The following is a 576,716-nucleotide window of genomic DNA, read 5'->3' on the forward strand; positions in this document are numbered from 1 at the left end:
CCCCCTGCCAGTATCATCAGATTTAATCAGCATGTGGTTTAGAATATATGATTTTTCAACGATTTCAAGTTCCACGCATGGCATAACCACGCGAATTTTACATCGCAAGTGGCTTTACCACGCTGGAATTTACAACGAAGGATTGTACCACGTCTTACCTGCACGTCTTTCTCCAGCAGCCCTTACTTCCATCTACCATGGAAACAAGCGTCAAAACACGTCTTCCAAAATAAATAAAGGACTTCTTTTTTGACGTACACTGCACGTCTTTGGGGGAGGCTCTTTCCTTTTACTTCATTAATAACACAGAGCGTTTTTTTTTTAAAATCTAACTCGCTCCTTAATTGTTGTTATTTTTTGGGGGGGAGACCCCCCCAGCCCCCCTAGCCCCCCTCCCAACCCTCCCCCAGCCCCCCCAGCACGACTGGACGGAATACCACGTCTCCCCCCAACCCACGCTGAACGTACTTTCGTGGTATAGACGGTCGTGGAAGGCACCCACGTTGAAAAAACGTTTGCGTGGTAAGTGTACCGTGGTAAACGTTATGCGTGGGGATGCCTTCGTAGTAAATGATGTTTCCCGTGGTTTATTCTCACCTGTAGAGTGACAGCGGAGGACTAAAGAAGTGACATTACAATGCTGAAATAAAATATGTATTACGGTACATAAAACTTTACACGTATGATATGCCGCAACTTTGAAATGAAATAATTGTTTTTGTTGCTGATGTTTAAAAGACGATAGTCTTGTGTGGAGTAGCAAATTTGGCTGATGTACAGTTTCGACAACAGAGATTTCCCTTTATCGGCTTCTATCTCTCCTTTCACTCTCAACTGGGCGAAGATATAATGTGCAAAACAAATTAGTGTGCAGTTTCGTTATAAGGTGCAGTGTTTAACTTAGAAGAGCTATGTTACATATTGCACTAAAGCAAACACTCGACAAAGGTGAGCCTGGGTTGCTAAGTCGCTTGTCTCCGCCATCCAGCAGGAAGTGCTCGTATAAACGGAAGTTCAAGCTCAGAATGTCACGAGGGCCTTCCCTGGTTGCGCAACTCCACAGGCAACGAGGGCCTGGCACTGTGACGTGTGTCTCTCGGGGACATGGGCAGAAGGCGACGGCTGTTGGTAATTCTCACAACCATTTGTGACAACCATCCGTGATGAGGCAATAGTGAGTTTTCCCAACTGTTTATCTGTAAGTTGCTCAACGGTAAAGTTGCCATAGCAACAACGTTTGTGCCAGTTTAAAGTTATTGATATAATATGCAGATAGTGGAGCCTGATTTTTGTGGTGAGAGATTTGGTTACTGTAGGCCTAATTAACAGGATACCAAATCACGCCATCCAGGTGGAAAGCGATGACCCGAACAACCCAACCGGTTTACGAAAACGCCTTCCACGAGGAATGTCACGCCAGGAAGACTCCCGGCCACTGGTCACAAAATGTCCTCCTTCACTTGCATGTCGAAGGCGCCAGGTGCTATACTGAAAGGTTCTCTAAAGCCCTCTAAATAAGTGGAAATGTCTGAGTGAAATAAAGTTTAATGTTCAAGTCCTTCATTTTGATTTCCGCGTCTTTGAACTTCGTCTTGGAAGTTCGTCAGGAGGGGTTGAGTTTGTGCCATTTGACAACCACTTTTTCGGGGTTGGCAAACATGTCGTTCCATTGGTTGGCTGCTTCGCTACTACTGCTGTCAGTACTCAGCCACATCTGAAAAGAGAGAAGTAAAACACCTGTAAATCAATGTACACATATACGTCCCACCTGCCAATCACCTATTACATGTTCCAACTCTCCAGATATAGGGCAGTAACGGTGATGCAGTAAATGTTAGAATCAAGAGTTGTACAGCTTTCCAGAATCTTTGAACTTTAATGCAACAAGTGAACCGAGGATCTCAGTGTCTAAACCTGTGCTATGGGTCACAACTGTATGTTAAAGGTCCACTAATTTCAAGCTTGTAACAAACCTCAACAAGAATTTCAAGCCATTGGCTTCCAATGTATTGTTTAGCCGGCTAGTACATACAGCAGGGTGCATTCTTGATCTTATCTTCATGACTAACCATCAATCCTGTAATCTAAAGGGATAGTCACAAAAAATGGGCAGGCCATTCCTTTAACCACTAATTTATCCAACTTCACATAAAATCCCAGCACCCATAGTACCAATTATTACCCTCCTACACTTTACAGGCACTTCAATACCATATCCTTAAGGCAATATACAGCAAAGTTAAACCTTTGCAGCCCAACTTTACCGACCTTGGCCGCGTCAGAATGAACACTGTCTCAATTTAACCTCTGCCCTTGCACAGTTTTGCTCTTGTCATATTCATCAAAAACCAAACAAGGCATTTAAATACTTAATAAGTACCTAGGATGAAACATGTCAGCCACAACTTGGAACATCGAAGGTGTAAGTCAAAGTCCGAAGAGGACAAAACTCAATGTAAGATTCTTAAATGCACTTCCCCCAGGACAGCACGAACTTGTGGCTGCCCTGAGAACAGGGCATTCAACCGAATTGGGTGCACTTTCCCTGTTTGGGCACAGCGCACCTGTGTTTTTTTTCCAGAGCTTTATATAGCGCTTTACATAGCACTATTTAGGTTACATGGGGACACAAATTCATTTTTGTTTGGCACGAGGAGATTAAGTGATTTGCCCAGTATCAAGGATGTTTTAGCGTCATTAACGAGACTCGAACCCAGTTCCCCAGGTCCGAGGTCAAGCGCCCTAGCCGTTAGGCCAACTCTTCTCCCCAAGTTTGAAGGTGCGCCATGGAACAAACAGGGAAAGTGCGCCATATACGTGAAAGGGCTCCAGATAGCTGTGTAGTCTGGTTTGCTTGTCCTAAAAATAGGTTATTGTCTTCCTTTCCTACCCTGGAAAGGAACCTACTCCCGCCTATCACAGCTCTAGGACAATATCCGTATACCTATGTTCTCTGCGGGGCACAGGATGTCCAACTCAGAAACCTTCAATGTCTACCTAGCCTAAAATTACGATGAAAAATAACCTACTATGTTGGTGGGTTTTCCGCCGTCAAGAAGGGCACTTTTCTACTGTGAAAGTCTACAATCGGGACATGGTATTTATAATAGCAATTTTATTTGTTTACCTAGAAAATACAGGCAAAAGATTGTGATATTATTTCTAAAAACTATTTTGCCAAGTTAGATATGACTGAATAGGCAAGTGCTTTGCATAGGTCATGTGTGTTCCAATTCCAACCACTTTTACAGCTCCTTTTGTGCAAACAAATGCTTCTATTCAAGGTCTGATTTTGATCTTCTGCAGATTTTTATCTATCTGGCAAATTATTTATTATTATTATTTAGAATTTTGTAGAGCGCACAGCTACCTCTGACGGAGGTGTCCCGGCGCTGAAGACATAATCTCAGGAGGGTCGAGAGGGAGTGAAGTGAGATCATTAGATCTGTGAGAATAACCAGGTCTTTAGTTTTTTTCGGAATTGGGGTTCAAACGTCAGGAATCTTAACTTTGTGGGAAGCTGATTCCACAGTTTGGAAGTGGCTACTGCCAGGGCCCTTCCTCCTGTACGTGAAAGGCGAAAGCGGGGGCAGATCATGAGGCGGAGATGATTGGATCTTAGGTTTCTTGGAGCTTGTGAGAACCTCATTCTGCGACATAGGTAGGTTGGGCCTCGGTCATTAAGCGCTCTGAAGGCCAGAGTTAAGGCCTTGAATTGAATACGGAGTTTTATTGGGAGCCAGTGTAGTTTGATTAGGTGGGGTGAGATGGAATGACGGTAGGGGATATTGCAGACTAACCTGGCCGCAGCATTCTGGACTTTTTGAAGTTGGTAGATGAGGTAAGTAGGAGCGCCTACATATAGGCTGTTGGCATAGTCCAAGTGAGCAGTGATGAGGGCATGAACTACCGTTTTACGGGACTCAAGTGGTAGGTATGGGATGATTTTTTTTATCATTCGAAGTTTCCCGAAGCAGGCTGAGGTGACTTTATTGATTTGAGTTTTGCAGGAGAGGGAGGTATTGAATTGAAAGCCAAGGTTGCGGGCGGTTTGAACTGGTTCTGGGGGGGGTTGAGTTCAGACGGCCACCAGAGATTGGAGGGTATGGGCGATTTATGATTAAAGAACAGGACCTCGGTTTTGTCAGTATTGAGTTTTAGATTGTTAGCAGACATCCAGATGGCGATGTTGAGCATACAGAGGCGAAAGTTGTTAAAAGATTTTTCAGTGTGTTCTTTGAAGGAGAACACCAGTTGGGTGTCGTCAGCGTAAAAGGTTACTTTGACGCCACAGGATTCAACAACTTTAGCCAGAGGTTTGAGGTACACATTAAATAGGAGTGGGCTGAGGGCAGAACCCTGTGGGACGCCCCAGATCAGCTGTTTTTTGGAGGATAGATAAGGTCCCAGCATCACTTGCTGTATTCTGTTTGTGAGAAAGGATTTTATCCATGCGAGGGGGGGGGGCCCGCCGATACCAACTTCTTGTAGGCGAATCAGAAGTTTGTCGTGTGAGATGGTATCAAACGCAGCGGATAGGTCGAGGAGGACCAGCATGGCCTCCTCTCCCTTGTCCGTGCATTCGCGGATTGATTCGGATACCTCGAGTAGCGCCGACTCAGTGCTATAGTCTGGTCTAAAGCCTGATTGGGTGTCGTGGAATAAGGAGTTGGATTCCAGGTAGTGGGACAGTTGTTTTTGAACGGCTTTTTCCAGAACTTTTGCGGGTTTGGGTAGAAGTGAAATTGGTCGGTAGTTGTTTAGACAGGAGGGATCAATGCCGGTCTTTTTTTGGAGCGGGATTAGCATGGCATGTTTCCAGGCAGAGGGAACAACCCCAGTGAGTAATGAGGAGTTCCAGATGTCCAATAGGGGGTTAATGATGATGGGGGCAATTTCGTTCATGATCAGCGCTGGGGCAGGGTCCAGGGGTGAACCAGATTTACAGTCCTGAAATAGCTTAAGAGCAAATTCTTTGCTGAGGGGTTGGAATGCGGTAAATGCATGAGAGCTGTTAAGGGTTGGATCTTTGGTGGTATCGGAATCTTTCTGAAGGATCGCTGCCGCTATGTTGGCAATTTTTTCTTTGAAGAAGTTAGATAGGTTTTCACATAATGTCTGTGACATGGGCACTGGAGTGGAGAGTGCGCTGGGGTGAGTAAATTCTTTCACTATATTAAATAGGGTCCTGGTTGAATTTTTTGCTTTGGCAATTGTTTCGGAAAAGTATGTGCTCATGGATTGGCGTTTGAGTTTGCGAAACTCTTTAAGACTTTGTCGATAGAGGGCCTTAGCTCCTGTATCATAGTTCTGTCTCCATTGACGTTCCAGCTTCTTGCACCAACTTCTGTGTGCTCGTAGTTCTTCCGTGAACCAAGGGGCCGATGGTTGTTGTCTACGGGAGAAGAGGCTTTGAAGAGGTGTGACTTTCTCGATAGCGGACGTAAGGTCGCTATTTAGTGCACGCACTGCTTCGTTGAGGTCGTCAGGGAGAGGGATTAAACTATTATGGTAGTTTGGTTCTATGGCTGTGAGTGTGAGTTTGTGCCATTTTCTGCCCTGAGATCTGATGGTAGATTCCTGTTTTGTAATTAGAGTTAGGGATAGCTCAAAGGGTATCAGAAAATGGTCGGACCAAGGTAGAGGTAGGGAGGGGAGGATTATGAGTTTCTCACTGTTCGAGAAAATGAGGTCGAGAGTATGACCTGCTTTATGAGTGGGGCCTTTTACTTTTTGCGTAAGATTGATGTTTTGCATAGATTCGAGGAGTTGGGAGGCGCGGTTACAGCTACTTACATCAACGTGGTGGTTGAAGTCTCCCAGTACCATGAAGTGGGGGTGTTTGAGGGAGAGATCTGCTGTGACAGCCATTAGCTCTAGGACAGCAGGTTGTGGGGAGTTCGGGGGGTTATAGACCAGAATCCCTGAGCAAACTGCTGTGGTGGAGTCGGTGATAGAGAAGTACAGAGCTTCAATGGGGTTAATGTTTGAGATTTTTCGTGAGGTGATTTTCAAATGCTTCTTTAGAATCACCGCGATTCCTCCTCCTGTTTTGGAGCCTTCACGGCTGAGTCCTGTGAAACTGTAGTCAGTGGGAAGAGCTAGGGCGATATCAGGATTGGAGGAGTCTTTAATCCAAGTCTCTGTTAGGAACAGTGCGTCCCAGGATGAGGTGGACAGTAAAAGCCAGATGTCGTTGGCGTGGCTGGGTAGAGAGCGGCAATTAACCAAACCCATGGAGTAGGAGTTGGTGGGGGGGGGTTGCTTAGTTGCTGGTGTGCTGTTTCTGGTACGAGACCAGTCTGGGCAGAGGGAGAAAGGACAATTAGGACATTTGTGCCGGAAGGGGCAAGATAGAGGAAAGCTACAAGTGAGGGGAGACGAGCAGGCTGTCTTACTTAGGTCTAGTAGCTGTGTGCTGGTCCATGTGATTCTCAGGGCTGGTAAGGTATTGCCAATATGGATGGCCCTAGGCCCGGAGCTGGCGCGGACGGGCGCAGACGGGCTTGCCTTAGGCGCGCCTTCGGCGCGCAAACGTCGCGCCCGCTGCGCGTTCGGTACATGCACATATTTTATAGAGAGAGGATGTCTCGGTAGAGGGGTGTGGCCTCGTGAAAGGGGCGTGGCCTCAGAGTGCGGCGGGAAATGGCGGCAATGTTTGTTTACCCTGCAAGTCCTCGGCAGCGCTAAGATCCGCTGTGAGGCTGTGGGCGGGTGAGTGAAGCTGTGGTAAAGTGAGGTTTTTAAAATCAACACACACGCATTCACACAGGTTTGTCAGATCGTTATTTCAACCAAAATACAAGTTATCGTGACTCTCAAAGTATTTTAAAAATTAGCGAGTGCTCGTGCCTGTATCTCCCGGCTTCCGCCTCAGGAGAGAAGGTCTTCTGACCAGATGCTTGTTTTTCACGGCTTAAGTACACAGGGGGCGTGGCCTCGTGAAAGGGGCGTGGCCTCAGAGTGCGGCGGGAAATGGCGGCAATGTTTGTTTACCCTGCGAGTCCTCGGCAGCGCTAAGATCCGCTGTGAGGCTGTGGGCGGGTGAGTGGAGCTGTGGTAAAGTGAGGTTTTTAAAATCAACACACACGCATTCACACAGGTTTGTCAGATCGTTATTTCAACCAAAATACAAGTTATCGTGACTCTCAAAGTATTTTAAAAAAGAGCGAGTACTCGTGCCTGTATCTCCCGGCTTCCGCCTCAGGAGAGAAGGTCTTCTGACCAGATGCTTGTTTTTCGCGGCTTAAGTACACAGGGGGCGTGGCCTCGTGAAAGGGGCGTGGCCTCAGAGTGCGGCGGGAAATTGCGGCAATGTTTGTTTACCCTGCGAGTCCTCGGCACCGCTAAGATCCGCTGTGAGGCTGTGGGCGGGTGAGTGGAGCTGTGGTAAAGTGAGGTTTTTAAAATCAACACACACGCATTCACACAGGTTTGTCAGATCGTTATTTCAACCAAAATACAAGTTATCGTGACTCTCAAAGTATTTTTAAAAATGAGCGAGTGCTCGTGCCTGTATCTCCCGGCTTCCGCCTCAGGAGAGAAGGTCAAATGGAGACACTTGGTTCGCCTTTTTGGTCTTTTTTGATAATAGTTTGCGGAGGAAAACTCTATTCCTGTTGTCTTTTTTCCCTTTGTGTGAAAATGAACACCAAACATATCTTTACTAACAATGTATGAGATGGCTTCAAAATGGAAGTGGCTTGACATACGAAATACTGTTTTTATTTGAAAGAGCTGGTTAAACGAAGATAACCTGAGCTGTCACGTAACTACGACATCATAGCATTACAACCAATACAAAAGATGCGGTGTTGCTATGAGCCTGAGACTGTACGTAAAGCATTAGGAATTCTTGGATTGGAAAATCTTTTTTCAGGTTTATTGAAGTGTGCAGCTTTTTCTTGAAGGTTGTACACAAAACTACTTCTTATTCCAGGAACAAAAATAAACACCTTTAAACCATTTTTGAGAAAAGGGTGGCAATACCAAAGTTCTAGACACACTTGCCATTGTAATAATGAATGGCACTATTTTGGGCGAATGGTTTCAAAGGCCCGTTCACATCGCCTGCCACGTTAAAACTTCTTAATTCAGGGGACCTTGGCGCTTTGACTACAAGGGACAAAAAAAGGCTCTAGAGATGTAATCAATACCATTGACATTTTATTCTTCTGGGAATGCTCGTGGGGAGAACTGCAAACTGATATTCTTTTCTACTTAACACACAATTCAGGACCTTAGAGCCCTGATGAAAGAGCGTTTTGTTGGCACAAAATAGCCGTAGCCGCTTTGTACATTGGCAAGCCCGTCTCTCAATGGGGATCCGTCTTTCGAGTCACGCACGCTTCTAAAAAACACAAAGGGTTTTTCTTGGGCATAGAGTCATTTTCGTTCCAAGGATCACATTTACTGTAGTTTCTTCCTAGAGAGAGGGTGTAGGTAAGGCTCCAGACACACCTGCTCTGGAAGGTTTGTAGGCATTACCTGGACATTTGGCCCTACTTATGTGCTTGCTACACCTTAATGTGTCCAGCCCCACTTGGACTCTTCACTAATTGAAATGATTTATTTATAAAAGTTCAAGATACCAAAGTGAACATTTCTACTTCCAGTGGTATAGGAAGGGAGCCGTGGACACTAATTCACACAAGGAAAATGCCCCCACCCCCACCCACTCCCTCACTTTGTGGCAATGAAATAAAGTAGTCCCCTGACATCCTTGGACCCTAGTCGCACTGCATCTACAGCATTAATAGTAGTCAAGCTCCTGACCCTTTCCACTCAGAGGTGAGGTATCACTGTAGGCACTAGTAGTGGTGCTTCATTCCTGTCCAGATGCTCCAAGTTCCATACATCCCCCACGTCCAAAAAGAATTAAAGCTTTGTGTGTTCAAGCACCCTCTCCTCGCAATATCAAGACATGGCTGCCGTACCTTTCTGAAAAGGCCGGCTCCAACTTTAGCAACCACCTGCCGCATTGCAGGATGCCACCTTCTCTTCCCTATACTCCTTCTCCCCATTCTGCTATATCTGTAATTTGCAATTCTGTTCTTGCTAACCTTCCCGCCCCTTGAGTGACAACCACTTCCCCACTTGTAATCCCCTCCCAGGAACCTTTGACATCGTACGCCATTTCCTTCAATTGTCATTGTATCCGTGTCCACCCTTCTCCTCTTGGGTCCATCATCAACTCATTGAAAACACCAGTCTCTAACAGCACCCCTTTGCTTTGTAGCTAGGTGTATATATGTGCACTGACATAACAGACACCTTTAATGTCCTTTGGTAATGCTGGTGCCCATAGGTGCTTGCTTGTGACATCAAGTATATTGGTGATGTGTTGTGTGTGCAGTAATGGGTGGGGCCTAGTGTGCAACTCAAGTACTCCCAGGTAGGCCTACTGTTGCCACCTGTGAAGTGAACTGGAGAATCAACAGCGTTCATATGTTGAGTAACCATGGCATGGATCGTCCCTGGGCAAGAAGGTGGTGGTAGGCAAATGTGTGTGAGACATAAGTTGTGCAACCCTAGAGGGATTTGGCTTCTGTCATCAGTGTTGGAAAGTAGAGATAATGCGCCACATCTCACTTCCAGCAGCTGTTTCTGGGCTGGATCTGGGATCCATCCGACCCAGGGAGATATGCTCAATTTATCCTGGTGTCATTTTCCAACACCGGGACACAATTCAGCAGCCCCAGCTAGTTGCCTGCATTCCTTTCAGTGCAGCAGCATGCAGGCATTGAGAAATCTATCTTATTTTGATGTCCAGATGGGCAAAAACAAAGGCCTAATGTAAAGGGCCAATGGCCCTTCTCATGTTCGAGGATCATCCTAGCTGGGAGCCATCTGGAGCCTATCACCTAGATACCAAAGCAATGGAAGGAAACAAAGGCAAGTAGCTTATCACTTCACAAGTACTTTAGAGAAACCATGAATTGGTGGCAGGTTTTTTACTTTCTTCAACCCACCATGTAAGAGAGATGCATGCACTGTAAGAATGCAAGATGTATCTGTGTGTTTGAGTAATTACACTAATAATGATTTATGTGGGATAACTAATTTATTTTTATTTAGGTCTTTTGTAGCACTGTTTATCCCAGTGTAGGGTGTCACAGAGCTTTACAACACACACAGAGGCACAGTAAATCATACACGTATGTAAATTAGGGAACAGGAAATATTATTTAAGACTGGACTTTATAAGGTGCAGCAACCCACATATTGTTTATACTTGTAGACATTATGGGGTCGATTCCGATCTGGTAAAATGCGCTCCGAATCGTCGTACGGAGAGTTTTTTCCCCATACGAATCGTACCCGTAGACGTCCCGTACGTACGACGAAGTACGATCCGTACCAGGTGCCAAAGTCCGTACGAGTCGTACAGGACTCCGTACGACTCAAATCTCCGTACGAGTTTCACTCGGAACCGGCTGTACGCGACATCACTACGGTTCGCGGCTGGTTTTTACGACCCAGCAAGTACGATTCGTGTCGGGTACGCGCCGTTCGACCCTTTTCCTACGGGAGCCGAAAACAGTCGTAAACGCAGAGTTCGCACCGAAACAGGTACGGAACGCCACCCCCCGGGTAGGGCACGTACCCCCCATGATCGCAGGGGTACGCGCCGTACCCCTGTGATCATGCGGGGTATGTGCCGTACACCCAGCGTACATGGGGTACGCACCGTACCCCATGTACGGTGGGTGTACGGCACGTACCCCATGTACGCTGGGTGTACGGCACGTACCCCGCATGATCACAGGGGTACGGCGCGTACCCCTGCGATCATGGGGGGTACGCGCCGTACGGTGTGTAGGTGATCGTGCGCTTTTCCGTACGAATCGACGTGTACCGTACAAATCGCGTCCGGGTCGGCCGATCGGGATCGGAATCGTCCGGTCGTACGGCGTCCGTACGAGTCGTACGGAAACGGCTCCGGATACGATTCGTACGGACGGGGATTTTACCGGATCGGAATCGACCCCCATATGTTAAAAATGAACGGTGAGTGGGGCTGTCCGTACATAAAGACTTTATTATTTCCTATTAGAGCCCTTCTTTGCAATCATAAAACAACAACAGATTAAGGGAAAGCATAGTGATAATCTAAACCCATGACTTAAAGTTTGCATGCGGCTCCTTGAGGCCGGTAATTAGACCATTGCACTATATGAGAAGGACTGCAAATTATGAAAAGGAATAACAAAAGGAACTCAGTGTGAAAAGCAGGAACTCACTTACCTATCTGCATATGATATAAATCCATGATCTGTATGTAACAGGATGTGCTTTGCAGTAGGTATATTAATTCTCTATTCTACTTTAGGAGTAGAAAATTTGATTGGACACAAAACAGAACTCTACCAGAACTGCATTAACCACCAGAGTTATCTTACTGCTACTATAATTCCCTCAAAATTGCGGGGCATACAAAGGTAACTGCAGCAGGTGCCTTAGCCCTGTAAAATATTTCGAAATACAGCCACTTAGTGACCAAGTAAGTAAGATAGAACCGGGTTGCTGTCACATTTGTCCTTGCTGCCAATTTCTTTGCAGCAGATTAAAAATATATATATATATATATAAGTTGACTTTGAGACTCTGTTTTTCAAGATCTGTCCCTTGTGATTCCAACCCCTTACGTCCGCCACACCTTGACCCCCACTTTATGAACTCCCGGAGTAATTTTTCTTGCAATTCCAGCACTGGTTGACACTGTCCGAGGCAGAGCTAGGCATGGGTTCTCGAGTGAGGCTGATGTGTGCTTTGCTGGAGGCGGCACAAGAATGAATACATGAATAAGTGAGCCAATGAATCAATGAGTGAATGAATAAATGCAAGAATTAATAAGCATGGATGAGTCTATCTGACCCTTTTATACCCTTGTGCGGTTCTTGGCATTCGTCTTTACCACCACTAGGTATAAACCTCCAAAAACAGCGAAGTCTACGAGTTTGTTGTAAAGGTGGCCTTCAGGTGTTGCCTTAAGCTATCATGGTCAGTTTCTTTCTGCAAATCATGTTGTAGATAGCTCCAGATCAAGGATCTCTGTTTACAAAAGGCAGCCAATAGACCCCATCAGCCCATGTACATGTACGCAGAGCACATTTCTTCCCCTTTATTTCACGATATTTACCTGTGCCATGAGCTCTCCAGTGACAGGAAGAAACAGATGATGAATTATGAGATAACAAAAAGGCAAAATGTGTACAACTATAGACTAACACTGCTAAACACATTTGCCAAATATGAACAGTTGGAAAGGGCTGGTAAACCATGTGTTCACTTAAGTGCTTAATAGTAAGTTCATGGCTCGTGCAAGTTCACATTTATCGAAAAACTATAATGTGAACTCAAATAAGAAAGTGAATTTAGGTTAACTTCAGAACTTTGCTCATAGCAAGCTCACCATGTTTACAAAATTCCTGGTCGCTAAGTGATTTTGAGATCATAGGCAGATGCTAAAAAATGCAACAGGAGTTGTTAAAAAAACCTTAAAATTGTTTATCTGCTGGGACATATTTCCGCTTGTTTAATAAACTCTACAATTGCTTTGTGAGAGACACCACCCTACCTGTCCAAGGAAGTGGTTTCGCCTCATTGAGCTCCTGCTGTAGAGTTTGATGAGAACATTGATGCCTTGTTCCTTCTGCGTCACTGGAAAGACCATGGTTTCGCCCCAGTTGACTTGGCCATTGGAGGACTTCAGCAGGCGCGTCTTCTTCTTGTGGATCAGCCCCTCAGTGCTGAACATCTCTGCCTTCACCAGAAAACCTGAAAGTGAAACATTTCAACCTGGACATCAAACTTTACATCATCAAATAGTAAACAGGTTTTAGCTGTAGGTAAGGAGGCCATGTTAAGCTTGTAAGAGAAAATATGCCCATCTAGGTCTACTAGTAGATACTTCTAGTGTGATGTCTAAAGCACAATTCTGGGCTTTCTGCAGGCACTTCTTTTGACCTGCGCAACTCACATAATTTTCCTACCTCTTGAAAATAGTAATTTCAATTTGTTTGTAATTCAGCCTTTAACATCTGGCAGTTATATACGTGATTGGTCGCAAGCCTCTTAATGTATACAGTATAACTAGACTCATTTCCATTGTCTTATTCAAATGATGCAATGCAGCGGACCAGTAACCAGACCATTTCACTTTTAAGGTACAGGGCATGTTGTGTAGAGGTTAGCGCAGTAAGGGGTGTAGGGCAGCAGCCAGAGCGGTTGACTCCAGAGCGCTGGTCTCACGGTTCGATCGCTGGCAGCACCCCAGCTCAGCATCATGTGACTCTGAGCAATAGCCCACTTTATCTCCCCGACGGCCCCCTAGCGGCTGAATACCCTTATGGGTGACAAGGTTGTGCTTGGTAAATATGGAATTAATTATATAATCTATTCTGGCACATATGGATTCAAATCCTACCTTCCACAACTGACCAAATTATGTGACCGAAAATAAATCACTCAATCTACCAATTCCATTGCTTCCTTATTTAAAAACATCGGGAAGAACCTGCTCGCCATATACTCCCCTTCATCAATGCTCACCTTGACCCTAAAACGCACCACAAGCCTTATTGCCTCCCTGCCCCCCAGGCTGACGGTCATTGGCGGAGACTTCAATGCAGTTATGTACCCAAACCTTGACACCATGAGCTCACAACCGAACATGAGGTCCGCCCACGCACGTCTTCTCATCAACTGGGCAGGCAAACTCGCTGTATGTGACACCTGGAGAATTTGGCACTCCCAGACCAGGCAATACATTCACACATCAACTGCGCATCACACGCACGTGACCGTTGACCATATTTTTATGCCTGCACTAGATTGTCAGAAAGTTAGACATATCTCTATCCTTCCTAGGGCCATATCTGAGCATTCGCCTATCCTCCTGAGGGTGGGGGACCCCCCAACACGCTTCGTCTGATCTGGAGGTTAAATGCATGTTTCCTCCAAGACAAAAACCTTAAAAATACTGTGGGGATAGAACTCCAACAATACTTTCTCACTAATCGCGACTGGGTCTCCTTCCCGAGTACTCTTTGGGAAGCGGGTAAAGCCACTATCCGTGGCTTCGCCAAAGGCCAACTTAAACTTAAGCGTTCATTCCAAGATGCTCGGATCACTCAATTGGAGGACCAAGCGACCCTCCTTGAAGGCCAGACAGCCACCCAGCAGGATGGCGCACGTGAGAGACAACTAATGCTCTTGCGAGAAGAAATCATACATGTCTCCATGGAGGCTACTAAAAGCACTTTCAAGATCCTCTGTAGCCAGGGTGTACGGTTGGGGAGATAAAAACTAACCCTGGGCGAAGGACTTCGCTACGTCCACGAAGTGGGCGTAGTGTTGCCTACTTCACCCTTTGCAAAGTAGGCGAAGCAGGCAACACTACGCCCACTCCTTGGGCGTAGCCAAGTTGCCCCCCCCCACCCGCCTCCCTCCCGCCCTCCCGAACATACCTAATTTTAGTAAATGGGCACATAAAAATAAATAAAAGGCACTTACCTTGTCCGCGGCGTCCCGGGGCTCCCTCTGCTCGTTCACGCCGCCGTCTGCTAACCAATGCGCATGAGCGGCCGCCCGCGCATGCGTATTGGTTATCAAGACGGCGGCGTGAACGAGCAGAGGGAGCCCTGGGATGCCGCGGACAAAGTAAGTGCCTTTTATTTATTTTTATGTGCCCATTTATGAAAATTAGGTATGTAGGGGAGGGGGGCATGCGGCGCATAGTGGGGCTACGCAAAGTGCGCAGGTGGGCGTAGTTTCTCGCCCACTTTGCGTAGCTTCGCGTAGCCCCACTACGCACACTACGCCCAGGGTTAATAAAAACAGGAAACTCAAACATCGTTTGGCCACATATCCAATGGCCAACCGTATCATCCTTGAGATCAGAGACCCAGACAGTACCACACATAATGTACCCTTGGCGATAGCCCAGACCTATGCCGCCTACAATTCCAAACTTTAGTCCAGGCAGCAACCCAAGCTTTCTCTTTCAAGTTGATCAGCCAAACGCATCTCCTACTCCCTCGCCTAAGCCAAACCGAGGCACTGGACCTAGTCCGCCCCATTACCCGAAAAGAAATCGGCGAAGCCATAGCACGCTCTACTCCAGGTAAAACCCCGGGTCCCAATGGTTTCCCTCAAGAATATTACGCCGCCTTTCAAGAGACACTAGTTCCACACTTGTTGGACACCTATGCTGAAGCGGTCGAGAGGGGCTCCTTTCTACCTGAAACAGACGCCGCCACTATCATGGTAATCCCCAAAACACAACCTACCTCAGTACATTGCACCGATTATCGGCCGATTTCCCTCATAAACATGGAGGTCAAAATCTTTGCCTCGATTCTGGCAAACCGCCTGAAATCTGATCTCACCAAATTGGTCCACCCCGACCAATGTGGCTTTATGCCATCCCGGGATACTAGACATTGCCTTAGATGCCTCTACATTGCCTTCGTGCACCGCCAAATAATAACCCTCTACTTAGCGCTTCTTCTTCTTGACTTTGAAAAGGCGTTTGATTCGGTAGACTGGCGATACCTAGAAGATGTCCTGGCTGAGGTGGGCTTGGGTCAACACTTCTGTAACCTGGTTAAGGTACTCTACTCCCACCAAACGCACAAGTCCTAGTCAATGGAGCACTCTCGAAATCCTTATGTATTGAAAGGGGTACAAGACAGGGCTGCCCCCTTTTGACGCTCCTCTTCACCCTGGTGATGGAGCCCTTGGCATGCCTTGTGCGATCTGACAATTGTATTCAAGGTTGGAGATGGCCAAACTCTGTGAAAGAAAAAATTGCAGAGGATGTCTTGCTCTTCTTGGCCAATTGGCCCAATCTGGCCCTCGCTGCCTTTGGGCTCTGCACCTCTTTGGGCAGTTCTCCGGTCTGAAACTAAATTCCAGAAAATCCGTCTTGGTCCCTTTCCACCTGCCCAGAGACTGTTTCGAATGGCAGTCCAAGATACCCATCAGAAGGCAATCATTCAAATATATGGGAATCTGGGTGGCCCTACTACCTGATCTCACCTGGTCTCTAAATGTCACCCCACTGATGCAGAAAGTCTGGGCAGACTCCACAGATGGCAATCGCTTCCGCTTAATCCCCTGGGCAGAGTAGCACTCTTCAAAATGATGATACACCCCAAATTCCTCTACATGATCCTAAACACCCCATTTAAATTCCCACGGTCCAGGTTTAAGGAGCTTGACAGTCTGACCACTAAACTTCTATGGACCGGACGAAGACCCCGCCTGGCCTTATCCAAGTGCCAGATTCCGTCCTTCGATGGTGCAATGGGCATGACCAATCTATATTTATACTATCTGGCAACCTGCCTACTCACACTCCATGACTGGTTCATTGGTGGCTGGTTGGATCCGGCATTTAGACTGGAACTGAGCGACTTGGGTCTACCCAGGATCCAGGTGATAATGTATGGAGGAACTTTCCCCAAGACAATGCCAACAGTGACGCAAGCAGTTCTCCTAGCTTGGCACACCTCCCTGCGTTACACCCAGTGGATGAACAAACTGACTCAATTTACACCACTTTGGTTGGGGACTTGGCTTTGAGAGGTTAGTGGCCTGAAGGACTTCCAGCCGTGGGACCTCATTAGCATCTCACAGCTTGGGGATGTCTGAACAAGTGACCGTATGCGCACCTTTCAAGACTTACAAACCTGTTACTCCCTACACCCCTCGCAATTCTATAGATACCTGCAGTTACTCCAAACCCTCTACATACACGTACCATAGGGCACATCCCTACCAGAATACAGTCCTCCGCAGGCACAAATTATGACAGGCAACCTGGGATGAGGGGGTGTCTCTCGTATCTATCGCTCTCTCACCAACAACCCACCTAACACTTTAGTCCGGTTGAGAAGCTTATGGGAGCAATGGGTGGGACCTCTTGAAGAGGAAGACTGGAGAGATGCCTTAATGGCACCCAAGACAGTCACCACCTCCACCCAGCTCCGTCTGGCCCAACTATACTATTTACATGCTGCCTACCTAACACCCAAGGGCCTCTAGCACTGATATGATACTCTTGTGCGCACTGCAATCACGACAAGGCCAACTTCTTCCACATGGTATGGGCTTGCCCTGTCATTGCATGCTATTAGGACTCTATAGAAAAATAACTCACGGAGGTCCTGGGCTGGGAAGTGCTGCATAACCCCTTAAGTATACTCCTAGGCATCAGCGATGGGCTCGATGAGTCCCGACCCGACAAACAATTTCTTACTACTGCTACAATGGTGGCCAAACGTGACATTGCGGCTAGTTGGATAAATCCGTTACCCCCGAGCATAACGAAATGGCGCAGAGGGGTAGACTGGTGCGCTGCACAAGAGAAACCGCTGTTCAAGGCCAGAGGGTGTCCCGCTAAATACTGGAAGGGTTGGGCAAATGGCTGGGGCAGATAGACTAAACATGTCTTCATTTGACTTGTGTTCACTGTGCAGAGCGCTGTGGGTCCGTGTGCTCCACATCTTTCTCCTCTACATATGTAAAATGGAATTGTCACATGAAAGCTGTGGTATACTGTATTCGACTATATGCTGGTCTTTGTTTAAAAAACAAATACAATTGTTAATCAAAAAATAAAAACATCGGGAAGATTTGTCAGAAGGCCTACCACAGTAATCAGTTTGACACTTTGCATAATGGGTGCATGTGGGTCAGTGGTAAGTCGGGACTCATTAGCCCTATCAGTGCCCTACTGCAGCAGTTGTGAACATATATAACTATTTCTCAGCCTCTATCCAATGCATTGTTGTTAGTGCTGCTGGGGTAAACAGCACCTTGAAAGAGAGGGAAAACCCTCTTTTAGCCAGTGAGGCCAGCACCTCTGCGAATGACAAGCATGACTAGTCTGTATAAAGACTCCTCAAGTCAACATAGGCTTTAAATTAGTATCAGTCAGTGGCAACTGGTGCTACTGCTGGTGCATTTGTAATTGTTGTCTTTGCGAACACTTTACATTGGGCTTAAGGGTGCCGCGTACATCTGATTTGGGTGACAGATCACAGTGAACTTGTGACCATTTTGATAAGGAAGGCAAATGGGCCTGCCATTGCTGAGCAAAGAATCCCTGATATAAATAGGGCCCATATGTATTACATTTCAGGAAGATGCCCTTCACTTAATATCCTACTGTCAAGTATGATCTATTCAGACAGATGAACCAACCAAAGCAGATAATATTGCTATAAATCACATAGAAGATAATATGTTAGATTCAGTACTTACACTGTCTCTGCTAGCAATTCTAAATTGAACTCTATAATGTTAAAAAAAGTTCTTGTGAAGTTCAAGGCAATAGAGACATCTTGGGGATATTTTTGTCATTAATAAATCAATAAGTCCCTTGCCAATCAATATTTGTAGTTTATGATGTCACCAGACCCCAGTGAAGGCCATATTGGCCAGTCATTCAAAGCAAGGGCCATATGTATCATACAAATTCGCATTCGCAAATGCCGAAATGCGCAGAATTTCGGCCTTTGCGAATGCAAATTTTCTAAATGGGATGTATGAATGAAAATCCGGTGCAAAATAAGGAATCACAAAATTTGCGATTCCTTATTTTGTAATTGCATTTAAGGAATCGCAAATTTTGCTAATTGTCCCTAAGGAATCGCAAATTACCACTAACTTCAAGTTGGTGGTAATTTGCAAAATTCTTGAAAAATTCCCATTTTTGCATTTTTCAAAGTGCCATGTGAAGCACATACATGCCCTTAGGGCATGTATGTGCACCACATATGCACCCATGCTTATTTCAGGGGTGCAACAGGGTGTCCTTTGGACACCCCTGCACCCTTGAAATTATTCTCAATTTGCGATTAGCAAATTGCGAATCGCAAATTGAGAATAAATACCCATTCCTTCCTATGGGCCTCCTGGCCCATAGAAATGAATGGGAAAGTATTCCTTAATTGCGAATTCGGAATATCAAGAAATCTCTAAACAATTGCAATTTTCTTGATACATACCAATTAGCGATTCTGAAATAGCGATTTCTTAAAAATCGCTATTACAGAATCGCTAATTAGTACCTTGATACATATGGCCCTAAGTCATTTTTAAGTCTCTGCGACAGACATCTTTAGCTATCTATAGAACGGCTTACTGTTTCAGTGTATAACATATACTAAAAGTTGGCTTAAAGTTGTCTACTCAGTTTTCTGCTCCTAGTTCTTTAACTTTTCTTTATAATCTTGTGTTTGTCCCGTAAAGGAGCATTTCGGTCTCTTAGTGTTCTGAATGGATGACTTGAGTGGAGGCTTTATTTTTGGTTAAGCATTCGATGGAAATAATTTGTTTCCTTTACCTTTCTCTCTTTCCTCCATACCTATATGCTCTCTCTTCCTGCTGATTTACTGATGCTTCTGAGCAATTACCTATTTCCCACCCCTCTCATCGTGTTTTTTCAGTTCACAGGAATTCACGAAGGAAGTTGGTGTTGGTGTTATATAAATAAATATATATATATATATATGGCAAACAAAAGAGGCGGCACACCAGGAATAACTTTTAAGCCTTTTTAATCAAGACTTCACCCCACCAACGCGTTTCAGCCAACACTGGCCTTGCTCACGGTTGGTTAGTCCCTCTACAGTGTCTCTATTTGTACTATCCCATAACTAGCCATTTAGGAGGCATTGTGGGAATTGTAGTTACATTACTATTTTTTGTGAAAAATAATAAAAAGAAAAGAAAGACAATGTGTGCTGTTTCAGTTACTGCACATTGGTGACTAATAGTTCACTGGGGCATTTTAAGTTGTACATTTCGGGTATGGTACCCAAGTCCTTCCTTAATGTTCCGCTCTTTTTGCAGTCTTATTCACAGATTCAGGGTGTAGTACCCAATGTCATTTTGAGAACATTTTATTCAAGATGAACGTGCAGATCCTCTCCAAAATTCATCCCTTTCGGGTGTTTCGTTCTGAGTCTGACTATCATGCGTGACTCCATTTGTCGCAGTCTTCGAACCACATCACCACCTCTCTCCATTTTATCCAGCATTTTTACACCATAAAAATGCATTTGTCTCCAGTCTCCGTTTTGACAGATGTTCATGTGTTTTGCAGTGGCATATTGCATATTGGAGTTTTTGACCGCTCGGATATGCTCCAAAATCCGTTTTTTTAGCATACACGTTGTACATCCCACGTACTTCATTCCAAAGAGCGGAACATTAAGGAAGGACTTGGGTACCATACCCGAAATGTACAACTTAAAATGCCCCAGTGAACTATTAGTCACCAATGTGCAGTAACTGAAACAGCAAACATTGTCTTTCTTTTCTTTTTATTATTTTTCACAAAAAATAGTAATTTTTTTTTTTTTAAATATATTTTTATTGCAGAATCAGGAATAAACACTTCCAGCAAGCCAGCCCATACACCATCGGTACCCAGCAGACAGTGCAACATTAATACAATACACAGCCAATTAGCCCACATCCCGGAGGCTGGGCGGCGCTTCAAAGAGTCAGTTCACTGGAGGTACCTCGGTGCACGCCCCAACCGGGACACAGGTCTAGCATAAGACTTCGGTCCTGCTTTTATCCCCAACACAACCAACCCCCCCCCACCCAGCAAATCGTAGGCCACTCCGATGTCATGTCACTAGATCATCACTACTACTTTCCTGAGCCATCCGGTTCAGGGAGGATGCCGCTAGCCGGCAAACCACTGCCTCCTACGACTCCTTCTCAGTGCCCTCCCCCTCAACTGCTGCTAATGCGGGTTCCACTCCCCCTCTCCTGCTCCAGGGTGCATCTATCAGGAAGTCCTGACAAGCAAGTAGTCACACGGAATCCCTGCCTATAACTGATCAGTTTCGTCGCCTTCAGTTAGGTAGTCCCTTAACGCCTGCACCACCATCTCCCATGACCGTGCCAGTGCCAAGCTCCTCTCATGTCCAGTTCTAGTCGCCTGGCGCATTCGTAACACACTCTCACAGCTCGACCACTTCACCAGTTCATTCCTCCACCTCCGCACAGACGGCCCCTCCCTAGACTTCCAATGCCAAGTTATTTCACGCTGCGCCAGCACCAGACCCAGCCCAATTAATTTGCTCGTAACCTTGGTCTTTTTGGTATGCGGGAACCAAAGAAGCAGGCATGCAGCCATATCAAAGTCCACCTCCCGATCTGTGACAGCATTCAAAAGGTCCCCCACCTCAGACCAGTATTCCCCCAGCTTCGGGCAACTCCACAGCATATGGTCAAGATCCACCTCAGGTTCTAGACATCGCGGGCACATGGCATCCAGCACCTGGAAGTGTCGACGTAACCTCTCCGGGGTCAAATATGCCCTATGGAGCACAAAATAATGCACCTGTTGGAATCTCGCGTTCCTCGTCCCTTTCCAAGTCCTGTGTAGCACCTGACCCCATACGGAATCCGGGATTTGCCTACCGATGCTGGTCTCCCAACGCGACTTCAATTCAACCAACGGGGCCAAACCTTCATTTAACATCCTATTGTGGAGGCAGGTCACCGCCTTGACGGTGCCCGCCGCCATCACCACATATTGGCATACCGCCGTCACCTCCGGTTCAGCCAGTCCACCCCCCCAATGTTTCTGCAGAGCCGCAATGACCGCCGCATGCAGCAAGAAGGTGCCACTCGGTAGGCCAAACTGCTCTTGTAGGGTCTGGAACGGGGCCAACGTCCCGTCCACATATAGGTCTCCTACCATCTGCAAACCCAGGTCCTCCCACTCTAACAATTGGGACCAATCACCTCCGTGCGGTAAGGCAGTGAGCATTCCCAGCGGAATCTCCGGTGCGTACGGCCGGCGCTTCCCAGCCCTCTTCAGGTTCCTGTTCCAACACAACCTGAGTGTCCATTCCTCCATCGTGAGGTCCTTACTGGCCAGTCTCTGTTGCATCACGATAGACGACAAGACATGCCTCTGAATGCCGAACCCCCGGTCTTCTATAGGCCCCCTGAAGTCTTTGGCCACTTTCTGCGTCAGGACCTGGAGCTGCGCTGCCAGATAGTATAGCTCATAGTCCGGGACAGCCATCCCTCCCTCACACTTGGGTCTCAGGAGGGTGGTCAATGCCACCCTCCTGCGACCGTGGCCCCAGAGAAAGCCAGTCACCAACGTCTTCAGCTCCCGAAAGATACCCTGTGGGATCCACACCGGCAGCGTCCTAAAATAGTAGAGGAGCCTCGGGAGTGCCACCATTTTCAATAGCGCCACACGACCCAGTACAGACAGCGGAAGAGTGGCCCAGAAGTCCATACTGCCTCTCAGTGCCCTAATACAGCGCCCCACATTCCCCTCAAGGAGGTCTGCCGCGACATGGTAGATGCGCACTCCTAAGTAAACAAAACAAGAGGGCTCCCACACCACCGGCCTCGTGAGCCGCGGGCAGAGCGTGGACTTTCGCAGCGGAAACACGCAAGTCTTAGACCAGTTCACCCTGAGGCCTGAAAGCCTCCCGAACCTGCCCAACATGTCCACCGCACCTTCCAGAGCCCTTCCAGAGTCCGCCAGGTATAGTAACAAGTCGTCTGCGTACAATGAAATATAATGCGAGTCAAGTCCCTGCGCAATCCCGTCATAAACAACTCCCGTTCTCGCCTGTGCCGCCAACGGCTCCATTGCTAGAGCAAAGAGCAGAGGGGATAGCGAGCAGCCCTGCCTCGTGCCCCTACAGACCGGATAAACCGAGGAGACCAAGGTCCCCAGCCGCACCCGCGCCTTAGCCGAGGAATAGAGCACTCTCGTCCAGCCCCGGAACCCCTCCCCAACCCCAAACTTCAACAGTACGCCATCCAAAAAATCCCATTCCAAGCTATCAAACGCCTTTTCAATATCAACCGTCAGCACTACCGGGCCCGGAGCCGCCATGGCGGCACTATCTATGACCCCAATCAGCCGACGGATATTCATCGAAGTGCTCCTAGAGGGGATGAATCCAGCTTGATCCCTATGCACCAGAGAGGTCATCAGTGGCAGGAGCCGGGTGGCCAGGATGCGGCTCAAGATCTTATAGTCTACAGTCAGCATAGACAACGGACGAAAGGAAGAGACATCCAAAGCATCTCTGCCCGGCTTCAGCAGGGGCACTACCAGCGCCTCCGTCATAGAGTCAGGCAACCGACCCAATTGTTTCGCCTCCGCATACACAGCCTGCAGTCTGGGCGCCAGCACGTCCATAAATTTGGCGTAGAACTCGACCGGCAAACCATCCACCCCTGGGGTCTTGTTCCTCGCCATATGACTAATCGCCCCTCTGATTTCGGCTAGGGTGACAGGGCCCCCCAGATCCCGGGCCTCCCCCTCGTCCAATATCGGCAAAGGGATCTGATCCAAATAATCGCCAATGACCGTGGCTTCCACCTCGAGGTGGCTGGTGTACAGACTCGTGTAGTAGGATTGAAAACGCCCCAGGACCGCTGACTGCGAATAAACCACCTCCCCATCTTCCTGCCGCACACTCATAACTGGACAGCCCCTAGGGTTCGGATCAGCCAACTTTGCTAGGAGCGTGCCCACCTTATCGCGCTCCTCATGCACTTTCACCGCATACAACTTATAATCATAGCACCGCAATCGCTCCGTCTCAGTCGCCACCGCCTCCTTGGCACGTAACAAGCTGTCTTGCAGTTCCGGCTTCTCGGGTCGCTGCTGCTCCACCCTTCTCAGCGCCTCTTCCGCCTTCGCGAGATCATTCAGCACTGTCCCTCTCACAGTCAGAAATCGTCCCATACATACCCCCCTCACCACCACTTTCATCGCATCCCATTCATTCGCTCTAGTCGCTGTCGACCCAGCATTGATCGTGAAATAGTCATCTATGCCCTGTCGGACCGTGTCACAGAACGCCGGGTCATCCAGCGTCTCCGGACGAAGTCTCCACGTAGGGACCGCCGATCTCGCCTTCTGCCATTGCATAGAAATCAGCAGTGGGTTATGGTCCGAGATGGTTCTAGACAAGTACTCAGAATGAATCACCACCTTCGCTAGAGTCTCGCAACACAGTACCGAATCCAATCTAACATGCAGATCATGCAGCGCCGAGAAGTAGGAGTAATCTCTAGTTTCGGGGTGCTGCGCCCTCCACACATCCACCAAGCCCCACTTCTTCTGCCAGTCCCGCCTATGGGTCGCAAGCCTGCGCACCGGGGAGTCTACCAGGGGCGGGTGAGACCTGTCTAAGAGCACATCTGAGATGGAGTTAAAATCCCCCGCCAGCAATACAGGACCCGCCAAATAATACGCCAGTGAGCGCGACAAACCCTCAAAGAAATGTGCTTGATCAGCGTTGGGGGCATAGATGTTACACAGCACCACTTCCCTACCACACAGCCTCCCTTCCACCACCACATAACGACCCTCCGGATCAATCTTCTGGCTCGTGACTTGGAATGGCGTGCCCGCTCTGACCCATATTAACACCCCTCTAGCAAACGCTGAGTAGGTCGTGCCAAACACCTGACCCCGCCACCTCCTCTGTAACGCCCCGCATTCCTGTTGTGTCAAGTGAGTCTCTTGAAGCATTGCTATCTGGATGCCCCTCCTCACCAAGTAGGCATGCACCTTGTGGCGTTTAACCATTGTACGAATACCCCGGACATTCCATGTGACACATTTCAAATTAGGTAACGTCCCCATGGAGCATCAATCCCAACAGTGGCGTACGCCCATACATGTGACCCGCATCGCAGCAATTGCACAACCCCTTTAAAACACGCCCCTTAACTCCCACCCACCCCCACCCCAGGACAGGGCCTAGTAACCCAGCTTCAGCCCCGTTCCAAACCTCAAACACCCAACACATCACACTAATCTGTGGTCGACACCACAGAAGACCTTAAGGGTCTAACGAGGGCAATGGAGCCCCGTACCAGGACGACAGAGCAACCACCCCGCGCCCACAGCCCCATACTGCCAATGCAGCCCCATACCTGGCAGTCCAATAGAAGTCAGGAGAGTCCAGGCCTTACAAAAAGTTCAGTGGCCCCGGGCTTCACCCATTGAAGATACCATCTGACATTTGGGGAGTAACCTCCGGCCCCTGCGCTCCCCCCACCTCCGAGTCTTCATCACCGGTCTTCTCACCTTCGCCATCCGAAGCCGAACCCCTGGAGGCGTCCTCTCGCTGCGAGCCCGTGATGGTCGCCGTGGCATCCAACGCACTCTGTCTATCGGCAAGCATTTGCGCCTCCCGCTCGGCCCGTTTGCGCCTATTCCGGGAGCGGATACGTTGCGATTTCCTGACCCCAACCGGTTGCTCACGATCCCTGGCGGGCCTGTGTGCCCGATCCGTCCCAGCACGATACAGTTCCAGCCAGGACCATGCTTCATCAGGTGTTTGGAAGAAGTGAGTCCTCTCGTCAACGATGATCCGCAGCTTGGCCGGGAAAAGCAAGGAGTATTGAATCCCTTCATCTCTCAACTCCTTTTTCACCGACAGAAAAGAGGCCCTGCACCGCTGCACCTCCTGCGTGTAGTCCGGAAATAACGTCACCTTGCTGTTGTCCACCTGGAAGGGCCCACGATCTCTCGCCCTTTGGATCAGCAGATCCCGATCTTTATAGTGCAGCAGCCTAGCCACCAGCGGTCGGGGCGGTCTGCCCTCCAGGGGCGGCTTCGCGGGCACCCTATGCGCCCTTTCCAGGGAGAAGAAGGGGGAAAGGCCCTCCGGCGCCACCACTGTGCGAAACCAGTTCTCCAAGTAGGCCACCGCATCATCCTTCTCAATTTTCTCTGGAAGCCCCACCACCCTCACGTTGTTCCGGCGGTTGCGCCCTTCCGCGTCCTCCACGCGACGCTCCAGAGTCTCCAGTCGATGGACAACGTCATTAAGTTTGTGTTCCGCCGTGACCACCGCTGGTTTCAGCTCCTGGAGCAGGTGCTCGTTGGATTTCACACGGTCAGAGAGCTTGGCATGGTCCGCTCTCAGCAGACCAAGCCCGGACGCCACATGCGCAATATCCTGGTGCAGCTCATCCTTCGTAGCAGTGATCGCGGCCAAAATTGCATCCAGGCGGAGGTTCAGCCTCTGTTCTTGTGGCGTGGGCCCCGTTGGGAAACCGCCATTCGCGTCATCCAGCCTCCGGCTTCCCCTTTCAGGCGGTTCGGCGTCGCCATTTCCCTGCGCGGCCATCTTGTGTGCAGGTAGTCAATTATTCGAGCAGCTCCCTCGGACAATGGCCAGGTCCACCTGAGATGCCCAGCGGGGTATCCCAATCAGCACGGCCCACCAATCCCCAGGTCAAGCGGGAATCCGCAGCGCCAGCTGTACCTCACACTCGGCCATCCGCCGAAATCCAGTCCGGAAGTGCCCACTGTGCTGCCCCACAGTCACTCGTGGAACGCCCGCAAACCCCACCAGGGCCAGGGGGAGCAAACTCCACTGAAGAGGTGGCCAGTAAGGCAAGCAAGGTCCCGGGCAAGCTGAGCCCATCACCCCCGGCAACACTGGTCTCCGTAATGCGCCACACGCTGTGGGGCCCAGCACCACGCTATATCCTCGCCCTCCACTGGGCGGGTCCCCCGCCACGGAGCGGGCCGACCGCTACCTCCTAGTCAGCTCGCGACCCAGGGGGTGCAGGCGCTTTGGGCGGCCGCCCTCCTATTGCCCCACCATCACACCGCACCCTCCGAGTCCCGTCGGCCCCCACCGCTGTCCAGCCAGTGGGCGGGCGGCCTCGCAGTCCAACAGTGTCGCCGCCGGCGCTGCGCAAGGCAGGCTTCTTTGTCCCAGGAACCGGGTGGGGGAGGGGCGCTCTCTCACCGGTAAATCCCGGCCGACCGTCACCGCATGGCCCGCTCCTATGGTCCACCGCTCCACACGAGGGCCCCGCAGGCGCCTGCAGGCCCTCCGGCACCACACACCGCTCCACTCCCGGAGCTCTCACGGAGGCAGCGCCGCCATCTTCCTTTGTCCGTGCTCCAAGGCGAGCCGAGCACCAGGGTCACCCGCGCTCACCAGCCAGGGCTCCGACCGGGGCCAAACGCTCCCCAGACGATCAGCGGCCCCCCCGGACCACGATTCCGGCCGCCAGGCGACACGGGGTGATGATCAGCAGGAGAAAAGACGGGACATGGCGCGGAGCAACTCGCTCACGCAGCCATCCCGGTCGGCGCTGTAGCCACGCCCCCCCTTTCACAAAAAATAGTAATGTAACTACAATTCCCACAATGCCTCCTAAATGGCTAGTTATGGGATAGTACAAATAGAGACACTGTAGAGGGACTAACCAACCGCGAGCAAGGCCAGTGTTGGCTGAAACGCGTTGGTGGGGTGAAGTCTTGATTAAAAAGGCTTAAAAGTTATTCCTGGTGTGCCGCCTCTTTTGTTTGCCAAAATTTCCTGGGTCTGGATCCGACCCCTGGGTGGAGCACACACTGCTGAGCGCGCTCGTAAGGCTTGAGGATCACTTTGTGAGACGATATATATATATATATATATATATATATATATATATATATATATATATATATATTTATATATATATACATATATATATGGACCGTGAAGAAGGAGAAATCTGAAACGCGTCGTTTTTTGCCAATAAATTTGATATTTTGCAGCACTTTGGGAGTCTGACGAGGAGGGAGGACTTTCGCATTGTGTTGGGTTATCCGGTAACCTGTACCAGACCGCCCATTGACAGCTCCACCAAACCGGAACTAGTTGTCTATATATCTATATCTATATATATATATATCTATATATAGATATTCTTTTTTTCAATGTGGGCTGGGGAACAAGCACTAGTACCTTTGAGGTGTAGGGGAACATATATATTCCTTTTTTATGAGAGCCTGGCAGCTACAAAGTGCAGCAAGCTGCTGCTCATTTTTTGCCCTTCGGGTGAGTTCTTCATCCCTTTTTCATTTTAATTTATTAGTCTAACATGGTTGTTCGTCCTGTTAGACTGATAAATTGAAAACAGCAACCTGTGTTGTGAAACATCCAGACGCAGGTGTCATGAAATACATGTCTGCTTTGGTGATCATCTGGGGAAAAAAAGCATTGGCAAGGCCAACAGCTTTACATTTTTTGAGTGGTGAACTTCTTGCATTGCCATTATCCTTATTGTATAGCAACACCATATGATCATACAAAGAAGTTTGAAACATACAGCATGTAGATCTGTTCTGTTTGAAATAAACAGCATGTTTATCTGTTCCGTGCACACTTTTTGTATGATTCACACACGAACAAGTTCGTGGAAGGTGTCAGCCCTGCAGCAATTGACTGAAAAAACAATTGCACTTACTTAAGGACAGTGGAGTTGAGGAGCTTGGAAGGCTCTGGGCTTTCAGAATCTGCAGCTGGATCCTGCTATTTACCGGCTGGAAGCATGTCCCAATCTCCAGCTCAGCATGGCAAGCCTGTGGCAAAAAGAAAGTGATCACACATAGCTCATGCAACACAATGCTTTTTACAGGGAATATTCTGAGCTGCTTATACCAGATATACAAGAACCAAGATTCTGCAGCAGATGTACTCTACTCACATCATGAGATTTCGAAATGGGTGTATTTAACTTTAGCTTTTGGAAGTTTGGAGGGAAATTTTTCTTAAGCAGGGAAGGATGTATTCTAATTTGATAACATTGATCTATGTGTTTAAATCAGTGCTCTTTTTTAGTTTAGTAACTCAGGTATAGAGCTTTTTGAAGGTGCACAACCCTCTCTAAAGCTTCCATTTTTGTTGCCTTTTAGCGTGGAGATACATTTTGTTGTTTTTCATTTATTCACACTTTGTACGCTGCACCTTCTAAGTGAAAAATGTAATATAGATAATCTCAGAAAATTTGTCAAATATGATAACGAAATTACCCAGGGTCAATGTAATGATATTTATAGCATGCACTGCAAACCAAAAAGGTGCCGAGGCAAAAATGCTGAGAACACACATGGGCATTAATTGTGGGGAAAGCCAAGTCTTTAACATTTTTCAAAAGGGCAGAAAATTGCAATACTTGCAAGGCGGGATGGTAACGAATTTAAGATTTAAGCAGCTTTAACTAAACAAGCATTTGTGCAAAGCCAATAGGACTCGCTTATGAGGCCTATTGGCTTTGACAATATTTTGAAGCCAAGCTGTACAGCAGCACAGATGCTCTGTAGTGTGGCGAAACTAATTAAAAAGGCGCTGTGATGCAGCCAAGGCTAAGGCCCTTTTTTTTTAAAGTGCATTAGTGCTGGGTGCATCATAGTTCATTTTTTATTATTGTTTTAGACATGGTACACAGCAGCCACAATACTGCTAAAACCATCGTCAGAGTCGACAATGTCCCTGCTGTTCAGCAAGAACAAAAGCCAATGGAAACGCCAATAGGTGGAAAGGCGAGGCCTATTAGTTTGGCCAATTATTATTTTAGCCATGGTGCACAGCAGTTACAATCATGCTACAAATCATTCTCAAAGTCGGCAATGGCAATGCTGTACAGCATGAACAACAGGCAATAGCAAAGCCAACAGTCTCAAAGGTGAGACCTATTGGTTTTTAGGTCTCGCTGAGCCAGCCTGCATGCCCTGTCAGCGAGACATTTTGTATGTGGGCTCTTAAAAGTCCTACCAAGAGCTGGCTGGACACGGGTGTGCGGTTACGCGCACAATGACAAGCAGAGGCGCCATATGGCTTTCCTCTCTCGTCATGGTGCGCACACATCGCACACCACTCGCCAGCCAGCCTACTTTCACTTTTGCGCCTCCGTCTTTCCTGCTCGACTTCAATGCTCCTCCCCCTCCCCCACCACAGAGGGTGTCTCGTGGCCGTGCGTCTTTTTGTTGCTTGTGTTTTAGAGTTGCAGTGCAAAATGGCCTGCTGAACGCACTTGGAATGTCCCCGCGCCGCATCCCGATATAGAATTGCAACCGTTTTGTCAGCATTCTCGTTCGCTAAAACGTGCAGGCGTCGTTACCACCCGCCTGCCATCCTACTGAACACGGACAGTCTCGCGGACACATCTGGTGCCAGCCCGCATTCCTTTCCACACGTTTTTAATTCCTGACTGATACATCGCCCCATATGAAGTCCTACTTTTGTTTAACAGCGCCGTTTAATCTTTGCAGCTTGCTGGTACTCCGGGAGTTAAGTACAAGAGAACGCAAAATAACATCTAAGTCAGTGTACAGGACGATCAATCAAAATTGACGGGCCCTTTAACGGGCAATTTGTCGGGCGCTGTAGGTTCCAGCAGTGGCTTGTCAAGCCCGGATGCGTTCCGTGTTCTTTAACGTGTGCTGAAGGTGCTCGACTTTAGGGGTGCTAGGGGAATGATGTCTTGAGAGCGGGAAGGTGTTGGCATAGTGGGGACCCTTTATTACACTGCAGGAGCTCACGGGACGGCATCGCACCTCACCTGGTGCCTGCAGATAGCCACCTCTGGAGCCAACACCTGCACCCTCCGTTATAACATACTATGCCCTGCTAACCTGAGAGTATTTCATGCCATTGAAACTGCCTCTTTGCCACCCTGACCCCTCAGTCATTACCTGTTTGACTGTTGAACGTTTTTTCTTATCCTATCATAAGCATCATCATCTAGGCTTGTAGATTTTGCTTGTCGATACTGTGTATTTTCTCATTGGTGGGAAGTGTGGCCTTTGTTTGCATGCATGTGGAATTGTTGGTGGTGGCACCACTGGTTTTTAGATCCTGACCCGTAGACATATTTAGCTGCTGTTAAAGAACTATTGTTTGCTATACAGTACATAGAGCAGGCTTTGAATCGGGCCATTGCAGCTGATTGGATGGATTTCCTTTTTATCTAAGTCCCCCGAACCCCCAGATGGCTTTCATCCCTATTCTTATTCCCCACCCGATAGCATTTCAGATTTATATAACTACTGTATTGGTTGGCTTCTAGCCTTCCACCTTTGACTGGCAGGGAGGGACTACATTTTCTTTTTTAGGATGGCTTCGGCATTCCTTGAGGGCTCATTGCTTTTCTCACTCTCCTAATTGCTTTTCTTTTTTCTTATTATCTTTAAAGAAAAAAAAAATTAGCAAGGGATCAGCAGCTGCACACTACTACAGGGCTGTTCGCTTTTGGGCCTGTGCTCTCCCAGCCCCACTTTTCAATTTTTTAAATGTGCTTCTTTTAAAAAAAAATATATATATATTTGCAAAGGCCCTGCAGTTTCGCACAGCTTCGGGGTGCCCTCTTTCGGAATCCCACCCCTAGCAATGTCATCTTCTCGCCTCCGCCACTCCCCTCTTGGACTCATTCATTACCTATTTTTACTTATTTCTTTTGCACAACTACGGGCGCATGAACGTTCGCTAACAGCGATTTCCATCAAAAAACAAGATTGCACTTGAACAGAAAATTACTCCAGATGTAGTTTATTTCACACCCCGTAGCAAAGGAGCACTGGTAAAGGTCTTAAAGTGGGTGTTGTATGCATTATGTATTGTACTTAGGGGTTGTTGCTTACCTATTTGTCATGGGCGCTCTGTATACTTTTGTAATGTATCCGCTTTCCAGAATGGAAGTTATACTTGCGTTCCAGTGGGAGGCTGAGTGAGTCAGTTACTGCTGGTGCGTCAGAGGATCTGATGCCTGCTGTTAGTGGGATGATTCCTGATACTCCAAAAAAGCTTCCTTTAACCACAACGCCCATGGATTTTCTTAAAACATAAGAAAATCCATTCACCGTTGACCACCACCGATGTGTATGTATCCTTCGCAGCCATTTTTCAATGGATTTACATATCCTTAAAGAAAATAATTGTTTTCCTTGTTGGCTGACGCATATATCAGCCATCTCGTGGATGGAAAAACAAGCATTGGCAAAACCAGTAAATTTCTTAGATGAACTCTATTGGCCATACCAATGCTTGTTACTGGTTGGCTGTGGCTATGAGTGAGAGAAATTATCTATTTGGTTTTTCGGAAAAATATCAGAATTCTTATCTCAAAATGTTGTGTTTTACCTTGTTACAATTTACCGACCACTCAAGTAGGATCCTTTCAGAGGGTTGCCTCTGCTCTATATAGCAATGAGAAGGCCCTCTCTGATGTTCACAACTGTAGTCTCTTTACTTCTCTTGAATCTGAGGCCTGATTGACTCTCACAGAGTAGATTGTGGTGTTTCATACAATCCTGGAACTGTCTGGTCATTTTTCCAAAATATTTTTCTGGGCTTACTTGAGACTGGGAGATAATTACATGCTTCAAGAAGTCTGCAACTCCCCCTTTTACCATGAGATCAATCATAATGCCATTGAGGCCATGCTTGGCCAGATTTATGTGCATGATGCTGAAAATGGCTTCACCGGCCATTTTAAGTCTTTCATCCTATTTGCTAGAATTGTTATCTTTGCTATTCAGAGGATTTAAAAGTCAGTAAAATTGGTTTTGATTCTGGTAGGTAAATGAGGAGAGTGTGGGGATGGTTTGCAGCTGTACTTTACTATTTGACACTGACACTATTTTACAGAGTTTCGCACTCTTATGTTTTTTTGTGCTTTTGGATCACTCCCTTCCATAAGAAACAGAATATTTCCTTCAATTGTTTAGTGGCTTTTATGTAATTGCAATAGAAAGCTGTTTTGCCGTTCTGTGTGCTTTATAATATCCCATTCAGTGGATTTAACACAGTCTTTTCACTGTTGTTGTGATGTCGGCATTATTGACAACAATGCCTGGATTGGCAGACAAAAGTTTTACTCTACTACAGACTTCGATATGGAAGATTGAAATAAATGATTTCAGTTCAGTTCAGAAAACTTTATTTCGGCCAATGTGCCCATAAAAGTATATATTGTACAATACATTTCATTTGATTCAAGAATAAAACAATAAAGAAATCCATTCTTCTCGTGACAATGCATGTGCAAAACGTAGGTATAACAATAGGGCAATCTATGTATCGATCAGCCCAAACCCAGTAGCTTCATTAAAGTGCATATGCAATATATGTGCTATATGTAAGACCGGGAAAAGTAAGCACGAGCTCAAACCCACTAGCCATCCATTACAATAGCGTTTTATAAAGTGCTAGTGCCTATCAACTAAAAACTATAGACATAAGCATATGCCCGAACCCAAAGACCAGCATTCAACTTGTTGGTGTTCTTACGCACATGTACAATATTCATAAATTCAAATATACATCCGTATTATAATAAAAAGAGCACATAAAAAAGGTCATAAATATATCATACAGGTAAAAAGACTTCCAAAGTCCGATAAAAATGTTATAAAATAATCAGCCAAGGTCTATGGGGGTCAACTTCAAGAGAGCTCTGCGTGTACACCACATAGAGAATAAAAAGCCTGCTGATTTAGTTTCGATCATTGGAATATCAACAGACCTCTGTTATGGGACTGACTGCCGATGAAACTACTGAGTTCAACCAGAACACCCCTCTACTACCCCACTACCCCTCTACCCCTCTTCTACCCTTATACCCATCTTCTATCCCTCTTCTAACCTTCTACCCCTATTACCCTCTTCTACCCCTCGATCCCTCTTTTACCCCTCTACTCTTCTACCCCTCTACCCCTCATCTACCCCTCTACTACCCTTCTACTACCCTTGTACCCCTCTACCCCTCTTCTATTCTTTGACCCATCTTCTACCCCTCTATCCCTCTTCTACCTCTCTACCCCTCTTCTACCGCTCTACCCCGCTTCTACCCCCTTCTACACCTCTACCCCTCTTCTACCCTTCTACCCCTCTGCTACCCTTCTACCCCTCTACCCCTCTTCTATCCCTCTACCCCTCTACTACCCCTCTACCCCGTTAGTCTTCTATCCCTCTACTACCCCTCTACCCCTCTTCTACCCCTCGTCTACCCCTTCTACCCCTCTACCCCTCTACTACCCCTCTATGCCTCTTATACCCCTCTATCCCTCTACTACCCCTCTACCCCTCTTATACCCCTCTATCCCTCTTATACCCCTTCTACCCCTCTACCACCCCTATACCCCGATTCTATCCCTCTTCTACACCTCTACCCCTCTTCTATCCCACTGTAACTAGCAAAGACACTGTGTCATGGCAGCATCACTCAGCAGCACCACAGCATCTCTCAGCGCAACAGCAGCATCACTCAGCACCACTGCAGCATCACTCAGCGCCACCACAGCATCACTCAGCGCCACCACAGCATCACTCTGCACCACCACAGTAACTCTCAGCGCTACCACAGCATCACTCAGCACCACCACAGCATCACTCAGCGACACCACAGCATCACTCAGGGCCAACACAGCATCACTCAACACAACCACAGCATCACTCAGCATGACCACAGCATCACTCAGCACCACCACAGCATCACTCAGGGCCACTACAATATCACTCAGCGCCACCGCAGCATCAGTCAGCACCACCACAGCATCAATCAGCACCACCACAGCATCACTCAGGGCCACCACAGCATCACTCAGCACCACCACAGCATCACTCAGGGTCACCACAGCATCACTCAGGGCCACCACAGCATCACTGAGGGCCACCACAGCATCACTCAACACCACCACAGCATCACTCAGCGTCACCACAGCATCACTCACAGCCAACACAGCATCACTCAACACCAACACAGCATCACTCAGCACAACTACAGCATCACTCAGCACCACCACAGCATCACTCAGGGCCACTACAATATCACTCAGCGCCACCACAGCATCACTCAGCACCACCATAGCATCACTCAGCACCACCACAACATCATCACTCAGCATCGCCTTTGCAATAGTACACCAGCACATCATCATCACTCAGCAAGACCTAAGTATCATTCAGCATCACCTCAGCATCGTCTCAGCACCAGTCACCACCACCACCACCACTACCACCTCAACATCACTCAACACCACCTCAGCCTGCTCTCGGAATCTGCCATCTGTTGATTCTCCCCTAGCGTCTGGGCGTTGCTAGTGTTATAATACAAGTACTAGTTCACATTATGCCCCCTCAAAAAAAAAACTTTAACAAACCACCATTGGAATAGGCAAAAACAAGTTGCCAGCATTGCAAGAACAAAAGAAAAATGAGGACATTTTTTATTGTACATACATTTTTAATATGGTCATTCTGTTGGACATAATGCCTTCTTGGTCATATATAAGGTAACAAAAATGCTTCAGGCACTTTGTTATTAAAACTTTTCAGCATGCTGCACAGCAGCCACACTTCTCTAGAGCACAGCTTAAACACATAGGCAAAGTCAATAGCTCTGCCTAAACACTTATAAGTACCCAAAGGCGAGACCTATTGGCTATGCCAATGCTTATTTTAATGTTTGTTAGGTACTGGCACAGAACGCCTGCGATTCTGAGCAAATCAGTTAATCTCATGGGCGTCCGCAGGGGGGGGCAAGGAGGGGCGCTTGCCCCCCCCTGGAGCGACCCTCCTTGCCCCCCCTGCGGACGCCCAAGAAAACCATGACTTCAAGACAGGGTTCTCAGTCTCTTTCCTCTCCTCTTTTTTTTATTTGCTTCCCTGTGAAATTGATCCAAAAGATAAAGACACTTTTGCTGTTAATGTCATATTTTTCTGGCATTTTAATTCCAAAGTGCAGCATTGGGAATAAAAGGCTAAAAATATGAAAAATAGATAAATAACAAAATAAAGTAAGACAGAGTGGTAGCAAACTGGCCAAACTGATTTTATTCACACTGAAACACATTAGCGCCACTTTTACAGAGTTTGCCAGTGAAGCGCTATTTTTGTTTTCTTGGGCCCGATGTAGGTAAATCTTTTTTACCACTTCTTAAATACCGATTCATACCGAATCGGTATTTAAGAAGTGGTAAAAAAGAGGAGGGCAGATGTAGGTAATTAATTCCCGAATCGGAAGGAATCGGTATTTACCGATTCGGCAAATACCGAATCGGTAATGCCCATTGATTCCTATGGGCATTGAAGCCCATAGGAATCAATGGGCATTACCGAATCGGTATTTACCACATCGGTAAATACCGAATTTTGCAAGGGTGCAGGGGGTGTCACTTTGACACCCTCTGGCACCCCAATTACAGGCATGTGTGTCATGTGGCACACATACATGCCCTAAGGGCATGTCTGTGTGTCACATGGCACAGGTGTGCATGCACAGATGTGCATGCACACCTGGATTCGGTATTTCACCACCCAATTGGATTGGGTGGTAAAATACCGACTCCTAAAGGCCTGTGGCACTGTTTGCAGTGCCACCTACATGTGAGATTTACCGAATCGGTAAAATTACCGATTTGGTATTTTACAGAATCGGTAAATTTACCGATTCGGTAAATTTACCGATTCTGTAAAAAAGGTCCCCTACATCTCAATGACCCATTTACCGGTCGGTAGCGGCCGAATTCGGCCGTTACCGACCAGTAATGGTCACCTACATCGGGCCCCTTGTCTTTGTTTTCCCTGGACTTGGAACTAGTGCACCAATCCTGGAGGTACTGCAATGTGTGGTTTGAAAAACAAAATGTGTGCTGCGGCTCTGCATCCAGGGATGTGGTCTTTTTACCCTACTGCTTACGTTTTGCAAGGATATAAGCAATGGCCACTGAAATGGGTCCATTCGGGGCCCTGTAGTCGTGTCCTTAACTTTTCAGGCAAAAACACTCACTGATTAGGGAGTGTAAAAGCGTTAAGGTAACCATGTTGTTCCTGCTTACATTTCCCATGGTTTGCTAAATTTTGCATTCCCTATAGGTGTTTGCTTTTTCCAGGATGTTGTTACTTTTTTTTTTGTAGGCCGCATATTGCTCTTGTCTAGTGCGCAATTTAAATTGAGCCGCATCCAGGTGTTTATAGCGGGCAACAATTGGGTTGTACTTGAAGACAGTGGGAGTTTATCTCAGTGGGGCAGTACGGTGTTCAGTGGGGGAGAGGATGTGGCACTATGGTCAGAGCTGCTGAATTTGGAACTGGGAACCAGGTTCAGCCTTAATAACCAGTCCACCAGACCACTCTCCTGCGAGAGCACAATCACATGCTAGACCTTAGAGGGCTTCGCAACACCTTAGAAGTCCTGGTGTCTTTGCACCAGCAGGTGGACCCTAGCATGACAAGTGTAGGTTAACCTTCAAGGCTTGTCCACCACTATCCATACTGAAGTTCACCTCCAGTCTTGCGGTTAGGCCTACAACAACAGTCACTGAGGTCACAGGACCCTTGAGAAGGGCCAGCTCTAGGGTGGTGCAACCAGTGTGACCGCACCGGGTGCTGACTTTAGGTGGAGGCATCATGTTTGCAAGTATATTATGGTTTTAAAAACGCTTGCTGCCTCCTTCCTGGACTCCAGCAATTTTGGGCAACAATAAAAATGTCATGATGACTCTGGTGATTAATGTTCTTCCTAGAGAGAGATCAGAATTTTGTCTAGAAGAAGTTTTGACTCATGGAAAGGTAGCTCAGAGGGTTAATGTACCGGCTGCAAAGAACATGCGCCATGCAGATCACAAAGTGCACATAATGAAACAGGTCAGTGGGCTACTGCTTTTGTCAGAGAGATCCTTTTGTTACTTGCAGTTTATAAGTTAAAATCCTAACTTAGAACAGTGAGCTATTAACTGTCATCTAAGAGCTGCATACAAACTGCAACGTATAAATTAGAGCATTCCCCCCCCCCCCGTCTTTGATTATCCTAATGTCCCAAAAAGTGTTCTTTTGGACAGAAATCAATTCTGATTATTAAGGAGAACCCCCAATCATGGTATTACGTTTTAAATTCCGGGTATTGTGTTTCTCCAGACCAATAACTATAAAACTATATGGGCTACTAGTATGGTTGTCATGTGACTCCTACACCTTGTAGCCCTTAGTCTTATGTAACATTTTCTATACAGTGATTTACACACATATTGATTGTCTCTGTGTAATGTGTGTGAGGTAAAGTGCTCCGACACCCTACAATGGTATGAGTGGCGCTGTAAATCAAATTAAATGCATCTGAGAGAGAGTGGTTATGGAAACTTGGGGGGCAGAGTTAAAGGGTGGTAGTGAGGGAATCCATGGCAGAGGTGGTCATTGGGGGGCACTAACAAACATTAATGCACAGGACACCACCAGTGCTATGGCTGGCCCTGCCCTTGAGGCCAGTCTGCCTCACCCATAGGTACCTCCATTGGGCTTGTTTCAGCAGTAGTAGCTGCAACTCACCAGGGATTGGCAATGCCGGATTTGCACGCACACCAAACTAAGTTCGCAAACTTACAGTCACCCGGCTTCATTCACAAGCACTTTTAACATGTGCTGCCTGCTGTCGGGCCACTGGAATTAATTATGCAGCAAAGAATGACAACATGATGCCGTAGTGTTGACTAAATTAGGCATTAAAAAAAGGCTGCAGCGTGATGCAGTATATTTTCAGATATTTTAATATTTTGACGTCTGTACATATGCTAACAGTCTCTGGAAAGATTTTGCCTTATTAGTACCAGTGTAACATACAAACTCAGCAGTGATAAAGGTGACCAGTCAACCTTTACAATAGGCCATCCACTCCGCAGCAACACAAGTCACATTTTATATTAACTTTTGATATGTTTGACAAACAATTTATAAGTTTAAATGGTCAGATCATGCAGCAGATCTTGCATTATGAGGCAAATATGGCAGAGCCATAATTTTAGAGAAAACATTTCCAAACTAGGATATTTTGCCATTCTTGTTTGAACTGCTGTTGTGGAAAAAGAGAGTAGTGCTAATGACAGAAACTCCATGGCTCGGAGACAAATGGCTTGTGTTTCCACATTTTATCGTATTTGGTACATTCTGTGATTAGAAGCATATCCCACTTTGTGAATATATTTTAATGTCAATAACTCATTATAACCTTAAATAATCATGTGTATCCATTGCTTGATTAAACTGGGCAGTGAAATGCCAAACAAATACAAAAAATTGGGATGTCTGCACATTCTGGCCACACCTCTGGCTCCACTCACAGATCCAAACCGTGGGTTATTCCCGCCCTTTGATTCTCCGCCCACTATTCCCCTACTTTTTTCCCCCACTTCAACCACTGTGTAAGACTCAGCATCCCTGGACCTGTGATGTGCCGCTGCTGCGGGCACCGCATGTGCCACACATTTACGGTGCCGGGCTTCCGCACAAGGGAGATGGCCATTATTGTATCCCTAAAGGTGGGCACATTGCCAGTTTGACATTGACTACACGTAGAGGGACTCTAAGTTTCTTTTAAAAAATATAGCTAACATTTGGACCTATACATTTTATTTTGTATAAATTAATTGAATGTGTGTAAAATCTAGCACTGCCCGGGGAATTCTAGTAAAGGGAGCACCCATTGGCGCATCACTAGCGTGTGTGATTGCTGCATTATTTATGACTAACTTTGACGTTGTGCTTTAACTTTGGATAAAAGTTATCATGAATTCTAGCACCAAAAAGCCAATATTGGTAAATATGTGCGCTACAAATAATCCCTAACATACACTGTGCATACTGAGCTCGCTTTAATCTGGTGCTTTAATTATAGGCTGTTTTAAAGTATTCTGATGAAAATCGAATCGTGCTGAAGACAGCCTTGATTGGTGTTGGATCGAGGACCCGGAAGTCTGCACACCTAGCAGACAGAGAGAAAGCACCTTGTCAGAAAGTTTAGCGTTTTCCCTACAGGTGGTGTTTGTTGGCCTGTGGCAGGGTCAGTCACATGTCCTGGATTCCTGGCATTTAATTGAGTCTATCCTAGTTCTGCGCCCCAGTGTTTCTTGTGCCCCACCTGGCACACATCATATCGGAGGATGGTGATGACGTTAACATTTTGCCCCCCCCTGGAAAAATTTCTGCGGACGCCCATGGTTAATCTTCCCATGCGTGAAAAAGAAACAAAAGACATTTGGTAAAAAAAAAATCCTATCACATAAGGAAAGCAATTGCGCCCATGTCTATGTTTTAGTGAAAATACATATTGGAAGCAGATAACATCTGTTGTCACAATAAACGTAGATAACATCTGTTGTTACAATAAACGTCCATTTCAAAGGAGAAAGGGTTGTTTTGAAGTATGTGTGGCATGGTAAAACATAACTACAAATGGCAAGAGGTTCAACAAAGGCAACAGGGAAGAGAAAATAGAAGTAGTACCTCAATCACAGCGCGATCAGCAGAATGACAGCAATCAGTACTTGGTCCATGCGCTAGCCGAAAGAAGAAGAAGTGAAGCCAGCACGCGCTGGTCTGTTAGAAGGCAGCAAATAAGAGTGACAATGAAGCCAACAAATATTAAGGAATGAGCGGGCTGCAAGCCCCTTGTTGTATAGAATATCTCTTGAAGGCGAGAGCACATGCAGCACATGCGCTGTCGCAGGCAAAACCTAAAAAGGCCGGCCGACGTATTTTTCCTGATGGAACTTAGGCACTGTAACCAACTACGCATCAAAGGATTGAAGCCTACAAGATGGTGAGTAATGGGAAAATTTCCATTGCACATAACGTGGACTCTAGCCATAAAAGGCAAAATTGGTCAAAGAAAGAGATTGGAAGCTTGCTCTTTTAGAAATTGGGAGCCAGTGCAAGGTATTCAAATCTGCAGATGCAGAAGGGAGCCAAGGCCACTTCAATGGCAAATTTGCAGCAGGGTTCTGAATATATTGAAGCCATATTAGCATCCCAGAAGTTGAACAAAAAAATAGGGGGATACAGTAATCAGAGGACTAAGAATTATCACCTGGCAATGAAAGGCCTACATGGGCTGGTAAAAAACACAAATAGTTTTGTGCTGCTAGTGTGAAAAAAGAAAAACGTGTCCGACAGGTGATCAGGCTAGTCAGCAACAACTTATTATGAAAATAAAAACCTAAAAGATTTTGAGTAGGGAGGATGGAAAACCACAGCCAGGGTGAAACAGGAAGAAGGAACAGCCAACACACGATCATGAACACCACACAGGGACCCAGAACTTTGTTATCAACAGAATTGAAAATCTGGGATTCATGAGAATAACTCATAAAATTGACATCGGACAGTTGAATCAATTGGCCCGGAGGGCTAATATGAGTATTAAAAAGAGAAGGGCTAAGCGAAGATCTCCATGGTACTCCTTGCCTTTAGCCAAGAATGAAAACGGGTTATATACATGGCCTGCCACGTATACTACAGACAGGACTTGATCCATTGAAGAGCTGATCCCTGAATCCTGCCCTTTGCCAACCTGATGAGCAACTTATCATAGGACAGGGTATAAAATGAGGCAGACAGATATAGAACCAGGAATGCCCAATGTCCTATCTCTGCTGTTGTTTTAAAATCATCACAAACAGACACCAAGACAGTTTCCATCCCGTAAATTGAACAAAGTCCAGGATTTTATATGGCTTAAACAATCATGAAATCTCCCTATTACTAGTTTGGTTCAGAATTTTTACAGGATATAGCAAAAGGAATATAAAACTATAGTTGCTCGAGTTTGAAGGGTCCACTCTGTGACCGGTCAATGCTGGGCGCGTCAAAGCACTTTTTTTTTTTACTTCCACCATTCTGCACAGCGGGGCACACATACCCTTTCCAAACCGTTTAATGCACCAGTTCAAACCAATTGCAGGTGATAACTGTCCATGGTATTTTAGTTTTTGCCTACGCGGCACCCCTTCTTACATCGATTTAAAGTGCATTGTTCACTGTTCTTTACTGCACCTTGCTGAGCCAGCTTTACATCTTGGAAGTATTTGACACAACAGATCACAATATGTCTTACAGTTGAAAAGGTCGTGGGTACGATTATAAAATATATTTTTTGTTACGTTTTTTTTATTTTTGTGAAACCGATTCTCCATTTAAAGCAGAGCACTCTCCCCATCTACCATTAAAGTGGGGAATTTTAGTGGGCTTACCCACACTGTGACAGTATCACTTACGCGTGGGCATTGCATGCATAGGTTTGAACTGCAAGGAAGTTCCTCCTGCACGGGGCCACAGAGAGATTTCTTGAAATTGTAGATGAAAAGAAGCCTCACATGCAAATATTTTTTTTATCTGAATTACATTTTTTAAGGATTTATGAAATTTCACAAACATACGCCTAAAGAGTGGATTTCCACAATGCTGACAATTTAAACTTTGTTTGGAGTACTCCTAAAAGCTCTGTGGATATACAGGCCAGGTTCACCAATTTTTTAGCGGAGCCCAGTCCATATAAACAGTCTCATGGGGAGTTGAGATGACACGTGGGCCCTGCAGGATGTCTTTACACATACAAATGATGGCCATTAGATATGAGACACGAATGAAAGCACTCACTCTAACTCAATAGCAATAAAAAGCCACTTATTTATTCATTTTGTGCAGCATCAGCCAACCAGGGCTGGATGTCCAAGCTTGCCATCCTTTCAACCCTGAAAGCAGGGACAAAGTCTAAATAAGAATTCGCACATGGAAAAATTAACATAGGCAAGGTAAACCAAGGTCACTTCATCAAAAGAAGGGCTGTCAGTGTCACGACCTCGTGATGCCAGGCTTTACTATCATAGACGAGGTTAACAACGTAGAAAATTTTAATGTAAATATATGATTGACAATGCATATTTGTATCTATAATTCCCATGCATTGGGTTAAGAGCTTTATGATCATGTTTTGTTTTTACTGGTGCCCTGAAGAGGCCTCCTCTTTGAGCACTATAATAACATTATCTGATATTATGCCTAATGGAACGATGAAAAGAACATGCAAGTTATTTTACTGCTGCAAATCACGTGCATATTTTCCATGTATTGAGGAGTTGATCTTGTGTGCGAATCTAAATTAAATTTGAAAACACTGAAAAATCTTGCTTGGTGCATTTTAGAAGGGCAGGTTTTCAACAAGTACATGTTTTGCTCTGAATTATATAATGTGTGAGTGCTAAACAGTGCCGGACTGGCCCTAGCAGTTACCTGGCGTTTTCACTGTGGACATGCTTACCAGGATGCTGTGCAATTCTCTTATGGCCAGACGGGAGTGGCTCACCTGGACAGCAGGCCCTGTGATTATATATATATATATATATATATATAAGTATGCAGTGGTGTAACGCAAAATGATCGGGTCCCACTGAGGAATGTGACGAGGAGCTCCGGAAACGCCCACATCTAACAGATATCCACTGGCTTTAGGCTGAAAGGGAGCCCCTGTGTTGTGGAAGCCCCGCCTCCGCATCGGCTGCAGGAGTTTGTGCTTCTCTCATGTACCTAGGATTGGTGCTCTTGGCGCTAATGATTGAACAGTACGTTCTACCAGCGCACAAAGTGCCACACATTAACAGCCATAAGTTGATAGGTTTCACTTCACCTGCAACTTCCAACTCAGGTGACAATCTGTACACGAGCATACCTGCCAACTCAACCGGTGCCACCGTGTGACACACGATATTGGCTCCCATCACATGGTCTACCATTGAAGAAACAATATCACACGGTGGCAGGGAAAACGAGCTGAAAACCACTGTAAATAGTGGTTTTCTAGTTCGTTTTCCAATTTTTTGAACTGCCGAACTATTTTAGCAAATCTGCACTGATGAAAAAGAGCAGAACAAATCCATTTGCACCAATATGGCTAACAATGCAAAACTGGAAGAAGTCTAATGTATTTCCAACCATGCACACGAGACACAAACTGAACTGAATAGTTTTAGTATAACTTTAGGGCGACATGTCAAACTGAAGTTATTTTATAGGAATATGCCCCAGATTCATCATGATCCTCTTATGCGAGTCCTTAATAGCGATTATTAAGGAATCGCTATTAAAGACTTGCAAAACGGGATGCATGTAGAAATCGCAAAATTTATAGCGATTTCTACATCTTCCTTATTTGCGATTCGCTAATTGCATAAGGAAGCGATTTCAAGGTTTGGACACCCTGTAACACCCCTGAAATGGTGATTTACACTGGGGTTGCGCACACACATGTCCAAAGGACATGTGTGTGTGTAACATCCAACTTAGAAAAATGCACTGAAGTGCATTTTTCTAAGTTTTCGCTATTTACCACGAAGTCAGACTTCGCGGTAAATAGCGGCCAAAAAATGCGATTTCGCAATTCTAAAATGGTTCATGAATTGCATTTAAGGAATCTCAAATAGGGATTCCTTAAATGCAATTCCTCGTAATTTACCGATTTTAGAATTTGCGAATTTTGCATTTGGGATGATGAATCCCAAATGCAAAAAAAGCGCTCGCAAAAGTTGCGAGCCGATTTTTACTTCATGAATCTGGCTGATAGTTATTTGAAATACTGAAGGGGGGTTAGTGGGGGTGGTACCACATTGTATATGTGCCAGGCACGTTTCTGTTTGAATATAGTACAAGCTGATTTCACATTATTTTTGCTGTTTTCGTTAAATAAGAAAGAGAGAAAATGAATTCTCTCCACTTTTCAGATTCGAAAGCTGAGGCAATATTTGAGGCAACATCTTTTTATTTTATTTTGTCATGACACAGCCAGCAAAAGAATTGTCAAATCTCTTTCCCCTACATATTTTGAGGGCTGACCTGACAGTGCAGCTGTCGAGGTAAACCCACAAAAGAGCTTTCAGGAGTACTACAGACAGAGGCTTTGGCTCTGCCTACACTTGTATGTGTTTTGACAAAAGCACACTATGCAGTACGCTGTCATGGATGAAAGCAGATTATAAATGACAAACAGACTAATGGCAGAATAGACCTGACCTAAAGGCCCTTTATGTATCTACATGGATATATATTTATATATAGATCTACATATTATTCAATGTTTTTTGTATTACAAGTTCCTGGCAGACAGGTAAGAAGAGATTCTAACTAGAATTATTGCAGCACAATCTTTTCCTATTAGGGTTTGTCAAAGAAAGAAATCAACACCATAATTCTTCCCTACAAAGGTATTCTGTGACCTTGCATGGGACAAAATACATTTATGAAGGCTTTAAAACAGAGAAATAACAGGCCACCCTTAAATACTGAATGAATTTAACATATGTTTTTCACAATTTGTCTGTAGTCCTACTGTGTTTATAATAAAGGCTCTAGCCTTTATCATTGTCCTATCATCATAACCTACTAAAGCCTACTGTTCTAAGAGTAAACTTTCCACAAGGCAACCATATTGCATATAACATTAAAAGTACAAATATTTACAAAATTACAACTGGCAAAGCAAAATCCTATCTCTTTTAACGCCTTAACCGCGGCACAAATTCTGCCGCGGTGCGGGGCGTTCCATTGAGTGGGCGTGGCTGCAAAGCCAACGGACGTGCGCAGCACTAGGTAGTGCTTGCGACGGCCGTTGGCCGACGGGTGCAACAAAGGGGTTAAAAGAGCATAATAAAGATTATTTAAGTGCTTACCTTTTATCCCTTTTATGTAGTGTACCCATGAAGGTGTACACCACGCATATAATCCAATGACCCTTATTGGCTTACGAGGTTTAAATTAATAATCCCGAGTGCTCTATTTGTGGTAGGGTGGTTGAGCAGTTTAGGCTTATCAGAGGGTAGTGTTACGCATTTGTTGTACACACAGATTTAATAAATGAGACACACACTCAAGAAGAAAGTCAAGACCAATTTAGAAAAAAAACACAGATTTTACATCATTTTAGACACCAAGATCATAAGAATCCGGTAAGTACTTTCGGAGATAGGAATTTCTATAGAAATAGAAAATAAAGTTGAATAAAGTTTTGAGGTATGAGCCTCGAATGCGGTAATGTTATCCTATGGGAGAACATACACTGCATAGGTACACTTGCGAACAGTTTTGAGAGATACCTTTAGGGACTTAAGGTGTTTAGGGGCTAAGGTCCAAGAAACGACCAGCAGTTCGGGTTTACTTGCCCTGGTGAGTCAGAGTGCAGAGGTGCTGCTCGCATTGGTAGCCTTGGGAGCTACACAGTAAAGTCAGTAGCAAAGCTACCTGCCAAAGAAAAGCTGCAAGTGGGGACTTAGGGACAAGTCTGGCAGAACCCAAAGGGTTGGTTTCAGTGAACCCGGGCTGGGGGCTCGGGTGCAGAGGTGTTTTGGCTGGTAGGTCGCTGTGCTTAGTGGTTTTCACTTAGCTCTGGTGACCTGGAGTGGGAGAGAAAACAGGACCGCAGGGACACTTTCATTGTTGACCTCAGTGATCCTAAAGTCCCTCATCAGCAGGTTGATTTCGGCGTTGTTGATGTCCGGGATGGACAAACACTGACCTTGGTTGTGGTAAGTGCTTTGGTACCCAGGGTATAGGTGCTGAGCGACTCCTGGAGGACCTGACATCTCCAAACTCGGTAGGGGGATGGATCTGACCGCCTGCCGCAGCAAAGACTTCTTCCTGGTGAGATGCTCCCTTGGTGGACTGGATGGTCAGCAAATCGAGGTAGAGGACAAGTCTGGTTGGTGCCTACAGCTCGCAGAGAAATGGCTCCTCCACCTCGAGGGAGATGCTGCTTGGTTGTTGAACTGCTGGACAGTTCTCTACAGGCTTGGGAGGATACACAGCTTTTGGTTGGTGCAACTGTCGAGGTACCATCAGCAAAGTAGGGTTTGGCGCCAGGTTCATGGTAAGTCCTCAGTTCTTGCAGTGACTGTTCTCTTCTGTCATTCTTCGGCTCCCAGTATTCGAATTTGAATTCCTAGTTTCAGAGGGCCACCTAAGTAATTTAGGGGTGTTAAGGGGATGTAATGTAGTAGCCAAAGGGCAACTTACCGCTGGGGTGATTACACCCCTTATGTGACTACTTCTTGTGGAGTGTGGGGATAAACCTGATCCAGTGTTACTAGTTTGACCAATAACAAGATGGTGAAGCCCTTCTTCAAGTGTCCACTTAAGGTGGTCCACCTTAGGGGTGTACCTAGCCTGATAGTACAACACACCTGCTGATTCGCTATTTTTCCCACCTACTCTGGGACCAAATGGGTCCCAGGGCAAGGTGTGGCATCCTCCAGGTCTGGAGGAAACCGTGGTCACATTTCAAAGGTGGCAGAGGCTTTGAAAGCCTCTGGCCTGAATATGCTAAATCACTATCCATCCTGCTGGAGGAGGTGTAAACACCTCCTGCCAGGAGCAGGTATTGTTCCTGACCTCTGAGAGCATTGGCTCTCCAGAGCTGAGGTTCAGAAACTCATCCGTGGTGGCAGGCTGGAAGAGACCAGTCAGTCAGCACAGTTAATGACTGGTAGGTTTCAGGGGGTACCGCTAAGGTGCCCTTTGGGTGCATGTCATAAGAAATCCAACACTGGCATCAGTTTGAATTGATTAAGACAAGGTGTTTGATACTAAACACCATTATTTTCTGTGAAACCATTATGTAGCTGGGCATTTTGTAATGATCAGAGCTGAGTACATATCCTTAAGATGGCTTCCTGATCACTTGCAATTTTGTGGCAATGGAGCCAGATTTCACTGGGGTATATCCGCTTGTGCAGATATGTCCTCACATATAATATAATGCACCCTGCCTTAGGGCTCTAAGGCCTGCGATTAGGATGACTTACATATATTAAATGCATTGTGTATGGGCATTGCACACAGGAAGTGTGCCATGTCATGTTTTCAAAATGGTTTGCACAATTTCAGGCATCCTGCAATGGCAGGCTGCATGCAGTTTTTGGTTGGGACTCTCTGGGTGGCACAATACATGCTGCAGCCCCTAGGGACCCTTTTTGGTACCCATGGCCTGGGTACCAACTGTACCATTTACTTGGGACTTACAACTGTGTTAAAGTCCTTGCCAATTGGGTTACAATTAGACATGTACCTTTTTTAAGGGAAAGAGCACTGGCACTGGGGTCCTGGTGAGCAGGGACCAATTGTACTTTCCAGCGAAAAACATCAGTACTAGGGCATAACATCGGGGTGACCATGTCAAATAGGGGCACTTTCCTACAATAAGCATGCTAGTGCTCGGCATAGCTACTTGAATCTTAAGGAGGGTCGATCTTCTGAAAGTAATCCTTTTATCTATTCCAGGTCTGTAATACACGACAATTTTTGGTCCGAGGCCCACAAAAGCTTCTAACATAGCTTTGCTCAAACTAGATGATGTGGCGTTTTCTAGCACAAGTTTGCTTCAAATAAGTGTTCATCAATCAAGACGTCTGGAGATGGAGGCTCAAGAGCAAAGGGAATTTCTCATGTAAAAAGGTGGTGGTTGGGGCAAAGCTGGTCCTAAAGGATAGAATCGTGGCATGAGGTGATTGACAGAACTGGATTTGATTTCCACGTTATTTCATGCTGTATAGCAGCTAATACCACATCCAAAGCAAAATGTCTTCGTAATGAGGTACATAGTGTAGATTAGCAGAAGTTGTGACTGTGTTCCTCCACAAACTTGGGGAAGTTTAAAAAAACAGCTACACTGGGTGCTGGTGACTGCTTGATGCCTGAAATAATATGTAAGGACTTGTTTTCTATCACAATACCTCAGTTTTCCATGGCTAAGTGTTGCCAGTAACCTCTTACTAATACCCAGTTTCATGATATTAATTCATCGATCTTGGAAGGAGGTTAAATGCCTTTGCCAGTATTCAGATTTGTGACCTGCGGGTCCCACACAAGTGCTTAATGTGAGCCATTGATGGCAAGTAGGGTCCACAGGCACTCATTTTTGGGAACCAGCAGTCATTTGTTCTCAAAAGACCTTAATCCAAAGCAAGAAAGTGAAAAATGCAAAAGAGAGAAAGAAGGAAGATGAGAAAATTAGACAAACAGTGGTAAAGGGAGAAAGCAGCGATGAAAAAGAATCTACAAGAGAGAGTTAAAGAGGTTGGGAGCATCTGGTGGTGGATTAAAGAGCCATGAGGTGGAATCAAGACTAGGCAGCCTAGTTTTCAGCTTCCGAACAAAACGTTGGGCTGGGCACTTATTCTTTTACAATGAACAGTCCCACACTCATGTCAGCAACAAACACGCTGGCCCTCAATGTGAGTGGGAACTTGTGGCCTGATTTAGATCTTGGCGAAGGGGAAAACTCTGTCAAAAACGTGACGGAGATCCAGTCCACTATATTACGATCCCATTATATCCTATGGAGATCGTAATACGGCGGACGGGATATCCGTCATGTTTGTGACAGATCATTCCATCTGCCAATATCTAAATAGGGCCAATAATTCCTTAAGTGGCTGGTGAGATCTGCAGAACACTTGAGATCTGTTTACTTGCGAATTCCAACTCAGTTGTAAGTCTTTCATGAATTTTGTGAAAGCAAGGTGACAGGGTTCATTGTGCAAGAACACTTGGATAAAAACTGCCCTTCAAATGCACAGTGAGAGCATCCACTGGAAGCCCAACATGGTCTGTGAAAATGCAGGAGATTTTTTTGTGGTACATAGAAAACAGTGCTTAATGGTGTTCTGAAAAACGACCTCCAGGCTCTTGCCATTGGACTCAATGGTCAGGCCATGTCTAGGAGACAGTGTCTCACTTTCATAATGGTCTTTCTATTGAGGAAATCATGTTCTGTTCTAGATCTTTTATGGCACAGACAGCCTGTGAGCATCCAGGGCTTTATTGTGTTGACACAGTGGACTATGGTTGGGTCTGATATTATTTGATCTTGCCAGTGGCATCAATATGATTAGGTATCTTATTGTCTCTAGTATATATTGTGATATCTAATGATAGCTGACGTAAATGTTGAGGTGCAGAGATGGAGGTGATCCTTGAGGTTCACCGGTTTACCTGGAAGGAAGCAAGGATGGATTTGTATGGTTTAAAATTATGGAAATAATTACAAGGGAATACGATAAGTAATTTTCCAGTGGATTAAGAAAGAATTACAAGCCTCTGTTGTGATATCCTATGGTTCTTTTTTTGCCAAAAATCGTGTTGCGATTCAGAAAACATGGTGTTGCATACACTTGTATACTCAGTGTTGCTACTACCTAAATATTGGTGCCTGCAGGTAAAAGAAGAGAGAATTTTCTGACTCTCTGTTCGATATGGAAGGACCCATGAGGTGCAACCATGACTTCCATTACTAAGCAATGCACAGTTCTAAAGTAAAGGTAGAATCATTCTCATTTTGCATACTGTATTTTGGTAATGCAGATAATCAGAACAGGCAATACCGTCATTGACTGCAAAATCCATGCTCTACCTCGTCATTGACTGCAAAATCCATGCTCTACCTTTGGAACAGATTAGGATGTGATTCTTTTATACGTACATTCAGCAATACCCTAGATTTGGAACTGTAAGGCAAGCTGGCCACTTCCGAGGCACTCCATGCCTGAATTTTCAATTAAAAATATAAATGCTATTGAGGCATTCAGGATTATAAATAAATACAATCATCTCAGAGTTGAGCAGATTGCATAAGGCGAGAGTACACCTTTATTGACCTCTTGATTACTGTAGTGCGGCGGTCTCAAGTGTTTCAGCCGCGTTGTTGACTGGTGTCTATCAGTGGCTCGCATCATCTGGTTTGCCAGTTGTTCAAATCCCATACCATTCAGACTTTCAGTGTCCAGAATAGGTGTTATAGTGGAAATTCCTCTTGGAACACCAATTCCTGCATATTTTTTTCCCATTACATGCACTTTTTCCTGTGCTCATTTTCTAGGTTTTTCCAGAAGAAATGAGCGTTGTGAAAAACAGCTAAGTAGTACAGCCTTCCCACACAGCCTGTAATCCTGATTTGTGTGTAAACTCCGGTTTACCGCTAAGTCAAGGTTAATGTAATTCTTGCAAGGAGGCCCTATCTATGGTGTAAACAGGAAGCACGGATTGATATTGTATAGTAACAACAGCAAACCAATGCTTTTCACACAGCGCTTACTGTTTACTGATCCACTTTCAGGTGCTAGGCCTTTAGTGCTTATCAGTTTTGAAGGATTAAAGACCCTGAAACCCAACATCTTCCACTACAGTGCAAGCTTCCCATGTCACCTGCCTATATGCCCTAAACTCCTCACATTAATTTCATCTGACATCCATTTTCTGCAAACTTATATCAAACAGCCACTTAAAATAACAGTAGAAGGTAAGCGATTGAGAGGTGACTATGTGAACGGGAATATTATTCATGAATGTCCGAGAAGCTCCTCACGCAAGATGCTCCCAATGCGTCTCGATGGACGACACTACTCATATTTTCTGTCCATGTGTCCCAGAGTCATTCTGTTTGTCGATGTTCCAGAATCTCCTCACATTATCTGTCCAACAGCCTCATGCTCCTTACATAGTTAGGCAAAACACCCTTATGAGATTAGACAGTTTGTCAAAATGCCCTAAGCTCCTCCTCCGAGATACTTACACAGTGTGTCCAGTGCTCCAAGATCCTTACTTGGTGTGTCCAGTGCTCCAAGATCCTTACACAATGTGTCCAGTGCTCCAAGATCCTTACACAGTGTGTCCCATGCTCCAAGATTCTTACACAGTGTGTCCAGTGCTCCAAGATCCTTACACAGTGTGTCCAGTGCCCCAAGATCCTACACGGTGTGTCCTGTGCTCCAAGAGCCTCACATGGTGTGTCCAGTGCTCCAAGATCCTCACATGGTGTGTCCAGTGCTCCACGATCCTTACACAGTGTGTCCAGTGCTCCAAGATCCTTACACAGTGTGTCCAGTGCCCCAAGATCCTACACGGTGTGTCCAGTGCTCCAAGAGCCTTACATGGTGTGTCCAGTGCTCCAAGATCCTTACATGGTGTGTCCAGTGCTACACGATCCTTACACGTTGTGTCCAGTGCTCCAAGATCCTTACACAGTGTGTCCAGTGCTCCGAGATCCTTACACGGTGTGTCCAGTGCTCCAAGATCCTTACACAGTGTGTTCAGTGCTCCGAGATCCTTACACAGTGTGTCCAGTGCTCCAAGATCCTTACACAGTGTGTCCAGTGCTCCAAGATCCTTACACAGTGTGTCCAGTGCTCCAAGATCCCTACACAGTCTGTTCAGGGCTCCAAGATCCTTTCACGGTGTGTCCAATGCTCCAAGATCCTTACACGGTATGTCCAGTGCTCCAAGATCCTTACACGGTGTGTCCAGTATTCCAAGATCCTTACACGGTGTGTCCAGTGCCCCAAGATCCTACACTGTGTGTCCAGTGCACCAAGATCCTTGCACAGTGTGTCCGTACACAATGTGTCCAGTGCTCCATGAGCCTTACACAGTGTTGTCCAGCGCTCCAAGATCCTTACACAATATGTCCAGCGCTCCAAGATCCTTACACAGTGTGTCCAGTGCTCCAAGATCCTTACTTGGTGTGTCCAGTGCTCCAAGATCCTTACACAATCTGTCCAGTGCTCCAAGATCCTTACACGGTGTGTCCAGTGCTCCACGGTCCTTACATGATGTGTCCAGTGCTCCGAGATCCTTACATGGTGTGCCCAGTGCCCCAAGATCCTACACGGTGTGTCCATACACAATGTGTCCAGCGCTCCAAGAGCCTTACACGTTGTGTCCATACACAATGTGTCCAGCGCTCCAAGAGCCTTACACGATGTGTCCAGTGCTCCAAGATCCTTACACAGCGTGTCCAGTACTCCGAGATCCTTACACGGTGTGTCCAGTGCTTCAAGATCCTTTCACGGTGTGTCCAATGCTCCAAGATCCTTACACGGTATGTCCAGTGCTCCAAGATCCTTACACGGTGTGTCCAGTATTCCAAGATCCTTACACGGTGTGTCCAATGCTCCAAGATCCTTACACGGTATGTCCAGTGCCCCAAGATCCTACACAGTGTGTCCAGTGCCCCAAGATCCTTGCACAGTGTGTTCGTACACAATGTGTCCAGTGCTCCAAGAGCTTTACACGGTGTGTCCAGCGCTCCAAGATCCTCACACAGTCTTTCCAGTGCTCCAAGAGCCTTACACGGTGTGTCCAGTGCTCCAAGATCCTTACACGGTGTGTCCAGTGCTCAAAGATGCTTACACGGTGTGTCCAGTGCTCCAAGATCCTTACACGGTGTGTCCAGTGCTCCAAGAGCCTTACACGGTGTGACCAGTGCTCCAAGAACCTTACACGGTGTGTCCAGTGCTCCAAGAGCCTTACACGGTGTGTCCAGTGCTCCAAGGTCATTACACAGTGTGTCCAGTGCTCCAAGAGCCTTACACGGTGTGTCCAGTGCTCCAAGAGCCTTACACGGTATGTCCAGTGCTCCAAGATCATTACACGGTGTGTCCAGTGCTCCAAGGTCCTAACACAGTGTGTCCAGTGCTCCAAGATCCTTACACACTGTTTCCAGTGCTCCAAGAGCCTTGCACAGTGTGTCCAGTGCTCCAAGAGCCTTACACGGTGTGACCAGTGCTCCAAGAGCCTTACACGGTGAGTCCAGTGCTCCAAGAGCCTTACACGGTGTGTCCAGTGCTCCAAGGTCATTACACAGTGTGTCCAGTGCTCCAAGAGCCTTACACGGTGTGTCCAGTGCTCCAAGAGCCTTACATGGTATGTCCAGTGCTCCAAGATCATTACACGGTGTGTCCAGTGCTCCAAGGTCCTAACACAGTGTGTCCCGCGCTCCAAGAGCCTTACACGGTGTGTCCAGTGCTCCAAGAGCCTTACACAGTGTGTCCAGTGCTTCAAGATCCTTACACAGTGTGTCCAGTGCTCCAAGAGCCTTACACAGTGTGGCCAGTGCTCCAAGATCCTCACACAGTGTGTTCAGTGCTCCAAGAGCCTTACACAGTGTGTCCAGTGCTCCAAGAGCCTAACACGGTATGTCCAGTGCTGCAAGATCATTACACAGTGTGTCCAGTGCTCCAAGAGCCTTACACAGTGTGTCCAGTGTTCCAAGAGCCTTACACAGTATGTCTAGTGCTCCAAGATCATTACACAGTGTGTCCAATGCTCCAAGACCCTTGCATGTGAGGGGAAAGCAACACACGGGGAAGCCCACAAAGCAAGGAAATAATAAGCAATGTGCTGACTGAAAGCCCACTCTAATGACTGGTTCTGTATACAATAAGCCTTCAACAGAAAGTATAAAGTTGCTTGTAGACACTGGTCTGAGTGCAGGCCGTCCCTTTCCACGTGAGCTGCAGATTACATCATGTGTATTCTGAGGATTTATTACCTATTCCCAGAGTTTGTCCTGATTTTGCATGCCTTTTGAAAGAAACTAATAATACCACACTGCATGTTTACACACAATGGCACAGCTGTCGTTTATGATCTTTTGTTGGCCGAGCATTCAACTGGGTTATTTTTAACACACGTGGAGTTCGAACAGTGTTGCAGCAGACAAGGATTAATGCAGTGTCCGGGTTCTACGTCAGAGCCCACCTCCTTCAGGCTGCAAAGCCTCACGCGCGCACAGTTTACCACATTCCCGCTCGTTTTATTGTGTGCACAGCAGCCACTTATATTGTAAGCTAACAAAGAGCGCAGGCCCGGTGGCGTCACTCCGATAAGAGGAAAATAAGTAGATAACTAGGTTTTTGACAGAGGTCAAGGAGTCAAGCCCGTCAATCACCCAGTCACACCAGATATGCGTAATGGAAAAACAAGATAACACGGTACGGTTGTTTCTTAAATAAACTAATAGGAAAATTGGTTACAGTCAAATTTTCCCAAACTATTTCTGCATTGAAGAATGCAGAAATAGTACAGCAACCCTAACCATCTATGTGTGTCACATTGAGCGAAGACCTTGATTGCTCCACAAATGGGGGCAGATTTACAAGAAAGTGACTCAGTGCGGAATGCAAGCCATTTGGCTGCGCCGCAGAGTCACTTTCAAAGCACAGGGATGCAACATATTTACAACAATATGTCGCATCTCTGTGCTTCCCCCTGCGCTGGCACACAAACTGCTGCCATGCGCACAGGCACCCTTGAACTATGGTGCAAGGATGCCTGCGTCGTGGGGAGATTGTTTTTGTGCAGTAACGGGCACCTTCCTGCACAAAAACAATCACTACAGGCATTTTCCTCTTTCAATGCGTGCTGTAGAATGCAGCATGCATTGAAAGAGGAAAAAACAAGGAGAAATGAAAACGTTTATCCTCGTTGCGCCAGAGGCGTAGCATTCACATGCATTTCCAGATTTACGATTTCTCGAAAATCTAGAAATGTGTCTAGTTACACACCCATGGAACACCACTTTCACGCAACGTGCTGCGTGTAAACGGCCATATTTACAAGGACAGGAAAAGCCACGCAAATATGGAGCCGTAAATCCGCCACCAGTGCAACACAAAAAGTGATGTACTGGTGGCGCAGGGGGCTTGTAAATCTGCTCAATAGTATTTAGTGATAGTATTGGCTCATTCAAAAGCTATATAAAATACAATAAAATAAGATGGTGTGAGGCAAGGGGGGGGTGGTGGGGGGGCAAACAGTATCACATTGCGGCTTCGATTCCCCCCTTAGGACGAGGGCGTGGGATGGGCCTAGGCAAATACATTTTATGCACCCACCTCACCGCCCCCAAACCCTCCACAAACCCGACCCCAGTAAATTACACCATTCCCAGGCGTTAATGGCTTTACACATGCAATTTACACGGACGGCTAGCCTGGCCTTATGAAATATATGGAAAATCACACTTGCAGCAAAGACAATGGGTGGTTCGCATAGCTGGATTCAATAAGGGATCGTCAGCCCAACAAGCCAGAAAACCTTCCCTGAAGAACCAAAATGCAAGTTTCTGATAACCATATAAAAGAGGTGCTGTGGTGGAGAAATAATTAGAATACCGCATACTACTGCAGGTAAGTACGGGAAATGTTTTAGTTTCACTCTTCAATGCTGCCTACGAAAAAGTTCGATGTTTAGATAATATAATTGGGAAACTGTACTATAAAATTAATTGTATAGCCACATTTAGTTTAAAAAAACATGCAGGTTTTGGCGAGGTATCCCCTCTCCCAAACCATTCTATAAAAGGTAAGACTTCGTGAGCCTTAGAGCTGGCATTAAAAGCTTTTCCACAGCCGATTTTAGCTCCCAGCCCAGCTCTGTTTGCTGACTTTTTCATCTTCTTTGCTTTGTGAAAACTGCGCGTGACGAACAATGCTTAATTTCATGCTGTAGTTTGATCAGATCAAGAAAAAACAGTTCTCATCCTTTATTCTAGTAGGGATTAAGGGCACACTTTACGGTGGTTCAGCTAAATCATGTAATAGTAGATGCCAGGAAAACAGTGCGATCAAACGCCAGGCGTCTCTTGCATGCAAAGCAACCCAGGAGGCAATCCACCTCCTTCTGCCTCCACCAAGAATGACACTAATGGTATGTGCACCCTTTACTTCTGGGGTGTCCAACGTAGCTTTAAGAGGCCAGATCCATGCTCGGAGCTGGTCCTGTGCCAGCTGCCCCCGACGCCGTAGTGCAGCTCTTGCCTTGCTGCCTGCTTCTGTTTACTTTCCTTGTTTCCATCCTCCCTCTAGTCAGCCGTTTTCATTTTTGTATATTCTATGTTGTGCCCCCCCTTCCCCTGCTGGTCAACCTTTCAATTTTGTATTAGGCCCCTCGCACCCGCTGTTTCGCTTTTTCCTGCCTTCAACACCGCCCGCCTCCCAGCACTTCTCCCACCCCAGGACCTACTTAATGGAGGCCGCAGCGTGCGGCGCTATGAAGGTGCACCAAAGGCAAGCCCGTCTGTGACCATCCGCACCTGGACCGTGCCCAGTGCTAGGACCCCTGGCCTCCCTCCCTCCACCGGTACACCTCCAATGAGCTACAGTCCCTCAAACCCAGAAGAGACACCAACTGCTGAATCACCTCACCTGGAACCACAAAAGGCCCCTTCACCTGCCAGAGCGCTTGCTTCACCTGCAACATTAAGCCCCCCAATGACTCCAAACCCACGGCACCCGACCATAAGGCTCCACTACACACAACTCAATGTCTGATCCCTCTGCAAGCATGCAACTGAAGTCTGGGACACCATACCTACCCTCACCTCTGACGTGATGTTCATCACAGAAACTTGGCTCACCCCCTCATCAGCGCCTGACATCGCCACCGAGACGCCCCCGGTTAAAAGCTGCTACACCACGTGGCAGACATGGCGGAGGCATCGCCATTGTCCACAAAGACACCCTCCAGTGCACCACCCTAAACGACAACAGCAGGCCAATCATGGAACACCTCAACTTTCAGGTCAAACTTGACGCATAAACCACCATCAGAGGAACCCTCGCATCCAGACTGATGGACCGCTGTCCTAGTTTATGCAACACCATCACCAACTTCATCGCCCCCTGACATTTAACTTCAATTGCTACATCTTCCTAGGTGACCTGAACTTCCACCTCGAAGTCCCCAAAGACATCAACTCTGCCATCCTCCTGGAGAACATGAGCAAAGCTGGCCTCTCACGGCTAGTCTCCACCCCCATGCACATCGCAGAGCACGCTCTGGACCCTGTCTTCTCCTCCAGTGACAGAATCAAGTTATCCCACTCAACCGAACTGAGCTAGACAGATCAGAGCACCGTCCACTTCACCCTCACCACCTCCCCAAAACCCCTAGCCAGATCACCCATCTGACTCCGCGGAAAGTGGAACAAAGTCACAGAACCCCTTTGGACCTCCGCCCTCACAATAACCAGGCTTGACCCTTCCGACAACCTCAAACTCAACAGAACTTCTCGAATTGGATCTCTGCAGACGCAGACACCATCGCCCCATGAAAGAAAACCTTGCAACAGACCTGCTAAGCACGCCAGCTGGTTCACCTCCAAGCTACATGTTCTTAAACGTGACTGCAAGAATTTAGAGAGACGTTGGCGCTCTAGCAAGAACCCCTCCTAACTCAGCTCATTCAGATCCGCCCTCGTCAATTACCACCACCATCTCAGGGAGACCAAGAAGAACGCCCTCACCAACCGCATTGAGGCTCACGCAACAACGCAAAAGAGCTCTTCACCATCGTCAGAGTTCCCTTGCCCAGCTGCCACTGAAAACTCGATTCACCCCTACCAAGCCCTTTGCGACACCCTAGCGGACTACTTCCACCAGAAAATCACAGACATCTACAGCAACTTCAACCCCCAACCCACCAACTTCAGACACCTCTGCACTCTCACCTATACCACCGACACCCACGGATTAGCCGACTGCAAGCAGCTCTCCATCATCATCATAAACTCAATCCACTCAAGTGCACCAACGGACACCTGCTCACACCACATCTACAACCTAGGGAGAGAAGAAATCAGCAATCACCTCACTGAGATCCTCAACATGTCCATCACAACAGCCACCGTCCCCACCACATGGAAGCACGCGGAGGTCAAGCCTCAACTGAAAAAACCCTCTGCCAACCCAAGCATACTCAAGAATTATCGACCCATGACGCTACTCTACTTCCCAGCCAAAATCTTAGCGTAAGACATCAACCGCCAGCTCACAGAGTACCTTGAAGAGAACAACCATCTTGATGCCTTCCAATCAGGCCCCAGGGCCAACCACTGCACTGAGACCGCCCTGATCGCAGCTATGGACGACATCAGATGTCTCCGTGACCAAGGGGAAATGGCAGCCCTCATCCTCCTCGACCTCTCGGCCGCCTTCAACATCATCTCCCATCGCACCCTCATCACCAGATTCCACCACCTGGGCATCAAAGGCAACGCTCTCAACTGGATCGCTTCCTTCCTCTCAAGCCGGACATAGAGGATCCACCTACCACCTTTTTCCTCCAAACACAAGAATATCATCTGCAGCATCCCCCAGGGCCCACTCATCCCCACCCTCTTCAACACCAAATGACACCTATAGCAGACATCGCCCGCACCCAAGGACTAAGCATCATCTCATAAGCCAACGACATGCAGCTCATCCTTTTCCTCACAGAAGACACCAACACCACCAGAGTCAACTTCCAGAACACCTTGTCCAACGGTGCCAATTGGATGAAGGCCGACTGCCTGAAGCTCAACTCGGAGAAAACAGGAATTCATCTTCAGAAACAACCCCTCCCCCTGGGACAACTCCTGGTGGCCCACTGCACTCTGCCCCCCTCCTGCTCCCTCCAGTCGCACAGCACCCTCAAAATCATCCTGGACTGCCAATTAACCATGAAGAACCAATTCGATGCAGTCTCCTTCTCCTGCTTCCACACCCTTCAAATGCTCTGCAAGATCTTTTTCTGGATCCCCATCTCCACTTGGAAAATAGTCACTCAAACACTCCTCTCCAGCCACCTCTATGCCAGAACCACCTAACAACTACTCAACCACCTCCAGACCATCCAGAACACCGCAGCAAGACTCATCCTCAATCTACCCAGGAGAACCAGCACCACCCCCACATCAGAGCCCGCCACTTGCTCCCCATACAGAAAAGATGCCTTTTAAAGTTCTTGACTCATGCCTACAAGGTCCTCCACAACTCCGGGCCCTCCTACTTCAACCACCGCCTGACTTTCCATTGATCCACTAGAGAACTCTGCTACACCTCCCTCGCCCTGTCCCACACCCCCCGCATCCGCTGGAACAGCTGCAGAGGTCATTCCTTCTCCTACCTTGCCGCCAAGTCTTGGAACGGCCTCCCCCTTCATCTTCGCACCTGTCCTTCACTTGAAGAATTCAGGAAGAAGGTCAAGACATGGCTCTTCGACCAAGGATGTTAGGACCTTAGTGCCTGGAGACCCCCTGAAGTGACAAGTCGTGCTTTACAAGAACGCTTTGATCTTTGCTATTTTAAGAATATTCATGCATGGTCAATATACTTAGAACAAATCTAAATTATATTTCTATTTGTTTTGTATTGTATTGTTATTTGAATGTGCACATTAAAGTTGATCACAATTAGGTTCACTGCAATTTATAAATAATACACTTAACTAATGATAAAGTAAATCTCACGAAAGCAATGGCCAACAAAAAGTAGGAGGAAATATTATGGGAAAGATATTACACCAACACAAATGGAAGAGGTTTCAAAGTAAAGCATGCACCTCAGGCGAAATCATTTTTGGCTAGCAGGGGTTCCCAGCACATCTCAACAAATAACTGATGAAACCAAGACAATCTCAAGATGCCAGCCTTCACACAGAAAGGCATGAATGTGGAACAATGGCTTTATTTACAACTAATCTAGGTAAAGAAACAATCAGTGTGGTGTGGCTAATGACATCCATGCAAAGACCTAGAGGGTAATGTTAACATATGTTGTCACTATTTTAAGATGATAACATTTGCTAGTAGCTCATTGGACTTTCCTTGAGCAAAGGTATCTCTCAATACAGAAAAGGTTGGAAACCCCTGACTTAGAACACTCATCATTGCAGGACAGATGATAGGAATGACTTGACTGTGGAGAGTTAACAAGCAATGAGAAGATGAATTCAGTACACTCTTGGAAAACTAGCACCTTGGAGCCTAGCAAAGTTGCTTACAGGGGAAGGAAGCCACTCAGCAACAGTGCAGGCAGCAAGTATCCTGCTCCATAATAAACATCTGGCACCACGGGACCTTTCCAGGAGACTACGGTCATGATCGTTAGATGAAAATCAAGGAAAGAAAATGGAAATCCTGTATCGTCCCTCAGTGGCTGGAGATAGACCTACAACACTGGAGACTGCATGAACTATCCAGGGAATCAGAGCCATAAGGAGATGCACAGAATAAAGCAAAGAGGACAGCTATCAAGCAAGACATGTTACTAAGACTTGTGACCTTCTGCAAGACCACTGTTATATTTATGAATAAGGGCAAGGAAACTCAAACTACACCCTTTTATATTGTCTGGTCACCCTGCTCTTGATCCAGCCTTGATTACCAAGGAGCAGAGTGGGGATGAGGGAGGCAACGGCCCATCAAAGTGATTGGCAACTTCCTCACAAAATATTGTCACCCAATGTAACACCAGCAAACTTTCAAACATCTATCCATTTTCTTTTTACAATGTGTTGAATATTGTAAACCTTGCTTTTTTGGGTGAGATGGTGGATGTGAAAGTAAAATGAGAATCATGACCAGTTAAAGATAAAAAATATACATGTTGGCCACAGTAATTATTAATATTGTCAATTTGCAAGAATTTGCTACAAAATGGATGCTCCTGGTTGCTGATAATAGAAGATCCCAAGTCAACAGTGTTTCCTTTAATGACTAGAAGAATGAAAGGCTAAGTTGGTTCTGATGGTGTCCATAAATATGCACACAAATTAATGTCTGATGGATAATAATCCCTAAACTAATGGGAGCACTCAATTAATTAAAAATTGTGGTATACATCCCTGAAACCTAAGACTCCACCCTCACCTGCAAAGCAAATAAATATAGGCATTTGCCCAACACAGGATACTCACTGGGATTTTTGAGGAAGGGGTCACATCCAGCCAGTGGTCTGACTCAACCGATTCAAGCTCTCGGAGGGAAAGTGAGCAGTGTCCAATGGTCCTCTTCCTAGGAGTCTGGCTCTGAATCTTAAACACAAGCCTCACAGTTTTCAGACTTTGCAGCTTGATGGCAAACACAAAGGTTTCCATGACCTCAATGTCCTGAAAGAGGAAATCGGTCCATGTCAACAGAGCAAAAAAAAATCCAAAACTGTCACTCCTCAATATGCAACCCTGAACAACCATTACTGAGGACTATACTTGGTACTTAAAGGTAATATTGTCTAATGCCTCTCTGTTTATGGCTTGCCAACTTGTCCGGGACACTGACTCTTTAATGATCCAAGCCATATAGTGACAAGTAGGCTCACGTTGAGAATATTGGTCAACCACATGCTTTTCTACACCCTTTACATCATCCATTCAATTGGTCATCGCTGCATGTTGAATGAAATACAGGCAGACTGTTAGAAATGGGATTTTGGGTTGGACAAGGAATGGACCCAGGCCAGGCAGGAACTACAACTCTCGTCAGGGTAAGTAAACAACACACTAAAAGATAACCTGTGCTCATTCTCTGCTACCTTGGCACAGAGCAGTCAGGCTTATATAAACAGGAAATGTGTAAAGTATTTGTGCAACACCCTCATACAGTAACACAATGAATACACCACAAAAAGACTCGATACAGGTTGAGAATAATAGATTATTATATTATTAACAAAACAAGACCAAAGCAACAAACATCCAATGTATAGAAGTTGAGATATTGAATTTTAAAGCTATAAATGCAGTACAGCCCTTAGAAGCAAGCAGCGCTAAAAAGGTTCCTTTAGGTCGCGCTGGAAAGGGGGCAAAGTCAAAGTTTGGGCCGACCGCGATGGAGCCCTGTCCGGCTATAGGACAAATGCAGGCACGAGTGAACAAAGTACATTTCCTGGTCGCAAGCAAAGAGGTGCGTCGATGTCGAGGCCCACAGGTGCAGACTGCGTCGATCTTCTCCATGCAGTGAAGGCAATGCATTTATTGTGAAGACAAGTGCCGGAGTTGAGAGATGTCTAGCAATGCGCTGGATTCTGCAGCGACGTTGATACACTGGTTCTGATGCCTCGATGTCTGAAGGCTTTACACATGCAACCGGGTCAATGCGCTGGTTCTGCTATATGCAGACAGTAGGTGCATCGAAATCCGTGTTGCGAGTATCTGGGCCACTTCCAGTAAGCCAGGCACAGGAGCAGAGGTAAAGACTTTAATATCCCTAGGCCAACAAGCCCTTGGACATCACTTGGAGTGAAGGCAGAGTCCAGCTCTCCTTCAGCAGAGTCAGATAGCAGCAGGCAGCAGGGCAACAAACAAAAAAGCATGCCTTCAAAATTATCAGTCTACTCGAGTCCTTTAAGCAGCACAGTAGTGGTTAGTTACAAGTCCAGTAGTGTCTGATTTTAGGGGGTCAGAGACCTAATACTTATACCCAAAATTGCCTTTGATGTGGAGGTGACTTCAAAAAAGCTCTTTAAAGAACACAAGGATCCCTTTCAACCTAGTCCTATATGCTAGGGTATCTTGAAGAGGGGGGGGCGGTAACCAGTCCTTTGAATGGGGACCAGACACAGCCTATTCAAGTGAAGTGTTAGCCCCTGACTTTCATCCTGCCCAGGCAAGGCCATCAGAATGCAGATGGGTACTGATACACACCTATCCTTCCCGTGTTGTGACTGTCTAGAGGGAATGCACAAAGGGTAGCTGTCACCCATCCCAGATGGGTTTGGAGACAGACTGTCAGGCACACAGAGCAGTAAGTGCAGAGAAATGCGCTCATTTCTAAAAATGCCATTTCTAGAACAATAATGTTAAATCCAACTTCACCAGTAAGGGGGATTTATCATTACCATTCCAAAGACCTGAAACATAAAAAAGCTACTCACTTCTCATTGGGAATTAACAATAAAAAGTGAATAAGGGAATTCCTAATGTTATCCTATGACAGGAATAGGCCTCACAGTAGTAAAAAACGAATTTGGGTGTTTGTCACGACTCGGACATGTAAAGGTTAAACACACATGTCCTACATTTCACTTATATGGCACCCTGCCCTTAGGGTTACTTAGGGCCTACCTTAGGGGTGACTTATATGTAATAAAAGGGGAGGGCCTGATTCACAAAGGCAGAATGAGACGAAAGTCTAACTTTACGACTTTAGGTTTTAACAAAGGGCATTTACTATTCGTAAATGCCGTTTGTGAATACCCAAAGTCATAAAGTTCAACTTTTGGTATTCACAAAGGGCATTTATGATTAGTAAAGTTAGACTTCCGTCTCAGTGTACCTTTGTGAATCGGGCCCGGAGTCTATTGCTTGGCAAGTAGGTATTAGGGGCCAAGTCGAGACAGGTTTGAAAGGCTACTAATGTCGGTTGCACAATTAGTGCTGCAGCCCCACTAGTAGCATTGAAGTACAGGCCCTGGGTATATGGTATACCACTTTACAAGGGGCTTACCAATACATCAGATATGCCATTCAGGTATACACCAATGTCATCATGTTTAGGGGAGAAGTGGTAAAATGCCTGGAGTCCTAAAGCCAACAAAAAAAGGCCAGAAAAAGGGGAGGAGGCAGGCACAACGTTTGGGGTGATCCTTCAGAGAGGACCACTTTCCAAAACGATTCTCCATCCCTCCCACAGCTGAAAGCCAGGGTAGGCTAAACAATACCTTGATGGACTTTCCTGCTTAGGGCGATAGAGCATGGAGAATGGCCCACTACTGCAGGAGTACCTGCCAGTTCTACGCCTCTCTGAACACAGTTGGATTCCTCAGTTTATGCTCTCCGGGGCCACTGAGCTAACCCATGGGGAATCCTTCTCCTTATCTGGGGACCCCATGTGTGCAGATCCTCAATTTAACTTGCTCACAGATGCATCCCAGTAGGCCGATAGTACCACAATGGCCAACAAAGTGAATTAGCCCATTCCAACCCTTGGGCCTAGCCTCTATCCCCAACCTAAGGAAAACTCTGTCCACAAGGAAAGCAACTAATTGAGACCACTGACAGCTGTCAGTGTGTCCTCTGTGGTTTCTCTTAGTGGGGGGCTATAGCCCCAGGTGCCTTGCATCCTTTCAACACTCTTCTTCCCACCAATTCAGGGGTAGAATCCGGCAACTGGTCTTTCAACCCAGGGTCTGTACCCTTAGGTTTAACAGGAGTCAGTGGTGAGTCCTCCGCCACCCCGCCCATCCATCTGGGGTTACGTACCCTCCTTCTTGGAGTGGTACCCCAGAAAAAAACTGTTGGGCTCTTGTTGCAGCTACCCCTCCCACCTGTTCAGGGGTGATACCCTGAACCTGACCCTTCAACCCAGGGCCTGTACCCTTATGCTGAATATGTGCCTGGCAAGCCAAAACTTCCAGGGGAGTACAACTCTCCTCCCCCTCAAGGGGAAACAGACACTACATGTGTTATGGAGCAGCCTGCTTAGCACAGGTCTTCAGCCATCTGTCCCTGTGACAGTTGATGGAGCCCCCAGGCCAGAAGTGGCTTTACCAGTGTCAGTCTTGGGGTGGTCTGGTCTCAGAGCTGGCAACCCCTGATCCTCTGGTCCTTCCACTTTGGACTTTTCCCACCTTTTACCCCTCCATCTGGGCATCTCTACCCTCCTTGGTGGAGTGGTACTGCAAGAAACCAGAACTGGTTGGGCACTTGTGACAGCCCCCGCAAGTTCTCCTGACACTGTGGGGTGCCCCTCAGTGGATAGTTTCCTGGTACAGACTAGGCTCCCCTGCTGGTGCTCCCTCTGGGAAAAATCCAAGCTCTGGGGCAGGGAATTGGGCACCCTGGGTCTCTGCCCACCCCCACCTCTCCTTCTACTCCGAGAAAGGGCATGGGACCCTTTACCCCCCCCACACACTATACTGTGTCATGTCTGGGTAACTGTGATCCTCCCCCGCCCTCGGTTGGGGGGGAACGTTACCCAATCCCCTTCGGATCACTCCCAAATGCCTTTTCAGACACTCTGGAACTCACCCAGAGGTCTGCCTCCTTTGCAAGTTCCCTGGAGTCAGAGAACTTACACTCAGCAGGGTGTTGGCGTAGGCCCAGAAAACAATAACTGAACATGTGCTCTCTGGCAATCAAACTGTACCGCCCTTCAAAAGTGTTTAACATGCAACCCTTCACCCAACTCTGCAAAAGTGCCCCACAAAATCCTTCCAGAGCTGGTGGAACAGGTTCCAACTGCACCTGAATCTCAACCTACACTCTTCTGGGGTGAATGTATACTTCTTAACCAGGGCCTCCTTCATAGGAGTATACCTTAACCTGTCCCCCTCTTCTGCGGCCAGTAGTGCGTTCCTCCCACAATCAGAATATGACCCCTTATGCCAGCTCCCCAATCCTCCTCAGCCATCCTGTGCACCTCGTGAGCTACCTCATATGCCTGAAATCACTAGTGTATGTCACCCCCCTCCTTCATGTTAGACACCAAGGGGTCGATTCCGATCCGGTAAAATTACCGTCCGTACGATTCGCATCCGGAGCCATCTCCGTACGACTCGTACACACACCGTACGACCCGACGAGTGCGATCCGGACCGGGGTATCAGGAAGCGATTTGTACGGTCCACATCAGGTAAGGGCGATTCGTACAGAAAAGCGCACATTCACATACACACCGTATGGTGTGTACCCCCCATGATCGCAGGGGTACGCACCGTACCCCTGCGATCATGGGGGGTACGCACCGTACACCCAGCGTACATGGGGTATGCACCGTACACCTAGCGTACATGGGGTACGGTGCATACCCCATGTACGCTGGGTGTACGGTGCATACCCCCCATGATCGCAGGGGTACGGTGCGTACCGCTGCGATCATGGGGGGTACGCACCGTACCCGGGGGGGGAGGGTCGTTCCGTACCTGTTTCGGGACGAACTCTGCTTTTACGGCTGTTTTCAGCTCCCGTAGAAATAGGGTCGTACGGTGCGTACCCAACACGAATCGTACTTGCCGGGTCGGACAAAGCAGCCGCGAAACGTACAGATGTCGTGTACAGCGGGTTCCGAGGGAGATTCGTACTGGGATTTGATTCGTACGGTCTCTGTACGATTCGTACGGAGTTCAGCACCTGGTACGAATCGTACTTTGTCGTACGTACGGGGGGCGTTGCAGGGTACGATTTGTACGGGAATAACGCTCCGAACGGCGATTCGGAGCGCTTTTTACCGGATCGGAATCGACCCCCATGTCTCTGGGTATGTGGACTTTATCTTTAGCACTGCATACAGTAGTTTTGCTGCCACCACTGGACTCTACCTGCTTTGCTTGTAAGTTTAGTTTCTTCAAACTAAGCTCATGGGCCAAGTTTTCCTCTGGCTAAGGCCCTTTTAGCCTCAGCTAGGGTTTTGTCAGACTCAGCCCTTCTCTCTTCTGCTGCCAGCTGGGCCAGCTGCTGCCTCGGTTCCCTCTCAGCCTGTCTGTCCATGAGCTCCTCAGAAGACAGGGTTTGGAGACACTGTTCCCTGCAATAGATCCAGCAGGGGACTCTTTCTCTGTGGGATCCTCTCTCTCCTCCGGAGCCTTAGCCCAGTCATTTTCGTCTTCTGTTTCTCAGGGCCACTGCCCTCTTGGGCCTCTGGTTTGGGATCCTCCAGTTAGTACCAGAACTTTGAATTGTTTTGAATTCCAAATGGGTCCTCCTCAGATTCTTCCCCAAATATCTCTATTGCTGCTGCATCTCTGCTTTTGAGCTCAAATGCAAGTAGGGCAAACCGTAGGTCCAAGCAATCTGAACCTCTCTTCACAGGCAGCCTTCGCTCCTTGCAGAGCCTCCTCCGCTCCTTCATACTAAAAAAAGACAGGCAGCGTAGATCCACTTCCATTCTGCCAAGGTGAGTGCAAAAGACAAACAGAGTCCCAAGTTGTTGAAGTTAAGCAAGAGTTAAATTGATAAAAATGACCAATTTGAGAGAAACAAGAGAATTTTAAACTCATAATGGGCTTGTATAGAGATGCAGTGATGTAAATGTAAATGTAAATGTAAATGTACAGGAATTTATATAGCGCAAATCACCAAGCGGTTTCTAAGCGCTTGCTTAGGGAACCCGTCCTGGTATTCCCCTGTGAGATAACCCCGGCAGGGTATCCGCAAGGTGAAAGCCAGGCATCCCGCCGCGAGGGGCCGTTGTGGAGATTAAGCAAGCTATTGCCCAGAGTCGCAGAGTGTGAACCCTTGAATCGAGTAGGCACCGGAGCGAGAATTGTCGAGTCCATGGACATTTTAGGACTCAAGACCCCGCTGAGCCGGGAATTGAACCCTGGTCCGAGGCTGACCTCTGCTTCCAGGTCTGCCTCCTCTAACCAGTGAGCCACACTTCTCCACAGTGATCAGTGAATTACTATATATTATTGTACAAACACAAGCTAAGTACACACTAAAAGATAACCTGTGATCTCCTTCTGGTGGCTTGGCACAGAGCTATCAGGCTTATCTAAGGAGGCAAATTGTAAAGTATTTGGGCAACATACTCACATAGTAACACAATGAATACACCCCAAGAAGACTCCACACAGGTTTAGAAAAATAGATTATCATATTATAAACAAAACACTACCAAAACGACAAAAGTCCAATGTATAGAAGTTGAGATATTGAATTTTAAAGGCATAAATGCAGTAAAATGCTTAGAGGTAAGTGGCGCTAAAAAGGTTACTAGAGGTCATGAAGGATCGGGGCAAAGTCAAACTTCGGGCCTACCATGATGGAGCGCCGGCCGGCTACAAGACCCACGAAGGCCCCGGTAAACAAAGTTTCTTTCCTGGTCGCAAACAGCGAGATGTGTCGATGTCGAGGCCCGCAGGTGCAAAATGCGCCAATCTTCTCTACGCAGTGAATGTGATGCGTCTGTTCCAAAGACAGGTGCCAGAGTTAAGAGGCATAGAGCGATGCGCCGGATTCTGCCATGCATTCGAGAAGATGGGTCGATCTCATCAAACTGCATCGGTGGCAATACGCTGTCCAGTATGTCGATCTCTGGAGGCAAGGTGTTGGTTCTGATGCAAAGCGACAATTTTACTCCCACAACTGGGTTGATGTGCCGGTTCTGCTATGTGCAGACAGGAGATACATTGAAATATGTGTTGCAAGTATCTGGACCTGTTCTAATAAGCCAGGAGGAGGAGTAGAGACTTTGATATTCCAGAGTCTCAAGCAAAAGAAGGCAAGCAAACAAGCCCTTAGCGATCACTTGGAGTGAAGGCAGAGTCCAGCGCTCCTTCAGCAGAGTCCGAAAGCAACAGGCAGCAGGGCAACAAAAAAGCAGGCATTCCAGATCAGCAGTCCAGTTGAGTCCTTTAAGCAGCACAGCAGTTCTTCTGGCAGAGTACAGCAACACGTCTAGGAGGTCAGAGACCTAGTGCTTATGCCCAAAAGTGGCTCTGATGTAGGGGTGACTTCGAAAAAGCTCTCTGAAGTGCTCAGGAATACCTTTCAGTCTTGCCTGCCAGGCTATCTGTGGGGGGTAATCAGTCCTTTGTGTGGGGACAGGACACAGCCTATTCAAGTGAAGTGTTCCCCCCTCGCTTCCAACCTGCCCAGGCAAAGCCATCAGTTTGCAGATGGGTATTCAGACACACATATCCTTCCTGTGTTGTGGCTGTCTAGAGGGAATGCTCAAAATGTAGCTGTCACCCACCCCAGACGTGTATTGGAGACAGGCTGTAAGGCACACAGAGCAGTAAGTGTAGAGAAATGTTCACTTTCATAAAGTGGCATTTCTAGAAATGTAATGTTAAATCCAACTTCATTAGTAAGGAGGATTTATCATTACCACTCGAAATATATGAAACATAAAACAGCTACACTTCTGATCAGCAATAACCACTAAAAAGTGTATAAGGGACTTCCCAATGTTATCATATGAGGGGAGTAGGCCTCACAGTAGTGAAAAACGAATTTGGGTGTTTGTCACTACTAGGAAATGTAAAGATTAAACACATATGTCCTACCTTTCACTTACGTGGCACCCTGCTCTTAGGGTAACTGAGGGCCCACCTTAGGGGTGACTTATATGTAATAAAAGGGGAGTTGAAAGCTTCGCAAGTAGTTTTCAAGTCCAAGTCGAAGAGGCAGGAGACTGAACACACAGGCACTACTGTGTTAGGCCTGAGACAGATTTGAAAGGCTAATTATATGGGTGGCACAATCAATGCTGCAGGCCCACAAGTAGCATCGGAAGTACAGGTCCTGGGAATATGGTATACCACTTTACAAGGGAACTTACCAGTACATTAAATATGCCAATTAGGTATACAGCAATGCCATCATGTTTAGGGGAGAAGCACATGCATTTTAGCACAGGTTGGCAGTGGTAAAGTGCCCAGAGTCATAAAGCCAGCAAAAAGAAGGTCAGAAAAAAGAGGAGGAGGCAGGCAAAAAGAGAGGGCCAACTTCCAACACAGACAATAAAAGTGGCATTAGAAGAAGTATACTAAAGCCAATGGGCAGTACGCAGTGGTTGAACCTTGAACGTAAGCTCCAATGGCAAACACTCTAACAACAACTAATGGATTAAGGATTTGAAAAGGTGAAGGGTGCAAACCCTAGGACTGACACTTTAAGTGGCTCAGGAGGTCAAATGCTCTTGTGCGAGCAATAATGACCTACAAGACAAATTAAATCTAGAAAGAAAATGGTGGCTCATTGAAATGATGGGAATTGGAATACCAGCAAAGTGGAAGAGCAAAATGGAGGCACTCCGTTGTCGGTACCCAGTCTTGATACCTTTAGTTTGTTGATCATGGATACAACATAATACAATACATATGCTTTAAAATTCATAAATAAAAATTGGGCACAGTGGGAGACATCATATCACTCTAATGAGTACAGATTATATTTTAGCAATAGCAATACTAAAGCACATGCACCAAGAGATTGATACTCTGCACTTACACTGCTTCCTTCTCTGAGTGAAGTCTTGAAGTGCACAGGCTTCGGTAAGGTTATGGACCCCTTCATTGAAATGTAAGGGCTTTCGCCACAACTTGCAGGCCAGGACAGATCCTTGAGCTGAAATGAGGTTTATTGGAGACTTTATAAAACACATAGTACACCTGCAGCAGGTAGTAGAGCGCGTTTCCTAGATTCATAGGTGATTAGTGACATTAATTTCAACACGATACACACAGCGAGTAGAAAATAGAGATAGTGCGAGCGAGACAAATTTGATTTGAGCACAGTACATATGGTAATACGGTAATGCATATATGTACAGATACAGTATAAGTTCCAGGTGGAGGAAATGGTGTCAGCAAACAATACAGTAAAGTCTAGTGAAAAATTAAAGGCATCATCACAGACAACCTCAGTGTGATTTAGATATTAATGAGGCAATACAATAGCAATAGAAGGCATTTCTGCTCCTTTTTTGAAGGTTCGATATTAGCAATATGAAAACATTATATAAAATCAACCATATTGTCCCAGACGAAGCACCGCAGACCATACATCAAGCTCCTACCATCTCAGATTGTGGGAATGCTTCGTCTCCTAATTTAAAGGAAGATATATTACCATATTTTCCAGTATGTTTTGGTAGACTAAACGTAGACTGTGTTTTTTCAGCATTATCAGTTTTTCTGCTAAGCTTACCAGAATCTATTACAGCAGAAAAAAGACGCCAAGTGCACTATTTTGTTCATTCTTGGTCAGACAGCATTTTCTCTAAACAGACATTGCAAAAGTTTTCATATAGTATGCAGGTATGTATGACACTCGTAACACAAAATGTAGTTTGGTAAAAATAAATAGAGACTGACAACACAGAGAAGGCAGCAAAACAAGTAATTTAAAAAGCTAGACTTTTTGACTTACAAAGAAAGCTTGGAAGATCCTAATATTTTAAGGTTTCGAAATTGCAGCAAGCAAGGAGCTGGATAAGTTCTTGGTTGGTTAAGGGGTAGTCAAAAACAAGAAGGCAATTACTTATAGGGGGTGGAAACAATGAAACAAAAAGTCATTCCTTACACCAACGAAAAAAGGAAACCTGTTTACATACAAGAAAACTCTTTCCATCCATCAGAGAAGTACCTCCTAGTTTAGCCTTCCAGTAAGGTGGTTCAGCATTCATTATACAAAGTTTCACAGACATACTCATGATAATATGAGTTCATGTATACAACATGAGCAGGTTTGGCATGATGGCACTTCCAACTCTACGTATTTCTTGTTCTATGAGAAAGCAAATGGTGATTGAAGCGTGTGTTAAGCACTTATTCAGGTGGCAATCAATAATTGTGAGTAACAATTACCACCTAACTCAGATCTCCTCAGCCAAGAAGGTGGGTCTAAAAATAAAGCTAGCCAGTTGTTCCTAAAACAGAGAAGGTGGATTCAGACAACAGGACGAGGTTCATTCCATGAAGATGTACTCATGCACAAAGGTCTTCCCTTATGTGTCCTCTACACTCCTTTCAACCCACTGTAAAAGTCCTATCCTTAACCACCTGCAGCATGAGTAGCCATTCCCATTCTGCCAACACTACTGTTAGAAATGGCGATTTCCGGTCGGCTAAGGCTTGCGCCAAAGCCAGGCAGAAACCACCACTCTAGTCAGGGCAAGGGAGTTACACGCCAAAGATAACCCCTGCTCACCCTCTAGGCAACGTGACACGAGCAGTAAGGCTTATCCCGGAGGCAATGTAAGTTAAGTATTTGCGCACGCACCCACCAGCAACAACATCCCAGGCCCCCCACAAAAGGAACTCCACACAAGGTAATATATAAAAATAGCCTTTGTATTATACCAAACACATTAGATAATAAACTCACACTTTACAATGTGCCATAGGCACGGGCAGAATTTACAGGCGATTATGTACATGGGACAGGGCCACGTGGGCCACTGTCAGGAATAAGCACTTTTAGAACTAGCACTTTGTAGAATTAGCACTTTGTAGGAATAACACCTAGCACATATAATGACTGTAGCACCAAATAACAAATGTAGCACACAACCAGTAACCACTGGTAAAAGGTAAGTACCACCTACGCAATCTTAAACACCTTAGGCAAATATCACGCAGGGAATCATAAACTCACTAGCATAACCTATACTAGGAAAAACAACCTCCTAAGCATAAAAACTAAGTATGGGTGAATTTTGCGAATTCGCGATTTGCGAATTTGCGTATTTACGAATTCGCAATCCGCAAAATTCGCGAACTTTCATGATTTTTTTTTGTTCGCAAGGGTTTCTGCCAGTTCGCGAGGGTTTTTTACCAGTTCGCAAGCGCGAACTTACTTGTCCGGTCGCAACGGTCGCGACCATGTTGTTTCTACGTCTGGTTCATCACAGCACCCTCTGTTTCACCACTGCCACCCTCTGGTTCACCCACTCTGCCCCACTCGTTGTTGTGCCCTTTCTGCCCTACTCATTTTTGTTCCATTCTGCCCTCTGCCCCACTCGTTGTTGTGCCCTTCTGCCCCTTGCCCCACTCATTTTTGTGCCATTCTGCCCTCTGCCCCACTCGTTGTTGTGCCCTTTCTGCCCTCTACCCCACTCGTTGTTGTGCCCTTCTGCCCTCTGCCCCACTCGTTGTTGTGCCATTCTGCACTCTGCCCCACTCGTTGTTGTGCCATTCTGCCCTCTGCCCCACTCGTGTTGTGCTCTTTCTGCCCTCTGCCACACTCGTTGTTGTGCCCTTCTGCCCCCTGCCCCACTCCTCTTTTATTTTAGAATGGCGCTGGCAAGCTGCCAGCGCCATTCTAAAATAGTTACTAAGTTAGCTTCATCAGGAAGCACTAATAGATCAAATAAAGCAGGTGCTCGAGTTGAAGCTCGAATTCAGTTAAACTCGAGCACCTGCTTCATTTTATCTATTAGTGCTTCCTGTTGAAGCTAACTTAGTAACTATTTTAGAATGGCTCTGGCAGATTGCCGGCACCATTCTAAAATAGTTACAAGCTTGAAGCTTGAACATTTGCCCCCCGGATCCGTTCCGCTCGCGGATTTGCGGATTTTCTGCAAATTCGCGGGAATTCGCGGATTGCGAATTTGCCGAAAATCCGCAAAATCCGCGAACGGAACGGATTTTGCGCCCATGCTTAATAAAAACACATTCAGAGGTATAGGCCAGAATCTTTAAACATGATGCATGAAAACACATTCAGAGGTATAGGCAAGAAGCTTTAAACATGATGCATGAAGACACATTCAGAGGTATAGGCCAGACGCTTTAAACATGATGCATGAAAACACATTCAGAGGTATAGGCAAGAAGCTTTAAACATGATGCATAAAACCGCATTCAGAGGTATAGGCAAGAAGCTTTAAACATGATGCATAAAAACACATTCAGTGTTTTAGGCCAGAAGCTTTAAGCATGATGCATGAAGACACATTCAGAGGTATAGGCCAGAAGCTTTAAACATGATGCATGAAGACACATTCAGAGGTAATCACAAATTGCGCAAAGAAACAGGCCTAAACGGAGAAGCTGCCCTGTTGGACTTGGCCCTTCTGGCAGGTTCACCCCAGAACTTTTTGCTTTTAATTGTGACCTGATGTTAGTGATTTTTGGTTTATGCACACTTTACCACTGTGTCCCAGGGTAAAGTGCGTGCGTGTGGTAAGGTTGGCCTGCCCTCCCATAGGAATGCATGGGGAATGTATGTGTGGGGAGTGCAGGTGCGAGTTTGGTATGTGTGGACTCGTGTGATTAAATGCTGCGCAATGATGTGTGTGGCGTTATTGTGTCTAGTGTGGAAGTGCCACTTCTAGAAGTTGGTGTGCCTGTGCAGTGAATGTGCTGGCTTGTGATTGGCTGGAGCTGGCTGGTGAGCCTGGCTCCAGGAGTCAGGATGGGTTTGCCCCGGTGGTGAATGGGAGATCTGCATGAGTGATGTGAGGGAGGAGTGCACCTGGGACCTGAATAGGGCTGGGCTTTCCGCTCACAATGCTGGCTCCACCCCCTGTGGTGTGTCTGATGTCCCTGACCCATCCTGTGAATAGGCAGAGGGGCTGAGCAAAACAAAGTGCTCAGGAACCAGTTGTATCTGGTTCGCCCCTTGCCTGCACCTTTGTAGACAAAGGATGCTCTGTATAAAAGAGGGGCTGTGACCCCATGAAAATGTTCTTGTTTCCTGACTAGAATCTACCAGGGGCGTGCTGCTGCTGGGGCCCAGGGGAAGGCTTGCCTCCCTGAGCCCTGCCCAGCCCATGGATGCCTGGATACCTGGAATTCCTGCTTAGGGTCATAATGGAAGAGGTCTGCTGCTGGTGGGGCCCAGGAGGGGCCGCCATGGGGGCTGTCTCCTGGCCTGTGTGCTGGCCCCTGGGCCCGGCATTGCCCTCCTGATGCCTTAGGACTATTTTTGCTCTGTCATGGAGGGAGCCTACCCCTCTTTGGTGCAATTATTGTTGGTAGCGCGATGCTGCCCTTTCCCCTGAGGGATTCCCCGGCGTGGGGATCCCCCCCTTGGCTCACTTTTGGCGCGAGTGCCCACCTCGCTTATTTGCCATTTACAGGAGCCTTAACGGGTGCCCACCCCATTTCTACTTTTATTGTATGCCTCGAGGGTGCCTACCCCTCATTATGCCCCCGGGAAAGATGCCGCCGCCGCGGCGAAGCAGGAAGTCAGGCGGCCGGTGCCTGAAGTGGGGGGGACTTCCGCTTGCCGACAGGAAGTCCCGCTCACCGCCCTGGAGTGCGTGTTGTTTTCCACTTCCCCCTGCCTGGGGGAAGCCCTCTCCGCCTTACCGGTCTCCCGTGCCAAGAGGGAGACCAGAGATGCTGCCCGCAGAAAGGAGCCGAGGTGTTGCAGGGCTCCTGTGTCCTGGAGGGAGCCCCGGCAGAAGAGCTCCGCGGTGGCGGCCGACGAAGGCAAGCCCCGGGTCCCAGGAGGGGGCCCTGGTGAAGTAGAATAGGCGGCCGAGGCCGCCCATGGCAGAGCGGGGCTCCTCGGAGTCGAGGGAAGCCCCACCAGAAACGTCCTGCCGCCGCCCAGTGACCCACGAGAGAGCCGGTGAGTTAGACGGCTGTGGGGGGGAAGCTCCGGGCGGCCAAGTGGGGCTGCCGTTGAAGGCCTAGTAAGTTGGTGGTAGTTAGGGCGGCCCGGGTGCAGTGGGCCGCCCCAACGGTTTGTTCATGACTTCCTGAGCCAGATGGCTCCAACAGTGGGGCATATTTCCTTTCAGAGCCCAGTGGGGCTCCAACCCAGGCCCATATTTGTTTAAGATTCCCTGTGAGGGGCTTGGGGGCACAGTTGTTTATTACGAGACCCCAGAGCTGAAGGGGTATTTCGGGTGGTAGAGCGGCCCCGGCAGGCAGCGGGCCGCTCCCCCCAGGATGGCAGCATTTTTGCATCCAGAGCCCACGAGGCTCCCACGAGGCCCCAGTATCCCTTGATCCTAGAGGGCGCCAGCATTTGGGAATATTGTTAGTCAGAGCCTAGAAGGCTCCCATGTTTTGGCGCAGTCTTGGTTGTAAGGGCTAGCGAGATCCCATGCCGCAGTGATCCTTCCCAGCTGCCTAGCAAGTAGTGGGCAGCTGCACCATTTAGGTTTTCCTTTTAGGGACATGTTCTTTTGGACTCAGGAGTGAGTCACACTCCTTCACCCCTACTTGGCCTTCCCCAGCTGCGCAGCACTTAGTGCCAGCTGCAGCTTTTAGGCCCTGTTCTTGTCCCTCAGCTGCCCAGCAAGTAGTGGGCAGCTGCTACGTTTAGGTGTTGGCGCAGTGGCGCAGCCTGGACTTTGATGTGAGTTATGTGCTAGATGTGATTTCTGCGCTAATTGTGATTTATGTGCTTCTTGGGGTGCTAGGAAATGTACTGTGTGCAGTATGTTTTACGCACCCTGTGTCTTACCTACACCGCTGAATGTGTTCTTATGCATCATGTATTACCTACACCGCTGAATGTGTTTTTATGCGTCATGTGTCTTACCTACACCGCTGAATGTGCTCTTATGCATCATGTGTTTTACCTACACCGCTGAATGTGTTTTTATGCGTCATGTGTCTTCCCTACACCGCTGAATGTGTTCTTATGCATCATGTGTTTTACCTACACCGCTAAATGTGTTTTTATGCGTCATGTGTCTTCCCTACACCGCTGAATGTGTTCCTATGCATCATGTGTTTTACCTACACCGCTGAATGTGTTTTTATGCGTCATGTGTTTTCCCTACACCGCTGAATGTGTTCTTATGCATCATGTGTTACCTACACCGCTGAATGTATTTTTATGCATCATGTGTCTTACCTACACCTCTGAATGTGTTTTTATGCATCATGTGCAAAGCTTCTAGCCTATACTTCTGAATGGGTTTTCATGCCTCATGTGTAAAGCTTCTAGCCTATACCTCTGAATGTGTTTTTATCCATCATGTGTGAAGCTCTGCTTGTTCTATGTTCTAAGTGCTAGTTCTACCAAGTGCTTATTCTTGACAGTGGTCCATGTGGCCCTGTCCTATATGTACATAATCCCCTGTAAGTTCTGCCCGTGCCAGTGGCACAGTGTAAATTGTGTGTTACTTATCTAATGTGTTTGGTATAATACAAAGGTTATTTTTATATATCCTTGTGTGGAGTTCCTTTTGTGGGGGGCCGGGGATGTTGTTGCTGGGGGTGTGTGCGCAAATGCTTTACACATTGCCTCCAAGATAAGCCTGACTGCTCGTGCCAAGCTACCAACGGGGTGAGCAGGGGTTATCTTTGGCGGGTGACTTCCTGGTCTTGCCTACCGTGGTGGTTTCTGCCTGGCTTTGGCGCAAGCCTCAGCCAACCAGAAATCCCATTTGTAACATGCCCACTAAGTGCTGGGAAACTGGGGATAGGAATGTGGCATGGGCTCTCAGTAGCCCCGTGAATGAATTGCGCCACGTTGGAGCCCTCTGGCTCGAGAAACAAGAAGCCCCCTGGAGCCTCGTGGGCTCGAAATAACTGTGTGCCCACTGGGGGAGCGGCCCGCTGCCAACCGGGGCCGCTCTACCACCAGAAATGCCCGGGATCGCGGGAGCCTCGTGGGCTCTGAAATACAAATATGCCCCACACGTTGGAGTCCTCCCTCTGGGGACTCGGAAGACAATGGCCACTGGAATCGTTGGCGTCCCGCTCTGGGGACTCGGCAATAATGGTGCGGGGCAACGGGGGAGAGGCCCACTGCCAACCGGGGCCGCTCTACCCTTACCGACACTGCCCCCAAGACAAGCTAGCAACACTGGGGGGGGGGGAGCAGGCACCGGCAATGTGCCCCGACGCCCCCTCTCTTCAAAGTAGCACCGGGGTCCCACTCACCGGGTCTGCCGGACTCCTCAACAAGTAGCACAGGGGCCCCACTCACGGCTGGTTCCTGGCGAGGGCTCCTCCTCTTTGGGCGGCGGTAGCGCTCGGCGGGGCTCTCTCTCCTCATGGGAGCCCCGCCTTCACCAGGCGCCCGCTTCGCCCGCTCTTCACCCGGTCCCCCATCTCGGGACTCAGTGTGGAGCCGCAAGGCTCCGGGTCAACTCCTTTTCCGGGGCTCCCTCCTGGTAATGAGAGCCCCGCAGCATTCGGCGGTAGTCTCTTGGCGGCCCCGGGGCTCTCCACGGCTCACGGGAGCCCGGGCGTCCATCACTCGGCCTGCTTCTCTTTCCGGCCGCATTCTTCCTCCCGCTTCCGTCCTGCTGGCCCCGCCCACAACCAGGCGGCCGCGATTCGCGGCGGCAGGACTCCATCACCGAGGGGTAGGCTCCCTCTATAATTTAAAATGGGCAGCGGGGTGGCACCCGCGATTATAAAACAATTAAGGCCATAATGCAGGGTGGGAGCGCTTCCCCCCGAGGGAAAACGACAGCGCTCTGCCCAGCAACTAGGATAAAGCGCCCACTAGGCGCTGGGGGCCCAGAAATCATAAAAGGCCCCAGAAATGACCCCCACAGCAAGGAGGGTCCCAGCAACAAGCAGGACATCACAGGACAAGGCTTCCAGGGCCAGGAAGAAGGGTCCACAAGAAGTCCATCAGCCATCCAGGGGCTGGGCTGGGCCCAGGGAGGCACACCTTCCCCTGGGCCCCAGCAGCAGCACGCCCCTGGTAGATTCTAGTCAGGAAAACAAGAACATTTAACATGAGGTCACAGCCTCTTTTTATACACAAAATCCCTTTGTCTCTAGGGTGTAGGGTGGGGGCAAAACCAGACGCAGCTGGTTCTAGAGCAATCTGTTGCTCAGCCCCTCTCCCCATTTACTGGCCAGGCTAGGGTCCTCAGTAGCACCACAGGGGGCGGAGCCAGCATTGTGTAGGGAAAGCCCAGCCCTATTCATGTCCCAGGTGCACTCCTCCCTCACATCAATCATGCAGATCTCCCCACTCACCACCAGGGCAGACCCATCCTGACTCCTGGAGCCAAGCACACCAGCCAGCTCCAGCCAATCACAAGCCAGACAGTCAATGCACAGACAGGCCAACTTCTAGAAGTGGCACTTCCACACTAGACACATGAACGCCGCACACATCATCGCGCAGCATTCAATCTCACGAGTTTGCACATACCAAACTCGACCTTGCACTCCTCACACATCAGGAATTACCATGGACACACACATTCCGCATGCATTCCTATGGGAGGGCAGGCCAATCTCACACACGCACTCAGAGAGCGCATGCACTTTATACACTGCGCCACAGTGCTAAAGTGCGCAAAGACCAGACATCACTATAATGATGTAACATTAAAATGCAAAAAGTTCAGGAGTGAACCTGCCAGAAGGGCCACGTCCAACAACTCCCCATACCAAAATTAGGCAGGCTGGCTCACAGTGTCCCGCAAGACCCTATACAATCTCCTAGTCTAGTATTCAAACTTTTCTGTGCACTTCTTTTACGTTGTTAAAACCATCACCCTCTGTGCCCCTGGCTCTCCACTTAACCCACAAGCTCAGCATCATCTCACCTAAACTAAAAACACCAGCACTGAGTCAAGATTCAAGTTTATGGAATGCTGTCATCATACTGAGCTGCCCCAAATCAGGTACAGAATATGACACCTTCCCGAGCACCTTTCAAAGAACCCATCAAACATCACCTATGTCAGCAGGAGGAATATCCTGGTCGTAACTCCCTTCAGCCTCAAGGTTGGATACATATGCTCACAAAACACCATGAACACACCTTGGATTATAATGCATACCCTTTGTAATTAGCTTGCAAGGTATCATTAGCAACCATCTCGCCAAAATACTGGCTTCTGCTATCATACACTGCTTAGCTTCAATATAACACAAAAAAGGATTTCTGATTCCGAACTACAACAGCCTTTTTCTGAATTGTGGGGATAGGGTAATGATATAAAGTCTGCCACCTTGTGCATACAAAACAAAGTAGTGATTGTTGTGGTTGACGGCGTATGGAATGCGAGGACTCCAAGCAAAATATGAGTAGAAAAGCCCAAGACCTGGGAATTGGTCACTTTCATATGGCAGATCAGTGTCTAACATTATCAAGTATTCATATGCTTAGATTGCTCATGTGCAGGACTGGTTGCAAATTCAGGATGTGGAACTGGGCAACCACCCAAGGTGGACTGAAACCCGGAGTGGGCGTGGGGCGTGCAGCTTACACTCAAGGGCTTCCCATCTCTCACAGGAGTAGGCTGAGTCTGTTATGAGAACAAGCACTTCTAAGGTGTGGACTTAGTGTCCTGACTCTTGTAATGGAGAAGGTGTGATTCCATGTTTTTGTTGAATTTGGAAGCAGAAGACAACCCTGAAGATTGGACTGAAGAACATAGTGTAAAGGCTATGGGTTATTACTGTTTCAGCTGTAAATTGTGAGGCAATATACAGAATATATACCTCGCCTGTTCAGTAATCAACAATCTTATGATTATGTACCTGACGACAAACCCTCCCCTTCTTGTCATTTTCTCTCGCCATTAGAAGTCTCCTGGAGGTGGTACCATAATTTAAGAGACAACTTTCTAATCATGCTATACCATCTCAAGTTCTCATGCTGAGGTCTTATGTGACAGCCTCTGTCCGCTCTGAAAAAGAGAAGGTTGTAAGTAGAGGGATAAAAACAGTTATGATGTTTGAAGGGAAGTTTGACTCTATAGACAAACTGGAGATATCTGTGTGAGTTGGACAAATCAGTATATGGCGATAAGCCTTTTGGAGGCCAACGCCTCCAAGTATATTCTCTTTGTGCATATATGAAGTAACTCACTGTATTGTTCCTTTTCTGAAATTGTGGCATCTATGGTCCAGCTCTAGCTTCAATCCCCACTTTCTCGACTAGAAAAAGTATGGATTAGAATCCTGTACTCTGTTGTGCGGCAAGAAAAATTGCCATAACTTGTTTGTACAACAGGTGCTGAACAGTTTCACTTAGCACCTTCCAGCAAACTTGACTTCTGGCCATGGTAACAACAATGTACTCCACTTTGGAGGAAATGCAATGCATTCTATTTTATACATGTTTCCACTAATGTCATAAGCCTGGCACCCTGCTGTACCTTTTGGAAATATTGAAGGCATCCTGCTACCGGTGTATGGTCCAGATGGCCAGATGCCTTACTCCAGCAGTGTCCGGTCTGCTGGGTATGCTTTCCTGTTTTTGTCAGGCGAGTCTTTGTCTGGCGACAGGAGTGCCCTTGTTCTGAACTCCTGTCCTTCCTATATGGTCATTTTAATGACCTGTTGACTGGAATTAAGCCCTACAAAACACGGGTGAACTTTGCTGGATCGCCCCTTAAAATGGCTTGGCATATTTAAGTATTTTACATGCCTTCTTAATAATTTCATCCAGCCTAGGCCAACATACCATCTTTCCTGACAATGGAAGATGTAATAGTCTGCTTTTACGGCTGAATCTGTTCTCTACTCTATTACCCATATATTCTGCCATCTGTTGACTGCTACTTTACTTGTCGAAACCCTAAATGAATCTATTGCCTCAGCGATATCCGTTGTCTGTTTTTCCATCATCTTTAGGATTTCAATGCAGTCTTCCCTTTCCTCTGTTGTTTTGTACAATGACCGGAAACCCTTCAATAACGCTCTTGCGGCATAGGCAGAATTAATACTGGTTTGAAACAAGTTTGACCCAGCCTATACTTTTCGAATTTCAAAGTAAACTTTCTTCTCCAATGTATCTCTGCACAATATGTTTGTTTCCACAGATGATTTGCCTCCCAGTTCAAGTAGCCTAGACCCAACCAGGATAACCAGCACCTCTTATTCCACCAGGTCTCCTTTTAACATAAACTCATAAAAATGCTTCTTACAAATCATAAAATTATTGTGCCACCTTACTTTTTTAAGGAACTATGCACCTGCAATGGAAAGTAGAGGAAGCAGGCTGGTCAAATTTAGTGAAATGGTCAACACTGTTCGCTGCCTCTTATTTGGACTCAAGAATGAAGAGATTGGTCCTGAAACCGGCTAAGGTGTCTTGAAATTTCTTCTTCAAAACATAAGTGATCGTCCTGACCCGTGCAGAAACGATCGCTCCCCCACGCTCCCTGGTCTCCCTGGTCACCTGGTATCGTAACGCTCTGCTCTCACTGCTTGCATCCTATTAGTGCCTGATTGTAACGTAGCGCTCTGCTCTCATTGCCTGTAATTTATCATTGCTTGTAATTTTTCAGTGCCTGATTATAGTGTAGCGCTATACTTGAAGAGGCCACATAGCGTGTACTTTGATTGTGATCTGTGCCTACCTTAAGTCGTACCGCTTCACTGCAAAGTCCGCATTGCCTTTTAATTAAATTAGTACCTGATTGTGCCGGTGCCTCTACCAACATCATAGCGATATTGCATCTTGCGCCCCAATCTCGTCCTGTTTCGCTTTGTTTTGCTGCCATCTTGTTGTTGTGCCTCCCAGCCCGTCCCTCAACCCCGCTCCCGCCTCCCAGCTGCCCCTCCCTCCCACTGATAGAAAAGGTCGGACCCGTAGCCTCCAGCGCTGGGATCGTCCTGACCCGTGCAGAAACGATTGCTCCCCTACGATCCCTGGTCTCCCTGGTCACCTGGTATCGTAACGCTCTGCTCTCACTGCTTGCATCCTATTAGTGCCTGATTGTAACATAGCGCTCTGCTCTCATTGCCTGTAATTTATCATTGCTTGTAATTTTTCAGTGCCTGATTATAGTGTAGCGCTATACTTGAAGAGGCCACATAGCGTGTACTTTGATTGTGATCTGTGCCTGCCTTAAGTCGTACCGCTTCACTGCAAAGTCCGCATTGCCTTTTAATTAAATTAGTACCTGATTGTGCCGGTGCCTCTACCCACATCATAGCGATATTGCATCTTGCGCCCCAATCTCGTCCTGTTTTGCTTTGTTTTGCTGCCATCTTGTTGTTGTGCCTCCCAGCCCATCCCTCAACCCCGCTCCCGCCTCCCAGCTGCCCCTCGGTCTGCCCCCCACTCTCCACTTATGTCAGATGCATTTGCGCGCAGCGTTCACGCGCATCGGACGCGCCCCATGCGCGCTGAAGGCGTGCCAAAGGTAAGCCCGTCTACGTCCGTCCGCGTCTGGACCGCACCCAGCGCCACACCCCCTGGCCCCCACAAAATCCACTTCGCCCGCATAACATACGACGCCGCAACCCTCTCAGCCCTTAACCCCGGCCGCCCACCAAACTGCTACCAAGCCGCCCCAGGACACACCCATGGACCCTTCACCTGCCACTCCTGCAAATTCGACTGCATCAGGACCCACACCAAATCCACAAACTCCAAACAGACCTCCGACACTAACCACCTAAAGTGCATCCTGGTCAACACCCGCTCGGTCCACAGACACGCCATTGAACTCTGGAACCTACTCGACACTACATCGCCGGACGTCGCCTTCCTTACAGAAACCTGGATGAATGCCTCATCAGCTGCCGACATCGCCATAGCCATCCCGGACGGCTACAAGATCATCCGAAAGGACCGCACCAACCAAACAGGAGGAGGCATCGCCATCGTCCATAAGAACACCGTCCGCATCACGACCAGTTCCGACGATAACCTCGCTACCGCCGAACACCTTCACTTCCAGATCCACACCGACCCCAAGACCACACTCAGAGGCACCCTCATCTACAGACCACCAGGACCCCGCACACAATTCAGCGAAGACATCACTGACTTCATCAGCCCACACGCCCTCCCCTCCGAGGACTACATTCTACTGGGAGACCACAACTTCCACCTGGAAAAGAAAAACGACAGCAACACCACCACCCTTCTGGACAACCTGGCCAACCTCGGACTCGAACAACTTGTCAATACCCCCACCCACTATGCCGGACACACGCTCGACCCAATATTCACCTCCGCAAGCACATTTCCTTCAATCACACCACAGCTCTTCACTGGACGGACCACAGCTGCGTTCACTTCAACTACAAAAAGACCACGACCCACAACCCCCCACAACCTATTCCCCGAAAGAAACTGGAACAAAATTACTACCGACCAGCTCTTCACATCGCTTCACCAAAACCCTCCTGCCAAATCATCGGACCCAAACCAAACAGCCACCAACCTCACACAATGGATCACCCACAGCGCTGACGAACTAGCACCCTTGAAAAACAATCAAATCAAGCAAGGTAGCAAAAAAGCCCCCTGGTTCAACGATGACCTTAAGAAATAGAAGAAGCTCTGTCGTACCCTCGAGAAAGCCTGGAGAAAAAACCCAACCACTGACAACCTGGCCACCTTCAAGAACGCCACCCGCAAACACCACCAACTGATCCGATCCACCAAGAAATCAGCATTCAAGGATCGCCTTGACAACAACGCCCAAAACAGCAAGGAACTATTCAACATCGTCCAAGAATTTACCAACCCCACCGCCGACACCAACGACATCACTCCCTCACAAGACCTCTGCGACTCCCTAGCCTCATTCTTCCACAACAAAATCGCCGACATACATAACAGCTTTGGAATCCAGTCCGAAGACCAGTCCACTCCACCCACCTCCGAACCAAAACCGCCCTCTAACAACCTTTGCGCCTGGAATCCAATCACCACTGAAGACACCATCCGACTGATGAACTCCATCCACTCGGGATCGCCAACCGACCCATGTCCCCACCACATTTTCAACAAAGCAGACTCCATTATCGTACCGCATCTCCGTGACGTCATCAACTGCTCCCTCAACTCAGCTACCTTCCCGGAAAGCTGGAAACATGCCGAACTCAGCGCCCTTCTGAAGAAACCCACAGCAGACCCCACTGAACTTAAGAACTACCGCCCCATCTCGCTCCTCCCATTCCCTGCCAAAGTCATTGAGAAAGCCGTCAACAGTCAGCTCGCCGCCTTCCTCGAATCCAACAAATCCCTCGACCCCTCACAGTCCGGCTTCCGAGCCAAACACAGCACCGAAACCGCCCTCATCGCAGCAACAGACGACATTCGAACTCTACTGGACAATGGAGAAACAGCTGCCCTCATCCTACTTGACCTCTCCGCAGCCTTCGACACAGTCTGTCATAGCACCCTTATACAACGCCTCAGCAACGTCGGAATACAAGGAAAAGCACTGGACTGGATCATCTCGTTCCTCGTCGGAAGAACCCAGAGAGTCCGCCTCCCCCCTTTTAGATCAGAGGCCACCGAAGTCATCTGGGGCGTACCACAAGGATCATCACTCAGTCCCACCCTCTTCAACATATACATGAGTCCCCTCGCCTCCATCGCACGCCAACACAACCTCAACATCATCTCCTACGCAGACGACACCCAGCTGATCCTCTCCCTCACCAAAGACCCAAACTCCGCCAAAACCAACTTACACGAAGGAATGACAGAAGTAGCCGAGTGGATGAAGAACAGCCATTTAAAACTGAACTCGGACAAAAGAGAAGTCCTCATCCTAGGTTCATCCCCCGCTGCCTGGGACGACTCATGGTGGCCACCGGCCCTGGGAACCGCACCCATACCTACGGACCACGCACGTAACCTGGGCTTCATCCTGGACTCCTCCCTCTCGGTGACCAGACAAGTCAACGCCGTCTCGTCATCATGCATCAACATCTTACGCATGCTCAAAAAAATCTTCCGCTGGATCCCCACCGAAACAAGAAAGACGGTCACCCACGCACTGGTCACAAGCCGACTGGATTACGGAAACACCCTTTACGTCGGAACCACAGCCAAACTACAGAAAAAACTCCAACGCATCCAAAACGCCTCAGCCAGACTCATACTAGACATCCCCCGTCAAGCTCACATTTCCGGTCACCTGAAAGACCTCCACTGGCTCCCCGTCAACAAGAGAATAACGTTCCGTCTCCTCACCCACGCACACAAAGCCCTCTACGACCTAGGACCCGAATGCTTCAACACGCGACTGTCCTTTTACACCCCCACCCGCCAACCTCGATCGTCCAATCAAGCCCTCGCCGCAATTCCACGCATCCATGGATCCACCATGGGGGGAAAGATCCTTCTCCTACTTAGCGGCCAAAACCTGGATCTCTCTCCCCACCCACCTCCGCCTTACACAGAACCACCTCTCCTTCAGAAAGCAACTAAAAACTTGGATATTCGATAAGTAAAGTACCCCCCCCCTCCCCAAGCACCTTGAGACCCTCTGGGTGAGTAGTGCGCTATACAAATTTTTGAACTTGAACTTGAACTAAGTCTTTCGTGTCTGGCTCTGAGCTTCTGCTTTCCTTCTCTCCAGATGATGCACTAGAAGGCTCTTCAGGCAATAATGTGGGACAAGGCGTCAACCCTGTGATATCATTAAGGGTATGTGATGCCACTTCTGCTACCATTGGCATTGTGGTAATTTGAAGTAAATACTCTCTATTATATTTCTCTGTCATGCAATGCTAATGGATAAAAGGAAGCATTGCAAGGAAACTATAAATTAAGGTCTACAAATAGGGATTCTCTTGTTACGGAACTCAATAAATGTCATCCCCTTCCTATCCCTCAGAAAGGTGCTGAATATATTTATTTTCAAAAGATTCTTCACACTGAGTAGTGAACTCACTCCGATCCTTTAAATCTAATTTACACACAGAAATGGCTGGATTTACAATTGAAAGTTATTCATAAATGATTTGATTGCAGCTGTAAATCCCTTCACCATGCACGATTTTACGACGATCGCATAATATTTTTTTTTCTGGGAAGTTTGATAACATACAGACTGGAGTTTGTAGGCATTCTCAAACTCCCCTCCGACCCCTTCCCTGGAAATAATGAGATACTTACTCCTGTTATTGGCGTGTATAGATTTATTTCCAGGGTGGAAGACTGACGGCACACACAAAACGTGAGGGAGCGTGGGTCAAATGGTTTGTTAAAAGGGGTGAAAAAAATTGCACCATTGAACGAAAGTGCTGGTGCTTCACGAGGTATAATTGTACACTGAACATAGCTCCGCTTTGTGGAAATGCTGCCGTCAAATCTGAACAAGCATTTACAATGCAACGGTTTCGCCTCTGGAGAAGTTAGAGCTATTGGCATTGTAAATGACAAAATTTGTATGTATGTGTTGGTTTTGAAAACAGATAAATAAATGGCATTGTCATTTACATTGCCAATAGCTTAATCTCTCGCAAATGTGAGAACTATTGTTGTACCCTACGGACGAGCTCAGCAGACAGCAATTACTACCACCCACACACACACCCAGAGCCAGCCACACACACCCAGAGCCAGCCACACACACAACCAGAGCAGTCACATACACACACCCACTGGAGCAGTCACACACACACACACACACACTAGAGCAGTCACACACACACACACACACTGGAGCAGTCACATACACACACACACACACACTCTGGAGCAGTCACATACACACACACACACACACACCCAGGAGCAGTCACACACACACACACACTCTGGAGCAGTCACATACACACACACTCTGGAGCAGTCACATACACACACCCTGGAGCAGTCACACACACACACACCCAGGAGCAGTCACACACACACACACACACTGGAGCAGTCGCATGCACGCACACACTGGAGCAGTCACACACGCACACACACACTGGAGCAGTCACACACACACACACTCTGGAGCAGTCACATGCACGCACACACTGGAGCAGTCACACACGCACACACTCGGGATCCCTCATGTGTAGACAGCGGGTGAGAACATTGGTGTTTTCAAATATAGAAGAACGGGCAAAATGGAAGACGTTACTAAGGTCTAGTGCTTATAGAAATAGTAGAAGTGCTATATAATAAACATGAAAGTCGTGTGGTCACACAGCGGAGAAGGTGGACTGTGTGCATCGATGGGCTGGCGCTACCAGTACAGGATGAGCTACAGGACAAATTGCAGGCACCTAGTAAAGCGCACATCTAGAGAAGAACTTTAAATGAGTTTGTGACTTAGGGCGGATACTAAAAGGGAACGCGCGCCCGAGGGAAAATTCATGTGAGACGAGTACTTACACAGTGTTTATTTTACAAACGTTTTTCTCTAGATTACCAGTTTACCACCCTCTTTTCACGTCTTTTCTTAAACAGTGCGAAGCACCTAAACGTACAAATCTTGATAAAAGGCTAGCATGCAGGGGCCATATTACTCAGTCATGCTCGAGGGGCCCCTGCATCGCCTTAAGTGACATCCTCGACTTGTCAAATAAATCCGGTGGATGAAACGCTCACTGCGACATCTTCGCGCAACCTGCAGCCCACAGACTTAAATCACAGCGAGACTGTCAGTCTATCATTCTTCTTCCAAAAGTGGACATGATCGTTCACTTCAGTAACAGCAACACTTTTGACATGCAGTGCTACGAAACTCCAGTTTTGTATTTCCAAACGCTACCCTACATTTTCTTAAAGCTTCACTAGGCGCCTGCACCGTAGAACACTGTTCATCCGCTTTTAAAAAATAAATAAAATTCTTTACAACTACTCCCTCAATACGGCATGTGCCCCACGTCACGTGCACTGCGCGGGAATCGCCGTCACCCAATAATTGTTTAAGGGGCAAGGCTTTACTCAATTTTACTCGAAAAGCAGGGATGGATAACGAAGGGAAAGTCCCACCATGTTACCTCTTTTCAGATGTTTTAATGTTTCCTCAATGTTATTTTCTTTGCCGTATTTATCATGGTAGACTCGTGATTGGCCTCAAGGCAGGTATCAAATGGCCTCCGACTTTAAAAAGTCGCCTGTACTCTGGATTCGGCTGGTACTGCAATCATCTGGGGGGCAATTGTCCCTAGCCTTTCACTAACGCCGCCTCTGGGAAGTGGAGCAGGCGCCATGGTCTTCTAGGCACCCCAGGTACAAAGTGTTCATGCTGTGTTTCGTTTAATCAGGGTCGATAGCTTCCGGCTGCTAATCACAATAGTCAGCCTCCCAGAAGTGTTGAGCGCCCCCTACAGCCGTCAAGAGTAGCTGCAACCACCCGGGAGACTTAACCTGCTGCTGTGGCCACCAAGTGACCCCGCCCTCACCCCCCATATGTGGCACATTCCGTCAGTCCTGGTTGTGAAGCCCTTGGAATGCTGAGGCCTACAAGTCCACTTGACCTAGAAATAGCCCCAAGAACAACAAGTCCAGGGGAATAAAGCACAGCACCTGAATGGTGAGAGACAGAAGAGAGCATGCATGACTGGCAGCAGGGGCGCGCTCGGCATCACACACCAGATCACCACAAACTATCACCACGTACAGGCGGCCGGAGTAAGGTCAAAAAAGCCATATGTAAAGAGCAGGCACGCAGAGATCAGAACCCTGCGAACGGACACACCTAAGGACAGACACGTTTACCCCGTACACACAAATAGTATTATAGGAGCTATAACGTGCACACGCAGCGCTACAAAATAGGGAATTACTATTAAATGAGGAGGCACTGCAGAGGGGGCAGCAGGCGTGGTGGGGGTTAAGCACACCCGCACGAGGCTGAGGACAGCGGTCAGAGGTGAAAAGGCACCCAGGGTTGAGGAAGGGCACGGGTGCGAGGTCCAAGAGTGAAGGGTGAAGAGAGAGTGGGTAGGCCACGTTAGTGAGACAGAGGACAGGCAGGGTGGACACGTTAGTGAGACAGAGGACAGGCAGGGTGGACACGTTAGTGAGACAGAGGACAGGCAGGGTGGACACGTTCGTGAGACAGCAGGACAGGCAGGGTGGACACGTTAGTGAGACAGAAGGACAGGCAGGGTGGACACGTTAGTGAGACAGCAGGACAGTGGGGTGGACACGTTAGTGAGAAAGCAGGACAGGCAGGGTGGACATTGGGGTGGACACGTTAGTGAGACAACAGGACAGGCAGGGTGGACACGTTCGGGGGACAGCAGGACAGGCAGGGTGGACACGTTAGTGAGACAGAAGGACAGGCAGGGTGGACAAGTTAGTGACATAGCAGGATAGGCAGGGTGGACACGGTAGTGAGACAGCAGGACAGGCAGGGTGGACAGTGGGGTGGACAAGTTCGTGAGACAGCAGGACAGGCAGGGTGGACACGTTAGTGAGACAGCAGGACAGTGAGGTGAGACAGGACAGGCAGGGTGGACAGTGGGGTGGACACGTTGAGATAGCAGGATAGGCAGGGTGGAAACGTTCGTGAGACAGCAGGAAAGGCAGGGTGGACACGTTGGTGAGACAGGACAGGCAGGGTGGACAGTGGGGTGGACACGTTCGTGAGACAGCAGGACAGGCAGGGTGGACACGTTAGTGATACAGAAGGACAGGCAGGGTGGAGTGAAAGATGACACGCGAGAGCACCAGAGCGAAGTCGGGCCGGGCCTCACCTGTGCTGTAGAGCGCTCCGGGAGGGTAGCAGAGCGGGTAGAGCGGCTGCGGCTGCAGGACGGGGGCTCTGGGGAGCCAGCTCTCCTCCCAGCCCCAGCGGGCAGGACTGGCCCTGGCTGGCGGCGCAGGCGGGTCCGCTCTGCCCCGCAGGGCCTCGATGGTGAAGGATTTCCCAGGCTGGGGGGCTTTGGCCTGCAGTTGATGGGTCCAGGGTGACATCGGCTGCGAGAAGGCTTTGGTCGGAGGCTGCAGGGCCCAGGGCGGCAGCTGCTGAGCCATCATCATCATCCTCGGGGTGTCCAGGCTGAAGGGAGTGCGTGAGTGTGTGCACTTCTGTGGTTCACGGCAGATCTGAAGAGGCAGAGGGCTCAGCTCGACCTTTTATGCAGGACCCGCCGCCCTCTACAAACAGCCCCGCTGGGGTGCCAATGGCCCCACTCAGGCCATGCTGGGCGCGCTGCCGCCGAGAACCACCAGAGGGCGCGCTGAGCACCACTGAGCGGGCCTGGGACTAAACTTTACACCCTTCACACCTCCGTCCCTGTCCTGATTAACACCCCGTCCATATCCCAAAACAGAGCAGCACTGAAACCAACGCACAACAACGCCACTCAGATCGCAACTCGAGGGTTGACACAACATCTAAAACTATCACGACAGGCACGAGTCATGGCGCTGGGGCAAAATCACAACTCACCGCGGACCCGCGTTCGAGCACTGAGGAAAAAACACAACTTCACGACCACCCCGATAAAAACAGACGAGTCACCACAGACCCTAGTCCTGACCTTCGTACTCGACTACAATCACTCTAGTCCGCATCCTTTGCACTGGGACACAACGTAGTTAAATCCTGGCCTTAGCACTAATGTAAACCCACAACTCACCAGGAACTCCAGGCCTGGCACTCATAAACAACCACAACACGCTCCGCGGTGAACCCCACAATGCTGGAGGGAGGCACACGGACAGCGTGAGGGGGCGGGAACGGGGAAAGGCACACGGATAGGGGGGGGGGGGGCGGGAAGGTTTCCTCCGTTGGAGGGGGGTGCGGGAAAGCACTCACCTGGACTTTCTCCGGCGGCGGAATGACGAAAAGCAACCTCGCCAAAAACAAAAATAAACCCCGCCCACGGCCGCGATGACGACATCGCAGAGGCGGAGAGCAAAAAAATCTCGGGAACGCCCACGAATCTGGTCCGGCCATGACGGACAGATCTCTGTTCCAATGGCTAGCCTCCATTTATGGAGCTAGCCAATGGAACAGAGGGCGGGACTAAGCCCTACACTGTAGGGACATAAGATTTCTCCTGGGCGGAGCTAGGAGCTCCGACGCCAGGCGAAACCTAAAAAGGAATTCACTAAAGTTTTCCAGGATTATGATAGTAAAACTCCCACTGGTTTCCAGGTATATCAAGAAAACATTGGTGGATTCCAGAAAGCTGTAAATCTGCAATCTGTGAATAGGGCCCGTAGATGGGTTAAAATAAACAAGCCAGACAGAAAGGAACACGCGCCATTCTTATTTACAAAAGGTATTGTAGCAAGGGATGAGAGAAGCTGTTAAGTTCAGGAGCTAGCAATCACGATATACTTTCAAAACTTTGGGAGATTTACAAAGAGCGAAGCTTCCAAAACAAACATAAGCATTAGCACAGCTAACAGGTCTCGCCTTTGAGACCTATGGGCGTTATCAATGATTTGTATCCATTCTGTACAACATCCCCATACTGTGCAGGGGATAAATAAAAAATAAAAAAGCATATCGCGTCATTTAGTAGACAAGCACACCACGCATGCACACACCAACAAAATAAGGGGCCGTTTTTTTTCTTTTTTTTTCGGAAAGCCAGTGGTGGCGAAGAATCATGGGCAGGGGCATGGAAGCAACACAGGGGCAAGGTGAGCAGGGGAAGCAACATGAGGAAGGGGTGTCATAAGCACAGAGGTGCTGGTTCTTACTGAAGCAACACAGGGGTCTGGAAGCAATACAGTGGGTGCGGTGGGGGGGGGAAACACAGAGGGAGTGGGGAAAGCAATCGTAAGAGAGGGCGAGCAAGTTGGGGTGCAGAGGACGGGGATAAAAGCAAACGGACGTGAGAAAGAGCATTTGGAGCTGAGCTGGGGTAGAAGCAATTGGTCAAGAAAGCAAGGTAAATGAGGGAGCATACGAGGGCAAGTGCATCACAGAGGGGCAGAGGAGAAGCATACAGACAAGAGAGAACAACACAGAGAGGGAAAAAGAAGGAGACGTTAAGGAGACAGCTGCAGTGGCGTATCAAGGGGGGCAGGGAGTTGGCCCACTCTTACCTGAAAGGTGTTGTGGGGCGGCGGCCGCCCACATCGCTAGACCTACCCCACCGCTCTTACATAGAGTGCAGGGACCGCCCTGGGCAGAAAAGGGCTCTAGCTACGCAACTGGACAGCTGGAAAACACATGCACTCTTGTAGAGTCTTAAACAAAAAGAAAAACGTAATGCCTGAAAAAGTCAGAAGTGTAAGGACACAATAAGGTGTCTTGGCTACAGGGGAAGAACAAACACTAGAAGAGGAAGTAAAGCCCAAACACGTAAACAAATAAGAAGCAAGCAGATGAGTGACAAAGAAGCTAACAAATGGTAAGTTACGAGGGCTCTAAGCCCATTGTACGGTAACAATACGTCTCACAACAGACAGCACATATGATGTCTAGTAGGCAATATGTGAAAACAAGGGTCAGTACTAAAGCCCTGAGTAGCAGTGGGAAATAGTTGCGACTGCTACTCAGGGGTGCTCAGAGCAATATGAAGACTGCATGGTCTATTAGACATACATCCTACAACAATACTCCCGCACAAGCCCACTGCCAAAACACAAAATATCTCAGCAGTCCAGCCTTGCTACACCTGCCACCCTGCACCTTGTGTGCTTGTAGTTAATGAAATGCAAAGAACCATTCTTTTCCTGTATCACACACACCTCTTTCTGGATAAATCCAACGGCTCTCACCTTACCTGTAAGACTGTGATCCATATCTGTTCAACAGCGGTATTGTAACACAGCCGAACTTTGAGTCTTCCAAAATCCCTTTCATCCCCTGATAAAGTAATCGTATCTGGAAAGGGAAAGCGCATGTTAAAGGTCTGGGTAAGTCTCAGCCTTGAGTGTGGACAAGGTTCTTTTGTTCCCAGGTTGGCATGTACTCTACGGTTTACGAACACTGTAAATTAACAAGGAAGGACTCTGGAAAAATACAAGTTTGTCTTCCTAAATGTCTCTGGGTGGGATTGTGAGGTAGTTCCGCGTGACGCCCTAAGCCACATCTTAAAAATAAGGCACATTATTTCTCTTGTTCATTATTATGCTTTTTATTGTCCTCCTTTTCTCTCTCTTAGAAACAGAAAATGCAAAACTGAACAGAAGGGGCAATAAAATATACGAATGGCAAAAAGGAGAAGCAAAACGATAAGACCAAGGAAGAGAAAGCAAAACAGGGTAGACTGTGAAAAGGACATGGATTGGAAATTCAAAAAAGCGATGAATTAAAAGGGAAAAGCAAGCATAAAGCAAAACAATAAAAGGGTGGCCATCTTGGAGTGGAGTCCATCCCCTCTTTCCACCTTTGAGGTCAATAACGTTGAGCCCTCAGGGTAGCTAACAGTAACATGGTAGTTCCCACTTGAAAAAGCCTATCCAGGTTTAGAGAGAATTTTGCTCTCTCTACGACATAACTCCAGACACAGCTAAGTCACTTATATAATGCTTAAACAGAAGAACCAAAGCAGCAGACCAGGTCATGCACAACAATTCATTAGTTTCACAGTTAGTGGTGGTGCAAACACTTCTGACACCCGCTGCCGTAGGGTACTTAATTTACAAAAACTTTGAAACAGAAGACGAAGGTGCACTCTTAGAAAAGTCAGTATTCGGAGTCGCTTTGTTTTGTATAAATTCTTCTTTATTTTGAATTTCGTTCAAACATCAAAGGCACAGCCAACGCGTTTCGTTCCACTTTTTGCCTTGTTGGAACTTCGTCAGGGCAATAGAAAATAAGCTTGCAAATTCAAAGCAGTTACATTCAGACTGCCGCATAGATCCACGTATTGCACTGTATAGGCCGAAAGTACGTTCTCATACGTAAGAATAACGTTAGTCAGTCCGTGGTTCCTGGGGAAATCTTCGTCCTGCCCAAATAGTATGGGGAACCCGGTTGAAAAAAGTGCCAGCCTCCGTTCGTTATTACAGCTGATACCGTTCTCCCAAGATGATAACACAGACCGGATGCTTGAGACCAGTTATGTGAACCCGTTTTTCACTAGATGACAGCTTGTATTTATGTTGCAAGCGTCGAGGTTCCCCGGAGTTAGGTCAGCAACCAAATGTTTATCAGTCGTTCAAAAAGCCTCTTTAGTGCAGCATGCCGAACCTGTGATAGGGTGTCGGCTCCCAGACCTTCGGCGTATATAATGCTACCTTTCCTTTGTATACCCAGGGCTGGGCTGTATTGGTAATTTACTAACAATAAACAAGATAAATCTTGGCCTATGGAGTCATGCGGATCGAGAAAGTAAGAGACAAGCAAGTCCACAGAGTCTGTGCATGTTGTGGCTCTTGCCGATTTGACTGGCTCTAATTAAATTTGACAAGAAGTGGGGGATTGTGGCGCTTATGAGGCATGTACATTTGGGACCTGAAACGTGACATTGGGGGCTTTTTGTATATCATGAAAATACCTACCTCGAGTCATACCTGGCTCACCTGGGTATTTGAGGAGATAGATCTTCGTGATTGATTGTGGCGTGCAGGCCATCAAGAGTGTCCATGCTAAGAGACTTACATGATTTCAGAGTGTCAGAGTCTGTGGTTCCAGTGCTTCCAATTGTTAGCTGCCTAGATTGTGGCATGTAGGATACCATGCCGCAGACTGGCCATCAGGGCCACACTTTCCAATGGCAGTCAAGAGGTTTTTTTACTGGGTTAAGTGGCAAGTCATTGTTGGGGCTAAGATAGCTACCGGGAGGGAAGGAAAGGCTGTAGAATATTATGTTATGGCTTTTCTGGGGAGGAGAAGAGAAAGGAGGAAGAAAGGAATAGGGGAGTGGTGGTCCTGGTATGTGAGAGGAAGCTTTCCATAGTTAAGCAGCAGGATAGCTTTCCATAGATTATATGGTCCTTTAGGACTTAAATCATGGATGATTCTTCATGGGACTTTTCAGATAAACGGAGATAAATTGGAGATGCAGGTTTCGCCCAAAAATAAGGGCATGTGCTGGATGCTGTAGGGTAAGCACTGCTTGAAGGAACATCAGAGCGGGAAGAGTGCGGTGCAGCAGAAGAGCAGAAAAGAGCAGGAAATGGCATCAGGAAGGGAATAGCACCATTAGGGGGAAAACAAAGAGAAAAGGCAAAATAGAGCGAAAACGTTAAACACAGAGGGACATGGAGAGGAAGGGCAAAAACAAAACGTGAGGGCAAGACAGAGAAAAGGTAAAAGAGAGAGAAATGAAGAGGAATAAGCAACAGAGTGAGGCAAAAGGAAAGACAAAACAAAGAGAAAAAACACAAGCAGATGAGTATGCAAAGCAAAAACGGCACCAACCGCGAAGCATTGCAAACTCAGGGGAGTCTAGGCGGGTACTTGCTTAATGGCTGGTCCATGCTGTGGCTGCAATAAAGTAGGTCATGGAAGAGGAGTGAGGGCAGAGGACAGTGAGTGGGTACAGGATGTGGGAGGGTGGGAACGGGAGAGTGGGAAGAGCGCAGAGAGGTGTGGGAGAGCAAAAGAGTTGAAATAGCCAAAGGAAAGAGGAGAACACCAAAAGAGGGCAAAACAAGGAAAAGTGGCAAAATAGTGAGAAAAGGCAAATATAGAAAAGAGAGAAACAGAGAAAAAGGCAACAGAGCAAAAGAGCGGGAGAGAGAGAGAAACAAACCAGAGGGAAAGGCAAAACAATGACAAAGGACACACGCAGATGTAGATGCCAAGCAAAAAACTCCACCAACAGCAAGGCAAAGCAAACCTGGGGGAGGGCTACACAGGAACCTGCTTGGTCATCCAAGGGCTCCGTCAGCAGTTACTACCTGGTGACTGAGATGCTGATATTTTATGATATGGCATTTAGAGACTACATCGAGGATGAGGTATGTGGTGTCTTGGAATGTACCAGTAAGTCATTCTATCTTGGGTCTAAACAGTATTTATTGGGGAAGAGCCAGCTTCTCAAATGTTAGGTCACAGACTTGGATACATGGATTGTCTTGGACACAATCACACAAATACGCTCAGCAAAATCAGTGCATATGATAAGGTCACGAAGGCAGCAACGCCCGATCCGTGGGGAATGGGATAAGTGTCGGAGGCTTTTGGCATTGCTTGTGGATCATGTAAATAGGGAAGAAAATAATGGCAATTAAGGATACTCATGGCCAGAATGTTTCGACAAAGAAGGAAATCAACGTTGTCTTTCTGCACTTATGTAAGCATTTGCATGTGAAGAAGCCAGTGGTTAATGTGGAAGAAATGGCTAATTAGTTGGAAGACGTGGGATCCCCTCAGCATGAAGACATGCCTAGCTGCTCATTGGATAGGACACTGAAGGAACGGGAGGTCAAGAGCATGTGAGTAGGCAGGTAACCAGGAGACAATGGATATTTGGCACCATTGATCACCCTAGCTTTAATACTACACGTGGATGTAGGGGAGAGGCAGTGGTTGCTAGAATCCACGCAGGAGGCAATTATTGTGCTTATGTTCAAACTGCATAAGGAATCTCTGTCCTATAGTTCACACATATCCTTCGTTTTATGGTTTTGAGTAAGATAAGTGTGACCAGGACACATGGTGCAATTTTCAGGCTGGTTTGTGTTGCTCAAAATGGGTTCAACTTCAAGAATTTGTTCCGTGTAATGAATCAGTCCCAGAGGTACGATGTAGGTTTGGTTATGGCACCTTTGGGTTGAGAGAAAGTCTTTGATTCTGTTAACTTGAATTTATGCACTGGATATTACAAGCTATGATCTGTGGTTTGAAACTCTTAACTCGGATTAGTCTATTATGTATACCTGGTCCAATGCAAGTGTTATGGTAGAAGGATGATCAAGAGTCCTCGGATTTAGAGGGGAATTAGAAAGGATTGTGCATTGACCCCACTGTTCTTCACCCTGACTTACTTAATGAGGTGAATCCTCCTCATTACAAGTACAATTTGACATGAGAAGCCCCATTCCATGAATGTGGAGAATTCATTGGTGTACTTGAAAGACAACTACTCCAATCACTTTGGACAAAGTTGAGAGTCTTGGTCATGTGCCACCTTTCTGGATTAACTGGGATAAATCCTGCCTGGTACAGGAAGGTATCTTGCTCCATTAATTAGGCATTAACATGCTCTGCTATCGTGCTATACTATGTACTTTAACAAAAGATGGGAAAATGCTGACTCCACTGGATATTACTTCTAGATCGCCCTTAATTATCAAGAGAGTAGTTGTTTGTAAAGAGATAGTTTTGCATTGACACATCTATTTGTTACAAAGCCTTCCTCTGTATTTTGGTGGGGCTTTTGTTAGGAAATAAGACTCATGGTTTTCCAGCTTAGTGTGGGTGAAGGCGTGGCCCAGTGTGCTGTGCCTGACACTTAAATTCCTTGACCCAGAGATAGAACGGCACCGCCTTCAAGGTATCAATTGTTGCAGCGCTGTTGCAATTCAGCCTGCATTATTTTTTTATTACATTGTTAATATCTATAGTCTGGAGATACAATTTTCAGGGAGTTGGACAGAAAGGAAGAATGGCAAATTTAATCAGAATTGTTCTGGTTGTAGGATACGGTAAATCAGCTGGAGACATTGAACTAATGGACTGGAAGGCCAAAAGGATTCATGTCATTGAGCATAGGTAAGGAAGGGCTAGATTCAGGGCATTTAGACCGATAATGTTCAGTTTAGTGTTCTCTCAGGTTATTTACTCCAGTATGTGGGTTTTAAAGACGCCGCAAGAGGTACGTCAGATGATTTCCTGCCTGCCCATGCCATTTGTTTGGTCAGGCAGACTTTTGTGAATTGCTGATTGTATAAAGGCACCCTTTCATCTCTGTCTGAGTTCCAGGAAAATTAGTTCAGTTTCTCTGGAAATGCAAGAAAATGCAATCTGAACAAGAGGCAGAAGGAGGAAGCATGTAAGAAGAGGAATGGGATCTATAGGGTCACCTAAATTGGCTCAATCTATTGTTTTTACATCTCTACAATTCGTTTGGTGAATAACCAGTTCCCCTAGTACATGAAACTATCCACCAGGGCTCAGGGATTTTAGAACTGCTGATAGTTGATACCCCCATACCCAGCAGGATACCATCAAACAGTCTTTTGTAGACCATCAGCTAGATTCATCAAGCTCAATTGCGCTCGCAAAGGGCCAGATTCTGAGAATCTGGCCCTTTGCGAGTGCAATTTTTGCATTTGGGATTCATCATCCCAAATGCAAAATTCGCTAATAAAGAATTCGCACATTTGCGAGGAAATGCATTTAAGGAATCTCTATTTGAGATTCCTTAAATGCAATTCATTAACCATTTCTACATTGCGAATTCCCTATTTTTGGTCGCTATTTACCACGAAGTCTGACTTCGTGGTAAATGGCGAAAATATAGAAAAAAGCACTTTAGTGCATTTTTCTCAATTGCATGTTACACACACACATGTCCTTTGGACATGTGTGTGCGCAACACCTGTGTAAATTTACATTTCAGGGGTGCTACAGGTTGTCCTTTGGACACCCCGGCACCCTTGAAATCGCAATCTTATTTGCGATTAGTTAATTGCTAATCGCAAATAAGGAATAACTCCCCATGCATTCCTATGGGCCTTTAGCTAATCGCAAATAAGGAATCAGTGGGAATCGCAATAAATATTGCGATTTCTACATGAATCCCGTTTTGCGAGTCTGTAATAGCGGTTCCTTATGAATCGCTATTATAGACTCGCAAAACGGGTCTTTCATGAATCTAGCTGCATGTCTTTTGAAAACCCACTTGGCAAAATGTACACTGAGGTTCTCTGTCCAATAGACCGATGGCTGTCTCACAACCAGCTTAATGAGAGCAGAAAGTCAATTGAAAATGCTCTATGGTGCAAAACTATACAAGGGCAGTGAGTATAAGCATGAAAAGGATACATTCCAGTCACTAATGTCCCAGTTGTCGCCCCTCTACATCCCTTGTTGGGCTTGATTGAATAAGTCCGGATCACGACTCCCGCATGCAATTTATATATGTAGGTTCCACTTACAATTCCTACTCCCCAGTGCCTCTGCCTTTTATTTGTATGCATTGACATTGACCTCCAAATTCATAATGTACTTATCAGTTGGATGTCAGAATAACATTGCACAAATTTTATCCGACAAAAATATCCTGGCCTAAATGTTGTTTACAAAAATGTCACTCCATCGGGTGTACATTTTCCAATATTAACCCCAAGAGGCATTGTTTTTCTAAATGAAATTTAGGATACACTTTTTTATTTTTTTACAATATTTAGGCAATGATATTCAAATACCGTTCTGACTTATCAGACTTTAAGTCATATTCTAAATCTTTCCCAATATGCCAAAGCATCTATTGGCTAGTGGTTGTCTCTGTTGTTTTAACATTTCATTATTTGGAAATGTTCAGATAACAAACCAACAGCTAGATTCATCAAGCTCAATTGCGCTCGCAAAGAGCCAGATTCTGAGAATCTGGCCCTTTGCGAGTGCAATTTTTGCATTTGGGATTTATCATCCCAAATGCAAAATTCGCTAATAAAGAATTTGCACATTTGCGAGGAAATGCATTTAAGGAATCTCTATTTGAGATTCCTTAAATGCAATTCAGTAACCATTTCTACATTGCGAATTCGCTATTTTTGGTCGCTATTTACCACGAAGTCTGACTTTGTGGTAAATAGCGAAAATATAGAAAAAAGCACTTTAGTGCATTTTTCTCAATTGCATGTTACACACACACACATGTCCTTTGGACATGTGTGTGCGCAACACCTGTGTAAATTTACATTTCAGGGGTGCTACAGGGTGTCCTTTGGACACCCTGGCACCCTTGAAATCGCAATCTTATTTGCGATTAGCTAATTGCTAATCGCAAATAAGGAATAACTCCCCATTCATTCCTATGGGCCGCCTTTAGGCCCATAGGAATGAATGGGGAGTTATTCCTTATTTGCGATTAGCAATTAGCTAATCGCAAATAAGGAATCAGTGGGAATCGCAATAAATATTGCGATTCCTTCATGAATCCCGTTTTGCGAGTCTGTAATAGCGATTCCTTATGAATCGCTATTATAGACTCGCAAAACGGGTCTTTCATTAATCTAGCTGCAAGTTCCTACAGAGGTATTTAGTAAGGATACAAACCAAATCTTACAAAAGTATATGAACTACACATATACAGTGTACAAATCGAGGCCGAGGTAATGGAAAGAAGATGCAAAAATGAAAGAGGTGGAGTTAAAAAGAGAAAATGAGAAGAAAAAGAAAAGAAAAAAGTGTTGGTGGAGAAATGGAACAGGAAAAAAGAGCAGTCGCAGCATCCAAGTATTAACATGTTGTTACACCAACTGAAATATGCACGACAGTAAAATGTATAGGCTTGTACAGCTGGACCTGCAAACCTCTAAATAACCAATAATCATTTTCCATAAAAGTGGACAATTATACCTGTCTAACACATCTGTTAAGATTCCCAGCCAAGGCTACAGCTCGAGGGAGGTTTTTAGCAGTTTTAAGCCCAGAGCCTTGAAGGGTTGAAAGGTATCCCTTGCTGGTTACAATATGTCTAGTGAAGCAGTCCGTTACCAGTAAGCTGTTGTGGATAGTTCACGTCTAAGGAACAGAGGCCTTATCATAGCAAAGATGTCTATGTGATCCTGTAATTTGTACATGAACCTTTCACACTTGGCCAATTTGTTGAGTTCAGTCAACAATTCACGTAGCGTAAGGTGTTTTCGCTGAGCAAATGCTCCTAGGATAGTTAAAAGACGAGCAAGATTGGGCCCACGTGCATCCATTAGGTAACCCTACACACCAAGATGAACAGCCATTACAACGCGGCTGTTTCACCGAAAGTGGGAGGGTCGTGCTGGGGGAAGTGTTTTAGGGTTTAGGGTAGTGTTGTGGTGTTCATGCAGTGTAGGGTAGTGTTTTAGGGTATAGGGTAGTGTTGGGGGGTCGTGCAGGGTAGTGTTTCAGTGTAGGGACTGGACATGGGGGCAGGGGAGGGTCGTGAAGGGGGTAGTGTTTTAGGGTTTAGGGTAGTGTTGGGGGTCGTGCAGGGTAGTGTTTCAGTGTAGGGACCGGACTGGGTGTCGGGGGAGGGTCATGCTGGGAATAGTGTTTTAGTGTTTAGGGTAGTGTTGGGGGGTTGTTCAGTGTAGTGTAAATGTAGGGAGAGCACTGGGGGTCGGAGGTGGGTCGTGCAGGGGTACTAAATTAGGGTTTAGGGTATACCTTTACCACGCATGCCTTTGCATTGTAATGGCATGCCTGGTAAAGGTATAGTCGTGGTAAAAGTTTGCGATGTAATGGTATGTCGTTATCATTGACATCGCGTAGTAATACCCTCGTTGTAATGGCACGCATGGTATTGGTATACGATGTAATGAGTCATATTCCACACCAAGGATGTGTTTCTTAGGTAGCATACATTTGCTGTTCTACTGGTCGTTTGGTATAAAAATTGTCCAAACTAAAATATCTAATTAATGCACAACTTACAGTTCAAAATTCGTAAAAGAAATGGGATTCCATGCATATCGATACAATAGAAAATATAATGAAATATAACCTGCCACGCCAACATGCCCCTCCTGGTATAGAAAGAGATATATTGTTTTTGCTAGTGTGACTTTTTCACCTTGTTCAAATTATTGTAGCTGCCCAGGATGTCTTACAATATTGAGAGATGCTATGTCCTCATTCAGTTGTTGTGGCAGCAGCAAGTCAGGTGACAGTGGGCATCTCTCTAGAATGAGTTCTGCACAATGTGTGAGCTTAGATTCCAAGGAAGTGGGAATCTTCTGTCTAAGAGGTAAATACAATCACACACCGTTAGATGCAACAGGAATCTGAACAATAGCGGTGCCATCTGTCTAATTTCCTTGTGCTGCACATAGTTCTGTACCCCTCAAGGCTCTATAATGTTTATTATATATGGGTTCATGTCTCACCCTCTTGGACGTCAGCGGATCCCCTATGGTGGAGCTGCATGGGACATACGAAGGTATGTAGAGTCGATGGGTCCAGGCGAGACAAGGTTAATAGGAACCCTCTCTGTTAGCCATCCGACATTACGGCATTATATCCAACAACCTTTCATTCCAGACAGCTTTCCTATCTGGAGATACCCTTAGTAAAGCAGATACAATGGTGCTTATCATTAACTCGGCAACACTGCCCTTGTGTCATCTGGCTATAAGCTCACTTACCCGAGGATGTAAGGTCATGTAAGCCTCTTATCCTTAGTACTCTTGAAATTCAATCCTTGAATTACCTTCTGTAAACCCCAGACCCACCGATCACAGAGAATAATCCATAAAAGTGAATTTAAAGTTTCTGGGTGGTTCCAAACTTCCCAAGCTCACTAGAGTGTGTCAGTGACTGTGTTGCTGGCACTTCAAAACTACCTGCGTTGCGACAGAATAGAGCAGATACATCTCCAAATGAAGTGAAAAACTTACCTAGGCTTCGGTTACTGCCCTGAGAGTCCTTCCTGGAGGAGGTACTGCTTGGTACACTGGACGCGGAGTCATATCTCTGAAAAGTAAACTCCTGGTTAGTCAGTTCTGTGCACATCCCAGGATCCACAGTGCAATGCCAAGGCAGTGTCCAGTGTCTCCTTGCACCAGTGCGTCAGAAACCCCGTCAAATCTATTGTACACGCCCTTTGGCAACCACACAAGCCTGTCTTAAGGATATGTTTAATTAAAGTGATGACTCGGTGTTTATCCATCAATACCCTGTGTCATATGATTCTGCCAGACTGGTTACCTTCTGCAAGTTTACCTTTCACAGATATACCTACTGGTGCTGTAGAAACTATATTATGATAAGCACAAGGAAACAGCTGGGTCACAAAGGAGAATTTATGGACAATATTTGATTGTTAAATATTTTATTGGGATTGAGCGGAGCCAAGAGTATACATATGAGATCAACTTGTACATGTACCAGCATCAAGTAGAAAAATACATTTCCACAAAATCAAATTCACATCATCACTAAGATTTCACCACCTGCCCCTCTTAAAATGTGAATCGCCAATTAGGAAATGAAGCATCGAAACGGGAAGAGAACACCTGATCTCCCTCCCCTTCCACTCCCTGGACATTTCCCTCGCACCCTTTTCCTAATTTGTTGAGGGGCTATCAGCGGGAGTGACATAAAAGGGGACGCCCACTGCAATTTTGGTTTATGAAGACGTGTAAGTGGGGTTTACAGAGTGAAGTGAATTTGTTTATAGACATGAGGACAACCCAAGCAGATCCACATGGAGGGGTCTGCGGCTGGCGCACAGCTTTACCACGACCTCCTGGAAGACCACCAAGACGATTGAATGAATGAATAAAAAAAGAGTGTCTGAAGAGCCTCCCAAAAAACTTAAGAGGCTCAGAAGCACACATTAATATGGTGGTATTTTATTATTATTTTTGGGGGTCAGACTTAAATATCACAAACTTAGCCCAAGGCCATTGGAGCCCTTTATTGAGAACCAGTTACATTACACAATGTCACAGTCGTTTTTTAGACCCTAGGAGTTTAAGTGATTTGCCCAGAATCACAAGACTCGAGCCTGGTTCCGAGTGGTTAGTTTGTAAAACAGGTAAGTCCCACGGCACTTCCAAGGAGACACCTGCAGCACCCACTGCCCCCGCCTGCGCGGCCAATGACAGTGTCAATGCAAGTATTAACAATCACGCTAATAAAAGTGTGACAATTCGGATTATTCCAGGCCAACAAAAGCAATAATAATGGCTTGGGTGGCAGGTATTATTCACTTTTAATGTATATGGAATTATTAAACACTGTTGTGCTCATCTCAAAATTAGACTGACAGCATCATCATGTGGTGAACTGTCCTTAGTGCCCATGTTGAGAATTAAGGGGCTCACTATGATGGCGGGCGGACATCAGTCCATCCGCCACCATAACGGTGATGGGACTGACCGCCAGAGGTGCAGCGGTCCCACCCGCTCAATTAGGATGCGCCCACCATACTGGCGGGCGTATCTTGCCCTTTTACCATTGCGGACGGTGCGGCTGACTGCAGTGCGGTCCGCAATGGTAAAAGGGCATGCATGGTATTTCCCTGCACCACGTGCCAGGCACCCGCGTTGCCTGTCACTTGGTGTAGGGAACTGCAGCGGGGTACGATGGGTACCCCCCAAGTGCACCCTCTTATCTCGTCGGGGGCCCGCAACGGGCCCCCAAAGCCAAACACTGCCAGCCTTTCCATGGCGGCATCGCCACCATGGGAAGGCCTTTCACCACACACATTCTAATATGGCAGGCACCGCCACCATACTAGTAGCCCATAACCGCCCGGCCGGCAATCGTAACGATTGCGGACCCGCGGAAAAGGGACGGATGGACTTTGCATCCGCTGCGATACCCACCGCTATCGTAATATGGCAGGGGTATTTCAAGTTACGATGGTGTTTCGCCATCGTAATAAGCTCCTAAGTACCTGAAAGCACCGGCTTAAATTAAGTACTGCTGGTTCCCTAGATTCAAAGTCCGCAGCTCTGGTCACATCGTCTCCCCCATGAATAGTAGCATCCATGTATAGGGGAAAATACCTCCGCATGATATGTTATGTAAAGCTGCATTATGTGAACTAATGAAGTGGAGCTATGTTATGGGTGGTTAGCTGTCACCTACTTACGGGGCACGTGTGTACTAATTGGAGGAGTGGTCACAATGCATTTACACATTTATTTTTTGTGTTTTATAGAGCGCGAACTTGACCCTTGAGGGTATCAGAGCCCTTTACAGGATATACAGAGGCGTAAAAATGTATTTATTTATTTATTTATTTAAAAGGTTTTATAGAGCGCTGCTGGACCCAAGAGTATCAGAGCGCTTTACAAGGTAGGTAGACACATTTAAGATACAATAAACAGTGTGCAGAGAATTCACAAGAGATAAAACAATGCAATAAATGAGCGAAGGGGGAAACAGTGAGATAACTGATAAGCATAGCATTTAGAGAGAGAGATGGGGGTGTAGGGAAGGAGAGTGAAAATATGAAAAGAGGGAGAGTGGGTGGGTAGGTGAGTGAGCAAGAGAGGAGACAGAATGAGCAAGGTCAGAATCAGAACCATTAGGTACCCCAATATTTGTTGAGGAGAAGAACTTTGAGTCTTTTTTTGAAGAGAGGGTAGGAGGGGTTGCAGCGAAGATCCTTGGGGAGAGAGTTTCAGATCGTAGGAGCATTACTAGAGAATGCATGAGATTGTGTCCTTTTGCATTTTAATCTAGGAGGGATCAGGATAAGGGAGTTTGTGCTCCTCAGGGACCTGGAGCACCCCGCTTTATGTAGTTTGTCAGAAAGGTAGGAGGGGGTGTTTTGGTGAAGAGCTTTATGCGTGATACAAGCAATCTTGTAGGTAGATCGTCCTTCTATTGGAAGGCAATTGAGATTTTTGAGGACGGGAGAGATGTGATCAAATCTTTTACAGTTAGAAATAAGTCTAGCAGCTAAATTGAGGACAGATTTAATTGGTGCGAGATGGATTTTAGGGGAGCCAGTAAGTGTGGCGTTACCATAGTCAATCCTGGAAAGGACAAGAGATTGGACAATGATTTTGAGATCATCAGCTGGAATAAAAGGTTTGATTTTTATGAGCAGGTGAAGGGTGAAAAGAGCACTTTTGGCTGAATTTGTAATGTGGGGGATGAGATTAAGATTCTGATCGATACTGATGCCTAGGGATTTGACAGAGTTAGAGGTGGAGAGGGAGCAATTAAGTGCTTTGATATCATTAATCCAGAGTTGAATGGGAAGGGAATTGTTTTTGGGAGTGAAAAGGATGATTTCAGTTTTTTTAGGGTACAGTTTGGGGTGATTCAGATGGAACCAGGCTTGAACTTTAATCAGGGTAACATTGAGATGAAGGATGTCATTGTGGGATTTGATCTTGTAATATAGTTGAGTATCGTCGGCATAGAGGTGATTACTGATTTTAGCTTGTTTGAGAATGAGGGTGAGTGGTTCCATGAAAAGATTGAATATGGTTGGGGAGAGGATAGATCCTTGGGGAACACCGAGTGAGACAGGTTGAGGTTTAGAGAGGCATTGGCTGAGTTTAATTTGTTGTGATCTATTTTGCAGGAATGAGGAGACCCATTTGAGTTCAGAGCCTTCAAAACCAAAGCGATCTTTGAGAGTGTTTAGTAGGGTGGGATGGTGGACCGTATCAAATGCAGCCGAGAGGTCAAGGAGGATTAGTAGTGAGGATTCACCTTTGTCTAAAGAGTGGTCAATGTCATCAGTAATGTTAAGCATAGCAGTTTCGGTACTGCATCCCTTTCTAAAGCCGGATTGACAAGTGTCAAGGAGATTGAAGGATACGATGTGGTTGTCTAATTGAGACAGGGCACATTTTTCAAGGGCTTTAGAGAGGAAGGGAAGGTTAGAGATAGGGCAAAGATTGTTGAGGTCCTTACGGTCAGCAGAAGTGTTTTTAAGGAGATTTGACCTAGCTGAATGGAGGCAGGAACACAGCCAGTGGAAAAAGAGGAGTTGATGATATCGGTCCATATTGGAGCATTGATGTGTTTGAGTTCTTGAACCAAATGGGCGGGAAGAGGATTTTTTGGAGTGCGAGGATGGTTTGAGTTTAGAAATCATGTTGATGATAGTGGTTTCCGATACTGGACTAAATTCACTCCATGAGGCATTGTTTTTAGCAAGGTGATCCATATGGGAGGAGTCAGCATAGGGTAGAGCGGTGAGGGTTTGAGGGGGAGAATAGAGGACAAAAGTGGGTTAGGAATGTTAGGGAGGGTGTGTTGGTTGAGGGGAGGTTGGAGAGAGAGGTGGGGAAGAGAAGGATGCTTCGATCATGTTGACTTTATTCTGAAAGAAGCTGGCAATTTCTTTGCATCTTTCTACCGAGGCAACTAATTTAGGAGGGCCAGAAGAAGTTTGTTTTTTACGATGTTAAATAGTTCTCTGGGGCGTTTTTTTGCCTGGTCAAGTTGAGACCGAAGAAAGGAGGCCTTTTCGTTGAACATATGTTTTTTGTATTGGGCTCTGGCATTTCTAAGGAGAGTCAGGTGATCTGCGGTGGGATGACTCCTCCAGGCACATTCTTTGAGATCGGAATTGAACCAGAACTTGGGCAGTATGTTTTTTTGTTTTTTGAGTTTGATTGGGGCAATTAGGTCGAGGGCTTGAAGAATAGAATTGTTGTAATGATCAGTTAGGTCGTTGGTGCTGTTAGAGGGAGGGGGGAGAAGTAAGCGATTTTGAATTGTAGATTCTAATTCGCCAGGTGAAATAAGGTGAAGGTTTCGGGTATGTTTCCTCGGTAAAGCGTTGGTAAGGGCGGGGCGAGTGATGGAGCTATTTAAGGTGAACAGGATAAGGGGATGTACGTCATTACGACGCACACTTTTACAACGCGTTCCATTACAACGCGGTTGTAACAACGCAAGTGGTTACAACGACTTGCGTTGGGGGGGCGCAAATTAAAAAATGTTAATTTACTATTCCAACACCAGCCCCCGTGGATAGTAGGGAAGGTGTTGGGATAGTAAATTAAATGATTTACTATCCTTGAGCGCCCCCCAGCGCAATTCGTTGTAACAACTTTCGTTGTTATATCCGCGTCGTAATGGAACGGCATTGTAACGGTTGCGTTGTAAACGTCGCATACCGGATAAGGTGGTGGTCAGACCAGTCAACAGGAAGGATATTAGAGAGAGAAGCCAGATCATTACTCGTTACGATGGCATCGAGTGTGGCGCCTTTGGTGTGAGTGGGGGAATGGCAGAGTTGGGTCAGGTCAGTGATGTCCAAGACGTCTTTAAGTAGGATGACAGCAGGGTCATCGTTTTTGTTCTAGTGGATGTTGTAGACACCAAAAAAGAGATTATTGGAATTGGAGAGAGATGCTTGAATAATAAGGTCAGACATCTCGTCAGTAAAGGAGAGACAGTTTCCAGGGGGGTGGTAAATAGTGTGCAGCCGAATGGAGGGAGAGCCAGGAATTGTGAGATCGGTGCAAAGGTATTCAAAGGATGAAGGGTCTTGGAGGTGGATAAGTGAGATGTCCAGATCATCTTTAAAGATTAGGGCAAGGCCCCCTCCTATTTGTTCGGTTCTATCCTTCTTAATGATAGGATAGCCTGGGGGAATGAGTAGGTCGAAGATAGGAGTGGAGTGGGCGTTGAGCCAAGTTTCAGTTAGGAATGCGATGTCTATGTTTTCGCTGAGAATGGTTTCGGCAATCTCAGTTGCGTGGCAGGAGGCGGATCTGCAGTTTATCAACATGCAACAGAGGGGATTGGGGTCGGGTAATTGGGTGTGGGGGCAGGGAGGGATAGGTCTGAGTTGTTGGGGGGTCTGGGTGAAGTAGGGTGGGGGGGAGTCTGTGAGTTCCTAAAAGTACTGGAATGGTAGCCTGACATGTAGGGGGGATAGAGGACGAGGATGAAGGGGGAGAGATATGGGAGTTCGTAGAAAGGTCAGCTTTTAAGGTTCTGGGGGAGGTATCAGGTTGTGGAGGGGAGGTCGTGTTGGCATTACAACGTTAAGGTGCAATGAAATACATACAGAACTGTACAGGGGGGTGGCGATGTGCCGGGGTGTAGGAAAATGGGAATGCTGGTGATACACAGTACAAATGCAATCATATTTAAAGTCGGCAAATAATAGGAATAAAATAGTAAACATTAAAAGTAAAAATAAGGGACTTGGAAGTTCTCTGCGAGGAGAGTTGGTGGTCTAACGGAGAAGCACTAGTCTGAGGAACATCAGACTTATGGTCAGGCATGTCAGGCATTTAGATGAGGAATTTACCCATGAGGAAGGTTTTGGCCTCCTTCTTGAAAAGTGTGAGAGAGCGGATTCTTCTGATGTTGGGTGGGAAGGAGTTCCAGATTCTAGGGGCTGCCCCGGTGAATGCCCTATTATAGGTTCCTTTTATCTTGAGAAAGGCGGTTGGAGTAAGAGGTTACTGGCGGACCGGGAGTTCCTGCTCCCTCCAGATATCACTAGTTTTTGTGCAAGATAAGCAGGGGAGTTTGAGTAAAGAGCCTTATGAGTGATGCATGCCAGTTTCAGCTGAATTCTGGCCTCGTGACGCACAAGACATGGCAGATTGCCTCTTGCTATCCCATTCTCCATGTGGCTCTCAAGGATTCACAAAGATAACAGCCTGATTGTCGTAAAGTCATTTGCACCACGTGCTGTGTAATATTTTTTTTCCAATCACAAGTCTGCTAATCTGTTCAGTGCAGGCTTTAAGATTACAAAAAGCCTCACCATATATGGCCTTTGGTCGCTATTTTTCGTTTATTTTGCAATTTTAAATGGCACAAGACAGCTCCTCATAAGAACCAGTTTAAGTTACAAATTTTTAGGCACGGGAAAATTAGGTGACTTGCCAAGAATCACACGACATTGAGCGCCGGGATTCGAACCTGGCTCCGCAGTCTCAAGGTCGGCTGGCATCTCTAACCGTTGGGCCACTTCCTCTCCGTTAAAGAAGGTATTTTGTTTGTAAACTTTCTATGTGGTAGGGATATGGCCTCCCCTACCATGTGCAAACAGGTTGCAGAGGGAAGCAGAGAGACGAGTTATGGGTAAGCAGCAGTTTGTAGGACTCAGCTAACATAAATATTTCACTTGAAGCAAAGCAGTGGATGTGACTTTCTTCAGGATGTCCCCGTAAAATAAAGGAAACAGAAGGAAGTAAAGTTATTTATTGTGCATATGTCCGCGAACGGCCTATTTGGCAGATTTGCATTTTTAGTAGCATTTTCTTTCGATTAGGGCACACGTTCTAGAAAAAAGAAAAGAAAAACAAGCATTGGAAATGCAATAGGTCTCGCAGTAGGAAAGTTAGAGGTATAGGTGTTATTTTATTTTTTTTTTTTATGTATTTTTTTGAAAATAGCTACATTAATAGCTTTCTTCTTTACAAAGGCAATAGTTATCATTTTTGTAAATGTGACACCTCTAGCATTTGTAAAGCAACATGTTTATTATGTACGTGACTTTTATGTATTGATATTAAAAAAATCAATGGCTTTTAAATTTTTTAAATAATTAATACGTAAAAAAATATTCATGTTATTTTATATTGCTATTAGCTTAAACTTTATTAAATATATTTAGTGAAGATTTTGTTTATTTTATTGTGGCGAAAATCCAAGAACAGAAGTGCATTTTTAAGATTTAGTTTGACATTTTGAATATTTTTTGTAACATTGGCAAAACATATTTGAACTATTGATGCTGTGTTGGCGCTGAGTGATGCTGTGGTGCTGAGTGATGCTGTGCTGCTGAGTGATGCTGTTGCGCTGAGTGTTGCTGTGGCGTTGAGTGATGCTATAGCGTTATATGACGCTGTGGCGCTGAGTGATGCTGTTGCGCTGAGTGACACTTTGACGTTGAGTGATGCTGTTGCGCTGAGTGATGCTGTGGCGCTGCATGATGCTGTGGCGCTGCGTGACGCTGTGACGCTGAGTGTTGATGTGGTATTGAGTGGTGCTGTGCTATTTAATTGTTTTATTGCGTTGACTGTTGTTGTGGCGTTGATTGGTGCTGAGTGATGCTGTGGCGTTGTTTTTGTTTGTGGCATTGAGTGATGCTGTGCTATTGAGTGTTGATGTGGCATAGAGTGATGCTGTTGTATGAAGTGATGCTGTGGCATTGAGTGATGTTGTAGCATTGAGTAATGCTGTGGCATTGTGTGGTGTAGTGTTATTTAGTGTTGCTGTGGCATTTAGAGGTGCTGTGGCATTGAGTGGTGCTGTGGCGTTAGGGTGTTGTGTTTGAGTGTGTATTTGGAGGATGTAGTGTGCTATTGCGTTTTTAGTGTGTGAGGGTGAGTGAGGATGGGTGAGGGTGAGTGTATATGTTGAGTGAGGGTGTGTGAGGATGAGGTGTTGAGGGTGTGAGGGTGTGAATGAGTGAAGGTGTGAAGGTTTGAATGTGAGTGAGGGTGTGTGAGGGAGTTTGTGGGTGTGAGGGTAGGTGAGTGTGAGTTTTTGCGGAAATGAGTGTTTGTGTAGTTTAGGATGTGTGAGTGTGAGTGCGCTAGAGCGTTTTTAGTGTGTGAGGGTGAGTGAGGATGTGTGAGAGTGAGGATGTGTGAGAGTGAGGGTGAGTGAGAATGGGTGTGGGTCTAAGGCTGAGGTGTTATGAGGATGTGAGGGTGAGGTGTGTGAGTGTTTGACGGTGTGTGAGTGCTTGATGGTGTGTGAAGGTGAGTGGTGTGTGAGGGTGATGGTGTGAGAGTGTGATGGGGTGTTAGGCCGATGGTTTGATGTTTTTTTTGTGTTTATGTGACTTAGATGTATTGATATTGGTATTGATATTGTAATTAGTTTTTTGTTTTTTTTGGTTAAAATACTTAATAGTTAAATCAAAGTGATTGTAATTTATACTGGCAATAGTTTAATTTTTTGTAAATAACTGTAGTGAATATTTTGTTCAGTGTATTTTTGAGGGTCGAAAATCCAAGAACAGAAGTGAAATTTTAACATTTTTGTAGACATTTGTAATAAAGCTTGAAACATTGAGAGAACATATTTGAACCAGCGAAGCTGTGGCGATGCTGAGTTATGCTGTGGTTGCGCTGAGTGATGCTTTTGTTAAGCTGAGTGATGCTGTATTTTGCGCTGAGTGATGCTGTGGTTGCACAGAGTGATGCTGTTGTTGCGCTGAGTGATGCTGTGTTTGCGCTGATTGATGCTATGGTTGAGCTGAGTTGTGCTGTTGTTGCGTTGAGTGATGCTGTTGTTGCGCTGAGTGATGCTGTTGTTGTGCTGAGTGATGCTGTGCTGCTGCTGATTGATGCTGTGGTGGTGCTGAGTGGTGCTGTGGTGGTGCTGTTTGATGTTGTGGTGGTGTTGAGTGATGCTGTGGTGGTTCTGAGTGATGCTCTGGTGGTGTTGAGTGATGCTGTGGTAGTGCTGAGTGATGCTGTGGTGGTGCTGAGTTATGCTGTGCTTTTGAGTGATGCAGTGACATTGAGTGATGCTGTGGTGTGGCGTAATGCTGTTGCTTTGATCGATTCTTTTTTGTTGTTGTTTCTGTGACGTTGAGTGACGCTGTTTTTTTTTTGGCCGTTGATGGATGCTGTGCATTGAGTGGTGCAGTGGCGTTGAGTGGTGCTGTGGTGTTGAGTGGTGCTGTGGTGTTGAGTGATGCTGTGGCATTGAGTGAGGTGTGTGAGGGTGATGGGGTGTGAGGTTGATGGGGTGTGAGGTTGATGGGGTGATGGTGAGTGATGGTGTGTGAGGGTAATTGGGTGAGGGTAAGTGGTTGTGTGTGATGGTTATTGTGTGAGTGATTGATGGTGTGTGAGGGTGATTGGTGTGTGAGGGTGATGGGGTGTGAGGGTGATGGGGTGTGAGGGTGATGGTGTGATGGTGAGAGATGGTGTGTGATGGTAATTGTGTGAGGGTGAGTGAGGGTGAGTGTGTGGGGGTGACTGTAAGTGTGTTGTATGTGTGTGTGTTGTTGTGTTGTTGTGAGCGTGTGTGTGTGTAGCAGTGTGAGTTTGTATGTGTGTGCGTTTTGATTACGGAATTTTGCATAGTCCTAGATTTAGTCCCTTTTCCCTTTTTTTTTTGTTTGTGCGTAAAAATTGCGGATGCTACCCTGTGCCATAACGCTACCTATGTTATTTAGGTTAGCCTTCTAGTTTATTTTTCCGATTTACCTTGGATTTTGATTGACGTGTATTCCGTCCAATCAAATTGCAACGTTTTCTTACGTAGCGTTGCAATTGCGTCACGTTAATTGGGAAACTTCCAGATCTTCAGGAACCGGCGTATGTCTAAGGCGCGTCATGCTTCCCGCGTTGGAGCCGCGTCGTTGGACAGGTAAGTTGTCAATCTAATTATTTTTTTGTGTTGTTTACCTAGTGTTTCTTTACTATATATATATATTTATTAAGTTTTGTAATGTTTAGTAATGTTTTTTAAAGAATTAACTTTGCGATTGTACTTGGCTTGTGTATGTACCTATTGTACTTTTATGGAATGTTTCTAATTTCCCTTAGTTAATGTATTTTTGCTTACTTTTATGTAATGTATGTTATAAAGAAAACGTTTTGGGATGTACTCTTTCTACATGTTGCTATATTTGTTTAGTTGAAAATGTGTTATTTAGACGGTACTTTTTTTTTATTGTTCCTTGTGTTTTGGTGTTGATTAAATTGTATTAATGTTTTCTTTGTTGTTTTTTTTTCCGTATACTTTCTTAATTTCGCCCACCTTTAAATATTTCTATTTATTATACTGGTACGTAAAAGCTATATATGCTGTATATTTTGAAGCCTACATGTTTTTGCTGCTTTTGAGCACCAATTCCTTATGTATGTTTTTGTAAGTACTATAACATTTTTAAGCAATACTTATGGAGTGTAAGCTTATACTTTTGTATGTTAATTAATGGCCAAGTATACGTATGAATCCACCTTTATTAATTGTTTATAATTTTTTGGTTACTTTGAGTGGAATACTTTATTGTAGTTTTGGAAGAATTGCAATTAGGCTGTGAAGTCTCGTGCTTTTGTGATTACGCACTTTGTTTGTGTTTTGGTTTTATTCCGGCATTGTTTAATGGTTTATTTTCCCTTACTTTAGTAAGTGCTTTCTGTTGTGAATTTGTGTCCTTTAGATGGCTTTGTCCACTTTTAAATTGTTGTATTATTTGCAGTGTATTCAGATGTTTCCCTATTTTGTGTGCATTTATGTTTTTTGTCAAAAAAATGAATTATTTTACAATTTATTTCTGCATTTTTGTGTATTAATTGCTGCACTGTCCTCGCGATGCATTACGTTTTTATATTTGAATAGCTACAAGTGTGTAATCCGATTTTTACTTATTAAAATAAATGTTGCCTAACGCTATTTATGTGTGGAGTTGGAGGGTGGAGTTGTAGTTGGAGGGTAGAGTTGTAGGGTGGTATTGTAGTTATAGGCTGTAGTTGGAGGGTGGACTTGGACGGTGTGAGTGTGAGTGGATGTGAGGGTCCGGGGGTGTGAGGGTGTGTGCTGGTGTGTGAGGGTGATTGAGGGTGACGGTTTTAGTATGAGTGAGGGTGTGAGTGATGTGAGGGTGTGTGATGATAGGTGTTCGTGAATGAGGCTGAGAATTTGAGGGTGAGTGTTGTATGTGTATGTATTTTGCGGCACCATCGGTCAGAATAGTGTTTTTTGTATATTGGATGTAATTTCGTGTGAATAAATGTTCGTGTTATATGCGTACGGCTTTTTGTGTAACTCTTGACAATTGTGTTTAATCCGTCCCATTTCCCGGGTGAATAATGTTTATTTATTCCCCCAATAAAAAGTAGGCTGTTTCACATTTGTGTTTGTACATCCTCGTCCTCGCTTCCTGCCAGATATTTCTTCGTTGTTTTGTTGGTGTTATCTTCTCCGAATAATTTTTGTTTTGTGACCTGAAGCCTGATAAACATCATTGCATGCTGTAGATCACATTTTGTTTTGTGAAGCTAAGAGACCTATGTAATGTTTATTGATGCTGTTAGCGCTGAATCCAAGTTGCGTAATATGTTTCTTATATTTGATGTAATTCCGTGTGAATAACTGCTATTGTTATATGCGTACGGCTTTTTGTGTAACTCTTGACCATTGTGTTTAATCCGTCCCATTCCCCGGATGAATAGTGCTTGTTTATTGCCCCAATCAAAAGTTGGCTGTTTCACTTTTGTGTTTGTGCATCCTCGTCCTCGCTTCCTGCCACATATTTCTCTTTGTTTTGTTGGTGTAATATTGTACGAATGTTTTTTGCTTTTTGGCCTGAAGCCGGATCAACATCCTTGCATGCTGTAGCTCACTTTTGGGGAAGTATATTTTGTGTGTAACGTATCGGATGCACTACTCCGTAGACCCCCTTTTTTTTTTTTCCGTCCTAAAAGTTGTTTATGTCTATGAAAATGGCATAACATTCATCAATTTGCAGAGTGGGTGAATGATGCAGAGTGGGTGAATGATGCAGAGTGGGTGAATGATGCAGAGTGGGTGAATGATGCAGAGTGGGTGAATGATGCAGAGTGGGTGACTGAAGCAGAGTGGGTGACTGAAGCAGAGTGGGTGACTGAAGCAGAGTGGGTGACTGATGCAGAGTGGGTGAAAGATGCAGAATGGGTGAAAGATGCAGATTGGGTGAAAGATGCAGAGTGGGTGAAAGATGCTTAGTGGGCGAAAGATGCTTAGTGGGCGAAAGATGCTTAGTGGGCGAAAGATGCTTAGTGGGCGAAAGATGCAGAGTGGGTGAAAGATGCAGAGTGGGTGAAAGATGCAGAGTGGGTGAAAGATGCAGAGTGGGTGAAAAATGCAGAGTGGGTGAAAGATGCAGAGTGGGTGAAAGATGCCGAGTGGGTGAAAGATGCCGAGTGGGTGAATGATGCAGAGTGGGTGAAAGGTACAGAGTGGGTGAAAGGTGAAGAGTGTGTGAAAGGTACCGAGTGTGTGAAAGGTACCGAGTGTGTGAAAGGTACCGAGTGGGCGAAAGGTACAGAGTGTGCGAAAGGTACAGAGTGGGCGAAAGGTACAGAGTGTGTGAAAGGTACAGAGTGGGTGAAAGGTACAGAGTGGGTGAAAGGTACAGAGTGGGTGAAAGGTACAGAGTGGGTGAAAGGTACAGAGTGGGTGAAAGGTACAGAGTGGGTGAAAGGTACAGAGTGGATGAAAGGTACAGAGTGGGTGAAAGGTACAGAGTGGGTGAAAGGTACAGAGTGGGTGAAAGGTACAGAGTGGGTGAAAGGTACAGAGTGGGTGAAAGGTACAGTGTGTGTGAAAGGTAAGGAGTGGGTAAAAGGTACAGAGTGGGTGAAAAGTGCAGAGTGGGTGAAAGGTACAGAGCCGGTGGAAGGTACAGAGTGGGTGAAAGGTACGGAGTGGGTGAAAGGTACAGAGTGGGTGAAAAGTGAAGAGTGTGCGAAAAGTGCAGAGTGGCTGAAAGGTACAGAGTGGGTGAAAGGTACAGAGTGGGTGAAAGGTACAGAGTGGGTGAAAGGTACAGAGTGGGTGAAAGGTACAGAGTGGATGAAAGGTACAGAGTGGGTGAAAGGTACAGAGTGGGTGAAAGGTACAGAGTGGGTGAAAGGTACAGAGTGGGTGAAAGGTACAGAGTGGGTGAAAGGTACAGTGTGTGTGAAAGGTAAGGAGTGGGTAAAAGGTACAGAGTGGGTGAAAAGTGCAGAGTGGGTGAAAGGTACAGAGTGGGTGAAAAGTGAAGAGTGGGTGAAAGGTACAGAGTGGGTGAAAGGTACAGAGTGGGTGAAAGGTACAGAGTGGGAGAAAGGTACAGAGTGGGTGAAAGATGCAGAGTGGGTGAAAGATGCAGAGTGGGTGAAAGATTTAGAGTGGGTGAAAGATTTAGAGTGGGTGAAAGATTTAGAGTGGGTGAAAGATTTAGAGTGGGTGACTGAAGCAGAGTGGGTGAATGAAGCAGAGTGGGTGAATGAAGCAGAGTGGGTGAATGAAGGAGAGTGGGTGACTGAAGCAGAGTGGGTGACTGAAGCAGAGTGGGTGACTGAAGCAGAGTGGGTGACTGAAGCAGAGTGGGTGACTGAAGCAGAGTGGGTGACTGAAGCAGAGTGGGTGACTGAAGCAGAGTGGGTGACTGAAGCAGAGTGGGTGAATATATATGTCTGATGCTTGTGGATGTCTGATGCTTGCATGTCTGCTGGGGTGACAGCGTCAGTACAAGTCAAGCTCTAAGTTGGTGTGTGTCAGAACTGGTTGCCTCGGGGAAAAATACAAGTTCTCCCTGTAAATAAAGAAAGAGGAGGTGAGAAAGGAGGGTCCGGCTTGGAGCTGGGAAAGGGCTGAAAGGGAGGGGAGAATGCATGGAGCGCATTCCAATGAAGTCTGTTGCGAGGCGTGGGGGGCAGCCTTTGATGTGCGAGAGAGCTGCCGTGAAAGAAGTAAACAGCAGGCATGTAATTAGGGGGGAGGAGAAGTCGCGCTGGGGTGAATACCTGAGGCCAAGCTGCCCGCGGGAGGGAGGCTGATGGCTGTGATGTGGACGCGCGTCGTGAACTAGCCTCTTGTTGCCTGTGGGAGGGAAGACGGAGGGAAGGCAGAGAAGGGGAGGGGGGATGAATGCGACACGGCGGGCAGGGGAGGGGGCGGAGCGGGGAGAGCGGCATGAGGGTGTGAAAGCAGCAGGGGCATGGAGTGCGGCTAAGGGAACTGAAGAAACGCGACACGGCAGGCAGGGGAGGGGGCGGAGCGGGGGTGTGGGAGGAGTGCGGCTGAGGGAAAATACATGCAAGCAGGCGGCTGGGGGCATGTGCACGCGCTTTTAAGCTCAATGCACATGCGCATGAAGCTTGAATTTCACGGGCACTGCAAGGAATCGCCACGATTCCTTGCAAGTTGGTTAAAGACTGTTTAAGCCCCAATAGTCTCGCAAGCTCGATGCGCATGCGCATCGACAGGCGAGACCTAAAAAAGGGGGTGGACGGGCTAACCAAATGTTGTGACATCACAGCACATGACATCATGGCACACATTACAAGAAGTGACATCATATCGTAACACCTAACACATCTTTAGCAGGTCTATCATGATTACATCTTAGAGCATTACAAAATTTAACAAATGAGATTTTGCATTGGGATTGCACCAAAAAGTGATGTAACCCTGATGCAAAATGCAGGCACCTTATACATTTTTTTAAAACTCTGCCACAAAGAAATTGACAACACTGAGCACCATGGCAGTAAATGTGTTCTGCTTAATTGGTTGCAAAATCTGCATTTTAAAATATCTTATGGGGTTAAGGCACTTGCTGCAGAGATCATTGTGTGCCCAGTAAATCTCAGGGAATAATTATTATGCTAAAATAACTCTGGAGGGTAAGCATTTGCTGGAGAGATCTGTGTTTTGTCTAATCACAGTTTTGAATCAAAGTAGCATAAAGGGATACAATATCTCCTAAGCACATCATTTAACATGCAGATACTTTACGCGGACGACGGGGTGATTATGGCACGCACCCCACTGCAACTCCAAAATCAGTTAAACTCCTACTGCAAATTTATGACCTCATTGGGCTTAATGGTAAACATCAAAAAACTTTTGGCATGCACTTTGGTAAAAAAGCAGCAAAGAAAAAATCGATATATATTGACGATGCCAAATTAGATAGCACTAAAACCTATCCATATTTATGTATCCTATTCGATAACATTTCTACTTGGAAATCGGCCATTGTTAGCAGGCATCTCCTGTTTCTGAGAGCTACTTCGGCCCTTATTGCCTTTGCACGTAAAATAGGGAAGCCCCCCCCAACAGGACTTATACAAATATACAATGCAAAGTGTCAAAGCGTAGCTGTATATGGCGCTGGGGCTACGTACCTGTGGATATTTTACAGAAGGTTGAGAATAATTGTATTTGTTATTTGTTGGCTGTCCCAAAATGCTCTCCAACGTTTGCCTGTCACGTCGAATTGGGAATGGATTATATCGCTGACTATATCACAATACAGCCAATATTATTGTGGCACCGTGTTTGGTCCACGGAGCAATGTACCTTAACACGAGGGTTAATTTTAGACTGTCTGGGCCTAGATAACTGGTCAGATATTCCGTGGCTGTCCTTCGTACATAACTTCCTTAAAGATCTGGATCTTTCTATTTATTTTAACGAACCTTCAATTTTAACTACTATTACAAGAAAGACCTTGAGGACGCTTTGCTTGACACATTTAAGGGAGTTACGTATAGCCAGAGAAATACATAAAGTAACAAATCGGCACATTCTAACAATTCAATGTACCCAGGGCATACAACCGTATCTGACCTTTTGTCTGACTAGTTATGAAAAGTACCTGTTGACACGATTTAGGTTCAATACATTCTTCCGTTTGGTTACATTCCCAAATAGACAAGATTGGTCCAATACAATTATTCGATGTCCTTGTGATGGTATTTCTGAAAAGACTACTACTCATGTTTTGCTGTTTTGTAAATTTTATAAATTACCACGCAAGCGCTGGATCACTCCATTATTGCAATCCCAGGGCTTACGCAGATGTCACCCTGCCCTTCTGGCACTACAATATCTTGAATCAGTATCGAAGGCTAAAAGCATAGCAATGTTTCTCAAAAACTGCCTGAAAATCCGCTGCAAATACGACCAACTTAAGTCTTTGAGTGGCACTAAGTTTAATGTTTTAATATTGAATTGTACACAGTATTCATGCCTGGAAATATATAAATTACTAGCTAAAGTATAATCTTTTTGCTCAAATTTAAATGACCAAAGTCCCATCTCCGCCTGCACATTGCTACTTGGAAAGGAAAGTAGACAATGTGTCCCAGTGTCAGAAGATTACATTAGGATGAGTTTGGCATAATTCAGTGGGGCCCAACTTCTTGGCAAGGCGAAGACGTCCCTCCTTTGAAAATAGTGGGTGGACGCCGTCTACCCATGTCTACCCCCAACTTGTGTCCTTGTTTACTATCATTTCTCATGTCATGCGTTTTCGTCTGCCTGTGATCTTCCCACAGGGCGAGTGTATGGGCATGGGATAACTTTGGGTTTTCCCAAGGTGTTGAGGAGGGGGCTATCAACAAGGCATATGCGACAAATACCATAAAACGTCCATGTGGCATATTGCATGGAGGGGAAACAAAAATGGAGGCACTCATTTTTTTGATTAATGAACACAGTTCAGCAATCAAGACAAAATGTATGAATGCTGCTAAAGTATCTCAACGTTTAGAAAAAAAGGCAACCCCAATGACACAAGGTAGTGAATAGAAGCAAAGATTTCAGTGAAGAGAAAAGGAAGTGATGTTGGCAAACATGTTATCTTAGGGAACAACTTACAAAAAGTGCTAAAAAAGACATCAATGAAAAGCAGAATTATTTTCATTGGTCTTTGGTTGGACACTTTTGAAAAATTCTATTTTTTCCTGATTGGAGGGTGTCTTCGTTTTCTCCTATACTTCCTCTTATAGTCATAATATAAAATAGATTTATAGTCTAAGGTGAGGTCTTTATCCTATGAGTAGTTCCTCGAGAGAAGCCTTCCTTTTCATTATTAGCGCTTCCTTATTTATAATTGTATGTCAGAATGTAATTGATACTGGATGTATGATGTATTTAATCTTGTAATACTTTAAGGGTATCCATCACCCTGCTCATCAAGTCTGTAGTATTCTGTAAGGATCTTAAAAGAATAGTAATTGTTTTTGAAAATCTTTTTTTCAGCCTAGGACTTTCGGTTGAATGTAAACTGTTTTTTAAAAAAGTTTTTCTGAACTTATAATTAACTAGCCATTTTGTAAATGTTGATTAATGAGCATTTTTATATATTATTCTTTAGATGTACATTTATGAAACAAACTATTGCAATACGTGTCTGCAGAATTCCGAGGAACAGGTAAAACAGTTAAACTTAAATAAGAATGATCCTACCTGGCCTTTAGCACCAGTAAATACATTTGGACAAATGAGAATCCTTCAACTTTACAAAGCGTGCATGCCTTCTAAAGATGTCTGCCTTCTTCAACATTTAGTTCGTCAGAATGTTTAAATGAAGTGTGTACATTATGCTGTTTAGCACACATGTTCTCCATATTTGAATACTTCTCCACAATCGGATCACTGATTTATTTTTCAGAAAGGATAGTATGTATCAAAATATGAATTCTGCTACATGATCATACGAATATACATGAAGAAGAATCTTTTTTTTCTCTGTAGAGTGTAGAGTAATACTAAGATAGCTGCCATCTCTAATGTAAAGCTGCCTTGAATATTTTTAAGATATGGTATTCAAAGTCCCGGGATGGATATGCAGGGTTCTAAGATGTTACCAAGAAGTCACCTTGGACCTATAAACTATTGTCAAATTCCTCTGCCACATTTTAGACTTAGATTGAAACATTGAATTTTGCTTTTGAAGGAATCTCTTTTAAATGATTGCAGGTGCCAGTTGAGATGTCAAAACAATATTAAGTTGAGGACACTTATCTGGTGAATCTGATACGACTAACTTCTGACCCTAGAAAACGTCTAACTGGTATGTGGCTTTTTGTTATAAATATGATGTGTATGGCCCTATTGACGGAGACGTGGTGAGAATTGAAGATATTGGAATAACACAAATGATCTATCCACAAAATTAGAACCTGGCCTCCAAGTAGGTATTCAATTGTATTCATACGTGGATTTATCCTCCATTAGTAATTTGAAAAAAAGGGATATCAAGTTGTATATAAACTTCACTCTAAATCCCTTATGATGTACACTGAGGGCAATGCTAGTAGATTATTTAACTAGTATTCAACAAAAGTATACCTAGGTAGGTAAAACTGTGCATGTTTGAGCCTTAATATGACAACAATAGCTTAAAACTAGAGTGCTTAGTGGATGGTTGGATAAGTTAAAGGGTGGGTGGATGACTGAACGGATGGATGGATGGATGGTTGAATGAATGGATGGATATGTGAAAGGATGGATGACTGAGTGAAAGGATGGGTTTGTGTAATGGAGAGGTTTGAAGATAGATGGTAAGGTTTGGATATGGATGGGCGCATGGGTAGATGGAATGGTGACAGACTGAATGTTGGATGAAAGACTGAATGGATGAAAGAATATAAGGAAGAAATGGAGGATATCAGCAGCTGGATGGAAGGAGGAAAATATGAATGGATAGATAATTCTGGCTACTCCCTTTATCTGAGGAACGCCGGCTCACCTTGCCTGTTATAGCAACATAAGATTGAATATCAGTTTTTAGAGTCACTGATCAATTCAAGTACTTCAATGAAATCAGGTCTTTGGTTTTGAATTGCTATAGGTTGGAAACGTGTGACTGCATGAAATAGACATTTTATCTCATTCTATAGCTGTCTGATCTCGATTGAATTTTTGGGGAATTTTTACAGTCTCCTTTTAATAGTCATGTCAGTCAGAGTCAACTGTGAATGTATTTATATAGTGCATACGACTCCTGATGAGGCAGTCAGGACTGACTGGCTTGTTCGGTTCGTCCACAGTCATTCAAACAAAAAATGTCTTTTCTTGAAACTTGATAATACTGGGAAGTGAGAAGCAATGTGATCTCTCATTGGTCTGGGAGAAATATGATCACAATTTTCGTTTTTCTGCACAGCACTAACAGAACAATACACAAATGCAGCACAAAATTAGAAGGTGGTATCAACAAAGAAGTAACACGAATTGCTACGACAGCTTATTATTTTTGTAATGTTGGGGGGCTATACGTCAAATCAGATCCCTGCCCAGAATTTCTGTGCACTAAAGGAATGCGCTGAGATCAAACTTTAAAAAGTAATTACCCATCGAGCTTCAGACTGAGGGAGGCTTTATTTATTATTTGATTTATTTATTGAATTCATAGGGCGCAACAGGTACCCAAAAAGGGTTTCCCGGCGCCTGGACGAAGCAGAATACAGAGGAATCATGGTGAAAGACATTACTGGTTAAACAACCAGGTCTTTAAAGATTTGCGGAAACTGGTATAGATGGTTTCTTTGCGGATAGTGATCCGGAGGGTGTTCCAGAGCATTGGGCCAAGATAAGAAAAAGACCGGCCACCCATCCTAGCGAGATTGAACCTCGGGACCATACATTTTTCAAGAGTGGCAGAACGAAGGTGGCGTGTAGGGATGTTAGGCAGGACAAGAGACTGCAAGTATTATGGAACGGAACCCCATTTGATCTTAAACATGAAGCTGAGAGCTTTGAATTTTATGTGGTTTTCCACTCTGAGCCAGCGCAGATCACGGAGATGGCCAGAGATGGAAGTGGTACTAGGGACTCTGCAAAGAAGTCTAGCTGCAGAATTTTGTACCAGCTGCAGTCTACGGGTCATGGCCTTATTTGCGCCCAGAAAAAGGACATTCCCATAGTCCAGCCGTGAGGTGATAAGGGCATGGACCACAGTTTTCTGGGTGGCATTAGGTAGCATCAAAAGGGTCTTCCTAAGCCATTTTTTATTTTTGAAAAATATTTTTATTGCGGAAAACATAGAAGGCACAGGTCGGTATAGCCTCTCAGAGAGACCGAGAGCAAAGATTAGCCACATGTAACAGTCAGGGTAAAACACAGCCATATGGGCCCACATTCCGGAGGTTGGGCGGCGTAGAGTCAGAACATGCCACAATTAATCATAGCCGTTTGTAAACAGTATGCAGACATCATTGTAACCGCTGATTTCTATATATGCTCTCTCCTATGTCCTCCTTGGAATCCTACTCTTATCCCTCCGGATAGATATACTTTTCAATAGAACACAGTCTAACATAAAACAACAAACAAACCCCCAGTGCGTGGCATCAGTAATAAAGTATGTGTAAAAGTCAGGCTATCCATGTGAGGCCCGATGAGGTGCAGACATCACATTCAGAAGTAGACATTCGGGAATCAAAACAAATCACAGATATATACAATAGGGAACATTAGTGCGCGCTTAACAGGGCATTACCCCGGGCCAGGGCCCACCAACCCGTCTCCTTCCCCCTCCTCTTCGGAACCAGACCACCCAGAGGAGAACAATTCGGCACTAGTGGCATCTGAGTCATCATCCGACAACCCCTCAGCACACATCATCCGCCAGGCAAGTAGGTCATCCTGAAGTTTCCCATCATGGCGCGTGCGCTGCATATGCGTCTCCTCAGCTAAGGACCACTCTCTAGCATCCTTTAGCCAGAGGGATATCTCGGGAGCTCTCTGCCCCATCCAAGTTATAGCTACGCGCCGCCTTGCCAACACTAATAATAATTGTAGAAACTTGTAGGACAAGTTCCTCTTTTTGGGCTTGGCTACCAGGGCCAAGAGACAATGGAGCGGAGCCAGAGTAATCCGGAGCCTTGTAGCACGGACAATATGGTCCACCACCTCCCTCCAAAAGTTACTGACCTGTGGGCACTCCCAGGCCAAATGAAAGAATCCAGCTCTCTCCGCCCCACACCTAGGGCAGTTGTGTCGCCTATCCGCAGAAATGCGATTCAGGGAGACCGGGGTCACATAGGTGCGGTGGACGAAATTAAAGTGGATCAACTTGAACCGTGCATTACACGAGACTTTCCGGGTCAGGAGCCCAATCCGTTTGTGTTGTCCCGGCTCCAGAGCCATCCCCAAGTCCGCCTCCCAGGCCGCCCAGGACGGCGCGGTCGGTGGGGTCGCTTCCTAAGCCATTTTAAGATGGTGAAGCAAATAGCTGTGACCTTGACTGCCTGATGATGCATGGACAGGGAATCATCGATGTAAACACCTAGGTTCCGGACATTGCTGGAGGGCCGCGGAGGTGCACCCATCTCAGCAGGCTAATGAAGCGGACCCCATAGATTTTTCTCCTTACCAAGGATGAGAACCTCGTTTTTTTCCCCGTTAAGTTTCAAATAGTTTTGATTCATCCATGCTGCAATACGCCTAAGACCCAGCTGAAGACAGGATGTGGAGTGGGGGTCAGAATGTTAAAGTGAGAAGATGATCTGAGAATCATCGGCGTAAGTAAAAGGGGTCAGACCGGTCTGTTCTGCAATGTCAGCTAGAGGTCTGACATACAAGTTAAAGAGCATGGGACTCAGTACAGAGCCCTGGGGTACCCCGTAGGGTGAGGGATGGACATCAGAGCTGTCTGTAGCCAAAAAGATCTGAAACGTGCGGCCGTCCAAAAAAGAAACAGTCCAGTCTAAGGCAGAGCTGCATATGCCGTAGGACCTCAGAGTGTTTACTAATAAGGGATGAGATATCGTGTCGAACGCCACGCTGAGATCTAAAAGTATGAGTGCGACAGTGTCTACGATATCGAGGTGATGGCGTAGTCTCTCTGTGACCCCCAACAAGGTGGTCTCCGTAGAAAATCCTGTTCTGAACCCAGATTGAGTGGGGTTGAGAATTTTGTTAGTCTCAATAAACTGGGAGAGATGATGGTGAATGTGTCTTTCAAGAATTTTGGAGAAGACAGGCATAAGGGAAATTGGTCAGTAATTAGAAGGAACAGTATGGTCTGTGTTGGGTTTCTTTAATAGTGGAGTCACCATAGCATGTTTCCAATGATCGGGGACTTTGGACTCACGTAGGGAACAGTTTAAAACATTAAGGATGACAAGCATATGGGAGGGAGCAAGTTGCTTGAGAATTAAAATAGGTAACGGGTTGTTATGGGAGCCAGACTTAACTCTGTCTAAAATGGTAGCTAAGGTGTCTAAGTCAAGAAGGGGCCAGGAGTCTAAAAGGGGGGAAGTAGTGCGAGACTCCATGACTGATACTGTGTGTGATGTGGTAACAGTCAGACTAGGAGAGGATAAAGTGTGATTATTGGTAGGGGAAAGTGGATGCAAAGGCCTGCTCGGATGAGAGTTGCCTATTTCCAGATATATCTTTTCGATTTTGTGTGTGAAGAAATGAGCAAGATCATCACACTGAATTGTATTTAATGGCAAAGGCTTTCCTGTGGTTTCAGACCCCGCATGCTTTTTTAGTAGCCTGAAAAGACTTTTTGAGCAGTTAGCCGCATCAGTAATGGTCTTGGAAACAAAATTGGCTCTGGTAGTATTGCAAAGGTTATGGTAGATTTTGTTTGCCTTTTTATAGGCATCTTTGAGGTCCGGCGCAAAGCTTTTCCTCCATTTACGTTCCAATACTTTGCATTTGGATTTTTAAATTTTTAAAATGTCATTAAACCATGGGGCCGGGCAGCGATGGTGTACAAGTTTTTTGTTGGTCAAGGGAAGACAGGAGTCTGTAGCATTGGAGAGCCAGGTATGAACATTCTTAGAGAATGTAACTACATGAGAATCAGATGAGGGGAGATTAGAACATAGTAAGTTGTTAAGAGTTGTAGGGTCCATTTTTTCCCAGTCTCTTTTGGCAGTCGTGAGAGAAGGGAATGAAGACAGCGAGGTGGGAGGAGGAGAGATCTTGAACATTAATAAAAAATGTTCAAATGCAGAAGGAAAAGCTAGAATTGGAATTGCCTGTTCACACAACTTCATTAAAATGGATATAGGAATCCCTAAAAACACAATTTCCACATATAGCATTTGTGAAAACAAAAAAAGTCCCTCAATGTTATTCAGCACTACTATTTCTTATTTAAAACTTACAGATATTGACCGTGTGGAATGAAAGGGAGCACAGTGAATGCTCAGAGGGTGATCCAAGAGCTGTGTATTTGTAGGAATGTTCTGGTACTGGTGTGCTTGTGTAGGGTCTGTTAGTGAGCAGCTGCATTTAGTGGCTTGAATGCTGCAACTAAATAATTGTGGAGCATTGATTGAGGCTCCAAGGCAAAAGAGTACAGGAGCTAATAAGGTTTCTAAATAATATATCGAGCTTCGCGCTGTTGGCTTCATCAAGGTGCTGGTTGCTTTCACTTTTACAGGTTAGGAATGGATTCATGCTTGTTGTTTGTACTGCTACATTGCTTGCCCTAGTGTATGTTTTGTATGTAGGCACATGCACAGGTTCGCCAAAAAAGGCATTTTTGTACATAATGTATATAATTTTAAAAAAGGAGCAAGGATTTGAGAAAGTTATTAAAAAATATAGATTATGGGGGGGCGTGGCCAGGCGCCGATGGAAATGGCCGCCTGAATCCCCAGCTCCGCCGGGACCGTCAGTGTCCCCTTAAAAATCTGCTCTAAATCCTGGCTGGGAGGCTCCCTGAAGGCGGCCCCCAGCTCCCTCAGGTGCGGTGACTCCTCGGTGAGATCTCCGGGCTGAACGGACCCTCGAAGGCCCCGGATTCCGACCGCGACTGACAGCGGCGACCCGACGTCCCACCCCTGGAGGCCGCATATGGCCGAGTCGGCCACTCGAGGTCCCGGACTGCGGCCTGCCGCGGCTGTGAGGCGCGAAGGCGGGGGCGTGGCCTCAGCATCGGCGCGAAAACGCCAGAACGCCAAGGACGTGTGGCAGGGTGCCCAGCGAGGCCCTTTGAACACGGAAGACCCGGGACCTCTGCTGCTCGCCTACCCAAGCGGTGAGAGAGACTGCCGTGCACAGCGTGTCAACCGCGGGGGCTGGGATGAGATTGCCGGCCTGTGCTGCTCCCAGCCTTCCACAGAATAGCTGCCCTTCACTGCTGCATACAGGTGGCCCCTGTGGGCCGGACACGTCCCACGGCTGTGGAGGAGGCTGGCCCCGGGGGAAATTGACGGCAGGAGGACCGACTGGGGCAATAACGGACCTGGGAGGCATCGGATCGCGACGTGACATCCCTGACACACCCCTGGAAGTGGTGCCCCGCACCACTATAGCGCCTGGACGGCGGCTGCTGTGAGACAGAGTCTCTGTCTCTGCCTGAGATCGGCTGGAGCGGGGAGTGAACCAGAACTGGCGGCAGTCAGGAAGAGGGTGGGCGTCGTACCGTCGGACCCCAGAGGCACCGGATCGAGCATGAAGCCTAAAGGGGGTGCGGTGTCCCAAGCGAATAAACTGGACCAATACACTGTGCCTAAGAACCAGACACAGCCTGGGGGAGAGACGAGGGATGTCGTGGGGAAGGCGGAACCCTCTCTGACGTCCATCATGGCCGCGATCCAGACACTTGGCACTAACCTAGAGACAAAGATGGACAAGATCACCATCGAGGTGAATCTGCTCCGTACCGACTTGGGGAAGACCGCGGACCGATCGAAAGCCAATGAGGTGGACATTAAGGCCCTTCAGGACTCGGAGAAGAAGCTCACAAGCAGGGTCGACGAGCTGGTCCACCAGCACCGACAGATGGCACTGCGGCTCGATGATCAGGAAGGTAGGGCTCGAAGGAGCAACATACGCGTGGTGGAAGTGGAGGAAGACCTGGAGGGTGACAGTAAGGAGCTTTTCCTCGAAGACCTGATACTCCATCACCTTAAGCCCAAGAGACTTTCCAAGATTTTCACTATAGAGAGGGCCCACCGGGCTCCGATTCCCAAGCCTAAGCCTGGAGCCCCACCGCGAACAATTATCGCCAAAATCCTTAACTACCGTGACCGAGATGCGATACTGCAGGCTGCCAGACAACACGGTGATCTACAATACGAGGGGTCCACGGTACGGTTTTTCCCTGACTTCACGCTGCAAGTGCAACAAGACCGGCGGTTCTTCCAAGGGGTCAAGGCGGCGCTCCGAGACCATGGAGTTCGGTACATGATGTTCTTTCCCGCAAAACTAAAAGTTCTGCACGATGGCCGGTCCCATTTCTTTACCTCGCCAGCAACAGTACAGGACTGGATCGACGCGAAGTTGGCTGTGGCCCGCCCTCTCCACAATGGCGGACAGTGGAGAGACAATGGACAACCATCTCCGGGATCGGCGACGGAGGGAGCTGAGGCGGGGGGGCAAAGTCAACGATCCTGGCGCTCGAGATCCAACAGTCCCCGTTGGGACTCACCCGGAGAAAACTCAGCGCGATGAAACGACGCACACAGGACTTGGAAGAAGCCGGACAGTAATGTATAAAGTGTGCTTGTTTGTATGCCTGGGCCCTCCGAAGGGGCAGAATGGGGCCTGCCCGGGGATCTAGGGCCTGGCTCCCTTTTTGTACTTGCGCACCCAAGGCCTGAGGGACTGAAGGACCTGGGACACTGCCGGGGGGCGGCCGGGACGGAGCTGGCCACGTGTATCCCGAGTTAGAAGTTCCTCGGTTTTTTTCACCGGGGTAGGGTTGGGCGACAGGCGCTCTGCTAATTGGGGTGGTGGGTAGTTTGAAACCCACGGAGCAGGGGGCAGGGAGGGGGGGTTTGTTTTTGCAGAGGTGGGCGGGATGGTTGAGGTCCAGGCAGGGAGGAGATCAAGGGAACTGTCGGAGATGTATATCACTGTCTGCACTGTTAGAGCATGTCGGGGGGGTTCCGGGATGGGTGGTGACCACTGGGGGGGATCCGGGGAGGGACGGGGAGTTGAGGGTTTGTTATGGTCGTACGAAGTGATTATCTATGATGTCATTCATGGTTCAGTGGTGCAAAGTGGAAATGGTTTACAAAGCAATGGTTATGGCTAGGCATTGGGAAAAGAGTTTGAGAGTCATGAGCTGGAATGTGAATGGACTTGGGGACAGACTCAAGCGCACTATAGTCCTTCAACTCATTAAACGACACCAACCGGACATAGTAATGTTGCAAGAAACTCACCTACTGGGTAACACATGTCACGCCCTTAACAGGTGGGGCTATACTCTCGCCTCGCACTCTGGCTTCACCTCAGGTTCCAGGGGGGTGGGAATACTTTTGCGCCGCTCGCTGCCCTTCCACATTGATAGTACTAAAGCAGACCCACAAGGCCACTTCACGGTGGTCACAGGACGATGGGAGGGGTTCACGCTTAACCTGCTTTCGACATACATCTCACACTACTTTGAAGAGAATTTGGGATCGGTAGACTCCCCTGTCACGGTCTGGGAGGCATTTAAAACGGTGGTAAGAGGGGAGGCACTTTCAGCCATCGCAGGTAAAAGACGGGAACGGCGCTGTCAGGTCGCTACAGTTGAGGCGGACCTCGCTATACTGGAGGCTGAGGCACTCGAAAAAGGGGCTAGGATGGTTAGGCATAAGTGGCAGGTCAAATTGGCAGAATACAGAGAGCTGGTCTCCCTGGAGGCCCAGACGGTGGCTAGACATAGAATGGGTAGGTTGTACGATCAGGGCGACAAAGCTGGAAAGCTCATCGCCTGGTTAGATAAAAAACAGTTAGCCAAGAAGGTAGTCCCATTAATTCATGCGCAATCCGGAGCGATTCTCACAGAGCCTCGAGAGATAGTTGATGAGTTTGCTAGACACTATAAACGGGTCTATACGAGGGTATCTGACCGTCCGGAAGAAGATTCTATTGCCCTCCTTGCTGATATCCAACTGCCGTGTCTATCTGATGATGATCGTGAGACCATTGATAGCCCTCTCACAGAGGCCGAAATACGGCGAGCGATAACGGAACTCCGGCCTGGGAAAGCATTGGGTCCCAACGGCCTCCCGATAGAATTGTACAAGATTAAACCGGATACTATCAGTAAGCACCTTAAAGCCATGTTTGAGACAAGCAGAGAGGAGGGAATACTGCCGCGTGACCAGCGAATTGCCACTATAGTGGCAATCCCAAAGGAGGGAAAGCCGGTTGAACACTGTGCCTCATATAGGCCGATCTCACTCCTCAACGCTGAGCCCAAAATACTGGCAAAGGCACTTGCCAATAGACTCAAACCAGTACTGAGTACGCTGGTACATCCTGACCAGTCGGGTTTTATGCCACACCGGAATACGGCCCTCAATATCCGACGCCTACACGGGGTGCTTGGCCAGCGCCATAGACTGACAGAGGACGCGGTGGTGGTCTCCCTGGATGCCACTATGGCGTTCGACACCCTAGAATGGCCGTACATGTTCTCTGTCCTGCGCAAGCTGGGCTTCGGACCCCGATTCACGTCGTGGGTTCGTCTCCTTTATTAGGAACCGCTGGCACAGGTCCTAGTGAATAATAAGGTGTCGGAGATCTTCACTTTAGAACGGGGTACTAGGCAGGGCTGCCCCCTTTCCCCTCTCCTGTTCGCCCTCTCCCTCGAACCGTTGGCTGCCTGGATTAGACAGGACGTTTACCTTCGCGGAATAGAGTGGGCAGAGGGATGGGAAGATAAAATATCCCTATACGCTGACGACATTCATTTATACCTCTCCAAGCCGCGACGATCGATCATTGCTGCACTCGACATCTTCGCTAGCTTTGGTCGCAATTCCGGCTTCAAAGTCAACTGGAGCAAATCCTATCTTTATGTCCTCAGAGGGGGGGCCCCGAAGCTTCCTGACGCTTGTCCCATCGCGGTTGTTGAGGACGGCTTCAAGTACCTGGGAGTGTTCATCTCCACGGACAAAGCCCTATCCTATGAGCGTAACCTACTACCTCCCCTTCGGCGTCTCCAACGAGAAGCCAAGTCCTGGCAAGGTCTGCCATTGTCGCTGCTAGGCCGGGCTGCCTTATTCAAAATGATGGCGCTGCCTAGGTTCCTATATGCCCTCCAAAATTACCCTGACCTGGTGCCCAACGCCTACTTCACAGCGATTGAAGCCGCTCAGCGTACCCTCCTCTGGGCGGGCGCCCCCCGTATTGCCTTGCAAAAACTCACACTGGGGTGGTATGACGGAGGCATTGCCCTACCCGACATCCGTAAGTACTACTGCGCGGCCCATCTCTCGGCGATTAATCAGGGGACCTACGGGGATGGTAATGATCCAGCCTATGGGATGGACAGATGGCAACTCCCGGGGGGAAACTATGAAATCGCGCTCTACTCCAAAATGGGTAAACATCAATTCACTGGACCTACACAGCATTCGGTACAGATATGGCACATAGCCCAGAAACAACTTGGCTGGTCCGGGGTCCTCACCATGGCTACACCGCTCTGGGCTTCTGGCACGTTAGGCAACCTGGGTCGTTCTAAAGGGTTCCGGAATTGGGACTTGATTGGGATCTCCCAAATTAAAGACGTCTGGGGCTCTAAAGGTGTCCACACATTCGATCACATGCAGGCAACGTATGAACTGGCGCACACCGAATACTTTAGATACTTACAGTTGCGACACTCACTTCAGACAAACATTCCGCCAGACACTACACTGCCTCTATCCTCACCTCTTGAAGACAGGCTGTTAGATGGCCTCATTCCAGAACATGCTATATCCCTCACATACAAAAAATTACTTAATAACTCCCCCGACCTACTCCTTCCCTTAAAAGAGAAGTGGATGGCAGATGGACTAGAAATTGATGAGGAGGAGTGGACCTATGCTCTGGCATCTCCCCGTGAGGTGGCAATATCAGCCCGGTTGCGCCTAATTCAACTGAAGATACTTCACAGAATTTATATTTCAGGTGCGAGGTTGCAGAAAATGGGAAGAGAAGGGGGCGGACTCTGCAGAAGGAGTTGTGGTGCGGAGAGTACTTTCTTTCATATCCTTTGGGGGTGTCAAAAAGTGCAAATGTACTGGGGGAGAGTGGTTCGCTGCATGCAAGAGGTGTGGGAGGTAGAAATACGGCTAGAGGCCAAAAGATGTCTGCTCAACATTTGGGAACCAACGGACCTGTCACACAAAGGGAGGCTTTGGGTCACGCTTGGGCTGATGGTGGCTAAACGCAACATTGCTCGGCTGTGGGGTGATCCCAACCCGCAGAAACTTAGAGACTGGAAATGTGACATGGACTGGTTCATGCTGCAGGAGAAGACGGTGTATGTCTCACGAGGCTGTCCTCGCAAATGGGTGGGAATATGGTCCAGGTGGAACGAATACAGGGGAAACATCTGTGAGCCCCCGCTGATCACACAGTCTAGCTCACTGGAAATGTAAGGCAGCCCATTGCAGCCAGACTCCTAGCACTCGTACTCGTTTAGGTACCGTATATGCACCTGAACTGCTCTGAACCTGATAGTCATGTAACGAAACGACCAAGTTAAAGGGGGGGTGTTTTCTGTTTGTTTCCCTTTGCGGGGGAACCTCCACACATCGACCTTATTATATGTGTTAAACTTGAAAATGTGACCTTCCTCATCCCTCATTATCCTTCGAGATCCCACAGTTGTACACTCTGCAACGCCGCCGTACCCCCGGGTTGACGGTATGGGCTGTGTCTTAAAATTACTGTACACTGATTTGGTCTTCACTGTTGGCCGGCCCGATGGGTTGTAGGCGAGGAATGTTTGATGTGATCTGCTAAATAAAGGTCTTTATAAAAAAATAAAAAATAAAAATATATAGATTATGGAAATGAATGCCAGTCTGCTTACACAGCAGTGGTATGCCTCAGAGTTTTTTGCTTTTATTGTAAACATCCCAATGATTTTGAGAAAATTCCTTTTAGTACCATATTTTATTATTTTTTTCCATGCAAGTGCATTAATTTCTTCAACAAGCATGGGCGCACTTCGACATTTACAGGTACTAAGGGCTCTGCACATGAGGACAGAGCTAGTTTTAAGAAGCCTTTTATTGTGCTTTTTCAACAACATTTATGGGAAGGATACCTTCGGTTTGAAAAGTCGTATTATTGATATGACTGTTGATTGGAGGGATGACAGGAGAAAGGACAGAGGGAGAGCTTGTGAGGGGGCAAAATGGACAACAGCAGCATAGGCTAATAAAAAGCAGTCAGCTCTGGCTATGTCAGACCACTTACATTTTTTGCTGGATGTGAGGCAGCACGGAGGGTAATCAACATGGACAATGGCGGGTGGCCATTCGGAGCGGTCTGTTTATCGAGTGCAGTGGATAGGCACGAGTGTGCACAAAAGCATCATACATCAATTAGGAACCAATCATGGTGTCAGGGGATCAACTATTCAAGTCTTCAAATGGGGCAACGTTAGTAGGCTTACGGATCTTTCTAAAATGTTGCCCCTATCACACAATTCTCTGCAAGGAGTTGTGAGGTCTGCAGCTGTGGGCGTGGGGAGGTGGGGCTCGTGCACAGTGCTGCACTGCACGTTCCATTTAAAAATAAAGAAACAGTAACTATACATATTTTAAATGCACAAAAACACAAGAAAGTAAATATACATATTTAAATGCACAAGCTCAACGAAAATAAAAAGAAACCTATTACAATCTAGCGGATGAAACGCGTTACTTACCTGTAACTGCAGTTATCCAGTATTGGTATCTTTCATAGATTCACATGCCTGTATCATTCCCCGTCGTCGGGGTGGGAGTCCCTGGTACATAAAAGAGTAATGGCATAAAGACATATACATAGTAATAGGCCAGAGGCCTCTCATTAGTAACATATCCATGTCCTTTTGTAAAAAAGGACCAAACTTTGCCAAGAGTCAATCAGATATACCACCCTCTAGAACCTTCCTGGAAGGAGCCCTAGTCCCTCAGATTTTCGTAAGCACAGTGCTAAGTAGTACCTACTGAGAGAACCAAGGTGAGCCCTTCCAGGGGAGGTGGGTGGGTTGCATTTGAATCTATGAAAGATACCAATACTGGATAACTGCAGTTACAGGTAAGTAACGCATTTCTTATCCAGTATTAGGGGTATCTTTCATAGATTCACATGCCTGAATCAGAGTAGCAAGCAATCCTCAGCACATTTCGTAAGGTACATTATGTAAAACCACTCGATATTAGAATACCAATTGTGAAATATAACAAGTACCAAAAATACCATATAAAAGAGAAATGTGCGAAGAGACAGTAGGATGGAGGGATGAAAGAGAGAAGGCTCACCTCTAGTGAAATAGATGACGGAGCACCGCTTGTCCTACTGCTGCATCTTTCATAAGTTCTTTCTGAATCCAAGCAGTAGTGCCTGGTGAACATATGTGGTGTCTTCCATGTCGCCGCTCTGCATATGTCGATAATGGGCACTCCCTCAAAGAGCGCCATTGAAGTGGAGACAGCTCTGGTTGAATGAGCTCGAACTTTAGAATGCAGAGGATGACCTGCCTGTTGATGGCAGAAGGTAATGGCTGCAGAGATCCATCGAGAAATGCTCTGCTTAGTTAAAGGAAGATCCTTTCTGGGCCTGCTGTAGGCAACAAAAGGCTGGTTGGATTTCCTAAACTGTTATGTTCGGTGGATGTAGAACTTTAAACAACGTTTGAGGTCTAAAGAGTGGAGAGACCTCTCCGCTGCGGAAAGTGGATTTGGGAAGAAAGTCCGCAAGACATTGGGTTCATTCAGGTGGAAAGTAGACGGAACCTTCTGGATGAATTTAGGGTTGGTTCGTAGAATAACTCTGTCCTGTTTGAACTGCAGGAAAGGATCCTGAATAGAGAAGGCTTGTAGCTCACTTACACGCCTTGCTGATGTTAGCGCTAGTAAGAGAGCGGTTTTCCAAGACAGATATTTGATGTCAGCTCTGTGTATTGGCTCAAAGGGATGCTTCATCAGTTGAGCAAGCACAATGTTTAGCTGCCAGGTGGGTGGTAAAGCTCTCACCGGCGGGAATGTCCTGAACAGGCCTTTCAGAAATTGTTTAACCAGCCTATCGGACCAGAGGGAAGTACCAGATGACGAACGCCTGAACCAAGATATGGCCGCTAGGTGGACTTTAATAGAGGCATGGGCCAGTACAGAGTGCGCCAAATGGAGCAGGTAAGGTAGAATTTGTGCAGGTGTTGAAGAAAATGGGTGTATTTTGTTTGCCTTACACCATACACAGAACCTCTTCCACTTTAGAGAATACGTCTTGTTGGTACTGTCGGCCCGAGCCCGGGCTAAGACTGCCCTGCATTCTTGGGGAATGTCTAGGTTCTGAAACTCTCTGAACTCAGGAGCCAAGCCGACAATCTGAGAGATGCTGGATCTGGATGCTGGACTTGTCCCTGGTTCATTGTGAAGAGATTCGGGCAAGACTTGAATAGAATCGGTGGTTCCAGCGACAGGAGATGAAGCTCTGTGAACCATTGCTGGCGCGGCCACGCTGGGGCTATCAAGATCAGGGTGCAACGCTCTGCCTTCAGTTTCCGGAGGACCCTGGGAATTAGGGGAAACGGAGGAAATGCGTATGCAAAGACGTTGCACCATGCGATCGAAAATGCAGCCCCAAGCGATCCCTTTTGGGGATGCCAGCTTGCGTAATGTTGGCATTTTGCGTTGTGCTGTGTCGCAAACAGATCCAGGCGAGGCCTGCCCCATCGGGCGAATACCGAGCCGAGAAGTTGTTGATCCAGCTCCCACTCATGGCACACTGAGCGTTGTCTGCTCAGAGAGTCCGCCAGGACATTGTCCGTCCCTGGGACATACTCTGCCCGAAGGGAAATGTGGTGTTGAAGTAGCAATTTCCAAATTCGTTGAGATTCTTGAGACAATGTCAAAGATCGAGTTCCCCCTTGTTTGTTTAGATAGTGCATTGTGGTGGTGTTGTCTGTTCTCACAAGCACTGGGGAATCTTTGATCCTGGGCAGGAACGCTTTTAATGCCAGGTAGACTGCCCTTAACTTGAGGAGGTTTATGTGCAGTTGCTTCTCTGCAAGGGACCACTGCCCGTTGATTTGAAGGTCCTGAAGGAACGCACCCCATCCTTCCAGAGACGCATCTGTAGTTATCACATGTGGCGACATTGGAAGTATGAACGAAAGACCCTTCCTCAGATTCTGTGGGTGAAGCCACCAGTTCAGAGCATGGACGATGGTAGGAGTTATCCGGATTATGTCGTCGAAAGATCCCCTGGATTGAATCCACTGAGCGGATAGCGCCTCCTGAAGTGGACGCATACGAAGGCGGCAGTGTGGAATCAACAGGATGTTGGAGGACATCATTCCTAACAGGGATTTGTACAGGCGCACCGTGATGGATTTTTTGGATTGAATCCGGGCGTCTAAGGTCCTCAATTTCAATTGACGTTCCCGTGAAGGGAAAGCCTTTCTCTGAACAGTATCAAGGACAGCTCCTAGGAAAGTGAGACGCTGGGACGGCTGAAGGATGGATTTCTCTTCGTTGAGAGTAAGCCCCAGATTGTTGAAGAGCTGAAGACAGGCGTTGGAGGACTTGGTCACGCCTGCGAAAGTAGGTGCCTTGACGAGCCAGTCGTCTAAGTACGGGAAGACCTGGTGATGTTGTTGGCAGAGGTATGCTGCTACTGGAGAGAGACATTTGGTAAAAATGCGTGGCGCTGACTTCAGGCCGAAAGGCAATACCCAAAACTGGTAGTGCTTGCCCGCCACCGCGAACCTGAGGAATTGTTTGTGGTTCTTGTGAATTGGCATATGAAAATATCCGTCTTGAAGGTCTAAAGACACCATGAAGTCTTTCGCATTTAGGAGTTGCAGCACCTCCTGGATGGACACCATACGGAATGACTGTTTTTTGAGGTATTGGTTGAGGTCTCTTAAGTCCAATATAGGTCTCCATTTTTTCTCCTTCTTTCGAATTAGGAAGAATCGGGAGTAGAATCCCTTGCCCTTCTGATTCCGGGGGACTCTTTCTATCGCTCCTTTTTTGAGCATGAGGGAGAGTTCCAATTGCAGCAGATGCAGATTTTTGTGCAGCATCGGTACTGGCGACTTTTGAGGAGGAGTTTCCACAAACTCCAGAGAGTGTCCGAATTGAACGAGGTGGAGGGCCCACCGATCCGTTGTAATTTGTTGGCAATTGCGAAGGAAGGATGAAATATTCCCGCCAACTTTGCAAGGTGGAGAGGAAATGGAGACCTGTGGCTGAGAGAAGTCATTGCCTTCTGGCTGTGTCTTTCTTCCCTCCTCGTCCGCGAAAGGAAGACTTGGTGTAGGACGACTGGTTTTGCTGCTGTCGTTGTTGGTACTGGAGTTTGTACTGCTGAGTTGAGCTGTACGTGGATTTGTACCCCTGATAGGCACCTCTCGAGGACTGACCTCTTCCTCTGGAGCCCCGAAAGGAAGGCTTTTTGAATTGGAGAGTACCTAGAGCCTTTGCGGTATCAGTATCTTTTTTGATACCCTGGAGCATCTCATCGATGTGTTGCCCAAAAAGAAGTTGACCGTCATACGGCATGTCCAATACCTTGGTCTGAACTTCAGGCCAGAAAGATGTTGCTTTAAGCCAACCTTGGCACCTCAGGACTGCAGCTCCTGCCAGCTGAAGGAACCCCGTGGATGCGATATCCATCGCCACATCAATCATCTCCGAGGCGGAACGCTCGCGTTCTAGGAGAATCTTTTTCGCCTCTTCCTTCTGCTCTTCTGGAATCAAATCCAAATATGGAGCGATATCTGCTCACATTTGACGGTTGTAGCGTCCCAACAGTGCCAAAGAGTTTGCTGCACGCACCGTTAGAGCTGACATGGACGAAAACCTCTTCCCTATGTTGTCTAGTTTTCGACCCTCCTTATCTGGCGGCCCAGCCAATGCAGCCGATGGATTTTTTGACTTGCGCTGCGCTGCCTGGGTAATGACAGAGTCCGGCTTTGGATGGCCAGTAAGGCAAGCTGGAGTTGTGTCAGGAGCTTTATATTTTTTGTCCAGTCTGGGCAGCACTGGAGCCAGAGATGAAGGGTTTTGCATTATTTTCTCCCCTTGTTCCCAGATGTCAATGATGGGAATGGACCGTACAACCTTTTTGGAACGGTTCCTTAAAATCATAAAGGAAGCAATCCTGTTGTGTTGCCGTTACCTTGAGTTTGAATCGCAACGCTGCTCTCTCTAGGATGTTGTGGAATCCCCCAATGTCTTCCGGGGGTGAATCCACTTGTGCCTGCCAGGGGATGCTGGACCTGGAATCACATAATCATCCCATTCGTCTTGTGTGTCCAGGAGCTCCCCTTCCTCCCGTTGCTGCTCCTCTTCTTCGTCTTCCTCGTCAGAGGATGGCGGAGGATGCGAAGGAGCCGGATCTTGACGAAGGACTAGAGGAGTAGGCCGAGGCCTAGGTGGCAGAGTCACAACTGGCGGTGTCACAACTGGCGGTGCTACAACTGGCAGAGGCGGAGCAGTGGACGGAAACCTCTGCTTGTAGTCCGCAATCAGAAACTGCAGATCTGTCACTATGGATGCTGGGAGACACACCATAGGCTGTACAGGAGGCGGAGGAGGTTGGAATTCTTCCTGGTATTCCACATCATCCTGTCCTTGTTCCTCATAATCTGAGCTTTCATGAAGTTTGACGTGTAGTTTAGAGGGGCTTGTCGCCTGTCGGAACATAGAGCCCTCAGTATCCAGAATATGAGCAGGGGGGAATGGCTGGACCCTGCTCGGAGAGGTCAATTCTGGCTTGAGAGTACGCGTGGTCATCCTGAAGTGCGTATAAGTACACTTCAAGGGAGGCGACTCTACCGTCGTCGAACCCGTCGACGGAGTGCTCGTCGACGGGGGAACGTCGACAATGAACCCAGATTCCATCGTCGATGGTGTCTTCTTCGATGACGACATCGTCGACGGCTGCGTCGTCGACGATAGTTGCTTCGTCGACGCTGGTGTTGCCGTCGACGACTTCGTCGACGCTGGTGTTGCCGTCGACGACTTCGTCGACGCTGGTGTTGCCGTCGACGGCTTCGTCGACGCTGGAGTCGCCGTCGACGGGCCCGTCGACGGCTTCGTCGACGCTGGTGTCGACGACGATGTCTTCGTCGACGATGAACCTGTCGTCATCGATGGGGTCTTTATCGTTGACGATTTTGTCGACGACGATGATGAGGTTTTCGTCGTCGTCGATGGCAATTTCGTCGATGATGACGATTTTGACTTCGTCGATGATGAGGCACTTGTCGACGGTGGCGTCGTCGACGTCTTTTTGATCACAATAAGAGATGGAACAGACCTACCCGTCGACGACGAGGATGTAGTAGTCGTCGACGTTGATGTTAAAGATGACGCCATCGACGTGGAAATAGTGGCTGTCGACGTTGTCACAGGCAGAGCTGAAGACGTCACCAATGGTTTCTTGAAGGCAGGATCTTGTGGAGAAACCTTCACAGCAATGGCCTTAGAACGAACCTCTGAAGACTTGGGCGTCCTCTTTTGAGGTGGCTGCAGAGATGGTCCTGGGGATGACGCTCTAGACCTTTTGGGAGAAGAGTGTATACTCCTAATGGAACACTCACTCTCAACTGAAGAGACTGCTTGATCCCTGTCTTTGAGTCTCTGAAGCCATATCAGCAGGCGGCCCTCTCTATCCTTGAGAGTTTTGGCTAAAAAAGTGCGGCAGACTTTACAATCCTTCGCTGAATGGTCTGGGTAGAGACAGTAAAGGCAGTCCTCATGCCTGTCATCCACATGAAGCCTCTTTTTGCCACTAGAGGCACAAGGTCTGAAGAGCCCCTTTTTTGGAGTATCAGCCATGGCTAAATGGAAAAATTCCTCACAGAAAGATAATTCTGAGACAAATTTGTGGAAAAAAATGCAGAAATACAAAGAAGCTGAGCAGAGCTCAGAGGAGACTCCCTTAGCACGACGTGCGGTAGAAAATCTGAGGGACTAGGGCTCCTTCCAGGAAGGTTCTAGAGGGTGGTGATATCTAATTGGCTCTTGGCCAAAGTTTGGTCCTTTTTACAAAAGGACATGGATATGTTACTAATGAGAGGCCTCTGGCCTATTACTATGTATATGTCTTTATGAAATTACTCTTTTATGTACCGGGGACTCCCACCCCGACGACAGAGAATGATTCAGGCATGTGAATCTTTGAAAGATACCCCTAATACTGGATAAAGAAAAGTAATTCAGAAATATTTGACCCACACGCCCTGTTTTAAAATAAAGAAACAGTTTCAAAGCAAAACAATACATAAATTACAAAATCACGCTGTGAAGGTGGACGACGAGGATGTAGTAGTCGTCGACGTTGATGTTAAAGATGACGCCATCGACGTGGAAATAGTGGCTGTCGACGTTGTCACAGGCAGAGCTGAAGACGTCACCAATGGTTTCTTGAAGGCAGGATCTTGTGGAGAAACCTTCACAGCAATGGCCTTAGAACGAACCTCTGAAGACTTGGGCGTCCTCTTTTGAGGTGGCTGCAGAGATGGTCCTGGGGATGACGCTCTAGACCTTTTGGGAGAAGAGTGTATACTCCTAATGGAACACTCACTCTCAACTGAAGAGACTGCTTGATCCCTGTCTTTGAGTCTCCGAAGCCATATCAGCAGGCGGCCCTCTCTATCCTTGAGAGTTTTGGCTAAAAAAGTGCGGCAGACTTTACAATCCTTCGCTGAATGGTCTGGGTAGAGACAGTAAAGGCAGTCCTCATGCCTGTCATCCACATGAAGCCTCTTTTTGCCACTAGAGGCACAAGGTCTGAAGAGCCCCTTTTTTGGAGTATCAGCCATGGCTAAATGGAAAAATTCCTCACAGAAAGATAATTCTGAGACAAATTTGTGGAAAAAAATGCAGAAATACAAAGAAGCTGAGCAGAGCTCAGAGGAGACTCCCTTAGCACGACGTGCGGTAGAAAATCTGAGGGACTAGGGCTCCTTCCAGGAAGGTTCTAGAGGGTGGTGATATCTAATTGGCTCTTGGCCAAAGTTTGGTCCTTTTTACAAAAGGACATGGATATGTTACTAATGAGAGGCCTCTGGCCTATTACTATGTATATGTCTTTATGAAATTACTCTTTTATGTACCGGGGACTCCCACCCCGACGACAGAGAATGATTCAGGCATGTGAATCTTTGAAAGATACCCCTAATACTGGATAAAGAAAAGTAATTCAGAAATATTTGACCCACACGCCCTGTTTTAAAATAAAGAAACAGTTTCAAAGCAAAACAATACATAAATTACAAAATCACGCTGTGAAGGTGGACTTTCATTGCACACAAATTCACAAAACGAAACACGTTGCTGTCAGAATCTGCCTGCAAACAAACTCCCGTTGGGTAATTTCATAGGGCAGAAACACGTACATCAGAACGCAAGCTGAGGCAGCAAACAATTACAAACAGTATTGTGAGGCTGACACTAGGTGTCCCATAGGACCTCCTTTGACCACATAAGGTACTGCCTCTGCAACATGGATGGAGAAAGGATATGGCTTAGCGGTGAGAGTTGCAGACTGGGGAGATGGGGATCCATGTTCGGATCTGGTGTTGGCTCCACTTAAATAAAAGTTAATAATTTAAAATAAGTATAAGTATTCAATGCAGCATCTCAGAAGTGGGAGCAGGCAAGCAGTGTTGTGCGTGGGGGGTGGGTGGAGGAGATTAAATGAGGGCACTGCACTGCATATCATGCGAAAATTAACCTAACGGGGTGGTGGAGAAGATTAGCAAAACGAGCAGTGGCCACGGAGGGATGGTGGGGGGCCTGTGTTGTGGGAGGGGTGAGGGGGAAGCATGGGGAGATTAAGGGACGGCAAGCAAATGAAGCAGACTGAAGTTCCATTTTACAAGTAAACAGAACACTTAACGAGCAAAGCAGCAGGCCAACCAAAAAAAGAGTTCTCTCAAAGTCTAAATAACCTGAACAACAAGAACATATGTAAAATGGCAGTCCTCATGGGCGGATTCAAAATTCCAAAAGGAGGGACTACTAAGTGTATTCACCAATGAAAAGCCAGCATTTCTAAAGGACAGCAAGAGGAACCAATGAAAAAGATGGGCATTTTTGAAGTCCATATCCTAGATACAGCATGTCTCTACGAGACAGCATATGGAGCATGTGTGCCGAATAGGCGAAACCTAACAATGCAGAAAGAAATTTAAAAAGAAACAATAAAGAGGCCTTTAACATTATGTGTCCATGTATAAAGCACCAAGTTCCCCAATGCATAGAATTTAAATATTTATTGGCATTGGAAACATCACCGCTTTGCATCGGTAAAAGATTACACTTGGTTGTGTCTGGTAACATATCAGAAACTTACCTGAATGTTTTTATGTGGAGATGCCAGGTCTAACATAGAACTGCTCAGCTCCGGGGAAGGGATGACTCTCTGGCTTCTTAAATCACAAACTGCAGAGGAAAAAATTAAGTTGTTCACTTGTGAATTCAAAATAATAATTTAATATGTTCTACCTAGAAATAGTAAACAATTCAGGCACAACTTCTTGCCAATGAGTATGGGAGGTTATGGTGTGTGTCACTCAAGGGCATTGTATGCTGGGCAGTATTTTGCCATGCAAATTGTGCTATGCAAAGCTATCACACACTCTTGTGATATGCTAAGGTGTGCTAGGTCAAACAGGGTTCATAGTTGCAAGAGGGATACAGAGTAAGCTACTTATATCCAGACCGCACCCAAACTCTTTAGGTGCTATAACAAGTCCTGCTATCCCTGAGTGTTTGCAAGCTAACCCAACAGTTTCTTCCTCCCCTCAACTGAAGCCACATATTAGACGCTGGACATCTATTCCCAGCAGGCTCCTAGAAGGATATGGCCAGGTTTCTTCATTCACTGACTTGCACTGACTACTACGGGGCAGTGTCTAATTTGTGCCAGTGGTTGCAGGTCGAGGCCTCCACTGAGACTTATTTTTCATGTTCAGGCTTTAGCCCAGAGCAACAGAGACAAATGCAGAAACAGAAGGCATAACGAAGAAAAGAAAACAGTAAAAGAGTAAAGATATACATTTGACATGAGAAAGAACGTTTAAGAGTGAGACAGAGAGACAGGAAGACTTTGGTTGAAGGAAGGAAGAGGATGAAGGTGGAATAGAGACTGGGCAGCCTTGGTATTCCACAACCCCAATATTATGCAACTTCAGCAGCAGAAGCCAAGAAAAACTTTGGACCTTGTCCTTATGTGTTTTTTAACATAATAAGCACTGTCAAAGGAAAACGTTTTGACCGAAGGATTAATCATCAATTCCTATTGGACTAAATGGTTAAGTATCTAGTGATTTGCTTTTCATCATACATTTCAATGTGTGGCACACCAAAAGGCCATTACCCTTCGATTTGCATTAGATGCAGGGCTACTGGAATTATGCGGCAAGGGGGCACCAAATTATGTTGCAGCGTGAAGTAAGTTATGTGGCAGGAAAAGGCAAATTATGCAGCATAACACAGCACTTTTTTGATAGTAGAACGTCATTGTTTTTGCAATTTTTACACATGGGTAAATTGTCTTGGCAAAGATTTCACCTCATCAGTACCAGTTAAACATCCAGATAGAGAAATAAGCAACTGAAAGATTACAAGTTAACCTTTGTGAAGGGCCTTTCACTGTACGCAAACATGACGCCACCTTGTTTGATCCATTTGAGCCAGAACAATTTTTGGGAGTAAAATCTGCAGATTAAGCAGCAGATAATGCATTATGTGGCAAACGAGGCAAATCTATAATGATGCAAAAAAACTAAACTGTGGCTGCAGAATCACATCATTCCAGGGGCCCTGATTATGGGTCATTGATGGCCAGGGGAGAAACTGGTTTAAAGGACAATGGGCCCGAATCAAAATAAAAACAAAATAAAATAATTATGGAAAAAGTGCATCCTTAGGCTTAGACCTGCTCTTCGGTGCAGATGTACTCAGTTGTTTGAAATGACAAAAGTCTTAAGAGTGCTTCTCGAAGTACCCTGGAAACATTTGCGAATTTCAACGTAATTTGTATGTGGGAATGCGCTCAGAAAATTTTTGAATTCCCACCACCTCCCAAGTATGTGGGTGGCACAAACTCTCCAGGGCATCTGTGCCATGGAACGCCCACTTCCCCTCCCAGGAGAAGATTTAATACCATATTTGGCTAATATTATGTGCGAGTAGATCCTGTTCTGACTGTAAATACAATTTCTGAACATTGCAAAATGGGCGTCCCACTTATAAAAAAAACGTCGATTTACTCCTGTAAACTGAATATATGTGTCAGTAGTTTTGCGAATGGCACTTTGAGTTTAAAGACTTCACCACTGATGTCTAATAAAGTAAGAGGTGATTTTTGGATGACTTTCATAGGACCCATCTGAAGGCTTTTGAAGTAAGCACTAACAATGCTTCTCCTTCACATATTTGAGCCTCCCTGTGTCAAACCTCTAGCACGTGGATAAATAAATACCACCATTGCTGGTTATGGCCTTCAAAAACATATATTGAACACGGGGAATACGTTCTCCTTGGAGCCACGTGTGCAGGACCTGCTTAAAGATTGGCTCCTGGTTCCACCCCTTTTCTTTCTCAAACTTAAAAATCATATACTCAGTGAATGAATGAATGAATGAATTAGTGGAGCTTATAAAGCGCTTCAGTGACCCTGTAGACCATTCAAGCACAGAAGGGGATCAATCCGAACAGAATTGCTGAGAGCCACATAGGTGACTTTTTAGCACGAGACCAGAATGTACACAAAAACAGCAGGGCTTCAGCTCATATGGTGAGGCAGGTCTGACAGCTGTTCAGCTTCATTCTAAAATGGGCCACATGCCAACAGGCGGGCAGGGCCGGCCATAAGGAAGTGGACTCGGTCAACTTTTGACGTTAGAGGGATTTCCCGCGCCTTTATTGTCCTCATCTTGGATTGCATAATGTCCTACAGTGTGTTGTAATGCACATACAGAGCAGAAAGGGCAGAGGGTTCCTGTAAATTCAACGAGGTTGATTCATTAGACGCCAGCACGAACGTCTATGAAAAAACAGGCGTTTGCAAAATGGTTTGCAATACCTGCGCCCTCCAGGTGATATGGTTTGGAACAAAAGGAAGGGCACATAACAAATAAGGAAACACATGAATAAAAATGGTTCAGTAGCACAGCACGCCATGATCGCTTCATTAATCGACTGTCAATCTTCTTCAGCATTCCATTAGCTGTGGTTCCCGTGCTGGAGACCGGTCCCATTTTCCCGTTGCTGTCAAGCATTGGAATGCCCTTGTTCCTGAACTTCCACAAGTAACCAATCATCTGGCTTTTTGTAAGCAACCAATCATCAACCTTTTTGTAAGCAGACGAAGAGCCTGCTTTTTCCGTAGCTGTAACTTTTCTTTAATTTAACTGCCTACCTCTCTTTCTTGCCACTGCCAGTGTAACTAATTAGCATAATAATGTGATTTACAAATACAGTAACATAATATAGCACTGTGAATAATAGACGTAAGACTCATTACCCACGATTCAACTAGATTCAGCAGTGGCTCCAGCTATATATTAAAAAGAGTGGAACTGGGAGCTGAGCCCTGAGGGACTCCACACTCTAATCGTTTAGCCATAGAGGTAAAAGGTGCAAGGTGGACAGCCTGGGAGTGTTCACTAATAAAGGATTTCAAACATTGCAGGCTTTCATCTCTAATACCTATCAGTTCAACTCTCTCAAGCAGAATATCATGAGAGACCATATGGTAGCACAGGAGAGGTCAAGAAGCATCACCAAAACAGGAGTGCTTGAGTCAGAATTTCCAGATTGACCACTGCGCCTCCTGGCCTGGTCACCCCCACGCTCCTGTGCCTGCCTGCTCAGCCCCAGCCACCGAGGGCCGCCGAGCACTCCAGCCTCCCGCCACCCGAGGCCCGCCGAGGCGCGCCAGATTTTCCCGCCACCCCAGCCACCCGAGGCCTGCCAAGGCCGCGCCAGTTTTCCCGCCGCCCTAGCCCGCGGCCCCACCCCCCGCCAGCCGATTGGCTCCCGCTCCCGCCCTCCCGCAGACCCTCCCGACCGGCTCCCTTTTTATGACGCCCCCAGAGCGACCGCGCAGCGGACGCGCGCAGCGGGAGCACCGACTGAGCGCCGAAGGTGCGCCAAAGGTAAGCCCGTCTGCGCCTGGACCGCGCCCAGGGCCAAGACCCCTGGCCCCCGCCGGACGTACGACGCCGCCACCCTCAACGCACTCAACACCGGCCGAATCCCGGGATGCTACCGAGCCACCCCGAGACGAACCCACGGACCCTTCAGCTGCCACGCCTGCAAGTTCACCTGCATCCGGACCTGCCCCGCACCAGCGCCCGCCAAGCCGAACACCAGCAGCAACCACCTCAAGTGCATCCTACTCAACACCCGCTCCGTCCACAGACACGCCATCGAACTCTGGAACCTCCTCGACACCACAGCTCCTGACGTCGCCTTCCTCACGGAAACCTGGATGAACGACTCCTCAGCGCCCGACATCGCCATCGCCATCCCAGAGGGCTACAAGATCACCCGAAGAGACCGCGGCAACCAGACTGGAGGAGGCATCGCCATCATCTACAGAGACACCATCCGCATCGCGACCAACACCGACGACACCCTGACAACCGCCGAACACCTGCACTTCCAGATCCACACGGACCCCAAAACCACCCTCAGAGGCACCCTCATCTACCGACCCCCGGGACCACGCACACAATTCAGCGAAGACATCGCCGACTTCATCAGCCCGCACGCCCTCCCCTCCGCTGACTTCATCCTCCTGGGGGACATCAACTTCCACCTGGAGAACAACAACGACCGCAACACCACCACCCTGCTTGACAACCTCGCCATCCTCGGACTCAAGCAGCTGGTGACCACCCCCACCCACCTCGCCGGACACACACTCGACGCTGTCTTCTCTTCCAGCAAGGACATCGTCTTCAGCCACGCCACCGGACTCCACTGGACGGACCACAGCTGCGTCCACTTCACCTTCAGAAGATCCACGATCCACCACCACCAGCAACAGGTTGCTCGAAGAAACTGGAACAAGATCACAGCAAACCAGCTCGCCACTTCCTTGAGCCAACACCCTCCCGCCAGCTCAGCGAACCCCAGCCAGGCCGCCGACAACCTCACAAAGTGGATCAGCAACTGCGCAGAAGACCTCGCCCCACTGAGGACCCCGCCTAGCAGACCCGGCAGCAAGAAGGCCCCATGGTTCACCGACGAACTCAAGAGCTCCAAGAAGAACTGCCGAGCCCTCGAGAAAGCCTGGAGAAGGGAGCCAACACCGGACAACATGACCACCCTCAAGCTCGCCACCCGGAAGCACCATCAACTGATCCACGCCACCAAGAAATCAGCATTCAAGGACCGGCTGGACAACAACGCACACAACTGCAAGGAACTCTTCAACATCGTGAAAGAGCTCTCCAACCCCAACGCCGGAATCAACGACATCACCCCGTCGCAAGACCTCTGCAACTCCCTCGCCTCCTACTTCCACAACAAGATCGCTGACATACACAACAGCTTCAGCCCACAAACAACGCTCCCCACGACCGCACCAACGCCCCCCACCACCCTCAGCGCCTGGACCCAGATCAACACAGAAGACACCATCTGCACGATGAACTCTATCCACTCCGGATCTCCGACAGACCCCTGCCCTCACCACGTCTTCAACAAGGCCGACGCTGTCATCGCACCCCACCTGCGGGACATCATCAACACCTCCTTCGACACCGCCACCTTCCCTGAGAGCTGGAAGCACGCCGAAATCAGCGCTCTACTAAAGAAACCAACAGCGGACCCCACCGAACTCAAGAATTACCGCCCCATCTCGCTCCTCCCGTTTCCAGCCAAAGTCATCGAGAAGACCGTCAACAAGCAGCTGGCCGCCTTCCTCGAGACGAATGGATCCCTCGACCCCTCACAGTCTGGCTTCCGAGCCAACCACAGCACCGAGACCGCCCTCATCGCTGCCACCGATGACATCCGAGCCCTGCTGGACAACGGCGAAACAGCAGCCCTCATCCTCCTAGACCTCTCCGCGGCGTTCGACACTGTTTGCCACCGCACCCTAGTGCAGCGCCTCAGCAACATCGGAATCCAGGAAAAGGCTCTGGAGTGGATCATCTCCTTCCTCGCTGGAAGGACACAGAGAGTACGCCTGCCACCGTTCAGATCTGCAGCCACGGAAGTCATCTGCGGCGTTCCTCAGGGCTCCTCGCTCAGCCCCACCCTCTTCAACGTCTACATGAGCCCCCTTGCGGCCATCGCACGCCAACACAACCTCAACATCATCTCCTACGCCGACGACACCCAGCTGATCCTCTCCCTGACCAATGACCCCGCCGCCGCCAGAACCAACCTCCACGAAGGGATGAAAGACGTAGCCGAGTGGATGACGACCAGCCGCCTGAAACTGAACTCAGACAAGACGGAAGTCCTCATCCTAGGCTCCTCGCCCTCCGCCTGGGACGACTCCTGGTGGCCCCCCGCCCTGGGCACCGCACCCAAACCGACAGACCACGCACGCAACCTGGGCTTCATCCTGGACTCCTCCCTCTCCATGACCAGACAAGTCAACGCCGTCTCCGCGTCCTGTTTCAACATCCTGCGCATGCTACGGAAGATCTTCTGGTGGATCCCCACCGAGACCAGGAAGACGGTCACCCAGGCCCTCGTCACCAGCCGACTGGACTACGGCAACGCCCTCTACGCCGGAACCACCGCCAAGCTCCAGAAGAGACTCCAGCGGATCCAGAACGCCTCAGCCAGACTCATCCTCGACATCCCCCGACGCAGCCACATCTCCGGACATCTGAGAGACCTGCACTGGCTCCCCGTCAACAAGAGAATCACCTTCCGTCTCCTCACCCACGCACACAAAGCCCTACACGACCATGGCCCGAGCTACCTCAACAACCGCCTCAACTTCTACGCTCCCAAACGCCACCTCCGATCGACCAACCACGCCCTCGCCGCCGTCCCCCGCATCCGAAGAGCGACAACAGGAGGAAGGTCCTTCTCCTACCTGGCCGCCAAGACCTGGAACACCCTCCCGACCGACCTTCGCCTGACCCAAGACCACCTCTCCTTCAGGAAGAAGCTCAAGACTTGGCTGTTCGAGCAGTAGCGGCACCCCCCCCCCCCATGCGCCTTGAGACCCTCCGGGTGAGTAGTGCGCTCTATAAATGCCTTGATTGATTGATTTAATATATTCTGAGTCCTCAAGCAAGGCCCTATCCGTGCTGTAAACCCTACGAAGTCCTGATTGGGAATCGTGGAGCAAATGATTAGACTCGAGAAAGTGAGATAGCTGTCTATTTCTATTATTCTCAAGTAACTTATCAACAGTACGGAGAAGTGAAATAAGTCTAAAATTGCTAAGAACCTTAGGGTCAGCTAAAGGCTTCTTAATGTTTGGGGAGAGGATGTAGCCTTACGGCTAACGCGGTTGACATCGAAGCTGGGGAACCGGGTTTGAGTCTCAGCAACGACGCTCAACATCCTGTGATTCTGGGCAAATCACTTAATCTCCCCGTGCCTAACAAAAATGAATGTGTCCATCTGTAACATAACTGGTGCTCATGTAAAGTGCTCTGATACCTGATTTCTTCGGGTCAAGTTCGTGCTATATGACACTCTATAAAAAAAAAGCAAGGGGAGCATTAAAGCTTATTTCCAGCAGGAAGGAACCAGTGCCTAAAGGATTCATTTAGCAATCTGTTCAGGAAAGGGTTTACTAAAGAGGTGGCAAGTTTATGAATGGAAGGGCGGAAGGGATCCAGGGGGGAACCAGACTTGCAGTTTGCGAGTGCAGCCTAAGAAAAATTAAACAAAGGCTGCCATTTTTTCTGGGAAAGGATGTAACCCTAATGAGCCCCAACAAAATCTACTCAGTCTTTCATGCTTCTTTTGTCAATTTAAATAATATGACTGAACACCAGTGAGCTGGGTCGTAGTAGCAGTTGTTTTCATAGGTGAATAACACCATAGAAATCTGCAAAGGCAAGCACTGACAGAAGGTCAGAGAGGCAAACTAAGGATTGTTGTGTGGCTAAATTAATCTTGGCTATAACATAACATGTGTATTTGTAAAGCGCACATTCACCCACAGGTCTCTTGGCGCTGAACAACAGATGTTTATTGATACCTGACTCAATGGTACTCATTTTATCAACCTCAGATGGATGAAAGGCTGAATGGACCAGCCGGGATTTGAACCTGTGATCATGAGGTTAAACACAGGTCCCTGCAGTGGATGCATTAGTCCACTGAGCCACCAGACCCAGCTTTCCATTGGGCCCATGTGCAGATATGCCAACTACCATTTGGACAGGGAAAATGAACAAGTTCTCATGTACCTCTAACAATTTTTCCTGGAAGGCATCCAGATTATGAACACACTTTCCAGAGACAACAGGTAGATTTCTACGGTTCCTCTCATCCCTTTCACCTGACCCGACACACACAAGTTATTCATATTCTTTGTTGCTACAATAACTGTGATATTTTTTTTTTTTTTTTTTTTTTTTTTTTTATTTAAAAAGACTTTTATTGGCATACAAGAAACCATACAAAAATATATATATATCGGTGGAGTATGCAATAGCGGTTATTTCTATAACAGTCCTTCGAATACAAAAAGGGGAGGGAAAGAAAAAGAGAGAAAGAGAGAGAGAGAGAGGGGGGGGGGGTTACTGGGGTTTCTTCAGGTGGTCATCTAGTGGGCGCCACATGTGTAGTTTGGCGGCGTGTTCTTTCGAGAAGTTGCCTGTGATGTTGTCTGCTCCTCTCAGGAAAGTTACCCAGTTGATCCATGTTTTAAAGTTCGCTTTGGCTGTGTTCTTCCAGTTGGTTAGGATTATTTTGAGGGCTGCTGTGAGGAGTAGGTCTAGAAGTTCTCTCTCTTCTCTACTTTTTAGGTTCGCGGTTAGGTGTTCTGTCGCCAGGCTCACGAAGCTGATGGTTAGGTCGGTTTTGAGCATGTCGTTCAGGAAGGTGTTGATCTGTGTCCAGAACCTCTTGACTTTCACGCAGGTGAAAATAAGGTGTTCGAGGGTGCCCTCTTCTTTCTGGCAATTCCAACATTTGTCTGATTCTGCGATGCCGACCTTGTGGAGCTTGGATGGCGTCCAGTAGGCCCTGTGGAGCAACCAATACTTTGTTTGCGCTAGTTGTGGGGTGATTTTGTTTGTTGTTGCTGAGCTCCACATTTTTGCCCGCTCGATTTCGTTCAGTTGCCTGCCCAGTAGCGTCTCCCATGCGTTAGTGGCTTTCTTGTTCTGCGCCAGCGTGGAGGGGCTGAGGAGCTTGTAGATCTTAGCAGTTTGGTGACCTGCTGTGTTGAGGAGTTGCAGGTATTTGATGATGCCTGGCTCCTCTCTGCGTAGGTTAGCTTTTGTTATTGCCGTCTTCATTTTAAGGAAGTTATAGAGCTCTTGGTTTGGGAGGTCGTGTAGCTGCTGTAGGTTCTGGAACGTCAGCGGTCCTTGCTTGGTTTCTGTCTGGTTGGGGAGGCTGACGCCTTTCTCGATCCAGATGTCATTCTGCAGTGTCGCCCCATGATAGGTTACTTTTGTATTGAACCAGATGGATTCCCATGCTGTGCCTCTCAGCTTCTGCGCCATGCGTTTGTCTACCTTCATCAGCGCCTCCCTTGTGTGTTTCAGTATGGCGCTGGCCTTTAGTGGGTGACGGTTTGCTGTTAGAAGGGCTATTGGCTTAAGCCCTCCCAGGATGTCTTGTTCGACCTCTAGCCATACTGGTGTATATGTTTGTGTGCTGTCTATCCAGGCGATACCCTGTCTCGCCAGGCATGCCGTTTGGTATGTTTTGAAGTTTGCCAGGTTGAGGCCACCGAGGTCCCTTGCCAGTCTTAGTTTTTGTAGGCTTATCCTTGGTTTTTTGTTTTTCCATAGGAAGATGTTTATGAGTTGGTCTAGTTTTTTGTGGAATGTCTCTGTCATTGGGAGTGGTAGCATTGTCAGTGTGTAGTTTATCGCCGGGGTTATCATCATTTTGATTGTTTCAATTCGTCCCCATCAGCTTATGTATTTTGGCGACCATAGCTCCAGCCTTTCTTTTATTTTTTTCAGTGTGAGGTCTTCGTTATGTTGTAGCGTTGATGTGAGATCTCTTCCAAAGTGGAGTCCTAGATATTTCAGTGGTTTTGTCTGCCATGCCAGTCCGGATTCGCCTAGAACCTCTCTTGTGGTATGGACATTCATTGGCTTGCACTCCGATTTCTCCTTATTAAGTTTGTAGCCTGAGGCTTCCGCGTATTCTCCTATTGTGGCCATTAGCGCTTTGATTGACGTGGAGGGGTTTGCCGTTGTTATTAGGATGTCGTCCGCGTACGCCGCTAGTTTGACAGTCTTCTTCTTGATCTTGACGCCTGTTATGTCTGTGTTGTCCCTTATTCTGGCTAGCAGGGGTTCTAGCGCGAGCAAGAAAAGGCCGGGGGATAGGGGGCATCCTTGTCTGGTGCCTCTTCCCAGCGTGAGTGTTTCGGATGCGCTGCCGTTTACCACTATTTTTGCTCTCGGTTTGTTGTAGAGGGCCATGACCATTGCCGTGTATTTTTCCCCCAGTCCAAAACTTCCCATGCAGTTTCTCAGGAAGGGCCACGATACTCTGTCAAAGGCCTTCTCCGCATCCAGAGCTATCATGACTGCTTGTTCATTGCTATTTGCTGTGTGGTTGATTAGGTGGCACAGTAGCCTTGTGTTGTCCTGCGATAGTCTATTTTTGATGTATCCCACTTGTGAGGTGTGGATAATGTCCGGTAGTATTCTATTTAGTCTGTTGGCTAAGACCTTCGCGTATATTTTGCAGTCGACATTTATTAGCGATATTGGTCTGTAGTTCTGGGGGTATTGTGGATCTTTCCCCTCTTTGGGGATTATGGTGATGTTGGCCTCGCTCATGGACTCCGTCATCTTCCCGTTCTGGATGCATGTCGAGAACGTTTGTGCCATTAGTGTTTTAATGTGTTCACTGAAGGTTTTGTAGAAAGCTGCGGAGTACCCATCTGGTCCCGGCGCTTTGTTCTTTTTCAGTTGGGTTATGGCTGTTTCAATCTCTTCTTCCGATATGTCGGCTTCGAGCGACTCCCTCTCCGCCTCCTTGAGTTTCGGCAGGTTAGTGTTATTGAGCAGATCTAGTCCTGCATCCTTACTCAGGGTTTGATCCTCTGTGTACAGCTCTTGGTAGAATTGTCTGAAGACCTCTAGTATTCCTTTGTTCGTTGTTTGAGACTTGTTCGTTCGATCTGTTATTGCTGCTATCGTGTGTTGCCTCTGTTTTGCCTTTAGGTAGGATGCCAGCTGTTACCCTGCTTTGTTTGCTGCGCATAGGTTGATTGATTTGAACTTCATTAGCCAGGACCCTGCTCTCTCGCTTAAGATCTTGTTCAGTTCATATTTCTTTTTTGTGAGCAGGGTGAGCGTGTTCCTGTCTGTTATGTTTGCGCAGTGGCCTCTCTCCAGTGCTGTTATCTCCTCCTCAAGCTCAGAGATTTTCTTGTTTCTGCTTCTGTTCATCCTGGATTTGATATTTATTAGTTTCCCCCTCAGTGTCGCTTTGAGGGCGTCCCAAATGATGTCTTTGCCTACTTCGCCATTGTCATTGTGCTCGAGGTACTCTTTAATTGTGGCTTCGATTTCTTTAATATTCTCTATGTTCTGGAGGATGTCGTCGTTGAGCCTCCATCTCCTCGTAGGGCTGTCGTTGTATTTGCCACTGAGAGTGAGCGTTATGTGAGAGTGGTCTGAGATGGTTATTGGGGCTATCTCCGTCTGTTCTATAAGGTGCGTGTGAGTGTTGGACATCAATATGTAGTCGATCCTGCTGTAGGAGTTGTGAGGGTGTGAGTAAAAGGTGTACTCACGCGCTGTTGGGTGTTGTAGCCTCCATGGGTCTGCCAGGTGTTGTTTGGTGCACAGGTCTTTCAGGGTGTTGCCGCTGTTGTTGGTGGTATGGCTTGGTCTGACTGGGTGTCTGTCCGTTTCCTGGTCCATCGTTCTATTCATATCGCCGGCCGTGATCAGGAGGTCTTCTTGGGGCAGGTTGGACAGTTTGCTGTTTACTGCTTGCCAGAACTGTTTCTCTTCGGAGTTGGGGCCGTATATGTTGGCTACGTGTATTCTGTCGCTCCCTCTTTGGACGCTCGTTATTAGCATGCGGCCGTCTTCGTCTGCGTCCGTTGATTGTGTTGTTAGGTTGGCCTTCTTGCTCAGTATTGTTATTACTCCTCTTTTTTTCCCTTTTGCTGGTGAGCAGTGTATTTCCCCTATCCATCTGGCCTTGAGTTGCTTTGCTTCTTCTTCTGAGAGCTTGGTCTCTTGCAGCAAGTATATGTCTCCTTTTAGTTTGGCCAGGTGTTCTAGTATTTTTCTTCGTTTGACCGGGTGATTCAGTCCTTTAACGTTCATGGATACTATCTTCAGGTCTGTGGACAGGACTGCCTTCGTTGGGTTTGTCATGGTGGTTTGGTGCTGTCGCTGTTGTCTTGCATTTTGCGCCCCCCCCCTGGGGTTTGCGTGGGAGTACAAAGAGGGATAAAGTAAAGGAAATATGTAGAAAAGGGAAATGGTAAAAACATTTTGTCCATTACACCGATAAGGACTGTGACATGTGCTGTCTTATCCACCTGCGTCACTTCTCCCCCCTGCCCGCCCCCCTCCCCCCCTCCCCCCCTCCCCCCGTCAGTAGTACCTCGGGTGTGCGACAGCAAGGGTCCTCACACTCCCCCCCCCCCCCCGAGTCTTCGACAACTTCCTGGTGTCGGTCTGGCCCTCCGCCTTTAAGGGCTTCCGTTCGACCATGTACTGGCTCATAAAAAAGAAAAAAGGATATTGTTGTTGTTGTTCTGTCCCTTCTCTCGTGGCTACGGTTTCTCTGCTGAGGTAGTTGCGTTTTGCTCTTGTTGAGCGATTGTCTGAGGTAGATTTACTCGTTCGAGTTCAGAGTCTCAGTGTCTGGCCCTCCGCCTTTAAGGGGCTTCCGTTCGGCCATGTACTGGCTTATCAAGAATAAACAAAGGATATTGTGGTTGTTCTGTCCCTTCTCTCGTGGCCACAGATTTTACAGTTTCTCTCCTGAGGTAGTTGCGTTTTGCTCTTGTTGAGCGATTGCCTGAGGTAGGTTTAATCGTTCGAGTTCAGAGTTCCAGTGTTGGGTCGCGTAGGCATGCTTCACGCAACTTCTCTTCCCTATTCCTCCCCTTCGTGTGTCTCGTCTGAGGATGCCCTTCGCTTCGCTCCCGGGCTTGGTAGTTCCATTTCCTCTGGTTCCGGCCCTTGTAGGTATCTGTGTAGTTCGTTGGGGTCGTCGAAGATTTTGCTTCCGTGCCTGTCTGTCACCCTCATTTTTGACGGCCCCGCAAAGGTGAAGGCTATGTTCTTTTTCCGCAGGTGGTCTCTTTGGGCTAGGAAACCTTTCCTCACCTCGACTGTTAACTTAGAGAAGTCTTGGGTGATTGTTACCTTGCTTCCGCTTACCAGCATTGGACGACCTTTCCTGGCTACGGAGAAGATCGCGTCGGTGTGGTCCTCTCGTAGCGGTTTACATATTATAGGCCTCGGGGCATTGCTATTCGCTTGTTTCCTGGCCGGTATACGATATGCTTTAGTGATTTCGAGCGGTTTTTCGAAGCTGAGACCGGTGAGCTTGGGTATTAGAGACTCTAGCATAAGGGCGCATGCCCCGGGTGTGTCCTCCTCCTCTTCGGGCACCCCTAGGAGTCTTATGTTACCTTTGCGGCTTCTATCCTCCAGCTCCGCCATGGCCTTTTGTAGTGCCGTCGTTCTCTTTATCACCAGCCCCAGGTCTTTGTGTGTGATGTTGGCATTATCCTCCAGCTGGCCGATCCTTTTCTCTGCCTCGTCTATCCTGCCGTTTGCTTTGCTTTGCTCTGCTCTGATCGCTATTAGCTCCATTTGGATGCTGTCTACTGTCTTTTTCGTGGCTTTTGCTAATTCGTTGCCTTCTGTTATTTTCTTTAGGAGGGTGTCCAGTGTGATGGTGCCGTCCCCCTGGCCGTTGCGTTCTTTGATCGGGGAGGCCGGTGTTTCATTCTTGCTCTTTTTTTGTTCGTTCGCTCCGTGCTTCCCATCTCTCCCTGCCATGCTTCCTCTGGCCAGGCTAGTCTTATGTTTCCCTCCTATTGGTGGTTGGCTTGTGACGGCCCTGTTTCCTCCTTCCTTGTTCCTTAAGGTGCTTATCGCTGCTAGGGGGTTGTCCCTGAACCTGGGTGGCCACTTGACCACTCTTGTTTTTGTCCTGTACTCCGCCAGCCTCTCGCGGTTCGCCCTCTGTCCTGACTACCTCCGTGTTTCTTAGGCTTGGAGTTAATAGCCCTCGCACCACCTGCTGTTTCTCTTGCGTGTTGGTCGGGGGTGTGGGCTGGTAGCAGCTCCTGTGCCTGCTCCTGCCTGCGCGGTCGTTGCTCCGCGTCGGCTGTCTGCCCGCTGCCTCCGCCGCTGCTCGAGGGATCGGTCGCTTTCTCGGGGGGGGTCCTGGGCTCCTTGTGGTCACGTTAACCTTTGTTGCCCCCGGTGTTCCTGCGGTGCCTCAGCGAAGAGCCTTATCCAGGATGGTCGCCTGTTTGCTTCGTCCCCCCTCCAAGATGGCCGCCTCTCTTTTTTGCCTCCGCCCCCGCCCTTTTGTTGACTGGGCGCTGGCTCTTGTGTTTGTTATTGTTTATTGTTATCGTTTATTTGACACCTCCTCTGCCTGTGCCTGTCTCGTTATTGATGTGTTTCCCTTCTGCCTCCGGTGCTCGGGTGTTCCGCGGCTCTTCTGCGAGCGTTCCCTTAACCAAAATGGCCGCTTGCTCGCTTCCGACCTCTTCCAAGATGGCCGCCCCTTTGAGAGGCTTGCTTGCTTCCGACCCCTTCCAAGATGGCCACCCCCTTGAGCCTCTGCCTCGTGGTTGCACCGGTTGCACCCGGTGTGTCTCTTGGGGCGTTGTTGATCACTGTGTTACTCCTGCTCACCCCTTCGCTGTCGGCGCTTGTCCTCTTCTCCCCCCCCCGGGTGCCTTTCCCGGTGCGTGTCAGGCAACGCGCTCCCCTGCAGCCGCTCGCTTCGGCTATTTCCCCAATGTCTGCCTCTTGTTCGCGCTGGTCTCCTCTGGCTACGCTCCCGCAATGTGGCCCTCCTTACTTTGTCTTGCGGTGCACTTGCGGTGCGTCCGCCCCTCGCCCCTTGCCTGATCCCACACCAAGATGGCCGCCTCGGTCTCTGTCTGTGGCGGGGGTGGGTGGGGGGGGGTTGCGGGGCTTTCTCTGCTCGCTACCGTACTCACGGTGTTGGCGGGTGTCTCCCCTTCCTGCCGGCCTCGGGGGGGGGGGTCTGCTCCTGGGGTCTGGAACCTCTCGCTTGATGTCGCGGCGGTCCACTCAGTTCCTCTCCGCCATCTTCCCTCTACTTCTCCTCGTCTTGGCTGGTTCCTCGTTCTTCCTTTTCTTTTGTTCTTGGTGGTGGAAACCCCGCTTGACTTGGCTCAGGTGGTGCCCCTTCCGTTCACACACCTCCTTCTTCGGTTCTTGTGGCACTTCTCCCTAGTTTGTCTACTTAGCTCGCCGTTCTTTTACTCGGGGGGGTCGGGAGCTCCGGACTTAGGTTTGCTTCCCCCTTGCCATCCAAGCCACGCCCCATAACTGTGATATTTGTTGTAATTACTTTGCATGTATTCAGTACTAGTTTGGCTACTAATAAATGCCTCTAATAATATTTGTCTGCTATTATTAGAGGCCTTAATTGGAAGCATTATAATAGCATCGTTAGAGATTAGGTTATTAGAGGCTTTTATTAGAAGCCAAACTAGTGTTAAATAAATGCAAAGTAATTACAGCAATATGAAAAGGTAAATAATATTAAAAGAGATAACAGCGAGCCTGATTTAAGTGTTGGCGGTAAGCAAACTTCGTCTCAACAGCAACAGAGTGTGCCTACCACCACCATTATGATCCACCCACCAAATTTAAAAGTGGGCGTACCATAGTTTGAACATGCCATCTCTACCATGGCCAAATAGCTCCAGCAACCCACGGGATTAGGAGCCATCAGAGAATTGGCTATATGTCCGTCCACCCAATTCGGGTAAGCAGACCTATAGCCATTTTTACTGCCTGTCACCACAACGCAAACTGTGATGGTAAGAGACAGTAAAAAATAAAGAATTCCCATGGGGGTGATCATCATCTTTATTGTTTCGATCCTTCCCCACCAGCTTATGAATTTGGGGCCCCATGTGTCTAGCTTGGACTTAATTTTTTTTAGCATCGCTTCCTCATTATGGTCCAGTGTCGCTCTTAAGTCCCTACCAAAGAGGAGGCCCAGGTATTTTAGGGGTTTCGTTTGCCATGCTAGGCCGGATGTTCCCAGGACAGCCTTGGTGGTGTGGCAGTTCATGGGTTTGCATTCGGATTTCTCCCTGTTGAGCTTGTAGCCTGAGACGTGTGCATACTCCTCTATTGTTTGCACGAGTGCATTAATTGACTCTTCTGGGTTGTTTGTGGTGATCAGAATGTCGTCTGCGTATGCTGCTAGCTTGAAAGCTTGCCCCTCTATCCGCACCCCCGTGATCCGGGCGTTTGACCTGATCATGTGGAGGAGTGGTTCCAGTGCAAGCAGGAATAGACCCGGTGAGAGAGGGCAGCCTTGCCTTGTCCCTCTCTCTAGTATGAGTGTGTCTGATGTGGCTGCGTTAACCACCACTCGCGCCCGGGGGTTTTTGTACAGGGACATGACCATGCCCCTGTACTTCTCGCCTAGTCCAAACTTGAGCATGCATTGGTTGAGGAAGGGCCATGAGACCCTGTCGAAAGCCTTTTCCGCATCCAATGCGATCATGACCGCCTTTTCCGCGCTGTTGGCCGTGCGGTTGATTAGGTGGCATAGGAGTCTGGTGTTGTCTTGCGAGAGTCTGTTTTCTAGGTAGCCTACCTGAGATTTGTGTATGAGGGCGGGGAGGAGTGCATTTAGTCTGGCAGCCATGACTTTTGCATAGATTTTGCAGTCCACGTTAATTAGAGAGATTGGCCTGTAGTTGTGAGGGAATTGGGGGGTCTTTCCCTTCTTTGGGGATGACAATGATGTTTGCTTCCGCCATTGAGTCTGTCATATTGCCTTTTTCTGCACATGCTTGGAATACTCTGACAAGTGTGTCCTTGAGTAGTGGTTGGAATTGTTTATAGAAGGTGGCCGTGAAGCCGTCCGGTCCTGGTGCCTTGTTAGGTTTTAGTGAGTCTATGGCCATCCCAACTTCCGCTTTAGTTATGTCTTGGTCTAGGGCCTCTCTTTGTTCGTCGCTTATACTGGGTAGATCCAGGCTCCTCAGCAAGCTTGCTCCGCCGTCCGCATCTAGCGATGTGTCCGCGGTGTATAGTTCTTTGTAGAACTTCCTGAATGTTTCGAGGATATGTTTATTAGCTGTGTGTGTTTTGTTGTCTGCGTCTGTTATTGTGGCTATGCAGTGCTGCCTTTGCTTGGCTTTCAGGTAGCCTGCTAAGGCCTTCCCTGCTTTATTGGCCGAGCATAAGTTTATGGATTTGTATTTGTTGATCCACGTGGTTGCTCTCTCGCTTAGGATTCTGTTTAGCTCATATTTTTTCTTTGTTAGCGTTGTGAGTGTATTCCTATCTGTTAGGTTGGCCGTGTGGTTCCTTTCTAACCCCTTGATCTGCTCCTCCAGTTCCTTAATTTTCTTGTTTCTGCCCCTGTTCATGCGTGCTTTGATGTTTATGAGTTTCCCTCTTATTGTTGCTTTAAGCGCATCCCATAGTGTCGCTGGCCCTGTGTCAGCTGTGTCATTAAATTGGAGATATTCTTTGATCGCTTCCTCTATTTCCGTGATATTGGCAGGGTTTTCGAGTATGTCACTGTTAAGGCGCCATCTCCTGCTCGGTGTTTCGTTATGCTTGCCACTCAGGGAGAGGGATATGTGTGCGTGGTCTGAAATTGTGATGGGTCCTATTTCCGTCGTATCAGTCAGGTGTGTGTGTGTGTTGGACATGAGTATGTAGTCTATCCTGCTGTATGAGTTGTGGGGGTGCGAGTAGAAAGTGTACTCTCTGGCACTCGGGTTCTGTAGCCGCCATGGGTCCGCTAGTGAGAGTTTGGTGCATAGGTTTTTAAGTATGTGCTGTTCTTGCGAGGTATGGCTCGGTCTGTGTGGGTGTCTGTCTGTGGCGTTGTCCATCGCCTGGTTCATGTCCCCTGCCACGAATAGTAGTTCGCCGAGTGGGACCTTGCTAAGTTCAGTTTCTAGATCCTCCCAGAAGTTTTTGTCCCCCATGTTTGGCCCGTAAATATTGGCTATGTGTACTCTCTCGTCGCCTCTATTGATTGATGTGATCAGCCTCCTACCCATGGTATCTGCTGTGTTGTCGTTAACCTGGAACTTCCCTTTCTTACTGATTAGGGTGATGACCCCTCCCTTTTTGTTGACTGCCGGTGAGCATAGTACTTCGCTTATCCAGTTGGCTTTCATCCTGTTCGCGTCCTCTAAGGACACTCTAGTTTCTTGAAGGACGTATATATCCGCCTTCAGTTTGTTTAGGTAGTCTAGTGTTTTCCGTCGTTTGACGGGGTGATTGAGCCCTTTGACGTTCAGTGACACAATCTTTATGTCTGAGGCTATCTGTGCCTGGCTACTATTGTCGGGTGGCATCATGGTGTGATCTTTGTGTCGCTATGCCTACGTGCATCCGTTATGTATCGCCTCTTTCCTCTATGCTTGCTCGCTGGCAGCCACCACACATAAGCCTCCCCCTGGGGTGTTGGATGGGATGGGGTGATGTGTGCGGGTATAGAAAAGAGGAGAGAAAAGAAAAAGAAAGAAGTGTACTTCCGCCAGGCATCGATTGTCCATGCAGCAGGGCCTCCCCCCCAGCCCTCTCCCCCCCTCCGCCCTCCCTCCCCCCTCCCCCCTGTCAACGTACTGTAAACGTGCGACAGCAACGGTTCCCGCCCTCCGCTTCCCCGGTTCCTTAAAAAGTCAGAAACATCCCCGTCCCTCCTTGTCCCCGTGCTGCGCTTTTAGGCAAAGGATATGGTTGTCAGGTGTCCAAAAGCCCTTTTGTTCTCTCTGTGTGGTTGTCCATGTTCCGCTGGGTTTGACAGGGTAGGAGAGTTCAGTGTATCTACACATGTCCAAAATCACATTGTTGAGGTAGTTCTTTTCTCCGGTTCTTTTTGTCCATTTCCTTGAGGTAGTTGTTGTTCGTTTCCCTTGTGGAGTGTTATTTGCCGCCTGCTGCCCCCTTCTCTTCCGTCCCTGAGCTATCTGATGATGCTCTTCTTTTTGCTGTCCCGGGCGTTGTTTGTTCCATCTCCTCCAGCTCTGGCTTCCTGAGGTATCTGCGTAGTTCCGCTGGGTCATCGAACATACGTGTGTCCTGCCCGTATGTTATCCTCATTCTTGCTGGGCCAACAAAGCTGAACGTTATCTTTGCTCTCTTCATAGTGTCTCTCAGCGCCAGGAACCCTTTCCGTGCTTCCACTGTGCCCCTTGAAAGGTCTTGGGTAAAGATTATCTTCTTGCCTTTCCAGATGGGGGTTTGTCCTCTGCGGGCAAAGGCGAAGATCGCATCAGTATGGCTCGACCTTAGGGGTTTACAGACTACCTGCTCTCCATGCTGCCTCTCACACTCACATCCGAATTCCACAAACGCCTAGACAAAAGCATCAACATGTTCCTCTGGGGAGGGAAAAAACCAAGAATGAGCCTAGCGAAACTCAGACTCAGAAAAGAACAAGGTGGACTGAACCTTACAAACTACAAAGCCTTCCAGAAGGCATCCCTGGCCAAACAGGGGCTACACTGGATTGCCCCCACGCCAGACTACATGCCGGTGTGGCTGGACCTTGAAAGGTGTATTCTGGGTGGCGCAGACCCAATTATGGCCCTCACGGCCCACAAGCACCCAGAAGCCAAAAACGCAATAATCCACAACACAAAGATAGCGCTGTTAAGAGTAGACAGGGAAATGGCAGTGAGTATCAAAGGCACCAAATGGGAATCTCTGTGGCATAACACCAAAGTTACATACAAAGGGAAAACACTAGATAGCAAGGTATGGCGTAGCAGAGGCATCACCACGCCTTCGCAACTAGAGGCAGGTAACAACGCACTCTCCTACACGGCACTACAGCAGACAACCTCCCTACCTAACAAGGAGTTCTACGAATTCCTCAAACTAAAAGCAGCGGTCACCAAAGCAGGACTAACGAAACAAACACCCACCATCATACAATACGCGCACAACCTAAACAAGACGGGCCACCAAACAGCACAAATCTACAAGCTAATTACACCACGCACCACAACCCTAAACAACAAGACGCTGGCATTTTGGGAGGAAACCATACATAGACAGCTGAACGAAGTAGAAAGAGCCAAACTATGGATGACAGCGTCCAAAAACAAAATCACACCACAGCTAGCGCAAACCAAATATTGGTTACTCCACAGGTTGCACTGGACACCAGCGAAACTAGGGAGGGTGGGAGCCAGTGATAGCAGCACATGTTGGAACTGCCAGAGAGCCACGGGAGATCTATCTCACATGCTATACGAGTGCACCAAAGTCAAAGCTTTCTGGGGCAAGGTCTATAACGTCATAGACACAATAACGGGCAGTAAGATACAAAGAGGACTAGCCGGGGCAGCCACTGCCTTCCTAGCAACAGAACTCCAGTCCAAAGAAGTACGAGACCTGGTCGATGTACTACTAACGGCTGCAGTGAAAACGATTTTGGGTAACTGGAAGGACACCAGCAAAGCCACTTTCAAGCGCTGGTTCAACTGGGTAACCTTCCTCCGGGGGGCAGATAACATCACCGCCAAGCAAAAGGCGGCAAATCATACGGCCAAGGAGAACATGTGGGAAGCTCTCGACGCATACCTGGAACGATAACCCCCCCCCCCCTCTCTTTTCTTTCTCTCTTCCTTTTTTCTTTTTCTCTCTCTCAGGCCCCGCCAGGCCGCAATCTTGCAAGACCAGTACAAGTATTAAGAATGTTTTTTTTTCTATGGATATGTAAAATTTATTTTCAATAAAAATATTTTGAAATAAAAAAAAAAAAATAAAGAATTCCCTCCTCACTATGGGAGGTGAGTCCCATGGCGAGCGGGGGCATTATCTTTTTTATTTTCAAAAAAGAAAATCCATCTTTGGGATTTTCTTTTTGAAAAGAAAAAAGAAAAGTTTGGTGCAGGACTCCCTCATGCTGATAGAGTTCTGCACCAAACTGCAAAATGCACTGACTGGAACTGTCATGGTGGAACTCTTGTGGGTGGCACACTTAGTGCTGCCGGCCCACTTGCAGCATTTGATTTACAGGCCCTGGGCACACATAGCGCACTGTACTAGGGACTTGCTAGAAAATCAAATAGGGCAATTATAGAGAAACCAATTTCCATTACATTTTAGACAGGAAGCACTTTCACTTTAGCACTGGTCAGCAGTGGTAAAGTGCCCAGAGTCCTAAAGCCAGCAAAAACGAAATACAGAACACAGTCAAAACAGGAGGTTCTAGGCCAAAACATTCCAGATCTAACTCCTACGGATTCCAGGTCTAACTCCTACGGATTCAATGTTTAGCATAATAGGAGAAGCCAAGTTTGTTGATGAAACTAGTTGGGAACTCACTGTTGCTTACGTCACAAGCTGGAATAAAGATGATGTCATATGAAGTCTTGAATTTGGGGTGGTGCAAACCAGTGGCGAACAAAAGCCCCTGCAGACCCCCTGATGCTGAGGGGGGAGGGCTGACCTCTGAGAGCCCCTGACCTTCAGGGGGCCCCCTCCGGCACTGGCAGGCCCATGCGCAAGAGCTTTTGACTGGGTCCGGAGCGTAGGACTCCCCCTGTATATACTTTTCAGGTGGGGGGGCTCAAGTTTCATTACGCCACTGGTCCAAACCACAGCAAAAATGTATACATTTGAAAACATTTTCTTTTCAGTTTACTGGTACAATAAACAGAAACTGTGGCTCATCTCTCAGTTTCTGCCTGAGCTACTCATTTGAGTGTCATCATGCAATTAAATTCACCTATAACCCGCCTCTACTACCAGGGATTAGAAACCCTAATCTTTTAAAAGGTGGAATGGATTACACAAAGATTAGGCCTCTCTGTTGGGAATAGTTTGACCTCTGGCCTCTGGGACAGAAGGCTTCTTACATGTTGTATTTCCTAAAGGAAGTTGATATCCGCTTTGGGAGAGAGGTCTTGAGTGAATGGTCTTGAATGAAGCATATTGCGGAATGAAGACCCATTCTTAGTACCTAGTGTCAATGTTATGATCTGGCAAAATGCGAAAAAGAACGATTTTTAAAAAGGTGAATGTTCCTCTGCATAAGGGGCGTGCTTGCACACTCCAGAAGAAAACTAAGCTTGGATTTCGGTTGCAACAGCATATAAATGTCACTCGTTAAGGATTATGACACTGTAAATAAAAGTTTTATTTCTACTAACAATTACTTTGCAGTCAGTCTTTCTTCCATGTCATTGCCGTTTATTCAGGCGTCTAGTGAAAGGTGTGGGTGACAAGTGTGTCTTGGGTTTTCCACATCTCTGACCCAGATCCAAATCCACCTGTCTGTCTTCTCAAGCACACCCACTCTGAAGGGATAGGCGAGGCACACTCAATTAATTGCTTACAGGTTGGGAGTCACTGTCCCAAAATTCGCCCTGAAGTCAACATTGGTTTACTAAACTATACTTCAGAATTCAGGGCTCTTAATCATCTTTGAAATCATCATATTCGGTGCTAACCGTTAAAGTTAGTTAATAACACACATCTGTTGTAATACCACACTGGTTCATTTTACCGTCCCAAAACACTCATTTGAGACCATATTAAATATGTACATTTGATGTCTGACTTCGGACATCACCTTCTCACTTTGCTGTAGATACACTTTAAAGTTCTAACTATGCATTTTTTAAATTGCTATGTAAAGTCACTGGTGGCTTAAATGTGTTCCTTTTACAAGCTATGCAGAAGCCAAGAAGGTTTCTACTCTCAACTCGTAAAAGTGGTTGAAGACAATGAATGAGCAAAGGGTTAAACTCATTTTTTAAGAGCAGTTCAAGGTCAGAGAATGTTCTTCCTAAAAGGAATTTAAAAGATTGCACGTGATAGTACACGCCCAGAGTGACACGTCTGTTATGATCTATCACACACAAAGATAATGAAGGGAAGGCTAGCTGTAGGCAATTATATACTCTGGGAAGTTAGCCATCCACAATGTAAGTTTAGCATTAGTAAATCGGTATATCAGTCACTGCCACAAAATGTGCCATGGATTTACACCTCGAACTCCACCAGTGGGAGATGGAATACCAAGAACAGGAAGTGGTAAAGGGGAACGGGAGAGATTGGGAAAGGGTTCGAGGAAGATCAAAATGCCTCCCAATTTATTCCTAGGATGTACAAAAAAAGGAATGATAGATCAAATCAAAAGTATTAGTGTCAGATTTAATATGACCACCTCTGCCAGGCCACTATGGACACTGTGACCTGTTACTATTGTGTCATAGCCGAATGCATTATGGGTATTGCAGTCTTGTGTTGCTTCAACTGTACTAATTAGAATAAAACACTTGACATCAAGTATTTGTAGGTGAAAGGTTCAGGACTGGAGACAGTGTATATAATTACATGGAGTGAGGTGGCACTCTAAATAGATTATATAGTGACTTACTTAAAAAAAAAAAATTAATAGTATCTTGTTAAACACCACACCAGAGTTTACAATCTTTGTCACTGTGAGTTTTTGTTATAATATACCTATGTGTGAAGATGTGTGGCCTACTAGGCTAGATAGTGCCTCTTCTGGTTAAAGAAATGCAATGTCTTCTTGCGTAATTCATAAAAACAAATTGTTTGACTGTGCTTGTGCAACATGCCATTATATTGCAATATCTTTTTTTGATATGATGAAATAACATTAATTTCAACCTCTATATAAAATGACACACATAGTTTTAATAGGATTAATCTAAGATTCATGACAGAAGTGAGACATATCATTCCTTTGTTCACCCGAGAATGAATGTGGAAGATCCTTTCTCCTCCCCTTAGTTCTCTCTTGGCCACACACCTCTTTCTGCTGCAGTCAGACGTGTAACCAGGGCCAACACAAAGGGGGAGCAGCCGGAGCTGGTTATCGCAGGCCCCACTATATGCAGGGCCTGCGTTGCCACCATCAAAACCAGGCCAGGCCTACTTTTGTGAGATATTGAAGATAAGGCTGGTACCTCCAGCCGCCTCCAGGGGGCACCGTATACTACTGCTGCCTTACAATACGTCCAGAAACGTTGTTTTTCTTTGGAGAGAGATCTGCATTTGCCACAGAGGACTCTCACAAGGGCCCAACATGAGACTGGGGCCCTGGGCCTCTCAAAAAGATTCTTACAGGCCTTATTGTAATACATAATTAAGGAGCCCCATGCAAAAGAGGTTGACAAACCCCTTTGCTAACTAAAGCATATTAGCGGAACCTAAAAGGTGTCTCCCTTAAACCCCTCCCCAAAGAAGACACGTTTTGATGATACTGTAGGTCAGGCTTGCTTCTGGTTTCTGGAACCCTCAGTCTAAATGGCAGTGAAGTTCTGACCAGCTGACAGTGTCTGGGGTTCTGTTGATGGACTCCCATCTGCCCCCGCAAAGCGGTGAGGTCCTTTGTGCAACAGGTACAAGTGTTAGGCCGTGGTATCCGATACTAAGTGGTATATTTACTAATATTTCACGCAACGCAGCAAGACAACTTGATGAGCCGCGTTGCGTAACAGGCAGACAGCAGAAATGCGCCATATCTACTAAGATACAGCACACTTCTTCTGTCTCTGAGTGCTGCCACACTTATGGCATCCTGGCATCAACGCAGGCACCCTTATGCCATTCTGCCAGGGGGCCTGCGTTACAAGCAGAATTGTTTTCGTGCACGAAGCACACTTTCCTGCACAAAAACAATCCTTTGAGGTATTTTTCTCATTCTATGTGTGCTGCAGAATCCAGCATGGGTAGAAAAAAGAACAGCAACCATCGCCTTGCTGTGTTCTGTGTTTCTCCGGTAAAATGCAACACGGGAAATGGGGGCTTGGTGTTCCCTACAAGACCCATATACCCTCGCATCATATATAACACTGGTTTACACATTTTAAACTGCAGTAAACAGCCAAGGAATCGTCTGTTCTAAACTATGGCACGGCGACTACCGCGTAATGCGTACACATTCTATTGTACGCGTGCGCATGCGCCATTGAACAGTGCGAGTTAAAGCCGCTACTCCATCGCGCATGCGCCGCTAGACTCGGAGACGGCGCATGCGTTGGCAGGATAGCGGCCTGTTCTTCCTCTTTTTTCGTGATTGCTGTCAATATCCGGCAGCCGTTAGGAGTTTACAATTGACTGCTCAAATTGGGTCATTATCCAATCAAGCACGCTATAAAAAGCGCACTAACGTACTGCTCGGTACCTCCACTTCCTCTCGGACGCAGGAGAGGGGTATCGACGGTTAGGTGGTTCGCTGGCATTTTTCTTCTTAGGGGCATTTTGGCGTCTAGCAAGATTTGGCACTTCTTACACAGACTTCGCCTCGGATAATCCTTGCCCCATTTTTTATAATTGAAACCTGGGATGCTCAGTACTTTTTAACTTATCTCATGAGCATGTTTCACTTTATAGACTCTGTCCTAGAGTGAATCTCTAATTGTTTAAGTAACCGATCATCTCATGCCATCAGCTCAGTCTAAGCCATGCATGTAGGGAGTGTCTTTTTGCGACTACTGGGTCTTGTACATAGAAAAGATAGAGCAAGTTCAGCTGGACACAGCAAATATAATATTGATTGTGGCCTCATCTTTTCTTTTCTATATAACAGAGCGGGGCCTCATTTTCCCGAGCGGTTGCCGGGTGAGGTGAGGTTATTTCCCACACAACGCTGGGTGAGTACGAGATCAGAGAAACTATCATCTGAATAAAGATAAAATTCTCAGAAGTACTACAGACTTCTGTGTAACGAAGAGACATCTCTTCGTTATTTATGTGTTGTCTGTGCTGACTTTCTTTTTTCATCTTGAGATGTTTGTATACAACTTTATTGCAGACTTTGTGCATTGTTTTCCTTCTTTTTAGGAAAGGATACATAACTCAATCCCACCAGTTTACATTGGGGAACCAAGTTCCTGGTAGGAGAAATTGAATTTATATTGCACAGTATCTATATTTTGTACACTTTGTGTTTCACTTACACTGTTTTGCAGTAGCTAAATAATCTGGGTCCTGAAGAAAGCCGGACAGTTTGTTCGATACGGCTGAAACATGTTGACCTCACTACTTAGCGCCACAACATAGTCATACTTTCAGACTATTTGGCGTCATTTTAACCTTGACACTAGGACAATACCTATTAAACTTCATTTTTTGTCCTAGGAGCCAATTTTATCATTCACTCACATTTTCACAGCACTGCACACCATCAGCATCATCTGAATCACACTGTGGCTAGAGATTCCACCTCAGAAATCCATCTCTGCACCATCAACTGATGGGTTGGGCGAGGTTTGGATTAACTATCTGTATCCCACATGATGATATTCCGCCATAAGGGTGGTCTGATGGGAGTTCTCAGCCCTGTGTTACTTCATTTTGTTGCTATACAAACCCCATTTTGTCTTTAGTTTTCAGTACAGCACACGTGTTTTTGACCGGACATCTCTCTTTCGTTGTTAGAAAAAAGAAGTAACAAGGAAAATAAAAGATTTTCTCCTTGTTACACCTCGGTCATGGAGGCTCAGCATTTTGGTGCAATCCTAGGTTTAGTGACTTTAGTAAATCTAGGATTGTTTAAAAAAACATGGGTGGGTGCGTGGGAACACCCACACTCCACCAATGGAACACCTCCCTGCTGCAAGGTATTGCAAGGTTCGATATGCGCTGCCTTGTGTTACTTTGGATTTACTAAACCATGCAGAACCATAACAGGTGGCTTTCTGTGGCTTAGCACATACCATTTAAAACTTAGCTTGCAACCACTTGTGTCATGTAAGCGCTACACAAGCCTTTTGTAAATTTGCTCCTAAATTCCCACTGGTTGATGTGTCAAGATAATTTATCAATTCCTTTATGAACAAATCACTTCAACTTACTGACCATTTCTTCTCATGTGTGCCCCTGCCCCAAAATCCAGCAGATTATGTTGACTGCCCTATCATATTAACTGTGATGGCAGACATTCTTCATATAGCTAGGAAGGCCACAATGAACTCAAATGGACAAGGATACCTTGTAAATGTATTGGACCAAATCTATGATCACACAAGATGGAAAGTAAAGGAGACCCTATTAGAAGATCTTTAAATGAGGTCAACTGTTAGCCGAGTCCATTGCCTTACCTGATCCGTATAACCTCATTGTGTCTGTGTTGGGCAGGCCGCGCCTGGTCAGGTCTGGTGAGATGTGCTGGAGTAGGTAGGTAGGATTGTACACAACGTCGCTGTAGTTGGTTGCTGGCTGGTGCTGATACATATGGGAAATTTCAGCCTTTCTGTCACTAAAAGAGGCAATTGCTGAACCTTCAAGACAAAGACCACAGTTTAGAGAAACGACAGATACAAGTGTGATCAAGCGATGGTTAAGACTCAACATTCATAGTGGTGCGAAGGAGGAATATAGGATACATGATATGGACACTGAAACTCATATAGGAAATTAAAGCAGAACAGAATAAACATTTTTCAGTAGAACATTACTTCCATAGTAAGAGTTTTGGTATGAGAATGAAGGGAAGTGGAGAATCACAAGCAGGGGTAGAAAATGATGTATGGGAAGCGCTGTGAATTCATGGGACAAACTCCCAGAAAAATGGCAGAACCGAAACCATTAATGCCCAATGGATGTATCTTACTTATAATTTGATGCACACATTCATGCAATCTTGCAAAGCCCTTTTCCTCCAGCAGAATGAGGTATAAGAAAGTTTTGCAACATCAGAACAAAATTCAGGAAGAAGTCCATGTTGGACCACCTCTCCATTGCTTCTTGACAAGGCTACAACAGGACTCGGGTCGGTAGACCCGGGGAGCTACCAGAATGTGGGTGCGTCTCTTTCTTCCCCCACATGTCGATCAGCCTCTTTTGTTGCTGCAACTTTAATATGAAAAGTGAAACTGGATGTCAGCCTGAATGAGGTGTTAAGGAACTTTACAGAGTAGAAACCTGAGAGGATCTAACATAAGCAGAACAGATGTTGCAATAAAATTAGGAAATAATACAGTGACACACAGCTTCCCAACAGAAAAAACGCACAGTCCTGGAGTTTCATGAACAAGGTGGTTTCAAAATCGTTCTGCGTGGATGGATATCTTTATTAGATGTTTCCTTCAGGGAGGAGGCCGAGAGCCTTTGAGCTGGGACAGCGCCAAATGAGAGCCACTGACCGTAGGTCTTTCATTTACTTAATTTGAAGGTTTGTAGCAGGTTGAGGCAAGAGAGGTCGGCTTCGTGTATTATCATGGTTGCTAGGTGAACATTTTAAGGGCCCAAGGGCCTTCACAAAGATATGGGATAGGTGTATTTTTCAAGCTGGAGACTCCTAATAGGTTTCTCTTAACAAGAGTTCCCAATAGTGCAGCAACCATAAAGCAGTGAGTAAAGAAACATTCACGGTGGTGGGCACGTATTCTACATGAGGCACTTACTAAATTATGTTAAAGTATTGCTTTTTGTGCTCAGCTGACAGTGCAAGAAGTAACCTCAAAGAGCGCCTGCCTAGGGCCCCAAATGTGGCTTGTGTTTTCAAAGCAAGCTTTATTGAGAACTCTAAACTGAACAATGGTGATCATAAGTGATTGATGCCAGGGACTACCAGCAACTGAAACGGGCAGACTCCACAGGCATTCTAAAAGATCAGTGGCTAGAAAGGTGCACTGCATAGCTTCACAAAGCAACACGGGTTTTAAACATCTACACATGATTAGCAGTGGTTATTAGTAAAAGGAGGCTGCCCGCGGCTCACTCAGTGGCCACCTCAAATGGGCCGCCACCTTAGTGCCGCATTAAGCACACCACCACCCCTCTAGTTGAGGGGACCCCAGAAAGGAGTCCCCCAGCCTGGTGTGCCGGCCACGTCACTTCCGGGGCGCAGAAGGCAGGGGCGAGGTATTTATAACTGCCCCCACCCATCTGGCGTCCTCTTTGGTTCGGGACACACCGTCTGGGTGCCAGTACGAGAGGAACCAGGAGGCCACAGAAGGACAAGCAGAAGAGGGTCGGGGGCCATCCTGGGTTAGGTGAGCTAGTTACAAGGTGATCCGAAGGTGGAAGGATACAGGTGTGTACCTCTTCAGGAGCACAAGAGGGGTGCTATGCCAAACCCCAGGAGTCTTTACGGCAGGACCCTGGAGAAAAATCATCTGCGCCTTGTTAGTCCTTCGGGCGGTAGTAAACCTGAGCAACCGGGGGCTTGCCTTGCAATGCTCCGCCCTTAAAAGGGCATGAGTAAAGTGGTGGACCGGAGGTTCACGGTATTCAAGAGGGGAATCCCCTTCTAACTGGTAGCACTGATTGGGTTGGCCACAGTGCAATTTGGCTCTTCAGGCGGGCAAGGCAGCGTAGGTCAGTTACTGCTGCCTGCCCTTGGGTCGCCAGTTAACCCACCACGTTGGCATACTTGGTATGGAATAAACCTGCAGCAATTTTTTCCCGCCAAAATTGTGTTGCGCGATTATTTATTCCAAGTGCATATTATGTTCTGCAAAGGTGGTGACGGTTGGCTATATAGGCACTATAACAGCGGCTTAAGGTCTCTGACTAGGCTGAGTAAAGTTGTTGCACTTTGCATCTGGCCAATTCAAAAACTTGTGTAAGAAACTCTGCAAACTTCAGGAAACTTCGCAAAGTTTTTTATAAGGGAGAAAGAAGAAATGTGAACACGATTTTTTTTAGAAAGCAAAATACCATGCTGCTGACGTATTTATTTATTTTTTTTAACAAAAAAGTGAAACAACTACAGAGGTTAATTTTACTTATTGACAAAATTTGACAAACGAATATTTGAAGGAGAATTTACTCACAAAATAACCTTTTTGTTGAAAATACTTTACCAATGGTATTTGTGAGGCACATTTTCACAGCTAGATAAAGTGCACATTTTGCCCAAGGACGCTATTGAAATAAAAACTTTGTACATCCCTTGTTTCAGCTCCAATGACAGCCTCCAGCAGAAGTTGTAGATATGCAGTTTGGACGAAGGCGACTCCTTTTATAAATTCAGTAGTTCCAAGAGAAAATGTTTGCGTCTGAAGGCTGAACAACATTGCTTGTGTCTTTGCTAACCAATGAGAAGCATCTCTCAATGACATACAATCTGTGATGAGTTTCGTCCTGTTTGTGACAAGTCAAGTCACTAAGGTTTCACCCTTAGAAGGTACATTAGTTGCTGCTAATCGAACGATTTGAATTAAAATGGAGTGATCATAAAATGCCTTGTGTACCTTACACAGCAGGTATAGGCATTTATTAACGGTTTTTGGCACCCAAAAGGGTAAGCTGACCTTGGCATGGAGAGACTATGATGTCTCAAACTACAACTAGAACAATGATGCATGTATAAGTTACTTATCCTTATAAAGAGGCATTGGCATCCCTGGTGGCAGGGCAATGCACCAATCTCACCATAGGAGATAGGGCACTGACAGCTGTAGAAGCTGCAGGGGTTGCTGTAGCCGCATAGGGGCGCCCTTCTTCAGCCTTGCCAGTCCAAAGGCAGGCCTTCAAGTGTTTAAGAAGAGTGTGAATTCTGCACCAGCGACTCCTAAATTAGGTGATGACCACGTGCTAAGGATAGAGAAGTGGTTGGCAGGGACCAACAGGATACTCTGGCGTGACCCAAGAAGGCTGCAGTCACTCTAGAGGCTGCTTATAGAGCAGGTTGAACGATCATGATCAAAAATAGAAAAAATCACCCTGCCTAGAATGATGAATAGTGGTCCCAGGTGGGATCCGTGGAGATTAAAGGGGAGCAAAATTCAATGAATACCCAGGGCCAAAAAGGCGAATAGACCACAGTTTTTATAGAAAAAATATATTTTTTTAAATTATTGTTGTTTAGTTTAGTTTAGTGCAATTAATCACATTTGCAAGGATAGTTAAAGAATGTTAAGTACAAAAATTCATAAAATCATTAGTGCTTGATCATCATATCATGAACGGAAATACATTCATAGGAAGGTGTAAATACAGTGTTCCACTCACTCCAGGGAATAGGACGGGGGGCTCAACAGGCGCTCATATCTAGAAAATCATTCATACTCTAATGCATTCTGTCACTTCATACATGTGGGTCAAGTTTGGCCTGCAACAGACAAAAGATGGAGTAATGGTTGCATGGACGCGGGTACAGTTTAGGGAAGGCGAAAAGATGGAGTATGATTGCTGTTCCTGATGGTAAACGCCGTAATAACGCTCATGACCCAACCATGCCCCAGTGACCTCATTCTATTCACAGTCTCCTGTATTATGGAGCTGGCTCCAACATTATCCTGATGCAGAATTGCCCGTCACTCATCCAGACGTGTGACTCGCGCCCACTTTTTGTAGGTGACTTGGCTGGAGTGATGTTGACACACATTGCAGAGGCATTCGACAGGTGCGTGAGAGGGACAGGTTGTAGGATGGAGGGATGCCGACCCGATGGGCCATCCAAAAAGTATGAGATGTAAGTCTTGGAATAATTGGAGGAGTAGATGTGTTTTGGCAAAGGGGGTATTGGAGTACTGAGTGAATACGTCTTGTGGGAGGGGAGAATGGAGGTGAACCTCTGATTTGATGACAAGTATTCGATGGAGCTACGATGCTAGCATCTGCTACAGGGGAACTGGAAAAGTGCTGATACTTACTTTTATCGCAAGCAGGCTGAGGAAGCAGACAATACTCATCTTCTAGTAGTGAAGCCTCAAGAGACAAGATCTGCTTTTGAGGTTGGTGGTGCGGTAATACGGCCAAGCCCTACTTGGTGGCATCAGAATCAGGGAGTTGATTCCTACCTGATTAAGTCACAGTCTACAAACTTCTTAGAGTGAAAGCAGCTAAAGTATGGACATACGTACTTCATGGTGAAGGAAAACATCTTGTTTTAATTTTTGCTATTCAATTTCGAACTTTCAACTTCATAAAAGTTCCTTAGAATTTCAATTGGCAGAAAAATCTGTGATAGATCTGTGAAAGTGGTGCGAGACTATTGGGACAGGCATGTCCTCTGGAATGATAAAGAACTTGTAGTCATGCACTAGGAGACAAGTGAATCTGGTATCCTGACTTTACTTTGGCCACAGTACACACAAATGTGGCGTGTGTTGTGCAGGCCGATGCCCACAATAGACATTGAGCCTCAGAGGCCAAGGAAGAGGTCATGGAGGGGCACCCAAAGTGTAGCCTTGGCTGGACAAGAGACTATCGTCTGTGACCCTGGCCATGTACAGTGAGTGGTGGTGGCAATTTACAGTGTTTTAGGCCAATTTACCCCCTAAGAAAGATAAGTGTTGTACCTTGCGTCTACCCTGAATAAAGTGCCTCTGAGGTGTCATGATTAGACCCAATCGTGTCATCCCTGCGAGAATGTCAAGTGCTTGTGCATGGATGGTGTATGGCAGCAGGACTCCGTACTGTTTGCAAGTGTCTATGTATGCTGTCACTAGAGGAATCCATCCAGGATTTCCCCTCGCCTGACATGGCAGAAGATGGAGAATATGAAAAAGCCTCTACTTGTTGGGGGCATTGTAACTAGACTCTACCTGTGGGGGTCCCGTGGTTATCTCCTGCCTGCACACACTCTCCCCCGCCGCCGCTCAGACACCGCGGCCGCCGAGGGGGGAGAGCGACCGGGACTACACTTCCCAGCGTCCCCTCACTGCCAACGGGGGTGCCGACTTGCCGTATCAGACAGCTGCGCCCGGAGGCGCATAAGAACCAGCGGCTGAGCGGGGGCCACTACTTGTTGGGGGCATTGTAACTGGACTCTACCTGTGGGGGTCCCGTGGTTATCTCCTGCCTGCACACGCTCTCCCCCGCCGCCGCTCAGACACCGCTGCCGCCGAGGGGGGAGAGCGACCGGGACTACACTTCCCAGCGTCCCCTCACTGCCAACGGGGGCGGCGACTTGCCGTATCACACAGCTGCGCCCGGAGGCGCATAAGAACCAGCCGCCCCAGCGGCTGAGCGGGAGCCACTACTTGTTGGGGGCATTGTAACTGGACTCTACCTGTGGGGGTCCCGTGGTTATCTCCTGCCTGCGCACGCTCTCCCCTGCCGCCGCTCAGACACCGCGGCCGCCGAGGGGGGAGAGCGACCGGGACTACACTTCCCAGCGTCCCCTCACTGCCAACGGGGGCGCCGACTTGCCGTATCACACAGCTGCGCCCGGAGGCGCATAAGAACCAGCCGCCCCAGCGGCTGAGCGGGGGCCACTACTTGTTGGGGGCATTGTAACTGGACTCTACCTGTGGGGGTCCCGTGGTTATCTCCTGCCTGCACACGCTCTCCCCCGCCGCCGCTCAGACACCGCGGCCGCCGAGGGGGGAGAGCGACCGTGACTACACTTCCTAGCGTCCCCTCACTGCCAACGGGGGCGCCGACTTGCCGTATCACACAGCTACGCCCGGAGGCGCATAACAACCAGCCGCCCCAGTGGCTGAGCGGGAGCCACTACTTGTTGGGGGCATTGTAACTGGACTCTACCTGTGGGGGTCCCGTGGTTATCTCCTGCCTGCACACGCTCTCCCCCACCGCCGCTCAGACACCGCGGCCGCCGAGGGGGGAGAGCGACTGTGACTACACTTCCCAGCGTCCCCTCACTGCCAACGGGGGCGCCGACTTGCCGTATCACACAGCTGCGCCCGGAGGCGCATAAGAAGCAGCCGCCCCAGCGGCTGAGCGGGGGCCACTACTTGTTGGGGGCATTGTAACTGGACTCTACCTGTGAGGGTCCCGTGGTTATCTCCTGCCTGCACACGCTCTCCCCCGCCGCCGCTCAGACACCGCGGCCACCGAGGAGGGAGAGCGACCGGGACTACACTTCCCAGCGTCCCCTCACTGCCAACGGGGGCGCCGACTTGCCGTATCACACAGCTGCACCCGGAGACGCATAAGAACCAGCCGCCCTTCACGGGACGCGCGCGGGACTAGCCGGGCTAAGCCCGGGCAAAGGGCGGGCCCTCTACGGCCCTCAGAGGCCGAAGGAGGACGGGACGGGCTACCCCCCTTGACCCTGTTACATCACTGAGGTAATGACTTCTGATCCCTCCTTACATATTTGTTAAGGGACACCCCATTGGACACTAGCCGAAATACTCTTAATACCACCAGAGTGTTCTGTTGTCTTGTAACAATCCTACATTAGCAAAATCCATCATGATTCGCAAGGGGGCTACCAAGAACCCTATCAGTCAAAGAGGCTTACGTCCTGGGTCACAAGATCATGGAAGGTTATTACCGTCCACTGCCAACACGAACGTATCTTGTCAGATTATAGAAAGCAAGCCCACCAAGTATTCTTCTGAACAAACCATTAGTACGGCGCAAAACCTTTCGTTACTGGACGAGCTAAATTCTCTTTGTAATACTAGGTATGTTACTGTAGAAGATAGAAATGGACTTAAATCTCCCCACCCTGCCCCCCTAAAAGAACTAGCATATCAACTCCAAGTGACAGTCCACGGGAACACTTTTCATTACCCAAAAATGTACTTACGCAAAATATAGTACCTCCCCAGCTCTTACCCAGCAAAAGGAAGTGGGATGGGGGTAATCCCATAGGGAACGAACCCAAATTACAAAAAGTGTGCGCTAGTCCTCCATCGAGCATAGTTAATCTCCCCCTAAACTCGGAGGAAAATTTAAAATTAGATCAACCAGAACCCCCTGTCAACCTGATTTTTCTGTCCCAGATCGAACAACTGGTTAGATCAATCATTTCTCCGTTGATTGACAAAATTTCCATCCTAGAGGACAGGTTGCTAGGAATAGAGAAAAGTATTAGGGCTAACTTATCTCCCATTGAAAGAATCGTAAAACCTAATTGTTCCCACTCACTTGGTATAACCGAAGTCTCATCGCCAATTAGAAAAAACTGTAATGATCAAACTAATCCTTTAGTCACTAACTCACTACCCCCAATAGTCCCTAAAGTCTACTCCAAATCTGGTTTATCACAAAACATTGCCACTAGAGTAAAGCCTTATAAAATGACTCCTATACAGTGACCTCCGGAGGCTGCTCCTTTCGTGTGTGTCCTTGCGGGAGTTCCTCCAATCAAACATGGAAGAACCGAATGGGAACAAGACCTACTAAATGAAGTCACGTATTGGCTAACTAAAAACAGGCCCTTGCCTCTAGACCTTGATGGCACAATCACGGCTGTTAGAAGGGTGGGCTGGTTAGGTCCCCTACAAAAAGACATTGCCTGTGACTTGGTTTTAATAAGATTTAGAAGTAGATTAATTGTACCCTACCTCCAAACTTTGCATCCCCAAGAAGGTGACGGCCCTATATCCATCTGGGACCTACACAGTTTTTATCCAAGCAGGGCAGCCACCCCACGACCAAGACTAATGGCAGAGACAATTTACACGAGGGGTAGAAGCACTGTCGCATTGACTGACGGCGGCATCTCAGTTTTTAATCATCCCGCAACAATGGACAATGGCTACAAACATTGACAATTATGAATTCTCATATGGAACTAGGGAACTTATTTCCACAGTATGGATAAATGTTCTTAATGTATGTAAGTTTGTCATGATTGTTTTTTGTTTTTTTTAACTGTACGCTTTTATGATTTTTAAACCAAAATCGAATAAAGCTAAGAAACTGAACTGAAAAAGCCTCCAGATGGTGGAAGTATATTGCCTGTATTCCTGAGGAGGAGGATGTAATCTAGATACAGACGTATGGTGGGATGAGGACAAGGCTGCCTTTAGAAATTCTAGGCAGTCTTTTTAACAAGATGGTTACTGCTTAGTCCTTCCTGAGCACTGGCATTTGGTTAACAGTGGGGCAATAGGGATGATCCAGCAGACAGTTGCTAGTGCAAGAGATGTTTCTGGGGAGGGGCTGTATCCATTATTTTCCTTTGAGTGGCCTACCACAAAAGTATGATGAGCGCCACTGCACAGGTTCACACTTGTGTTCATGTTGTAGTTACTCCTGTTGAAGCCAGCATCATCACTACCTACTGTAAGGAGCTATCACTTTGCAGAAAGAACAAGTCTGCACGGCAGATATGGAATGAAGCCCGGCCAAACCGGTACCTAATCTCAGACAGTGGATCCGCATCCCCCATCTGAAAATACCATCCAAAAGAGGATCTTAAACTTCCCCACTTTAGTTCCAGTTTGAGCTGCTTCCCTGAAATGGAGAAGAGGTGCCGTATTCAATGACTGGTATCCCCAATAGCCAGGCTCTGGAAGGTGAGAGGACATCTCCGGTGTGAGTCTGCCTGCGTGCTGAGAGGGGAGAGGAGGGAACCTTCTCCTGCAAAAATCTACCTACTTGTGGACGAGAATGTAGCCCATTGTGAGGAGCATCCCTGATGGTGCGGAGGAAACATGACAGAATACAGAGAAGACCGGTGGAATGCACAGGGTCCTCTAATCTGCCTGCCTGACTGCTGAGTCCAGTCCAACTGAGGAGAGGTCATGGGTGACTACTATTGAGATAGGAACAGATGACCTGTGCTGACTCTACCTTCATTGCACTTCAAAGACTGCACCAGTACCCCAAAGGGAATGAGAAAGATCCTTCCATCACAACCGCTGGAGCAGACTGTAGGAGGTATCTTAACAAAGGCGCTACAATGCCAGCTGGCTGACTACCAAGACAAGTTGGAGGGGGTTGTCCAAACCAGTGTGATGGATCGCCCATTCTCCTCCACCGCCACACCCAAAACTGAAAATTCAAATGTGCATTCCTTACACCCCAGAGACATTTAGAATGTAGATTTATCAAACATTACAATTCCCGCTCAAGAACTGAACAGTCCTTCGCTACACGTTCCCCTATGGGGCACAGAGTGCCAGGAAGCTGCTCAACTGCAGTCAAATGAGACTTGAGCTTTAATTCTGATTACTTCCATGTTTTCATTCTATCGAGGAGCCCATAGGTCCTGTGGTGCATCCATGTAGCCTTGATAACTTTATGTGAACCACATTAAGTTCTGCTGTAATTAAACAAATTATAGTTCCGTTAAAAAAAGAATTGTGCTGGACATCAGTGCATCTGTTGTGTGGTTGTTTGAGTTCTGAGTTCCCTGAGATGCCTTGGACTGCTCTCCCTTGCTATCTGGACAGTCAAGTAAGAAAGTGGGCACTAGGTCCAGACTGCAGAGCTACAGTGGAACAGGCAACAGAACGCCACTGGCACAAAAGCTTTTGTACCCTAGTTGCGGCCCAGCCGCCACAGTGTGCCCTGTAACACCCCCGCCCCTCCCCCAAGTGGGCCTGACAAACACACTGCAGCTTTTACAACACCGCGGTCTTAGTAAAGACTCTGCTGGGGTCGATGCGATGCTTGTAATATAAGCAAATAACAGTAGCAAGTTCTGCTTGAAATGTATCCACAAAGCCAGATGGCAAATGAAAAACAACGCCAGAACAGCTTGAAACACTGATTCAAAATTCAGACAAACACTTTTGAAAAAGAATCCTTCTCACATAAGCAAGATGGTACACAATTGATAATTTGAGGCCACATTTTTTGCAACTATTTCCTGTTTTCGTAAGAATGGCAGTTGGTACCAGTGAGATAATGCTGGCCTCTGGTATCTATTTTCAAGGAATGTATGACCGAAAATATCATGATATCAATCAGGGGGTTGCAGACTTTGTCCAAGAGTCCTCGGTTAGGCGACTCAGACTGATTGCATGGGGCACATCTCAGCGGAGGAGCTTAACATGTCCCAGGAGCAGTTACAACCTGGTAAACACCCAGGTCCCAGCGACTTCCCACTGGAGTGTTTTAAAGGTTAGCATGTAAACTCGCCCCTATACCCCCCCCCCCCCCCCCGCCCCCTTCACTGCTCGACATGATACACTCATCAGCTACGGTTGGTTGGCTGCTGTCAGAGCTGCACAAGTCTATCATCACAATAACTGCTAAGGCACGGATGCCTATCTCACTCACCTACATTGAAGACAAAAACCTTTGTTTGTTAAAGGTTCAGTGAACCAGCTGATTGGTTTGTTGGGTCGAACCACAGTGGCTTAATGTCTGGTTAGTCCATTTGTCACAGAATACAATGGCTTCTCTCTGCACTGGCGCAGAGATTAATAGTCTTCAAGCAGTTATTAGAGTTGATAATAAGAGGAATGTAATACGCTTCAATGGGATTATTTCCTCACCATCTTCCCCAAAAAATATGTATGATGTATGTTTTGAAACATTTGCAGCTTTTTCATTGGATGGCAAGTTAAAGAGCTGCTATTTCTTAGTACCCCCGCCTACTTGTTTTTTTTGTTCAAACAATTTTATTGAGTTAAGAATTATAATAAAAAGTTACAAAACAAGGTGGAGTTTGTCCATAATGATCATAGACAGTACATGCCATATACGATAATGCCGTGATAAGACATACACTGCCTCATAGTGGTTCATATCATTATAATAATCCCAACTGTACTGCATACTCCAGAGGCTAGAAAGAAGGGATGGAAAAGCATGAGGTTCTGAACTCAAATAGGCAACTTAGAAAGGACACTATTTAGGGCCTGATTCTGATCTCACTGGGAAGGGCTCCGAATGGGATCCGTAGCATGCGAGCCTGACTCGGAGTCCATGATTCCGACTGAATCGACCCCCATTCCAGATGAACATGTACGATGCAAGTGTCCCGTATGCGACGAGCGAATCGTCTCCGACTCTGAATCTGTCCGTCCGACTCGTCCGGAGCCGAATCGTACCACACAATGGAGCCGGATTCTGAACGAGCGAGTACGATGCTGTATCAACTCGGTCTCAGCGAGACAAAGCAGCTGTCGGAATCGGACTGTAGGGGGCCAGAGCAGGCCCCCCTCTACTCGTAGCACTCAGAATCGTCACAGTGGGGTGCGCTTGGGTCCCCCGATCCATGCATGCATTGTGTGGCAACATAGGGTGCCCGCTACAGTGTGTACGCTTTTTCCCACCCACCCCTTTTTTTGCTATGGGAGCCTGTGTATGCGTCCGTGCACAAGCTCCCATAGAGTGCTATGGGAGTCTGAGCGAACCGAGTCCATAACCCTTCGGGATTGCATCGTACTCGCTCGGTCAGATTTGCTCAATGCGTTTTGCTAGGAAAGCCCTCTGGATCCGATTCGTAAGGAAGGGCTTTCCTAGCAAGATTGGAATCGGGCCCATAGTAGATGTGTGTATTCAGTATTTCTGCCAAGCCAACTGTCTGAAGGCAAAATGACTGGATTGTTAATCAAGACAGATAGGGCTTGACTTGTTAAGGCATGATGGATGAAGCACTGCATAGATTCAAGGAGGCTTTGTGATGGCGAATTGTGTGTCAAGAGAGCTCCATATGGATTTACTCAGAATTTTCAACCAAGATTGTGATCATGAAATGTTATTTGCGTCACTCAAGATCAGAAGCTACTCTATCCATGTAGAGTAGGAGACTACAGAGAAGTCTTTCCAGTTATTGAGAATGACCTTACAGCCGAGGGTAAATATCAAATCAAATAAGAATGTGCCCTCCTCATTTTTAATGTTGGAGCCAGAGGGGCCAGTAATTGTGTCTCAAATGCATATAATCCTTCAAATTTATAAACCCAAGCTTATACAATCCACCCAATCAAAATTGGAAAAGGAGTTTTTAATGCCTAATCAACAATGCACTTGGAAACACATAGTGTTTTAAATATAGACTTACACCTGTCATAACATGCCCCCTCCTATTTGTTCCAGCAATCAAGCAACTTGCTAAACTCTTCTGGATTGATGCTTTTATATCAGGCTTCAACTGAGCCTTGGGAGTGGAAGGTCATGTCTCCCTCTATACAGATGACTTTCTTCTCAGTCTGAATAATCCATGGTGGTCTGGCCCCGGAACAATATAAATGCTGGCCAAAGTTAGTATTATTCAGCATTACGAGAACGAGTGGTGTTAACTAGACTGCATAGCTCAGAACAGGAAGTCTTTAAGTATTTGGATGTTATTATAATGCAGACTGAGTCAGTGTGATATGTGCAAAATGCTATTCCGTAACTTGTTTCCCTTAAATGGGCCCTGAATACTTGGCAGAATCCACCCCTCTCTCTGAGTAGTGTGGCAGTTTTCAAATTGGGGTTGCTCCTGAAAATGTTATTTATGGTATGTTATGTTATATGCATTATGTTGTGTTAAGTTATGTTATATGTGTTATGTTCTTTTGTGTTGTGCTATGTTAAGTAGATCTGTAGAGCACACTATCACCTGAGAGTGTATTCTGGCGCTGAGCAGGTGTAAGTCTAGCCAAACCTAGGACCTAATTGGACTACTTGAAAAGCCAGGTCTTCAGCTTCTGGGCTCCAGAATTATGCCAATGAGCTCGTTTGATTCTTCTTTCAAAGCCTGGCCTACCGCAGTCAGTTCTGGTTTTGAAAGGCCTTCTGTCTTTCAAAAGGTTGGAGTCCACAGGCTGTTGTTTTGTAACTCTACATTTAATAGCGCGTTGGCAATACAGGCACAAAACGCTATCATTAAGCTTTGCATCTCAAAGATGTAAATGACTGGTGACTCGCTTCTTGAACTGAACCATTAATGTTCGCTATAGACCATAGGGAGTAAACACCCACTGCGTGTACTATCAGGAGAAAGACTCCGTGACGATCTCCCACAGAACACCAGACCGTATTTTGCATCTAGCATAGAGCACTAAAGAGAATTGAGTGGCTGCATAGGCTTTGAAATGAAAATGCCCTCTGGGTAAGTTTTTAACTCTGGCAGATTGTGGCCCTGGAAGGTTTTATTGGATGTGATCCCAAAGGAATCTCCAAGATGAGGGATGGCATACATTTACGGACTATGGTTTCGTTTGAAAATCTATAGGAAGAGAACCAACCACATAAGTCAGTTTTGACACACTTGGAACTGTGGCATACCTTCAACTCCAACCTCAGGGATGTTAAAACCTTGTCAGACATCACCGCCTGGAGATGAAGCTCATGACAGATGGTTTTCCATTTATATAGTATCCTAGGTGTATTGATCACTAATCATCAATACTCCTGATACATTTAGACTTTAGGTGGTTTAGGAACTGAATGTGGGTTACCTCTTAGCTGAAGACTGAAGAGATATTCTCATCGAGCACAGGGAATAGCCATTTTGGCTCGGTATTGTTTGACTTTATTCAATGTTTTTGTATAGGATACAGTACACATGAGTCAGGATTTGATAAACGGACCATGTCATGTTTTCTTGCTGATTACATTGATTGGCTGCACAAAGGGTTTTCCACATACCGTGGGGGACTACACACTGATACAAAGTTGTGCCAAGGGTGACCAAGATTATATCCAATATAATTGACTGGGAGCTTGAATTTAAATTGCTCGGCTGTGTCTCTTCGAGGGCCTTCAAGTTGCATGACACACCAAGATGTTCACAATCCTGGGGTTACTATACACTAAGAATTATATTTCACTGGAGGGCAAAAGAGTCACCTGATATTTGGGTATGGGCTTGAATTTTGGGTAGATATGAGGTAATGTATATCATGCTGTTGGATACCCACAGAAACATAAAAAAAGATTTAGAGGCCTTAGATTTCTGATTGATTTGGCTGTTCAGCCGCAAGCAGATGTGACGTACAGTATGGATCAGTAGGTTTCCTCTTGGAATAATGTTTCAGGGTCGAGAATCGGTATTCATGCACATTCATTTACTCTTTTTGCCAGAATGCACATTAATTTATGTATTTTCAAATGGCAATTAAAACAAGTTTTTATTAATAAACCCAACAAAAATTCAGCCCAAAAATGTCCATGTAATACTACATCCGTTTCTTCCATAAAAACATGTCCAATAATTTGCTGCTGTTGAAAAGAGAGGATTCTGGCCATGGGCACCTGACCATCTAATTTTTTCATTAGGAACAGATATTAGTAAAAATGTTGCCCATTTTATTAACCCTAAAGTTTGCTAACTCTGGAAAGAGGTTTACTTTGTGATGCACATTAAAAGACGCTTTGCATGCCATTGGAAAACAGGAATGTCGTCAGATATCAGGGGCTCTCATCCCACCACATTTTTCATTTAATCCAAGGCAATAATGTATGTTGTATCGAAGAACATTTGATAGAGCTTAATTACACTGGGAAACGATGCCAGAAACTCTGCCAATGCGTTGGGTTTCAGATGCCTGCGGAGTAATCCTATGACGGAGAACAGAGTGCTTCTTTCTGCTGAGCTCCCACCTGCACTGTAAGTGATAACAGCGTGCCAGCAGATAGCTTCTTAGTGCTGGCACCAGGATTATTTGAAAATGACCCTTCGAGATTTGTACTGGCCAGGTGCAGCACATCATACATGGCCATGTTTACCGGGGTGTGCGAAATTCCAATAGTTGCATTTGGGCAATTACACGAAATTTCAGAAAGATTACTCGAAATTACACATAATTGTGTGAAATGAAAATCCATGATTTAGCTCTATGTTTTAGTGCAAAATGCATCCTCGCTTCTAAATTTGACAGAGGACGAATTTAATGCTAAAAATAGAGCAAAAATAAAATTGCCGGAAACAAAAATTGCACAGGTTCTGGTTGTTCACATTGTTCCTGTGCTCCCATATATGATTGTACCGCAAATAACAGTATAACTACATGACGTGGTGTCATGGTATAATTCCGTAAATTTTGCATAAAAAGCATAAAGCAAAATTCGTGAAAATATGCTGGCGCAATTTAAATTTCACCCGGACTCACCACTAAAACTGTGATTTGCTATCACCAGGATAGATCAAGTAGGTAAGTGTGGGGGCGGTTTAGCAGTGGTCTATTACGACCATTTTGAAGTTACATGTGAATCTGCGACAGTTACAGATACTGAAGCACTGTTATTTAGTTGTAAGCTATCCAATAAACGTATTTTCAATGGACTACTGATCTACAGGTTATCTGGACCCAAGGCAAGCTTCCTAGAAGGCCTTGGTGATATTTTAGAATCATGTATGCAGCATTCCAATGTTGCTATTTTAAGTGATTTTAATTTTCATTTAGGGAATGACAATCATAAAGACTTAGGTTTTAGTCTTTCTCAGCGGGTGAATACTATCACCCATGTAGCAGGTTATACCCTAGCCGGCATTTTCTCTACACATAGAAGTAACAAGAAGTAACAAATCGCCAGTATTGATTGTTTATGTGCAGGAAGGAACACCTTCCAGCACATTAATAACCATTCCCTGCAATGAGGCACACTTGCACTATGGTGCAATGGTGCCTGCGTTGGCTCTAGGCAGCAAACTTTAGTGCCATTGCTAGGGAAAACTCAGGGATGCGGACTATTGTTGTAAATACGGCGCTTCCCGGTGTTTTGGAAATGTCGGATCGCGGCGCTGGCAAAGTTAGCACAGCTCTGTGCTCCAACATTTCCTGTAAATATGCCCCTTGGTTCTCTTCCCACTCCGGTATCCACGGTCAGGAATCTGGAAATAATTTGTGATCCCTACTTGTCCTGTAATGCACAGATTAACAAACTTACATCTTCCCGCTTTTTCCTGTTACGCATGATGGGGAAAATTCTCCCCTTCACCTCATACGAACTTCAAAAATCAGTGGTTACGGCTTTGATGTTGTCAAGGCTCGACTATTGCAATGCCCTATATTTGAGCATCCAACAGCGTGCCCTGAAGGAATTCAATTGCTACAGAATGCAGCAGCTCAGCTGCTAAAGAAACCTCTCAAGTTGAAGCCAGTTTCTGAGCATCACGAGAGCTCCATTGGCTCTCCGTAAAGCAAAGAGTCACGTTCAAGGCCTTATGTTTGGCACATAAGACGTTGTATGGTAACAGTCCAGCATATCTGAAAAAACGTAGCTTGGTATTGTTCCAGAAGAACCTTGTGCTCTACTAACTCCTAGACAGATAATGTCTGCAAAATCAGAAGAAAAGAATGGGGCGGTAGGAGCTTTATCTACACCACAGCACAACTTTGAAGAACCTACCTGAACATCTCAAAGCCCAGTCTAATCTATTTAGTTTCAGGAAACACCTTAAAACTTTGTTATTCTCCTGCCCAGTGCTAGAGGCCCTCCAATAAACCTGGACATTCTCTTGTTTGCTGTGATTAATCTTTAGCTCGAGTTGCTCCCTATCTCAATATAGCAGGTATCAGCGCCAAGACGCCCACTGCATTCACACGCTTAACAAATAATTCAATATCAATATCAACATGCCAGGAATCACCTCACAATACTGCCCTAAAGGCTGGGTAAAGAGTTGACACTATTTCCAACACCCTACTTGCCAAGCACAACAACTTCCTACAGCAAGCCCTATGTAACTTGTTGAAAGCACATAGATTTTACCATCAGATAATATGTGTTGAACACTGTCCCATTAGTACATTATCAAAAAAAGAGGAACTCAAAATAAACTCTTGTCAGAAACAACCGCTGGCATCACATACCCACTTCTGGCACAAGAAATAAGCAGATTTTCGAAGTAAGCTGCTTGCCAAGACAGGGAGAGACCAACAAAAACAGATTAAGAACAAAGTAAACAATAAAAACATTCAACGCTAAGGTCTTTCTTCATCACTGATGACAGTAAGACTAGGATTTGTCATCCTCCATGTCACTGTAATTCCTTTACCTTGAAGCCCCTTGAGGTGAGTTGGGCTGCCAGTAGCTCTGGGTTGTATGTAGGAGGGCCTAAAGCTGGGCACGACAAATGGCACGTCTCGACCATCCATTGGCAGCTTAGACAGGAGGTAGTCTTCCGTGCACCCAACTTGCTTCTTCACTGAAACAGAATACATTGGAGGGATGGTGACCACTTCCTTTCTCGTTGAGGCTGCAGCTTCGGACTCTTTGTCTCTGTAAACTGAGAAAACAGCACCGACGGTTATGATACAACGTCATAGTTTGGTAAAATGTGTCGCAGAATCAATCAACGGATAGGCTTTTTATTCCAGGGGGCATTTTCATTTCCCCAGAAACGGATTTTTAAAGCCCAGGTCCACTTCTGATTCCTCTGACACTTTTCCAGCTCCCAAAAGTCAATTACAGCAGGCACAGGGGGTGGGAAAGAAAGAAAGAGAGAGAGGAAAGATATAGGGAGCGAGAGAGAATGGATGGATGGATGGAAAGAGAGAGATTGAGCAAGGAGATGAACAGAGAGGAGCTGGTTTGAGCATTTTTGCTAGGGCTGCTTTTGGTTCCCCAGTCCTGCCCTGGCTTCAAGGGGACCAGAATGAGGTGTATGTAGATTTATATGGAATTAGTAGAAGGCCATATTTTGTGAATGTCTTACACTTAGAAAGCTTCTGTCTTCACCCATTTCTGCCTTGTTTTGTTCGATTGTTAGGGGGCAGAGTCATGAAGTTCTAGGGCTCAGCTATGGTCATGAGGCTCGATATAATCTCTGAAGAATATTTATCACAAACCTCTCACAAAAAGAGATTTACCATAATGCGGATTGTTAGAAATCTAAACGTGGCTAGACTGAGTGGTGAGGCAGGAAACATTTATAGAATATGGGCCTGATTTGATCTTGCCGGACAGGTTACTCTGTCACAATGGTGACTGATATCCCGTCCACCGAAATGTAAATCCCATAGGATACAATGGGATTTATATTTCGGTAAACAGGATATCGGTCACCGTTGTGACGGAGTAATCCGTTCGCCAAGATCTAAATCAACCCAATGTGGCGACCAGGGCTGATTTTGCAGTAAAAAATCTCACTCCGCTTTTTTCAGTTATTGTTGCTGCCTGATTACAAACATGCAAAACCATCAAGATAAGGAATTAAGGGCCAGATGCATCAAAAAATGTTTTGTGATTCCCTAATTGCGAATCTTTGTGATTCTCAATTAAGGAATCGCAAAATGGCATGCATGAAAGTGTGCAGTACACTTTCTGCGATTCCATGGGGTCGCAAATGACCTACCTCATGAATATTAATGAGGTAGGTCGCCATTTGCGACCCCCTATGAATCCAAAAATCCCAGGGATGGTGGCCTGCTGAGATCAGCAGACCACCATGTCTGCGATTGCTTTTAAATAAAGCAATAATTTATTTTTGTATAGCAGCCTGTTTTCCGTAAAGGAAAACAAGATGCTTTACAAAAATAAAAATGAAAAGATTTCTTTTAATTTTTTAAGAGCAGTCAGCCTACTCTTAAAAATGCTCTTAATAACATTCACAAAGGGGAAGGGGTCCCTTGGGGACCCTTTCCCATTTGCAAATGTCTTACCACCTACTGGAAGTAGGTGGTAATATGCGAATGTTTTGCGACCGCATTCACAGTCACAAAACATTCATGCATGCTGTTAGGATTCGCTATTTGGAAGGGATTCCCTAAACACGCCCCTTCTAAATAGCGAATCGCAAACCCATTTTGCGATTCGGTAACAGGTTACCGAATCGCAAAATTGGGTTTGATGCATCGCAAAAGCATTTTTTACAATAGCAAACGGGCCGATTCTAAGAATCGCCCCGTTTGCAAGGAGAAAAATGCATGATGCATCTGGCCCTACATCCTTCCAGAGAAGTCGAATTTCATTATATCCGATGCAGAGGTCATGGTGCTGGCTCCAGGAATGAGCTTTCAACAAACGTTGTGTGGAAAAAACAATGAAGAAACATAAAAAGCCTGGGACAAACTATTAGCTTTCTAGAGGTGGTGTAGAGAGTAGATGGAAAATCTGAGTACATAATAGTGTCGGACATGCCAATAGAAGGACAACCGAAGAACTGACCTGGTCGTGCAGACTCAGTTGCTTTGCTGCTTTCTGTGTATAGCTCGTTATCACTCACTTTTGTTCTTGCTACTATTTACCCATGTTGCTGTGCAAACTTTACTTCTCAGAGCTGAACAATAATGAGTTCCCAGAACCACTAAGGTCAGGTGAATACTTGCATTATATTCCCACAAACTACTCTTTCTTCAAAGTACAAAGTGGCACCTCTTTCTCTTTTTGTTAATGTACACATTACTACAGCTTCTCTGACAATAGGTCCTGTTTATTCTGAGCACTCTGAATTTTATAGCCGCATCACCCCATGGGAGTGGAGATCAAACAACAAGACTCACAACAACCATGTAATCTATTTGGTCACATATCCCAGGCAACCTACTGTACGTATGAATGACAGCTAGAAAGGGTAACTGTGGTGCCTTTTAATTGCTGTCACGTGTTAATTTTCTTTACATTTGAGATTCTGTGTCGTCCTCTACAGCAGGCCTAGCTTAAGTCCTGATTTATATTTTTTCTCTTTTAAAATCCTATTTGCTTTGCGGATTACTCTTGGTTATGTGGCATGGGAGGATGAGCAATGACAAAGAAGGAACAAGCATTGGCATAGCCAATAGGTCAAGCCTTTGGGACCTTATACGTGTTTAGCCATGCAACAGTTGTTGTTGCACCAAGGATATTGTGCTGCATAACTAAATACTTATAAGGTCCCAAAAGCAAGAGTTATTGGCTATGCCAATGCTTGTTAAACTTGATAAGACTGTCAGGGCTTTGGTTACAATGCATTATTACCAGATTGAAACCCAAATATTGCAACAAGGAACAGAAAGATGATCAGCTCAGCTTAGAAAAGGGCCTTCCATTGCGCAGCAACATGTTTTGCTGCATTTTTAGTAACTTTTGAACAGTTTAAGCTAAAACCATTTTTTTGTTAAAATCTGCAGATTATGCAGCAGATGATGGCTTATGTGGTAAATGCGGCAAATCTAAAATCATGCGAAAATTGCTGAAACCACATATTCGCATAATTCCAGTGGTCCAGCTTGTAGCACATTAATTAGGCAGTGTAAGAGAGAGCCTGAGTGAGGAGCATGGGTAACATGGGCAGAGTGTGTGGAGCTTGTGGCAGATGGCTGGGGGTATTAGAAGCATGGTAGTCTAGTCTAGTGCCCCTAAGTGGGCTACCCTGTGGTGGGTTGATGGAAGTAGCTGGTAATGGCATTATGTTAAAAACAAATGAAATTGAAAAATGTAGGACTGGCTCAGATTGCATTATACATTTAAAGAGATTCATCTTTAAACAGTAAAACAAATAAAGAATGGTATATGTAGACTTGAAAACAGCAAGACGCATCACTGTTGCTTTAGGTTCTGTGGCAGTCTCTGAATCATTTCTTCATTCTAGATGTTATCCTATATGTTTGTAGAGTGTTGGGGGGAAGAGAGGGGTTAGCAGCCTTAGGAAGTACGAATAACATAATAAAATACATTCAATTTGCACAAGCACTGGCGTTTCTGTTTTGCCACATGCCCGCGCTCGAGCTGCTTTGAAGAGTGGTGGACTGGTCGCAGCTGCAGGACCTAAGTGGCAGGTACTGTAATGAGGGGAGAGTTGTATGCGCATGCAGACCAAGGGATGCAGGTCCTGCCCCCTACTTAGGAAGTGTGTAATGTCCCGGAGTCTGCAACACGCACCTGCTGGATGTTAACTTTGCCCTGAACTTTATACGCAGCTCTGACAGGAACCCGCCCTCCTGCTAGAAGGAGGGGAAGCAGTGAGTATCACAGACAACGGGGGTAGGAGAAGAGGATGCTAGAACTGCTTATTACAGCAGTGATAGAAGGACAGGTTGCCAAAAGCAGCGGAGAAGGTGCAGGGGCAGTTGTGGGCCGGTAACGCCAGGGTGGGGAACGGGGGCGCAGCTTCAAGGTTCAGTCCATGTACAGCGTTTACCTTGCAGGAGCAAGCAGCGGCGCCATCTGTTTCCAAAGTGCAAGCGCAATAATTGTAAACAGATGGCGCCGCTGCTCGCTCCCGCAAGGTAAATGGCGTGCATGCACGAGTGCTCAATGGAAACAGTGGAGTACATGCACGAGTGTCAGAAAAAGTCTGGAGTAATTCCAAGAGGTCACTCCAAAGCATCGCTTGCGCGCTGCGTAGGAGAGACCTTAAAAAAGAGGAAAACAGCTGGGGCACTGGCTGCACTCTGATAATGCCACTGATTAAGACGTAGATTCCTTAACACTTTCAGCGCAAAGCAATGCTCCTAAAATGTTTAGGTGGCATTAATAGCTTTCAGCACGGGTGGAATACATGGTTTTCAGCATTGGGTTGGGGGTCTCGTCTGCAGCGGGGCCAGGAAGATAAAGCACCTATTGTCCCAACAAGGCCTCCTGCAGTCTGCGTTCAATCGCAACCCATATTGGGAGGTCTTGTACCCAAGGGTGCATGTACGCCCTTTGTGCCAAATGGAAGGCTAGACAGTAATGCTCCACAGGGGACAGGCCCATTGTCCCTGCTGATGTATGGGGGATAAGCTTTCGAATTGCCAAGCAACGTCTTGATGAAACCAAGATGAAGATCATAATGGTCTTGTCTATCTGACAGAGGGTCGAGAGGGGCAATTAATTTGAAAAGCATGCCCAACACATATGTGATTCGCAGGAGGGTAACTATTTTCCCTGCTTGAGTCCATTCCCAGAGAGAGAGATTCAGGTGTGACTACTTTGTGATATCCAATCGCATTTGCTTCATAAGTGCGTCTAGGTTAACGGCCACCATGCGCTCCAGGCCCCTGTTAACTAAGATGCCCAAATACCTAAAGGCTAGAATTCTTCCACTGGAATGGAACGGGCAGCACACATGGTGATGTGCAACAGAGGTGAAGACTTTCTAGCACTGCGGGAATGGAGGAGGGAAGGGCCAATAGGGTGAGCAAGATGTCATCTGCGTATAGATACATTGTCAAGGGGCCTCTGGGAGTAGGGATCCCTATGATCCGATTGAATCCACTAAAGGCTCCATCGCAAGGAGAAATAGCAGGGGGGTACCCTGGAACAAGACAGAGAGCTCCTGCAATTGACCTGCGCTGAGGAGGAGTCATAGAGCCATCTTAATCTGGAGATGAAGCCATTACCAAGACAAAATTATCAGAATGCAGCAAACAGGTAGTGCCATTATATCCTGTCAAAGGCCTTCTTGGTGTCTAATGACAACACCCCAAAACAGTTCGGGCTGGACTGTTCCCATGGGGCACAGGGTCAAGACTGATTTGCATATGGCTGGGTTCAAACTGGAATGGCATGGTGAGCAAAAAAACAATGGATTTAGGCCCAGATCTCTGTACTGGGATGAATGTATGACATTGTTCTGCATTTTGTCCATCAACTGTTGTTTTTGCATTTGTCATCCCGAGTGGGACGGGTATGCTCAAACGTGAGTCCCGTGCTCTCCATGCCACTGGAATCAAGCTATCCTGGCTGAAGAGGGCTGAAAGCCCAAAACCGGTCCTAGGATGCTTGTTTCCAGTCCAGGGAGGACCTGGCTTGGCAGTTCGGGCTGGACTGTTCCCATGGGGCACAGGGTCAAGACTGATTTGCATATGGCTGGGTTCAAACTGGAATAGCATGGTGAGCAAAAAAACGATGGAGTTAGGCCCAGATCTCAGTACTGGGGTGAATGTATGACATTGTTCTGCATTCTGTCCATCAACTGTTGTTTTTGCAATGACAACACCCCTGCTTCATCCGAAAGTTTTGCTGCTAGCCAAACCGCATGAGCTAACAGGAGAGGAGCAGCCTAGGCCAAACCCCTTTTGCGCATGGCGAATAAGAGAGGGAAGGACTCACTTGAGACAGGCAGATAAAATACTGGCCAGTATATTGGCATCCCCTTTAGACAGCGATATGTGACGATAACTGCAGCAAAGAAGAGGGTACTTTTCTGGTTTGAGAAGGACTGAAATCAGTGTCCTGTCGGACAGTAAACCAAAGGAGCCATTGGGATCAGCCTCAGCGAAGGCCTCATGGAGAAGATCCACCACCTCAGATTTGGCCCACTTGTAGAACTCTGCCGGGAAGCTGTCCTGACCCGGGGCTTTGTGATAGGGCAGATCCAAGATGACCTGCTCAATATCTTCCTTATTGATCCTGCCCTGAAGCAGCTGCCTGCCGTCCTCTGAGAGGCACGGTAAGTGAATACCATACAAGAAGGTGTTCATCTGCGCTGGTCCTAAACAATGTCTGTGGAGTTGAAGACCCTTTAGTAGGATGTGATCTGCAATTTCCTGCGGCTTGGTGACCAGAACCCCAAATCAGTTATGATAATGGGAATGGCCATTCCTGCCTCCCTCTGCCGTAGCTGCATCACCACCTGTCCTTAAGTGTGTGAGTATTTCTATGCATCCACGTTTCTTTCAAGTGGAGCTAATAAGCTATGAACACCTTTGTCAGACACACAAACACAGCAGCCTTGCCAAGTTTCCGAGGTCCATGCGTGATGTGCTGCTCCAGTCCTGGTTTTTTCTTTGAATTCTGTGACGTGCTCATTTGATTATAAAACAGGACCACAAGTCCCTGAATGATAATAAAAAAAATGGACTGGAGCAGCATATTACGTATGAACCTGGGAAACTTAGTAGCTGTGACAGAGGGTCACGCACCAGCTTTCTCTGCTTTCACTAGGCTTAGCAATATGGCATTCATCAGAATTTCTATAAATCCACTCTGGTTCCAAGAGATAAGGAAAAACAGGGGATCTCAAAGAGCTGAAGCACTATCAGCGTAGAAATATTAATTGTGTGTCTCTGTAAAAACAAGCTGGGTGCTACTGGAAGTCCCATGAACTGTGAATTTATCATCCTCCAACTATGATACTCAATTTTACATACAACTTGTAGATTTGTAACGTATCATTTGTGGGAATATTTATAATCCTACCTTGGTTTCATTTTTACACATTGTGTATGTATACACAAACCCACGTATTGTACTTAACCTCTGTATTGGATTTTACATCTTGTACAGTCTTCAATTCCTTGATTACATTTTTTATTATGCGGTGACCACATCCCAGTTTTGTATCTCTATTTTTGCAGCGAAATCTCTTTCTGTGTTACATTGTTATCTGTAAAGAGGACTGGCACCTTTTAGGCTGGTTCCACGCAATACAGAACCATGTGTGAAATCACCAGGTCACAGGTTTGACTCTCACGAACCCAACCTCACCTTTGGATCCTAGAATTGATAACTAAGTACAAGTATTTTGGGGCTTAGAAACTGTTAATAACTACGTCAAAAAGTGTTCAATAAAAAAACAGGCTATTTCTATTGATTGTGCACTCTACTAATGATTATATGAGGTTCTACACTTTAGTTTGGATCCTGTTGGGTTACACAGATTGCTGTTTTCTTCTTCCACTTATCTCTCAATGATCTCCCTGCACAGTTTCTTCCAATCGTGTTCTTTCTGCTTCTTTACCTGGATCTAAATGACCTCCAAATGATTTGCAGGCTGATTACTTACTACGCAAACGCAGGTTGTTTCCTGGAATTTCATAGTGTTTCTTGCCTCATATAATTATCACCTGACCGGAGATTGATAACTAGATGTACTCACTTGTTTTCCCTAATCCCTCACTGATTCCAACATAAGTCCCTTTATAGTTTGTGTGAAACACATTGTGTGGCCAAAGCAACTCTCACTAGATAACCATTTTGGTAAGCCAAAAATATTCATTAAAACAATCATAATGGAACAAATAATATTTATAAAAACAATTTGTATTTGATAGAATAAACAATCACAAATAAAACACTAAATTGCCTGATACAATGTGTGTAACAAAGATTGCCTTCATAATTCACAAACAGGGCAGTTCACTAGGAAGGCAACAATGTGACCTTACTTACTCACAGATTTACAATCAATACAAGAGATAGTACCATAGGTTTTCTGCAGGTCCATTAGTGCCAGATAACTCACGGTACAGTATACTGGCTAGTAATGTTTTCTGCTACTCTTCACAAGTGTAGAATCTAGCTACTTATTTCTAAGATGATAATCAGGGTCACTGGAATTATGCGGTGGGGAGGACCACATTATGTAGTCCGGTTGACTGAATTGTGCGGCAAGGAAAGGCAGTGCATGCAGCATATTGCAGCATTTTTTTTAACTATTACTTCATTATTTTGTAATTTTTACACATGGCAATACTGTTGTATATATATTTCACCTCATTAGCACCAGTTTAACAAACCAAATACAGGAAAAAGCAAGCAAAAGATGATCAGTTAACTTTTACAAAGGACCTTTCACTGCACGTGAGCCTACGTCGTCATGTTTTTAGGAACTTTTGATCCATTTGAGCTAGAAACTTTTTTTTTGTTAAAATCTGACAATTATGTAGCAGATAAAGGATTGTGTGGCAAATCCATAATTATACAACAAAAAGCTGCGGACCCGGAATCGCATAATTCTAGTGGCCCTGATTATAATGTAGCCACAGATATAAACAGTGCTCAACATCATAAAAAGAGAAACTGAAAAGTATTTTATAGCCAAAGTATTTGCCCAACACAAACAGACAAATGAGATCTTTGTAAAAATCTAAAATTGAAATATAAGGAGCCAGGTTCATTTGGGTTGGCCACTGCCATGTAGCATTCAAAACCAAGAGAAAACGTAGGAGTTATTTAGAGTTTGTCAAATGTGGGAGATCCACCAAATACAGACAGATGTCTCATCCACCATATTGAGAGTGTATACAGCTGTATGCACTCTAAATATGGAAGACGGTGTATCTGCTTATTTTAGGCTGAAGTACTGCATCCAACTAATTCTTTAAAAAACACCTTAGTTTCCACACTGTCAGGAATTCCAGAATTTGTAATCCCCAAAGGTCACAAAGGGTATCAAGACTCACATTTCCCATACTCCACAGTACAGCTTGCTAAGGCCCCCCCTTGAATATTACGGCAGATGGGCCACTGGCAGCTGGGGAGGTGAAGATGGGTAGGAATATAAAACATAATTTCTGGGTAAAGGCGGGAAGAAGCAGAACCCACTGCTTTCCCGGGAACATTTGAACACCCGTCAAAGCAATACACTTATAACTGTTGGTGAGTTCTCTACTCTAGTAGACTGGTTTGCATCATTTTCATCCCCTGAACCTTTTTTTGTTTTATTACCCTCTAGTTTCTCTCAGGGGGTTAAGACACTTCTTCCTTCTTTAAACACTGCCTTGCTTACTATCATCCTATCCACCTACTCAACTGAGGACTACTCGTGGGCACCTGTTATCGCTACTAGTGTGGCTGACTTTTGTGCTTAGTTTCTGCACTGTATCCTGGTTGTCTGGGACCTACTCACAGTCTCTCTAATTCTATCCACTGAATTACAGGGCTTATCAGTCAGTCTATAGCAGACTTTGCCGTACATTTTCCACTTTCATTCGTTCCAGAGGTCCCCTGTTTGAGTCTTTGACTGAGTGTCTCTTCTCTTTTCATCTCCTTCCCCCCTTTTGGCTCCTTCCAGCCTCTTCAGAGTCTGGTGTTCATAACAGTTCTCAATTAACGGAAAGGGGAAAATATGGTGTTAACGTCAGAGTCCCTGGCGTGAATATCATTGAAATCATGCTGCAGGTACTTAGAAGATATTCTACCTCTAAAGGGACGGCCCAATTCAGTGTCACCTGCTCATGGCCAACAAGACTGAGTTCTAACTATAAGAACCTTAAGAGATACATCCATAGCCATCAAGGGCTTTTAAATCCAACCATAGCAAAGCTTTTAAAACTGTCAAAAAGATTAGAGGGAAGATAGTAAGAATAAGGTCACAAAGACTAGGAAATGCTACAAAGGGGTCTTCTTTAAAGTGGAAAATGCCTTAAAGCAACTTGAGGCAGGCAATGACATCCGTGTTATGATTGGCAATACTGGTCTGTGGGCCCTGCCACACCTTGGTGCTTTACTACTTATGATGGAGCATCGCTGCTAAAGGAACTACATGCTGCTGGCCTCAGCCCTGTAGAGCAAGGGTTACATGGCAGTCAGCCTGTCACCCCACCCATCCCAAACTTGTCACAGAATAAGGGTAGGTGAAGCTGGATCCTGCACAGCAGCATGGGCCTTGTGATTCTGTCACATTGTGCAAGTTGCTCCTCTCAGCTCGCTGCTTGAGTGCTTGACGTGGTAACTCAAAAGGCAGAACCAGCAGCTGAGAAGCTGACGCGGACCCGTGTGTGAGTGAATGAGTGAGTGAGTCATCTCCTTTAGGGCTTAATTCAATTCCCAGCCTTATTCAACAGCTATGTTTAGCTTCTGCGCCAGTTATTTTAAATCGTGTTGAATTATTCTATTATCATGCTGCTTAGATCCAAATTAGCCTAGAGTTAAAGCAATTACTTAGACGATTCAAGTTTAACCACATTGTAAAGTAGATCAACAATAATTAACTGAGTTTTAATGGATCTAAAACAGAAGTTCTCTTAACTGTCCTCAAAGGCTAAGAAAAATGTACTCTTGTTATCAGGAGGTAAACTCTGGGAAAGATCTCTCCATCTACCAGCAGTTTAAAGTTAAGATCTTGGAAAAAATTTTAGCACCTCCATGAACATGAAAACTCACATTAATGCAGTGGTCTTGTCCTTCACGTATTAAATCAAGTTGCTGTACAAAAGTAGTGCCTTGCTAGAGGAACAAAACAGGGCTATTACTGCAAACCTTAATGTGGGATCACAGATGAGAATATTGCAAGATCCTGCTGCTTGGCCAAGAAGCAGATCCATAGATTCCAAGTCTTGCAAAAGTCTGCTTCCGACACAGTCACTAAACTCAATAAAAGAGATCATATCTCACAGAATCTCAGATTTTTGCATTGACCTCCAGTCTCTGCTAGGAAGGCATTTTAGGCTCTTCCTCTGATGAACAAAGAAATGCATGTGATGCTTTCAGAAGAACTTAGATACAGGGTTACACTTTACGCTCCTCCTAGACCTTTGCGACCAATACCAAAGAATCTGCTGGTAACCCCAGGGATGCCTAGGACTAAGAAGCAATGTCATCATCATTTCAGGTGTCTCATTATAAAATTGTCTTTCAGTACCCATTCTTAACACAGATGATGCATTATCATTTAGGAGGTCAGTGAGAACGTATGCTGTTCCATCTGTGTCTCTTATGCTTTCAGTGCTCATAAGCAGGCACAACAGAGATGATTGATGATTATCATGATGACAATCATTAACCTTTTCAGTGCGACCGCGTTTCCCCCTCCGGTGCTGGGCCCTAATAGAAACGGGCGTGGTCATGACGGAACGGTCCCGTCATGAGCACAGCTCAACCGTAGCTCATGACGGAACCGTTCCGTCATGAGCATGGAAGGGGTTAATGAGAGTTACAACAAAATAAAATGGAATATGCAGGTCCAAACAAGGATATGAAAGTAAATGTATCCATGCTCGTTATGGTCCAGCATTAATTGATACCAAACCCCTTCAGTTTTTATCCACAAACACGGCTACCTTTTCAGGTCAGATTGGTTCCTGTACAAGATGCAAGAGATTTTACATAGTGATTTTCTAATGTCAGTAGCACAACACTTTAAACCAAGCATTGGCAAAGTTAACAGGTCTCGCCTTTGGAAGCTAATAGCATTGTAAATTATTTTTATTATGCTGTGAACATCTGTTTTGCTATGCAGTATGGCTAGATTAAATTCGACTAAAAAACCCTATTGCATCTTTTTGTAGCCTTGCATACCATGCAGACCCGGTCCCTCAAAATGACGCAGCCATTAAATTTAAATTTTTATTTGCCAACCTACTTGAATCAGCAAACAAAAAGAAAAAATTATGCAGAAGCTTTTTGGGGGGAAAGTGGGAGGGAGAAGCAACACAGGCAGGGTGTGTGAAATCAACATAGAGGAAGGGTGGGTGCTGAAGCAACACAAAGGCCCAGATGCAGCACAAATGGTGGAGTTGGGGTAAAGCAACACAGAAGGTGTAGGGGAGAAAGAGGGTCAGCAACCTGGAGAGCGGAGGGTAGGAGGACAAAAGCAAACAGGTGAGACAGAGAGAGAGCATTTGAAGCTGGCAGGAGATAGAAGCACATGAGTGAGAAAGTAAAGCGGGTGTGGGGAGCACACATGGGCAGGTCCATCATCGAAGGGGGTGGTGGAGAAACACACAGGCGAGAGAGAGAGCACCATGGCAAGGGGAAGAGAAGCACATTAGGGAGACAGCTGGAAAACATATGCACTCTGACAGCGTATTTAAACAAAAAGGAAAAAGTAGGACCTGAAAAAGTGAGCAGTCTAAGTGCACTGTAATGCGTCCATGCTCCAGGAGAGAGACAAACACAAGAAGAGGAAGTAAAGTCCGTACACGCTAATCAATAAAAAGCAAGTAATGTGAGTGGCAATGAAGCCAACCAAAGGTAGGAAATGGGGGGTGGGCTTTAAGTCTACTGTAATCTAACAGATCCAACAGACAGTGCTGTGCTTTCTAGTAGGCGATTCCTAAAAATTGCATTGCTATTGATATTTTTAATATATGTGTGCATTAAAATGTTAAATGGGGCGGCTTCACACAAGTGACATCTACAACATCTCTGTTCAAAACTGTTGCTGTAGCAACGTCAAACAAATTAAAGAGAGTGAGCACCAGGACACTGACTGGAGACACATTGTTTTTAGTGTTAAAGCAGTCAATTGACACTTTGTCACTGAAATGTGTAACGTAAGCCATATTGTCTACACATAACAGTGCTTGTCACTCTCTGGACTATGCTAGATACCGTATAGTTTGATTCTGTTAATTTAAATGTAGGCATTAGATCAATAAAGGCCATAGCTACAGCTACAGCCTCTATCATAGCATATTTAAGTCAATTGATTTGTTGTCCACTTCATGTACAGTTTCTGTGTTAACCAACAGAAATCTAGGTCACTCCATTGATGTAATCCAGTCTTCTCTACGTTTACCAGTTTTTAGTGTACATTGACAAAAAGGGCACTTCCTTCTGAAACTAACCCTTCACAAGGTAAAAGTATCCTGTTGCAGTTCCTTATGCTGGCTTGGTGGTGACGGGACCAATCGAATACTGAAATGATAAATGGCACTTGTGATGTATAGTTCTCTGAGTGTGTGTACCTCACTTGCTGACAGAGAAGGCTTAATGTAGAGTTGCTAAGCAGAACTTGGTTTGGCCCCCTAATAGAACATCTGAATATAATGAGGCCACACCCCTTACCGTGAACATTAAATATGCATGATGAATATCAGTGTTGTGAAATATAAGCGCACGTGGAACAGGTAAATCAAGGACAACAACATTTTTAGTCCCCACACCCAGAACTGAAAAATGTTTAGCCATCTTATAAACACCCAAACAAGAATCTTGAGCAATAGATTGGAGGAGGCTCTCTGTAAGAATCTCTAGCTTCACACATGTAGCTCCTAACACTATTCTTTACTTAAGAGACCCTTCCTTGTGTGTGTTGTGTGGAGAGGTGTGGCTCACTGGTTAGAGGCGGCAGACCTGTAAGCAGAGAACGGCCCAGGACCAGGGTTCAATTCCCGACGCGGCAGGGTTGTGGACCAGGGTCAACGGACTCGATAATTCTCGCCTCAGTGCCTACTCTAACCAGGGAACACACTCGGCAACTCTGGGCATTAAGCTTGCCTCATCTCTACAACGGCCCCCCACAGACGCCGGGGATGCCTGGTTTCACCCTGGAGATAACCAGAAATGGAGCATCTCACAGGGAAAACCAGGACGGGTTCCCCAGCGGTCTACAGCGCCAGGACACTCGGGTAGAGTAACAGTGTGCTTTACAAGTATCCCACATTTACATTTACATTCCCCTTCTTCTCGGGTACCCTGATATAGCCTGCAATTCTCATAATTCTCACTTCCTGCCCAGCCCCTGGGATTGGAAGTAGTGTCCCCCATCTGACCTGCTGGACATCCACTGCTTCCAGGTCCTTCTGACCCTTCCATTGAATAACATAATGTACATTCATTTCAATAACGAAAGAGGTTCTTACCATCGCCCTTGTGGAAGCACGTGCTGCAGCAGCTTTTGATTATTTCTGTCGCCATCACTGTCCAGCCCAGGTATCACGAAAATCAAATCATAAATCCAGTTCTACTGGAAGAAGAACTCAGCCTTGTTGCTGGGAGGGAGACAAAATAAACAGTAGATGTCATCACCTGGCAGCCAAGCCGCATTGTCCATTACAGTATCCCAGTCTATTTCATGCAGAACAATGGGATTCATTTTTTTGTTCGATTAGGGAAAAATATGAAAAAAATATTTTAGTGCAGTACTCAAACAGATGGAGCAAAATGTTACTTTTGTAAGACTGTGGAACCAAGCATGTTGTGACTGGGATCTCCCACCCCTTGAAGAATTTAGTCAGGATTATTGGAAGTTCCTGTGTTGCCGTACCTGTGCAAAGGAAGCTTTCACGGTTCTGTCTTTGGCTGTATTGGGTACAGCAATCTTTACAGAAAAAGAGACCTTATTGAACATGGTTTGCTGCAGGTTAAGTTAACATCTTGCTGGACAAGGGGGTCTAATGATACCCTAGCGGATCTCATAACAAAAATGACCACCGACTTATACAATTTTTCAGGTCAACTTCTGTGACCCCACACCCCTGCCTTCATAAAAGATCATTTGCTTTTTCAAGTCGCAGCATCTCTTCATTCTCCTTTCACTCTCCTATTGACTCTCCTTGACTCACTCTACACTCTTTCACTTGTTTCCTTTAGTTGGGGATGACACTTAGCTCTGCCTATCAGCCACCTTCTGTTCATCAGAAATCACACATACACACGTACAAAGCACTACATAAAACTTTTCTGTTCAAATCTGATCAGCCGCATACACTTTCAGACACCTCCTAGACATCTCCGCTTGGCCAGACTACCAATTGCAAGCACTAGAACTTCAGATCAGTTCTCCAAACCCAACTCTGTCCTAAAACCTCCAGCTTCTCATGAGCATCTCTCTGTTCAATTCTCCTTAAGACTTTATTTGTGGAGGGTGGTTCTCAGCGCTAGAACCTGCGACTGCATCAAACACCTGCGCTCCCCAATATCCGAGTGTACCCACCTCTTACGCCTCCAACAACTACGGATGCCATTACAGTCATTGTTTATATCAAACAGAAAAATAATGCCTCGGGATCAATACATCAAACATAGGTCGGAAAGAAACTCAAATTAACTTTCCCTCATATTCAATCTTCAGATCTAATCTAACAATTTAGTCAAAATCACTAACCGCCGGTTAACCGAAAACAAATATCAAATGTTTCAAACTTATAAAGTGAATATTTATTTATCTGTTTTTTTCTTTTCTTTTTTCTCTTATAAAATTTCTTTTGGAATCAACAAACTACATTAATGCACCATTTAAATACATATATACACATTAATCACAATAGGCATATATACACACATTATATATACAACAAACATGAATAGAAACAAAAAGTTATACACTTCACTTATTGTTTCTCTTGGCCCTTATCATTCAATAATGGATGCTCTACCTAAAATTTCCCTGAGCATTCCTTATATGTAAGATCACCCTGTCGAGCATTAAGGATTATCAGTTGTAGTCCTAATTTTTACATAAATGCTCAAAGATATTTTTCATAAATGTAAACATTTTTGTTAGGTGTCTTCCTCTGTATATGTCGAAGCGTTTCAGCCCATGAACTTGAGGGCCTCATCAGGACTAGGGCTCCAGAGTAACACTTTTTCAAAAGAACCTCTGGGGGTAAACGAATCTTCCAACCAATATCCCACTCTTAGGGTGTAGCAGCTCTCAAAGTCACAGTCCAAATCATCAAAATGCTGGGTAATGGCAGCTCACCGGCTCGTTAGAAGTCCGATGTGTTCAGAACTCACACTTCCCCTCTTGGTAAAGTATCTCACCATATAGTTATTCGCCTTGGAGCCATCCACTTTCCGCTAACGTCGAAACCATCCCACGAACACGATCAGAGGCTTACAGTCATTGTAAGCCTCTAAGGGCAGAGGCCACAGATATCAGGACCTCACCACCTCTCCCTTGTGGTGCACCTTTTGCTGCAGCAGCATTGCATTGAGGGTTGTCTAACCGAGAATATTCTGCGCTATGCGATGCTTATCTTTAGACTGAAGTGTGCAGTGCCGAGTACATGTACAGTGGATAATACTAGTGATGATAACATCAATATCTTTCAGCTCCGCATCCAGGAAAGTGGTTGCATCTTCTCTCCAGTTCTTACTTGGACATAACTATTAATAGTTCTTCAGCTGTAGACCAGTAGTATTGCGTCTGCGTTGAGTAGACAAACCCACGGCAACCCTTAAATGGCCTGCGCCCCACCCACACCTTTGTGTTAGGGCTTTACAAAAGACACAATAGCAGGACAGGTTTTCAGCCAGTTCGTATTATCTTCTTGTTGAAGGCCTGTTAATAGCCTTACTCAATTATTTCTTTTGTTCATTTCTGAAACCTTACTGGGGTGAGGTTTCGGTCCTTTAAAACAGACTCTGAGATCACAAATAGTTGCAGTGGCTATATTAACTAACTGTGTTTTCTCACTGTTGAGATCAAATGTGGCCATTTCAATGCACCTCAAGCATAGCGTCGGTGTGAACACATTGTTGTTCAGCAGACCTTTTCTGAGACCCCTTCACTGGCTCTAGGTAAACTCTAGAGTCAATATCAGATTCCTCACCTTAACTCTTACAGCTAACTCAATCCAACCAACTACGTGTACCAACTAATCATGAAATAATACTCTAGCTGTATGCACTCATCTAAGAAACTAGTCCTGACTGCGTCTGAAAGGCCCCCAACTGGTCATTACGGTGTCTAAAATTTGCCAACAGGCCCTTTCTTTGTCTAAATACCCCCCCAACAACAGAAGCTAAACTGTATCACTTTTCTGCTACCCTAAGAAGACTTTGCCATTTTCCACAACATAATTAGAAGTTATTTGATTCAGGACAGTGTTAAACCACAGCCCGGTTTCTCTGTCTCTAGCGCTTGCTCACTTTCACACTAACCAACTCTTGAAATGCATTGATCATACAACTGCTTATGTGCCATGGACATTTGTGCATATCCAACACAGGGCTGGTTGTCCATTTTTTATGGAAAAATTTGTGTCAATATTTGGTCAATCCCAAGAAGGAATCTAGCCCACACTGTAAGAAAGACCTGCGGTATAGAGATTTTCTAGTACTTGGGATATACCCAAGATCACTGCTGACTTATTACCCTCTTAAAACCGACCATCAAAACTTGCTGAGCTGGAGGATAGAGCGGGGGGGGGGGGGCTGGAGAGGGAGCATGTAATCATTAAGTTCCCCCATGTGGAATGGGGAGTCAGCCTTTACTACGTAGTGTATGTATGTATGCATACATCTCTCTCTCGCTATATATATATATATATATATATATATATATATATATATATATATATATATGTATATATATGCATATATATATATATATATATATACATATATATATATATATATATATATATATATATATATATATATATATATATATATATATATATATATATATGTATATTTATATATAAAACAGAAAGGCTAAATGTAGGATTCAAAAGTGGGTAGTTGTAAAGTTATAAATAGTGGTAACAGTAGTTTTAGGATTTAGGAGTGGGCAGTGGTAAGGGTAGTAAGGGTCATTTTAGAGCTTGGGGTGGATAGTGGTAAAGGGTGGCAAATGTAATTTTAGGGTTTAGGGGTGGTTAGTGGTAAATGGAGGTAAGGGTCATTTTAGGGCTTGGGGTGGATAGTGGTAAAGGGTGGCAAAGGTAATTTTAGGGTTTAGGGGTGGTTAGTAGTAAATGGAGGTAAGAGTAATTTTAGGGTTTAGGGGCGGGTAGTGTAAAGGGTGGCAAAGGTTAGGGTATTTTTTTTTAAAGGTGGGGGTTCCCCCAAAAGAGAAAAAACATATTTAAAATTAACTTAGTAATATATATATATACATATATATATATATATATATATGAGGTATGTAAAGTTCCAAGGAGAACAATATCTCTTTATGACCATGGATGTGCAATCACTCTACACCAGCATTAGACACAGCGACGGCCTCAACGCAATCAAGTACTACCTGGGCAAAAGACCAATACATTTGTTTGAACACACAAGAATGATACTGGAAATGACTGAATGGTGCCTTACTAACAATACATTCATCTTTGACAGGTTACACTACAAGCAGGTTCAAGGTTCGGCCATGGGTACCTGCTTCTCCCCCAGCTATGCGAATCTACATATGGGCTGGCGGGAGGAGCAGGTACTGTGGGCACTATACCCGGAAATTATGACTAACAATGTGGTCATATACAAAAGATTCATTGATGACATTTTCATTTTGTGGGAGGGGAGCGGGGAAAGTGCACTGCAATTCGCTGAAAGCTTAAATGAAAATGCATTGAATTTAAAGTTTACCTGCAGTAGTAGCAGAGAAAGTATTCAGTTTTTAGACCTAGAACTGTATGTTGAAAATGGTAAAATTCAAACACGTACTTACCGCAAGCCTACAGCGGGGAATGCTATCTTGCACGCTCATAGTTTTCACCCCACTCCACTCAAACAATCGATCCCCTATGCAGAATGTCTGAGAATGACACGTAACTGCAGCACTAGTGAAGGTTTAAAAGAAGCCAAACAGAACCTGTTTTCGAGATTACTACAAAGGGGATACACATCCAAAACTTGCAAGAGTGCAGAAGTTAAATGTAACAAAAAAACTCGTGATGAAGTATTGTTCCCAAAAGTAACAGAGAATTTGCATGCCAAACAAGAGAGGCAACCGCCTAGGTTGATAACAGGATACAATCGGTATCATGCTAACCTCCGCAAAATCCTAACTAGGCACTGGCCGCTAATCCGCAATGACCCTACAATAGGTCATATGGTGGGCAAAACACCATTAGTATCATTCAGGAAGGCCAAGTCAATGCGTAGTGAATTGGTCTGCAATGCCCCTGTAGTGAAACCCAAAAAACCCAGAGACTGGTTTCAGGCACAGAAAGGATTTAGAAAATGCAGTAAGTGCAAGGCCTGCACCCATGGGAAAAATACATCAAATGTTGATGTACCGTTCAGGCATTTCCCGTACAAAATTAGGGAAGCCTATACATGCAAAACCGAATATGCAGTGTACGTGCTCACCTGTGAGTGTGGGAAAAGATATGTGGGCTCCACCATCCACCCTGCTCACGTAAGAATATTGCAGCACTTGCGTGCAATTACGAATGAGGACCCAACTTACCCAGTCGCGAGACACATACACGAGAACCATGGTGGCAATGCAACAGGCCTCACTTATTATGTCATTGACAGTATACCCAGAAGTCTCAGGGGCGGTAATCGTAAATTGGCGTTACGACGCCTGGAGTCTAGGTACATTATTCTCCTAAACTCCAAAATCCCGTCGGGATTGAACGCGGATGAGGCTTTAAGTGTCCATATTTGAACTGTAAACTAATTTGTTCTTCCTTTTGTCCCTTCCCTCAATACCACTCTTTACCATCTGATGCTCTAAGCATTATACACTCACGTTTCATATGTAAATGTCAAACAGTGCCAGTGAAGGTACACACTTCACGGCACCTCACCCAATTGCCTCCCGCCGCCAAAACCTGACAGGTCCCCATGTCTAAATCTACACGACTCCGGTCGGACACTACTTTACACCCTTTCCCCTCCCGGTGACAGTTCGCTATCAGAAGGTACCCGGTAACAGATTATCACTGAGTGACTCGCTAAGACGGCCTAAAACGATTAATAAACAAAGTATGCAAGCCGCCTTTCCGAGCGCTCACACAAGCGGGCATTTAGCCATAAATCACACACCCACCTCGAGCATATGTGGCAGGCAGTCGCAGCAGCACGGGCTGTGAAACTACTAATCACCGGTTTGCCATATCAGAGGAACCTTTGTGATAGAAGCGCGAGTATGCACATCCAATCACAGAGCGACACATGTCGTATTGCGAGTGCAGGTGAACTTGGGAGGTTTGGATAGGCCTGTGTAGAGACTCATGGAAGCAGTATGCAGTAACCCACAGTAACATATATGAAAAACAGACTTATCTTAGTAGGCATCTCGTATGTTTGACATATTTCAAGGGACAATAAAAAATGTAAATAATTGTATTTGGAGGGTTAAAAATATTTGTTTGTGGTACCTGCGGCAAAGGGAAGGCATATGTTGATTTTATTTTATTTTATGTATTGATTTATAATTTACAAAGGATGTTTTTTAGTGTTACAGAATAACTAGTGAAGAAAGACTTACATAGAACAAGGGAATATGCACAGTCATCAACTAGTTATGGTAATTCACTGGGTGGGTCCATGGTTGACAAAGTAATAGCCAGTCAAATGGCAGAGAAATGTATCACATGACTATGGTAAAATGTATAAGAATGCTAGGATGTAGCAGTACAGATGTTAGTGAGCAAGGCGGGAGCAAGCCGCCGAAACGCGTCTGAGCAGCAACTGAACATGGAATAAACGTTTTGAACTGAGATTCACGGAGTCAGCGCCTTCTTTGAATGGGAAAGTTTGGTGTGGTAAAGAATATATATATATATATATATATATATATATATATATATATATATATATATATATATATATATATATATATATATATATATATATATATATATGTATATTTATATATAAAACAGAAAGGCTAAATGTAGGATTCAAAAGTGGGTAGTTGTAAAGTTATAAATAGTGGTAACAGTAGTTTTAGGATTTAGGAGTGGGCAGTGGTAAGGGTAGTAAGGGTCATTTTAGAGCTTGGGGTGGATAGTGGTAAAGGGTGGCAAATGTAATTTTAGGGTTTAGGGGTGGTTAGTGGTAAATGGAGGTAAGGGTCATTTTAGGGCTTGGGGTGGATAGTGGTAAAGGGTGGCAAAGGTAATTTTAGGGTTTAGGGGTGGTTAGTAGTAAATGGAGGTAAGAGTAATTTTAGGGTTTAGGGGCGGGTAGTGTAAAGGGTGGCAAAGGTTAGGGTATTTTTTTTTAAAGGTGGGGGTTCCCCCAAAAGAGAAAAAACATATTTAAAATTAACTTAGTAATATATATATATATATATATATACATATATATATATATATATATATATATATATATATATATATATATATATATATATATATATATATATATATATATATATATATATATATATATATATATATATATATATATATGAGGTATGTAAAGTTCCAAGGAGTCCTCAAGCGCAGCAGTTAACCCACACAGGGGAACAGGAACCAACGAGACCCAAAGCGTGGTGCAAAGCTGTTTTATTGAAATTTTAGACCCAGCACCAGTCCGCCATGACGCGTTTCGGCTAGAGATAGCCTTGATCATATATATATATGTATATACGGGGTAAATGGTAAAGGCCTTTGTGGTAATGCCACGCAACCTGTGGAATGTCACACAACCTGTGGAATGATCGGCTGACCATAACCATATCTGCGATCCTATAACGATCAGCCATCCTTAAATTTGATGGCCGCGGAGTGTACCCACCAACGTTAATGTGTATTACTTGGGATGACTGAGAGGAAAGCTCAATTCACTGCTAGGAGGGATATTGTACTTTTCCTCACTTTGATATGATTAAGGCTTTGAACAGGTTAAATTTTTTGATGGCTGCAGTCTTCTCAAATAGCTGAAGTTAAGTATTGATTAGGAGTGTCTCAGAGGGCTAGGTGCTATGTACTGCACTTGATAAAAACCAATATCCTTGGGTTATGCCTTAAAAATGTGGCATTACATGGATGTTGGCACCTTTCACACCAAACACCGCATGTCCCATATCTATAGTACATTTACCCTATTAAATGCCAGCCCATTCGACTTGCCGGAATTTATCGGAGGTAGAAATCTAAGAATGTTGTTTTTATCGCACCTTGTAATTCTGATCGGAATTCAACAACCACTTATAATCGAGGCATACGTTTTGGCTGAACACCTTGTACATGCCTAAGATATGCAACTAAAAAAAATCAGACTCCAAAGAATGAATTTCCTTAGCTACGTTCTTCTGTGCTGCGTACCCCAAATATTTCAATAAGAAGGTGAGGATGAGGGGAGGGGAACATTGAAGCCATAACGCAATTGGGATGTGTTTCCTGGTGTCCCTTTGGAACTCTGGGATGGCTCCGGTCGCCTATTTCCTCTCATATATTTTCACAGACGCATTTTTCCACACCATTGTCAGTTTATGCATCTGGAAAATAACTTCTGCTGTTTACTGTATTATGGTGAAGTTGGGGATGAATACTGAAAACTACAGCACTATACAGAACGACATTTCTCTACAAGAAACACACATCTCAGTTAGGCTGCGCCGCTGATAGCACACCGGAAGGATTACTTGTTCTCATGCCAGGGGCGTGCAGAGGTGAAAGGGTGGGCAGGACTACGACATAATTAGCCATCAGAGATACTTGAATGTCCTTCAGGGTAGTGTTTCTCTGTAGGCCATGCCAGTTCCAGAGCAAGCCAATATTAAGAATGGTAGGATGCCCCCAGCAAGGGGTTCTAAATTCCCAGTGCAGAGCACATTTTGCCCAATCTGTCAAAAGCACCCTAACTCCTTGCAAGAACCCTGCAAAAGGCAGTACCAGCTGCCTCGGTTTCCTTCCTGTATCTAAATCCCGTTTAGGGGCTGACGGATGCAGGTAAAAATCTACTTCAAAAAGATACCTTTTACTGATCCAGAGTCAGGTTTCCAGGTAAATGTTGGGCTGGTTGTTATGGCCGCATGTTTGTATTTCTGATTGTACAGTATACCATTCTGCTACACAAACACCACTCTAGCACGAAGAAAGTCAACTCAAACAAGAGGTATTTTAAGAGAATTATGTAAACAATATGGAGAGATTGCCTTCCAAGTCCGGAACGAGTCATGAGGCATTACAGAAACATGCTTCAAGCAGTGACCTTATATTTAATTCTCCTACTTCTTTTCTTAAGGGTGCATTTTTAAATCTGCAGTATGGAATAAAATAAATGTATTTAACTGTATTGCTATGTTTGCGAGCCGATCGACACTTCTTCCTCCCTCCTGTTTGTCTCAGGGTGTGTCTGAAGGGAAAGCACAAGGTGTCTTACCAAAACTGACTGCTGGACAATGCTCCTGCCTGAGGTTATGTACACACACCCTCACAAAGCGTTCAGGGATGAAGGGCAAGCCTGGTCTGTCCAGCATCCGGTTTTCCCATGGTTGGCATTCACTCATTGAATTGTGTGCTGTTTCTAATTTTCCTAAAGATTGCAAGCAGGTAGTGATTGCAAACATTATACTTTGATCTACTATTTTGGCATGAGAATTGCGGCTGCCTGCAACGCACGAAAAGCGCCCTTGTAAGAGAGCTGCCCTTAGTGCCTCATTCTGGCACACTCCCCGCGCTCTACTCGCTCGGACCTCACACAGGAGTCCCCCAATTTCCGGTGCTCTCCCTGCATCATTTCCAGCGCTAGTGGGCTGGGGCAGGTACTTACACCTGCCCCACCCAGGTGCCGGCCTCTTTGTTCCCCCGCTGGACGTGCTATCACCCTCCCTACCCCATACCCAGCGTGCTGGCAGCAGGATTTGCTTTGCATTGTGCTCAAAGTATTAAATGTTTATTTGTGTTGCAGGTGGAGTTGCAGGGCGATCTGGAGACTGATTGGTACATAGGGTTACCATCTCAAGGAGCACACCAGGGCTGCTGTATGCCAAACCCCAAGAGTCTTTATGGCAGGACCCTGAATGTAAACGCTGGTGCCCCGCTAGTCCTTTGGGTGGGTGTGAGCTGGAGCAACCGGGGGGGCTTGCCTTACAATGCTCTATGCAAAAAGAAAAGTGTAAGTAATATCATGGACGCGTGGTCCATGAGATATAAGGAAGAAACTCCCCAATAAAATGGTAGCACGAATGGGTTGGCCACGCTGCCATTTCGCTCATCAGGCAGGTGGGCAGTGGAGGTTACTCATCGATGCCTGCCCTTGTATCGCCCGTAAGTTAACCCACCACCTTGGCATTTTTGATTTACAAAATAAACCTGCAGAAAACTTTTTCCACCAAACTGTGTGTGACATGTTTCTTGTAATGCATTGTGTACTATTTGCCACTTCCTATGGTAGTTGGGGAGGGTTGCCGATATCCACACTATACATTCTTCAAAGTTCTGATAGCCTTACAAACAGCACAGCGATCCTGCTCAGCTGGTGATCATGAAATTGTGAGTGTAACTTGGTAGTCAGTAGTGCTACCTGTATTTACTTTGTGATACTTTATTGCTGTATTGAATTTAATGATATCTCTTCTTTGGTGCAGCTTTTTACAGTACATGTATCTTTGAATAAGGCATGTCTAAAATGTTAATTTGAACTAATTAACAACTCTGACTGGACATCTATCTTTGTAAAGTGTGCTAAATTTTGGATTTGCAGCTTTGTACAACCCTAACTCATTGTAAGCAGTGATAGGTATAAAAGTATTGAACATATAATTTCCTTTAATACCATGTTAGGTAGCTACTCAAAGGAAAGTAGAGAACAGACCGTAATTGTTGTCCTCTGGCACTGCAGCATCCTTTGTATGTTCAGTCCAGTTACTCTCTCCCTAACGCTTCCCAATCACTTAGACAGTGTCTTTGTCTGTGCTGTACTTTTAAATGGTGTTGGATCTAGCCCTGATCTCTTGACTGGGTGAGAGTATTCTGCTTAATTCAGAGACTCTGTCCTACCTGTCATTGGGAGAGAGTGAGCAACTAAAGATCCTTGAGGCTGGATTAATTCCTTTACAAACCGGGTGAACTTTGCCTGCCGGCCTGAATTGGGGTCAGTGACCGGCCGCATCCCCCTCTGTGGTCCCAAGGCTAAGACCAGCGCGCACAAACATGTGAGCCACGCTGATCCCCGAATGCTTCTGAAGCCTGACACCACGCCCAAAGTCCTGTTCTGCGTCATTGCAGGTGCGACTGTGAATTACGTTATACCTACACTACGGCAATCTTTGTGCCACCGTGCAGAATCCTTCCCCCAGTCCCCGTCCTGAAGAGAACCTTGAACACTGAGGTTCGAAACGCGTCGACAATACCACCCTGTGGCTACAACAAAGGGTGTCGCTAGGATGTAAATCATATTACCACTCTGTACCCTAGCCTCGCAACCCTAAAAAACATTATACCACAGGCTTTTGTAGACAGGCAGGCTTGTTTTCGACCTCAAACCCGCCTGTCGCTTGGTTTTTTAGCTCCTAGGACTGGTGCTTGTTTTTGTTTATGGACTAATTTTTGCACTGTATATAACTGCAATTGTTTTGGACTATTATTTATGTGAATGTTTTTGTTTGGTGTGTTTAACCACTTTTTGATTGATTCATTGTTGCAAAATTGTAAATATGTACGTTTGTAGATACTGTATATGGATCAGAAAGATGGTTTCCTCCATTGCTCCAGCTTCCCGGGCTCTATCAAAAAGAGACTCCCCCTCAGCTCCCTGGTTCTCGCAGGAACTTAGGAATGAGAAAGCGGCATGTAAAAAATTGGAGAGACGCTGGAGAGCAAACTACGGTCTGGAAGAAAAAGTTAGGTATAAGGAAGCCTCCAAAAAACTTCGGAAAGCCATCAGGAAAAGTAAAAAGCGCTTCTATGCGGACTCGATTCTTCAGGCAGAACAGTCTAGCAAACAAGTTTTCAAAGTGGTACAGTCATTCTTCAAACCAAAGTGCATTGAAAGAGAGGTGGTACCCACAGCTACGCTATGTGAGCAAATCTCAGAGTTCTTTGATCATAAAATTAAAAAAGTATACGACTCTTTTGGTCCAGTAGTAAAAACAGTGAAGCAGGACCTAGCGAATAATGGCGAGCTAGGAGAGACCCTCACCCAGTTCACGTATATCCCCCTGAACGAGGTAAGGCAAGAACTAAGCCGCTGCAAATCCGGCTCCCCTGATGATCCCTGTCCAGCTAAACTATGGAATGCCATAGCGGACTCGGTAGCCCCCACGCTTCAAGATACCTGGAATTCTTCCATCACATCGGGCATTTTCCCGGACGTGTGGAAGCACGCTACTCTCCTACCCCTAAAGAAAAAACCCAATGGAGACCCAGATGACCTCACGAATCTTCGACCAATATCCCTGTTGGCTGCCCCGGGAAAAATGCTGGAAAAAGTTATACAGCGCCAACTGAGCAAATTCGTGGAATCCAACAATACTCTACATGAAACTCAATCGGGTTTCCGTCCCGGCTTTAGCACCGAAACAGCACTCATAGAGGTAGCCGAGTCAGTGAGGTGGTCGATGGATGCAGGAAACTCAGCAATGCTGGTACTCCTGGATCTGTCGGCCGCCTTCGATACGGTGGACCATGCCAGACTACTCAGCCGGCTGGCAGCGATAGGTATTCAGGATAGTGCACTGGGATGGATAAGCTCCTATCTATCTCTGAGAACGCAGAAGGTGGCACTCGGGACAATCTCCTCCTCACCCAAACCCCTCAGCTGTGGAGTCCCGCAGGGTTCGGCCCTCAGCCCCCTTTTGTTTAACATCTATCTGGCACCTCTCTTTGCGTTAATTGCCAACTGGGGTGTCAAGGCAATCTCGTATGCTGACGACACCCAGTTGGTATTTCCGTACTCAGAGATGACGCAAGACTCCTTCGCAAATTTCAAAGGCTGTCTCCAGGACATAGCACACTGGATGAACACTAATAAACTAAAATTAAATGCCAATAAAACCGAAGTCATCTTCTTCGGGAAGGGCCCCACCCCCGCCCCAGAACTCTGGTGGCCTACGGAGATGGGCCCACCCCCGTCACCCAGTCAATCGGCAAAAAATCTTGGAGTGAGATGGGACGATAATATGTCCTTTACATCCCATATCCAACAAGTGGCCGGATGCTGCCTGAGCAAGCTAAGAAACCTTCGTAAAATTTTAAAACTTCTACCGGTGGGCTGCAGAAAAACAGTTGTCCACGCAACTGTTACCTCACGACTGGATTATGCCAATGGCTTGTATCTTGGCCTCCCTAAATACCTGACTCACAAGCTTCAGGTAGTTCAGAATGCGGCTGCGAGACTGTTACTGCGAATCCCGTTTAAGCAGTCAGTCTCTCCGCATCTTCGTACCCTGCATTGGCTACCAGTTGCCAACAGAACAAAATTCAAAGCGCTGACGCTTGCATTCAGATCTTTGCATGGTTCCTGCCCACAATACCTGAAAAACCGTCTCCCAAGATACTCCCAAAGCCGCGCACTACGGTCCAATGACCGTGTTCTACTGGCTGTCCCACGTGCTAAGAAGGCCCGACTAGGCGGTCGGACCTTCTCAGCGAATGTCTCCGCTTTGTGGAACTCCCTACCACAAGCAATTCAACAGGCTCCAACCGAACCCTGCTTTAAGAAATTGCTAAAGACCTGGCTTTTCACCCAGCCACGCTAGCTTCCCCTCTTTGGCCCAGGTTATCGGTGAACTACTAGCGCCGGGACACCTCCTTGTGAGGTAGCTGTTCGCGCTGTATAAAATCCAGTATTATTATTATTATTATTATTATATATGAACCTTTTTGATCTGACAGTGTTTCTGTTTGTGCTTGTTTTTGAAGAATCTTTTGACAAATATATAAAAAAGAAAAATAAATTCTTTTGGAATAATAATCCAGTGGTCACATGGTACAGATTGACTGTGTGTTTAGGTAATTGTTTTTTGAATAATCCTGTCCAACCACTTTGTTCTGTTTTTCTTACAGTACAATCATGTCATATGAAAAGTTAATAAATCTCTAGTAGCCAATCAGGTGTCATGAAGAAACCAATTTTACCTAATCCTTCACTGAGTAAAAGAAGATGCAGTAGAGGTGGTCAAGCAACATCCTCAAGATGATCTCAGCAAAAAGCAGAACTTTCACTATAATTAGGACAATATGTCTGCGCTCTCTTTATGGGCCAATGCCCTAAACCATTGAACTCGATAGAAGTTTATAAGCCTTGACTGAAACAAAGTTATCCTAAAGTCTGCACGTTTGTTGTGGCTCAGAGACCTGGTTTGCCAGCTTAGAGTGCTTTGCAGAATTCTGCCATTTTTATTTAACTTTGTGCATAAGATATTAGTGCTCCACGAATTCATCCATTTGTACATTGATAACTGCAGTCAATCTTCTTGGGTCATCGAACAAAAGGTCTATTTTTGCATTTTGTGCATATTCACAATGCTGCAGCCATGTCCTGTACTACGTGTAGAAATAGCATTCTGTTTTTTGGAGAAATTCAAAATCTTCATTGGTTGCCCATAAAAAAGAGTGCAGTCTCCAAGTCACTCTGTAGCATGTCTTTTATTCGCCCAAGTCATTTTGTTTGGCCATAAGATTCTCTAAATGTTATCCTGTTTCTAGACTTCCATCTTTGTCCTTAATCTATCTGTGGTACAAAGATTCAAATGATAGAAATGGGGAGGAAGAAATTTCAGAAAACATAGAGCTAAACTGTGAAACAACCTACCTCCTTTTCTTAAAAGTAACCGAAAATGCTTTAATTCGTTTTTTTTAAAACAGCTTTTTTTCAGTTCAGTTCAAAAACCTTTATTTCGGTCACTAGGACCATAAAAGTATACAGAAATAAAAGGAACCAGCATTATAAATGTAAAACATACAGTGCAAATGAGACCTATTCCATCAGAGATGATTTGTCTACACATAACAACAAAGCTTTTCCACTAATAGTCAGTCAGTCAGTCAAAAGCAATGTTTACTTAGACCTTAGTCTTTAAACTGCAATACCCAACAATATAAAACTTGAAAACAGGGATAAATACGTATTCAATAACAAACAATAAAAACATATTAGTCAATAAATTATTATTCCAGTCTAGGGGCCACAAAATACTAAATGCAAAAATGTAATTACTCATTAAAATTCTACCCGTAAGGCACCGGAATTTTTTTTAGTTCATATTAGGTTAAAATTTATATAATAAATAATCATCATAAAATCACTAAAACCCAGTATAATTCTAAAAATATTATCTACTAATAGGGTTCAGTGCTAAGATGGAGAGAGGAAGGAAAAAACACAGTACATGGGCAGAAATACCAGGTAGCAGATCAGTTCATTTAGTGTAAATAATTAAACTGAATGCATAAAACAGAACAGTGGTAATACAATGATTTGTTGAAACTACAAAATTCAATTAAAAAACTACATTCAACATAAAAACTTTAAAAGTTGTTTCCCATTTATAGACAATACGATAGTCTATGTATTGGACACTTGTGTTGATACTGAAATCTGGCTAATAATTTTTATTTGTTTTCCCTTTTCTAAAAAAGCCCATCTCCTCCGCCACATTGCATTTAGAAATCGAGAGACAGAGAAGACAATGGGCTTGGAGGTGTCGTACTTCAAAACTCTGAATGCCGCCATACATTGCACAAACCCCATATTCCAACACCACCTTGCTGCTTGATACCCGATACAAAATAATAGAACATGCAGTTCAGTCTCCTCCTGGTTATTACAAGCAGGATACCCACGTAGGGGCAGTCCAGCCCATTTAGAAGTGAAGGCCCGGAGGGGTAAAGTGCTATATACGAACTGAACATATCATTTCCTTGCTGTGAAGGGTAGAATGTCATCCAGAAAGGGTTCTAATTTGTAGTCCTCCTTAACAATGAGGAACTGTGTGGTTCGAGCACCTAATTTCGGATTTACCTGGATGGCCTCAAGCTTTTGACATTAATAATGGCAAGCCTCAGTTTAGAAGGAAAGCTAAGCATTACACATTGGATGTCATTAGAGGGGGTAGTCAGGGGAGTAGGTGTACAGCCCACATGAGAGGCGATCCAAATGGATAAACATCCAGACGATCTGCCCCTCTCTCTAGTTGTAGCTGGGATGTTAAATATTACAAAATCCACCCTAGCATAGTCGTCTCTTGCCCAAGTCTCCTGAAACAAAAAAACGTCGAACTGATTCACAAAAAATCCCCACTCAGGGCAAGGACGTTTATCCTCAGTGCTTGTCCCCAAAATCCCAAAATTTGTCTGAGAAGGCAGTGTGAACCGGAGACCAACAACAGATGACGGAATAGGTATAATTAAATGAATAAATAACACCTATTCCGTCGTCTGTCGGCTTCCCCCCCCCCCCCCGCCGTGCCCTGCCCCGCCCACTGCACTTACCTGTGCCGGCCGCTGCTGATCGTGTTTTAAAGCAGGGGAAATAGGTAAAGAAAAAGGAACAGCTAGATGATCTGTCCATCTCAAAGAAATGGGGGACTGGGCGATAAAGGAAAGGTAGTTAGAAAAATGCAGATCAGTATGATATACGTCTGTGTCGGTGGGATCTTCGGAAAGAAGATGAAACTCAAGCATAGAGGCTAGGTCTTTAAAAGTAGTTAAACCAGGGCAGTCCTCTCTGTCAAAGTGGACTTTTAGGTCATATAGGACCAGACTATAAGCAGTTTTAGAAAAAAAGTGGCTAAAAGGGTCTGGAGCTCAGTTAAAAAATTGAAATTGGGACCTGCTGGATGGTAAATTAATGTCTCTGCTAGTGAGACAGTACAGTTAAGGTTGAGGATGAATAACAGTATCTTATAAGTAAATAAGGAGGAGTTGAGCGTATATGACAGCTAATAATTAAACGTGGAACAAATGTCAAGACCACCACCCTGCTTTCCAATTAAGTTCTGGCCAGAGAAGAAGTAGCTCAGAGAACATTTCAATAAATTGAGACAAACCACACTGATGGATTTTTAATGATGGCCAAAAGGGTCTGTGTAACTATTCATGGGAATGTTCTTTGACACAGTCTTTCATACATTCACGTATGCCTACTTTGCCTTTCATTGATGCAGAGGGCCTGATTCAGAAAGCCATCTCAAATCTCATCAACAGTCTTTTGCAAATGCCTCAGGCAACTTCAGGCAAAGTTAACATTTTGTATAACTTTCTTTACATATGATTTTGTTATCTAGCTCCTTGACTGAGGATGTTTCTAGTTGAATAATAACTGCAGTTGTATGCTTAACATATTGAAGAAATATTAGAATTAAAAAACAATAATCAGATTTGCATGTGACAGCTTCTCTTCTTTCACATCCTCTATGAAGAATGGGAGTGTACTTGTGCACATTGCATACCTCTCTGCACTTCTAACTTATATGTGGTCTATCCAACCTTAGGTGGTACAATGAGTGTGGGGAAGTGCAACAGAATTCCAGTTTTTTAAAGAAAATGTAGCAAAGGTAAAAATGTCCCTAATTTTCTGTCTGCCTGTATGAGCATCAGGTTAATGGCACTGAGCAGACGGCAGAAACTTTCTCTCATCAGTCCATTAGTGTACCTCAGAATTTAAGCATCATAAACAACTGAATCACTATGGTAAAAATATGAAGAAATTCTTTCTGTGCTCACAGGAATGTTGAGCCAGTATTGCCCAATTATTTTTCACTTGTAAAGTTTGGATTGTAAGGATTGTCATTCCGTCAAATATTCTCGAGGTTGCTAAACCTGGTATTGGCCCAAATGCGAGAAGGACTAGAGAGCAAAACCTATATCCTGGACCACTTTTTACAAGAATTTCATCCCACACCGTATTCACCCGAATACACTTCCACATCAATTCAAGAAAATAAGTGTTTATTAGGACAACCCCATCCTGCAGAACTTATCAGTCCGTCTTGCAGTTCAACGGCCACAGACTTGACCCAACATTCCCCCAATTTTTGTTTATGGAGTCACTTAAGCGCACAGACAGATCACTTGGAACAGCTCTCAGACGGATTCTAATAAGCGTCCTCTGGATGAGAGTGCTTCTGGAACATACACTTCTCTTTCAAAGAGTGGTTGCTATTTCCTACTCTGAAGAAGACCATTTCATATTCTCAAAAAACAGCAATAGTTCTGTCTGATCCTTACAACGACCGTCCCGTTGCAGTGCTCCCCTTCATTAGAAAAAAATGGGTACAAAGCAGTTACAAGCAGCAGCACCTACATCATCACCTCATACATGAAGGCTGTGTGATATATGAAATTCTCCACCTGAAATGAAGACTGCTCTGCCTGAGGTAGCAAACAAATTGTTAAACGCTGCAGATGAAAGTAATGCAAAAAATCTTATGCTCAAGACATCTCCACTGCCTTGAACATACTAAAGGAGCAGATGACATTGCCCTTTCATCAATGCCATTTTCCTAGTCAGAAATCTAATTTGTTTATTTATTTTATAAAATGCAGCTAGCCCCAACAGAATTTTGAGTGAATAGTACTAATGAGCTTTTTCTGTCTATATTTTGGTGTGTTCTCTTTGTATCTAAGTGATTGAACAACTAAGTCCTCACAAATATTATAGCACTATTCTTTCAATGTTATATATGTAGCACAACAAAATTGAAAAATGTTGGATGTTTTAACGGTATGAAGAAAGAAAAGATCAATTAACAATATTGTAAACATACTGGAGACATATATTTAGGTAAGCCTGGCGGTTATGCGGAATAACTAATAGCTAACAAACGCCCCAAAAACCTTAAGAAAATACAGGAGTTAACTCATTAAAAACATAGGGGACGGAATCAATATTTTTTACGCTGTGCATCACTAAATCACAATTAGAAGAAAAGTTAAAATAATATGTCTTACAAAGTGATGTTATCTTGATGAGCTGTGCTGGATGGTATTAGGAGGATTCATTTTTATTAAAGATATATTTTAAAAGAGAGAATTTGTTAAATAACAAATGACATAGGAATATTCTTTTAAATTCTGATTTGGATTACCTTTGATTTCATATACCTTTAATGTAAATAAACCTTTATAATAAAAATGAAATCTGTAGGGTTCTGCAAAAAATTGGGGTGCAAGAATTGCCATGATATATTGTCCATGAGCATGTAAGGTTTCTTAGATAAAAGTTAAATGTTGGATGTTGAACTCATAAACTCGAACAAAAAGCATGGTCTCTTGCATTGATGCATTAAAACTTGTTTTCTATCTCTGTTTGTAATTGTCTTATGCTTTTATCATACAGCCATGGAGAAGTGGTAGACATCTTGCCAAACAACATATTGGACCTGATTCACATAGGTAAACTGAGACGAAAGTCTAACTTTATGACTTTTGGTATTCACAAATGGCATTTACTACTCGTAAATGCCCTTTGTGAATACCAAAAGTTGAACTTTACGACTTTTGGTATTCACAAAAGGCATTTACGGGTAGTAAATGCCCTTTGTGAATGCCGAAAGTTGTAAAGTTAGACTTTCGTCTCATTTTACCTAGGTGACTCAGACCCATTGACTTTTACTGTTGACACCTACTTGGTGGTCAACTTAAATCATGCCAATTTAATGTGCAATGAACTGCCATTTGCTTTTGTCAATATAATGGATATTGATAGAAATATGACCAGAGAGGATTTCAGAAATATGTGCCCTGTTAAACTTTTGTCATAAATAGGATTTGATGTTTGAAAATAAAAAATAATTCCAAACACTTTTTAATTGTGAAATAGTTCCCATATAGAATGTGGTATTTTTGTGAAACTTCTATATATACACTGTAAGATGTTAGGTAGTGTATAGGGATTTTCAACCATGTGGACTTGAGTCTTTACAGGGTCACAGGTTACATGTGATACTATGCCTTTAGTCTCGCTTATAGAACCCCTATTGAAGAAAAGAAAATTAAGATTTTTGTGTATGACAAGCAAGAAGTAGAAATGAAACAGGATTTTAAAACAACAAAGGGGGATAAAGAAGAGAGGACTAGACTGAGAGGTAGGATATAGAGAGACCAGAGTGGGTTTGAATGAGTTGTTTAGCAGGGGGAACAAACATCACAGTTTGAGAGTAAGGCTGGGTGAATCGGAGCAAATTATTCACCAAGGAATTTGTGAAATAAGAACATCTCTTCAAGTTTCTGCGAGCGACCAAGAATGATTGCTGGCTCTTGTGAGTGCAAAGAGCGATTGTCACACAAAGTGTTAGTGGGACTTTGTACTAAGCCATTGCAGTGACATCTGGGGATTGCTTGAGTGCTCTTTTGGGCTGGATTTTGGATGTTTCAAGCCTAAGGTAAGTTCAGCTTTGTAGTTTTTCTGAAGCTTCTGAAATATTGAGTAGGTTGGTAATACTAAGTCATCATTGGGCATGATGAGATTTCAATTCCAGTCTTACGCCAATGGAACTCAAATCATCTTGGTGGGTGACAAAACTAGTTCGAAAAATTAACTCAATGACGGTTAGAAGTTGAATCATGGTTGAGATATAGGGCCTCATTACGATGGCGCACGGACTTCAGCCCATCTGCCATCGTTTCGGATTTGGGACTGGCCACCTAGAAGGCGGCCTCCCCAACATCCCAATTATGAAGTATTTTGCATTATGGCTGGGATCCACCTTTGCGAAAGCTAGCTTGCTGGTCACACAACAGAGCATCAACTTATTTCTTCATTCTGTTCAGGGTGACTCTATTGAACACTTTGCCTGGGTTTGATAGAAGAGTTATCCCTCTGTAGATTGCGCAGGTACTCCTTTCTTGATCAGATATATCTCCTTACAGTCAGAAGGCACCTTTCCTCTTCCCAGATCCTTCCAAACACGGGGTAGAGCATGTCCACTAATGTTTTAATATCTGCCCTCAGTGCCACTCCAGGAATGTTGTCAGGTCTTGCTGCCTTCCCATTTCTCAGATGTTTGATGGCTTGCCATATTTCTTCCTTGGTTGGTCTGCGGCAGTCAATTGGCAAGTACGGGCTGCATGTTTGATGGAGAATACGGCATGGGCTGGTTCAGCAGTATTCAAAATGCTCCACCAATCTTCATTGTTGACCATTATTACCCATGAAAGTCTTCCAAGTGTTGCCTTTATTAGGTCTTTCTGGCTTGGTGCATCTGCTGGAGAGTCTCTCTGTAATGTCGTAGAGTTCTTTCAAGTTTCCATGGCTTGCTGCTTCCTGGGCTACTGTGGCAAGGCCACTGATGAATCTTCGCTTGCCTACTCTTAAGCTTCTCTTTGCTTCCTTGTTGGTTTTGGTGTAATCGCCTCGAGCTTTCACGTTTTCTGCTCTTGTTCAGCTGATTTTGACTGCAGCTTTCTTTCCCTTCTCGCTTGGATTTTGCAGAGAGTCTCAGTGGAGATCCAGTGTTTATGATGGTGTTTCTGGGGACCCAGTATCTCCTTGCAGGTGGATGCCACTGTTTCCTTGATCTTCTCCGTCTTGATTTCTACTTGGTTTCTGTCATCCTCTAGTTATTGTAGGACTTGAAACTTGTTACTGAAAGTGACTGAGTATTCACTCTGTTTCTGTGCATATTTTAGAAGGATGTTGTTGGTTTGTCGGTTCCATCTATCCCTTCTTCAGCTTTAGGTTTAGTCTGGCCGTGACATGGTGATGGCCTGACCCCACATTCGCTCTTCTCATCACTCTCACATCCTGTAGAGACCATCACCCTCCAACAGTGTCCCTCATCTCTCCATAGCCCCTCTCTCATATGTATTTAATTTGTTTTATAGTCACAGTCATACCAGTGTAGGGTGTCAGAGCAAATCCCATCACACACACAGACAAAGTATAATATGTGTGTAAATGAATAAAACACGTTACATAAGACAATGAGTACTACGTGATGTAGGATTCACTGTCACCCTTACTGGTCAGCATTTTTAAGAGTGCCTGGTCTGGAGAAGCACAAACTCACAATTCAAAATGTAACACAGAGGTTGGCTTTACTAATAAGAATGTATTTCTACCCAAACAAATCCTTTTTGGCCACATTAGGATAATGAAATGCCGGGAAAAAACATAATTTTCCAACCTGTACCATGCAGTTTGCATGCAGCTCTTTGCTGGCAGTTCATAGCTCACTCTGCTGGATTATGATTGTAACTTATGACCTGCAAAGTAACAAAAGGATTTCTGTGACAAAAGCAGTAACCCACTGAGCCATGCACATAAAATACAGTTCTATGGTGTGGTACACGTTCTATGCAGCAGGCATATTAACCCTGTTCACTACTTTAGATAAGTCAAAACTGCTACTGGACAAAACTCCGAGCTCGATCCTGCAGGAAGATTAATCACCAGCGATATCTGATACTTTTATTGTTGCCCGATAACTGCAGAATATACGAGGAGATCTGCAGTGGGCGTTTTTAAAACCGTAGCAGATTTCAAAACACAAGGAGGCTGGAAACGAAAGTAAGTGATGAGCGTATTATACTGGCCTGCTGATTTTGTTCCTGAGGGCTGCTGCAAAACTGGCCCCCAGAACAAAAACAGCCCCCAGTAACAAAATCAGCCACCACCCTTCTAGTCTCCTGGGGAAATGACTGATGCCCAGTATTATCATTCCGGCCTTGCAGAATACCTGTGTGCTCCCAAAAAGAACAGGTACTTTCTCATCAAAAGTATTGCAGCAGTGCTGAGAAGTGCTGGTACTCACTGATTCATATTAAAGAAGTGCAGGTACCGAGTACTGGACAGTACCTGTCCATTTAAGGCATTGAATGAGTGCAGGTTACATTAAAAGATAGTAGCTCTGCTAATCATGTCTGATACTGCCCTTTACTATAACATTAGCTCTATGGAGCACTGGAGATACCGCCCGTGAATTGTACAGCAGCACGGATAAGACGTCATTAACAGTTCATTAATTAGTCTAAATTGGCGTTCTTGATTACTTTAGAGGGACCCTCTTGATTTGGAATCATATATAAAGTTCTATTCCCCAATGACTTGTCTTCATATATAGCAAATATAATTACCATAATAGACTTTTCTTGGTGATAATTGCATAAAATTTAAAATTAGGTGTCCCTATTCGCATATCTTCAAGTAAGTTGATAAATCCCTTTGTATCCTTCAGAAAGCAGAAGAAGGAGAATTCGCAAAACACTAATTTTAGATGCTGAATGATTTAATTTTATAGAGAAACATATTGAATACACAGTATTTTGGAAATGGAAGGAAGCAGTGGCATTGAAGACAGAAATACGCAGTGATGAACCTATCAATACAGTATAATGGACTTTGTATGTGGAGTGCCTCACAGAACTATCATCTATCCAGCTGATCATCAATGGTGTAACAACCCTGCTCAATACTGCTGTTGAGGCAACTTTGCAATGCCATAGTTGTCTGGCCAGATGTGTAATAGATGCAATGTCTGTTGCTGATGATCTAACTGCACAGCATTGGCTAAATGTGAGTGGCTGGCAAGTACTGTTCATGAAATGTCCATACATTCGAAGACTGCAAATGATTGGTCAGAAGGGGAGGGCGAGAGAGATAATATAGGCCATTAAGGCCATTAGAAAGGATGGGAGATGAGCACTCTAACCTCATACTCTTATGGAGGGTGGGGTTCCAGTCTGGAGCTCTTCTTGCCTCAGATGGAGGAGCAGTAAGCATCATGTTTGCAACCACACTGAATCACACAGAGAAATTCACTGCTTCCATTGGTTGGGGACAATACCTTCCTTCCAAGAGAGATGCTATGATTCCTGCATCCCTTCTAAGCAAAGCAACACAACCCTGTTGTTATGTTGTCCCTTTGATACACCGACTTCGATTGAATTAGGGATCCATGCTAGAGAGGAAAATATTTCCCCTTTATTGCAGCCGCGGCCGGCAGTGGGAGTACCTGCAGGGCGGTGACGTAGGGAGGCGAAGGGGCAGGGTGGGAGGTAGTAATGTATGGATTACAGAGCTTCCCAGTAAGTAAACATTTAAATAAATAAAACAAATTTCGTTGAGTGCACTGCATCCTCAAATGCGATGCAGTGCACGCAACAAAATTTGTTTTATTTATTTAAATGTTTACTTACCTGTAAGTAAGGAGAGAACCTGTAAGGAGAGAACCCTGGGTAGTTCCCAAGTTTAGGTGGAAGGCAGCTCCTGTATAGAGCACCCTCAACACCAGCGACACTTGTGTCTGGAAAACATAAACCTCTCTGAAGAGCTGTAATGACAGCGAAACACGTGTCAGGGGTTGATTTTATTCATTTCAGGTTGGCTTGGATGGTATTTTACCAATACAAAGCTGTAATATTGTGCCTGGAGTGGTAAATGGCTTTTGTCATTTTACAGCTCGGCATGGATAGCACTGTGCTAATCCTATGCTTAAAGAATTTGCAGTACAAATGGCAAAAGACTTTGTCCATTTCTATCTCTGCGTGGATAGCACTGTGATAATCCTATGCTTAAAAACTTTGATAGAAAAGCAGACATTTGAGGTGAGCAATTTTAGAGTGTCGCTGGTGTTGAGGGTGCTTTATACAGGAGCTGCCTTCCACCTAAACTTGGGAACTACCCAGAGTTCTCTCCTTCTTTTTTGCATAATTTATGCGTCACGCTATGCCTGCAAGGGAATTGTTTTGACTTATACTGGGTGCTCCCTTGTGTCTGGACAGAGCTAAACCTCTCTGAAGAGCTGTAATGACAGTGAAACACGTGTCAGCGGTTGCTTTTATTCATTTCAGATTGGCTTGGATGGTATTTTACCAATCCAAAGCTGTAATATTATGCCTGGAGTGGTAAATGGCTTTTGTCATTTTACAGCTCGGCGTAAATAGCACTGGGCTAATCCTATGCTTAAAGACTTTGCTGTACAAATGGCAAAAGACTTTGTCCATTTCTAATTCGGCGTGGATAGCACTGTGCTAATCCTATACTTAAAAACTTTGATAGAAACGCAGACATTTGAGGTGAGAAAATTTAGAGTGTCGCTGGTGTTGAGGGTGCTCTATACAGGAGCTGCCTTCCACCTAAACTTGGGAACTACCCAGAGTACTCTCCTTCTTTTTTGCATATATATATATATATATATATATATATATATTTATTTTTTTACAAAATAGTTTGTCAGGTTCATAAATAAGCCTGAACTCATCCATTGTGTTCCTTGTGGTATACAGACACAACAAACTAAGGATGTTTGTGTCTTTATTTGCTAAAAAAATATCCTTTTTTCCCCAATAACTCCTTAGTTATTAGCAGGGTCAATAGGTCATACATTCCGAGCTATTGGCTTTGCCAATGCTTATTGACAGTGGCATGCAAACAGGTGTCAAGATTCATGCACACGTATAACTGTCAATCTTGGAATGAGTTTTCTAAAAAAAAAAACTATTCAAAGATGTGCAACGATGCAAATGAATGCATCATGATGGGTGCACGCGCCTTAACGCATGACAGTCATTGTTAATTTAATGCTTGAACATGACGGATGCCCATGTTAGAACAGTAAATAAAATTTGCAAAAAAGTGTGCTCAAAGTGCGTAAAATAAAGCAAATGAAAAGGCATTACTTCCGAGCTGCCCGCCCCCCCCAAAATAAAACATACAATGAAAAAAAAGAAACACATCTAGTGGAATGGGGATCAATACGGAGAGCATTGGGTGGGAAAAGAAAGCAAGCATGTTGGGAGGTGATACAAAGGAAAAAGGTGGGCGAGCAGGGAAACAGATGCACTGCCATGGAGTGCTGAAAACCAAAAATAAGGGTATACCATGGAAGGATTCAACTCATCCAATCAGAACACTGAGAGACCAACCTGCTCTGGAGAGGTGGGAAGGAGGAAACAAACACAATTGTGTGGAAGAAAGCCACTGAATCAAGAGCAGACAACTGAGAAAGACAGCAAAGCAATCCAGTTTATGAACAAGGGCTGACTCAAAACTCACTTTATGTATATGTAAAGCCTTGGAACAATAGGCCTGGCCCGAAGACAGCTAAAGCTGTATGCAGCTAAGATACACAAACTGTTATGTGATTCGTACATTGCCCTAGGACTTTTGCAATTATGTTATTTTAGGGAACAAGAAAGATGTAAAACGCTCACAGATAATGTTCTATGATCTCTGAAAATGTGTTTTAAACACTCTTGCACTCTCTAGTCTGCAGGATCACTGGGCGGTATATTAGACCCCTAATATATACAATGCAGGTGCATTACACTGTCTATATTACACGGAAGCCTGCAATCTATGTATAAAAACACATCTTTAGTTTCCTTATTTCAGGTGAGTTATAACGGGTTTGCAATGTAATTCACAGGTTACTTTTTCACATATGTATACTTATGTATACATTTAAAGATTGGTACCGATTACCAACATGCATTTACAATGCAATAGGTCTCGCAATGACATTATTCTGAGCTATCGACATTGCAAATGGCAATGTCTTTAAAAAATTAAAAGGCATTGTTATTTACAATACCAAAAGCAACACCTTTTGCATTGCATAGCGCGGTGTCCGTGAAGACGGTGCCGCGCTTATTATAGTAAAAAACAAAAAAGAGTGTGTTGGGGGCAGAGCCCTGTGGTAACTCACTGGAGAGCGCCTTGAGTGCTGCGCCCAGCTCGGCAGTGCCAATGTCGCCTTGCCAGGGGCTCCCCGCACTTTACCCGGCGCTAATCTTATCATTTCTATAAGGCATTTGCAATTGCTTGAGTTTGCAAAAAAAAAAAAATTAGCTCTGGTTTCCCCCATTTGTGGAAGATGTCTTCTATTTGCAATGCATTAGGTATCACATTTATGCGAGTTTGAGCTATTGACATTGCAAATAACAATGCCTTTTATTTAAGCTTTCATTTTTAAAAGATAAATAAAAGGCATTTAGAATGCCAATAGCTTAAACTTGCGTAAATGCGAGACAAGCCGCGTGGCACACTATCCTAAGCACACATTTTTAGCGTACGTGTTTTTAAGCCATGCCCTTAATTACATTAGCCACACCCCTTTGAGAGTCTCCCCAGCTTTATCATCCCACATAAAACCCTGTAAACCTATTTTTTTCCAGTTTTGGTTCCCAGTCCGGCCCTGCCGATGTGGCATCATGGTGCAGGTGATGCTATTGTCTGACTGGCGGTTGGTCCTGATTTAGAGTTTGGAGGACGGGCTACTCCATCACAAACTGCAGACATTTATATTGTATTGCAGCATCACAGAATATAATACTCTTCTAATATGGCAGACGGGATACCTGTCGCGTTTGTGATTGAGCACAGTCCCTTCCCTCATACTACAAGGGCCATGGTATATAATGCATGTGTAATAAGGTAGACGGGGTCTGTGTCACGTTTGTGGCAATTATCCCCAACAAGAAGCTCTAAATCAGGTCTTTAAAGGCAAAACTCTTATTAGTGGAGCAAGTGAAGTGGCATCGAGGCCTAGGGGAGCAGCGGGCTCACTGTGCCCCAATCATGGCAATCTTTTGTTACCCAAACCAGTACTTTGGGAGCTGGGACTTTGCTTGCAGTACGACCGGTGACCGGACTTGCTACATCATTGCCTCCACTGACCACTACAAAGAAATTATACCACGCGGCCCGGGCTCGTGGGTGCTGCACGCGCTGCCATGGCTGCAGCAAATTTGTGAAGGGCCCACACCAAGTGAACCCTTTAAGGTACCTCGCCACATTTAAAAAAAAATAAACATCATTTTGCGAGGCGCCACCAGAGACAACCAGGGAACACTAATAGACATTGCTAATTACTCCTGTATAGTGCTCAATCTGCCATTAGCGCGGCATTGTAGCACCTTTTTGTCTACATGTGGAATATACAGAAGTCATAGTATCATAGTGACCAGTGACACTATTCAATCAACCCTCAGAGTAGGGCTAAAGGTGAGGGCTTTTGGAAAGGAGACGTTTCCCAGTTGCCCTGGAGCTGTCGCAGCGACCACACAAACCCCCAGAAGAATAAGGAGAGATCTGTCCTCGAACGACGTCACTTCTGAAATACGGAAGGCCACCAGCCTCTCAGACCTCGCTGTGAGTGATACTTATTTTTCCTTTTGGGCCCGTCACATATGTGACAAAGAGGGTCTTGCTGTACATCTCGGGCTGTGTAAATATGCAGCGCTACAGAACACAGACAGTTTGCCATTTGTTTTGATTGAAATGGGGAAATTATCACCAGGCCTCTCGGTTCTGTTCTCCGTGATCCTCTGCATGGGAAGGAAGATGCCTCCTGCTGGGGTGGGTCCAAACATCTCGTAACTCTTCAACCCACCTTGTTTGTTTCTGTATTGCTGGCTCAGCTGTTAACTTCCAGGTCAGAGGGGGTCGTTCGGCAGTGCCATAGAAGAAAATGATGACCCCCCCCCCCACACACACAATGCAATGAGGGCCCCGAAACCCCAATATCTCACAGGTTTTCATTGGTCTTGGGCTGAATTGGACCACTTGAAGGGTTGGGGGTCCCCTGGAGGCTTGGGGCCCCATGCGCAACGCCTCTGTTTTGGGGTTTGCTTAATACACCCCAGAGTCTGAAAAACTCCAGCGCATGTGCCTGAGAATACTTGAATCATTTGCATCTTTTTTTTCTCATTGCAGAAAATTTTAATTTCATCTTAACGCTGTATACGTCATAGACAACGGTGTTGTTGAGCAGGTGGCGTACTATGGGTGGGGTGCCGAAATTCCGAATGTTTTTTGGATTTTTGCCAAACTCACTAGATATATTTACCGCAGAGCACAAGGCTGCTGCTACATTCAAAGCCCCATCCTTCCCAAGTAAAATGGACCCAGAATACTTTCCCTTAACAGGAGGACATGAAACAGGTCTGACAGGGGATAAGTTAATGTTGTGTTTTCATGTCCCTGTTGCCTGGGAGGGGCCCCCGCCCACCGCCTCAGCTGCCCTTGACGCTTCCGGGCGACTGCTGCTCGTTCCTCCATGCTGGTTCTTTTCTTCAATGTGACTTTCCCTCGTCTGCTCTGGGTAGTTAAACTATGCAGTATTGTTTTACTGACAAGAACTGAGCCGTAATTCTGTTGACATTAATATGTGTCATCGGATCCGTTCTGTGTGCATAATATGTTTTTAATACATCGCCGGCACTCGATATCTGGCTTTGAGGATTGGACGCGAGGTTCAAAGCACACAACCTGAAATAACGGCGCATGGTAGCATTTTACAATAATGTGGACGCGCGCCTAGTTCCTAACAAAAACAAGGGATGAACTAATTAGAAACAGATGGCCCCCTAAAGCTCCTGGAAAAAATGGGGCTTTGTTGACAATCTGAAATAGCGGCTCGTGGTAGCATTTTACAATAATGTGGGCACGCGCCTAGTTCCTAACAAAAACAAGCGAGGAACTGAGCCGTAATCCTGTTGACATTAATATGTATCATCGGATCTGTCCCGTGCCCATAATATGATTTTAATACATTGCCGGCAGGTGATATCTGGCCGGCCGGACTTCGAGGATTGGGAGCGGGCTTCAAAGCACGCAATCTGAAACAGCGACTCATGGTAGCATTTTACAATAATGTGGGCACGCACCTAGTTCCTAACAAAAACAAGCGATGAACTAATTAGAAACAGATGGCTCCCTAAAGCTCGCTCTGCGGAATGAAACAAGCAATGAACTAATTAGATACAGATGGCCCCCTAAAGATAAGAAATTGCTTCACGACAGCCGTGAAGCAGACGATCCAGTCCCGATGGGCTGGACGAAATGGGTAAAGGCGGCAACAAAAAGGGCTCAGTTCCAATCCGAGGCCAGTGTTTTAAATAAACGATGACGCCAGCCAATGAAATTGAGGGGCAGGGCTTCAAGTCCTCTTCTGAAAACCCCTCATCCACAATATATCTTGCATACCGAGTAGCGCATGCGCGCAGCAACGCTAGGTGAGACCTAAAAAGGATATATTCATTACACAGGAGCATGTGACATCACACAATGAGAACACTGCAATGTGAGCCCCACCAATGACAGAATAAGTGTAGAAGACCAATAATGACAAGCTCTCTGCTCCATTACCAAACGCGTCTTCCTATTTCTCACTGCTTAGTGTGGAATATTCTGCCCTCAATGGGTGGAATGTTCTAAAAGCATTACAGCTATTCTATGTCTTCCCAATACACATTTTATCCCCACACTCAGAGGGTGCACGCCCCCAACACAGATCTTATAAAATAATATTGTTGGTGTAAATGTAGCTGCCCACATTACTTCCAGTAATTGGTTTTATTATTAAATATTGGTGTCAGTCATCTGTTTATTTTAATATTTCTTGCGAGAATATTAATTGGTCTGGCCTTCCAAGCCCATAGCAGTGGGTGTTGTGTCTTCAATAAAAATGTGAATGTAAATAACAGTAGCAAAATGTTCCATTTCAGAGGGGACCTAGGTAGAAGGAGGTCTGCGCCACACCTCATTTGATCACACAGCTAGTGGGCTGTTATATAAGTCACAATACAATACAATTGTGGGGTGGGTATGGGTTGGTGAGCATGTCCCTGGCCTACTGCTCAGTGTTGTGCCTACGACGCTCTACGCACTGATGCAGAGCCTCGGCAGAAGGTTTGCGGGTGCCATTCCGTCGTCTCACCAACTTTTCATCCTGGATTGTCACTTTTACAGAGTACATCAGAGGCTCGTTCATGTTTGGCTGAAGAGCATCAGCAGTAAAACCCACGGGCTTCATCAAGAGTACCACTGTTTAGCAGCAGCACTTCCTTATCACACCTAAGATGGTGGCACCAGCTTGTCACCTAAAACCACTAATGGAAAATTGAGGGCTACACCAGCAGTGTCACCTGCCTAGTGGTATTCTAAATTAAGTACAATGGTGGACTTGCAGCTGGCACCAATAGTGTGCCTCAAATGCACCATTTGGATGCAGGGTTTAACCACGTATAGCAACTGTAATATCAGATGACAATAGAATTGCAACCACAATATTGACCTAACCACTGAATGACAAAGTAAGCACAGGTGGAGTTAGGAACTGTAATTATATAGTTATTATGATGATGTAGTTTTAGATCACGTACTGAATGAAATATTATTATAGGTCAACATTATTTACCTTGATATATTGACTTACAAGCATCTTACGTGTTGAGTAAGGCTCCACGCGGATAAGCTGTAAGGATGGTGTATTGTACATCCACCCACAGAGAGACGACCTTCAGCTGACCTAATCAGTCGTTCAATAACTGGCCCGAAATCACACCCATATTATTCCAGCTGTGGCACTCTAGCACGTCAGAACGTAAATCACAGTGAAATACCATCATAACACCCACATCACAGCCCATTACACTGATGCTTTTGTTTCAGGTTAGTGGAGAGGTGGTGGAAGGCCCTTCATCTGAAGTGCAGAGATAAGAAGAGGCTCAGCTAAGGTCCTGTGAAAACTACTGCGCCGCGCTCACGTGCAAAAACTTTGCAGCTGTACACTGCTGTAATGCCAAGGGAGGTGGAAACAGAAAGGGGGGAGGGGGGTCGTTCCACACTCAACTGGAGGGCCGAATGTTACTGAACTCCTTTCGGGATCATAACAGCAGCTGGGCTTTCACTGCGCACGAGGATCCTTGCCATGGATATCCTGTATTATTTGGAGCTGACCCCCAAGCCTCGCTCTCTGACCCTCCCTTCCTCGTTACACTGCGAATTACATAATATTCCACTGCACGACATGTAATAATGTTTTTCCGGGCGCGTGCTTTCCTGCGCTGGGACTTGCGTGCCAGGAGTTGGCAGGTGGGTAAGTTTAGGAAATACACGCGTGCTCAAAACAGGGAAATTAGCGCCACAATGCCTTTTCAACCTTACTAACACACGCGTCACCTTCCTGCACTACACCCAGCGCCAAGTGTGTCAATCATCATTGGTACAGCGCTCCAGCTCACAGCCCATTCCAAATGCGAAAGACTTGACCTCGCGACAGACACCAGGTGATAAACGGACACAGCCAATTTTCAATCCTAAGCACGCGCACAGGACTTTGAGTCCACATTGTGGCTGCTGGCACGTCAAAACACGTGCGCAAACTTGGCAGTGGGGACTATTAAAACAAGCATTTACAATGCAACGGTTTCGCCTTTGCAAAAGTTAGAGCTATTGGCATTGTAAATGACAACATTTTTATTTGTGTGTTGGTTTTGAAAACAGATAAATAAATTGCATTGTCATTTACATTGCCAACAGCTTAATCTCTCGCAAATGTAAGACCTATTGTACCCTACTGCCACACCCAGAGCCACACACACCTAGGAGAGCCACACCCACACACCTAGGGGGCAGGGAAGCGAGCAAGCACAGCGAGGGGGCAGGGAAGCAAGCAAGCACAGCAGGGGGCGGGGAAGCAAGCAAGCACAGCGAGGGGGCGGGGAAGCAAGCAAGCACAGCGAGGGGGCGGGGAAGCAAGCAAGCACAGCGAGGGGGCGGGGAAGCAAGCAAGCACAGCGAGGGGGCAGGGAAGCAAGCAAGCACAGCGAGGGGGCAGGGAAGCAAGCAAGCACAGCGAGGGGGCAGGGAAGCAAGCAAGCACAGCGAGGGGGCAGGGAAGCAAGCAAGCACAGCCAGGGGGCAGGGAAGCAAGCACAGCCAGGGGGCAGGGAAGCAAGCACAGCCAGGGGGCAGGGAAGCAAGCACAGCACCCCCTTGTGTCTCTTCCACAGAACAATTTGTGAGAAGTCGTCATGCGTAACAGGCCACAACAGGGATTTTCATCGGAAACAGAATTAGCCCCTAGTTGTGATCAGAGGTCAAAAGTAGTACTGGAGTCACCGACCTCTGAATGAAAAGTATTCAATCCGCCCGGATCAGCAAAACTCTTGAAATGCAGATTGCACATAATTCTTGGCAGCAGGCAGATTAACCCGCTGAGCTATCTTTTGATTGGACGCAGACAGAGGCTTCCAGCATCATAAGGAAATTAATATACATTCGTCTGAAGTGATGAACACAAAAAGTTCTCCACACTAAAATGTTGATAACCTTTGTAAGTTTTCAAAAGAAAGAATTCCAACATCTCTCCACAAAAAATCAGGCGTGTGCAACGTTCTTTTTACATGAGTGAATAGCTTGTGTAAACAACAAATACTGAGTTACCTGTATGTCAGCTAATCTCTGTTAACTGTGAAATTAGATAAATTAATCGGCGGCATGCTCTGTGGTATTACGTGAATTGAGAAACTGTATGAATACCTTGTGCTGCTAACCTGCAGTTCTCTTGCAAGCAAGTGGAAACGTGAAATTCGCACAAGAATATAACATGTCATACGTTTCCTAACATCTGCAGCACAGAAAAGGTATGGTTTAGCATCATGCAGATACAGCTCAAGGAAATATGTGCGATTTAGGCCAACAGGTGCAGCAAAGGTCAGGCAGGGCAAGCTTCCAACACAAACAGATGATGCTAGCTGGGCTGCTTGTCACGACGAACAACAAGTACAGCTGTCAGTAGACAAACCTGGATACCACAGATGTCAAAGAAATGATGGGGTGGCTCAGGCTGTGACTAACGGCGAGGGACATCAGAGCATCGTGAAAGACACATGCAGGTTGACAACATCTGAAAAAATGAGAGAGAGATAGAGGAGAGAGTGCGTGAGAGAGAGTAGTGAGTGCGTGAGAGAGAAGAGAGTGCGTGCGTGAGAGATTTTGTTGCAGGAAGACTGGAAGAGTCGATGTTATTTGCCACATATTTACATAGCTCGGTGGGGGGGCATATAATGCAACATCATTGACATCTACACTATGTATCAAAGGAACCTCTCATAATGCAGTCTGCATACACAACTGTCCAAGTACAGACCCATTCACAGACTCTGCGACGCACCCAAGTCTCCACTTACAGTGACTCATGCCTCAGATCCAAGACACTCCCAGAGCTCTCACAATGCATCCTCATCCTGACTAGTAACGTGCCCGGCACCCCAAGACTTAGAAAATCAAATACATTTGATAGAAGAAGTTCAAATGGGAATTTGAAATAATCAGTTATATTTATTACTTTTATCCAAAGTATGGTACAAAGACCTTTTTTTACATAAATAATATTGCCAAATAGAAATTGATAATCATTTTACTTACTTCAAAAGGATGAAAGGCAGTGAAGTCCTTCTGGGTATTTGACCCTGTGACTTACGGTACAATAATCATTCACTCATCACGACAGCACACACTCTCCTTCTTTGAGCTTTCTTCACACATGTATTTTTTCTACTCAGAACTCGCGGGCATGAACCTCGTAAAGAGAACTCTAGAAGCAGCAAAGTCGTGGGAAAAATACTTGAGGGAACAACTCGCCATTACGTCCTCCTGAGGTTGATAAAATGAGTACCAGTGAACTGGAGTATCACAGCCTCTTAACCACCTTAAGGTAAATTTGAATCAGCTGCATACATTTTGTCCATTTCATCTACGAACCCCACTGAGCCGGTTACGATAATTTGCCAGTCCGTCTTTACCCGTGGAAGTAGTGGGCGCAGAAGGTGAGCAGCAGCAGCCTGCATCCGGGGGAGCCGGGGTGCGGGCTGCAGAGCACCAGCAGAAAGGGCACAAGGAACGAGGGCAGCTCCTGCAGGAACCAGCCGAACTTGGCGGGCACAGAGATGTACGTCTGCTTCTTCAGCACGTAGGTGGCTGGGGTGAACTTCTGTTTGACTAGCAGGAGGACGCCCAGCAAGCAGAGCGCCGAGCTCAGGTACAAATCCAGGTCCCGCGTGCACTGCATGCTGCCGCCGCTCTCTCAGGCTTTCACCAGACTGTGCGCACGAGTGACTCAGCCGCGCGAGCTGAGGTTCGATGCGGAGCCAAGCGAAGGAGCGACGGCAAAACATATACACCCCCCTGCCTTTCGATTTAAAGCGCCCTCCGTCACCCCCGCCCCTTATACCCCCAGGGAGGGGCCGCACCTCTACCCCCCTGACTGGCGCCCGGCTTCCGAGAGCCACGAGGAGAAAACTTTTAACAAGTCAGGTCCCGGGCCGCGCTGTGATTGGCTGACGTCACGGGGTGTCCCGGGCCGGCAGCCAATCACAGCGCGGCCCGGGAATGACGTCACGGGGGTGTCCCGGGCCGGCAGCCAATCGCAGCGCGGCCCGGGACAAAGGGGCGGGGCTTAAAAAAAGCACCAGAAACGCCCCCGAATCGCGTTTTCGTGAGAAAGCGCGATTGACAGCCTCTGCCTCCCAATGGCTAGCCTCCATTTATGGAGCTAGCCAATGAGAGGCAGAGGCGGTCCGAACCTCACTACTAAAAACAAAAGATTTCGATTGGGAGGGGCTTCGCCCCTCGCCAAAGTCGAAACCTAAAAATGCGGTTTTACCTCCAGGTGGTTTTAAGGGGCGATTCCGAGTTCAGCATGTCAGAATGGAGAATAACTAGTGGTGGACGAGCCCAGGGCTTCTAAATGGCAAAAAAACATAAGTGCAGTGCAGGCATGGGCGTCTGCAGAAATGTTTCCGGGAGGAGGGGGGTGGGGGAGCACAATTTTAACTTCATCACCATCCTCCGACATGATTGAGCACAAGTATTCATCATCATTTAACTTTATTTCGGTTTGTTAATGAACCATAAAAGTACATTGAAAATACAAAAAACATTGTCAGTTCAACCAATGCACGGTTACATTTCAATTTAGGTATTTACAGTAAATCGTGCGGTTTATAATATGACGATAAAAGCACTAAGACAATAAAATCCATGAAATAACAGAGTTTAAAACACGTTAAAAAAACTAATTATTGCTGAGACAGAGCAGTCCACTTACAATAGTAGAATACTACAAACGAATCAGTCTTCGTCTAATTAGCCACATCGAAAACAAAAATTTGGAAATAGCAGTAACTATCAGTGCATTGGTATCAGTTTTTAAAATTCTAAAATAATCTATATAATTCCTGACTCCTAGGTTCACACATAACTGTATGATCCATTTTTTTCTGATAACAGAATAAACAGGACAAAACAAGATCACATGGATTAAGGATTCATTTGGATCATTGCAACCTGGGCAAGGACGAGCTAAACCCAATTTCCATTTGTCAGTATAAGAATGGAGGGGTAATGTACCATATCTGAACTGTAAAAACAGTTTTTTTGCTAAGACAGGTTCTATAATGTCTAATTCTTTCTCAAAACTATAGACATTCTTAAAATCCAAAAAGCTGTTAGTGAGACTAGAAGGTCTGGCTGTTCGAAGAACCTCTTCTAAATTGAAATGTTTTATAGACTCAGCCAGGGTTCTCTTCGAGATGGATTTACATGTGTCCTCCGGGTTGGACCAGAGATTCTCCATGCCGATCCTAGACGCCTGCCCCCTTATAAAAGATAGCCACTTTATCCTCCCTACACCCGGGCGTGCCATCACGATCTTTAGTTCTTCTCTATAGCACTCAAGCTCCGGGACACTCCACAATCTACGCCAGTAGAGAAGCGGACGTGAGGCAATTACTTCTGCAATAGGCCTCAAGTTTGTATCCAACCTTAGTGGAACTAGGGGAGTATTGGTTGGTAAGGAGAGCAGCTGTCTAATAAATTTATTCTCGGTTATACTAATCTCGTTCGCTGAACAGTGGCCCCAGAGTTCCGCTCCGTAAAGGGTGGATGATCTGGTTTGAACCTTATATATTTCTAGGGGTACACTGACTAGCTTATGGACGCAGGATTTCTGGACTTTAAGAATACCCCCCATAGACTGGGAAAGGTTTAAATTAGCCTTGGTCATTTGGGTTTCCCAACTCATTTTATCGTTTAAGGTCAGGCCTAGATAGGTGAAATTATTTACCCTTTCCAGGGCTCGTCCGTCCATAGTTGGGCGGGGGCAATTAGTTGCAGTGCCATTAAACACCATGTACTTTGTTTTGTCTATGTTAATTACCAAATTCCTGTCCCTACAGAACTTGGTAAACTGATCTAACACCCGCTGCATCCCCATAGGTGTTTTTGAGAGCAGCAGGGTGTCATCTGCAAACATGAGTGCAGGAAATTTACCACCCGCTAAATTAGGGGCGTCACTGTTTGGTACGCCAGTTAGGTCATCAACAAGGCCGTTTAGAAAAAGGGAAAATAACGTAGGGGCCAGTACGCATCCCTGCCTAACTCCCTTCTCAATAGGAAAATCTCTGGTTAGCTGGCCATTTTTGCCATAACGAACCTTTGCATAGGTTCCTTCGTGGAGTCTTTTAAATTGGAGACATAAATAGGGTGGAATCCCCATTGATGTTAATATGCTCCAAAGTTGGTTTCTATCCACCATGTCAAATGCGGATTTGAGGTCCACAAATGTCAGGTAAAGACTCCCCCCTTCCATCACCACATGCTTCCAGTAAAGGACCTGGAGCCGTAGTAATTGATCGATGGTCGATGTTTTAGCACGGAACCCTGCTTGCAGGTGGGAGAGGATGTTATTCTCGCTAATCCAATCTTGCAAGCATTGCAAAAGCAGTTTGGCATAGATCTTTTGAGTAACGTCAATAAGACTGATTGGTCTATAGTTTGACGGGGCCAACGGAGATCCCTTTTTATAAATCGGAATAATTTCGGCCCCCAGCCAAGTACTTGGCAGCTCTTGGCCGTCAAGAATAGCGTTAAATATGACGGTCAAGTAGGGGACCCAAATCTTTGGCTCATCTCTAAAAAGATCACCAGGAATCTTATCCAGCCCAGGGGCCTTGTTACATTTTAACCCTTGAACTGCGAGTGTAACTTCCGAGATAGTAAAGGGGGAGGGCGAGCATTCTAGGCCCGATCTCAAAGGCTTTATCGATAGTACCTTATTGGAGGGAGTAGTGCTGGAGTAGAGATCACCAAAGTAGGCACACCAGGCTTCCTCGGCAATGTTAGGATCGATCTTTACCTTCCCTTCTGGCTTCCCAGTGTGAACCAAATTCCAAAAGGTTCGGGCATCTTTCGCTATTAATGCCTTTTTAATGGCCTTCCATTTCTCTGTTTCCCATTCTGATTTTGCGTGAGAAAGGAGATTCTTGTAAGCGTTCCTTGCAACCATAATGGTTGCTCTGTGGCCTAATTTGATGGCGGAAATAAGAGTGGTCTTCGCCTTCCTACAAGACTGGTTGTACCAGGGATTTGTGCCACATACTTGTCGGTTAGTCTGTTTTGCCGGTTTGGAAAAACTAGCCGCTAGGGTCAACAGTTCTTTATGTAAAGTTAAAAATTTAACATCTTTATCAGGGTTGTAAGCGTCTTCATACAGTATATTGAGGTGCTCTAGCTGGGGAATAACACTTTTATACAATAATGCCAGGTTATCTGGCGGTGACTTAATAGTGGACCATCGAATTTTTTTACCACCCTGGGTAATCCTAATGGCACTAGAGACCACATCAACTTCTTGGTGCTCTCCGTCGTGGTTGGGCACATCTAGTTCTGCTACCAAGGGGTTGTGGTCACTTTCCACACAATCGGATATGTGGAAACATCGAATCAGATGCCATAAGGACATACTAACCAGAAGATAATCTATTGTTGACGAATGACCCATCCCATTATAAGTACTCCTTCCTGGGCTGTCCCCCGGGAAGCGGCCATTGCAAGCTCTAAGAGAGAATGTATATGTCAATGAAGTGAGCTGCATGGCCATGGGAGTCCAGATTTTGACTTGATAGACGTTTGGGGGTGGAATCTGACAGGCATCATCCTCATCTGTTGTTAGCTGAGAGACTCCCCCAAGTGGTTCATAGTGGCAATTAAAGTCCCCCCCCCATTATGACCTTGGTATCAGTTGAGAGACTATTTAATAGTGCAGTCAAGGACTCTAGAGTGTGAGAAACCGTACTCCCCAAAACCGGACGTAGGTAGATGTTAATAATCGCTATTTTGGGTGTGTTTCTGCGGGTTAGGAGAATGCAAGAAATATCACAAGAATTGGTGTTGATTCTTTTAACCGAAAACCCAAGATGGACACCAACCCATATGGTCAGTCCGCCAGATGGTCTGCCTCTAAGGCCTTTAATAGCAGGCTCGGCATAAGTTGCAAAACCCACTCTATGCTGGATTGTCCTAGCCCAAGTCTCTTGGAATATACAGATACCATGATTGTCCACATAGTCACACCACTCCATATTATCTAGCTTTGCAACCAAACCCGCCACATTCCATGATAACAACATTAAATTTTTATTATTGGAACAATGTTTTTCAACTGGGAGGTTTGGGAGTGTAGCATTTTCCACAATAAAATCACCCACTTCGGGACAAGTCTGTTCCTTAGAGATCTCATGGTTATTTACAGTGCAGTTAACATCATCTGTACTAGAGGGACAGCTAACACATTGGGGGAATGTAATTAAATACCTTGTCCCACTCTGAATGTCATCCTCTACTAGTCCCCCACCACCAACACTAGAATCCTTAGCAAGGGGGGCAGCCATAGCCTGAAGTCAGTCACAGCCATCAAGGCCGGAAATGGCTCCATATCTATTCGAGGTTTCCAGTGGAGTAAAAGGGATCAAATGATCCATGTTTCTATTCCCCTGGAAAAGCTCTGGTCCCACAGGGGGCTGGCTGCGGCCACTAGCAGGGACTATATTCCACACTGGATTATTCCTAGGAGGGGGAGGCCTTTGAAAGTGACACATATAGGTATTGGTTGGAGGCAAATGAGTATTCCTAGAATCATTGTGATCTAGTACCCCCCCAGAAAAGAGGGCTGGAGTCACATACGACCTTGGATAGAAATAAGTTAGGTCGTGTGGGACTATAACAGTATTCAAATTCCTAGGGGGCCCTGTTAGTATAGCCCTAACAGCCTCTGGATTCCTAAAGTTAATAACAACTATGTCACCCTCAATATTTTTTTCCCTAGTACCCAGCCAGGGCAGACGTCTAATATGGACTATCTCCCCGTCAATGTAATACGGGAGTGGTCTGTTTTGACCTAACCAATGTAGAATTTTGTTCTTGAGTTGAGGATGGCCCTCTTTTCTACCTACTTCTAATGGGGGGACACCAGTGAATACAACTACAAACGGTAGCGACTCTGGAGGTAATTCTACATTTTGAATACCATTAGTGGGCCTAACAGACCTCCCCCTACTCGAATACTTAGTCTTACTACTAGAATTAGCGTCGCCCGTCTGGGCTTCTCTTGGAGCCTGAGCCGTGATTTTTGTTGTTATTTGGGCAGGAGCCTGGGCCGTATGCGGGACCAAGTTTTTCTGCTGATTGTTATTTGAAGACTTACTGTTTACAATAGTTGTCTTAGCAGTAATCCTTGGAGGGTCTACAGTGCCCTGTCTATTACTCACAAGGGGTTTAGCGACTCTATTATTACCACTATTAGGATCATTTAAGGCCAGTGTAATAGGAGCAGAAGCTATTGTAGTCTGTAATGAAGTAGTCAACACAGGAACAGGCATTGGGGGGGTCATAGAGGCACTTAGTTTGCCATTATACAAAGCCTCCAAGTTGCCTAGTCGGTGCTCCACCCTTTTTAGGATGTCCAAAATCGGGAGCATAAAAGACTTGAGCAACTGCTCAAGTGTGTTCCCCTCAATGTCAGTAGGGGGAATGGTCACTACACTTGGGGAGGAAAGTACCTCATCTTGCCTCCCACTTGTATTACCAGGTTGTGTGTTGTTATAGACTAGGGTTGATACCACTGTAGGCACTGGATCAGTCGGTACCGGTGTTTTAGGTGCAGTTACCCCTTGGATCTTCAATTTGGATGTCTTGCCAAACTCAGTGTGACTGAGCTTGCCTCTTTGCGGAGCTCCTAACCCCCTCCTCTTTTTGGTGGGCGGCGGGCCAAGGGTTTTAGGAGTAATAGATGGTCTACCTGACCTTTTCGATTGCTCCTTTGGTACAGAGCAAGTTACATTCGCCACGATAGATGGGGGACTAGGAACACGTGGGAGCAAAACATTAGGTGAGGGTACAGTTAACAGGGAGCCCGTAGGCGGTGAGGTACATCTGAGGAGTAATGGGAAATCATCCAGTGACAGCGGATCTTCAAGGGGTGTATCAGTAATAGTGTCCGAAATAATGGGCGGGGATGCCAAGTCAATTAATGGTCTATTTTTCATGGACTCGATAGAACGTCGTCGTTCAATCCTGCGTTCTGATAATGAATCATCCTTATCTAGATCCACAGCAGCCTTAATAAAATAATTGTCCAGTGTCCTTTTGGTGGAACCCACTATGCTAGAATTCTCAGAACTAGCCGCCATATTTGAAAGCCTACCTTACAGTCCAAGATTGAAGATGTTAGTGGGGTAGCCCGTCCCGTCCTCGGACGTCCCCGGACGGCCACAGACGGTCCCGCCCTTGTCCCGGGCTTCTCCCGGCGCCCTCCCGCGCGCTCCCGCGCAGCGGTAGCTCTAGACTGTATTATTGGGATTGGTCGGCGGACAGGGGGGTGTGGCCAGCGGGGAGAGCAGCCCAGGTGTGGAGAATGGGCGCGCAGGGGCTCCTGGAGACTGGAGTCCCTGCCTGTGCTCGCAGCCCCGCCAGCTCTTCTGCCTGCCCGCACCTCCGCTGGTAGCTCCTCACAGGGGCAGCAGCCTTCGGTTTCAAGGTGCTGCGGGACCCGCGAAGCGGGTCCGGCGAGGTCGGGAAAGCCTTTGGGAGGTTTCAAAACAGGAACAAGATTCCCTCTGGGAGGTCAGCGACCCACAAACAGTTCGACAGTGATCCACAGGTCTGTGTGTGCAGCCCGGTTTTCAGCACAGAAGCGGGGGGCGTGGCCAGCGGGGAGAGCAGCCCAGGTGTGGAGAATGGGCGCGCAGGGGCTCCTGGAGACTGGAGTCCCTGCCTGTGCTCGCAGCCCCGCCGGCTCTTCTGCCTGCCCGCACCTCCGCTGGTAGCTCCTCACAGGGGCAGCAGCCTTCGGTTTCAAGGCGCTGCGGGACCCGCGAAGCGGGTCCGGCGAGGTCGGGAAAGCCTTTGGGAGGTTTCAAAACAGGAACAAGATTCCCTCTGGGAGGTCAGCGACCCACAAACAGTTCGACAGTGATCCACAGGTCTGTGTGTGCAGCCCGGTTTTCAGCACAGAAGCGGGGGGCGTGGCCAGCGGGGAGAGCAGCCCAGGTGTGGAGAATGGGCACGCAGGGGCTCCTGGAGACTGGAGTCCCTGCCTGTGCTCGCAGCCCCGCCGGCTCTTCTGCCTGCCCGCACCTCCGCTGGTAGCTCCTCACAGGGGCAGCAGCCTTCGGTTTCAAGGCGCTGCGGGACCCGCGAAGCGGGTCCGGCGAGGTCGGGAAAGCCTTTGGGAGGTTTCAAAACAGGAACAAGATTCCCTCTGGGAGGTCAGCGACCCACAAACAGTTCGACAGTGATCCACAGGTCTGTGTGTGCAGCCCGGTTTTCAGCACAGAAGCGGGGGGCGTGGCCAGCGGGGAGAGCAGCCCAGGTGTGGAGAATGGGCGCGCAGGGGCTCCTGGAGACTGGAGTCCCTGCCTATGCTCGCAGCCCCGCCGGCTCTTCTGCCTGCCCGCACCTCCGCTGGTAGCTCCTCACAGGGGCAGCAGCCTTCGGTTTGAAGGCGCTGCGGGACCCGCGAAGCGGGTCCGGCGAGGTCGGGAAAGCCTTTGGGAGGTTTCAAAACAGGAACAAGATTCCCTCTGGGAGGTCAGCGACCCACAAACAGTTCGACAGTGAGTATTAAAGTATTAAATACATTTAAATAAAATCTAATAAGACAAAGAGCTTAAGTAAACAAAGAAACCCATAGGGGGAAGAGAAAAATCTTGTGAGGTGACACAGCAGACGACCTGGCAACTACAATAAAACAGAGGGAAAAACTAAAAATGGCCAGAAAAAAACAAAAAAAATCTATATCAGGTTGATGTGGTTCTAGAGCATGGGTACTCACAAACTTTCTCTCGAGGCAAAATTTACAGTGTGATTTGTGGCCGAGGGCAGCACCAACGGGGGTGGGGTCAGTGGGGGAGGGGGTGGGGCTAGAGCAACAAATAAAAACTATGACCATGAGGTTGAACACATGCCCCTGCAGCGGACGCCTTCGTCCACTGAGCCACCTGACCCGGCATACACACATCTTTCTTTCTCTCTCTCTCTCTCTCTCTCTCTCTCTCTCTCTCTCTCTCTCTCTCTCTCTCGCTCTCTGTCTCTCTGTCTCCCTCCCTCTCTCTCTGTCTCCTTCCCTCTCTCTCTGTCTCCTTCCCTCTCTCTATCTCTGTCTCCCTCCCTCTCTCTATCTCTCTCTCCCTCTCACTCTCTCTGTCTCCCTCTGTCTCACTCACTCTGTCTGTCTCTCTCTCTGTCTCCCTCCCTCTATCTCCCTCCCTCTCTCTCACTCTATTTCCCTCCCTCTCTCTCCCTCTGTCTCCCTCCCTGTCTCCCTCCCTTTGTCTGTCTACCTCTCCCTGTTGCCCCCCTCCCTCTGTCTATCTCAATCTGTCTCCCTCCCTCCCTCTGTCTCCCTCCCTCTGTCTGTCGCCCTCTGTCACCCACTGTCTGTCGCCCTCTGTCTGTCTCTCTCCCTCTCTGTCTCCCTCCCTCTGTCTCCCTCCCTCTGTATCCCTCTCTCTCTGTCTCCCTCCCACTGTCTCCCTCCCTCTGTCTCCCTCTGTCTCCCTCTCTCTGTCACCCTTTGTCTGTCACACTTTGTCTCCCTCTAACTGTCTCCCTCCTTCTGTCTCCCTCCCTCTGTCTCCCTCTCCCTCCCTCTGTATCCCTCCCTCTGTCTCCCTCTCTCTCTGTCTCCCTCTGTCTCCCTCTCTCTGTCTCCCTCTGTCTCCCTCTCTCTGTCTCCCTCTCTCTTTCTCTGTCTCTCTCTCTCTCTCTGTCTCCCTCCCTCCCTCTCCCTCTGTCACCCTCTGTCTCCCTCCCTCTCTCTCTCCCTCCATCTCCCTCTCTGTCTCTGCCTCTATCTGTCTGTCTGTCCCTGTCTCTATCTGTCCCTGTCTGTTCTGTTATACTCCCTCTGTCTCCTTCTCCATCTCTCTGTCTGTCTCTGCCTGTCTGCCCCTGTACCTGTCTCTGCCTCCATCTGTCTCTGTATGTGTCTATCTCTGTCTCTCTGTCTCCCTCCCTCCTTTTCTCTCTATGTCTCCTTCCCTCTCTGTCTCCCTCTCTCTCGCTCTCTCTCTCTCCCTCTGTCTCCCTCTGTCTCACTCACTCTGTCCGTCTCCTGCTCTCTCTCTCTCTGTCTCCCTCTGTCTCCCTCTCTCTCCCTGTCTCACTCCCTCTGTCTGTCTCCCTTTTTCTGTCTCCCTTCCTATGTCTCCCTCCCTCCGCCTCCCTCCCTCTGTCTCACTCCCTCCCTCTCCCTCTCTTCCTCTCTCTCTGTCTCCCTCTCTCTATCTCCCTGTGTGTCTCTCTCTCTCTCTCTCTTTCCCCCTCCCTCTCTCTCTCTCCCTCTGTCTCTCTCTCCGTCTCCCTCTCTGGCTCTCTGTCTGTCTTCGTCTCTGCCTCTATCTGTCTGTCCCTGTCTCTGCCACTATCTGTCTGTCTGTCTGTCCCTGTCTCTATCTGTCCCTGTTTCCCTCCCTCTGTCTCCTTCTCCGTCTCTCTGTCTGTCTGCCCCTGTCTCTGCCTCCATCTGTCTCTGTCTGTCTCAATCTCTGTCTGTCTCCCTCACTCCCTCTCTCTCTCTGTCTCCCTCTGTCTCACCCTCTCTGTCTGTCTGTCTGTCTCTCTCTCTCTCTCTCTCTCTGTCTCCCTCTCTCGGTCTCCCTCCCTCTCTCTCCCTCTGTGTTCCTCCTTCTCTCTCCCTCTGTCTGTCTCCGTCCCTCTGTCTCCCTCCCTCTGTTTTCCTTCCTCTGTCTCCCTCCCTCTGTCTCTCTCTCTGTCTCCCTCTCTCTCTGTCTCCCTCTCCCTCCCTCTGTCTCCCTCCCTCCCTCTGCCCCCTCTGTCTCCCTCCCTCTGTCTCCATCTCTCTGTCTCCTTCTCTCTGTCTCCCTCTCTCTCTGTCTCCCTCTCTTTCCGTCTCTCCCTGTCTCCCTCCCTCTGTCTGTCACAGTGTCTCCCTCTGTCTCCCTCCCTGTCTCCCTCCCCCTCTCTCTCCCTCTGTCTCCCGCCCTATCTGTCTCCCTCTCTCTCTCTGTCTCCCTCTCTCTATTTCCCTCTCTTTCCCTCTCTCTCTGTCTCCCTCCCTCTGTCTGTCTCCCTCCCTCAATCTCCCTCTATGTCTCCCTATCTGTCTGTCTCCCTCTCTCTGTTGCCCCTTTCCCTCTCTCTGTCTCCCTCCCTCTGTCTCCCTCCCACTGGCTCCCTCCCACTGGCTCCCTCCCTCTGTCTCCCTCCCACTGTCTGCCTCCCTCCTTCTGTCTCCCTCCCTCTGTCTCCCTCAGTCTCCCACCCTATCTGTCTCTATCTCTCTCTCGCTCTCCCTCTGTCTGTCTCTATCTCCCTCCCTCGGTCTCCCTCCCTGCCTCTCTCCCTGTCCCCCTCCATCAGTTTCACTCCCTCTGTCTGGTAAACAACCTTTACAACGCAACTTTTACATCGCAGAGCCTTTACAACGCAACCATTACAACACAAACTATTACAACGCATTGCTCTGGGGGGCGCTCTAGGATAGGGAATAGGTTAATTTACTATCCAATAACCTTCCCTAGTGTCCACGGGGACTGGAGTTGGAATAGTAAATTAAACTATTCACTATCCAGCACCCCAAAGCACTATGCGTTGTAATGGACTGCGTTGTAATACTTGCGTTGTAAGGCATGCGATGTAAAAGCATGCGTTGTAATGTCATACATCCCTCTGTCTCCCTCCCTCTGTCTCCCTCTCTCTATTTCTCCCTCTGCCTCCCTCTGTCTCCCTCCTTCTGTCTCCCTCTCTCTCTCTCTGTTTCCCTCTCTCTCTGTTTCCCTCTCTCTGTCTCTCTCTCTCTCTGTTTCCCTCTCTTTCCCTCTCTCTGTCTCCCTCCTTCTGTCTGTCTGTGTCTGTCTCCCTCCCTCAATCTCCCTCTATCTGTCTCCCTGTCTGTCTGTCTCCCTCTCTCTGTCGCCCCCTTCCCTCTGCCTGTCTCCCTCTGTCTCCCTCCCTCTGTCTCCCTCCCTCTGTCTCCCTCCCACTGTCTACCTCCCTCAGCCTCCCTCCTTCTGTCTCCCTCCCTCTGTCTCCCTCAGTCTCCCACCCTATATGTCTCTCTCTCTCTCTCCCTCTGTCTCCCACCCTATCTGTCTCCCTCTCTCTCTCTCCCTCTCAGTCTGTCTCCCTCTCTCTCTGCCTCCCTCTGTCTTCCTCCCTGTTTCCCTCCCCGTCTCCCTCCCTTGGTTTCCTTCCCTCTGTCTCCCTCCCTTTGTCTCCCTCCCTCTGTATTCCTCCCTCTGTCACCCTCTGTCACCTCACCCCAGCTTCCCAGGCACACACAGGGCCGCCGCACCCGAGTACTTCACAGGTCTTTAAAAGACCATTTACTTGTTAATGAGGCTTTGTTGTGAATCACCCAGCCCCCACAGAGCAGAGTGTCTGGCCGCGCTGCTGCGGCAGTGTTTGCTGACACTCTTTAATTAAAAAAAAAACACAGGTAGGATGTCTGCAAGGCAAGTTTAAGGCAGATGGCCCATTGTCATTCTTTATGTGATGATCAGCAGCAGACAGAATGACAATGGGCCTGTCCACAGTCTACTCGAGGTGAGGTCGGGGAGGGGTTGCTGCAGCCTCTAGAGTTCAAAGAGAAGTGGAGAGGCCCCAAGTGAGAGAACGTTTAAACTCCTCCTGGGGCTTCTTGCAGGGGAACAGCACAGCCTGCTGTAATTACCACATTCTCACTGGGCCAGCACTGGATGGACTGGCGATACGGGAGGGAGGGGGGGCAAGCGCCCCCCCCTTGCCCCCTCCTGCGGATGCCCATGATGCAGGTACTCACCAAAAGGAGCAGTGTAATGGAGATGGAGTTTTGGGCGGGCTTAAGGGGGGTGCTAAGGGCAGGGCAGGACTAGGTTGTTCACCTTTCTATGCTTTGTATCCAAGAAATATGCATACATTGTAAGAATGTCTGATGTACCTGCCCATGAGTTATTACACTAATAAATATTTATATAGCACTTACTGATAAGTGTTAATTGTTAACCAAAGTAATCATTTTTCAGCAAAGTTAGAATAAAAAAATATTGAGGAAAAAAAGCAAAGTTCTAAACTAATACCTTGTAGTTTGCATGCATTTCCTTGATGTAGGATCAGCGGCGGTTTCTTTGTAAGGTTGGGGGCGCTTAGTATTAAAAGAACACTTAGCGCAGCTTGCAGCAGCCACCAATCTGCCTCCAAACCAGGAGAAAGGAGGGACTGTCTTCTGATGCTGATTGGCAGCATGGTGGACTGGCCAGACACTGCAAAGAAGGCATGTCAGTTTGGCTGGCTCTCTTACGCAGGCCAAAGTGACATGCACAATTTGCAGCTCTCCACTCAGCTGTCTTAATATGCTGGGTGGAGAGCAAGCATGGGCCTCCAGGGCCTAAAGGAGCAATGGTGCACCCCACTCCATCTCATCATGGCGGTCCTCTCATGCTGGTTAACAACATGAGAGCAGCGACTGGATTGGTTAGGGGAGCTCTTCTTGCCACAGACTGCAGGAGAACGCCGAGGAGGATGCGTCGAAGTACCTGTGTAAGTACAATGTACTTTTTAAAAATATATTACAAGTGTAATGCATGTAATTAGTTTATGTTTAGTTTTGGAGGTTTGGGGGGAGTTGTTTTGTTTGAACTTTTGGAGAAAGAGGTTGTTTTACTTTGGGTATTTGGAGGGAGGGGTTGTCTAATTTTGTGTTTTTTGGAAGCAGTAGGGCACTTTGCTCACCCTACCACTTTCAAAGGGTACCAGCTGCCTCTGTCTACCACTAAACTCCACATCGCCGCACCGCCAATGAGTGTTGGCAAGATGACTCAGTGTGTCCAGCTCTACTAAATGACCTCTTTTGGAGCTGCATGTTGCGATTTTGTACACCACAAGAGCATTCAGTGTTCTAGCCTTCTGAGGTCAGTAAAAATGAGTTTCAATCATTTGGGGAATACTAATAACTATTATAGAATTGGAAGTGTGATTTGAAGTGGTATGTAAATTAATGTTACCATTATTCCTGCCACTTCTTCATCCTGCACTTCTTCTAACACCAAACTTTCCAACGCACCTCCCACAAGCCTCTTTCAAACCGCTACATTATCATACAACCCTTGTACTCTATTTAATTACAAACTTTTAAATAAAGGTATAACAAGGTTAGTTATCTTAGATGGCTTTTACCCAAGGTACCCTAAATGACCATGGATAGAGATACATACACTCCCACTGGGAACATTGGTTGTCTTCCAGTGATGGGTTCCACCTCCCTAAAACCCAGTACACCACCACGGATTCTGCTCCAAGCAGGAAGCGCTATATACAAATACCAGAGAGAAATATGCAGAACACCAAAGCCATGTTTCCTTTAATACTGCACATTTCCACCACTCCCTTCTCCATTGGGATCTTTAACAGGGCATATTTCTTCACTTTAACTGAACGAAAGCGCCTCGCTGCTTTATACCCACGAGAAATGGGCAAAACATCACTTTCCAGATGACACAGTTGCTCTAGCACTCTTCACTCTGCTGCATGCATTGGCTCAATCAGGAAAGGCCTGGTATTCTTGGGTGGTAACACCACACCTGGTATCACTGGGGGTTCATAAACATACAGAACCCTATGAAATGAGGAATAATATGCAGAATTATGTGCTAACACAACAATTTATGGTCAAAACTCCACATTTTGTAATGAAGGCCTTTACATATTATTTACAGTTCCTTTTTTCAATTTTAGATACCAATTTGTAATCACATCAGGATGCTTCTCTACCAGACGGATGTTCTATAGGTGGAAGTGAAGACATCCATCCGATTGGCTGTGATGATTTTATGGTTGGTCAATGACAATAGAGACAATCCTTTAAAAATCTTTAGTTGGCTAAGGGGCATTATGGTTATGAGCCAACAATAAAAAAAAGAACCTGAAATGTACTAGCTATTGTGAGTAATACAATCATACCTCCACAATACGCTGTTAATTACCTCATGCATGATGTCAAATGACAGCGTTGATGACATCACAAATCACCCCATTATTGACATCATTGACTATAGTGGTGGATCTTGAGCGCTTAAGACTGAGTGCCTGGCATGCATGGCCCCTTCACCAAGAGGCCACGCAGTGCATTATCTGGAGCTACGGGATAAGGTCCAGAACATGGCTCAAAGTCACCCCTGCACCTAGTACGTGCTGCGCATGATTAATGGTTGGCCGCAGGAAGTTTTGTGGTCATTGGACAAAGCAAATGCCAGCACTCTCTGCATGGTTGTGTGCAATAATGGAGTAATATCTGATACTAGTAGCCATGTCACTGGTGTCATTTGTCATGCCAACTATGACATCATCTGTGAGGTCAGGAGCAGTGTGGTGGGCTTACCTTTGTTGCTGTGCCCCAAAGTTGGTGAACTTCAATGGTCTTTAGGTTTTGGATCCTAGCCATAATGTCTCTTCAACTTGAGTTTTCTTAAAAGAAAAACTATATAGCTGTGTGTCAATCCATGTTAAAAGCTATAATTTATGATAGTTCCTACAGCCAGTTGACGCATAAAGAGTGACATTTTCCACGTGTACATCGCACTGCTTTCATGTGTTTTCGGTATTTTGATGATTGAAATAGAGTGGTTTGTCAGACACATACTTGGCAAGGCAGTGTTTGGGTTAAACCTGTTGTTACACAAGTATATTAGCAATCTTATAGACACTGCTTCAAGTCAGACCAGACTGAGTCATCCTGTCATTTGTTTGTGCTATTTAGAATTAGTATCATCGAGCTGAGTAATGCCTGTCGCAATACACTTTCTGCTTATCAAAAACAAGCTTTGGAAAAGCCAACAGGTCTCTCCTTTGGGAACTATTGATTTTGCCAATGGTCATTAGTGATGCTGGGCAGCATTGCTAAAGAGGAAACAAAAAAAAGGCACTATGGTGAGGTCACATCATTTTGTAGGCATGTGCACCATGTATGCGTGCACCTAAACAATGTTGTGCCTGCTTTTCTTCTCTTTACTGATCCTATTTGGATTGGTAAATAAAAAGTAGTTCAAAAGCATTTTTTCTTTTTTTCAAAAGAGAGTTGGGGATGCAACACGCAGGGTGCGGGTGGGGGGAAGCAACACAGAGGGCAGCGGAGAGGAAGCAACATGTAGTGGAAGTAAACAACACAGAGGGAAAGAAAACAACATTGGGAGAGTTGAAGCAACACGGAGGGTTGGGGTGGAAGCAACACAGAGGGTGTTGGTAGGGGAAGCAACATGAAGTGGGGGAAGTAACATGGGCAAGAGAGAAGAAGTCAGAACGTTGAATGTGGGAAGAGAGAGGAGCACAAGGGCTAGAGAAAGGAATGTGGAGCTGGGGGGAAAAAGACATAGGACAAAAAGCAACGCAGGGATGGAAAAGCATAAAAGGGCAAGCACAATATGGAGGGGGTGAAGAAGGATACAGGCAAGCTTGAGCAATATGGAGCACGGCAGAAGGAGGAAGAGAAGTACGCGAGAGAGACAGATGGAAAACACATGCATTCCCATGTAGTGCTTAACCGAAAAGAAAAAAGTGGTGCCCAAAAAGTAGGCAGTGAGAGAACACAAGTAATGGCGCTTTTTATGTACTGAAATGTCTGCAATGTTTATAGTATGGTGATTTCATTCAAAATCCCACAATCTTTGTAAGTAGAACTGTTTATTTCACTTCATTTAGGAGGTAACAGTTATACCACTTTTTATCACCTAGTTAAAACAAATGAAGTATTGAGATCTGGACCAACGCGTTTTAAACATGTAGAATTTGAGGAGGGGTCTCTTAGTTCCCTAATCGATTTAATGAACTCACATTGTGGGTTACATTTTGATTTGTTTCTGTTTTGCTTCTGCTCAGAATCTTTGCTGTTTTGGTTCTCTTCTGTCTTGGTTCACCAACTTTCTTATTTTCATACCCTCATCAGAGTGTCCTTTTCTAGATTTGTATTCTGTTTCTTTTGCGCTTCTCTCCAGGTTTGTACCGTTTTTTTTCACTTATATGTTTGCTCTTTATAGCCCCTGGTCGATTTTGTTCTACTTAGTTCATCGACCTGTACACTACAATCAACAGTGAAGAGGAAGAATACCTTTGGAAAAGAAAAGGGTTTTTCTCGTCTCACGGTTGAATAACAGCGCCTCCTACACGATGATTGTGAAACCAAAGGAGGGAGACTTTTAAAGGTTCACTCAGTGACCGTGTAGTTTCTAAGCAGGCGAAAGTGAACGTCTATGAAAAGCGCCTTTCAGAGAAGAAACAATGAGCGAGTGTACCTGCAGAGAGGGGTGAGGCCAGGATATTGGTTGTGATCACGTCTAAGCTGCTCACCTTAACGTGTTAGCCTAAAACGCACATCGGCTGGTTTTGGAAATAAAAACTGAAGGGAGCTGGATAAAAAAAGACGACAACTACAAAAAAAACACTTTGATAGAACACCCTGAACAGAAGCAAAAAAAGACTGACTGCAACCTTAACGGAGCCAAGATGGAGGCTGAACAAACTTAACACATGAGAAAGAGAACATAAATAAATAAGGACAGAACTAGGTCAGAAGTACACGAGAACCTTAAAAGTACTAGAACACTGCCAAACAAACTCTAAACAAAGAATGCAATCAAAACAGAGGCAAAGCCTGAAAAACAGTACCGATCTAAAACAGACCACAAATAGTCCAAAACAGCCCTACTAGACACTAGCAAACTAAATAAAAGCTAGAAAGACAGAAAACAGGCCTATAAAATTGAGAAGGAAAACAGAGTAAATCCGAAAAGATACTATGTAGAGCAAACACGTAGCTGAAAAAAACACAACAGAATCAGTATAAGAGTGCAACAGAACAACAACGTCAGTTAAAACCCAAACCAGAAGACAATCCTGTTGCAGAAATTATGTGAAGTATGGGTATCAATGTAACCCCAAAATCCAGGTATTTAAGAAAGAAATACCCAATTAGTGCAGGGTTCAGCCAAGTTGCCACAGCAGAAAGCGCTCCACGTTGTAATACATCACAAACACATTCTTATAAGAGTTTGTAATGATGTGTTCTGGTTTTGGTCAGAAAGAGATCAGTTTCTCATCAGAATCTGATCTGGTTCAGTGTTGGTGCTATTTAGCTTCTGATTAGGTTAGGCATGAGCTTTTAGGTTTTGTTTTAGTTTTCTTCATGCTTTTTCTGATTATGTTCAGGTTTTGGCTAAGCTCTTGTTTTCTATGGTCTGCTTGGTGTTTCATTCCAATTCTCTTATAGCAGTTTTGGTTTTCCAATCGCTTCCACTCAGAAGCTTTTCTGTTTTGATTCTTCGTTATCGATACCCATATTAGTACACAACGGATGCTTGACTCTTATTAGGACACTGTGCTTTTTCAACTTCCGGTCTAAACACAACCATATACAATATCGCCTTGAGGAAGCCTAGGGTTAGGATAAACGTGGTGACTGCGCTTTTCTGTATTTTTTGAAGAGGAACAGAATAAAAAGAAAACTACAGGCAATAGGACTGACTCGCCTTGGCTTCTTTTTCTCTGCATAACTCTTTGGTTCCATGTTCGAACTATCATTGCCTCTCATTTTGAGCTGAACTTTGTCTAATGTATGATCAATTGGTAGCTGCTCATTTGAGGTGGGCAATTCTCTTTGTAATACTGTGGTTACTCCAGGTGGGGCGGTAACAGGTCCCCTAACTGCCATTGCTTGTTCTGAAGAGAAGCTGACCCCTTTCTGAACAAAACCAGAACATATCAATAAAATCTCATCTAAGAACGCAAACAAGACCAGAACCAAAAAAGGAAAGGGTATGCAGAGAAAACCTATAAAAATACCAGAAAGGGGGGTATGAAAAGATCCTGAAAGAACCAGGGCAATAATGGTCTGAACAACCCCAGATCAAAGCCAAAGCAGAACAAAACCAGAAAAGAATCAGACAACATAGATAGTTACTTAACAGGAGCAGAGCAGAGGTTCAACACAGTCAGAACAAGGGCTGAATAGATACACAAAAGAAGCACATGATATGTAGAACTGAGCTACCTTAGAGGCTGGACAGAAACAGGACCAAAGCAGGGCCTGAACATAGTTACAAAAACATAGGCGAGCCAAAGCAAGACCTAATTACTACTAGAACACAGAGCAAACTAAAAATGACTGAAGAGAACTAACAAAAATCAGAAGAGAAACAGGAGAAACCATGGCAGTGCTTAAACAATTAGAAAAGCCCGCCGAAAACCCGAGCAGGACAAAAAGTACCCCAGTACAAAATCAGAGCAGAACTTGAAGGGAATAAAAACGGAGCTCGAATTAAAACAGACGTTGAGAATATAAGCAGAACAGCACCAGAAAAGAATACACCCAAATGTGAAACTAGGTCTGAAAAAAATGATCCCTGAATAGAACTAGAACAGACTGTGCCCTGTCCCCGAACCGTAACAGAATCAGAACAGAAACTGAGTAAGAAAAGAGTCAGCCTGAATTAGAGGCCAGAGGCCAAACAAAACCCACAAAGAAGCACAGTCACAAAAGAACAGAACAATGACAGAATCTAAATAGAACATGAGCCGGAAAAAGAGCACAGGCACTACACTTATATGCAACTAGGCACAAACAGCGCCCGAGCCGCGAGATCGCCTCTAGGCACTTAGGGACTGTTGTAGTGCCCATGCTGACCCAGTCATGGCACTGGTCCTGTTCTGGCACTGTTGTCGTTCTGCCCCAGCATTCCTCTGATGCAGTTCTGCTTCCATGTTGTCTCTGCGCTGGTTCTGTTCCAGCTCTCTTCTCTACAGTCACGGTCTCATCCCCTGGTCTGTGGGTGTTCTTTCTGTAGCGGGGCATATTTTCGTTGTACCGACCTCTACTCTCGTTGTAGTCCATCTCTGTTACGTTCTACCGCCTTGTGAGCACCTTATAGTCTTGTATAGTAGTGGTTCATTCATGACTCTATCACAAACCTCTTCTGTTCCAACACTGTCATGTTCCTGTATCTTTTTTACTCTGTCCCGGTCCTTTTCGAGCGATGGCTTTACATTGCTCCATCTTTGTTCTAGTTTTGTTTTGATAGTATCTATAATCGGTGAAGGGTAATTGTTTCTGGTTTTCTCCATTCCCCTTCGAGCACTGCATAGGTTTTGTTTTGGTTCTGTTCTATTGGAATTCTATTTTATGTTCTAGGTCTCTTCTACCTCTGTTCCGTGGAGTTTTAGGTGCTGTTCTGTTTCTACTAAACTTCTGTACTTGCACAGTTTGATAAATATAATCCTGTTTTATCTCAGTTCTGATAAGGTTCGGTTCTGCGATGGCCCGCCTGTTCTTGCACGGGTCGTTTGCAGCTGTGCTTGGTTCTGTTCTGACTCTGTCTGGCTTTCTTCCCATACTGACTTAACTCTGTCTCTGTTCCAATAATGGCATGGTCCCCGCTATGCTCTTTTGTACCGCTGCTAGCGTCTTTTTTGTTCGTATTTTGGCTTTTTATCCCGTCATTTCACTAGATGTGTCCTTCTCTACATCCATAAGGGTCTCGTCTAGCGCTTTCACACATTACCCCGTCCCACAGTCCCCAGCCACGCACTGCACCACTTCTCCACAAAGTAAAGCCAGCGCTGACATTGCTGCGCCTTCTGACAACTGTACACGTTACATTGTTTGCTTTCCTGCTGACGCAGGAATGAAGATTACCTTTCAGTCACTTGTTGGCATTGTCCCTCCGCCAAGAAATCGCCAAATCCACCGCAGCGCCAACCGCAGCGGATCCCTGACCCCGTCAGCGCCGCGTTTCAGTGGAAGGGTTCCAGGAGCCGGGGCAGTGAAAGTGACGGAGAAATCCAAAAATAAATAGTGAAAATTAGTGAAATTTGGAAAGTCTTTTTGGAATGCATTGCAGCCTTCTTCCACTGAAGTATAAAATTGTTTAAAAAAAAATGTTTTATAATAGGAAAATATTAATCTGCGTCCAAGTCAAAAAGTAACTTTTCAAAAAGTTTTGGGCAAAAAATGTATTCGAAATTCCATAGGGAGAAGCCGTGCTGTCCGTATTAGACCTGCAGGTGCTTTTCTGCGTGAAGATAAGAGCGTAGATCGACTTTGGGCAGCAGATGCATGGAGGGGGCGCTGGTCCAGGCGGCAGTGAGTGGCACTACCCCCGCTGCTGGCTTCTAACCTGCAGCTCAGCCTCTACCTCCGTGAATGCAGCTGTCACCGCTCATGTAGCCATGGAAATAGAGGAAGGACAGGGAAGGGAGCGCTGTGGCACGCGTCCCATAACAACCGCCTCCCCCAGCCAGCCATTAGGAACCTGTCGCCTTGACAAACGTAGCAGAAGCTTAGGAGGTGAGTAAGGTAAATCACAGTTTAACGGAACAATTTAGAAAGTGTACTTAATGTAATCCTTCAATTCTCCAATATTAATCTAATAAAGTTAATTTAGACGTAGTTACAAAGTTACTACAATATGATACATTTGGAATCATAAAATGTACTTATAATGCTGACCAATTTCAATAATGTATTATTTTTTAATTAAACTGTAATCATTTGCGCTACCCTATACCATGAGCCTTTTATACTATAAATATAGATACAGTCCGAATAAAACAATAAGTGTTAGTGCTTCAATATGGACGTTCTGTTTATAAATAGTTGAATGTACACCGGCCTTTAAGACTTGCTCGTCCTGTTTATTGCTGTCAATGTATTCGCACACCTGCACTCTCTAGCTGACTGAGCGCATCCGCGGTCCTCGGCTGTTATCAATTCCTCGATCACCACAGGTCTATTTGGCTGCCTCTGCAATCCAGCGCCCATATGAATCTAAAACGAGGGTTGCTGCAAGGGTCAACATGGATGGACGTGCCATCATGGATTACATTAAATAAAGCGTACTTTAAGATTTCAATGATGTATAGACCAGGCACGGTGCCCACCGAGGGATATGTTTGGGGTCGAATCATGAGTACAAAGGGTTTTTGGGGCCATAAGAGGCATTTCGGGGGTTAAGCGAACAGTCTTTCAGGGCCAATCAGTATGTTAGGGTTTAAATAAACAGCATTGTAAGGGTCAAAGGAAATCGGACGATACGCAGGAAAAATATTTGAAATCAAGTGTGGAGTAATTTAGTGGTCAAGGGCAGGAAATTCTAGGGGGTCACATACATGATATGTAATGGTCATCTGGAGTTACATAACATTTGAGGACCACACAAAAAATATGAGACAGAAAGACTTAGAAGTGTTTTTGATCATGGACATGCATTGAGATGTGAGGTGTTGTATGGAACAAATATTTTAAAAAGTCAACAGGATGGCTTTGGTGGAGATCGTGTACATAGGGGCTCATTACGATGTCGGGTGGAAAGCCTCCTCCCGACAGTCGGAAGCTCCTCAATTGCGTCGGAGCCCTTCCGACCGACTCGGTCGGTTTCCATTCCGACAGCCCAATTAAGATGTTCGCGGACGGATTTTATCACGCCCGGTCTTAGTAATCGGTTCTGAGCGACTTACAGAGTATTCGTGTCGGTCGGAACCACAGCGTACACCCCTATGAACAGCATTTCCGCTGTCGGGATTACAATGGTTTCCAACAGCCTTTCTGTTACTGTCTGTCCGACACAAAAAGGCTGCCGGAAAGTGACTTTCGGGGCCCTGCCAGGCCTGTGGCATACAGTTGATGGCTGAGGGTGTATCAAAGGGACCCCCTTGTAAAACCCTACAATGTGTGGTAGGTGCTGTGGGGTGCCTGCAACAGGGTGCAGGGCTTTCAGAAAACACCCCATTTCCCCATATGAGCCTGTGTTACGGCCGGTTGTTGGGCAGTACGAGCTCCCATAGGGAACAATGAGACTTCGACCGAACAGTGTTCAGTCGCATCGTAATACGGCGGTAGGAGCCACTGACTGCAAGTCGGTCGAACCCGATTCCTAGTCGGGCAGAGGCTTTCCACCCAACATTGTAATGAGCCCCTTAGTACAAGAGATAAAGGATACCTGCCAATTTTCACAGCCAAAATAGCCAGATATTTGCTTGAGGATGTGATAACTATGGGTGGGTTGAGAAGTACCAGGCAGAGTGCACGGTGGGCACACAATATCCAGTACTGGGCTTCCCTTTAACAATTAATTGGTACTGGCCATGCCACCCATTGTTTTTCATTGAAGCAAAACAAAACTACAACTAGCTGAATGTATTTGCTTTTTTAAAGCTCCTGCCCGTATACTTTCTGTCCTCATGACATGGTGCTTAATATGAGTCTGGCGACCCACGGACTGCTAGACTCGCGGGAGATGGCCAGTGGCAGTCTTCTGACCGACCTGTAACGAACAGTACGATTGGGCCACCTTGGGACCACCGCAACCGCCAGGGATCAGAGATTCCTGGCAGTGGGAGATTCCAGGCAGTGGCGTGGTGGTCTTGAGACCGCAATATCTTTGCGGCCCGCCAAGCATATTACGAGTTTCCTCAATGCCACACTTTTCATGGTGGTGCGACTGTCATGAAAAGTGTGGCAGTGAGGAAACAAATGGGGCCCTACAGGACCCGCTGGTGCCTCACACCATGTGGATGCACAATGAGGGGCACAACATGTGCCCCCCTGTGTGCATGCACACCAGTACCTGAAAGGCATGGACTGCAGCAGTCTATGCCACGCAGATACTGCCTTAGACGTTCCCATTGCGGTTCCTATTTCATAGGCACCTCTCTTGGAATATCATAGAACCGCCTGCCAGACAGCTCTGTTGAGTGCAATTCAGTCTCTTTATTGGAACACCTGAGTTCAAGTTAAACTAGCCCATAATAGGCACATTTCTACAAACACAAAAGCCAGCAGAGACCTTAAATGGTTCACTGACAAAATATGGACCCCCAAAATATCCCCATACAAAAATATTGTGACAAAAATGTCATCATCCTATACTTATTAATAAAATTTCAGAAATATCAGAAAAAATATAGTTGTAATTAATATAGTTGTCTAAAATATTGTTTTTAAAAATAAATATATACATTTAAATAGTGAACATTAAATATATCAAATAATAACACTAATATAATGCAAATCAAATATATTTAATGGTTTCAAAATATAACAATTATAATTATTTTCAAAAAGTAAAACACACATATAAGTATATTAATATATATTTATTTATTTACAAATATTTAATTAGAACATAAGACATTAATCATTTTAATTTATAATATAATGTAATATTTTTTAATGTAATAATTAAAAAACAAGTATATATATATATATATATATATATATATATATATATATATATATATATATATATATATATATTCCCAACAAGGCGATCCTTCAGCATACAGAGCGCTCCACAGTGTGTGCCAGCCCCAAGGCTGGATCAAAGCCCAATTTTAATTATATTACAATTTTTTTAATATAATATATATATATATATATATACATATCCAATAACATACACATTGAGAATTTTTTTTATTTACAAATAAAAAAATTAACAGAATAAAAATGTACAATTTCCTAAAAACAAGTAACATTAAAATAGGCATAATTATAAATATTGTAATTGTTAATGAACCAAAAAACATATATGATATAATCATTTTAAACAATATAAAGTAAACTATAAAAATTTACAATTAATTCATATACTATTCCCAATACAATTTATACTTGAGTAGGGAAACTGTTGGACTCAGGAGGGGCAACATTTATTAGTCCCACTCCATGCACTGCAACAGTAGGAAAACTGCTGGATTACACAGGGGTAACAGTTACTATTCCCACTCCAGTCAGTGCAACAGTATAGAAAGTGTTGGATTGATGAGAGTTAACATTTACTATTCCCACTCCAGTCAGTGCAATAGTAGTGAAAGTGTTGAATTGTGGCGGGGTAAAATTTACTATTCCCACTTCAGTCAGTGGAACATTAGAAAGCGTCTAATTATCTTAAATAAAATAAAATAATTTCAAAAACATACTACATAACAAAAAATATAAATATGTAAATATAAAAAATATAAATATTTTTTTAAATTAAACATTTATTACAATGTTTAATACATATCTTAAATTACTACACATATTATCATTAAAATACAAAACTATATTCTGAAAATAATGTTCACTAATAAATACAATGTTATGTACATTTAAAAAGCACAGCACAATTAACACATAGATTAATAAATAGCATCATTATAACATATTAATTAACTATTTTCAAACTTATTATTACTTAAATAACTTTCTGTCCTGTATTTCTACATAGTACAAAACACATATCTAAAATGAATTATTTGAATGATATTATTTAGACATTACATTTTTAAATATTTATTAAAATATTAATAATAATTAACTATTACTAAAATAATTCTATTTAATTACCTCCCCACCCTTTATCCATAAAAACAAACAACCAACACCTAATATATAAATTAAGAATATAATGTTTGCATCATTTTTATAATTAAATGTCAATTAAACAATTATTATTAATAATTGACTATAAAAAATGAATGATAGTTAATTAACTTCCCACCCTTTACTCATACAAATGCCACAACTCACACCTAATCTATAATGTAATAATATCATAAGTACATATTTTAAATAATTATTTCAATAATTATGATAAATTAACATTAATATTTAATTACTATAATTAATATCCTACACACCACTTACCCATACAAAAACAATATATATTGTATTGCACAATTCACATAATTATTTAATTTAATTCCCACCCTATACCCCTATATACCGGACAACACGCTAGGGTACTAAAATTACAAAACATATATAAAATTACATTTCAAAACTACTAACAAATAAAAAACTATAAAAAAAACACTAGCAATATTTAAACAAACATTTTAATACATATACAATTAAAATACAAACTAAAATATATAAAAAATTATTAAAAAAATATATTCTTAACAACAATATTTTTGTAAACTATATTAATGATTTCCATACTTTTAAAATCGGTATTACTTACCTAAAATCAATATTCAAATGCAATGCTGCGCACACATTCATGTTTGAAACTCTTCCCTCTTGAGGCGGAAAGCCGGGAGGTAAAGAGGCACGTTGTTTTAATATTGTGTTGGCTGATTGTCGATTTAGTGACTTTGAGCTTTTTAAAAACTGTTGATTACTTACTTGTGCACGCGATTCTCACCCGGTGCCCATAGACCTCTGCTGGCCCCCCCGCAGCCGATTAAGGTGCTGCTACGGGGCAGGAACCGAGCAAACAGCCGCCATCTTGGGGGAGGTGTAAGGGGAGCGCTCCAGCTGCCTGGCCCCTCCCGCCCTCTGGCGAGCACTTAAAAACGTCATTTGTTTTGCGCAGTGTCAATGCTTGAAACTCTTCCCTCTTGAGCGGAAAGCCGGGAGGTAAAGAGGCACGCTGTTTTAATATTGTGTTGGCTGATTGTCGATTTAGTGACTTTGAGCTTTTTTAAAACTGTTGACTACTTACTTGTGCACACGATTCTCACCCGGTGCCCATAGACCTCTGCTGGCCCCCCCGCAGCCGATTAAGGTGCTGCTATGGGGCAGGAACCGAGCAAACAGCCGCCATCTTGGGGGAGGTGTAAGGGGAGCGCTCCAGCTGCCTGGCCCCTCCCACCCTATTCCACTTCCGCTTTAAATGCCTGACCTAAACCGGAGGCGCAGCGGACGGGCGCAGCGGGCGCGCCGGAAGCGCGCCAAAGGCAAGCCCGTATGTGCCCGTCCGTGACCGCCCGGGGCCAGGGGCAGGAACCCCTGTGGGTTTTAGTTTCCGAAAGCACTATAGCTCCCTAGAGCTTAGAAACTTATGTCCTCTCATAGACAACACCTGTCTGCACAGTATAATCATTGAGAATGGAGACAAAAAGTGTGCGCACTGTTCCTTCGCCGTCAATAGACAACTTAGGTCTAGGTGTAAGGGAAAGATATTAAATCTCGCCCTTCTAAACTGCCGTTCCCTGGGGAAACATAAGATGGAAGTATATGACTACCTGACGGACGATCAGGTGGATGCACTATTCCTTACGGAGACATGGCTTAATACCACATCTGCACCAGATGTGCGGGCTGCCCTCCCACCGGGATATGATATAAAGTGAATAGATAGAAAGAAGGGGAAGGGGGAGGAATTGCGATAATACACAAACAAGATCTGGCCTGCACCCTAGAAGAGATGGATATTGCAAACAGTGAGATGGGGTTCTTCTCTATCACAGTGCCCCATGGGTACTGTCTCAAGGGATTTTTAATATATCAGCCCCCTGGGCCTGGAGACAGTTTTGCTACTCAACTGATGGAAATCCTCACGCTTTCTGCCCTCAAACATGAGAGACTCCTCCTCCTAGGGGACTTAAACTATCATTTTGACGACCCTCTGAACGCTGAAGCTCAGGAAATTAGACAGGATCTGGCAGGCATACAGATGTTGTTAAAATCAGAAATTCCCACCCACTGCCAAGGTCATCTTCTGGACCCTATTTACGCTAACTGGGACACCCTGACCGTAGTGCCCCCAACTCCTGTGATTTGGTCAGACCATTTTCTAGTCTCTTTTCGGGTAGCGGTCCCGGACAATGGACCTCAGAATGGGACCAGTACCTCAAACAAACGCAGGAAATGGGCAAAGTTTTCCACAGAGGCTTTTAATAAAATAATAACATCGGGAGGCCCTCCCGAGGGTGAGGGAATAGTTTCTGCCTGCGAAGCATTAGACCTGCGAATCCAAAAGGCGCTAGACTACACGGCGCCATGGACTCGGAATGCTCCGGTGAGGAAATCCAAATCTGCCCCCTGGTTCAACACTGAACTGCGGGGACAAAAAGCGAAATGTAAACGCTTAGAGAGAAAATGGCGGAGGTGTTTCTCTGAGACAGAGAGAGCTGAATATAAGAAGGGCTTAAAGGAATATCACGCCCTTATCCGGAAAACTAGAAAAACCTATTACTGTACTAGAATTAAGGATGCGGACAACTCCATGAAGGAAATGTTTCTAGTATACAGGGAATTATCAGATCTCGCCCCACTAGCAGCCCCTATAAATGGATCAGTCAAAACCTGCAATCAAGTCGCAGAGTTTATTGCCAGTAAAGTTGATAAAATCTACTCTGCTTTTCCGGAGGCAGCTAGAGTAGGTGATGGGAGGGCGGAAACCCCCTTGACTACACAGGATAGCAATTGCCTCTCGGCGTTTCTAGTACCTTCACGGGAAATATTATGCCACATAGCAGGAAGCATTAAATCAGGATCACCGAGTGATCCAGCACCTCCAAACAGACTTTAGGGCAGCACAAACACTCTGGAGCCCTATATCAGTCACTTACTTGCTTTCTCCTTCGAATCAGGACAAGTACCTATCACATGGAAGAAAGCAATAGTCCTTCCTCCTAGAAAAAAACCCAACATTAGTTTAGCGAAACTGGAAAATCTGCGGCCCATTTCCCTTCTCCCCAACTTTGCCAAGATCGCAGAGAAAGCAGTCAATAAACAACTCTCTGCATTTGCTGAGACTAACGGACTGCTCCACCCCTCACAGTCAGGATTCCGCGCTTTACACTCGACTGAGTCGGCCCTGCTGTCTTCAACGGAAGCCCTACGAAGATATGCAGACGAAGGCCAGACGGCGGCATTGATTCTCCTCGACCTCAGTGCCGCTTTTGATACTGTAGCGCATCACACACTGCTACAGTGTCTTAAAAAGGGAGGAGTGAGAGGCAAAGCATGGGAGTGGTTGGAATCATTTTTAACAGGCCGCAGCTTCCAGGTCGCACAGGGACATTTTAGGTCCAAAGAAATACAACTCAAACAGGGAGTGCCACAAGGCTCCAGTCTCAGCCCCACCTTATTCAATCTGTATGTGGCCCCAGTTGGAGTGATCACAGACAAATTTGGGGTTGAGATAGTGTCGTACGCAGACGACACGCAACTGATTGTGACCTTGACGCAACCAGAGGAGCAATGTGCCGCCAACTTCGCGATCTGCTTGCAGGAGTTGGCCAAGTGGATGGCGGACAACTGCCTCCGACTTAATGGGAATAAGACGGAGGTACTGATTGTAGGCAAATCCCCATCAGTGTGGACCTCAGCCTGGTGGCCAGACGAGCTGGGTGAATTGCCCACACCCAGCAATCTAGTGAAGAATCTAGGCGTCTGGCTAGATAAAAACATATCCTTCGACCACCAGACCAAACAAGTGGCAGGCACTTGTTTTGGCATGCTACGGGTCCTTAGGGAAACATTGGATATCATGCCCATGCCGGTACGCCTGACCCTGGTCCATACCTTGATAACATCCAGGCTGGACTGTGGAAACGTACTATATCTAGGGACAAGCGTAAAATGCTTTCTGAGACTACAACGTATACAAAATGCAGCTGCCCGCTTGATCCTACAACTGCCCAGAAGGGCATCAGCACAAAAAGCACTGAGGACCCTTCACTGGCTCCCGATTAGGGAACGGGTGACTTTTAAGGCCCTCTGTGTAGGACATCGTATCCTCCATGTGAAAGGCCCCAGGTATCTGCATAGCCTTCTTAAGCGGTACGAGCCTACCCGCCAGTTAAGATCCTGTGGCACTGGGCAGGTTCAAGTCCCGAAGTTTAAAAGAGCTAGAATGGGTGGAAAATCTTTCAGAGTACTGACCGCTAGGATATGGAACAAGCTGCCAGAAAGGCTGCGCCTGGAAACCTCTGAGCTCATCTTCCGAAGAGAGCTTAAAACAGCCCCGTTCCCCAAAGAATAGTGCTCGGCCTAAGACACTCTCCTCATTCATGCCTAGACTCTATTGAAAAAAGGAAACGACACATGGTCGTGGCTCTAACCCAGTAAGGCTAAGCCTAATCAATCGAAAGAACAACACAAATGCCAGTACTGGACGTCACTTCAACTTATTAAAGCCGACCTGAGGAGAACCCCGCATCTGGGGGGTTCGAAACGCGTCGACCTGTTTTTTTGCCTTTTGTCAATTGTAAATATATAGTGTAAATTATATGGAAAAGGCAGGGTTCAATACCTAAACTGTTTTTTTGAGACTATATCAAAACTGTGGAAGTTATATCATTTACATGTACAGAGAATCCACTATTGACATTAGGTCCTAAGTGTATATTTTGTATGTAAGGGAAGGATGATTGATTTGGCCAGTGTGCGAGTTGGATGTGTTGTAAATTTGTAAATTGTAGTGTGCATTGAAATCGTTATGTATTGTATTGTTTTATAAATGTATCATATTTGCACATACGCGAAAAGTTGTTGATTTGATGTTGAAAAAGTAATGTTCCACTAGGGAGAAAATTAATCAATAAACTAGTGACGTGAGTTAACAGACGGACCGTTATGATTTTTTTCATAAAGGTCGGCTTTAATAAGTTGAAGTGACGTCCAGTACTAGACTCTATTGAAGCAGCAGTAGCAACTTGCGCGGGGACACACTTGCTAGTGTAACCAAGCGCTCTATAAGATGTATAAATAATAATAAATAATAATAATTCATTTATTTGTATACTTACCTCCGTTAGGCTATAATCCGGATTTTACTACCCCCCACTGTGCTCCTCCCCCACCCTGCATCACCGTCCGGCAGCACTCCATCCAGGAGCCACTACTGGTCACACCGCACCTCTCTAAATCTTAAGCCTCTGCAATATGTAGATGACTCATATTAGATCACACGGCTAAGGGCTTGCAGAAATCCTGCAATGTCTTGAATACCTTTAATACTGCTATTTAACCGATAATTAACACAAAGAATTCAGCCATGCTAGTTTTTAGTAATAAGCACTGTAAAATACATAAGTGGCAAATCGGGTAAACCCCATTATAGGGACAAAGAAAGTACGGCTATCTTGGAGTTTGATTCAATGACACAGGCTCTCGAAATGAACAATGGGCACATTTAAAGTCTAGAGATGCATCAGTAGCTTATGCCATTTACCACGACTTTACAATAAAGGGCTGAATCTGAAGCGGGTTGGAAAGCCACCCGATCTAATCGGTTTGGAAATGGTTTCCGACCCACTCGGATCGGGAGAGTCACACTGACGGAGTAGGATGCAACCGGATGCTTCCCGATACAATTTGGTGGGACGCCCATTGACTTCAATGGGAGCATATGTTCCTAACCGCATCATAATTGGGCCCTCGGTTGGTAAGACATGTTCCTGATCCAATTTGGAAGGAGCAAATGCTGTTAGGAGGCCTTCCTAACCCCTTCAAAACAGGCCCTAGGTGGGAATGCTTTCCTAACCGCATCAGAATCAGGCCCTAAGTTGGAGCCTCATTTATTAGCACCCTATTAATGGTCATATGAGCAAAATACCTGCCCTCTATTGATATCAGCCTAGGGGAATTTCCAGGAAAGTTGGGTGGCTAGATAGAACCCCCACCAATTTAATTAGGCATACTTTTCACCTTCCAAACTCTGTAAGTCAATCACACATTAGACTTGAATTTAATCCACAGAAGCCATTCCTAAAGCCGACGCTTCAGTTCTTAGTTAATTGCCAAAGGCTGAGGAATGCCAGGTACAAGTCTCTTATGGTCACAATTTGGTCCTCTTTATCAATAACTCATGTACATTTTAAGCCCTGGTCTGTTTATTTTAACACTGCAAACAACACGCTGCACCTGGAAGCCCTGTGAAACTTACTGTCCTCAGATGAGAACTTTTAAGCAGTGGCTAAAAAGCAACTAAAATTTTATTTTTTATAACGGACTTGGAAACTTTCAACCTAAAAAAACATTTTAGAAAGAGCCCCCCTCAAGCTACCTCATAGTACCAATGTCTAAGGCAGTTAGATATCACTTTATTCACTCTCATCTTTTATTAGTCCCACTTTTGGAATTTCAATATGCCTGGCGAGCGTCCAAGCATCAAACAACAAGTTGTGGCTTATGTGAATATATGTCTCAATCACTAATTTGCGTAGTTTGTGTATGCCCCAACTTATTATTGGAAAGAAGAAAATGGCTAAGACCACCTTATAAAAAAAGAGGCTGTCGCTAAGCGAAGGAGGACATGGGTTTTGCACTGAGTAATGAAACTCTCAAAGGTCACACAAATTGGTTAAGTACATGAATGTCGCTACTTATGTTGGCCGCTAAAAATGAGGGGTGTATCAAGATTGGTTTAAATAGGTGAATTATTTTTTTATGTTAAGAAATCTTTTATAGAAATATTTGCATTTTCCTATTTTGAAAGCCTTGTAATTCCATGATTAATATTGATTAAGATTTGTTTACATTATATATTGTAGGATTTTAATTAACTGACCATAAATACATTGATTTGATTTGAAAGGTAGTTTTGGAAACATGGGTCTCTTTGCAACTAAAACAAAACAATCTATTAACAATGGTCAGGACCTTGGGCCCGATTCTATTGCGGGTTAGAAAGCTTCCCGAGCGAATCGGTTTGGAAATGGTTTTCAACCCACTCGGTTCGGGAGAGTCCTACCGACCAAGTACGATGCATCGGATGCTTCCAGATACGATTTGGTTGGACACCCATTGACTTCAATGGGAACATATGTTCCTAACCGCATCATAATTGTGCCCTGGGTCGGGAAGACACGTTCCCGATCGATTTGGAAGGAGCAAATGTCATTAGGAGGCCTTCCTAACCGCAGCGGAACCAGGTCCTAGGTGGGAATGCTTTCCTAACCGCATCAGAATCAGGCCCTTAATTGGGAGGGTTGGAAATCTCCACAATGATCAGTTTGAAAAGGTTGTGGTTAACGGTTCAATTCAAAGCACATTGACAAAGAAGTTTTGCTCTTTTTGGCTTACTTTCCGTTGTTTCACGTTTATCTTGTGGCTGTTGTCTTCTTCATTGGTTTGAACCCCCATCAACTCACCCTGCAAAGATATCTAGTTTTCCATGTAGCAGTAGGCGTTGTGACTTACATTTCACTTATTGTTTAGTCAAGGGATTCTGAGCATTGATACCCGGCTATTTTCTTTCTAGGCTTATCTTTTCTGAAATCCAGCAGGAAACGTGAGGATACAGTACACACAAAGCCTGCGCCTTGTTATTGTCTCAATCAGCTCTGAGCATACTGCTACGGCAGACTCTCAGGCAACTATATTACATGTAGGAGTGACTCATCCAGCCCAGGTTCTTGCTTTCATGTTTGGTAGTTGTAGTCTTTAATTTATAATGGGATAAACAGGACTTCAGGTACCAGAATGCAGAGGTGAAACCTGGCCTGGATGAGCTGCTGACACAATGAACTGGGAAACTTGAGAGAATTGATATTATGTCTAATAACACATACACTAACCAAGTCTAAGCTGATGTACTTCAATCTGTTAGCACTTGAATGCTTGCCGTGAGAAGGGGCTACTGTACACGTGAAGGTCTCCCACCTTCACCTGTATATTTAGAACCTGCTCCTAAAAAACATTGAATGTCTAGCATGTCTGGATATTCCTCTAACAGGTGTCAGTTCATGGAGCGCATATGTTGAACACAAGAACTTATCTCCTATTCCAAGAGTACAGGAACGGGTATGAGCATCGTTATTCCTTCAGCCCAATATCGACTCCCAGTGTCTGACTCCCATCTCCATCCCATTTTCTGATGCTCGTAACTGCGAGGTGTCGCTTTTGCTGGTTGGCCGTTACATTATTGTTTTTCTCTTCATTTAGGGACGGTCTGGGAAACTGTAACCAGTTTTTCAATTAGTGATGTGTCCTCAATCATCTTTTATTTTTGCAAATTAGAACCTTCTGTCCCCTGCCACGCTCCTTCACTCATATTGTCAGATGTTTTGGGCTGAGACTGGATCTCCCTGAACTGAGGAGAGTGTGAGGAAGAGCATCTTGAAACACACCCAACGGTCTTTTTAGGTCTCGCGCCTGCGATTGCAGGGTGAAGCCCTGCTGTCGCAAAGCGAGCCTATTGTGATCGTTTCTGCTTTCAAGGAGCCAAGGGAGACAGGAGACAAGTGATGTGCACGCACGTGTAAACGGATCAGGTCGCGCGCACTTCCTGTCTCCCATGGCTCCGCACACACACACACACCCATACAGAACCCCCTCCCCTCCCCCCGCGCACACGCACAGAGAGCCCCCCACCCCCACGCATCCACACACGCACACACACACATAGAGAACGCCCCCCCGCCACGCACACGCACACACACACATAGAGAACGCCCCCACGCCCCCCCGCCACCACCGCGCATACACACATGCCCCCCCGCTGCACACATACACACACGCGCGCACACACACACACACGCGCACCAAGACGCACCCCCTCCCCCCTGCAACTAAGCCCCACTCCCCGGCACTCCAGACTTCTGCCAGCGTTTGCGGGGCTCTCCCTCTGGCATGGGAGCCCCGCGTCACTGCTGCTCCTCTGCCCAGGCACTCCGTGGGCGCGGGCTTCACAAGACGGAAGTCCCGCCGCACGATAGGTTTCGTTTTGGTCAGTGCGCGCGCACGTCTTGTTTTCAATTGCCACAGGGCTTCCTTTGAATATTTTCCAGATATAGAGCGATTGCATTATCTTGTGTCATTTAGTACGCACCCCAATTGTTTAAAAATTCGTTTATAGAGAATTTTGAATTTGGATGCATCCTGTTTGGCATTTAAGTTTTTTCATAGAAGATGGTCTATAACCGCTGCATTGTTTGCTGTCGTCATGGGAAATGCTAAAAGTAAGTTTAAAACTTAAATTGAATACAAGAAAAATCATCCTTATTAATGTTTTATTTTTGAGGTAACTAATCTTCAATGTTTTGACTGCTTTTACTCCAATTCCTTTTAAGTAATTTTTACCTCCCGGTTAATTCTACAATCAAAGGGAGTCGTCGCTTGCAGTCACCACTTGTTCCACTGCCTTTTGCTGTGATCACAGACTAAATTATTATATTTTCACATTCCTCAGTTTCACAACTATGACGCGATGGTTTACATGAAAGGATGATTCGCAGGAAGTGCTGCAAAAATAATATTTACACGTTCAGAAAATGTGATTATCAGTGCCTCGAAGCTTGACTTCTTTTACTGAAAACAGTTCCCTTCTTCCGCTGCTGCTGCCGTTATGCTTTTAAATGTAGGGAGGGACTGGGCCTTCTTTTACTAGCTGTGTTCATGGGCAGCCTCACCAGTTCGAAACACAACCCCCCCCCAACGGTGCCTACTGACCTCATAGCACCTCCCCTTTGAAACCTAACCTTTAAACTTGACCTTTCGCTGCTTCATGTTTTTGTTTTCCGTTTGTAACCTCCTGTTCAACACTATTGCCAATAGTGTCTTTTTAGGGGTTTGAATTACTGTGCATCCTAAAAGATATATATATATATAATCTTTTAGGATGCACAGTAATTCAAACCCCTAAAAAGAAAATCAAAGGCATAGTATTATATATTACTAGCAGCCCATCCCGACGTTGTCCGGGAGCAACAGGCTTCCCCGACCCCCGCCCGCCCCGACATTGTCCAGCAGCCCGTCCCCCGCCCGGCCCGTCCCCCGCCTGCCCCGACCCCCGCCTGCCCCGACCCCCGCCTACCCCGACATGGGTCCCCTCTGCCCCGACATGGGTCCCCTTACCTCAGCTGCCGCTCCTCCCGCCTGTCCGCTGCTTGAACCGCCGCTGGCCTGTCCGCTGCTCCTCACGTCAGCGCTCCTCCCCGCGCCATGTCCGCCACTCCCTTACGTCAGCCGCTGCTCCTCCAGCCTGTCCGCTGCTCGCACCGCCGCTGGCCTGTCCGCTGCTCCTCATGTCACCGCTCCTCCCCCGCGCCATGTCCGCCGCTCCTCCCCGCGCTCCTAACATGAGCACGCACGTCGCGGCCGGCGCTACTTCGGAGGGACTACTTTTTTTTTTACTGTAAATTTTTTAAATAACGTTTTTAAAATAAATTTATATAGCCTATAACCATCTACACACCCTGACGATTCCAATGGTGTATCGGGTGTGTGGATTGGCGCTGTGGTTCCCGAGTTTACCGGCCTCAAAGGCTAAAAGTTCTTCCTTTATTATAGTAGTATAGATATATAATACTATGCCTTTGATTTTCCTTTCCTTCTTGGTTGGCTCCAGCTGTTTACTGAACGTATCCATGTTTCTGTTACATCTCCAGTCTATCTGTGCAACCCAAGGAGCTCCGTTATTCACAGGCAGGGCTTTAATTGGGATGTATGACATTACAACGCATGCTTTTACCACACATGCCTTTACAACGTGGTTTTTACAACGCATGCCACTACAACGCATAGTGCTTTGGAGCGCTGGATAGTGAATTGCTTAATTTACTATTCCAACTCCAGTCCCCGTGGATAGTAGGGAAGGTGTTGGAACTATCCTAGAGCGCCCCCCAGCGCAATGCATTGTAATGGTTTGCGTTGTAAAAGTTGCGTCGTAAAGGCACTGCGTGGTAAAAGTTGCGTTGTAAAGGATGTTTCCCCTTTAAGTGGGATGAAAACACTGGGGTGCCTCTACAAGGGGTATGGCCTAAACAGTTTTACTCTAAATGCTTTTCAGGCGATGTGGCCTCTATATAATTAAGGCTGTGGCTGCAATAAGGACGTGGCTTTAAAACTGCTCCCCTCCGCATACCACCCGACCAGTATTTCGGTGCCTCCCTGTGAGCTTTCTGTATTGGATCCAGACCTATTAAACACCAACAGACATGCACCTAAAACGGGCTAAATGTATTAGCCTTGCAGGTGCTTGTTAACAGTATCAGATGAGTGCGTTGCAATAATGTTTTTGTTGTAAGTAATTGGAGTTTAAATTGTTTCAGTTCTGAAGGTATGAGACTGGGAATAAAAAATGATGTCTCTGTAAAGGGGAGAAGTGTTGGGAGTGTTTGACACTCATGTTTCTCTTTCCCCGCCACTTCCCTCTGTAGTCTCTCAAATACACGTATGCCTAAATTCTCCCCACATCTTTCTGAAATCCTTCAGCTGCATCTCTTGCACCTCATCTTTCCTGTTCTGCACACTTTTTTCACTCCCCATCCCTTCCTACACACACGACGCACCGAATCAGCTGTACTCAGTGCATTTTCTTTTGCTGTCACCCGACAATATTTCAACAGCTGTGTACCTCCTTCTCACATTTTCTCAATTACAATTAACACACATTACCATTTCTCTGTACAATCTGCAGAGAGGCCAAGGAATGTATGTGCATGTATTCTGAACACTTTTGGCCCTCTGACGGGCACTGTGATAAACGTACACTGTCTTCTGCCTCCGCTCCAGGGCTTTCATTTGTGCACTGTTATGAACAGCCTCCCAAAACCTGAACATACCGAGGAACCTCGATGCAACTCAAAGCTTCCATTCACCCACAGATGCCTAGTTTTTCGTTTCACTTCTCAGCTTTTGCCTAATTGTTCAGATTTCATTGGTTCGATACTACACTGAGCCCTGGAGTCCCCCTCACATTTGCCCTCACCACAGATCTCAAATACTTGTGTAGGTCTCCCAATAGCACCTGCACCATTTCTCAATTTGAGAGTTTTGACACGTCTAACGTGGAAGGTGGTGTGGTCTAGTTATTTTTTTTTTTTGCTCATCTTGTAGCATGCCTTCTAATCCTGCTTTCGACTCTAATACAATGGTGTGATTTTGGACAAATGACTATTATTCTCTACTTGGAAATGTAAAGATGTTTAATTCATGGTCAAAATGCTTGAGGACATGTAAGTTTGGAAGTCCCTTAACAACCATAAATTTCTCTATTCAAACAGATTTCTCTCTGCTACCCTCTACCACCCAGCTGCCTCACCCCAAGCACAGCTCGATTCCATTTCAGTGTTGAACTGTACCCCCTTAATCATGGAGTGTGCCACACCCCTTGCATTTTTCTTGGCCAAAAACCTTGCCCTACAGGCAAACACCAGTGTAACCGCAAATGTGCTCTTAATTCCAAGGTAGACTCTCAAGGGAATCAAACCTTTATCCTGGAAACAAGATTTAGCCGAAATCTGGTCGCTCGTCCTGACTAGACTAAAATAAGAAAACTCCCTACTCATAGTAATTTCCAAAGGACATCTAGTCCTCCCCAGAGCAGCTCCTTATGCAACTCTCAAGTTGGCCACAGGTGCAAAAACGTTTAGCCACTGGCACACACACCACCAGCAGTCAGTGCACGCTTCCACCATGCACACACACCACCAGCCTTCAGTGCACGCTTCCAGGCACACATACCACCAGCCGTCAGTGCACGGTTACAGACACACACACCACCAGCTGTCAGTGCATGCTATGCCACCAGGCACACACACCATCAGCCGTCAGTGCACGCTTTCACCAGGCACAAACACCACCAGCCGTCAGTGCACGCTTTCACCGGGGACAAACACCACCAGCCATCAGTGCACGCTTTCACCAGGCACACACACACCACCAGCCGTCAGAGCATGCTTTCACCAAGCACACACACACCACCAGCCGTCGGTGCGCGCTTTCACCAGGCACACACACACACACCACCAACCGCCAGTGCACGCTTTCACCAGGCACACACACACCACCAGCTGTCAGTGCACGCTTTCAACAGGCACACACCACCATCCATCAGTGCACGCTTTCACCAGGCACATACAACACGAGCCATCAGTGCACGCTTCCACCAGGCACACACACACCACCAGCCATCAGTGCACGCTTCCACCATGAACACACACCACCTGCCGTCAGTGCAGGTATCAGGGCACTTTAAATCAGCATGCTTATAACAAGCAAGACTAGCACTCTATATTACTGCCAACTTTGCTTAGCATAAGCAACAGCTAACCATTCACAAACGATGTTTATATACCAATTGCAAATAAAAAAAAATGTATGCAAAGCATTGTCATTTACAATGCCAGTAACTCAAACTTTAATGCTGCGAGACCTATTGCATTGTAAATGCTTGTTTTTAGGAGCTGCTAAAACGGGTTCAATCAATCAATCAGGAGTTTGTTAAAGCGCGACTACTCACCCGTAAGGGTCTCAAGGCGCTAGGGGTGGGGGGGGTTGGGGGGGGTGCAGGTTCCATTCCATCAAGGAGGGGGTCTGTCGAAGAGCCAGGTTTTGAGGTTTCTTGCGAAGATGGGGAGCGATGTTGTCTGTCTGAGGTGGAGCGGAAGGGCGTTCCATGCTTTGGCCGCGAGGAAGGAGAAGGAGCGGCCTCCCGATCTGGTCTTTCTGGTGCGGGGGACCACAGCGTAGGAAAGCTGGGCTGATCGTAGGGTCCTTTGGGGTGCGTGGAATTTGAGTCGGCTGTTCAGGTATGCTGGACAGGTGCCGTGGAGGGCCTTGTGTGCGTGGGTGAGCATCTTAAAGGTGATTCTCGCCTCGACGGGGAGCCAGTGGAGTGTGCGCAGGTGCTGGGAGATGTGGCAGTGTTTTGGCAGGTTGAGGACCAGTCTTGCGGCGGCGTTCTGGATGTTCAGTAGCTTGCGGATGAGGTTTTTGTTTATTCCGGCGTAGAGTGCGTTGCCGTAGTCGAGTCTGCTGGTGACCAGGGCGTGAGTGACTGTCTTTCGGTGTTCGAGGGGGATCCATTTGAAGGTCTTACGAAGGAGGCGGAGGGTGTGGAAGCAGGAAGATGAGACAGAGTTGATCTGGCGGTCCATTTTGAGCTCGGAGTCCAGGATGATTCCCAGGTTGCGTGCGTGGTCTGTGGGGGTTGGCGGGTTTCCGAGGGCAGTGGGCCACCAGGTGTCACTCCAGGCGTCGGGGTTTGGGCCCATGATGAGTACTTCTGTTTTGTTGGTGTTTAGTTGTAGGCAGCTGTTTTTCATCCATTTGGCGACGGCTTCCATGCCTTCTCGAAAGTTGCGTCTGGAGGTGTTGGGCTCGTTGGATAGGGAGAGGATGAGCTGGGTGTCGTCTGCATATGACACGATGTTGAGTCCGTAGGTTCTGACGATGGGGGCAAGTGGAGCCATGTAGACGTTGAAGAGCGTCGGGCTGAGGGAGGAGCCCTGGGGGACTCCGCAGGTGATAGGTGTGGGGTCCGAGAGGAAAGGGGGGAGTCTGACCCGCTGCGTCCTGCTGGAGAGGAAGGAGCAGATCCAGTCGAGGGCCTTGTCCTGGATTCCTGCATCGTAGAGTCTGCGTATTAGGGTGCGGTGGGAGACTGTGTCGAACGCCGCTGATAGGTCGAGGAGGATGAGGGCTACTGTTTCTCCTTTGTCCAGTAAGGTGCGGATGTCGTCTGTTGCGGCGAGGAGGGCGGTTTCCGTACTGTGGTTTTTTCTGAAGCCGGATTGGGAGGAGTTGAGGATGTTGTGTTCTTCAATGAATGTGGCGAGTTGGCTGTTGATGGCTTTCTCGATGACTTTCGCTAGGAACGGGAGCAGGGAGATGGGTCTGTAGTTTTTGAGGTCGGTGGGGTCCGCTGAGGGTTTCTTTAGGAGGGGGTTGACCTCAGCGTGTTTCCAGTCGTCGGGGAATGAGGCGGTCGCCAGGGAGCGGTTGATGGTTTGGCGGAGCATGGGTGCGATGGTGTTGGCGGCTCTATTGAAGATGTGGTGGGGGTTCAATTCACTATTCTGTCGGCCAGGAGGCACGACTTAGTCTGCCCTGCAATGTGCAATCTGTGGAGCACATCTACAGCAGGTGGCCATGAATAACTAGTGCTGGCTCTGGATAACTCACTGCCTGTCTATGTACAGCTCCCTCCCTTCCTTTGTTCTGTAGGCAGCAGACCGTAGTGCCTCTGGAGATCTCATGAGCTGGTGTGGAGCAGCTGATGCCCCCAGGCTGCTCAATCAATCAATCAATCAATCAGTAGATTTGTAGAGCGCTACTTGTCACCCATTAGGGTATCTAGGCACTGCTCAGCCACCAATCTTCATGCGCTCAATAGGTGCTCGGATATCTAAGATATTGTGTGTGAAAAGCTAAACTTGATGATGTATGGGCATGCACACTCAAAAGTGGGCGACATTACCAAACTGAGATGACAAGTCTGATAACAGGTGCACATGTAAGCACAGAGTATGCAAACACGCACATAGATTAAGATACCTGTGGGCACCAATTTTCACTAAGTTCCATACAGAGCCACACTTGTACATATGAGAGCAGAACAACAGCCATAAGATCTCACAGGCAAGCAGTCTTACACAATCCTGTGAAAAAGGAAGCATTGAATGATGTGCATCTGTGGAGCACAGGATGATGTGCAACGGGGGCACAGTGCTGTGCACAATTAGGGTACATGGGTAAGGTAGCTCCAACGAACAGGGTGATGCACCTCAGTAGAGCACTTGTGAACCACCACAGTGGGTGATACGCCTCAAGAATGCACTGGGTGTCTCACTTTTCCAGCCACCTCACCTGGACGCAAGACCAAGCGAGAGCTACTATGGCTCAGAAATGGTGCAAAAACATGCAGGGTCTCGAGCTAAAGCCTGAAAAGGGCATTTTTTCAATTTATAGGGAATTTACTTCAACAAGTAGGGGTGCCTTAAGATTTAATCAACACTTGCTGGCTGTTCAACGTCTTATTAGTGCACTGAGTGTTGTGCATGAGCTGAGTACTTTGTATCAGGGGAGCACTGGCTGTTATGCCGATCATAGGCACTGCAGCTGTGCGTTACGGGGGGAAAAGGGTGCTGTGCTGCAGTGGGCACATGGCCATGGATATTGTGGGCACATTGGGATGTGCAGTAGGAGACAAGTCAATGTGCAATGGGTGGGCATAGGGTGATGACAGATGTCTGAAATTGTCCCATATCGCACAAGCAGCTCACCCAGTCTCAAGCTTTATCTTTATATTCTGGAGTTGCTGTATCTTCCCATTAGAAATACAAGGACCTTTATCTCCCCATGGAACACCTAAACATAAACATTCACACGGAAACTTTAAACAAGAAAATACATTTACTTAAAAAGTGTCAGTTGCATTGTGACTCCTAAAACGAAAGAAAGAAAAAAAGTTTGCAGCAGACAAAAGAGCCTTTTTTCTCCAAATAGTTTTATTGAGTTTGTCTAAAAAACGAGAACAAATTACAAACCCAAAAAAGAAATAAATAAATAAATACAACAGAACGGGTTACAAAAACAAATTCACGTGAGATGACAAGTGAACTTGCAGGAAGAGTAGAGCAGCCGATGATCCTTGTTGCCGGCGCGTTTATGTATACTGACCTTATATGTCGTGTGGTAGACATACATTTTGGAGATATAAATGATTGTATAAAAAAGCATCATTTAGCGTATGGTATTGTGCCATCCTGTATAGTATAATAGTATTCATAAGCACATATCCTGTGTACAATCTATGCGTCAGTCTAGAATATCAAAATATCAAGTACCCCTCATATCCCAGCATTATTGTATTTTTAGTATTATATTAAAGACCTTATGGGGATAACGTGTAGTCTGTCCATTGTGTTGCAGTCCCTGATTAAAGGGACAAATGAGAGGGTGTATGAACATGGAAAGAATGTCCTGTCCCAAGGAGTTCTGCACTGGTTGCATCACGGAGATCAATAAAATGCATGTATGAGTCTCCTGTGATTCTATTTTTGTGTAGTGCGATCGTATGGGCCACGCCCAGGTCGCAAGTAGGGTTCATTTGGTTCAAGGTGGTTCATACTTAAAGGACAAGGCGTCATGGGATTTCCATAGTTTTCTATGAGAAGGTCGCCAGGGCGAGGAGTGTAAAGAGATATTATCCGCCCCTCTGAGAAAGGTCAACCCTTCCTGCCACTTCCTGAAGAAGACTTCTTTAGAATTCTTCCAGTTGTTGAGTATTATTTTGCAGGCAAGTGTGAGCATAAGGTCCAACAGGAAACGGTCATTCTCAACTGTCAGATTTGGACCTAGGAATCCCAGGAGGATAAATGAGAATTCCCTGGGGGGATCTATATTGAAGTTGTTATTAATATACTTGTATATTTTAACACAGTATGATTGCTAGAGTGGGCAGTGGACGAGCATGTGGGCTAAATCACCGTCTTGTGTTTTGCAGTTCCAGCATGTTGGACATTGACTGAGGTTAAGCTTAAAGATTCTTGCAGGGGTCCAATATGTTCTGTTTATTAGTATGAGTTTTGTTTGGGATAGTATGGGAGAGATTTTATTTGAGAAAGGAGTTTTATTTTTTTTATACCAGTCAAAGTGAATATTCCTAGTATTAGGCTCAGACTCCCATTTTAGCTTGTTACGCGAGTGGGATTTGTGTGGGTTTGGCAGTAGTAGTTTGTAGATTTTCGACACAGTATGTCCTGATTTCAGTTGTTTAGTTATCAGTGGAAGGATCGACAACTTGATTGGTTGCATTGAGTGTGACGTGAGTTGTGCTTTTAGTTTCAGGAAAGTGTAAAAATCTAAGGTCTCTAGGCTACATCGCTTTTGAAGTTCGGAAAAGGGAGTGGGGAGTTTCCCTACATAGAGGTCTTTGACTAGATTTATGCCATTTGTTGACCATTTTTGCCAAAATATCATTTCCCGGTCTATCTTTAGGCATGGGTTGTGCCATAGGGAAGCTAAGTTGGATTTGCTGATTGTCGCATCCAAGAATTGATCCAGGCACAGTAGGGCTCTTCTTGTGTTCTATAAGATATACTTAGAATGAGGAATGATAGAGTGTTCATTGTTAAAAGGGCTGGCAGAAGGATGTCATTGATGAGTGATCTTTCTATGTCCACCCAAACTGGGATATTCTCAGGGCCGGTAACCAGCCAGTTAATCCCCTGTTTGCAAACGTAAGAAGTTTGATAGTTCCTGAAGTTTGGAAGGCCCAAGCTTCCTTTTTCTTTGGATAGTTGGAGTTTTTTCAGGGAAATTCTGGGTCCTTCCCTTGCCATAGGAAAGAGTTGAAGGTGTTGTATATCTTGGTTAGGAACTCATTAGAGAGTGTCCAAGGTAGCATACTGGCCAGGTAATTGACTAGTGGGGTGATCATCATTTTTAATGTCTCAGGCCTTCCCCACCAGGATAAATATTTTTGCGACCAGCTGTCTAACAGCGTGCTCATTTTTTTGAGAAGGGCATTTTCATTGGCCTGGAGGGTGGTAACTAGGTCCTTGGTGACGTCCAAACCTAGGTATTTGATTCAGTTTGGCTGCCTGGTGAGGCCGGAACTGCCAATTATTTCTTTATTGCCGATATTATTGTGCAGATTAACCTCGGTCTTGTCCTTGTTGAGCTTTTACCCGGATACTGCTGAGAAATCTTCTATTAAGGACATTGGGGCAGGTATGGCGGACTCTGCCTTTTCCCAGATGACTAATATGTCATCTGCGTAAGAAGTAATTTTAACCGTGTAAGCCTTTTATGTTAACGTAAATCATTTCAACTGAGGCCTACATTAACTATGGCCAACTTTAACATGAAAATCATTTTTTTTTTTTAAATAATGATCTATATTTCGTTTTTTCCCCTAAATCTTATAAGATGTTTGCATACAATAAAAACAACAGACTAAACATAAAACAAAGCTAAAACAGTGCACCTATATATATAGCATTCCTTATTGTAAATTACATAGAGTGGATCAATTTCTTATGGTCATGACATGAAGCCAATACACCAAGCTTTATAGTGACCCAGTGCTATGGACATGGCGTAATCATATTATTGAAATACAATTCTTGATGTTAGTATAGGGGATCATTGTACCAGGGAATAAAGTGACCAAGTGCTGTAAACATGCCATTAACAGAGATCAACTCTCGATAGATTGATCCTAGCTTGTATGTAGAGCTATAATTTTCTTACAATGAGAGATAGCAAAATCATTTGTGTTACAACAATAATTGGTTACAGCGTCTATTTTTTTGCTCTTATCAAAGTTTCAGATTTATAAGACTGATATGTGTAGTTACAAAATTAAAATTAACATAGTATTGCACAGTGCAGTACTGTAGAAATTGTCTTGACACATTTCAGGGGAGGGGTTTACATAGTTCCTTCTGATTGAGCATGGTGCTAAAAAAAATCTGGCAACATTATACTCTATTTCAGGGCTTGGGTCATATCTTAAAAATCAAAACGAAACAAAATGTTGTCTTGCCCCAATATTCCTGCACGGTGGTAGGGTCCACCTCTTCCTTTCTGAGACATTAACGTTGCAGAAGACAAATACATGTACCTCTCTTTCAACAGTTTTCTCGCAAACAGGGCATAGATTTAGAGGTGATTCATTTAGCCACTTCGCCGCGTAAGTTGTCAGTGGGCAAGATCCCAAATCTTAATTTCAAGTAGAGTGACCTGACAGCATGAGGTTTATTTAGATCAAGAAATAGTTCAAAGCTTGAGGTACATTTAAAGTAAAGGAAGCCATCGGTGAGTGGACAATGTATAGGATCAGCTAATGCTCTTTCCTAGTGTAATAGCTGGATGTACGTTGTTACAACGCATGCTTCTACTACGCATGCCTTTACAACGCAGGTTTTTCAACGCAAGTCGTTACAACGACTTGCATTGGGGGGTGCTGGATAGTGAATAGTTTAATTTACTATTCCAACTCCAGTTCCTGTGGATAGTAGGGAAGGTGTTGGATAGTAAATTAAACTATTACCTATCCTAGAGCGCCCCCCAGCGCAATTCATTGTAATGACTTGCGTTGAAAAACCTGCGTTGTAAAGGCACGGCGTGGTAAAAGTTGCGTCGTAAAGGATGTTTCCCGTAATAGCCAGAACATCTCCTTGATCTGTTGATTCAAGGTTCCTGGTAAGTTCATTCTATCTTCCTAGAAATTAGTCTTTTAATGTGTCAATTAAATAAAATTGCTAAATATACACAAACGAAGGATAAAATAACCATCAAACAATCTCATTGCACAAAACAGTTAATAGCTTAGTAGAACCTATAGTGAAATGTCCAGAATTTCACATAGTGCAAGCAAAAGGTGTTTGTTTAAAAGACAATAAAACCATAAAAGAAGTGCGTGATACTCAAAGCAGTCGCAATCTTGATCAAAATGTGCCTGCGGCCTTCGTTCGCCGATTGAAGAAAATGGAATTGGAATTTAAATCCATACACTTGCCAGAGCTGGTGAAGTTCATCGGAATGTCAGTTGTCAGATAAAAGTTCCAAGCGTCTTTACTAGTGGAAATCCCAAATTTTAAGAACATTGGTTTCAGTAAAGTGCGTTGTGCATGAAGAAATTCCGGGCAGCAGCAAAGTGGGGGAAGCATAGGCTCTCTCGTGCAGATATAAAATCTTCAAGGACCAATCCTAACATTCGATCTCCAGCTGGTGCAAAATGTATTAGTAGGTAAAACCATCAGTCTTGCACAAAGAATTTTAATCCCCGTCCCCCTGCTGAGTGCAGCTTTCAAATAAGATTGCATTCCCATTCCTTCTTAAGATTTTGCAAGCGAGATAGGGTCTATTTCGGCAGGATGGTTTTTACACCTGAATACGGAATTAAGGTGGTGACTAAGGTGTCCACCACCATGTTTAAATATGTGGCCACCTGCTTTAAATACTGTGACTAAGGATTGCCTGACTTAAAGAAGACAACTTGTAAGACAGTCTTCAGAGTGCCAAAATTGGCTTGCTGTACAGAATAACAATATTTAAGAAAGGACGCCTCGCATTCGGGATTTTGCTCAGTTAGGCCAAATTCCAGGTGAAGTAAGGAGTGACGGGTGTATTTTAGGAGATGGAATAATCTTGACGCCGGGGGGGGGAAGGCAGCATTGATTCTGCTCGACCTCTCGGCGGTGTTTGGCACGGTCCCACATTCTCTTCTTCTCTCACGACTTTCCGCGATCGGTGTATCAGGTACGGCCTGGAACTAGCTTAGATCTTTCTTGGCAGGCTCAGCAGATCTGGATCCCTCTGTTGTGTGGCGTTTTAGGCTCCAAGTGAATTTTCCCGATTCATGCCCTGATATAGGTACAATTCACATTGCTCTAATATAGGCATAGAGATCAAGCCCTTATTTAGACGTAGTCCCTGCAGACCAAATACAGGCATGGCTACTTCCACCCGTACCAAACGTCACAACGATTTCTTGGAAAATCGGCTTAAGCAGTTAGGGACCTTCCCTTGCTTGAATATTGATTTGTCCACAAACTCATGTACTTTGCAAAGAACGACTATTCCCTAAGGGTTCTTTCCTGACGTTATTATTCCCGACTTTACGTCAAACTATGGCGTTCCTAGACACCTTCAAGGTATAAATATACCTTCACTTGCTTTAGCAAGACAAAGTGGTTCAGAGCAGTTCGACTATCTACTTGCCCGACACAGCTCGCTACAGCAAGTGCCGAAGGAAGCTGACCCTCCAGCTGACGCACTGATCAAGATGCTGCCTTTCTCTCGCCGAGAATCGAGCTCCAGTGTTTCCAAGCTCCCCTTGCGGGGTGTTGGGAAATCGAGTCTCAAGACAGAGATTCCAGACCTCCTTCATTCTAAAACCAAGGTATGGAGCTGATTAGAACCTAGAGAAATCTTGGATAGATTCTTGGCAAAGAAAACTAAACCTATGCCACACAATAATTACTTCTTCCTGTGTACTAGACTTAGGTTAGGTACATTGGGGTAGGCGTATTTTAGAAGCACCAGTTGAGTATTTTTAGTCATTGTTATTTATATATGTATTTTTATATGGTTTAGAAACCATACAATGCTGTTACAGTATTATTTTATAATATTGTTCTCGCTGTACGCATTATACTTTGCAGTCTGCATTACGATTGTAGCAGTTCACTTTTCTTGCATGAGAAAGTAGACTGTTCAATAAACCTTTTATTGAAAACGCCCGTCTCTCTATTTCTCTGCAACCCTGTAGAAACGAAGCATGCACGATTGACTGAGTGAAATACCTATCTATTGTTTCTGCGACTCTAGAGATATATTTCTTATTCTTGGGAAACAAAGTTGTCATGTTTATGTGGTTGTCAGAAACTAATCCCTTCTTGTGAATTCGAGAAAGTTTCTAGTGACCTCTGAGCTAGCTGGCACTCACTATTAAGTTTAATATATTCGATAGAGACCTAGTCGACCTTAGTCCTACGTCTATTCTATAGGATATATTATTCCAATGCGCAGAGCTTATGGGAAATATAGGAACTATACTACATGGCGCCCAACGTTTGGTAAGGCACAAATTTAACGCTAGATACTAAAGTAACTTAGTCGTGCTTTTCTCAGAGACCCCTTTTTTCCGTAAAATACTCCAATAGATGCCTGGAGTGGGTAAAAAGATAAAGTATCCGCCATAATTGAGTAGGACGAAAATACCATGTATTCATTTTTGGTTTGTTCAATGTTGAAGGATACAGTGTTCTAAAATATTGTGCACCTTATCTTTGTCTCCTTGAAACTTGCTCTGCAACTTTCATTAAACAATGTCGATTAACGGCGACAACAACGCAACCGGTGGAGCTGCAGCAGATGCAGCCCAACCAGGTTTTGACGTTACAGGTTTCCAAGAGACCGATGTGGATGCTACAATCATCCCAGAAAATTTAAGGAAAGCCATCACTATAAAACTTATAACAAATGGCCTATCATCAAGAGGTGGTAGGGTAATTTTTGTAATAGAGGCACATGAATATCGTCAGACAGAGTTATTCTATTCATGGATTATCTTCCCTGAAGCAAATCCAGTATCACATGTGTTTCACTCCTACAAAGAAGAGGAACCTCCAACGGAATACATTCCTTTTGAGGATATTGAAATTCCACTAACTTACCAAGAGCATGCGCTCTGGTTTAAAGGCGCCCTACAACATCAAAATCACATTACCAGGCTCGGTCCACTAGGTAGACCAGGAGCTACATTGCCGGAATTAGCTAGCTATACACCACATCCTGCCATTGAAGAAATGTCAAGTGCGGAACTATTAGTTCAACTAAAACAGCTAATAAAAATAAATAGACAATTGGTTCAAAATGTCATGCGGACTCTTACAGTTCAACCTCCTATAAGGATTCCACAACTCACCCCTTACCAGGGGAACACAAATAAAATCACACCACAGACTATACAATCAGTCATTGGTAAATTACCCACAAAAAGGGAACAAATTCCATTCTGGATAGCTCAATAATTTACTCAAATCAAGGCAGTATTTCCTGATACTACCCCTCATGAGAAACACAGGATTTTAACAATCTGTTTACCAATGGGGATCGCACCACACCTGGAGGACTGCGACACTTGGGGAACAGTCTTTGCTGCAATCTACACCAAAACACTTAGGGGCCGATTCCGAATCGGGAAAAACCACTCCGAATAGCGGTTCAGAGCGTTTTTCCCGCACGAATCGTACCCTGCAACGTCCCCCGTACGTACGATGAAGTATGATTCGTACCAGGAGCCGTACTCCGTACGAGTCGTACAGAGACCGTACGACTCTAATCTCCGTACGATTATCCCTCGGAACCCGCTGTACGCGACATCTGTACGGTTCGCGGCTGGTTTTTACGACCCAGCAAGTACGATATGTGTCGGATACGCACCGTACGACCCTTTTTCTACAGGAGCTGAAAACAGCCGTAAAAGCCGAGTTTGCACCGAAACAGGTACGGAACGGCCCCCCGGGTACGGTGCGTACCCCCATGATCGCAGGGGTACGGTGCGTAACCCTGCGATCATGGGGTGTACGCACCGTACCCCATGTACGATGGGTGTACGCACCGTACCCCATGTACGATGGGTGTACGCACCGTACCCCATGTACGATGGGTACACCCATTGTACATGGGGTACGGTGCGTACACCCATTGTACATGGGGTACAGTGCGTACACCCATCGAACATGGGGTACGGTGCGTACAGCCATCGTACATGGGGTATGGTGCGTACACCCATTGTACATGGGGTACGGTGCGTACACCCATCGTACATGGGGTACGGTGCGTAGACCCATTGTACATGGGCTACGGTGCGTACACCCAGCGTACATGGGGTACGGTGCGTACACCCCATGATCGCAGGGGTACGCACCGTACCCCTGCGATCATGGGGGGTACCCACCGTACCCCTGTGATCATGGGGTGTACGGACAGTACGGTGTGTATGTGTTTGTGTGCTTTTCCGTACGACTTGCCCTTACCTGACGTGGACCGTACGAATCGCGTCCTCATACCCCGGTCCGGATGGTACTCGTTGGGTCGTACGGCATGTGTACGAGTCGTACAGCATGTGTACGAGTCGTACGGTTCACGTTTTCAGCCTTGCAATACGTACGGATCGCGACGATTCAGACGGATTCACGGAATACGGATCGTACTACGCGACTCGGACAAACGGGTACGATTCGTACGGAGAGGGCTCCGGATACAAATCGTACGGATGTTTTTTTCCCCAAATCGGAATCGAACCCATGGTGTTCCGTCTAGGGCGGTAATACCAGATGTCCTGAAACAGATTCAAAATGAATGCGGGGCAGAGCCTGCTTTAAATCTAGGTATGAAATTACTGAAAGATTTCGAACAGGTCTCAACAATAATATTAGCTAATATTAAAGGTGAAGCAGCATCCGTGGCTATCCGCCAAAAGCGAAGAGAATTTTGATATAACTGAGCAACCACAAGAACTAGCCAGAATAATTGCAAAATCCTATGAAGAACTAGGTAGAGACAGTTTGGGGGGTAAATCAGTGACACTCCAACTAACTGAAAGTCCTGAAAAGGTTTTTATAAAAAACACTCTCACTCTTCCTAAAAAGAAGTGGGAGAACACTAAACAAAATTTTAAAGAGAAGAGTTCTCAATCCCGAGGTAGGTCTCCTCAAGAGGAGCCCTCTGAAAGGATATATGAGACTGATACACGTCCTCTCGTACCTTTCAGACTTCATTGCAGAAATCCGAAAGAAGAGGACGGTCAGAACAAAAGGAAGAACGTGTGTAGTACAAAGACGATCAACACGTTCCAAAAAATAAGAAAATTCAATTCCCCAAAAAGAAGGTAGCAGGTCTAAAAATCAGACATGCCGAGGATCTGAGAACACAGCTCCAGAACGGGGAATGGGCTCAGACAATGTTGGACAGCGCAGCAGAAGTAACCATAGCTCGCAAGATCTTGAAGTATCATCTGGAGACAATGGACTTGAATGAGTGCATCCAAGTTGAAACTGCTGAAACCAGATTTAGTGTCCCACACAAGTTATATGAAATAACACTCCGGATGGAGGGGATATAACTAGGAAAATAAGAGCACTCTTTTGGGAGAAGCTCTCTAAGGGTTATGACATTCTTCTGGCTGAAAAAGACTGGCCACCTGAATTTGTCAGGGGTGCCCACATGGCGAAGACATCATTATGGTCAGGGAGATATTAGATCAACTTGAATACCAAGGGGTGATGGAAACATGCACGTCCTTCATGAACAATCCTTTGTTTCCTGTCTCCAAACCAGACAATACATATCGTCTAGTTTTGGATTACAGATACTTAAACTCCTGTTGCAAAACCTTTGCAGTACAAAATGCACACAGTGCAGCACTAATGAATAACATTTTGCGTAAAAAATATAAAACAACATTAGATATTTCCATCGGTTTCTTCTGAAACATTGCACCTGAAAATAGGTATTTGACCACTTTCTCAATCATGGGGATACAGCGTCAATTCTGTTGTCTTTCCCAGGGATTCAAGAATAGTCCAGGGTCATTTTCAGCCAGAGTAACAGAGTTACGACAAATTTATGATAATAAAGCATTATCATATATCGATGATATCTATCTAACAGACGATGACTTGGATAGGCACTTGAACAGGGTCAACACCATAATATTGGGCTTCGGTGTATAAATTAAATTTAAAAAAATCACAAACTGCCCACCTCAACGTCCTCTTCCTAGGATACGAGTTATCAAGTGAAGGCAAAAGCCTGGCAGCAAACTTTCTAGAGAAATGTGCGCTGTTACAACCTCCAAAAACGCTGAAAAACTTACAGTCAATTCTAGGATTCCTAAATTTCGGAAGAACTTACATTCTAAATTACGCAGAAAGGGTTAAACCTCTCTACGAATTAATCAAAACTGATTTCAAAACAGTTAATTGGACTCAAAAACACACAGAAATTTTACATTCAGTGCAAACAGACATGTTAGCAACAATACATTTACAAACACGCGTAAATGTACGCAACCTAGTGATCCGAATCATTCCAGGAAGATGCAGATTCACGTACTTAACTTTTAATGAAGGAGAAAAAGTACCTATTGCTTATAAATCACACTTGTACACACAAGCAGAAATGAAATTCACTTCTACGGAAAAAATTCTGACAGCGGCTCAAACTGCAGTAGCAAAAGAGAGAGCCCTCGCACAGGGAAACCGCATAATGGTCGTTGCTCCTGGACCTGCCTTAAAGGCAGTGACAAAAGCGAGTATTCCTAATGCAAAGGCTTTACATCCGAGGTGGATACAAATGGGTTAATTCTCTTGTTGCAACAGACGTTGAATATGTTTTTGACCCCTATTTGAAAACACAAGAATTTCTACAATACGAACAAGAATTTCCTCTGCCCACTGAGATTCTGCCTCTAGAACAGTACGGATGTATAATGTATACAGATGGTTCAGCACAACCCGCAATTGGAGGTAAACAAGCTTATAGTGCTGCGTGCGTGATCGTTAAAGGTCGCTGGCGCGATAGTAAATTCTGACCTATGGTCACTAAAACGCAATCTCTAGGAGATTGTACAGCTCAGCGAGCTGAACTACAAGCATTCAAGATGGCACTTGAAAATACTGATCGCGAATTCCCCACACTCATAGTGTGCGATTTCTATTATTGCGTTCAATCTTACAATGAATACTTGCAGAACTGGATTGAAAATGGTTTAAAAGATGCGAAAGGTGGCACAATCAAGCATAAGTTGCTTTGGGAACAGGTAGTTCAGTTACAACAAGAACTACAAAAAACTCAAGTGATCCATACACTGAGTCATCAATGTGATGGCGTTCACGTTGCAGGGAATTCATTGGCTGATGAAGCCGTGAAGGTAGCTGTGCAAACGGCATCCGTAGCTGCAATCACTCGTTCAAAAACGAAAATAGACGGCGAAATAATGCAAGCTGTCAATGCTTCAAGCAAAGACAGTGGTGAAACATTACCAAAAGGCTATCCACTCAAATACTCATACATAACTGATACAAATAATGTTCCTTTTGCTCGCGTCCCTGGAGTGGGGGATAGAGTAATTCCAAACATGGAACATAGATTAGGACTAATCTTAGCAGCACATGAAGGGATAGCCTCTGCACACGCAGGTGTTTCCGCTACAGTGTTGGTATTAAAACAGAGATACTGGTGGCCGCGCATGAGGAAACAAACCAGAAACTATGTTTTGAAATGTGAAATCAGCCAAAAGATGAAAGTATCTACAGTGAAACGTCCTGCGCAGACGCCCCTGTTAATTTCAGATAAACCATTAGCTTGTGTTTACCTGGACCACTGCGGTCCCTTACAGCGGGATGGTAACTATAAATATATCATGGTCGCAGTGGATTCATGCTCAAGATTCATTTGGATGTGGCCCCAGCGCTCAGCTGACCCCAGAACTGTTATTATAGATTTGCGAGTCTTTATCGGCACATACGCAGTCGTCACGCTGCATTCTGACCAGGGTCCTGCGTTTACCTCAAAAGCTTACAAGGAGGCCATGGCCAATCTGGGCGTTGCATTGCAGTATTCTAGTCCATTCCATCCTGATGGAAATTCGGTAGTAGAGAGAAAAAAACGGGACATAAAGCAATCGATAACAGCTAGGGTATTAGGCTCGGGTGACGGCTGGGTCAAACATCTAATAAGTGTCCAACGTAGTCTTAACAATCTGTCAAGAAGTTCTCTAGGGGAAATCACTCCATATGAAATCCTTTTTGGAACTATAATGATTGTCCAGGACTTTGATCATCACACTTCAGTGGTAGAACAAAAACATTTTGTTGTCAAAGACCGTTTGACTGTTTTGTGGGACTTAAATGAAATAAGAAAAAGTCAAAGCAACGTATTCCTGAAGCCAACTACCACTGAAGAGAAACCACCCGTCCCAGCAAGGCCTGCCTGGATTCCAAAGATTGGGGATCAAGTCAGAGAAAAGATCGCGGACAAGAAGGAATTTGGGCCTTCTTACAGACAACCAGTACCTGTGCTAGCAATCCACGGATCAAGAACAGTGTTACTGCCGCCCCTTGCTGGAAGAAAGGAGAACAGGTTTGTGTCCATCGACCTGGTCAAACCACATCATGTGGCCAATCATAAGTAGTAGGCCAAGTGGACTCCAAAGATGTAGCAGACGCCTGAATCTGGCTACTATCCAAGAGGTTCAAACTGAGAGACTCATCACCTTTGAAGACTCTGCAGTACAGAATAAAGGACTATGCAACAAAGCCACAGACCTTGTGCCTCTTGAGACCCAAATAACAGTTCATCAAGAAACGCCTGTCTACAAGGATGTATGACGGTACGACGCGGGCTATTACCACGCGTACCGTTACAACGCGTGTTTTACAACGCAAGTCGTTACCACGACTTGCGCTGTAGGGTGCAGACTTAGGAATAGTTTAATATACTATTCCAACACCAGTCCCCGTGGATAGTAGGGAAGGTGTTGGAATAGTAAATTAACTATTCCTTGTCCTTGAGCGACCTCCAGCGCAAGTCGTGGTTACGACTTGCGTTGTAAGAGACGCGTCGTAATGGTAGCGCGGGGTAACATCCGCGTCGTAAAGGATGTTCCCCTTCTAGAATGAAATAGCATCTGACTATACTAATATAACAAGTGATCAAGTGGTTCCAGCGATTTCATCGAATCCTGAAACAATCCCTACAATTGACAGAACTGCCTCTGGCTATTTCATTAACTTTGATACGTTTTCCGAGGATCCCAGTGAGCCTGAAACAACGCCAGCAAAAAAAGAACTTTTAAAGGACAAACAACAGAACTTTTTCATCAACTGGAAAAGACTTATATGGTTTCACCTTAGATTGAACTTTGGATTGTGTTGGGTGTACTTTTTCTTCTGCTTTGGTTGACTCTGGTATTTACCTTGGGAATGCTTATCAATGGGAGATATAGTACAAAGGACACAGCAAATAAGGACATCAACTTACTCCTCAAGCCACACAATTCATCCCATCGTGAACAAAGAGACTTGTCATCAGTGAACATCACAGCCGTTCCTATATCTGGTGGTATAGCTTGGGAGAAAACTGATTATGACATATTTGGTCCTGCAGAGCTGTTGAAGAATCCACACCAATTCAAGGTTTCCTTGAGTGACTTTGTTTCACCCAGCACCTTTTCTGATGATTAGGGCTTTGAGACTGTTAATAATATGATGTCAGACTTCGAAATGTCTGCAAAATTTACAAATCATGAATACTTAGAAGGTTCATCGGATTATGAACAAATGTACTATTATAATCATTATGGTCATAATTTCTTACATAAATCTGCAAGCCCTAGAAATGTTTTAAATCCAGAAACATTTTACTTTAAAAATATAAATAAGACAGGTATGAAAAGTATGCTGACTAATACTAAGCAAATTTATTCTGTGTCCTTTTATGCTCAGCTGTCTACTTTAGGCTTAGACTTTTGGAAAGACAACATAGAGACAAAAACTGTCTGGGGCACAAAGGACTGGCAGGTGCAGGGATTAGAAGCTTTATTTAGAGCCTGCATTATACCAGAACAAATTATGTTTTTAATGACACTGTTCAACAGACATCTTGTTTTGGATTAGCTAAGATAAAAGATTTAAACAAACCGTCAGTACCTACACCTACAATGGATAGTAATAACACTACAGAAGGGGTGGTCGACGTACATACTATTTTTCTTCACAACAGAGCAGATCCTGTTTGGAAAAAATGGTTAATATGGCCCACAGACAAACAACTGTCAAGATAAATTCCTGAATTAGACACAAGGGTTTACATTCACTAGGCCAGGTCCAAGATATGTCCAGAGACAACATCCAGGGATAGTAACATCATACAGTGTGGAAAAACTGTGCTTTGAGTGGCTCCAAAAATCTACACTGAAGGAAGTAAAACAACACTTATCTTTCCTTAAAGATGGAGTTGATCTGAGGGACTTCTTACTAGGACCTACTAAACCCCGTCATAACGTTTTATATACGCCGGTATCTATGCAATTTATAATGAAGCATGGAAAACTACGCAAGCAGAGACTGCAGAACGAATACGAAAAATTGATCGTATTAATTTAGAGAAATCTCTCTCTGTACTTGACAATGTGTAGGAAGGTGGATACCTGACTATGGTTACCCCAGATTTTTTGCCTTGTGTTTAGCTGGTTTTCGACTTAGTTGGCCTGGGATCCTGCTAATAAGGGCCCCAGGCTATCTGCTCTCTCTATAAAATGGACTCCATGTACTTTAGGTACATACCTAATTGGATGTTGGGTCACTCTTATGAGTCCCTGTACAGTGTACCATAGATACCCAGGGTATAGGTGCACCCAAGGCCTACCAGGGGCTGCAGCATATCTTATGCCACCCCTGGCTGGCCATCCAAACTGACACAACTGGCTGATCACTCAGCTGGGGAAAGGTCGTGTAATCACCCCTTGCTTAGATATAGTATTCCTATATCTAACCTTATATCTAGACACATATACATCTATAAGTCACTCCTATGACAGGCCTTAACAATCCTGGAGGCAGAGTGCTTGATTTTATGTGAGATGAGGCTCTAGCATGAGCTGAGCCTGTCTGCAGCTTTCGGAACCATGTCCTTATAGCTGTTCTAGGATATAGCCATACCATATACTCTTAAGTGCATTATGAACCTCGCGGTTAAATGCTAACTTTGGTTTGGCTTTATCAAAACATGTCGTGTAAGGTGTCATACGCTTTGGAATACTACCCCCTCGCCAGTTCTGGCGACGGGGGTAGCATTCCACCCTTCTAGAGGGAGAAGACATGTTGTTCCTACTAATCCCGGTTAAACTTAATCAGAGCCTCAGCATCACAAAATGGATGCTGCTGCCACAGACACAAGTCTGACCTCCTGCTGCTGGGAGTCCTTCCAGCGAGGGAGGCTTGGACAATAGGTTTCCTGTCTTGGGAGGTGCTAACACCACCCCAGACAGGCCATAGTTTATCGGAGCAGGGAGGGCTGAATGAAATGAGACACTGCCTAGGGCACACAAGGTGTCCCATGCATAGTCCAGTTCAAACCAGCCCCAGCTCTGGCGCGAAACTGGACAAAGGGAAAGGGGTGTAACCACCCCCTTCCCTGGTCCCACCCATAGGAGGGACCTAGCAGGTAATCCAGCCCCTAAATTTGGTATATATTTCCATCTTGAAATCGCTTAAGTTGCTTAAGTCAGGATCGCCCTCCGACCCCTGCCCGGCTAGAATTCTAGCTGGAGTGGCCGATGTCGTTTGCACAGAGGCAACGACCATTGTCAACTGGTCACTTCAGGCGGCGACTGTACCGGGACATTGGAAGCAAGCCAAGCTTCTACCACTACTTAAGAAGCTGACGGCGGACCCCTCTGTCCCTGCTAACTATCGCCCCATCTCTTTATTACCGGCACTGTCGAAGGTCTGCGAGAAAGTGGTTTTTCGCCAATTAGATGCCTTTGTGGAATCCTTGGGGGCTTTACATCCGGCGCAGTCAGGCTTCAGAACATCTTATAGCACTGAGACAGCTCTGGTGAAAATGGCTGAGGCCATCAGGGAGTGCTTGGATGGAGGCGGCAGGGCGGCTCTGATTTTATTGGACCTCTCTGCCGCCTTCGATACCGTTCCTCACCAGCTTCTCCTTTCTCGCCTTTCTGCCATTGTCATCTCAGGGGCTGTGCGTTCCTGGCTGGAGTCCTTCTTGGACACTCGCACCCAGCAGGTTTGGATACCTCCTTTTTCAACCTCTGCCAGGGAGGTCACAACAGGAGTCCCTCAGGGCTCGACTTTGAGCCCTCTGCTCTTCAACATCTATCTGACTCCTTTGATCTCACTGGCGGAGGAGCTTTGGGCCAAAATGATGGCCTGTGCTGATGAACTGCCTCTCCGCCATGTTCACATGGCTTGCGCATGCCAAGTTAAAATGCAATGAGGGGAAATCAGAAGTCCTTCTATATGGCCAATTTCCACCTAACTTTGTGGAGGCCCTGTGGCCCTCAGATTTTCCCCGGCCACTGTCTGAGGGAGGCCCGGCAAAAAATTTGGGGGTTTGGTACGGGGAAGATCTTCGATTCTCTGATCACATCATGAGACTTACTGGTGTCTGTTTCGGCACACTTAAGTCTCTCAGTCGTTTTTTCCCTCTGCTCCCTCAGCCAGTTAAGGTAATGGTGACCCGGGCACTTATCCTGTCTCGCTTAGATTATGCTAATGCGCTTTTTCTGAGCATTCCAGGCTATTTAATGAACGAACTCCAACTGATTCAAAATGCGGCGGCCAGGCTCTCATTGAACATCTCCAAGAGAAACAGCATAAGGGCACGCCTCCGTGATCTACACTGGCTACCTGTGGCCCAGAGGGTGCAGTTTAAGGCCCTTACCTTAGCACACAGAACCTTGCACAATTCAGGACCCTCCTACATTAGTAAAAAAGTGTCCTTCTACAGTCCCCATCGCTCTTTGGGTTCTGCCTCGCACCGTCTGATGGTCACTGATAGTCACCCCCCGTTTTCGCCGCTCCAGACTTGGGGGGCAGTCACTCTCGGTCAAGGTAGCAGGGCTTTGGAACAGCCTCCCAATTGCCCTTCGCCATAAGCAGGATCTCATGTTTTTTAAGAAACTGCTAAAAACCCACTTTTTCAAACACGTTTTTCTCTAAGCTTCCCTCCCACACGCACAAGTCGGTACCGCACCAGGATACTCCAGAGTAGTTGTGCATGTTATAAGTCTCTTATAGCATAACATAACATAACATATAGGTAGGAGCTGAGTCCCAAGACTTTAGATTTTATCCTGACTGAAACTTGAAACGAAACTCTGGACCTTCGACATTCTAATCGACATAGAAGACTGAAGAATGTCCCTTGTAGTCAATGAGTGACCACCCTGCACAAGCAGTACAAAAGGGGGTGGTGATGGACGGAGCATCTGAACCAATCAAACACTCACACCCAGTCAAAAGATATGGGTTTAATCCATCACCGTTCTTTAGCCCACTCTGCCACCCCAGTTCAGACATGGCTATATGCAAATCAGTCTGACCCTGTGCCTCATGGGAACAGTCCAGCCCGAACTGCCAAGCCATGCCTTCCCTGGACCGGAAACAAGCTTCCGAGGACTGGTTTCTGGCATTACAGCTGTCTTCAGCCCGGCTTGCTTGAATTCAGTGGCAAAGTGAGCAAGGCACTCACGTCTGAGCATACCCTGCCACACTTATGGCGGCCAAAGCGGTACAAAAGGGGGTGGTGATGGACGGAGCATCTGAACCAATCAAACACTCACACCCAGTCAAAAGATCTGGGTTTAATCCATCACCGTTCTTTAGCCCACTCTGCCACCCCAGTTCAGACATGGCTATTTGCAAATCAGTCTGACCCTGTGCCTCATGGGAACAGTCCAGCCTGAACTGCCAAGCCATGCCTTGAAACTGGTCCTCGGAAGCTTGTTTCTGGTCCAAAGAACGGTGATGGATCAAACCCAGATCTTTTGACTGGGTGTGAGTGTTTGATTGGTTCTGATGCTCCGTCCATCACCACCCCCTTTTGTACCACCCTGCACAAGCAGGCACCATCAAGCGATCAACGGTTTGCTTTGTCGACGCTCCCACCGGAGCCCGAGCATAGAGCCTGACAAGACCCGGACTTCCAGACTTCCAACAGCCCAATCCACAGTCCCAGCAGAGCGGAGACCGGTGGAGGCGATGAGAGACATGGGACCGGCCATCTTGGAAAGCCAACGAATTGCTTTCCGTGCAACTTCTGAGGCACCCTCAAAGTTGTGCATTGGGGATTGAGAAGCCCCAGCCCGAGCACCAGCTGCACTGAAGATCAGCCCTCCATACTCCACGAGTTCTGCGTGGGACCCTTCTACATTTTCCTGCTCAACGTGTCTGTCCGGTCACTTGCCCGTTGGCTAGTGGCCTCTGTGACAACGAACCCTTTGATTTACACCACTGGTCTGGTTGCTCTAGACAGGCTCCTGCTTCCCTGAAAAGGAGAAGCCCATCGGACCTTGCTGGTCTGATCCAGAAGCCATCTTTGATTCCTGCGTGGGTTGCCTTTGCCAAGTCTTGTTGACTCCAATCCGGAAGCTGACACCGCCGACAGCGAGAGCCTTTGTGGGACAGTTCGTATCCAACTCCTGGTCGTCGTCGACACCTCCTGGTCTACGTGGCTGCAGAGACAAGCTTCACGACATCACCTGATTGCTTCGCGACATCGCCTGGTTCCTTCCTGATTCCTTCCTGGTCACTGGCTAGTGACCCGGACTCTGTCCCCTCTGCTTTCAGGTACTCTTCATCCTCGATCCGCCCTTGGATCCAACCGGACACTTTCCTCCTGGTCGCCTGCAGCATCTTTCTTCAAGGCTCCAAAGGATTCAGCGACGAAACCCGACACACTTTGACACCTATGCACCCACTTCCTGTGGGTGAGGTAAAGCGAGTATTTCGGTACTCCTGTGGGTATTGACTATCCTAGTGTCCCAGTTTCAAGTAGCTTTCTCCTAGTACATTCGGAAGTGCCCTAAAAGAACTAGTTTCCAATTCTTTCGTTCCCATACTAACTTTATGGTAACTCGCGTGTGTGTAAAGACACTGCACACGCATCCCGTGGGCCTCCTGCTCCCTATCCTTTGGTAGTACAGCGTAGCCCCAGTGATTCTGCAGGCCCTAGGTCTATCCTTTGTTCGTGACGTGGTTCTTATACCAATATTTTAGTATATGGTTCGAAGTGTCCCAGGGCATTACTGTATTTTGTGCAACTTATTGTATGTTGATTAAGTATCTTGTTATGCGCTTGTGCCTCTGACCTCATAAAGAGTTCAGAGGATTAATTTAGTAATAAATACATATATATTTTATATATAACCTGTGTGGTGTCCTTTCATTTGGTATTAAAGGGATTGCATATGGTAAAACAGCTGGCTTCACATGCCCTCTTGAGTTTAGCCTAAGACTGCTTTGTCCATGCTACCACTAGGATAGCTGGTCTATAAGGTTGACTTTACAACCAACACCATAAGGGTTGTTTGGACTGGTGCAAGGTGCTCACTAGAAAAGTGAACATCATATACCAGGCCAACTTCTCACACAATGGGTTAACGACTCTGTCATCCAGAATATATTCTTTGGACAGCATAGTATCTTCTGACATAGACATAATGGAACAGGACTTGGTCATGTTACAACATGGTCAGTCACAATTGCGTTCTATAATGTTTTTGGGCTGGACGTTACAAAACCTTCGTTCCGGCTATGTGCCTTGGCGTCTAATCAACACCACGTCATTGTTTTCTGAATTTAACCTTACAGATAAACAAATCACACTGGCACAGAGGGGAGGAGACTATACGGTGCTGAGCATTGAAAAACTGAAAAGATTACCATTAACTGTTTCTGAGAAACCAGCAACAGAATGGATAATACATGGTACAATCACTCTGCCTGTTACAATTTTCCATTTTCAGTATTGTTTAAAACATATACCAGCAGGCGTATATGAAAGGTTGGGTAAAGAATACATCAGGACATCCTGGGATTTACCTTATACATACAAATGTTGGAGTGGGGGAAAAGAAGTGTTTCTTAGTGGTACAAATTGCGAAAATGCACTAAGGCGTTCACTCCTCTGTCAGGGTATAAAAAATGTTACGGGGCCGGCAATGGTTCCTCGAACAACTTATCCTGCCACCTGCAAGGGTCTCCAGCTGCAGTGATTGATCCAATTTTTAGGCAGCTTTCTAATGGAAGTTACATTATGTTGAATGATCACAGATGCTGTGGCACGTTGTCAGGAACCCCCTATCCCCTAACTGTGTCAGCCAGGGTCACTTGTTGTATGCAAGAATTGTTTCCTCAAACTAAGACAGATGGGGATTCGCCATTATAGCCTTCACTGAACGTCTCTTCTATAAGAATTGATACTTTAAGCAGAATGAAATCCATTCTTTTACAAAAAAACTGTGCCACTGACCTCGGCCAAAGAGACGTATGATCTGCAAGTTGCAAGGACTTCTGCAGAGATACATGCGCTTTTATCGATAAACTGCTCTATACATTTCTCAGAAATGTTAGGTCGTATCTTAAACATGTCTGATACGAGTGGTATTGTATATGTATTTAAGTTGATTTTTTTCAGGACTATTAGCACCCTTTGAAGCAGTCCTAGGTATATTTCCAAACTTCGTGCACTCTGTGTTTGGCCGCCTGCCTCTCGTTTTGGGACTCATAGCAGGGATACTATTTTTGCTCCTTCTGCTCCCATATGGCAAGCCAACTCACTATTGACACCCAGATCACCTTGGAGAACACTCTCCTGGCAATGAAGTGTTGTGAGCTCATGATACAAATACTGGGATTGACTTGTTTAAGAGATTTGAATACCACATGGTTTCTAGCATTCCGACCAATCTGGCAAGATTGCATCTTACCTGTTCTTTGATGCCTGCTATGTGGAGAAGAATGCGTGCTAGACATCTGTCTGACACTCCCATCAGTCCTGCCAACGGAAGTTGATACTTTGCTTGAACCAGTATGGCTCATGCACTGTGTTGTCCCCAGCGGCTACCAATTCTGATGACGGCATTCGTTGAGATCTCACAGACGCAAAAGGCAGACAGTGAGATACGTGGAGCAACAGGCGCACAGGTACCATCCACTTTGAACATTGCTAATGCAACTCATTGCTAATGCTTCTCATCTATGTGCGATTCATCTGCTTAACAAGGTAGTCCAACTTTCACCTACAATAGTAGACAAATTATTTACAAGCTTAGAAGATTTTTTTGTTTTCTCCCAAAAACCTTTATTGCACCTTTAAGTTTACACAGCTTTAGGCCTACAACCCTCAGGGCCGGCCGCCATCACATTTTTGTCGTTCACATGCGGTGAAATCAGACTAGGGTCCGCAAGGTATTTTATGCACCGCCACTTAACTGCATCTATCACAAGGTACATTACAGTCATTATTCTGCCTATTAGTACATGTTCTTGGTTTTCTACTTTTTAAACAACAACAAAACAAAGAAACATGAGGAATCACATTATGGTCAGGCATTATGTCTAATCAGTCGTATCAACTAAGTGCAGTGGCTGCTCCCCAGAGTCCCACCCACCTGGTTCTTCCAGCCCCCCATGAAGGCCTGCTTGTGGGAGTAATCAGGCTCCCTCGGACGCTGTTCCCCTGGTTCCCTTCTTAACTAACCCTCGAGCCTGTCCTATAGTATCTTGGTGTGGCTAAGCTCCGTGGTCCCCTTGCCCTTCTGTATCTGTGAGGGTTAGTACACCTCTTACCCCTCTTCATCCGACAAGTCCTGATCATCTACCGGTAAGGGATCACAAATCTCTCCCCTATACACGTTCCATTTGGTCCAGATTTTATTCCACTTCCCCGGACATGCTCTGCTAGAGTACACCGCTCTCTCTGTCACCATAACTCTGTCCATGTTAAGGCACCATTGTGTCTTTGTTGGCACTTCTGCCGCTCCCCATTTCTGAGCGATATCACGTTTCGCTATTATCAAGCCCACTGTGACCCAGAGTCGACCGTGTCTGGACAGGTCAGTAGGTTCCCATACGTTTAATAGGCACCTCCGTGGTTCGGGTAACAAAGAGATCTCTATCGCCTGTGAAAGTGTACGCATTATTTGTCTCCAGAACTCCTGGATATGGGGGCAGTCCCATATAGTGTGGTAAAATGTGCCCTCTTCCCCGCACCCACAAAGGCAGTAAGGGTGTTGTGCTCTATTAATGCGGTGTAACATCGTCCTAGTGTAATATACTCTATGTAAAACTTTTAGTTGCACTAGTCTCAATCTTGCAGAGATGCCTACTTCCTTGGGCGACGCCATCTCCTCGTTCCATCCCTGTTCGTCCATCTCACAGGTGTCACCCTCCCATTTCTCCCTTCCTAGGGTCATTGGGTCCGGCAGGTTGTTAAGTAATTTACGGTATGTAAGTGATGTCGCACGTTCAACCATAAACTCCGTGAGAAGGCGGTCTTCAAGCGGGGATGATTCAGGCAACTCAGTGTCAGGGGGTAGGACTGCAAGCAAAGCATGTTGTATCTGTATGTACCTGTATAATTCTCTCTCTCCCATGTCGTATAACTCCCTCAGCCTAGCAAAAGGTATCACACCTCCCCTTTCCCAGAGATCCCCCACTGTGGATATCCCTATAGCGTCCCAGTGCGAGAAGCCCCTGCTGTTTCTCATGTTACCCAGGGCTCGAGAGTCCCACAGTGGAGTAAGTTTGGTCATTCTCCCCTTCCATCCTAATGCCGCTGTCGCCGTATGCCACAGCGTCGCAGTTAGTCTGGTGGGTCCCACCAATTTGCGTAGTTTGCTCTGGTCGTACAATGGAGCCAGTAGACTAACCGTGCCCAGTTGTGCCCTATCTGCTCGGAACGCCGGTTCATGTTGCGGAGTATGCAACCAATGGTTGATGGGTTTCAGTTGTGCCGCCCAATAATACAATTTCAGATTAGGCAGCGCGATTCCGCCTTCGTACCATCCCCTATGCAATTTGGTTTGTGCAATACGTGCCGGGAGGTTCCCCCACAGCAGGGTAGAAACCAATGCTGCGACTTTCTGAAAGAATCTCGGAGTCACCGGGTAGGAAGTATTCTCGAGTATATATAGAAACCGGGGCAGGGACATAATTTTGTATAGCGCTGCCCTCCCCAGTAGAGTTAAAGGCAGTCCCGCCCAGAACTTAACATCTTGTTTAAGTCGCGCCATAGGAGGTCCCAGATTTTTATCCATAAATTCCGCTAGGTCCTTCGTAACATGAATACCTAAGTATTTAAAGGAAGATCCAGCTGCATTTGGGGGGCATTCAAACGGTAGTGCTGGAGCCGGACCCTTCAAGACATACATTTCTGACTTGTTCCAGTTAAGCTTAGAAGAATTGATGTTTTCTCCAAACAATGACACTGACTTTTGAAGTTAGCAGACAGTTCTGAGAGACTCTGAATTTGACCTTCATTTTCAAAACAAGATTCTAACTTTGGAACTCTATTTTTTGCTATGATCAGATTTTTATCCAAATTTGTACTTTTTTTTGGGCACAAAGTAATCTGCTTAAAGTAGAACTATTCCTAGAGAACTAGAATTCTTTGAAAACTTCCAAGGGACAATATTTGACCTTGTCCACACTGAAACAGTTTATATATTCTGCCATGGAATGGTCCCGACTTTTCTGTATTTAAGAGCCATTTCATAAATGTATTTTCATGATTCATTCGGATAATATTTTCAAATGTCATCCATATGCTTTTAATGAAACATTGCTTTTAAATGCGTACAGCACAAATGCTCTTTTCGTTTACAACCAGTTCCAATGCATTTTATGTATTTTGGGTGGGGTTTTAACGCATCATGTTTAGATATGTTTTATGTGTTTAGAACTTAGTAATGTCATACATAATAAAGTGGAGTGGGTGTTGTGTGGCGTTTTAGGCTCCAAGTGAATTTTCCTGATTCATGCCCTTATATAGGTACAATTCACATTGCCCTAATATAGGCATAGAAATCGAGCCCTTATTTAGACATAGCCCATGCAGACCAAATACAGGCATGGCTACTTCCACCCGTACCAAACGTCACAACGATTTCTTGGAAAATCGTCTTAAGCAGTTAGGGACCTTCCATTGCTTGAATATTGATTTGTCCAAGAACTCATGTACTTTGCAAAAGAACGACTATTCCCTAAGGGTTCTTTCCTGATGTTATTATGCCCGACTTTACGTCAAACTATGGCATTCCTAGACACCTTCAAGGTATAAATATACCTTCACTTGCTCTAGCAAGACACGGTGGTTCTGAGCTGTTCGACTATCTACTTGCCTGACGCAGCTCGCTACAGCAAGTGCCAAAGGAAGCCGACCCTCCAGCTGACGCACTGATCAAGAGGCTGCCTTTCTCTTGCCGAGAATCCATCTCCAGTGTTTCCAAGCTCCCCTTGCAGGGTGTCGGGAAATCGAGTCCCAAAACAGAGATACCAGACCTCCTTCATTCTAAAACCAAGGTATGGAGCTGATTAGAACCTAGAGAAATCATGGATAGATTCTTGGCAAAGAAAACTAAACTTATGCTACACAATACTTACTTCTTCCCGCGTACTAGACTTAGGTTAGGTACATTGGGGTAGGCGTATTTTAGAAGCACCAGTAGAGTATTTTTACTCATTGTTATTTATGTATGTATTTTTATATGGTTTAGAAACCATACACTGCTGTTACTGTATTATTTTATAATATTGTTCTTGCTGTACGCATTATACTTTACATTTACATTTACATTGTAGCAGTTCACTTTTCTTGCATGAGAAAGAAGACTGTTCAAAAAACCTTTTATTGAAAAAGCCTGTCTCTCTATTTCTCTGCAACTCTGTAGAAACGAAGCATGCACGATTGACTGAGTGAAATACCTATCTATTGTTTCCACGACTCTAGAGATATATTTCTTATTCTTGGGAAACAAAGCTGTCATGTTTATGCGGTTGTCAGAAACGAATCCCTTCTTGTGAATTCAAGAAAGTGTCTAGTGACCTCTGAGCTAGCTGGCACTCACTATTAAGTTTAATATATTCGGGTAAAGTTTAAAGCACTGGTTTTGGCGCATCGAGCTCTGCATGGCCTCGGTCCAGCCTACCTACAAAAACGGTTCTCTTTTTATGTTCCAGCTAGGCAGCTGCTCTCTTCATCCCATCGTCTTGTTCAGGTCCCCCGATTCAAATATCAGAGGCTAGGTGGCAGTTCGCTGGCAAGAATGTACGCTGTTGCCTGGAATGCGCTGCCCCTTGCCCTCCGTAACTTGCGAGACCTAGCTGTATTCAAGAAAAACTTAAAAACATATATTTTCGCTTAAATAGACTTCTCACCCTCCTTGCAGCCTTCGCGCCGGGACACTCGTGAGTGTACGTGCGCGCTACAAATAAAGATAACATAACATAACATCTTCTATAGGCAGAGCATTGTTATCTATCTAAAGTCGAAGCAAGCTCCCCTGGATAAACTTGATGGACATATGAGAGTGTAGGTATTAGCTTGGCCCGTGTATAGCTCGAGTGATAGCTTCAGCTGAGGGTGCAAAAAGAAGAGAGGTTAGATAGAGCAAATATGGCCCCAGCAGACTTCCTAGCTTTATGTTTTTTCTGAAGGCTGGCCTTGAAAGGGCCTGAAAACCAAATACCAAGATAATTGTAGCTTATTGTCCGTGAGGTGGTTAAACTTCATGACTTCCATAGGAGCTCCACTTTATTCTTATACCTTCCCCAGGTCATTACCCTAGTTTTATTGACACCAGCTTGTTGACTTTTTGTGTATTTGTTTAATGCGTCAGTAGCACTTGCATGCCTACTTTAGTATCATTGAGAATCAGCAATCGTCCATATATTGAATTATTGGGAGTCTGCTTGGGCCAATCCTAGGTGAAATGTTCATAGCCTTATCAAGAGACCGTCCTAAATCCACAGTGTAACGGTTAAACAGCGAGATAATTGCTCTCAATTCCCCAATCCGCTAATTTAGACCACAGTTTATTTCAGTCGACACCGTCAAAGGGCGTCGAATAATCAACAAAACATGCAAATAAGGTTGAAGGTCAACGAAATAAGACAGGGCTACCGTGCTACCCAGCCTAGTTTACTGTTATCTAAATCCCTTTGAATAAGAGAGGATAATCTTTGCTCTGAGGCCCAAGACTCCAGCTCTCTTAGTAGAATTTTGGCATAGGCTTTATTTTATTTTATTTTATTTTAATTTCTTCTATAGCGCTGGAATCAATCCCGTAAGGGTATCTCCGCGCTGAGCCAGCTATAGAATTTTCAGTCAGTGCATCTGGGGAGTTAAGTGGACAGGAATGCTTCTTGATAAAGAAGGGTTTTTAATGTTTTCCTAAAAGGTAAGTAGTTAGTAGTGGATCTAACATCAGGAGGCAATTTGTTCCATAAGGCAGGTCCAACCGAGGAGAAGGCGCGGTCTCCTTGTCTGGATTTCTTTGTGGCCGGAGGTTTTAAAAGGGCTTGGTTGCTTGAACGAAGGGACCTGCTGGGCTGATATAGCACCAGGGATTGAGACAGGTATTTAGGACCTACACCATAGATACATCTATGGACCGTGCAGCAGATCTTAAAATCGATGCGCTGTCGGGTAGGGAGCCAATGAAGTTCCCTCAGTAAGGGTTTAGAGGGGGTCCTAGCTGGTGCGCCCATGACCAGTCTTGCTGCCGTGTTCTGGACCACCTGCAAACGACCTACTGCATCAGCATTCGCTAGTGTCAGCAGGCCGTTGCAGTAGTCCAGACGACTGGTCACTAGTGCCTGCACAAGTGTCTTTCTGTAGGTGGCAGGGAGATACGGAAAGACCCGTCTAAGTAGGCCAATAGTGTAAAAGCACAATCCTGCGATGTAATTGGTGTGCTCCTTCAGGGTTAGCTTTTGGTCCAACTTCACCCCAAGATTTTTTACATGATCTTTCGATGTAGGTGCAGGGCCAAGATCTATTGGCCACCAGTCAGGGGACCAGAGGATACTTGCTTTACCAAAGAGCATGACCTCGGTTTTTGTGACATTGCATTGGAGGCAGTTCGTCGCCATCCAACGTGACACCGCCCTCATACCCTCAGCAAAGTTCTCTTTGACTTTAGAGTCAAGGGAATTAAAAGGGTAGAGGAGCTGGGTGTCGTCAGCGTAGGAAATCGGTGTGAACCCGTACTTCCGCACAATCTCAGCAAGGGGGGCCACATATACATTGAACAATGTAGGGCTAAGACATGAGCCCTGTGGCACCCCCTTCGTGAGCCCCCTAGAGGTGGAACGGAAGGGGCCCAGGCTGACAGATTGTGATCTCCCGGAAAGGAAACTCTCCAACCATGATAGTGCTAAGCCTCCGATTCCTACTCCTTGCAAACGGCTGAGAAGGATGTTATGAGCCACGGTATCGAAAGCTGCAGACAGGTCCAACAGCACTAGAATCATGGAGCCACCTCTATCCTGTGACATTTTGATCTGATCCGTCACAGAAAGAAGGGCTGATTCAGTGCTGTGGTTGGGCCTGAACCCAGATTGTGATTGGTCCAGGCCCCCTGTCGCTTTGATAAAGCTGGAAAGAGTGGTGTTTACATGCTTCTCTGCCAGTTTGCTGATGTAAGGAAGGAGAGAAATCGGACGGAGGTTGGAGAGTTCAGACCAGGGCAAGGTGGAATTTTTTCGTATGGGGTTCACCACCGCTTCCTTCCAGGCTGATGGGAGCAAGCCCTCAGCATAGGAGAGATTAAGTAGTTTCTGGATGGGAGGTCCTACTATGTCAATAAGAGGGGAAATGAATTTGGCAGGTAGCAAGTCAGTGGGGGAGCCAGTCTTTACTTGGTTAATAAGTATGGTCAGGCCCTCAAAAGTTATTTCTGGGATTGCCTGAAGAGTTGTTACAGGGGTCAACATAGGGGACATTTCAGGGACCTTGTTTCCCAAAGGATCTGAGACTGCCGTGATTTTTTTGTATATCCCTTCTATTTTGTCCTCAAAAAACTGAGACATATCGTCGCACAAGGCCTGGGTGAAAGTGTCTGGGCTCTCACACACCTCAGGATTAGTGAAGGTCTGAATGATTTTAAAAAGCTCTCTTGTAGAGTTACCTGCCTCTTCAATTTGGGTTGTAAGGCCTACTTTCCTGGCCCTTTTTATATTTTTATAGTAGGAGGTCATTACTTCCAGATAACGAGACTTATCTTCCTCCTTGCCTGTTCGTCTCCAAAGTTTCTCTAATTTTCTGCATCCCTGCTTTTCGGTTTTTAGGGCCTCGGTGTACCAGGCTTCCCTTTTGGCCATGGTAGGTTTTTTTACATTTTTCTGAGGGGCAAGAGTGTCAATAGCCATCATCAGAGTGGAGTTGAACTTGGAGAGAGCAGTGTCGATGTTGTCAGAGTTGGAGAGTGTTGGCTGTTCCCATATTTGCATAAGTTTAGCAGGAGTTATTTTATGCCAGGGTGTGCGTTTAATGTGCTGAGAGTGCGGGCGAATCATGGGATTAGTTAAATGGGCAAAAGAGAAGTTGATCAGTTTGTGGTCAGACCAAAAGATGTGTTTAAGGGAGTAGCAGTGAACATTCGGATGAGAAGTAAGAATCAAATCCAAGATATGACCACCTGAATGAGTAGGTTCACTGTTTCTTGGATGAAGACCTAAGAGGGCAAGGTCCGCGAGAAAGATTTTAGTATCCGGATGATCATTAATATCAAAGTGAAAGTTAAAATCCCCTAAGAGGATAAAATCTCCATTAGCTTTCATATGAGGAGCTAACAGTTCGGTAAGGGCAAGAGAGAACCCCGCATTAGGCCCAGGCGGACGGTAAACTAATGCTCCTCGCCAGTATACCTTGGGGCTGAATGTAAGATGAAAAATTAACACTTCCATGGTGGGTAGCATGACTTGGTCTAAGACTCTGATATTCAGAGTGTCCCTGTATATGATGGCAATTCCACCTCCTACTTTCACAGGTCGATCAAGCCGGAGAATTTTGTATCCTGTGGGTATCCCCAGAGTGATAGTAGGGGTAGTGTGGGGTTTCAACCAAGTTTCCGTTAGGAAGCAGATCTCTGGTTGAGTACTATGGATAGTATCCCATAGTTGTGTATGATGTTTAGGGAGAGATCTGAGATTCAACAGAAAACTTTTCAGGCCTTCTTGGGGGCCTATGTTGTAAGTGGGCCGCCCAGCAATAATATGAGAGTCCATAGCCTGAAATCCGCATTTAAGGCATGAAAAAGGACCCTCTGGGCAACAGAAAGTTTTAGCGGTACAGGTATATTTTTCCTGGGGTTGTAGTGCTCTCAGAGTGTGTGAGGCATACCTGATTACGGGGGTTAGCCTGGAGCAGTCCATAATGGCAAGGACAGGGTGGGTGGCCCCTAGCCCCGTCCAGTCGCGGACGGGCGCAGACGGGCCACTCTTTGGCTACTCTTTGGCTACTCTTTGGCTACTCTTTGGCTACTCTTTGGCTACTCTTCGGCGTTATCTTCGGCACCCCTGCGCGCGACCGCTGCGCGCTCGTTAGGGGGCGAGGGCTAAATAGCCCCGGTACGCTCAATTGCTAGAGCGCTAACCGCCAGCAGCTCGAACAGGAAGTGGTGTCCTCCCCTTTCCAGTCAGAGGGAAGACGAAAACATCGCTCTAGGTACGATTTTCAAGTCAAAAGTACACAGAGTGGAAAGTGTGTGCCAGAATGCGATCAGCGGATATTTTTAAAAAGATAATATTCCGTTTTTTCACAGAAATTTAAAACATGGATTTTAGCAATTCAGAGTTGCACATTGTGCAGTGATTACAACAGTGCACAAGTAAATATTCACAGGCTAGCTAGCGGGACAGGAGGTCCTGCCACAACCCCTTACCGCAGCGTCAATGAGAACAGGCTCAGCCTAAATAGCCCCGGTACGCTCAACTGCTAGAGCGCTAACCGCCAGCAGCTCGAACAGGAAGTGGTGTCCTCCCCTTTCCAGTCAGAGGGAAGACGAAAACATCGCTCTAGGTACGATTTTCAAGTCAAAAGTACACAGAGTGGAAAGTGTGTGCCAGAATGCGATCAGCGGATATTTTTAAAAAGATAATATTCAGTTTTTTCACAGAAATTTAAAACATGGATTTTAGCAATTCAGAGTTGCACATTGTGCAGTGATTACAACAGGGCACAAGTAAATATTCACAGGCTAGCTAGCGGGACAGGAGGTCCTGCCACAACCCCTTACCGCAGCGTCAATGAAAACAGGCTCAGCCTAAATAGCCCCGGTACGCTCAACTGCTAGAGCGCTAACCGCCAGCAGCTCGAACAGGAAGTGGTGTCCTCCCCTTTCCAGTCAGAGGGAAGACGAAAACATCGCTCTAGGTACGATTTTCAAGTCAAAAGTACACAGAGTGGAAAGTGTGTGCCAGAATGCGATCAGCGGATATTTTTAAAAAGATAATATTCAGTTTTTTCACAGAAATTTAAAACATGGATTTTAGCAATTCAGAGTTGCACATTGTGCAGTGATTACAACAGGGCACAAGTAAATATTCACAGGCTAGCTAGCGGGACAGGAGGTCCTGCCACAACCCCTTACCGCAGCGTCAATGAGAACAGGCTCAGCCTAAATAGCCCCGGTACGCTCAACTGCTAGAGCGCTAACCGCCAGCAGCTCGAACAGGAAGTGGTGTCCTCCCCTTTCCAGTCAGAGGGCAGACGAAAACATCGCTCTAGGTACGATTTTCAAGTCAAAAGTACACAGAGTGGAAAGTGTGTGCCAGAATGCGATCAGCGGAAGATAATATTCCGTTTTTTCATAGAAATTTAAAACATGGATTTTAGCAATTCAGAGTTGCACATTGTGCAGTGATTACAACAGGGCACAAGTAAATATTCACAGGCTAGCTAGCGGGACAGGAGGTCCTGCCACAACCCCTTACCGCAGCGTCAATGAGAACAGGCTCAGCCTAAATAGCCCCGGTACGCTCAACTGCTAGAGCGCTAACCGCCAGCAGCTCGAACAGGAAGTGGTGTCCTCCCCTTTCCAGTCAGAGGGAAGACGAAAACATCGCTCTAGGTACGATTTTCAAGTCAAAAGTACACAGAGTGGAAAGTGTGTGCCAGAATGCGATCAGCGGATATTTTTAAAAAGATAATATTCCGTTTTTTCACAGAAATTTAAAACATGGATTTTAGCAATTCAGAGTTGCACATTGTGCAGTGATTACAACAGGGCACAAGTAAATATTCACAGGCTAGCTAGCGGGACAGGAGGTCCTGCCACAACCCCTTTGGCCTCCACATAGAATATTGTGTTCAGGTCAGGGTGGGGGTCGCGTTTTTTGTGTATTAGATGAAGGATTGACACTTTCCAAGAGTGAGGAACTTTGGCTGATTGAAAGCAAGCCACATATAGGGGGGTTAAGAGGTCTGCCGAAAAATCAACATCTGATTTAAAAAGGGAGCTTAGTAGGACTCTATACCCGGCTCCTCATAGACGTTTTAAGGCATGGGCAAAATGGACTCTGGCCCAAGGCACCAACCCTTCAAGGGGGCCCTTCAATTAAGCTTTTGTGACAGTCCCAGACTGTCTATAGTTTTAAATAAGCTGTTTGTTTTCTTACTTTTGTTTTGAGACAGCTCAGGCTGTCTGGCCAGTTTTCCCCTGCCTGAGAGATAGAGGTGATTAAAGAAGAAACAACTGTTTGATCTGGTTAGATTCAGCAAGCACAGTAGCCTTTTAAAGTGCATAGCTGAGCAGGCCATTGTTTATAGCATGTGCCAATTATATAAAGATAGGCATTGTGTGCTCCTTCTGTGATTGCATCGCCCTTGTTAAGTTGTTGCCAGCAGTTTCAATCACAGCTTACTGTCTTCTGAGTCTTAATACCTGTCTCTCGCAGCACAGGCACTGCAGAACACAAAAGCACCCATCAGCACCATATGTCCTAATGGTGATGTCAGACTAGCTACAACACACATTGTGGGTAGAAGACTTACCCCCAGATGCATCAAGCATACATTTTGTGATTCCTTATTTGCGAAAAATAAGGAATCACAAATAAGGAATCACAAAATGCAATGCATCAAGAAATTGCTAAGAAAATTGCGATTTCTTAAAATTCCTTAATTGCGACTTGCAAATTGCGAGTCACAATTAAGGAATAACTCCCCATTCATTCCTATGGGCCTAGAGGCCCATAGGAATGAATGGGAAGACAATCTCAATTTGCGAATCGCAATTAGCGATTCGCACACACATGCCCTTAGGGCATGTGTGTGCGCAACATGAAACTTTCAAAAATGCACTTTAGTGCATTTTTCAAAGTTTTTGCAAATTACCATGAAGTTGTACTTTATGGTAATTTGCGTGCCCTATTAGCGAATTCGCTATTTTAAAAACTTTCATGCATTGCATTTAAGCAATCTCAATTTGAGATTCCTTAAATGCAAATAATCGCAATTTAGCAATTTCTAAAATTGCGATTTTTGCATTTGGGATGATGCATCCCAAATGCAAAAATACCACCCGCAAAGGGGCAGATTCTGAGAATCTGCCCCTTTGCGAGCGGATTTTGGTTTTATGAATCTGGGCCTTAGACAGGCCACAAGTCTTTCTGCTCTTCTGGTGGGTAGACCACATGTCATTGTGCAGCGCAGAGCGGCATTATTTGCTCTCTCATGGTTGTACTATCGACATGAAGTAGCAGATGGCTGGCGCAATCCCAGCATAGTGCCACCTGACTCTGGGTCCTTGTCCCATACAGAGCAGGGACTAAAGTACAGTAAACAAAAAAAAAACTTTATTTGCATAGACCCAAAGGGTGAAACACTAATCCATTGCACCCCGCACCACATACAGCTGTCTTGTTTACACCACTAGTCTTTCTGTTTCTCTTGTGCTGAGAAACAGTGTTTTCACCAAGGTTGGGCCCGGATCTAGGCTGGCCAAGGAAGAGCGTTGTCAATGATCTGACCATACTCACTGACAGCGTGAATGAGACTATAGTAGATAATACATTCAAAGTTGTTCTGAGCAGTGGACCCCCAAATTGTATTTGGCCCCGGGGCATTCAAAATCCTTAAGATGGCCCTGTGACTCCTCACTAGTTCTGATGGATTTGATGGCTTTGCACACAGCTGTCTTGTTAAAAACTCATGTGGATGGAGATCATTTTCTAATTCAGATGTTCGGTGAGCAGTTAGGCTTATCAGAGGGTACCGTGAATGCATTTGATGTACATACTCATACAAATATAACAGAACAAAATGAATACACTGATGAATGGATCAAAACCCTTACTGTGGCTCAAACAGAAGAACGAATAGTTTCCACTGGAGTTTTTGCTATTTAATAGCTCTTTTACTCATTTAAATAGAAACACGAAAATACAAAAGTTTATACACTTTACATTGAGAAAACATTGGACACAACATATTTCAAAAAGAATAATATAAACACAGTCACTCTAATCAAACATATCACAGTCATTCAAAACATATGAACCCACTCATACAGCACACTCAAAAGTCCCGGTGTGTCAGTGTAAAAGGAAAAAAAAGGCGAAAAAGGATTCGAAATTGCTCTGTGGATCAACACATTAGATTATCAATCAATATAGCACGAAAATATATATTCAATACACTTTTCTGTTTTTCTACACAATTTAAACACAAGTATATACAATATCATGCAATTTAGAGTGAAAGAAATTCACTCCGCGTTTGAAACTTCATAGCAGAGCAATTCCTAGGATAAGGGCCTACGCGTTTCGAATCCCAGCAGATCAAAGGGGAGGGATTCTCATCAGGGCCAGCAAGTATCTGACTCAACTATGAGACGTGTTTCAGATGTTGTGGAAGAAGGAAGATTCTATCCGAGGGGACAAAATTGCCACGGCGCGGTTATTCACTCACAGGGAACCGGAAATTCTTTTTAATGCCCAATCATGTTTGAATGGCAAGCAGGTAAAATTCTGGCTGTTTGGCGAAATTCAGGACGCTTATCTAGAAGACATGCATAATCAGCGATTTTATTTAGGGAGGCTTGACTGCTCACAGCGGTAAAGTCGGATCTCGTAATCTGTCGAGAATAAATCACGAAGGCCAGCTCGAAATGTGCTGGTGGCGTCCACGGAGCACTACTCACTCACGCATGCGCCAAACAGCCAGAATTTTACCTGCTTGCCATTCAAACATGATTGGGCATTAAAAAGAATTTCCGGTTCCCTGTGAGTGAATAACCGCGACGTGGCAATTTTATCCCCTCGGATAGAATCTTCCTTCTTCCACAACATCTGAAACACGTCTCATAGTTGAGTAAGATACTTGCTGGCCCTGATGAGAATCCCTCCCCTTTGATCTGCTGGGATTCGAAACGCGTAGGCCCTTATCCTAGGAATTGCTCTGCTATGAAGTTTCAAACGCGGAGTGAATTTCTTTCACTCTAAATTGCATGATATTGTATATACTTGTGTTTAAATTGTGTAGAAAAACAGAAAAGTGTATTGAATATATATTTTCGTGCTATATTGATTGATAATCTAATGTGTTGATCCACAGAGCAATTTCGAATCCTTTTTCCCCTTTTTTTTCCTTTTAGACTGACACACCGGGACTTTTGAGTGCGCTGTATGAGTGGGTTCATATGTTTTGAATGACTGTGATATGTTTGATTAGAGTGACTGTGTTTATATTATTCTTTTTGAAATATGTTGTGTCCAATGTTTTCTCAATGTAAAGTGTATAAACTTTTGTATTTTCGTGTTTCTATTTAAATGAGTAAAAGAGCTATTAAATAGCAAAAACTCCAGTGGAAACTATTCGTTCTTCTGTTTGAGCCACAGTAAGGGTTTTGATCCATTCATCAGTGTAGGCATTTTGTTCTGTTATATTGGTATTAGTGCTCAGCCTCACTGATTAGAGCCAGCTCTTGTTTGTTATTGCATACTCATACAAGGCAGAACCACATACTCAAAGACTGATTCTAGGGCAGTGGCGAAGTCAGATGTGGGTGGGCCACCCCGGGTGGCAAAAGTTTTGTGGGCGGTGTCCAGCCCCTCCCCTTCTCTTAATTGCAGCCGCCGTGGGGTGGCAAACGCATGAATGGCCAGCACCCCCTCCCACTCTTACATGTGGCAGCAAACACAGGGCTCAGCACAGGCGACAAAATGTCCAGCTACGTCAGTGCTCTAGGCCCATGTTTGGAGAAAAGTATTACTTTAGGTACTTTTTTTTCTAAGAACTCAGTTACAAGTAAGTACTTTTAAGCAATACGTTCAAATTACTGATAATAGATTTGTATATCATCAATCAATACTTTGCATGTGCAAGAAATGCTTTATAGTCTTGGAAATACTTTAGGGCTTGTCAATCAGAATATGTAACACTGGGTACTTGAAACAGGTAGACAGAATGCAATGCAATCATAATTAAGGAAAACATTGTTATGTATCAGCAAGTAAGTACAAAACTTACTTTTCCAGTCTTTAGGGGTTTAAGCCGGCACTGGGAAAGGGTCATTTTACGGTAGATACTGCACCACCAGTGGCACTAGGGTGGCTGGGTGCAGGGTTCACCGAGCCCAAGGCTAGTCAATGGAGTCTGGGGGCACCTGAAATGGTTCAGGGTTCAGTATCTACGCTGCAGCAGTTGATACCAATATTGATGGTTGCTCTCGTAGTTAGCCGAGAGCAATGGAGGTGAATGAGTTTCAGTAGACTGCCAACACTGGTACCATCCCAGTCACTGTCAGCTGGTCACTGTAGAGCGAAGGGAAGCACTACCAACCTAGCCGTCGTGGTCGTGGTGATGGGGATGCGCAGATGATGGAGGAGTTTTGCATCGGTTGGGCCATCTCAATCAATCAATCAATTAATCAGAACATTTGTAAAGCGCACTACTCACCCGTGGGGGTCTCAAGGCACTGGGGTGGGGGGGTGCTGCTACTGCTCGAGTAGCCAGGTCTTGAGTAGTCTTCTGAAGGTTAGCAGGTCCTGAGTCTGCCGTAGGAGGATGAGAAGGGTGTTCCATGTCTAGGCGATGAGGTGGGAGAATGATCTGCTGCCGGAGGTCGCTCTTCGGATGCTGGGGACGGTGGCGAGGTAGAGGTCGGCAGAGCGGAGCTGGAAGTTGGGGTGTAGAAGCGAGACGTCTGTTGAGGTATGCTGGTCCGGTGTCCTGGAGTGCCTTGTGTGCGTGGGTGAGGACAGTGCTTTAAATGGGAACAAATAAGTGCAGGTACTCATTAAAATGCGCTAGAGGTGTAGTGAGTGGGCAGGGCTAGGGTGGGGCTAAGGTCAAGACATGATGATACTTAACGACTTCTATAATAGTTGCAGCACACACCAAAACACATGATAAATGTATTTATATAAACAAAGCAGGTTAACTCATTACACAAAATGAAAGAGAAATTCAATAATATGTTAACATTTCCTTTTTTTGCAATAGTTGCACCTTCTTAATGCCATACTGTTAATTGCTGTTGTTTAGCACAACACTATATATTTTTGAGCATGTGAGTAGGAAGAAACTGAAAATACCCCCACTTCAAACCAAAGCTCTTATGGCACCAAGCAAATGAAGCAAATCATCATGACCCTCCCCAGAAGATATCTCTTGTCTCTTCCATCGATGTATCCATTCATCCTTTCATCCAATCATTTACCTGCTGATGTTCACCATTTACCGTTAACATTCTGTTGTCTATTCAGTTTTTCATCCATCATTCAGTTGATTTTCAACATTCCATCTGTCCACCCTTCATATCCAAACCTATCCACCCTTACTTAAACCTATCCATTAATCTTTTCACTCATCCATCTCTTTATCCACCTGTTCACTCATCCATCAATCCTTTCGCTCATCTATCCATCAACCCTTTCACTCCTTAATACCATCCACCCTTTCATTCCATCCACCCTTTCACTCAATCCCTCCTTTCACTCATCCATCATCCACCCTTTCATCCATCCTCTCTACCTTTTATTCATCCATCCAATATTTAACTTATCCACCCATCATCGGCCCTTATATCCAATCATCACCCTCTTTCACCCATCCATTCACTCATCCATCCATTCATCCATCCATTCATCTGCACATCCACCCTTGCTCACTCATCCACCCATCCACTCACTCACTCACCAACCCTCCCTACTACGTTATTTTTAGGTCGAGCTGGCGTTGGAGCGCGAAGCGCTCCCGCCAGCGAGTTCTATAGTCACCGTGTTAACTGGCAAGGGAGGTAGAGCTGTGCACGAGCCGCTACTGGCCTGTGCACGAGCCGACTCAGCTCAGTGAACGCGCACGTCTCCGGAAGACGTGCTGCGCCCGAGCCGCCTCCCGCTTGTTAATCACTGCCGCTACTCGAGCTGCCTTCCCGAGGTCGGGTCCATGATCGGAGAGGAGCCGCAGTGAGAACAAAGCCAGAGGGTTGCCTAGCAACCAGGACTCCTGTAACCCAGTCATTGAGACGCAGAGTGGAGGAAGGAAGTCCCATCCCTGCCGAAGCCGCGCCGCAGGAGGAAGAGAGCTCCTGTCGGAGTTGCACCAGGGGGAGGCGTCAACCGCGAGAGAAGCCCCAGATAACCTCAATCAGCTGAGCTGTGTTGATATGCGGCCGGGAGCGGGTTGGGAATGCTTGTTTAGTTAGTAAGACTTAACACTGCAACAAACTCTGTAGGTCGAGAATGATTGTTATCAAGCCGAGTGTACCACGTGATCAACCAATTCCGAACCTGGCAAGACAGTGTGGACTGCCTGGGGGCGCTGCCTTTAAATGGGTATCCTCGGGTTACCGTCCTGATGCATGCACAGTGTTTGCCCATTTCTTCTCCTGTTTCATATTTAGCGTGTACTCGACCTGAACCAACTGGAGTGCTCATATAAAAACAGGTAAGCGTGTAAAATGCTCTCTCCCTGAAAAATCTGTATTCCATCTTGTGCATTGTGGGGCTGCTTAGTCGGCCCCCTGATTGATTAAAAAGAAGCCATTCACTGATCGGATACAGTAGTACTTTGAGCTCATTTCCTGAAAAGCTTTCTTCATGCTCAGAATGCCAATCCGAGAGAAGGGTTAGTCGGTTTTAGGCCTTGTCTCCTGCAGGGCACAAGTCGTTAAAAAAGTAGTGGGGGGATGCTGTCACCAGAAGTGACGTCACTACAGGAAGTGACGTCACGAAGGGTGGCTTGCACCATCGGGCTCATTGCCTCCCCTCGCTCACCCCTTAGATGGGATTGCATCTGAGAAGCCAGTGCGTGTGCAGCGTGCAGTGAGCTCTGATCTCATCCCAGAGAGGCCAAAGAGTGAAGTCCAGCTGTTTGGCGGGGGGATGGCGTCCAACCAGTAAAATAAGTGGGGGGATGCCGTCCACCCGCGTGGTACCCCGACTCGAGCCCTGGTCTCCTACCCCTGCTCTCCATTCCGTGCTATCAAATCCTGTAAAAAGTTTGGCAAAAATTATGGCCGTGTCCAAGTGGTGCGTATTCTGCTTGGTCCCCACTTTCTAAAATAGGACATGCTACATGCGACAATAGTTCTTTGACTAAACAAGAAGCACAGCTGCACTTCAATACAAGGGCAAAGGGTGATTGATGGTGGTGCTATTCAAATTAACAATTAAAATAACAGTAGTATTAGCAAACACCATATTAGCCTGCCGTTTAAATCAAAGTTATTTTTTTTTTTATTGATTCGCAAGGTTTACATGTGAACATCTTTATGTTTGTGTGAATGTATTAACGGGTGCCCTAGATGAATAGAGGTGAGAGTTCATGGATGGATGATGTAATGGACAGTTCAGTGACTGCCAAAGTAGATGAGGTATACATATGTGCGAGTGCATGGATGCATGAAAGGGTGGGTGAGTGCATGGATGAATGGATAAGTGAGAGAGTGTGAACGAGTTCTACTTAGACTAGTGGATGAAGAATGAATGGGTGAATGAATGTGGATGACTGACTGCACAATGATGTCTTGAGTTATCATAGTGTGTGGCAGACGAAGCTGAAAGATTTGACATGTAAGAGGGGGCAAGCCAGACCGAACATATAAGTAAAAGAACAGAGTAGGCTATTCAGAGAATGTAGATCTGACTCCCAACTCACTTTACACCCATCTTCATCCCTCTGTCACATGAACCATTGCCCTACCAAGCATCAGGGGTTCGAATAATGAATGAATTTTAGTGCTGTTTCTGCATAACGTCACCGAAGTGCTAATGTCGGACATGATAATAGCTCCTCTATGTGCAACTTGAAGCTGTATCTCTGTGGGCTTATGCAAACTCAGTAGCCAGCACTTGATGTGTTGCCCCAGGCAGTGGTTCCAAGGCTGACCTATCGTCAGGTTTGTAACCACTGCCTGGGGCAACACATCAAGTGCTGGCTACTGAGTTTGCATAACCCCAATGTGGATAGATCAGTTGTCACGTGTGCAGTTGTGATTACAGCATACAAGTTGTCGAACTACTAACAGCACATCATTCAGGGAAAGGAATTGCATATTTAGAGAGCTGGAGGGAGAAAGAGAGAGAGAGAGAGAGAGCAGTGACTTGGGTGTTGCAAGCAATGTGATGCATGCAAAAGGGGAGAGTAAAAAGACAGTGTTAAAGAGCAGTAACATGATGTGTAAGATCTGCATACAGAGGGTTTCAGAGAGATGTTTGGAGACAAGTGTCAGAGTGATAGATAACCGGTTAATGGGTGCTTTAAGCAGATTTTTTTGAGGCACTTTGAAGACCAACATGTCTTTCATACTTATCAATATTTAATTCAAATTCTAATATTCTCAGAGTTGGAACATTTTCAATTCGGTTTATTCACAACAAGATATTTTTTTTATTTATAGATCTCGTATCACTGCTAACAAGCATTTGCAACACCCATTTGTCTGGCTTAGTTTAGCCATATTTTTTATTGTGTGACATGTTTGGATTAAGTAACCGATAATTCACAGAGACGCACTCAACTATTTGTTGCTCCCCTACAATAATTCACAAGACCACGGATTTCTGCTGTGGTTCCTCCCTCTCGCCTGAGGTCCTTTTTTTCACCCTACGGTGTCTGTGCAGCCCTACTTTCCATACCTAGGCAGCCTCGGAGCACATGGGGCTCCTCTTTTTAACACTGTTTTGGTTGTCCCCCATCTTCCTGGATGGGCTCTCCTTAACCTGACGATGCTTTCCCATCCCTTATCACCACCCCCTGCCAACCAGGGCGCCAACTACTACTGTGTTGCTCCCCACTGTGCCTCCTCAGCCGGCTCCTCTCTAGCCTGCTTTGTGGTTGAAACATCGGGGTTTTATTTGGGCTCGCTTTTTCAACTTTATGTGTTTTGAAAACCTGCAAGCGGTACCTAAACACGCACTTTGTGCTTGTAGTCGTTGCTTATGAGAAGTAAAAGACGTGCAGGGACTGCCAGTCTTGGTACTCGTAAGCAACAACTATAAGTACAAAGCACCTGTTCACGCACCGCTTGCAGGTTTACAAAACACATTAATAAAAGGCCTTACCATTTACAATGCCAACAGCTGAAATTCGCAAATGCGAGACCGATTGCATTGCAAATGCTTGTTTAACTTTTGTCGCCGAGTAGACATGTACACACAAAGGGCCACCAATTTTCTTTAGAATACCTCCTGAGAGTGTCTTGATTATTTCTCTCTCACTTCTTTCTTACAAAAAACAAGCTTACAAATGCAGGCAAACAGACAAACATAAACAGACACAAAAAAGATTTTGGCATGTTAAAAGCCATGTTATACTCTTCACCATGGCTTTTTAAATTGCCACTGCCAGGGGATTGCCAGGATTTCTGTGTTTACGCAAATGCAGAGGATAGTGTGAATGTGTTCACAGCACAAGGCCAGAATGGACCCCAGAGCTGCCAAGGTTTCAGATTGCTATGTGTGACATTTTCATATTTTCATTGTAATTATGAGTGACATTTCAACGATATGAGTGACACTTTCTCACTAGCAAAATGAGGGAATCATATAAATATAAAAAATGACACATTTGAGTAGAGCTACTAATGTTTCAGATTGCTTATGTGTGACATTGTCATAGATTCAGTGGATTTACGAGAGTCAGACAACAACTAGATGTGTAACACTTACAGGGGCACATTCTTGCGAGCATAACCATGGTATGAAGTCAATGGAAATAGACAAATATCAGAAATCACACTCATTTGAGCAACAAGGAAGTCAAACTCTGCAGCAGGTGCTTTTGAAGCTATTATTTAATTTCAATAAAAATCAGCACCCCCCACCCCAACCTCCGCTTCAGGTGCGACCAAACCACATATAACAAAGGGATCTCTCTGTGACAAAAACAGCAACTCACTGAGCTATCCACATACAATACAGTTCAATGCAATATGCCTTTTTGAAGGCGCATTAACCATCCAAGCTACTTATTGGTCAGAGTGCAAACTGTCAGTAGAGAAAACTCTGACTTCTCGACAGCGGCAACAATAATCCCATGAGTTATCTCTGATTTAGCAAGTGTAACTGTGCTGAGAAAATAAAAGGTGCTGCTTTGTAGTGTCACTGTCAAGCAGGGATGTTAAACACTTTGCACTACTAATAAATCAGCAAAAACTGCTAGTTTAGACAAAACATAGCGCATATTCTTGTGCCCATTTGCAAGGACCTATGCCGTGCTGGAGCCCCTAATCATTTTTGTAACAAACAGTTTAAATGTCAGCAGCAGGAGAATATTAAATTAACTCTTTACAGATGTCTGAACGATCCACCAAGGAGCTGCTGGCTGGCACCGTGTGGATCGCTAGCCTGTCTCTTCTTCAGAGAGTCAGATAGCGGCCTGTTACAGAGTCTCTGCCTGTGCCACCTGCTCCCACTATGAGACTCACGATGGCGTGATGAGTCTGGGGCAGAAGTTGGGCTCTGCTGGGCACAGCAATAGCACATCATGCCGAGGTCAGGAGGAGGTGAGCAGGTGATCGATTCTCGAACACCGGCTTCCTCCTTCAACTCCATGCAGCAGGGGAATTTCAAGGGTGCACTGGGGCCCGGCTGGCAGGCAGGAAATGAAACATCCTGCCACAGCATTGGCATATAAGAAGCAGACCGGCCAATGGAGGTATTTACCGTTAGGAAGGTAGGCGCCTCAATGCAGAAAATTGTTAGATTTGCGCTCCATGGGCCTCTTCTATCGCATTGTCTGGGCAATAACACTCACATCAAGAGAAAAGACGTGTGAGATTCCGCCGCCCTTTTGTCTGATAACATTTCTATGTTCAAAGTGTTACCCTGCACTGACTTTTCACTACCTGAAGAGCGGCGCTTTGAAAATCACACGCGCACACTAGCAGGTCAAATGAATCCCGACCCATCTCTTTTTAAGCACAGCATGACGGCGAGCATCGGACATTATTCAAAAGAGCCCTGCTGAATAGCTCAGCTGGGGCTCAGATGGGTGGGAGGGGGCTGCAGAAGCGGGGCCTCGGCTGCCAGTGGCATGTCCCATTCCTGCTCACCAGCACAGCCACGAGCCTACCTTTTCTTGAGTACCGGTACTCTCCTCGGAAGAAGAGAAGTGATAAAGTGCTCAAAGTGATAAATTTAAGAAGTGCCGGTACTCAGTACCGTGAGTACCGGCCCATTTAAAGCACTGGGTGAGGAGCTTGAAGGTGATCCTCTTGTTGACGGGGAGCCAGTGCAGGTCTTTCAGGTGGGGTGTGATGTGGCTGCGGCGAGGAATGTCGAGGACCAGGGGTGCAGAGGTGTTCTGAATGTGTTATAGTCGTTATAGTCGTTTCAGGAGTTTGTTTGAGGCTCCTGCGTAGAGGGCGTTTCCGAAGTCCAGCCTGCTGCTGATGAGGGCCTGCATGACCGTTCTTCTTGTTTCAGTGGGGATCCACCTGTAGATCTTGTGGAGCATGTGGATGGTGTTGAAGCAGGAGGACGAGACGGCGTTGACCTGCTTAGTCATGGAGAGAGTAGAGTCGAGGATGAACCCTAGGTTGCGTGCGTGGTCGGTGGGTGTTGGTGCTGCTCCCAGTGTGGTCGGCCACCATTATCCATCCCAGGCCGAGGGAGTGAAGCCGAGGATGAGGACTTCTGTCTGGCCCGAGTTTAGCTTCAGGCGGCTGTTCTTCATCCACTCGGCGACGGCTTTCATTCCTTCATGGAGGTTGGTTGTGGTGGTGTGGGGGTCCTTGGTGAGGGATAGGATCAGCTGGGTGTCGTTGGCGACGGAGATGAAGTTGAGGTCATGCAGTCGGGCGACGAGGGTGAGTGGTGCCATGTAGATGTTGAACAATGTCGGGCTGATGGATGAGCCCTGGAGTATGCCCAGGTGATCTTGGTGGCTTCGGAGCCGAAAGGGGGTAGGGGGACGCTCTGGGTTCTGCCGGAGAGGAAGGATGTGGTCCAACCCACAGCCTTGTATCAGATCCCTGCGTCATGGAGGTGTGTGCGTAGGGTGCGGTGGCAGACAGTGTCGAAGGCGGCTGACGGGTCCAGGAGGATAAGGGCCGCAGTTTTGCCGTTGTCCAGCAGGGCCCTGATGTCATCAGTGGCAGCGATGAAGGCAGATTCGGTGCTGTGGTTGCTTCAGAACCCGGACTGGGACGGGTCCAGGCTGCTGTTCTCCCCGAGGTAGCGGGTCAGTTGTCTGTTGACGGTCTTCTCGATGTGTGTGAATAACAAAGGAGGAACAACTAGTGGGGGAAAGGAAAGGCTTAAGTACAAAACATTCTAACCAAATTGTTTAGGTAAAAAACTCTATTTCATTTAATGGATATTGATTAAAAGCAGAATACACATAATTCACATAAATTACACATAAATTGCAAAAACTTTAACATAATAATAACAAAAAATTCACAACCAAATATATAAAAATTATTATACAAGGACACAAATTGATTAAAAAAGAGAGTTTTTTCCAATGGGTGGCAAACACTGTTTACATTAGACGGTCTTCTCGATGACCTTCGCTGGGAACGGGAGCAGGGAGATGGACCGGAAGTTCTTGAGGTCCTTAGGGTCAGCCTTGGGTTTTTCGATCTCGGCGTGCTTCCAGCTCTCTGGGAAGGTCGCTGTCTCGAAGGAGATGTTGATGGCTTTCCGGAGATGGGGTGCGATGGTGGTGCTGGCTGTGTTGAAGAAGTGGTGTGGGAATGGGTTTGACGGAGATCCGGAGTGGATGGTGTTCATGATTTTAATGGTTTAGTCATCGCTTATGTTAGTCCAGGAGAGCAGGGGATCGTTGTGGATGGTGGCTGTGGGGACGGGGGTCTCAGTGGCTGTCGGGGTGGTCGTGACCTTGAAGCTGTCATGGATGTCGATCTTGCGATGGAAGAAGTTGGCAAGGAAGTCGCACAGGTCTTGCGAAGGTGGGATGTCATTGGTGTTGGTGCTGGGGTTGGAGAGTTCCTTCATGATGTTGAAGAGCTCTTTGCTGTTTTGTTCGTTGTCTTCTAGGCGGTCTTTGAAGGAAGCCCTGTTGGCGGATCTGATGAGGTGATGGTGTTGGCGCATGGTGTTCTTGTGGGCTGCGTAGTTGTCCGGTGTCGGTTCACAGTGCCATGTCTTCTCTAGTTTTCTGCAAGTTTGCTTGGAAGCCTGGAGGTTCTCGGTGAACCAGTTGGCTTTCTTGCTGGTGTGTCTGTTGGAGGGTTTCTTGATCGGGGCGAGGGTGTTGGCGCAGTCGTTGATCCACTGTCTGAGGTTGCGGGCTGCGGTGTCGGGGTCGATGGGGTCGGGGAGTGGGCTCCGGACGAAGGTGGTTGTTAGCTGGTCTTCGGTGACTTTGCTCCAGCAGCGGCGAGGGATCTGTTGGGTGCGGTGGTGTGTGGTGGGTTTCCGGAAGGTGAAGTGGATGCAGCGATGGTCATTCCAATGGAGTTCAGTAGAGTGGCTGAAGGAGACGTGGGAGCTTGCGGAGAAGATGGGGTCAAGCCTGTGGATGGCAGAGTGGGTGGGTGTTGTGACGATCTGTCTGAGTCCGAGGTTGGCGAGGTTGTCGATCAAGGTGGTGCAGTTGGTGTCGTTGTTCTCGAGGTGGAAGTTCCGGTACCCGAGGAGGATGTAGTCTGTGGAGGCGAGGGCGTGTGTACTGACGAAGTTGGTGATGGAGTCGCTGCACTGTGGCCGTGGTCCTGGGGGGTCTGTAGATGAGAGTTCCTCTGAGGGTGGTGTTCGGATGGGTGTGGATCTAGAAGTGTAGGTGTTCGGCGATGCTGAGGGTATCGTCGGTGTTGGTCGAGACTCTGAGATTGCTCCTGTGGACGATGGCGATTCCTCCTCCTGTTCCGTTGGTGCGGTCCCTGCGGGTGATTTTGTAGCCTTCTGGGATGGCTATGGCGATGTCGTGTGCCGAGGAGGGGTTCATCCAGGTCTCCGTCAGGAAGGCGACGTCTGAGAAAGTTGAGTCGAGTAGGTCCCAGAGTTCAACGGTGTGTTTGCGGGCGGAGCGGGTGTTGAGAAGGCTGCATCTGAGGTGGTTGCGTTCTTTCACGGTGGGTAGCTTGGCGCATCGGATGCTAGTAAAGCTACTGTTCTGTCAGGAGAAGGGTCCTTGGGTGTGCTTTGGGGTGACCAGGAAGCAGGCGTGTGATCGTCTGGTGTTGAGTGTGTAGAGGGTGCTGACATCATAGCGGAGACGGACGTCGTGGTGTTCGCCGGGGCCAGAGGTTCTGGCGCTGGGTGTGGTCCAGACACGGACGGGCGCAGACTGGCTTGCCTCAGGTGCGCCAGCGGCGCTCCCGCACAGCGGCCGCCATAAGAAGGGGAGATGGGAGGGAGGAGCAGCTGGGAGCAGGAAGTGGATGAACGGGCGAGCGGGGGGCGAGGCCACAGGGGACGCATCAGCGGGAAAAACGGAGGCAGGAACGGCGAAGGAACAGAAGGCAAAAGAGGGCACAGGGCACAGAATACAAAGGGGAAAGGATGAAAAATTAAACAATTAACCAATGAAAAACAGAAGCAATACAGTACAAAGCAGGGGGCGGGGCCACAGGGGACGCAGCGGAGGGAAAAATGCGGGCAGGAACGGCGAGGGAGCAGAAGGCAAAAAACGGGCACAGGGTGCAGAATACAAGGGGAAAGGAGGAAAAACTAAACAATTAAACAACAAAAACAGAAGCAATACAGTACAAGTAAACCTACGGCCAACCACTGGCCACCAGGGATGAGGCACAGGTGGTAGCCTGCGGGTGGAGGAGGGCCTCGAACTTGCGGCATTGGCAACAGCAGCGAGTAGGGAAACACGGGCACAACAGGTGGTGCTGTTGCGGCGTGGGGAGCAACCTGCCTGGAGCAGGGTCAAGGGTCGCTCTAGAAGAGGCCACAGTCGAGTAAGCGGGTCAAAAGGAGGTAGACAGGGCCACTTGCAGGAGGGTACATGCTCTAGGGAATGGGCCTGTGACCAGCTTGGGTTGTTGAGTCAAGAGGACACCCCTCGATAGTGGAGGCCATCCAGCTGCAGTGCTTTCTTATGGCAGGGCAGAGTAGTGTTGACACAAGTTACTGTCCTCTTCTGCTGCAGTCTTATTATTATTTTGCAGTAGTGAGTTGTGTCCACACTCGTGTTGGTTCTAAGCTACTACCGTTTGTGTGCCGGTGAGCGGTGGGGACTAGAGCCTCTAGTACAAAGGGAGGTTCTTGGAGATTAGATGAAGGCTGCAAGGTCTCTGGGGTTTCGTGGAGGCCTTGTAGTGTTTCTGTAAGGAAAGCAGGTCCAGTTTTCGAGCAGTCTTCAGGTGGTGGGGTTCATGCCGAGTTCTGTCTGCAGCAGTTCATTTCCTCATCCGGCGGCGGTCTTCCTTTGTCATCTTCTTTGGTCGGTCGAATATGATGAACAAGGTTCATGGGAGCCCTTAAACACTAAATTTAAGGGCCTTACTGAGCTGGGGGGCAAAAGACGATGGCTACTGTCCCCTAGGGTGACTACACCCTTTGGGTGCCCCCTCCATTTGGGGAGAAGGGTACATCCCAGTTCCTGTTTGGCCTAATTCTCCAATTCAAGATGGAAAATTTCTAAGAGAGGGGGTTCACCTCTGCTTTGGGTGACCCTAGGGGTGGGCCAGGCTAAGGTGGACACTCCTACTCTGCTTACTAATTTTCCTGCCTGTCCTGCTTCCAAAGGGGGTTTGGACAGGGGGGCGGGCCTCTACACTAGTTGGAGCTGCCCAAATCAGCACAGCACAAGGTGAGGCCCTTTGAGGCTCACCTCCAAGTGTTGCTGTTCCTGCCAGGGGGGAGGTGTGAAGCAACGCCACCCAGAGCAGGTTTTGTTTCTTACATCTGAGAGCACAAAGGCTCTCACCCCATGAGGTCAGAAACCTGTCTGGTGGTGGCTGGCTGGCAGGGACAAGTCAGCCAAAACATTAGAGGTCAGTTGTTTTTCAGGGGGTCATCTTTAAGATGCCCTCTTGAGTGTATTGTATTATAAAACCAACACTGGCATCGGTGTGGGTTTATTATGCTGAGAAGTTTGGTACCAATCCTCCCAGTTTTCAGCTAAGCCATCATGGAGCGGTGGAGTTCGCAATGACAAACTCCCAGCCCATGTACTCAAAATGGCTTCACTGCACTTACAATGTCCCATAATGGACTAAGACACTGTAGGGGCTTATTGCACATGCAGTTATGCCCTTATCTGTGGTATAGTGCACCCTGCCTTAGGGCTGTAAGGTCTGCCAAAGGGGTGACTTGCCTATGCCACAGGCAGTGGTTTGTAGACATGGCTCCCAGGAAGGTGTGCCATGTTGACTATTTTAGTGTTGCCACAACACATAGCCTGCAATGGCAGTGTGTATGTGTTAGGTTTGGTCCTTTAGAGTGGCACAATACATGCTGCAGCCCTAAGGTACCCTCTCTGGTCACAAGGCCCTTCGTACCACTAGTACCATTTACAAGTGACTTATATGTGGGCCAGAGGTGTGCCAGTTGTAGAAACAATGGTACAGTTTAGGGAAAGAACACAGGCACTGGGAACATTATTGGCAGGGACCCAATGCACACTCAGCCAAAGTGCATCAGAAATCTGGCAAAAAGAGAGGGGTTACTGCAACAGAAACCCACTTTCCTAAACATAATGAATCCAATTTCCCTGTGGGGTGCCATTCTCTCTATCGATGAATCTGTTACTTAAATCATTGATGTATTGTCAGAACTGATTTTGATTTTTGCTAATTGGAAGTGAATGCATGTAGAGCCATTCTGATTTTGCATATCTTGCTTTAGTATTCCACAAGAGAGCACTAGGGGCTTTTCTCATTTTACTTAGCTGGAGCTGGGCAGTCAAACATGTTTTCTGTTGACTATATCTTTTAGCTGTTGTATTCAGTGCTGTTTTACTTTTCTTAAGTTCTCTGGTGTGTCACAGTTGGGTACTGGTCACTTGATTCCTAGTGCCTGTGGCCCGCAATTATTTTGTTCCCTGAAGGCAAAATATAATGAATCTGTTGTTTGATGCCGGTCTTGGAGCAAGTGGCCATGTCGAATCAACAGTTGCTATATGGTTGCATTCCACTTGTTAAAGTATGCAAGGCAGACTTAATTCCAGTTGAGTCTGCTTAATAATGTGTTCTTATCCTCACCTGTTGGAAGGTCCAAAGTTGTTTTTGAGGGGCTGAGCGAATCTCCAAGGCAAACTGCATAATAGATGAATTATGGTCGCTTTCTGAGCAAACCTGCATGGAGCAGGCCAGGCACGGTGCACAGACATAATATCGACTCCAAAATATCGTCTGGACAGAATATCGAGTTTTAAATATCGTTTGGAGAAAATATCGACTAGACAGAATATCGACAGCCAAAATATCGTTTTTAAGGTAAGTGAAGTAATATCGACTGTAAATAATATAGACAGTGAAAATATCCAAGTATATAATCTAGATAGTAAAAAATATAGTTTTTTAAATAATATTTAATTATTTATAGTGTGTTTATGTTATAATATGTGTGAAAAGTGTCAATTTATTTTATTATTTTTTTTAATTAATTATTTTTTTAATTATTGTGTAATTTAATTCTGTAGCGGGTTGTGGGTTTATAGGGGAATAGGGTGGGAAGTAATTTAATTATAATTAATTAAATATGTAAATGTATTAATTGGTAGTAATAATTAATTAATTGGTAATTAAATAATATATGTTAATTATTTAAAATTTAATTGGTAATTAATTTTATTTAATTGATTAATTGCTAATTATGTCAATTAAAATAATTTATTTTCTCTAGCGGGTTGTGGGTTTATAGGGGAATAGGGTGGGAAGTAATTTAATTATAATTATTTAAATATGTTAATTTAATAATTGGTAGTAATATTTAATTAATTGTTAATTAAAAAATGTTTGTTAATTAATTAAAATGTAATTGGTAATTAATTTTATTTAATTGATTAATTGCTAATTATGTTAAATGAAAGGGGTATTTTTAGGGTTCAGGGTCAGTTTTTAGTTTTTAGGTAAGGGGGTATTTTTAGGGTTCAGGGTCAGTTTTCAGTTTTTGGGTAAAGGGGTATTTTTAGGGTTCAGGGTCAGTTTTCAGTTTTTGGGTAAAGGGGTATTTTTAGGGTTCAGGGTCAGTTTTTAGTTTTTGGGTAAAGGGGTATTTTTAGGGTTCAGGGTCAGTTTTCAGTTTTTGGGTAAAGGGGTATTTTTAGGGTTCAGGGTCAGTTTTCAGTTTTTGGGTAAAGGGGTATTTTTAGGGTTCAGGGTCAGTTTTTAGTTTTTGGGTAAAGGGGTATTTTTAGGGTTCAGGGTCAGTTTTCAGTTTTTGGGTAAAGGGGTATTTTTAGGGTTCAGGGTCAGTTTTCAGTTTTTGGGTAAAGGGGTATTTTTAGGGTTCAGGGTCAGTTTTCAGTTTTTGGGTCAAGGGGTATTTTTAGGGTTCAGGGTCAGTTTTCAGTTTTTGGGTAAAGGGGTATTTTTAGGGTTCAGGGTCAGTTTTCAGTTTTTGGGTAAAGGGGTATTTTTAGGGTTCAGGGTCAGTTTTGGGTTTTTGGGGTACATATACAATATTGCCTATTATTTAATTAAATGTTGTTACTATATATATATGTTTTAAGAAATATGATTAAAAATTTTTTTTTTTTTTACTTTCATTAAATATTTAATTATTAAAAGTTATTTTAAGTATTGTTAATTATATTTTAGTAATTAATTTTTTATATTAATTTAATTAAACATTGTTTTTAGTAAAGTCGATATTTTTTACAACGATATTTTTGTAAACGATATTTTGTAGTCGATATTTTTGTACTTACCTGTTTGTACATACAAACTCGATATTTTTGTAGTAGATATTTTCACCTCGATATTTTGGGTACTCGATATTGTGGTAGTCGATATTCTTTCAGTGATCCGCCAGGCACAATTGCGCCAGCAAAGGGCTCGCAAAGTTATAATCTATAGTAGTGATTTCCTGAAATGTTGGTGGAAGGTTGCCAGTAGACCCACTGTCTGTTCCCAAGGATACCAACTTGCGGGATAGAAGCATGCTGGCTACTTCCCCTGTTGGATAAGGGTTAACCCTTAGGTTTGTATCAGAAGGGCCGTCTAGCTTATGTGTATTAAAGTCTCCTGTTATCATTATTTCATGTGAGGGAAATTTGCAGATTAAGTCGCCAAGAGCCTCGCAAAAAGCCATCAGGCTGATCTTGTTCCCTCGACTGTGTATGTAGAGATATACATTGATAAGCAAGATTGGTTTTGCCCATTTGTCCACCTTACAACCATTGATTGTGACTGCCTACATCAATGGACATTCTGAGTCTATGATGTACCTCCAGCTTTGCACTCATATTGGTATAGATGGTGAGGCACAAATTTGTGAGGCCAAAATTGCTAGTCTCAAGAGCCGCATAATGCGATCCAGAGAACCCAGCTATCTGCACATCATCGCCAAGTTTCTTTTAGACTACGTATATCGGCGCCTACAAAAAATGTGATTGTGTCTGGGTGGATGAGTAACCTCCTTTGACCAGCAACCATGAGATAAATGTAAGGCAGTGGTGGCAAGATGATATCACGTATGACTTTCCAATGTTGGATATATTACACATGCTAGGTACAGTTGTCATGTCTGTCAGATAGCGTGGATGCAATCCAGCCTCTCTCTGGTATTGGCTGAGGGTGCAAGAGTACTCTACGATTATCCTCAGTTCATCATGGCGAGGTCAGGAGGAGGTGAGCAGGTGATCGATTCTCGAACACCGGCTTCCTCCTTCAACTCCATGCAGCAGGGGAATTTCAAGGGTGCACTGGGGCCCGGCTGGCAGGCAGGAAATGAAACATCCTGCCACAGCATTGGCATATAAGAAGCAGACCGGCCAATGGAGGTATTTGCCGTTAGGAAGGTAGGCGCCTCAATGCAGAAAATTGTTAGATTCGCGCTCCATGGGCCTCTTCTATCGCATTGTCTGGGCAATAACACTCACATCAAGAGAAACGACGTGTGAGATTCCGCCGCCCTTTTGTCTGATAACATTTCTATGTTCAAAGTGTTACTCTGCACTGACTTTTCACTACCTGAAGAGCGGCGCTTTGAAAATCACACGCGCACACTAGCAGGTCAAATGAATCCCGACCCAGCTCTTTTTAAGCACAGCATGACGGCGAGCATCGGACATTATTCAAAGAGCCCTGCTGAATAGCTCAGCTGGGGCTCAGATGGGTGGGATGGGGCTGCAGAAGCGGGCCTCTGCTGCCAGTGGCATGTCCCATTCCTGCTCACCAGCACAGCCACGAGCCTACCTTTTCATGAGTACCGGTACTCTCCTCGGAAGAAGAGAAGTGCCGGTACTCAAAGTGATAAATTTAAGAAGTGCCGGTACTCAGTACCATGAGTACCGGCCCATTTAAAGCACTGGGTGAGGAGCTTGAAGGTGATCCTCTTGTTGACGGGGAGCCAGTGCAGGTCTTTCAGGTGGGGTGTGATGTGGCTGCGGCGAGGAATGTCGAGGACCAGGGGTGCAGAGGTGTTCTGAATGTGTTATAGTCGTTTCAGGAGTTTGTTTGAGGCTCCTGCGTAGAGGGCGTTTCCGAAGTCCAGCCTGCTGCTGATGAGGGCCTGCATGACCGTTCTTCTTGTTTCAGTGGGGATCCACCTGTAGATCTTGTGGAGCATGTGGATGGTGTTGAAGCAGGAGGACGAGACGGCGTTGACCTGCTTAGTCATGGAGAGAGTAGAGTCGAGGATGAACCCCAGGTTGCGTGCGTGGTCGGTGGGTGTTGGTGCTGCTCCCAATGTGGTCGGCCACCATTATCCATCCCAGGCCGAGGGAGTGAAGCCGAGGATGAGGACTTCTGTCTGGCCCGAGTTTAGCTTCAGGCGGCTGTTCTTCATCCACTCGGCGACGGCTTTCATTCCTTCATGGAGGTTGGTTGTGGTGGTGTGGGGGTCCTTGGTGAGGGATAGGATCAGCTGGGTGTCGTTGGCGACGGAGATGAAGTTGAGGTCATGCAGTCGGGCGACGAGGGTGAGTGGTGCCATGTAGATGTTGAACAATGTCGGGCTGATGGATGAGCCCTGGAGTATGCCCAGGTGATCTTGGTGGCTTCGGAGCCGAAAGGGGGTAGGGGGACGCTCTGGGTTCTGCCGGAGAGGAAGGATGTGGTCCAACCCACAGCCTTGTATCAGATCCCTGCGTCATGGAGGTGTGTGCGTAGGGTGCGGTGGCAGACAGTGTCGAAGGCGGCTGACGGGTCCAGGAGGATAAGGGCCGCAGTTTTGCCGTTGTCCAGCAGGGCCCTGATGTCATCAGTGGCAGCGATGAAGGCAGATTCGGTGCTGTGGTTGCTTCGGAACCCGGACTGGGACGGGTCCAGGCTGCTGTTCTCCCCGAGGTAGCGGGTCAGTTGTCTGTTGACGGTCTTCTCGATGACCTTCGCTGGGAACGGGAGCAGGGAGATGGGCCGGAAGTTCTTGAGGTCCTTAGGGTCAGCCTTGGGTTTTTTGATCTCGGCGTGCTTCCAGCTCTCTGGGAAGGTCGCTGTCTCGAAGGAGATGTTGATGGCTTTCCGGAGATGGGGTGCGATGGTGGTGCTGGCTTTGTTGAAGAAGTGGTGTGGGAATGGGTTTGACGGAGATCCGGAGTGGATGGTGTTCATGATTTTATTGGTTTAGTCATCGCTTATGTTAGTCCAGGAGAGCAGGGGATCGTTGTGGATGGTGGCTGTGGGGACGGGGGTCTCAGTGGCTGTCGGGGTGGTCGTGACCTTGAAGCTGTCATGGATGTCGATCTTGCGATGGAAGAAGTTGGCAAGGAAGTCCCACAGGTCTTGCGAAGGTGGGATGTCATTGGTGTTGGTGCTGGGGTTGGAGAGTTCCTTCATGATGTTGAAGAGCTCTTTGCTGTTTTGTTCGTTGTCTTCTAGGCGGTCTTTGAAGGAAGCCCTGTTGGCGGATCTGATGAGGTGATGGTGTTGGCGCATGGTGTTCTTGTGGGCTGCGTAGTTGTCCGGTGTCGGTTCACAGTGCCATGTCTTCTCTAGTTTTCTGCAAGTTTGCTTGGAAGCCTGGAGGTTCTCGGTGAACCAGTTGGCTTTCTTGCTGGTGTGTCTGTTGGAGGGTTTCTTGATCGGGGCGAGGGTGTTGGCGCAGTCGTTGATCCACTGTCTGAGGTTGCGGGCTGCGGTGTCGGGGTCGATGGGGTCGGGGAGTGGGCTCCGGACGAAGGTGGTTGTTAGCTGGTCTTCGGTGACTTTGCTCCAGCAGCGGCGAGGGATCTGTTGGGTGCGTTGGTGTGTGGTGGGTTTCCGGAAGGTGAAGTGGATGCAGCGATGGTCATTCCAATGGAGTTCAGTAGAGTGGCTGAAGGAGACGTGGAAGCTTGCGGAGAAGATGGGGTCAAGCCTGTGGATGGCAGAGTGGGTGGGTGTTGTGACGATCTGTCTGAGTCCGAGGTTGGCGAGGTTGGCGATCAAGGTGGTGCAGTTGGTGTCGTTGTTCTCGAGGTGGAAGTTCAGGTACCCGAGGAGGATGTAGTCTGTGGAGGCGAGGGCGTGTGTACTGACGAAGTTGGTGATGGAGTCGCTGCACTGTGGCCGTGGTCCTGGGGGGTCTGTAGATGAGAGTTCCTCTGAGGGTGGTGTTGGGATCGGTGTGGATCTAGAAGTGTAGGTGTTCGGCGGTGCTGAGGGTATCGTCGGTGTTGGTCGAGACTCTGAGATTGCTCCCGTGGACGATGGCGATTCCTCCTCCTGTTCCGTTGGTGCGGTCCCTGCGGGTGATTTTGTAGCCTTCTGGGATGGCTATGGCGATGTTGTGTGCCGAGGAGGGGTTCATCCAGGTCACCGTCAGGAAGGCGACGTCTGAGAAAGTTGAGTCGAGTAGGTCCCAGAGTTCAACGGTGTGTTTGCGGGCGGAGCGGGTGTTGAGAAGGCTGCATCTGAGGTGGTTGCGTTCTTTCACGGTGGGTAGCTTGGCGCATCGGATGCTAGTAAAGCTGCTGTTCTGTCAGGAGAAGGGTCCTTGGGTGTGCTTTGGGGTGGCCAGGAAGCAGGTGTGTGATCGTCTGGTGTTGAGTGCGTAGAGGGTGCTGACATCATAGCGGAGACGGACGTCGTGGTGTTCGCCGGGGCCAGAGGTTCTGGCGCTGGGTGTGGTCCAGACACGGACGGGCGCAGACTGGCTTGCCTCAGGTGCGCCAGCGGCGCTCCCGCACAGCGGCCGCCATAAGAAGGGGAGATGGGAGGGAGGAGCAGCTGGGAGCAGGAAGTGGATGAACGGGCGAGCGGGGGGCGAGGCCACAGGGGACGCATCAGCGGGAAAAATGGAGGCAGGAACGGCGAAGAAACAGAAGGCAAAAGAGGGCACAGGGCACAGAATACAAAGGGGAAAGGATGAAAAATTAAACAATTAACCAATGAAAAACAGAAGCAATACAGTACAAAGCAGGGGGCGGGGCCACAGGGGACGCAGCGGAGGGAAAAATGCGGGCAGGAACGGCGAGGGAGCAGAAGGCAAAAAACGGGCACAGGGTGCAGAATACAAGGGGAAAGGAGGAAAAACTAAACAATTAAACAACAAAAACAGAAGCAATACAGTACAAGTAAACCTACGGCCAACCACTGGCCACCAGGGATGAGGCACAGGTGGTAGCCTGCGGGTGGAGGAGGGCCTCGAACTTGCGGCATTGGCAACAGCAGCGAGTAGGGAAACACGGGCACAACAGGTGGTGCTGTTGCGGCGTGGGGAGCAACCTGCCTGGAGCAGGGTCAAGGGTCGCTCTAGAAGAGGCCACAGTCGAGTAAGCGGGTCAGAAGGAGGCAGACAGGGCCACTTGCAGGAGGGTACATGCTCTCGGGAATGGGCCTGTGACCAGCTTGGGTTGTTGAGTCAAGAGGACACCCCTCGATAGTGGAGGCCATCCAGCTGCAGTGCTTTCTTATGGCAGGGCAGAGTAGTGTTGACACAAGTTTCTGTCCTCTTCTGCTGCAATCTTATTATTATTTTGCAGTAGTGAGTTGTGTCCACACTCGTGTTGGTTCTAAGCTACTACCGTTTGTGTGCCGGTGAGCGGTGGGGACTAGAGCCTCTAGTACAAAGGGAGGTTCTTGGAGATTAGATGAAGGCTGCAAGGTCTCTGGGGTTTTGTGGAGGCCTTGTAGTGTTTCTGTAAGGAAAGCAGGTCCAGTTTTCGAGCCGTCTTCAGGTGGTGGGGTTCATGCCGAGTTCTGTCTGCAGCAGTTCATTTCCTCATCCGGCGGCGGTCTTCCTTTGTCATCTTCTTTGGTCTGTCGAATCTGATGAACAAGGTTCATGGGAGCCCTTAAACACTAAATTTAAGGGCCTTACTGAGCTGGGGGGCAAAAGACGATGGCTACTGTCCCCTAGGGTGACTACACCCTTTGGGTGCCCCCTCCATTTGGGGAGAAGGGTACATCCCAGTTCCTGTTTGGCCTAACTCTCCAATTCAAGATGGAAAATGTCTAAGAGAGGGGGTTCACCTCTGCTTTGGGTGACCCTAGGGGTGGGCCAGGCTAAGGTGGACACTCCTACTCTGCTTACTAATTTTCCTGCCTGTCCTGCTTCCAAAGGGGGTTTGGACAGGGGGGCGGGCTTCTACACTAGTTGGAGCTGCCCAAATCAGCACAGCACAAGGTGAGGCCCTTTGAGGCTCACCTCCAAGTGTTGCTGTTCCTGCCAGGGGGGAGGTGTGAAGCACCTCCACCCAGAGCAGGTTTTGTTTCTTACATCTGAGAGCACAAAGGCTCTCACCCCATGAGGTCAGAAACCTGTCTGGTGGTGGCTGGTGGTGGCTGGCTGGCAGGGACAAGTCAGCCAAAACATTGAAGGTCAGTTGTTTTTCAGGGGGTCATCTTTAAGATGCCCTCTTGAGTGTATTGTATTATAAAACCAACACTGGCATCGGTGTGGGTTTAATATGCTGAGAAGTTTGGTACCAATCCTCCCAGTTTTCAGCTAAGCCATCATGGAGCAGTGGAGTTGGCAATGACAAACTCCCAGCCCATGTACTCAAAATGGCTTCACTGCACTTACAATGTCCCATAATGGACTAAGACACTGTAGGGGCTTATTGCACATGCAGTTATGCCCTTATCTGTGGTATAGTGCACCCTGCCTTAGGGCTGTAAGGTCTGCCAAAGGGGTGACTTGCCTATGCCACAGGCAGTGGTTTGTAGACATGGCACCCAGGAAGGTGTGCCATGTTGACTATTTTAGTGTTGCCACAACACATAGCCTGCAATGGCAGTGTGTATGTGTTAGGTTTGGTCCTTTAGAGTGGCACAATACATGCTGCAGCCCTAAGGTACCCTCTCTGGTCACAAGGCCCTTCGTACCACTAGTACCATTTACAAGTGACTTATATGTGGGCCAGAGGTGTGTAGAAACAATGGTACAGTTTAGGGAAAGAACACAGGCACTGGGAACATTATTGGCAGGGACCCAATGCACACTCAGCCAAAGTGCATCAGAAATCTGGCAAAAAGAGAGGGGTTACTGCAACAGAAACCCACTTTCCTAAACATAATGAATCCAATTTCCCTGTGGGGTGCCATTCTCTCTATCGATGAATCTGTTACTTAAATCATTGATGTATTGTCAGAACTGATTTTGATTTTTGCTAATTGGAAGTGAATGCATGTAGAGCCATTCTGATTTTGCATATCTTGCTTTAGTATTCCACAAGAGAGCACGAGGGGCTTTTCTCATTTTACTTAGCTGGAGCTGGGCAGTCAAACATGTTTTCTGTTGACTATATCTTTTAGCTGTTGTATTCAGTGCTGTTTTACTTTTCTTAAGTTCTCTGGTGTGTCACAGTTGGGTACTGGTCACTTGATACCTAGTGCCTGTGGCCCGCAATTATTTTGTTCCCTGAAGGCAAAATATAATGAATCTGTTGTTTGATGCCGGTCTTGGAGCAAGTGGCCATGTCGAATCAACAGTTGCTATATGGTTGCATTCCACTTGTTAAAGTATGCAAGGCAGACTTAATTCCAGTTGAGTCTGCTTAATAATGTGTTCTTTTCCTCACCTGTTGGAAGGTCCAAAGTTGTTTTTGAGGGGCTGAGCGAATCTCCAAGGCAAACTGCATAATAGATGAATTATGGTCGCTTTCTGAGCAAACCTGCATGGAGCAGGCCAGGCACAATTGCGCCAGCAAAGGGCTCGCAAAGTTATAATCTATAGTAGTGATTTCCTGAAATGTTGGTGGAAGGTTGCCAGTAGACCCACTGTCTGTTCCCAAGGATACCAACTTGCGGGATAGAAGCATGCTGGCTACTTCCCCTGTTGGATAAGGGTTAACCCTTAGGTTTGTATCAGAAGGGCCGTCTAGCTTATGTGTATTAAAGTCTCCTGTTATCATTATTTCATGTGAGGGAAATTTGCAGATTAAGTCGCCAAGAGCCTCGCAAAAAGCCATCAGGCTGATCTTGTTCCCTCGACTGTGTATGTAGAGATATACATTGATAAGCAAGATTGGTTTTGCCCATTTGTCCACCTTACAACCATTGATTGTGACTGCCTACATCAATGGACATTCTGAGTCTATGATGTACCTCCAGCTTTGCACTCATATTGGTATAGATGGTGAGGCACAAATTTGTGAGGCCAAAATTGCTAGTCTCAAGAGCCGCATAATGCGATCCAGAGAACCCAGCTATCTGCACATCATCACCAAGTTTCTTTTAGACTACGTATATCGGCGCCTACAAAAAATGTGATTGTGTCTGGGTGGATGAGTAACCTCCTTTGACCAGCAACCATGAGATAAATGTAAGGCAGTGGCGGCAAGATGATATCACGTATGACTTTCCAATGTTGGATATATTACACATGCTAGGTACAGTTGTCATGTCTGTCAGATAGCGTGGATGCAATCCAGCCTCTCTCTGGTATTGGCTGAGGGTGCAAGAGTACTCTACGATTATCCTCAGTTCATTTAGTGCTGCCTACCAAAATGTGCAAGTTGTTTCGAAGAGTTTGATCTAGTGCACCATTGGCTCCTATGAAATGCTGGTGATGCAACCCTTGCTGCCCATCAGCTTGTTATTGTTCAAGATGTGAGGATACTTTTCAGGCTCTATATTTCTTATTTCAATGCCCCATTCAGCAAAAGCAGCTCTCTCGTTCAGTACTTGGGTCACCATTGAAGGTACAATCGTGGACTCTGTATCTGGGGCAAAGGTTAGAGTATCAAAGTGGACTCTTTTTTTATATTTCTTTTTATTAAACCAAGGCATCAAGAGAAAAGCACAGTACAGAAGAATCACGTCATAACATCACATTACATCTTTAGGGGGGGGGGAGCGGGGATCAAGGTACATTTGTGTCAAGCGTTCACGGGGGAATGGGGGCTTATCAAACACAGAGTCCCTAGGTGGCACACAGATCTCTCCCCTATATTGGTTCCAAAGCCCCCATACTGACGCCCACCTTCGAGGCCGGCCTCTCGCTATGTAGAAAGTATTTTCACGAAACATACAGCAGTCCAGGTCATTTTTCCAGCCCTCGAGTGTAGGAGGCTGCTCGGATCCCCACTGCTGAGCAATATTCCTCTTTGCAATCATGTAACCTAGTGTAGTCCATTGTGTCTGTGCCACATTAAGATCAGTGGGCTCCCATATATTAAGGAGGCATCTCCTTGCCTCCGGCAGCACTGCGATCCCCAAAACCTCTTGTATAGTGTTGTGGATCTTACCCCAGAACTCAACAATATACAGACACTTCCAAAGAATATGGAGGAATGTACCCACAAGACCACATTTCCATCTACACAAACCTTCTTCCGATAACCCCATCCAGACAAGGGGGGGACCCGTGACATAGATCCTGTGTAGTATTTTTAACTGTACGAGCCGTAATCGCAATGGGATCGCCACCACTTTTGGAGAAGAGACAGCCAATTGACAGTCCTCATCGTCCAATTCTATACCATCTCGCGTCCATTTTTCCCTCATTTCCTGAAAGAGGTCTGCCCTATGATTAATTAATTTCTTATAGATCAAAGAGATAGTTTTCTCAGGTAGATGGCCATCTAAAATTCTATCCTCAAGAGGTGCGGCATCAGGTAGGTCCGCCTCTTCAGGCAGGGCCGCCTTCAATGCATGTCGGATTTGCGCATATCGAAAGTACTCAGTTCCCATCAGATCAAACTCGACCTGAAGTTCCTCGAATGTCTTAATGTTTCCCTTGCTCCAGATATAGCCAATGGTTGAGATCCCTATCAGATCCCACTTATCAAACCCTCTCGTATTCCAAAGCTTACCCAGACGTTCCGAATCAAACAGCTGGGTGGCTAATGTAATAAACACCCAAAGCGGGGAAGAATTGAAAAGTGGGGACCAACACCCTGATGAACGCCAGTGCCACCTATGTGGGGGTCTAATATTGGCAGAAACATGTTGGTAATAGCAGTGGGGCTATAGGGACCGTTACCTTCCCTCTATACCCCAATACATATATTTTTAACCCTTCCAGGGGTCCACAGTCAGAATAAAATTAATTTTGTTGACCTCTAGGTTGTTTTAATATTCTAATACTGCACAGTTTTGGTCCCGGTGTAGGAGGGATTAGACTCCCCTTCTCTTTTCTTTTCTTCTTTTTGTTACGTCACGTTGTCTATGTGTTATATGTGTATTATCACATTCTTTCTTTTTCTCTCGACCCTCACCACTGTTCTTCGTCTTTTTAAAAAACTGCGCTCCATCCAGTGTGTTGGTCTGCAAATGGATGTATGATGCGGCCCAATGATGAAGCATGACACTGCAAAGTGTGTGAGGGCAGTATTAAAATATGTGTTGTCTTCCCATTCTTTGTCCTAGGTTCAGGTAGATATTTTATTTACTGTTCCTACACAGATCATTATATGATCTTGGGTCCGAGTCTGTTGCCTGACATTTTCTACAGATGAGAGCGTACCCTGCAGCACTTCTATGTTGTGTGAGTTGAATCCTCTTTACCTTGCCAGTTCCTATGAGTAAAATACTATTTGATTGGGCTTAATGATCCCTTCCCTGTTTAGTGGTCTTGCTTTGGTCCATTTAGGTTCACCCTGCCAGTTGGTGATGCAGTGCACCGACTGTTTATAGGGTCTTCTTGTTGGAGCTCCAGGTCAAATTTGTTTGCTACTTGATCATACTTCTTTTTCAGACACAGTAGCTCTCTTACGTCCCATGGAAAATATTCTATGGGATAGTTTCCAATTATCCGGACACACAGAGTCATGAGGATGAGGGAGATGCCACTTTATCCACCTGAACCATTTGGTTTTGTCTGAAAAGTCAGGCACCACTATGGCTGTATTTCCTTGACACACAAATAGTTAACTGAGATAACTTTGGAAAATGAAGGATCAGCTCTTTCCACCTGTACCCTGTGGTCTGGATTCTTGTGCTGATGCATACTACCCACACTTTATGCAGACGTCCTGTGGTGATTTTCCTTCTCGGACCACTTTGGTTGTCCCTTAGTTTAGCGCATTAGATATTTTAGGCTTTCTCTGCTCTGCACAGGCATACATAACACATTTGTTTTCATGCCATTATTTTAGGAATACACTGTACATGTTGTTTGTCATTCAGTGATTCTTCTCTGGAGCCAGCCTGCACATTTTGTACAAGGTTACCTGGAATTCATAAGAACATGATACTGTTTTCTATGCTTGAGTCAACAACAGCTCCTAACATTTTAGAAGCAGCTTTCCAACAAATTTGTTTCATCATATAAACTTTCTCTCATCCCCTTGGGGGCAGAGAGGAGAATTCTGGCAGAGAGACCCATCCTGGAACTAACGCACTCAAATCCTGACATGCAGCCTTGTGAAAACCAAGTTCACACTCATTCTGGCAAAAGTGGTGGAGAAGCATGTCCACATCTCTCTCTCCAACTTCTTGGAATGTAACAACATCCTTCATGACACTCAGTCGGGTTTCCGTGCCAACATGAGTACGGAGACCGCTCTCCTTGAAGTCACCGATGCCATCCGTGAGGTGTTAGATGAAGGTGGAAAAGCCATGCTGGTGATGCTGTCGGCGGCCTTTGACACCGTTCCCCATAGCGGTCTTCTTTCAAGACTCTGGGAGATTGGACTACGGGGAGCGGTGTTCAGCTGGTTCAAGTCCTTCCTAGCGGGCCGCCGCCAAACGGTCTGGGCCCCCCCTTTCTCCGCTGAAATGCCGCCATTGGAGGTCGGGGTGCCTCAGGGCTCTGTCCTGAGCCCCACCCTCTTTAATATCTATCTAGCTCCCTTGGCGGCCTTGGCGGAGTCCTTCGGTGCCCAGATTGTTTCTTACGCTGATGACACCCAGCTTCTCTTCACCTGCAAGAAGGGTTCGGATTTTGACAGCGTGCAGATCAGAGGCTGGGGGCAGTGTTTGAGTGGTTTGAACATCATAGCCTCAAATGCAACTCTGATAAATCAGAGCTGCTGTTTTTTGGCTGTTCCGCCGATCCCAGATGGCAGTCTTGGTGGCCTCCGGCCATGTTTCCTCCATCGGCTGTCTCCACCAAGGCAAAGAATCTGGGAGTGCAGATCGATGAGGGTCTTACTCTGAAACCTCAGATCCTAGGTCTTGTTGGAAAGTGTTTTGGCATTTTGAAAATGCTCAGGATTTTTCTTCCTATGCTTTCTCTGGCGCATCGTAATGTCACTGTTCAGGCCTTGATAGGCTCCCGCCTGGATTATACCAACGTCCTCTACCTGGGCATGCCTGATTACCTGTTATCACGCATACAGGTAGTGCAGAATTTGGCTGCTAGAGCCATCTATGGCCTCCATCGCAGAACCAGTGCAAAAGAGTTATTGGAAAAATTGCATTGGCTCCCTATTAAGAAACGGGTGTCTATCAAGGCACTTACACTCGCTTTCAAGGCACTGCACGACTCTGGAGCAAAGTATATTAGAAAGCGACTGGCTTTCTACTTGCCGGCCAGAACGCTGAGGTCAGCCTCTCTGGCCTTGGCATTTGTTCCATCCATACGTCGGGCCCGGATTGGGAGTCGCTCCTTCCGTTGGCACCCAAGCTATGGAACTCCTTGCCAGCTCATTTGAGGAAAGCCTCGAATTTGCTGACTTTCAGGAAAGAGTTAAAGTCCTGGCTCTTTGTTCAATTGTTTCCTGTCCCTCCTCTGCTCCCAACAGCCGCATCTGTTTTTTTTAAAGCGCCGGGACACTCCTCGGAGTAGCCGAGCGCTATATAAAACCATTGGTAACATAACATAACATTGGTAACATGATGTTGACCATCTAACTACATACATCAGGTATGGGGTCTGTTACCAATACCAGAGATCACTTATATATCCCTGTGTCCTCGCAGTAAGGGTAAACCTAGACCGATAGATAATTTGCCATGGTTGGGATGTTTATTTTATTGATTTGTTTAGTTTCATCTGCCATGTGATCGCAGCACAAATGCTGTGATAGTTTCAATAAATGTATTTTAAACTTTCTACATGTCTTTCTTGTGTTTACTAAGGGCATGCATGGGTGAGGGGGAACATCCTTTTCAACACGGATGTTACCCCGCAGTGCTTTTACGACGCGTCCTTTACAACGCAAGTCGGAACCACGACTTGCGCTGGAGGGCGCTAAAGGATAAAGAATAGTATATTTACTATTCCAACACCTTCCCTACTATCCACTGGGACTGGTGTTAGAATAGTAAATTATACTATTCACTATCCGCGCCCCCCCAACGCAAGTCGTGGTAACGACTTGCGTTGTTAAAGACGTGTTGTAAAAGCACGCGTTGAAACGGTACGCGTTGGGTGAGTTGCAAATGGTGAGGAACTGTTTCCACGATGCCTTGGGGACTAGAGGGTCATGTTCTAGAATGTCAAAATTACATGCTACTCTGGGAAGGTTAGGAGGACAGGTGAGGTACTGTGAGCTAGCCAAGATTTGGGCCAAAAGATACTGATGTTGTAGAAAGGCTCAGTCCCTACATTCTGACATCCTGTCATACCAAGGCACAGTTCTACTTTACCAGCAGAATCCCTGCGACATGGTGCTACCAATGATTGGTCAGGTACTTATTTAATAGGTCTCCTGAGTAGTACTTGTGTGTGCCAATAGTTCCCTTACACCTCTTCTAGAGATGTCTGTGGTGTCAGGGATAAATCTTCCACAGTATTTTAGGAAACACCTCATTTTTTCTGTTGGCCGTTCAAGCTTGAACTTTTAGAAGGATTTTACCAACAGAATACCTGTGACAGTCTCAGTTTGACCGTATGTCAGTAGAGATGGGAGACGAGAGAGTGGGGCGGCACAAGCATAGCACAAGTTTCTGAGAGAGTTACATTTAAATAGACTGAGTTGCACTTCAGCAGCCTGTGTTCCAACACTGATGTTATCTGCCCGGCCTTCACAGCTTCTGCTCCTTCTGTCCCTACTGTATGTTAATGAATTAAGATTAAAATTGACAAGGTATTTAGAGGACATGTGACCAACCCCTAATAAATCCGGTGGTGGTGAAGCGAGGGGTGCAGGCAGAAAGAAGCTAAGTTCTTGGAGCAGAAATAATGCAGGTGTTGATACAGGCAGGGAATCAGGAGGCTGGCTCAGCTGTACGGCTCGATGCTAGCTTAGTGCAAGCTATGAGCTGTGTTCCGCCAATACGTCCGAGAAGCAGGATGGGCAGGACGGTGGGCTGTGACAACAGAAGTCTAGTGAAGGACCTGCAGACCACAGGCCACCTGGCCAGGCACTAAGGTCGGGGGCAGCCCTATGAAAGGCCTATAGTTATGGAGAGCAAGCAGGCATGTGGGCCCCCTGAGCGCATGCGGCAACTGCCACTAGGTGGGCCACTTAGCACTCCAGGACACCGCCCGACAGTGCCTAGTGAATGCTGATATCCTCCTCATGGCCCGACGGTAGCGTTAGTCCACTGGTCCTCGGATCTGCCCTTGTCTTCAGCCTCTTAATCCCGTTTCCACTCCTGCCCCAGTAAGGCTCACTGGTCCTGCATCAGTTAGTCCTGCCGCAGTTCAATCACTCACTCCTCACTGCGCTCGCTCTCCTGCACCTCCGAGGGGAATTACAGTGTGGGACCAATTGTTCTAGTCTTCCATCACAACGGGAGCAGTGGAAGGACAGTATTTAAGTTAATTCAATCTGTACTTGGTCCATGCTCCACACAAAGACATGGAACTGAGTCAGGCCCAAGTACTCTAGCGTTAGCTTGAATTTGTTACTCCAAACAATTTTCCCACTCCAGTCTAGGTCAACCATAAATGTGCTTTGAGTAATACAGTCCTTATTCCCCTCTCGTATAATGTAGGGAGAGAGGGGGCATACTGGGGGAGGTTAATGAGAGATTGAACAAACTTATTTTCGATAACAGCTAGATTTTGAATATTCAAAAACACCCATAGTTCTGCTGCATATAATGCCCCCCACCCCTCCCCCCAGAGCTTTCACGTTGTACACATCCAGAGCTGGGGTAACAGAACGGTTGATCAAGCTTCCATGCATCATGCTTATCCCACAGGTTATCTGTTGGAATTTTAACTAGATTAAATCAATATGGTTTTTCTAAGAGAGGTTGGAAGACAATCTGACTCTCAAGTAGTCAAAGTCGGTAACTCTTTTTAATGTTTCGTCTCCCAGTTTGAAGGCTCCCCAAAATGTTTCATTGGGGTATACACAAACGCCTCCATGTCTTCTCCTTTCTTCTTTTCATGAAATGCCTTGAGTTTTTTTCCTGTGTTTTTTCCTATCTTTTTTTCATTTTGCTCTCCTTCCTATGATCTTGATGTAGGACAGAGAGCCCTCTGAGAACCATGCCAGGGTGAGGTGAGGTATGATTCCCGACAACAGTGGGTAAGGCTTTCTCCTTAATATTTGATATTTTTTGAGTACCACTTTTTCAAGCATGTCTCCACGACTATAAAGTTTAAGGGGCTTGGAGCACATAAGTATAGAGGGGACTTGGCCATCGAACTGTTACCCGTGATTTGGTTGGCCCAACAACATGGGACTACCATATTTGTCTGACTGTAAATCTAGCTGCTATGTTTACACAGGTTTTCAAATATGCATTTTCTTCACTCTATGATGGTTCATAGGATCACTGGATGATTTTGTATATGTATGTTTTCACACACAGGTTTTTTGATTGAGCACATTGAGCAGCAGCACCACAATACACCTCTGTTGAGGATTACTAGGCTGAAACATGTTGACCTTTCTTTGACACTAAATGAAGGTTCGGTTACTCCCCTCAGTGTCTTGGTTTTAGTCCTGGCCCAGGGATGCATGAATAAAGGAATTTGCGTACCCTGTACCTAGTTTTAATCTTCGCATTTCACTTTAGTCTGCTACCCCGATTACGGATCACTGACTAAATATCGAGGGACAAAATATAGACTACCCACAATATAGATTCCAAAATATCGACAGACAAAATATCGAATTCCTATCTACAAACAGGTAAGTACCAAAATATCGATCCCAAAATATCGTTTATATATATATATATATACATTATAAAAATATCGATTTTCTTAAAATTAATGTAAAATTGAAAAAATATTAAAAATAAATAGCTAAAATATAATTAAAAATTATATTACCTTAAATTTATTAAATAACTAATTTAACTTATATAAAAAAATACAATCATATCTGTTAAAACATATATTTATATTAACATAATATTAATAAAAAATACACAATATTACTACTGTAGGATAGCGGAGGTGTAAAAATTACTATTCCCACTCCTGGAAGTGCAACAGTAGGGAAAGCGTTGGATAGCGTAGGGGTAAAAATTACTATTCCCACTCCAAAGAGTGCAACAGTAGGAAAAGCGTTGGATAGCGTAGGGGTAACAATTACTATTCCCACTCCAGAGAGTGCAACAGTAGGGAAAGCGTTGGATAGCGTATGGGTAAAAATTACTATTCCCACTCCAGAGAGTGCAACAGTAGGGAAAGCGTTGGATAGCGTAGGAGTAAAAATTAATATTCCCACTCCAGAGAGTGCAACAGTAGGGAAAGCGTTGGATAGCGTAGGGGTAAAAATTACTATTCCCACTCCAGAGAGTGCAACAGTAGGGAAAGCGTTGGATAGCGCAGGGGTAAAAATTACTATTCCCACTCCAGAGAGTGCAACAGCAGGGAAAACGTTGGATAGCGTAGGGGTAACATTTACTATTCCCACTCCAGAGAGTGCAACAGTAGGGAAAGCGTTGGATAGTGTAGGGGTAAAAATTACTATTCCCACTCTAGAGAGTGCAACAGTAGGGAAAGGGTTGGATAGCGTAGGGGTAAAAATTACTATTCCCACTCCAGAGAGTGCAACAGTAGGGAAAACGTTGGATAGCGTAGGGGTAAAAATTACTATTCCTACTCCACAGAGTGCAACAGTGGGGAAAGCATTGGATAGTGTAGGGGTAAAAATTACTATTCCTACTCCAGAGAATGCAAGAGTAGGGAAAGCGTAAATTTTACTATTCCTACTCTAGTGAAAATAAATTAATATAATTCACATATTTATCAATTAATCAATTAATAAAAATTAATTATCAATTAAGAATTATTTAATTATCAATTAAAATGTATTTAACAATTTGTTCAAAATAAATACCAATAAATTAATTAACATATTTAATTATTTATAATTAAATTCCTTCCCACCCTATTCCCCTATAAACCTACAACCCACTACAGAAACTAAATTAATATTATTCACATAATTATCAATTAATCAATTATTATAAATAATCATTTAAGAATTAATTAATTACCAATTAAAAATTAATTAACAATTTAATCAAAATAAATACCAATTAATTAATTAACATATTTAATTAACTATAATTAAATTACTTCCCACCCTATTCCCCTATAAACCCACAACCCACTACAGAATTAAATTACACAATAATTAAATAACATAAAATTATTTACTTAAAATAAATTACAAAATATATACACTTTTCACACATATATATTAACATAAAAAACACTTTAAAAAATGGAATATTATTACAAATTCGATATTTTTAATAAACTATATTATGGACCGATATTTTGACTGTCTATATTTTTAAAATCGATATTACATTACTTACCTTCAAAACGATATTTTTGATGTATATATTCTGTCCATTCGATATTTTGTCCATTCTATATTTTGGACTCGATATTTTGGTTTGTCTATATTTTGGAATCGATATTTTAAACCATTTAACCCCGATTACACCTAGCTCATCATCTGGGCAATTAGTATACCCCCCTTAACACACCAAAACATCCCTGAGCTCCTTCCTCACAGCGAGGGGGTTGTAGCCCATACCATGACTAGGTATCACAGTATGAGGAGATTCCTGATGATGAAGCATGCCACCAATGGTGGGTGAGGGAAATCGTACTATTAAAAGGATATCCCACTACAGCTAGTCTTTCAGATGCGATAGCAATTCTATATAGATCCAAGGGTTTCCTTTTTTGTGGTTTATGCATGAATATAGGAGTCACCCCGTGCTGGTTTCAAAACGTCCTCTGACCCTTTTGTGTGATAAGTCAATAAAACTCCCTTAGTCAGGATCGTCTAACATTAGTCTTTAAACCTGCAGGGTTCCATGAAATAAACATAAAGTAGTATTCAGCACTAGCTGGGCTTGTTTCTTCGCAATCTAATGCAGATTTTACAGGTGAGGGGCTTTTGGAATTAGCCTCTTGTACATTGGCGTCCATCATCTGTATTGGTAATAAATCAAGTGAATATAAGTTCTGATACCTACCTATGTCTTTGGGAGATCAGCAATGGCTATTGTCCCCTTCGATCATTAGTCAACCTACTACATTAAGGCTATAGATTTGTTCCGGCCTTCCATGTCAAAAAGCCAAGCTATTTGCATGGGCAGAGTTGAACGAACTACATCATTACAACTGGGGTGGATTGTATTTCAGATGTATTAGTGATTTCCCTGCAGAAGTAGTGCACAGATCAAGAGCCACAAGGCCGTCACAAGGCCATCAGTCAAGATTCTATTTTCACGTAAATCTCCAGATAATCATACTAATTGCCGTCAGTAAGCATTGATGGTGTTTCATTCGGATAATATCATCTCTAATTAGGGAGAAAGACCTAAAAACGTTCCTTTTCAAACAGGCCTTCCCCGTGTAATCTCCCTTCTTCTTCTCGACTGGTTAATTTTGCCTCTGTTGTCGACCTCCATACTAGCGCCAAGAAACCGTACGGTGCACGTTGCGCTTTATAAATGTTTTAAATTAGAAATTAAATTGGAGTAACATTGATGGACTGACCTAATCCAATGGATGGACTTATTGAGGAGTGATTCCTGATTTTCCCTGCTCTGCTGGTTCAGCTTTAGGACATTTGTGAAATGAATTGAAAATTAAATTTGTAGAGCGCATCTAATACTAGGTGACTAGGTGCTAGCTCAGATCGAGAAGTTAAGATTATTGGTTAAAAAGCCATGCTTTAAGTGTTTTCCTAAAAGCTAAAAGTTCGGTTTTCCTTTCCAGCTCCAGGGGGAGGAAATTCCAGAGTCTGGTTGGCCCCACAAAAAAGCTTCTGCTGCATCCAGCCAGATTTTTTTGTATTTGGGCACTAGATTGTGTGCTGAAGCAGACCAAAGTGGTCTAGATGGAGTGTACCACAAAAATCTGTATTTAAGGTACTCAGCACCTATGCTGTGGAGTGCCTTGAAGACGATGCATAAAGCTTTAAAGTTTATGCGCTTCCTGATTGGGAGCCAGTGCAGTTAATTAAGCACAGAGGAAGCAGATTTGTGTTTGGGAATGCCCAGAAGCAGGCAGGCTGCTGCATTTTGTACGATCTGGATTATGACTGGACACTTTTTCCTAATGTTGACGAATAAGGCGTTACAATAGTCAACCTTTGACAGTACCACAGCTGAGGTCAAGTTTTTTGCAAATTCTGAGGAACAAAAGGGAAAATCTTTTTAAGAAGTTTAATCATGAAGAAAGAAGCCGAAGTGATGGTTTTACTCTCCTTCAAAGGAGAGACTGCCATCAAAGAATACAACCAGATTCTTCACCTTGTGTATGGGTGTAGGAAGTGAGCCAATTTCCTGCTGCCCCCACATTGGAGCATTTTTTCCAAAGAGTAGGAGCTCAATTTTATTGGAGTTGAGCTTTAAACAATTCGAAGCCTTCCAGTTTCCGACCTGTAGCAAACAGTTATAAAAATGTGTGGCAGTGTCTGTAGGGTCACTAGCTACAGGTATAACAATTTGGGTATCTTTAGCGTAGGACAACACCAAGAACCCAATAGACTGATTCAGTTTTGCCAGTGGGGCCACACAAATAGTACAAAGGGTTGGGCTCAACGAAGAAACCTGGGAGTGTAAAGATTGATGAGCTAAAATCTGCCACAGCCACAAACTGTTCACGGTCGGTAAGAAAGGATTTCAGCAGTAAGAATGCACCCCCCTCTGGTGGAGAAAGTACATGATAAACCGGACCTAACTAAAGGTAAAAGGGAAGTAGGGGGTAAAAGAAATGGGCAAGCTCGGAGTGAACAGCTTAAAGGAAAATCTAGCTGCAGGCGCTGGAAATTCTCCTTCCATTGTTAGACATTTTCCTGTGCTTAAAAATCCCCCCATACTTACCCCTACTCCTGCTCCTACTCCTATTCCCATTTCAACCGAACTTAGTAGCCCGTCTGCTCTGGTTTCAGTCCAAGACGCCATACAACCTCCATTACAAACAGCACTATCACCTATGAATGATCTCGGAGGAGAGACTATTGCGTGCGAGGAAGCGTTGATACCATACTCTAACTTGGGTGATCAAGCTGCCATAGCCGCTAACGCCGCTGCTACTAATGTTAACACTCCCCCTACCACCACCACTGTTACCGCCCTTACCGACCCCAAGCGGCAAGAACGATTTCCTGAAAGGATAAAAAGGCTGTAGAAAACGTTTTTGAAAATGTGGATCATACACCTTGTAGGAGAGTAGGGTCTGCTTCCTATGGTTACCCCCACTTTTTGCTGTGATTCTCTGGTTTTTCGACTTTAGTTTGGCTGTGGGCCTGCCAAACAGACCCACAGCCCAGCTGTTCTCTCTATATCTCTAAATTGATGCCATGTACTTAAGATACATACCAGATTGGTTACTGGGTCACCCTTGTGAGCCCCTGTATAGTGTACCATAGGTACCCAGGGCGTAGGTGCACCTTAGGCCTACCAGGGGCTGCAGCATGTATTGTGCTACCCCTGGTTTGCCTTCCAAATTGACACCACAGGTCTGTTCACACAGCCTGGGTAAGGTGGTGTAATCACCCCTTACTTATATATAGTATACCTATATCTATATATACATATAGACACATATACACCTATAAGTCACTCCTATGGCAGGCCTTAACAATCCTGGAGGCAGACTGCTTGGTTTTATGTGAGAGGGTGCCCTAGCCTGAGCTGAGCCCCTCTGCAGCTTTCGGAACCATCTCCTTATAGCTGTTCTATGATATAGCCATACCATATACTCTTAAGTGCATTATAATCCTCACGGTTAATGCTAACTTTGGTTTGGCTTTATCAAAACATGTTGTGTAAGGTGTTAAACACTTTGGAATACTACCCCCCACCCTTCTAGAAGGAGAAGACATGTAGTTACTGGTTTACCCGGTTAAAGTTAAACAGAGCCTCAGCATTGCAAAATGGATGCTCATGCCACAGACACGAGTCTGACCTCCTGTTGCTGGACGAAACTCCGGCAGGGGAGGCCTGGACAATAGGTTTCCTGTCCATGGGGGTGCCAGCACCTCCCCAGACAGGCTTTAGTGTATTGGGGCAGGGAGGGCTGCATTCAGTGAATGCTTTCCAGACACTGCCTGGGGCACACAAGGTGCTCCATGCATTTCCAAGTTCAAACCGGTTGCTGGGGCACTCTGCCCCAGCTCTGGCATGAAACTGACAAAGGGAAAGGGGTGTAACCACCCCCTTCCCAGGTCCACCCATAGGAGGGACCTTAAGGGTAGTCCAGCCCCTAAACTCAGTATAAGTATAGGAGCTGTGTCCCTAGGACTTTAGATTACCCTGGACGAAACTTTGATACAGAAATCCTGGACCTTCGACATTCCATTTCGACTGGAAGATGGAAGACATCTCCCTTGTGGTCAAGGAGTGACCACCCTGTTCAAACAGGCACCAACATCAACTTTGCCAGTCTGCATTTTTGAGGCTCCCGCTGGATCCCGAAGAATTTGCAACACAGGATACAGACTTCCAGACATCTCTGACCCCTACCCACACCCACAGCAAAGCTGAGACCCGTGGCAGACACGAGAGACGTGGGACCGGAACTCCTGGACATCCTGAATTTTGCTAACTGCATCGACTCCCAAGGTATCTCACAGTTGTGCATTGGGGTACGAGAAGCCCCAGTCCCAAGCACCATTTGCACCAAAGCTCAGGCCTCCACACTCCACGAGTGACCCGTGGGGCCCGCTCTTGCATTTTGGCTTGACGCGTCTTCCTGGTTCCTAGTCCATTGGCTAGTGAGCCCCCTGAAGACTTTCTTTTACAACTAACTCACTTTCCTGGTTGCTCCAGGCTTGCTCCAACTTTCCTACAAAGGAGAAGTTCCCCAAACTTTGCTGGTCTGCACCGAAGCCATTCTTGGCATCCTGCGTGGGTTGCGTTTGCCAAGGCTTGTTGGGTCCAGTTTGGATACCAACACTGCAGTCAACTAGATCCTTTGTGGGAACGCTTGAATCCAGCTCCTGCTTGTCGTCAACACCTCCTGGTCCTCGTGTCTGAAGAGACAAACTTCACATCTTCACCTGAAATTGCCCGACATCTGGTGGCATCTTCCTATCGCCGCCCTGGTCACTGGCAAGTGACCCAGACTCTGTACCTTCTGCTTTCAGGTTCTACAGATCTTTGATCCACCCTTGGATCCACCCGGACCCTTTTCCTCTGGTCGCCTGCAGCACTTCTTTGCAGTTCTCCATTGAAAACGACGACGAAACCCGACACGAAAAGACACCTATGCACCCGGCTTCCCTGAGTGAGGTAACACGAGTACTCCGGTGCGCCCGTGGGTCTTGACTCTCGAAGTGTCCTAGTTTAAAAGGGTTCCATCGTAGTCCATCCGGAAGTGTCCTTAAATTGTATATTTGTAACTTCTACGTTTCCCATAGAAAGTAAATGGTGACCCGCGTCTGTGTTTACACACTGCACGCGTCTCCCATGGGCCTCCTACTTCCTAACTCTTGGTTGTTTAGAGTAGCCCCAGCGATTCCACAGGCCCCAGGCCTGCTTTCTAATTCTCTTGTGGTTTTTATACCACTATTTTAGTATATGGTTTGTGAGGCCCCTAGCCACGTCTGGGCATACCCTATGTGGGAAGGGTATGCCCAGACGTGAGTCCCGTGCTCACTAAGCCACTGGAGTCAAGCTATCCTGGCTGAAGATGGCTGATAGCCAGAAACCGGTCCTAGGATGCTTGATTCGGTCCAGGGAAGACATGGCTTGCCAGTTCGGGCTGGACTGTTCCCATGAGGCACAGGGTCAAGACTGATTTGCATATGGCCATGTATGAACTGGGGTGGCTTGGTGAGCAAAATAACGATGGATTAAACCCAGATCTGTGACTGGGGGTGAATGTTTTGCCAATGTGCAACATTCCGTCCATCATCTTGTGTCTGTTGCTAAACAAAACAAAAACGCAGATTGTTGTGAAAGGAAAAAAAGGCTGGGTTGACAGCAGAATAACAGAGAAGGCGAAATATTTAGGAGTCAATGTAGTTTCAGATTTAGATACGCTGGTGTCAGAAAAATTGACTCCTCTCGCTACCGATATGGAGAACTCACTTCGGAAAATTGATAATTTACATTTCACTTTTGTAGGAAGATGTAATGTCTTAAAGATTATATATATTTTCCTAAGTTCCTTTACTTTTTCGGGACAATTCCGCTCGCTTTTAATAATCGCACACTTGCCATCTTTGATCAAATCTTTTCGCGGTTTATATGGGCCTTTATGCAGCCAAGAAGAGCCTTTAATTGCCTTTCTCTACCTAGGGAAAGGGGAGGCTGGGCTCTTCCTAACTTAAAATTATATTACTGGGCTGCTGCTCTACAACACTTCTGTGAACTATTGTAAGAGGATTGTGTTCTAAGCCCATCGGGATTGCCTTCTCCTTACCTTCTACTGTTGGGGGAAAATGTAAGGGGCTGTCTCTGGCGTCAACTGGCGTTCAGCTACTACAAGCGAGTCCGATTTAAAATATGATCAGCGCTTACCGGGTCTGTTACACCCCTATTAGATATAATGATAACCTGCTGCTGATATTCAAAAATGCATACTTCCATCAATGGTATTCGGCAGGTATCCGTAGATTAGGGGATCTGTTCAACACTGGCCGCATCCGGTCATTTCAAGATCTGAAAACTTGTTATAAGCTGGGCAATAACCAGATTTTTTAATATCATGCTATTACGAGCTATTTAATAAATAAAACTGGGGGGTCCGCAGGGTTTGCAGCTGTTGGCCTTATTGACAAATTACTCAGCCCTAACTTACCAAGGATAGGAAATATCTATTATATCCTGAAGGAACAGCGGCCAAATGATATAAGCAAAACTGACACCAAATGGCAGCTTAAACTAAATACTCCACCTAATGCTTTTTGCTCTGCTTTGGGTCTAGCGCAAACATATCTGCTATCTCCTAAATTGCAAGCGCAATTTTACAAGACCGTTTTTATTTTGTATATAACTCCCAGTAGGGTCGCTAAATGGGCAACCGGTCTTGGAACTAGCTGCCCGCGCTGTACAGAATATAGCGTGGGTGCAGTACACATGTTTGCTGTATGCCCTAAACTCAAGCCTTTACTAGTAGAGGTTCAACGATTTTTCAGCAGAATTCTTTTGTTAGATATTCATCTCACGCCAAGTACCATTATGTTAGGGCTGTATGACAGGATAGATCCGAAAGAAGGTGGGGCATTAATATTTGTTGCAATTACTATTTTGCGGATATGTATAGCTACATACTGGAAAGATCTGAATCCCCCTTCTTTTGGTCAATGGCAAGCAAGACTGTTCGCTACCTATAGGTTGAAAAGGGCAATCTACGCTAAAAAAGGTAGAAGGGCAAAAAAAAGGGCTTGCAAGTTTGGGATCCTCTGACCCGATGGCTCGAAACTATGAATACTTAGGATGTATAATGTACTGGCCTCTGTATATAACTTTTTTTTTTCTCTTTTTCCCCTTGGGTTTTGCCCCCCCCCCTCCCCACTCCCCCCCTCTGTCGACACCCTACCATTCCCCACCTGCCCGCGATCCATCTCCCATCTCCTTCCTTCTTTCATTTTTTTTTTTTCTTTAGTGGTTCCACGTTTTTTCTCTAAGACATGATATATTTTATGTTAATCTCTTGATTTAGTATCTACTGTCTAGTTAATGTTGAAACATTTATATATTCGAAAAGACTAATTCTAGAGTTTGTATTGTTGACAAGCCTTGAATAGTATGTTTTTTTCTCTTCTCTTTTTTTTTTGGACCCGGGGTGGGGGGCGGGGGGACGCTGTTTGAAGATGTAACAATTGATTTTGTAAGCTGCCGGTAAAACTAAAAATTATAAAAAAAATAAAAAAGAGTGCACCCCCCCTCGATCCAGATCGAGGCCAGGCGGTCTAATAGCGTGTTATGGTTGACCATATCAAATGCTGCAGAGAGGTCCAAAAGCACTAATGCAGTGTTGCCACCAGCACAGACGGTCTGCCTAACCAGTTCTGGTGCTGTGATCACAGCAAATTTGGTGCACTGGTTTCTACTGAAGGGTCCAGGTGCCCGTGAGCCTCAATGAAGGCTGTAATTTCTGTGTTCATAGCCTTCTCAACCAGTTTGGCAATATGGGATCAGTATTATCTAAATTTGGCTTTTTCAAAAGCAGACAGACTGTCGCTAATTCCCATTTAGTTGGGAAACTGCTTGTATTAAACATTTGAATAAAAATGACTGAGAAATAGTCTGCAATAGTGTCTGGTACTAGATGAAATACCTTGAGAGAACAAGGATCAAACGGGCAGCCCGACTTCGTTTGGCGAAGCATGTTCATAACTTGAGCAGGGGTGAGAGGCAAAAAAGACGATAAGGTGGGGGAATCAGGTGAGATCCCAACGGGGTCTGGAATATACACCATTGATGAAGATATGGCAGTCGGGCTAAGGGACGAGGACTGCCTGGGGAAGAGGTTATTTGCAAAGTGACTGAAAACGGCCTTTATCTTATCCTGAAAGAAAGTCACAAGGGAGTCACAAAAAGCTTGGTTAACATTGGTGTTTATATTTTCTGGAGGCTTAGAAAGTGGCAAAACGTTCTTTAGATGAGTTTTTTTAAGCTTCAATAGCGTTCATATAGATGCAGGTTTCTTCAGTAAGAATTAGCACCTTCTAAATTGCTAAAGACTTCTTGTAAGATTACCTTTCAGTGGAGCCATTGTTAGGTCTCCATATTCTCTCCAACCGACGGCAGGTCGGCTTTTGGAAATTAAGACTCTCCAAGAACCATGGCTCTGAGGGCTTGATTCTCTGGATTTTGTGTTTTTTGACCGATGCTATAGAGTTCAAAGATGCATTGGTCCAGTGGTCAAAAGAAATTGAGGCGACGGAGTTGTGAGATAAAAACATCCTCAGTGATTCAGATGTAATAGAATGCCAGGAGTGAATACGTTTGTGCGATTCTGGCTGAGGAGGATTGGATAGGACCGTATGAGGTTTGCAGGTAAACATAACAGCAAGATGGTCAGACCAGTGGAAGTGAAGGTAAGGTTTGCAGGGAGTCTGTGTTCGAAAAGATTCCGTCCAACAGGTGGCCCGCCACATGAGCAGCTCCCTTCACATGCTGGGCGAGACCTAGGCTGTCCATTACATCAATCAGATGAGCAGCGTGTTTGTCATGAACATCTTTTAAATGAAGATTGAAATCGCCCAAGATGGTGAAATTAGAGTACTGAATTATTATGTCTAACGGCTGACACATAGCAAGCATAGGAGCTGCCCTTTGTCATATGGATCACACTGCTTCCATTCCTAGTTCCCCAGTTTTCAATATTTGGTAATTGCTCAGTGATTACATGATAAGAGTGTCTCCCAACTCTTCGCTTGTTTGCTTCACATGAGTTTTTGACTGTACTGCTGGGAGGGAAACTTGCATGTTGCCCTTTGTGTGTGGAAGGGGCTATCTCTCTGCTAAAAGATGCAGTGTATGTTTGGTTGTTATCCCACTTAAGCAAATCCCCAGTTTTCTGCATGGGTTTAGTGCTAATTGCAGCCTGGTAGTCTACTCTGCTTCCTTTTTGAGCATCAACTGGTTGATTTGGCTTTAAATCCTTGCCTACATGTCCCAATTGTTGCCCTCTCTTGCATGTCCATTAGGTCCTTTGCTTTGGTCAGTAGTTCTGTAAACCCAGAGGTTAATGATAACACATCCAATCTAGGGGGGTCATTACAATGGCGGTTTGACGTCGGTCTGCCACGTGCCGGGACTTGGGACCGTCCGCCTGTAATGCGGCAGTCTCACCATTGAGATCATGATGCGAACTTCACCGTGGCGGTCGCATCGTGAATCTCTGACATTGCGCAGGGTGCTGCTGACTGCAGCACCAGCAGCAATGTCAGAAATACAGCCTTTGCATTTCCCTGCACTACGTGGCACGCACCATGCGTTGCCTGCCTCCTGCTCCAGGGAAATATAGGGGGTACCATAGGTACCACCCCATGTGCATACCCACCTCCTCCAACACAAGGGGGCAACCTACGGGCCCCCAAATTCAATCCCCGCTAGCCTGTGAATGGCGGTTTCACCGTCCTACACCGGCTGGTAGGGAGGCAGCATACTAATATGGCGGACGGTGCCTGCTAGACGCCGCGACCATATTGTTGATGTGGGGTGGGCCTGCCAGGCAATCGTAATGATTGCCTGTGGCAGACGGACTTAGCGTCCGCCAGCACACCGCCCGCCATTGTAATTTGGCGGGCGAAGATGTGTCTTTCGATGGCGGTTACATCGCCAAAGGCAGGCTGCAGGTGGTGGTTTCACCGCCATCATAATGAACCCCTTAGTTCTGTGACTTTGTCTGACATGCCCATAATTATAACTTTGGCATTGGTGTTGTGTGGATCTCCCTTTGTTTTCCCCAATGTGATTCCTGATGGAGGCTCTATCATACAATGTGTACGCTGTTGTTTCTACGAACAATCTTCCCCTCAAGGTTATCTTTCTCTATAGGGATGGAATTAACAATGATGGGTTCATCATTAGCCTGACTGCATGTAAGTACATTTTATCTGTTAGTACAAAGGATGGTTGGCTCAAGTGGAATAGTATTGACATGATCTGTAGGGTTTGCAGAAGCGATTTCAAAAGGTAGGTTATCAGCTACTTCCTTTAAAGCTTTCTGGAGGGGATTGTTAGTCTCAACAATTTCTTCAATTTTAGTGGTATTATTGGGTTTACAGGATTTAGAGTCAGTTAATTGAAGCGGGCAATCTTTTTCCTTTCTATTAGTTAAGTCACCCTCCTCTTCTATCAATAAATCAATGTTCTGTATAGTGCAATTGTTTTGCTGCTTCCTGAAGGGTTTTTTGTGCTTTGTTACACCTTACAGGGTGTCTGCTGCTTTGCATTTGCTCATATTAGTATTAGGTCCCAACTTTGTCTGGTCACCCCTTGCTGTTAGTTCAAAAGCACTAGATTATAGGAGAGGAGTTGGCCTAACGGCTAGGGCGCTCGACCTCGGACCTGGGGATCTGGGTTCGAGTCTCGGTAACGACGCCAAAAACCTCCTGTGATTCTGGGCAAATCACTTAATCTCCCCGTGCCTAAAAATGAATGCAATCATGTAACGTAACGGGTGCTCGTGTAAAGCGCTCTGATACCTGATTCAGTTCAGGTCTATTTCGCGCTATATAAAACTCTGCAAAAAAAAGAATAGATTAAAAAAAGTACAACTAACAGTTAAAATTTCAACAAAATTGATCATTAAAATGAGCTACGATCGCCTACAGAGTTTAGTAAATGCTTGCGAGCCAAGAGAGGTGGCCCAACGTGGCTTCTTCTGACTGTTGATGGCACAGACGGACATGCCCTTGGCCTAGGCTTTGTGAGGGCACATCCCATACGCGTTCCGTATGGGATGTGCCCTCACTCGAGCTGCTCCCACCTGGGACCTGTAGTCCTTTACTGTGGCAGAGTTCTGGTCTTTCTCCTCACATTTTATAAACATGTACATGCAGTGCAAATTAACATAAATGTTTTGCAAACCGTAAAATAGTGACAGGGCATCACCAATGTCATTAGGAGTTTGAAATTTGACTCAGGAAGTGGGGCAAGGTTTATAAGAAGAGAACCCATAGTGTTCTGGAGCACATGAACTGAGCGTGCTCTGCACATATGATTTTTGTGACTTTCTCTGAGAGTCTGATGAACCCTACCTAGGGCGAAACCCGTCCAGGGTTGCTTGTGTTCATGTACAGGAAGGACCTAACCTGGCAGTTCAAGGTGGGCTGTTCCCATTGGAGCAGGGTCAATACTGATCTGCATATGGCTGGGTCAAAACTGAGGTGACATGGTGTGCACAATGACGATGGACTGGAATGCGGCCAGGGCTGAGATTATTTGAACAATTTCATCCATCACTTTTTTGTATACTATAGCGTGCCGCCCTAAGTGGGACGTGTAAGCCCAGACATGGATCCTGAGCACTCTCGGTCACTGGAACCAAGTTATGCCTGGCTGACGAGACCTAACAAGGGTAAAACCGGTGCTGGTTTGATAGTGTTTCGGTTCAGGGAGGGCCTGGTCTTCCAGTTCATGCTGTTCATGTTCCCACTGAAGCACGATCAAAACTGATTTTCAAATGGCTAGGTCCAAACTGAGGTGGCATAGTGTGTAAAATGATGATAGCCTTGGATACGGCCCAAATGATTACCAGTGGCTGAGAATAATTCAAACATTTCCTCCACCACTTTTTTGTATACTTTAGGGTGTTGGCCTACGTGGATGGGTATGCCCAGACATGGGTCCCGTGCACACACTGACACTGGAATCAAGCTATGCCTGAGTGATGAGCCTCAATTTAGGTGAAAGTGGTCCTGGGTTGATTGTGTTCCGGCTCAGGCAGGACCTGGCCAGGCAGTTCGGGTTGGACTGTTCCCACTGGAGCAGGGTCAAGACTGATTTGCATTTGGCTGAGACAAAACTGAGTTTGCATGGTGTGCAAATTGGCTATGGACTGGAATGTGGTCAGAGGGATTACCGGTGGCTGAGATTAATTCAATGCTTCCATCCATCACTTTTTTGTATACTTTAGTTTCTCTGATAGTGTTCCCCAGTTCTTTACACAATTCTCGAGCAGGGGGGGGGGCGATGCTGGTCTCACAGGGGAATCCGTTTGCAACGTTGAAGGATTCCTTAGGGATGTTATGATCATAAATGTTTTTGAATTATATTGTTTTATGCTTCTAATCTGATGTTTACCTACCAACTCAAGTTATGATCAACTTGATGTTATTGTGAATTATTGTAATTTGGCTAAGGAATCCATGTTCAAAACTACATATTGTTTCATCTTTGCATGTTACTTTGAACGCTGCGAATAAAAAGTATCAAGTGATGTAGCTTTTTTTTTTCCAGACACACATTTCTCAGACTACTACCGTACTATCATGCCGGTGTATGTGTTTGCGAAGTAGGGGGTGGTGTTCAATGCCCACTTGCATTTTTACATTGGTATGCTCTTTTTGTTTAGGTAAAACGTAATCCAATTTCAGAATGCCTATAAAATTACGCTTTGTAAAGTCATTAAAATGTGATATGCATATTATGTGGTACTATGCGGGAACTGCTTTGCACCAGCTTGAACAGAGAGAGACCCCGCCCTGCACCTTTCTCAGTGGGATCTGTTTTCCCCACCTGTCCACCCGCTATGAACCCGGATGTGACCTCGTGCGGGTACTTGCCGGACCGGAACGCTGTGCTGGTTGCCAGGGGAAACTCCTCAGTCTTTCAGTGAACTCAAGTTTTCTAATAAACGTCCGCCTGCGAATCTCCGAGGAGTTTAGACTTTCCTTTGAGATGTCAGACCCCGGGCCCTTAAGTACCGAGGTTAATCATCAGTGGAGAAACCCCCACCGCGGTTTCCTCAAGATTCATTTTCTGATAATAACACAATTCATAGCCAGGGACAGTTGTCCGTCTCTCGGTAACTCGACCTCCTCCACGCCTCAGTAGTTCTTTGTCAACTGAATCTCAAAGGCCCGACAAGACATCTCTTTAGCGTGTAACCCTTTGCGGAATGTTCCCAGTAATTATTCCTCCTCAGGAATTGTTTACCGTCTCTATGTACTTTTTTTTGGCGGCCCTTTGGAAGAAAGCTGTCGGTCCAGCCTGCGGATCTCCTACAACCATTGTGGCTGCTCTGACGAAGGGCTGTTCGCCAGCCCACGTCTCGTGCATCTGGGGTGCAAGGGGTGCGGTGCATCTGTGATTTTTTCGTATCTAGTCACCACAGAATTATATGCTTCCAGGACCACTCCTCGCACAAAAAACGTTGTTCAGACCTTGTATAGTAATTTCACACACCTCTCAAGGTGACTCGAGGGGATGCTCTTTCAGCTCATCGTCACAGGGAAGACAATCAGTGGCTGTGGAACTATGTGCGTGGCTTGCTCAGTCAGAATGGGCCTGGGGGGGGACGTTGTTGGGTGGTCTTCAGAGTTCCCAACAATCGCGCTAGTTAAAATATATTACATGAAAAGCAGAGCAGCCTTGGGACTTAAGGAGCAGTAGGAATGGAGAGGAGTGCGGAATATCAGTGGTACCTAAAATTCAAGATTTTATAAAAAATACATTTTTAAGCCTGGCAAACACCTTACCAAACCCAACTTAAAGCACCTGTACCAAACTATCTACTACAGAATATATTTGTTAAGGGGTTGTAATACCCCCTGAAGCAACGCCCTGGCTGCGGGGGAGGGAGGGGGGCAGGAGGTGTTGCAAAACATGCATACAACGTAAAATAGTTTAGAAGGAGAATGAGCAATAGAGGCACCCTTCAAATGTTTTTTCTCTCTTGTGGCAGCATTTGTTGTGTTTTCAAAAACAGGTTGTCACATATAAACTGTGCCTTTAGTGAGGTGACATTATAGACAAGTACCCTAATGCTAAAAATAGTTCCAGTACCTCTATGAAGCTCTGGCCTAGATATGTGCATTACATGACCAATTATTATCTGAGCCAGATGCATTCATACCACACTAAAACAGAACATATAGCTGCACTCTGGTTGGGACAGCACAGCTCTAGCTCGTTCCAGAGCCAGTCCTAGATTGTGGCGAACACTTTTTTGCAGATAGGTCTCTGCAAAGAATTTTGCCACTAGAGAAAAATGTATTTGCCACATCATGCCCAAAGAAAGTGGAGGAAATGTTGTGCCTTCTCATCTGCCTGCAGGTCTGCAATAACCGCAGATGTGTGGAGGGATTTTGGATACATTTATTTCTAGTCTGTTAGCCTCTGTGCATTCTTGAATGGAAATTTGTTGTTTTTTGCTAGGAAATAAATTGTTCCCTACACTGTTGCAATACTTCATATTTAAGTGAGCCAAATGATGAGGTAATGGCCTAATTACTTATTAGTAGCATTCACTACTCCAAGTCCTAGTCGTCCGCATCACAGACCTGGTTCCCTGCACTCTCTTCCCATAGGGAGAGATAACAGGAACTGCAAGAAGTTGTACTCCTTTTGGGCTCTACACCTGACTACAAATGATCAATTAGAAACCACATAGCATTAGTACTTGGGACATCAACGCCGAACCCAAACTTGTGACCACTGCCCAACAATTTTCTACAGTTCCCTACAACCATACAGAACACTACAGTTTAGCAAGTGTTTGTTTAGGAGAATTCAGATAACACAGGTGGTCGCTTAAGGTCCCAAATAAAGCCCCGACGCAGAGAGGCGATAAGGAAGAGCTGAAACTTGTAGAAACGATTACAAAGATATACAGTGTAGGAGGCTGGCTTAGTATATGGTGCACAATTCTGTAAGTGTAGCACCCTGCACTAATCCAGACAACTCGTATGGTGATTTTAGTGGTCTTAGACAACCTCAGAAAGCTCTCTAAGTGGTAGCTGTGGAGAGCAGCCTTCAGGCTTAGTCCAGAAGGAGTGTAAAGCAGATTGTTTTACCAGTACTTAATATTATAGTGTAGGTTAAGTAAAAAAGAACCACACATTGTAGTTATAAAAATATGTATTTATTATAAACAATCACTAACACATTGCAATATCTCCTACCTGGAGATATAACGACAACACACACAATACTTTGATAAAAGAATACTTAAGTAGCACAAAAAAACAGTGGTCTTCAGGGGAAGACCTATCCATATACTAAAATAGTGGAATGCGAACCACAACATAAGTCGAGACTGGACATAGCAGAGTTGGGGCCTAAGGAACCACTCAAGGTAAGTACCCAGAAACCCCATGGAGGCTGTGTGCAGAGTGGGAACACACCCGCGTGCTCAATACAAGTCCACGGGTAAGTCGCTGTTGCAGTTTTTAAGAAGAATGGCCCTTCCCAGAGGACCCTGAAGAAACCCTGGGGAAGATGGAAGGTTGGAGAGTCACCTCACCTGTGAATACCCCAGGAACCAATATATCTACACCAGGGAAGCCGGATGCATAGGTATGAAGTGACGTTTTACACCGCTGTAGGCCACAATGGAGGACTTAAGTGAAAAAGCAGCTGGCGAAGAAGGTAAAAGAGTACTGTGGAACCCAAAGGTGGATTCAAAATGAGTGGTTTCTGCAAGCAGAGGGGACAGAGTATATGCCACTCAGGAGTGACCAGAAGGCAAGGAAGACGAATGCCCACCAATGTCGGAGATGCAGGAGAGTTGATGGTGCCCTTGAAGTTGCAGCTGTGTGTACCAGGCAATGCTGTGGAAGACCAGGAGCAGTTTACGAGCTGTCCCACATTGGATGTCAAGAGCCAGAGCTCCATTAGTTAGTGTCCATTGGGAGCACCAACAAGCCTTGGCAGCGGCAACCAATGTAGTATGTGAAAAGGGTGCGGTGTCGGGACCAGCAAGGTCCAATTGACTCACCATGAGCAGTTAAGTCAGAGCAGGCCTGAGCAAGCAGGGGAGTGCACTGGAGCGAAAGAAGACCCGCAAGAGGACCCATGGCTGAAGGCACAGCAAGTGCAAGAGGACCTCGAGCACCTCACCAAGTGGTGAAGACTGAGACTGCAGAGGATGCGGTGAAGGTGAAGATCATGGTTGCAGGAGATGTTTGAGGCTGGAGCTTCTTGGAGCCTGAAGATTTCTGGTGAAGAGAGTCAACAAGCCTTGGCAATGGCAGGTCAATGTGGTGCACAGGGGTACTGGTCTAGCAGTTCGAGCGATACTGGCTTCAAACTTGCTGTGAAGACAGTGCAGGCCTCAAGGGAGCTGCAGAACCACAACTTGTGCTGCTGAACCTTTCAGAGTCCGTAGGAGCTCAGGAACAGCAGAGCGGTCAGCTTCTTTGCGGTGCCTGCAGATGCAAGGAAGTGACTCCTTCACTTCAAGGGAGATTCCTTTGGGTGTTTTTGAGTTCCACAGGTCTGTAGAAGAACCTGTATGGAGCACAGGCACAGACAAAGCAGAAGACTGGCAGGACGGCGAGACCAGGAGCAGCAAAAGTCTTTCCAGTTGCAGTCTCGATTTCCAAAACAAAGTCCAGTAAAGACCAAAGTACCCAGAAGGTTGAAGATGAAGTGGTTTCAGATCTGAGTCTTGTCCCATGATGAATCTAAGGAACCACCCACAGGTAGGCCCTTCAGTACCCTAAGAAAAGGGTTGGGACGATGCAGGGGTCCCTCCCACATGAGGGGCTGGACAGTGGGGAGGATACTCCCATGTCCTATGTCCAGTTTCACGCGAGAGCCAATGGCTCCCTGAACTGGTTCCAACTGGAGTATGCAAGGAGGGCACCAAATGTGCCCTTCAAAGTACTCTAGTGGCAATGGCAAGCGCCCCCACCCTGTCCCAATACACTAAGTCCTGTCTGGGAGGTGATCTCACCTCCCTGTGACAGGAAACCTAATGTCCTGCCTTCCCCTGCTCAAGAGCAGGAGGCTAGAATCGTGTCTCTTGTCGGCAGCAGCCATAGTTTGCTATCCGGGTCTAGAAGACTTTTACCGGGAGCACTGAGGGCACTGAGAGCTTTACAGTGCTCCCAAACACGACAGGGTTTATTACAGCCAGTTTAGAGTTAGCCATCGCGTAATGATGCATGGCCACTCTATGTATCGTAATGGCTGATGCACTTACAAACCGGGAGAATAGACTCAATGATCAACCATGCTATCTAATGGGATTGCTTCCCTTTTTTGAAAGGACACATATTAAAAGATGATAATTTGATCTTTATTCTTGCGACATTAAAGCAATATATACCAGCATTATGACATCAGAACCTTTTTTTGTGCTAACCTGCTTGGTAGAGATGGAGCACTGATTTTATTGAAATTACCTTCTCACTGCACATTGGATATAGAAACCATACTCAACTGCCCCACATGTGACACAAAGGTTTTCTTGATGGGAGAATCAGTGTCAGCTTCACCATCTGCTGAACATTGTTGACCCAACCTCCGTTTGCATCTAAAAAACAATTGGAGGAAGTCTAATGACCTACTCTATAGGAATTCTTCAATTTTGATTTGATGCAAGTAGCCAAGGGATTCTCTGTGTTTTTATACACAGTATAAAATAGAATTGCTCACACTACCCGCACAGCAGTAAAACCCCGTTTTCTAAGGCTATCCTGTGATATGGCCAAGCCAATAATGTGCAACAGTCCACAGTTACTTTCATATAACATTTCTAACAAAGTAATTTTTCCTACTCCAGGATTATTGCATGTTATGTATTGCCAGGGCCAGAAGTTTAAGGTTGAATGCAACTTTGGATTTTGCTCTCACAGTAAAGTGCTAATTTCTGAGAGCTGTAAGTAACCTGAAGGCCATATGTTTAAATTCATTCAGAGCCTGCTCACCCCTTGATCACTCTACTCCCAAATCATTCAATTGAGTACTATGAACTTAAAATTACTGAACAAAATGGAAACTTTTGGTAGCAAGTGTTTTTGAAACGCAATATAATATTTGGTATTCGGACAAAATATTGGGTTAAAAATATTGAGTTGCAGAAATATTGAGTTTTTAATATCGTGACACAGAAATATTGTATGCAAAAATATTGTTGACAAAAATATTGTTTCTTTATGATAAGCAATATCGTTTTTTTAAGTTTCTTTGTGTGTTTATAATATTTTGATTGTATATGTTTTATCTTTTTTGTGTTATTGTTAATGTTTTTAAATATAATTTGTAATTTTAAATTATTTATATTTTTAATTTAATTGTAAAATAGTACTTTATAGTGTTGTGGCGGGATGTGAGGTTTGTTGGGGTACAGGGTGGGAAGTTAAGTATAATTAATTCATATTTTTCTTCATTAATATGATTTCTTTCGACTATTAAGTATGTAAATTGTGTAAATAATATTTTTCCAAGATATATTTTAGGTGGGGGTTGTTGGGTGTGTAGGGGTACACAGCAGGAAGTTAATTAATGCATAACTGATGAATTATTAATTATTGATACATTATTAAGCAATTATTTGTTAATTAATTATGTAAACAATAATTATAATAATTTTTCTGATTTAGATTTTAAGTGTGGGTGTTGGGTATGTAGGGGTATAGGCTGGGATGTTAATTAAATAATGATTGATTGATTGATTATTAATAAACTATTAATTAAATATTGCTATTTAATTATGTAAATTGTGTAATTATTATAATGTTTTAATTACATTTTAGGTGCAGGTGTTTTGGGTTTGTAGGGGTATAGGGTGGGAAGATAATTAAATAATTATCGATCAATTATACATTATGTATTTATTGTTCTTTTTTAATTTAGATGTATGTTAAATATGCCCTGCTAGGTATGTGGAACTATAGTATGGGAAGTTAATGAAACAATTATTAATTAAACATTTTTTCTTATATTAATTATTTAAAATTGTTATAATTATTGGAATTGTTTATTTGGTTTTTTTGTCTATATTAATTTTTAAGTTAATGGTTTTATAATTTTATGAAATTAATACTTGCATTAAAATAAGGTATTTGTTTTCCTACTGTTGCACAGACTGTAGTGGGAATAGTAAATTCTACCCTTTTTGAATCCAACGCTTCCCCTACTGTTGCACAGACTAGATTGGTAATAGTATATCTATTATTCTGAGAATTTTCCTGCTGTTGCACCGACTGGAGAGGAAATAGTAAATTTTACCCTTCCTGAGTCCAATGCTTTCTCTACTGTTGCACCGAATGGAGTGGGAATAGTAAATGTAACCCCTCCAAATTCCAACGTTTTCCTTACTGTTGCATTTACTGGATTAGGAGTAGTCATTTTTACCCCTCCTGAGTCCAACTTTTTCCCTACTGTTGCACTGACTGGAGTAGGAGTAGTAATTTTTACCCCTCTTGGGTACAACTCTTTCCCTACTGTTGCACAGGCTGGAGTGGGAATAGTAAATCTGAAACTCTCCTGAATCCAACGCTTTCCTTACTGTTGCAAAGACTAGATTGGTAATAGTATATCTATTATATTGAGAATTTTCTAGGTTTGTTTATATTGCACAAAAGTATATTATTATCATGTTTCTGTGTATTTAAAATCATAGGTTTTTAATTAACAATGTTTGTAATATATAATATATTTTTAGTAAAGAGTATTCTTTTATATTGCTTACTTTTTTATGTATGATTAAATTAGTATGTTTTTAAAATGTTCCAGTTTATTTGTTACATTTTCTAATTTATTGTGTGTGTGTAGTTGTTAGTTTATTACATTAAAAAATTAGTAAATTATAATATAAATAAAAATTATTATTTTAGTAATATTTTTACATTTCCTGTCTAAATAAACATCCACACTTACACATGCATCATTTAGGGGAGAGGGGTTGGCCTAACGGCTAAGGCGCTCGACCTCGGACCTGGGGATCTGGGTTCGAGTCTCGGTAACGACGCCAAAAAAACACCTGTGATTCTGGGCAAATCACTTAATCTCCCAGTGGCTAAAAAAATGAAAGTGTGTCCTCATGTAACGTAACTGGTGCTTTGTAAAGCGCTCTGATACCTGATTCGGTTCGGGTCTAGTTCGCGCTATATAAAACTCTGCAAAAAAAAAAAAATGTGTATTTGCCTAAATAAGTATATACACATAGATTTATATTATTTAAATATATTTATATTACTGCCAAATGTTCATATATTTTATCTTTATCATGTTTAACTATATGTATCTAAAAAAACATATTTTTGTATATATTTAGATATTAGTGTAAAGCAATATTTCTTTCTCAATATTTTTGTAATTTGCACTTTAGGTTTAGGAAAACAATATTTTTGTGCTCAATATTTTTGACAATATTTATTACCACAACATTTAGGGTTTCACTATATATATATTCATATGTATATATAGTGTTTAAATAAAATGTGTGGATATATATATATATATATATATATATTCACTGAAAAAAACATAGGTTTCACACCAGTTATAGTTAGGAATTAGCATTTAAAAAACCTATTAAATTCACTGAAAAAACCAAAGGTTTTACACCAGTTATAGTTAGCTGGAAGTTTTACTCGCATAAAACCATTGAAATTCCCACGTTATAGTTAGTTGGACTCACTATAACTTGCGCGTGCAATGCACTGCTGATGACGTCACATATTACATCACTCATGACATGCTCAGTGACATCACTCATGACATCACTGATGACACCATCCAGTGAATGTGTGTCTTTCTGAAAAATAAATATTAGTGAGTAATGTTTAAATATTTAAATATATGTATTAATGTTTCACTTTGTGTATAAGTGGCTGCATAGGTTGGTGAGTAGCTACATGTGTAGGTATATGGGTTATTAGATGTTTTTCTTAGTATCAGTATGAGTGTCTGTATGGTTTGATGGGGGTGTTACTTAGCACATAGATGCATGAATGACTGACTCTATGTTTGTATGTGTTTTGAAGACAGCATATGTGCAGGACTGTATGGGTGGATGAGTGTGTATATGTGTGTGTTAGTGAGTGAATGACTGTCTCACTAGTGTCTTTATCAGTAACTACATATGTTTTAATCTATTATATATGAATATTGATGTATATAAGTGAGTATATGTGAGAGTGAGGGATTGTAAGAGTTCCTGTTTAAATAAGTATGTGTTTCTATAAGTGATTGTTTAAGAGAGTAAGTATGTGTAAGTTTCCTTAGAAGTAAAATGGTAGTGTGTGTATAGCTGTATATGCAAATAAATGGATGTTCAATAGTTTATTTGCATGTGTGAGTATGTGTGAGAGTATCTTTTGGATGACTGTCGGTGTGTAACAGGATGTATAGGTGTATCACTACATATGATGAGTGAGTATATGTATGAGTGACTATATAGAACTGTTGGTGAATGAGTGGATGTGTATATAGATGGTGGAATTATTGAATTGGTTGTTGTAAGTGGTATGGGTATCTCCATTTTTTTGAAAATTTTAGTTTCTATTTTTGAATATGTGTTTCAAGGGTTACATTACAGTGAAAGGAGGTCTGTCACAAGGATGGTGTCATCAGTGATGTCATGAGTGATGTCACTGACCATGTCATGAGTGATGTAATATGTGACGTCATCAGCAGTGCATTGCACGCGCAAGTTATAGTGAGTCCAACTAACTATAACGTGGGAATTTCAATGGTTTTATGCGAGTAAAACTTCCAGCTAACTATAACTGGTGTAAAACCTATGGTTTTTTCAGTGAATTTAATAGGTTTTTTAAATGCTAATTCCTAACTATAACTGGTGTGAAACCTATGGTTTTTTCAGTGAATTTCAATGGTTTTTTATTAGCAAATCTTTATAGGTATAAAAAATAATAATTTTTAAAACGAATTTAATATTGTATAATTATGTCAATTTTAATTTTTTTATTTTTAACTTGGGGCGTGCCCTGGGGTGCGTACCGGGGAGCGTCCCGTAAGCGCTATTCTCGCGAACGAAAACAATATCGTGACGTACGTGTAGACGCGTGATGCGTCATCTGACGCACAGTGTAAGCGCACCCGGAAGCACGCGTGCGCACACGATCGCGGCGCGCCCTGGGGCGCGTACCGGGGAGCGTCCCGTTAGCACTATTCTCGCAAACGAAAACAACATCGTGACGTATCGCGTAGACGCGTGATGCGTCATATGACGCACAGCGTAAGCACACCCGGAAGCACGCGTGCGCATACGATCGCGAAACGTCTCGACACGCTTACGCCGCGCGCCCCGGGGCGCGCCCCAGAGCGCGACTACGGGCGCGCCCCAGGGCGCGTAGCGTAAGCGCTTCGGGTCATGTGACCAGAAAATAACACTTTCTATTGGTGCAGAACAGTTTTGGTTTCCAAATGAGTAATGCCTGGGTCTTGTGATCTGAAAATAACACTTCTGATTGGTTCAGGACAGTTGTTTTTCCCAAATGAGTAAAGCCTAGGTTTTGTGACCTGAAAATAACACTTCTGATTGGTTCAGGACAGTTTATTCCCCAAATGATGAAAAACCCCACCTTTCTTCCTTATTCTGACTTTGTCCTTTGACTGAGGAAGACCTGTTTCATCTATAGAGACAATTCTTTTGTACTTTGAAATGGCTACTGTAGCAGCAACAGCTGGAGCATCTGCACCACCACCACCACCACCACCATTACCAAGAGGACCACCACAACAATACATTGGTGGTGAAGAAGAGGAGGAGGAGGAAGAAGAGGAGGAGGAGGGGAGAAGATGGCTGCCTGAACAAAATACCCCACACAAGCCAAAAGAACACATTGTATGGGAGTTTTTTTCACTCCCAGAGGGCAAGAAAAAAGTGAATGCGGCCAAGGTAACTTGCCTAATCTGTGGGGAACAACTCTCAAGGGGCAATCCAGACAAAAAATATTCATTTGGTAATAATACCATGATTCGACATATGACCCGGAGGCATCCTAACAACTATTCTCGTGCAGAGATCAGGGAACTGGCCAGTCACCTCCCCCAGTGTTCAAGGACCAGCTCCAAAAGAAAGCAACCCACTCCATCGGGACCAGATACAACGGAGACGATGCCTTGTATTCAGCCACGATTTGCAGATTTTAGAATCACATGTATTGCATGTGGCAAGCTCATCGCCTATGATGAACAGAGCATGAAGCTCGTCGTCCTTGCTGGTGACAATCACAAATGCCCCAAAACAGTAATTTTTTCCGTTTTTTGTTTTTTGCTCCTGTTGAGCCATTTACAATTCCCTGTTTTTTGTTTCTCCCCATAAAAAAATACAAAAAAAATATAAAACTGTTTTGAAAAGCCAAAAAAAGTACAAAATGTTCCAAAAAACATAAAAAAAATATAAAACAACAAAAAGAATTAAAAAAACAGTTCTTTTTAGAACTACCTCCAATTTATAAAAAAATGCTACATTTTTTTAAAACTCTGTCATTCTTTTTTCTCCAGGGTACGCTCCCCGGTACGCTCTCCGGAGCGCTCCCCGGTGCGCGTACCGGGGCGCAGCTATAGATATATAAAATTTTTTGAACCTAAATTACTCAAAATCCTCTGGAGCACATATCTTGAGACATAGCAAAGGCACATCGGGCTACCAGTCCCTACAATTTTGCCAAGTTTGGTGAAAATCCATTCAGCCGTTCGAGCTAAAAGTGCGACTGACCGCCCTATGGAAATTAACATGGGGAAAACACGTTTTGGGACCCCCCTTTTATCTCGGCCCCCGCTTGACGAATCCCCCCCAAACTTTCAGGGAAGGAGCGGAGAGCCACGAGGCAAAGTTGCTGAAAGATTCAGGCAGATTCCTCAACCGGCGCCAAAGTTATTCCCAATAGAATGTTGCGATTCCCCTATGGAAATCAATCCTAACTATAACTACCTACTGGCGACCGCCAGTAGGTAATATATGTTTATATATATATAGAGATACATAGACATATATATATATCCACTTAAGGAATCTCCTCCTTCCATTTCAGAGCCTAAGTAGATATAACCACACGCTACATTTGGGAATGAGGGAGCACATGTGCTCTTAAGTGGTCTTAAGTGGGTTGCATTAATTTCTTTCAATTCACTTTTCGTTTTTATGATTTAGTGTGTGACTCTGGTAGCTAAAAATGGGGACAATTAAGATTACAGTACGTATTGGGCAATTATCATGATAGTAACAGCTGCATCCTAAGTTATACCATAACTTTAAAAATGTGTTGCCCTCAGCCGCTGTCTTCAGGCACTCACAGGGCACCTCCTCGCCAACCTCGAGGCATCCTGTACATCGGAGTAAGGTGCGGAGTATTCACGCATACTTAACGACCTGGATGGCTGCCGTATTCACGTCTCCGTGTAAGGATTTCTCGATGGCGGTGCTCGGCGTATGCAGTTCTGCTGCTCGGCTCCAAGGTCCACCAAAACGCCTAAATGCACTCTTGGGGCGGGTGCGGTGTAACGGCGGTGGGTCCGTTTCAATGTGAAGGCTCCTCACTCAAAAGAACGCACCACACTCACGGAGGTTGTCAGGTAAGCGCTTTACTCACAGCAGCATGCACAATGGCTTCAGGCACAGGAGAAAGGCTCTGATGGATTCAGAGACCAGAGTTCGTCTTGTATTATATCCAACGCGTTTCAAAGGTCTTTGCCTTCTTCATCAGGGAAAAGACGAAGCGCTTTAAATAAAGCAGGTCCATTTAATATGACACACCTGTTATTAGGCTGGGCTGATGCCGCAATGTCTCATGGAAGTTGTAGTCACGCAACTATTTGCGTATGGTATCTCCCGTTGTTGCCCTCAGCCGCTGTCTTCAGGCACTCACAGGGCACCTCCTCGCCAACCTCGAGGCATCCTGTACATCGGAGTAAGGTGCGGAGTATTCACGCATACTTAACGACCTGGATGGCTGCCGTATTCACGTCTCCGTGTAAGGATTTCTCGATGGCGGTGCTCGGCGTATGCAGTTCTGCTGCTCGGCTCCAAGGTCCACCAAAACGCCTAAATGCACTCTTGGGGCGGGTGCGGTGTAACGGCGGTGGGTCCGTTTCAATGTGAAGGCTCCTCGCTCAAAAGAACGCACCACACTCACGGAGGTTGTCAGGTAAGCGCTTTACTCACAGCAGCATGCACAATGGCTTCAGGCACAGGAGAAAGGCTCTGATGGATTCAGAGACCAGAGTTCGTCTTGTATTATATCCAACGCGTTTCAAAGGTCTTTGCCTTCTTCATCAGGGAAAAGACGAAGCGCTTTAAATAAAGCAGGTCCATTTAATATGACACACCTGTTATTAGGCTGGGCTGATGCCGCAATGTCTCATGGAAGTTGTAGTCACGCAACTATTTGCGTATGGTATCTCCCGTTGTTGCCCTCAGCCGCTGTCTTCAGGCACTCACAGGGCACCTCCTCGCCAACCTCGAGGCATCCTGTACATCGGAGTAAGGTGCGGAGTATTCAAGCATACTTAACGACCTGGATGGCTGCCGTATTCACGTCTCCGTGTAAGGATTTCTCGATGGCGGTGCTGGGCGTATGCAGTTCTGCTGCTCGGCTCCAAGGTCCACCAAAACGCCTAAATGCACTCTTGGGGCGGGTGCGGTGTAACGGCGGTGGGTCCGTTTCAATGTGAAGGCTCCTCGCTCAAAAGAACGCACCACACTCACGGAGGTTGTCAGGTAAGCGCTTTACTCACAGCAGCATGCACAATGGCTTCAGGCACAGGAGAAAGGCTCTGATGGATTCAGAGACCAGAGTTCGTCTTGTATTATATCCAACGCGTTTCAAAGGTCTTTGCCTTCTTCATCAGGGAAAAGACGAAGCGCTTTAAATAAAGCAGGTCCATTTAATATGACACACCTGTTATTAGGCTGGGCTGATGCCGCAATGTCTCATGGAAGTTGTAGTCACGCAACTATTTGCGTATGGTATCTCCCGTTGTTGCCCTCAGCCGCTGTCTTCAGGCACTCACAGGGCACCTCCTCGCCAACCTCGAGGCATCCTGTACATCGGAGTAAGGTGCGGAGTATTCACGCATACTTAACGACCTGGATGGCTGCCGTATTCACGTCTCCGTGTAAGGATTTCTCGATGGCGGTGCTCGGCGTATGCAGTTCTGCTGCTCGGCTCCAAGGTCCACCAAAACGCCTAAATGCACTCTTGGGGCGGGTGCGGTGTAACGGCGGTGGGTCCGTTTAAATGTGAAGGCTCCTCGCTCAAAAGAACGCACCACACTCACGGAGGTTGTCAGGTAAGCGCTTTACTCACAGCAGCATGCACAATGGCTTCAGGCACAGGAGAAAGGCTCTGATGGATTCAGAGACCAGAGTTCGTCTTGTATTATATCCAACGCGTTTCAAAGGTCTTTGCCTTCTTCATCAGGGAAAAGACGAAGCGCTTTAAATAAAGCAGGTCCATTTAATATGACACACCTGTTATTAGGCTGGGCTGATGCCGCAATGTCTCATGGAAGTTGTAGTCACGCAACTATTTGCGTATGGTATCTCCCGTTGTTGCCCTCAGCCGCTGTCTTCAGGCACTCACAGGGCACCTCCTCGCCAACCTCGAGGCATCCTGTACATCGGAGTAAGGTGCGGAGTATTCACGCATACTTAACGACCTGGATGGCTGCCGTATTCACGTCTCCGTGTAAGGATTTCTCGATGGCGGTGCTCGGCGTATGCAGTTCTGCTGCTCGGCTCCAAGGTCCACCAAAACGCCTAAATGCACTCTTGGGGCGGGTGCGGTGTAACGGCGGTGGGTCCGTTTCAATGTGAAGGCTCCTCGCTCAAAAGAACGCACCACACTCACGGAGGTTGTCAGGTAAGCGCTTTACTCACAGCAGCATGCACAATGGCTTCAGGCACAGGAGAAAGGCTCTGATGGATTCAGAGACCAGAGTTCGTCTTGTATTATATCCAACGCGTTTCAAAGGTCTTTGCCTTCTTCATCAGGGAAAAGACGAAGCGCTTTAAATAAAGCAGGTCCATTTAATATGACACACCTGTTATTAGGCTGGGCTGATGCCGCAATGTCTCATGGAAGTTGTAGTCACGCAACTATTTGCGTATGGTATCTCCCGTTGTTGCCCTCAGCCGCTGTCTTCAGGCACTCACAGGGCACCTCCTCGCCAACCTCGAGGCATCCTGTACATCGGAGTAAGGTGCGGAGTATTCACGCATACTTAACGACCTGGATGGCTGCCGTATTCACGTCTCCGTGTAAGGATTTCTCGATGGCGGTGCTCGGCGTATGCAGTTCTGCTGCTCGGCTCCAAGGTCCACCAAAACGCCTAAATGCACTCTTGGGGCGGGTGCGGTGTAACGGCGGTGGGTCCGTTTCAATGTGAAGGTTCCTCGCTCAAAAGAACGCACCACACTCACGGAGGTTGTCAGGTAAGCGCTTTACTCACAGCAGCATGCACAATGGCTTCAGGCACAGGAGAAAGGCTCTGATGTCCACTCAAGGAATTTTCCTACCATTTCAGAGGCTAAGTAGATATAACCACACCCTACATTTGGGAATGAGGGAGCACAAGAGGTCTTAAGTGGTCTTAAGTGGGTTGCATTAATTTCTTTCAATTCACTTTTCTTTTTTATGATTTAGTTTGTGACTTTGGTAGCTATATCTGTACATTCACATTCAGCTAGGTGTTGACCATAGGCTATGACCGTAATTGTAAGCATGGTCTCCATTTACCCTTGTCACTGGATAGTATATTTTTATGAAGTTTCATCTTCAACGTGGTCGTTGTTATTCTGTTGTGCCTGAGTAGAGGACCCTCATTTGTTTAATTATTAATGCATTCATTTATTTTTGTATATGTATTTAGTCAAATCCAGACCCGTACAGGCAAAAATAGTGACCACAAAAGTATGAGCAACAATACGCACAAGCAGCAATACAGAAGGCATCATATTAAGTGGCCCATTGGAATTGGTATGTGCAGTTTGGGCGGCATTAGGGATGCCTCTAAATTCATACGTGCAAGCGTTAGCTAGGGAATCGTGGTATGGGAGGAGAGTTTCAGAACTTTTTACACCTTCCCCGGGAAGAATAGTTCTTTCAAGTCCTACCTTGTCGACAGATTATGACAAAGGATCCGATCACTATGTCAGTCAGATGAGTGTCCGACCAGCATCGTAACGGACGCGGGACCGCCAGACAAGGAGTCAGAGGTCCAGCTTCCCAGATAATAATCTGACCGCATTGTTGGCGGATGGATCCTGCATTTTTTCCATTGCGGCTTGTGCTGCTGCTCGCAGCACAAGTCGCGATGGCAAAAATGCAGAGTTTAAACATCCCTACACCGTGTGGCAGGGCACAGTGCAGAGATGCCCCCCAGGCTTAATAGCGGATGGCCAGGGGTAAGGGGGCCCTGCTAGGGGTCTGCAAAGTCACTTTCCATCTGTCTTTTCATGGCGGCAAACCGCCATGAAAGGGCAGGCTGAATGGGAAATTGTAACCCCGACGGCGGAGCCGAGCCTTGCCCCGCTGCCATTTATGGATTACATTTCCAACCGCCGTCCCGACAGGGTCCGTGTGCCCATGAGAAGTGGAGCGGTATTCCCCTACGGGTTTCCCTCTGTCCGCCAGTATCATAATACGGCGGTCGGGCAGAAACCTCTGATGTCAGGCAGAAAGCCTCCGACTAGCTGTCGGATGGCTTTCGCCCAGCATCATAATGAGGCCCTAAATTAGATGGAGTTAGGGGACACAGGTAATCAAGGCCACTGGGGTACACCTGAAAAATAATTAAGCAAATGTGTGCTGCTTTGTGAAGTCTTCAGTTCCCAGCTCTAATAAATTGGTACTGTTGATTGATCTGTGGGCCCAGAGATCCCTCAATTCTGAGCCTCGTAGTGAGGGAAGATTGAGGGGAGGATTTAATGAGTCAGGTGTTTTGATATTTGTCTCTGCCTTCAATCGGGAGCCATTTTAGGGAGATTGAGACCAGGTTGATGTGGTCAAATCAGTCCATACCAGAAAACAGAGGGCTGAGGAATAAAATGCTACTTTGAGAGTTGCTAAACTTTTAGTATTAACTAGGGAAAAAACTAGGGAAAAAATGGGGACAATTAAGATTACAGTACGTATTGGGCAATTATCATGATAGTAACAGCTGCATCCTAAGTTATACCATAACTTTAAAAATGTGTGGAAACACTGCTTGTAAATAGTCAATCACGAGTTTCATGCAAAATGCAATCTAATTGTTTCGCAACCACAACAAAAAAGAGTGCAATTGGGAATAATGAGCAGGACATCTTTTTGTAAAGGCTGTAACCACACGTTATTCAACATTGCAAAGAGGAAAAGTCAGAATCAGGTGAAAGAAATACTCCAATAGCTTGAGGTAGTAGTAGTTCCCAAGTGAGGTTTTTGGGCCTGATTTTTACATGTCACTCAGAATACGCCCATAATGATGGCTTAGAAAATCTTTGCACTATTCCTTGTTGCCATGTTGTAGAATTGCCGTGGTACAATTGCCATAGTCCTAGAGCCTTATTACGAGTTTGGCGGTCCTTGGACCAACCCGCGATAGCAGTCCGACCGTGGTGAGCTCGGCCGCTGCCGAACAGTTGGCACTGCCAGCTACCTATGAGCGCAGAGGTCACGGAGCAGGCCTATGAGGTTGTAGGAGGCTCAGATCCCAGTGAAAGCACCCTACCCAATGATGAGTTTCTTTACAGCCGGTGGCACCGTGGCAGTGCAACCACCACATCTGAGATGGCAGAAAGGGTGTGCTTTAAGGTAGAAACTCACCTCTACTGGTCTTCTACTGTCATGGAGCCCATCAGACATATCCTACGGCTGCTCTACCTCCTTGACCACCTTCAAAACCCAGTCTGTCGTGGATGAAATCGGCGGTAAGTCATACAACTACATGTTGCTATTGACTCTTATGTAAAACAATGCACCGCCATGGACCAGGCAAGGGGGTTGGAGTCCTTAAGTAATTTACACATATACAGGGACCCTCTCTGGGATTGTTTATTATCAATCATCAAAAATACATCTGTAGAATGCCCTCCTAGGCCAAAACATTGGTACTGCACAGGCACACTCTACACAAATGGACATGTTTTTGCAAATTACATACAATGATATTAATGTGTGCAATATTTTGTGTTCCACAACAGCGCCTCCACGACAATATCACACCTATTTATCTCTGTTACACATCGTTTGCCCTTTCTCACTTGTCTGCCATGTCACTACTGAAGGTCACAAGTCATGCAGGTTACTACTACCCAAGTGTTGCTAAAGTGACATTGAAGTGACTACAACTACCATGAGGCCATGTCACTCCAACTATAACCAATAGGCTATACTCCTCTAGCTCATTCTCACTTGTTTGCCATGTTAATACTGATCTACACTAGTCAGGCAGCTTACCATTTGTTAAGTGTTGCTAAAGTGACATTGAACCGGCTACAACCAAAATGAGGCCTTGCCACTGCAATTCTGAGTTGCTAGACTCCTTTTGCTCCTTCTCACTTGGCTTCCATGTCACCACTGAAGATCACTGGTCATGCAGGTTACCATTACTCAAGTGTTGCTTAAGTGACATTGAAGTGATTACAACTATCATGAGACCGTGTCACTCCAGCTATAGCCAAGATGCTACAGTGAATGTGGCACACTAACATTGCATACATTCCAGTTCCAGTTTCAATGTCAAAGATTTATCCGTATGGATGTGTCAATAAAATTAAACTCACCTTCTCTGATACAACTCAGTATTTGACTCTCACACGTTACCCACATGAAAAGGCAATGTCAGTCAATGGGATTACATAGAATCAGTGTGAGAACAATTCTAAGGGCACTACCGAAACACTCTCTGCAGGATAGCTATACCTCTATCAGGGTTTTTCCCTCAAAGGATGGGGCACTGAGGCACGGTACATTTTGCACATGTCTGACATACTCCATATGTACTGGACCTGTAAACTGAAATATACCAGGGACAACCAATAGCATCACCAAGTGCCATGTGTATGTAGGCAATGGGCAAGTGCACTAATAGCATGTGGCACACATCTAGATGAAGTAGGTGCAAGGTACACACTGCAAAATGGACACATGTCCATGTAGAACTCCATGTCTGGGGATTTGGGTGTTGTGGAAGGGTCTGTGGCTGATGGTGTGGTGTCTGCGTGAATGCTTGGTGTTGTGGAGGGGACTTTGGGTGTGAGTGTGATACCTGCAGGCACAGGTGTGTCTGTGGAGGGCTCTGTGTTGTTATGTACCCCAATGTAGGCCTAGGTAGCTATACAACCTTTTACCTACATTTGTCTTACCTTGCTCTGCATAACAGTTCCAGTTCTGACATTTTATCCAGTTATGTGCTGAATAAATGTTGATCAGTTTCCTGGAAACTAGCCTCATTTATTATGCATGAGGATTCTTTGAAAAGTCCCTGAGCATGACATACATAACAGCATGAACATACTCTGTGTAAAAATCATGGTCATCTTCATCCTAGGGCGAAAGAACTGCTAGGCTCATTTGCATAATCATACTCACAACATATCGATTGTGTAAGGAACTCTGCGGCTACCTTTATGGTATAAAACATCCATACCAAGACTAGATAGATAAAGGAGAAGCCTCACGCTGACACTAGATGCTGAGGTCCTGGCCTTCAGAAGCTACGACACGCAACAGTCTAACATCCCTTGCAGGGGGTCCAACTCGAGACCAAGACAGGGTCCTTTATTCTCTCCATCAGGTAAAGGGGTTGGCTCTTTTCCAGGGGATTCTTGGCTTTACACTCACATACATGATCGGTACAATCAGGTACACTGAAGTACGCTTGATTACTGTCATGTATTTATATGCCTGCTTATAATCACTGTTTTTGCACCATGGTAGAATTATACCCTTTATTTACTCTGTTGGTGCTTGTAATCTTATATATCTGTTTCTGTCTAATGATTGTCGCGGCAAACATGTTTTATACTAGAATGACTATGGTTCAATAAGTGCTTATTGAAGACATACTCATCCTTTATTCTGTGTATCTCTCACAGACTAAGTGAGCACGATTGACTGAGCAAAACGTACTGCAGTGTTTCCACGATCCCTGAAGGATCAAAGGTTGTCATGTTCAATAGTTGCCAGAAACTATTCGCTTCTTGGTAAGTTTAGGGGGCTTATGGTGGCACTGTGAGCTAGCTGGTCTAAAGGCTGACATATCCTTTGGGGGTATCTGGAATCAGTCTGGACACCAATACCTCAGGTTATGTTGTCTAAACATGCAGATCCTATATATTTTTAGGAACTACTCAACATGGCTCCACCAACGTTGGTTAGGTTCTTATTTAACAGTCAAATCAGAGTAGTTCAGTCGTGCTTTCTCAAAGTCCCCTACTCATATTTGACCAGAAATGTCTGGAGTGGGAAGGGAAAATCCACCACAGCTGAGAACGTATATTCTGTGTATTGGCTGTAGCCTTCTTCAAGCTTGAAGGATTATAGTTTTACACATTGTGCAAAACATTGTTTCTTGAAACTTCCTCCTATAATGTTCAGAATGGAGATGCTGGTACAACTGGTGCTAGTGCGGAGGAAGCTGAGCAGGAAGATGCTCTTAACATTTCAGAAAACTGCAGACATGCAATCACTATCAATTGAATAAATTAAAGCCTCCCAGGAATGGGTGGACATGCTTCCTTTGTGATTCAGGCACACAAGGCATTCAGGACAGAGGTATTCTATTCATGGATCAAATTTCTACCTGCAGATGCACACAATAAGGTGCTTCATACTAACATTCCAGATGAGACTCCTGAAGAATACTCTCCATAAGAGTACATAGAAGTCCCGTTAACCTACCAAGAACATATTCATTGGTTTAAATGTGCCCTCCCCCACACCACAACAAATGTGAGACTCGATCTGCTCAGCAGAGAAGGAGCGACCTGGCCGGTCCTAGCTGCTTACAAACCGCATCAAAAGATAGTAAAACTATACAGAAATCTTACACAGTTCGTAATGCGAACACTTACACTTCATCCTACAAGGGTTACTCAAGCTGGTCAACTGCAAGAAACTTCAACAAAACTCACCCCACAAACGCTGAACGAGATTATGGGAAGAATGCCCACTAAACGTGAGCAAATGCCGTTCTGGATAGCACAGAAAATAGCACAGCTTGAGCACGTATGTTCCCATACGGGCCAGCAGGAAAAACACAGGATATTAAAAATGTGCTTGCCAATGGGAATAGCTCCCCCGTTAAAGGATTGTACCACTTGCGGTACAGTTTTCGCTGACGTTTATAACAGAACTCATGGTACCACCTCAATAGCAGTCATACCAGAAGTATTGAAACAAATACAGGGCAGAACCTGGCCTGGACTTGCGGATGAAATTGATAGGCAATTTTGCCCAGGTGTCAACAATTATGTTAGCTAACATAAAAGTGGAGGCAGCGGTGGTGGCTATATGCCAATGCCTGAGGGAATACACTCCTACGCAACTGGAGCAAGAACTACCTAAGTTTATCGAAGATACCTATGCTTCACTGGGTAGAGATAACTTGGAAGCTAGACCTGTTAAACCACAATTAATGGGTATTCTTGAAAAGGACAACTCAAAGCAAGCAACCAAGTCTTCTAAAAAGAAATGAGAAAAAAAACAATAAAAAAATAATAAGTCGAATGCTTCAGGATCATGGGGTGGGTCCAGCTGCGGCCCGTGCAGGTAAGAGCATTGAGCTGGTGGAGCCGGGAGTGGGGGATTTCGACAGACAATAATGAGGGGAAATTAATTATTTATTTAATTTTCCCTCATCATCATCCGTTGAAATCCACCCCCACCCGGCCCCACTCTCTTCTACCTGCAAGGACCACGGCTGGGTGAGTCTCCTCAACAGGAGGCCTCTGATAGAAAATATAATCTTAGAAACTGTGACAATATTAAACAAGCATTGGCATAGCCAATAGGTATCGCGTTTGGGACCTTATAAGTGTTACCCATTACATTGCATTAGCTGTTAAAGACATCAAAGTTTGTGGTAAATAAATGGTGGGAAATATAAATAATATGCTGTTGAAAAAAGCCATTGATTAAATGAATATGCAAGCATTGAAAGTAATTTTACACATTACTAGTCTTATGGAAGATAATAGCGACCAGATCAGTTCTCCTATTGCAGCACAGTGAGTTTTCAGATTGCTAAGTTTATGCTCCTGACAAGTGCCACGTTTTTCTTTGTTATGTGAATTCACATCAACCACACCAGCGGCTTGGTAACTGCAGACAAACAACTGAATAACATCCTGAAGGCATGAAATAATGTAGGAAAATTCCAGAAAAGACATTAAGAAATTGGCTCTTATTTCAAGTTCCGGTTGAAAGACCTCTGGCATAGAATAAACATCACATAGTTGCCATAACACATCATGCACTATAACCCACAACTCAGGCAGGACAACCAGCACCTTCACAAGCAGAATGCTTCAATAATAGTTACATGCAGGGCCAGCTCTCGGGCGGTGCGACCGGTGCCACCGCACTGAGCACTGACTTCGAGTGGGGGCTCCATATATTATGGGTTTAAAAGCACCTGCTGCTGTATTCTTTGCCTCCAGCAATTTTCAGGCAACAATAAACATGTCAAGATCACTACATTGATTAATGTTCTTCCTGGAGTGAGGGAGAAGGATTGTAGTTTTGTCTAGTGGAAGAGTTTTGACTCATCCTAAGATAGTACAGAGGTTAATAAGCCACACCAATTCTCGGACTAAGGTTTTTGAAAGATGTGGAACAACATAGGAGCATTTAAGGAAAGGATGGTTTTTAGGTTGTCAGAGAGCGGGCGCTCAGCCAGGGTAGAAGCACTATAGAACCAATGTAGTGTGGTGCAACTGGGTGAGTGGATAACCATATAACCACCCAAGGAGAAGCGAGCAAGCTCACTAATCCACAATAACACAAAATGGCAAACCCTATGCACACACTTGACGAGTAGAAAGCGGATACAATGTCCTAATGTAAGAATTTCAAAATGCAGAGAAACAACAGTGATATGCAACTTAAAAATATAAGTAATTCAATGTCAATAAAGAAGTCTTGGTCTCCTTGTTTATTCCAACACAGCATGTGAACAACCAGCCGACACGTGTTTCATCGCATCTTGCGAATCTTCAGGGCTGGAAATAATACAGAAAACAAGGAGCTATACTTGGGGATATATACATTTGTATGTGTGATCCTGAATAACACTTCAGGTCAGCCCGTGAGACAAGCATCATTTTGGATTTTCTCATGCATAAGTTTCTGCCCCTGAGATGGTTGTTGGAAAACATCCATAAGTGTGCTATCGTGCTCATAATATGCTCGTGCATACCATGCAATTGGGGTGAAACGTTGTGCACTTCGGCACCCTAATCGATAGAGTGAATTCACACATATATATCATCTACTGTAGTAACCAAAGTTGTGCATGGTGCCGTGCTGCACTACAGTCTATGCCGAGTGTAAGGTATCATGCGTGTATTGTGTGCTCGGTGACATAGAAAAATAAAATTTCGACACATACCTCCATTGGTTGTGTATTAGACCATAAGGCCTATCGTGATCGATAAATATGAGTGGATTTTAAGAAACAAGAGAGGGAAGACAACGGGAAAGAAGGGGGGATAGAAAGAAAGAGAGGTCGAAAAGTTAGATCTATGGAGATATCTATTATTAAAGACTGCTCACTCGACTAAGCACTTATTGAGATTAATTCTAGTAGCTCGCTCTACCATTATGTTATATTCGCGTTTATCAAAATCAGGATGTGCATTTAGTAGCGACAAAAAATAAAAATTATAATAAGAAAACGGAAAGCTCACCGCTCTTCCGGTGATACTTCCGACCCGGAAGGGCCCAAGACCATCCAAACGCGGTTGAAAATTGTGGTATAGTTGCTGCAATACAGTTAAAGAATATGGGGTTATATATGTCCCCTTATTTAGAGAGGGGAATTATAGGTGATGAATATGATTCTCGTTAGGGCTAGTGACTTATTAGGTACTATATTTATCTGGCTGCCCTCTAATAAGAGGAACGAAACCGTACCAATTTTATTCCTGCTAAACAACATTGTAACATCTCCTGACATGTTGATATGTCAGTTCCCTTGATCACAATAAGTTGATGCTGCTGACAAACTTAAAAACTTTTACTGTGGCTTCACGTAGTATATTATTTCAACTTGCTTAGAGTTCTGTATATGTAGACTCCTGCTAATATTATATAGACGATCAAAATACATAAGGCATATTTAAATTACCTTATAAGCGAAGTGCGCTTGTTCTGGGTTGCCCGGGGGAAGGTGTATTACTCGATCGCTTTGGGTCTGAAAAGTGATACACATGCAGGGTATTAAACTGACTTAAAGGTGAGTTAGCACCAAGCTTGTTACTCGACATTCCATTCGAATTCTGATTCAGACAGCCTACCTGAAAAGACGGGGTGCCTTGATTATTGCGAGTGATTTTGAAGCCTGTTCCGGACTTGGTGTCTGTAAGACAAACAATCCGGACAGGCGGGTTAGGAAACCTCCAAGCTATCATACTTGGCAAGACATACTTGGCAAGACATAACATGTCACCGGCTAGAAACCACACGGTAGCGTTACCTGTAAACGTCTTGCTGCTTCTCTCTTCTCTCCCGGGTCTCCTTGTTCGAAGTGCGAACACGTGACCCGGAAGTGAACTCGGATTAAATACCGTCCCGCCCACTGATGGCGAAACGTCATCCGTGTTAGTTTAATTTAAAGTGATAGATGTAGCGAGAGGGAAACTGCTAAGAATCAGATTTTCACATTTGCTTGGAAATTAAATATAGTACTCCATATAGAGAAAAGAAAAAGAATTACGTGTCAATCCGCAAATTGCGGTAGGTGATAGTTATCCGACGTATAGTGCTGGTGAATAACATGCTCAGTGCACTAATCAATAGCGGTTGCTCCAAAATTTTGTGAACACGCTTGTGAAGATGTTGCAACTACCTCGCATGTACTCGCAGCGGTGGTAGAGAAACGTGAGATGATCTCCTCCCAACCTCTCTTACAATCTACAAGTGTCACTAGTAATTATGATTGTAAGTGTTATATCATCCAAATGCATCTTATGGAATATACAGTGGTTATGCTTATGATTAACATATTTGTATAATGCATAGAAAAACCTGTGTTGAACTAGAAACCTAGTAGATACTACTATGACAAACAGCAAATTATGTTAATACAGTAGAATAATCCATCTGTTATTGTCTGAAATATTATGTATTGATACGTGGTAAATTCACTATGACAATGACACATTCAGTATAAGTCCAATAACTCAATATGCTTCATCCATTATGTCATAGTTGTTGTATTTCGTAAATCAACAATTCTTCTATTTTACCTTATATCAAGTTAGGAATTCAGTCACCTAAGAAGAATTGAAGCTCTGAATCATAGTTTAGGCCTAAGCCGACTGCGTACATTTTCATGATCCACATGGCCTCTGTGCGTCGTAGTTTTAGTTCCCTGTTGCCTCCTCTGATCCCTAGGTTTACTACATCAATGCCAAAGAAGGAGACAAACTTCTCATTCTCAGAGTTCTGGCAACTAGCCACGTGCAATGCTACAGGGTATCTGGGATCTTGTTTAATTATGGCCCTCATATGTTCCGAGATCCTGTCTTTGAGGGCACGTATGGTGCTTCCAACGTACTGTTTACCACATTTACATTGTATTATGTACACCACATATTTAGTTAGACAGTTAATGTTAGTGTTTATGGAGAAACATTCACCTTTGGGATTAGAAAATTGTGTTGTCTTATGTTTGGCCCACCTACACATGGCACAGAATCCACATTTGTAAAAACCCTTGTTTTTGGAGGAGAGCCAATCTGTTGCCTGTAGACCATGGGGTACAGTGGGACTCAATCTATTTCTGAGGGTGTTACCTCTCCTGTAGCAAATCTGGGGCCTATCTGTGATGAATGGGATTAAGGAGTTCTCATTCTTGAGTATTCCCCAGTGTTTCGTCATGCTTTTTCTCAAAGTGTGGTGGAGAGAATTAAATTCAGTGATCAACCTGATTGAGTTGTTTGTGAGCTGAGGTTGTGTTCTAGGTTGTAGCAAGTCTTTTCTTACAGTTTTGTTGATTCTCCTTTCTGCTTGTCGGATCACATTATTAGTGTAACCTCTTTTGGAGAACCTGTTTTTCATGTCGTCTACGCAGTCTTTGAATTGGGATTCTTCACTGCAGAGCCTTCTGGCTCTTAGGAATTCACCATACGGTATAGACTTTACCTGGTGCGGAGGATGAGAACTGTCAGCATGTAATATAGAGTTACATGAGGTGGATTTTCTAAAGAGCTTGCTGTGTAGGGTGTTGCCTACCACATATAGTTCTATATCCAAAAATTCAATTCTAGTTTGACTATGTGTCATGGTGAATTTAATTTCCCAAGTGTTGTTATTTAAGTAATTAAAGAATTCCATAAGTAGTACTTCTGTGCCTGACCATAGGAGAATGCAGTCATCTATGTAGCGTCCCCAGAAAATTATGAAGTCAATATATTGGGAGCCCTTGTCACCCCAGATGAGATCCGATTCCAGGTTGCCCATGAAAAGGTTAGCAAACGATGGGGAAAATTTCGATCCCATCGCTACTCCCTTCTTTTGGCGATACCATTTCTTGTCAAACATGAAAAAGTTATTATTCAACACAAGTTCCATCATTTCTGATAGCATCGCAGTATGTTGGTACAGTGAAGCTGGTCTGTTCCCCAAACATCTATTCAAGGCCAGTAGCCCCAAATCAATATTAATGCTAGTGTAAAGGGACACAACGTCCATAGTTACAAGAAATGTGTCCGGTTGCCACTGGATATCAGACAGAATGCTCAGAATGTGTCTGGAATCTTGTATATATGAAGGAAGATTGTGTACTAGGGGTCCTAGAAAGAGATCAATGTATTCTGCCATCCTCTCGGTAGGACCCCCTATGCCCGAGACTATTGGTCTACCCGGAGGGAAGGGCTGGTTCTTATGTACCTTGGGGAGTGTGTAAAGCCATGGGTATGTTGGTCGGAAAATTTTGAGATAAAGGTATTCCTGGTCATTTAGTAGACCCGATTGTTTCCATAGCAATAGTTTCTCGTTAATCTTAATTGTCAAAGGACCTATTGGATTAGATGATATTGATTCATAGCAAGTGGCGTCCGCTAGTTGACTATGAATTTCTCCCTCGTAATCTGCTTTGTCCATTATTACAACGTTACCGCCTTTGTCGGCCTCTTTGATAACAATATGTGCATTGCTACTAAGAGAAGTTAAGGCGGCTCGTTCTCCGATTGTCAGGTTGTCTAGATACTTGAATGATTTTACTGCATTGCAGGTGTTAATTCGTTCAATGTCTTCTAGTACTCTTTTGTGAAACTGATCTATTACATTGCCCCCTGAAAGTGTAGGTACCCATCTGGATTTGCTTTTCAAGCCACTCGATACACTATAATCTGGGTCTATGTCGAGCTCCATTAAAAGTCTATCCATGTCGTATGGTGAATCCTCCATATCAGTAATAGACAAGAGTAAATGTGTAGCTTGTACATCTTTTATTGACAAAAATTCTTCTGTATTGGCAAGGACAGGAATATTCTTTTTACCCACATCAGTATTGGTTTTGTCAGAAAAATGTTTCTTTAACTTAAGGTTTCTAATAAACTTAAATAAATCTATTTTAAGTTTACAGAGATCGCCAGTGGCAAAAGGATTAAAACTCAAACCTTTGCTTAACAGTGATATCATGTTAGGTGTCAGTTCTAGTGAGGAGAGGTTGATTACTTGTACTTCTGTCTGACTATTTGTGTTTAGTTCCTGTTCGTGCCTGATCTTAACTTGTCTCTGTACCCTGTCCTTTGATCTCCTGCCCCTACGGGTTTTGGATCGGGTGGATCTCTCTGGACTGGGAACCGGTTGCCTCTCCTGATTCTCTGGACCTCCTGGGAAAAAGTCGCCACACTGCCTGCGGCTACGGTTTCTGGTTCCTCACTGCTAAGTCCCGCACTGCTGATAGAAGCATTGCTGGACGAGACTGAACTGGCTCCAGTTGTGGATGGAATATTCACATTTCTGGTCTGATTGCTGGGAATGAGTGGATCATATTTACTGGCGTAGGTGAATACCCTGCCCTGTTGGTAGTCATTTTCATCTCGTTTAATCTGTCTAGCTTTCCTATTTTTAATGTCATTTTGCTGTTTGAGAAGAATATCATCCAGGATATCATAGTTCTTTATTGTTGCTTCAGGGATATTTAAGTCTTTAATTTCTTGTTCGACCACAGCAATATCTGCTTGTAACTTAGTGACTTTGCGGTCCGAACTTTCTATTAAAATGTCTATAAGGGTCATTGAGTTTGCTGTGAGTGAATCTTCCCACTTAGACATCAGGTCTGCATCTAAGTTGTCGTAAGTGGGAAAGATTTGACCTCTGAGGCCCCTGGGTATTCTTTTTAATCTCAAGTATTGTTTGAGAGTGGTGCCGTCCCACCACTTCGCATTCTCCTGTTTCTTAAGACGTTCAAGTTTTATAAACTTGTCTCTAAGGCCTTCCTTCCGCGGAGGGTTCGTACTGGTGGTGGCAGTTGTAGTGGACATGCCTTTGGCTAGATTATCGAAAAGTTCCTCTGCAGCTTTGCTGCGATCCATGTGAGCTGAATCAATTGTGGATCTACTAGAGGTAAACAACTCGGGTGTTGTTGTTTGAGAGTGCTAGGCGGCAACCCTAAACTGACTAATGAATTTAAGGAAAGGATGGTTTTTAGGTTGTCAGAGAGCGGGCGCTCAGCCAGGGTAGAAGCACTATAGAACCAATGTAGTGTGGTGCAACTGGGTGAGTGGATAACCATATAACCACCCAAGGAGAAGCGAGCAAGCTCACTAATCCACAATAACACAAAATGGCAAACCCTATGCACACACTTGACGAGTAGAAAGCGGATACAATGTCCTAATGTAAGAATTTCAAAATGCAGAGAAACAACAGTGATATGCAACTTAAAAATATAAGTAATTCAATGTCAATAAAGAAGTCTTGGTCTCCTTGTTTATTCCAACACAGCATGTGAACAACCAGCCGACACGTGTTTCATCGCATCTTGCGAATCTTCAGGGCTGGAAATAATACAGAAAACAAGGAGCTATACTTGGGGATATATACATTTGTATGTGTGATCCTGAATAACACTTCAGGTCAGCCCGTGAGACAAGCATCATTTTGGATTTTCTCATGCATAAGTTTCTGCCCCTGAGATGGTTGTTGGAAAACATCCATAAGTGTGCTATCGTGCTCATAATATGCTCGTGCATACCATGCAATTGGGGTGAAACGTTGTGCACTTCGGCACCCTAATCGATAGAGTGAATTCACACATATATATCATCTACTGTAGTAACCAAAGTTGTGCATGGTGCCGTGCTGCACTACAGTCTATGCCGAGTGTAAGGTATCATGCGTGTATTGTGTGCTCGGTGACATAGAAAAATAAAATTTCGACACATACCTCCATTGGTTGTGTATTAGACCATAAGGCCTATCGTGATCGATAAATATGAGTGGATTTTAAGAAACAAGAGAGGGAAGACAACGGGAAAGAAGGGGGGATAGAAAGAAAGAGAGGTCGAAAAGTTAGATCTATGGAGATATCTATTATTAAAGACTGCTCACTCGACTAAGCACTTATTGAGATTAATTCTAGTAGCTCGCTCTACCATTATGTTATATTCGCGTTTATCAAAATCAGGATGTGCATTTAGTAGCGACAAAAAATAAAAATTATAATAAGAAAACGGAAAGCTCACCGCTCTTCCGGTGATACTTCCGACCCGGAAGGGCCCAAGACCATCCAAACGCGGTTGAAAATTGTGGTATAGTTGCTGCAATACAGTTAAAGAATATGGGGTTATATATGTCCCCTTATTTAGAGAGGGGAATTATAGGTGATGAATATGATTCTCGTTAGGGCTAGTGACTTATTAGGTACTATATTTATCTGGCTGCCCTCTAATAAGAGGAACGAAACCGTACCAATTTTATTCCTGCTAAACAACATTGTAACATCTCCTGACATGTTGATATGTCAGTTCCCTTGATCACAATAAGTTGATGCTGCTGACAAACTTAAAAACTTTTACTGTGGCTTCACGTAGTATATTATTTCAACTTGCTTAGAGTTCTGTATATGTAGACTCCTGCTAATATTATATAGACGATCAAAATACATAAGGCATATTTAAATTACCTTATAAGCGAAGTGCGCTTGTTCTGGGTTGCCCGGGGGAAGGTGTATTACTCGATCGCTTTGGGTCTGAAAAGTGATACACATGCAGGGTATTAAACTGACTTAAAGGTGAGTTAGCACCAAGCTTGTTACTCGACATTCCATTCGAATTCTGATTCAGACAGCCTACCTGAAAAGACGGGGTGCCTTGATTATTGCGAGTGATTTTGAAGCCTGTTCCGGACTTGGTGTCTGTAAGACAAACAATCCGGACAGGCGGGTTAGGAAACCTCCAAGCTATCATACTTGGCAAGACATACTTGGCAAGACATAACATGTCACCGGCTAGAAACCACACGGTAGCGTTACCTGTAAACGTCTTGCTGCTTCTCTCTTCTCTCCCGGGTCTCCTTGTTCGAAGTGCGAACACGTGACCCGGAAGTGAACTCGGATTAAATACCGTCCCGCCCACTGATGGCGAAACGTCATCCGTGTTAGTTTAATTTAAAGTGATAGATGTAGCGAGAGGGAAACTGCTAAGAATCAGATTTTCACATTTGCTTGGAAATTAAATATAGTACTCCATATAGAGAAAAGAAAAAGAATTACGTGTCAATCCGCAAATTGCGGTAGGTGATAGTTATCCGACGTATAGTGCTGGTGAATAACATGCTCAGTGCACTAATCAATAGCGGTTGCTCCAAAATTTTGTGAACACGCTTGTGAAGATGTTGCAACTACCTCGCATGTACTCGCAGCGGTGGTAGAGAAACGTGAGATGATCTCCTCCCAACCTCTCTTACAATCTACAAGTGTCACTAGTAATTATGATTGTAAGTGTTATATCATCCAAATGCATCTTATGGAATATACAGTGGTTATGCTTATGATTAACATATTTGTATAATGCATAGAAAAACCTGTGTTGAACTAGAAACCTAGTAGATACTACTATGACAAACAGCAAATTATGTTAATACAGTAGAATAATCCATCTGTTATTGTCTGAAATATTATGTATTGATACGTGGTAAATTCACTATGACAATGACACATTCAGTATAAGTCCAATAACTCAATATGCTTCATCCATTATGTCATAGTTGTTGTATTTCGTAAATCAACAATTCTTCTATTTTACCTTATATCAAGTTAGGAATTCAGTCACCTAAGAAGAATTGAAGCTCTGAATCATAGTTTAGGCCTAAGCCGACTGCGTACATTTTCATGATCCACATGGCCTCTGTGCGTCGTAGTTTTAGTTCCCTGTTGCCTCCTCTGATCCCTAGGTTTACTACATCAATGCCAAAGAAGGAGACAAACTTCTCATTCTCAGAGTTCTGGCAACTAGCCACGTGCAATGCTACAGGGTATCTGGGATCTTGTTTAATTATGGCCCTCATATGTTCCGAGATCCTGTCTTTGAGGGCACGTATGGTGCTTCCAACGTACTGTTTAACACATTTACATTGTATTATGTACACCACATATTTAGTTAGACAGTTAATGTTAGTGTTTATGGAGAAACATTCACCTTTGGGATTAGAAAATTGTGTTGTCTTATGTTTGGCCCACCTACACATGGCACAGAATCCACATTTGTAAAAACCCTTGTTTTTGGAGGAGAGCCAATCTGTTGCCTGTAGAACATGGGGTACAGTGGGACTCAATCTATTTCTGAGGGTGTTACCTCTCCTGTAGCAAATCTGGGGCCTATCTGTGATGAATGGGATTAAGGAGTTCTCATTCTTGAGTATTCCCCAGTGTTTCGTCATGCTTTTTCTCAAAGTGTGGTGGAGAGAATTAAATTCAGTGATCAACCTGATTGAGTTGTTTGTGAGCTGAGGTTGTGTTCTAGGTTGTAGCAAGTCTTTTCTTACAGTTTTGTTGATTCTCCTTTCTGCTTGTCGGATCACATTATTAGTGTAACCTCTTTTGGAGAACCTGTTTTTCATGTCGTCTACGCAGTCTTTGAATTGGGATTCTTCACTGCAGAGCCTTCTGGCTCTTAGGAATTCACCATACGGTATAGACTTTACCTGGTGCGGAGGATGAGAACTGTCAGCATGTAATATAGAGTTACATGAGGTGGATTTTCTAAAGAGCTTGCTGTGTAGGGTGTTGCCTACCACATATAGTTCTATATCCAAAAATTCAATTCTAGTTTGACTATGTGTCATGGTGAATTTAATTTCCCAAGTGTTGTTATTTAAGTAATTAAAGAATTCCATAAGTAGTACTTCTGTGCCTGACCATAGGAGAATGCAGTCATCTATGTAGCGTCCCCAGAAAATTATGAAGTCAATATATTGGGAGCCCTTGTCACCCCAGATGAGATCCGATTCCAGGTTGCCCATGAAAAGGTTAGCAAACGATGGGGAAAATTTCGATCCCATCGCTACTCCCTTCTTTTGGCGATACCATTTCTTGTCAAACATGAAAAAGTTATTATTCAACACAAGTTCCATCATTTCTGATAGCATCGCAGTATGTTGGTACAGTGAAGCTGGTCTGTTCCCCAAACATCTATTCAAAGCCAGTAGCCCCAAATCAATATTAATGCTAGTGTAAAGGGACACAACGTCCATAGTTACAAGAAATGTGTCCGGTTGCCACTGGATATCAGACAGAATGCTCAGAATGTGTCTGGAATCTTGTATATATGAAGGAAGATTGTGTACTAGGGGTCCTAGAAAGAGATCAATGTATTCTGCCATCCTCTCGGTAGGACCCCCTATGCCCGAGACTATTGGTCTACCCGGAGGGAAGGGCTGGTTCTTATGTACCTTGGGGAGTGTGTAAAGCCATGGGTATGTTGGTCGGAAAATTTTGAGATAAAGGTATTCCTGGTCATTTAGTAGACCCGATTGTTTCCATAGCAATAGTTTCTCGTTAATCTTAATTGTCAAAGGACCTATTGGATTAGATGATATTGATTCATAGCAAGTGGCGTCCGCTAGTTGACTATGAATTTCTCCCTCGTAATCTGCTTTGTCCATTATTACAACGTTACCGCCTTTGTCGGCCTCTTTGATAACAATATGTGCATTGCTACTAAGAGAAGTTAAGGCGGCTCGTTCTCCGATTGTCAGGTTGTCTAGATACTTGAATGATTTTACTGCATTGCAGGTGTTAATTCGTTCAATGTCTTCTAGTACTCTTTTGTGAAACTGATCTATTACATTGCCCCCTGAAAGTGTAGGTACCCATCTGGATTTGCTTTTCAAGCCACTCGATACACTATAATCTGGGTCTATGTCGAGCTCCATTAAAAGTCTATCCATGTCGTATGGTGAATCCTCCATATCAGTAATAGACAAGAGTAAATGTGTAGCTTGTACATCTTTTATTGACAAAAATTCTTCTGTATTGGCAAGGACAGGAATATTCTTTTTACCCACATCAGTATTGGTTTTGTCAGAAAAATGTTTCTTTAACTTAAGGTTTCTAATAAACTTAAATAAATCTATTTTAAGTTTACAGAGATCGCCAGTGGCAAAAGGATTAAAACTCAAACCTTTGCTTAACAGTGATATCATGTTAGGTGTCAGTTCTAGTGAGGAGAGGTTGATTACTTGTACTTCTGTCTGACTATTTGTGTTTAGTTCCTGTTCGTGCCTGATCTTAACTTGTCTCTGTACCCTGTCCTTTGATCTCCTGCCCCTACGGGTTTTGGATCGGGTGGATCTCTCTGGACTGGGAACCGGTTGCCTCTCCTGATTCTCTGGACCTCCTGGGAAAAAGTCGCCACACTGCCTGCGGCTACGGTTTCTGGTTCCTCACTGCTAAGTCCCGCACTGCTGATAGAAGCATTGCTGGACGAGACTGAACTGGCTCCAGTTGTGGATGGAATATTCACATTTCTGGTCTGATTGCTGGGAATGAGTGGATCATATTTACTGGCGTAGGTGAATACCCTGCCCTGTTGGTAGTCATTTTCATCTCGTTTAATCTGTCTAGCTTTCCTATTTTTAATGTCATTTTGCTGTTTGAGAAGAATATCATCCAGGATATCATAGTTCTTTATTGTTGCTTCAGGGATATTTAAGTCTTTAATTTCTTGTTCGACCACAGCAATATCTGCTTGTAACTTAGTGACTTTGCGGTCCGAACTTTCTATTAAAATGTCTATAAGGGTCATTGAGTTTGCTGTGAGTGAATCTTCCCACTTAGACATCAGGTCTGCATCTAAGTTGTCGTAAGTGGGAAAGATTTGACCTCTGAGGCCCCTGGGTATTCTTTTTAATCTCAAGTATTGTTTGAGAGTGGTGCCGTCCCACCACTTCGCATTCTCCTGTTTCTTAAGACGTTCAAGTTTTATAAACTTGTCTCTAAGGCCTTCCTTCCGCGGAGGGTTCGTACTGGTGGTGGCAGTTGTAGTGGACATGCCTTTGGCTAGATTATCGAAAAGTTCCTCTGCAGCTTTGCTGCGATCCATGTGAGCTGAATCAATTGTGGATCTACTAGAGGTAAACAACTCGGGTGTTGTTGTTTGAGAGTGCTAGGCGGCAACCCTAAACTGACTAATGAATTTAAGGAAAGGATGGTTTTTAGGTTGTCAGAGAGCGGGCGCTCAGCCAGGGTAGAAGCACTATAGAACCAATGTAGTGTGGTGCAACTGGGTGAGTGGATAACCATATAACCACCCAAGGAGAAGCGAGCAAGCTCACTAATCCACAATAACACAAAATGGCAAACCCTATGCACACACTTGACGAGTAGAAAGCGGATACAATGTCCTAATGTAAGAATTTCAAAATGCAGAGAAACAACAGTGATATGCAACTTAAAAATATAAGTAATTCAATGTCAATAAAGAAGTCTTGGTCTCCTTGTTTATTCCAACACAGCATGTGAACAACCAGCCGACACGTGTTTCATCGCATCTTGCGAATCTTCAGGGCTGGAAATAATACAGAAAACAAGGAGCTATACTTGGGGATATATACATTTGTATGTGTGATCCTGAATAACACTTCAGGTCAGCCCGTGAGACAAGCATCATTTTGGATTTTCTCATGCATAAGTTTCTGCCCCTGAGATGGTTGTTGGAAAACATCCATAAGTGTGCTATCGTGCTCATAATATGCTCGTGCATACCATGCAATTGGGGTGAAACGTTGTGCACTTCGGCACCCTAATCGATAGAGTGAATTCACACATATATATCATCTACTGTAGTAACCAAAGTTGTGCATGGTGCCGTGCTGCACTACAGTCTATGCCGAGTGTAAGGTATCATGCGTGTATTGTGTGCTCGGTGACATAGAAAAATAAAATTTCGACATAGGAGCATTGTTTGTATACTCAGTTTGTCCAGTACATGTCCTGAAAAGGAACTCCTTCTATGTGTGCAACTTTCACTTTTCTATACTAACTTTTTTCTAATAAATAAAAATGGTCTGAAGGATATGTGGCATATTTGAATGCTTGAAATGTTTTGTTTTGTACTATTACTAGCTACCATCCTACTTCTGCTTATGTGCAGCCTCTGGGACATTCTAAGATTACATTAGAAGCTTTTTGTTTTTGGATATCTACCTTGATGGTTTTACATGCCAAGCTGTTGATAAAGGTAAAGCCTTTCATTTATTTATCTTAATCCAGATGACCTTCCTCTCGATGGTTAAAGCAGCTTTTTTCACAGAAAATAAATATTTAACTGCAGTTGCTAATTATTTTTTTCAATTAAAAAGGGGATTTGCTTTTTATAGTTGCTTGGGCCTCGTTGAAAAGATTGGATGCATTACATTAGCAACGCATTCGCTGCATGAGTTTATTCTAGATGATATTCACTCTAGAGCGATAATTAGCTGCGCAGTTATCGCATGGGGCCTTTATGTGTACAAAAGATTGAAGCACGGGGAGTGCACATCACCGCAAACTCTGGAGCAAGTAAACTTGCACCCACATTTTGCAGCGGGCCGGATGCCTCACTTCCGCCTTCCACACCACCCAGAGTCCTAGGTATAGAAAGTTTACTTCATTCCCACACATCGGTGACCTGTTGATTCGGGGCGAAATGCATACATTGTGGACAGTAGCACTTTATTTAAAGCACCGCGCGTGAAGTATGCCCTGCATGAAAGACAGACAACACTGCACTTTATCCCACGGATTCCCCAAAATATTGGAGAATGGAAATGTTTATGTGCTTGGGGGAGCGAAGGAAAGGGATGATGAAAAGATACCCTACCTCCAACAGCAAGTTCAAATAAAAAAAAAAAGAAGGGTTACAGAAACCAGACAACATGTCGTGCAAATAAATGCAAATGTAGCTTCCCGAACGCTTAGCAGCCGTTATAGATAAATGAATATGGTAGATTTCGACAGAGGAGCCCTAGCTCTGAAACAGAGGCCGGAGAGAAGGGGCAGGTGTTAGAGGTGGGTCTGCTGATACTGCATGGAGGAGGGCGGGCACATTTCTGATAAGATGGGGGGGCTTTATTTTATGTTCATAAATGTATAACAATGTGTTCAACTGCCAGAGCTTCTTTTAAATAAATAAACTAACAGCTAACAGTAATGATTTTTATTGTCTTTTTAAATGAAAAAGGTTCTTAAAAATGCATGCAATGTAGACAGAAGCACGTCCCTTAAAGCACCGCACGCAAAGTATGCCCCTGGTCTAAACAAAGAAAACACTTCACTTTAACCCACGCATTCACTAAAAGTTTGGAGAATGGAAAAGTTTACTGCTGGAGAGGGCCAAGGGAAGGAATGAGGAAAAGAGCTGCCTCCACCATCCTCGCCTCATCACAGCCTCCAGTCCCTCCGTATCCATGTCTCAGCAACGGAACGGCGCTCTGGTAAAACAATTGTGTTTACTGTGTGCATGGAAACATTGCTGCTTTTAAACTTTACCGCGAGAAAGAGCCAGCCGGAAGCCTGTGGTGCAGCACCCACAATGGAGGATGAATAGAGGAGCTTGAGGGGGGGGGATGTCAAACACATATCAATCCTCTGAAAGCAAGTAGAAATAAAATAGGGACGAAAGAGGTGGTAAACAAGAACAACAGGGGGGGGAGTGAAGGCAGCAAGACAAGGATAGCGCTTACGTTTGTAGCAGGTCACAAATATTCATGAAAAGAAGGACTTTCCCCCAAATAGAAATGTATTTCTCGACGTTAAGGAAGTAAGCGGACGGGCGCTTGAGACCACGCTCACTGGTTACATAATTAAAGAAAGGTACTGCGGCCGCAGGCCAGACAGCAGAGGTAAATGTTTTGTCCACGGGAATTAAGAGTCCAATGGTTGAAACGGAAAACTAGAGTGCAGTACCATAAAGAAGAATGCCTACTTCCTTTTCAGAAGTGGGAATACACGGTACGTGCTGGAAAACAGCGGAGCCCATACGAGTCAGATAAACACAGGCCCAGCTACTGATAATTAATGTACAAAAACTCCTTTATTGTTTTGCAGTCACAACAAACAAGCCAGAGATAAGAATGTACACAGACTGAGAACAACAAGCGCGCGCACCTCACGCTGGCAGCAGGGGGAGGGGAGAGAGGAGGGGGCTTGCACCTGTTTCCCTTGTGGGAGTGAGCAGGAACCATCTGTTAATTACAAACAGACGGTTTCAAAGCTCGCTCCCGCAAGGGTATTGCCAAACGTGCATGCGTTGCCATTGAAAGCAAAGCAACGCGTGCACGTTTCTGGCAGAAAAGGCTATTGATTGTCAAAGGTCTCCTCCCATGCAGCACATGCACGCTGCATAGGCGAGACCTAAAAACCTGACAGGTTTCAGGATACTAATACACGTTCCTCTTGTTCCTTTCAGGGTTCATCAAAAAACACAGAGAGGGAAGGACGGTCCGAATGCAGATCAGAAGAGTGAGCCAAACCAAAAGACACGCATTGCACTTCAGACTGCATTATCAAACAAGAGGATAAACCCAAAAAAAGCCTTGATTTAAAAAGAAGATAGCTGACCTTGAAAAAAGAAATGCCCAAGCTACTGAGGATTCTGCTGCCGAATGTGCAATGGGCTCTGCCGATGCTAGACACCACAGCAGAAGTAACAATAGCTCACCAGACCCTGATGGAATTTCTGGTGACAGCAGTGTTCAATTAACATATCATGGTGCAAACACTGGATACAAGGGTAAGTGTCCTACATCAGTTATATGAAATAACGCTCCAAACGGAGAGGGACATACTCAGGAAAGTGAAAGGACTCTTTTGGGAGAACCTGACATATTGATACGATATCCTTTTGTCTAAAAAAGTTTGGCTGTCTGAGTTCGTCAGGGAGTGCCCAAAGAGGGAGGATGTAATTTTACCGCCTTTTTCCGACCTCGCTCTAGAGTCACTAAACACACATACTCACAGGAGTGGGCATTAGCGTTAGCTCCCACACTTTATCGCAATCATGTAGGGTGGGATTCTGAGTCACCTCACCATGAAATCCCGTTTAACCCCTGAGCTCGTCATGTAATGCGTTTTTAAAAAAAACGCAGGGCACAGCGGGAAAACCGCTAGCGCGCATGCGGTTAAAACTACTCCTACACCACAGAGGCAGTACCCAATAAAACATGACGCAAAGAAATAAATCAGGGAGATCTTAGATCAACTTGAATACCAAGGTGTGATTGGAAATTGCACCTCTTCCATGAATAATCCTTTGTTTCCCGTAATGAAACCCAGCAATTCATACCAACTAGTTTTAGACTACAAGCAATTGAACACAGTGCTGCATTAATGAATAACATTGTGTGGAAGAAATACAAAATACCACTAGATATCTCAAATAGATTCTTCTGCCAAAATATAGCGCCTGAAAGCAGGTATTTGACAGAATTTGGTGATCCGTGTTGTCACAGGTCAATCAGGGTACACTTACCTCACCTTCAATGAAGGCGAAACTGTACCCATTGCATATAAATCACATTGTACACAAACGCTGAAATGCGTTTTGCATCCACAGAAAAGATACTGACAGCAGTACAGACTGCTCTAGTGAGAAAAAGAGCACTACCTCAGGGGAAACGCATAATTGTCGTGACTCCAGTACCAACCTTAGAGGCTGTTACCAAAGCAAGCGTTCCGAACGCAAAGGCACTGCATCCACGATGGATATAATGGGCTAATTCTCTCACTGCAAGCGTAGTCGACTACAAATATTTTACTGTACATTAAAAACACAAGCATTTCTGCAGGACAAATAAGAATATCCTTTCCCAAATGAAATAATGCCTCTAGATCAGTCTGAATACATCATTTACACTGACGAATCTGCCCAGCCTGCCGTAGGAAGTAAACAGCAATACAGAGCAGCATGTGCGATTGGGAAAGGACGTATGCGGGACGGCAACTTCCGTTCTAGCAATACACAGACGCAGTCTCTAGGAGATTGCATGGCACAGCTGGCAGATCCTAAAAGCCCTAGTACTGGCACTAATCATAAATTAAACCCAAAATTGTTAGATCTTTGGTATACAGAAATTCTGGATTCATATGACATAAAAAAAGCAGAGTTCTCCGAAAATATAATATCAACCAATGCTGCTAAGCTGGGAAATTATCCAGCGTCAAAAAGTATTTTCTGCTTAAATGGCAGGCAAGCTCAAGACTGCCCGGCAAAAAAAACGTTTAAATATTGCCCTATTGATTATGTTATCATGCTGGCTTGGAACTTTGAATTAGTATCAGACTTTAGGATTAGCCCTTCGGAGTGTAGTGACCATAACCTAATAAAATTAGAGTTGGTAATATCCCTCCAAGTCACTTGCGAAAAAGTCATCTTACTAGAGATGGAATATCCGAAGCGCATAACTACCCGGCTTTCGGATGTATTTATAGAAAGGTTAACTCGTCTGCAACAAAATGTTAAGCTAGGATGCGTGAGCCACCAAGACTTATCATGGTATGTTGACAAAATAGACCAAGTAGTTAAATGTATCAGTATATAATTAAGAATAGATGTAAGGGCACCCAAGGACAAAGAAAGGAGGCAGGCAAAACAAGGAAATTGGTTTAATATAGATTGCTTAAATAAGAAAAAATAACTGAGGAGAGAAGAACGTAGTCTACGCAAAAAATTCGACCAGGCTAGGGCTTAAAATCTCGCCAAAATAAACAGAGAATATACCTCTTTGTGGGCCAAAAGGGCCCACAAAGAATTATGTTGGGGAAAATTATTGGAGGCAATAGAATCTAAGAACATTCGTCAGTTCTGGATGCTAATAAAATCAGCTACAGAATCTTCTGTTGCCCCAATGTGTAGTGGAAAAGGGGGCATGGGAATACTATTTACAGGAATTATATTCCCTGGTGAGGGAGATTGGAGAGGAGAGTCAAAGAGATTGGAGCGGCCTAGTAGAGAACTTAAAACCAGATTGCTCAATAGCTAATGTTCTTAGTACAATAAGGACTTTGAACTTAACAAGAGCAGCTGGCCCAGATAATCTAACAGCACTGATAATAAATTCAAACTAGAATTAGAACTAGGGAAGATTCCCACAAATTGGAAGGGTGCAATAATTAGGCCGATTCACAAGAAAGGGGATGTATATGCCCCAAAGAAATACAGACTTACTAACCTGTTAAATATAGGAGAAAAGTTTTTTGCGAAAATACTATTAGGTACATTAAAAGATTGTGTAGAACAGGGATCCATTGTTCCAGTTGAACAAGGAGGGTTTAAAGAAGGTCACTCCACAATAGATCATTGCTTCGCCCTGTGGCATTGGCCAGGAAATCGATAGAGCAAACTGTTTTGTTGCTTTGTTGATTTCCGAGCGGCTTTCGATTCGGTGGATCGTAATAGCCTTTGGGAAGTCCTGGAACATTATGGAATACCGGATGGTATTTTGATCATTTTAAAAGAGTTACACAGTGATAACTGGGCCTAGGTCATTAGAGATACAAAGGGGTCACTAACTCACAAAATACCTGTGAAGATTGGTCTTAGACAGGGGTGCGTGTTGGCACCCCCGCTTTTTTCAATTTTTCTAGCAGATCTCCCCGCAGTGGTGGAAATTGAAAGAAGCGCGAGCCCGCGTATTAACAGAAATAAAACGTCCTGTCTTTTATATGCCGACGACCTTGTGATCCTTGACCAAACCGAAATGGGTCTCCAAAGAAAATTAAATGTGTTTAAAAATTACTGTGATAAAAAGTTTTTAACCGTAAACATGGAAAAAACAAAGGTCTTACGATTTGGGAAGAGAGTTAAAAATAAAAATTGTAATTGTTTTTTAGGACAAGATAAATTAGAAGTCCTAAGCGAATATAAATACCTATGCCTTTGGTTTGATAGTGCACTTAAGTGGGGTACTCACTTGGAGGCACAAGCTGCAAAAGCCTTTTCGTCAGTCTGCGGTCGGAATAAATTTAACAAAGAATATGGCGACATGTCACATAGACCCATGTTAAATGCATTTGAAGCAATGATCCCCCCACAAGTTTTGTATGGTGCAGAAGTGCTCTATTTGAGTGGCAAAAGGGTGTGGGATCGGGAAAAAGGAAAGATTTTTAAAATGCTGCTGTCTTTACCTAATAGTAGAGGAGAGGGGTTGGCCTAACGGCTAAGGCGCTCGACCTCGGACCTGGGGATCTGGGTTCGAGTCTCGGTAACGACGCCTAAAACCTCCTGTGATTCTGGGCAAATCACTTAATCTCCCCGTGCCTAAAATGAAAGTGTGTCCTCATGTAACGTAACTGGTGCTTTGTAAAGCGCTCTGATACCTGATTAGTTTCGGGTCTAGTTCGCGCTATATAAAACTCTGCAAATAAATAAATAAATAAATAAAATAAATACCATGATTCAAGCAATCAGAATGGAGGTAGGACTTATAGCCTGGAAAGTAAAGACCCAATTGTCCTTACTAAGATTCTTGAACTGCCAGGAGCCAGAAGGCGTGCAAAAGGTCTCAACATGGTGCAGAGAGGAAATCCTAACGAGTAGCCTTGGTTGGGCACGGGATGTAAAGAAAACCCTCCAGACCGTAGAGGCGCATCAAAAGTCGAGCCTTTCGCAGCCATCCCTGGACATAGTCTTTACTAAGAGAATGCTTAGAGAACAAGGGCTCCAATACTCTAGTTCACAAGACCTTGACTATTTGAGGGAGAAAAGATCGGTTAACTGGGTAAGGAGCACATGGGAAAGGGAGGACCGGTTTCCATATCCTGATTTCTTGCCCAATAAATGGCTAAGACACGAAATCCTACCGGTTTGTGTGGGTATTAATCCTTGGAAGTCGGAAGGAAAAATAAAAGCAGCATTGATCCAAATGGATGGTATTTGTTAATGTGGCCTAGGGGTAAACAATGATATTTTGCACATACTGCTTGATTGCACATTGATTTTAGCGATACGGAAAGTATTTTTATGTCCAATATTTTTAAAATATAAGGTGAATTCACGTGCTAAAGCGGCTTGTCTTCTTATGAATATGCTATCCCTAGATATTATAATTGCTTTGGGGAAGTTCCTGAAAAAAAAACTTTATAAAGGAGAAGTTAAAAGAGGGATGCTGATTTTAAAACTTTATAAAATGTTCTCCCAAAAATGAGAATTTATGGATGAGAATTTTATGGATTGATATATATATTTTTTTGTAAATTGTGTTTAAATGAAATGTGTCTTTTATTATGTTATCACTATGAGGATCCAAAAGCTGTGTATGGTTTTAACGACTATGGTCTAAATAAACATTGTTTTATCTCTCTTTCACTAAAAAATATGGATTCGGAATTCCCCCACACTCATTGTGTGCAATTCATTTTACTGTGTCTTCACTATTGGGGGAAAATGGGTTTCACGATTCCAAAGTTTGCACAATAAAGCACAACTTGCTTTGGGAACAAGTGGCAGAGCTGAAAAAATGCTTGCCATGGGCTCACGTAAGTCACACATTTAGTCATTAGCGTGTTGGCGTGCACATTGAAGGGAATTCACTGACTGATGAAACCGCCAAGGCAAGAGTGCGAACTGCTGCAGTTGTTGCAGTCACTCATTCTAGCACGAGGATAGAGGGACGGATAATGATAGCTGTGAACGCTATGCACAACAACGGCTCAGTCTTGCCAAAAAGTTTCCACTCAAGTACTCCTACATGGTAGATGCACAAAACATTACATATGCTCAAATTCCAGGAGTGGGGGATAGAGTAATATCAAACAGGGATTGCAGATTAAGATTAATTCTAGCTCCACACGAGGGTCTGGATTCAGCACAGGCAGGTATCGCTGCCACCATTTCACTATTGAAGCAGCGTTATTGGTGGCCAGGACTTACTAAACAGACCAAGGTTTATGTCCTTAAGTGTGACATCTGTCAGTAGATGAAAGTTCCCACTGTAGCACGTCCACCACAAAAACCATTACTGATATTAGACAGACCTCTCACATGTGTCCATTTGGACCACTGCATCCCCTTACAATCTGACGGGGCTTACAGGTACATCCTGGTGGCAGTGGATTTATACTCTACATTCCTGTGGGTTTGTCCTCGGCGCTCGGCTGACGCCCGAACTGTTATAAAGGATTTGTGAGTCTTCATAGGGACATACGCAATTGGCACATTGCATTCTGACCATGGCCCTGCCTTTGACTTACAAAGAAGCCATGCGAAGTTTGGGTGTGGCCTTGCGGTACTCCTCAACATACCATCCCCAGGGAAATTCAATAGTGGAGAGGAAAAACCAGGACTTAAAGCAATCCTTAACAGCTAGGGTATTAGGCTTGGGTGACAATTGGGTCAATCACCCATATGGGGTCCAGAGGGCACTAAACAACATGGCAAGAAGTTCCCTGGGAGCTATATTCCATACGAAGTCCTGTTGGGTGAAGAATGTGGGTAACTTTGACTGTGGCAGCACAGTGACAGATGAAAAACCTTTTGACATCAATGACCGTTTTGCTGTTTTACAGGAACTCATTGAATTCTGGGCATTACAAAGCAACATCCAAGTAAAATACACCACCACTGGAGAAGTGAAAGCTGTACCAGCAAGACCTGCCTGGGTCCCGAAGATTGGGGACTTGGTCAGAGAAAAGATTGCAGACAGAAAATAATTCGGGCCATCTAACAGAGCGCCTCTACCTGTCCTGGCTGTTGAAGGAACAAGAACAGTTCTCCCTCCACCCCTTGCCGGCAAAAAAGAAAAGAGATTTGATTCAATTGATCGGATCAAACCACACTATGTGGCCAATACTCAATAATAGACTGCGTGGGCCCATGGGTAGCACCAGATCTCCTCTCGCTACCATATAGGAAATTCAGATGTAAAGATTACTTACGTTTGAAGATTCTACTCCACGAAGTGAAGGAGTTATCAACCACAGAATGCAACTTGTACCTGTTGAAATTGAACAACTTCAATCTACAAATGACACACAGATCTCAATTCAGCCTAACACCGATATCTATGTGAATATGTCTCAAACTGAGACATCTGCCAGTTCTACAAAACCTGCTCAACTACTAAAGATAGATCAAACTGCAATAGGTTACTTCATTGATTTTGATACTTTCTCATTGGATCCAGGTGAACCAGAATTACAGCCACCATCCGTTTCCGAAAAACATTGATTTTGTGATTTCTACATTTGGCTGAAAAAGACTTACTTTGTTTCTCCCTGGATACAGCTCTGAATTGTTCCTAGTCCTTTGAATTGGTATAGTGACTGTCTTTTTCTTGCTCCTGAATGTACATTACTTACCAGAACACTCTGCAGTACAACATGTGAACTTCGTCCTGAACCTGCAGGCATCATCACACCATGAACAGAGAGACCTGTCCTGTACTTTCTCGGATGATTGGGACTTTGAAACTGTAAATACTATGCTGTCTGATTTAGAACAATCTGCTGTATTTTCAAATGATGAATTGTATGATGATACATCTAATTTTGACACCATGTTTTGTTACCAACACTATGGTCAGCATTTCTTACATAAAGCAAGTGGCACACGTAATGTCCTCTCTTAACATCAATGGGAACATTGCCCAACACAACCAAAAGGTAGTTCAGCTACAGCTGCAAAAAGTTGCAACCAAATAGGCTGGATCTAAGTGTGAGATTTACCTAGTGCTCCCACAAGGCCTAGAATGAAACAAATCTCACTATTACTCATGACACATCACAATGCCATGAAGGTCAAGTTATTTTCAAAAGGGGGTGGTGATGGACAGAGTATCTGAGTTAATCAGAACACTCCTACCCAGTCAACAGATCAGGGCTTGATCCATCACCGTTTTTTAGCTCACTGCACCATCCCAGTTCAGAACCTGGCTATATGCAAATTAGTCTGTCCCTGGCCCAGTGCATCATGGGAACAGGGCAGACCAAACTACCAAGCCAATTCTTCACTGGAAAGGAAACAAGCTTCCGGGGACCGGTTTCTGGCATTACAGCCGTCTTCGGTGAAGGTCAAGTGGCACAACAATTAACCCTGGGCGGAACTTGCGGAGTTTAACTCCACAGAATTTTGCGGAGCAACCAAAAAACTCTGCCATATTTCGCGGAGTTCTGCTAGCGCAAAGTAGTGCTGTTCAGCACCCCCCTAAGGTGTCATATATGATATGCAGCATCCTACAACCTTCAAAATGTATTTGAAAACTGTACTGCACTTGAATGAGGCTTCACGCTTGTGATGAAGGGCGCTGTGACTGCTGCTACATATCGTAATCTAGCCAGGCACGCAATGCGTGTAGTGCCCTTCTGCTGCTCCTTTTACCATCTACCTAAACAGCCCCCTCGACCTCAATACAGCGCTCCCTGCCTGTCCCATCACTCACCCACAGGATCAGGCTCTTGTAGAGCTCGGTGTCCATGGCCTCCCCGCTCCTTGCATCTCTCTGTGCTCTCTTTGCAGGGGACACCCCCGGATGTTTATTTTTTACTTTGCGGAAATCCGCCTGCCCTCTCATTGAAGGTTTGATAAGCCAACAGATTGACTATTCACAGGCGAGGTATTAAGCCTGACCTGCAACAACGTTACCCAATAGAAAGAGGAACTGTGACAATCTGTCATAGCCGCTCTTGTGGGACACAATTGTGTTTGGCGGTGAAGTTGTGCAAGAGCCTGGTATTGGTAGATGTACAGACCCAAGATGGGCTGAATGGTTGTTGTGGACTCAGACTTTCATCTTGGAGGAACGCTTTGTGGTGTTTGGAGCCAATATTACTGGCTATGGGACATTCGCATAGAGTCTTCAAAGAACCATGACTATTTTGTTTGAAGAAGTGAATAGGAAGTGAGTTAAAGAGTCACTTTTCCGCTGGAACGGCACGTTATTTTTCACACTGAACAAATACGATTTAAAATTGTGCCCGCCCTATGTGTGCTATTCATACGTGAACAAAATGTGTTGTTTCATGTGGCAGCAGCTCTGATTTGGTCTTACCTAGCTCTAAGGGGATCACGGTCAAATGATTTCACCATGAAGTTCCTTCAACTGAGTGAGTTTGCCTGTCTCTCTGGGCAATGATGATACAAGGTTGTTAAAAGAACATCGGCATCGGTGCATGAATGCACGAGGTGGATTCTGACATGCGGTGGGGACAGCAATAATATGGCATTCAAATTAAGGGTGAGAGAGCACGTGCCGGTAAACTCCGCTTTGCCGGTGAGGGGGTGGAGGTTTTTGCCGAACTCCGCGCTCCGCTTCCTGTTGCAAAGTAGCCAAAACTCAGTGAACTTCGCCTGCGGAGCGTGGTGTAACACGCACCCTTAACAATACTGTACCATCCTGTTCTGTTGTGGCAGACATCATATCACATGTACATCCTCAATGCATACTGATGACACTTTGCACTTCATTTTACCTCATATGTCCACTACCTGAAAAGTCAAATCAAGGCTGTACACATGCAGTATCACATTTAGCTAATAAAGATACCTGAATACATTGAGGTCCTAACATTTGGGAGATAGATGCCTTGAATGCACCCAGCACAGCACTCCATATAGCCATATGAACATCCCAAATCCTGCTTGGTACAGGTGATGACGCCAGCCATACTATGTATATCCACACGCTAATCAGGGACATCCTAAGGATTTTGGGTGCCCTGGGCCAAGCATATTTTGGGGGGCCCTGTTCAGAACAGCTCTGAATTTATGATCCAATTTGAAGCCTGGTTTCCCACACAGTTTCTGCTTCCTCAGCTGCAATAGCGATCCAGTTTGCATCATAGGTATTAGCCTATATATTCCCAATGTAAACGGACGTGCGCAGCTGACAGCGGTAGGATGTAGTGTTTCCTGCCCTGCTACTAGGTTTTCAATACTTCTTAAATTGTATATGTGTGGCTGAATTACTCTGTGCTTTTTAACAATTTCTCCTACCTACAGGCACTTGCACTTTACTTGATTCTTCTTGCCTACACCTCCTTAGCTGCTCTGATTCGCATCTCGCTTTTCTTCCAGACCAGGTTCACCACGGCTGATACTCCGATTGTGCAGAGGGCTGGGGCTACCATCAGGCTCCTCACTTCCGCCCATGCAGTTTACGCTTCATCTGCTGCGTTAGCGATCCAGTTTGCATCATAGGTATTAGCCTATGTATTCTCAATGCAAACGGACGTGCGCAGCGGACGCATGCCACTGGCGCGCCTAAGGCGCACCAAAGCCAAGCCCGCCTTTGCCCGGAGGTGTCCCGCGCCGGCCATTCTGCTCAGTTCCCCTCCGGTGAGTTTCTTCCACTATATTACAATGAGGAAAAACTGCTTAGCCTTAGGCGGTTACCATTTTGTCAGTGTACAGTAGCTGATCCGAGCTTGGAGGTAGACTTTCGATGCAATAAGGGCAACTGGTCTCTCCTCCAGCCCAGGAAACTCGCACCCAAGATCCTCCCACGCAAAAATAAGTGTCAAAATAATAAGAAAACAGAGGACTTTAAGGCCACCCTTTTAAACTGTCGCTCTATGCAAAAGCATGAACCACACATTTATGACCTACTTTTAGACGAACAGCCTGATCTTTTATTTCTCACTGAGACCTGGCTGTCTGAAGCCTCCAACCCTACTATGACCTCGGCCATCCCTACGGGTTATAAAATCCTTAGGAGGGACCGACCGAGTGGGAAGGGGGCGGTCCCGCCATAATATACAATCAAAAACTAGACTGCTCTCCCATCCAGATGGAAAACATTGAGGGTGCGGAGTCCTTAGGCTTCCGCTGTACCTTATCCCCCCATCATAGCATAGCTGGTTTTCTGATTTACAGACCTCGCAGTGCAATTGGAAATTCTATTACTACACTTTATACAGCCACCACCTGCCTTGCCTTAAAATACAACAACTGCCTTATTCTGGGAGATTTCAATATACATATGGACAATGGAAAAGACCCTCAAACAATTTCCTTGATGAAGAAGCTGCAGACCTGCAACATGTTTCCATCTATTTCATCGGACACCCATGAGAAGGGCCATACCCTAGACCAAATCTTTCACAACTTTGACATATCAATAAGCCTACCTCTTCCCATTACCTGATCTGACCACCTCCAAATAAAATTCGTCATTCCCAACTCTGCCACAGCCCCTCAGGCTAACGCAGGGCAGAGGGTCCCTAATTACAGGACATTCCATAAAATATCCATCTCGATGTTAGCAGATGCCCTCGGTCATTCCTCACCGGAGCTGTCTGGCTGCCCCGGCTCCAATACCCTCTCAATAAATTGAGGCTCCGAACCAACATTGGTGCAGCGGTACCGGTTGTTTCCCGCTCCTCAAAGAGGTCGGCCCCACTAGCTCCATGGTTTAACGATTCCCTCAGATCTAGTAAAATAAATTGTAGAAAAATGGAATGGAAATGGCATAAATCATATCTACCTGAGGACAGGAAGGTGTATAAATACACCTTAAAAGCTCATTACATTCTCGTGAAAGCAGCGAAGAATAACTTCTTTCAAACCAAGATAGAAAATGCCCAAAATAAGAGTAAGGAAATCCTTAGCATATTTAAATCCTTTACCGTCCCGAAAGCCGTCACAAAGGAAGGGCCATGCACGGAAAAATGGTCTAGCAAATAGCTCAATTCTTCCACAAAAAGATCTCTGTGATCCAACAAGCCTTCACTAACATTTCAGAGAAAGAACTGACCTTCTACCTTAGTTCTAATAGCAAATTTCACCTCTTGGATCCTCCATCTTTACTAGCTTTCACTGAGTTTCAGCTTGAAGAGTCACTGACCCTCCTCCAAAGCATTAAGTCTGGCTTTCCTACCGACCCATGTCCAGCGAATATCCTGAACCTATTAGCTCCCACCATAAACCCCACGGTAAACCATCTCTTTAATGCTTCCCTTTCCTCAGGCAACATGCCGAAATTATTGAAGAATGCTTAGATTCTTCCACTGATTAAAAAGGCTAACGCCAAACCAACGGACCCTACCAACTACAGGTCAATCTCCTTTCTTGCGGCCCTCTCCAAAGTATTAGAGAAGCATGTAAACAAGGCCCTCCAAAAACACATTGAAGATGGGAAGCACCTTCATGACTCCCAATCCGGCTTTAGGGCTAACTACAGTACGGAGTCCACTCTGCTGGAAGTGACTGAATTTTTCAAGGGTAAGCTGGACCAGGGAGGCAAGGCTGTTCTGATACTGCTCGATCTGTCGGCGGCCTTCGATAAGGGCCCACATGAGAGGCTCCTGGAGAGACTTTCTAACATCGGCCATTGGGGGGTACTACTACCACCTTAACATAAATGTCATCCTTCTTGGCAAATAGATCTCAGGGCATCTGGTTCCCCCCTTTCTCATCCCCAGTTCCGGCCATGAATGTAGGTGTCCCTCAGTGCTCCATTCTCAGCACTACCATTTTTAATATATATCTATCCCCCTTGAATTTCTGGTAGAGGAGGAGGGCACCAAAATTGTTTCCCATGCTGATGACACTCAGCTGTTTTTCACATGTGAAAAAGGAACCGACTTTGAAAGGGAAATGATTAAGTCTTGCCCACAAAGGTTTTTAACTAGCTTTAGATCAATTGGCTAAGTGCAATCCTGACAAAACTGAAGTTGTTTTCTTTGGTAATCCAGAAACGCCTAACTGGAGCTCTTGGTGGCCAAAATATCTGCCGCCCGCGGAAAAGAAAGAAGTAAAAAATGTATGAATTGTCATAGACAAGACACTCTTCATGCCCTTTCAAATCAGAAATTTAACTGGAGCTTGCTTTGGCATACTCCGGATACTAAAAAAAATGCATGCCACTATTACTGCTTGAGAGCAGAAAAATCGTGGTGCAGGCTCTGGTAAAATCAAAGCTTGACTAGGTCAACAGCTTTTACCTCGGTCTTCCCAAATCCCTTAGCCAGCACCTACAAGTGGTACAAAATGCAGCGGCCAGAGCCATCCTGCGACCTAAACCCAGATTTAGTATGACCCCTGTTCTTAAGTCTCTACACTGGCTACGCATAAAAGAACGGATCAACTTCAAATCAATGACCATCTTCGTTTAAGCTTTCCATGGCTTAGGAGCCAGCTACCTAAATAAGCGCGTTAATTGCTACACAACATCTAGACCCCTAAGATCTTCCAACCTAGCCATCATGCCTAAAACTGGAGGCAGATCCCTCGGCTTTCTAGGTGCAAAATTGTGGAATAGACTTCCTGAGTCTCTGAGACTAACCACAGACCTACTCTTTCAGGAAGAACTTGAAAACCTGGCTTTTTAATAAATGATAGGTCTTTTACGCACGTTTTCCTCAGCTGTCACGCACCAGGACACTCTAGTCTGAATAGCTGCGCGCTTTATTAAATACACTATATCATTTCATTTCACTAGGTCCCTGACAGTGTAAAGGGAACACCTGTCCAAATTCCTTATTTATGAGGCCTTGCTTCTCTTTTATGCAGCCAGTTCGTCACTTTTTGTGACGCACCGGCAGCGTGTAAAATGTGCCATGTTGCGCATCTAGGCAGATGCGTCATTTTGTAAACCCCTGCACCACATTATACCTGCGGCAGGTATAATGTATGCTGGGTGGGTGTTCCCCCGCAAAAAGCCTTGTAGAAGTGGTGCATTGAAATCTATGAGACCTCAGTGCGCCACTTCTTGGATACCATTGCGTCAATATCTTACACCTGCCTCACAGCAGGCGTAAGACTGATGCAGGCCCTTTCACATGGGGCTTGCCCCATGTTAAAGGACACATTCCTGGAGTTGCGTCTATTTTCAGACACACCCCAGAAATGCATCACTTTTGCGCCTACAGATACGTCAGAAATACTGACTTATCTGTAACTCCTTGCAACATGATGCATCATACAGTAAATATGATGCATCTATCACATCGCAAGGAGGGCGCACTAAGAAGTGACGCATCCCTGTTTTCACACTGCGATGCATCACTTCTCATAAATAAGGCCCTAAATGTGTTTACATCTAAATATTCAGGGATAGTTATGTGTGTTTTTAATAGTGTAACACAGCAGCAGCTCACCAGTATTACAGAAAATAATCTCCGTGCCACCCTCCCATTTCTTATATGTTAGGCCTTATTTTGATCTAAAATAAACTTTTTTTAATGTATATAGCATGAAACATAAATACAACATTTCCTGAAAAATGGCTGTACTAGACTCTCAAACATAAGGTAAATAAAAAATAAATTAAAGGAAAACAGTATTTAAAACAATCTGTTTAAGAAATATTCAAGGTCATTGGGGCAAAACTCTGGAGAACGAAGCTGACTCTGTCAGGGGGCCCCCTGAAAGGCTGAGGCCCTGTGCCAGAGTCCACTTTGCCCATGCATTAAAATGTATCTGACGCTAATACACCTTTGAAGGCTGTGGGTGTCCCTGAACATGTGTGACATGAAGATGTGGGCTCACTAGAGTCTCAATGAGCATGCACTTCACACCAATCTTTGGTATTGCATACTCTGATTACCTTGGAAGGATCAGTGTAGACACTCACATAGGATCCCCACAGTTCTACATCTCACTCCCTCGAGCATGTCACCACTCAGTGAATGAGTGTTTTGAAACACATTTGCAGATGAAGTATCAATTGCCAAACGCACACTGGCCAACATGTAGGAACTAATGCTGATAGCACCAGTGATGCTTGCATTCTCATTTCACAGTATGACCAGTATTGTGTTTTTATCTAGGAGCCTAAATCGATATTCCTATTTTATGCCCTTGTCCGGTTATAATCAATAATATCCTTACAACGGCATAATAATCATACCCATATTCAGTCGTAGCACATGCTGTCACATTAAGCAAGGCTACTTCCCCGGCCCCCTAGAAAGCACAACGAGTTCTGTAAACAATCCAAACCTCCAGCAACCTGGGCGAACCCCCTTGCTTTGTTTTGATTTCATCCTAGAACTCCTGTAAAGCACTGTAAGAACGGCCAGTTGTTAGTGACATCTTTATTGACGTCTTATGTCCACCCTTACATCAAACCCGGCACCTTACAGGTATAAATATACCAACGTTGCCTTAAGCAAACACACGGTGGTGGTATTGGGAGCAGCTATCTACTTGCCTGAGAGCCCAGCTGATGCGAGAGCCCACGAACGCTGCCCCTCCTCCTTGACGCACTGAGAGAGATGCTGTCTTTTCTCCTGCCGAGAAATCCAGCTCTGGTGTTTCCAGATACCTTCACGGGTTACTGGGATATCGAGTCCTGAGAGAGAGATACCAGACCTCCTGCTTTCTAATACCCAGGTACGGAGCTGACTAAACCCTTAAAGAGAATTCTTGAGTTAGATTCTTGGCAAAAACGAACTTAACTAAATCTGCTAATTACTTACTCCTTCCCACGTATTAGGCTTAGGTCAGGTACACAGGGGTAGGCGTATTTAGAAGCACCAGTTGAGTATGTTAGTCAATGTATATATGTATATATATTCTATCTATTTTAAAGTATCTTATGGCTAAGAAACCATATCAATGCTTTTACAGTATTATTTTATAATCCTCCTTTTACTGTATGCACTATACTTTACTATGAGTATTGCAATTGTGGCAATTCATTTCTCTTGCATGAGAAAGAAGACTGCTCAATAAATAACAACCTTTTATTGAAAACGCCCGTCTCTCTTTTCTCTGCATTCTGGTGAAACTAAGTACGCACATTTGACTGAGTGAAATAGCTGTCTATTGTTTTCACACGACTCTAGAGATACACTCTTATTCTGAGGGAGCAAAGTTGTCATGTTATATGGTTGCCAGAAGCGAATCCCTTCTTGTCTATCCAGGGAGGTTAAACTCCTCCTCGTTTATTCGAGAAAGTTTCTAGTGACCTCTGAGCTAGCTGGCAAAAACTTAAGTCTAATATAGTCAGTAGGGACCTAGTCGACCTCAGTCCTACGTCTACACTGCTGAATATATTATTCCAATGCGCAGAGCCTATTGGGAATATAGGAACTACACTACATGGCGCCCAACGTTTGGTAAGGCGATAAATCTAACGCAAGACGTTAGAGTAACTCAGTCGTGCTTTTTCACACAGACCCCTTTTCCCGTAAATAGTCCAAAAGACGTCTGGAGTGGGTAAAAGGTTAAAATCCGCCGGAACTTAGTAGGAAGAGATTCCTATGTATAGTTTTTGGTTTGGTCAACGTTGAAGGATACAGTGTTCCAAAATATTGTGCACCTAATCTTTGATTCCTTGAAACCTGATCTGCAACAAAAACCTTTCTGTCAGTAAAAATGTCAGAAAGTGAAGAAGAGAGGAAGGCAGCTAGAATAGCAGCTCGTCTCCTAGCGGATGACACAAGTCTCCAAGAAAATGACCCGAGTGTTATACTCATTCCGGTCAACATAAGGAAAACTATAACTCTTAAACTTATAGAAAATGGACTAACACCAAGAGGTGGAATAGTCGTATTCGTAATTGAGGCCCATGAATATCGGCAGACAGAGGTATTCTACACATGGATAAACTTTCCAGCAGCAAACGCTGTCCCACACGACTTCCACTATTACAAAATAGAGGAACCTCCGGATGAGTACACCCCTTTCGAGGAGGTGGAAATCCCACTAAAATACCTGCTCTGGTTTAAAGGCGCCCTAAAACATAATAATCACATCACCAGGCTCGGTCCACTAGGTAGACCAGGAGCAACGTGGCCGGTTCTAGCCAGCTACACACCACATCCCGACATCGAAAAAATGTCAGTACCAGAACTTTTAGTCCAGCTAAAAGTACTAATTAAAATACATAGACAATTAGTCCAATATGTAATGCGGACTTCAACAGTCCAACCGGCTATTAACATTCCACAGCTGACCCCTCATCAGGGGAACACAAACAAAATTACACCACAGAACATACAATCATGTCTGGGTAAAGTACCCGCAAAACGGGAACTAATTCCATTCTGGTTAGCACAAAAAATCACTCAAATAGAGGCAGTATTTCCGGATACTACCCCTACTGAGAAACACAGAATTCTGACTATCTGCCTTCCAATGGGGATCGCACCACATGTGGAGGACTGTGACACTTGGGGCACAGTCTTTGCTTCCATTTACACAAAAACACATGGTGTTCCGTCTATGGCGATAATACCAGATGTGCTAAGACAGATTCAAAATGAATACGGTGCAGAACCTGCTTTAACTCTGGGTATGAAATTACTGAAAGACTTCAGTCAGGTCTCGGCTATATTATTAACCAACATAAAAGGAGAAGCAGCATCTGTGGTGATCCGCCAGAAATTGAAAGAAACAGATATAGCAGACCAACCTATTGAACTTGCCAGAATCATAGAAAAATCCTATGAAGAACTAGGTAGAGATAGTTTAGGTGGGAAACCAGTAAAACCCCAACTAACTGAAAATCCTGAAAAGATATTTATTAAAAATAATCTAAACACTCCAAAAAAGAGCTGGGATGGAAATAAACAATCCACTCCCAAAGAAAAAAGATTCTAGTCCAGAGGAAGGTTTCCTCGGCGGAGAGAAAGATCTCCGGACCAAGGACACAAGTCTCCCCAGAGGGAGCCCTCTGAGAAAAGATACAACCTTAGAAATAGGGATAATCTAAAGAAACCTGATTGATATCAAGACATTGATACACGTCCCTCTCAATCTTTTCAGACTTCCTCGCGTAAATCGGAAAGAAGAGGACGGTCAGAACACAGGGAAGAGCACATCAAGTCCAAAGACAAGGAACCTGCTCATCAAAGTAAAAAATTACAATTTCCAAGAAAGAAGGTAGCCAGCATTAAAATAGTTAAACATGCCGAGGATACTGAGGACACAACTGAAAAACGGAGAGTGGGCCCAGACAATGCTAGACAGCGCAGCAGAAGTGACCATAGCTCGCAGGATCCTGATGAATCTTCTGGAGACAGTGGACACGAATGAATACATTCAGGTGGAAACTGCAGATACCAGAGTTAGCAAACCTCATAAAATATACGAGATAACATTACGTATAGAGGGAGATAAGACTAGGAAAGTAAGGGGTCTATTTTGGGATAACCTTTCTAAAGGCTATGACATCCTTTTAGCTGAGAAAGACTGGCCACCGGAGTTTGTCAGGGAGTGCCCTCATGGCGAAGCAATGATTATGCCTGCCTTCTCAAATCATTTTCCACTTCATAAAAAATATACATATGCAAGAAAATGGGCAGTAGCCCAAGCTCCTGCATTATATAAAAATCATGTAGGATGGGATGAGGACTCTCCTCACAAAATCCAGTTAAAAAGTCAACCAACTGCACAAAGACAGTACCCAATTAAGCAAGAAGCTAAGAAGAAAGTCAGGGAGATCTTAGATCAACTTGAATACCAGGGGGTGATTGAAACATGCACCTCACAAATGAACAATCCTTTTTTTCCTGTCTCCAAGCCAGACGATTCATATTGTCTAGTTTTGGACTACAGACACCTTAACTCATGTTGCAAGACATTTGCAGTACAAAATTCACACAGTGCAGCACTAATGAATAACATCGTGCGGAAAAAATACAAAACAACATTAGACATCTCTAATGGATTCTTTTGTCAAAACATAGCACCTGAAAGCAGGTACTTGACCGCTTTCTCAATATTGGGGTCACAAAAAAATTTCTGTCGACTCCCACAGGGATTCAAGAATAGCCCAGGATTATTCTCAGCAAAAGTAACAGAGTTACTACAAATGTATGTTGATGAGGCATTATCTTATGTCGATGACATCTATCTCACAGTTGATGATTTGGAGACTCACTTGAAAAGAGTGAACACCATAATACTTGGGTTCGCAGCAGAGGGTTACAAATTCAACTTTAAAAAGTCACGAATTGCCCATCTAACTGTCCTGTTTTTAGGATATGAATTATCAAGTGAAGGCAAAAGCCTAGCAGACAATGTCTTAGAGAAGTGTACTGTACTCCAAGCACCAAAAACGCTGAAGAACTTACAATCAATACTAGGTTTCCTAAATTTCTGAAGAACATACATTCTAAATTATGCAGAGAGGGTTAAACCTCTCTATGAACTAATAAAACCTGATTTCAAACCAATCAATTGGACTCAAAAACACACAGAAATTTTGAGATCATTGCAAGCAGACATGTTAGCTAAAACAAAATTGCAAACTCGCGATAACACACGCAACCTTGTAATCCGAGTCATCCCAGGAAGATGCGGATTCACGTACCTGACCTCTAATGAGGGAGAAAAGATACCAATAGCTTACAAATCACATTTGTACACACAAGCTGAAAAATCATTCAGTCTTACAGAAAATATTGTAAATGCGGATCAAACAGCTGTATCAAAAGAAAGAGACCAAGCCCAAGGCAGACAGATAACTGTTTTAACAGCAGAATCAGCCTTTGAGGCATTAACAGGCCCACGCAATTTGACTAATGTGGCATTAGATCCAAAATGGATACAATGGGAAAATTCTCTTGCTACAGAAAAAGTGAAATACTACTTTGACCTGGAAATGAAAAAACTAGAAAATCTAGAATATGAAGAAGAATATCCTCTGCCAATCGACATTCTGCCTCTCGAAAAATACAAATGTGTAATCTACATGGACAGATTTGCACAACACTACGATGTAGAGAAAAAATCCTACAACGCAGCGTGCGCGATTGTTAAAGGTCGCTGGCGCGTGGGTAAATTCAGACCGTTAATTACTAAAACTGAATCACTCAGAAACTGTTCAACTCAGCGAACTGAAATAAGATCTGTAAAGATGGCGCTTGAAAATGCCGATCGTGAATTCCCCACACTAATAGTGTGTGATTCGCATTACTGCGTCAAATCTTACAATAATGACTTGCAGAACTGGATTCAAAACGATTACAAAGATGACACAGGTGCCACAATAAAGCATAAAAAGCTTTGGGAACAGGTAGTTCTTTTGCAGAAAGAACTACAAAAGACTCACGTGATACATACACTGAGTCATCAGCGTGATGGCGTTCACGCTGCTGGGAATTCATTGGCTGACACAGCCACAGCGGAAGCAACTAAACCGGCTTCCGTAGCCACAAAAAAGCGTTCAGAAAAATACATAGACGGGGAAACCATGCTGGCGGTAAAAACGTCTTCAAAAGGCGACTGTGCAGCATTACCCGTGAACTATCCACTCAATTATACATACATAATCGATGCAAACTCCGTTCCTTTTGCTCGAATCCCTGGAGTGGGGGATAGAGTAATTCCAAACACGAACAGGAGAATCTTCTTAATACAAGAAGCACATATGGGATTAGGTCTAAGGCATCAGATGATCAAAGAATCTCTGACAGAATTACAATCAGAATACTGGTGGCCGGGAATGAGCTTGCATAATCACAAATTTGCAATAAACTGTCAAAACTGCAACAGAGATCGCAGTGGCGAACCGGCCGAGGTAGTGCCAGAACACCTAGTAGACAGCATAAGGCGATCTATACGCCAAATCAAACAGGAAAAATGCGTCCCAATGTATATTATATAAGACTAGATTCACTAAAAATGTAGACACCAGCGCTCGGCTGACGCCAGAACTGTTATAAAAGATTTGCGAGTCTATATCGGCATATACGCAATTGGCATGCTACATTCTGACCAGGGTCCTGCTTTTAGCTCTCGAGCTTATAAGGAGGCCATGACCAGCATGGGCATTGCATTGCGGTACTCTTGTCCCTTCCATCCTGAGGGAAATGGGATTGTGGAAAGAAAAAACCGAGACATAAAGCAATCTATAACGGCGAGGGTATTAGGTTCGGGTGATGGGTGGGTCCAACATTTAACAAGTGTCCAACGTAGTCTTAATAATCTGACAAGAAATTCTCTAAAAGGTTTCAGCCCGTACGAACTATTGTTCGGTACTAGAATGCATATTCAGGACTTAAAAAGTCAGACTTCAGTGGTAGAAGAAAAATGCTTTGATATCAAAGATCGTTTGGCTATTTTACAGGACTTAAATGAAACAAGAAAAGACCTGAGCAACATCAAGCTAAAACAGCAGCCAACAGCCACTGAAGATAAACCACCTGTCCCAGCAAGGCCTGTCTGGATTCCAAAGATTGGGGATCTAGTCAGAGAGAAAATAGCGGTGAAGAAGGAATTTGGGCCTTCTTACAGAAAAGCAGTACCTGTCTTAGCTGTCAGCGGAACAAGATCAGTAGTACTACCGCCCCTTGCTGGTAAAAAGGAGAACCGAGTTGTATCCATCGACCTGGTAAAACCACAATCATGTGGCCAATAATAAGTAGTAGGCCCAGTGGACTCCCAAGATGTAGCAGAGCACCAAAACTTGCTACAATACAAGAGGTTCAAACTGAGAGACTAATCACATTTGATAAACCTGCAGTGAATAAAAAAGGACTATGCAACAATGCCATGGAACTTGTGCCTCTTGAAACCCAAATTTCAACAGTTCGTCAAGAAACACCAGTCTACAACTATGTAGCCTCAGACTATGCTAATGAAACAAAAAATGCAAAAGCAAATAAAAATCCTGAAGCGATTCCAACAATTGACAGAACTGCATCTGGCTACTTCATCAATTTCGATGACTTTCCTGAGGATCCAAGCGAGCCTGAAGAACAACCAACAACAAAAACGTTTAAAGACAAAGTAACAGAACTCTTTCATCAACTCAAAGAAACCTATCTGATTTCTCCATGGATTGAATTTTGGATTGTGTTAGGTGTACTTTTCCTACTGCTTTGGCTCATCATGGTTCTCTGTTTGGGAAATTTTATTGAAGGAAAATATAGTATAATGGACACAGCAAGTCAGAACATCAACTTGGTCCTAAAGCCACACAAGTCATCTCAGATCGAGAAAAGAGAACTATCATCCGTGAATGTCACAGCCAATCCAATACCCGGTGGGGTAGCTTGGGACAAAACAGATTACGAAATCTATGGCCCGGTCGAGCTCTTGAAGTATCCTCACCAGTTTAAGGTTTCATTAAGTGACTTTGTAAAACCGAGCACATTCTCTGATGATTGGGAATTTAAACAACATGATTATTTACAAGGTTCATCGAATTATGAAGAAATGTACTGCTACAACCACTTTGCACATCATTATTTGCATAAATTTGCTCAACCTAGATTTTATTTTAATTATAATCAATGGGAACATTGTGCAAATCCACCAAAAGGCAGTTCGAAAACATTTTATGAGAAATTCCCATATTTTTCAGGATTTAACACAAGTGAAGCAGAAACGTTTTATTTTAAAATGTTAAATAAGACAGGAATGAAAACAATGCTGACAAACACTAAATTAATCTATTCGGAAACATTTTTTGAAAAATTAACTACATTTGGTTTTGATTTTTGGAAAAACAACATTGAAACAAAAACCATCTGGGGTACAAAAGATTGGCAGGTACAAGGTTTAGAATCATTATTTAGAGACTGCATGATCCCAGAACAAATTATATTCTTGAATGACAGCATTCAACAGACATCCTGTCTTGGCCTAGCCAAAATTAAAGACTTAAACAAACCGTCTATTCCAAAGCCAACACCTGACAGCAATAGCACTACAGATGTTGAGATAGATGTATCCCATATTTTTAACCAAAACAGAACACATCCTGATTGGAAAAAATGGTTGATCTGGCCCACAGACACAAACAGCTGTCAAGATAGATTCCTGAACAAATTACAGGGGTTCAAATTGACCAGGCCAGACCCTAGATACTCCCAGAGACAACATCCAGGGATAGTTACAGCATACAGTGTAGGAAAACTCTGCCTCGAATGGCTACACAGATCCACACTGGCAGAAATTAAGCAACACTTGACTTTACTTAAAGACGGTGCTGACTTGCGTGATTTCATAATGGGACCACGCAAACAGCGTGAAAAACATTTCATAGCGGCCGGTGTATACGCAGCGTACAACGAAGCTTGGAAAATAATGCAAATTGAAACAGCAGAAAAAATACGGAAAATTGACCGTATCAATTTGGAAAAATCACTTTCTGTTGTGGACAATGGGTTAATGACTCTGTCTTCCAGAATATATTCACTGGACAGTATTGTATCATATGCTATTGATATAATAGAGCAGGACTTACTAATGTTACAACACGGTCAGTCCCAATTGCGTTCTATTGTACAGCTTGGCTGGACGTTGCAAAATCTGCGTTCAGGCTACGTGCCCTGGCGTTTAATCAACACAACGTCATTATTCTCTATCTTTAACCTTACTGATACACAAATCAGTTTGGCACAGAAAGGAGCAGAGTATACAATTCTGAGCATTGAAAAACTTGAGAGATTACCATTGACAATGTCAGAAAGACCTGTCATTGAATGGATAATACATGGAATAATAACAATTCCGATAACAACTTTCCAATTTAAATTCTGTAAAGAGTATATACCAGCAGGCCAGTATGAAAGGTTGGGTAAAGGGTACATTAAGTCATCATGGAAATTACCTTACACACACACATGTTATAGTGAAAAGAAACAGAATGTATTTCTTAGTGGTAACAATTGTAAACAATCACTGAGGGATGTATGACGTTACAACGCATACTTTTACAACGCCTACCATTACAACAAATTTTTTACAACGCAAAAACTTTTACAACGCATACCATTACAACGCAAGATTTTACAACGCAAGTACCTTTACAACGCATACCATTACAACGTAAATATTGGTAAGTATATAATATTTTTTTTGATATACATTATTTTAAATTATTAAAATTAAAATAAATTGTATTTAATTTTATTTAATTAATTTAATTTAAATATAATTTAAATATAATTTTATTTTATTTTTACAAATTAACCCTGTACCCCAAAAACCCCAAACTGTCCCTGAACCCTAAAAATACCCCTTTACCCAAAAACCCAAAACTGTCCCTGAACCCTAAAAATACCCCTTTACCCAAAAACCCAAAACTGTCCCTGAACCCTAAAAATACCCCTTTACCCAAAAACTGAAAACTGACCCTGAACCCTAAAAATACCCCTTTACCCAAAAACTGAAAACTGACCCTGAACCCTAAAAATACCCCTTTACCCAAAAACTGAAAACTGACCCTGAACCCTAAAAATACCCCTTTATCCAAAAACCCAAACATATAATATTTTAAAAATAATTATATACTTACCAATACTTACGTTGTAATGGTATGCGTTGTAAAAGTACTTGCGTTGTAAAATCCTGCGTTGTAATGGTATGCGTTGTAAAAGTTTTTGCGTTGTAAAAAATTCGTTGTAATGGTAGTTTGTTGTAAAAGTTGCGTTGTAAAGGTTGTTTCCCATCACTGAGTGGTATAATTCTTTGTCAAGGTATTAACTTGCATGGGGCCTGTGAGAGGACTTCAAATAACCTTTCATGTCACCAGCATGGCACACCTGCAACTCGAATAGAGCCATTCTTTAGACGGCTTTCTAACGGGAGCTATATTCTAATAGTGGACCACAGATGTTGTGGCATGGTGCCAGGAAAAGCTTATCTCGTGAGCGTTAGTTCCATGGTCACTTGCTGTATGTGAGTATTGTATCCAAACAGCACTCCAGACACGGAGGCGAAGATTTGGCCCTTTTTGAACATCTCTTCTATTCGAATTGATACTTTAAGCAGAATGAAGTCTGTTCTTTTACAGACAACTGTGCCCTTGACGTCATCAAAAGAAACGTATGATCTTCAAGTTGCAAGGACAACGGCAGAGATACATACACTTTTATCAACAAATTGCCCCCTGCATTTCGCAGAAATGCTTAGCCAAATCCTAAATATGTCTGATACCAGTGGTATCCCACATATATTTAAGACAATTTTTTCGGGACTGTTAACACCCTTCCAAACAGTTCTGGGCATTTTTCCTAATTTTGTCCATTTTGTCTTTGGCGGCCTACCGCTTCTGTTGGGACTCGTAGCAGACATTTTATTTTTGATACTTCTGCTTCGATATGGCAAGCCAAGTCGCAGACAAGACTCCAGCAACAATGGAAGAAACGATCCTAGCTATACGCTATCGGGACCGCATAACTAAAGTCCTTGGATTAGCCCGGCTAAGAGATCTGAATATGACCTGGTTTCTTTCATTCAGACCCATCTGGCAGAATTGCATCTTACCTGTGCTTCGATGTATGCTATGCGGAGAAGAATGCGTGTTGGACATCTGTCTTACACTACCATCAGCTGTACCATTGGATACAGATACTTTGCTAAGTCCTGTAACGGCTCATGCATCATGTCGTCCCCAGCGGCTACCCATTCTGCTGACGGCATTCATTGAGACTTCACCACTGCGATTAAAGAGTAGTGAAGTACGAGATAAGAGCAACATCACCCAGGTACGACCTTCTGAGAGCATTGCTGATCCTGACATCGATGATAGCAATCATTCTCACTACTGTACAGTTGCGGCATTTTCGAACTTAATCGAACTTTCACCTGAAGCCGTAGACAACTTTTTTGCGAGTCTGTCTGAAATGATATTTTCCCCCGAGCAAAAAGAATAACTTTTTAAGCAAACTGGTACACAGCATTCCCTGAACTCTGAATTCGGCCTTCGGCTTTGATAAACAAAAGCTACTGAACATATTTGGAACTATATTTTTTCTCTCTCCCCTGAAAGCGAAATTATTTTTTTCCCGATTCTAAAATATTTACCTTTTTCTCTGGCACATGTACTCTGCTTGAAGTAGAACTATTCTTAGAGAACAGAGCTTCTATTTATAGGAACTCTAGAGACAATATATTACCTCAGCCTCTAGCACATTTACAGCAACTGTATTTATATGTGATGGAATGGTCTCGACCTTTTTTCTGTATTAAGAGCCATTTCATGTGTAAATTTCGCAAATCATTCATGCTGATATATATATGCATCTTTTTTACTGAATGATTACACTGCTTGAATAGCGTACAGTACCTATAATCAATTTTCGTGTATATCTATGCACCATTTCAAATGCTAAAAATGTATTTTGGGGTGGGTTGAAATACACATACACTTTTATATGTTTACTATTGCTTAGTTTTAGTAATGATGGACATTAGATCGTGGAGTGGGTATTGTGTTTTTATCTAGGAGCCTAAATCGATATTCCTATTTTATGCCCTTGTCCGGTTATAATCAATAATATCCATACAACGGCATAATAATCATACCCATATTCAGTCGTAGAACATGCTGTCACATTAAGCAAGGCTACTTTCCCGGCCCCCTAGAAAGCACAACGAGTTCACTCTTATTCTGAGGGAGCAAAGTTGTCATGTTATATGGTTGTCAGAAGCTAATCCTTTCTTGTCTATCCAGGGAGGTTAAACTCCTCCTCGTTTATTCGAGAAAGTTTCTAGTGACCTCTGAGCTAGCTGGCAAAAACTTAAGTCTAATATAGTCAGTAGGGACCTAGTCGACCTCAGTCCTACGTCTACTCTGCTGAATATATTATTCCAATGCGCAGAGCCTATTGGGAATATAGGAACTACACTACACCAGTACATATCAATGGCAACTGTTGTACAGTCACTGCATGTACTATGAGCATGTACTATGATTTCTATGTCATTTCACATGCAATAGGGTCACAATCACACGAGAGACACTAGTGAGGGTCCATCACTCCTCACAAAAGCAAGACAGTTGCCTTTTTTGTACAATTGTCACCCATATTTACTGAGAACATGAGATGAGTATTCACTTCGTTCAGACAGGTGTCTGCTCAAAAGGAGAGAATTGGATGTCAACAGGACTCTGCTGTCTTCCAGGTCAGAAAGACAATAGGCACAGCACAGCAGAATCACCTACTACCCCACTTATACTAACAATGACTCATCGTGTGTGTGACACATGGGCCACCACCTTTAGGATTGGTGAAATGCCTGTCTGTAACACTCAAAGTTGGCAATATGACATGTATGGTTCTGGCCAGAACTCACCCCCATGTCACTGGTGTTGGGCCCTCAATTGACCAACCAGGTCCGGGTAGGCCACCGCCAGTATGCAGGCAAATCAGGGGAGTCAGGGTCTGGCTCCAGTCCCTTCCACGTTCCACAGGACTTCCACAGCTGGACCGCCACAATCTTTTGGGTCCAGCGCCACAGGTCCTCATACCTCTTTCTGCAGAGGGCACTTTGTCGGTTGTAGACTCCTTCTGGCTGATGGCTCTCCAAAGGGATTTCTTCTGATGAAAATTGCATTGACCTGTATGGATGCGATAGATGTAGAAACAGATTGTAACTGAAAGTTTGAGCAGAACTGTAGGGTTGATACACATTACGGTGACATATAATACAAGCCTTCATCAAGAGTTAACATATTACATGTGTCCATGTCACATGCTATGCACAACTAAAACATGGATACACACTTTTGTGGTCATCTGATGACTAACCTCAATCCTGGTCATGACCTACACTGACAGAGCCAGCCCACTAATATCGTGTAGGCTAGGCCCCATTTTACAGGGAATATTATGTGAGGTACCATGACAGACAACACACCACTGTTCACTTCTGAAGGGTAAACTACCTGAGCATGACTGTCCTGACACATTTCTTGCCAGGCCCATCGCATTTATACATATGGCCCATAAAGGCAAATACCATAGTATACACAATATCCTAAGACTAAGGTCACAAGGTAATGGCTGGTGTGTGTAACACTGCTGGGGGTTGTGTGGGCATTTGGATTACTTATTTGAGTATCCTAGTAATTCATCATACGTTTGGGTAGTTTGCACAGCCATCAGAGGACACCCCATCTTGCCATATGAGGCACTGTAACAGAGTTGACAATCAACATGCCATTGTATGTGTTGTGTGATAGTGAATATTGTTGCCAGGTAGATGATTCACACTTCTAAATCTCTTCAAAAGTATTCCACTATCTACACTGTTCATGTCTCAGATGTGCAATAGTCCTATACAGTGGAATGGAAGCAACACTATTAGTAAAGTGTCAACAGACCTGTGTAAGGGGACAGTCATTAGTGACAGACATACATTAAGACTGAGGGTCAATCGAAAGAAGGATCAGGTCAGGGGGTCACCTCAATCCCCATACCTCATATGATCCATATAACAGCTATCAGGGCTACTAGTGGTACAGATAACTCTTTCTGGGAACATCCCGGGATCAGCAAGTCTACAAGGACATTACTCTGTGCATCAGTTGTCCTGCCACAGTAATTCTGGCCCAGCTGTGCCATGGCCCAGACTGCCCACATATCAGTGTCAGGCATTGGTCTCTGCAGGCTAAGGCTACTTTTTCCACATAAAAAGCAAATTTCCAACAATTCAATACTGAAAATTCAAACTTCTGGCCATTCCATATGTGAACATGTGGTTATATGGCACTCTGAAGGGGTCTTTGTGGTATAGCTACCTGCCAGACAACTGTTTTTCAACATCTGATGTGGGCTGAGTGATCAATGAGACAGTACACTTGGCTGGCATCATCCTCACATGCTTCTAACAGTATATGGACATGGCTCATGGCGTGAAGCCTATACCTTACAATGCACATATACCATGATGTGATTTGAAAACTCATTGTAGCTACTATGACCTGCAGTCCTGCATAGATATATGCATGTAACACAAGTAGAAAACACCCGCATCACACATTACAATGGTGGCCTTCTCTCCACAAAGCCAGGACACCATACTCATTACATGTGTGCTCTATGTAGGGGCCACACAATGTATGTAAGCAACACAATGCTTACACTCTGACGCTCAGAGGCATATTGTAGCCTATGGGAATATAAGGAAAGCACTGAAAATGAGTTAAATATGAAGTTGAGAAACTTACCTGTTCTTCTGGTATGCCATAGAGCTGGGGAAGGACTACCTCTACAAGGGTGACCAGCTCCTCTAGAGTGAAGGAATGGGCCCTATCCCCTGTAGTACGTGCCATGATTGCTCCCAGATGTGGCAAACAGCAGCTAAAGTAGAGGTGCTGTTGATAGCAGCAGTGTCAGGAGGCAAGTGAGTTTTTTTCCAACTGCCGCATACATGTAGGCAATATACGTAGGCATCAGTGTCAGTGCACATACCCATTGGGCCGTGACTGTCACTATCCCCAACGTTAGCCTACGGCTGTGACCAGCCTGCTTGTGACCACCCACCACGTGGTCAACTTTTACCAGCAGTGTACGTTAGACACGTCCTATTAGCGAGGTCAGGCATACGCCATGTTAATGGTTGGGTAAACTGTATACAGGCAAAATGTGTGGAGCTCACTGTACACATCGGTTGGTGGTAATACATGGTATGCTACCCTCACTATAGTGGCAATTTAAAATCTATGAATTGATTATGTACACAGTTCTGTTACAGAGCTGTGAAGGCTACGGTGGGGATGGCAGGTGGATTTTAAAGATGTTACAGTGATAATGTAAAATGTTTACTTTTACATGAAGCATTTATGTTCAGACACATGACTTCTGCCTTACTCGTCACATATGTTACTCTGCACACTGTGACCAAAATCCTTTTTGTGTTACTCCTTACATAGGTACCCTGGGAGAGGGAGAAGACACCCGCCTCCAGTGCAGCGCCCATTTCCAGACCCACACACCATAGAAGAATGACACATCATCGTGAAGTTCTGTTTAAAAAGGCAAACATCTATATCATCAGTAGGAGCCTGACCTCCTACCTCACCTAATTAATCCTACATCAATACCACCTCTACTGAAACTCATGACAGTTTTAACATTTTTGGACAAAGGCTCACTTCAATTCACTATTGCCATTTCTGGTGGAAGGTCACAACCTATGTTCAGTCGAGTCCTCACAGAGGTGCTAGCAGCACTTTTGAGACACATTGGCAGCTACATCCAGTTCCCCAGACGTGAGGATTTGGGTACTGTGAAAATGGATTTCAATGGATTTGGTTACATCCCGCATGTAATTGGATCTATTGATGGCACCCATATTGGCTTAGTACCACCACATACCAGGGAGCAAGTCTACCGGAACAGGAAGCACTTCTATTCCATCAACATGCAAGTTGTCTACTTACTGGATTGGTACATCTCTAACATCTGTGCCTGCTACCCAGAATATGCACATGATTGCTTCATACTGTGGTACAGCACCATACCCCAGCTGATGTCTCAACTACTACCGGAGAGGGGCTGGCTTGTATGTAAGTGTGATCTGTCCTAACTTTGTGTGGGAAATGTCATTTTTGCACATCTGTCTATCTTCCATCTAGGAGACTCATCATATCCCAAACCCTCATGGTTATTAGAACCACAGAGGAATCCCACAATGCCAGGGGAAATCTGCTTTAACAAAAACCATTGAAGAACACTGCAGCCTGTGGAGCAGGCTTTTGGGCTACTGAAAGTCAGGCAGATTCAGATGTCTGTACCTGACTGGTGGAGACCTCCTCTACTCACCCAAGAAGGTGTGTAGGATCACTCCAACATTGCCCTGCGAAGGAACATACCTTACATCGCAGAGGATGCAGGCCATGAAGACCCACTGGGTGGGGAACCTGAAATGCCAAATGAAGTTGATGATAGTGGTGAAGAGGAAGGAGCTGACTTGCATCAGGATCTCATCCAGAACTAGTTCTCCTGAGTGTAAGAATGGTATGATGTGATAACTTTGACTAGTCTTGCAACTCTTGTAGTGATGCTATGATGTGGATATTAATGCTATATACTAGCAATATATGGGTCAGGAAATATCTGGGGAAAGGGGTTTGTATTTTAAGTGTAGGTTTGTTCAGCTGTAAATGTTGTCTTGGACTGTGTTCTCTAGAAGTTCACAATGTGGTGTGTGTCATGTATGTGTTCTTAACTAATCTCTCTGTGTCATCTTCATTTGGACATTTCAAAGTTGACACATTAGCAGGTATTAACAGGTGTATGATGCTATTCATACGTCCCCTTGACACTGAGTGCATCCTCCCACCGGGTCCTGGTTCCTCTGTCACTGTGGTGGTGATAGCCATCATAGAATCCAGGACTGGGGTGCACAGGATGGTACTGACTGTGCTAGGTGTACAGGTTGTAGGAATAGTGGTTGGCTGTAATTTTGCAGCATTGGTGGGAGGTGTTAAAGTGGGCACAGTAAGCTCTGCTGTTGGCCCAGGCTGACCAGATTGGCCAAGACCGTCATTCACGTCCACCTCTTCAGGAGCATTTTCATCACTGAGGGCTTCATACTGGGGCGGATAGGAACTCTGGGCACGATTCACAGTACTAACTTACGACAAAATCCTAAACTTACTACTCATGGTATTCACAGAATGCACTTACAATTGTCCTAAGTTTACGTCTGCACTCGGGCCGGAATTTCCACACGCGGAGTGGAATTTCCACCATCGGACCGGAATCTCCGCTTCCAGGCCGGAATACCCACAATGCATCAGATATAGTCAATTAACACCGGATTGTGGGTATTCCAGCCCGGAAGCTGAGATTCCGGCCCGATGGTGGAAATTCCTCTCCGGGAGTGGAGCTTCCACTCCGGGTGTGGAGCTTACACTCCGGGCCCAGAGCTTACACTCCAGGTGCGGAAATTCCAGCCCGATTGCAGACGTAAACTTAGGACCGTTGTAAGTGCATTCTGTGAATACCATGAGTAGTAAGTTTAGGACTTTGTCGTAAGTTAGTTCTGTGAATCGGGCCTCTGTGCGGTTTCCAACTCCTGTGTAGGTGCAGTGGTGGATCGACCTGTTGAGAAATAGAGAACATTGTTAATGGTGGAAATGAGGTATCTACATCCATGTTGTTTGTGTTAAGGCAAATGGGGACCTAGAATGGAACAAAAAAGAGATTAGTATTGTCATCAATTTGCGTGAAGTAGAAGTTGGTTACTAGGCATTTTTTGATATGCACTAGATGTAGTAGAATTCATCAGCTTATTCCATTTGTGCAGATACGTGGCATTTTGGTTTTAGGGATAGACATGATATCTCGAAAGCTCTGCTACAAACACAATATAGTTATAATGTGTATTTGCCCATTCCAATGCCTAGTTGTGTCTAATATAGGCAAACACCCAGCGTGGTTGTATATTTAGCATTATTCATCATGTGAGAGGTGCAGAGTCAAGGGGTCACCTAGCACTGTTAATCATCTGAGTTTCCTTCACGGCTGACATATGTTAGGGGTACACTGTTCTTATGGTGTCACTCATGCCATCATTAGTTTGAGTAGATGGGTCCAGGCACCATCAAGCAAATAATTCAGATGTATATCTAGAGGAGCATTTGCTGTACATTGCACTTTGCCTGACTAGTGTAGATCAGTAAAAGCATGGCAGACAAGTGAGAAGGGGCAAATAGAGTGTGGCATCTTGGTTATAGTTGGAGTGACAAGGCCTCATGGTAGTTGTAGTCACTTCAATCTCATTTTAGCAATACTTGAGAAATGATGAGCTGCCTGACCAGTGTAAATCAGATGTAACATGGCAGACAAGTGAAAAGGGCCAAAAGGAGTCTAGCATCATGGTTAGAGTTGCAGTGACAAAATCCGAAATAGTGCAGATGGTGCGGTGCTCAAAAAGAGGTGAGTATATGAATTTTATAGTCATAGTCACAGAGAAATCTTGGATTGTCAATCAATAACCAATAATAGAATTCCAACATGATTTTTTATATCTTGGTTTTGTATAATTAATCAACATCTCTAGAAATATTGTCAAGGATTCCCAGCATACTCCATTATATAATAGTATGTGTATGGCAATCCTTAAAAAGTTGGAAATGTACTCCAAAGTGTGAATTACACTTTTGCAGTAGATTGCTGATGCCCAGTCCTACGACTTAGCATATTAGGCATGTGTTAAGGACCGTGATGCTGTAAAGGGATGGGAAGAGGTAATGCATATTCAGGTACAATTGCAGATTAATATCCAGATGACAGTTCCTATGCAAGAAGGAGATAGGAGGCCACTGCAGCTTGCATCACACATTGCCCCTGCCATGCTGCCGATGAAAGTAACATCGCAACTACTATCCATCACGCTCCTACAAGAGTGACAATTCTGACTATTTCAGGCCTCCATAGCTATAAGAATCGCTTAGAAGGCAGGCAATAGTAATTTTTGGTGTATATTGAATCAATAATTACCTGTTGTTTTGGTCATCTCTAAATCAGCCAGACACTGCCACCTTGTGGCAGATTGGCACAGACGCCAGTGTTGACAATCAAGTGCCAGTGCAGAGCACCAGAAACCACAGGCTCAAATTAAGTATTGGCGAGAGTTCATATTTGCAAGGCAGAAAGGCGTGCAGACATAATCTACTCACCAATAGAAAATGGTCATTTTGGGTTTGCTGTTAAGAGAAGTAAGTCCAAAATGTTCTCAGATTCGACCTCTAGGCTTCAAACTTATGAAGAACCTCAGTTACAGAAAAATCAGTGCAGCAAGTGCATAAACCCACTTATCTATCTTATCTGCTAGAAACAGTCGCAGCCCCTGTTTTGGAGCTGCCAGAGGATATAAACAAACCCTCTTTTAAGGAGCCTGCCCATGTTACCTTATTGCCTATACCTGTGAGACAGGTCGCGCCCCCCAATTCCAAAGTGCAGGCTGGTAAAAACAGAGCTCTTCAGTCTACAGATCTTGGCTGACAGGACCTGCAAATACATTTGTTGGAAGCAGATATGCAGGCTTATTTTAACTATTCAAAATTGCTTGTAAGATTACTGTTGTGTAACACTGTAGTTTACTTGTCCTGCAACAACAATTTGGAACCAGTGCTTCTGTTTTATAACTTCTTTCAAATTAAATCTTATCTAGGTAACATTTAATGCAGCATCAGATAGATGAAGGCAAACATTGTTTTGTGTCTGCTTCTCTTTTGTCTCTTAACTCCAGATTCGGTTGGTTTGAACTAAAGTACCAATTACCCTTCAATAATTTAAATTAAATAGTGGGTCTTGTTCAACTCATCATATTACACAAGAGACACCCTGGAATGCACACCGCATTCTTATTGGTCTGATACTAGTAGGGTGAAGACAGCCTGAATTTGAAACAAAAGCCTCTTCTTGGCTTTTCCAATGATTAACAATATTAGCTTAATTAAATGGAACAACGTTTCAAATATAGTAATAAAACTCTCTTTGGAGACTTACAAAAGTCCAAAAAAGACTGATTGTGTAATAGTGGCTGTAGAGGTGGTACTGACAAATGACGCCTGTCGTTATTGGACTACACAGACTCCCGTGTTGTGCTGTAACACTTAAATAGACATTCTGCAGTGCTTATAGATAAAGGTCTATCTAACCTGATCATACCACTTTGTATGGGCAGCAGTGCAGACGAGCAGCCATCTCTGACCTTTTCCAATTGATTTATGTAACGCGGAACATCTTCATTTGTTTTTGTTTAGTCACACAGTACTTTTATGGTGACATTTTTCAATCCTACTCAGACATTTTTAAATAGTGCCTTGACCATGAGAGGTTGTCATGTTTGCACCATAGAGTATACACGTGCTTTATAGGATAGCGGCAGAGCCACGGCATTCAAAACTGTCAGTAGCAGCTGCTACTGGGGAGTAGTGGTGAGACGGGGTGGAGGGATGGGGGATTAATAAAAAAAAGAAAAGGGGAAAAAAATAAAGAAAAAAAACACTTACCTTCTGGGCGGCCGGTCTCTTGCGTCCTTTTCTTTCACGTCCAGGGCATGACACAAGTAGGAACAGGAAGCACTCTGGCTACCTCCCTTAAGCCACTCACAACGCTGCAATGCAGATTTGTGATTGATCTGAGCGCCGTGGTTCGGGACTCTCAGACGGGGAATGGGAGCCTGGGTATGTTCCTCACCAGGCTGTGTAACGCAGACTGGTGAGGAACACGTAAAGTGCGCATGGTTGTTTGGCTGGCTCAAAACGGCCAGCCAAACTGTCTTGCACACTTGTGTGCTCTTCACTCCACCCCTGCTCTGCGGCAGGCACAGGCACGCCCCGCCCGCACCTTCAGGGCACGCGACAATAGTGAAAAATAAAATGATAATAAACTTGTTCATTTCATTTTAGTTTTCTTGTGGGGCGACGCTCGGAGCAGCCACTGCTTATTGTTTGCCCCCAGCAGATCACATGCTGTGTGCCTAACCCTTGTGAGCACTGTCCTCAGGTGCTGGTATCTCTTACCAGATCACCAGGCACTAGATACATGCAACTGCAAACAATGTGATGATGGGGAATGAAGGCCTGCTTAAGTCTTAATTTTGGTGTGTGGACATCTAAAAATGCCTCAAACTGGGGGCAAGATATTATGATTACAATAGATGTTTTTCTACATCTCACCACAGTGTACTGTTTTTTTCACTTTATTATGATCCATAACATTGGAAGTCTCTGTTGGTTTTCACTCTGTAGCATCCTCCTGCCTACAGGAAGATGAGAGACAGCAGGGGAGTGTAAGTAGCATTGGCCTGTGGCAACATCTCCTGTAGCTGTACCTCCTTGCTTTTTCAGGGGCTGGACATGAAAGACAATATCTGACTGTACCCTACGCGCATATTTACAAGGTCACAGCACCACCAGAGTGTCACTCTTACCACGTCTCCAGTGGCGCTATGCTCTGCTCCATATTTACAAAGCAGTGCTAGGCCACTTTGAGTGGCTTAACGCCGCCTTGCATCACTTTGCGTGAAAGGGGTGTGCAATGGGTGTTGCTGTGGCGTTTCCATGCAATACCCATTGCATTTTGATACTGCCCCAGATACAGCAGAATCTGTAAATATGAGGCAGTGCCAAAAACGAACGCTAGTGAAAATCAGGTGTTAGAGTAGCGCAACGATGAGAAGTACTTTTATTTTTCCTTGGTGCTTGCTCTTTCTATGTCTGCAGGAAACATTGAAGGAGCAAAACGCCATCAATGATTGTGTTGTGCAGGAAGGTATGCCTTCCTGCACAAAACACTAGGAAAAAATGGGGGTTGTGCCCAAATTACCCTCATGTACATGAGCACATGACATCAAAAAGATGTATACAAATACAAAGAAGCACAGAGGGATCGATTCAGTATTTATTTGTAATCCAGGTTAAATTAAAAACCCTGATATATCCAAAAATGAATTTTATAAGGAATGAATACACAAATTACAGTCACATAAATATATATATCAAACAACTAGGTGGAGCACACAAAAAAATCAACAAATGATTATATACAACGAGAGTACCTTCACTTGCACTCAATCTTTCCATATAATACACTATACAACATATACATTACATATACATATTTACACACGAATTTCACAACACAGCCCTACAAAAATAAAGACCAAAAAAATACACAAAAACACTTATATATCTATGTGTGCATTCCTGAATTTCAATGCTACACTCCCAGGTAGTCCTATGTAACAGCGCCAGGGGAAACCAATTACCCCAAATTAATTATTTCAACCGGCCCTTATGCTACAATCTAGCACAAATTCACATTTGAAACGGACTCCTCCACAGAATGTCGACGCAGTCGCGTTTCAGCCACACGTATCTATGGGCTTCCTCAGGACAGAAGGGCCAAAGTGCACTCTGGGGGTTGGCGTCCACTTCTAGTGCCCACTCGGTAGCAAAATTCACAGCAAAGGAAAAGTTAAATTCTTCTCTCTCTGGCGGCTCAAGTCCACACGGCTAATTATGCTTCAAAACGCGTCGGGAACAAAGTTTACCGGCATAGCGTCTGCACAAAACCATCACTAATTAATGGTGATTTGCTACTTCAATGTGTGCTGCAGCACACATAGAAGTAGCAAATCACCATATGGGACCCCTTCCTGCACATAAACAATCATCCCTGCAATACAGGCACCCTTGCAAAATGGGGCAAGGGTGTTTGCACTGGCGCTAAGCAGCTACTTTAGCGGTGACACAGGGTGCACTGTATTCTTGTAAATACAGCACATATCTTTGTTTTTTTAATGTTGCAACGCTACAAAATTGCTCGCAGCACCGCGTTGCACCATTTCCTAGTAAATATAACCCTAGTCTTTAATCTGTGCCTGTGATTGCAGTTGCTGTGCTGCAGCACTCTCTGTTGGAGACCGGGACTTATTAATCGTCATCAAACATTGCCCAGAGGAAGCGAAAGAGAGGTAGAAAGATGAAGGAAGGGAAAGACAGGAAAACTGTGAAAAGAAGGGGACAGCAATGATGAAAAACGAACCTGCAAGAGTGGGATAAAGAGTCAGGAAGTGGAGAGGGGTGAGAGAAAGATGTATGAGGTGGAATCAAGGCTCGGCAGCATTGGTTCTCTGCAATCCCAGAATTCGGAAACACCGATGGTGGGCTACTATAAAACATTTAGTCCCCTGCACTTCTGTTTTTTAATTTGGCAATGCCTTTTCTTAGAATGCTTGTTTTAGGAAGCAGCCGTTGTGGTCTAGAGTCGCTTGAAGTCACGGTGGTGCCATGTAAACGTCTGCATGTAGGAAGATTGTTGACATGGGAAGGTGCGCAACTAAAGTGATACACCATGGAAGGTCAACAAGGCAGAGGGAGTTTGTTTCTCTATGATCTGAGACTATGCAGTAGGATAGTGTTCGTTCTGGAGGAACAGTGAGGACTATGGAAATCACTCAGCAGATGAGTAGGAAATAGACACTGACTGTGTCTGCAATTTCTACCTCAGCTCTATAATATAAACGGACTCAAATAGGTCACCGCTCTGCAACAAGATACATTGTAGTGTAGTTCCTATAATCCCAATAGGCTCTGCGCATTGGAATAAGATATTCAGCAGTGTAGACGTAAGACTGAGGTCGACTAGTTCTCTACTGACTATATTAGACTTAAGTTTTGCCAGCTAGCTCAGAGGTCACTAGAAACTTTCTCGAATAAACGAGGAGGAGTTTAACCTCCCTGGATAGACAAGAAGGGATTAGCTTCTGACAACCATATAACATGACAACTTTGCTCCCTCAGAATAAGAGTGTATCTCTAGAGTTGTGTGAAAACAATAGACAGCTATTTCACTCAGTCAAGTGTGCATACTTAGTTTCACCAGAGTGCAGAGAAAAGAGAGACGGGCGTTTTCAATAAAAGATGTTATTTATTGAGCAGTCTTCTTTCTCATGCAAGAGAAATGAATTGCCACAATTGCAATAGTTATAGTAAAGTAAAGTGCGTACAGTAAAAGGAGGATTAAGAAATAATACTGTAAAAGCATTGATATGGTTTCTTAGCCATAAGATACTTTAAAATAGATAAAATATATACATACTTATATACATTGACTAACGTACTCAACTGGTGCTTCTAAATACGCCTACCCCGGTGTACCTGACCTAACCTAATACGTGGGAAGGAGTAAGTAAGTAGCAGTTTAAGTTACGTTTGTTTTTGCCAAGAATCTGACTCAAGAATTCTCTTTAAGGGTTTAGTCAGCTCCGTACCTGGGTATTAGAAAGCAGGAGGTTTTGTAGCTTTCTCTCAGAACTCGATATCCCAGTAACCCGCGAAGGTATCTGGAAACACCGGAGCTGGATTTCTTGGCAGGAGAAAAGACAGCGTCTCTCTCAGTGCGTCAAAAGGGAGGGGCAGCGTCCATGGGCTCTCGCATCAGCTGGGCTCTCGGGCAAGTAGATAGCTGCTCTGCTCCAAAACCACCACCGTGTGTTTGCTTAAGGCAACGTTGGTATATTTATATCTGAAAGGTGCCGGGTTTGACGTAAGGTTGGACATAAGACGTCAATAAAGATGTGACTAAGAACTGGCCGTTCTTACAGTGCTTTACAGGAGTTCTAGGACGAAATCAAAACAAAAGCAAGGGGGATTTCCTAGGTTGCTGGAGGTTTGGTTTGTTTAGAGAACTTGTTGTGCTTTCTAGGAGTCTGGGGAAGTAGCCTTGCTTAATGTGACAATTGCAAAAAACACAGTTGATGGACAGAATGTAGAACAATGTCATACATTCACCCCAGTACAAGGATCTGGGCCTAAATCCATCGTTTTTTTGCACTCCACACCACCCTGGGTTAGACACTGGCTATATGCAAATCAGCACTGACCCTGTGCCTCATGGGAACAGTCCAGTCGAACTGCCAAGCCATGTCTTTCCCAGACCGGAATCAAGCATCCAAGGACCGGTTTCTGGCTATCAGCCTTCATCCGCCTGGATAGCTTGACTTCAGTGGTGTGGAGAGCCTGGGACTCACGTCTGAGCATACCCAGCCCACTCGGGGTGAAAATTGCAAAAAACACAGTTGATGGACAGAATGTAGAACAATGTCATACATTCACCCCAGTACAAGGATCTGGGCCTGAATCCATCGTTTTTTTGCACTCCACACCACCCTGGGTTAGACACTGGCTATATACAAATCAGCTCTGACCCTGTGCCTCATGGGAACAGTCCAGTCCGAACTGCCAAGCCATGTCTTTCCCAGACCGGAATCAAGCATCCAAGGACCGGTTTCTGGCTATCAGCCTTCATCAGCCTGGATAGCTTGACTCCAGTGGTGTGGAGAGCCTGGGACTCACGTCTGAGCATACCCAGCCCACTCGGGGTGAAAATTGCAAAAAACACAGTTGATGGACAGAATGTAGAACAATGTCATACATTCACCCCAGTACAAGGATCTGGGCTTAAATCCATCGTTTTTTTGCACTCCACACCACCCTGGGTTAGACACTGGCTATATGCAAATCAGCTCTGACCCTGTGCCTCATGGGAACAGTCCAGTCCGAACTGCCAAGCCAAGTCTTTCCCATACCGGAATCAAGCATCCAAGGACCGGTTTCTGGCTATCAGCCTTCATCAGCCTGGATAGCTTGACTCCAGTGGTGTGGAGAGCCTGGGACTCACGTCTGAGCATACCCAGCCCACTTGGGGTGAAAATTGCAAAAAACACAGTTGATGGACAGAATGTAGAACAATGTCATACATTCACCCCAGTACAAGGATCTGGGCCTAAATCCATCGTTTTTTTGCACTTCACACCACCCTGTGTTAGACACTACCTATATGCAAATCAGCTCTGACCCTGTGCCTCATGGGAACAGTCCAGTCCGAACTGCCAAGCCATGTCTTTCCCAGACCGGAATCAAGCATCCAAGGACCGGTTTCTGGCTATCTGCCTTCATCAGCCTGGATAGCTTGACTCCAGTGGTGTGGAGAGCCTGGGACTCACGTCTGAGCATACCCAGCCCACTCGGGGTGAAAATTGCAAAAAACACAGTTGATGGACAGAATGTAGAACAATGTCATACATTCACCCCAGTACAAGGATCTGGGCCTAAATCCATCGTTTTTTTGCACTCCACACCACCCTGGGTTAGACACTGGCTATATGCAAATCAGCTCTGACCCTGGCCTCATGGGAACAGTCCAGTCCGAACTGCCAAGCCATGTCTTTCCCAGACCGGAATCAAGCATCCAAGGACCGGTTTCTGGCTATCAGCCTTCATCAGCCTGGATAGCTTGACTCCAGTGGTGTGGAGAGCCTGGGACTCACGTCTGAGCATACCCAGCCCACTCGGGGTGAAAATTGCAAAAAACACAGTTGATGGACAGAATGTAGAACAATGTCATACATTCACCCCAGTACAAGGATCTGGGCCTAAATCCATCGTTTTTTTGCACTCCACACCACCCTGGGTTAGACACTGGCTATATGCAAATCAGCTCTGACCCTGTGCCTCATGGGAACAGTCCAGTCCGAACTGCCAAGCCATGTCTTTCCCAGACCGGAATCAAGCATCCAAGGACCGGTTTTTGGCTATCAGCCTTCATCAGCCTGGATAGCTTGACTCCAGTGGTGTGGAGAGCCTGGGACTCACGTCTGAGCATACCCAGCCCACTCGGGGTGAAAATTGCAAAAAACACAGTTGATGGACAGCATGTAGAACAATGTCATACATTCACCCCAGTACAAGGATCTGGGCCTAAATCCATCGTTTTTTTGCACTCCACACCACCCTGGGTTAGACACTGGCTATATGCAAATCAGCTCTGACCCTGTGCCTCATGGGAACAGTCCAGTCCATACTGCCAAGCCATGTCTTTTGCAATTTTCACCCCGAGTGGGCTGGGTATGCTCAGACGTGAGTCCCAGGCTCTCCACACCACTGGAGTCAAGCTATCCAGGCTGATGAAGGCTGATAGCCAGAAACCGGTCCTTGGATGCTTGATTCCGGTCTGGGAAAGACATGGCTTGGTAGTTCGGACTGGACTGTTCCCATGAGGCACAGGGTCAGAGCTGATTTGCATATAGCCAGTGTCTAACCCAGGGTGGTGTGGAGTGCAAAAAAATGATGGATTTAGGCCCAGATCCTTGTACTGGGGTGAATGTATGACATTGTTCTACATTCTGTCCATCAACTGTGTTTTTTGCAATTTTCACCCCGAGTGGGCTGGGTATGCTCAGACGTGAGTCCCAGGCTCTCCACACCACTGGAGTCAAGCTATCCAGGCTGATGAAGGCTGATAGCCAGAAACCGGTCCTTGGATGCTTGATTCCGGTCTGGGAAAGACATGGCTTGGTAGTTCGGACTGGACTGTTCCCATGAGGCACAGGGTCAGAGCTGATTTGCATATAGCCAGTGTCTAACCCAGGGTGGTGTGGAGTACAAAAAAATGATGGATTTAGGCCCAGATCCTTGTACTGGGGTGAATGTATGACATTGTTCTACATTCTGTCCATCAACTGTGTTTTTTGCAATTTTCACCCCGAGTGGGCTGGGTATGCTCAGACGTGAGTCCCAGGCTCTCCACACCACTGGAGTCAAGCTATCCAGGCTGATGAAGGCTGATAGCCAGAAACCGGTCCTTGGATGCTTGATTCCGGTCTGGGAAAGACATGGCTTGGTAGTTCTGACTGGACTGTTCCCATGAGGTACAGGGTCAGAGCTGATTAGCATATAGCCAGTGTCTAACCCAGGGTGGTGTGGAGTGCAAAAAAATGATGGATTTAGGCCCAGATCCTTGTACTGGGGTGAATGTATGACATTGTTCTAAATTCTGTCCATCAACTGTGTTTTTTGCAATTTTTACCCGAGTGGGCTGGGTATGCTCAGGCGTGAGTCCCAGGCTCTTCACACCACTGGAGTCAAGCTATCCAGGCTGATGAAGGCTGATAGCCAGAAACCGGTCCTTGGATGCTTGATTCCGGTCTGGGAAAGTCATGGCTTGGTAGTTCGGACTGGACTGTTCCCATGAGGCACAGGGTCAGAGCTGATTTGCATCTCTCAGGGTGAGCCAGGACGGGTTCCCCAGCGGTCGAAGCGCGGAGATACTCCTCCGGGAGTCGATTCTAGCGCTATATAAACCCACAATTAATTAATTAATTAATTAATAGCCAGTGTCTAACCCAGGGTGGTGTGGAGAGCAAATAAATGATGGATTTAGGCCCAGATCCTTGTACTGGGGTGAATGTATGACATTGTTCTACATTCTGTCCATCAACTGTGTTTTTTGCAATTTTCTTAATGTGACAGCATGTGCTACGACTGAATATGGATACGATTACTATGCCGTTATAGGGATATTATTGATTACAACCTGAAGAAGGGCATAAAATAGTAATATCGATTTAGGGTCCTGGATAAAAACACAATACCCACTCCACGATCTAATGTCCATCATTACTAAAACTAAGCAATAGTAAACATTTAAAGGTGCATGTGTATTCCAACCCACCCCAAATACATTTTTTTGCATTTGAAAAGGTGTATGCGAAATACACGAAAATGATATTGGTACTGTACGTTTTTCAAGCAGTGTAATCATTCAGTTAAAACGATGCATATATAAGATTAGCTGAACGATTTGCGAAATTTACACATGAAATGGCTCTTAATACAGAAAAAAAGGTCGAGACCATTCCATCACATATAAATACAGTCGCTGTAAATGTGCTAGAGGCTGAGGTAATATATTGTCTCTAGAGTTCCTAAAAATAGAAGCTCTGTTCTCTAAGAATAGTTCTACTTTAAGCAGAGTACAAGTGCCAGGAAAAAAGGTAAATATTTTGGAATCAAAGAAAAAATAATTTTGCTTTCAGTGGGAGAAAATAGTTCCAAATATTTTCAGTAGCTTTTGTTTATCAAAGCTGAAGGCCGAATTCAGAGTTCAGGGAACGCTGGGTGCTTGTTTGCTTAAAAGTTATTCTTTTTTTTCAGGGGAGAACATCATTTCAGACAGACTCGCAAAAAAGTTGTCTACGGCTTCAGGTGAAAGTTCGATCAAGTTCGAAAATGCCGCAACTGAGCAGTCTCGAGCATGATTGCTATCGTCGATGTCAGGATCAGCAATGCTCACAGAAGGTCGTACCTGGGTGATGGTGCTCTCCTCTCGTACTTCACTACCACCTAATCGTAGTGGCGAAGTCTCAACGAATGCCGTCATCAGGATGGGTAACCGCTGGGGACAGCACGATGCATGAGCCGTAACAGGACTTAGCAAAGTATCTGTATCCACTGGTACTGCGGATGTTAGTGTAAGACAGACGTCCAACACGCATTCTTCTCCGCACAGCATACATCGAAGCACAGGTAAGATGCAATTCTGCCAGATGGGTCTGAATGAAAGAAACCAGGTCATATTCAGATCTCTTAGCCGGGCTAATCCAAGGACTTTAGTTATGCGGTCCCGATAGCGTATAGCCAGGATCGTTTCTTCCATTGTTGCTGGAGTCTTGTCTGCGATTTGGCTTGCCATATCGAAGCAGAAGTATCAAAAATAAAATGCCTGCTACGAGTCCCAACAGAAGTGGTAGGCCGCCAAAGACAGAATGGACAAAATTAGGAAAAATGCCCAGAACTGTTCGAAGGGTGTTAACAGTCCCGAAAAAATTGTCTTAAATATACGTGGGATACCACTGGTATCTGACATATTTAGAATTTGGCTTAGCATTTCTACGAAATGCACGGGGCAATTTGTTGATAAAAGGGTATGTATCTCTGCCGTTGTCCTTGCAACTTGCAGATCATACGTTTCTTTTGATGACGTCAAGGGCAGCGTTGTCTGTAAAAGGACAGACTTTATTCTGCTTAAAGTATCAATTCGAATAGAAGAGATATTCAAAGAAGGCCACATTTTTGCCTCCATGTTTGGAGTGCTGTTTGGATACAATACTTGCATTCAGCAAGTGACCATGGAGCTCACGCTTACAGGATAAGCTTTCCCTGGCACCATGCCACAACAGCTGTGGTCCACTATTAGAATATAACTCCCGTTAGAAAGCCTTCTAAAAAATGGCTCTATTCCTGTTGCTGGTGTTCCATGCTGGTGACATGAAGGGTTATTTGAAGTCCCCTCACAGGCCCCATGCAAGTTAATACCTTGACACAGAAGTATACCGCTTAGTGATTGTTTGCAATTTTTTCCACTAAGAAATACATTCTGTTTCTTTTCACTATAACATGTGTGTGTGTAAGGCAATTTCCATGATGACTTAATGTACCCTTTACCCAACCTTTCATACTGGCCCGCTGGTATATACTCTTGACAGTATTTAAATTGGAAAGTTGTTATCGGGATTGTGATTATTCCATGTATTATCTATTCAATGACAGGTCTTTCTGACATTGTCAATGGTAATCTCTCAAGTTTTTCAATGCTCAGAATCGTATAGTCTGCTCCTTTTTGTGCCAAACTGATTTGTGTATCAGTAAGGTTAAAGATAGAGAATAATGACGTTGTGTTGATTAAACGCCAGGGCACATAGCCTGAACGCAGATTTTGCAACGTCCAGCCAAGCTGTACTATAGAACACAATTGGGACTGACCGTGTTGTAACATTAGTAAGTCTTGCTCTATTATATCAATAGCAGATGATACAATACTGTCCAGTGAATATATTCTGGAGGACAGAGTCATTAACCCATTGTCCACAACAGAAAATGATTTTCCCAAATTAATACGATCAATTTCTCGTATTTTTTCTGCTGTTTTAATTTGCATCACTTTCCAAGCTTCGTTGTAAGTAACGTATATACCGGCCGCTATGATAGTTTTTGACGCTGTTTGCGTGGCCCCATTATGAAATCACGCAAGTCAGCACCGTCTTTAAGTAAAGTCAAGTGTTGCTTAATTTCTGCCAGTGTGGATTTCTGTAACCATTCGAGGCAGAGTTTTCCTACACTGTATGTTGTAACTATCCCTGGATGTTGTCTCTGGGAGTATCTAGGGTCTGGCCTGGTCAACTTGAACCCCTGTATTTTGTTCAGGAATCTATTTTGACAGTTATTTGTGTCTGTGGGCCAGATCAACCAATTTTTCCAATCAGGATGTGTTCTGTTTTGGTTAAAAATATGGGATACGTCTATCTCAACATCTGTAGTGCTATTACTGTCAGGTGTTGGCTTTGGAATAGACGGTTTGCTTAAGCCTTTAATTTTGGCTAGGCCAAGACAGGTTGTCTGTTGAATTGTGTCATTCAAGAATATAATTTGTTCTGGGATCATGCAGGCTCTAAATAATGCTTCTAAACCTTGGACCTGCCATTCTTTTGTACCCCAGATGGTTTTTGTTTCAATGTTATATTTCCAAAAATCAAAACCAAATGTAGTCAATTTTTCCAAAAAAAATTCCGAATAGATCAATTTAGTGTTTGTCAGCATTGTTTTCATCCCTGTCTTATTTAACAGTTTGAAATAAAAAGTTTCTGCTTCACTTGTGTTAAACCCTGAGAAGTAGGGGAATTTCGCGTAAAATGTCTTCGAACTACCTTTTGGTGGAGTTGCACAATGTTCCCATTGATTATAATTAAAAACATTTCTAGGTTGAGCAGATTTATGCAAATAATGGTGTGCAAAGTGATTGTAGCAGTACATTTCTTCATAATTAGATGAACCCTGTAAGAAATCATGTTCTGTAAATTTTGCTGACATAACTAAATCTTACATCATCTCATTAATACTTTCAAAGTCCCAATCATCAGAGAATGTACTCGGTTTTACAAAGTCACTTAATGAAACCTTAAACTGGTGTGGATATTTCAAGAGCTCGACCGGGCCATAGATTTCGTAATCTGTTTTGTCCCATGCTACCCCACCGGGTATTGGATTGGCTGTGACATTCACTGATGATAGTTCTCTTTTCTCGATGTGAGATGACTTGTGAGGCTTTAGGACCAAGTTGATGTTCTGACTTGCTGTGTCCATTGTACTGTATTTTCCTTCAATGAATTTTCCCAAACAAAGAACCATGATGAGCCAAAGCAGGAGGAAAAGTACACCTAACACAATCCAAAATTCAATCCATGGAGAAATCAGATAGGTTTCTTTGAGTTGATGAAAGAGTTCAGTTGCTTTGTTTTTAAAAGTTTTTGTTGTTGGCGTTTCTTCAGGTTCGCTTGGATCCTCAAAAAAGTCATCGAAATTGATGAAGTAGCCTGATGAAGTTCTGTCAATTGTTGGAATCGCTGCCGGATTTTTATTTGCTTTTGGGATTTTCTTTGTTTCATTAGCATAGTCTGAGGCTACATCGTTGTAGACTGGTGTTTCTTGACAAACTGTTGCAATTTGGGTTTCAAGAGGCACAAGTTCCATGGCATTGTTGCATAGTCCTTTTTTATTCACTGCAGGTTTATCAAATGTGATTAGTCTCTCAGTTTGAACCTCTTGTATTGTAGCAAGTTTTGGTGTTCTGCTACATCTTGGGAGTCCACTGGGCCTACTACTTATTATTGGCCACATAATTGTGGTTTTACCAGGTCGATGGATACAACTCGGTTCTCCTTTTTACCAGCAAGGGGCGGTAGTACAACTGATCTCGTTCCGCTGACAGCTAAGACAGGTACTGCTTTTCTGTAAGAAGGCCCAAATTCCTTCTTCACCGCGATCTTCTCTCTGACCAGATCCCCAATTTTTGGAATCCAGACAGGCCTTGCTGGGACAGGTGGTTTATCTTCAGTGGCTGTTGGCTGTTGTTTTAACTTTACGTTGCTCAGGCCTTTTCTTGTTTCATTTAAGTCCTGTAAAATAGCCAAACGATCTTTGATATCAAAGCATTTTTCTTCTACCACTGAAGTCTGACTATCTAAGTCCTGAATATGCATTCTAGTCCCGAACAATAGTTCGTACGGACTGAAACCTTTTAGAGAATTTCTTGGCAGATTATTAAGACTACGTTGGACACTTGTTAAATGTTGGACCCACCCATCACCCGAACCTAATACCCTCGCCGTTATAGATTGCTTTATGTCTCGGTTTTTTCTTTCCACAATCCCATTTCCCTCAGGATGGAAGGGACAAGAGTACCGCAATGCAATGCACATGCTGGTCATGGCCTCCTTATAAGCTCGAGAGCTAAAAGCAGGTCCCTGGTCAGAATGTAGCATGCCAATTGCGTATGTGCCGATATAGACTCGCAAATCTTTTATAACAGTTCTGGCGTCAGCCGAGCGCTGGGGCCACATTTTAAGTGAATCTAGTCTTAAACATAAATGGGACGCATTTTTCCTGCTGGATTTTGCGTATAGATTGCCTTATGCTATCTATACGAAGAGCCATGGCAATTCTCCGGCTGGTTCGCCACTGCGATCTCTGTTGCAGTTTGGACAGTTTATTGCAAATTTGTGTTGTTGCAGGCTCATCCCCGGCCACCAATATTCTGATTGTAATTCTTTCAGAGATTCATTAATCTTTTGGTGCCTTAGACCCAATCCCATATGTGCTTCTTGAATCAAGAAGATTCTCCTGTTCGTGTTTGGAATCACTCTATCCCCCACTCCAGTGATTCGAGCAAAAGGAACGGAGTTTGCATCGATTATGTATGTATAATTGAGTGGATAGTTCAGTGGTAATGCTGCACAGTTGCCTTGTAAAGACGTTTTTACCGCCAGCATGGTTTCTCCGTCTATGTATTTTTCTGAACGCTTTTTTGTGGCTACGGAAGCCGGATTAGTTGCTTCGGCTGTGGCTGTGTTAGCCAATTAATTCTCTGCAGCATGAACTCCATCACGCTGATGACTCAGTGTATGTATCATGTGAGTCTTTTGTAGTTCCTTCTGCAAAGGAACTACTTGTTCCCAAAGCGTTTTATGCTTGATTGTGCCACCTTTTGCATCTTTGAAACCATTTTGAACCTAGTTCTGCAAGTCATTATTGTAAGATTTGACGTAGTAATGCGAATCGCACACTATTAGTGCGGGGAATTCGCGATCCGCAATATCGAGCGCCATCTTTAAAGCTAGCAGTTCAGTTCGTTGATCCGAACTATCTTTTACAGATTGAGTCATAGTTACCAATGGTCTCAATTTTCCTTTGTGCCACCGGCATTTAACAACCGCGCACGCAGCACTGTAATTGTGTTTACCCCCAACTGCGGGTTGTGCTGATCCGTCTGTATATATTACACAGGCGTAAAGTTGTAGAGGCAGAATCTCAATTGGCAGAGGATATTCTAATTCATATTTTAGATTTTTTAATTTTTTCATTTCCGGGTCAAAGTAGTATTTTACGTCTTCTGCAGCAAGAGAATTTTCCCATTCGATCCATTTTGGATCTAATGCCACGTTAGTCAAATTGCGTGGGCTTGTTAATGCCTCAAAGGCTGATTCTGCTGTTAAAACAGTTATCCTTTTGCCTTGTGCTTGGGCTCTTTCTTTTGCTACAGCAGTTTGAACCGCATTTACAATGTTTTCTGTAATACTGAATGTTTTTTCAGCTTGTGTGTACAAGTGTGATTTGTAAGCTATTGGTACCTTTTCTCCCTCATTAGAGGTCAGGTACGTGAATCCGCATCTTCCTGGGATGACTCAGATTACAAGGTTGCGTGTGTTATTGCGAGTTTGCAATTTTGTTTTAGCTAACATGTCTGCTTGCAATGATCTCAAACTTTCTGTGTGTTTTTGAGTACAATTGATTGGTTTGAAATCAGGTTTTATTAATTCATAGAGAGGTTTAACCCTCTCTGCATAATTTAGAATGTAAGTTCTTCCGAAATTCAGGAAACCTAGTATTGATTGTAAGTTCTTCAGCGTTTTTGGTGCTTGGAGTACAGCACATTTCTCTAAGAAGGTGTCTGCTAGGCTTTTGCCTTCACTTGATAATTCATATCCTAAAAACAGGACAGTTAGATGGGCAATTTGTGACTTTTTAAAGTTGAATTTGTAACCCTTTGCTGCGAACCCAAGTATTATGGTGTTCACTCTTTTCAAGTGAGTCTCCAAGTCATCATCTGTGAGATAGATGTCATCGACATAAGATAATGCCTCATCATCATATATTTGTAGTAACTCTGTTACTCTTGCTGAGAATAATCCTGGGCTATTCTTGAATCCCTGTGGGAGTCGACAGAAATTCGCTGTGACCCCATTATTGAGAAAGCGGTCAAATACCTGCTTTCAGGTGCAATGTTTTGACAAAGAATCCATTAGAGATGTCTAATGTCGTTTTGTATTTTTTGCGCACAATGTTATTCATTAGTGCTGCACTGTGTGAGTTTTGTACTGCAAATGTCTTGCAACATGAGTTAAGGTGTCTGTAGTCCAAAACTAGACGATATGAATCGTCTGGCTTGGAGACAGGAAACAAAGGATTGTTCATTTGAGAGGTGCATGTTTCAATCACCCCTTGGTATTCAAGTTGATCTACGATCTCCCTGACTTGTTTTTTAGCTTCTTGCTTAATTGGGTACTGCCTTTGTGCAGTTGGTTGACATTTTAACTGGATTTTGTGAGGGGGAGAGTCCTCATCCCATCCAACCTGATTTTTATATAATGCAGGAGCTTGGGCTACTGCCCATTTTCTTGTATATGTATATTTTCTATGAATTGGAATATGATTTGAGAAGGCAGGCATAATCATTTCTTCGCCATGAGGGCACTCCCTGACAGACTCGGGTGGCCAGTCTTTCTCAGCTATAAGGATGTCATAGCCTTTGGAAAGGTTATCCCAAAATAGACCCCTCACTTTCCTAGTCTTATCTCCCTCTATACGTAATGTTATCTCGTATATTTTATGCTAACCCTGGTATCTGCATCTGTGCATGCACACCTGTGCCATGTGAAACACAGACATGCCCTTAGGGCATGTCTGTGTGCCACATGGCACACAGGCCCGTCTTTGGGGTGCTAGAGGGTGTCAAAGTGACACCCCCTGCACCCTTGCAAACTTCGGTATTTACCGATTCGGTAAATACCAAATCGGTAATGCCCATTGATTCCTATGGGCTTCAATGCCCATAGGAATCAATGGGCATTACCGATTCGGTATTTACCGAATCGGTAAATACCGAATCCTTCCGATTCGGTAATTGTAAAAATACAATTACCTACATCTGCCCTCCTCTTTTTTACCACTTCTTAAATACCGATTCGGTATGAATCGGTATTTAAGAAGTGGTAAAAAAGATTTACCTACATCGGGCCCTAGGTGCACAATATTTTGGAACATTGTATCCTTCAATGTTGACTATATCAAAAACTATACATAGGAATCTCTTCCTACTAAGTTCCAGCGGATTTTAACCTTTTACCCACTCCAGACGTCTTTTGGAGTATTTACGGGAAAAAAAGGGGTCTGTGTGAAAAAGCACGACTAAGTTACTCTAACGTCTTGCGTTAGATTTATCGCCTTACCAAATGTTGGGCGCCATGTAGTGTAGTTCCTATATTCCCAATAGGCTCTGCGCATTGGAATAATATATTCAGCAGTGTAGACGTAGGACTGAGGTCGACTAGGTCTCTACTGACTATATTAGACTTAAGTTTTGCCAGCTAGCTCAGAGGTCACTAGAAACTTTCTCGAATAAACGAGGAGGAGTTTAACCTCCCTGGATAGACAAGAAGGGATTCGCTTCTGACAACCATATAACATGACAACTTTGCTCCCTCAGAATAAGAGTGTATCTCTAGAGTCGTGTGAAAACAATAGACAGCTATTTCACTCAGTCAAGTGTGCATACTAAGTTTCACCAGAGTGCAGAGAAAAGAGAGACGGGCGTTTTCAATAAAAGATGTTATTTATTGAGCAGTCTTCTTTCTCATGCAAGAGAAATGAATTGCCACAATTGCAATACTCATAGTAAAGTAAAGTGCGTACAGTAAAAGGAGGATTAAGAAATAATACTGTAAAAGCATTGATATGGTTTCTTAGCCATAAGATACTTTAAAATAGATAAAATATATACATTGACTAACGTACTCAACTGGTGCTTCTAAATACGCCTACCCCGGTGTACCTGACCTAAGCCTAATACGTGGGAAGGAGTAAGTAAGTAGCAGTTTAAGTTACGTTTGTTTTTGCCAAGAATCTGACTCAAGAATTCTCTTTAAGGGTTTAGTCAGCTCCGTACCTGGGTATTAGAAAGCAGGAGGTCTTGTAGCTCTCTCTCAGGACTCGATATCCCAGTAAACCGCGAAGGTATCTGGAAACACCAGAGCTGGATTTCTCGGCAGGAGAAAAGACAGCGTCTCTCTCAGTGCGTCAAAAGGGAGGGGCAGCGTCCGTGGGCTCTCGCATCAGCTGGGCTCTCGGGCAAGTAGATAGCTGCTCTGCTCCAAAACCACCACCGTGTGTTTGCTTAAGGCAACGTTGGTATATTTATACCTGAAAGGTGCCGGGTTTGACGTAAGGTTGGACATAAGACGTCAATAAAGATGTCACTAAGAACTGGCCGTTCTTACAGTGCTTTACAGGAGTTCTAGAACGAAATCAAAACAAAAGCAAGGGGGATTTCCCAGGTTGCTGGAGGTTTGGTTTGTTTAGAGAACTTGTTGTGCTTTCTAGGAGTCTGGGGAAGTAGCCTTGCTTAATGTGACAGCATGTGCTACGACTGAATATGGATATGATTACTATGCCGATATAGGGATATTATTGATTATAACCGAACAAGGGCATAAAATAGTAATATCGATTTAGGCTCCTGGATAAAAACACAATAACATCTTTTGTTGAACTGGTGCCCTGTTAACTGAGAGGTGGACTGCCTTCTCCTTTGTTGCAGTGCCTCATGGGGAGAATATTGTCCTGTGTTATGCTCTACGCCCAGGGTACTTTTGTGACCTCACTGATGATACAGATAAATTAACTGGCAACTTCAGGAGACCTGATAAAGCAGTGTAAGTAGTATGAACAGGATTTCAGAGCCAAAAACTGGAAAGCCCACTAACAGCGAAATAGAATAAAACACCCACAACACAAATTGGCCACATCTGCATATTCTACAATATGAAAAGAAAAACAAAAAAGAACAGCATTCCAAAAATAGTGGAATAGGCCTCTTTTAGTAGTATTGCTCTGCATCTAGGGATGCCACAAACTCATGCCTGCCCTTGGGGCAGCATATTAGTGAAAGGTAGTCTGGCTGTTTGATGCTGCTAGTCCACCTTTCATTTTGCAGGCAGCAACATGGCCTAGCATTCAAATGAGGATAGAGATCACCCTACAGGTGGCTGCAGATGGTGTATGAGAGGTTCCATAGGACCGCATGCTATCTTTTAAATGGCACCCTTGTGGGATGCACAGACTGTGCACAATCTCTTTGTGGAGCACAGTCAGTGTACTCCGACAGCTCCTTTGCCTCTGCATGTAGAAATATCTCACAGTCAGAGAGATGTCGGAGCAAACCCATACCCCAAAATGTAGACACCACAACATTTTTGACACTCCAAACTTTTACCTTATCTGGTTCTTGCACAGGTTGAATTCCATGTTAAGGCACCACCTAAACATAAACATAAATCAGTAGATTAAAATAGTTCAAATAAGTAATGGGGAACCTCAATAATTGACTTCTAGATCAAGTAAAAGTTAAAAGGTTGTATTAAAAAATTCAAATATATGTGAAACAGGGACAAACCGACTCTCCAGTGCAAAGTTATATAAAGCATGCGAAATCAGAATTAGTCTAAATCCCAAATGATAAGCAAAATTTAAAAAAAAAATGTGCAGCATTTCTAGAAGAACAGGAAAGTCTTCTGGCTCACCCACAAAATCCAGGTTTTTTTATTCACAATTCTCACTTAACAAATCTGGCAAACTGTGAAATCAATGTGGTCCGAGCAAATCATTCCTTTAGCAAATCAGAACACAAGAAAAATGTCACATCATTACATTAACACATAAGCACCCTCTATGCTAATACCACATAGAGATGTTCTAACCAAATATGAAACTTATAAACAATGGATCTTTCAGCAAATTAATGAACTAGTATGCACAAAGGAACTCAGCGCAAGGGACTTGACATTGTTACAAATCATAGGGAACAGGAAAAAGTTAATCGAAAGCCATGTAATCATAACATTATAAATAAACCTTTACACATAAACTTGACTGTGCTCTGCAAAACCTGTCGGAACAAGATGCATGCAAGAGGGGAAGCAGGATCTAGTCTAAGATGGTGTCTAACAGGAAAATGTGGCATAACTAAAACACATTCATAAACACACTTCTATACATCATATAAAATTAGTTTCAACTGTAATCATGTAAATTCATATATACACAAAGTCGATTATGAAAAAAATCATATTAATTTCCTTTATTAATGTGCAGAATATAAACTCTGAAAAACTAGTTAACAGAGACAAAGTGTTCACTCATATGCCTGGGGTCACAGCCCCAGGTAAATAAAAGAGCATCCCTTTAACGCCTCAACTGCTTTGAACGTTCCGCGCCAGTGCAGAACGTTCTAATAAACGGGCGGGGGCGCGTCGGCCAACGGACGTGCGCAGCACTACCGAGGTAGTGCTCGCGACGGCTGTTGGTCAACACCCACAGCGAATGAGTTAAGACTGCGGCTGCATACATGCAGCGCCATCACTATTTGTATTGCAGTAGGGGCTCAGTAATCATCTGCTGCCACTTCTGTAACACTAAAGTGCCCTTGGAGTGAAAAAAGTGGACACACACATCTGTTACACCCTGGGGCACTCAGTGTAATACAGCCTCATTGACACTTTAAAGAATTTAAATTCTTGCACAGGTGTGATGAGAGGGCTCGCAGAAATGGGAGCAATCAGTACACTGTAATAACCATTACCCCCAGGTCCCTCCGTCCTCGACACCTTCATACTTACAAGTGGAGATGATCATCTCCCAACAGAAAAAACCAAGAGGAATGCTGGGATACTAATACTGCCCCTCCCCCGGGAGTACATAAGCAGTACTTACCCAGCAGCCCTCCTGTTCTTTTTTTCTGTCTGTCGACAGACTGGTTGGTGTGCTGGTGCTGCTCCTGCTGGGCTTGAGTGGCGGTGCTTCTCTTCTCCCCCCCGCCCAGCTGCCTGGCTGTGTGGGTGCGGGGTTCCCTGGACTGCCTCCTGGCCTGCCTAGCTTGCTGAGTGGTCAGTCTCTGCTTGGTGCCGGTGTTGGAAGGATGACGATGTTCCCGGCTTTGCTGTGTGCTGGTTGTTGCACTTCCCGGCCCTTTGTGGCTGGTGCTGGAGTTCCCGGTTGCTTCTGGGTCGCGGGCTCGGCTTCCCGAGCCTGGCCAGGGAGCCGTGCCTCGTTGGATGGGCTCCTGCTGGATTCTGGACTGACGGTGGTGTGGAAGCCTTGTTCCTGGGGTTGGCCCCCGCTCAGGGTAAGTCCCGTTTTCGGGGTTCCTTTTTTCCTGCCTTGCGCACTTGGAACGTTTGGACTCCTGGTGTACTTTGATGTGCTGTTGACATGCTTCATCGATTTATGTGACTCTGGTATTCGGCCTGGAGGTGTTCCCTGCATGGTCGTTGTGACGCATGCTGAGGACGTTTTGACCCCTGCTGGATTCGGGAATGCCGGTGGGGTGGGGGCCTTGTTCCTGGGGTTGGCCCCCGCTCTGGGTAAGTCCCGCTTGCGGGGTTTTTCTTTCTCACCGCTTGCTTTCCTTGGGCCCTTCAGCAGTGTTCGTGTTTGGGGGTTGACGCTGTTTTTTGCCTTGTCCCCTGTGCCTGGTGTGACGTTGGTCGGTTGCCTTGCTCTGTGCTGTGTAGCTGGTGCTGGGCGAGTGCATCCTCCGTTCTGTGTCCGGTGTTCCCCGGCCGGCTCTGTGCCTCTGCGCCCCCTCCCTGCTGCAGGCCCCTCCCTGCTGCATTTCCCGGGCTGCCTCGATGCCGGGCCGGCGCAGTCCTTCTGCGGCTGCTGCTGCGGGTTCCCGGGGGCTCCCCTGCCTTGGCTGGGTGCCCTCTGTTCTGTCCTGATGCAGTGCTTGCCCCGGGCCATGCCGGGTGGTGAGTGCGTGCCTCCCCTGGGTCAGCTGGTTGGTTTTTCATGTACCGTTTCGCTTGCTGTGGGGGTTGGTCTCGGAGTACAGACTGCCCTTGCTAGATTGTCTTTGCTTCTTTCTGAATGTGCGTGTCCGGCCCTCCATATGCCTATTGTCCTATGCACATGTTGTGACGTCTTGCTTATTGGTTCGTTAGTGTGATTGCCATTGTGTTGGGTGTTGATTTACATCTGTTTTCGGCTCCGCTATGCCCTTCGTGGTGTTCGTTTTCTTTGCTTCCGGGCAGGCCCCCTGCTCCTTCCTGGGCATGGTTGTGCTGTTGGTGGATGCTTCTGGGTTGGTTCTGCTGGACGCTCGCCCACTCGCACGTGCCTGGAGCCCTCGCTGTCACTTATCATCCCTTTGGCCCTGGCCTTTCCGCGCTCGGCCAGTTGGGTTTCATGGGGTTGGCGTCCCTGGGATGCCGTTCTTTTTGGCGGGCTGCTGGGGGTTTTTGTGGCTGTTGGTCTCGGGCACTGGAGTGCCGTGTTCCTTTCCCTGTCCCTCGCTTGTCTGTAGGTGTTCTGGGTTGTCTTTGGCTGCTCGTACACCTGCGCCCTTCTCTGGGTCTGTGTTGTTTTTTCCATGTGCCTGTGCGGGCCTTGTTGTGCTGTTGGTCCCCGCTCTGGCTGTTTCGCCCTCATTTTCTTCTTCGTGGGCTGGTCCTGGTTGAGGGGGCGGGCTGTCCTTCTGGCTTTGACGTGTTCCGGTGTCTTGGTCACCTGGGGGTGCTGTGGTTTGCGCGTGGACCTCCTGCTTGGGGTGCATGCGTTCGGCGCTATGCTTCGTCCCCTCTTCTTTTTTGGATGGTCTTCCTGCTGCCTCCGGTGCCCGCACTGCTTGCTTCCTGTGGGTGCTCAGTGGCGGGTGCTTCTGTGCACTCTGTTGCCCCCCCCCCGCGCGGTGCGTGGGTGTCTGGTGGGAGCTGGTTGGTCTTGCCCTCTGCTGCTCGTCTGTTTGGGGGTGGCTTCTTCGGCGTCCTTCTCTGTGGGTGGCCTTGTCTCCACGGCGGGCTGGCTGTGGTGGCCTTGCTCCGGTGGTGTGCCCTGGTTCTCCGCCTCCGCTTCCTGTCTTCTTTCAGGTTGGTCGGTGTTTGGACTGCGCCTGGTTCCTGTCCTTGGATGCTTGCCGGTGTCGTGCCAGGGGCTCTCTCGGGTGCTTTGTCCCCTCTTCCTGCGCTTGGGTGGCTTGTGCTGCCTTGAGTTCGGCTGTTCTGTTCTGTTCCGCCCTGCCTGCGCCTGTTCTCGTCTGTTCCCTGCGGTTTGCTGGGTCTGGCCTGGTTGGTGGCTGCTTGGGCGCCCGTCTGGGTCTTCCTGGTGCTGTGGGCTTCCCTTTGCTCCAGCCTGGGACTTCTGGTGTTTGTCCCGGGGCCTTCTGTGTGCCTGGCCTGGTTGCCTGTGCTCTGGCCCTCCCCGTGCTTTCCTTTGGTTTGCTTCTGGGGTTTCCTGGCCGCCCCTCCTGTTTCTGTCGTTGGTGCCTGCCTGGGTTGTTCCTGAATGCTGCCGTGCCCTGTCGTGCCTCCTCTTTTCCGGTGTGGTATGCTGTCCCCGTGCTCCGCTGTCTGCTCAGTGGGTTTGCCTGGTCGGGCCGGGTTGGTGCCTGCCTGGCCTCCTGGGGCTGCTGGGTGCTGTTGGCTTCTTGGTCCTTCTGCTCGTGGGGGTGTTTGCTCCCTGGGTTGTTCTGGTCTCGTCTGGTTCCCTTGGTGGGTGCCTGGCTGAGGTTTTGGCTGGGGCGTGCGCTCCTGCTTGTTGGGCTCCTTTTTGGGCTCTGCTTCCTTGCTGGTGTTCCTTTGGGTCCTGGCGGGGTGTTCTGCCTTGGGGCCGCTTCCTGGTGGTTCCTTCTGGGCCTTCTCCTGCTGTTGGTTCTCTTCCCGGGCTTGTTTTCCCGGTGTGTGGGGTTCTGTGGCTAAGGTTCTGCCGGCTTCTTGCTGGTTGTGTGTGGCTTCGGGCTGTGCCTTCTGGGTTTTCGGGCTGTGCTGACCCTTTTTGGCCTGCTCTGGGGGTTTGTTGCCTGCCTTTTCCGGGTTCTTTCCTGGTTCTTTGGTCCTGGCTCGCTCCTTCCTCCCTTGCTTTCCCGGGCTTTGTTCCCGGTGTGGGTCTGTTTGGATGCCCCTCCCTCTCTGGTTGGGGTGCTGTTCTCTGGTGCTCGTGCCTCTGCGGGTCCCTCCCTCCTGGCTGCGGGTTGTCTGTGGTTTCCTGCTGCTTGGTCCTCTGCTCTCCTTCGGGGTTTGCTTGGGCCTGCTGTTTCTCCTGCGTGGTCGGGTTGCTTGGCTCTGGTCCTGGCTTCCCGGTTCTGTTGGGGTTTGTTGGCCTCTTTTTTGCGGTTTGCTTGGCTCCTCTCCGGCGTTGCTGGGTTGGGGCCTTGTGGTTATGGTCTGGGTGCTGTGCTCCCTGGGCTTTCTTTTTCCCGCTGCTCCTGCCCTTGCTGCTTGCCTGGCCTGGGTGTGGGGTTCCTGGGCGGTCCTGTGTCTTTTGGGTGCCTTCTTTGTGCTGCCCTCTGTGCCTCGTTGGGCGGCTGCTAGGGTTTCCTAGTTGCTCTGTGCTCCCCTCCTGCCTTGTGTTCCATCCCTTTGGGGTTGGGGTTTTCTGGGCTTGTGGTCAATTTCTCTGTTCCCGACCTGGTTGAGTTTTCTTTGTTGCTGGTTTCCGGTCTTGTTGGCCTCTCCTTGTTTGGTGGGCTTTCGGCTGGGTTCTGGGGTTCTTCCCCGTCCCTGTCTTTTGGGTAGGGTTCTCGATCCTGTTCGGCTCCTGGGTGCTTGTTGCTTCCTGGGCCTCCTCGGCGGGGTTTCCTCCTCGGGTCTCTTGGACTCGAGTCCTTTCGTTTTGGGAGTTTGGCCGTGTTTCTGGCCTGTGCTTCTCCTTCCTTTTTGAGCTGGGTGCTTGTTCCTGCGCTCTGTTGGCCGTTTCTTCTTTGGCTTTCTTCCGCGTTGTCTCGTCGTCCTGGTGGGTCTGCCTGGCCCTGTGTGCCTTCCTGCTGGTTCTGGCCTGGGCGGTCTTCTCCGGTGGGTTGTTTTGGCTGGTCTTGGTGTCCTGGTCCTGGTTCTGGTCCCAGTTGCCGGTTTCTCGGGTTGGCGGCCTCCTTTCTTTGGAGCCCTGGCCTTATTTCTTTATCTCCGGTCCTTGTCCCTGCTGTCCTGTTCTGGGTTACGGGCCGGCTGTTTCCTGTGGTCTTCCTTTCCTCCTTCTCGGTGCTCCCTTGGGTGGCTGCTTTTGTTGTGGTTTCCTGGGTGTGCTTGTGCGTGCGGAAGGCCGGGTTTCCTGCTTTGGTATTCTCCACTTGTAAGTATGAAGGTGTCGAGGACGGAGGGATCTGGGGGTAATGTCCTATTACATACCGGTAATCTTCATTACTCCGGGTCCCGTAGTCCTCGACACCTTCATACGCCCCTCCCTCCCGGGTGGCCGGCCTTCCTGTATGGGCTTGTTAGTACAGGAGGGCTGCTGGGTAAGAACTGCTTATGTACTCCCGGGGGAGGGGCAGTATTAGTATCCCAGCATTCCTCTTGTTTTTTTCTGTCGGGAGATGATCATCTCCACTTGTAAGTATGAAGGTGTCGAGGACTACGGGACCCGGAGTAATGAAGATTACCGGTAAGTAATAGGACATGCACACCTAACCGTTCATCTCTCAAAAACCAAGGCATGTATATACTTAACAGGTGTTGTAATGCTGTTGTTGTCCGAGACCCCAGGATTTGCCAGCCTAATCCAGGCAATCTGATAACCCTATCTGTAGGTTCAAGGCATCTTCATGCACTCTTTCAGGCTTTGCTGTTTCTGGTATATAGCCGTGCCGCTGGAATTATGCTGCTGCATGATTTACAGATTTTACCGAGTTAATTGCTAGTTCAAATGGCTCAAAAATTACAAAAAATGCTGTCCCACGTTTTCCTGCTCAATGGCAGGCCCTTTGCAAAGGTTAACTAATCATCTTTCAGTTACTGATTGTTGTATTCAAGTGTTAAACTGGCACTAATGAGGTGAAACTGTGCATGTCATTTTCTCACATACCTAAAGGTTTGTATTAACAATTGGAAATTCGCTTTTATACCTGCTGTATGCTCCACCTGTTTGAAAGTTCACCATTCACCAATGTTTGTGACCTCAGGATTTCAGGTTTTTGCACTTGGATACAACAGGGTTTTAGCTCTTGGAAACAACAGGGTTTTAGCAGTTGAATGCCCACTGGACTGGGTAGCTGAACACCCCAATGTGTAAGGTCCTGATATGCCGGGGGTTTGGTTGTTGAATAGAACTGGGTTAGAGGAGTTGAACAGCTCATGGTTTGAGCAATAGAGCAACTAAGGGTGTGAGGAAAACATTATGGCAGAGTTTAATCAATTGAGTCCAGTCCAAACTGCCAAGCCAGACCCTTTCTGAACTGGAACACAAGTAACGCAAGACCAGTTTTGGCCTATTTGGGCTTCTTCCGTTGGGTGTAGCTTTGGTACCAGTGGCACAGTGATCATGGACCCACGTCAGGGCACATCAAACACACAAAATGCGATGGAAAAATGCTTGCAAATAGTCTAAGCATTGGAAATATCTTGTGTTAGCATTCTAACCAATCGTTTTTTTGCCCACCATGCCACCTCAGATAAGACCCAACAATATACAAATAACCCTTGGTCCTTCTCCAGTAGTCCCAAGCGTTTGCCAGTGGTTACACTATTTGCAGGCATTTCTACCATCACTTTTTAGGTTGAGCCTAGCGTATGAGCTGCTCTATGGGAGGCTCCTTGTGAGCACTCCAAACTTCCCCGAAACTTCTTCATGTGGGTCTGGCAACTCCCGCACATTCCATTGGCCTTTGCGTGTGGCTTTCAATAATGAAAGCACGCAAATGACCAAAGGCAGGTGCATGTCCCACCTTTTCTCTAAATATTCACTCCCATGGCGTTTTGGTCTCGAGAGCGAGCAGTGGCGCGCAGGGTGGCAGCTGCATTCCTCCCTTGTTGTTGTGGATCATGTTACTAATTAAACACAGCGCAGTCGCTTTCAGTTTCTTGGCGGCGCTTGTCTTTTTCTTGGCTTACCTGCAAAGAACACACCTCCCAAGCAGCGCTTGCCATTCGCCTTAATTTTTTACTTAATTGCGGCAGCATCCTTTTTTAGGTTTCGCCCTGGCGTTGCAACTGCGTAGCAGTTGCTCCGCCCAAGGGCGAAATCTAATGTTAGCTCTATAGTGGCGACTTGAAACCGCCCCTTCTTCCATTGGCTATCTCCATAAATGGAGGCTAGCCATTGGAAGACATCAGCGTCAATCACTTTCTCCCGGTCAGAACGCGAATCGTGGGCGTTTCTGACTCTTTTTTTAAGTCCCGCCCCTTGATGCCGTGTGTCCCGGGCCACGCTGTGATTGGCTGCCGGCCCGGGACACCCCCGTGACGTCATTTCACGGGCCGCGCTGTGATTGGCTGCCGGCCCGGGACACCCCCGTGACGTCAGCCAATCACAGCACGGCCCGGGACCTGACTTGTTTTTTATAGGCAGTAAGATAAAATACAAACAAGGCAACATGCCGCTCTCAGCTTCACAGGCGCACTTCTAGTGCAGTTGGAGCTGAGAGTTAAAGAGCTGCACTGCAGTGATGTTGGCTTTCCACTTTCTGAATGTGAGTCACACTGCTCAGTCTGAGCCCCGCACAATCACGGGTGGTAATTGCGCACCCGATAAATCCTGATACTGCTTGGTGCGGTATTAACAGACACGCTATTATAGTCAATACCGCACCGTTCCTAGAGTGAGGCAGGACACGGGATGACGCAGTAAGATTGTTTGCTCTTTCCAGTTCCCAGGGGTGCGGATTCGGGCAGGGCCTCGTTTAGCCACAGTATTTGCATCATTTTACTTGGCAGAAGCAGTGCAGGTAAACCACTGTGGAATGGGTACACGCAGTTTTTGCACTTGTTGTTAGCCCTGCACCTGTTACAAAATGAGCCAATATCACCTTGGCCGGATGTTGCCTCTGTTTTATGCAAACTGCTATCTGGAGGCAATTATGTACAAAAAACAATTTTGGGGGGAAAAAGCCTACTTACGTAAAGGGTATTTAGACATTGCACACCGCACAACCAAAGCTCTATTTATTGCATTTCTATGTGATGATCTTGTTTCTGTATGTGCCCTTTCACATACCTTTTATCTATATTTTTTTAATTACCACTCCACGCGCATACACCATCTTGGTAACCCTGTCACACCTATAGGTCACCATGCTGGGACCACCATAGTAAGTGAGCTGACTGCCCGCTTACTCCGGTGCACTTCACTGCACCACGGAACAGCACTCTCCAGTTCCCCCCATGCTCGGGACCAGGTTGTAATTTCGGGCTAGTCCCGTCTTGCCTGTACACACCCCCCTCACGTCCGTTTCCCCTGCACTCCTCCACCCCTCCCCCACCAAGTTTGAGAGGTCGGAAGCTGAAACATGAACATAGTACAGAATCGGGGTTACTGCACCCGATTTGTGCACATTTTACCTCTTTCCGACCCCCAATCGACTTGCATGTATTATCTGGCAAAATGAGCACATTTTAATTCCACGATCAGGCGTGTGGAACGCGCGTCCACATCAAACCCATCAGCCTCCCTCCCACAGGCATCTGAAGCTTCCCCAGCGCGCTCTGCCTCACTTCTCCTCCCCCTAATTCACCCCTGCTGTTGCTTCCCGGCCGCTTTTAATTTCATTATTCCCTTGTTTTCAAATGTCCTTGTTTTCGTAATGTAGGCTTATAGGTGTGGTGTGCTGTTTAATAAAAGGGCACTCAGTTACATTGAAAAAAGCCACTTGGAAAATATTAAACGGTAAATGTTGCTGGTAACTTTAATTTGCATCAGTAAACAATCTGTTTTGTAGAGAATGCTTTTAAAAAAAATAGTTATTGTAATCTCCTTCGTTTGTTTGCAGCGTGGGCTCCTGGCTTCGTGTTTCAGGCTAACTACGGAGGTGCAATGGTGTGCTTTTCTTTGCTGAAATCTTTTATTAAGCTAAAGCTATCTAGGCATCGTGATAGGTATTTTGAGTGAAAGCAGTATTTTATTTTGATAGTGTTGCGTCAAAACTTGGTTTGGCCAGCGTTCTAAATTGTGAGTAATTCAGCCCTGAGGCTAACTGAACCACAGCGCATTATTTACTAGGGCCATATCGTCCGTTTCCCCTGCACTCCGCCACCCCTCCCCCACCAAGTTTGAGAGGTAGGGAGCTGAAACATGAACATAGTACAGAATCGGGTTACTGCACCCGATTTGTGCACATTTTACCTCTTTCCGACCCCCAATCGACTTGCATGTATTATCTGGCAAAATGTGTACATTTTAATTCCACGATCGGGCGCAAGCACTCTGTGCATTACTGCATTCACCCCTGAAGAAGCAACTGTACAATGTACACATGCACACGCTCCTCAGATGAAACAAACCTGTAGGTGTATGGAGTTAAGGACACGAACAGGCATTAGAGACTGAAGTGCTAAACGTGCACATACGTTGCAGTGCAGAAATATGAACTAGCATTGGTTGTTATAGCAGCATAGACGTAGCATAACCCTCTCACCCTCACATACCCTCTCACCCTCACACACCCTCACACACCCTCACCCATCCTCACACACCCTCTCACCCTCACAACCCTCTCACCCTCACAACCCTCTCACCCTCACAACCCACTCACCCTCACAACCCTCTCACCCTCACAACCCTCTCACCCTCACAACCCACTCACCCTCACAACCCACTCACCCTCACCCTCACAACCCACTCAACTTCACCCACTCACACCCCCACTCACCCTAACACACCCCCCTCACACTCACCCTCCCACACCCCCTCACTCACCCTCTCACCCAGCCTCACCCACCCTCTCACCCACCCTCGCACCCTCACACACCCTTTCACCCTCACACACTCACCCAACCTCACCCACCCTCACCCTCACACCCCCCCACACCCCCTCACCCTCACACGCCCTCTCACACCCCCTCACTCTCACACCCCCTCACCCCCACACTCCCTCACCCTCACACCCCCTCACCCTCACACCCCCTCACACACCCATCCTCACTCACCCTCACTCACCCCATCACTCACATCCCATCACCCTCACACGCCCACACCATCATCCTCACTCACCCTCACACACACTCTCACCCTGATACACACTCTCACCCTGATACACACTCTCACCCTGATACACACTCTCACCCTGATACACACTGTTAGCTCTCTACTTACACCTCAGGTTCCCGTTCACACTGCGCCTCTCGTTTCGGGAATGGGGCCAATTTCCTGTCTTGCAGTAGGGACCAGGACACCATTGCCATACCAGTGGCTTGTATACGCCATCTTTAGGATCAGTTTCGAGCACATTGTCTATTATGGACCTCATTTACACCCAGACGTTACTATGTTTAATCTCAGTTCGTGTACATCCACTCCACTCCAAACCAAAATACATAGGTAAAAGACATGGTCTTTACAGCGCCAATACCTCTAACTCTTGCAAATGCGAAACCTATTGCATTGCAAATATTTGTTTTTCTTATTTTGCTTTTCATGGTCAGTACATATGGGTTTTACTTCGCCTTCACGTGTTTCTCCCTCAATGGAGCATGGAGTAAGCACTGATTAATTGCAGCGTTGAACACCTGGTCAGACATAAAATAACAATAAAATGGAGCAGGTGACGTGACAAGTCACTGAAGATCGGGGGTGTTTGCATTTGTTCTACATTCTTATACTGAAGCTCGGCTCATGTGTTTATTCCGATCCAACTCTGGCACCTAAATGGTTTTTGCTGAGCTCGTTGTTTAGCACAATGATTCTAACTCATTTCCTCTACGAATAGATGTTTACAGGCCGCCGGATGGTATTTTGACCATAATGAGCAGAAAATGGCCTGTATTGTGTTCCTTTCACATTCCTCTATAGTCTAAGATAATACATTAAAGCTTTTGAAATAAAAAAATGTAAAAAATCTAGGAATTTCTACACGTCTCACACAGTGGATCGGGAGCCCCACGTACTCATGCCGGAGCTTTCAACAAAGAAATGCTTTCTGGGATTTGTAGTATCCGTACTTTTGAAGAGAATTAGCACACTTGAAAACAAATTTGCAAAAGAATAGGTTGGGAGCTGGGTCCCTTGTGACATGGAGTGATCCAGCAGCTTTACTCACAATTGACATCAGACATCCCAAGAGCTCTGCCGTGAAGCCCTTAGTTTTTGATGGTGACGGCCAGGGATAGACATATCTTGTGAGGCTTTGTCTCTGGCCTTCCATGCGAGCATGAGTCGTGTTCTGCAGAAGAACAGAGCAGGAACCCAGTAAATTAACACCTGTTTATGCAAAGACGTCAGCCTGTGAGTTGTCCTCAGGGCACTGGCTCACCTGTGGATGGAGCGACAGCCAGCTGCTGAGACTGGGCATAGGTAAGACACCAGCCAGAACTTTTCTCCCACACTTGTTAATGTCTGATGTAGGCTTCCAAGAAGTGTTGACATGTCACTTCAAGCCGCCTCCTTTTAATTAACATAACAGTGATTTCTGGGAGTTGTAGTCTTTCTTTGCTTTAATTGGTCCAACTGGACTAATGCACCAGATTGAGGGTTTGTAAAATAGAAGATAAGGACTGGATAGCAGTGTCCTGCCAACACTGAGCTATTAGCACGTCTGTTTCTGAAGTGCCACTAATTACAGAAGCCCCAGGTAGACGGGGTTTTTATTTCATTGCACATATGTCAGCCCTCTTCCCCATGTTCGGGTTCTGCTAATTAGTGACCCCACCAGGGGCGGCTGGTGACATTTGAAAGTGGTGAGGCGTAAAAGTTCGGGATGAGTGCCCTATGGCGAGGGAGCGTAGCGAACGAGACTGACAGTTGTAAGAGGCACATGGAGCTTGAGCCTCAGGTAGCTCCTTCTCTGCCCCTCAAAGCTCCTGGTGATGGAAGACTATGCTAAAGGTAGTGGAGAGGGATAACTAACAGTAAGGTAAAGGTAAATCATGCTAACAGCAGCTGTAACAGAAAAGGCACAGTATGGTGGTAGAAGTCCATGCAAAAATGTAGTGTCATGTGATAAGGCACAGTATAGTGATGAAGACCATGCTTAAGGCAGCTGTGAGGGATGGTAGTCAGACAAAATATCGAAAACAAAATATCGATATACAATAATATCGATGTTTTAATATCGATGGTATAGTATATCGATGTGCCATAATATCGACAGACAGAATATCGAGATTACGGTATTTATGTTAGTAATATCGAAATTTTGTTGTTTATTGTTATGTATTTTATTATGTTGTTTATATGTTTGCTAAATATGTTTAGAAATGTATGTTTGAAAATTAGTAATTATGTTAACATTTTGCGTTTTAGTATTAGAGTGGGTTGTGGGTTTATAGGGGAATAGGTTGGGAAGTAATTTAATAATAATTAAATAATTAATATATATTTTTAAATATTTTTTAATTAATAATTAATTTGTAATTAATTGAAACTAATTAGTTAATTAAATTAATTAGATTTAATGTGGTAATATATTTAATTTAGTGTTATTGTTAATTAATAATTAATTGGTAATTAATTAATATTAATTAGTTAATTAAATTAATTAGATTTAATGTGCTAAGATATATAATTTATTGTTATTGTTAATTAAAAATTAATTGGTAATTAATTAATGTTAATTAGTTAATTACATTAATTAGATTTATTTTTGGGTAAAGGGGTATTTTTAGGGTTCAGGGTCAGTTTTTAGTTTTTGGGTAAAGGGGTATTTTTACGGTTCAGGGTCAGTTTTTAGTTTTTGGGTAAAGGGGTATTTTTAGGGTTCAGGGTCAGTTTTGGGTTTTTGGGTAAAGGGGTATTTTTAGGGTTCAGGGTCAGTTTTTAGTTTTTGGGTAAAGGGGTATTTTTAGGGTTCAGGGTCAGTTTTTAGTTTTTGGGTAAAGGGGTATTTTTAGGGCACAGGGTCAGTTTTTAGTTTTTGGGTAAAGGGGTATTTTTAGGGCTCAGGGTCAGTTTTTAGTTTTTGGGTAAAGGGGTATTTTTAGGGTTCAGGGTCAGTTTTTAGTTTTTAGGTAAAGGGGTATTTTTAGGGTTCAGGGTCAGTTTTTAGTTTTTGGGTAAAGGGGTATTTTTAGGGTTCAGGGTCAGTTTTTAGTTTTTGGGTAAAGGGGTATTTTTAGGGTTCAGGGTCAGTTTTTAGTTTTTGGGTAAAGGGGTATTTTTAGGGCACTGGGTCAGTTTTTTGTTTTTGGGTAAAGGGGTATTTTTAGGGTTCAGGGTCAGCATTGGGTTTTTGGGTAAAGGGGTATTTTTAGGGTTCAGGGTCAGTTTTTAGTTTTTGGGTAAAGGGGTATTTTTAGGGCACAGGGTCAGTTTTTAGTTTTTGGGTAAAGGGGTATTTTTAGGGTTCAGGGTCAGTTTTTAGTTTTTTGGTAAAGGCGTATTTTTAGGGCACAGGGTCAGTTTTTTGTTTTTGGGTAAAGGGGTATTTTTAGGGTTCAGGGTCAGTTTTTAGTTTTTGGGTAAAGGGGTATTTTTTGGGTTCAGGGTCAGTTTTGGGTTTTTGGGGTACAGGGGTACAGTGTAAAAATTAAAGTTAAATTAAATTTAAATTAAATTAATTAAATTAAATTAAATTAAATTATATGATATTTATTTTAATTAATTTACATAAAAAATTATTATATACTTACCAATACTTATGTTGTAATGGTATGCGTTGTAAAAGTATCTGCGTTGTAAAAACATGCGTTAATATTTGTAAAATTATATGTATTTTTAAATTATTTTTACATTATTATTAATACATTTAAAAAAACGATATTTTTTATTTCGATATTTTTGTACGATATTATTTTTTCGATATTTTTGTACTTACCATTATGTAGATATAACTTCGATATTTTTGATTTCGATATTTTTGTGTCGATATTTTTGTATCTCGATAATGTGTCTTTCGATAATATGTCAGTGATCCGTGAGGGATACAGCACAGTATAGGCTCCCTCCCTCTCCTGTCCCTTCTCTGTCTGCAGCCCCCGGGTGCCGCAGGTCAACCATCGCCCGCTGTGCCTCTGAATGTACTAATGCTTGCCAACCATAGATTACAGTCAGGGATGCCGCAATTCCAGAAAAAAACATAAATGGCCACATCTTCATGGTAAAGAATGGAAACAAAGTCAATAGGTCTGGCTTCTGTATACTTGAATGAGCTTTACCTAGGGAGGTAGGGAATACACAACATAAAATTGTAGTTGGCTGCTATTTCGGAAGACAGTAATCGTAATAATAATAATAATAATATTTTTATAATGCCTAACTAATCATTCACCAACATTACAACCTACAAATATTGTTTACCAGTTAAAAAAGAGCTGACTAGCTCATCTCTTGCTAAAATACACGAAGAAATGTGTAAATCTCAGCTGTCAAACACCCCTAATCACCAGTATCACTGTGCTAAAATAAAGTTATTTACGGTGAGGAGAAAGCCGTCAGTGATAAGTACCGTGTGGCAAATCAAGCGACGAAGAAGCATGGTTTGGGAGGGTGAAAAATACAGTACCTCAAGGGCTGTGTATCTTTCATGCCTCCCGAGACAGCAATTTTTACCAGCTTATACAAAACAGAAGTGGACACAGTCAGTGTGAATGTTAAGTATAACATAGAACTACGACCATTTGACCAACACAGCCTAGGCTGTCACCAAGCTCTGCAGACAAGTATCGTCATTCAAGTCGACTAGCCTGCCACATGCAATAAAAATACAGACATAATCAGGCAGGTGCGCTGTCTTCACCAAGTTATTTGGAAACGTTTCAAATTGATTAATTTCGATTATCATTCCCTTTCTATCCCGGAAGTGCAGAGAAAGAATCGGGAGCTCGGCCTTCCTGCAGGCTATCAAGTTGCTACTGTCCAAACGAATTTCCAACCAGAATTGCTCTAGTATTTCCTTCACAAGTCTGAAAAGTTGACCGGCTGCTTCCAAACGCAGGACAGGCCATTTATTTTCATTTCGGAAAGGCAGAGTTAGAAAATAAAAGTATAAACCCGATATCATAAAATTGGTGCTAATGCAGTCCTTCTGCTCGGTTTAAAAGAATCCAATCAGAGTCAAGGGGCATTTGGATTTAACACTCGCAGTTCTCAGAGGAATGTACTTGAGGCCCTTCTTTCGTCTTCAAGATATATTGGCAGAAATATTGTTTAGCAGCAGCAGTCACGGGCGGGCCATGGCTCACGCTACAATACTCGCTGGGGAGGGGGAGGAGGGTGGTGTCGGGGATCGCGCGGGGACGGGGAGATTAAAAAAACACCATCATAAACAAAAATAAACTTACCAGATCCGCACTGCCTCTGCTAGTCCTCCTGGTCCTGGTCCGACTCCCGCATTGGCGCCTTGGAAAATATACCACCTGCTCTAGTCTCTGCCAATCCAGACGCTGCGGCAGGATTGGGTTGAGCAGTAATGCGCATGTTGGGGCAGATTTATGACGGACTTGCACCACCGATGCGTCACTTATCATGACGCATCGTGTTTTTTTCCTTGCGCCAGATCAACAAGGTGACGCATCCATGAGAATGCGTCACGTAACGTGAGATGCGACGACATCAAACAGCGCAAGATTTGGCTGCGTCACGTAAGTATAAATATATGCAAGGTAGGCGTTCCCACGTACAAAGGCACGCATTTCCATCGCATCCGTATTTACGACATTCCGTCACGTTGACGCATCTACTAAATGCGTCACGCAAATCTGAAAAACCGCTCGCAAGCCTACGCCACGGAAACCCACGCGCAGAAAGTATCGCAAGTCTGACTAAAGTGTTGCAGAGTATTTTTTCAACCTTTGAAGAAATATGGATCTATTAATTTTGCAATTGGGAGTTGCAGAACCACCTGCACAAGTACTTCCACAACCTCATCTCCCACCATTAGTCCCAAGGCAGCGCAGGAGAAAGGAGTGCATATTCCGTGTAAGGACCACACTGCCTGGATTACGCAAAGAGCAAATCATAAAACTGTACCGCCTCAAGAAAGTCTCCATTTTGACCCTCTTGCGCCAGATCAAACCGCAGTTGCTGTCAGAAAATGAAAGGGGTAACAACATCCCACCAATGACAAAGCTACTTGCAGTATTGCACATGTTGGCGTCAGGATCATTCCAAACAACAGCAGCCACATTGGCAGGGGTTTCACAGGCTTCTTTCTCTGCCTTCCTCCCATCAGTCTTGGATGCGATTATTGAACTAACACCACACTACATCCATTTCCCAAGCACCCACCAGCAGCAGATGGACATCAAACAGGGCTTCTATGCCATTGCTGGATTTCCACATGTGCTAGGAGCAATAGACTGCACACATTTCCAGTTCGTACCACCTGCTGCAACAGAATACCTATATAGAAATCGGAAGCATACACACTCCATTAATGTGCAAGCCATTGTGGACCATCGTGGACTATATATCAATGTACTGGCAAAGTATTCAGGGAGTGTCCATGATGCTTTCATATTCAGAAATTGCATCATTAATGATCGTTTCCAGAATGGACAATATGGCAATGGGCTCCTAGTAGGTAAGCCAAATTTGTTTAACATATAAGTATACTATGCAGTAATACTTCGTACTTTGCCACACCACATGTCGGCATGTCACCATGATGTAATAAGTCAATGGGGGGGTGGGGGTATTGCACAGGGATGTTCCATAAAAGTGGCAGAGTGAATTTCACTGGATTGCATGTGCTCACTTTAGTGCGCATGTTGAGGCAAATCCTGTGCCCACTTGAAGCCTGTGTAACGACTGATGTAGCATTGTAATAATCATGCCCCCCCAGAGCATTATTTGTTGCTGTGTTGCGGTTGCAATTAAATTTCAGCAATGTACCACCGTCATATTTATTTTTCTCATTCAAATATATCATTAATTGAGTTCACAAGAGGAAAGAAAACGTGAATAGTACAACATACATATGTCTACATCTCAAGGACGTGTGGCATGGTCGCGGGGTGTATCACACAATACAGTAGTACATCACTTTATGTATCATAACAAAGACTCATTACAATCGTTCCAGCCGTGTTGGCTCAGTGAAGGAGATGACAATATAAAAAACAATGAAAGAAAAAAGGGGGGGTCCTGGTCATCTAACTTGGAGGTATGGTGCGTGTGTCGTGGTGGGAGTGTGTCGATGCATTGGGGGCTCGTAGGTGTCATTGAATGTTGCCTGTGGGCATTTGTCTAGTGCTGGGAGGGCGGTGGGTCATTAGCGGGAGGTGCATGGTGTGGGCAGGGTGTGGGGGGGTCGCCACGCCAGTCAGAGTGGGGTGTCTTCGATAGGTGCATTGATGGCAACGTCTGGAGGTTCGTGTACATCCCTGTTGGGGGCGCCAGGGTTGTGGCCCATAGCCTCTGCTCCGTCCATCGCCTCCCGGTCTCTCCTAGGGGAGGAGTCGTTTGAAGGGTCCCCCAGTGTTTGGCATTCTCTATGGAAGGAGCTGAGCGTCTCGTCCCATAATGCCGCGATTGGGAACTGTCTCAGTCCTGCTGTCTCCTCGTTATGGAGGGTGATGCTTACTGCTCTCGCCCAGTTGTCCGGGAGGTGCGCCAATGTTCCGTTAGGGGTGGGACTGCTCGTTTCCAGTGCTTGGTGATTAGTCTTTTGGCCGTGAGGATGCCAAGGTCCCAGAAACGAGAGGGGACTTCATTATGCTTGGTCCGCTTGTATAGGCCTAGTAGGCATGCCTCCCATGTGTGCGGTATCGGCATGGCCGTGCATCGCTCTGGTATCGGTAGCACTGATCGCCAGTATGCTTGAATCCGTGGGCATTGCCACAGCATATGTAGCAGGTCTGCTCCCTCCAGTGCACATCTTGGGCAGCTAGCTGTGGCGCCCGGGAAGTACTGGTGAATTGTTTTCAGGTGTGAGGTACGCTCGGTGCAATATATAAAACTGGAGCAGTTTGAAGCGCGCATTGTGGGGGATGTTCTTGGGGCCCGCTAGTACCATTGTCCACTCCTTATCCGTCCAGTCCCTCCCCCTGTCAACCGCCCATTTGTCGCACAGAGGTTGTAAAGTGTGCTGTGTGTGCGACAGCAGTGCTTGAGTCAGCCAATGTACCACATGTGTACTGTTCTCCATGACGTGTAGGCATTGTATCAGTTGATGTGTGGGTAGTTCCTCAGTGATGTTTCCCCACCGTTGTGTGTATGCCATAACTATGGAAGCGTGCTGTAAGAACTGTCCCACTGGGAGTGCCATGTCACTAGCCAGTGTCGCGAAAGGTATCAGGGTTCCATCGGCGTATAGGTTCGCCATGGTGTCCACTCCCGTGAGTGTCCAGTGTTCCAGTGCTGCTTCCGTGACAACGGTTGTGGTCTTGGGGGTGCCTAGGAGCGGGAGCGCTGGGGTGTATGGTTTAGTATTTTAGGTGAGTCGTAAGCTCCTGGTGTAGCACTTAACGGCTACATCTACATTCAGTTGTGATGTTTTGTTTGTGCGTGCCAGGGGGTGGAATAGGGAATGTATCGTGAGTGGGACAGAGTGCCCGCTGCCGTGGCTGTGTCCTCCAGGTCCTTCCCAGTGAGCCAGGCAGCCACCCACTGTAGATCCGAGGAGAGTGCCATCTCGACCTGGCTTAAGAAGAGACACCAGTGTCGCCTCGTTCATCGACTGGGGCAAAGTCGAGTCTTCTAGCGCCGCTGAATATACCCTGATGAGCTCTGGGATCAGGATATTGGAGCAGGCTTCATAGTATTCTGCCGCCAGCCCATCTGGGCCGGGAGCTTTGCCATTCGAGAGGGCGAAGATGGCTTCACGTAGCTCATCTGCCGCTATCGGTGACCCAAGGTCGTCCCGTTGGTCATCTGTTAGGGCAGGTAGTGTGATCTCGTCTAGGTAAGCAGCAATGTTTGGTTGTGGGGTCTGCAGACTGGACTCATATAGCACACAGTAGTGTGCCACAAAGGCGTCGTGGATTTTCGCCTGGGTGTATACCACTGGGCTGGTAGTTGGATGTATCGCCGTCACGGGTGATGTTCGCTCTTCGCGTTGTATCAGCCAAGCTAACAACTTGTCGGGTTCATCCCCAGTGTGATGCGTGCGGGCTGAGTGGGCTGCGTAATTAGCATGCTTCAACCTATCAATCAGTCTGTCATGTTCCGCCCATGCCTACAATAGACTAGTGTCTGCGTCTGCCGTCGCTTCCTGTTCCGCTTGCATCAAGTCCGACTCTAGGCGTCTAAGGTCTGCCTCTAATTGCCGTCGGGAGTGGGTTTGGGTGCCCATACATTGTCCCCTGAGGACTACATTGAATGCGTCCCATTCAATCTGTGGTGTTGATGCCGTGCCAGTGTTGTCCTCAAAATATTGTGCTGTTTGTGTGCATATGGAGCTTCGAAATGGGCCGTCCAGTAGTAGGTCAGGCTGTAGCCTCCAGGTGGGTATCGGGGGCTGTGGGTGCTCCCACGTCAGATCCATGAGGTGTGGGTTGTGGTCAGAGTGTGTGCGGCCCAAATAGCAGGTGTCCGTGACATATGGTAGGATCTCACTGGTTACCATGTACCTGTCAAGGCGCACATGTAGGGCGTGTGCCCCTGAATAGTACGAGTAGACTCTGGTGTGTGGGTTGCGGCACGCATCATGCAAGTCCCATTGTATGGACCACGCCTGGAGTGTGTTCGCAGCGATCTGTGCCTGTGAGTTGGGTGGCGGAGGGTGGGATCGGTCCAGGGCCAAGTCTAATGTGCTGTTGTAGTCCCCACCCAGCACACATGGGATACCATGCCAGGGGGCCAATGTGTTCGACAACTGAGCAAGGAAATCCGTCAATCCTGTGTTGGGCGCGTACACTGAGGCCAGTACCAGTGGGTTCCCATCCAGCCTGCTGTGGACCACAACGTACCTCCCCCCGGGGTCTACATACGTGTCTAATGTTGTCCATGGAGTGCCCGGCCTGACCCACACCAGTGTCCCCTTAGCATAAGATGAGTAGCACGTGGCATATAGTTGCCCACGCCATCTGCGGCGTAGTGTGGAGTTTTCTGTGTCGCTGAGGTGTGTCTCTTGTAAGAGGGCGATTTGTATGTGGTGACGTTTGAGGTACAAGTAGATCTGGTATCGTCGGGATGGTGTATGCATGCCCCTCACATTCCACGTACATATCTTAATGGCAGACATTACAGTTCTTTAACAGTTCCCTTCTCCCAGGCTTCCCACCATCCTCCCGTGAGCCCCATAACTGCCATCGAGCAAATGTTCCCTGCAATCAAGTAGACATCACTTACTTCACACCACTTCATTGAGATCGGAGGGGGGGAAAGAAACATGGCTAATGGAACAATGAGCCATTGAACATAATGAACATACAAAATACCAAAAGGTCGGATGCAAAACGTGCTCCCGTCCATACTCTCTAGGAGAGCAACAAAGTCTAAGTCTAAGGGGGCTGTTGTGCTATGCGCACTGTAACAGTGGTTTAAAATCGACAAAGTCATTGCATGAAGGCCCTCTGCCTTCCCGGGAGGAATGTGCCAGTCGAAACCACCCTTGCATACAGGGAACCCCATTTGTACATGTATTAAACACTATACTTTACGTGTCCCAATCGGTCTGCTGCCAGGCGAATTGTCTCTGGGTCTGCGCGCCGGCCAAGTGCAGGTACTCAGGTCCGTTCCTGAGTCTCGTGCCCACTGGAGAGGCTTCGGGCATGTGCCTGCCCCGTGATTAACGTTCAGGGTCAAGGGTGCTATTCGCTGTTATGTGCGTCCCCTGCATTTGCAGCGTCGTGGCTCTGTCGGTTCACTTCATCTAGCCTGCTGTGGCACCCCTTGGCAAGTGCCTCTGAAAGAGCTGATCCCATGGTGCAGTCAGCTTATGTAGTCCGCCGTTTGGGATGTGACATCCGGTCTTTCTTCCGATGCTTGGGAGTCCGGTATGCCATAGATGGCTTCATCGTTGCTGGGGAGGTCCTGTGCGCTGCTGCCCGCCATTTAGCTCTGCACTGGGGATCGGCTGAGTTCCATCACTAGGCGGAGGGCGTCTTGCTTCTCCTGCTGTGCGGCATCCGCTGGGGGGGGTGTCCTTGTCACTCCCCGCGTGCCGGTCTGTGATTTTTGGCAGGGTCTGTGTCCTCTTCTGCTTCCCCCGGATTGTCGCCGAGGTGCGGGACCTGCAGTCGCTCTGGGGTCCGTATCTGTGCCGCTGTCTAGCCATGTTTCCACGTCTGTTGGGTCAGTGAAGAAGTGGGTTCGTTCACCAGCTACCACTCTCAATTTTGCGGGAAACAGCAGAGAGTATTGCAGGCCTAACTGCCTCTGGCGTTTTTTTACTGCTAGGAAGGAGTGTCTTTGCCTCTGTACCTGTACAGTGCAGTCCGGAAAGAACATCACTGACGCATTTTCAATCCGGATCTCTAGAAGTTTGCCTGTTTCGCGTAGGATAGAGTCCCTGTCTGTATAGTTCAATATACGGAGCAGCATGGGCCTCGGGTTGGAGCCCGTTGTTAGAGGCCTGGTGGGGACTCTGTGAGCAAGTACTATCACGAAGTGTGGTGTGAGCGATCCCTCCGGTAGTATGTCCTTCAGCCACCATTCCATGTGCTCCTCTGGGTTCCTCCCTTCCCATTTCTCCGGGACCCTGACTAGTTGCACGTTGTTCCTTCGTGCCCTACCTTCCGCATCCTCGGCCCTGTCTTCCAGAAAGTCCACCCTGTTCAGCAGATCCTGTATTTGTTTGTGCGATTGGCTGGCTTGATGTTGAAGTACCTGTACGTCGCTTTCCAGGGTCGTAGTGCGTACCACCAAATTTTAATGGTCCGCTCTCAGGTGTGTCAGGTCTATGACAACGCTATCAATTTTGGTAGCCAGGGAGGTGCGAGTGAGCTGTATGGATTCTTCTAGTCTTTCAATTGCTGCCAGCATGGTGTCCAACTTCGCCGTTGTTTCATCCGGGTCGTTGTTCTTCCCGGGCTTGTCCATCATGCCCTTTGAGCTTGCGCCGCCGGTCCCGGTTCGGGTTCTAGGTCCGTTAGACATCAGTACCATGGCTCTGCCTCCGCCTCAGCAGCGTGATCTATCTCCAGAGGGCCAGCTAGAGCATGGTTCCGCTGCGCGGCGGGGGTCTGGTCAATCTCTCAGGGCTCGTGGCCTGTAGGCGGGCAGTTGCTTGTCCCACTATCTTCGTGTTGGCGGTCTGTGACGCTTGGCGTCAGCTAGGCCACTGTGTCTTCGCGTGCGTGTAGCACAGAGTCAGATTTTTCTCCCCAGGGGTATTTTGGGTATGGAGGTGGGTCCTGCAGGACTCTGCGCCGTCCACGTGGTGCAGTTAGTGATGGGGGCGCTGCGTGTCACCTATCTGTTCTCCCGGTCCGCTCGACCCTCTCCTAGCTGCGGTACCTTCACCGCTCTCCACTGGTGGGCGGGTGGTCTATCTCCAGGTAGATGTGCCCGAGCCTGCTCCCTGATCGCGCCTTCGGCCCTGGCAACTCCTGTCGCCCAGGCGTCCACCTCTGGCTGCTGCGCAGCGTCAGTGCTGCAATTGTCACAGCCTTGGGTAAGGCCTCGGGCCGTCGTGATGAACAGTTGCAGGCCCCTGCGCCCAGTGGGTCGTCTCCTCTCTCCCCGCCTCCGGCCCATGGCGTTCCGGTCGGTGTTAAGCGTCCGCCCGTCCCTACCCAGCCGGGCAGGCGTCAAGGCAGGCAGCGCGCAGGGATTGGTGCCCCCAGCTGGTCTATGCCGGGTCGCGGGTGTTGTTCTCGCACTTCAGTGCGGTACAGTAGCGTTGCGTGCAGGCCGCAGTTTCGGTCCTTTTGCGCCTGCCGGAGCCTCGGTCTTTCCTGGGCACACGCCGAGGCCAGAGGCGACGTGTGCGGCTGAGTCACCGCGGAATCCTCGGTGCGGCTCGGGTGTACCGCTTGCCTCCAAAGTTGGTGGGGTGTTCAGTGTTGGTGTCCCACTGCAGTGCCGGCGATTATCGGCCGGCTGTGGTCGGCGGTTCCCCGGATAATTTCGCCGGGAAGGGGAGCTCAGAGCGGAGCTCTACCCCAAGGCGGCCATTCCTGTTGCGCGCTTAGCCACGCCCCCCGCAATGTACCACCCTCATGGCACAGATTCCTCACACATCAGTCAAGTCATTCCATGATAGTGTGCTGCATTGTAAATGCTGTGCATAAATGTTTGTTGAAGTGTGGTGCAGAATAACTGGTGCATCTTTGTTGGTATGTAGGGATGCACAAGTGAATGTTAAAATGTCCCATGGCAACTAACACAAATTAAATATAGAAATGTGCAGTGCTTTGTAAGAAATGCATGTATAACTCATTTTGGTGACACATATAATTTGGTTTGAAGGATACATATACTTTCACTTCATGGGCCAGAAGTACAATTAGTGGATCATCCCTGCTAAACTGCAGAGATGCTGCAGAAAATGTGCACAGGATCTCCACCACCCATGATGCCCTGCCATTACAATGTGATGCACCATGGTGCCAATTCTGACCAGATGTCTCATGCATCTGGCCTGTAACAGTGGGGCTTTGCTGGAGTTGCGATGCAAGTGTGACGCAGCTCCAGCAATGGTCTGTGGTGGCCTCATTGTTCCAATGCTGCCCCAAGCCGTATGCCTGCTTCAAACTGTCACAGTGTTTTGATGCAGCAGGGGATCAACATCATAACAATTATTGTTTGCATTTTAAGTACAGTATTGCCTGCATATAAACTGTCACCCCAACCCTTCCCTCTCCTTCCCTGTCTTCTGGCGATTTTAGTACATATGGGGCCTCATGTATGAAGGGCTTGCGCCGCCGGGGCGTCACTTTCAAAATGGGAAAAAGTGACGTACCAGTGGCGCAAGACCTTCATAAATGAGGCCCATAGTCTGTAAGTTGGATATATCAGCTTTGATTCTTCGCAAGAGGATGCTTCAGTCGATAGGCATGGCTACCGGTGTACCCAGGCCAGGTAGCCGCTCGTGCCGGCACAACACATAGCACTTGTGTGATCAGTCAGTATCTCCTTGTGGTATTTCTGAGTCTATATCTCCCAACTCTATTAACATACGTTCCCAGTCCTGCGCAATAGGGTATTTACGTAGTCCTTTCTCTTCCTCCCTACGCAGCGCCGCAGTCTCTGCTTTGTCCCACTTCAACATATCAGACCGCCATACTTCTACATTAGGGGGTCTGTGCAACTTCCATCTCATGGTGAGTGCTTGGAGTGCCAACAAGAGGGCCAGGTCTACAAATTTCAGTTGTGCCTTACAGGTCTTGGATCTTCTACTGTTACCTATCAGGCAGGGCTGTGCACCTTCAGGGATCTGCAGAGGTCTTACAGTGTATATTGTGTTTTTGATGTCCCCCCAGTAGTTGCGTAGTCTTGGGCATGCCCATAGCATGTGCAGAATATTTGCGTCATCCTCATGACATCTAGGGCAATTGTGGGGAGTGGCAGGAAGCATCCTGTGTAGCCTTTGGGGAGTGGGATAAGCTCTATGCAAAACCATGGCCTGTATAAATTTTAATTTCACGTTCCTGGACACCTTCCTAGGGTGGCCCAGGATGATTGTCCATTCCCCGTCTGGAATGGCCTCCCCTGTGTGTGCTATCCAAGCCTCCCTGAGTGTGGTGAGGGGCAAACCTGCATGTTCCATAATGCCCACATAGACCCACTTTACTAGGTGTCCACCCGTCCCCATATAGTGGAGGATTTGCACCAGTTCGTGTTGGTTTGGCTTGGTGCGTTGTGTAGCCCAGGTGCGTCTGACATAGTGGGTCACCGAGGCATGTACAACGTACAGTTGTTGCGGGGCCCCTGTGGATTGTAGGAAGGTAGCATGATCTAGTAGGGTGTCGTCCCCAAAGAAATCTCCTACTCTGTCCATCCCAGCATCTGTCCAGGGTTGTAATCTGCGTCGTGTCAGGTTCCCTTGTGGAGTTGGGAGTCCAAGCAGGGGGATGTTGTCTGCTTAAGGAGTGGTTCCTGCAGTGTACTTGAATGCTGTCTGTCAATATCCCAGAGCGACATGTAGTAGGGGGTGGCAGTCCCTGGGAATCCTGGCAGTAGGTAGTAAAAGGGAGTGAAGGTCCCCGCGTGCAAATCTGTCTGCCGTGAAAGCAATCTTATGGAGATTTCTACCCGCCACCCATCTCATCAGGGGCATAAATACTACCCAGGACTATCATTATACCATCTAGTGTGTCCTTTACCAAAATGTAGCGCCCTTGGTAGTCCACTTTCATTTCCAGCTCTACGAAGGGGGTACCATAGGGCACCCATATCGTGGCCCCCCTGGAGAAGGCAGAGTACGTTGTGGAAAATATGGTGGCCAACCATTTCAAGCGTAATGTGTGTGCCTCGGACTGTGTCAGGTGGGATTCATGCAGGAATACTATGTGTGCTTGCTGGTGAAGCAAGAAGGCGTGTACTGTATGCCGTATCTGTATCGCCCCTAGCCGTCTCACATTCCACGTAACCAGCCTATACTTACCTTTCTCTTCAGCCATATACAAATACAGATATCATAGGAGACAACATTTCGTATTGCAGTATGTACATTGTCCGTTGTAGCCAGAAGACAGTTCCCTCCTTTCCTCTCCCTCCTTTCCTCAGTCCCCAACTCTGGAGGCGCAGCCTCGGAACCTTGCAGTGCCGAATATAAAACTGGAAAAACTTATCAAACAATTTGCCGGGAATACACTCTTGGGGGGTCGGCTACGCTACAGCCATATCCAATAGGCCATACTTATCCACGCCGTTGGCTCAACGGTGCCGCTGGGAGAATCATCGCAGAAACATCCATTGCTGCAGTCCGTTTCCTGCAGTGTTACATTCCTGTGATATATAGGGGTGTGGGGTGTGTGAGGTTCACACGTCAGGGATAGTACATAGAGGGTAGAACTAGTTTAACTCAGTTGCAAACAATCAGTGTGTAAACACGTTCATGCACCCCGTCTATAGTATCCCTTTCCCTTCCATGGCCTGGCCGTGTATTCAGTGTACAATAAAGCAAAGGATACCAGTTGGACCTCACGTCTCACATCTCATCCATATCAGTAGTTATTCTTGTGCATTGTCCAGAAGTTTATCAGCTGCTCTGGGTGTCACAGTCGGGAACAGCACCATACTGCTTTCCGAGTCTGAATGTACAGTGCTGTCTTTGGTGTCCATATTTATTTGTCCACGTTCCTCTCTGAAGGAGCCCACCATTGCAACAGCATTGTCCTGTCCTTGTTTCTGTTGATGAGCAGAAGGCTTATGCCGTTTTGGTTCTGCACCACGTGCCCCTGACCTGTTCTCCGCGTGGTCCGCTCCTTCCTTGGATCTGCTGGCCGATGAGTCCTGGGTTGTGTTTAGGCCCCCCTTGATGCCCATCACTTCCAGCCACTCCTCCACGTCCATGGGGCTGTCAAAGAAGTGAGTTTTGTTGTCGTTGATCACTTTGTGGCGTGCAGGAAACAGCAGGGCGTAACGGAGTTTGGCTCTATGGAGTCCCTGTATAATTTTGTAGTAAGAGGACCGCTGCTTCTGTACTAGATTGGTGTAATCTGGGTAGAGTGAGATACGTTTGTTTTCCTAATCTATGACTGATTTCATTCGGGCCTGTCTAAGCAGTGTGTCCCTATCCCGATAGTTGAGAATCATCACAATCAGGGGCTGTGTTAGCTGGCCCGGTCTCGGACGGCCAGTAGGAATCCTGTGCGCTGTCTCCACACAGAAGTACGGTGACAGGCCTTCTGCTGGTACATTATCCAGGAACCATTGCTCAATAAATTACGTTGCGTGGGGCCCCTCACTGCCTCCCGGCAGGCCAATGACACGGATGTTATTGCGTCGATTGCGCCCTACCGCATCCTCCACCTATTCTATAAGAGTTTAAACCTGATGTTGGATTTGTTGGATGTAGTCTGTATGTACTGCCACCGTCGGGGTGAGGTCCCCCAATGTCAGCCCTTGGTCCACTTCCTGACCTTATCACCATCAAGTGAAATGTTGGGTGTTCTGTGTGGGTACTCAAACAATATTGCTGGACAAATTGTACAAACGATGCATGTGTGCAAAGTAAGCATCAACAAAGGAAAGTGCTGTGTGTAAATGATTCTAAGTAACAATGATAGAAAAATCCACCCGGGGGTGTCTGTCAGTACATAGTGATATGGTGCAGTGCGCTGCACTGACAGTGTGTTTAAAAGAAACAAGTAGTGTCAGGGGCATGCAAAGATGTTCAGCAACATCAAACACAACATGCAATTGAGCACAAATGAATTCACCATTACAAACTTCACTAAGTATTTGCACAAAACATGCTATGTATGCAGAAGTAACACTAAAGTAAGATATTTACATTTACTTGCAGGTGATCAAGGATATGGTCTACAGACGTGGATGATGACTCCATTTGGAAACCCACTGACGGAACCTCAAAGGGCATACAACCATGCACATTGTAGGACACGGAACATCGTAGAGAGAAGCTTTGGAATGCTGAAATCCAGGTTTCGTTGCCTTGATGTGTCTGGTGGAAGGCTACTGTATTCCCCAGAAACAGTGTGTAAAATGGTACTCGTATGTGCAATACTACACAACATCTGTGTCAAAACAAATGTCCCTTGGGACGAAGAGGACCAACACCCTGATGACATGGATGATGGTGATGGAGGTCAAGCAGGAGGACAAAACATCTGCAACACTGCAGCAGGGATAAGACGCCGCACACACATTGTGTCACAATTGTTTTCATGAATAATCATACTTGAATATGTAATTATGTCCAATACATTTCTAAATGAAAATTAACGTAGGTACATCATTTTTTCATTCTTTGAACTGTACAGCCCATATGATTAGCAAATATGTGTCTGGAAGTTTCTGTTACCATCTCCTGGTGGGGTGTAAGGGAGTATTCATCAAGGAATGGCATGGTTGTAATACACAATAAAGGAAATGCTGCTCGGTGAACATCCATACCCACATGCGAACGACCGGGTGCATGGAAGGTTCAGTATCTATTGGTCAAGACAGTTTTGCAACAGTTCAGGAAACTGCGTATTTAGACATAATTGTCCTCTGTGGAGGTTGATGTGTTCCTGGATTACTGTGAAAGTCAGTACTTGTCCTTTTAAATCTAAGTAACAAGATCATTAGTGCCTCTTGGGCAGTTGCAGGTAATGCACTGTTGTCCCAAGATTCCCTGTAAATAGCTTGCAAACGTGGTGCCAATATTTCAGCATATGTTGCTTAAAACTTGATTGCTATACCGTCTGCACCAGGGGCTCAATGTAAATACATATTTGTCATTGCTGTACGAATATCACACTCTGACATCTCACCTCCTAAGCAATCTGCCAGTTGCTGGCCTATGCGTGGCAGTTGAGCAGCGGCTTGCAAATCAACAAGGTCGGCAGGTCTGTCTGCCATTGCGTTCCTATAGAGGGGGTCAAAATAAGTGAAGAATTACCATGATCTACTTAATGGGAATATACCAAATGGGCCTCCAAAGTACACAGGGAGAGAATAGCGTGCGGCAGGATTACCCAACCAGGCCAACAGAGAGCCCACCTCATCATGCTCAGCGTGAGCCCAAATGAGGAATTCTATATGAACAAAACAGCGGAGTATCTCCATTTGTATAGGGACGTCTTCACGTGCAGCCGAAACCGCCTTGTCATACATTGAATCTGCATGGCTGGCCCGCTCTACATGTCGTAACCGATCCTCGCTCTTCCCAAAATCCTTCAGCAAGAGTTATCAGAGACCCTGCTGTGGAGGAGATACAAACTCCACTAATCACCGCCTCTAAAGCATCCCATTCAAGGGCCACTAACAGATGCCGTCACCTCATCATGGTCAAAGTAACGCACCATACCTTCCTGCATTACCGCTAAAAAGAATGTATCCTACAATGACAGCGCATTCAAATGGCAGGTGGGAATTGCCTGCCCCTGCCCAGTCCATTGGACCAACACCAAACAGGGATAATGGTCAGAGATCAATCTCGCTAGCTACTCACTTAGTCATCTGGTCAGTTACCCAGATGTGCTGATGATTGCGCAAATCTTAGTCCATCAGCTAGGACTCAGTTCGGAAGTGATGGTCAGCTACAGTGCATCCACCATTTGCGCAGGTGGGCCTCCGTGATTATGTTGGGCCACCAGCACTTGCTACTCCAATGTCCGCCTGGTGGCAGGGCCCACAGAACCCCCTCAATACTGGTCCCAGCCAAAAGAGCTGGAGCACTGTCATCACCCTTGTGTCCCTTGCTGCTTTATTGCAACCTGTTAAGGTATACCAATAGATTGCCCTAATCTTCAATTGTAGCCACAGGGATCAGTACTGGGGTAATGGTGTGGAACGTGTGTCTCCCGCATGTGATGTCCGCTGGCACCCTAGGTCAGCATGTAGGACAGCGTCCACTTGGGGCAGTTAAGCATTTCCGCCTGTTGGTCCCTTGCGTGTTCCCGGCCAGGGACGAGGCTGAATGTTGTAGCACGTGCAATTGCGCTGTGCTGCCCCACAAAGCTATTTGTGGGGGTCCTCTGCAATACAGCTGGTCTTCTCCACCACACTGCTTCTTCCACACACACAGGCCAATGCGCCCCTGGAGGTATCCACAACTGCTGGGGACCAGCAGACCACACTGTCACACTCACCTCGAGTTCCCAGCGTCACAAGAATGCTGCACATCTTCTGTTCAACGAGGAAAGAACAGGGCACCGATGGGATCTCGACCTACTCCAAGGTCAATCTCACCTCCGGTGTCTTTGCTCTAAGTTTACAATGGTGCACCGGTAAAAGCCGTAAGCTGGGTCCGGATCAGCGGCAGTCTGGCCCATCTAACTGCTTACTTGAGGGGGGTGGACACAAGGCCAGCATCGCGTACGTGCTTCAGAACTCCTCCGTCCAATGCCCGGCAAATAAGCTACATATCCTGACTATCCCATGTTCCCCGATTGCTCAAACAATCTCTGCGTGCTACGGAAGACTGGGAAACCTCCCGACCACCATCTGTGGATCTTGTAAGCTGCTGGCAAACGGACACAGTTACTTGTGCCTGTGCAGCCTGGAACATGAGCATAAGCTGCGGCCTTGAGTGGTGGAGTAAGCCGGAGATGGTGAGGCCAGCTGATTGGAGGCACTTGTGACGCAGCCACGCAGTGCGGCTCTGAATGGCAGCTGTGCGGCAGGGAGGAACCTGGGGTGCTGAGATCGCTGGAGGAGCGTTGACAGCCAGAGCGGACCAGAGGGACACAACCCCCAGGGCCGTCGGAGTCGATATTCCGAGTTTCCCTGGGGTAGGCGCCTTGAAAATTGGGGCACGGAGAATGCATGACTGACCTGCTGAATGAAGAATTGGAGACCAGACTGCAGCGGGCTCTGCACACAAACCCTGATTGGGAGCCCTGCGGAGGGTGTAGCTCATGAATCCTGCCCAAGAACCCAGTGTTTGATAGGCTAAGGACACACATGTAATAGAGTGGACCGATATTGTGGGCGCCATATTTCTGCTGCCCTCTAACATTTCCCCATGTGGGCAACGTCGAAGTAGAAGAAGAAAGAAAGCAGTAGCTTGCAGTGCATCCAAGGAAACAAAACATGGCACAGTGCTGCTGGCGTCTACGAGGTGGGTCCTGCACAGTACAGAAAACCTGAAACCATGATGTAAGTGCACGAGCTACTGCATGGGGCGCACTGAGACACAACAGGCTTTGCACTTGCTCTCTGAACGGCTTACGCATACGCGGGGCCCCTTGGGTGAGGCAATTAATGGACATAGGAGCGCTTAGAGGGCACTACCTCACTACCAGCCTAACAGCTACACCACAGTAGCATATCCATAAGGGGCACCGGGCAGTATGTCGCTGGGGGCAAATGCGACCGTGACAAGCAGCAAACTCCTGCTTGGGCATTTTCACAAGCGCCAGTGATAGGGCCGCGTCCATAATCTCCACGACGACTACAGGAGTCATACGCATATCCTGACGCCGGAGAAGAATGAGGGCCACTGCAACACTACAACCGCCGCCCTGCACACGAGGGCTATGGGCATGAACCAGACTAAGGTCAAGAACATGGCGCCAATGCAGACGTCCAATCCACAGGGACGGAATATCTGCTGGCCTCCTCCAGCATGGACTATGTACCGCCTATAGTAAACAATACACATGACGCCAGCCTGGACCTTCTTGGGGTCTTAATGAAGGCGTCCAAGGAAGCGCTGGAGCAACGTATGGACAAAATGGTCACTGGACTGGCGCTCCTCATGGCAGACCACAGCAAGGTAGCATAAAAGGTCTCTGTACACAAGCCTGCACTGCCCGACCTCATTCTGCAGCAAACTGACCACTCCACTAAACTGTGACATCTACACACACAAGCACTGATGTATAGTGAACATTTTAAAAAGTGTCTTCAACTTTGAATGAGTCACTAAAATTTAACATTCACTCCTTTTTTAGAAGAGTCACTCAAATCCAAGATAAGTGTTGCATCGTTACATAAAATGTCTCAATGAAACAAATGTGTAGCATCACCACAAATGTGACTAATATCAAGATACAGTAAAAGTGTTGCATCTTCCATCAAAATATAGCAAATCACCTAAAACGTGTTGCATCATCACAAAAGGCATCGCACTATAACAAATGTCCCGCATTCCTAATTGTAAATGCATGTTCACGTACGATGCGACACTTAAAATAAGAAACCGTGACGCATGTGCTGTAATTCATTACCTAGCTATTGAAATAATAACGCATCGTCAAATGCGTGTTGCAAATCATAAAAACGTGCCACAACTCCGACAGGAAGTGATGTCATCATTCTAGATTCTTCCAAACCAGGAAGTTGATTTTACTTTCACTTTCTGTTACTTTCTTTGGGTGTGTGCTTGGTGTAGGAGGTGTTTGGAAGAGTTGTCACTGAGAGTTGTGTTTCCCTGTGTCTTATTGTCAGTTTTGTGTGTTTTTGATACTTATTAGGTCTGTCTATTGTTAGTCTTGTGTGTCTAGTTGTATTTTATGTTAAGGGGTGTGTGTCAATAGGGGTAGTTAGTATTTTAATAGGGGTTGGGTTTTTATTTCTTAGCACTCAGTTTAATGTTAAGTTTCCTTTGGTCTCTGAATTAATTTTATATTTTTCAAAATTTACATTGTACACTATGACTGGCAGGTCTAAAAACCTGAGTGACAGTGAGTTTGGTGGGCTACTGTGGTTGGTGCAGCACTACCTCCCCAGAATGGTGAGCATGGGTGGCCGTGTGAGCCAAGGCTACCCCACACTAGAAATAAGAGGAAGGTGGATCCTCGTACAGCAACACCTTCAACAATTGTATAAGGTGGAGCGGACAGTGCACCAAATTAAGCACCGGTGGCAGGACACCGTCAGCCGGGAGGGTGATGTCCTGGATCATCTGGGAATGGATGTCGGAGGCCCAACCGGTGAGTACATTTGTATTCTTACTCATGTTGTCATTCTCACTAATGTACAGATATGTAAAAGGTTGCAATGTTTAAAAATATACAAAGTATGTCTCAGATTTGCTAGAAGGTAACACAAATCTTTTTTATGCGCCGTGCTGCGTTACTTCTGAAAGCACAGAGATGCAACATATTGAGAATTATATGTTGTGTGTCTGTGCATCCCCCTGCGCTCATGCACTAACTGTAGCCATGCACTGGCGCAGGCACCCTTGCACCATGGAGCAAGGATGTCTGCGCCATGGGGAGAAATTTGTTAGTACAGTAAGGGCCAAGATGCAGCACACAAACTATTGAAAGACACTTTTTCCACTGTCAATGAGTGCTTTGAAATGCAGCATGCATTGAAAGTGGAGCACACATGGAGAAATTGAAGCATTTATCAATGTGCCTCGCTACCCCATCTCTAGGGTGGCGTAGTATTCCTACGCAACTCCAGCTTTACCATTTTAAAAAAATACTGTAAATGTGTCTCACTCCATAGGTGTTGCCTGTGAACATCCACAGCAACATCCATGGAACACCCCTTCCACACACAGTGCTGCGTGTGAAGGGGCTGTATTTACAAGGAGAGGGCAAGTCACGCAGGGTGGGTTTTCCTCTCCTTCTATGTAGGACCACCCTGCGTCACCAGTACGTTACAACATCTGACGTACTTGTGGTGCAGGAGGCTAGTAAATCACAACCAATGCCATTGTATCTTGATAAATGTGTCCTGGTGCATCTTGTCAAATATGCATGGATGCATCATCACACATGCAACACTCATTTACCTCTCTGGTCCACCCCAATAGTGTTTTACTTTGTAAGCTGCATTGCGGGGCAAAATTATTGAACAATGTGTGTCAAATACTGTGATGTCATGGCGGAGCAATTGTGGAGTTGTGTTTCAAATGATACATGGAGGACGCAATGCTGAAGGCCAACCCTCACGCCTGCTGTAATGTCACACAGGGTTGTGACGTATCACAGACATTAAGGGGCACACTTACATATATTGGGGCATCCCTGCATATCAACAGGGATGTACCACGGGCCTCTTACATGAACGGCTTGCACCACTGTTGCGTTACATTGAAAAGGGGAAAAAGTGACGCACCACTGGCACAAGGCCTTCATTATTGAGGCCCCACGTATGTAGCGCGGCTGATCACCCACCATTGGTGCCTATGATTTATAATGCAGCACACCATGGATGAACAAATGCACTGATGTGTACTTATATTTTTTTAATAATGTTATTGTATTATCTGTATTGCCTTTTACAATTTTGAAAACAGTATAATGTACAAAAATATCCATCACAAACATGAATGCATGTACATTTCAACAGTCAAGTAGGCAATATGTATTCTGTTCATCATGGACCGCATTGTATTGTGGAAACATTCACGCAGGTAGCAGATGTGCCCAAGAGTATAGGTGGTGTCTGTGGAGAAGATGTGGTCCAGCGTGTGGCTGGGGGTGTGGATGGGTGTTGTGAGGAGTTGTCTGAGGCCAAGGTCCGGTAGGTTGTGTATCAGGGTGGCAGGGTTTGTGTCAGAATTGTCTAAAGGTGGAAGTTCAAGTCCACAAGGAAGATTTAGTCCATGAAGGCCAATGCATGGCTGCTTGCAAGGTTGGCAATGGAGTCACTACATTAAGCCTGGGATCCAGGGGGTGTGTCAATGAGTGTCCCTCTGAGGGTGAGGTTGTTGTTGTTGTGGATCTGCAAGCGCATGTGTTTGGCAGTGTGGAGGGTGTTGTCCACATGGCTACCAAACTTGATGGTGTACTTGTTTACGATGCCTATTCCACCTCTGTTTCTATTGGCACAATCCGTGCAGGTGATCTTCTATACGTCCGGGATGGCTATAGGAATGTTGTTGGGCAAGGAGTTGTTCCACCAGGTGTCAGTCTTGAAGGCCACATTTGGGGCAGAGGTGTCTGGCAGATCCAAGAGCTGAACAGCGTGTAAGGTAGCAGAGCAGGTGTTGTGGAATATGCTGCGGAGGTTTGTGTGTTCAGTCCTTGGACATTTGGTGGTCCACTCACAGGTGAAGCTGCATGTGTACTCACAGGTGAAGCTGCATGTGTGGCCCGAGCAAGGTCCGTGGGGCCGTTTCAGGGTGTCCTTCAAACTGTTGTGCTTTTGGCCTTGCATGAGTACGTGGAGGCTGCTGGCGTCGCTGTGGAGTCTGCTCTTGTGGCGTTTGCATGGTCCATGGTTTCTGATGCTGGCCACCGTCCAGACATGTGCATACGGGCTTGCCTTAGGCGCGCCTTCTGCCACCCACATAACGCCATTACAATGGGAGCTGGGACGGCAAAGCAGCTGGGAGGCGGAATGCTGGGGATGGGGAATGGGGCCAAGTGGGTGGGACCACAGGGGTATTTGCAGCAGAAGGGGAGCTGTTTACACGGGGGTGAGTTGTAAAACATAGTCAAACAATGTACACTCATGTGGAGGTAATCATGCATTACCAGTGTCCATGTATGTTTTCTTTGTAAATTTTGTAGGAAAAGTGAAAGGGTAGTAATAGACTAGAAATGACATGCATGTGTTACAGTACTATCTGCACGCAACAATATTTTCAATTTTGGATGTCATGCATTAATGTATATATTTGGACATGTTTTGTAGGTGGTCCACCGCCATACACACAGGGGGAGATTGACCGTTTTGAGGACCCAAATGCAACCAGTGAGTATCTGTATTAATTCCTTGTGATTGAATTAATGTGTGTGGAGGCAAGCTGCACTCTGTATGTGCCCAACTATGGCATGCTCACTACATCCAGTTGTATTAAATCTTTGCAGACACCCTCAAAGTAAATGTAACATTTTGTGAGTGTTGGTGAAAGTAGTTGAATCAGGCATGGGCAAAGTGAAAGCCACATAAGTGTCAGACAGCTCATTCCCCTAGGAACAAAGTAACAGTCAATGCCTTTTTCATTTTGACACTGAGGAAGCAGAATCCAAGATGAAATAGCAAAATCTTTACACTCACATCTGTACAGTAAGCCATGCTGAACACAGTGCTCACTACATGTGGTTAGTGAATGTGTAGTGTAAAAAAATATTACAGGCTGTGGTACCAGGGTTGCAGTGTGTGTGTAAGCTCCAATCTGCTGTACTGTGGAAGCCCATGGCTTTCTAGGTTTGGTCACAATCACTGTATTACGAGACACGTAGAACAACAAATCACTAAGGGGCAGATTTATGTTCAATGTTGCATCCCCAGGGATGCGCCAGTTAATGTGCGGCATAGCGCGCCACAGCTCCGCCACCCATGGTGCGCCGCATTAACAATGCGGCGCACCATGGGCCACAAACGGCACAGATGTGTGACGCATCTGTGCCGGAAAGGTGGCACATTGCTGGAGTTGCGTCGCAAGCGCAACGCAGCTCCAGCAATGCTTGGGGGTGCCCCATCTACACAATGCTGCATCAAGACCTACGCCTGCTTCAAGCAGGCGCAGGGTTTAGACGCAGCATTGGCCAGAAAGTGACTGAGTGAAATCTCATAGATTTCAATCAGCCACTTTCAGGAGGCTTTCCTGTGCAGGAACGCACCCCCACCCTGCGCAGGTATGCCTCCTTATGGCACAGGGCTTTACAATGTGACGCATCTCGTAGATGCGTGACGTTGTAAATAGGGCGCATTGTTTGCGCCGCAGTTGCGTCAAATAAAATGACGCAATTGCGGCGAAAGGCCATCATAAATCTGGCCCTTACTTCTGAAAGCAAAACTTTACATGCCCACGGTGCATCTAGTGCCTTTTCAGTGTGTGATATTTTGGCATGCTGCATCAAAATCACACTCTCACTCCTCGCCCATGTAAGCACAGTAGCCCTCCGTCTAATGACACTGGGCCACACCAGTATCTGCTGAAGGAACGTAAATTATCTGTTGGCCAACACCAACCCCTAGTCCAGGAACTTGCGTGTCACTTTTGTTCTGCTAGTGTGGGTAAACAAATGTTACAGACATATTCCTTTATCCAGATTAATCTGTCGTTCTGTAATATGCTTCAAAACTGTGAAAATGTTCTCACAATAGGTGAACAAATACATTCAATACCACAGCATGTGCAGAAGGCACACATTCTTCAACCTAAAATATTTGCCTATATGAACAGGTTACTGCCTTGTTCGTACACACACCAATCCTTACATATTGCCAAGCAGCATTCAATAGTGGTTCATACAGGCCCGTCCCACTGTAACTCTGAATGGCAGCAACCAAGGACATATGGATCAAGTAATGACCCCGAGACAGTCCAAATGTCTCCTGCAGTTTGTCCTTTTACAAGAGAACTCCCTTGCTATTCAGGTCTACCACTACCTACAGGTAAAGCTCCACCCATGTTGCAAGGGCCGACCAATCTCCCACATGTGGAAGTGGCGTACACATGGCCAGTGGTACCTCTGGGGCATGAGGCCATTGCACTCCTATCTTGCTATGGTACCTTTTACAACAAAGTCTCAGAGTTAATTTGTCCTCAGTCAATGAATCCATCCTTATCTTGTGTGAAAAGATCACTAAGGATGAGACGTGCCTTGCCACCTCTGGTTGAAATTGAGATTCAGCTTCCATTAACTCCTGCGCCACTGCGTGGGTGAGCCACTTGAACGGCATTGTCAATAAGTACAAATAAAAATCTGGGACAGCTATTCCCCCCTCTGCCCTGTGCTGCATCAGGGTCTCCAACGCCACCCTTCCACGTCCAGTTTCCGTAAGAATAACGGTCAACATAGAACAGAGTTCTATGCACACCAGCAATGTATGGAACTGGTACAACAGACAGGAAAGTGCCACCATCGTCATCAACGCTGCTCGGCCCACCTACAACCGTGGCAACGTTCACCAGAATTGCATGCTACTCCAAAGCACTCTCATAACTCATACAATATTTACATCACTTCGTTCTTCCTGGGTATGGTCAACATGTGTCCCCCAGTAAGAGAGATGTGTCCAAACCTGTGTTGGAGAGCACGCAGCCCCTCAAATCCCTCCCCATCATGCACTGGAAAGAACAAAAGGTCATCCGCATACAGTGAGACGAAGTGCGTGTGATCACAGAGCCTCAGGCCACTAACCACCCTACACAATTGAGCACAAGTTGCTCATGTTTCTACAGCCAGAGCAAATAACAGAGGGGAGAGCAGGCAACCCTCTTGGCCTACTGGGTATGAGGAGGAAATGATTATTTACACCTTTACTGTGGGGATGCCTGACAAATACAAATTTACAATCCAGTGGACACTTCCCTCTCCCAGCCCAAAAGCCCTCCTAACAGCAAACAAGTAGGCCCACTCCGAGCAATAAAATGACTTAGCTATATCCAATAAAGGACCTCCGCACAATTGTCCACTACATGGTCTGTGCTCAACATTTATATCAACTTCCATAGACTAACGGCCATATTACTGGTAGGGATGAAACCAGCCTGATCAGGGTGTACCAAGTGTAACGTGTGCGGGAATACTCGGGCGGACAGGATGAGATTTGTCATCACATCATCCATGGTAAGCATGGTTAGGGGACAGTACCCAGAAGAGTCATTTTGGCCTTTCCACAGTATGAGCAAAGCGATTATAATAGCTTCCCTGTCGTAGGCAGCAGCATCCCCAGTTGGCCAGCCTCCCTAAACATCAATAGCATCCAAAGTGCATGGATGTTGACATTACCCAAGTCAAACTTGATGGTGAGACCATCAGCCCCCAGGGGTTTTGTTAAGGCCCACTTCATTTACAGTGCACTGGACTTCCCCAACCATTATATCCCTGCCAAGAGAGTACACCTGCTCCTCGTCCACGGTGTTCAAAGAAAGCCTGTGCCTCTGCCTCCCAAACCTGTAACTGGCCACTATATGAATCAGCGGCCACTATATGAATCCAAATGAGATGAGACAGTGTGTACACATAACTATCTGCTTTGCCTTTCATATGCTTAGATTTATATCACACATGGAGATTTGCCCCTTAACAACGTGCACCTCCTGTGTATTCTGCTTTATATTGTCCCACATATACCTTGGACTTAAGACTGCGTGCTCTTCCATTATAATGTATCCATGCCTCACCCAATGTGATCTCTCCCATCCTCACAACTTGCATTCCTTCCCCTCAAGGATGCATGGCGCTATGATACCCTCACAAGTATCTTTTGCAAAATAAAAACCTAAGACAAGATAGTACAACATAAACCAGCGTGGGATACCAAGCCCCCGCATGAGCAGACAAGCACATCTGTCATACTTGACAGCATGTATGTGGCCAGCTGCTGGTGTATCATGTAATGGCACTCATTCCACTTGTGCACAACCTAGCGGCCCGTGGTCATGTGAGTTTGGTTGCATATGCTAGATGACAAATTTGCAGTGTGTCATCACACATGTGTTGGTCATCTTTTCATGACACTTTCCATTCACTCTTTTGAATGTCCAACTTATGTCATGCTGATGTCCATCATGTACTGCTTGCCTTACACATGTTCCCTCTTTTCATACAGTTAACATGAATGCGGAGGAGGAGCGAGCTTTCCGCATCAGGAAATCTCGATATGGACACATCCTGGCAGTGGCCAAAGGATTTAGGTGGTCCTCTCGCCAATACCAGAAGAGAAAGTTGGCAAAAACATGGATAATTAAGTCACCAACCCACAAAAGTTCTACAGATGGACAAGTACTTCTTGGTTCAAGTAATGCAGGTAGTGCTGCTGCATCACAAGCATCAACACCGTTGCAGGCACCGCAGCAACAATTGATCCCACTTCGTTTGTAGCCATGGAGAAGAAGATTGAGAGTTTGGAGGGAAAAATGGCTTCATTGGACAAAAAAATTTACAAGGTTCAGCAGACCTTGGAGCAAATCATCTCCATGATTTAAGGACTATCTGGAGAATGTGTGGAAAATTTTATTTTATTCACTACAATATTATTTCAATATTATTTTTAGTATTTTATATAGCTTTACATAGTTAGATTAGGTAGTTAGTTAGGTTTTCTTTCTCTATATCTTTATTCTCCTTAGTTTCTTGCTGGGTTTTACATTTACATTTTGGGTGGGTGGGTTTTCTTAGATGTGTCATATGTGTTTATTTAAAAAAAATATATATATATATATATTTGTTGTTTGATTAGATTAGTATGTAGTTTATGTTTAGGATAAGTATGTGTATGTCTATTGTACATTTATGTGTTAAGGGGGGTGGGGGCTAATGTTTACTTGTCCTGCGTCAACATAGTTTATTTTAGGCTAAGTAAGTTAGGGCTAAGTAGTTTAATTTAGATAGGTTAAGATTAGTTAGGTTAGGTTAAGTTTAGATAGTATAGATACTGTTAGATATTTTAATGACTTAAGAATTTTTCATACTAATGTAGATATTTAAGAAAGTGTGTTTGTAAAGTAAATGTAAATTAAATTTTAAACTTACATAATTTGTAATCTCTTCTTTTACGTACAGCATTTACTATGTTATAAGTGTGAGTAAGTGGACACATTGATTGGATACAGTTTCATGTTGGTGTGCATGTGATTATTACATTTTGCTATGTTTAAGCTCCATCTGTGAGTACATGTGCTGGCAATCCCTCTAATGTCAAATCCTGTCCAAGATGGCAGGCAGCTTTGTGCATACATTGGAACTCCAAGCAGGTGGCCTCAAACCATGTTTTTCTGGTCTCTCCCCTCATTTCCGGAAACACACTCTACCGCCTTGCCAGTGTTGACAATCTCCCCCCGGAATACATACGGTGCCTCAGAGCACATTTTCCAGGAATGTTGTCACCGCTGTCACTCACCAGGGCAGCAAGTTCATTGGGCCAAGGTATATGGGGAAATCACTTAGGTCTGCACTTCTAATTTGAAGGGAGATTGTGAGGTCATGTCTGCCACCTCCTCACACCGCTCAGCCAAGGTGATAGAGGAATGTCCAGCACTTATCCTGTAGTCATTCAGTATTGTGCAGTGGGGTGGAGCTCAGCTACATTGCAACTAACGCGCCCCTTCCAAGGCATACTCCACATCCATCAAATACATGTAGAGATCATCATCATACAGTGATATTATATGCATGGTGACAACAGTTCTATGTCAATAGCAAACAATAGCGTGGACAAGGGACAACCCTGCCGAGTACCCCGCCCCACTGGATATGACAAAGAGGCCACCGCCCAACCCCCACCCTTGTGTTTGCCTATGAATACAACATCTCTTTGCATCTCAGATGACCCTCCCCAAGTCCAAAGGCCCTCATTATTCAGAACAGATGAGGCCACTTAAGGCTTTTGAAACATCCACTTAGAGGATCACCGCCATCCTTTCCTCATCGTACGTCTCTCCCAGAATTCGTAACAAGTGCCATACATTGCCAGCAGTATTATGGGTGGAAATAAATCAGGCATGATCTACATGAAGGTAACGCACAATATGCAAGAGGAGTCAAGTGGGCAGTATACGGATCAATCATTGTAAATCCATCATGGGCATGGACAATGTGCAATATAGTGAGGGGTCCTCAGAGGCCATCCCCAGCTGAAGTAGGGGGACGATCACCGCCTCTCTAGCAGAGCCTTGCAATACTCAAAGTTCCCTGGACTAACAATAGATCAACAGCAGTCTAGGGGCTAGGACATCAAACAAGGTCAAATTAAGTAGACTTACTAGCATTGACCTGGTGCAGTTGGCAGTGAGCCACCCTGCACCACCTGAGAAATTCTATCCTGAGCTAATGTGCATCCTGCACACAGTGATTTCAGAGTGTAGCTAACAAGTGTGTGTAATAATACTTACATCCATCACATCACACACATTGTAGCTAATGTTTTCAAATATGATTTAAATGGTGTTGTTGTGAGAATTGCACCCTGTTACACAACCAGTTTATTATAGTGAAACATGGAGGTGGAAGAGTGTGTGCATTAAAAGAAAGGTTGTAGCAGGTAAGAAACAGTTGGACCTGTCCAGTACTATGTCCACTATGCCTGCGTAGTGTAACATTGGTAGTGTAATGTGTTTGATGGATGTGTGGAACACAGCACAGATATCAACTGAGACCACTGCCAACATACATCCCTCAACCAATGATGCCCTTGTCAGTCCAGCATGTTCATTGCAATATTGTATTTGAGAATGTATCTTTACATGTGACTTACTGTGTGTGTTGACTCCACTAAACCCAGGCACTAGACAGATAGCAAGCTTTACAATGAGATCTTCATCCTGCTATTCCATCTGCATGGTACAGCACACTAGGAGTTACAGAGAGTGGCACATTGATCATGTTTGCCTACTACACATTTCATTGTGTAAGAGGTTGTGCTTCAGTGTACAGCATGTTTGGTTTGGGTGAACAGCCAGTTGTGACACTTCTTGTGTGGTGATGGTGAACATTCATGTTCTACTCTGTTTCCATGTATTACTCAGGCTACCATGAGTAATGCCACTATGGGGCCTACACAGGCACAGGACCAATGTAGTGGCATTACCACAGGGTAGAGCACAGGAATGCAACATGCACTTGTATATGGGCCAATTCATGTGTTTGCAAAGGAGTTTTTGCAATGCCCAGCTGTACATTTTGAAAAAAACTGCTATTTTTGTCTACATATGTCACCATAAAGTTTAACATTACAAGATTATTCTCACAGTGAAAGACCTTTTGCAAAATTTTCACTCTCTCTTCCACATGTGTCTACTTTTATGAGCAGACAATGTACACAGTCCAATCATTCAATGTTACACGCTTGACACAATTGTACTGTGTTATGGACATACAGGTGGTGATGATGAACTTGTTGACAAGTTTGACTGTGTTTATCCAATGACTTTTTATTTAAGGGATAACATTGTGGATTAAACATTCTTATTTTCAGAATGTGTATTGGTTGAGTGTTTCATGCAAACAAATTTGTTGTGTGACACTTTTTTGGAGACAGGTGTGTAATGTCAGACATTCTTCTCCTCTGTGAAATGTTTTGTGTGTTGTCCAGGGACACCTGTGTGCAATTGCAATTTACAGTCCAGTCTTCCTTAGTATTTTTATGGCAAATTCATCCTCAGAGTCTTCACTTTGTTGAGTAACTGCAGGGCATGTTGTGCTACTGCTACCACCAGCAGTGCCAGAGGATGTTTGAGGGTACACATGTTCCCTTGAGTTGAAATTATCCCTTTGTTCATTCATCATCATTTGCTGGTTTTGGATGACCGTCAGCAAGTCTGCATGAAAAGCTGTCATGGCTGACATGAAGAGGTCTTGACGTTGCTGCATCTCTCTCATTAGGTTCACAATATCTTGCAGGTGCTGGGCTATGTCCCTGTTTGCATTTTGTGGTGGCATTTGGACATGCCTCTCACTCATGATTTTGGAAATGTTTGACAAAGATTGTGCTAATCCTGGTGTTTGTGTGGAGGTGGCTTCATCAGTGGCAATGTTTGACAAATCAGGATTGATACTTTGTAGTATGGATTGCAGGATGGTAGCGATACTTGGCAATGCCACATGTACCTCACTGAGGAGTTCCCGCTGAACACTTACAGCAGTTCTTTGGAACTCACGTTGTGTGTTCTGCCACTCATTAATAATGTTTGTTGAGGACGGTACAGGTGGTGGTGGTGTTAAAGTTTCGACTTCACCAGGAACCACATCGTTGTCACACTGTGGAGGGGGTGTGGGGGACCGTATGGTGCTTCTTTCCACCTCGTGTGTGTCAGTGTCAATGTTAGGAGGATTTTCTTCCATATCATCGGAAACAATGTTGTCATCCAGTAGTTGTGCAGTTGATGCAGCATCCACTACGAAAAAATGTGCAAATCTGTTAGTAGTGTTGGCATGTTTCATTGTAGAAATGTTTATTCAGAGCCATGACGTGTGCACTCATTGGCCAACAATGCAATTGTAATTTGGTGTGTGATTACAGGGTGTTCGGCTACTTCCAATACATAGAATTGATATGTATCATTGTAAACATTGTGTACATTACGGCCCATGGGTACAGGTACTCACTCACAGTATCACACACCCTATTTATCTCATGTTTGTTGTGTGCCAGCCTATCACAAGCAAAGGACACACTGTTTGTGACGTTGTCAGAATATTTTCTGCAAAGACCGGATTTACAGTAGTCTGCAATTGAGACTGACAGACACACTGCTTTGTACACATTGTTCATTACATTGCAGTCAAGCTATGACTGAGTACAATACACATTTGCAACATATTGTATGCCATTATTCAACACAATCTCTTATGTCACTACCATTTTATGAATGATTGTATGAGTCAACCGACAATGATGACAAGGTAACTGACATTGGTTATTGTGCAAAATGGACTACCCAGGCCCCAAATCCTCAACAAACAACAGTTGACACTGATCCACCAAATGCCATGGCCATACAGACACAAAATCAAAGGAAGATATCTGGTCTACACTACTGAGTGCATGATCTTTCATGAGCAATAGCAGTGTGCATGTCATATCATTGTACACACATACTACACAATGGCATAACAAACATTTTTGGTCCAGACTATTTCACAACTCAGGGTGGCAAAGCTCGTCTGCCATTTTTAATTCAACATGGGATGCTGTGGTGCAGTGTTGTTGCTCTAATGTGCTGTGAGGCATTGAGGTACACCCAAACCCAATCTAGGAGATGCGTCACATTGTAAATCCCTGCGCCATAAGGAGGCGTTCCTGCGCAGGGGGGGCGTTCCTGCGCAGGAGCGGCTCCTAAAAGTGGCTGAGTGAAATCTATAAGATTTCAGTCAGTCACTTTCAGCCCAATGCTGCATCAAAACCATGCGCCTGCCTGAAGCAGGCGTAGGTCTTGACGCAGCATTGTGAAGATGGGGCACCCCCGAGCCTTGCTGGAGCAGCATTGCGCTTGCAACGCAACTCCAGCAATGCGCCACCTTTACGGCACAGATGCGTCACGCATCTGTGCCATTTTTGCCCCATGGTGCACCGCATTGTTAATGCGGCGCACCATTGGTGGCGGAGCTGTGGCGCACTGTGGCGCACATTAACTGCCGCATCCCTGTGAATGCGCCAGTTAACATTACTGTACCCCATGGTGTTTTTGTGGATGTTACGTGGTGTATGGAGTGCATACGTAGGGATTAACACATTGCATACCATGCTGCAACAGTACATCATCGTAGTACACCAAACAAATTTGCAATGTTTGCCTACGCATATCTGCATCCTGTCCAACAGGGTGGGACACTGGCATACGCTGTGGAGGGTGTTGTCCCTGAGATGCTTAGCACTCAAGTTGCACTGCCACTCAAACAACACACAAACATGCATGTTGCATCTCCTTCATGTAATTTCCAAGCTGTCTTGGCAGGGAATGCTGTACCCAAGACTCTTTCATTACACCTAGCTATATGTCATGCTGGTAGATTATCCAACTTTGTGAGTATGCATCACATTGCACCACTGTGTGGATGTCCATTTAAGTGGAAGGGGTGTTCACCATCACCCTCAGTGACAGCTACTTAATTTCCCACATAGCCCACATTAAGGGTGAGTAATTGCCATATCCAACAGGTAAGGAGGACACTCTGTCTATTCATGCAATTGAATGACCGATCAGTGACCAAGGTACTGCACAACTTACATAGACAGGCCAGGCCGGCAAAGACCCACTTTGCAGATTTTCTTTTCAGGCCCCCATGGGCAAGCAGGACACGTATTCTCATACCATTGTAGCAACCATTGCACACCAGGCTTACACACCCCCAACTCAATGTGTACATCCTGACCTTGGTCATCAAATTCAACATGAGACACCACCATGTACAGGACACCATTTCCTCCTTGGTGATATATGTCACATTCAAATGGAAGTGTACTTGTGAACACAAACCCACATCACAGGAAACATGGACAGGCAATTATCATACATTTCAATCTTTATTCGGTTTAAAAAACCTTATAAGATACAATATATTCAATCATAATACATCATATCACAATTTAAATAATAAGAAAAAGTTGCGGGTGGCTAAAAATATACACACACTTCCTTTGCATATATACATAGAATTCAGTTCATTTCCCAGTTTTTTCCACTTAGGGGTGACTTAATCTTAGTTTGCCCCTCTATGTACAAGAACACTGAATAAATATACAAATGGTAAAACAATAAATTAAACATCTGTTTTTGTTAAAAAAATACACCAGAACAGTAGAGCAGGCAGCACTTTAGCAATTAACAAGTGACTCAGTAACATGAAAAAAAGGCTAGCCTATTTCCTTACGTTTTTTGGTCTTTCATTTTCCTAAACAAGGCCACGCATAAGAGGAAACGGCTCAGGCTAAACACAATTGGTTGAGCAGTGTCTCCCTTGAAAATTCTTAATCCAACCTCGATTTGACGAAAGCCTAACTTTTTACAGATTGGCGTTAGCCATTTTTTCCTGGCTTTAAGATATGCTGGCCATATAAACAAGACATGGGACACATCCTCTTTCAGCCCCATCTCACAAAGCTCACATATATCGGAACCAACGGCCCGACCAACCCCTTATTGCAGTTCCAGCTAGATGTCCTTTCTTTTAGTTGCAAAATACCATACCGGAACTTTAGGTATAAGCTTTTGGCCAATGGAGGGTAAATTTCATCCATGAGGGGCTCTAATTGCATTGTCACCTTAAATTCGAAAAATTTCGAGGTTAGAGTCCCTGTTCTGGGGTTTGATAGCGCTGAATCTCTAATATAATCCCAATACCTTTGTTTCAAGATTCTTTTTGAGCTATTTGTGAGAGAGTCAGGGTCAAACCAAAAATCACTTAACCCTAGTTTTTCTAGCCATTTTTTGACGTACTCTAACCATGGCAAATGCGTAATATTCCTTATGGTTAATATCTCTTTCAGTGCTTCTCTATAATCAGTCAGCTCCTCAATGGACCATAAACGGACCAAATAGAGCAGCGGGCGAAGAGAAGCATAGTCATCTGTACGTCGAAAGTTAAGGTCTCATAATACGGGTGTCATTGGTGTTGACCCCGGTATCCCTAAAAGTTGTCTAATAAAGGAATTTTCCCTCACTCGGAAAGTATCCTTTGAAGCCCAGAGATCGGCGCCATAAAGTGAGGATGATTGCACTTTATACTTAAATAGTTCAATGGCTGGTGAGACTGCTTTAAAGTGGCTATTCTTATGCCTCTTTATAATCGGACACTGGTTTTGAGTCAACCTTAATTTTGAGCTCTCCAATTGTGCTTTCCATGTTACTTTGCTATCTAAAATAATACCCAGGTATTTACAATTGGGGACTTCTTCAATAAGTTCATTATTTATGTTAAAAACTTTGCTAAAACCTTTGTGGGGGTTAATTGTCATAACTTTTGTTTTTGAGGAATTAATTTCTAATTCCTTGTCGTGACAATACAAACTAAATTTATTTAAAAAATTTTGAAGCCCCCTGGGTGTCTGAGAAATTAAAATAGTATCGTCTGCAAACAATAGTGCCGGAACGGCTTGCCCACTCAATTTGGGAGAGTCATGCTCGCAGCCCAAAAGAGTGTCGGGGGTGTCATTAACGTATAAGGAGAATAAGGTAGGTGCCATTACGCACCCTTGCCTTACCCCTTCGCTATTTTTATCTTCTCGCTGACTTCTCCGTTTGGTCCCCATCTAACTCGTGCATAGTTATTCTCGTGGAGTTTAATTAAAATTTGAAGGATGTTTCCGGGGACGCCCATCTTGTTTAATGTCTTCCATAGTGCTACCCTCGGAACCATGTCGAAAGCTGCCTTCAAATCAACAAAAGCCACGTATATATGGGACCTTCTTATAATCGTATATTTCCAGACTAAACATAAAAATCTAAAAACGTGGTCTATAGTGCTTATCTTTGATCTAAAACCTGCCTGGTATTTTGTATAGATAGAGTGTTCTTCAATCCAAGTGGAAAGCCTGTTGAGAACTTGGCGGGCAAAAAATTTTTGCAACACGTCAATTAAGCTGATAGGCCGATAATGCGAAGGATTTGACCTGTCACCCTTCTTGAACAGTGTTACAATCTCTGCCCCCTTCCAGGTTTCTGGGACGGGAGCTCCTCTAGCAATATCATTTGATAATAAATTGATATAAGGAGCCCAAATATAGTTCTCGTGTTTCCAAAGATCACCTGGTATACCGTCAGGGCCTGGCTCTTTCCCCGACTTAACTGCCCTGATTGCTAAAATTGTTTCTGTCAGGGAAAAGACAAGAGGTGTATCATGCGCAGCAAGGAAAGGCTGCAAGCTGTCCTGGCCTTCAATCTCACCAGAGCTTCCGCAAGCATATAATAGAGTAAAATGCTTGACCCAAATTTCCTCCTCTAGGAATCTATCTTTGCATTCAGTCGCCCCCCTGGTGCCTCTAGCAATGAGGCTCCAAAAGGAGGTCTGATCTTTACACTTACATGCGTCCAACAAATCTCACCAAACCCTTTCGTACCACTCTTTTTTGGCCATTATTAGTATTCTTTTGTACTGAGCTCTCTTAATTCTCACAATGTCCGCTGAATCCCCCCTGACTGCTGTAATTAAGTCTGTTTTAGCTCTCCGGCATTCCTGGTTATACCAGGAGATCCCTGTTTGTTTATTCTTTTGGGCATTATGTGATCTTTTTACCGCCCTAGTTAGGATCTCGCTAAGTTGGTCAATTAAATGATCATGGGATTCTATCAGACAAGGATTTTTGGTGACAGTACTATTACCTAAAAGAGGGGACATGTGCCTCACAAATACATTATAGATTTGACTGATAATTGTTGTGTTACCTAAAACCACTGGCCACTTCAGGGATCTACGATTGTTTGCCACTAAAGGGTCCTGTGGTAAGGAAACAGTACTTTTAGCACTTTTGACAGGGGTTTTAAAGATCTGAGTCTGGACGGATAAGATCAATGGGTAGTGGTCGCTTTCCGTGCGGTCATCCACCATTAAATCGATGATCAAGGGCCATAATTTCAGAGAAACTATGAAATAATCTAAATGGCTGAGAGTCGCCCCCCTGGTAAATGTTGGTTTTCTGGGGCAATCTGAGGGCAACCGCCCATTGCAGGCACGTAAGCCTAGCTCGAGAGTCAAGTTCAATAATTGTAGAGCACTCACTGTGCAAGGTGCTTTGTAATTTGTGTCAACCAAGGGGATATTATTGCCGCTATCCTCGTCCTTATGGATGTCTTCTAGGCCTATTATAGGTTCGAAACCTCTATTAAAGTCACCGCCTATAATCATTGGTGCATTTTGAGCAAACCCCGCCACAATATTACTCAAATGGGTTACAGCTGGTGATTCTTTACACGATTGATGTGGTCTACTGTAAATATTAATCACATAAATGCTACAGCCTTTAGTATTTTTTAACTCAAGTAATAAAATGTCGGGATTGTTTGTATCGATTTGCTTAAAGGACAGGCCACTTGTAATTTTCACCCATGTTACTAGGCCGCCAGAAGGTCTTCCCCCATTTGTGTTGACTGCAGGGATAAAAAAGGATCTATAATCGACCTTAAAATAATTCTCGAGCCCCCAGGTTTCCTGAAACATGATTAAATCCCCCCCTGCCAAATAATCATGCCATGCCGGATCTGAAAGGGTTTTTTTCAAACCTGCAATATTCCAACAGATTATTTTTGTTATTTCTGGAACATCTAGTATCCCTGTTACCTGCTGTTGTGTAATAGACCCATTTGTATCTAAATGTGGTATTTGTGCCATTATGTCAACATGGTGCGTTAGCTGTTCAGAATTTTTAACAGGTACAATCTGCTTTGGTACAACTTTGAGATGCAAACTAGGATATGTGTATTCTATGCCACATGACATTGCCAAGGCCCCACCATCAAGTCAATCACAGTCAGCTAAACCAGCCAGGGCCTCAAACCTATTTGAGGTACTAACTCCCCAATTATAAGATGGGGCCCCAAGACCCCAACCATTTACTGGTGCATTCCATCTAGGTGCAGGCGTAATAGGATATGCTGTATTCATGTGGGCACCCAACCATTCTCCATTTTGATTCCCATTGCCTATGGGTGCAGGAGTGATAGGATATAATACATTCTGCTGCACCCCTGGCCACCCTCCGTTGTAGTTTCCATTACCTAATACCCCGTAGTTGTTAGCAGATATGCCCGGCCCTCGTCTGCCCATTAAATTCCAATTTTGCCCTGGAGTAGTGAAACAGGGAATGTTATGTTGATTGGCTTGCCATGGACCAGCCCTATTATTAACAGTATAGTTTGTATCATACATTTTAGGTCCCCCACCCCATCCATTATTTCTTACTAACCAAGCTGGCTTCAGGGGCTTATGACTATTGGCTTTTTGAGACTCATTATAGAAAAATTCTAATGTAAGGGGGATTATGGAACTACTTCTTCTTTGTGGTGGAAGAATATTGGATAGAATATCGGGAAGAGCAGCTGGGTTTGAAAGATTTAATATCACACAGTCGCCCTTCCATTTTTTTTTGCTTATTTCCTATCCATCTAACCCTCCTTGCCATTTTAATTTCATCAGCCAGCCGCTGTTCACCCCCCTGTGCTGTCCGCATATTGTTTGACAGCCAATGTAATGCCTTGCTTTTTAGAGACGATGTTGACTCGGTTTGACCCGGTGATAGGGTTGGTGTATTAGCTAGAACTAACACCAATGGCGATGCTTCAACTACGAATTGTGTTTGGTCTTCTTCAAAATTAGGGGGCACTGTAACAGGTAGTGAATCAATTTGTTGAGCAATTGGGGCATTTAATGGTAAATCATTGATAATGGGGCCAGTTTGCGGACATTCCGGGAGGGTTGGCCCTGATGGAGTAACATCTGGTGTTAACCCAGATTCGTTATTTCCCTTTGAACAATCGTGGCCCTTATTAACATTGCTTAAGACATTTCCTATCGCATCTGCTAATGCATTTTGTGTACCTCCCAATTTCTTTATGTCCGCAGAAAGTTTATCAATCTTACTAATAAGAGGCTTGATAAGAGTCTGAATTTTTATTTCTAGCAGCTCTGCAATTCTTGATAATAGGTCCTCATCCAATATCTCCCTCGAGTTATTCTCCTCGTGGCTCTGGCGAGTATTTTTTATCTTTGGTGGTGACATGACCTTATTTTTCCCAGAGCGAGCCCCCCCACGTTTGTTTTGTATTCTACGACAGGCTCTAACTGCCCTCGTGGTCTGCTTTGCGGGTGGTTCGTCCTCCAACTCTTCTTTTTCTTCAACCACGATGATAGCCTGTACATCTAAATCATTGTCTAAATGTGGCTCAGTATCCGCCATGTTTGCTGCACTCATATCGATACTGACATTTACTGGGGAGTTTGTTTCCGGAACATCATTATCGGAGTCTAGTAGCAAAGACTCATTTGTTTGCAGCGGAGTAGGTGGGCTCCCAGGAGGGACAATAGGTGACTGGGACAGTCTCAACGACTGTCTACGCTCACTGTTTATTTTGTTGACCACTTGAACAAGATAATTTTCCATGGTGTTCTTTGGTGTTTCAGATCCCATATGATTGTTTTTTTTTGGCATAATTATACAAAGGGGTGTGATCGTCTTATAACCACAACTTAATAAAATTACGAAATATAATTCTCAAAAGTTTTAAAAGCAAGTATCTTACTACAGTGCCTTGAACAGGTATCCAGCGCTCTTCTTTTCCTGTTTCGTAGGGGTGTTTGTGTATGCTATCACTTCTCACCGAAGACACCCTCCTCTTCCCAGGCTCCTGGGCGATTCGGTAGCAGCTTGTACAGACTACTTACCGACCCCCGTCTGGTAACTAGGGCTTGGGAGGCGATCAACCAGAAGCGTTAACACAATCCACTGACGATGAACTAGCTGGCAATAATCCCTGGGGCACAAAAAAAAGTTTTTAGGGAAGTGGCCTAGCCTGGCCTAATCGTGCTGATGAGGGCCGTAGAGGGCCCGCCCTTTGCCCGGGCTTCATCCGGGCGTCCCGCTCGCGTCCCGCGACGCGGAGGGAGCAGCGATTTTCTAGCGCCTCCGGGCGCGGTGACCCCGCTGGAGTGTTTCCGGGTCGCTGGGCAGGCTGGGAGATGTAGTCTCCCTCCGCTCGGCGGCCGCTAAGGTGACTACAGCGGCGGCGGGAGGGAGACCGGGGCTCAGCCAGGCAAGGAGAGAGGACAAGCAGGTACGTCCAGCAGCAAGGCAAGTTCCCTCTCTGCAAAGTAGAACACCCGCTCCACCGAGGGAGCAGCGATTTTCTAGCGCCTCCGGGCGCGGTGACCCAGCTGGAGTGTTTCCGGGTCGCTCGGCAGGCTGGGAGATGTAGTCTCCCTCCGCTCGGCGGCCGCTAAGGTGACTACAGCGGCGGCGGGAGGGAGACCGGGGCTCAGCCAGGCAAGGAGAGAGGACAAGCAGGTACGTCCAGCAGCAAGGCAAGCTTCCTCTCTGCAAAGTAGAACATCTGTTAGTAGTGTTGGCATGTTTCATTGTAGAAATGTTTATTCAGAGCCATGACGTGTGCACTCATTGGCCAACACTGCAATTGTAATTTGGTGTGTGATTACAGGGTGTTCGGCTACTTCCAATACATAGAATTGATATGTATCATTGTAAACATTGTGTACATTACGGCCCATGGGTACAGGTACTCACTCACAGTATCACACACCCTATTTATCTCATGTTTGTTGTGTGCCAGCCTATCACAAGCAAAGGACACACTGTTTGTGACGTTGTCAGAATATTTTCTGCAAAGACCGGATTTACAGTAGTCTGCAATTGAGACTGACAGACACACTGCTTTTTACACATTGTTCATAACATTGCAGTCAAGCTATGACTGAGTACAATACACATTTGCAACATATTGTATGCCATTATTCAACACAATCTCTTATGTCACTACCATTTTATGAATGATTGTATGAGTCAACCGACAATGATGACAAGGTAACTGACATTGGTTATTGTGCAAAATGGACTACCCAGGCCCCAAATCCTCAACAAACAACAGTTGACACTGATCCACCAAATGCCATGGCCATACAGACACAAAATCAAAGGAAGATATCTGGTCTACACTACTGAGTGCATGATCTTTCATGAGCAATAGCAGTGTGCATGTCATATCATTGTACACACATACTACACAATGGCATAACAAACATTTTTGGTCCAGACTATTTCACAACTCAGGGTGGCAAAGCTCGTCTGCCATTTTTAATTCAACATGGGATGCTGTGGTGCAGTGTTGTTGCTCTAATGTGCTGTGAGGCATTGAGGTACACCCAAACCCAATCTAGGAGATGCGTCACATTGTAAATCCCTGCGCCATAAGGAGGCGTTCCTGCGCAGGGGGGGCGTTCCTGCGCAGGAGCGGCTCCTAAAAGTGGCTGAGTGAAATCTATAAGATTTCAGTCAGTCACTTTCAGCCCAATGCTGCATCAAAACCATGCGCCTGCCTGAAGCAGGCGTAGGTCTTGACGCAGCATTGTGAAGATGGGGCACCCCCGAGCCTTGCTGGAGCAGCATTGCGCTTGCAACGCAACTCCAGCAATGCGCCACCTTTACGGCACAGATGCGTCACGCATCTGTGCCATTTTTGCCCCATGGTGCACCGCATTGTTAATGCGGCGCACCATTGGTGGCGGAGCTGTGGCGCACTGTGGCGCACATTAACTGCCGCATCCCTGGGAATGCGCCAGTTAACATTACTGTACCCCATGGTGTTTTTGTGGATGTTACGTGGTGTATGGAGTGCATACGTAGGGATTAACACATTGCATACCATGCTGCAACAGTACATCATCGTAGTACACCAAACAAATTTGCAATGTTTGCCTACGCATATCTGCATCCTGTCCAACAGGGTGGGACACTGGCATACGCTGTGGAGGGTGTTGTCCCTGAGATGCTTAGCACTCAAGTTGGACTGCCACTCAAACAACACACAAACATGCATGTTGCATCTCCTTCATGTAATTTCCAAGCTGTCTTGGCAGGGAATGCTGTACCCAAGACTCTTTCATTACACCTAGCTATATGTCATGCTGGTAGATTATCCAACTTTGTGAGTATGCATCACATTGCACCACTGTGTGGATGTCCATTTAAGTGGAAGGGGTGTTCACCATCACCCTCAGTGACAGCTACTTAATTTCCCACATAGCCCACATTAAGGGTGAGTAATTGCCATATCCAACAGGTAAGGAGGACACTCTGTCTATTCATGCAATTGAATGACCGATCAGTGACCAAGGTACTGCACAACTTACATAGACAGGCCAGGCCGGCAAAGACCCACTTTGCAGATTTTCTTTTCAGGCCCCCATGGGCAAGCAGGACACGTATTCTCATACCATTGTAGCAACCATTGCACACCAGGCTTACACACCCCCAACTCAATGTGTACATCCTGACCTTGGTCATCAAATTCAACATGAGACACCACCATGTACAGGACACCATTTCCTCCTTGGTGATATATGTCACATTCAAATGGAAGTGTACTTGTGAACACAAACCCACATCACAGGAAACATGGACAGGCAATTATCATACATTTCAATCTTTATTCGGTTTAAAAAACCTTATAAGATACAATATATTCAATCATAATACATCATATCACAATTTAAATAATAAGAAAAAGTTGCGGGTGGCTAAAAATATACACACACTTCCTTTGCATATATACATAGAATTCAGTTCATTTCCCAGTTTTTTCCACTTAGGGGTGACTTAATCTTAGTTTGCCCCTCTATGTACAAGAACACTGAATAAATATACAAATGGTAAAACAATAAATTAAACATCTGTTTTTGTTAAAAAAATACACCAGAACAGTAGAGCAGGCAGCACTTTAGCAATTAACAAGTGACTCAGTAACATGAAAAAAAGGCTAGCCTATTTCCTTACGTTTTTTGGTCTTTCATTTTCCTAAACAAGGCCACGCATAAGAGGAAACGGCTCAGGCTAAACACAATTGGTTGAGCAGTGTCTCCCTTGAAAATTCTTAATCCAACCTCGATTTGACGAAAGCCTAACTTTTTACAGATTGGCGTTAGCCATTTTTTCCTGGCTTTAAGATATGCTGGCCATATAAACAAGACATGGGACACATCCTCTTTCAGCCCCATCTCACAAAGCTCACATATATCGGAACCAACGGCCCGACCAACCCCTTATTGCAGTTCCAGCTAGATGTCCTTTCTTTTAGTTGCAAAATACCATACCGGAACTTTAGGTATAAGCTTTTGGCCAATGGAGGGTAAATTTCATCCATGAGGGGCTCTAATTGCATTGTCACCTTAAATTCGAAAAATTTCGAGGTTAGAGTCCCTGTTCTGGGGTTTGATAGCGCTGAATCTCTAATATAATCCCAATACCTTTGTTTCAAGATTCTTTTTGAGCTATTTGTGAGAGAGTCAGGGTCAAACCAAAAATCACTTAACCCTAGTTTTTCTAGCCATTTTTTGACGTACTCTAACCATGGCAAATGCGTAATATTCCTTATGGTTAATATCTCTTTCAGTGCTTCTCTATAATCAGTCAGCTCCTCAATGGACCATAAACGGACCAAATAGAGCAGCGGGCGAAGAGAAGCATAGTCATCTGTACGTCGAAAGTTAAGGTCTCATAATACGGGTGTCATTGGTGTTGACCCCGGTATCCCTAAAAGTTGTCTAATAAAGGAATTTTCCCTCACTCGGAAAGTATCCTTTGAAGCCCAGAGATCCGCGCCATAAAGTGAGGATGATTGCACTTTATACTTAAATAGTTCAATGGCTGGTGAGACTGCTTTAAAGTGGCTATTCTTATGCCTCTTTATAATCGGACACTGGTTTTGAGTCAACCTTAATTTTGAGCTCTCCAATTGTGCTTTCCATGTTACTTTGCTATCTAAAATAATACCCAGGTATTTACAATTGGGGACTTCTTCAATAAGTTCATTATTTATGTTAAAAACTTTGCTAAAACCTTTGTGGGGGTTAATTGTCATAACTTTTGTTTTTGAGGAATTAATTTCTAATTCCTTGTCGTGACAATACAAACGAAATTTATTTAAAAAATTTTGAAGCCCCCTGGGTGTCTGAGAAATTAAAATAGTATCGTCTGCAAACAATAGTGCCGGAACGGCTTGCCCACTCAATTTGGGAGAGTCATGCTCGCAGCCCAAAAGAGTGTCGGGGGTGTCATTAACGTATAAGGAGAATAAGGTAGGTGCCATTACGCACCCTTGCCTTACCCTTTCGCTATTTTTATCTTCTCGCTGACTTCTCCGTTTGGTCCCCATCTAACTCGTGCATAGTTATTCTCGTGGAGTTTAATTAAAATTTGAAGGATGTTTCCGGGGACGCCCATCTTGTTTAATGTCTTCCATAGTGCTACCCTCGGAACCATGTCGAAAGCTGCCTTCAAATCAACAAAAGCCACGTATATATGGGACCTTCTTATAATCGTATATTTCCAGACTAAACATAAAAATCTAAAAACGTGGTCTATAGTGCTTATCTTTGATCTAAAACCTGCCTGGTATTTTGTATAGATAGAGTGTTCTTCAATCCAAGTGGAAAGCCTGTTGAGAACTTGGCGGGCAAAATTTTTTGCAACACGTCAATTAAGCTGATAGGCCGATAATGCGAAGGATTTGACCTGTCACCCTTCTTGAACAGTGTTACAATCTCTGCCCCCTTCCAGGTTTCTGGGACGGGAGCTCCTCTAGCAATATCATTTGATAATAAATTGATATAAGGAGCCCAAATATAGTTCTCGTGTTTCCAAAGATCACCTGGTATACCGTCAGGGCCTGGCTCTTTCCCCGACTTAACTGCCCTGATTGCTAAAATTGTTTCTGTCAGGGAAAAGACAAGAGGTGTATCATGCGCAGCAAGGAAAGGCTGCAAGCTGTCCTGGCCTTCAATCTCACCAGAGCTTCCGCAAGCATATAATAGAGTAAAATGCTTGACCCAAATTTCCTCCTCTAGGAATCTATCTTTGCATTCAGTCGCCCCCCTGGTGCCTCTAGCAATGAGGCTCCAAAAGGAGGTCTGATCTTTACACTTACATGCGTCCAACAAATCTCACCAAACCCTTTCGTACCACTCTTTTTTGGCCATTATTAGTATTCTTTTGTACTGAGCTCTCTTAATTCTCACAATGTCCGCTGAATCCCCCCTGACTGCTGTAATTAAGTCTGTTTTAGCTCTCCGGCATTCCTGGTTATACCAGGAGATCCCTGTTTGTTTATTCTTTTGGGCATTATGTGATCTTTTTACCGCCCTAGTTAGGATCTCGCTAAGTTGGTCAATTAAATGATCATGGGATTCTATCAGACAAGGATTTTTGGTGACAGTACTATTACCTAAAAGAGGGGACATGTGCCTCACAAATACATTATAGATTTGACTGATAATTGTTGTGTTACCTAAAACCACTGGCCACTTCAGGGATCTACGATTGTTTGCCACTAAAGGGTCCTGTGGTAAGGAAACAGTACTTTTAGCACTTTTGACAGGGGTTTTAAAGATCTGAGTCTGGACGGATAAGATCAATGGGTAGTGGTCGCTTTCCGTGCGGTCATCCACCATTAAATCGATGATCAAGGGCCATAATTTCAGAGAAACTATGAAATAATCTAAATGGCTGAGAGTCGCCCCCCTGGTAAATGTTGGTTTTCTGGGGCAATCTGAGGGCAACCGCCCATTGCAGGCACGTAAGCCTAGCTCGAGAGTCAAGTTCAATAATTGTAGAGCACTCACTGTGCAAGGTGCTTTGTAATTTGTGTCAACCAAGGGGATATTATTGCCGCTATCCTCGTCCTTATGGATGTCTTCTAGGCCTATTATAGGTTCGAAACCTCTATTAAAGTCACCGCCTATAATCATTGGTGCATTTTGAGCAAACCCCGCCACAATATTACTCAAATGGGTTACAGCTGGTGATTCTTTACACGATTGATGTGGTCTACTGTAAATATTAATCACATAAATGCTACAGCCTTTAGTATTTTTTAACTCAAGTAATAAAATGTCGGGATTGTTTGTATCGATTTGCTTAAAGGACAGGCCACTTGTAATTTTCACCCATGTTACTAGGCCGCCAGAAGGTCTTCCCCCATTTGTGTTGACTGCAGGGATAAAAAAGGATCTATAATCGACCTTAAAATAATTCTCGAGCCCCCAGGTTTCCTGAAACATGATTAAATCCCCCCCTGCCAAATAATCATGCCATGCCGGATCTGAAAGGGTTTTTTTCAAACCTGCAATATTCCAACAGATTATTTTTGTTATTTCTGGAACATCTAGTATCCCTGTTACCTGCTGTTGTGTAATAGACCCATTTGTATCTAAATGTGGTATTTGTGCCATTATGTCAACATGGTGCGTTAGCTGTTCAGAATTTTTAACAGGTACAATCTGCTTTGGTACAACTTTGAGATGCAAACTAGGATATGTGTATTCTATGCCACATGACATTGCCAAGGCCCCACCATCAAGTCAATCACAGTCAGCTAAACCAGCCAGGGCCTCAAACCTATTTGAGGTACTAACTCCCCAATTATAAGATGGGGCCCCAAGACCCCAACCATTTACTGGTGCATTCCATCTAGGTGCAGGCGTAATAGGATATGCTGTATTCATGTGGGCACCCAACCATTCTCCATTTTGATTCCCATTGCCTATGGGTGCAGGAGTGATAGGATATAATACATTCTGCTGCACCCCTGGCCACCCTCCGTTGTAGTTTCCATTACCTAATACCCCGTAGTTGTTAGCAGATATGCCCGGCCCTCGTCTGCCCATTAAATTCCAATTTTGCCCTGGAGTAGTGAAACAGGGAATGTTATGTTGATTGGCTTGCCATGGACCAGCCCTATTATTAACAGTATAGTTTGTATCATACATTTTAGGTCCCCCACCCCATCCATTATTTCTTACTAACCAAGCTGGCTTCAGGGGCTTATGACTATTGGCTTTTTGAGACTCATTATAGAAAAATTCTAATGTAAGGGGGATTATGGAACTACTTCTTCTTTGTGGTGGAAGAATATTGGATAGAATATCGGGAAGAGCAGCTGGGTTTGAAAGATTTAATATCACACAGTCGCCCTTCCATTTTTTTTGCTTATTTCCTATCCATCTAACCCTCCTTGCCATTTTAATTTCATCAGCCAGCCGCTGTTCACCCCCCTGTGCTGTCCGCATATTGTTTGACAGCCAATGTAATGCCTTGCTTTTTAGAGACGATGTTGACTCGGTTTGACCCGGTGATAGGGTTGGTGTATTAGCTAGAACTAACACCAATGGCGATGCTTCAACTACGAATTGTGTTTGGTCTTCTTCAAAATTAGGGGGCACTGTAACAGGTAGTGAATCAATTTGTTGAGCAATTGGGGCATTTAATGGTAAATCATTGATAATGGGGCCAGTTTGCGGACATTCCGGGAGGGTTGGCCCTGATGGAGTAACATCTGGTGTTAACCCAGATTCGTTATTTCCCTTTGAACAATCGTGGCCCTTATTAACATTGCTTAAGACATTTCCTATCGCATCTGCTAATGCATTTTGTGTACCTCCCAATTTCTTTATGTCCGCAGAAAGTTTATCAATCTTACTAATAAGAGGCTTGATAAGAGTCTGAATTTTTATTTCTAGCAGCTCTGCAATTCTTGATAATAGGTCCTCATCCAATATCTCCCTCGAGTTATTCTCCTCGTGGCTCTGGCGAGTATTTTTTATCTTTGGTGGTGACATGACCTTATTTTTCCCAGAGCGAGCCCCCCCACGTTTGTTTTGTATTCTACGACAGGCTCTAACTGCCCTCGTGGTCTGCTTTGCGGGTGGTTCGTCCTCCAACTCTTCTTTTTCTTCAACCACGATGATAGCCTGTACATCTAAATCATTGTCTAAATGTGGCTCAGTATCCGCCATGTTTGCTGCACTCATATCGATACTGACATTTACTGGGGAGTTTGTTTCCGGAACATCATTATCGGAGTCTAGTAGCAAAGACTCATTTGTTTGCAGCGGAGTAGGTGGGCTCCCAGGAGGGACAATAGGTGACTGGGACAGTCTCAACGACTGTCTACGCTCACTGTTTATTTTGTTGACCACTTGAACAAGATAATTTTCCATGGTGTTCTTTGGTGTTTCAGATCCCATATGATTGTTTTTTTTTGGCATAATTATACAAAGGGGTGTAATCGTCTTATAGCCACAACTTAATAAAATTACGAAATATAATTCTCAAAAGTTTTAAAAGCAAGTATCTTACTACAGTGCCTTGAACAGGTATCCAGCGCTCTTCTTTTCCTGTTTCGTAGGGGTGTTTGTGTATGCTATCACTTCTCACCGAAGACACCCTCCTCTTCCCAGGCTCCTGGGCGATTCGGTAGCAGCTTGTACAGACTACTTACCGACCCCCGTCTGGTAACTAGGGCTTGGGAGGCGATCAACCAGAAGCGTTAACACAATCCACTGACGATGAACTAGCTGGCAATAATCCCTGGGGCACAAAAAAAAGTTTTTAGGGAAGTGGCCTAGCCTGGCCTAATCGTGCTGATGAGGGCCGTAGAGGGCCCGCCCTTTGCCCGGGCTTCATCCGGGCATCCCGCTCGCGTCCCGCGACGCGGAGGGAGCAGCGATTTTCTAGCGCCTCCGGGCGCGGTGACCCCGCTGGAGTGTTTCCGGGTCGCTGGGCAGGCTGGGAGATGTAGTCTCCCTCCGCTCGGCGGCCGCTAAGGTGACTACAGCGGCGGCGGGAGGGAGACCGGGGCTCAGCCAGGCAAGGAGAGAGGACAAGCAGGTACGTCCAGCAGCAAGGCAAGTTCCCTCTCTGCAAAGTAGAACACCCGCTCCACCGAGGGAGCAGCGATTTTCTAGCGCCTCCGGGCGCGGTGACCCCGCTGGAGTGTTTCCGGGTCGCTCGGCAGGCTGGGAGATGTAGTCTCCCTCCGCTCGGCGGCCGCTAAGGTGACTACAGCGGCGGCGGGAGGGAGACCGGGGCTCAGCCAGGCAAGGAGAGAGGACAAGCAGGTACGTCCAGCAGCAAGGCAAGCTTCCTCTCTGCAAAGTAGAACATCTGTTAGTAGTGTTGGCATGTTTCATTGTAGAAATGTTTATTCAGAGCCATGACGTGTGCACTCATTGGCCAACACTGCAATTGTAATTTGGTGTGTGATTACAGGGTGTTCGGCTACTTCCAATACATAGAATTGATATGTATCATTGTAAACATTGTGTACATTACGGCCCATGGGTACAGGTACTCACTCACAGTATCACACACCCTATTTATCTCATGTTTGTTGTGTGCCAGCCTATCACAAGCAAAGGACACACTGTTTGTGACGTTGTCAGAATATTTTCTGCAAAGACCGGATTTACAGTAGTCTGCAATTGAGACTGACAGACACACTGCTTTTTACACATTGTTCATTACATTGCAGTCAAGCTATGACTGAGTACAATACACATTTGCAACATATTGTATGCCATTATTCAACACAATCTCTTATGTCACTACCATTTTATGAATGATTGTATGAGTCAACCGACAATGATGACAAGGTAACTGACATTGGTTATTGTGCAAAATGGACTACCCAGGCCCCAAATCCTCAACAAACAACAGTTGACACTGATCCACCAAATGCCATGGCCATACAGACACAAAATCAAAGGAAGATATCTGGTCTACACTACTGAGTGCATGATCTTTCATGAGCAATAGCAGTGTGCATGTCATATCATTGTACACACATACTACACAATGGCATAACAAACATTTTTGGTCCAGACTATTTCACAACTCAGGGTGGCAAAGCTCGTCTGCCATTTTTAATTCAACATGGGATGCTGTGGTGCAGTGTTGTTGCTCTAATGTGCTGTGAGGCATTGAGGTACACCCAAACCCAATCTAGGAGATGCGTCACGTTGTAAATCCCTGCGCCATAAGGAGGCGTTCCTGCGCAGGGGGGGCGTTCCTGCGCAGGAGCGGCTCCTAAAAGTGGATATATATATAAGATTTCAGTCAGTCACTTTCAGCCCAATGCTGCATCAAAACCATGCGCCTGCCTGAAGCAGGCGTAGGTCTTGACGCAGCATTGTGAAGATGGGGCACCCCCGAGCCTTGCTGGAGCAGCATTGCGCTTGCAACGCAACTCCAGCAATGCGCCACCTTTACGGCACAGATGCGTCACGTATCTGTGCCATTTTTGCCCCATGGTGCACCGCATTGTTAATGCGGCGCACCATTGGTGGCGGAGCTGTGGCGCACTGTGGCGCACATTAACTGCCGCATCCCTGGGAATGCGCCAGTTAACATTACTGTACCCCATGGTGTTTTTGTGGATGTTACGTGGTGTATGGAGTGCATACGTAGGGATTAACACATTGCATACCATGCTGCAACAGTACATCATCGTAGTACACCAAACAAATTTGCAATGTTTGCCTACGCATATCTGCATCCTGTCCAACAGGGTGGGACACTGGCATACGCTGTGGAGGGTGTTGTCCCTGAGATGCTTAGCACTCACGTTGCACTGCCACTCAAACAACACACAAACATGCATGTTGCATCTCCTTCATGTAATTTCCAAGCTGTCTTGGCAGGGAATGCTGTACCCAAGCTATATGTCATGCTGGTAGATTATCCAACTTTGTGAGTATGCATCACATTGCACCACTGTGTGGATGTCCATTTAAGTGGAAGGGGTGTTCACCATCACCCTCAGTGACAGCTACTTAATTTCCCACATAGCCCACATTAAGGGTGAGTAATTGCCATATCCAACAGGTAAGGAGGACACTCTGTCTATTCATGCAATTGAATGACCGATCAGTGACCAAGGTACTGCACAACTTACATAGACAGGCCAGGCCGGCAAAGACCCACTTTGCAGATTTTCTTTTCAGGCCCCCATGGGCAAGCAGGACACGTATTCTCATACCATTGTAGCAACCATTGCACACCAGGCTTACACACCCCCAACTCAATGTGTACATCCTGACCTTGGTCATCAAATTCAACATGAGACACCACCATGTACAGGACACCATTTCCTCCTTGGTGCTATATATCACATTCAAATGGAAGTGTACTTGTGAACACAAACCCACATCACAGGAAACATGGACAGGCAATTATCATACACAGTTGCCACATCAAACAGCAGACCCCCACCCCTATTTACGACATACAGCTTTCATGATGAGTGTCACAGATTCACCATGCCAAGTAAACACCACCACCATCATGTATCCACTTCACTAATGTATACAGGACAGCTAATGAGTTGTCATGGAGTGCCTTGTCCACATCACTTTGCCTACACTTACATAGATGTCCCCGCTGCACATGTCCTGAACCCATTGTTACCAACCTAACCATAAACACTGCCACGCCACAAGGACAAGCAGACAGTATGTGGCACCACTTGCACCTTCTTGTCAACGTCACGCATGACATCAAGACATCCACTTTTGAGTTTTGTTCTGTAGGTTATGCATGTAGGCATATGGATGGTCCTGTGCACATGTTGTAAGTGGTCATTGCACCATCAGCTCTTCAGTTTGTACTTCCACAACAGTATAATTGTGGTGGTGCAAAGGCCTACATACATGAAGGCCATTTTGTGAACTCCAAGTTCAAAGTTCAAGTTGAAGTTCTAAATGTGTATAGCGCACTACTCACCCGGAGGGTCTCAAGGCGCTTGAGGGAGGGGGGGGGGGGGGGGGGGGTACGTTACTTGTCGAATATCCAGGTTTTTTGTTGTTTTCTGAAGGAGAGGTGGTTCTGTGTGAGGCGGAGGTGGGTGGGGAGAGGATTCCAGGTTTTGGCCGCTAAGTGGGAGAAGGATCTTCCCCCCATGGTGGATCCTTGGATGCGTGGAATTACGGCGAGGGCTTGATTGGACAATCGTAGTTGGCGGGTGGGGGTGTAAAAGGTCAGGCGCTTGTAGAGGTTTTCGGCTCCAAGGTCGTAAAGGGCTTTGTGTGCGTGGGTGAGGAGAGGGAAGGTTATTCTCTTGTTGACGGGGAGCCAGTGGAGGTCTTTCAGGTGACCAGAAATGTGAGCTTTGCGGGGGATGTCTAGAATTAGTCTGGCTGGGGGGTTCTGGATGCGTATTTTCTGTAGTTTGGCTGTGTTTTCGGCGTACAGGGTGTTTCCGTAGTCCAGTCGGCTTGTGACTAGTGCATGGGTGACCGTGTTTCTTGTTTCGTTGGGGATCCAACGGAATTTTTTTTGAGCATACGTAGGATGTTGAAGCATGATGATGACACAGCATTGACTTGTTTGGTCATTGAGAGGGAGGAGTCCAGGATGAAGGGCAGGTTACGCGCGTGGTCCGTTGGTTTGGGTGTGTTTCCTAGGGCTGGTGGCCACCATGAGTCATCCCAAGCGGAGGGGGATGATCCTAAGATGAGGACTTCCGTTTTGTCCGAGTTCAGTTTTTAACGGCTGTTCTTCATCCACTCAGCCACTTCTTGCATCCCGTTGTGTAGGTTGGTTTTGTTGAGTTTTTGTCTTTGGTTAGGGAGAGGATTGGCTGGGTGTCGTCTGCATATGAGATGATGTTGAGGTTGTGTTGGCGCGCGATGGATGCGAGGGGACTCATGTATACGTTGAAGAGGGTGGGACTGAGTGAAGATCCTTGTGGAACGCCGCAGATGACTTCAGAGGCTTCCGATTTGTAAGGGGGGAGGCGGACTCTCTGGGTTCTTCCGGTGGAAGGCCATTACTGCGACATAGCACCTGGAAAGCCCCCCCCTGGTGACTCTGGCGGTAACGGAGCTCATACTGCTGACACCGGGAGTGCTGCACATCGCAGGGGTCCCGGGAGCAGGGGAAGAGCTTGATATGGCTGTGGGAAGTTACAGGGTCTGCGGGCGGAGGAAACACACTGGCACATGATCCCCTGAGCGCCAAACGGAGGGACACCGGCGATCCTGACTGCAGGGGGTGGACACCACAGAGGTGCAGACGGACTGCACGAATACGCTAGTGGGGGCGCTGATGGGGATGCACAGGGCCTGTCGACCCTCCTCTGAGCAGCGCCCAGATAAGGGAAACGATCTTGCTTAACGTATTTCACTGGGCGCCGAGCAGCCAAACAATACAGGGGTCCGGGGCAGCCCCCCCCCTGAGCGGGATTAGGCGACACCTTCGGGGGGCCAGGTGCGGCAAGGAGGAAGTACGCCACTTCGCTTACGCACGGAACCACTAGTGATAGAGGAGTCCAGTCCAGTGCACGTGGGCTACCTGAGGCTGACCTACTGTACGCAGGGAAGGAGACCCCCTGGGGGCACGACCACCGCCGTCCTGTCGTCAAGAAACATGGGAAAAGTGTGGCCACGCGGTTTGTTGACCTAGCAATGCTAATGGGCAAGCGCACTATTACAATGAGGTGGAAGTCGAGCAGGGCCCCTGACCCAGAGCTGTGGAAGGCAGAGGTGGTAAGGTGGGGCAAGGCGAAGGGAATGGCAATACAGACCAAAGAGTGTAAAGGATTGAGAAGGATTCCAATATCCCTCGAATTGAACACTATTATGATATCTTTTGGAATGTCGGATGGGGATGCTACCTCTGTGAGGTCGTCTATGAGTGACTGAGATGGGCTGATTGCTTTGGGGACACCGCTTCATTAGACTCCCCTGTATACCCGAATGACAGGAGACAGTGACTCATGCACAGACTCAGGTGCACTGCACAGGAAGAATTCAGATAGGGCTGAGATGTCCTTTATAGGGACCTGTAGGGCTTTGCGACAAAGGATTGGATTACCAAGGAATAGGGTACATACCGTACCGTCATGTCTGAACCCATGCTATGCCTGAATAGGAGTGCTGGGGGAGGGATGTTGGGAGGGGGGAGTTGTGGGGGGAAGAGTTGGAAATAGTGGATCAGGATGAAAATGTGAATAGGCAATATGACCGAGAACGGTACAGCTGACGTATATCAATGAGATGTAAGACAAATCACTGAATGTACTGTAATGATTGTGCAATTTTTTCCATACTGCAAATAAACAGTTTAAAAATTCAATAAATGCGTGTGGAGTGGGTTTTATGGGGAACAGGGGGTCTGACGCTGGGCGCGGTCCAGGCGCGGACGAGCGTAGACGGCCTTACCTTTGGCGCACTTTCGGCGCACATAGGGCGCTTCCACTGCGAATGAACGCTGCGCATAGGCTGTTCTGACATAAGTGGATAGTGGAGGGGGACGGAGCAAGCGAGGAGCAGCTGGGAGGCGGGAGCGGGGTGGTGAGCCGGGCTGGGAGGCACAACAAACAAAAAATACAAAATGGCAGCAAGGCAAAAGTGAAAAAGGACGAGATTGGGGCACAACCTGAAAATCGCTATTAAATGGACAGTGGCACAGGCACAATCAGGCACAAAAATTAAAGTTGGCAACGCAAGCTGTGCACAGATCAATAATGAATGGATACCAGTCTTGCAGTAAAGCACAATCGAAAGGATATAATCAGACACAATAAATTGCAGGAAGCAGTGCGCAATTGAAATCACAGGCAATGAGCAGTCTGGCAGTAAGCGCTACGATACCAATTAAAGGGCTTTAATTTATTGTCATGTACAAATATAGATATGAATATGTGTGTGAGTAACTATTGTAGTCATTGTCATTGTGGACCAATACAAGGACTATTGTGGCACAGAGAACATTTATAGCTGGAATGAACACCATCACCCGTCACAGGAATATGCGCAATTATTTGTACTTACCTGTTGTGTGTTCTGTAGTTTCTCTGGCGGCACTGTCCTGACCGGAGATTCCTATCACTATTTCTTCTGGTATGACTTTTGCCACCTGCTCCTCTAGTTCATCCAGGTCCTCCTGGTCTGCTTGGCTGCCTCCTCCAGTTAGGAAGGCTGCCTTGCGGTTTGCCGCAAGTTTTTCTTTTGTGCGGAGCTTACAATCATGCCACCTTTTTTTGCAGTCAAGCACTGTCCTCTTGGCCTGAGCTACACTATTTATTTTCAGTACAATTTGCCTCCATATTGCCTCTTTTTTGCCATGGGGCAGCTTTGAATTTACAAACAGCTGATGCTGGTACTTGGTGACCTCTGCCACCAGGATTTCATTTTCCTCATGGCTGAAATTTGACTTCCTTTTCCGTTTGGCCTCAGCCTGTACATCTGGGCTTCTGCTAGCAGGATTTGCCTGGGGGTCCTGGCTGCTAGTATGTGCTTCTTCCATTTGTATTTGTCTTCTGTGGTCCACAGCTATCGCAAGCGCAATTTGCATCACTTATCCTGCTGCCTTTTCACGCTTCCCGCACTTTACAGTGTTGCGCCGGCGCCGCAATGACGTTACGTGTCGCAAACGACCTTACGTGACTTTTCCGCACGTTGCGTCAGGCTGGCTTGCGGCAGTTTTGCGGCACCTACGTCAGGTTGTCTGACGCAGATTGCCAGGTTGCGACACGCTGCGTCACCTCATTGATTTGGCGCTTCACAATTCTCTTGCGTCATCGCAGCGGCGACGCAAGACTTTTGACGCATCTCTGCGTTGCGGCAGAGTTGCGTCACTCATCATAAATCTGCCCCGTTGTGTTTAGGGTTTAACATTTTTTGCGACGAGCCCGAGCATGCGCACTAGGCTGCTCATTAGAAGAGTGGCATGAAACAACCCTCGCTCTTCTAATGAGCAGCCTAGTGTGCGCATGCTCAGGGCTGGTGTAAAATGTTTAAGCCCTAAGCAGACCATGCGCACTCCTGCTGTGCACTCCCCGACCACCTGTTATGTGTTGTTATGGTGGATGTCACGTCAATCAAACACTTTCAGCTGAACTGTTGTAGAGCTGCCCCGCCCCGTTTCTTAGACGACTGCCTCCATCGGCCTGGGACTGGATACAGGGATTGCATTGTGGTGAGTCAGAGTTAGACGTGTGACGGGAACGCTCGGTGGGGCAACGCCCATTCGCCCTAATGGATGCACCGCGCCCCACCACCCCAAACTGGGACTGGATTCTGGCATTGTTGCCCCCTCTCTGAATGCTCTGCCACTTCTTGTCATGATTCATGGCTGCATCTTCATAAGTTTTGTATCCCGAAGAGATGTCAACAGAAGTCATCCAATCAGAGGGCGTACAAAATAACGCTGTGGGGTGAAGGCTCCGGGGTCCCTGCTCAGCCTAATTAAATGTATTGTTTAGGGTACATGTGTGAGAAAAAGCAAGGCAACAGACACAGAAAACAACCTTTATTAAGTCAAACCGCTCACAATATGAAGAAAACATTAAGAAATGATATAATGCAATAAAACTATTTATATATTTTAGTTGCAGCTTCAAAGCTGCATCTCCCTGTGCCTTTCCATCACCAACAGCACGTCACAGTCCACTGCAAATAAAAAAGCAAAAGTAAAAAACATTGTCAAATGCAAGACCTATTGCATTGCAAATGCTTGTTATGTGTTTGGACTGAATAATATATCAGAGTTTTTGGGAGGTGTAACCAGAGTGTGAGTGATTTAACAGCACAGGCCATGAGGAGGTTTCTCGGGGTTTAACAATTCCAACTTCAAGGGTTTGAGTTGTTGATATCCAAAGGTTTAACTGGTTGAATACCCTTAACACCGAAGCCATGAATGTCCCACTGTTTCTGAGATTTGAAGGGCTTCTACTCCAAATTTGATGGGCAAAACACCCCCAAGGTTTGAGTGGCTGATACCACCATGATTTTTAAGCTTGACAATCCAGAGTTTTAGGCATTGAATAACTAAGGCCCTCATTACAAGTTAAGCGGAATAGGTGAGGTTTTTGCCACATGTAGTAAATGCTATTACCCTGGAGTGAGGTTTTCGTCATGTGTGGTAAACAGTGGTGGCTGGTAGGAAACGGTGGTGGGGCAGGGTGAGGTGGGAGGGTAGAAAAAAAATGTAAGAAAAATTACCTGTTGGTCGCGTTGCCAGCCGCCTCCTCTCCGCCGTCTCTTCTCATCCCAGGAAGCGCCCAGGCTCCCTAAGCCAATGACAAAGCTGCAATGTAGCGTTTCTATTGGTTCCCCTAAGTTCCCCTTAGCCAACCCCAACACTTTATTAACGCATTGTGATTGTCTGAGCACTGTGGTTCTTCGCTCAGATGGGCACGGGGAGGCTGTGCATGCTCCCCACCAGGCTATGTAATGGTGGGGAACATGCAAAGTCTGCATGAATATTTGGCCAGCCCAAGACAGTCGGCCAAACATTCATGCGCACTTTGAGTGTGCTCACCACTCCTCCCCTGTCCACTGCTCTGACCAGCCCCGCCCCTCCCTGCACCTAGGAACAGAAAATTAAAATGATCATGTTTCATTATCATTATACTTTTCATCTGCACTGCTTTTAAAGCAGTGGGGCGACGCTCCTCCGCTTTAGCGGAGGAGCTGCCCCTGGGGGTAAATGCCTCTTTTTCTGACATTTTAACTTCATACAAGGCACAACATCTGACATTAAGCACACCAAATTCCTAATATTTTTGCCTTATTTACTGCATTTTCCCCCTGATAAATGTTGGCAGGTTTGACCTGCTGGAATTTATCAGGGGAAAATTGAGAGGGTGTGATAATTATCACACAATTTATAGTTCAGATCCCGGTGTAAACACGTGTGTGCACAGAGATCGGAATTTAACCCCGAACTGGTAAGGAAGGCATACAAGTTTGAGGGACTGAAAACTTACAAATTTGGAGGGTTGCATATGCCATAGAGTTTACATGACTGGGAGCACCAGAATTTAGCGCTAAATGAAAATCTATACTTTTTTTATTCTTAATAATATCAACAGTTGTAGTAGCATTGTTATTAAGATTATTTTTTCGGTTACTTTTTTTTAATCTAGCAGTTAAACAAAAAATAGTCTGAGATATTCCATAAGGGGCGTAGAGGCGAAGCCAAAATAGAAATTGAGGAGCACTCGTCAAATTTAACTCAAATTATCCTATCTAGTCTAAGGGTGCTACACTACCGTATTGTGTTTGGCTGGCACAAAAGAAGTGAATAACAAATTAATTAAGTAGGGGGAACCTACTTGTAGTGTGCACTGTTCCTATGGGAAAAGAGACCCTTTTCCAGCGATTCAGTATCAATCAAAAGTTAATAATTAACATAAAAATATCATAAAAATATCCAACGTTGCACTTTCAGTTTTTTAATTTTTGTTCATTGTTCAACATGTCATACAACAATTCCTTATTGTTTGTATTGAAGAACATCAAGAGTATACAATATAACGTCAATTAGTACCCTTAAAGATTTGCTATCCATTTGAATTTAAGGGTACTAATTGACGTTATATTGTATACGCTGGAAAAGGGGCTCTTTTCCCATAGGAACAGTGCACACTACAAGTAGGTTCCCCCCTACTTAATTAATTTGCGTAGAGGCGAAGGACATTATAGATAGGCTTTTCAGCAGGCCTAATTCTTCAAGCCCCAAGCTGGGACCACTGATTAAATACTTCTGGATAAAAATACAACCGAAAGCACGGCCTGTTTAAACATTCCTTTAATGAGGAGATGCTTAAAATGTACTCATTCCTCGCTCTTCCCTCAGAGTGCTGTTTGGTTCTTTTGTGAGGCTGTCACCCTCCCCAGAGGTCCGATATCTGCCCCCGCAAACATGGCCTGTAGACACAGCCTTGGGAGGCCCGCCTCCTGGATACAGCCCAACCTGGAATGTTAAGGAACTGGTCAACCCAGCCGGGGTCCTTTTGTTCAAGTTTCGAAGAAACCACACAGAAATCCAGATGTTCATAATCCAGAGCTGTGAATTTACACATGTGGGAGAATACACGTGCCTGCAGTGATGTTACTTTCTCCACAGTGGTGCAGGAACAGTTTTCAGAGTGGGGGTTCTGCCATCAATGTTACATCACTAAAGTCATAGGGATCATAAAAAATCCAAGCGTCATGCAAAGAACAAGTGTAGCAAATGATCCATGTGCATTCTGCAGGACAGTGGTACGGGTGTAGCATGTAGCTTGCAGTTCATTGTGGAGCACTCGATAGCAAATATATTACTAGCGCATAGTGTGGTTGCGCACTGTCATTTACAGACAAAACACTTTCCCTTGAAATTGACACTTAATTTGCACAGACATGCAGTGTTACTGATAAAACTATATAATTCACAAACGCTATGTGGAAATCAAATTTCAGCAAATGTTAATGATTTGTGTACAACCAAGAAGAGTGTCTTGATTTGTTTTGATCTTTTTAAAACCTTTGATATCATCACAATTCAGAATCACAAAAAATAGTGCCGCTGATTTGCCTTCCTAAAGGGTGATATATTTTGAAATATTTGTACCAAGCGCTATATAAATGTTGCAATACAATACAAAACAGTTCATTTACAGGTATTTTAAATGTTGTTGTGTGTTAGAATAAAATTGACATCCTATACCTTTTCCTTAAACACTCTCGGTATCCCAAATAGATAGTCACATAGCTCACCTTACAAAATACTTCCACTGTGCAGTCAGAAAAAGAAAAGCAAAGTAAACGCTAATCTCCATGTTAAAAGAATAAGCAGCAGTTTGTCAGAAGACATAGCCTGACATTTGACCTCTGCCTTTGGACTAACAACACATGTGATAGGATAAGAACAAAATGTAAAGGCCCATTTATTGCTCAAACACCTTCTGAAGTCCAGCATGGTTATTTTAGGGGTGCTGCAGCTCACCCCACACCCCTTCTTCCAGTGCCTACTATGTTCCTAAAGAGCGGTGATGGATTAAACCCAGATCTTTTGACTGGGTGTGAGTGTGTGATTGGTTCAGATGCTCCGTCCATCACCACCCCTTTTGTACTACTATGTTCCTCGGCACAATATAATAATTTGATAATGATTTTGTCAATGTTCAAACTGCGTGACCCCAACCGTACTGTTGGTTAGTGCTTAACTTCTCTATGTTCCTCTAGACAAACTTAATGGTACTTAATGTTGTCGCCTCTAGAAAGATGGAAGATTGAATCAGCCCTGATGAGATTTTCACAGGTTCGAGTTATCAGCAATCAGCGTCTAAACCTCCGAAATACGTTACCCCACAAAGTATGTCTTTTATCCTGCAAGCTTGGGAAAGCAAGAGGAATTAAATGGCTTTGCTTTCGGTTGATCTCAGACTAGGAAAATATAACCCCGCATCAAGAAATATTTCCTAAATAAGTATTTTCAGTACGGAAATGTACTGCGTTTTTTCGGAGCCATCTGCTTCTCAGTCCCTTAAAATAGAAACTTTCGGGTATTTCCGGATAGCAACAATGCCCCAATGTCCCCGATATCGATGAAACTAAGACAAGGGCGGATAACTGGAGCACAACGCCATTTTAACTAAGGGGCATATTATCAAGACAAGCAATAAAATTATTGCCGTTTTAGCGGCAGAAAACTGGCACTAAAAACGGTGATAATGGGCTTGATAATATGCTCTATGGAATTCCAATTGAAGCCCATGATAGATGTGAAGGACTTCTAACATGGGCTTCAATTGGAATTCCATAGAGCATATTATCAAGCCCATTATCGCTGTTTTAGCTACAGTTTTCTGCCGCTAAAACTGCGATAATTTTACCGCCTGTCTTGATAATATGCCCCAAGGGGTATATTATCAAGCACGGCGATAACATTATCGCCGTTTTAGCTGCTGAAAACTGCCGCTAAATCGGCGATAATGGGCTTGATAATATGCCATAGAGAATTCCCATAGAAGCCCATGTTGACACCAGAACATGGGCTTCTATGGGAATTCTCAAGGGCATATTATTAAGCCCATTATCGCCGCTTTAGCTGCAGTTTTCTGCCGCTAAAATGGCGATAATTTTAACGCCGTTTCTTGATAATATGCCACCAATTTTTTTTTAAACGGGTCTATTCATAAGGAACAGTGGTCTACGCACCGTCCTTTCTGTACTGTTCATTGATGCAATGTAAAATAAATGTAGGAAAGTGATAGATCATGAAATCGAAAATGCAGCTTAAGATCAATTATGGCCACAAAAAAAGGATATTTAGCGCAATGAACAGCTTCCATAAAAGTGGCTGGGACAGAACTTCAATTCCGTCTGGGACAGATAGGCAAACAAGAGCAGAAAGAGAGCACTGGCAAAACAGTGGGGTGCCTGGTCAGTGGCCATGCTGAGCTCTTACCAGGTTACATTTTTACCGTGATTTACAAAGTGTGTGCAGTATTTTGGCTATGTACATACATCTGTGGCAAAGCAATGTGTACATTTATTTGTGCACAATACTGCCATACTTGAAATGCGCTGGGGTAAGCGTTTATACTTGGTAAAAATTCCAGTGAGCAGTTACATGTGTCCAGTTGAGACATTTGAGATTTAGGACAGTGAGCTGCACTGTCCAGTGAAAGAAATTCTACTGGCAAAATGAAACTAGCAATGGTAACCATTACACACAATAACCAGTTTCAATGTGCAAATGGACCCAACTGGAATTTGACACACCGCATTTAATGAAACAAACAAATGCATGTAATTAAAAGTTGAGACCCCAAATTGCTACCAGCTATTTCCAGTAAAATAATCTACAACTCGTTGACTAGAATTGTCACCAGGGAAAACACCCTTGTGAAGAGATTTCAATTGAGAACATGTTTTAAAATGGGTGACAGATGTGATGAAGCGTGCCACCCAACAGATCCTTTAACCGAAAGGACTTCTGAAGGGTACACTCTGTGTGGACACAACTCACACATACTGCCTTTATTATGTCCTTCCTCCTAAAGTATTTGTAAGTTGATGTGTTTCAATTACAAGCTACACACCATGTTTCATTTGCAGTCTAAGAGAAGGATTACTTGGTGCCCATGACCAAAACCTAATGGGAACACATATGGGACGATGCAATTATCCACAAAATGCCATGCCGCGATAAGCAGCCCATCCAAGCAAAGCCAATGCCTGAGAAGGGGGCTGATCCCGAGTTTACACTTTCTCTCTGTACTTCCTTCTACTGTAATTTTGTGAAGAATTGAAGACATGAGGTCGAATTTGTAGCCAGACCTGAAACGAAAACAGTATTTAAACGAGCATTTGTAATGCAATAGGTCTCGCATTTGGGAGAGTTTAAGCTATTGGCATTGTAAATGACAATGCCTTTTTTTATCTGTTTTGATAATTAACACATAAATAAAAGTCATTGCCATTTACAATGCCAATAGCTCAATCTCTTGTAAATGCGAGACCTATTTTATTTCAAAGACGCACCACCATTGTCCCTGGCTGCTTGAAAAGTGAAAGTGCGCACGAATGTTGGAGGAAAGCATGTTGCGCCTGCAGTTGGAGAAAGAAAATAGTGCTTACAGACTAAATAAGACATACCGTGTAAGGAGGGACAAACAAACCTATTAACTAATCCGAAGCCAGCATTTACAAAGGACAATGACACAAGCCAATGAAAAATACGGGTGAAGAGTGGGCGGGGCTTCAATTCTATACTCGAATACAGTATGCCTCGCAGAGCAGCGCATGAGCTGCTAGGCTTGACCTAAAAAACTGTATTAACTCAACACTTGACGTTATCTCTCAGGCCTGGGCTCTGAGAAGCTTATAAAAAGGCCAATATTAGGGATCCCCTGAAAAGAGTAAGGCGTTGGACAATTGCTCACTTTACCCATGCCTTAAACCATTCAGTGGCAAGGTGACTAAGCAAAAATGCAATACACTTTTAAACAGACTAACCCTCTGGGTAAACAACTTTTACAGGGTATTACACAATACAAATATTAACCTAAACAGCAGCCATTCATAACCGCTGAAAATATATATTCATATGTTTTTAAAGCAACAGTTCTTTATTATCTTGTAAAGCATACTTAAATGGCATTATTTAAGACAAGGAGCAAAATGTCAGTGACTGTAGGCATTTCCATATTTAATTGGTAGGGTGAAACTAATCATTTTTGTAGCATCCTTTCAGTAAAAAATGTTACAACTAACAAAAAGCCATGATGTATCTCTGCTGCTGCCTAAAAAACAGTAATATTGATGCAATAAATGTTCAAGTAACAGAAGTGCTCCTTAGCCGTGGGTGTAAAGCAGTTTTGTAGCTTGTTAAATAGCTAACTTGCAAGTAAAGAATTCTTGGAGGTAGCAGGAGCAATAAGGAAACGCAGCACACTCTATTTCACACCCTAAAGAGCACTGTATATACAGATATCCTACCACCCCATAAAGCCGATTTGCATACCCGACTACCCAGAACCTGTCGGCCAGGCAGTACACAACATTACATTTTGGACTGTGTGGTTATCCAGGGTCACAATATGAACTGAAAAGTTTTACCATGCTGGGCAGGTCATATTTAGGCAATGCAGATTTAAACCCATCAAAACAGGCCAACTGATCATCATTGTTTCTTATTCTCAATAGGATAAAAGGCTGATAGGGTGAAAGGGTGGCTAGGCCCGGTCAGTAGTCAAAACTATGGCCTCCTGTTTAGCGCAGGTGCATTATCCCTCTCAGCTGACTGTCAATCCTAATGAAGACCCTTGACAATGTATTGATCCTCAAAACTATATTGGCCAAAATAGAATATAGACTAATAATTGTCAAGGGCACTAGGCAGCAAAGTGACATTTATTGATGAAACAGCAACACCCCACGGGTGGCACCAAGGCCTTCCCCAGTCATCCACGAGGAACGTTTTGAAGTTGTGACCTATCAAAGGTCCCAGAGCTATGATACATCAGTAGCACATCCACAGCATAGGGGCTATACACCAAACACCCTATTACACCATTTTCGTTAACATGCTGCAAAGATGTGGAGACTTTGAATTAATTTGGTTTTTCTCATGTGGGATTCCCGAATAACCATTGTGATATAGTTTTACCTTTCTCCTTTATTGTGAAACATGATATTTCCCATTCTATGCAGTACGACCATGCTCACTTCTGAAAATTCTCTTTTTTTATTTAGTTCAGGTGAATTTGAAGACAGCACCCTCGCAGATATCTGGACCAGGGTGATCTCAATGGTCAAGTCGATTGTGATGGATAGTAAGAAATATAGCACACTTGTTCTGCAGAGGCCATGACGAATATTGAAAAGGGGTTGTATAGTACTATATTAATGTTGGCAATGTTAACTACAATTGTATTGAATCCACTACATCGACCTACCACTACATTGTCCGGTAAATATATAATTACTATTCTGAAATCCACCTACACCCACCTACCAACATTTAAGAAATGTAATTATGTACATTTCTTACAATATAGTGGTCGGTCGATGGAGTGGGTGAAATTTTATTTCAATGCTAAATATCTCATGCAATATAGTAACTCCCCACCAAATAAGAGACTTTTAGAAGAGGGTTTCTTGATATTAATTATTAATTAATTATAACTAATTTCTATAGCGCTGAATCACCCCAAAGGGGTATCTCTGTGCTTAGGACGAAGTGCTGTAGGCAGACCCAAGGGGATTAAAAGAAAGGAGTTTTTAGTAACCCTGGGCGAAGCACTACGCTACGCTCACGGAGTATGCGAAGTTTGCGCAACTTCGCACTACGCGAGCTGCACGCAGCACAGTGCGAACACGCGTAGTGCAGCGCTCATTTTTTGCTTGTTCGCGGTCCTGAACGTCATGTTCGCGACCGCGAGCAAGCAAAATGACATCCCGGCGAGATTCTTAACGCGGGGAGGTAAGGTTTCTCATTGTGAGTGGTTGCGCATGCTCGCGACCGCTCTCAATGAGAAACTACCAGTTCTAGTTGAGAAAGCTGCCGCTCGAGTAATAATCTACTCGAGCAGCAGAAAACTACAGCTCGCACTGTGCAAGATGCCGTTTTCAATGATTGCACAGTGCCGGATGCTTGTCCGCACTGTGCAATCATTGAAAACGCATCTTGCACAGTGCGAACATGCTACTACGCAGCTCGCGTAGTGCTACGTGAAGTTCGCGTAGTGCGAAGTGCACTTCGCGAACTACGCCCACCCCTAGTTTTTAGAAGGTTCCTGAACTGAGAGAGGCTCTGGCAGTTGCGAAGCAGGAGAGGCAGCTCATTCCAGAAAGCAGGGGCAAGGTGTGAGAAAGCTTTGCCACCATTGCGTGCTTTTTTTTTATTCTGGGGGTGCAGAGGAGTAGCTTGGAGCCCGATCTCAGAGGCCATGAAGGGGTATACTTGATAAGTTTAGCAGACAGGTAGGAAGGGCCCTGTTCATTAAGGGCTTTAAAAACAGTGCAATCTATCTTAAATTTCACCCGCTTTCTCACAGGGAGCCAGTGAAGTTTTTTGAGGAGGGGAATGGAAGCCGTTCTATGTGGGGTGTTAGCTACCAGACGGGCCGCAGCATTCTGTACAACTTGTAGCTTGTTTAAGGAGGCTTCGTTGGCTGATGCTAACAGTGGATTACAATAGTCCCGTCGACTTAGTACTAGTGCTTGTATCAATGTTTTTTTGGTGGGGGAAGATTCTTCTAAGTAAACTGAGTATGTAGAAGCAGGTGCCAGCAGGAGTAGTGGCCTGTGCGTCAAGAGTGAGGTTTTGGTTGATCCTAATTCCTACATGTTTTACCACTTCCTTAGGGGACGGGGGATTATCCAGCACCTCAGGCCACCATCTAGGGGTCCAGCTTATAGCTGCTCCTCCAAACAACATGATCTCTAATTTCCCGGCATTCAATTGGAGGAAGTTAGTCCTCATCCAGGCAGCAATAGTCTTCATGCCTTCAGAAAAGATGAGTTGTATATCAGGCCTGTTCTTATCAAAGGTGAGGAGGAGCTGGGTGTCGTCCGCGTATGTGATGGGATTAAACCCTAAATTCCTCATAAGTTTAGCCAAGGGGGTAACATAGATGTTAAAAAAGAGTGGGGCTCAAACAAGAGCCCTGCGCTACCCGCTTGGTGACTTTGGTGGTTTTAGATCTAAAGGTTCCCAGAGTGACTGCCTGGGTTCTATCAGTACGGAGGTCCCTCATCCACTTCAGTGCAAGCCCCTGTACTCCAATGTCCTAAAGTCTCTCCAGTAGGATCTGGTGTGAGATGGTGTCAAATGCTGCCGACAGGTCAAGCAGCACCAAAAGTGCCGCCTGACCATTGTCCAGGGCCATCCTGATGTTATCAGTTACCTCAATTAGAGCAGATTCGGTACTGTGTTTGCCCGGAAGCCTGACTGGGAGACATCAAGGCAGTGAAAGGTTTCGATGAAGTCGGACAGATGTCTGTTTATGTGTTTTTCAATAAGCTTGCTCTGAAGGGGGAGCAGAAATATGGGATGATAATTTGAAAGTTCAGTTGTGGAGATCTTGGTTTTTTTTCGGATAGGAACAATTTGAGCAGTTTTCTATTCTAGGGGTAGTCCTGTACTCAAGGAGCTATTTAGAATGGAACAGATGGGTGTGGCTAGTTGTGCGGAGAATCTAGATGAAATTTTAGCAGGAATGATATCAAGGGGAGAAACAGATTTAGTTTAGGTAAGAAGAGATTCAACCACTATTGGAGTGAGAGGGGGAAAGCAGTGGAGCTGCGAGATATTGTTAGGGGAGTCAGGATATCCTGCTGTAGAATGGGAAGAAATTACATTGTACAAGATCATTTTCTCGTAGATGTCTTCAATTTTTTGGGTGAAACAGAAAGCTATATTGTCGCACAGTGGCTATAACGGAGACTCCGCAGTTTCGCAGGCACTGGGATTCATGTAGGATTTTAGGATCTGAAAGAGGGTTTTAGAATTGTTCCCAGCTTGCTCCAGTTGAAGCGTAATGTGTAACTTGTGGGCGGATTTAATGTTTTTATGGAAGGAGTACAGGGCAGCTTTAAATCTCTCCTTATCTTGCTCACTATGAGAGAGTCGCCATATCCGTTCTAGTTTTTTGCATAGACTCTTTTCAGTTTGTAAGGCTGGAGAATACCAGCTAGTGGGAGTGGGTTTAGGAGAATGGGTCTGTACCAGTGTTTGGTGTGAGGAGTGGGGGTGGGAAGGTTTCTAGGACTCATGAGTTGGAAATTCACCAGAGAGTGGTCTGACCAAATCAGAGGGCACGTTTCCCCACAGAGGATATTCGTGGAGCTAGATAGGATGAGATCTAAAGCGTGCCCAGCACCGTGGATAGGATCATTGTTAATCTTCAAGAGACCAGTAGTGGCCAGGTCTTTTAGACAAGCTGTGGTGTCACGGTTGAGGGCATCTTCACTATGAATGTTGAAATCCCCCAGAAGTAGGAAGTTACGGGTGGAGATAACATGTGGGGAAATAAGTTCCAACAATTGGCTAGTGAATCCTAGTAGTGGGCCTGGGGGTCTATAAATAAGAGCCCCCTTCCAACTATGCTGGGGGTGTAAGTCAAGTCTAAAGACAAGGCATTCGATTACGTCAGTGCACAGCTGGTCTAAGATGGAAATGGATATAGATTCCTTGCGAATTAAGACTATACCGCCCGCTGCTCGTCCTATCCTGTCTAGTTTTTGGATACGGTAGCCATCTGGTAGTACCATTGCAATGGCGGGGTGGAGGAAGGTTTGATCCAAGTTTCCGTGAGGAAACCAATGTCAGGATTTTTTTCAGTCAAAAGATCCCATATATTTAAAGCATGTTTAGGGAGGGATCTAACGTTAGCTAGGAAGCAGTTCCATCCTATTTTATTAGGTAGTATCTGGGCACATCTATGAGGGATATTCTCGAGTGACCCAAGACTAACGTCTGTAGCAGTCTGTTTAGGTAGTAATACAGAATCAGGGAGGGCAATGCTCTGATATCTGCAGGCCCTACAAGAAAAAGGGCCTTCAAGTAAGCTATGCGAGTGTACTCGGGGCTTGCTAGGGTTGTATCTAATCATGATAGCTCGTCTCGTGTGTAGGAGCACCGTGAGCTCATGGCCTTGAAAATATCTGAGGGGAAACTAGCAGGGGTCCAGGCTCCTGGTGAAGACCAGGCACGGACGGGCACAGACGGGCTTGCCTTAAGCGCGCCTTCGGTGCGCCCACGGCGCATCCACTGTTTGTCTCGTCAGCCATCGACTGAAGTAAGGATTCGGCCACTAGACCATCACCCTCGTTTCTGGTCTTATCCGGAAATGCCCCTAGTCAGCACTGCCTCCCTCCACTCAACGGGCAAGCATGGTTGGACCAAGGAGGAGTGCTAGGATGGCGACTAGAAGGTAGGAATGTAAAGTTAAAATCAGTGCATTTTTACAATAAGCTTTCCTAGGTAAAGCAAGGTACAAGTGCAAAGGTGCATTAAAATAGAGCCGGTCGTAAATACAGTACCGGGAATCACTGTGGTGCAGAGAGGTTTCTCAAGATCTGACGTATAGCGCATGCATGTCATGTGACATAATATTTACTCACATGTATTGTGTCATATTCCCTTGCAGCTCCTCTCCTTGCTATCAATGTATTCAGGGCTTCCCATATCTACCAGTTCATAAATATTTTCCTCCTAGCTAATGGGGGGTACAGCATTCTGTTTTCTCCAGTGACTGCCCATCCCCTCTGGTGTCCGCAGAACTTTTCCACCCAATGTCATTTCATGTCATACCATCGCAAATGCTGAAAATCGGACACCAATGTTCGCGTTCTATCACTGTGGTGACGGTAATCCCATCAAGTCTTTAACCTGATGCTTCACTTTGGTGAAGCCTTTTACCCTATGCAATGAGCAAGCCTTTAAAAAGAACCTAAAGTCCCCTGAAGAAGGGCAGAACCCCGAAATGCACTGGGCAGAAAAAAAACCAATATATGTACTATGAATGAAATAGTATGAAATGTTTACAAAATAAAATCAACAAATGATTAAATCTCCTACAAGGTGTGCCGATTTGGGGACATTACTCCCACGGGAGATAACGTGTTTCTTTCTAAGTTTTCGTATCCTTATGTAAATGTAAATGTAGTTGAGCTTATATAGCGCACAGCTACCCGCAGTGGGTTTCCCGGCGCTTGCTTAGGGAACCCTTCCTGGTATTCCCCTGTGAGATAGCAGGGTATCCACAAGGTGTAAGTCAGGCATCCCGCCGCGAGGGGCCGTTGTGGAGATTAAGCAAGCTATTGCCCAGAGTCGCAGAGTGTGAACCCGTGAGTCGAGGAGGCACCGGGGCGAGAATTATTGAGTCCATGGAATTTTTAGCCCAAGACCCCGCCGAGGCGGGGTATTGAACCCTGGTCCAGGACCGATCTCAGCTTCTGGGTCTGCTGCCTCTAACCCCTGAGCCACACTTCTCCACTTCTTCTTATGCCCACGAGGGTTTACCAATAATGCAACCACGACCAGGAACTACTTTGATTACATACACCGGAGTGTGATCATCCACATTCCAATTGGATTCATAGTGTACCTGTATTGTTGACATGATTTTTGGTGACTCATCAATCATTAACTATCATAGTAAAAAAAAAATATTTTCACCCAACAGAAACTGCGAAAGCACAATCAGCATTTTCTGTCAGTTGCAGTTTCTCTTTCTCAATAAAGGTCTCATTTTACTTCAGCATATTTATCTCCGTATCTGGTATGGGTGCAGCGCGACCCAAGCCGGAAGGCAGAAGAGTGCTTCAAAAAATATCAATGACAAAATGCAGTCAACAAATTATTGGAGGGATAGGTGGGATCTGACAGTGGAAATAGACAGTTTCTTTATAAGGATGTTGTTTAAGGGCCTTATTTTGATTAGAGCGGTCTGCAGGACTACCGTACTTGCAGTGGCGGTCTGACCACCGCCGCCACTGCGGTTCCTCCAGCAGTATTCTGAGTGAGGCGATCGGAGGGCCACGTAACCGCCGGCTCCACCAGGATCAAGGATTCCGCTGTGCCAGCGGTCTGCAACCGACATCAATATGCTGGCGATGCCAATGCCGGCACAGCTGAGCATATTATGAGTTGGGTTTCCACTACCAATTTCATGGTGGTGAGCCTGCCATGAAAAGGGTGGCAGAGAGGCACCTAAGTGGGCCCCTAACAGGCCCCCTGCCTCTTCTAGGGCTTGGTGGTGAATGCGTGGTGCACATGTCGTGCCCCCCTGGAATTGCACCCCCATTCCTGCATGATGTGTCTTCACCTCTTTCCTAAATTGGAGCACAGCTGACGCAGTCCTGTTGGTGTTGGATACTGGGATATTGTTTCAGATTTTGTTGCTTGTTTTTCTCTTTTGTGAATTTCTGGGACTATAATTAGGGCTCGCCTCCCTAGCGTCTCTCTTTAGAAGGGTAGTCTCTGTTTTAAGAGGTATAAGTGGCCATTATTGTTACATTTAGCACTGTTGTCGATTTTAGAATTCCACTGCGCTGGATGCTTTTCAATAGCTGATTTAAACAGGTCTTGACATATCCAGCTTTGGAATTTTGTAATGGTGAGAGTCGTCCAAGCAGCCTCAGAATTATGGCAGGAGGCCCATTTCTGGAGACCAGGGGGCCCATTAGGATGGCGGGCGGACTTTGTCCGCCTGCCATCCCGACGTAAAACTGGACCGCACGCCAAAAGGGCGGCGGTCCCGTGAGGGCCATTAGGATGCGCCCGCCACACTGGCGGGTGCATCCCGCATTTTTAACATTGCAGCGGGCAGTGCTGAACGCACCGCCACCGCAATGCTAAAAATGCAGGTCGCGAACTTCAATGCACAAGGTACATTGAAGTGCAGGGGGGTACCATAGGTACCCCCCATGTGCGCCTCCCAGAATACCTGGGGGCCCACAACAGGCCCCCGCAGGAGATTTCCGCATGCGGAAAAGCATGTTCCTGCCCACATCCTAATATGGATGGCGGTGTCTGACAGACACCGCCAACATATCCGCCCGGTTGGCATGTCGACCGGGCGGAAAAACGTCGGACGGTCTTTCCGTCCGCCGCGGTACCCCTGCCATAGTAATATGGCAGGGGGAAATGGGTGGCGGGCGGGGAAGGATGTCGGGCGTATCGCCACCGCCCGCATGGCGGTGGCGATCTGCCCGACATCCTAATGGGGCCCCAAGTCTTTGGAATGATGGTGCAATTTGAGAGATGGGACCTGGTAAAACAACCAAGATGATGAGGGATTTGCCTGAGAAAGGAGGAAAGAGAGGTCCGAAGTACCACTGTTATCTATCAGTAGGGCCAATTGACCCTGTCTGGGGTGAATATGGGATTTATAAGCGCCTTTGAAGTAATCGGAAGTCTTTTTAATGCTACAGGTATAAATGCATTGAACAATTCCTAAAGTCATCTTGAAAGACATAGTGGTGCATCCTCGATGCAATAGGCAAAGCGGAAGTATGAGAGAAGTGCGTGGTGTTCCAATGCAGGAAAAAAGACTCCCTGGACCTGCTGCTGGTCAGCGATCAAGCCTTAGCACCTGCCACCTGTGCAGTCTCCGGTCTCGTTCCCACACGCACGGTTACAGAAATAGCTGTTGTTTCTTGAAGTTCAGGAGAACGCAGATCCCGTCGTCAAGGAAAGACCTTAAGAAAGGAAACCAGACCCTAGAACAAGGGAGAGTGTTCCGGGAGGGAAGAAAGGGCCGTGGGAGGACCGCGACCTGAAGGGAACATGAGGCGCGTTATTGAAAAGTGAGCCTGTCCTGGCCTCCTCGGCTCCCCACGCGGGCGGATTACTTCCTCGCGTTATTCCTTTCAAGCAAAAGGGTTGCAATTGTTCCAAATATATTATTGTACGGTGGAAGCAGACCGGCAAATCCTGTTTAAGTATAGGGCGCTAGGTTATTAAATACCACTCTAGGGAGCACGTAAGCTTGACGCGCCCTATTGCAAATGGAGGCTCCTAGGGAACATAATGGTTCAACGACCACAAAGGTATTGAAAGCTCAGTCTGACGTAACACAGAGTGAACTATAGGAAGCTTTTCTCGTGTAAGGTGCAAGGTTATCGAATTAGGAGAGGAACTTCATCATGCGATTTGAATAGCATACTTTCTGATTAGGACTCCAGGTTTAAAAGTATCTATTTATAACATTTCCGTCTGAATTTATCCACGTTTATTTTTTGGCCATCTTATTTGTATTTTTTCGTATTTATTTTGTGTCTTTAATAATAAATGGAGTCTGTGTGTTTCCACATTTATTTAACGGATACATATGCACTCAAACTTTAGTGCCTGTTGCGTTTTAGCAAATTAAACAGCCAATATAGCAGAGAAGTCCACCCACATGTAAATATTAGCAATATAACCAAATATATGTTAACATTTCCCTAAATTCAAGTAAATCCCATCTTGTTTTTTTAACGTCCCATACTGTCTCTGGTCAGATGTTGGTTTGAAATTCATGAAGCATAGTGTCGAAAGTCACTCACAAAAAGCACAATTTTTTGTATTTTTTGGCTTTTAAAAATAAATACAGGCCGGAAGAAAATTGTTTTCTGTCTGTATTTATCTATAAAAATCAGTAAAAAGGAAAACTGGGAGCCTTATTTATGATGAAGTTAAATTTGTTTGATTTAAAATACACTGACGTAAACAGTTAGAATTTTAAGCTATAATTAGCCCATTTTGCCTTTCCATCCCCCTCCCTTAGGGGCGGGGATCAAATGGAGTTGATTTATTATTCGATAACTTTGCCTCTAGATAAATACCGATGCCACACTGTACTATTTTCAAAGTGTGAAATTACCACCTTTTTACTAGTTAATGAGATTAGAATGAACGATAACCTGTGGTATCGAAGTTTGCAGCTGCAATATGCATGAGGAAAACATTTCAGGAGTGAGCAGTTTGCGCAACTTGTAAACTCAAATTGAGAGCAAACACCTGTTTGCTCCTGAATTTAAGTTTTAGCCCTCCCCCCTCAGGATAAGAGCCTTTTGTTTTTAAATTCTTCGCCAATGAGGTCACAGCGTATACTTGGTTGTTAAGTTTTTGCATTGCCAGAATGATGGTTGGTTTAGGTCAGTGGAGCAATGATTTAAGAGCCAAGCAAGAACCAGGTTGTATGAGATTTAATTTCTACCATGATTTGAAATTGTCCCAAGAGCATCTCACCCTGCCTTTTTAGGTAGAAGTCTAAACTTCCTGGGAATGCATTCTGCCCATTGCTTACCAATGGCTTTGTGGTTTGTAGCTCACATTTGCTTGCTTTATTTGTTTTAGGCTGTCCATCAAGTCTATATCCCTCCCATGGAGTATGAGCTGTTTACCATCACTCCTCGTATTCTTCCAGGAGTACTCCCTTTCTGGAAACAGGCCTTTAAATTCTGTTCTTATCTTGTCACATTTGCTGTGCATTCAAAGATAGATGTCAAATGTCAGACTCTGTTTTCTGTGGGAGCTTGGTGTATACTTTTCTTTCTCTGACTTCAAAGTGAGAGAATTTATGTGACAATCATGCTGGGTACTTGGGGTGTGCTGGAGGAAGACTTTACAATGTTATTGTTTTTGTAACACACAATTTTTTTAAATGTCTGTGAATGAACTGTGAAAATATTTTAGAATGCATCAGAATCAGGAAAGCACAAATGAAGCACATTTCTTTGTAATTCTGAAGTGTGAAGGAAATAAATATTTTAGTACGTTCAAAACAAATCAATACACTTGGTGATGCCATTTCTACACATTATCATTTGTGCGCTGCATGTATTTATCAGTAAAACTGTATGTCTGTGCAAATGTAATGCTCATTTCAAATGGAAATGTTCTTACTGTAATGGTAGTGGGCAACCACACCATGCATATGCCACTCTACCCAACTCCATTCTGTACCACTCTACTTGACTCTACGCAAGTCCACTCTACTCCACGACACACTACTCCCCTCTACAACACTCCTCTCTATGCCCTCCACTCTATGCCAGTCCACTCTACAACACTCCACTCTTCGTCAATCCACGCTACTCCACTCATTCTATGTCACTCCACTCTATGACACTCCACTCTGTGCCATTCTATTCCACTCTATACCACTCTACTCTATGGCACCTTACTCTACTCTACACTGCTCTACTTCACTCTGCGGCACACCACTCCACTGTATGGTACTACACTCTACCCCACTCCACTCTGACACTGTACTCTACTCTACACCACTCTATTCCACTTTACTCTATGCCACTACACGATCCTCCACTCTCTAACCGACTACAGTAGTCAACTCTATGCCGCTCCATGACACTCTATGCCACTTCACTCTACAACATTTTATGTCACTCTACGCCACTCCACTCTACAACACCATATGCCTTTTACTCCACTTTAATCTGCTCTATGACACTTTGCTCCACTCTACACTATGCCATTCCACTCAACTCTATGACACTTTACTCCACTCTATGACACTCTATTCCACTCTACAACACTTTACTCCACTCTATACTATGCCACTCTACTCCACTATATGCCCCTCCATTCCATGACCCTTCCCTCCCTGCCCCTCTACTCCATTTCACATTCACTGTACAACACTCTACGCCCCTCTGCTCTACACTGCTACACTCTATACCACTCCACTCTACAACTCTCTACTCTACTCCACAACGCTCCACGACCCTCCATGACACTCTCCAACACTCTATTCCACTCTACAACAGTCTACTCTCCAACACACCCTTCTGCTCTACACTCCTCCCCTCTACACCACTCGACTCAACTCTGATACTCTTCTCCACGCTACAAAACTTTACTCCACTGCATGCTATGTCACACTCTACCGCTCCACCTTGTTACACTTGACTCGACTCTATGCCACAACACTGTACAGCACTCAACTGTCCACCACTCCACTGTACGTCACATCACTCTACGCCACACTACTACACTCTACGCCACTCTACTCCACTCCACACCACTTTTCTCTATGCCACAACCTTTTAGCCATGCTGAATAGCAACTACGCTAGTGTACAACATGACTAAAACACATTGGCAAAGTCAATAGCTCTTGCATGGATGAGACATATTGCCTTTGCCACTGCTTGTTTGCCTTTTAATTCTGTTACATGAAGACATGTTAGCATAATTGGAGAAGCAAAACTACAAATTTCAGAATGCAAATGAAAAACACGTCTGGATGATCCACATGAATGGCTAGGATAGCTCGCAATCGGAGAAACTAGTTTCAGAATTCCGTGGGCCCAAATCAGTGTGCCTGTGTCCTCAAAGGTTCTGTAATTTGTTTTAGGAAACATATTGCCCCAACAGTGACAAATAATACACATATAATGTCAATGGGGCTTTTATGATTGAACAACTTCACCACCTGATCGAGTCAGGTGATGAGTGTATCATTTATGGGGAAGATAGACATTCTTCACTGCCGAGATGTGCCTTCTAATCATATTAAGTCAACTAAGCTGGAAATTGTTTCTCTAAATGTAAAAGCACAGAATGCACCAATGAAGAGAGAGTTTCTATTGGAAGATCTCTGCTAGCGACACAGATGGACATAGTATGCATGCAAGAAGCACACATATGGAAAGTGGTCACAGGAGTATGAAGCATAGGGCCTGCCCAGAGGGCTATTATTTTTCAGTACACACTGAGCAGAATGGGATGGGTATTTTCCTAAAGAGGGTCCTTCCGCTAATGGTGATGGGCATGAAACCATAAAAAGAGGATAGATTCTTGATGATATGGGGATACTTGTGTGGGCATCTTGAGATTAGACCCATAATAAATGTTCTGATGTACTGCCCTGGATGTGCTCTTCCAAAACTTTTTAATGACAGTAGCTGATGTTACTATGAGGTACATCATCCCAACCAGAGACTTCAGTTTAGTGTTTGATTAGTGAGGAACCATATCTAGTGGGAGAAGAGCTTCATAGAAGCCTTCTCCAGAAAATTCAAGTGGGATTTACGGGACCCATGGATGTCATTTAGGGGTCGCCGGGGTCGCTATAGTAACCCCTGGCTTGCCTCTTGCGACCCCTGGCATTGCATTTGCGCACCCTGACCCGAGAGATGACAAAATCAGTGCCATGAACCCAAGGACAGCTCATCTTTATAGACATTGGTTGGAGCTCCACTTTCCTTTTTGTCTGTAATTTTTTTCTTGAACTAATAGTGAATAACATTTAATTATTCACTTTTAGTGTAATAAAGAATGGATTACAATTAGCTGGAATATGACCCTAACTGGCAACTCAGGTGAGTAAAAAATTATTTTACATTTATGTTGTGTACCGTGCTTGAGGGTGAGAGTATGTTTATGTGAGAGCGAGTGTGTGTATATGTGAATGTGTGTGTATGTCTTAGCATGCATGTGCAGGATTGAACAGGCTAGAGCAGGAGGCAGTATTGGACCCAGGGAAAGCACTGGAGCTCCAAGAAGCACGTATTGAATATGCCAAGTTGCTAGAATGACTAAGAACGTTGGAACAATGTACATACATCCAGACGGTATACACTGACGTGGATAGACCAGGAACACTACAAGCACGATTGTTTAAGCAGCCTCAAACACCCCCCCTATATTAGAAATTAATACTCCAACCCCCATGTCACCACACAGAGAGAAATTAATACATAATTTTTTTATTATTATAAAGACTTGTATATAGCTCCCAACCCAAATACACAGGAAGTGGCTGACTTTCTCGACAGCATCACCATCCCCCAGGTAACGGCAGAGGATAGGGCTGACCTGGAGGAACCAGTCAGTCAAACTGAGATCCAAGAGGCCATAAGGGAGCCCCCTCGTAACAAAACACCAGCCCTTGACAGACTCCCAGTGGATTTCTATGCCGTATTTGCGGATAGATTGACCCCCCAGCTATTACGTATGTATCAGACAGCATTAAAAGAGGGTGGACTACTCCCGACAACAGCACAAGCTCTTGTGACATTAATGCCCAAACCCGGTAGGGACCCTGCAAATATCTCAGCTTATAGACCTTTATCATTACTAAATGCTGAGTATAAAATATTAAGTGAAATACTAGCTCGTCGCCTACTCCCAATGCTACCAAAACGCATCCACACGGATCAATGTGGCTTCATGCCTGCCCGCTGCACTTCCTTAAACCTTAAACATACGGAGGCTGTATCATGTAATGTATGCCGTCCCTAGTGACCTCCCGATGGCGGGATGCATCTTGCTCAATCTGCACCTGGCGTTCGACACCCTGGGTTGGGAGTACATGTTGGCTGCTCTAAACAAGTTTTGCATTCCCTTGGTATTTATAAAATGGATTAGGCTTCTATACGCATCACCTGCATGTGCACGTACAGGGGCACACATCTCCGAACAATATTCAGTACACAGGGGTACGAGGCAGGGCTATCCCCTTTTCCCCAATACTGTTTGTCCTTGCTTTGGAACCTCTAGCGCAAAAGCTGCGACAAGAAGCGCTGAACTGGGGTATACCCACGGGCCCTATGACACATGTACTGTCACTCTATGCGGACGACATAATACTATATGTCAAAGACCTACACACGAATCCACAGCACATAGCTCAAATCTTTACAACATTTGAACAAATCTCATGATTAGCCATAAACGCCGATAAATCACAGGCCTTCTTTTTCAGAAATGGGCCTCAGGACCATCAAATTACTTTGGGGGAAAAACACTCAAGGTCGCCCCCAAGACCTTCAAATATTTAGGGGTGCAAATCTATAGGGACACCCAGGACTTATTGGAAGGGAACCTCCAGAAAGCCATCTCCAACCTGTGCTCACAAATAGCATTTTGGGTGTCCCTCCCCTTGTCAGTGGCAGGGCGTGTTGCGATATCAAAAATGGTAATGCTACCAAGACTATTGTTTTATTTTACTAACCTACCAGTAGTGGTACCAACATAATATTTCAAAACTCTGAACATGTTGCTAACTGAGTTGATATGTGGTGCCGGACGCAGATGGGTAGGATTGGCCAAAGTGCAATTGCTGACGGATAAAGGGGGGTTGGGAGCTCCGGACTTCAAATCCTACTTCATAGCGAGCCAATTGCAACGGCTGTCATATTGGCTAGCAGGCCACAACTTACAGGAAGTAGCTTTCACACCCGCACCCCACAGACTTGAGCTTGGGGCATTGCATACACTATTACACCCTCAAACATGCACTCCAGGACAGGCCAAGTATTACTGAAAATTGCCCTTGCTTACTGGAAACAAGCCCTTAAATATACAAACAGGGCCACTCCATATGCCCCAAATATAGCTTTCCTGGGTCTCCTCAACCCAACAGGTCCCCTGACCCTACAGTGTCTACACGTATGGGAACAAGCCAGAGTGTCCACGATAGGGACGCTTTTGGGGGATGGTATGTTACTTAATCACACAGACTTTGTAAATCTGCACGGCCTCCCAGACATCGTATATCTCATGCACACCAATATGGCACGTTATGTAAGATGGCACTGGGCACTAGAGAATGTTGAACCCTCCACAAACGAATTCCTGCATGCAGTGCACCTGATGGGCAATTGTAGACACCTGACGCGTTGGCGCTACTGCGGATTGTGAACCCATCTAGCAGTGTTGCTGACACACCTATGGGACAAGTGTGAACAAGATATTGGAAGGGAACTGCAAGATAAGGCATGGGATATATTAGTGGCATTCCCTAAGAAAGTTCCATGCTACTCCAGGTTCAAGCTAATACAATTCATGACTCTGCACAGGGCTTACCTTAAGCCACACAGACTCCATGCCATATACCCAACGGTGCCCTCAGAATGTGCCGGGTGCCGGGAGCAAGATGTAAATCTCATACACATGTTGTGGTCCTGCCCCTTCCTATCAAATTAATGGTCACAAGTAGTAGAAATTATCAAGGAAATGGTGGGAGGCACTAACCACTATTCGGCAGAGAGATGCCTGTTAGGTCTGCACCCCCGTACAAAAAACAGCTCGGCACAGTCTAGATTTGAAGATTTATCCCTCCTAATAGCAAAAGGCCAAATAACACAGCGCTAAAAGTCAACATCCCCTTCACCCCCTTTATCTCAGCATGGCGAGAAGATGTTACACAATGGGGTTGGGCAGAGAGTGGAGTGCTCCACAGGGAGAAATATAGTGGTCTGCAGAAGGAAATACTAGTGATGGACTGGGATGCATTACTTGAAACTTTCATAGCGGTAGATCTTCCGGCCGCTTGATTATACCAACCTCCTACCAGGGCCGTAACAAACACCCCCCCAGCCCCAGTCTTCAGTAGGTGAAGGGGGGCCCCCTCAGCTCTGTGGTGAGAGCTGTGAGAGGCTTGCTCTAAAAGCAAGCCTCTCTCTCTCTCTAAAGCAGCCTCTAAAGCAGCCTGCACTGAGCTCCTGCGCTGACCCAGGACTGAAGAGAAACAAAGTAACAACTTACATTGTTTCTCTTCAGTCAGAACCAGGCCTGGAAAAAGGATGGGGATGGGGACCCCAGAGAGAACATTCTCCACAGAGCCCTGCCTCTGAGAAGGGAGGAGGCAGCACAGAGCTGACGGTGTAGGAGAAGGATTGCAGCTCCAGGAACAGGATCTGCTGGGAGAATTGGAAGGCAAACAAGCATTTGCAATTCATGGTTTTGCAATATATGCATTTGCATGTATGCAAGTCATATATGGTTTGGATTGGAATTGTTAGTTGTGGAATTGTGTTGTGTGGATTGGATGTGTAGTGAAATAATGTGGCACGGTGTGCAGTGTAATTATGTGGATAGTAATTGTGTGATATTGAGTGTACTGGAATAATGTGGAGAGGCATTGTGTGTCATGGAGTAGGATTGTGTGTCTTGGAGTGAGATTATCTGGAATGGTATTTTGTGTTGTGGAGTGGTATGTGGTGGAGTTTACTTATGTGGTGTGCTGTTAAATATTGTAGCATGATGTGGAATTTTGTGCTGTAGATTGGATGTATGGGGTGTGTTGTGTAATTGTGTCGTTGGTTTGAATTATGTAGTTTGTTGTTTAATTATGCGGTGTGGAATGGAAATATGTAGAGTTGAAATTGTGTGGCGTGGAAGTGTGCGCTGTTGAGTGAAAATTATGTTGAGTGGTATTATGAGGCATGGTGTGAAGTGTAGTTATGTGAAATGTTGCTACGTGGAATTGTAGTGTGTTATCTAGGAAACCTGAATCGATATTCCTATTTTATGCCCTTGTCCGGCTATTATCAATAATATCCATACAACGGCATAATAATCATATCCATAATTCAGTCGTAGCACATGCTGTCACATTAAGCAAGACTACTTCTCCGGCCCCCTAGTAAGCACACCGAGTTCTCTAAACAAAACCAAGCCTCCAGCAACCTGGGAAATCCCCATTGCTATTGTTTTGATTTCGTCCTAGAACTCCTGTAAAGCACTGTAAGAACGGCCAGTTCTTAGTGACATCTTTATTGACGTCTTATGTCCAACCTTACGTCAAACCCGGCACCTTTCAGGTATAAATATACCAACGCTGCCTTAAGCAAACACACAGTGGTGAATCTGGAGCAGAGCAGCTATCTACTTCCGAGAGCCCAGCTGATGCGAGAGCCCACGGACGCTGCCCCTCCCTTTTGACGCGCTGAGAAAAACGCTGTCTTTTCTCTTGCCGAGAAATCCAGCTCCGGCGTTTCCAGCCTACCTTTGCGGGTTGCTGGGATATCGAGTCCTGAGAGAGAGATACCAGACCTCCTGCTTTCTATTACCCAGGTACGGAACTGACTAAACCCTTACAGAGAATTCTTGAGTCAGATTCTTGGCAAAACAAACTTAACTTGAACTGCTACTTACTTACTCCCTCCCACGTATTAGGGTTAGGTCAGGTACACCGGGGTAGGCGTATTTAGAAGCACCAGTTGAGTACGATTAGTCAATGTATATATGTATGTATCTATTTTATCTATTTTAAAGTATCATATGGCTAAGAAACCATATCAATGCTTTTACAGTATTATTTTATATTCCTGCTTTTACTGTACGCACTTTACTTTACTATAAGTATTGCAATTGTAGCAATTCATTTCTCTTGTATGAAGAAGAAGACTGCTCAATAAATAACACCTTTTATTGAAAACGCCTGTCTCTCTTTTCTCTGCATTCTGGTGAAACTAAGTACGCACCTTTGACTGAGTGAAATAACTGTCTTTTGTTTTCACACGACTCTAGAGATATACTCTTAATCAGGGAGAGCAAAGTTGTCATGTTTTATGGTTGTCAGAAACGAAATCCCTTCTTGTCTATCCAGGGAGGTAAAACTCCTCCTCGCTTATTCGAGAAAGTTTCTAGTGACCTCTGAGCTAGCTGGCAAACACTTAAGTCTAATATAGTCAGTAGAGACCTACTTAACCTCAGTCCTACGTCTACACTGCTGAATATATTATTCCAATGCGCAGAGCCTATTGGGACTATAGGAACTACACTACATGGCGCCCAATGTTTGGTAAGGCGATAAATCTAACGCAAGACATTAGAGGAACTCAGTTGAGCTTTTTCACACAGACCCTTTCTCCCGTAAATACTCCAAAGACGTCTGGAGTGGGTAAAAGGTTAAAATCCGCCGGAACTTAGTAGGAAGAGATTTCTATGTATAGTTTTTGGTTTATTCAATGTTGAAGGATACAGTGTTCCAAAATATTGTGCACCTAATCTTTGTTTCCTTGAAAACCTGATCTGCAACAAAAACTTTTCTGTTAGTAAAAATGACAGAAAGTGAAGACGAGAGGGAGATAGCTAGAATAGCAGCTCGTCTCCTAGAGGATGACAATGATTATGCCTGCCTTCTCAAATCACATTCCAATACATAAAAAATATACACTTGCAAGAAAGTGGGCAGTAGCCCAGGCTCCTGCTTTATATAAAAATCATGTAGGATGGGATGAGGACTCTCCTCCTCACAAAATCCAATTAAAATGTCAACCAACTGCACAAAGGCAGTACCCAATTAAGCAAGAAGCTAAAAAACAGGTCAGGGAGATCTTAGATCAACTTGAATACCAGGGGGTGATTGAAACATGCACCTCACAAATGAACAATCCTTTCTTTCCTGTCTCCAAGCCAGACGATTCCTATCGTCTAGTTTTGGACTATAGACACCTTAACTCATGTTGCAAGACATTTGCAGTACAAAACTCACACAGTGCAGCACTAATGAATAACATTGTGCGCAAAAAATACAAAACAACATTAGACATCTCTAATGGATTCTTTTGTCAAAACATTGCACCTGAAAGCAGGTATTTGACCGCTTTCTCAATAATGGGCTCGCAGAAATTTCTGTCGACCCCCACAGGGGTTCAAGAACAGTCCAGGATTATTCTCAGCAAGAGTAACAGAGTTACTACAACTGTATGATGATGAGGCATTATCTTATGTCGATGACATCTATCTAACAGATGATGACTTGGATACTCACTTGAAAAGAGTGAACACCATAATACTTGGGTTCGCAGCAGAGGGTTACAAATTCAACTTTAAAAAGTCACGAATTGCCCATCTAACTGTCCTGTTTTTAGGATATGAATTATCAAGTGAAGGCAAATGCCTAGCAGACAACTTCTTAGAAAAGTGTGCTGTACTCCAAGCACCAAAAACGCTGAAAAACTTACAATCAATTCTAGGTTTCCTGAATTTCGGAAGAACATACATTCTAAATTATGCAGAGAGGGTTAAACCTCTCTATGAATTAATAACACCAGATTTTAAACCTATCAATTGGACTCAAAAACACACAGAAATTTTGAGATCATTGCAAACAGACATGTTAGCAAAAACAAAATTGCAAACTCGCAACAATACACGCAACCTTGTAATCCGAGTCATCCCAGGAAGATGCGGATTCACGTACCTGACCTCTAATGAGAGAGAAAAGGTACCAATAGCATACACATCACACTTGTACTCACAAGCTGAAAAAACATTCAGTCTTGCGAAAAATGTTGTAAATGTGGTTCAAACAGCTGTAGCAAAAGAAAGTGCCCAAGCCGAAGGCAGACGGATTACTGTCTTAACAGCAGAATCAGCCTTCGAGTCATTAACAAGCCCATGTAATTTAACTACCGTGGCATTAGATCCAAAATGGATACAATGGGAAAATTCTCTTGCTACAGAAAAAGTGAAATACTATTCTGACCCGGAAATGAAAAAATTTAAATATCTAACATATGAAAAAGAATATCCTCTGCCTAGCGACATTCTGCCCATACAAATTTACGCTTGCGTAATATACACAAACAGTTATGCAGAACCCTCAGTTTGGGGAAAACAAGCCTACAACGGTATGTGCGAGGTTGTCAAATGCCGGTGGCGCGGACGTAAATTGATGCCACTGGTAACAATGTCACAATCTGTAAAAGACAATTCAGGTCAACAAACTTAATTAATAGCTTTAAAAATGGCGCTCGACATTGCGGATCGCGAATTCCCGACACTAATAGTGTGCGATTCGCATTCCTGCGTCAAATCATACAACGAAGACTTGCAGAAATGGGTTGAAAACGGTTACAAAGATGACACAGGTGCCACAATTAAGCAAAAATCGCTTTGGGAACAAGTAGTTCTTGTAAAGATAGAACTACAAAAGACTCACGTGATACATACACTGAGTCATCAGCGTGATGGCGTTCACGCTGCAGGGAATTCATTGGCTGAAACAGCCACAGCGGAAGCAACTAAGCCGGCTTCCGTAGCCACAAAAAAGCGTTCAGAAAAATACATAGACGGGGAAACCATGCTGGCGGTAAAAACGTCTTCAAAAGGCGACTGTGCAGCATTACCCGTGAACTATCCACTCAATTATACATACATAATCGATGCAAACTCCGTTCCTTTTGCTCGAATCCCTGGAGTGGGGGATAGAGTGATTCCAAACATGAACAGGAGAAACTTATTAATAGCAGACGCACACATGGGTGAAGGTCTAGGGCATCGAGGGATCTTGAAATCTCTGAGAGAATTACAATCAGACTACTGGTGGCCGGGAATGAGCCTGCAAAACTACAAATTTGCATTTAACTGTCAGAACTGCAACAGAGATCGCAGTGGCGAACTGCCCGGAGTGTTGCCAGGACCCTTCTTTTAGATATCATAAGAATATCAATACGAAATACCCAGAAAAAATGCGTCCAATTAATATTATTTAAGACTAGATTCACTTAAAATGTAGTCACCAGCGCTCGGCTGACGCCAATACTGTTATAAAAGATTTGCGAGTCTGTATCGGCACATACGCAATTGGCATGCTACATTCTGACCAGGGTCCTGCTTTTAAGCTCTCGAGCTTATGGAGAGGCCATGACCAGCATGGGCATTGCATTGCGGTACTCTTGTCACTTCCATCCTGAGGGAAACGGGATTGTGGAAAGAAAAAACCGAGACATAAAGCAATCTATAACGGCAAGGGTATTAGGTACGGGTACTGGGTGGGTCCAACATTTAACAAGTGTCCAACGTAGTCTTAACAATCTGCCAAGAAATTCTCTAAAAGGTTTCAGTCCGTATGAACTATTGTTCGGGACTAGAATGCATATTCAGGACCTCGATAGTCAGACTTCAGTGGTAGAAGAAAAATGCTTTGATATCAAAGATCGTTTGGCTATTTTACAGGACTTAAATGAAACAAGAAAAGACCTGAGCAACATAAAGCTAAAACAACAGCCAACAGCCACTGAAGAGAAACCACCTGTCCCAGCAAGGCCTGTCTGGATTCCAAAGATTGGGGATCTGGTCAGGGAGAAGATCGCGGTGAAGAAGGAATTTGGGCTTTCTTACAGAAAAGCAGTACCTGTCTTAGCTGTCAACGGAACAAGATCAGTTGTACTACCGCCCCTTGCTGGTAAAAAGGAGAACCGAGTTGTATCCATCGACCTGGTTAAACCACAATCATGTGGCCAATAATAAGTAGTAGGCCCAGTGGACTCCCAAGATGTAGCAGAAGACCAAACCTTGCTACAATCAAAGAGGTTCAAACTGAGAGACTAATCACATTTGATAAACCTGCAGTGATTAATAAAGGACTATGCAATAATGCCATGGAACTTGTGCCTCTTGAAGCCCAAATTGCAACAGCTCGTCAAGAAACACCTGTCTACAACGATTTAGCCTGAGACTATGCTAATGAAACAAAGAAAATTCCAAAAGCAAATAAAAATCCGGAAGCAATTCCAACAATTGACAGAACTGCATCAGGCTACTTCATCAATTTCGATGACTTTTCTGAGGATCCAAGCGAACCTGAGGAACAGCCAACAGAAACAAAGACTTTTAAAGACAAAGCAAAAGAACTCTTTCATCAACTTAAAGAAACCTATCTGATTTCTCCATGGATTGAATTTTGGTTTGTGCTAGGTGTACTTTTCCTCCTGCTTTGGCTCATGGTACTGTGCTTGGGACATTTCATTGAGGGAAAATATAGTACAAAGGACACAGCAAGTCAGAACATCAACTTGGTCCTAAAGCCACACAAGTCATCCCACATCGAGAAAAGAGAACTATCATCAGTAAATTTCACAGCCAATCCAATACCCGGTGGGGTAGCTTGGGACAAAACAGAATACGATATTTATGGCCCGGTCGAGCTATTGAAGTATCTACATCAATTCAAGGTTTCATTAAGTGACTTTGTAAAACCGAGCACATTCTCTGATGATTGGGACTTCGAAAGTATTAATGATGTGATGTCAGATTTAGTTATGTCAGCAAAATTTACAGAACATGATTATTTACAGGGTTCATCGAATTATGAACAGATGTACTGCTACAATCACTATGCTAATCATTATTTGCATAAATCTGCTCAACCTAGAAATGTTTTTAATTATAATCAATGGGAACATTGTGCAACTCCACCTAAAGGCAGTTCAAAAATATTTTTTGATAAATTCCCATACTTCTCAGGGTTTAACACAAGTGATGCAGAAACGTTTTATTTCAAACTGTTAAATAAGTCAGGAATGAAAACCATGCTGACAAACACTAAATTAATCTATTCAGAAACATTTTTTGAAAAAATGACTACATTTGGTTTTGATTTTTGGAAAAACAATATTGAAACAAAAACCATCTGGGGTACCAAAGATTGGCAGGTCCAAGGTATAGAATCATTATTTAGAGCCTGCATGATCCCAGAACAAATTATATTCTTGAATGATACCATTCAACAGACAACCTGTCTTGGCCTAGTCAAAATTAAAGACTTAAACAAACCGTCTATTCCAAAACCAACACCTGACAGTAACAGCACTACAGATGTTGAGATAGACGTATCCCATATTTTTAACCAAAACAGAACACATCCTGATTGGAAGAAATGGTTGATCTGGCCCAAAGACACAAATAACTGTCAAGATAGATTCCTGAACAAAATACAGGGGTTCAAATTGACCAGGCCAGACCCTAGATACTCCCAGAGACAACATCCAGGGATAGTAACAACATACAGTGTAGGAAAACTCTGCCTCGAATGGCTACAGACATCCACACTGACAGAAATTAGGCAACACTTGACTTTACTTAAAGAAGGTGCTGACTTGCGCGATTTCAAAATGGGACCACGCAAACAGCGTCAAAAACGTTTCATAGCGGCCAGTATATATGCGGCATACAACGAAGCTTGGAAAGAAACACAAATTGAAACAGCAGAAAAAATACGAGAAATTGACGTATTAATTTGGAAAAATCACTTTCTGTTGTGGACAATGGGTTAATGACTCTGTCTTCCAGAATATATTCACTGGACAGTATTGTATCATCTGCAATTGATATAATAGAACAGGACTTACTAATGTTACAACACGGTCAGTCCCAACTACGTTCTATTGTACAGCTAGGCTGGACGTTACAAAATCTGCGTTCAGGCTACGTGCCTTGGCGTTTAATCAACACAACATCATTATTCTCTATCTTTAACCTTACTGATACACAAATCAGCTTGGCACAAAAAGGAGCGGAAAATACAATTCTGAGCATTGAAAAACTTGAGAGATTACCATTGACAATGTCAGAACGACCTGTCATTGAATGGATAATACACGGAATCATAACTATTCCGATAACTACATTCCAATTTAAATACTGCCAAGAGTATATACGAGCAGGCCAGTATGAAAGGTTGGGTAAAGAATACATTAGGTCATCATGGGAATTACCTTACACACACACATGTTATAGTGAAAAAGGACAGAATGTATTTCTTAGTGGTGATAATTGTAAAAGGTCACTAAGTGGTATACTTCTGTGTCAGGGTATAAACCTACTTGGGGCCTGTGAGGGGACTTCAAATAACCTTTCATGCCACCAGCATAGCACACCTGCAATTCGAATAGAGCCATTTTTTAGACGGCTTTCTAACGGGAGCTACATTCTAATAGTGGACCACAGATGTTGTGGCTTGGTGCCAGGAAAAGCTTATCTAGTAAGCGTTTCTTCCATGGTCACTTGCTGTATGCAAGTATTGTTTCCGAACAACACCCCAGACAGGGAGGAAAACATTTGGCCCATTTTGAATATCTCTTCTATTCGAATTGATACTTTAAGCAGAATAAAGTTTGTCCTTTTGCAGACAACTGTGCCCTTGACGTCATCAAAAGAAACGTATGATCTGCAAGTCGCAAGGACAACGGCAGAGATACATAGCCTTTTATCAGCAAATTGCCCCCTACATTTTGCGGAAATGCTAAGCCAAATCCTAAACATGTCTGATACGAATGGTATCCCACATGTATTTAAGACAATTTTTTCGGGACTGTTAACACCCTTCGAAGCAGTCCTGGGCATCTTTCCTAATTTTGTCCATTCGGTATTTGGCGGCCTACCACTCCTGTTGGGACTCGTAGCAGGCATTTTATTTTTGATTCTCCTGCTTCGTTATGGCAAGCCATGTCACAGACAAGACTCCAGCAACAACGGAAGAAACAATCCTAGCTATACGCTATCGGGACCGCATAACTAAAGTCCTTGGATTAGCCCAGCTAAGAGATCTAAATATGACCTGGTTTCTTTCATTAAGACCCATCTGGCAGAATTGTATCTTACCTGTGTTAAGATGTATGCTGTGCGGAGAAGAATGCGTGTTAGACGTCTGTCTCACACTACAATCAGAAGTACCATTGGATACAGATACTTTGCTAAGTCCTGTAACGGCTCATGCATCGTGTTGTCCCCAGCGGTTACCCATCCTGATGACGGCATTCGTGGAGACTTCACCACTGCGATTAAAGGGTAGTGAAGTGCAAGATGAGAGCAGCATCAACCAGGTACGACCTTCTGTGAGCAATGCTGATCCTGACATCGATGATAGCAATCATTCTCACGACTGCACAGTTGCGGCATTTTCCAACTTGGTCGAACTTTCACCTGAAGCGGTAAACTGCTTTTTTGAAAGTCTGTCTGAAATGATGTTTTCACCCGAGCAAAAAGAATAACTTTTAAGCAGACTAGTAAACAGCGTTTCCTGAACTCTGAATTCGGCCTTCGGCTTTGATAACAAAAGCTACTGAACATATTTGGAACAATATTTTTTCTCTCTCCCCTGAAAGCGAATTTTTTTTTTTCCCGATTACAAAATATTTACCTTTTTTCTTGGCACATGTACTCTGCTTGAAGTAGAACTATTCTTAGAGAACAGAGCTTCTATTTTAGGAACTCTAGAGACAATATTTTACCTCAGCCTCTAGCATACTTACAAATAACTGTATTTATATGTGATGGGATGGTCTCGACCCTTTTTTCTGTATTAAGAGCCATTTCATGTGTAAATTTCGCAAATCATTCATGCTGATATATATATGCATCCTTTTTAGGTCTCGGAACTGCGAACAGATTGCGGAGCAATCTGTCGTTCCGAGACTCTATTGTAATCATTCTCGGTTTCAAGGAGTCAAGGGAGACAGACAATTGCGGTGCACGCGCAACCTTGGAACTGGGACCAGGTCGCGCGCCTCCTGTCTCCCATGGCTCCTTGGAAGCAGACTCACACGCACACACACACACACACACACACACACACACATACAGCCCCCCCGCCGCGCATACACACATACAGGCCCCCCCCCGCCGCGCATACACACACAGAACCCCCCCTTACACACACAAATCTCCTACCTCGTCTCGGCTTGTCATCGCGCTCCCTTGCCCCCGCTCCTCTGGTGCGCGCGCACCACTGGTTTCTATTCCCGCGTCGGCCGGTTTCGATTCCGTGCTCGTGCTTGTAATCCCTTATAATTATTATTTTTGTCAAGGCGACATCTGTCAAAACTTACAGACTGATCCGCCTAAAAAATCTCAGACCCTCATTTGAGGAAGATGCGACCCCTCGGTGTAATCTTACGCGTAACCTTTTGTTTTAACGAATACGGCTCTAAGCTCTTGTTAGTAGCGGAGATTATGTTTAAGATGAAGTAATATTTTTCTGTTTTTTTGCAACACGTACAACAAAATAGCCTGTATTAGAAGAAAGTTGTCCACACGGGTCGGAACTATTTATGTCTCCCACAACTCGTAGTGAGCGGCTCTCCACCGGATCCCTCCGCAGTGCGCGCGGGCGTTCTTGTGTCGTTGACGCCGCCTGAGGGAGCTGTTGCGCACTTGTGGCGGGTGCCGTGTTCGGAAGCCTGAGGCTGCAGCGCTGGCTCCAGCTGAGGACGTACGAGGCAAGGTCGGCGGGCTGGTGTTATTTTAAGTGTCCGGGCGTCTCAACTAATTAATAGGAGGGGCAGGTTATTGTTTGTTTAGTGAATAATTCAATCCGCATACAGGAAGTAATCCAATAGTGTATTGTCTGGAGCTCCCTGGTTACAACACCATAGCTTTCAAGTTTTCAGCTTGTTTTCGGTCCAGGGAGGACCTGGCCTGGCAGTTCGGCATGGGCTGTTCCCATAGGGAGCAGGGTCAAGACTGATTTGAATATGGCTAGGTCCAAACTAGGAGTAGCGTGGTGAGCAAAAAACACAAATGATGGATATCCGATTAACCCTAGATCTGTGACTGGGGGTGTGAATTGGGAGGATGTGGCCTAACGGCCAGACCCGTTGACCTCGAAGCTGGGGAAACGGGTTCGAGTCTCAGCAGAGATGCTCAAAATCCTGTGATTCGAGGGAAATCACTCCATCTCTGCGTGAAAGAAGAAAAAAAAAACTGCAGAAAGTTGGCTTCTCTCTGCTACTTTACCTGCGCTGTACATTGTGAGCAAATGAATGTCTCATTCTGTCGGTATAGTAAATAGCTGTAATTTTTAAATAGATGTGTTGTAAAATAGAACGATGATGTAATTATTAGCCTCCTTTCCCCCATTCCCCGTCACATCTTTCTTCTTAATTTGGTTGGAACCATGACCCCCCCATTACTGTTCTACAGTGAGTGCAGAGTGAATGCGAGAGTGACAGTGAGTGCAGAGTGAGTGCGAGAGTGACAGTGAGTGCAAAGTGAGTGCGAGAGTGACAGTGAGTGCAGAGTGAGTGCGAGAGTGACTGAGTGCAGAGTGAGTGCAGAGTGCATGCGAGAGTGACTGTGCAGAGTGAGTGCAGCGTGAGTGCGAGAGTGACAGTGAGTGCAGAGGGAGTGCGAGAGTGACAGTGAGTGCGAGAGTGACAGTGAGTGCAGAGAATGCGAGAGTGACTGTGAGTGCAGAGTGATAGTGAGTGCGAGTGACTGTGAGTGCGAGAGTGACTGTGAGTGCCAGAGTGACTGTGAGTGCCAGAGTGACTGTGAGTGCCAGAGTGACTGTGAGTGCCAGAGTGACTGTCAGTGCAGAGTGACTGCAGAGTGATATTGACTGCGGAGTGACAGTGACTGCAGTGTATGAGTGTGCAGGGTGAACACATGGATAAAACATTGCCATTTACAATGCCATTACCTCTAACTCAAAAAAATCCGAGACCTATTGCATTTCTAATGCTTGTTTAATGAATGATTACACTGCTTGAAACGTGTACGGTACCTATAATCATTTTCATTTATTTCGCATACACCATTTCAAATGCAAAAATGTATTTTGGGGTGGGTTGATATACACGTGCACTTTTTATATTTACTATTGCTTAGTTTTAGTAATGATGGACATTAATTCGTGGAGTGGGTGTAGTGTGTTATCTAGGAAACCTGAATCGATATTCCTATTTTATGCCCTTGTCCGGCTATAATCAATAATATCCATACAACGGCATAATAATCATATCCATAATTCAGTCGTAGCACATGCTGTCACATTAAGGAAGACTACTTCTCCGGCCCCCTAGTAAGCACACCGAGTTCTCTAAACAAAACCAAGCCTCCAGCAACCTGGGAAATCCCCCTTGCTATTGTTTTGATTTCGTCCTAGAACTCCTGTAAAGCACTGTAAGAACGGCCGTTCTTAGTGACATCTTTATTGACGTCTTATGTCCAACCTTACGTCAAACCCGGCACCTTTCAGGTATAAATATACCAACGCTGCCTTAAGCAAACACACGGTGGTGAATCTGGAGCAGAGCAGCTATCTACTTCCGAGAGCCTAGCTGATGCGAGAGCCCACGGACGCTGCCCCTCCCTTTTGACGCGCTGAGAAAAACGCTGTCTTTTCTCTTGCCGAGAAATCCAGCTCCGGCGTTTCCAGCCTACCTTTGCGGGTTGCTGGGATATCGAGTCCTGAGAGAGAGATACCAGACCTCCTGCTTTCTATTACCCAGGTACGGAACTGACTAAACCCTTACAGAGAATTCTTGAGTCAGATTCTTGGCAAAACAAACTTAACTTAAACTGCTACTTACTTACTCCCTCCCACGTATTAGGCTTAGGTCAGGTACACCGGGGTAGGCGTATTTAGAAGCACCAGTTGAGTACGATTAGTCAATGTATATAGGTATGTATCTATTTTATCTATTTTAAAGTATCATATGGCTAAGAAACCATATCAATGCTTTTACAGTATTATTTTATAATCCTGCTTTTACTGTAAGCACTTTACTTTATTATAAGTATTGCAATTGTAGCAATTCATTTCTCTTGTATGAGGAAGAAGACTGCTCAATAAATAACACCTTTTATTGAAAACGCCCGTCTCTCTTTTCTCTGCATTCTGGTGAAACTAAGTACGCACCTTTGACTGAGTGAAATAGCTGTCTTTTGTTTTCACACGACTCTAGAGATATACTCTTAATCAGGGAGAGCAAAGTTGTCATGTTTTATGGTTGTCAGAAACGAAATCCCTTCTTGTCTATCCAGGGAGGTAAAACTCCTCCTCGCTTATTCGAGAAAGTTTCTAGTGACCTCTGAGCTAGCTGGCAAACACTTAAGTCTAATATAGTCAGTAGAGACCTAGTTAACCTCAGTCCTACGTCTACACTGCTGAATATATTATTCCAATGCGCAGAGCCTATTGGGACTATAGGAACTACACTACAGAATAGACTGACTTTATGTGGAGTGTATTTATGCAATATGGAGTAGAGCATAATTATGTGGAGGTAAAATATGTGGTGCTGAGTGGTATTATGTGTAGTGTAATTATGTTGTGTGATGAATTGGGGATGTATTGTGTGACGTCTGGAAGTATGTGGCTTGGTGTGGTGTATAATTTTGCGAAGTGGAATTATGCAGCATGTTACACAGTTGTATTTTGTGGAGGATAATTATGTGTTTTGGAGTGGAGTGTAAATATGTTGTGTGAAGTATAATTATATAGGTTGAAGCGTAATTATGTGAAGTTGAATTGTTGTTGCGTGGAGTGTAATTATGTGGTTTGGAGTGTTATTACTTTGTGTGGAATGTTATTATGTGATGTGGAATTATGTGGTATGGAGTGAAGTAGAAATATATGTTTATTAATTTTTAGGATTGTAATTATGTGGTATGGAATGTTGTAGGGTTAAATTATTTATAGTTGAATTGTGTGGCCTGGAATTATGAGATGTTCAAATGTGCTGTGTGTGGTAGAGTTAGCATAGCTGCCAAGGTTTTAGATTGCGATGTGTGACATTTTCATAATTTCAGTGTAATTATGAGTGACATTTCAACGACTATGAGTGACACTTTCTCGTGAGCAAAATCAAGCAACTAAGAGGAGGGAAACATATCAATATTAGAAATTAAGCCCATTTGAGCAACTAGAAACTCTAAGAAAGTTACTGAACTAAAGTGCGCTAACAGCAGGCTACTGAAAACTGAGCAGCACAGAAAGAGGTGGGAGCACACTGCTTCACCTCCCAGCACAGTTCGCCCCTTAGCATTATGGTAAATGCAGTTCTTAGTACATGCTTAATTGAGATTTTACTGGAGTGTTCCACCAACTTGGTGCAGGTTAGTGCTGTACATCTCTAGACACTTATTTCTGGATTTCATCCGTCATCAGTAGAGATAAAAACACATTTTATATGGGGTTGCTGAGCAGGCTGCCACAATCCTTACAAGTCTCAGGACCTCTCAGAGGCACGCAGGTGCATCTCCACAAGTTCGTCAGCTCAATTGGCTCAAGGCAGCCTTTTCAAAACAGGAAGAAGTGGGAGCACACTGCTTCACCTCCCAGCACAGTTTGCCTGTTAGCATTATCGTAAATGCAGTTGTTAGTACATGCTTACTTGAGATTTTACTGCAGTGTTCCACCAAAGTTGGTGCAGGTTAGTGCTGAACATCTCTAGACACGTGTTTCTGGATTTCATCTGTCATCAGTAGCGATAAAAAGGAATTTTATATGGGGTTGCTGAGCAGGTTGCCACAATCCTTACAGGTCTCAGTACCTCTCACAGGCATGCAGGTGCATCTCCATAAGTTCGTCAGCTCAATGGCTCAAGGAAGCCTTTTCGAAACAGGAAGGGGTGGGAGCACACTGCTTCACCTCCCAGCACAGGTCGCCCCTTAGCATTATGGTAAATGCAGTTCTTAGTACATGCTTACTTGAGATTTTTCTGGAGTGTTCCACCAAAGTTGGTGCAGGTTAGTGCTGTACATCTCTAGACACGTGTTTCTGGATTTCAACTGTCATCAGTAGAGATAAAAACAAATTTTATATAGGGTTGCTGAGCAGGCTGCCACAATCCTTACAGGTCTCAGTACCTCTCACAGGCAGGCAGGTGCATCTCCACAAGTTTGTCAGCTCAATGGCTCAAGGAAGCCTTTTCAGAACAGGAAGGGGTGGGAGCACACTGCTTCACCTCCCCGCACAGTTCGCCCCTTAGCATTATGGTAAATGCAGTTCTTAGTATATGCTTCTTGAGATTTTACTGGAGTGTTCCACCAAAGTTGGTGCAGGTTAGTGCTGCACATCTCTAGACACGTGTTTCTGGATTTCATTCGTCATCAGTAGAGATAAAATACAATTTTATATGGGGTTGCTGAGCAGGCTGCCACAATCCTTGCAGGTCTCAGTACCTCTCACAGGCGCGCAGGTGCATCTCCACAAGCTCGTCAGCTCAATGGCTCAAGGAAGCCTTTTCAAAGCAGGAAGGGGTGGGAGCACACTGCTTAACCTCCCAGCACAGTTCGCCCCTTAGCATTATGGTAAATGCAGTTCTTAGTACATGCTTACTTGAGATTTTACTGGAGTGTTCCACCAAAGTTGGTGCAGGTTAGTGCTGTACACCTCTAGACACGTGTTTCTGGATTTCATCCATCATCAGTAGAGATAAAAACAAATTTTATATAGGGTTGCTGAGCAGGCTGCCACAATCCTTACAAGTCTCAGTACCTTTCACAGGCACGCAGGTGCATCTCCACTAGCTCGTCAGCCCATTGGTCAAGGCAGCCTTTTCAAAACAGGAAGAGGTGGGAGAACACTGCTTCACCTCCCAGCACAGTTCGCCCCTTAGCATTATGGTAAATGCAGTTCATAGTACATGCTTACTTGAGATTTTACTGAAGTGTTCCACCAATGTTGGTGCAAGTTAGTGCTGTACATCTCTAGACACGTGTTTCTGGATTTCATCCATCATCAGTAGAGATAAAAACAAATTTTATATGGGGTTGCTGAGCAGGCTGCCACAATCCTTACAGGTCTCAGTACCTCTCACAGGCATGCAGGTGCATCTCTACAAGTTCATCAGCTCAATGGCTCAAGGAAGCCTTTTCAAAAAAGGAAGGGGTGGGAGCACACTGCTTCACCTACCAGCACAGTTCGCCCTTTAGCATTATGGTAGATGCAGTTCTTAGTACATGCTTACTTGAGATTTTACTGGAGTGTTCCACCAAAGTTGGTGCAGGTTAGTGCTGGACATCTCTAGACACGTGTTTCTGGATTTCATCCGTCATCAGTAGAGATAAAAACAAATTTTATATGGGGTTGCTGAGCAGGCTGCCACAATCCTTACAGGTCTCAATACCTCTCACAGGTGCGCAGGTGCATTTCCACAAGCTCGTCAGCTCAATGGCTCAAGGAAGCCTTTTCGAAACAGAAGGGTTGGGAGCTCACTTCTTCACCTCCCAACACAGTTCGACCCTTAGCATTATGGTGAATGCAGTTCTTAGTAAATGCTTATTTGAGATTTTACTGGAGTGTTCCACCAAAGTTGTTGCAGGTTGGTGCTGTACTTCTCTAGACACGTGTTTCTGGATTTCATCCGTCATCAGTAGAGATAAAAACACATTGTATTTGGGGTTGCTGAGCAGGCTGCCACAATGCTTACAGGTCTCAGTACCTCTCACAGGCACGCAGGTGCATCTCCACAAGCTCGTCAGCTCAATGGCTCAAGGAAGCCTTTTCAAAGCAGGAAGGGGTGGGATCTCACTGCTTCACCTCCCAGCACAGTTCACCCCTTAGCATTATGGTAAATGCAGTTCTTAGTACATGCTTACAGCACTATCTGCACCAACAAGGGAGAAAAACTAAAGACTGACACCCCCCAAAAGAAGTGTTGCTCTCTACTGAAGAAGGACAATTATCCTGAAACACGTGTCTAGAGATACACTGCACTGTCTGCAACAACAAGGGTGAAAAACTAAAGACTTTCACCCAAGAAAGTGTTATCATGCACTGCATGTATTATGATGCATCAGGGTAAACTGAGTGCTGGAGTGTGAGGCAGTGTGCGCCCACCCCACTCCTATTTGGAAAGGCTCCCTTGAGCTAACAAGCTGCCCAGCGAGTGGTACTGACACCTGAGAAGACTTTGGGCAGCATCTCCAGCACCCCTCAAAAAATGTGTTGCTCTCTACTGAAGAAGGACAATTATCCTGAAACACGTGTCTAGAGATACCCAGCACTGCCGCATCAACAAGGGTGAAAAACTAAAGACTGACACCGAAGAAAGTGTTATCATGCACTGCGTTTATTATGATGCATCGGGGTAAACTGAGTGCTGGAGTGTGAGGCAGTGCGCGCCCACCCCACTCCTATTTGAAAAGGCTCCCTTGAGCTAACTAGCTGACGAGCTCTGGTTGATGCACCTGCGCCCAGCGAGTGGTACTAAGACCTGAGAAGACTTTGTGCAGCATCTCTAGCACCCCCCAAAAAAAGTGTTGCTCTCTACTGAAGAAGGACAATTATCCTGAAACACGTGTCTAGAGATACCCAGCACTGTCTGCACCAACAAGGGTGAAAAACTAAAGACTGACACCGAAGAAAGTGTTATCATGCACTGCATTTATTATGCTGCATTGGGGTAAACTGAGTGCTGGAGTGTGAGGCAGTGAGCGCCCACCCCACTCCTATTTGAAAAGGCTCCCTTGAGCTAACGAGCTGACGATCTCTGGTTGATGCACCTGCGCCCAGCGAGTGGTACTGAGACCTGAGAAGACTTTGGGCCGCATCTCCAGCAACCCCCCAAAAAAGTGTTGCTCTCTACTGAAGAAGGACAATTATCATGAAACACGTGTCTAGAGATACCCAGCACTGTCTGCACCAACAAGGGTGAAAAACTAAAGACTGACTCCGAAGAAAGTGTTATCATGCACTGCATTTATTATGATGCATCTGGGTAAATTGAGTGCTGGAGTGTGAGGCAGTGTGCTCCCACCCAACTCCTATTTGAAAACTGAGCAGAGTCAGACTGTGTGAATGTCACCCATTATTACAGTTAAATTATGAAAACGTCACACTTACCAATCTGAACCCTTGACATCTATGAATGAATCAGAGTGAAAATGTGCTCCAATTGAGGTGTTTTTCTCTGCACCCTCATGGTGACCAGCCTGCCAGGTGTCTACAAATTTGGGATGTATGGCGTTACAACGCATGCTTTTACCGCGCATGCTGTTACAACACGGTTTTTACAACGCAAACCTTTACAACGCATAGCGCTTTGGGGTGCTGGATAGTGAATAGTTTAATTTACTATTCCAACTCCAGTCCCCGTGGACACTAGGGAAGGTGTTGTATAGTAAATTAAATCTATTCCCTATCCTAGAGCGCCCCCCAGCGCAATGCGTTGTAATGGTTTTTGTTGTAAAACCTGCGTTGTAAAAGCACTGCGTTGTAAAAGTTTCATTGTAAAGGATGTTTCCCACAAATTTGCAAGCGCCAAGCAGTTTGTCATCAGCTACATGTTAATGTAACTATACAAAATAAATACATCGGATGTTTTCTGCAGAAATCAGAGGTTTGCCTGTGCCATGTTACACTTACTCCATCACTTTAAAAGTGGCAAATCATTCAAGGTCCAATCAGGCCTCCCATAATGTCTGGTTACTCTGCGTAGAAATGCTGCAAAGTTTTTTTTTAAATGCTCATCTATGGTCAGATTAAACCTTCCAAAAAGAGCTGCTTTCATCTATGAGTAAACAGTTCATTTCTGGGATGCTAAAATCACAGTAAGAACCAGTGACCTAGCCTCTAGTGCCTCCTCAGAGATCTTCTGTCTGTGGTAGGGTGCAACTGGGATCTAATATGATTTAGGACTATGTGGTCTAGATTGCCCTGGGCTGAAGTGTTTTGTCCATTTAGCCAGGAGTGTGAGAGGAGGAGAGATCAGAGCCTGAAGCAGTATGTGCAGTGGTGCCTATGATGCTCCCAGACTAGAGTTAGCCACAACTCCCTGCGCCACAATAGGCACCTAGACTCTCAGCGCAATCAGCTCGTCTGCGGAGCAAGGTCTGTAGGTGCATTAATACAACACCTGCTGCACAGATGGGGACCTAAGGCCTCTTCTGTTTGTGTGTAAATTGGTCCTCACAGGCCTCCGACCAGCAGGCTGAGGCCCGAACTTGGATGAGGCAATATAGTAGACTGCTAGAGCATTCCTCCCAATGGACTCTAGTCAAAAGAGGAGCATTGAGGACTGCGGGAGTGCCAACAGGCGTTGGATGGCTGCGAGGTGACTGACCACAGTAACAGGTGGAACTACATTGCATCTAAAGAAATCAACGCTCTGACACAGGTAAGAGTTACCAATACACCTAGAATACAGGAGTTACGGGACATTCACAATTAACATTTTTGTTTTTCATTCCGGTATGTCTGCTGCTGAAAGTAGCTATTACTGCCAAGTGAAAGTTTCGAAGACAACACGTAGAAATCAGCCTGGAAACAGACTACTGCATTTTATTCCTTTAATACTTACTCATCGTAATTTCTGTTCCCCCAACAACAAAACAGCAATGAAATTGGGCACTTCAGCGCTGTGGTGTCATCGTGCGGGAATCTTAGATCCCGGCTCCTCCATGCAGAGCGGCTGTTTTTGCACATCGCTCCCTGCAGGGAGGCGGAGGTTATCCCAGGTTATATCACCCACTCCAGAGCTAGGGTGCCTTTCTCAAGCCCCTAGCTCCCATCAGGAATCAGTCCTTGCATATGTTGCACTTGAAGCGTCTGACATCGTAGGGCTGCCAGTGCATGGCGCGCGCCAGCAACAAATCCTCGCAATATCTAACTCTATGGACATACTAAGGAAATACGGCAAAATGTGGTGGGCATAGAAAAGGGACATTCATTACAGGACTACCGCACAGGCAGCTGTACTGCATAACAAAATTAACTGTGTCGCGTTTAGGAGACAGGGGAAGCGTAGGAAAGTGGGTTTCTGTTGCAGTAACCCCCCCCCCACGTTTTGCCAGACTACTGATGTACTTTTACTTGGTGTGCCCTGGGTACCTGCCAATCAGGTTCCCAGGGCCTGTGTTCTTTCCTCAAAACAAACCCAATTGGCATCTCCGGCCACAGGTCAGCCCCCTGTAAATGGTACCACAGGTACCCAAGGCACTGTGACCAGGGAAAAACTCTAAGAGCTGCAGCACTTATTGTGCCACCCTTAGAGGTCCTGTAACACTACACTCACACACTGCCTTTGCAGGCTGCGTGTTTTAGTGCAGAACAAAGTGAAGAGTTGACATGGCACACATCCCTGTGTGCCATACTTACAACCCACTGCCCTGGCATAGATCAGTCACCCCTCTAGTTGGGTGTCCTATGCCAGTGGGGAGGGTACAGGTATATGAGCCCTGTACCCCTACAGTGTTTAGGTCCATTTGTTGACATTGTAAGTGGAGTGCTGCCATTAAGAGTATATGGTGCTGGGAGTTTGTCATTATAAACTCCACAGCACCATAATGGCTACACTGAAAACTGAGAAGTTTGGTATCAAACTTCTCAGCAGATTAAACCCACACTGATGCCATTGTGGGATTTAATGACAAATGCACACAGAGGGCATCTCAGAGATGCCCCCTGAAAACGAACCCACCTCTAGTGTCCGACTGAGTGGCTGCTTAGGTTGCCAGCAACAGACATGTTTCTGGACCCCTGGGTCGAGAGCCTGCTGCTCTCGGGGGCCTGAAACAATGTACATCCTGGGACAAAGTGCCAAGCCCCCTCCCCCAGGATGGGCAGGGTCCACGAAGGGGAAGCTTCAAAGGCATGCCGGCTTTGTGAGCTTCCCCAGACCACTTGCTGCTCTCAGCAACTGGTCCCTACTGGTTCTGACTCCCATTTTGGGCGGGAGAACCGGCGGGAAAAACAAGTGAGGAAGAGCGGTGTGCCCACCTCTGCCAATTCCACCCCTCTGGTGGGAGAGGCGAGGTGAAGCACAACTACCGAGTCCCCGCCAACTTGAGGATGGGGGGACCCAACCAACCAGGGACAGGCCTGTGCCCCGTCTGGAGGGGGCACAAGCCTGTCCCTGGTTGGTTGGGTCCCGGGGGGTGTACTTACCCCAGGATGTACCCCCGGGGGTGTACTTACCCCAGGGAAGGGACCCATTGGTCCCTGCCCTCTACCTACCTGTAACTCCCCATATCTAGTATTTAGGGGGCACTCTGAACCTTGCTTCCTCAGATCCCGAAACGACAAGAAGAAAAGAAGAAGAAGTAGGACCGAACAGCCGTGCAGCCAGCTAACAAGAGGAAGACTCCCACTGACTTGGCCCCAGCCCTACATGCCTGTCTCCCCTCGAACTTGCTCCTGTGAAACCCCAGAGGACCTGCCTGCCTTCACTTCCAAAGACTGCTTCTTCCGTGAACACCGGATTTGTTCAACTGCAACCTCTCGCAACAACACAAGACCTGTTACTTTTGGTGCTACAATTGTTCCTAGTCAAACCCTCCTGTATACATTTCAGGAGCGGGCATCAGAATAGTGAGAAAAATGTGAGAAAAAGAGTGGTGTCGCCTCTCGGCAGCCGAGACAACGCCCGGTTCCAGCTTTTCCTGCGAGACTGACGGGAGCAGTTCTCAGCAACAGTATTCTTTAAAAACAAGCATTTACAATGCAATGGTCTCGGCATCATTAAAGGTAGAGCTATTGGCATTGCTCATGATATTTTTTTTTTCTTTAAATCATAAATAAATGGCATTGTCATTTACATTGTCAATACACACCACTCTGCACTAAACTGCACTCACCTGCACTGCACTCAACTGCACTCACCAGCACTGCACTGCACTCAACTGCACTCACCTGCACTGCACTGCACTCAACTGCATTCACCTGCACTGCACTGCACTCAACTGCACTCACCTGCACTGCACTCACCTGCACTGCACTGCACTCACCTGCACTGCACTGCACTCACCTGCACTGCACTGCACTCACCTGCACTGCACTCACCTGCACTGCACTCACCTGCACTGCACTCACCTGCACTGCACTGCACTCACCTGCACTGCACTGCACTCACCTGCACTGCACTCACCTGCACTCACCTGCACTGCACTGCACTTGCACTGCACTGCACTCACCTGCACTGCACTCACCTGCACTGCACTGCACTCACCTGCACTCACCTGCACTGCACTGCACTTGAACTGCACTGCACTCACCTGCACTGCACTCACCTGCACTGCACTCACCTGCACTGCACTGCACTCACCTGCACTGCACTGCACTCACCTGCACTGCACTGCACTCACCTGCACTGCACTCACCTGCACTGCACTCACCTGCACTGCACTGCACTCACCTGCACTGCACTGCACTCACCTGCACTGCACGCACTGCACTCACCTGCACTGCACTCGCCTGCACTGCACTCACCTGCACTGCACTCACCTGCACTGCACTGCACTGCACTGCACTGCACTCACCTGCACTGCACTCACCTGCACTGCACTGCACTCACCTGCACTGCACTCACCTGCACTGCACTCACCTGCACTGCACTCACCTGCACTGCACTCACCTGCACTGCACTCACCTGCAAGGCACTCACCTGCGCTGCACTGCACTCACCTGCACTGCACTCACCTGCACTGCACTGCACTGCACTCACCTGCACTGCATGCACTGCACTCACCTGCACTGCACTCACCTGCACTGCACGCACTGCACTCACCTGCACTGCACTCACCTGCACTCACCTGCACTGCACTGCACTCACCTGCACTGCACTGCACTCACCTGCACTCCACTGCACTCACCTGCACTGCACTGCACTGCACTCACCTGCACTGCACTCACCTGCACTGCACTGCACTCACCTGCACTGCACTCACCTGCACTGCACTACACTCACCTGCACTGCACTGCACTCACCTGCACTGCACTCACCTGCACTGCACTCACCTGCACTGCACACACCTGCACTGCACTCACCTGCACTGCACTCACCTGCACTGCACTCACTGGCACTGCACTCACCTGCACTGCACTGCACTCACCTGCACTGCACTGCACTCACCTGCACTGCACTCACCTGCACTGCACTGACCTGCACTGCACTGACCTGCACTGCACTGCACTGCACTCACCTGCACTGCACTCACCTGCACTGCACTCACCTGCCTGACTTGCACTGCACTCACCTGCACTGCACTCACCTGCACTGCACTCACCTGCACTGCACTCACCTGCACTGCACTCACCTGCACTGCACTCACCTGCACTCCACTGCACTCCACTGCACTGCACTCACCTGCACTGCACTGCATTGCACTCGCATGCACTCCACTGCACTGCACTCACCTGCACTGCACTGCACTCGCCTGCACTCCACTGCACTGCACTGCACTCACCTGCACTGCACTGCACTCACCTGCACTGCACTAACCTGCACTGCACTCACCTGCACTGCACTCACCTGCACTGCACTGCTCTGACCTGCACTGCACTGCACTCACCTGCACTGCACTGCGCTCCACTGCACTCACCTGCACTCCACTGCACTCACCTGCACTGCACTGCACTCACCTGCACTGCACTGCACGCACCTGCACTGCACTCACCTGCACTGCACTCACCTGCACTGCACTGCACTCACCTGCACTGCACTGCACATACATGCACTGCACTGTACTCTGCACTCTGCACTCTGCACTCACTACTCTGCACTCACTACTCTGCACTCACTACTCTGCACTCACTACTCTGCACTCACTACTCTGCACTCACTACTCTGCACTCACTACTCTGCACTCTGCACTCACTACTCACTACTCTGCACTCACTACTCTGCACTCACTACTCACTACTCACTACTCTGCACTCACTACTCTGCACTCACTACTCACTACTCTGCACTCACTACTCACTACTCTGCACTCACTACTCTGCACTCTGCACTCACTACTCTGCACTCACTACTCTGCACTCACTACTCTGCACTCACTACTCACTACTCTGCACTCACTACTCTGCACTCACTACTCACTAATCTGCACTCACTACTCTGCACTCACTACTCACTACTCTGCACTCTGCACTCACTACTCACTACTCTGCACTCACTACTCACTACTCTGCACTCACTACTCTGCACTCACTACTCTGCACTCACTACTCTGCACTCACTACTCACTACTCTGCACTCACTACTCACTACTCTGCACTCACTACTCACTACTCTGCACTCACTACTCTGCATTCTGCACTCACTACTCTGCACTCACTACTCTGCACTCTGCACTCACTACTCACTATTCTGCACTCACTACTCTGCACTCACTACTCACTACTCTGCACTCACTACTCACTACTCTGCACTCACTACTCTGCACTCACTACTCTGCACTCACTACTCACTACTCTGCACTCACTACTCTGCACTCACTACTCACTACTCTGCACTCACTACTCACTACTCTGCACTCACTACTCACTACTCACTACTCTGCACTCACTACTCTGCACTCACTACTCACTACTCTGCACTCACTACTCACTACTCTGCACTCACTACTCACTACTCTGCACTCACTACTCACTACTCTGCACTCACTACTCTGCACTCTGCACTCACTACTCACTACTCTGCACTCACTACTCACTACTCTGCACTCACTACTCACTACTCTGCACTCACTACTCTGCACTCTGCACTCACTACTCTGCACTCTGCACTCACTACTCTGCACTCACTACTCTGCACTCACTACTCTGCACTCACTACTCTGCACTCACTACTCACTACTCTGCACTCACTACTCTGCATTCTGCACTCACTACTCTGCACTCACTACTCTGCACTCTGCACTCACTACTCTGCACTCACTACTCTGCACTCACTACTCTGCACTCACTACTCACTACTCTGCACTCACTACTCACTACTCTGCACTCACTACTCACTACTCTGCACTCACTACTCACTACTCTGCACTCACTACTCTGCACTCACTACTCACTACTCTGCACTCTGGACTCACTACTCTGCACTCACTACTCTGCACTCACTACTCACTACTCTGCACTCACTACTCACTACTCTGCACTCACTACTCACTACTCACTACTCACTACTCTGCACTCACTACTCTGCACTCACTACTCTGCACTCACTACTCACTACTCACTACTCTGCACTCACTACTCACTACTCAGCACTCACTACTCTGCACTCACTACTCTGCACTCACTACTCTGCGCACTCACTACTCTGCGCACTCACTCCTCTGCGCACTCACTCCTCTGCACTCACTCCTCTGCACTCACTCCTCTGCACTCACTACTCTGCACACTCACTCTGCACTCACTACTCTGCACACTCTCTGCACACTCTCTCTGCCCACTCACTCTGCACTCACACTCTGCACTCACTACTCTGCACTCACTACTCTGCACTCACTACTCTGCACTCACTACTCTGCACTCTGCACACTCACTCTGCACTGTGCACACCACTGATATCATGGAATCTTCCACCACACTTTCTAAAACTCTATAGTCCGAAGCATAATAGGCACAGAACCAAAAGAAGGGTAGACATTGCTTAAAATAATCTTATTGTATTTATGAGAAGCAAAAGCGAGACTGTGAAATGTGCTGAATATCAGTTTGTTACGAATCAACAGAGTGGAGTTAGAGAACCAAGAAATAGTAATTTAGAATCCGGGTTAGAAGGAGTAGTAATCACAAGCTGAGGATCAACGGGCGCGAAACAGCGTGGTGGGCGCGCAGGAGACGCAGCGTGAGCGTGCACATCAGCTGAAGATCGCCGGAGAAGACACTGAGCCTGCCTGCTGCCGTGACTGACCCGCTGCAGAGGGAAAGAGCCCGGTGAGTGGGGGTAGAAGGGGGGGGGGGCAGAGAGGGAGTGGCCAGAGAGGGAGGGTGTGTGTGTGTGTGCGTGCATGTGTCTGTCTGTGTGTGTGTCTGTCTGTGTGTGTCTGGTGTGTGCCTGCCTGCCTGCCTTTGTGTGTGCGCGTCCACAGACCCTGGTCGGCTCGTGCACCGCTCTGTACTCCCTTGCGAGCTTACTCGGCGACAATAGTTCTCGTTGCCGAGACCTAAAAAGGACACAGACATTGCCATATAGGAGGTATAGGTATGCCTTCTTCAACAGGTGACATGGAACACCAGTGAATAGGTGCAGGGCGGAGCGACAGACCCAAGCCCTGAAGAAGTTGCCGTAAGTTTTTTTCAATTGGCAACGAAACATGTCGGCGTTTTAAATACGAGTATAATCGCAGCCAAGAATAAAGTCGAGAGGGCCAGCGAGTCATAACTCTTTTTCAACTTGCACTAAGGAGGTGTGGCATTATATGTGTCATCCCTCTTCACGTTGTGGGGTCCAGCCTGCGGTGTACCAAGTTTGGTGCACATACAGGTACTGTAGCCCTAGCACCCGCACTATTCTCTTTCTTTTACACTTCACATTTTCTGTTCGAGTGGTGTACGCTAATAATGAGAACCTAGGCGGCAGGTGTTTACCTTCCTGCAGAGCCTCCATGGTGTTACTCCCGTGAGGCGACACCACTCTTTTTCTCACATTTTTCTCACTATTCTTGGGTTATAGCCCTTTCCTCTCTCTCTCTCCTTACTCTAGTCTGACAACAGGGTAGGGAGAATTAGTAAGAGGTATAAGGATGAACAGTGCACTCTCTTTGTAAAGAATAATTTGAAAGTGGTGAACCTGGTCCAGAAAATTACTAGCCTGAAAGGTAGGCTGATGCCCGCTCCTGAAATGTATACAGGAGGGTTTGACTAGGAACAATTGTAGCACCAAAAGTAACAGGTCTTGTGTTGTTGCAAGTATCTAGAGAGGGGGACGACCTGTTCCTTTAATCCCCTAAGCTCCTTGGTGTAATACCAACTGCAACCTCTGGCAGCAGCCGGAGACCGTGTTTCCAGCCCACTCTGCACCTGCCGAACCCGGCTCGAGCTTGAGTGGAAAGACACTATGAGAAGGTCACCCTAGTTATCCTGAACCGATCTGGCAAACCCTGACCTGCGTCAAGCCTCCAGCCGACGCCTGCAGTCTAAATCCAGAAGGCTCTCCTAACCGCAACCAGGAACTGGTAAGAAGTGCCAACCCCAAAAGGCACCCCTGCACCCGACGTCCCACGGCTTTGTGTGACCATACCAACAGTGCCTAACCAACTCCTAACTTCCCAACTTACTTCTCGAAGTGGTGGTCGCACCCAGAAGTCCTTTGTCTCCCTGCCTGCAGTGCGTTTTCAAACCGGAGGTTCTCCATTGAAACAATAGGGCGCCCAATGTCGAAACAGCACTCTGCTCCCGGCCGCCTCAGTGCCATTGAGGGTGCACCTTTTGTGCTACTTTGTTTCGCCATTTGCCCTGACCTAAACCCTAAGAGCTTTGCTCCCACAAACCCAGTGGCCTGCTTGCCAGCAGCCACCAACTGGAGGCCCCTAACCCCCATTGGATAACATTGGGCCTCAACACTCTGCACCCAGCCGCCCTAGTGCCGCTGAGGGTGTAACAAGAGTGCATCACTGACCCTGGGGGACCCCTGAGTCTAACCCTAGAACTTTAACTCCCACAGTTGATAACTTACCTGTGAACAGATAACCTGTTTTCTTCCATAGCATAACATTGGCAATTTTCTTCCATAAAGTTTGTATGGAGTTTCGAAATCTAAAATTTTTCTTTAAACATCGCACGAATAACCAAAACTTATTTACTAACCTGTTCGCAGGAAATGTCCCAGTGCTGAATCTTGGTATCCAGCACTGAGTTAGAAAAGTAACGTAAAAAGTAACTTACCTGTAATTTACTGAAAAAGCCTATTCATTTCAATGTCCTGTATTTGCTACGTATTGCAACCTACTGCATCCGCTGTAAATCAAACAAAGTACAACTGCTAATGCATTTTCAAACTGTTCTACAATAGCAACTTATTACTGTAAAGTATTTGATGCTCACCTGTGCCAGGCTTGCTTGGTTTTCTAAAAATAAAACAACAGTGTATATTTTATACAAAAACAATTGGTCTAGAGTTCAGTTCTTGAGTGTGTGAATTCATTTGCTGACCGAGTGTGCATATCAAATGCTTAACACTGTCCTCTGATACTGCCTTACTGCTCAAGAATAAGGTTCTATCTAACTTTATCCTCTGCCTACCTCTGGGGTCACCTGGAGTCTATACACACTATACCTCATTTTGGTGTAGTATATATAGAGCCAGTTTTCTACAAGAAGCACCAGAAAACAGACGTCAGCACATGGAAATAATACTACACCAGCATTGATTAGCAGCACTGGTACCCGAGGAGGCGCGATGCCTGTTATGCGTGATTTTGTGCTTCAGTGCGGTGATGCGGAACACCACACTTAAATGTGTTAGTCTAACGCCAGATGCGTAGTACTTGGCAGGGCTGAATTAGGTGGCGTGGATTTTGACAAGCTGTGCATGCTAAGGCTTTTATGTCATGGGGTATAAAGTGGATGTTAGTTTATTTTTCTTTGTAAAAATAATATGGGCTGTTTCTTTACCTTCCGGTGCATTTCTGAACAATTTGTTAAGCTAGATTGTATTGTTGCATTGTGTGCGCATGCAGGGAAGAACGAGTGTCTGGCAGACATGCAAAAAATCATCCTACGTCTCAGTATTAACTTCCACACTTCCAATCAGTAATTCCAAACCTAGAATGAGTTACCTGTTTGCTTCACAATGACAGTAAATCAAGTAAGTGTATTGCGAGCCTGAATAAGTAGCAAAGGCTTTATAGGGACTTGTTTTCGTGCAAGGTATTGCTTTTCCCAGTTCACGGATGGGATAAAAAACATCTCCAGATAATAATAGGGTTAACAGGAAGGTGCAATAGCAGAATATTGAAACGTGTGGATCTGGTGAGGACTGCGGGAAGCAAATGCTTGATACGCTATTTGCATAAGAAAATACTATATTTTTTTTCATTATCCTCCATTAGTTATTAGTAAGGAAGAGAGAAGAGAAGCGTTCACCGACATCATTCAGTTAGTCTTACGGAGAAAAAGAATGCTGTGGTCTGTGGTAGATGCCGCCCAGAAGTCATAGGTATATGTATCAGGAGCTGTCAATGAAAGGTAGTGAAAATGAGCTTTAGATGTTGCCGATATTGATGGCTACTGTGCGGTTGCAGACTTCGCTGGGCTGACAGTGGGTGGGGTAATACTACGTTGTCACTATAAGTTTAATTACATGAATCGCACATTCTCTCTGGTGTTTCTCCTTGGGGTACTTGCTGACTGGTGGGATCAGGTTTGCCTTTGACAGGAGGTATGGTTTAGTGGGGTACATAGCGTAAATTAATGTTGGTGTGAGGAAATAAAAACTCGGACCCTTTGTACATTTAATAGTATTGTTTGCATCATGCAGAGGATGAAAAGTAGCAGGAACGGCTTTGATGCCATAGAGGCTATCAGGAAGAACTGTTTTGGGGTGGTCAGTTGAAGAGATTGTTTAACATGTTTTAAACTACTAGACGTTGGACCGAATAAATAGAACAAACATGACTGCCAGATTCTATCGGTAAGAACTACTAACATTTCCCAACAATAACTTAGGATAGAAAAATATATAATTCTAACAGCCATTCCTCTAACCATAGGTAGTTTTCATACACGGCTCACAGAATGGTCCAGTGAAACCACAATTCTCAAACAACCAACTGAATGAGGATAATCCGTCTATCATCTGTGTCAAATAGTAAACACGGCGAAGCAAGGGCCATTTTATGATAGGCTCGTAACATCGAATTCAAGGTAACATATACCATCGCCGTCATGCAATATACTCCTGTAATTAGGTCGAACAATAATTCACCAATGATGTTTATGATTTCCAGATACCGATTTTCCCTTCACACTGCGCACTGTGCGTCCCTCTGATTTTAAAAAAGAACATCCACGTTGTGACCACGTAATCCCGCAATATTTCATCAGTTGAGATGCAGGAAATCGTGATAAGGAAACTAACGCGAATGAATCAGGTTGTTCAAAACAAGATAAATACAAGCCACAAGTATTAATTTTAAATTAAAGTGGCATTTGTTTGTTCGTTTCCTAACAGGAACGCGGCTCGGTAGATAATGGTACCCATGAATAATTTTCTTCATGTAGCCTAACAAACTAGTTTAACATCTACTACCCCCAGAGAATGATAGTTACACGATCTTGGTTATTAAATTGCCTCATGTGCAGTGTAACGTACCGACGCAAACCATGGAAGCAGTCATGTCTCTCTCTGCACAGTCAGAATAATTTTTATTTTTGACTGAACAAACTTAGATGCGACTATAATCCAGTAATTATTCCCCCCCCTCCCCTCCTATCCATTCAGACGACTTATACAGCACAGTATATGCCTACATCATTTTAATTGAGGAGCAATGAGTTTTACCTCCAGTCTTTATCACTATACAAAAAATAAAATGTCATACAACAAACAAAAAATGATAGCCAACAAAAGTCATAAATAACTAGTCAAAATGTATAGACCAACAGAGTGTTTTTTTGCATTTTGTCCTCATGATATCTATAACATTGAAGCAGTGTTTATAATTAGTTGTTCATTACATATTTGATAACGCTAGTAAATCTTTCATTTATTATGATGTACCGCTTAACTCCTATTATTTATGCTCAGAAACTGAACATGAATCCGTTGTACATATGTGCCACATTTTTTGTATATAACTCATATGAGTTACATTTTTTGTATATAACTCATATGAGTTATATACAAAAAATGTGGCACATATGTACAACGGATTCATGTTCAGTTTCTGAGCATAAATAATAGGAGTTAAGCGGTACATCATAATATATGAAAGATTTACTAGCGTTATCAAATATGTAATGAACAACTAATTATAAACACTGCTTCAATGTAAAAGATTAAATAGTAAAAATATGTTTATAAATGTCATTTTACAGCACATCGATGGTACAGTCCTGATGAAGGCACAGCTCACGTGTCGAAACGCGTCGACAGGAAACCATCTATTTTTATATTGTTTAATGAAATTTTAAAATGTCAAATCATGTATATTTACAATGAAGGTTTCATTTACCCTGAACATTGCACAAACATTTTTATCGAATGATATTTTATGAAAAACTTTAAGACATTAAAACCAAGTTTATAATTGACAGCAGTTGTATAATGTTTTTGTAGATACTATCATCTGTATCTGAATACGCTAGTAACCTATGTGTATGCCTGGGCAATTTTGTTCACATATATTCCTTACTCTGACCCAGGATCGCTATTTGCACCAGGGGGTCCTTGTTCTTTCACATAGTTAAACTACTACAGTGGCATTGGGGAGGGCAGCAGCTGAAGTCTCTGTCTTTACTGGTAGGCAGTGGTTAGATGGGGACCGGCCATCAGTCTGTCTGTCAGTGGTGGACAGGGGAGCAGTAGGCGGCAGTCACAGGTTTGCAGTGACATCCGAGAGGTGGTTTTAAATGCGGTCGGAAAAGCATAACTGCGGGTTACGTAGGGGTGAGAGTAGAGTTAATAGATGCGTTAGTAGCAGGCACAAAGGCAGTGGTCTGTGTTTGGAGGTGGTTAACTGAGCGGCCTTCACTTGAAGGTGGGTTATCAAGTAGGAGGATGTGTTTGGGGGGCCGGCTGGAGGCAGTGTTATGTAACTTTGCTGGAGGGCGCAGCAGCAGTATTTACTGATATACGTAAATCGCCCGATGAAAGGGCGGATGTGACCAATGGAGGAACCAGAATCATTTTTTTTTTTATGGCTGGGGTGAGCCCCTGCAGTATGGCGGGTCGCTGGCCTGAGAGCTCTTGACTGACGCGGAGAATGCGGGGCCCCCTCAATGTACTTTGCAGGGGGGCCCCCTCAAGTTTCGTTACGCCACTGCCTCCTATACTAACAACACACAATCATTTAATTAGCTCCAACCCCTGTCCCAGTGCTGTGCACGGTTGCATGTAGATGTATTACCGAATCTGGGGACTTGCACGCATGCGTCGCGCAAGATGCCTCTTCTTCTAATCACATGAGTTTATGCCCCTGGGCATCACCATAGGCAGCATCAAATGGTCATACACAATGTATCCAAACGCTCTGCCAACATTAAAAACAAATGCACCGCTAGTCCTCACACTCAGCTGAATCATGGCAGGAGCACCAGTGGAATAGGGAGTGAATGGGGGTGGGCATTGGAGGGAGTTACAATTGTGTTTTAGTTTAACTGTAAGATACAACTACCCTGTAAGGTAACGTGCAGTACTACGTGAGTTATATATGCGAAAGAGGGTATACACTCAAAATTTTAATATTGAGTTACATTAATATCGAGTTAAAAAATATAGAATGGACACAATATCGAATGGACAGAATATAGACTACAAAAATATCTAATAGAATAGCATTAATATCGAATCAAAAATATAGAATGGACAAAATATCGAATGGACAGAATATAGACAACAAAAATATAGAATGGACAGAATATAGACAACAAAAATATTGAATTTGAGGTAAGTTATTATTAATTTTTTAAAGTATTTTTTATGTTAGTATATGTGTGAAAAGTGTATATTTATTTTATAATTTATTTTAAATAATTAATTTTATGGTATTTAATTTTTGCGTGATATAATTCTGTAGCGGGTTGTGGGTTTATAGGGGAATAGGGGGGGAAGTAATTTAATTATAATTAATTAAATATGTTAATTTATTTATTGGTATTTATTTTGAATTAATTGTTAATTAATAATTAATTGGTAATGAGTTAAAATATAATTGGTAATTTTATTTAATTGATTAATTGATAATTATGTTAATTTTATTAATGTATTTTCTGTAGCGGGTTGTGGGTTTATAGGTGAATAGGATGGGAAGTAAATTAAATATAATTATTTATTTTTTAATGTATTTATTGGTATTTAGTTTTAATTAATTGATATTTAAATTTTTAATTGGTAATTAATTAAAATATAATTGGTAATTAATTTTAGTTAATTGATAATTATGTAAATTTTATTAATGTATTTTCTGTAGCGGGTTGTGGGTTTATAGGGGAATAGGGTGGGAAGTAATTTAATTATAATTAATTAAGTGTAAATTTATTTATTGGTATTTATTTGGAATTAATTGATATTTAAATTTGTATTGGTAATTAATTAAAATATAAATGGTAATTAATTTTAATTAATAGTTTAATTGATAATTATGTTAATTTTATTAATGTATTTTCTGTAGCGGGTTGTGGGTTTATAGGGGAATAGGGAGGGAAGTATTTTAATTGTAATTAATTAAATATTGTTATTTATTGGTTTTGTTTTGTTGTAATTTTAAATAATTTTTTAATTGTTAATTAATTAATTGTTAATTGGTAAATAATTTGTATTAATAGGTAATTATTTGTAATAATATTTTTTTTGTATTTTTAATTGATTAATTATTATATTATAGAACATTGTTAATTACTTTTCATTAATTTGTATTTTGTATTAATATTTAATTTATTTTTATTCATATATGAAGTATTTACTTTCCCTACTGTTGCACTCTCTGGAGTGGGAATAGTAATTTTAACCCTCCTGCTATCCAACGCTTTCCCTACTGTTGCACTTTCTGGAGTGGGAAAAGTTATTTTTACCCCTACGCTATCCAATGCTTTCCCTACTGTTGCACTCTTTGGAGTGGGAATAGTAATTTTAACTCTCCCCCTATCCAACACTTTCCCTACTGTTGCACTCTCTGGAGTGGGAATAGTAATTTTTACCCCTACGCTATCCAACGCTTTCCATACTGTTGCACTCACTGGAGTGGGAATAGTAATTTTAACTTTCCCGCTATCCAACGCTTTCCCTACTGTTGCACTCTCTGGAGTGGGAATAGTAATTTTTAACCTCCCGCTATCCAACGCTTTCTCTACTGTTGCACTCTCTGGAGTGGGAATAGTAATTTTTACCCCTACGCTATCCAACGCTTTCTCTACTGTTGTATTTACTGGAGTGGTAATAGTTAATGTTACTATCCTGCTATCCTATGGTAAAAATATAGTATATTTTTTATTAATATTATGTTTATTTATATATATATATATATATATATATATATATATATATATATATATATATATATATATATATATATATATATATATATATATATATTCACTGAAAAAACCATAGGTTATAGACCATATATAGTTAGGAATTAGCATTTAAAAAACCTTATTTTACTCACACAAAACCATTGAAATTCCATATATAGTTAGTTGCACTAACTATATATCGCGCACCTGCAATCCACTGCTGATCATGTCACATATTACATCATTCATGACATGGTCAGTGACATCACTGATGACATCACTGATGACATCTCAAATGACATCACTGATGACATCACTGATGACAACATCCAGTGACTGTATGTTTCTGTAAAGTTAAAATATGTCTTACATATTGAAGAATGAGTGGATGTATAAGTGTCTGGATGAAGGATTTAGTAGGTGCGTGACTGACTGTATGAGTGAGTGATTAAATGTGTCTCACTGAATGCATGGGTTAGTGACTAAACTGTCTTAATTTGTGCATCATTATGTCTGTTGTTCTGTAAACTGCTGCATGTGTTGATCATTAGCTATACGAGAGGCTATATGTGTTATTAATTGGTTGCCCAAGTATTTCTATGGGAGATTGAGTTTGTGTGGGGGTGGCTGGAAGGTGTGTGACTCTATGCATAGATGTGTGAACAGTTTATTCACTAGGTGTATGAGTTCAAGAGTGCATGTGGAAACAGCTACATGGGCAGTTGACTGTGTGCATGAGTGTATTGATGAGTGAATGGATATCTCAATGCTACATGTCATAGTAAGTACATATGTAAAACACAGTACATGTGAGAGTTGGCATATATAAATAACTGTGCATGAGAGCCACTGAATGAGTGAGTGGTTGTATCGATCATTGTGAACTTGTATCAGGGATTGTATAAGAGAGTAAATATGTGTTAGTATATGTTTCAATAAGTAAGGTGTGTTTAACTGTATAGTTGAAGAAATGGAGATGAGATTGTTTCTTTGCATGACTGACTGGGTGTGTGAGTAACTCCATGGATGAGTGGCAGTGTGTGAGTGTCTGTATACACTGAGTGTATCTAAGGTTATATTAGAGTCTGAAGAGGTTTATCGTATTAGCACAAGAATGATGTCAAATGAGATGTCATCAGTGATGTCATCAGTGATGTCATTTGAGATGTCATCAGTGATGTCATCAGTGATGTCACTGACCATGTCATGAATGATGTAATATGTGACATGATCAGCAGTGGATTGCAGGTGCGCGATATATAGTTAGTGCAACTAACTATATATGGAATTTCAATGGTTTTGTGTGAGTAAAATAAGGTTTTTTAAATGCTAATTCCTAACTATATATGGTCTATAACCTATGGTTTTTTCAGTGAATTTTCAAGGTTTTGTAAATGCTAATTCCTAACTATATATGGTCTATAACCTATGGTTTTTTCAGTGAATTTCAATGGTTTTTTAATAGCAAATATCATAAGCTGTCGAATGTCAAGTACGTGGTAAGTGAAAACATTTTCGTGTTTATGCACACTGATCTGCTTTGAATGGTGCCCCCCCCCCCTCATTTCTATTAGGAGTACTCTCTCTTTGCAGATAGTGAAAGGTAGTTAACGCAGGTCTTTGCCCCCATTGTAATCCGTCGTGCCTGCTTCTCTCTCCATTTGATTGATTGTTATCCAAGTATTTACTGTTTTAGAATTAGTTCTCTTTGGTTCATTCTCTATTTACAAACAAACACAGAGTCGCAATACTCTGTTTAGTCTTTGCAGATAACGAAAAATCGTGTAAAAAAAAAAGAAAAGGAATCGAGCAAAATCAGTAGGCCACTAATGGGATCTCTTTTTGACCTCGCTAAAATAGAAACATTAGGAACAACCCCTCATGACAAATACAAAACTAGTGAGATGAACTGAACTCCACACAATGATGGCTGCAAAACAGCTCGGCTCCGCCACCCACCCCGCCCAAAATAACGATAAAGAACGGCTGCCATGATTGGTTGCGGAATGACCACGACGGAGCTACGAAATGGTGCTGCTCTCATGCTAACCCCAGCTTCAGTCTGAAACATCCAGAAACACTGTAGACTACCAATTCGATCAGTTCCGGTAGCGCCCCAATGTAACCCGGTAGAGAAGAACTAGCTCTCCCCTCTTTGACTGATGGTTCTTGTTGCCTGTCCCTTCTGTTGTCATTTAACAGAACTATTTAGCCTGCTGAAAGGGGTTGTGTTCCGACCGCTGGTTGGTGGAGACATTTTGACTATATTCTGTACCTGCGTTGTCGCGTAATGCGTCATATGACGCGCCGCGTTAGCGCATCCGGAAGTCATCCGGGGCGCGCAGCGCGTAACGTAAGCATAACAAGTCATGTGACTTGTTAATAAAACTTTTCATTGGTTCATTTTACTTTTCTTATTGTAATGATGAAAGGCTTGGTCATATGACCTAAAAATTACGCTTTTCATTACTTCCGAACATTATTTTTTCTTAAATATATGTTATAATGTTCCAGGCTAATGTACTTTCCCGGAAATTTTACAACTGTCCTGCAAGTAAAATATATTCTTTTTTCGAGAAAAAGAGCGTTTCTTCGTCCCATGACGGAGCCGTTGAGCAAAAGAGGGTCGACCTGCTGTCTTAGTCGCCGATACGCCTGAATATGAGATTCTTATCGATCACTTTATGTTGCAGGAATAGAAAACACAACAGCCCTTGACCATTTATCTTTACTGCGTTCCTTCGTATTATACCTTTTACCCTTCATGTAATTGGTCTGCTTTATTTCACTTGCCTTTTAATGATTCTAAAACAGTCACTATTATTAAAAACTTTACCAATGTATATACTACTACCATGTTTTCTTTTAAAAACCTTTATTGTGAAAATTTCATTATACAAATACGAGCCTATAACCACGTGGGCCTGCCACAGAGCAAACTGTAATCGTATATGATGAATAGACATTTACACTGTAGAGGAACGTAACGGGCGGGCCATTAGGTTGCAAGAACTAAGGTGTCTAACAGTTACGGAATCGGTGGACGTACATTTTATAATTAAAATACGACAGGGCCAGTTACAATAAAATTATCTAGATATACATTTGCGGGCAAGTACCATGGGTGACGTTAATTCGAACTTTCAACAGTACAGTAATCAATAACACATCAGAACTTAATATCAATAGGGATGTCGAAATATTCAATCAATTCTCGTCCCCGCCCGCCATGTGCTTCAAAACTGCATACGTATCTCGTGATTTCAAGGTTCTGCAACCAGTACACAACAAGGAGTTACGAGTCCCATTTATTCCGGCGCCATTTTGGGCGAGGACGGGCAGGTCCAGGATATAGTCAAAATGTCTCTACCAACCATCGACTATGATGATGTTCATATGCTGTATTTATTAGAGTAACACTCATCTGTCCACATGAAATTAATTTGCCACAATCTAAACATGTCATTTTAATCTTTCCAAAGTTCTTCTAAATATTTGGGACCGTTTCCCTTGCCTCTGAAGCTCTCAGTGCCACTTCTTTGATGAATGTACTAGCAGGTCAGGGGTTCTCCTCCAAATCTCTCTTTTATGCAGCACTATAATTAATTGGTGCCACCTCTCCATATGACGATGCATGGTATAGTTACCACAACTATATTTTTTTTCGGTTCCTCTGGAGAGTTCATCGTGGCAGATGAAGCGTGTAACGTACCGGGCATTTACCTTTTTTTGCATGTACAGGAAAGGAAAAGAAAATCGAGCGTCCGAGTTCTAAGGTGTCCCAGGGCCATTTTAGTGGACCAGGCCCAAATCCAAAGAACAGGCCGCCATTTTGAGAGTCCTCTTGCAGCCGCCTGTCGCTGTAGCATCAAGAGCAGCCGAAACTCAGCTGAATGGCAACTGAAACGGTAAAGGGGCGCCCCACTACAGCAGACGAGCCTCCACCTAGGAAGGCCCATTCACGCCGGCTCCCCCCCCCTTCGGGCACCCCACGCCGTTATTCGGAGCAGTATTGTAGGATGGCCACACCAGTGCGGCAACTTGCTAGACATCACCTCGGTGGTAACCGAATCTCAACGCCTTGTGGTGTCTCCTATTCAGAAAACATTGTTATGCTGCCTTCGACCTATTCGCCGCAAGTGCGCACACAACTCAACTGCATAGCTTGCTAGACACCACCTCGGTGCCATCCGGATCTTGGAATGTCAGCACCTTTTGGTGTCTTCTCTTCAGAAAATATTGTTGCGCTGCCTTTGGCCCCATTCGCACATCGGTCCGCTACTGACGCCATCTCACAGGCTAATGGGGCGCCCCACGCCGAGTTTCAGCATTGTAGAATAACCACACCAGTACAGCAACTTGCTAGACATCACCTCGGTGCCATCCGGATCTCGGCGCCCCACTGCAGATGAAGTGCCTCTCAACTATGAAACCACCACGGTGACATCCGGATCTTGGCGCGTTGTGCTGCCTTCGGCCTATTCGCACATCGGTCCGCTACTGACGCCATCTCACAGGCTAATGGGGCGACCCACGCCGAGTTTCAGCATTGTAGGATGACCACACCAGTACAGCAACTTGCTAGACATCACCTCGGTGCCATCCGGATCTCGGCGCCCCACTGCAGATGAAGTGCCTCTCAACTATGAAACCACCACGGTGACATCCGGATCTTGGCGCGTTGTGCTGCCTTCGGCCTATTCGCACATCGGTCCGCTACTGACGCCATCTCACAGGCTAATGGGGCGACCCACGCCGAGTTTCAGCATTGTAGGATGACCACACCAACTTGCTAGACATCACCTCAGTGCCATCCGAATCTTGGCATCTCAACGCCTAGTGGTATCTTCCATACAAAAAATATTGTTACGCTGCCTTTGGCCCCATTCGCACATCAGTCCGCAACTTAGACATCACCTCGGTGCCATCCGGATCTTGGCATCTCAGCGCCTTGTGGTGTCAGTCAGAAAATATTGTTGCGCTGCCTTTGGCCCCATACGCACATCGGTCCGCTACTGACGCCATCTCACAGGCCAACGGGGCGCCCCACGCCGACTTTCAACATTGTAGGATGGCCACAGAAGTGCGACAACTTACTAGACACCACCTCGGTGCCATCCGGATCTTGGCGCGTTGTGCTGCCTTCGGCCTATTCGCACATCGGTCCGCTACTGACGCAAACTCACAGGCCAACGGGGCGCCCCACGCCGACTTTCAGCATTGTAGGATGGCCACACCAGTGCTGCAACTTGCTGGACACCACCTCGGTGCCATCCGGATCTTGGCGCGTTGTATTGCCTTCGGCCTATTCGCACATCGGTCCGCTACTGACGCCGCCTCACGTGCCAACGTATTTTCTCCGCATTTTATACCCTATGCCGCATAACAGGTCATGTGACTTGTTTATAAAACTTTTCATTGGTTCATTTTACTTTTGGTTTCCGAATGATGGAAGGCTTGATCATATGACCTAAAAACAACACTTTTCATTGGATGAAAACTTTTTTTTTCCCCCAAACGATGAAAGCCCCACCTTGTTTCTGGATGTTTCAGACTAAACTGGCGTCAGCATGAGAGCACCACCATCTCGTAGCTCCGTCGTGGTCATTCCGCGAGCAATCATGGCAGCCGCTCCCCACCAGAAGCCTGCAGGAGTCGGGGCCCCCAAAA

At 45.3% G+C, this 576,716-nt stretch overlaps 1 protein-coding gene across 2 annotated transcripts; it reads right to left on the bottom strand.

Moving 5' to 3' along the window:
- Positions 1–582: 582 nt before the first annotated feature.
- TC2N (tandem C2 domains, nuclear) lies at positions 583–256,060 on the bottom strand. Of its 2 annotated transcripts, none has more exons than XM_078660065.1 (12): positions 255,543–256,060; positions 201,082–201,210; positions 186,927–187,157; positions 169,489–169,668; positions 142,384–142,472; positions 102,612–102,687; positions 92,897–92,997; positions 70,116–70,232; positions 61,140–61,331; positions 28,285–28,399; positions 12,581–12,780; positions 583–1,714 (listed from the first exon to the last, which is right to left on the bottom strand). In XM_078660065.1, the coding sequence occupies exons 2-12, from the start codon at positions 201,134–201,136 to the stop codon at positions 1,604–1,606; spliced, it is 1,467 nt and encodes a 488-aa protein (XP_078516191.1). In that variant the 5' UTR covers positions 201,137–201,210; positions 255,543–256,060; the 3' UTR covers positions 583–1,603. The 2 variants fall into 2 exon arrangements, with proteins under 2 accessions (XP_078516191.1, XP_078516192.1); XM_078660066.1 differs by lacking the exon at positions 255,543–256,060 and adding an exon at positions 222,927–223,007 and having other exon boundaries at positions 778–1,714.
- Positions 256,061–576,716: the final 320,656 nt, after the last annotated feature.

The sequence above is a fragment of the Lissotriton helveticus genome, chromosome 9, assembly GCF_964261635.1.
Source record: "Lissotriton helveticus chromosome 9, aLisHel1.1, whole genome shotgun sequence".
NCBI lineage: Eukaryota > Metazoa > Chordata > Amphibia > Caudata > Salamandridae > Lissotriton > Lissotriton helveticus.

Coding starts and splice junctions, on each gene's coding strand:
- TC2N (XM_078660065.1), bottom strand. CDS start 201,136: ATGGCGACAGAAATAATCAAAAGCTGCTGCAGCACGTGCTTCCACAAG. Junction 142,473..169,488: donor AATGAGGTTATACGGATCAG/GTAAGGCAATGG, acceptor TTTCCTCTGCAG/TTTGTGATTTAAGAAGCCAG. Junction 70,233..92,896: donor TATGGATCACAGTCTTACAG/GTAAGGTGAGAG, acceptor ACCTCATTTCAG/CTCAAGGATCTGTCCTGGCC.